Source organism: Oryctolagus cuniculus, chromosome 3 (genome assembly GCF_051225735.1).
Source record: "Oryctolagus cuniculus isolate XC-2025 breed Fujian yellow rabbit chromosome 3, ASM5122573v1, whole genome shotgun sequence".
NCBI classification, from domain to species: Eukaryota; Metazoa; Chordata; class Mammalia; order Lagomorpha; family Leporidae; genus Oryctolagus; species Oryctolagus cuniculus.
The window spans coordinates 95446671-96023386 of record NC_142869.1 but is presented as its reverse complement, the minus strand read 5'-3'; positions in this window follow the sequence as shown (position 1 = coordinate 96023386).

Below are 576716 nucleotides of genomic sequence, written 5' to 3'. Positions count from 1 at the left end.
CACACTTAGGACAGTTATGATTGTGAATAGTATTTGCCGAGGGATTTTTAGTGGGTACATTTAATGGATTTCTTTGCTAGGAGATTTCATGATAAATAGATTGAATATCATAAAATAGATTTTTCTGCTTCTTTTGAATTTATCTTATAGTGAGTATCACATATTTCTCCTTCTTTTATGTATTTGTGACAAATTAACTATGCATTTTTAATGTTAATTAATCTCTAAATCTTGGGATAAAGACAGTTTTTTCCATTACAGATAATTATTTCTATGCATTATAGGATTTTGTTTGTGGACAAACATAAAGACTTTTGATCTTGGCCGGCGCTGTGGTTCACTATGCTAATCCTCCGCCTGCGGCATCGGCACCCCGGGTTCTAGTCCCGGTTGGGGCACTGGTTCTGTTCCGGTTGCTCTTTTTCCACTCCAGCTCTCTGCTGTGGCCCGGGAAGGCAGTGGAGGATGGCCCAAGTGCTTGGGCCCTGCACCTGCATGGGAGACCAGGAGAAGCACCTGGCTGGTGGCTTCGTATTGGTGCAGCGCGCTGGCTGTAGCGGTCATTTGGGGGGTGAATCAACGGAAGGAAGACCTTTCTCTCTGTCTCTCTCTCTCACTTCTCTCACTGTCTAACTCTGCCTGTCCAAAAAAAAAAAAAAAAAAAAAAAAAAAAAGACTTTTGATCTTTATTCATTACAAATTTGACGAGAAAATTTGCTTTCTCACGCTATCATTGCCTGGATTCAGAATACAGATTACATTGGCTTAATGGTAAATATCGTTAAGAATTGCTCTTGTTTCCTGCATATATCTGAAATGATAAGTTTGATGAAGTTATGTAAAATTTGCTTGTAAAACCAATGTTTTTTGAATTACTTCTATTACTCATCCATTTGTAAGAACTTTGACATGGGCTTTTTGCTGATGTTGTTTTGTTTACAGCTTAGTTTGGGTAAGTTTCAGTGTTTTGTATGTTTGCCTGTATCTATGTGTCTACAACATGTGCTATCATTATTTTTCACTGTACTGCACAACATATATTCCTGTTTTGTGATTCTAAAATTATTGTTGCCTTCTCTTTTATTGTTTAATAATCTTGTAGATTTTTGGCCTGTTGCATCTACTTCTCAGCTAAAATAGAATATTACAAAACCCAATGACAATTACGCATGAATTTTATTGAAAATGAGAGGGAAAGCTACCAATAGAAACCGACACTCCTTATCAGAGTGTGGACCCCAACAGCAAGTTACACAGTTTTTTATAGTATTTTGTCCACTAGGGCTCACAATTTCGAACCAAACCCCTGGTATGTAGTGAACAATAAAAAAAAAAAATAAATAAAACCAGAAAAACCAGAATATTGTAAGATAACAGCTAACAATAACAAAGGCAGGAACAATAGCAGATAAGAGATATGGTTGTAGAATAACAGAGAAGGGCACACATCTCTCAACTTAGTCCTTTCTCAGTTCCTTGGAATTTGGGCCCACATAGTTTCACAAGATACACTCTTAGCTGTTAGCAAGCAAAGCTAAAATGTACAGAAGCAAGAGATCTGCAATTAGCTTTTAGCCACACTCACTCCATTTTGATTTTGACTCTAAAGGCCTAATTATTAGACTCTTCAAAGAACAAACTTTGGTCATTGGATTCCCTTATATTGCCTTCTTCTTCTTCTTTTTTTTTTTTTAAGGTTTATTTATTTATTGAAAGGTAGAGTTACACAGGGATAGAAAGGGAAGGAGAGACAGAGATCTTCCAACCGCTGGTTCACTCCCCAGATGGCTGCAATGTCCTGGGCTGGGTCAGGCTGAAGCCAAGAGTCAGGAATTTTTTAGGAGTTTAGAGTTCTTCCGCATGGGTAGCAGGGGCCCAAGCACATGGCCATCTTCCTTTGCTTTTTGCCAGGCTGTTAGCAGGGAACAGATTTGGAAGCATGGCAGCCGAAACACGAATTGGTGTCTATGTGGGATGCCAGCAACATAGGCAGTGGCTTTACCTGTTATGCCACAACACCAGCCCTTCATCCTCTTAAGTTGCTTTCTGTTTTTAAATTTTAGTGTTATCTTTATTTTACCTTGTTTTTTCTTTACTTTATCAATTGTGCTGTATTTTCAGTTTTCTCTCTCCCCAGGTAAGATGTTAGTTTTAAGGCTTACCTATCTTTTTTTTTTTTTTTTAATAAATAAAAGATTTTTATGTTTGAAAAGCTGAGTTATAGAGAAAGGAAGAGTAAGAAAGATACCTTCCAACTACTGGTTCATTTTCCAAATGATCAGAAGAGCTGGGGATGGGCTAGGCTGAAGCCAGGAGTCAGGAACTCCATCCAGGTCTCCCATGTGAGTGCCAGGGGCCCAAGTATTTGGACCAATTTACTTTGTTTCCTAGGCACATTATCAGGAAGTTGGATGAGAGGACAGCAATGGCTTAACCTACTGTGCCACTATCCTGGTCCCACAGCTTAGTTATCCTCTAATCTTTATATTTCTTGCTATAAATTTCCATTTAATATAACTTTTCCTCAATTTCTCAAGTTGTGATAATAGCAATATCATAATAATTTTCAATAAGGATTTTTTGTTAGCAATATTCAAAAGAGGGTCTTCTTTCAATACTAATGGTAGCTTTTGCAGGGAAGCAAGCATTTTGCACCCTCTTCAAGAGATTTCCCCTTTTCCTCATTCCCACTGGCCAACATAACTGCCTGTTAGCCCATCTGCCTCCTCGCAGTATCAGGCACTTCAACATTTTTTATGAGGGTAGATCTCAGGATAAAGGTTATTTCATCCCCTCCCCCCAAACCACATACACAAAGTATCACAAGGAAACTTTTGGAAGTGATATGATATCACCTGTGATACATGTGGTGATAGCATCATGGGTGTTTTCGTATGTCCAAACTCATCCAATTGTACATATTAAATGTGCAGCTTTCGTAAACCAATTATACCTCAATAAATTTATCAATCAATAGAATGCTTATTGAGGGTAGGTACAATTCCTAGGCTGTGCCTTGTGTGGGATGAACAGTTCATCACTACCATTCCAAGTGTGATTCTGCTTAAGTACAATTTACTGTTGTCTTGTAATTTATTAATCTGTTGAATCAATTAAGAAATGGTAACGGATTTACTTTTTTTTTTTTAAATATTGATTTATTTATTTAAAAGGCAGAATCACAGAGAGGCAGAGGCAAAGAGAGAGAGAAAAGGGTCTTTCATCTGCTGGTTCACTCCTCAAATGGCCACAATGGCCAAAACTGGGCTGATACAAAGCCAGTTGCTAGGAGCTTCTTCCTGGTCTCCCATGCAGGTGCAGGGGCCCAAGGACTTGGGCCGTCTTCTACTGGTTTCCCAGGCCATAGCAGTGAGCTGCATGGGAAATGCAGCAGCTGGGAATTGAACTGGAGCTGATATGGGATGTTGGCACTGCAGGCAGTGGCTTTACCAGATTATGTCACAGTATCAGCCTCATGAACTTACTTGTAAAAAGGCATTCTGTATTTATTGTCCCAAAAGGATAACCTCAAATTTGTAACCACTAGTTTCAAATATCTTAAAGTCTTAAAATATCTTTCAATATTTTAATTGAATTTATTAGAATAATTATAGTTAATTATAGTAATTTATAGTAAGCTACATTTCAGTTTGCAATCTTACAACTCAGTTTACAATCTACTAAACTCATTTGTTTCTAATAACAACTCTACAAGTTGGACTGGAATTATCAACATTCTCTAATTTTTGCTGATTTAACTGATAGTTAGAAAAGACCACTAATGTACATATAGACATCAAATCAATTGTGAGGACTTTAACTTCGGCCTAATGATTCTAAATCCATTATACCTTGAGTTATAATATGATTTTTATATTTCTCACATAAACTTCAAAACCTATGAAATTGTTGATAATGGCATTTTATTCAGAGCACCCCAGTCAAAATTGGTCTGATCCATCATTAGGATAGTCAATATTAAAATACTTTCAAAACTATTTTTCTTAAAAATTTCTAAAAAAATGCATTTAAACATTTTTTCCAATTGTCTCTTCTATATCTAACAACAGAAATTTCTGTTTTTTTATAGTTCCATTATCTTGACAAAATTAAACACTGAAATGCTTATTAGAAGAACTTTATAATTTAGTAATTTCTTAATTGTACAGGAAAAATCTATTTTCTTTACCAAAGTTACAAAGACATGAAAAAAGTTCTTCTTTTACATTCTGTCATTTTTTTTTCCCTGGTGTTCAGAGGTTTTTCTGGAGTTTTGTTTCTATAGAGGCACTTTGGATCATAATTTATGAGGTAGGTTGAATCAGATAATAATGTATGCCATTTATACTTCATCATACTCACATAGCTTTATGGGTGTGTACCTTAGAGGCACAGAGGCAAATTTTTATTAACACATGTTTATACATAATTGACCAATTGGGAAGTGGTAAGAAGTAATGGCTGTGATTTACATAGTCTAAGAAATGTCTTAGGGCACCTCACCCTGTCTGGAGCCCCCACTGTGACAGATGAGCCAATGCCTGCGGGGGATGACAGCATGCTATTTATGGCATTTCCTTGTGAGACAATTAAGTAACATATGCCAAGACCATAGGGATTATCTTTGAGCTACACAGTATGTAACTTTATCTGAAGAGAAATATAATATTTTACAAATTTGACAAACCATAAGAAAGCTTAAATTGATTCACCCATTTTAATAAATGCACCAACTTTTTTGTGACTTAATAAGATTTACTTCCTGATAAGAGTATGTTATAAAAGATTAATATGGTGTAGACATGTATTATTCAGAAAATATGACATATTTATTTTGTTAGGGTACAATGTTCATAATGAACTCTTACACACAGGCTACTTATCTTAACAGATGCTTTCTCTTCTTCTATTCAAGCTATAGCAAATAGAAGTCTTATTAGAAATAAAAATTAATTTTTTGTGCTGTTTAGAAAAACACACAGGTTAAGTGGGGCTGATGAGGGGTCAGGAAGGGAGGAATCAGACATCATCATGAAAGCACACTTGTAACCTGTCTTCAGAGACAGAGTCTACTCCATGCAGTGCTGTGTTCATTAGGAGCTTTTATGTGGTCCAGACGACGGCCTCCAGGCAGTTTAGGTTTATTATTCCTGTTTTATTGTAGAAGTCATTGAGGTCTAAGGAGATTTATTTAAAAATTCCAGTTCCAATCGGAAGCTGATTACAAAATAGAGATGACGTATTAAGGAATGTTGGGATTAAAGGCCCTTTAAGGATCAAGGAGGTAACCGCTATTTGGCCTGTCTGCTGAGAATTACACACCTCCACAGCACAGCTCACTTCATTGCCACAGTATGGTAATTCTGAAGTATCTGTTAGATGGGTGAATGAATAGAGAGAAGCAGAGTTTCTGCATTTCTTCTCAGATTACCTGCCCCACTCCACTTGATTTATAATCTGATTGCCCTAATTTCCCCTGGGTTTTTGAACTTCACAATGCATGGTCCTGGAACACTGTGAGTGTGAAGACCTTGGGCTGCATAATAAGGGGCACATGGGGTCATCATCAGTAATTAATTTCAATAAGAGCTTAGTTTTGGAAGTCTTCTATAAGTCTGGAAATTATAAAAAGGAAAGAAAGGGAGGGAGAGAGATTAAGGAAAGAATGAATGAATGGGCTGGCAGGCGCCGCGGTGCAATAGGCTAATCCTCTGCCTGCGGTGCTGGCACTCCGGGTTCTAGTCCCGGTTGTGGCGCTGGATTCTGTACTGGTTGCTCCTCTTCCAGTCCAGCTCTCTGCTGTGGCCCGGGAGTGCAGTGGAGGATGGCCCAGGTCCTGGGGCCCTGCACCTGCATGGGAGACCAGGAGGAAGCACCTGGCTCCTGGCTTCTGATCAGCGCGGTGCGCCCGCCGCAACGTGCCGGCCGCAGCGGCCATTGGGGGGTGAACCAACGGCAAAGGAAGACCTTTCTCTCTGTCTCTCTCTCTCACTGTCCACTCTGCATGTCAAAAAAAAAAAAAAAAAAAAAAAAAAAAAAGAATGAATGATATAGAAAGGAAAGAAGGGAGGAAGAAACAAAAGAAAGAAAAAAAAATAGGTGTGAAAAACAAATGTAACAGAAGCCAATTGACTTTCTTGGACCTAACTGTTATGGCTTGCCCCACCAGTAACAGTTTCCCAGATACTTTGTAACACCTTTGAGTCGGAACATTGTGTATACTACATGGTTCCTTGTGATAGTACTGTTAAGTGACAGTCCTTTTTTGCCAGTTGAACAGCAGAGGAGCTAAGAGATTGAGTGGTAATACAGTCCCCATATCAGATATTGATATCAGGCCCATAGTTCTTAAAGTAGATTCGGTTGGGTTTGACATGGAATAATCTCATATTTATATAGTAATTTGCTGTTTAGGAAATATCTCATTCATATATAATTTAATTTCTATTCCAACTTCTTTAGAGGCAATTTATACAAAATTATATGTAAACCTTAAAATTCACCAATGAATGAGGAAAAGTAAACCTCTTCTCTTTGGGATGTTCAAAAATCTGCTTTTCTTTCTTCCCTTCTTTTTTTCCATTATCCTGTTTTTATGTCATGTTTCTCTCCTTTCTTTTATACATGATTATTGATTTCTTCAGTTGGCCAGACACTGCAATAAACACTGCTTTGTTTAATGCTGAACAGTTCTGGAAAGTTTTTTCTGGTCCTGAAACCGACACCCTAAGAATCACAAAAATCTTTTGGTTCAACAATCTCAAATGCTTTTATAGAAAGGAATAAAGCAAAGTAGCAGGTAAAATATTTGTTAGCTAAATTTTGTTCTCACTAATTTTCATTTCTATATCTCATCCCACATTCTAGGGATAGGAATTAGAGGAAAAACAGAGACAGGCTGTTTATATTGTTCACTCTAAAAATTATCATCTACTATAGTATATAATAGCTATAGTGAAAGAAAAACAGATAGGAGTGGTTAGGTTACATGTCGAAATTTGGTGAAAATGGATAAGAAGCACAGGTAGAGCACATTGTGTTACCTGGTACAGTGGTGTGAACACAGACTCTTACAAATATCACTTCATGAATGTTAAGCATAAAATGTTAGTTACTTAAGTAGTGGATTTCCATCAATTATTTCTAATCATATGCACTTCCATCCAATTAACAAAAGCTGACAATGATACAGTCTTGTAACATAGGGTTTTATTATCCCAGCATTTTTCACGCTTCATTTTCACCCTTTTTCAATGGGATCTTCTGAATTTTCAGGCATTATTGCTATATTAACAAGAGTGAATTTCCTGAAAAATAATGGTTTAATTCACTGGAGAAGTTAAACATAACACATGCTGGTGATCCTTTTGAATGCAAACACCAGAAAACAAGCTTACTTATTGGAAAGGTGTTAGGGGTTTTCCAGATTGATGGGAGACAGAAGACACTGTGTGAGAGATGGTCAGGTGAAATGCAGCTCAGTGAGCTGTGAGTGGGAGCCTTGGCTGTTAATACTTACATGGAATGGACAGATCAGAGCTGTGGGCTTTACATGAACTCATCACTCCCTTTTCTTCAAGTCTTTCGAAATACAAAACACAAGTAGGGGCATTCCATTAGCTGATCCTAAACCAGGGGCTATGGTGCTCTCTAGCAATTGGAGAAGATTCCCACTTTCCTTCTGTGGCCATGGGGTGGGGACAGTAACAATCCTTAAGAGAAAAATGGAGTTGACTGCAAACAGAAAAACCTATTTATTACAGCCCATAAAAATGAAAATAATTAGAAGTTATAGCAAGGTTAATTTAACTTAGTTAATGCAACTAGAAGAGATAGGTAGGCGTCTGTGGAAGGTAGTGAAAACCAGAGATGGCTAAAAGGGCATAGCATTCCAACTCAAAATCTTGAGGCTTTGAAACAGCCAGAGAAAAGCCTGCCATTCACAATAGTAGTTTTGTTGATAATTGGTCCGATGTTTGGAACTAGGTTGTTTCAAATGACTCTATCTAATTTTGTGGTATTTTTTCAATGCTTATTCATATTTCCTCATGATAGCGGAGTCATCATTAACACTAGAACTTCATTTAGGGCCTTTTTTGGCTTTCTCAGTGCTGCGGAGGCATTTGTGGTCTTACTGAGTCTTCAAAAATTCCTTTATAGATTAAATTGATTTATTTATTTTATTTTATTTGAAAACCAGAAAGACAGAGGCAGAGAGTTTTCTCATCCACTAGTTCACTTCTTGAATGCCCATAACAGCCAGGGCTGGGTCAGACTGAAGCTAGGAGCCTGGAACTCAATCCAGTCCTCCTATGTGGGTGGAAGGGACCCAAGTATTTAAGCCATCACCTGCTGCTTTCCATGGAGCAGATTAGCAGGAAGCTGGATTAGAAGCAGAGGGGCTGGGACTTGAACCCAAGTACTCAAATATGGGATGACAGTGTCCCAACACTTTTTTAAAAAAGATTTATTTTATTCATTTGAAAGACAGAGTTACAGTGAGAGGTAGAGACAGAGAGAGAGGTCTCCCATCTGCTGGTTCACTCTCCAGATGGCCGCAACGGCTGGAGATGTGCAGATCAGAAGCCAGGAGCTAGGAGCTTCCTCTGGGTCTCCCAGATGGGGGCAGGGGCCCAAGAAGGAGCCATATTCTACTGCTTTCCCAGGCCATAGCAGAGAGCTAGATAGGAAGAGGAGCAGCCGGGACTAGAACCAGCACCCATATGGGATGCTGGCGCCTCAGGCCAGGGCTTTAAACTGCTGCGCCACAGCGCCAGACCCAAGTGTCCCAACTCTTAACTGATGTGCCAAACACCCAATCCTAGAAATTCTTTAAAGTGAAAAGCAAAGGAAATCAGCTAATCATAATCAACATAGTGCTAGATGGGGGTGCACACAATATTTGGGTTTAAGTGCAAACAAGTTCAATTATTTTGATTAAATGAGCATTTAGTATTTTCATACTAAATGATGCATTAAAAACTCTTCCGTGTCCAACTGCTATATTGTAATTATAATTTAGTTTATTTCATAAGAACATTCAAATTGTTACTGTTTTGTAACCTTTCTTCATTCCTGTGTATTGACTTATCTTCCTTTAAGCTTACCATTTTGTTTCTAATCTGTGTGGACTTGAATCAAGTTATCTTACTTAAGTCTTATATTTGCCTCTCTTTCTCTTTCTCTTTTTTCTCTCCCTCTCCTTTTCCTCTCCTCACAAATGCTATGGGATCAACTTTTCCAACATTCACCCTTCCTCCACTATAGATGAGAGAGAGAGAAATTGACAACCTTAAAAATTACATCAAAAGATCCAATAGTGTTCAAGCATTATAAAGCAAGAAATATTGGACACTTACTAGAAATTTGCAAAGATCAAACAGTCTAAAGAAAAGAAACAGTTTGTAATATGGAGGGAATAATTTATTTTTGGCTCATTAGATGGCTTACAGTGCCTGTAAAGCATTAAATGCATGCAATGTATAGAAAATAGGTCTTGTTCTCTATTTGAAGGCAGCAAAATTGCCACAACCGCATTAAGGGGAAATTTATCAAAATTATAAGGGTCTACATAGTGGTTAGTCATTGTCATTTTATAAAGATTAAACTGGGCATGCTATAGTTTAATGCCATCTGTAGAACCCTTATTTTTAATTATATATATTATTACAAAATCAATACTTGTTCATTACTCTAAACATAAAAAAGTGCATACAAACACAAAAAATATAAAATTTCCCCTACTTCTCTCCCTTTAACTGGCAGCATGAATTATTTAATCTAAATTATATATGCACAAATGATGTAGATGCAAACATGCAAGTGCTAGTTTTTTTTTCTGATTATAAGTAAATAAAGCTGTGAGGAGACTTGTTTCGATCATTGGGCTGAGAATGAGCATCTACTTTCTTTCCTCTCATGTCCTCCTGTCCCCAGATGTCTTAAAATAATAATAAAAAAATCATCAACTATATAGGAAAACAGTGTGCCAACACCTCTCCTAAATATTATGATGAATTGCTAAAGACAGAAAAAAACAGGAGCTCCTATTTTGGAGCAGTGAGTTAAGTTGCTGCCTGCAGCACAAACATCCCGTATCAGAGTGCTGGTGTGAGTACCCGCTGCTCTGATTCTACTGCAGGTCCCTGCTAATGTTCCCATAAAAAGCAGGGAAAGATGGACGAAGTGTTTGGGCCCTTGCCACCCATTGGAAGGCCTGGATGGAGCTCTAACCTCTGGACTTTAGCTGGCAGTTGAAGCTAGTTGAGGAGTGAACCAATGGGTGGAAGAGTCATTCTCACTCCTGCACCTCTCTCTCTCCCGATCTCTCTCTCTCTCTCTCTACAGATAGAGAGAGATCTGCCTTTCCAAAAACAAATGAAAAGTAAAAGATAGAAAAAAAAAAACAGAAAAATCATAGCCTTTGTCAAATTATACATAGGAAAACAGAGAAAATATATCCAGATAATCTAAACATGTAAAATACATGGAAGAAGACGGATCCTGAGATAGAGCATTGATTTCAAGGTCTGTGGTGAGAGAAGCAGCCCTGCCTCTTCAGTCCACACAAGAAAAAGCAGGCCAGAGGCTCACTTGATCCTGAGCCCTCTTAAAGAGAATATGAATTGAACCAGATGGTCACTCATGTGTGTGAGATGCGGGCTTCGGTAACTAAAGATTCCATAATAGGTCTAAGGAAAGGAAGTCCTGTGAAGGAGATAACTACTTGCCTTTCTTCCGTAGGGACAGAACCATTCTCGCTTTAGCGTCTGGCAGACGACATACATAAATTCCTGGTCATCTCCGTACTCATCCTCCTAAAGCAAGGCCTGTACTCATGATCCCTACTCTTATTCTTGCAATAAAAATATTGGCATCCATCTCACAGCTTAGTCTGTTTCAGAAATACTTCAATAAGCAGCTAAGTAAACCAAGGCCATCAGCCATTATAACTAATTAAGTTCATCATTTGTAACCATGATTATGATGGAAACAAATCTCCTTTTTTTTTTTTAAATTTATGTATTTTATTTCAAAGAGTTACACAGAGAGAGGAGAGGCAGAGAGAGAAACAGGTCTTCCATCTGATGGTTCACTCCCCAGATGGCTGCAATGGCCAGAGCTCCAAAGCCAGGAGCCAGGAATTTCCTCCGGGTCTCCCATGTGGGTGCAGGGGCCCAAGGACTTGAGCCATCTTTTACTGCTTTCCCAGGCCATAGCAGAGAGCTGGATCAGAAGAGGAGCAGCCGAGACTAGAACCGGCGTCCATATGGGATGCCAGCGCTTCAGGTCAGGACTTTAACTCACTGCGCCACAGCATTGGCCTCAACAAATCTCTTAAAAGAGAACCAGCAAAATGGGCATTTAGAATAGCAGACATTTGTGACAGAAAACATGCAGTATTTAGAAAACAAATAACAGTTGACATCTTTAGAATATTTGAGAGTCTGTTTCTTTTCAAAAAGGAACAGGCTGCTACACAAAAAGAATGTTCAAACACCAAAGCAATTACTAGAAAAGAAAAAGGATTTAAAAAATCTTAATAATAGAATGAATGTACTTGACAATATAAATCTCTGCATTGAAAACATTCCTTAAATACTGATCTGGAATAATTTATAAGTATGTACTTAGATATAACATTTCTAATAATACGAAAATTGTTTCCAAATGAGATAATAGGAATGAGTACTAAACTTGTTATTAAGAAAATATTGGAAAAGGATAGCTTAAAATAATATGTGAAACAAAGATCGATTTATTTAAAAGAGTCACAGAGAGGGAGAGAGAGCAAGAGAAAGAGAGTTCTTCTATCTGCTGGTTAACTCCCCAAAATGGGTGCAACAGCAAACAACTTGGCCAAGCCAAAGTCAAGAGCCAGAAAGTCCATCGTGTTCTCCCACATGGGTGTTAGGGGCTGAAATATTTGGACAATCTTCTCCTGCCTTCCCATGTGCATTAACAGAAAGCTGGATAAAAAGTGGAACTGCAAGAACTCAAACTGGCACTTCAATATGAGAAGTTTGTGCCAGGCAGCTTTATCCACTGTGCCTTAAAATAAGACATTTATTTATTGAACAATGTTCTAAAACTAAAAACCTCAGGCTTAATTAAAGCATAATTAGATGCAAGAGCAAAATATAGACATTTATATCATAGAAGCATTAAGATTACCCTTCAGAATGTCTTTGGCTAGACTCATTGAGCAGCAGGTTAGCAGTTCATGAGAGTATTTTGGGCATGGAAAGCCAAGACACTCTGGCAAAAGATCTCTGCGAGTGAGATCCCAGTGGAAAGAACAGGTCATCAAAGAAGGAGGTGCCTTTTTCTGAAGGGAGGAGAGAACCTCCACTTTGACTGTGGCCTTGTCTAAACAAGATAAGAGTCGGAGAACTCAGAGGGCTTCCATAGCCTTGGAAACTCATGACTGGAGCATAGGGAGATTACTGATGCCATAGACAGGAGTGTCAATTGGTAAAGTCAACAACGGGAGTCACTGTGCACTTACTCCTCATGTAGGATCTCTATCCTTAATGTGCTGTACATTGAGATTTAATGCTATAACGAGTACTCAAACAATATATTTCACTTTGTGTTTCTATGGGGGTGCAAACTGTTGAAATCCTTACTTAATGCATACTAAACTGATCCTCTGTAAAAAAAAAAAAAAAGAAAGAAATTATCAATTCCCAACTTGACTCTCACTGGGATTAAACATGACAATAGGTCTGCTCTGATTTCATCATCATTTAAAAAAATCATCTATTATTTTTCACTTTGTGTTTCTGTGTGGGAGCAAACTGTTGAAATCCATACTTAATGTATACTAAGCTGATCTTCTGTATATTAAGATAATCGAAAATGAATCTTGATGTGAATGGAAGGGGAGAGGGAGTGGGAAAGGGGAGGGTTGTGGGTGGGAGGGACGGTATGGGGGGGAAGCCATTGTAGTCCATAAGTCGTACTTTGGAAAATTATATGCATTAAATAAAAGTTTAAAAAAAAATAAGACATTTATTTATTGAACAATGTTCTAAAACTAAAAACCTCAGGCTTAATTAAAGCATAATTAGATGCAAGAGCAAAATATAGACATTTATATCATAGAAGCATTAAGATTACCCTTCAGAATGTCTTTGGCTAGACTCATTGAGCAGCAGGTTAGCAGTTCATTGCATGCAACACCAGTGGCCCTAGCAGAGCACTGATTCAAGTCCTCGCTGTTCCACTTCTGATCCTGCTTCCTGCTAATGTGCCAGGGAAGGCAGTAATGATGGTCCAAGTATGTGGTGTCCAGCCACCTATTTGAGACACCAAGATGGAGTTCTTTGCTCCTGGCTTCAGCCTGACCCAACTTTGGCTGTTGTGGCCATTTGAGGAGTGAAACAGTGGATCAAAGATTTCTCATCCAATACTTTACTTATACTAGAGTGTTTTGCTTCTTAAACATCACACATTCCACTTTTCTGTCCATCCTTTTTCACTTTTCTGTAGTCCAATAATTACTTAAAGGAGAAAATTTTTTAAAGATTTACATATTTATTTATTTGAAAGAGTAAAAGAGAAAGATTAGGAAAATACATTTGCCACTATTGAAAGATTAATAGCTATTCTGTATAGGGATTCTTTAAAATAGCAAGGGATGGGTAACCAAATAGGTGTATTTTTTTTTTTTTTTATTTTTTGGTCAGGCAGAGTTAGACAGTGAGAGAGACAGAGAGAGAGTTATAGACAGTGAGAGAAAGACAGAGAGAAAAGTCTTCCTTCCATTGGTTCACTCCCCTAATGGCTGCCATGGCCGGCGCTGTGCCGATCCAAAGCCAGGAGCCAGGTACTTCCTCCTGGTCTCCCATGCGGGTGCAGGGACCCAAACATTTGGGCCACACTCCACTGCCCTCCCGGGCCACAGCAGAGAGCTGGACTGGAAGAGGAGCAACCGGGACTAGAACCCGGCGCCCCAACTGGGACTAGAACCCAGGGTGCCGGCGCCGCAGACGGAGGATTAGCCAAGTGAGCCATGGCGCTGGCCCCAATAGGTGTATTTTTAGAGTTTATGTATCTAGTTACTTGATGCTACTTGATAAAATATAACAGGGGGGTGAAGTTTCAGCACAGCTGATGAAGCCACCACTTATTATACCCACATCTTATATCAGAGTGACAGGTTTATGTCCTGGTTAATTCGTGCTTCCGACCTAAATTCCTTCTAATGCACCTGATAGGGAGCCAACGGTGGCCCATGTAATTGGGCTCCTGACACTTACACAGGAGGCCCAGATGTAGTTCCTGGCTCATGGCTTCAGCCTGGCCTACCACCATAGTTATTTGATGAGTGAATCACCTGATAGAAGGAAAATAACTCTCTGTGTTTCTCCATCTCTGCCACTTTGTCTTTCAAATGAAAAAGAAAAAAAAAAAAGACAGATAAAAGAATACACACATTTAAAATTCAATGGAAATAAAGATAATGCATACAAAATTATATAATTTCTTATTATTTCATGCATTAGAAACCAATATCAATCAGTGATATTTTTCACTTTGCAGGAGAGGACAGTTTGGTAGGAGAAAATATTAAAGATTCTCTTAAGTATCTACTAAAATTCAAAATACACACATTCTGTAATTCAAGAATTATGCTTCTCTGTATCTACCTTCAGAGACACAACTGTGTGCAAGGATATTGATTTCTCCATAGATTTCAATACTCAAATATTAGATACCAGCCAAACAACTATTAACAAATTGATTTAATGATGTTTCATTAGTGCAACATAATAATCCAGTTAAGTTAAAGTTTATATGAAATGAAATTAAAATAATCTTGAAAGTGTTGCTAAATGAATAAAAACAATTTGAAATCTAACAATTACTTCAATTATGCCATGTAAAATAAGACACATAGTCATGACTTAAAATGTATTTAGATACTATCAATGATAATTTGAATCTACTTCTTAAAACAGGAAACATAAATAACATCTGCATTAGCAAATACAACCTCACTACTCTATCATATAGAAAGGATTATAGAGATAAACTATTCAATGTTAGGACGGTATCATCGGGCCAGTGCTGTGGCGTAGTAGGCCAAGTGTCCACCTGTGGTGCTGGCATCATATATGGGCACTGGTTTGTGTCGCAGCACCTCTTCCTACTACCCAGCTCTGTGCTTATAGCCTGGGCAATTAGGGGAGGATTGCTCAAGTTCTTGGACCCCTGCAACTGCATGGGAGACCTGGAAGAATCTTCTGGCTCCTGGCTTTGGATCATCTCAGCTCTGGCCACTGTGGCCATCTGGGGAGTGAACCAGAGAATGAAAGATCTTTCTCTCTGTCTCTCTCATTGTCTGTAACTCTATCTGTTAAATAAAAATCCTTAAAAACAAAACAAAACGAACAAACAAAAAACAGAATCAAAATGTTGCTGGCATGGTGGCAATACCAGCATGATCTGGGTGCCAGTTTGAGTCCCAACTGCTCCACTTCCAATTCAGCTTCCTGCTCATGCACCTGGGAAAACAGTGAAAGATGCCTCGAGTGTTTGTGCCCCTGGCAACCACTGGGGCACCTGGATGAAGCTTCTGGCCCCTGGCTACTGCTTGGCCCAGCCCCGGCTACTGTGGCCATTTGGGGAATGAACCAGTGGATAGAAGAGCTCTCTCGCTTTCACTCTGTTGGTCTCTCTGTAACTCTGCTTTTCAAATAAATAAAATAAAATCTTAAAAAAGAAGAGAACAATATGAAGAGAAACCCAGCTTTTTCAGTGTCTTTCTTCAGAGTGTGGTATTAGTCATCATGTCTGCAAGGTAAGTTGCTGCTTTCTCCCTGTCCCAAATATCTTGGCAGAGCTCTGCAAAAGACAAAGTGAAAGACAAGGGGAAAAGGGATTATGCTCTTTGAATGTCCTACTTTTAAGAACTTTCTCTAAAGCTCAACATAGTGCCTTCTGTTTCATTTCTTTGGCTGTAGGATAATGCACCCTTTCCTGCAAGGAAGATGAGGATAAGATTTTTTTTTCGATTCTGAGAGACTAAATAACTTATAGGTAACCTGCAACATTTCCCACAGTGTATAAGAAAATAAGTAGAAAATAAAGATCAGTGCATTTCTCACAAACAACATTAGTTGCCTCGGGAAAACATTGAGTTATTGGGGTTACAGAGCTGGAAGCAGACAGGATGTGTCAAAACAGCAAGAAAAAGACCTTAGCATTTTACACTATGCTTTTGTTGTTGAAATACTTTGCAACAAGAATTGATTTTTGTATTGCATGATTAAAAGACATGAAAAATTATTCATATTGTAGAAAATTATAAGGCTATAGAAAAACCTAAAGAGGTAATTAAAGTCAAACAATGCTGTACTGAGTCATGACAGATTGTTTTAGGTAGAATGCTGATATTATATATGTATTTATGCATATATATATGTATACATGTGCTTGCCACACACTTACATTCACAATATATGTATATATACATATATATGTCCATGTATGTATACATGCACCTGCCATACACATACATTTACAACAATCCTTTGAAAATTTCATAGAAAAAGTGTAACTTAAAAAAGAGATTGTTTTGGAGCGATTTAAAAATCTACATATGTTTTCTTTCTTTAAAAAATATTTATTTTATTACTTGAAAGAGTGACAGAGAGGGAGAAAGAGAGAGGAAGAAATCTTCCATTCACTGATTCTTCCTGAAAATGGTTGGAGTTGCTGGGGTTGGTCCAGGCCATAGTCAGGGGCCTGAAACTCCATCCAGGTCTCCCACTTGGGTGGCCAAGGCCCAAGTATTTGAGCCGTCTTCCACTGCTTTCCCAGGTTCATTAGCTGGCAGCTGGGTTGGAAGTGGAGCAGCCAGCACTCAACGGCACTCTGATATGGGATGCTGGCGATGCATGTGGTGGCTTAACCAATTGCACCATAACTCTGGTCCCATGCATTGCTTTTTTGTAATGTGTGTTTTTCATGAGCTTTTTGAACAATCCTCATATTTTGGATTTCAAAAATTTTTGCAATAAAATAAGCTCACCTTTAATTTCCTTCATTTATTTTTATTTCAGAGGCATACACAGAGACAGAGACAGAGCATTCATATCCTTCAGTTCACTCTGCAAATGCCCACAAAGGCCAGGCCGGGGTCAGGCTGAAGCCAGAAGCTGAAAATTCAATTCAGCATTCCCAGGCAGATGGCAGGTACCCACATATTGAAGCCATCACCTGTTGTTCCCACAGTGCATAATAGCAGAAAGCTGGAATCAAGAGCAGCATCAGAACTCAAACCCAGGCAGTCTAATGTGGGATGTGGGCACTCCAGTAGCATCTTAACCAAAATTCCTCCTCTTAATTCTATTGTCTATGCTCATTTTTAGTGCCTTTGTACACATATAAAGTACATATTGAAATTATCCATAATAAATACGGGAATGGAATAGTTTTTAGAAAGAATATTACCTATATAGATTTCTTGTAGTAAGAGAGTATCCAGTACTTGGTAATCTTTCCAATGATAGAAAAACACAACTCTGTTTTCAATAAGTTTTGATGTTATAGAAACATGTTGTTCAAGTCCCCAGTGTCATTATGTTGTACTAAGCAGTTTTGGAGGGAGGAGTAGATACTTTCTGATTTTGTAATTTCATTTAAATGCCTCAATTGTATAAACAGGTAAATAATTTTATCTAATGCTTCAGTAATTTATGATAGTAGTATATATTTTAAATATCCCATGCTATCAGAATGAAAGCTATCCATTAAAAAATAAGTATTTAAAATTTAATTTTACATTGTTAGTTTTAAGGGCTATGCAGGAGAAATTTCAACTGCGTTTGTCATTATGAGTTGTGTTCAGCTTAATATAAATTATTAATTCCAAAACTGTGATATTTTTCTCTAGTTTGGACCCAGTATAAATTATGTGATGAATGCATAGTGATGGGTTACAGAAGCATTATAGTTTGTTCTCATTCTTCCCTCCTACTCTTTTTCTCTTAAGACAATCTGTTAAAACTTTTTTCTAAATGTCTATATCTTAAGCTAGTCTTATAACCCTCTTAACCAGTTGAAACAAAGTAGAGAAGTAAGAAAAGAGATTTGGAAAGATGCATCAAAATTGTTTTACTTGCATCTAACTTCTTACCCATTCTCATCACTCACCATAAGGCTCAACACATAAAAAATGCATTTCTGGAGCTCAGCACAGACGTTGTCTTCTATTAACCTAAGAGATGAGGATGCATTGAAAGCCAAGGGAATTTTGAAATATCACATATGCAGGCAATTTTTGGTGTGGCAATCTGTGGACCACTCACCCTCTAGGTTATGATTAATAAGGAATATATATGAGTAATAATTATCTGAATACTTATTGGTAAAGTAGAACAGACTGATCAGTTGCTATACCTTTGATTGATCTATTGATTAATATTAAATTAATATGTACTAACTTTTGATTCTTTATGTAGGAGATATGTGTGCCTATGTATCTGTATCCAAGAACTTTGCTTACTCAGAGAAATACTGAAATTGAAATCATCATCATTTAAAAAAAATCATCTATTATTTTTCACTTTATGTTTCTGTGTGGGAGCAAACTGTTGAAATCCATACTTGATGTATACTAAGCTGATCTTCTGTATATTAAGATAATCAAAAATGAATCTTGATGTGAATGGAAGGGGAGAGGGAGTGGGAAAGGGGAGGGTTGTGGGTGGGAGGGACGGTATGGGGGGGAAGCCATTGTAATCCATAAGTCGTACTTTGGAAATTTATATGCATTAAATAAAAGTTTAAAAAAAAAAAGAGCAAAAAGGAAAAAAAAAAAAAAAGAAATCATTTCTTTCTCCACAATTAAATTTTTTTAAAAAGTGTCAGAAAATATTTACCTTATACTTATATATCATAGAAAACTTAACATTCGGGTAGTATTTTCCTAAATATAACCATAGATATTTTCTTTTCCATAAATATATTTAGTTGATACAAATAGAAACAGTAGAGAAAAGAGTCATGACTCTTTCTTATTCCAGATTGTCACTAGTAATCTGTTATGTTTGTTATGGATGTTCTTAATTTATCCATTTTAGTGACTTGAGGGGGGGAGGAGAGAGAGAGAGAAAGAAAAAGAGAAAGAGATATATCATCTATCTATCAGTTCAATTCCCAAAGGCCCACAACATCTGAGGGTGAGCCAGACTAGAGACCTGGTCTTCTACATGGTGACAACAAGCAACGTAAGTACTTAACGCTATCATCTGCTGCCTCCTAGAGTGTGCATTCGCAGGAAGCTGGGATCAGGAACAGAGCCAGAACTCTAATCTAGGATTCTGATATGAGTGTGAACATCCCAGCCCCTGTATTAAATGCTGAGCCAAATGCCTGCCAGTGCTCTGGATTTTAATAATGGGATTACTATTGTTCTGTGGCAAATTATGTTCCTGTAAAGATGTTTGTGTTTTTATTAGGGAGATGGTAAATGCTTTAAAAATAAAAGCATAAGATTTTGGATAAATATATATATATATATATATATATATATTTTAACAAAGTATTGACCCCTGTTCACATATTTTGAAGAGGAATCTAGTGATACAAATATTATCTTTACTTCTTTTTAACTAATGTCTTATTTCTGATTTTTAAAATACACTTAATTTCATGACTAAGAAAAGCATTACAAATTAATTCTTTTCAATAATTTAAGCTGAGTTTCTTCAAAACCTACTATTAAGTTAAAATATTCAGTTAATATGTTTTATCTCATAGGTGAGAAAATGACATATTTTGCCAATACTATATTTTTAACATGAGTGCAGTTATATCAATATTATTATAATTAATGATTACATCATGCTTTAGAAAGAAAGTACAGAGAAGGTTGGTATTAACATGCACAGCACACCATTGTGATATCAATACTCATTTTACTGTTCAGATTTTTTTAAGCTAATAGCTGTCAAAAATACCCATTATAGGCTAGTCTATAATTTGTAGAAGTCAAGTAATACATTTTTTCTGAAGGTATAATGGATGCTCCATGGAGCAATTATTTTAGAAAGACAACTTCATCTCAGCTGTCTCATGCCAGCAGAACTATTTAAGAGCCTGAGATGCATAATTCAATGTGGAAGGGCTGTCAGAGTGGAGAATACCTTTAAATTATAAAAACTTAGCACCACCAGTCAGTTATAATTATAATGGAAATGTATTTTCTGTCATTTTATCATGGCAAACATCTCTCAAGAAGCAATTTTATGTGCTAAAATATTTTGGCAAAGTGACTTTTGATTCCAATGAGATACAGATTATCTGGTTTTATACCTGAATATTTTTCTTACAAATTGAGTTTAACAACCTGTACTGCTTACAATAGCAAACATAAGTGTGTTATTAAAACCCATTGGAAAGTGGAAGGAAGAACACGGCCTACAGTAATTCATCAAGGTGGGTCAGGTTATACATAAAAATATATTAATTTCATAGCAAAATATGACAGGCAGTTCTTCATCTGACACTCAATTATTTTATATATCAGATATCTGAATATAAAAATGGTTTCCATCCTAAAGAGTCTCTTTTCCTGATTAAAAATGCAAGTGAGAGGAGTTGGCGCTGTGGTGTAGTCAGTTACGCTGATGCATGCAACACAGGCATCCCATATGGCACTTGTTCAAGTCCTGGCAGTTTCACTTCCTATCCAGCTCCCTGCCAGTGCACCTGAGAAGGCAGCAGAAGGTAGCCCAAATGCTCAGGCCCCTGTACCCACTTGGGAGACTCAGAAGAAGCTTGGGGCTCCTGGCTTCCGCATGACATGGCCCTGGCCTTTGCGGCCATTTGGGGAATGACCCATAGGATGGAAGATATCTCTCTCTCCCCTCCTCCCTCCCTCTGTAAGTCTGCCTTTCAAATAAATAAAAATAAATCTTAACAAAAATGTGAGTGAGAAAGAAGGTGTAGTTGTTCAAGATTTTCCTAAATTCACAGAAATTGCCTTTGATGATATAACAAGAAATTCCTATCGGCCACACCGTAACTCTTATGTTCCCCATATCCCACAATGCTTATGCTGTTGTGAGAGATAAAATGTAGTAATAAAGTTGTTTTTAATAAAATAAGCTATAGAATAAGAGCATAGTAACATACATCAAGCATTCCAAATCCCAAGTCCTCTTGTAAATTCTAATAAATGGAATATGTAAATGAGCTCAGATTTCACAGTAAAATTCTACTAATTTTGGATAACAACTATGATCTCAGTTTTGCAAATTGCCATCAAAAATATTCTTTAGGACAAAGAGTATATTTTTAACTTTATGTTAACTTTCTTTTCATATTGGATGTGATAATCAACTATCACTCTTTTTTTCCAAGTAATTGAATAAAATTTTGAATGTTTGGTTTATTTCCAAAAATGAATAACTTTACTCAAATATTTTCATTTCCTCATTTCATTAATTGAGTTCCTACTGTATGCATCATTTTTCAATGGTGTATTTTAACTTAAACATAATAGTCCATTCTTATTCAAAATATTTAGTAGACATTGCGAAGTTTGTAACAATATGGTTTGTATTTTCAATTCAACAAATGCTTCTTGAGCACAAAATATATCTGAGCTATTTTTTTTAGTCACTGGGATATATCAATAAAAATATACACATTCTTTCCATTGTGTGATTTATAGTATTTTCCTCAAAGAGAGACAATAGAATGAGAGAAACACAAACTTCAGAGGTAATATATTTTATTCAGATCTTATACCATAAAGTTTCTTTTTTTTTTTTAAAGCTGAGGATCATTTTTTCTTTTAAGTAGTTTATTTATTTGACAGGCAGAGGTAGACAGTGAGAGAAAGAGACAGAGAGAAAGGTCTTCCTTCTGTTGGTTCACTCCCCAAATGGCTGCTATAGCCCGCACTGCGCTGATCCAAAGCCAGGAGCCAGGTGTTTCTTCCTGGTCTTCCATGCCGGTGCAGGAGCCCAAATACTTGGGCCATCCTCCACTGCACTCCCAGGCCACAGCAGAGAGCTGGCCTGGAAGAGGAGCAACCGGCACTAGAACCCCGCGCCCATGTGGGATGCTGGCAGAGGATTAGCCAAGTGAGCCACGGCGCCGGCCCCCACCATAAAGTTTCAATACTTTTTTGAAGAAAGTTATAATTCATTAGAAGGAAACAGTCTTACTGATGTACTTAGGAGATAGAAGGAAAAATTATGATAAATCCAAGGAAATTACAGGGAATTTGGACATGTGCATAATCAAAAGGCAGGGGGCAAAAACAAAAATAAAAACAAAACAACCAGGAAGAGAGATGCATAGTATGTTTATTTTATGCTATTTACTTTAAATGTTGCTATATTATCTTCCCAAAAAATGTGTAGGAGTGCAACTTCCTTTCTGTAATTTAAACATCAAGAAGCAGAGCATTAACTTTCCCAACAATTTTAAGATATTTTTGACAAGTAAGCCAAGGTATTCTAATTCTCTAATTTCTACCAAATTGTTTTAAGGAAATTTTTATAGATTAAAACATATGAAATTACATTTAGAAGAGTATTAACTCATTTTATCTACCTCTGAGGAAGCAACTTCCCAATGTAAGAAAATGACTTTTCTGAAAGAACATTTTCTGTACTATTTTCAGTGTTATTTTTGTTTACAAATGGAAGACATTGTTTTCTATTCTAAGATGAGTTTTTACTTAAATACACAATCACATACATATACATGCATACCTCTTGATAAACATGCCATGAAGTATTTAAGCTAATTTTCATATGGGAAAATTTCCCCCGCATCTCCTACTTTGCCTATTTTAATTCAAAATGATATTATATTTGAAATCAGTAACTGAATATTTTCTTTGTTAAGAGAGAGAAAAAGCTATATAAAGAATGTGTTCCTTTTTTACAGAACAGTACAATCTCATAGACATTGTAATGCTCTGATTTCTTTATCATTACCAGAATTAAGTATTTTGCTGAAAAATTGAATGTAGTTATGGTCTTATTTTATTGTATTATAGAGATAATCATTATCTAGCAAATAAGCAATAATGCATTACAGTAATGCACTACACATATGATTACTTTTAGTGTAATGCAGTATAATGCTTAAATTAATTCCAACCAACTTCCTAATTTTATTTCAGTACAACCAGATCACAAGTTGTAGAGAAAGAGAATATAAAATATAACCAATATTTTATTTGATTCATTTCGACTGAATCATGAACTGCTATAACACGTGAAGATTCTGAAAACATTAATTGCTTTAGAAGGAAATTTAATAATTTGTCTTTGTTCATCACTGTGAATAAATTAACGGAATTCAGAACTGACATTGTACTATGATACTGGTTCAGAAGAAAATTATTTGAAATAAGACGGCAGAAGGGAGAAAAAATAAAATGGTGAGAAGACAACGGAAAGAGATTTTAAAAATGTGGTAAGGAGTCAGAAGAATTTGTGGGGATGATATTGAGCAAGAAGAAAAGAGCATATGTGTGAGCTCAGCAATTGGAGAACTAAATAGGCAAAGCTCCAGTTTAACTTTTAGATTTACCTTTTTTTGCATTCTTCTCTAATATAACAGTTCAAATGGGAAGTTAAAATTAATGCTATAAATACAATCTTTTAATACGCAGTTGCCTTGTGCAGAATATCACATTAGGTCTTTCTAATGAGTCAACAAAATTTCTACATTGCCCTCTAATACTCTAAAATTAAGAAATTTAATAATAATTAATAATAAATATGTGCATTTTAATTGAGGAAGAGTTAGTTGCACAACTTTTATGATGCCAAGTTCTGTATTCAGCTCAAACTGTGAGGCAGAGTATTTGTGCTTTGGGATCCTGTCCAGAATCTTCCTTTTGAAGACTTGGAGGCATTTTGAAGCTGACTTGTATTCTCATCAACCAAAGCGGCAGTGTGTTGAGATTTCAACTGGGCACAGCATCCTGCTGAATATTGCTTATATAACTTTGTCTCTTTCTCTCTTCCTCTTAATCCGTCCTTCACTCCATTTCCTTTCCTTTGTCCTTTAACATCTCTCTGTTTCTTTCTCTGCCTCTCAGATCATTAAAATAAAATCCTATCATTATTTCAGTAGAATTAGCTACTTATATTTAATATCCTGTATCTGAAACAATTAAATATTCAGGTAAATAATTTTTTATTCTGCTTAACCTGAAAAATGTATATTATAGCTAGATGATTACATAGATACTAAAACATCTTTCACTTCAATTTATTGAGGATTAGGATGCCATATAAGTTTAAAATGTCAAATGTCAAAAATACAAAAGACATTATTAATGACAGAGTGACGTGTAAATCAGAGAACAATCAAAGATACTAAAATGTTCAAAATTATCTGAGTAAAGCACCATATTTTGGTTAACCTATTAAGTAGCAAAAAACACTGTGTGCCTGTAACCTAATCTTTGTTCTCCACTGTAATGTGGGCACTTTTGAAGTTTATCTCTCCACAAGGACATTTTTGATGTTTCTGAAACTACAAAGGAATAAATAGTCAAGCAGCAAATTAAAAAAAAATTAAAGCAATCTGGCCAACACACCCAAATCACTTCTTATCACACTTCACTGTACCCAAATGAGGGACCAGTGCTGTGGTGTAGTGGGTAAAGCTGCCACCTGCAGTGCTGGCATCCCATCTGGGTACTGGTTCAAGTCCTGGATGCTCTACTTCCAATACAGCTCTCTGCTATGGCATGGGAAAGCAGTTAAAGATGGATCAAGTCCTTGGGCCCCTGCACCACGTGGGAGAACTGGAAGCAAGTTCCAGATTCCTGGCTTTGGACTGGTCCAGCTCTGGCCATTGCAGCCATTTGGGGAGTGAACCAGCAGATAGAAGACCTCTCTCTCTCTCCTTCTCTCTGCCTCCGTAACTCGACCTTTCAAATGAAGAAATAAATCTTAAAAAAAAAAGGAAAACAAATGAGCCATACGTTCAAATGAGTTTTTATGAATGTGTCATGTGTGGATATGGTTTTATATATACATATATATGTATATAAAACATATCTCAGATATTTAACTAGAATTTTGCTGGGTGTAGATAAAGTTAATGAAAATTTAAAAAAATAAAAGGTTGCTCAAAATTAACATTTGAATGAATGTCAGGAGACAGAAATAGCATTTTATTGTTGAGTGACAAGTCAGAAAATTATTTCTCGAACCAAGGTCAAAGTGTAGTCACAGGGGTACTATAAAAGTACACGTAGAAAGGGAATGATATTTGATAGAAGACTGCAACAGATATGAATCTTGGATTCTGATTTCAGCATTTTTGTTTGTTTGGATTGCTCTCTGATTTAAAGATGTCAGCTGAGGGGCAGATGTTTAGAAAGACATCCATATCCCAGACTGGAGGTTTGGAGGATTCATGTCCTGCCTGTATTTCCAACCCCAGCTTACTGCTAATGCATTTCCTGACAGGTAGCAAGAATTTAGATTCCAGTCACTCACTTGGAAGACTTGAATTCCAGCTCCAGTTTTCAGCCTACCCCAGCCCAGGCTGTTACTGGTTTTTGGGGAGTGAACCACAGAATGGAATATCTCTCTCTGTCTCTTTCTGTCTCTCTGCCTTTCAACTAAAATGAAAAAATGAATGAACATGAAAACGTAAAATGTCATTTGTATATGACAACCAAGTGATCTTGGTTATAATTAGCTTTTATTATATTCCAGAATTTTCCCAGGCTCAGAATTAGTATTTTCTCTCTCCCCAGATTCCATTTCCTTTGCTTTCTTCTATGTACATGCACTTCATAACTCCCATAACTTTTTAATGTAAACTTTAACAAAAATTACAAGTACTTTAACTCTCTTGCAGCTTGTAGCTCAAAAACTGGTAAAATAGTTATGTGGGTTGAGTTGACAAAGCAGACCTATCTAAAGAGAATTCTATACCAATCTAATGTTCTTAAATAGTAGTTTTAACTTGAGCTGCATTTTATGAGACTATGTAAAAGCCAGATACAATCATCCCATCATGGGCAGGACCAGCCTTTCCCTTTCTTTTCCTTTTCACACAGCCTTTATGATCTAAAAAATGTCTTGGTCCAATATTCGTGAATCCTATTAGCAGAGACATTCTCGCACTTACGTCAAGTTATACTGCATATAAATGGAGGATAAAAGGATTACTAGATTATAAATCAGACGAGAGTTTCTGGCAATATAAATCTCAGCTATGTCAGGCTCTTGTGTTAATGGAATTGAAGAATTCCATTGGCCAGTAAGAATTTAAATTCTATGTTAGAGACCTCACTAATTTTTCACAGCACTTCCCCAGCAAAATATTGAAAAATAAAGAGAGGGATTTGAAAGCAATTTGTGTCAGGTCTTAAAACTGTTTCTTCACATAGTGGCAAAAACATTATTGCCATTTGAAAATGCATTATAACACTAATATTATACAGTTCCAAGATTTTTCTTGAAATACATTTAGTAATTGAACTATTCAAATGAATACAACTAAATCATGTTGAATGCAAACTAGATAACATATTTAATATTGAGATACATAGTATGATTTGGTATACATATTGGAATTGTATATGGTAGTATCTGTCTCAACCAAATGACTGAACTACTATGTTCAAGTTAATCAATCAATCTGTCAAATACTGTAGTTAAATTGATATGTCTGAGATTATGTATTTACATACTTATAAATGCAGAATTAGCTGGTTGTTGGAATTAACATGATTCAAGCAGTTGTGTCTAGACAAATACTAAATGGTTTTATTTATAAATATCTAGCTAATATTGATATACCTGGTAATAGTGACTTGATTCATTAAAATCATATTTAAAATGCAGCCTGGCTATATTATTATATATTAAATGTTAATTCAGTGATCAGATTGATACTTGTTGAGCATCACAAATGTGCAAAGGGTTATACTAGGTATGGGATCATGAAGCTTAATATGTGTGTCCTTGTAAAAAGGGAGAACACATTGTTAAGGTTTCCCTTCAATAGGGATTGAAGCAATTGCTCTTTTTTTTAAGATTTACTGATTTATTTTAAAGTCAAAGTTATAGACAGAGGGAGGGACAGGAGAGACAGATGGTCCATCTGCTGGTTTACTCCCCAAATGGCCACAATGGCCAGAACTGGACCAAGCCGAAGCCAGGAGTCAGGATTTTTTTCCAGGTCTCCCACATGGATAGTAGGGGCACAAAAACTTGGGCCATCTTCCGCTGTTTTCCCAGACCGTTAGCAGGAAGCTGGATTGGAAGTGGAGCAGCTGGGAATTGAATCAAGTACCCGTGTGGGATTCTGACATTGCAGACAGTGGCTTTACCTTCTATACCACAATGCTGGCCCACCAATTGCTCTTTCCATGTTAGCGATGGTGATCAGAAATGATGTCTCTTCTATTCAATATTTTATCCCAAGTTCCTTCTAGAATTAAATGTGTGACATATCACTCTCAGTCTGGTCAAGACCTCTCTATGTCTATGATACCCTTTATTTTGATTCATCTTAACATTTTTCTTCTGATCCTTAATGCCAGTCAGAGAATAGGTCCCATCTTACATGTCTGAGCAAGATGTACAACATGTCTCAGATCTTTCAGTTTTAGGAACAGTATCAGACATGAAAGAGTTACAGGAGAAAATAGACCTCAGAATAAACTTTGCTGACTCCTTGCCTTACAATACTTCCACTAATATTTTAACTTAGTTGAAAAAAAAAGCTGAATTATTTATTTATTTGTTTGTTTTCATTTTATTTGAGAAATAGAGAGATAGAGAGAGACAGAGCGAGAAAGACAGAAAGATGCAGAGTACTTTCCATCTGCTGATTCACACAATAACCAGGAATGGAAGCCAGGAGCCTGGGATTTCACCCAGGTCTTCCATGTGATGGCAGGGATCCAAAACATGAGCCGTGACCTGGGGCCTCCCAGGGTTTGTATCCACAGGAAGCTGACTCAGAAGCAGAGCAGCTGAGACTCAACCATGCACTCCAGTGTTGGGATGCCGTCATCTCAAGCAGTGAATTCACCACAGCACCACATGCTCATCCCTAAAAATACATTTTAAATCTGGGTAGGAAATATTCATTATAGAAAATATTCTATAGTTCCCCTGATTAATCCTGTATATAAAATGTTTTAGGGGCTGGTGCTGTGGTGCAGTGGATTAAGCTGCCATCTGTAGCACCAGCATCCCATATGAGTGCCAGTTCAAGTCTTGGTTGTTCCATTTCCAATCCAGCTCCCTGCTATTGGTCTGGAAAGCAGTGGAAGATGGGAGACCTGGAAGAAGCTCCTGGCTCCCAGCATCTGTGGTTGTGGACATTTAGGGAATGAACCAGTGATGAAGATCTCTCTCTCTCTCTTTCTCTAGCTCTCCATCTCTTTCTATCTATCTCCCTCTCTCTCTGTATTCTGACTTATAAATAAGTAAATACATCTTTTATTCCAGTACATTATTTCTAGGCTAAAAAGCCCATTCTTCTAAAAATAAATATGGAACTGTGATCCTTCTCTAGCAAATTCAGACTATGATATGACTGTGAATGGAAATCATTTTATAACCGTTTATATAGTTCAATATTTACAGTGAATTTTGAAGCACAGAACATAATTGTGAGAAGCTTCAAATAAGACTATTTGACATGGTCTAAGAATAACAAGGAGTACATAAGTCAATAAAGATCAGGAAAGGTGTTTCATGTTGATGAGCAACAACTAACAACCAGCTCCGTCAGGGAGAGGTTCAATTATGGTGAGCTATAAGTCTGAAGTATCCATCCTGGGATGGAGTAGAAAGGCACACAGTGTAATTTTCATTGCAAAGAGTTGTCTCTGGAAGTCATATGAAACACAGAAATGAGGAACAGTGCCCAAAAGGAGTAACCGGGCTGTATAAGATGATACAGCCTGAGTGAGTGAGAATGAAAAGGAGTTTGAGCTAGGAATTAGTTCAATAGAAGAACTGAGAGTTACTATTTCTCCATTGTTTTCTCCTGTTATTCATCAGTTGATCTGGGGATGTGCATTACACAAGAGTTAACTGAGGTCAATTCTTGATTGTTCCATTAACTAAGTATGTAACCTGGGGACAGGTTATTCAATCTTTCTAAAGAATCAGTTTTCATGTCAAAAGTGTGAAGAAATTAATAAATCTAACTTGTAAAATGTTAGAACTTATCAAGCACAATATAGGTTTGTAACTTTTAAATAACATATTTTTGTTTTTTTGGTTCCTATCCACACCAGGACAGTGGCAATAAAAATACAGCAACTTTAATAATTAATGTACATATTTTAATACTTATTTTTATATATCTTACTTAGTGAAGGTATATTGTAATCAATAAAGAATTTGAGAGCAAAACACACCATTTATAATGATGGCATTTGGGCTACAAAGTGGTCTTTTTCAGCCCTGGCTATATATTTGTTATTAAAAACTTCTGAAAATAAAATTCCAAGGATAAAAGCCAAACAACTGAATCAGAATATCTGGGTATGAAGTATAAAGATCTGTTTTTTTAAAGATCACAGGTGATTCTAGAATGCAGCTTAAATTGGTCACTACCTCTAAATGTTGGGACTGGCTTATGGATCAGTTGGGTAAATCACTGCCTGCAACCGGAGCACCAGTTTGAGTCCCATCTACTCTGCTTTCCATCCAGCCCCCATAGCAGTCCCATCCAGCTCCCTGCTAATGTGCATGGGAAAGCATCAGCAGATTGGCCAAGTTTCTTGGCCCCTGCCACCCATGTGGGTGAGACTTAGATGGAGTCACTGGCTCTTGGCTTCAAGCTGGCCCAGCCTTGGCTTTTGAGCTCATTTGGAGAGTAAACTAGTGGAAAGGGAAGATTCCTTTCACTCCGTCTCTGTCTCTCCCTGTCTCTGTTGCTCTGCCTTTCAGAGAAATAAATTCTTTCAAAATAATGATAAAAAACACTTTAAAAATTCTGAACATGAATATTTTAATACAATAGTCTTGGGATGCTGTCTGAGATTTTACATTTTCAACAAGAATTATGTGACTGGTGTATCACTGATGAGTGGAGCAATCTTTGATCAGGTGAGATGTAGATGACTATGTTCAGAAATGCTACTGTAGACCAGCAAGCTGGTCCTGGAGCATGGGTCAAGCCTTGGCTAGATTTCAGAGGCTTTTGAAGGACAGAGATTTCATTTCAGTCGGTGGATTGGGATGAACAAGATGTCCATGGAGGATGCGTGTAGAATAAGATGACTGCTAAATAATTAGATTTTTGAGGAACAGTGGAAACAAAAAGTGGAGCACAGAGAATGTGCCAGGCAAGACTGAACCTTCAAAGGCTTTGGAGAGGTATTCAGGCTTTTATTTTTGATTGAGATGGAAACTTGGAGGCAGTAAAGAGACTTGAAACACACAGAAATATGAAAAGGAGTGCTGCGGCTTAGAGATCTGCCCCTGTAGGAAGACAATGTATACAGAGTCATTACAGCCGAGAGATGGACTAAGGAAGGGGCCATTGGCAGTCTTCCCCAATAATAAAGGTCCTTGGACAAGTGTAAATGGAGGAATAACTGTTTTTTAAGGTTATTATAATAATAATAAATGTCAGTTAATTCTGTATATATGCAACAATCTGGAAGAACTTCATGCTGATTATGTAACTGTATTCTCATAACAGTACTAAAAGATAGGTATTATTATCCTAGTTCATTATCTGTGAATCTAAGACACAAAATTAGTATCTTGTCAAAAGTCAAGGAACTGATAAACTCAGAACTGACTTCACTATTTCATTTTTTGATCAGTTTTCTGAAACATTTAAAAAATGAAGTTATTAAATTTGTAATTGTATATTCAAGTGAATATACAACTAAAATAGTAAAGCCAAATTCAACAAATGAGGTTATAATCATTGCGTGTTTTAGTCTGTGAAGCTTTATTAATCTCAGTGTTTGTATGGTTTAACCTTATAATTCCCAATATTTGAGTTTATTCATAATGGTTTGGAAAATATATTTTCTAAAATAATATATATTTATTGATACTGGAATTATAATACCTATATTTAGTGGGACAGCACATAATACTATAGAAAATTTGTCCTTAAACTTTAAACATGAGTGTGGTGCACCAGGAATGTGAAGGATACAGAATAGGATAAACTATTCCTAGAATTCTAATTCCACAGGTAATTTCCAAGTTTCAAGAATCTAGAACTGTCCTAAGAATCCTATGTAAATAATATGGTAATCCAGAAGTTCACTTTGAGAGCTGAGACTTGAACTCAGGCACTCTGATATCAAAAGCTAGTGTCCCAAGCCAGCATTCTGGGGATGGATATTAGGTGTAGTCATAGAGAGGCCTCTTGGGACTCCTGCATCTGATATAGGTGGGTATCTAAGTTCAACTCCTGCCTCCACTTCCTATCCAGCTTCCCGCTGAGGCACATGTTGGGAAGCAGCAGATGATGATGCAAGAACTTGGGTCTCTGAAACCTATAAAACCAGTGCAGCAAACACCTTCCCTGGAGTTGTCTTGATAACTGTCACTGAGAAAAAATCTGTGTGCTTTAGACTTCACACAAAGCAAACATAATTTCTATTGCTGGAAGGATGGGTATGAAAATGAAATGAGTCCCAGAATACCCCTCTCAGAACAAAATGGTAACATCACAAATGTAAAATTGGGAGAGCAGTTTTCCTTTATTACAAAATATGTGGCATTAGTAAAGACAGATACTGGTCTAAAGTACAAGGAGTTGTGACCCCTAACAATTTTAGGACAATATAATTGTCTAAAATCTTTTACTGTGAACAGTGGATGAGGAAAATGAGTAAGATTTTGTTTCTAAAATAGCAAAGTTTACAAAATAAATGAAGCCTAAAACTTTTTATTGGTTTAACAGCAGCTGTTTTAAAAATATATAATTATTTGAAACTTGAGGAAAGACAGAGTAAAGGAAATTGTCACCAAATTGTGAGCTATATCTTTCACTGCAATGCACAAGGCCAAAAATGTCAGATGTTAGAAACCCAAATATAAAAGTAAAAGGGAAATCGGTGCCTGTAGATTCTTCTCAGGATGATAAATTAAGGCAACATTTCTGAAAATCACATTGTAGGGTTTTGAGGAAAACAACTCAGATAATACTTGAAAGAGAAACTAAATGAAAAATGTCCCAAGAAACAGACAAAGATAAATATAAAATAGCAACTCAAGGGCAGCATGAACTTACTGCTTTCTGATTTTCTTCACAATAATACTTTTTTGCTGATTATTATAAGAAATAAATGTCAATGAGACAATACGGCAGAAGTTGTTCTGCTAGGTTGGTAAAAATGTGAAGGATATTTTATCTTTGACAGGTTGGCTGAGGTTTTGTAAATATGGTTTCAGGACAGATTGAAAACAAATGAACTTCAATGTAGGACATTTCAAGGCATGTTTTATGCTTTCTTGATCTATGAACAAGCAGGTATTTAATTTTTAACTAGCCATTGTGCTATTTATTGGGAAGGAAGGAAAAAAATCAAGTCTTTAACTCAGCTTTATGAGGAAAAAAACAACGATAAACCCCTTTGAATGCTGTATCATCTACAAAGATTTCCCAACAAAGAGGTTTGGGTAGGTGTATTCTATACATTTTGAAATAATGGTAATACATTGAGAAGACATGACCTCCAAGCAATTCAGGGGAGTTAAAGACGAAGGTGGTGTGGCAGATATTAAATCATACTTCCTTCTGTCATTAACAATTACATATTCAAGTTCCAAGTCAATGCTTAATATATCATCAGAGCAATGCATTATAATTCTAGTAAGGTTGGCACAGCCAAAGTAACATCACTCTGATGTCATATTAAACCCTGGCAGTGAGCCACAATGAGCATGAACATTCAACGATCCTGAGAAATGTCTCTGTTATTTTTTTTTCAACTAAATGATTAATATTAAGCCAAACTAAAGAAACACTCATTTGAAGAAGTGGAGGTCATTTTCCAACTGTTACTTCATAGTGTACACTGGCATCATGCCAGGGAGACAGAAGGGAAAGCCCTGTAATAAAATGTTTTAATAAATAATTAATTTTTTTCATAGCCAAGCTAAAGATGTAGAAGGAGATGGCATTTTCTAACTGGGCCACAAGCTTACTGTGATTGAAGTCCTTTTTCTTTTGCCCAACCTTGCAGTGTAGATGAGTCTTTCCGCTAGCTTATCGTAACTGCAGTGCATAATCGATATTTCCATCCTGAAAGACCAGCATAATGGATGCGAATAGAACAAATCAATATTTAGCCTTTTGTGGGCTGTTACATTTTATCTTAGCCCCAATTATTCCATAGCACAAAGGTTGATTTTTTAATGTCTTGTGTAGTTGGAATCTCACTAATTACATTTTTAGCTTTAAATATTAAATTAAATAGAGATAACTTGATAAAATTATGTTGACATGCTTAAATAAGTTCAAAGTCTTTTCAGAACTATTTTTAAAAAGATTTTGTTTATTTATTTCACAGGTAGAGCTACAGACAGTGACAGGGAGAGGCAGAGAGAACCATTGGTTCACTCCCCAACAAGCCGCAACGTCTGGAGCTACGCTGATCCAAAGCCAGGAGCCAGGAGTTTCTTCCCGGATTCCCAGGGTGGGTGCAGGGGTCCAAGCACATGGGCCATCTTCTACTGCTTTCCTAAGCCATATCAGAGAGCTGGATTGGATGAGGGACAGCTGGGACTAGAATAGGTACCCATATGGGATGTCGGCACCATAGGTAGAGGATTAACCTGCTGTGCCACTGAGCTGGCCCCTTCAGAACTCTTTAGCAATAGCAAATTTCACTTGTGACATGTATATTGTGTGTTTTTAAATAAAATTTTGGCTGCTTTGAATGTTCCATAATGTATACATGCATCACACCATCATATTGTACACTATAAATCTATAGTTATTATTTGTCAGTTAAAAATAAAATTTCAGATTAATTAATCAATAATAAAAATTCACTGAAGTGGCTCAATAGTAGATGAAGATAAAAGAGTGACACTAAAGATAGAAGAACCTAAATTATCCAATGTGAGCAACAGAATGAGAAAGATGGAAAACAAAATATATAGCATCCTAAGGACCCGACATTTTTATTAAATATTTTTAGATGGCTAATGTTTTTATCATTGAAATTACTGAAAAAGTGGAGTAAGAGTTTTTTTCTACAAAACATATTTTTAAATAACCGTGGTTGTAAGCATCTCAATTTTGGTGAGTCAGGCATTTCTAAATTAAAAATCTCAACAAACTCAGGAAACATAACTTAAAGGTTTCTCTATATAGAGTTCTGAAATATAAGACATATTACTAATTGGTTAAATTAAAAGGGGAAATAGAAAATCCACAACTCGGACTTGTCAACACTCCTGTCTCTTTAATTGATAGAACAAGAGTAGAGAATATTAGCAAGGATGTAGAAAATCTTAATGCCTAACTCAGTATGACTTCAAAAATCTTGACTTATCAATCAAATCCAGACTACCACCATTTTTAGGATGACTCCTGAGCAAAAGATGGCTTTTACACTTTCAAATGACTGCATTTTAAGTGCTTATAAAACAATTTATACAGCATCCTGAATTTTCTTTCATGATCTGCGCATCTCAGAACATATACTACTGGGCCAGCACTGTGGCATTGTAGGCTGAGCTTCTATCTCAGGCATTGGCATCCCGTATGGACACCAGTTCATGTTCTGACTGTTCTTCCAATCCAGGTCTCTTCTAATGGCCTGGAAAGATAGTGCAACCCAAGTGCCTGGGCCCTTGCACCCACGTGGGAGACCCCAAGAAATCTTCTGCCTCCTGGCTTCTGGTTTCAGATTGGCCCAGCTTCTGCCATTGTGGCCATTTGGGGAATGAACCAGTGGATGAAAGACCTTTCTCTCTCTCTCCCTCTCTCTGTGCTCTGACTCTCAAATAAATAAATAAAATATTTTAAAAACAAAACAGAATATTTACTGCATTTCTCCAAAGCAGAAAATTTTCTAATTTCTGAACTAGACCTTAATTGACATTTATAGTACATGCCATTTACAGCAGAACAAAAAACACAATAAAATATTCTTTCTACTGCTTGTGAAATCCTTCCTAACCAAGACAGACCATCTTGGGACAATAAAGTAAGCCTTTCAAAATTAAGGGGATTGGAAACTATAAAAATATGTACTGTAAAAAGAAAATTATAATTAATGTAGATATCAGATTAACAGAAATGAATTCATAAAATCCTCAAAATTTTTAAAATTAAATATCGCATTTATACATAATAAACAGTTGTGGGAATGGCACTAAGCTTCTAGAGAGTTGAATACATGGAGGTTCCTAGAGGGTTGTACTCCTGGGTGGGCCTTGAGGCTCCATGAATCTCTTCTGATACTTTGCCCAATGCATCCTACAGTTCTATCTTTCAAAACACCCTTTATGATAAACCAGTAACATAAAAAAGAAAACATGCTATCAATGGTACTGGTAAGGGCCCCCTTGGCTCTATCATATGGCAAATAGAACAATGGTGAGGATACATCTGAGACAATGATGAGACAGGAGGTGGAGGTAAGGACTGGGGAAAAGCTTCTGGCTTGCTCTTTTATAGCAACTTGCTTTCACAAGTCCTGATTTTCCCTGTGAGATCAGCAAAAGCTCCGTCTGAGGGCAGAGGGATCAATGACATAAACACCAAATACTAGGCCCCACCTCCTGAAGGTTCCACACCATCTCTCAGCATTATCACACTGGGGTAAACTTTCAAAGTATGAGCCTTGGGAGTCACACAGAAACCATGGCAGATGCTTTTAACCACATACAAACATTAACTTACAGTCACCCAGAATTTAAAGGTATAGAAGTCTTAGAAGTAAAATTCAGGCTATGCACTGAATACATACTGCACCACTGATTGCTTACAGCCCTTATCACCCTTGTCTCTTCTGTAGAAGAACAATGTTTTGGTTTTTTTTTTTTTACATACTGTTTGTTGAACTTTTTTACTTAGTGTAGAGCTTGCTATACAATCATTAAGTAAGCTGAAAATAGATCTTTGTAAAAATTAAGAGTGGGAATGTGAGAGGGAGGAGGAGGAAAGAGGAAGGGAAGGGGGGAAGTGTCACTATGTTCCTAAATCTATATATATGAATTATATGAAACTTCTATAACTTAAATGAAATTTAAAATATCATACAAATGATAAAAATCTCACATTCTAAATATGTAATTTACATCTGTGAATTTATTATAAAATTTTATCAAAAACAAATAAAAAGCTTTACATAAAATGTCTATAAAAGCTTCCAGTTGTAATCACTAAAAACTTAAATAAAGTTTAAAGTTAAACTTGGGGCTGGCACCGCAGTTCACTAGGCAAATCCTCTGCCTGCAGCACTGGCACCCTGGGGTTCTAGTCCCGGTTGGGACTGCTCCTCTTCCAGTCCAGCTCTCTGCTGTGCCCTTGAGTGCAGTGGAGGATGGCCCAGGTACATGGGCCCTGCACCCACATGGGAGACCAGGAGGAAGCACCTGGTTCCTGGCTTTGGATCAGCGCAGCGTGCCGGCTGTAACAGTCATTTGGGGGGTGAACCAAGGGAAGGAAGACCTTTCTCTCTCTTTCTCTCTCTCTCTCTTTCTCTCTAACTGTGCCCGTCAAAAAAAATAAAAAATAAAAACAAAGTTAAACTTGGGAATGAAATAAAAAAGCAAACATAAACCAAATTTAAATAAAGAAGAAACATTGATACATGCAATCTTTTCAATGATTCTCAAATGCATTACCTTACGTGACGGAAACCAGTTACAAAAGTCAGCATATTGTGTGATTCCATGATATGATATTGCAGAACAGAGCTAAAGGATAGATAACAGGTGAATGATTTCCACAGTTCTGTAGAAGAATTTTTGATTTCAATGGAGTATCATGAGAACTTTAAGGGAGATGATAGAAATACTCTGTCTTGGGGCCAGCGCTGTGGCACAATAGGCTAGTCCTCTATCTGCAGCACCAACATCCCATATGGGCACCGGTTCTAGTCCCAGCTGCTCCTCTTCCAATCCAGCTCTCTGCTGTGGCCTGGGAAAGCAGTAGAAGATGGCCCAAGTGCTTGGGCCCCTGCACCCACAAGGGAGACCAGAAGAAGCTCCTGGCTCCTGGCTTCAGATCAGCGTAGCTCTCGCCGTTGCGGACATTTGGGGAGTGAACCAATGGGAGGAAGACCTTTCTCTCTGTCTCTCCCTCTCACTGTCTGTAACTCTACCTCTCAAATAAATAAATAAAATTTCAAAAAAAAAATTATTCTTTTTCTTGATTTTGCTGATGATTACCTGACTTCATGCATCAGTCAAACACTATGGAACTGGACACCTAAAAGAGCTCTTCTTTTCTGTAAATAAATTTAGGATTTTATTTTATTTTATTTTTTTTTTTTTTAACTTTTATTTAATGCATATAAATTTCCAAAGTACGACTTATGGATTACAATGGCTTTCCCCCCGTACCGTCCCTCCCACCCACAACCCTCCCCTTTCCCACTCCCTCTCCCCTTCCATTCACATCAAGATTCATTTTAGGATTTTATTTTTAAATAAATAATACATACATGATAATACATACATGATAATACATGTCACACATTCTATTAATTCTACTTTAATGTTCCTAGCAATCACATAATGAGTTAGGCTGCTATTATCTTCCTACTCATTTCACAGATGAAAAACTAAAGGTTAAAAAGTTTGAAAAAAACTTAAACAAAATCAAGGATGTAATTCTTACTGGAGCAGGGAGTTTGACCAACAAAGTGACAGTAGAACCACATTTCAAGCTTCATAAAGGCCATGATTCCTCAGATATTAATAAAATGGCTTAGAAAAATTATTTCCTCATGGATTGAAATTGTAACATCAACAGCAAAATTTTTAGTTTTGCTAAGTCACCAGAAGAGCCCACAAAAGAATGGAGGTGACTTGATTGTGTACAAGTAGTTCTTTGCCCAAAAATGAACATCTGTTGATGTTGTGGTAAGGTCACTGATAATTTTTACTTATTGATCTTACCTCACCATGAGTTTTGTGAAAGCAAGCAAATTCTAAATCATATGCTAGAATGCATTCTGCATATGTTGTGAATATTCTTAAGGTTAACATCTGTATATCCCAGAAAAGATTCTTTTTTTTCTTAATGCAGAAATGTATCCTCTCATAACCTACACTCAAAAGTTCCCCAAATTTATTAAACTAGTTTGGTTTGCTTTTTTAATTTTTAGCTATTTTGACAAACTCAAAGCACTACCATTATATTCATAACACTAATCCCTACAGCAAACTGTATCCTGGAAATAACATTTTTGGTAACTCAACTTAGTGTTATCAATTATTCAGAATAAAATGTATCTGATTCCTTCTTTTGTTAGACTGAATGGAATAAGATTTACTTCAATCTTTCATTTGTCTGAGCTCCTAGATTTCCATGATGGCCTTTAATCAATTGTACATTTGCCATAGTTTAATCTGCCACAGGAGGGTTAAAAACATATCAAACCCTTAAGCAAAGGTAGGGAAAGAATAATCATAAGCTTCACAATTGATTTTTACTAACAGAATTTTCTGACCTGTGTTATTTGCCATCTTGCATTGTTAGCCTAATCTAATCCTGATAAAAAGCCATATCAATTTCACATTTTTGGAGAAGAGCTATACTGAAATCAAACAAATGTTCATGGGAAAGCCTGATGTTTGTTTTTTCCACCAAATAAAGTTATTTGGATTTTGTCAGTAGCCTCTTTTTGTCTTTGGGTTTACATTCCATGTTTAATTGAATTACCATGCTTTTTATGTGCCAATTAATAAGACATTGATATGTGAAAGTGTAGTTCGGTACCTGTTGGCCTCTTTTAAATATGAGATGGTGCCTTTTCAAGCAGCTTCGTTTGTAAAATCAATAAACCATTTGGAATATCTTGTCACTTTATGTCATATAATAGTAAAGGAATATGTTGGGAAGGTTTACCACCAAGAAAAATGTTATGAAACACATTCTTGAATAATTACTTTGCATTACATGTAATTGCATAAGCAGTCAGTACTTCTTCTACAATAATTTGGCATACTACACACTTTCTAAAATTATCTGTCACTTTCTAATATTCCAGCAATATAACCACCAAACCAATCCACATCTTACATTATTTGCCTAAACAACATATGTCTTTTCATCCAATGAGAGAAGGATGTGCTTCATTTATATATTTTATATTGGATTTCATTGATCATACTTCTTTGTTATTCCCAAATCCAAATTTATTTTGAACATTTTCCCATTTATGTTGTAGTGTTGTTATTTCTCTGACAATATAATAATCAAATATATCACTATCCTAAGAGTAATCAATCTTTAAATTTCTTAAGATAAAAATATTCATTAAAATGATAGTGATATGCATTATCAAACAAGTTTATCATTACAAGACTAAAGATTTAACTGTTCTATCTTTGTTATTACTAAAACCAGGTGGAATGCATCTACAAGATGGTATGCATCTACAGGTGCATCTTAAAGACTATGTTCTGTTCAAATATCTAAATTTTGTATAATCACATTTTTCTTGTGCTTATTCAACAAACTACAAGTACAATAAAGACAATAGGCATACACAATTAATAGGAAAGGAAAAGAAATCTCCAATCAATTGTATGTCTGAGGGAAAAGGAAGCCATAGATAAATAATTTCCTTTCTAATGATCTCCTCCTGTAGAGCATCCTAGTTGCCTCAGCTTACTGATGGACATCATTTATACTCTATTACTCATTATGATTTCCCATTGGGGTAATTCACATTAGGGTTACTCAAAGGACCTCTGATCCATATTCTCTTAGAGCTGTGTGTTGAGGATATATCATTGATTATTCCTTTTACAGTGTAAGCCAGAAAATTTTTAAACTTGAGAATTTTTCATTTCACAAACTGTGGTTGTCATTAAGTAGAATAAATAGAAACTGCACCCCCCAACCAAAAGAAAAATTTTTTTGATTTTCTAGAGTATATCTACGAGTCTGATACCTAATATGCACCTCCATTTCTTATTTTTCTGGTACTTAATTCCCAGTGAGAATAGCAGCAGCATGAAGAAATATTGAATATTTTAAGGTAATTTACTAGTTGACACCTCTTTTGTGTTAAAATATTGTATTATTTATGATTACTCTGATTATCAAAATAATTGGCTAATTAAGTTATCCAGCAATATATAAAAAGTCAACATTGTGTGTCTTTGTTTGTTGAAATGAAATTGACTGCCAGCTTGTTTCAATTTGTCCTCAAATTTGAAAGCTGCTGCTATGTATTATTTTTGATTTCAAGAGCAATTGAGAGTACGGTTTACTATCATCATATGTAAAATTCTTCAAGGGTATAAGGAATTTGGGAGGTTGCTGCATTGTCTCTCTCTTTCTCTGAAACAAATCCTTTATTACATTTTTCCAAATTAATTACAAAAGTTGAAAATGAAATCTTTTGTCCAACATTAATCCTAAGTAGATCAGCATTTTTTGTCCATATTAATGGGAGTATAGCAGTAGTGATATTTAATTTCAAACTTTGTAATTATAGCTAAAATTAAATCTTACCATGGATGAATCACCCACGTCCATAGATGAAAGCAGATGAGGAAGATTAGCAACCGGACCCCCATTTTGATTTATGTTATCTTTGATAATTAATTAAAATCAATGTGTTGAAGCCTATATTTGGAATATTAAGAAGTTTTCAAGCAGGGATTTTTAAAAATTCCCTTACCAGTTTGGTGTAAGGGGTGGGGGAAGGATAGTACTTTGAGGAAATTCTAGATGATCATAAAGTGGTGGGATAAACCTACAGTACCTTATTCTATTTACTGAAATAAACAGGATGAGGTGCTCTTCCTGGTGAATTGCAGAAATCCCATACAGTTGAAAAACATGATTTTTATTTCCCTAAAGGCTAAAGAGTTGAGAAGGCACTACAGGGAGGGAGGAGACTGGATAATTTATCCTTAAAATTGAGCCTGTTAAGAGAATTATAGGGAAATGGAAGAGGAAATCTATTGACCATGAAGAATCTCTCTAAGAGGAAGCAAATAAAATCCAAAATTTCTAGTTAAATTGTAAAATATGAATATTTTAACGCTAATGGCCAGAGTAGAGAATGGTGCAATGTAATTATGGAAGAGGGATATACTAGCAAAACAGGACATTACTTAAAAAGGATTGCCCAAGAGAAAGTTTTTGAAGCAATTGAGGTGAAAGGTCCTATAAACTCTCAAAGTAGTAATCAGAGTAAATAACATTATCAAGTCCAGTAACCTAAGCCACTAAAAGTCTCTCTGGATTCTTAGCTTTTTCATGAAAGCCATACCAGACAGAGCACAGTGCATTATATAAAAGTATCAAACCATTAATAAATCCTGTAGGGCATCTGTTTCCCTTACCCGTGTAGACCTATGTTTTCAAAGTAAAGTATTGTACTTCTACAGACATATATCCTGTTAAACATTCAAGACTGATATATTAGTACATGTTTCATCATGTTAGTGGCACTAATTGTGATTTGGAAGGATGTATGCTTATGCCTCTCATTTCAATACCTTTTTAGTCTGCTCTACCCTCATTCAGATTTCTTCTTCAGAAGGAACTTTTTTTTATATTACTTATGAGAAGTTTTGAATGTTTTTCATGAATTAAATACAATACGGGTGGCACAAATTGTGCAAGACTTAAGCTCTGCATATAATCTGGTAGGTGGGGAAGGGACAGAGTAGATCTTGCTTTTGTTTGCTCTATTCTATGTTTGCTCTAGGTTTGACGGATTTCTCTTCTTCAACCCCACCCCCCCTTGATATTTTCTTACCATTTTGAGCTCTGACCATTGGATTTTAGGAGCCCACTGAACTGCTCTCCATAACCAAAAAACATAGGCTTGAATTTGACTTTAAAAATGCTAATATGAGTACCTATCACTTGTAAGATTGATCATTTGGTATTATGAGATTGCATGATAGGAAACATGTCCTGTACTCTTTTGGGTGAGTTTTTACTCAGATTATCCATGTTCCTTTTTGCTTCTTTTTTTTTATCATTAATGTTAACTGCAGCATCAGTCTTCAGGGCTTCTCAGTCCATTCCAGGACAGTGTAGACTCCTATCTTCTGCTTGCACTGCATTTTATATTCTGGTTCTTCCTACTGAATTATCTTGAATTGCTCTATGACCTCACTTCTGCTGTTGAATTATTATCTAATGTTTGTTCTTTTTTTATTAAATTTTCTTTTATTTCATTTGTAAAGCTAGATTGTAAGATGCATAAATCCCACTTGTCTTTCCTTCTGCCCTATTCCCTATGAACTAAAACATTACCTGATATATAGTTGTCCAATAATTTCTGTTAATTTACATTCACATTTTAGTTGCCAATCCTAAGTAGAAATGAGAAAATCTAATTCATCATTTATAGCAGTTTAGAGAATTTTAATAATTTGATCAGAAGTAGCAGATATACGATCAAGATAATTTAGGAAAAAAATATTAGGAAGTGTTCTGTTGGGGAACAATAACTGAACTGATGTCTGCTACAAGTTTGTCTGACTGGATGATGTTACAGTCATAATCTCTCTTTTAGAGAAAATAGATTAATTCATTTTTGTCTTAGAAAGTAATAATAAAATCATAGTTCCAGTATGATTTTTTAGAACCAGAAGCAACATGTACAAAACTAAATATAGAATGGGAAAGCAGGCCGGCACCGCGGCTCAATAGGCTAATCCTCCACCTAGCGGCGCCGGCACACTGGGTTCTAGTCCCGGTCCGGGTGCCGGATTCTGCCCCGGTTGCCCCTCTTCCAGGCCAACTCTCTGCTGTGGCCCGGGAAGGCAGTGGAGGATGGCCCAAGTGCTTGGGTCCTGCACCCACATGGGAGACCAGGAGAAGCACCTGGCTCCTGCTTTTGGATCGGCGCGGTGCGCCGGCTGCAGCATGCCAGCCGTGGCGGCCATTGGAGGGTGAACCAACGGCAAAGGAAACCTTTCTCTCTGTCTCTCTCTCTCACTATCCACTCTGTCAAAAAAATAAATAAATAAAAAAAAGAGAAAGCAATGTTCTTCCATAATTATCAGCATCTACAATATGATCCAAGTCACCAATGTTACCACTATTAGGCCACCAATAAATGACATTCATACTCACAGATGCCCTCTTCAGAACAGCATGTCAGACACCTGTTACTACTGCACTCCATAGCTTCTGCATATTTATAATAACCTCCTTATTGTCCTAATATTTGTCTTCTGCATCCAGCCACAGCATAAGGAAGTACTCTGAACTCTTTCTTCATAGCTACAGGGCCCACCACTACATTAGACAATCTTCTATGTACTGAGAATGCAGGACTATATGATTGTTGAATCTTAAATTAGATTTTATGCTGTATAACTAGAAATTCACCCAAAAGCTGTTGAACATATCAAAAACTTTCCTCTTTCCTTTTCCTTTTATAACTCTAGCAAAAGCAATAAACTGGAATACGATGCAAAGGCTATGAATTGATGGTCTCTGAGCTTAACAGTTGGAATTAATAAAGAACCTGGTTGGCTGTCTTGACAGTGTTCCTTGCTGAGAGTCCATAGACTGTCTCCATCTCCATCTGCACAGTTTACAGATTTTTTTATTTTCAGCTACAAGGGAGTGTTGACTATATGACTCTTTGGGCCTTTGTTGTAATACATCAAATTTCGACAACCAGTAAACACTCCCCACCCCCCAGATCATCTTTCAGGTTTTTGTTGACCCTTCCCACAGGTTTCCCAATGCCCCTAGTTTAAGATTGATTCCACCATAGAGTTTTCATTTACCTTTTAAATCCTAACTAATTCATTTTATCAACACAAAGGTCGTGAAATGTCTCTAGTTTTTTGATTAACCTATGGAATGTCCTTTTTTTCTAGGTACTTGACAAATTTCTTGAGTTGGATTATCATTTAATCATTGTTTAATCATATCAATACTCTCTTGAGTTTGCCTAGAAATATATTTAACAAATAATATTTTCATGCACTAACACCTTTGTTCCTATTTGTAATCTATTGATGATGTCCTACTGAATTCAATACCTATTTTTCCTTCATTTCTCAGACTGCATCACAACTACTGGCTTAGATTATACCTTTATTTACATGATCTATTCCACACATTTCCCAGAATACTCTATCTTTCCCAAAATTCAGATGCACAAATCAGTTCTTAGAGTGTTGCAGAAAATGTAAAGTGACCTCACAATGTGTGCCGAAGAGATTTTTTTGTGTTTTTGGTTTTTCTATTCCATGTACCCAGGAGTAAAGGTGAGAGTAGAAGAGGAGGGACTGGTCAGGTACCAGGCCCCTCACCCCCAGGAAATTGCTGGGGCAGATGGTGTCACCTGGACTGACTCTCTGTGGCCCATGGCATCATATCCATGCTGCCATGCTGAGGACTGCAAGATGCCCACCTAGGCCTTTCTGAGATGGCTTGTCTCACACTATTCAGGAACCAGTCTTTCCTTTCTTTTTTCTTTTTTTTAATTTTATTAATTTGAAAGGCAGAGTTATAGAGACCAAGGGACAGAAAGAGAGATGGTTCTTTCAGCTGGTTCACGCTGGGCCTGATGAAGTTAGGGCCCAACACTTGGCAATCTCCCATAGCTTTTCCAGGAACATTAGCAAGAACCCAGATGCAAAGTGGAGCAACCAGGACTCCAACCAGCACTCAAATGGGATCCCTTCATCATAGGCAGCAGCTTAGTCTGCTGTGCTACAACGGCTGGTCCAGATTTTCATAGTGTAATGGTCTTGTTCAGACTGTGCACCTCTTGGACCTACCAGAGCTTTGACATGAAGTTAGCAATTGGAGAGACAGACAAAGATTATAAACCTACAAATAGGAGACTGAATCTATGCAGCAATCACTAACATAATCCTTCCTGCACCAAGAACCACTAGTGCTTGGATTTATGGCATCTGGGAAAAGAACACGCAGATGTAGGACATAGTTCTGAGTTATATCATACAAGGTGGGAGGGTTGGGTAGATTTTGTATAAAGGAGCTAACAGGCTTTCTTTTGTGAGCTAACGTGATAACATTTTTCCTAATCACAGGAATTTGAAAGAAGGAGGGAAGAAAAAAATTAAGATGCCCATTTGAAAAGAATTTACTAAATTTTATGGGATTTTTGGAGAAAGAAGACTAGGAGTTTAATAATAAAAGAGATGTTGATTTAAAAGCACTTTTCTTAGTACAGTTTATAAAATAAGATATCACCTGATATCACTTGACAGCTATGATGAATTGATTTGATTGGGCTAGGCATTAATAATAGCAACAGATTTTTTTTTATACACTTCCGGGGAACAGCCACTATGTAAAACACTTAGATATGGTGTCTAAAAGCCTCACCAAAATTTAGCAAGGATGGTGTTGCCCCATTTTAGAGTATGAAAAATTAAACACATTTATTCTGGCTAATCCAGTTAAGGCCATACAGTTTTTAGGGTCATAGAGCTGAAATTTAAAGAATAGTAAGTCTACTATGTCACCTAAAATTTTTATTGAGCTAATGCAATCACATTTAAAATTGAAATATCTAGAGACTGACTTCTGATTGCTTATTTTTGTTTTTACTAGGGGATAAAAATACTTTATGTGATTCTTTGGCTTAGAATCTCATAGACAAAATAATAGGCTTACTGTGGTGCTGGCATGGAACTGTGTCTTTTATTTCCTCTGCACAGTCCAGGAAATGTTAGGAGAAGGGACGATATTTTCCCATGCACTGTGTTATTAGGTGCACTGTCTTCGGAGACCAATATTATTTTTTTATGTTTTCTCCAGAAAAGACATAATGATACAGAATTTTCTGTTTGAGCCATCCACACAAAACAGAAACAATGGTTTCCATCTGTTTAAATGAGATGACAAACAACCAAAATTATTGGAAGCTAGGTACTTTCCAGGTTTAAATCACTGGAAATAGTAAGATTCTGTCATGTCTTGATAAAGCTATGTTTAAAAATAACAAATGCAATAACCTCAGAAAAGAATTATACTTGAAAAAGGAAGGGAAGTTCAAAATGTTAGAATATAATATATAGTCTGAAATCCTGAACTGTGTATATACCTTTTGTCAGATGACAAATTCATAAGTAGTTGAGGATACCTTATTTAATCACTGATGTAGTTGCACATATGTGTATTAATTGTGGATATTTAGCTGCGGTTTTGTCCTTTTAATTTTGTCCCAGTTTTCCTTCTGTTGAACAAGTGAACAGAGTACTAAAAGTATATAGGTTGTGCTCCAGGATTTAAAGGTACACACAGTTTTCAATGATAGATATAAATGTCCAAGAATTTGCATTCACCCTGATAGGCCCATTTCATCAGCACTTTTATGCCTTAATCAGTGACTTTCCCCTTCCTTTCTGTCATTTCTCTTTTCTTAACTTCCCTGTTGGTAAGTATTTCTTTTCAAAAGCAGACTGTCACTGCAGAGTTGGGGGATCACTTTCTGTTGGTCATAGTTACTTGAAGTTGCCTGCCCTGTGCGTTTAGCTTTTACAGTGCTGCAACTGATTCATCTTGGTTATGGATTCCCTCTGACTTGGCCACATTGTCTTATTTTAGATGCTTCTGTTTTGTATGGTGCTTAACTGGCACTGTATGGCTGCCAACCCTGAAGCAAAGTGTGAGCAAGGTAAAGACTGAGCACCAAAACGTCTATACACTGTTTAATAGAAGTCAGTGCACTCACTCTGGGCTATAAATCTACACGTGATTTCTAAGTTCCTAAATTTAATTTTCCCATACATCCCACATGTGCCTGCTTCACTTGTGTTTGGTCCTGAAAACCTCACGATCTTTATGTACTCTGTGTCATTTAAGAATCCAAGTGCATAGGCCTAATTTTTATCACAGAGTTAGCTCTCCTTTAAAACATTAAATCTCTCACTCAGAGTCTGGCCTGGCAGATTTCAGTACTTGGTTACAGCTGTTTTCCTCATACATAGGAGAAACCCCACATCCCTTAGGTAAAACCTGAGATTTCCAATATATATCATAATCTGACAAAATGAAAATGAACTGCAAGATCTTATTCCTAGTATTATCAAGGATAGCTTTTGAAGTAACTTGAGAATAACAATGATGATCCAAATATGCTTATGGAATCTCTCTCTCTCTCTATCTCTGTAATCTCTCCATCTCTCTTTCTTTCTCTCCCTTCCTCCTTTCCCTCTTCTCCACTCTGGAACATGCAATGAGAAAACAAATCTCAACTGAACAGTTTGTAATATTTTTCCCATGATGCAGTCCATCATTATTTGGATGACTAAAAGCTTTAATTATTTACTTTTGGGAGTCCCTGAAACCCATGTCATCACAAACACTGAAGAATTTTCTGGGAAAGATTTGAAACACTTCCAGTTACACTCTTGACTTAATATCTCAAGAAGGAAAAAAAAAGTAATGTTTCTACCACATATTTTATTAAACCCTTTAGGTCCTTTTACAAGAGAGGAAATACCAATTAACGTATAATTTAGCAGAACAAAATATTATCCCATTTCAACCAGTACTCACTTCCTTGAAGTTTATTCAAGCATTAATAACCATTTAATGCAATTTATCTACACTGAGGTATCCATTACATTAATATAATGTATCCATCAGGAAATTAGAGTTTTGTCTCCATGAATTTTGTATTACAAGAAAGTCCTTATAATTTTATTCTGTATTTTATGATGTCTAATTTCAAATCTTCAGTCTGTGTTACAGTGTGAGATGATCAAAATATCCTTAATGTTAAAGGAATGCAATTACTTGATTTATTGAACCACGTATTACAATTGGTTTTTATATTTACATATACATTCTGTTAGCATATTTGAGGATTTAAACCACTGGGTATGTTAAGATCATCAAATCTCATTAGCAATGTAACAGTGTGATTATATTTTGAGAACTGATCATAATAACCCTTTTATATAATATATGTATAGTAGAGTAGTGCCCATAAATAAAATATCTATGATCAGCAGACCAGTACAATGTTTTCAAGGATACATTACACAACTTGTGTGCACAATTGTATCAATAAACTTATTTACTTTTTGCTACCTTTATTATGTAAGGAAAAAAAATACAACTACATGGTAGCATATGTTAGATTATTAGAAATATAAGGGATTTGATTGCTCTCGGAATAATAATTTGGTACAAAACTTTAGAGAGTTAAAAAAAATTGCTACAAAGCCGTAGAGAGTATTAAAAGAGCTTGGCTACTTCATGTTGAGCTTATAGCACAGGGATCTCAGTGTTCAAGTGAAAGCATTTCCTACAACCTAGTGCTGTCAATTAGGTAGGGGATAGGCATGTACATGTTTTTCATTGTCTCAGCTCCCACTTCGTGAGTGTTGGGGAGATATTCCATCACTTCTCCTGAACCCTTTGCACACTCTCCCTGAACCACCACATAGAATATAACCACACTGAAAAAGGATCACCCTATTTTTTTGTAAAGAGTATTATGAACAGATCAGATTAGTTTTGGAATTTTTATTTTGTTGCCTAATTATTATAATCCACTTTTCACTTTTATAATTATTACTATAAATAGTGTCTGCCTAACTGCTATTTTCAGAGAGAAGATTCTGGAAATAATAGTCTGAAAAAGAAATAAAAAGATCAGAATTTCCTAAAATCTAGCTGAGTGAATTGCCCAGATCCTCACTTCTATTTTTTAAGAAAAGTCTCTGCTACTGAGAAGATTGTAGTGGTATTTATATGAGGAAAGAAAACATAAAGCAAAGCAAATTTCTATGAATTTCAAGAAGGTAGAACAATCACATGGGCAAATCTGACCAATTATCCATTCTAAAACTGAGACATTATCTGAGGAAACAGAACAATTCCCAAGTTTTCCTGTCTACATTTCCTAATTGATTCAGTTCAAGAGGTTAGTCATAAACACTGTTTGGAATGCTAGAAGGCAAACAAATGTTACGAAAGATAAATGCCTTTTCCCACTGATTTTTAGCTAAGTCCATATGAGTAAGAGTTATATGTCCCAAGCTATCTTTTCCTACTCCATCTTTGTTATCTGTATGCCTTGTAATGAAATAAAATGAGATCATAAACATATGTTGTTGGGCACTATTTATCTTACTGATCAAACAGTTAGGATGAGGTCCTCAAGGAGTAATGCCTCAGTGAGAATAGATCAATAGCTTTAAATTCAGCTAGTAGGGCTTTCTTACCAGAGGAAAAGAAGTGAGCACTAAAGAGAATGGAGGGAGGAAGCCAAGTATTTGCTTTGGCAGAGAAATGGATCCTGGAAAGGACTTCTGATAGAAGGTGAGCACATTTGGTTTTTGTCATGCTTTTTTTAGTGCTTCACATCTCATCTTGCTCATTTTTTCCTGTTCTCAATTTTCAGTTCAATGAACTTTGATTTTTTCTCTTACTTTTCTTTTTAAATTTGCACCTCAAAGCTGTAACCCAACTTTCTTATTTATTCATTCACTAAATATCTATTAGGCATCCTCTATGTACCAAACATGTCTGTCATGTGTTCTTTGCACCCTCCTCTTGGTCTTACCATTTGCTTCACTTTCATCCAACATTGAGATATGCTAGGATGCAGATGTTGGTTCTGTATGTACTATCCAAAGTTCTTGTCTAGTATTCCAGGCTTTCAGGGACAGTGCATGACCCAGAATATCCAAATCAAAAATTGTCTCCCACAATTCATCAATTATCCAGCTCTACAGAAGCTAACTTTAGCAAAGCTAAAAAAAAAAAAAAGAAGAAAATTTACTTTATTCTTTGAAAACAAGATGTGACTGGCATGTAAAAATCCTTATTAAGAATATTTGCACTTACTCATTGTGTCAAATAATTTTAGATGAGTCTTTCACTGGTGAATTACCACAAATTTTTTAAATGTTATTTATTTATTTGAAAGGTAGAGAGGCAGAGAGAGAGAGAGAGAGATGAGTCTTCCATCCTCTAGTTCATTTCCCAAATGGCTGCAGTGGCCAAAGCAGTGCCAATCCAAAGCCAGGGGCTTCTTCCAGGTCTTCTACATGGGTGCAGGACTTGGGACATAGGACTTGAGACATCCTATACTGCTATTCCAAGCCATAGCAGAGAGCTGGATCTGAAGTGGAGAGCCGGGACTTGAACTGGTGCCCATAGGGAATGCCAACACTGCAGGTGGCAGCTTTACCCGTTATGCCACAGTGCCGGGCCCCATCACAAAGTTTTAGATAAAATTTCCCACCTGGATACATATAGATCCTGAGATGCCATTCCTACACTTCTGAATCCTCTGCTGATTTTTAAAGTCAAAATTGAACCACTAAACTAACCATTTTACTGACTAAACTCAGAATTGACAAACCGATTTCTTTTGCATATAATTATCTCAAATTAGGATGATGTGGCCTTAAATTTGAGAGGAAGCATTGAAACTAGAGGCTAGAATTATTTTCTCATATAGAAAAAATGGTTAATGAAATTAACAAAACACAAACATGAAAATCTTGAATGTCTAGATTGAAAAAATTAATGAGTGGAATGTTCTAAGAATAGATTGAGTATGTGTCAGTAGTCTAGTAGCGCTCACTGCATGGATTTCAGCTTCGTCTTTACTGTTGGCTGCTTTTCTTCAGACAAGTTTATTGAAACCCATTGATGTATATTAAATTTCTTACTTCAGAGTCTCAAAAGGCTAGGAATTCTGAATCTAATCATTTTCATGGACCAGATATGTTTGTACTTTTGTGTCTATCAACAAAATGACCACATAGAAAGATAAAATCAGTCTAACACTTGAATCTTACATTTTCCCAAGTCACTGATGAATATTTGGTTTACAATAGTCTATCGATTACAAAAATATCTTTAACACGTTCAAAAAAGAAATGTGATAGTCAATTTGTAAATAAGAAAATATTCAATTTATGAAAAAGGAAAATTTCTCTTTCAGGAAGCAGAGACACATAAAGATTTCATTTTTAACTTGACTTAGTCTATTTAGATTTACCAGTTAATTTTCATTTAAATTAATGTTGAAATACTCTTCTTTTTTGACATAAGAACTTCAGTTTAAATTGTGTGAATCTTAGCTTGCCAAAAGCAAACAAGACAAATTATACCATGAAAAATGCAAATAAGGCTAGGACTATATCCTTTTATTGTTAACTTTTTACATTTTTCCCTACTAAACATTAGCTTCCAAAATTGTTAGCTAAACTCAAGTCCTTTAAATAAAATCACAACTTTCGTTTTCTGAATGCTTGCAATGAAACCAGTACTGTGGGAGATGCTTTCAACAAATTAATCCAGAACATGTGAAAGAATTGTTATCATTATCTACATTTTTCAGCTTTCAAAAATAGAATCTCAAAAAAGTAAAATAACTTAGCCCATGTATTCAATGTCATAGAATGTAGAATCTAATAATTCAAGTCTGGATATAACTAATTCTAAGGTTTGTATGCTTTTGATTGAGTCACAGAAACAGACAAGTTGATATAGAAGATCATGAAAAGTTAAGCCTTGTCTTCAATTTAATTCTAGGATCATTTTTATTTAGTGTGAATCATCATTGCATATATGAAGATACATCAAAAAATTCATGGAAAATATAATTCAAAGATAGGCTTATTTCAGTGCAAAAATTTAAAATCACACATTTTTTTACAATAAATATTTTCCATGAACTATTTGAAGATCCTTAATTTAGTAAAGCTACACATTGAGTAAAAAAAAGAGAACTATTAGATGGAATGTATTTATCATTTGAATTTCCTACTATAGAACCAAACATTTGAGGCAGAAATCACAGTCACTGAATTAATTTACACACACACACACACACACACACACACATGACTTATGTACTGTCTATGTTTTAAGCATCTAAACAAGAAGGTGCCCAGGCACTAGTTTTGAAATACAGATGTTTGGGTTTTACAGATTCTTGAGCATTTGAAAACAGATAAGTGAAGTGAGATTCAGCATGAGATTATAATACTGTTTAGTGAATGAATCACTGCTTATCTTCTAACCGTTAATTTGGATAGAAAAATCTGATGAAAAGATAGAATTATCAGGTATAGAATCGTTTCCATATAGTTCAGCTTAAGAAGGATTATTTATAGCAAAAGCAGTTACCTCAATGATTTGACTAGAACAAGCATATTAACAGATATCTCAGAAATGCAGAGAAACCATCAGTTCCTCTTCTCTCATTTCTTTCAACAGGGAGTTTATATTTACTCTCTAGACTTTAAAAACTTTCAGAAATGTCCTCTTTATGTAGGTATCGCACCACTTTTATGTGCCTTATCAAGTTGTTCTTTTCATTCATATAATTCCTTGTCCTCTGCTCCTAGTTCTATTTAAAACTCAATGATAGGTGTCTTAGGATAGGAGTTGTATCTCATCCATGTTAATCCTGTACACAGGACCCCACCCTCCACAGTGCTGAGCAAAAGACATTCAACTAGTAATTGGACAATTAATCTTGAACTTTTGAGCAGTAATAGGTCATGTGGCAATATGGACACAGCTGTGACTGCATACAGGCAGAGCATTTCTGGAGGGTAATTTATCATGTATCAGAATGCAAAATGATAAAGTCCTTCCTTCTAGTCATCCCAAACAGAAAACATTTCCTGGGATCTTTCTGTGGGCATCATTTTCTTAATACTCGAATCATCGCATTTTCTGTCTCACCTGGCTTCAATTTGTTTGAGTTAATTAATATTTTTTTCTTTTTTAATTATGTAAAACATTTTCCAGCTTTATTGAGATATTCCTGATAAAAAATTTTATATATATAATTTGCTTCATTTGTACAAAGTTCTATTGATAGGTATGCATTCTGAAATGATTTTTATAATAAAGCTAATTACTATATCCTTCCATTTAGATAATTTTGTGTGTTTGTGTTGAGACATTCAAGATCTCAGCTTTGAGGCAGCTTCCTATTGGAAGGATTTCCTAATCTTAAAATTATTAGATAACTTTATTTTGTATTATGCAATGTATATCTTAACTCAGCACTTATTATTTATTTGCAGAATTGTTATGTAATCTATATGGATTAGCATGTTCATCATGTTAGATATTTTTGATATATATATCATATTAATTAGTAAAGGGATAAATAATTTTATGCACTTAAATCCACAAGGTAGATTAGCTATAAATATTAAAGAAAATCACAACATTAAAATTCAACAACCACTATAACAATGGTTTTCATGGTGAAATGTCATCATTTCATTAAAATATTTTAAAACGAAAAGAAAAAAGAAGTCAAATTTGATGTTTTATTCCATAATCATGGAAACAAAGAATGGCCCATATACTTACCATGCACATTATCTCAGCAATTGTGATAAGGGGCTCTAAACACATAGATCATGGTCCTTCATTTGGGAGAATCATAGAACTGAGAAGGAACTGACTTGTCAGCTCTGACTTGTTAATATTCAGGTCCTTCTATTGTCCCTGATATTTGGGACTGATTCCTCAGTAATGCTGGATAATGACATGACAAAGGAGAGGTCCCTCTTTAATCATCATGACCAAAAAGAGTATTTTTTTCTTCTATTTTCTCACTATCTTTTAAGTATGCAGGAAAGGTAAAAAAGGAACGGAAACAGCTGTATGAGAGGAGTTCATTCACTTTGTCCATTCAACATTATTCTAATTTGCTGTATATATTTAAAAAAATCAGTTTAATGTTCTCCATTTCCCCTAAAAAGACTGAGATGCCTTTGTTGGTCTTTTACTCTTTTTAAGATTTATTTTATTTATCTGAAAGGCAGAGTTACTGAGAGAGGTAGACAGAGAGAGAGAGGTCTTCAATCCTCTGGTTCACTCCCCAATTGGCTGCAACAGCCAGAGCCGCACGGATCAAAAGCCAGCAGCCAGGAGCTTCTTTCAGGTCTCCCACACGGGTGCAGGGACCCAAGGACTCGTGCCATTTTCTGCTTTCCCAGGCCATAGCAGAGAGCTGGATCGGAAGAGGAGCAGCAGGGACTAGAACTGGCACCCATATGGGATGCCAACGCTTCAGGCCAGGGCTTTAACTCGCTGTGCCACAACGCAGGCCCCAGTCTTTTGCTCTTCATATACATATGAAAGTACTCTAAAGAGTTTGCATAAAAAATGGAATTAAAAAAATGTATATATCAAGTGAACTTTTTGAAGATCACTGGTATTTATGAAGTTTTCAAACAACAAATTATATCCCATCTTTTCTAATCATTAGACACTTGAAATGATTTTTATCTATACAAGTTCTTTGCATTCATTTCATGCAACCACTTCAATATACAAATGGGTAAACTGAATTATAGAGAAGACTTTCTGTGTCTTCCTTCCACAAAAGTATCTGATAAAGTATGTCATTTTGCAGTGTTAATGACAATTACAGACCCTAAACTTTGTAAATCTCACTTTACTACTGCTTCATCTCTAACCTCATTCTAATAAATACTCACAAGTTGAAAACAGTATTTTCCAGTTTTTGTTAATAACTATTCTTCAAAATGACACATCAGTAACCAACACACACACATACACTCTCACACACACACACACACACACACCTTACCTAGTAAGCCAAGGGTAGTAATAATTCCTGCCTAAAAGAAAGAAAATTTTAAAAACTTACATCATTTATTTAGCATTCAAATGTTTCCTATGACTCTCCAATGCCGTTCCCACCTCCCCCTTGGTGAGATTAATTGTGACAAATGACATGAGATGGCCTTATGAAATTTCAGTCTGGAGTAATTTTTACTGCTAATGGAAATTATAAATAATATGTGTCTTTCGTCAACTGCATTCTTCAGTAATCTAATTGTATCAAGCTAATGAGACCTGGGTTAGGAAATGTTCTGAGGTTCCCATGCCCCAGGTCAGGGAAAGCTGAAAACATCTCTGAGCAGATGTGCTCAGTCTCAGGAGGATGGCAGCTGGACCACTTGGTCATCTACAGAGCACTGGCTGTGCCGGAGCCTGCACACAAAAGTAAAGAGCCTTCCTTTTGGTTAGCAGCAAAACTGGGGATGCAAGGAGGACAGAGGGAGATAAAATTCCACCTTTCACCCCCTGTCCCTTACCTTTTGTCATATTAATTGTGTGGAAGATTCATCCTATTTTTTCCCAAGGAAAACGGTTGGAAAAGCTGCCTATTCAGAAACTGAAGATTGTTGGCAACTATGTTTGTTGAAGGAGGCCAGGGGCCAGAGAAGGGTTGCAAGAGAACTAAAACACCTCTTTTCTGCAAATCAATATTGTTTACTCTACGTTGACAAAGGTTGATGCAACACCACTCCAGGCTGTTATAGACTTCAACAGCTTCAAAGATGATTTTATATTACGGTTGGATGAGAGGCGTTTAAATAAAAAATTCCAACATGTTCCAAAAGTGGCATATGCTATAACTGCTCTCCAACCTTGAGGTTAGGAAGTGTGGGCGGCAGCTGAGATATAATTACCTACATCCTCCAAATGATGTCATATAAGGGCAAGACGACCTGAGGAGTTGGTTCTAATATTTTGGTCAATCTCCAAAGTCCAATTTGAGATTTTTCCCCTTAGTTACTCAGAAGTTTTATTTTATTTCTGTTTCAGTTCAGCTGGGAAATAGTTTCCTTTTTCTTCTTTTTATTTTTTAATCAAAGTACAGCTAAACCTACTTCTCCATCTTTCCTCAACCCTGTGCATTGTGAGACTCAGTACACACACACACACACACACACATACCTGTCACATCAGTGCTTCCTTCTTTTTTTTTTTGTCTCAGGGGACAATCGATTGCACTGTACACCAGCAAAGAATTCCTTTAGTATGGCCCCTGAGGTTTTATTAAAAATATTCCCAGTGTCCCAAGAATGAGTACTTTCATTGCCTTCTAAAGACACGATCATGTCTCATGGTGAGCTATTTTTCCTCTTTCCTCTAGCATTTAACTCAATTTTTTTCTCTTAGTGTTTTCTGCTGTCCACTTGCATCCTGCCAAAGATTCTTTATCTCCTGGGGCATTTACATCTTTCACATATTTGCAGAATGTTATCATGCTCCTCTTAGCAATCTCTTAGCCAAAATATACATTACTTTGTGCTCTTTTAATCTTTCCACATAAATCAGGCCTTTGGTCCTCTAATCATTTTGTTGTTTCTCTATGTAGTCACTCCAATTTGGCTTTGTGTTTTGAGGTGACAAAAATGGAAGACAGATTTCCTGTTTAGACTCGATGCTGTCACATTGAGATATCACCACTAACTCCTGAATATGAAGCTTATTTTGTAATGCCAACTGAATCCATACTCCTCTTGTATTGTTGGATAGCATTCTTTTCTCCCAGCAAATTCAGCATAACAGGAATCTTAGAAAGGGGCCCATCAAGTTATTTTTGGAATAACAATTAGAAGTCACATTTTTTCTGAAATACTAATATTTTTATAAGTTTCTTCAAACCAAAATGCATGTAACTTGTCATTTACTGATAAAATACGTTAAAAGATTAAAGAAGGTTATTGGCAAGGATATTGGACCTATATGTTAAAAGATAGAAGAAGCATACCTCTACATCTCCACTCCAAACTTCCCAAATATTTAGTGTTTATGGATTTGCATTTTTCCAGGAAGTTTCCATAAGGAATGAAACCAGACATGAACATTTCTAGGTCTCAGAAGTAAAGACTTCAGTACAAAAAAATAGCAATTTCATAATGAAAATACCTCTGCTAGTTTTACCAAATATGCTTCAATTGTAGGCACAGAATCAAAAGTAGTTTGCTAAATTTTAGGAAGAAAAGTAAATGAAATCTGAATACTTATGAAGTTCTTTGGAAGTAATTTCTTCCAAAAATGTATCAGATTGCTGCCTTTCAATTTGTGTCATTCAGTGATAATCCTTCAGCTTCCTGAGTGGCTGAGGTCTGTGGAACTAGCACCCCTTTGAGTCCCTCTTGATGCTGAAGGCAGCGTGGATGTTAATCCATGGGTCATTAACACCTCATATGTGTTAGTCCAGAGATCTGGGGTTTGCCCACGTTTGCATTGCCAACATTCATAGCATTTCTTGGAAATTCAGAGATTTTGTTTTCTGAGGGTTTGATCTGAAATGTTTTCCACATACCCATTTTCACTGTCACTGTGAGTAATCATTTTTTTCCTTTATTTTGGCTTTACTTTAATTCTTCTTTCTAGAACTCCTTGAACGTTAAAGCTTGCTTAATTGCTCAGAGCAGAAGATAGTTAGTTAAAATAAGTACATATCATCCTTTTCAACTCTGTCTTAATTCTGGTTCTTAGTGTTTATCTGTGACATTATTCTCATTCTTGAGAAACTTAGAAACTTCCAGCTTGCCTCTTTTCATTAATCTGGGAGTCTGCTTTTCAATTAACATTGAAAACTAAGCAAATTCTCCTTTCCATTCACTTTCAGCATTTGACATCATATGTCACCTCTTAGATCATGCCTTTTTTATTTTAAAGATTTTATTTAACGAATACAATTTTCAAAAGTACAACTTTAGGAATATAGTGGTTTTCCCCCCATTCCCACCCTTCTGCCCCCATTCCTGTCCCACCTCCTACTCCCTTTCCCACCCATTCTTCTTTATGATTCATTTTTAATTAACTTTATATACAGAAGACCAACTCTATACTAAAGATTTCAGCAGTTCATAGCCACACCCACACACAACATAAAGCACTGTTTGAGAACAGGTTTTACAGTTAATTCTCATAGTAGAACTCATCAAGGACAGAGATCCTACATGGGGAATAAGTGCACAATGACTTCTGATGTTAATGTAATAATTAACATTCTTACGTATGACATCAGTGATCATCCAGTCTCGTCCCATGAGCTGCCAAGGCTATGGAAGCCTTTTGTGACCACAAACTCTGTCAGTATTTAGACAAGGCCATAAGTAAAGTGAAAGTTCTCTCCTCCCTTCAGAGAAAAGTACATCCTTCTTTGATGGCCCCTTCTTTCCACTGGGGTCTCATTCAGAGAGATCCTTCATGTAGGATAATTTTTTGCCACAGTGTTAGATTATGTCTTAAATCTAAATATTATACAAGACAAAGATATATTACTGTATACGAAGCTGAGGGACTTATGTTCATATAAACATATGTGTGAATGGACTTGCTTTTATAATTCATATATCCACATACATAAATGTATAATTCTGTTTTTTATCATTATTATATACAGTTAAAACTATAACAGGCAATGGAAAAGTTCTTGCCTACCTAATGCATAATTTTTCAAGAAAACAAATACTGTGAAAATAATTTATTAAGAAAATGTCAAAATAGGGGTAATCAAATATTTTAGGGAAAATATTTGTTCTGCACTTCATGAGTACCTTTGCTTTTTATGATATAAACTATAGTTCCAAAGGACACAATACAGAGCAACAAAATCTTATGTTTCATACAACAAAGGTGTAATTCCAGACACTGACTCACTTGGGCAGAGTTTTTAGCCTCAATCCTTTGCAGTTGCTGTTCTTTCTCTCAGAAACGCTCTTCCCTCAGACACTTCAATGGTTTCTCACTTTCACTTCCGTTACATTCTCATCAAAATATTCACTTTTATATTAGGCCAGATTTGACCAATATAAAATTACAATAATCACACAAGATTTTTTATTTATTTTTTCTGCATTGTTTCTGTCACTTGTTAATACTCAGTTAAGAGACCATCAAGGTGGCTTGTACCAATGCCATCTCACTAGTCCAAGTGATCAATTTCTGTTCACAAATGATCATAATGATAGGATTAAGAATCAAAGGGAGCACATAAACAAGAATAGTGTCTGCAAATACTAGCTGATAGAATAAAAAAGGGAGAGAACCATCCAACATGGGAAGCAAGATACTCAGTAGACTCATAGAATGGCAGATGTCCTAAACAGCACTCTGGCCTCAGAATCAGCCCTTAAGGCATATGGATCTGGCTGAAAAGCCCATGAGAGTATATCAGGGATGGAAAGCCAAGACATTCTGGCAAAAAAAAAAAAAATGACCTAACTGAAAGATCTCTGCAAGTGAGATCCCAGTGGAAAGAACGGGTCATCAAAGAATGAGGTACTTTTCTCTGAAGGGAGGAGAGAAACTTCCACTCTGATAATGAACTTGTCTAAATATGATCAGTCAGTGAACTCAGAAGGCCTCCATAGCTTTGGCAACTCATGACAAGAGCCTATGGTGATTACTGATGCCATAAACAAGAGGGTCAATTTGTTAAGTCAACAACAGAAGTCACTGTGCACTTACTCCTCATGTAGGACTCGGTCCTTAATGTGCTGTACATTGTGATTTAATGCTATAACTAGTACTGAAATGGTATTTTGCACTTTGTGTTTCTGTGTGGGTGCAAACTGTTGAAATCTTTACTTAATATATGCTAAACTGATCTTCTGTATATAAAGATAATTAAAAATGAATCTTGATTGAATGGAAGGGGAGAGGGAGTGGGAGTGGGGTGGGTTGCAGGTTTGAGGGAAGTTGGGCGGGGGGAGCCATTGTAATCCATAAGCTGTACTTTGGAAATTTATATTCATTAAACAAAAGTTAAAAAATTTAAAAAAGAGACCATTTTACATATTTATATTAACTTTACCCCACTTCTTGTGTTAGAATGTAAGTCCATAAAGGAAGACATTCTTTTTTGAATGTTACATTTTAAAAATTCATAGTAGTCTTCAATCTATTGTAGTCACTCAACATGGTTTAATGAATAAACACATTAAAGTGCGGGGTGGCTTTTGCTCTAGGAATTAAGTCACCTGTTAAGATGCTTGTGAGCCAGATTGAACATCTGGGTCCAATAGTGGACTGAGGTATTGATTTCAGTCTCCTGTTCATGAAAACCCTGAGAGGAGGTGCTGATGACTAATTTAAAGAGGTTGTTGTCATTTGTGTGAGACACCTGCTTTGACTGCTTTGACCTGGGCCAGACCCAGCCATTACAGGCATTTGGAGCATGATCCTGCTGATAGGCAAATACACACACAGACACACACACACACACATATATATATATATATATGTGTGTGTGTGTATATATATATATCTTTATTTCTGTTTATCTCTCTGACCCCCAATAAGTAATAAATAAGTAAATAAAAATAAATTAAAACCTGAGAAAACAGAATTCCAATAATGTCAAACAAATTGGAATGTACCTTGGTTTTGCTGTAACAGATTAATGTCTGTAAGAAACCTTTCTATAAAACAAAATGGAAATTAAGTATATGTAATAAGTAATACATATTGTTGAATTTAGAGAAATTAACATATTATAGGAATTTGTCATCTCCTCTTTATTTTATATTTACCCTCCTCTCTCTCTCTCTCTCTCTTTCTCTCTCTCTCAAGCTGAAAGCACATTAACCTCTAGTGATGTTGTAATAGGATGAGACATGCAATTCATTGTTATGTTATTTCCACCAGCATTTGAAAAGCTATAAAATAAAGAGTGACAGGTGTTTGGTATAGCAGTTCAGTCACCACTGGTGTGTCTGCATCCTTTTTAGCGTTACTGGGTTCAAGTTCCAGCTCTGATCTCAATTCAAGTTCCCTGCAAATGTACTGCCTGGGAGGCAACAGAAATTTAGGTCCTTGCCACCCATTTTAGGACAACTGGATTGAATTCTAGGATCTTGTCTTGGGCTAGGCCAACTCTAGTTGTGTGCAGGCATGTGGAGAGTGAGCCAGTGTTTAAAAGTCTCTCTCTTTCGCTCTGTCTCTGTCTCTGTCTCCTGTCACTTTCCCTTTGAAATAAGTTGGAAGTAAGCAAATAAAAATGTAAAAAAAGTATTGCTTTAATTGATACCACTTATGCAGCAATAAAACTTTCCAGAGCCTCCCTGTGCATCAACGACTAAATGGAATTGAGTCAGTCATACTGAATCACTATCAGCTACTCCAGTCACATAGAGGGACTTCAAAAGCTCAAGGAAAATGCAGGTTCCAAAAATGCTGTGCATGGATTTCAAAATGTTTTGCACTGAAATAAACATTTCAATCCCATTTTCCGTGAACTTTCTGAAGTTCTCCACATACATACTCTTTTCTTCTCTGTAATCATATTTCTAGTTAACAGTGTTTGAGAATTTCTTCTTGTCAGACACCAAGTACTAGAGAGACACACAACTACAGTGACAAAATCTGGTGAAGTATAGTTCTGCTTATTCTAATTTTATCATAAGCATGCTTTTTTACAATATATTTATCTATTCATTACAATTTCCATAAAGCTTGCTTTTAATTTTCTTTTTAAGATTTATCTTTTATTTATTTAAAAGGCATAGTTACAGAGAAAGGACATGGGGCTTCACTCTCCAAATGGCTGTAATGGTTGGGGCTGGACCAGGCTGAAGCCAGGAACCAAGAGCTTCTTTCAGGTCTCCATGTGGGTGCAGAGGCCCAAGCACTTGAGCTACTACTGCTGCTTTTCCAGGTGCATTAGTAGGGAGCTGGATTCAAAGTGGAGCAGCCAGGTCTTGAACCTGCACCCATACAGGATTCTGGTGGCATCGAAGAAGGAGGCTTAACCTGCCACACTACAATGCCCCTGTTTTTAATTCTTCTTTATTTATTAGAGTGTGAGAGAGGGCACTCCCATCCATGGATTTACTCCCAAAAAGGACATAAGAGCTGATTATGAGAGCCAAGCAACAGGATGTAATCCAGTTTTCCCAGATGAGTGACCCATCATTGCTACTTCCCAGGGTCTGCATTAGCAGGAAGCTAGTCAGGAGCCAGGACTCGCACCCAGGTATTCCAAATGGGACTTAGGCATCTCAACAAGTGTTTCTACTACTACTAGGCTAAATGTCTGATCCTCTCATGTTAGTGCTTGTTGTTTGCTTTCTTGTTTGTTTTGTAATAATGTCACTTCAACCTTTGTTCTTTGTCTTTTGCATATATTACTATCCAGTATACCATACATTTTATTTATTTATCCTAATTACTGTCTTTTCATCTATAATGAAAAGCGTATCATCCTTAAGGTTTAACACATATTAGGATCTTGTTATCTTGCCTTTCTTTGACTTCATCTGTAAAGATAATGAGTGTACTCCTGTTTCTGCCATGAAGCAAGTATAAAAAGCACAGACTACTCTGAGAGCCTAAAAGGAAGAGTGTGGGGAGCAACTCGGACTAGACTAAGTTACTGGAATTAGGGCTTATTCTATGCATCTGCTCTCCCACAATGTGGCGCTGGGAGAGGAGTAAACAACTTCTACACAGCTGCCTCCAGTTTGACCGATAACCTGCAGGAGCTGATCCTGCTACTGATTGGAGGAGAGCAGCGTACTCAGAGTGTGGGCAGCAGAGTTGGGATTGGTGGAAGAGGACTATAAAGGAGGAGAGAGACAACATGCACCAGGAACATCTAAGGGGAACATCCGGATAACATCTGAGCAGCCCCCGAGAGAGCCGGCCTGCGGTGTGCCGCTCCCCCGCGGAAGTGGGGAAAGTGGCAGGGGGAGCCGCCCTTCCACGGAGGTGGAGGGGTTGGCAGCCAATCTGGGAAGGACCAGCAGCAAACCCGGGAAGGGCCGAGCAGACAAAAGAACAGCGCAGGGTCCTGTGTCGTTCCTCCGCGAAGAGGGGGAGGGACAGAAGAGGATTTAATACAAGTAGCAGCTGCAAAGGCAGCAAGGGTGCGGTGAGCCAGCCCAGAGAGTGGCAACAACTGGAAGTGTCTGCTGCTCCTCCTCTGAGGGACCATGGCCAGGTAGATCACAGGAGCCCATGGCCCGTTCATGAGAAGGCAGGCAGATCCAGGTGAGGCTTCTCCACAAGGTCGAAGCCACAGAAGAAACAAACGGAGCCACTAAAGGGTACTGCCAAGGGGCAGGGAAGAAAACTTAGCCTGCTTTCCATGCTCCCGGCTTCCAGCCCCTCGGGAGTGCCTCTGACTGGTGAAACAGGAGCAGTTACCAAACCTGGACACTTGGGGGTCTGGTGGCAAGGCGAGAAACACAAGGGCACCAGCACCAGTGTATCCAAGGAATATAGCCTCAGCAGCTGGACACGTCTAAGGCAAAACTTTTAACAGTGATCAGCTTTGAACATTTATTTATTTTTCTTCTGCTGAGGATGCTGGAGATTATACCAGCGAACTTTTTAACTGTGAAATGTTGATCCAATCATGCAAAAGGCTTCATAGGAAACGCTCTGGAACGTGGCCACGCTGTACGTTTATGCTGAATCATGTGGAGAAATTGGATCCAAAAGAATGAGCTTTGTGGTGGTAGATGAGATAGTTATCGGCAAATTTAGTATCAGGCGATAATATATAAATTTGTACTAAGAGAGAAAGGGCCTATTGTTTGATCTCCTTTTTTCCCCTATTTCAGTATTACACAAGGAACAAATCTGTTTAACTTGATGTTTATTGTTTCTGTATAATATAAATGTGTAATGGACAGAAAATGATTACACTAATTTAGCAGTTTTAGGTGAATTAGGATTATTAATCAAATACACTAGGGCCAAGTATTTGGTGTAATTGTTAAGATATTGCTTGAAATGCCCATATCCCGAATCACAGTACCTGAGTTCAAGTTCCAGGATGAATTCTAATCTAGTTTGCTGCTAAAATGCACCCTGAGGGGCAGCAGGTGATGGCCCAAGTAATTGAGTCCCTGACACCCACTTGGGAGACCTGGATTGAGTTCCAAGTTTCTGACTTAGCTTGGTCCAGCCCTGATTGTCGTGGGCATTTGGAGAGGGAACCAGCAGAGTGAAAATCTCTGTCTGTCTTTCACCCTCCATTCTTCTTCCTTTCTCTCCCTCTCCCTCTGTGTGCCTTTCAAATTAAGTGAAAATAGGTAAAAAATAAAACCAAATCTTCCTGGAGTTCTCCTAAGAAGAAAATGCACTAGAAAATGAGAAAGATGGAGGAGAGGGCAAGGAGAGAGAGAGTCAGAAAGAGAAGCGAAGAGAGAGGAGACAGGGACTAATCTGGACAGACCAATAAAATGAGGAAGGCTCTCTATAAATACAGAAATTTGGTGGTTATTTTTCAAGCTTAATACTGCTGAGTGGACATCTTTACATGACAAACACCAGATGGAAAAATTGTTGAGAGTCACAAACCGAGGATGATTTTATTATCAAATGATCATTTACTCATAATTATCCAGAAAAGCCCAAAACCCTACAGTGCTTTCATAATAACATTTGTGTTACCAAAATATAGCATGTGTGTACTTTTGCTAAAAGTTTACACTCTAATTTGCAGGAGAAACCTAATTATTCTAATATGATAAACACATAAAGTGTCTGTCTAGTTTTAAAACTGGAAGTTTGATTTCCAGGAATACATTTCACCATGACACCATTTGCAGTTTTTCTCCAAACTGCTGTCTACAAAAACACAGTAATAACACAGCTTTTCTGATTAACCAAACAACCCATAATCAAGAAGACGGGTGAGTTACTCTCATCTTTATGTAAACAAAAAGCTTCTTTTTTTCTCTAATAGAGGCACTGAACAATAAAAAAAAATGCTTAATAAGTTTTAAGAGACTTAAACCAAAAAGTCAATTTAGCCAATGCCCCTTTCAATGGCCACAAAGCAGCTAGAGTTGAATTGTGACATGTTTGCACTGACATTTGGTGGTACACAAAATGAAAAGATGTGTCATTGAAACTTAAATAAGAGAGACTGCTTACATAAACTGCAACATACTAAATTTCAGCCTCATACAGTCAACTGCTTGAAGCTGATTTCCCAGATAAACACTGGATTGTTTTTCCAGAGAAAAAGATTAATAGCTAAATATCATGACCCTTGACCTTTGACATAAATTCCAAGAAGTGAAATGTAATTGGAAAAACTGGTGAAATCTTAACTTATTGCTACAAAGCAGAATAATGACCATGTATATATTTGGAATCACATTTTTTTTTTCTCTAGCTTATACTGAATAAACCCAGTGAACGCACAGTTCTAGGATTTCATTCACATTTTGTATCTATAGAGTAAAGCCTCAGATTGTTGATTCCCATGATAATGCACATTGTTTACAACTATTATATCCAGGGACAATAAGCTTTTACAAACATAGAGAGTTTGTTTCCTCTTACATTTTAATAGCCCTTGTTTCAAAAGCACATTGTATAGGCATTATTTTGTGGTATTGAAATTTTCAGGCTTCTTGAAGAATGGAGGCTGATGACTTCTGCTATCTGCTTAACTAGCTAAAATTACAGAATTACCATATCTGGAGTATGGTCAAGTTATTTGAAAAGAATCTACGTATTATTTACTGTGGACTTTAGTAGCAATTTATTTATCCTATTATCACTACTAAAATGAGAATTATTTTATAGCATAATTTAAAATATATTATACAGAATGTCATTGATCATTTATAATTATAACAAAATATCAGAGGCTTGCAGCTACAGGAACATGTCAAATACATGATTCTGTATCTCTTTATTTTAGAAGAATAAACTTATTTTTAAAATGTATTTATTTAAGTAAGAGAGAGGGAAATTCTCCATCAACTGGCTCACTTCCCAAATGCCCACAACAGCATCTGGTTGGGGAAAAGGCTGCCAGGATGGGGCTCAGCACAGCTCTCCAGCAGGGATGCAGGAAACACAATCCAGGACCATTATAGGTGTGGCAAACTCAGAAATCAAAGTGAGATATCAAATTAAAAAGCAAAGTGGATTACAAAGTAAAGAAAAGTAACTTTGCAAGGAGAGAAAAAGGAACAAAGGATAAAAAGAAACCTGAAAGAAACCTGTCTTGTACAAATAGACATTTAAAAGGTGATAAGCCATCATAACAAAAACATGAGGTTATGTAAAAAGAAAAAAAAATCAGAGAATAAGTTTGATTGGGTGGCTTTGGTTAAAAATGTAATAGAAAAGGAATAGTAGGAAGAGGAGAATAGAAAAAGGAGGAAGATAAATAGGAGGATGACAAGGGAAGGAAAACTGTCTCAATATGTAGAAAAGAAAGATAAGCAAAAAGGTGTGAGTAAAGACTGTAGTCACAGAATATGATCATCTTACTAAAAGTATTCTTGATACATAAAATTGAAGGAAAAAAAGTCATTGGGAAATTACCTGATTTTAAGAAAAAATAATAGGCAAGAACTTACAGATTTAAGTCAGGTGTATTTAGGTTTAAATATTCAGCAAGTGCCCAATAACTAGTTAGATAATTTTTAAGCGCTCTCTCTGCAAAAGTTTTAGGACAGCAGTCATAAGAACACTGAAAACTTCCCAAAAAAGTAAACCAGCTTGTTATCAACAAATGCAACTGCAACTGACATCAGAATCCTCAGCAATACCAGGTAGTATAGGAATAAACCGTTATGGAAAATACATATTTTGATTTAGATTTCTATGTCATGCCAATGTATTCCCCCAATTTTTTTCTTTAGATTTTTATTTATTTATTTATTTGAGAGTTAGAGTTACAGACATTGAGAGGGAGAGACAGAGAGAAAGGTCTTCCTTCCATCGGTTCACTCCCCAAATGGCTGCAACCAAGACTAGAACCAGTGCCCATATGGGACGCCGGCGCTGCAGGCAGAGGATTAATCTATTGTACCACGTTGCCAGCCCCCCACAAATTTAATAACACAATAAAGACATTTTCAAACAGACAAGGTGTACAAAAATTCACCTTCCACATATCATTGTCTATAGTGTTACTTAAATATGTGTGGCAGAAAAAAATTAATACAAGCAAAATAAAATGAGAATAAAATAAGAGGATTTCAAAAGTTATTGGAAAATGAAAATTGTGAAAAATCCCAATTCTTTCTTGGGTTCAAAAATTGTCCCAACACATAGCTTGTCTTTTAATTCCATTTCCCATGAACTTTGTGATGTACCACTAATTAGATCTAAGGAAGGGTAGACATAGGCTAAGAAATTCTTTAAGACAAGTCAGGTCTGATGATTGCACATCTGGTCTAATAACTAGATAGACAAGGAGATGAAATCTTTAAATTTTGACAAATACACAGATGGTGTGACATTGAAGCTGTCAAGAAAATAAAATGTACACAAAATGCTATGTTCCAAATAGAATGTTAAGTAAAATGCATTATGATTCTTAGCAGTTGTATGGGTATAAGAAATGAGAATCCAGTTACTCTTGACACTGGAAGCTTTTTTAAATGTCCAAGGCATGATAACACTGGACTTTTGGAAATGGAAATTTAATCCTATTTACTCTGACAGTAAACAATACTTACATGGTTATTATAATGCAAACACTAAAAATTAGTTTCCAACTTTGAAAATAATCCTGTGGAAAGAACATGCAGGAATGCTCGCATGTGAAGAAGAGAATGAAGGTATTGCCAGTTTGAGACTTTGAAATAAATCAGAATGAGGAAGTATAAAGGTACTAAAACTGAGCATAGAGTTGATGGCTCAATAAACAGAAGTGTATGAGCACTATTGAAATTTACAAAGGTAATGGATGGAAGAACTCAAAGTGAATGTGAAAAAGTCAAACTTTCTGAGGATGAAGGGAAGGGAAGATGGAATGGAGTGAGATAAGGCCTATCTTTTAAAGAAGTGAGTAGGCATTGCCTCTGGTTGTAAAATTAAGAAATGGAGATATAAACATACCTAAAATTAGTAGACTTACAAAAGAATGACAAAAATAATCCAAAAAATTTATCCCTGGAGATTGTGGCTAGAAATCAGAGAAAAATGAGTTGGAAAACTGTTTCTCATTAGAAATCTTTCTGTACTGTTTGTTCCGTTGCAATGCATATGTGGCTCTGATAAAATTTCAAAATAAAAATAAACCTAACGTCCGTTAGAAGACTTCACAACAGCTTTAAATGACCCAAGGAAAAAGTAGTACTTCTTTTTTATAAATTCTGAAAATTATTTTGGAAATTAAAAGGAGTCCTTAGTGAAATAAGTTACTAACTCTAACTATAAAATATATAGCTTCAAGTAGAAACTTAATTCAAAATGTTAAAGGTAGTCTTCATTTAGGAATCCCCAAATTACCTGAGTTCAGCCTGTTTACTTGTCTGAATATTTGAGAATGTGATTAAAGTTCAACTTTTCCCCCCAACATCTACTACATACATTTTCAGCAAAACTAAGTATTTGAAATCATCTTAATGTAAAAACTTTCTAGAATGATGAAGGCTGAGCTGTTCAAAAATCATAAAATTTCTAGGATCTATAATCAATGAATTGCAGAGGATTTGTAAGAGAGCTTAATCAATTTGACTAATAAATCAAAAGAGCATGCCTTTGAAAACAATAAGCATGGGATTGAGTACATATTAGCATTTTCCAACTGAAGCATAACCCCCATTACTTGTTCTTTGAATTGATAACACAGTATCAAGTGGATGGAACACATTTTCAAAAAAGAACAATATATAAACAATGTATGGTATTTCTCCTTAAGCAATTAGCAATGACCAGCCATGGATCCATGTTCTTGACATCCTATTAAATATTCAGGGCTAAGTACTAATCTAAACTTGGTCTGTGTAAATGATTCTAAGAGATCCTAGATTTTGGATCAAATTTATTGTTTTAGTACTACAGTGGATGTTACTAACCCATGCCCTATCTTTCCTGATTTTGCAAATGATGATACAAAATCTGGTTCACATGTGTTGAACATTGGGATATATGAGATATATAAGTATATATACAAGGATATTTCAAAAAATTGGAGAAAGGTAGAATATGGAACTAAAATATTTATTTCAATTCAAGATATTTTTGAAATCTAAATCAAGTCTTTTTGTAAAACACATTTTTTTAAGATTTTATTTATTTATTTGAGAGGTAGAGCTACAGTGAGAGGGAGAGAAACTCCCCAAATGGCCACAACAGTTGGAACTGTGCTGATCCGAATCCAGGAGCCAGGAGCTTCTTCCAGGTCTTCCACACAAGTGCAGGGGCCCAAGGACTTGGGCCATCTTTTACTGCTTTACCAGGCCATAGCAGAGAGCTGGATCAGAAGAGGAACAGCTGGGACTAGAACCTGCACCCTTATGGGTTGCTGGTGCCACAGGGTGGAGGATTAATCTACTGTGCCACAGAGCTGGTCCTGTAAAACACATTTTCAATGAAGTTTTAAAGAACTCCTCATATACATGGATTTCAATTTTTCTGCACCAAATTTATCCTTTGATTCCATTTTTCCATGACATTTTAAAGTACTCTCACATCTATCTATTCTATGTTTAACAATATGCATATACAAGATGCGTTGATATGCTGCAATGAATGTGGGGCTTGTATTTAAAACAGACTTGAGAACTTAGTGTATTCCATCTATATAAAAATTAGTGCTTTCCACAGCTGAGCTATTGAGTTTAATTTAGTACTATTTAAAGACTGATTTGGAAGAATTATAAACCAAGGGTGTACTTGAAGACATGGAAATATTTATAAATATAGCTTATCCCCTATAAGTTCAATTGTTTTGGATGACTCCACACTTAAGCTGAGTAGAAATGTCAGGGAACCATTTTAAACAAGAGGGATTTTCAAATACAGTGTCTTCTTTTTGAAATCCAAACATAATGCTATGCAGATGAAGCCTGACAGACACATTTTTAAATCATATTTCCAGTTTAGAAATCCAGCATCCATTTTACTCAGTGAAATGGTGCACAAATTAAATAGACGGCATTTTCAGGACATAATTGTCATTCCCATTTTACAATACTCTATCACCAAGGCATCTGAATCAGGGTTACAGAACAGGAAAAGTGATGAAAATGATAAACAGTCTTCTCTTGGCCAAGGTGAGTGCTAACCTTTGTACAAAACTTTGTCTCATTTAAACCTTACTGCCAGACGTCAAGGAAATGGGTCACTGGCTGGTGAGTGACTGACCGGAAGGCTATTGTTGAGATACTAAATATTTGACACAGGTTTGAACTAAGACTCTTGATTCCAGAGCACAGGCTGTTTCCTTCTTAGGCTACCTATACTGACAACTACGCCAAAACCAGAAATTTCTTACTGAAAATATTTTTAGTTTTCACTCTAAGGAATAAAATTTTATGTAAGAAAATATTATTTCTAGTGCGCTTGACATGAACATCTGAATAAATGTTATTTGGAGAATAAAAAGCAGAAGAGAATCTGACTGTAGTGATCTTTGCTTGAAATATCTTCCTCGCTCTATCTATATTACAGTAACTTCATTCAATTCTCCTAAATGTTGTTGTAAGAGAGGACTTTCAGAAATCAGCTTACAAAATATTGTCTTTCTGCTTCTTGCCCTACCTCCTTAATGTTGTAGTTCTTTACAGAATTTGTTAGCACTGATCATCCCCTGATACTCTATATGTTAATGTATTGATTTTCTTTTTTACTAGAGCATAAACTCTGTGAGGACATAAGTGAAATATGTTTTGCTGACTGACATATTGTGAGTATGTTGGATAGTCAATGACTGACACTTAGCTGGTGTTCAGTAAATGAATCTTGAACGAATAAATAGGAAAGAGCTGTTTTTGAAGTTGAATAGCCATGCACAACAGCATTATACCAATTCTGATGTTGATGCCACATGGAAATGTTTGCATGAAAATCAAAGTGTCACCAAGATACATTGTAACTCTTAAGAAAAAAAAAAACTAAAAGAAAAAAAAAAAAAAAACAAAACTCAAGGACCACCATTATGGCACAGATGTGCCATATGTGATGCCGGCATCCTATAAGAGCTCTGATTCCGCACCTGACTGTTCCACTTCCAATGCACCCCCTTGCTAATGCACCTGGGGAAGCAGCAGAAGATGATCTGAATACTTGAGTTCTTGTCACTCATGTGAGAGACTCAGATGGACTTCCAGGCTCCTGTCTTCAGCATGGCCCAGCCATGGTTGTTGTGGCCATTCAGAGAGTAAGCCAGCAGATGGAAATTCCCTCTGTCTCTCTCTGTCTCTCTCTCTCTCTCTCTCTCTCATGGTTGTTGTGGCCATTCAGGGAGTAAACCAGCAAATGGAAATTCTCTCTCTCTCTCTCTCTCTCTCTCTCTGTAACTGCCTTTCAAATAAACAAATTATTTTTTAAAAAGCACTAAAAGACTATCCATGACAAGAATACACAGAGTATAAGAAGAATCTTTTTCACTATCAAAAAGGAGCGTTTATTCTCAATCCATATATATGTCTGATCTTGTGGCTACAGTAACCAACAACCTGGTTTTTCTTATATCAGGTCTATGTAACAATGGATTTCAATTCTTTATATTAGGGGAAAATTCTACATCAGCACTAGCCTAATATTAAATATGTGCCAGTTCCCTTCTGTTTTCCCACACTTTTCTTAGAGTTTTTTATATCTTAACTTACTATTGCCAGCTTCCGCAAGCATGGTCCTATGATGCAAAACTGTATTCCATGCACCTCTCTTTTTGCACTGAAGTGATTTAGATGTTGAAAATGTTGGAAAGACACTGAAATATGTGATAATGATATCAGCATTCTAGATATGGTCAACACTGATGCAGATTTTCATTTTTTTCTAAGATGTATTATCCTGGTACAGCAATGGTGCATGGAGGGCATAATTTCACACACAGTATAAACTAAAGAAGTTGAAAGGAACACTGCTTTATACTAAGACTTTAAGTAACATAAACGTAACTAAGATTTCTGTTTCACTCCATTTGCCCAATTTGATCAAGTGGTGAAATTTACTAGCTGATCAGAGAGCTAAGAAAGAGTAATTATTATTATTAATAGCAAGAGGAGAGTGTCAGAGAAACTCAACAAAATGAAACACACTTTAAATTAATTTGATGTTGCTCCAAGAGTCTGGAAAAGCAGGGGTGTATATTTATGCTGGCTAACAAATGAAAAAAAACCACCACAACCTTCCTCAGCAAATTGCATTATAAAACAGAATATATATGGCAACGTTAAGGCACTGATACACACTACCTAAATTAAAACCACAGTGCTACATGGAATCACAATCTGCAGCTGTTTTTGTAAAATAACTAAAGATAAATAACTGAAGTCTGCAAGAGTCAAAATGAAGTTAAACTCATGAGAAAAGGTGTTTTGTACCCTAGATAGATGTAAATGTTATTCTCACTGTTAGAGCTGGAACAAAGTGAGTGTGCAGTAAATCCGCATAGTGTGAATCAATGTCCATACCAGAGTCATATGTCTCATCTTCTAAGCATAGCTGCAATATGGTATTGTGTGCAAAGTAGACTTCCCAGGTTTGACTCCTGAAGACAGGATTTGCTATCATTAACTGAATGACTTTGAGAAAACAAAGTTTGCTTTTCTGGGACTTGGTTTCCTTGTATGGGGGGATGTAATAGTTTCTAGTACTTATGGTTGCTGAGTGTGTTACACAATCAAATTTATGGAATATTCTAAAACTGTATGTGGCACATAGTAAGCACTCAATAAATGTCATGCTGTTTTTATTCAGCCCACTGTGCCTCTGATGTATATTCTATCTTTTGTGCTGGATTTTTGCTGGGTTTTACTTGTTTACATATAGTGATAGTGGTAAAAGAATTTGCTTTGCTTTCCTTCTGACACCTTGTCTTTTTTAACTTTTAAGGTTTTTTGTTGTTGCTTTCCCAGGTGAATTAGTAGGGAGCTCTGGGAAGTAGAAGAGCGGGAACCTGTGCCTGTATGGGATATCAGGTTGTAGTCCAACCCACTACACCAAAATGCTGGCCCCACAAGTTTCATTTTTTATACAATTGGTGTAATGTTAGTAAATGTCCATCTATAAATTCCCTTGTTATTCTTGTTTCCACTGTTTTTATTTATTACATTAATTTCTCCAAAACTGAATACAAATATTGTCATATCAAAGCATTAACACTCCAATAACTACCAGTTTCCTGAAGATGAATATTCAATTCTTAATTTGCCTTGTAAGACTCAGAGGAGTTTGCATCTCACCAGTTGCTCTGGCTGCCTCTAGACGCAGGTGTCTCTTGCTTTGCGCTCTCGGCCACTGGCTTTCTTCATTTTCTTCAGTGTGCCATGCCCCTCAGGTCACAAGATTTTCCACTGTGCTCTCTTGCTCTCTCTCTCTCTCTCTCTCTAATTTATCCTCTCTTGCAGTTCCTTTCTTTATCCTCTACAAAGTCAAGACCCATAAAAGAAACAATGGCTGGGGCCAGCTCTGTGGTGCAGTAGGTTAATCCTCCACTTGCGGTGCCGGCATCCCATATGGGCATGGTTCTAGTCCCGGCTGCTCCTCTTCTAATCCAGCTATCTACCATGGCCTGGGAAAGCAGTGGAAGATGGCCCAAGTCCTTGGGTCCCTGCACCCACAAGGGAGACCAGAAGAAGATCCTGGCTCCTGGCTTCAGATTGGCGTAGCCCCAACCGTTGTGGCCATCTGGGGAGTGAACCAGCAGACAAAAGACCTTTCTCTCTGCCTGTCTCTCTCTCTCTGTCTGTAACTCTACTTCTCAAATAAATAAATAAAATCTTTTAAAAAAAGAAACAATGGCTACACTTTCCTTAACTCCTTACACACATATGTATGATATATATGTGTAAAATAGTATTTAGGAATGACTAAAATATATTATGAATAGTGAAAAAAGTGATGTTTCATGAAGCAGAGATAAGTAATACATCCTAAGCCCTGCTCAAAATTTCAGATCCCCAAGCAGAATAAATGATGACTGTGGTTTTAAACCATTAAGTATTGAAGTAGTTTGTTAAGTACCAATCAATAACCAAAACATCTTACTTTCATCATGCAGATTAATATCACCAGAAAACAGCACATAATCATGTGGAAGCATAGGGAGTTTATATATCTTGCTGAAAATCACAGAAAATAACAAATGAGTACACTGGAAAACAAAGTTGAATATGATGTTCCACAAACAGGTGTCTTACATATCATACTTTGCTGCTTCTCTGATGAAAAACATGCACAGCCCAATACACTTCACACAGAGTGTATGTTCCCAAACAGAAACACATCATTTCCAGCAGTAAGCAAAAAAGATACCGATGCATACTTCTCTACCTGGACAGTTACTGGCATGTTAAGAAGGGTGGAAATGATGCTGGGTGGTGCAGAAACACCTTGAGCATTAGAACACTTTCCACCAAGGTGCCTTTCCACTATGTGGAAAGTCGCCATCAAATCCCAGAGTCCCCTCATATTTACAAATGCCCCTGAGCCCCTGAGATGGAGCGTCACACACTGATAGTGTAAATATGGCCTGTTCCTCCATTCTTTATTAATAAGTTGCCCAAGTAAAATTCACAGTTCAATGTGAATGTATGTTAATGAAAAAATACATATAAAAAACTGATTTCCTGGCTTCCCACTAAATGCCTCAAAATTCTAAGTAATCTTCACAGCCAAGAGTCTCATATGTCTGTTAGGTTTATTCTTCTTCTGCAGCTAGTTACACTTATTTTTCTTCTGCTTTGATTGAGATATAAAAACACAAGGTGAGTGCTTCCCTTTCATGCATCCCGTCCTCATAACAGATCTAATCTCGGTGTCTATGGTAAACTCACATTTCATCTGAAAATTTTCCAGCATCTATCATCACTCTCTCAAAAAAGAGTTGATAAGAACAAAGAATGGAATTATATCCGCAATCAAGCATCAATTCAATTAGGTGAGTGAGGTCTGGAAAGAAATACAGTTTCTTTAACAAACACCTCAAATGGTGCTTAAAATAGATTGGGTTGACAGCTTTCACAATCTTAGTGTCTCCTCCAAGATTTACAATAGCATAGCTCCCCTTTTTAGCAAATTAAACCTTATGTCAAGACTTAAAATTAAATCCAAACCCCTTCTCCTTTCTCTGCAGAAGGAACAAATTGGCCCCACATGCCAGTAGTCGAGGCTCGCTGATAGGAAACAGTGAAGTGAGAGCTCCCCGACCTGGAAGGCGTCACATGGCCAAATCAAGCAGGATAAACAGTCAATTCCACTTAAGATTTTACATAAAAAGCCTGGTAAAATACAGAGGATTTAAATATAAGAAGTCTTTTTATACCACACAAAACTGACTGGGTGCCAAAATTTTACATTTCTGTGCTGTGCAAGCACTTTATGGGGAATGTGCTTTTTATTCCACTTTTACGTGTTTGTTATGAGTTTGTTTTGCAAAGATTGCTCCAAGCCTAGGTAATAAAAATAAAAAATGCACACAAATGGCCATGATTAACACAGAGTAATCTGTGCTTTCCTACATATGAAATGTATAATATACCTTTCTAGATATTTCAATATAACAAAATATGTATATGCTGCTCTAGTTCTCATGAATTCATTTTAACAGCAGATATTGCTGTGGAACTATTGAAAAGTCCTAGAACAGAAAGTTCTTATTTTTGCAGACTTATTTTGCCAGGAAAATATTTTGGATCTGTTTCTTATATGTTACTTGGCATTGGTGTCTATATTAAAAATTGACAGGATTTTCTTTTTCGTAGGAATCTGAGAATGTGGTATGCATTTGAATAATTTCTAAATATATTATTAGATTATTAGATTAAAATGAGATGCATTATAATGGCCACTACACAAATAACCCTGTCTGATTTTGAAGACACTTTGATTTCCAAATTAGTGTGATCTTTTCCATTGAATTTGGAACAAAATCTGGTTTAAAATATTGTGTAGCTAGTGGTTAATGTGATAAATTTCCTGATGTGCCATCAGTTTTTAAAGTTTCTTTTTCAGGATCCTTTCTAAATATAAGTGTGTATTTCTTCACTATTAGGATAGTACAGAGAGACATGTAACCCTCCATGGAAAATCTAAGCTGTAGAAATTGAAACAGTTCTATACATGTAAAATTTTTTAGGTTGAAAACTGCTCAGTTCTCAGAGAATGCCATTCACATATATTGTTATATGATTTTTAAATTTTTTAATTAACTATTTCATGGAAAATCTTCACTTTTGTGCTTTTTTGAGCAGGCATGTCAGCAGCAAGAAAGACAACTGTCCTTAGAATGACTGAGTGGTTGCGTAGTAGAAGAAATCAGAACACACAAATCAGTTTTTGTTCATTTGCTTTTATATGAGATTCTTTAAATGTATCTAAGTAGATAAGTTGTTTTGATCCTCTTAGTGACCCTTTGATTTGAACTGACTTTTTAGGAACTAGTAGGTAAAGGTGAGAAACTAGGAAACAAGACAGAGCAAAAGAAAGAGGCTTCCAGCATATTATTAAAATGAAATCTTATTCAGTTTGTGACTTCTCTCAGATTCTTTTGGCTATCACTTGTAATTAAATTCCAGGTTTAGTTTATCCCAGCTCCATAACTGGCAGCATATTAGGAAGAATGTACTAGTTGCCAATTTATTTTGCAGTTATTTGGTTTTGAGTTACACATGGATTGGTATAAAATTGATCTCTGTCATACAGGATGGTCTAAATTCAACTTAAGTTTCATAAACTCTTGGACAGAATGCAAGATCTGGTTTATTTTACTAAATGAGTTTCATTTTTAACAGATAAACTAGTGAGATATTTGAGGAAAATGAAGAGAAACTTGAATCTTCTCAAAACATGCAGTTTTGTATACACTTACACGTGCTTGTGCACACACGTACTTACATGCCTTTTTAAGACAAATAATTTAATGATGATATATTTGTTGTGGTCTAGCTCTGAAACCAACAACAAAGAAGACTTCCTGTGGGGTAACATTAATTTCTGAATTGTCCCTGAACAAATACCATGCAGTTCTTCCAGTCATTGTAGAGGATCATGTGACTAAAACTGTCAGGCATACTGTGAACTATTTTTTGTGTGTGACTCCACAGCCCTGCACCCAGTAAGCCAGTTAAAAAATTATATCAGTTATTTTATGTGTCAATCCAACTGCTTTAGTGGATCCATGTCAGTATGGCCCATAAATTGAAATGTGAGTAACATTAACTTTTTGCCCCAGTTTTTTCTTCATATTTATATTGGATACATTCTTAAACGAACTGTCTTCATTAGGAAGAAGATAAACAACTGAATCACATAGTACAGAATGAACTTTTACATTTCCATTAACAGGGTAGTAAAATGTAAGAGAATGTGTCTTAACAGTATTAAGAACAGGACATCAAGAGAAAAACCAGAGCATGTGAAGTTATGAATGAGAGACGCTGTCTGCAGTTTCAGCTGGTTTTTCTCTGGCTATTTTTTTTCCCTTTTCAAAACATAAAATTTCTATGTTGTACCAATACAATACACTGGCATAGACATCATTGGTTCAATAAATCTTAATTTTGGAACAGATTCTCATTTTACATCTGAATCATTTCAGTTCATGTTAGTTCCATCACTTTTTACTTTCTGTAAACCAGACGTGGGTCCTTAGACATTCTCCTATTGCCAAAAGCCTATTTGCCTCTAACTAGATATCATCTGCTTGTTTTCAGAGGGTAGTGAGTGACTGAGAAACTAGCCTGTGTGGATCTGGGAAGAATTTCTTTGAGAATGGAACATTTGCTTATGTTTGCGTCCATTGTTTGGACTTCATATGAAGAAGTGAATTTGAGAATAATCACAAAAAACATCTTCCAGTTTAAGATCTCAGGAAGAATTAAAATATATGTCCAATGAGAAAATAAGTGGCCCCATTTTTGAAGTGAGGTGTAACTATGGAATATAATTGTCAAAGAATTTTTTTCTAGGACTATTCGTTGTTTTTAGAATAAACTTCAAACTGTATTTTATTATCCATTGCTTTGTGAAGTTTTATTTATATTTAACAAGATTTGAAATCTTTACTTAATGCATACTAAACTGATCCTCTGTAAAAAAAAAAAAAAAAAAAAAGAAAAGAAAAGAAAAGAAACTATCAACTCCCAACTTGACTCTCACTGGGATTAAACATGACAATAGGTCTGATCTGATTTCATCATCATTAAAAAAAATCATCTATTATTTTTCACTTTATGTTTCTGTGTGGGAGCAAACTGTTGAAATCCTTACTTAATGTATACTAAGCTGATCTTCTGTATATTAAGATAATCGAAAATGAATCTTGATGTGAATGGAAGGGGAGAGGGAGTGGGAAAGGGGAGGGTTGTGGGTGGGAGGGACGGTATGGGGGGGAAGCCATAGTAATCCATTATTCGTACTTTGGAAACGTATATTCATTAAATAAAAGTTAAAAAAAAAATTTTTCACTAGATTTTTTTCTTATCTCTTTCTGCAAAGCTAACACTGTCTACAAGACTAAATTGAAATACAGTTTATGAGTTCCCAAAGAGATAGTTATCAGATATATGTGGGGTAAGAGTCTTTATTAGGTTATCTTACTATATTGTAACTTTATAAAATATATCTCAAATAGATATATCTCTGACTTAATTTGAATCATGGTTTTCAATATACAAAAATGTTTGATAATGTGCTATATCCAATAATATTACTTATTATCACAACATGACATCATGAAATATTCTAGTATATCAATGTTTTGAAACAACGGCCTATATTCCCCACGTTACTGATGGAAAAAATGTGAACTAATTCAATGCATTTACAAACAATTTTTTATATATATAAATTTTATATAATATATGATTTTATATACATATGTATGTGTGTGTGTATATATATATATATATATATGTTTGAAGGAGAGAGAGAGAGTGAATTCTCAAATGGCTGCAATGGCTTCTGCTGGGCTGGGCTGAAGCCATGAGCCAGGAATATAATCCAGGCCTCCTACATGGGTGGCAGGACCTCAACTACTTGAGCCATCATCTTTGTCTCTCAGGGTCAGCATTAAGTAGGAGCTGGAGTCAGGATCCAGAGCCAGGTATCAAACTCAGATACTTTGATATGGGACAATGTCATCTTAAACATCAGGATAAATGCCCACTCCCAGAACAAGGCTGGAGCCAGCAGTTATTCCTAGTCTACCACATGGTTGCAGGGTCCCAAGGACTTGTGCCTTCCTCTGTTGTTCTACTAGGTGCATCAGCAAGGAGCAAGATGGGGAATGGAGAAGCTGGGACTCAAACCAATGCCTATGGGATGCCAGCACTGCAGGTGGCAGCTTTAACCACTAAGGCACAGTACTGGCCCCAGAACAAAAGATTTATAAGTACAATCAGAGCTACCAAGTTTTCCATGAGTAACAAAACAAAAACAAATAATTCAGATGTCAAAATTTCCCTATTCTCAATCTCTCTATCTCTTGCACTCTTGCTCTCACTCTCCCGCTCTGAGTGTGCGTATGTGTGTGTTCCTGTTAACTAAGAATTTGAAAGTTACTGCTATGGAAATCCACCTGAAGAATACAAAGAAGATAAATTCTCTCCCCATCCCCTTGTGCTATTATTTTTATTTATTCACTCCCCATTCTACCAACCAGTTTTCGCAATGTTGAATTAAAACTGTTTCTACTTGGAAAGACAATTTCATTGTTTTGAGTGAATTGTCAAAACAGGCAAATGCATTTCTGTAAATAGAACAGATTCTATTTTAAATAAGCTCTGTCAGAATCCAAGTGACTGCTTTAGCAGTTTTGGTTCCAGGCGGGCTAATATATTAGCATTTAGTAAATCTCCATACCTTAGACCTAATCTAACAGCTAGAGAAGGATGTTTTGGTTTCTGATGTCACTAGAAACAAATGCCTTTCTCAATGCAGGAAATGAAAACAAACAAGCAATCATTGATTGTCACGAAGTGAAAACAATATTCTTGATAAAATATCATTCAAATAGTTATTTGTGATGACCATTTGAAAAAATAATAAACCTAGGTTGGCAATAGGTGGCATATCTTAAATGATAAGCAAATATATTGGATAAGTAAAATAAGTTGTAATAAGATTTGAAATCAAATTATGTCTCATAAGCACTATTTCTGCTAGGGTCCTTGCAGAGAATGATTGGGAACATTTGAAAGCAATTTAATAAGTGAACTATTTTCAAAGATTTAGGCAAAATGCAGTGCAAGTATCACAAAGAGAAGAAACCTGAGTCTCATAAGAGGGAGAGGCAGTGGCCCAGGCCTGAGAGATAAAGAGAAAGAATGAATATTAGATCCCAAAGCACCCAGTGTCACATGAAGTGGGCACCTGTTGAGAAAACTGCTGGCCATCAGGTCATAGAACTCCACCAGCTGTAGATGACCCCAGCACAGAAGTCACACATAAGACCCTGAACACAATCTCCTCTTCTAATTCTGCAGTCTGTTCTCACTTCTGACTGATCCACCTTAAGTCAGACTGAGGAGGCCTTGTTTTTGTGCCCATGAATCACGGTCCAGGGTCTTAAAGCAGAGGGAAAAAGATTTTAAATGGGAAAAAGCAAAGAACTGTGTGGATGCAGTCATTTATATTCATGTATATTTTAAGACCCTTATTGTTGATTGTTTCGTTTTGCATCTATATTTGAGACTGTTTTAATATAAAACTCACTTTTAAGTAAAACTTGCTACATACTCTTCTGAAAATTTTACAGCTATAGACCCATTAATTCTTCCCCAGTTGCTCGATCTTGTTGTGATCATTTTCCTTATCCTCATTAGGCAGGTGAAGAAAATGAGGTACAAAGCAAGTAAGCAAGTTCTCACAGCGAGGCTACCCAGTCAGAACGCTCACCTGTTATGTAACATATTCAGTCCATGTAGCAGTGGCAAAGACCTTCTGAGTCTTCATTTTATTCAAAGTAGGAATGCTTATATATATTAATGCAATAATGATATAGAAAATGCAATGTATTTTATTCAACAAAAATATGCAAGTTAATTTTATGTAAGAGTTTCTACTAGTTATTATAATAGGATTTAAAAATTGAAGACATGCAGAGTTTGAAGGCTTATTTATAAGGCAGATACCAAATTTTATTATGATTATTTGTTTTATTTCTAGCAGGGGTATATAAAATCATTGCATGGTACATGCTTATACTACAAATGCATTCATTTCCTACTTGAAATTAAAGTTTACCTGGATATCCTTTCTATTTATTTGCTGAACCTGTCACTACTAAAATGAACAGAAGTTAAGTCCTTGGAGAATATAGGAAAACACATCCCAAACACAGTGAGCAAGAAAAAACCATGTATTTAAGCATGTAGGTGCATACTGAAATGCATAGAGACGTCAGAAGCATTTCAGCTCTACGAGGCAGTTTTATGATGTCCAGAAGATGGCAGATCAGAAAATCGGACTGAAAATATAGATTGAGGTCAAATTATTAAAGATCATATACCCTGTCAAAAATAATCAACATGAATCATGGAGAGATTTCAAGTAGGTACATGCTGTGTGAAGGATTAGGCAGAGGAGGAAGAGGAAACATTTTAGAAAGCTCTTGGAGTCACCCAGAAAAGTCTGTAGGATAATGAAAAGAAATTCATTTTTATATGAAATACAACAAAGTCTTCTCTGGTTTTTCTTTTGAATAATTTTGATTCCCTCTCTCACCCACTCTCAAATGTTGGGCCAACTACAATCTCTTAAGGTTTGTATTTTCTTTTTCTATCTTCACAAGTCTTGCAAAGTTTGGAAAATAGCCTCTGGGCACTGTAGTGACTCCGGGCCCTTCTTGGATTTATGAGGGACATGATAAATGCACTTGGACATGGCACCTGGTGAGGGCTGTCTATTTGTGAGACTATCCAGAGGCTACCACAGCGAAATGAAGATCTAAAACAAATTATAAAGTCTAATGGCAAAATTTATCTCTGCAATACTTTATGCTAAATTTTTCAGATTAGTTACTATAAATACATTTTCTAAAGCCAGTTCTATTCTAGTTAAATATACCAAAACTAAATTTTCATTATTTCTACCACATGCTTTCTTTAATAGTCACAAAATTAGAGGTTATACTTAAATATAAAATTGATCCCAAAAATATTTTAGAATTAAATCTCATATGAAATAGAGGCTATTTCCTATATCTTCATGTTCAATGAAATGATCATTCATGTAAAACACATGCTCTTCTTATATTACCTACATGATTCCAGAGAAGTCAAAATTTGGTGCAAAATACAGTGGTCATAAAAACCTTGAAGCATTTTTTTCAGATAATATTAATTTCCACATATGCCCTGTTTTAAAAGTTGCTTTAAAATAAAGGCAGAAATCGCTTAGTCTTATTTTTCTTTCACACCATAACAGAACATGATTTGAACAAGAAATGACACAAATGAAATGGATCAAAAATGCCAAATATTACTAATGAAAACTCCCATTGTATTATATCTACAATGCAATTGAGTTTCTTGTATTGAGTACAAAATAAGGGCTTATATGCTATTAATATAAAAAATAACTGAACTTTATCTTCATAGAGTCAAAATCAGTCCATAGTGACAAGAAATGAACTTTACTTTTTTGAATACGTGAATGTTTATACAAAGAAAATAAAATCAAGAGCCCATCTATTTAAAAGTCAGTCCATCCATAAAAATAAAAACAACAGGAATGTATTTTGACCTGATTTCATAAAGAATGAGACCTTGCTATAGCTTGTCTTATATTCATTTCTGTATGCGTTGCATAAAAACTGTAAGAATGGATTCTGTACTAACTACGGGGTGCTTACTTTCCTTCAAAGATAATTGTCTTAATGCCTGTTTTAATCAGTATTAACTACTAGCAATAACATGCTTTTAATTATGTTTTAAGTGAGTCCTTTATTGGGCTGTTTGGGGAAGCAAATTAATCAAAAGGAGCTGTTAATCAAAAACGTGTTACTGGCACAAAATAAATGTTCATTTAAGGAGCCATTTGAAATAAACCTGGCTCATTGCCTCTGACAACCTGCAAGGACACCAGGGTCTCCAGAGGATAACTTCTTCAGTACTTGCCTGGATACGCCTTGCTGCTCAGAAGTTATAAGGAGAAACATTAAGCAGCTTAGGTCATTCATCAGCTAACTTTTACTACTGTACTCAAGAAAATGAGCCTCCTAGGAACTTCACAGCAGATCTATTCCTTCATTAGCTAAGTAATATTGAGAGAGATGTTCCTGTCACTTCCAATGGAGAAATCTATTGCACTGAATTTTAGTGGTATCCCTTTTGTCTACAAGCTGTCTTTGCAAATTCCAAGGTATTTAGGCTGAAGAACTAGCATAATTATGTCTGAACATTTTTCGTATATATTCATTTCCTTTTATTGAACGATCTCTGGCTAGATTGTACCACTAGGCAAGATTATATATTTTATTTTATTCTCCTGCCTTAGGACTGGGCTTTCTCACTATTATCCTCTATTAGCAAGATGCAAATTGAAATACAACTTTGGAAAACCTCTCACAGAAATGGAAATGATAGTTTAATTCCTTAATTTTAAAGTAAAACTCCATGAAATAAGTAGTAATATTGTGATGGTACCATCAAGTTTATATACAATCATTTATTGGCCAGTGAACATGTTATCAGGATTCTACTTTATAATTACCCATTCTTTAAGATTTTATTTATTTTACTTACCTGAATGGCAAAGTTACAAAGAGAGGAGGAGAGACAAGGCAAATAAGAGTTCTTCCATCTGCCGTTTCACTCTCAATGACACAATGGCCAGGGCTGTGCCAAGCTGAAGCCAGGAGCCTGGAGGATCTCCTGGCTCTCCCACCTTTATAGTGGAACTATTCCTTTTGGAAGTATTACATATGTGGCCACTAAATTGTCCTTTTTGGGGCCAACTAGTTCCTCCCAACACCTGCGTGCAACAGTTAAGTTGGATATGTTTGTGGGCACTCACTATGTGTTGTGAGACCTGAGATATATATAGGCAAGAAGATAGAGACGCTACCCTCAATGAGGTATAGGATCTGATGTAAGGGTTAAACAGTTTCCTGCTTTATCCATGTAATCATCAATTAAAAAATCAGCAAGACAGACTCAGGATGTTACAGTCTATAGCATCTTTTTACCACTTCCTGGTTTCCAGAAAGTGCTATCATAGTCATATTTTCCATCATGGTTTTTTGTTTGTTGGCTTGCTTGCTTGCTTCTTCTTAAGTTATATTGTTTAGCATTTGTAACAGTTTCCTAATTTTGACTTTATATCTTTGGATTTAGAAAAGTCAAACAAGATCTAGTTTCCTCTAGAATTCCCAGTTTTGGTCCATTTTGTTGACTTGGAATGAATGATTGGGAGTTGGAAGTGGGAGATAAAAGCTTCCTAGTCTCCCAACACAGCTTGCAATAGGGAACTGAAAAGCACAATTCTCATCTCTATTTTCCTGTTCAGAAAGGTAGCAGGTACCCAAGACAAAGATATCCCAATATGATCACAGGATATTTAGACATAGCCTGATCAGAAAATACAGCTTAATAAACTTAATCTCCCTCCCCTCCCACAAAACATAATCCAATACTCTCATATGGGTGACAGGAACCCCACTACTTCAGCCATCAACACTGCATCCCAGAATCTGCATTAGAAGGAAGTTGGAATCAGGACCAGAGCTGGGCTTCAAGCCTACACTCCAGAATAGGATGCCAGCAAACTAAATGGAGTCTTAACTACTGCACAAAATGCCTGTTGTCAGCGAAGTAAATTTTATTGTTGTTGATTTTGTTTGAGAATTACATATTTTGGTTGACATAATTGCTCTCTGCTATGGCCTGGGATATCAGTGGAAGATGGCCCAAGTGCTTGGGCCCCTGCACCCCGTGGGAGACCCGGAAGAAGCTCCAGGCTCCTGGCTTCAGATCGGTGTAGCTCTGGCCATTGCAGCCATTTGGGGAGTGAACCAACAGAAGGAAGACCTTTCTCTCTGTCTCTCTCTCTCACTGTCTATAACTCTACCTGTCAAATAAAAAAATTTGACATAATTATTAAATGCTAAAGTTTACTTTTAAATGCAAATGTTCTTTCAACATTTTGGGGGGAGTTTATTGTTTCCATTATTATGGCTCTTTGCAATTGTACCCCTCAATAATCTGAACTTTCCATCAACATAAATGAAGTAAAGGTTCTCCTTTTCAAGCATTGTTTCCATTTATTAACTTGCTAATGTTGCAATGTGAATGTGAGTGATTTAAAAATCATTTCTGTATATAATGGATAATTAATGTATTAAAGGATTTTATACTCAATCTGTACCATAATAGTTATTTTAATGAAAATATATGTTTCAATTTAAGCTATCTCAGTTTAAATCATTCTCTCTATTGACTAATACTTTTCATAAATTAAGTGCTCCTATCATAAAATATTTCAATGGTAGGATACTTTTCAAATGCTTCTCAAAGAACTCTATAGGCAGACATAAAAAGAGTTCAGAAAACAGATGATAAATGTACATTTAAATTCCTTCATATTTTCATTGATTCCAACTCTTCCCTGACTATGCCCAGCACTACCATTGCCTGTTTCTCACAGCTGCCAACAGTAGGGGATAGGAAAATGGTCCTGTGAATCCTGTAGAAAACAGTGTATAAGCAAAGCGGTAATGAGAAGTTGAGTCAGTGTTGGTACTGTGTATCCGTGCAGTTATTTTTTGTTAATTGACTCAATCTGAAAGGAAGTTAAGAATTGAAGGTCTACTCTGTCATGTGTGATTTGAGCAACACTGATCTTTATGGATTCCTATTAAATCTTTTCACTATGTATCCAATTAGAAAAGAAATGTTTTTAATGATTAAACATTAGAAGGTTAATTCACCATTAAAAATGATTCAATTTTACTGTATATTTAAACTCCAACTCTCAACCAAATATTTTAATGAAATTGGAAATTACTGATCCTTTGTGAAATATGATAGACACAAATGCGTGAACTTTAATTTTGATTTTTCTTTGATATTTAAAAGCTGATTACTTGGCTATATCTACAATGATGTTAAGATTGTGCTAGAATTGAGTCTCTACAAATGACAGAGAATGGCTATTTAACTTTTCAAATGATCATTTTCACCATTAAGTTTTGTGTTAGTGCTTCTCCAGTGATCGTTATGTTATATGAGATTATTTCTGACCTCATTCCATAACTAAAGGTGTTTCCAGTTAATGATGCAACCACACTCTGTTCATCTTAAAAATTCAGAACTGAAACAATCTGTTTCAACACAAAATAAGCACCAACCTTCCTGACTATATCATGCGACACATTTATTTCCATAAGCACCAATTTCCACTTTCTTTTGATTTGAAATTTTCATCAAACTCTCTTTTCTTTATTGTGGTATCGATTTTACTAGCAGAACAAGGTTAAAAGCCAATAAGTAAACCCACATGTATCACAAATCAAAATTACCCAGAATTCACTTTCATAGAGAAGCTAGAAAAATACTTATTTGAAAATTAGAGTTAATCTTATGAATATGAACCAAACTGAAAGTACATCACTGTAAAAATCAAGAGAGGGAATAAGAGAGGAAGGAGGAGGGAAGCTGGGAATGTGGGCAGGAGGGAAGGTAGGGTGGGAAGTATCCCTAAGTGCCTAAATCTGTACATTTGAAATACATGACATTTGTATACCTTAAGTAAAATTTTAAAAATTATAAAAAAGAAAAATTTTAAAGCAATTTTTCTTAAAGAAATTTCCAATGAAAGGTATTTTTAACTTTCAGCATGTGACTCAGAATGGAACCAGATGTTATAGAAATTTGGTTATGAAAATGCTATCTAGAATATTTTTAGAACAATTATTTAATGTTTTTAATTTTGTTACATGAGCCTGCCTGCCTGCCTTCCTCCCTCCCTTCCATTCTTTTATTCTTTCATTTTCTTTCTTCTTCCTTCCTTTCCGCCATTGCTTGTTGCTTCTTCTCTCTCTCTCTCAGATAGCATCCATAGTTTTGATGTTCTATAAAACTGCATTTAACTCTTATTTAGAATTAATTCATGGATTCTGAAAATGGGTGATAACTGCTCTAAGAGGTGATAATTAATTTTTGGGAGGGATAAAAAAATCTCACTTTTTTGGTAAATAAAGCTCATAAATAGATAGTACAGGAACAGGTAAACAGTATAAACAGTAAAATGCATGGGGAACATTTGATGAAAATGTATTACAAATGATTCTCAGGGGAGCAATAATCCAAACAAGGCTGGCAAATGCTATGCTATCCTATTACACTAAAAGGTCAGGAGAAAAGTCAGCATATGATATAAATTTCATAGCAATTTACAGAATTATTCAGTTTCCAGTTGCTGCATTTTGTAAATGAAGACGTTAGACTTTCACTTCCTTCATTTAAAGCCCTTTTTTATTGTCAAGTTATGTTTCAAGAACAAAAACCTTCCAGTTCTAAATTATCCATAAATATCTTACTTCCTTCTATGGAATATTGAGTTACAAGTGAGATATTCAGTTACTGTCAAGCATTTTTCTTGTACCTTACAATCTTTTAATAGTAACTTAGAATTTATAGGAAGTTTCTTATTCTTATCCTTCTTCCTACCTGGTCCACTTATTGACTATGAAATAATAGTACACTAAATCACATATGAGTGTCCAGTCTCTCTAACTAGAAAAGATCACAATTCAACATTGAGCACTGTTCCTCAAGAGTATAGATAGGGGCTGTAAAGAATAATCAAATCTCAAAACATCACTTTCACTCATATACATTGGATTTTTTGTGCTCTGCATATTATGATATTTATCTTTTGGGAACTGTCTTATTTCACTATGCATATATACACTATGGAATGCTACTCAGTCATAAAAGAGAATTAAATCCCATCCATTTTATTGTACAAGATGGGATTTAATTCTCTTTTATGACTGAGTAGCATTCCATAGTGTATATATGTACCACATTTTCTTTACCCAGTCATTGGTTGATGGACATATGGGTTAATTCCATACCTTAGCTATTGTGAATTGAGCTGCAATGACCATGGGGGCACAGATGCCACTTTAATAATGCTGATTTTATTTCTTTTGGATAAATTCTCAAGAGTGGGATGGCTGGTTCATCTGGGTTATATGGTAGATCTATTTTCAGATTTCTGAAGAATCTCCATACTGTCTTTCATAGTGATTATTAAGTGATATGTTTACATGATATTCCTAAAATTCTATATTCCTACAAAAGAAGAAGAAATTAGAAAAATTAAAAACAGTGTTGGAGATTTATGGGATACTATCAAATGACCCAACATATTAGGAGTTCCTGAAGGTACGGAAAAAAGAAAATGGATAAGAAAACCTCTTCAGTAAAACAATTACAGAAAGCATCCCTAATTTGGAGAAATAATGGGACAACCAAACACACAACTCACATAGAATTCCTTATAGACAGGACCAGGAAAGATCATCACCATGACATATTATAGTCAAACTTTGAACAGTAAAACATAAAAAAATCCTAAAATGTGCATGAGAAAAATGCCAGATTACTTTCAGAAGATCTCCAATTAGACTCACAGCTAACTTCTCATTAGAAACCCTACAGGGCCGGCACCACAATGGACTAGGCTAATCCTCTGCTGCAGTGCTGGCACCCCAGGTTCTAGTCCCGGTTGGGGTGCAGGATTCTGTCCCGGTTGCTCCTCTTGCATTCCAGCTCTCTGCTGTGGCCCGGGAGGGCAGTGGAGGATGGCCCAGGTCCTTGGGCCCTGCACCCACATGGGAGACCAAGAGAAAGTACCTGACTCCTTGCTTCGGATCGGCGCAGCACGCTGGCCGCAACACGCTGGCAGTATCATACCGGCCGTAGCAGCCACTTGCGGGGTGAACCAATGGAAAAAGGAAGACCTTTCTCTATGTCTCTCTCTCTCACTGTCTGACTCTGCCTGTCAAAAAATAAATAAATAAAAAAGAAACCCTACAGGCTAGGAGAGAATGGTGAGACATATCCCAAGTCTTAAGAGAAAAAAACTGCCAACCCAGAATACTATACCCTGCAAAGCTCTCAATTATGAATGAAGGTAAAATAAAAATCCTCAGTAACAAACAGAAATTGAAAGAATTTGTCACCACTCATTCAGCCTTAAAAAAGAAGTATAAGGATATACTACACACAGAACCATAGAAAGATAGGTATCACTATGAAAGAACGTGAAGGCAGAAAATCTCCCAGAAAAAGTACAAAGGAAATCCAAAGCAAACAATAGAAATATTTATGGAAAAATGACAGGACCAAGTTGTTACTCATCAATATTCACCTTGAATGTAAATGGTCTTTTCTCTCCAATTTAAAGGTACAGGCTGGCTGGCTGAATTAAAAAACAAGACCCACCTATTTTCTGCCCACAAGAAACATACCTCACCAACAAAGATACACACAGAATGAAAGTGAAAGTATAGAAAAAGATATTCCATGCTAACAGAAACCGAAAAAGAACTGGTGTAGCCATCCTAATATCAAATAATTTTAACACAAAAACTGTTAAAAGAGACAAAGAAGGGCACTATGTAATAATTAAGGGATCAATTCAACAGAAAGACATGACTATAATAAATGTATATGCACTCAGTTACAGGGTGCTGGCCATTAAAAAGAAATATTAATAGATATGAAGGGAAACAGAGACTAAAATACAATAGTAATGTGGTGTGGTGGAATGAGAAGGCCACGCCAAAATGGCACTGGTGAGTGTCAGTTACTCAGGAAATAGCTTCGGAACCTACCTGGCAACAGGCAGTGATGGGTTACAGCATAATCCGCCCCTTGTCGGGATTGGCTACTTTGGCTATAAGCTGCTGAATAAATGAGTCTGTGAGCTGCTCACCTCTAGCCCGCTTTCACCCAACTCCCAGTGTCTATGTCCTGACTCTGCACCTCTCGCCCCTACTGTGCTTCTCCTCTCAGAACAAATCCACAACAGTGGGGGACTTCAGCATCCCACATTCACCAATGGACAGATCAACTAGACAGAAAATCAACAAAAAAACAACAGAGGACCACATGAACCTAATGGATATCTACAGAACTTTTTATCCGACAGTTGCAGAATACACATTCTTCTCACCAGGATATGGAATTTTCTCTAGGATAGACCATACGCTAGGCCATAAAGCAAGTCTCAGCAAACTCAAGATAATTCAGATCATACTATGCATCTTTTCTTACCACAATGGAATGAAATTGGAAATAAAAAAACTCAAGACTCTTTAAAACATATGTAAAACATGGAGAATGAGCAACATACTCTTGAATTAACATTGATTAATTGAAGAAATCTAAAGAGAAATAAAAAAATTTCTGGAAAAAATGAAGATGGCAATACAACAATATCAAAACTTGTGGGATAAAACAAAAGCAGTGTTAAGAGGAAAGTTTATAGCAATTGGTTCCTACATCAAGAAATTGGAAAGGTATGAAATAAGTGATCTATCAATATATATCATGGACCTAACACAAACCAAACCAAACCTCAAATTAGTATGAGGAAAGAAATATTTAAAAATATAGAATAAACCAAATTGAAACTGAACTACAAAAATGAAAAATCAGTGAAATAAAGAGATGGCTTTTTGAAAAAAAGAAATCAAATTTGATACATCATTGTCTAATTCATAAAAAAAAGAGAGAGAAGACCCAAATCAATAGAATCAGAGATGAAAAAGGAAAAGTAACAACAGATAACACAGAAATAAAAAGAATCATCAGAAATTACTACTAAGAGCTATATGCCAACAAATTGGAAAACCCAGAAGGAATGGATAGATTCTTGAACACATACTATCTACCAAAATTGAATTATGAAGATATAAAAAAATCTAAATAGACCAATAACCAGGATGAAAATTGAATAAGTAATAAAGACCTTCCCAACAAAGAAAAGCCGATTACTGGATGGCTTCACAGCTAAATTCTATCAGACATTGAAAAAATTCTATCAGACATTGAAAAAAAACTAATTCCAATTCTTCTCAAGAATTGAAAACTAATTTCAATTCTTCAAAACAATTGCAAAGGAGGAAATCATTCTTAATTCCTTCTATGAATTCAGAGTCACCCTTATTCCTAAACAAACAAAAATAAATAAATAGGGATAGAGCACTAGACCAATAATCCTGATGAACATCTATGCAAAAATTTAATCCAACATCTATGCAAAAAATTTAATTGGAAAGATCATTCCTCTGGACAAAGTAGGATTTATCCCTGGTATGCAAGGATGGTTCAACATTCACTAATCAATAAATGTAATACATCACATTAACAAATTGTGGAAAAAACATGATTATTTCAATAGAAGCAGTGAAACCATTTGAAAAAATATAATATTCTTTCATGAAGAAAACTTTAAACAAAATGGGGTATAGAAGGAACATACCTCAACACAATCAAGACATTCTATAACAAACCCACAGCCAGTATCATATTGAATGGGAAAAGTTGGAAGTATTTCCTCTAAGATCTAACCAGACAAGGATGCCTACTCTCACCATTGCTATTCAAAATGGTCCTGAAAGTTTTAGTCAGAGTCATTAGGCAAGAAAAGAAATCAAAAGGGATGCAAATTGTGAAGGAGAAAGCCAAAAATTTGTATTTGCAGATGACATGATTCTACATATAGGGGATCCAAAGGACTCCGCCAAGAAACTACTGGTGCTCATAAAAGTCTTTGGTAAAGTAGTAGGATATAAAATTAACACACAGAAATCAATAGCCTTTATATACACAGACAATGCCATAGCTGAGAAAGAACTTTTAAGAAAAATTCGATTCACAGTAGCTACAAAAAATGAAATACCTTGAAATAAGCTTAATTAAAGAAGTAGAAGATCTCTATGATGAAAATTACACAGCATTAAAGAAAAAAATAGAAGAAAACAGAAAAAAATATGGAAAAATCTTCCATGTTTGTGAATTGGGAGAATTAATATAATCAAAATGTACATATTACCAAAACCAATTTACAGATTCAATGTGACCCAACCAAACTACCAATGACATTCTTCTCAGAGCTAAAAAAAAAGATTCTAAAATTTATATGGAAACACAAGAGACCCTGAATAACTAAAGCAATCTTATACAAAAAAAGCCAGATGCATCACAATATTCCATTTAAGACATACTACAGGGCAGTTATAATCAAAACAGCCTGGTACTGGCAAAAAAAAAAAAATAATAATAACAAACATGTAGACAAGTGGAAAAGAATAGAAACTCCAGAAATCAATCCATGTATCTACAACCAAATTATCTTTGACATGGAAACTAAAATCAATCCCTGGAGAAATAACAGTCTCTTCAACATATGGTGCTGATAAAACTGAATCTCCATGTATGGAAGTATGAAACAAGTATGAATCCTTACACCTTATACAAAAATCCACTCAAAATGGATCAAGGACCTAAATCTACAACCTTATATGATCAAATTACTAGAGAACATTGAGGATACTCTTCAAGACATTGGCATAGGTCGAGACTTCTTGGAGAAGACCCCTGAAATATGGGCAATCAAAGACAAAATTGATAAAGTGAATTACATCAAGTTAAGAAGCTTCTGCACTACAGAAGAAACACTAAGCAAAGTTAAGAGGCAACTGACAGAATGGAAGAAAATATTTTCAAGCTACACAACTGATAAAGGGTTAATATCTGGAATCTATAAAAAGCTCAAGAAATTCAACAAAACAACCAAACAATCCAGTTACGAAATGGACAGTTACGAAAAGGACTTTAACAGTCATTTTCAAGAGGAAATTCAAATGGCTAACAGACATATGAGAAAATGCTCAGATCACTAGCCATTAGGGGAATGAAATTCAAAACCAAAATGAGGTTTCACCTTACCCCAGGTAATATGGCTCTCATACAGGAATCAATGAAAAACACATACTGGCAAGGATGTGGAAAGAAAGTTAACTAACCCAATGTTGGTGGGAATATAAACTGCTGTAGCCATTGTGGAAGACAGCGCAAAAATACCTCGGATATCTGAAAATAGATCGACCATATGCCTCAGGAATCTTACTCCTGGCAATTTACCCAAACAAAGTGTAATCAGCATATGAATGAGTTATCTGTACCCCCATGATCATTGCAACTCAATTCACAATAGCTAAGATATGGGATCAACCCAAATGTCTATCAATTAATGACTCAATAAAAAAAAAACTATGGTTTATATACTCTATGGAGTACAGCTCTGCTTTTAAAAAAATGAAATCCTGCCTTTTACAACAGAGAGGATGCAACTGAAAACCATTATACTTATTGAAATAATCCAGTACCAAGAAGACAGATAGCATATGTAGTCCCTGATCTGTGTTAACTAAGAGTACCTAAAATGTAATGTGTATGAGTGAAACTGACATTTTGAGATTTGATGATTATTTATAGCCCTTGTCTCTACCGTTGAGGAACAGTGTTATTTTTTCTCATACTCTTTACTTAATGTAGGGTTAATCTTATGAGTACAAAGTAAACTGAAGATAATTCATTGTAAACATTAAGATCATTAATAGAAGAGGGAGGATGAAGAAGAGTGGGAGCATGGATGAGAGGGAGAGTAAGGCGGGAAGTATCACTGTGTTCCTAAATCTGTATATAAGAAATATATGAAATTTATAGAAGTTAAATAAATTTTTTAAATTAAATCTTATACACAAAAAGGTTATTTTTATTCAATTTTTTTTATTTGAAAAGCAGAGTTATAGAAAGAGCAAGAGACAGAGAGAGAAAGAGATCTTCTATTTGTTGTTTCATTCCCTAGATAACCACAATAGCAAGGCCTGGATCAGGTTGAAGCCAAGAGCCAGGAGTTTCTTCTAGGTCTCCCACATGGGTGTCAGGAGCTTCTTTTGCTATATTTCCTAGGCCATTAACACGGAGCTAGATGGAAAGCAGAGCAGCTGGGACATGGACAGTCACCCATATTGTGTGCCAACATTGCAAGCAATAGCTTTTCCCTCTGTTCCACAACTCCAGCCCCACACGAAAAGTTTTTTGAAAAATTAAATACATCATGTTGAGTGAAATAAGCTGAACACAGAGAGACAAACACCACATGTTATCCCTTATATGTAACATTAAAAAAGAAAAAAAAGAAAAAAACCCAAAACTGAAACAGAAAAATACATGTGTCTATCCATATCACAGCACATATAGTCAAAGATTGTTTTGTGTTTTTTGAAACCAATGAGTAAGAATGTTATAGTCTTATAGTTTTTGAACTGATTACTTTAAAATTTACTGTTTGTGTGTTAAATGGTCACTTTTCTATTTTTCTTATTTTATTTAAAATTTATTTATTTATTTATTTTTATTTGAGAGGTACAGTTATGAACAAAGAGAGGTAGAGACAGAGAGAAACGTCTCCCATCTACTGGTTCACTCTCCAAATGGCTGTAACAGCTTGAGCTGATCCAGTTCAAAGCCAGGAGCCAGTAGCTTCTTCCTGGTCGCCAACGCAGGTGTAGGGGTCCAAGTACTTCGGCCATCTTCTATTGCTTTCCCAAGCTGTAGCAAAGAGCTGGATTGTCAAAGGAGTAGCCGGGACTTGAACTGGCATCCCTATTTATGAGATGCCAGCTCCACAGGCAGAGGCTTAGCCCACTATGCCACAGCACAGGCCCCTAGCTACACTATTGAAGATTTCATCCTTTGATGTTGCACTATTGCAGGAATATTTTGAAAGAAAACCCTGATGCCACATTGTTTCACATGTAAATACAATGATATACATTAAAAAACAAAACAATATTTTCTTATGTAATTACAATTCAATTATTACACCTTGTATGTCTTACAATGTCTATTTTTATCCCTGCAGTCATTGCTAGTGATGAACAGTTAGTTTATTGTTTGGTTTCCAAATTTATCCTTCTTCACCCTTTTCCCCATTTTAGTCATCCCTTCAATTAGCAAAAGAAATTTTAAAGTGGCAGCTTTACTTGCTACACCACTGAGCCAACTCTTAATTTTCCATTTGATTGTTTGTAGCCCTTGACTATATCCTGCTAAACTAGGTTCCTTTTTCTTTTTATTTGTTGAACCTTTAATTTAGTGAAGCATTAAGTCTTTTAATGGAATGTAAATTAAAAATATGTTGTCTCAAAAATGAGAGAGAAAAAGGAAAGAAAGATAAGAAACAGATGAAGGGAGGGATATTCTTATGATTGTATATATGAACTACATTGAATCTGCTAAAAACTTAAAAAATTCATAATAAATAAAAAAAGCAAATTTTTTAAATTCAGTTAACTCTGGAATTAAAAGATAATTCCTAAAAAGTAGTATGTAAGATGTTTTACACTATTATATGTAGCAAAATATGAAGTATTTAAATAAAAGTGGAGGAAAGCCATTGATGAGATAATATCTGGAGAAAGCAAGAAAACACTTTTGTTGAAGTTCAATGTCATGCCATGATAAGTAGTGTAGTTTCATGGCTGTAATTGTCACCTACCATTGTTTATATTGTGGAATCTCTTAAAGGGGAAAAAGATATTTTAAAAAGTTGTGAGTGACTTCTGCTTGCTTTTGGACTGACCATTTTTTTTTTCCAAATGGTTATTAATCACTGTAGACCAGGTATTTAGGCTTAGGATGTGTTAGAGGCGTCAGAGTAGAAATAATCTAAGAAACTGAAACATCTGCCATGGTTGTTCCATACAATGAAGACACTTCTTTTTCACTGTAAATTTCATGAGTGAATTTTCACAAAATGATTTTGTGAATGCCAAGGGAAGCTGATTAAAGGGAATCTGAATGAACCATTAGCCATAGTATAGGATTCAGTAAGGTGTGGGCCACTTCCATAGTGTTAGTAACTCAAGTAAGAAACAGTCTACCATGTTCTCTAATGTTTCACTATCCACTATGGATAGCAGTCAGATTTCTCGGGTATTAAATTATTATGTCAATCCAGTAGAAATGAGTCCATGAGATACACTGATTGGATAAGTAATTTACAGCAAGCCAGCTAAATTACTAGATCTCTAGGAAATAATTCTGTTCAATAACACTAAGAAAATAAATCTTAGAAGATAAAATTACTTCAAAAAATGTTCTTATGCATAAAATTCAAAATAAGAGTATAAAGTTAAAAAGTGTTCAGGAGGTGATTTCTTAAATCACTACCATCATATAATTAATATAATAAATTATTCAAAGCTAAAAGTTTTAGAAAACAAAATAAAATATAGCAAATTACTTAAATAATAATTGATATTTACATATATTTTAATACATTTAGTTATTTTCATGATCTTGAAATCATATTTTTTATTTAAAAACTATATGGGAATATATGACAAGCTAATCACTACTTTATAATCTCTGGCTATGGTTCATGAGTTTCAAGTAATTTAATCTCCAAAATAAAATGGTGAATTGGCTCAGCAGGAGCAGAAGTACCATGTTTAAGCTAATAAAGTCTCAATAACTGAATTCTACCTGCAGTGGAAATTGTGAGCCACCCTGAGCTCAATTGGAGAATGAGAAAGGCCATGACACATGAAATGAAAGTTTTATTTAACCAAAGTGGTACCCATTGAATTATGTACTACTTAATAATGTTTCTGTCTGAGCACTGTTTTGCACTTTATGTATGCTTATATTCTTGATCAATTGGGAGAATGTATGTGAAATGTACTTATTTTTATTCAATTGTAAAATTTTTCAATCAAAATTATGATATAATTTCAAGTTTAAATACTTTTCAGTGCTCCTTATGAGCAAAAAGTTACAAGGACTTAGTAACTATTTGCTTACCTTGATTTGAATTAAAATTTTCTAATTGTTGGTAGGCATTGTGGTCTGGCAGCTTAGGCTGCAGCTTGGGACACCTGCTTCCCATATCAGAGTGTTTGGGATTGAGTCACTCTTCAGCTTCACAACCATCTTCCTGCTAACGTGCCTGTGAGGCAGCAGATGACGGTCCAAGATCCAGGTCTCTGACTTCAGCCTGGCCTAGCCTAAGCTATGCATGCATCTGGGGACTGAACCAGCAGATAGAAGATCTTTCTCTTTGTCTCTCACTCTCTCTATCACACTGCCCTTCAGATACATACTTATATAATAAAACTTAAAATCTTTCTTCTTGACAAGTTTAAGGTTTAAGCAAAAACTAGGATTTTAGTATAGAATAGAAGTTAGTGTTTATAAAATACTGAAGATTAAAGCCCTTCCAAGATTATCACATTTCATTTCTATTTTAAAAAATTTTTTAAAAACAAAAGTACATTTTCTTCATGGTAATCTCCATTTTCGTTTCTGTTTAATTGTTTAGCTCTAGTTGAGATGACCCTAAAGGAAATATTTGACTGCAAAATGCTTCTTCGCATGTTTGTTTTAAAAAGATGCTCCTCGTTTAAAGAAAAATACTTACGGGGCCGACGCCGAGGCTCACTTAGTTAATCCTCCACCTGCGGAGCCAGCATCCCATATGGGAGCTGGGTTCTAGTCCCGGTTGCTCCTCTTCCAGTCCAGCTCTCTGCTGTGGCCCGGGAGGGCAGTGGAGGATGGCCCAAGTGCTTGGGCCCTGCACCCGCATAGGAGACCAGGAGGAAGCTCCTGACTCCTGGCTTTGGATTGGTGCGGCACCAGCTATAGCGGCCATTTTGGGGGTGAACCAATGGAAAGAAGACCTTTTTCTCTGTCTCTCTCTCTCACTGTTTATAACTCTACCTGTCAAATAAATAAAACCTAAAAGAAAAAAGAAAAATACTTATGATCTACTATGTTTCCTTATATTCCTTTTGCAATAAATTCCATATTGACCCACGTTGTATAAACTTTTCAAATGTAAAAGAGGCACCTGAAAGCCTGCATCTATTTTTCATTCTTATATAAACCACATTAAGAGGAAAGTAAAAATCTACCCAACCCACAATATTCAGAATGGAGCTGATGAACTTAATTGGGACACGGATTTTGATAAATATCTGAAAGACTAAAAGCAAATAGCATATTCTTTTAAAGCAAAGTTGAGAATGCATAACATTATATTAGAGAAGATTGTAGCAAACATGAGAATTTCAGACCTGGAAGGAAAGAAATGCATGCTCAAGACAAACAGCGAATTCTTCTTTTGAGTTGGGAAACACAAGCATTTTTAGTTACTGATAGAGAAGATCCAGCAGTTAGATCATTCTCAAATGAGCAATATTGAAAATGAAAAATAATTTGAGGTTGATTTTGAGAAGTTTATGGTTATCTTAATATGGTTTATTGTATGAATTTATCCACTTTGTTTACTGTACTTGTACATGGGGCAAAATTAGAGACATTTGAATTTTCAATGAATGGTTCTGCTGAAAAAAACAGAAAGTGGAAGTGGGTTACTAGCAAGATTTCTTAAAATGGTGAATAATGAGATCTAAACTGGAAAAGAAAGGTTAGTGTTTTGGTGTAGCAGCATTGCCAGCACTGACTCTAGTCTGAGCTACTACACTTCTGATACAGCTCCCTGCTAATGTGCCTGGGAAAGTAGCAGAGAATGGCCTGGACCCTTGCACCCATGTGGGAGATTCAGAATTTCTTGGCTCCAGGCCTCAGATCAGCCTAACTCCAATCAATTGGGGAATGAACCAGTAGATGGAAGATAACTCTCTCTCTGTCTCTCTCTCTCCATTTCTCTGTAATTCTGCATTTCAAATAAGTAAATAAATAAGGATGAGGGAAAATCAACTTGGATAAAACAGCAGGATTAATAGACTGGAGATTTTAGTATGTTATTTAAGCAATATCATTGCAGTTTTTGAAAATGCAACTGAGAAATTATCCCATCTTTAATCAAGTATCAAATTATTTCAACATGCAATCATTTAAAATTGATATCCTAAAACATCTTTGCAAATAAAAGCTTATTTGATGCCCTCCAGTAAATTAAGTAAGAAATCTATGAAACTGCATATCACATGATCCATGAAGAAATGGAATTCACCCAGAAGTGTAAAAGAAAAAGAAATCCCAGACTGACTTTGGCTACAGGCCTGAACTGTAATTAATATGAATGAGAAAAGGAAGCAAGGGGGCTTGTAGTTTAATTTTTTCATGAAGGAAAAGACAACTTTTAATAAAGTACAATTTTTAAGAATCTAGACATTCTTCATTATAAGAGGAAGACAGAATTTCTAAAGAAATACAAAGACAAGGAAAAGAACTAAAAGTTAAGATAAAATATGGTTGTTCAAAGTGAATTAAATATTAATCAGATGAGAATATGTCACTTTTAGAACATTTAGTAAATTATGTTACATGATTCTTAGTTGAAATATTAGAAGTTATATAAATAATTGATTTTTAAATGGAAATGAAAGTTGTATAAACATTGGTTTTTCAAGTAAATGAACATTGTGGAGTAATAAAAATAATGTAAATGAAATAAAATTTGACCTTGAAATGTAGTGAGTTAATTTGAAAAGTCAGAATTTCATCAGAAATCTATGAAAATGATAATCAGTCAAAATATACATCTTACACTGATTGCATATCCTGGAAAACAACCTTTTCAGAGTGACCTTATAATTATTGTTTTCTCTCATGAGAAATGATGACCCATTGCTTTCTAAAACCATATATAAGACATAGTCTTATAAAAATGTAAGAGAGTGAAACATGTTTACAAAATACCATGGAGCTTTGTCTGTTACGTGAAAGACAGATCTATTATAATGTTATGTTTGCTATATCTTGATTTCAACCAATAGAGATAATCTGAACTCTTCAAAAATGCAAGCGAATCTTGCTCTCTTTACCTCTACAAGCAATACGGTAACCATCCATACTAACCCAGATGAAAGAAACCTTATAGGTTTCTTTCAATGTATGTACAAATTTGTTGAGTTACTTGAGATCTCATACATAAAATGATTAGCTCAAATCTCAGTTAGTGCATGGCAGAGTGACTTTTTTATCTCACACTTTCTTGCACTGTCCTTTTGTTGATTCTTCTTTATATGAAATATATTTGCTTTCATGATGCAAACATAATGTCAGTCTTTCTGGATTATTATCTCTTCCAAGCAAGGTTTCAAATTCACATTATTCTAAGTCCTCACCTGTGCATTCAGTCCTGGTGCAGAGGCAGAATGTGAGTGCAGCACATTCTTCCAAGAAGGATACAATTAACTCCATTCCTATTTGTACTGCCTGTCACATGGTCACATTAAAAGATTTTATTGTTTTGCAGATAAAGATTGTTTCAGGCATCCAATGTTAATCTTGAATTATTCATGAGGTATCATTATTTATTCATTAGTTCCTGAGCAATTTTGCTCATCCCAAGTACCTATACTCTTTTGTTTTTTATATGAAGATGTGTTAGGACATTAGACTTATATGAGATCTGCTTTATTAGAGGGCAGCTTCTAATCATTTAACCTGCATAGACACTTACAAACACAACTAATTGCTAAAGAATATATAAGGACATTAGATATGAAATGCTAATCAGAAACAAAGTCAAATCTCTTTGGGAAATTGCTCAAATCCTAGTGTCTCATGATTAATAGTGCTAACTGACAATCTAACATTTGAATCTCTGAAAGAAATCAAAGACTAAAGGAACTCAAAACTTAAGTTTTGGACAATGAAAATCCTCAAAAACTTTAGGTTCAAAATAAATGTTCCCAAATAATTATTTACCAACCTGTTGACTTGAGAATAGCCCCCCCCCCCGAAACTTCCTGGGGAGGCTATAAACCATGCTTTATGAAGGATCATGTGCCAAGAAATGGCCTGTGTGAGTGAGGAATTGAGCAGGGAAAAAAAAAAAAGATTAAAAAAAAAACAGGAAAAAACGAGATGGAAGGTATTCATTAAGGTGTTATGACTCAGAAAATAACTCTATTCGTGATAATAGGAATAAATTAAAAATGACTTACACAAAACTGTGTAAATTAACTTATAGATGTAACAATGAGATAATATATTTTCAAACTAGTCCTTTCAAGAGTGGAAAGGGTGGATCCGTTACACACAGACAGCAGTCATAAACCAAGATTGTCTTGGGTAAATAAAGTTATGCTATTATCCTAAATATAAACGACTTAAATGATTACTTAATATGAATACTTGTTTTGTATTTGTCAGGCCACAGTAAAAAATACTCAACACTTTTGAATATAGTATATTTTCATAGAAGTAATATTTAGTAAAACACAATTAAGATGAAAAACCGGGGCTAGCGCTGTGGCTCACTTGGCTAATCCTCCACCTGTGGTGCCGACATCCCATATGGGCACCAGGTTCTGGTCCTGGTTGCGCCTCTTCCAGGCCAGCTCTCTGCTGTGGCCCGGGAGGGCAGTGGAGGATGGCCCAAGTGCTTGGGCTCCTGCACCCGAATGGGATACCAGGAGAAGCTCCTGGCTCCTGGCTTCGGATCAGCACAGCTGCCGTCTGTGGCGGCCTTTTGGGGAGTGAACCAATGGAAGGAAGACCTTTCTCTCTGTCTCTCTCTTACTGTCTATAACTCTATCTATAAAATTTAAAAAAAATTTTAAAAAGATGAAAAACCTAATAAAAAACATATGTGAAATTGTTGAAGAAAATTTAGACATTTATCCTGTATAAAAAAACAAAATATTTAAGATAGTCATTTTTAATAGTAGAAGGCATATCAAATCATATATGGATGGGGCTTGTCAGCATAGGATATGACTGGAACTAGTGTGTGGGTGAGCATGCGATATTTCAGCACAACATGAAAGAAGCTTATAATTGGGGTCATGATCTGGCAAATTTGAGGTTTCCCAGGATGTAATCACAGCACAGCTGTGTAGTTGACCTTGGGGAAGTAACTGTCTCTTTGTGTTTGTTTTCCCATAACGTACTAAGGAGGTGACTCTCTCAGGATATGCATATATACTTCTCAAGAAATTTCCTCACCTCCAGTCATGTCCAGAAAAATCTCTTTGTAAAGAAAGTGTCAGGGTGGGCATTTGGCACAATTAAGATAGCACTTGGGATGCTGGCTTCCTGGCCTGGAGTCATGCCTCAGACTCACTCTAGATTCCAGCTTCCTGCTAGTGCACAGCTTGGGAGGCAGCAGGTGATGTCTACAGTGTTGACTGAGTGACCTGGATTGAGTCCCTGGCTCCTAGCTTTGACCTAATTTTCCTCTACATGTTGCAGATAGTAGATAGAAGATTCTCTCAACTAGCATGACATTTTATTCTGATTAGCTTTACTCATTTCTATGTAATGATAGTATCTGTTATAAACAAAAACAGGACTCTTTCACCAAATCCACCCAGATTTTTTTTTTTAAATTTATTTGACAGGTAGAGTTATAGACAATGAGAGAGAGACCGAGAGAAAGATCTTCCTTCCATTGGTTCACCCCCCAAATGGCCGCTAAGGCCGGAATTACGCTGATCCGAAGCCAGGAGCCTGGAGCTTCCTCCTGGTTTCCCATGTGGGTGCAGGGGCCCAAGCACTTGGGCCATCCTCCACTGCCTTCCTGGGCTACAGCAGAGAGCTGGACTGGAAGAGGGGCAACTGCGACTAGAACCTGGCGCCCAAGTGGGATGTCGGTGTCACAGGCGGAGGATTAACCAATAATAAAAAAAAGTTATGGATAGTTACCAACATTTTTTAGAATATAAGAATTTGCCTGATCCAAGTGGTTTTATACATTTGAAGAGAATGATATTGATTGTTAGCCTTATCCAGGTTAAAATCTCAGATTGCTCATTTGGGGATTAAACTAATGGATGAAATATCATTTTCTCTATTTTTCTTTTTCTCTCCCTCTCTTTCTTTCAAATAAAATGAAAGTAAATAATTAAGAAACTTAAAATACATAAAATGCACAGACATAGCAAAGTAAAGCAAAATAACATAGAAATTTTGGATTTTGTTGGTGATGCATTTACTTTATTTGATTTTAGTGGGATTGTACTTTTTGTGAAAAAGATCCATTTTTTAAATTGAGTTGTGCTATAATGCATAAACAGGTACATAACAAATACAAATCATGGGCTATATAGCTAAGTATATGGAAATCTAGAATATGAGAAGGACTGGTTAAAACTTTTCAAAATACAATTTTGAGTATCAGGAAATTTTTAATTACATGGACTCCATAATAGATGTGATTTAGAGACAATATAAAAGTTCCTTAGAACTTATTCAATAATACATTAATTTATATGAAGAATTTGTAATAATGCTCCTACTTGATATTTGTTTTAATTATATGTAATCCCAACAACATTCAAAGTTTATTATGCAAGATTTGCATGAGTGTGCTTCTTTTTCTCACTCAAGAAACTCAAATTATTCATATAAATCCAGATAAATGTATATAGACTTTACATATTTAATTTGTCTTGCTTTGATGTTTTGCAGTGTTTCACTTGTAGCTATTTCAACTTGTCTCAATTCCATTCGGTCCCAAATTTGTAATGGTGGTGCTGAGAAAAAGTTTCATGAGAAATATTGAGAACATTGTTTTCATTTTCTTAAAATAAAAAATTAAGACACACTTGAGATTTCACAAGATGATAGTATTGGTCAAGACATGAGCTCATAGTTTCTTTTAAATGCAAACCTTACACATAATGGCTCACTTGAATGCCATTTTTAAAATAAGAGATAACATTTAAATGATCCTTGGATCACATTTCAAACCAATCTGACATATCCCACTGCAGAAAACCACTGGTTCTTAAGGGGAAGAATTTGTTTAATTATCAACCACTTCTGTCAGAGGGGGAAATTGTTATGAAACATTTAAACGTATTTCTAAAGTTCACCAAGAGGCTACAGTCGTAGGAGGAAGAAAACATCAGTATCTAAAGCTCAGTTTACTTAGTTTTCACTATGGTGGGACTATGTGCCGAAAGTTGAGAAATTTGTTAGCCTTTCAACAAAATAACTGAGGTGCTGGCTTTTTGACCCTATTAGGCACCCACAGATGGAAAAAAGAAAAATAGATTTGAATCGGAGCCACAACATGTGAGTGGATTTCTTTTACTTTCCTTTTCTGGTTAGTGGCCCTCAGGCATCAAAAGCATAAGGTATCTTTGCGTCTTCTTTTCACAGCATGAAAATCAGTAAAGCTTTCAACAATCTCTTGCCCGTAATAGCTTTCTTTTCCTGTGTGTGCACATATGTGTGTGTATGTATGTGTGCGTATAAAATTCCCCTCCCCAAACCCCAAAGCAGCCATTAAAAGTCACCACCATCTATACAGTTACAGAAGCAGAACAGAAAAGAGCTGAAGAGAGTTGTGAGTTGTTGGTATGGAGCCAGGAATTCGAGACTGATTTTATGCATCTATTTCTCTACTAAACAGAAAAAGTCCCACAGTAACTGCAGCTCAAGAGGACCTCTCAAGCCACCATATGTATAAGAAGAGAGAAATGCATGTGAAATGACCTAAGAATGAACTTAATTCTCATGTTTAAATTTATTTTCATTTTATTTGAAAAAAAGAAAAGAGAAAGACAGAGGGACAGAGATGGAGAGAGATCTTTCATTCCCTTCTGGTTCATTCCCCAAATGCCTCCAACAGCCAGGGCTGGACCAGACCAAATCCAGAAAATCCATCCAGGTCTCCTACATGTATGCCACAGACCCAAATATTTGAGCTATCATCAGCTGCCTTCCAAGGTTTACACTCACAGGAAACTGTATCAGACACTGAGTAGCTAGGACTGAACCCAAGGGATTCCAGTATGGGATGTGGATGTCCCAGGCAGAGACTTAACCACTTCACCGCACCCCCAGCATCAATTCTTATAATATTTTAAAGACCCTTCAACACAGAATGAAAATCCAAAGCTTCATAAAGCTTCTTGTCCAAGAGCAGTAAACTGTCCAAATTAGGGTTGCACAGTGTTGTGTGATGTGTCTATACCTGCCTCAGAACTGAGTAAACACAATTATTTAAAGTAAATCCTCTAACTTCAAGTTGGCTAAATTACAGCTGTTTTAAATCGTATGAATACACAGTTATCTAAATTACAAGCCCTCAAGTTTATGGTGGGATTTGAGGACTAAGTTTGGCTAAAAGGGCCCTACATATTCCTCAGATGCTCCGATGATCAGTGTTTCTGCAAGAACCATGGCTATATTGCCTCTGTCACTTGCGCTTGGTGTTTAGTGCTGAATTTACAGTTACTCAAGCATACCTCATTTGGGCCTCTGCCAAATCCATTTGTTCTACAGTATCATTTGCCAAATGTGATCTTATTGTATCTTAGTTTGCTTCACATGTGTATATATGGAGGTGTATTTAAATGTCCATTTTCCTGATCCACCTGCTACTTATGATATGACACTGTCTTGAGCTCTGAGTTGGGAAGGCAAATAAAGGAATTAAAAACCGTATGCATTCATAGCGATTTTTCCATATTTTAGCAACAACATGTTCATATCAATTGCTACAGGAAAAATAAAATAATTCTAAACTTGATATTTCATTGTTAAGAATAAAATTCTTTCCAAACAGTTCAGTGTTGGTTTATATAAAAGAAGAATGAGATTGTCCAATGCATACCACTACTCATTTTCTGCCAGTACACACCACTTAGCGCCTTTTTTCACACTGGTTTTTCAATATTGTGGTTAATCTCTTAGAATTATTCCCGTCTCTCTCTTTCTCTCGCTCTCTCTTTTTTTTTTTTTTTTTTTTTTTTTTTTTTTTTTTTTGACAGGCAGAGTGGACAGTGAGAGAGAGAGACAGAGAGAAAGGTCTTCCTTCCATTGGTTCACCCTCCAATGGCCGCTGCTGGCGCACCGCGCTGATCCAAAGCCCGGAGCCAGGTGCTTCTCCTGGTCTCCCATGGGGTTCAGGGCCCAAGCACTTGGGCCATCCTCCACTGCATTCCCGGGCCACAGCAGAGAGCTGGCCTGGAAGAGGGGCAACCGGGACAGAATCCCTCGCCTCGACCCGGACTAGAACCTGGTGTGCTGGCGCCGCAGGTGGAGGATTAGCCTATTGAGCCATGCCGCCGGCCTCCCAAGTCTCTTGTAGTCCAAAATTCTTGAGAGCCTAGGAAACTATTACTATTCTAATTAGTTTTAGATATATCTGGCACCATTTGATCCTGGACCAACTTCGAATCAAATATAGTTGTTTTGTGGTGATTTATTGGAGCTTTATTCAATATTTCATCTATATGATTTCATTCAGGAATAATCAGTAAATATTCCGTAGAAGAGAATCCAGCAAAAAGATAAAAAATAATCAAGCAAACCAATTTTCGAAATTTATTCACCCAAAAATTTCAAAACTTCATATTTCAGAGACTATAATTACACATTATGGCATAGCAGGTAAAGATATCCCATAAGGGTGGGTGCCAGTTTGTGTCCCAGTTGCTCCACTTCCAATCCAACTCACTGCTAATGCCCTGAGAAAATGCAATAGAAGATGGCCCAAGAGTCTGTGCCCCTGTCACCCATGTGGAAGACCCAGCTGAGGCTCCTTGTTCCAGAGCTGCAGCCTGATTACCCCTGACCATTGTGGCCATCTGAGGAGTGAACCAACCAATGGAAGATCTCTTTCTCCCTCCCTCTCTCTCTCTCTTTCTCTCTCAACTCTGATTTTCAAATAAATAAATAAATCTTAAAAAAAAAAAAAGAGACAATAACTTCATCACATCTAATTATTCCAGCATAGCTACACATGTCTCCCCACAGACATGTGGACCATAGGAAAGAACACTGACTTACTGGCCATCTGGATTCTCCTTTCTGAGAACACAAATTCAGAAGTTCACACTTAAACGACTCCTTAGCTCTTGGCCACATGTTTACTCTTGTGTAGAGGAGTGTTCCTATTTAAAGAATGAGTTTTCAGTGAAGTATGTAAACTATGACATTTAAAAAATTTTTCTAGTGGATTAGTTTATTTTTCTCAACTATATTATCTTTATTAAAAGTATATTCTAACCCCTCAAAAATTTAAAGTTTTAGATATTTTATAATTTAAAATAATTAATTGAGCTGACCTTGAATTTACAGAATATTTTGCATATTGAATTTGCTAGTTGAGAAAATAAGAGTAGTAGGGAATCAGTTTGATGAACCTCAATCCATATTCATAGGATCGAGTTTTTAAAGCTCATTTTTTCCTTAGAAATTATACAAAAATAAGAAATTTCCTACTATCATATTTTAGCCATTCAAAATATCGTTACTATAAATTGCTTAAATCCAGGACTAACATTTAGCCTAGTGGTTGAGATGCCTGCATTCCATATCCAAGTGCCTGGTTTTGATTCTCGGCTCATGCTCCTGACTCCCCCTTCCCACTGCTACCATTCCTGAGAGGCAGTAGTGAGGGTTCAGGTAAGTGGATTCTTGTCCCCAGATAGGAAACTTGGATTGCAATCTGAGCTCCTGGTGCTGGCCCAGGCGGTCCTCTCACTGCAGATATTGAAAGAATGAACTTGTGGCTGAGCTCTCTCTTTCTGACTCTGTGTGCCTGATATAAATACTCTTTAAACTGTTTAAAATCAACTTTGCTTTATAAGGACCTCACTTAAAAATTTCTCAGAAACTGAAATAAACCCAGATCCTCATGGACAAACAAACCTGCGAAGACAAAGAAATGTCTGATCACAGTCTGATTTCTTGTTTCCCCTCAAATGTCATAGGGCATCTCTTGGAGCCAGTGTTGCTGCTAAGTGGGTTTACCCACCACCAGCTATAGCTGCATCACATTTCAAAGTGCAAGTTCCTGTCCCACCTGCACTACTTCCAATTCAGCTTCCTGCTAATGTGCTTGGGAAGGCAGTGGAGGATAGCTCAAGTACCTGGGCCCCTGCCAACAATATGAGACACAAGCGTGGAGTTCCTGACTCCTGGCTTCAACCTGTCCTTGACCTACCTGTTGTGGCCATTTGGAGAGTGAATCAGCAGACAGAATATTCTCTCTCTCTCTCTCTCTCTCTCTCTCTCTCTCTCTCTCTCTCCCTCTCCCTCCCCCACCACCTCCCTCATGTCACTCTTTCAAATAAATAAGTATTTGTTTAAAAAAATGACATTTCTCAGATGTGAGAATTTTCATTTTCGCCACAAAGTGAACTGAACTCTGGTTTTGGTGTTTTTTCCTGACATAATTATAGCACAATGTGTTAAAGCAAAAGAAGTTGAGTTATGGTTAAAAGAAATTAGAACAAAATCTTAGAACTAACATTTCTTGTACTCTAACCTCAGCCACAAGATTCCTGTTTCAGCACTGGGGTTTAAATAGTGGGGTAAAAGTTTAAGAAAGAAACAATGTTCAGAAGCAGTCATAAGCATGAGTAAGGGGAAGATGGAATAGAAAAATCTAAAGCAAAAATACTCTGAAACACACTATACTCATTTAGAACTGCATTAAAACCTTCAAGGAGAAAAAAAAAGAGAGGTCTTTCACTATTGTGCCCCATGGTGAGCACTACTAATGGAGTGGCCTAGATAGATACCAAATGCTATTATTATCTTTATTCAATTGCCCTCTCATGTTAATTGTGTAACTTACTTACTGTCATCTCCTCCTATTAACATTTTTAAATTATATCCATTCATTCAATTATTAGTTTAGGGAAGGACAGAATAAAAACATAAAATTTTGTGTGTATGTATATATATATATATATATAAATATATACACCCCACCTAGAACAATATACAAGATTTAGAAATTAAAATTAATATGCTACATTTTGAATTCTAAAATCAGGCAGCAGCACAACTCATTATTCCTTACCTAGTTCCCCTGGACCACTGTCAGCTCCTCCTCTTGGATATATGTTAATGGTAGATTTGGCTATCTTGAGGAATGGCAAAGAGTAGCATCGGGACTGCTGGAGACAGCCTTGTGTTAGAGTCCATTGATGACAATTTGTGTACAAGTTGAGTCAGGGTATTTCAGTACTTTTGGGATACCATAGCAAACTATCTCAGAATGGGTAATTTACAACCAGTAGAAATTTATTGCTCACAGTTCTGGAGGTAGGGGAAGTTCAAGATCAAGGTGCAAGCATACTCGGTGTCTGGTGAAGGCTTGTTCCACTTCATCAAAGGCTCCTTATCACTGGGTCCTCACATGAGGCAGACACACTCCCTCAAGCTTCTTTCATAAAGGCACTAATCCCATCATGAGGGCCTAATCACCCCGTGGAGAGCTCACCTCTGAACACTCCCACACTGGGTATCAGGTACCAAAGCAGACTACAGACGTCTTGGAGGGAATGCTGACATTCAGATTACAGAACAAAAGCAAGTAGGTTTATGTGAGATATGGCTCTCACTTGTCTTATCCTGATTGATTCTGATTAATTCAGATTTCATAAATCCAGTTGTATGTTGCCTTAGTAGAAAAATGAGGTCACACGTTTTTCAATCGTCTTCTTATTGGGCAAATATTCCAATATCCTCTTCAAGAACTGACTTATGCTTTAAAGAGAACTAGTGCAGGAACTATAGTCTGTTAGTTGTAATAATGGGAAATATTTTTGTTTCTTTCAGATAAGAACTGAGACTTCTAGAGCTTAAAACCTATTATTTTTCTACTCTGTAATGCTAACAGTGGGGACAAAATTGATTTGTATTATACAGCAAGAAAAAAGTTGCAAGGTAGGAATAATTTTCTAAGTGAAGTTATAACTAATTTTTGTAACTCATGTTTGAATTAAGTTTAGTGAAAGGAGCTATCTTAAAGGTCAGTCCTTTCTTAGCTTCGTAAAGTCTGTATATCTTTTTTAAAAAATCATTATTTGCTATTGTATAGTCTCACCTACTCAAGAAATAACCTGTCACTTTTACTGAACCTGAAAATTATATGCAGTTATAACAGGTGCTCATGAAGTAAAGCAAGCTGATTAATATTTCCCCAAATTGTTTAACATTTAGGTCAAATTTTTATTCAGGAAGACAATGAATCTAACAATTACCAGGGACAATGTCTGACATTGTCTCTGCACACTGTACACTGAGACATCAAGGAAGTCATCTTGCAAGTGTCCTCTGATTTCCTAACTTTGTTTTGTTCTTTAACTAGCAGTTTTTTCCTATTCTCCCTTTGTCTTACAAAGCAGTACTTACTGGGATCATATCTTGTTTTTTGGAAGAAAATCAGGTATGGGAATAACTGCTTATTTTGACAGATTGGCTTACCATCTTCAAGTGTTCTGAGTTGATCCTCAATAAATAATTACAGGCCTGAAGTGAATTGAACTTCAGCACATGGAATAATATGTCTCAACAAGTGAAAAAATTCTGCAAATTTCAAGAGGCCACCGAATACAATGAAGTACCTTGTGTGCCCATAAAGCAATCAGAGGAACGACTGCAGAGGCCTTCATCTAGGGCTGAGGATAGCCATTATATTTGATCCCAAACTTTCTAAGTTCAAATCTGGGGACAGAGGGTTCATTCAAGCACACCAAGTCATCCAAAGACACACTGGCTACCAATAGGCTCAAAATAATCTGCAACCTATTCAAAAATCTCAGAGTCACAGATTTCTAAGACTTTATTATTGGAAAGTTCATGAGAGTGTTTTATCCAATTATTTAGGATTTTCAGAATACCTCTTTTTCGCAGTCTCTTGGGTTATACTAGTTAGGACAAAAGACAGAATAAACTTGAAATTGAAAAATAATTTTAAGGGCCGGCACTGTGGCATAGGGAGTTAAGCTACCACCTGCAGTATCAGCATAATATACGGGCACAGTTTGTATCTTGGCTGCTTCACTTCCAATCCAGCAACCTGCTAATTCACCTGGGAAAGCAGTGGAGGATGGACCAAAATCCTTGGGTCCTTGCGCCCTTGTAAGAGACTCCTGGTTTCTGGCTTCAGCTTGGCCCAGCCCTGATAGTTGTGGCCATATGGGGAGTAAACCAGCACATGGAAGATCTCTCTCTCTGTTTCTTCCTCCCTCCATATTTTTGAATTCAAATAAAATACACAAATCTTAAAAAGAAACAAACAAAAAACAACAACAAAAAACACAACTTACTTGAAGAGCCTCGTGTTGTGCTGTAGTGGGTTAAGCTGCTTCTTGAAATGCCGGCATTCTGTATCAGAGTGCCAGTTTGAGTGAGGGCTGCTCTGTTTCTGTTACTACTCCCTGCTAATGTGCCTGGAAAAGCAGCAGAAAATGACCCAAGTACTTGGGTTCCTGCTACTCACCTGAGAAACCTAGATGAAAGTTCTATGTTTCTGGTTTCAGCTTGGCCCAGCCCTGGCTACTGTGACCATTTGGGGAGGGGAGTGAAGTATCAAATGGAAGAAATCTCCCTCTTTCTCCACCCCTCTGTCACTCTGGTTTTCATATAAATAAATACATGAAAAAAAAAAAAAAAACACTTCATTTGTGGGTTATGCATTTAGCCTAGCAGTGAAGATGTCGGTTAAGGTGTCCTTATCGCACCCCAAGAACCTGAGGTTGATGCCTAGCTCTGGCTCTTGATTCCAGTTGCCTGCTATTGCAGACTCTGGGAGGCAGCAGTGATTACTCAATAATTGCACCCCTGGCACCTATGTGGCAGACCTGGTCTATGTGGCATTCCAGGTCCTCACTTTAATTAAGCTCAATCCTGATCATTTTGGACATTTGGGGACTGAACTAGCAGACAGAAGCATTCTCTCTCTCTCTCTCTCTCTCTTTCTCTCTCCTCTTTACCCCCCATCTATCTCTCACTCCTTCCCAAGTAAATAAATATAAATTTTAAAAATTCATTGTTAGAAATTTTATAAATATTATTTAGCAATGCAGAATTATATTTACCTATGTACACGAATTTATGGGTCATTGAGATTATTGTGGTTATCTGTAAACTATATCTACTGTAAGAGATGAACTCCCTCTTATTCTACAAAAAACAGAAATGTAATATCTATAAGAGAGAAAATTGCAATGCATGCCTACATTCAGGAGGTGCTTCTGATTCGGTCACTTCCACACCATGTACGTAAAAGCATCCTTGTCAAGCAAGCACAAGGGTATGCTAGAGCTCATGTTCTTGTCATATCAATGGTGATAGTGTCTTGCATCCATCTAAAACCCAAAGAATGTTAGACCCTAAAATCAGCCATTATTTACCTTAGTCTCTGCCCAATAGAAGTGCCTATTACTTACAAAGAAATATACAGTGCCAATATTTACTTTTGATGTGCTGAAAGGTAGGGAATTATAAAACTTTCTCATATGGAAACAATTTGAGCTTTCCAGATGTTTAAGCTCAGTGTCAAACCATTATACATGCCTATCTTCAGCTACCTGAATGTTTTATCCAATTAAGGTAAGCACTGTGAATCTCTTTTTGGCAACTAAAAATTTAAATTTGCTTTTCAATGAAATGACATTGAGACCCATGAATTATAATAATTATTTCATATAACATCTTTCAAAATTAGAAACCAAATTTAATATTGAAATAAACTGAATTAGAAAAAATATTTATTGTCAGAATAACTGAAGGCTCTAAATAATTGATAAAATTTTCCTAAGGGTACTTAAAGGAAGAAAAACAATTAAAATGTGGTATTTTGGAAATAATAATAAACCAGATAATGTCCACAGAAATATATAATATGATATTATCAGAACTATTTCTTCAATTTACATAATTAGTTAAATATTTGCAAATGTTTTCAAAGATGTCAAATAAAGCAGATATTTATGGGCTAAAATAAAAACGAATATCACCTGAAAATAAAGAAAAATCTACATTGCGCAATCTTTATTCGGCAATTTCCTTTGAATGTACCTATAGACAATGATCATTACCATTCATTGGCATCCCAAGGTACAGACTGACTTCAGATTCTTAGTTTTGCTAGATACATTTATAAAATTTTAACAATCAGGGATATGGAGGTCATCTTCTTTCATGGAACATATTAGAAGCCTTTTTAGCTAAAATACACACAAAAATTCACATTTATTTGGAGAAAGATCTATGTAAGACATGTAGTCAAAGGCTTAAAAATTTGAAAGTGGAGTAAAGATTAGAAAATCCTCATATTTTACATCAAATGAAAGCTATGTTTTCTGGTTGCAGACCACTATTAAGCTCCTTGTTCTTAATATATTCAGAAGGAAACTGCTGAAAATTTAAAAGAATGTTTCAAAAATTATTATCTAATATAAAGGCAACAATACAAGCTGAGCACTCAGTGTAAGGAAGCTTACATCTACAAATATCACTGAAACTCCAGTTAATCATGGTGTCAAAGTAACGAAAGCATTTATACAGATTTTATTGAAAGTACATCACTATCATATTCTCAAATGCTGGGATGATTTTCTCAAAGAGATTTCTCCTTGGGCCTCTCTTCTTTTTTTATAGAGTATCTCCTGCCCTCTTTAGTCCAGATTTTATAACTACATTTAGGAAAGAGATCTAAGTTTAAAGCATAATTCTGACTTCAGCTTCTTCTGTTGCTTGGTGAAAATAGGTCATGATTAGCCATTTCTGGCAGGAGCAGTTGACAGGAAACAGAACAGGAAATGATATAATGATTCCAGAATTGTATATTTCCCCTATGCCCTGCTGTTTGGGAATGACCTTACAGTTAACCAGGAAATTGGGAAGTGGTACTGAACCTCAAACACTCATGCAATTGAACTCTAATTCTTTTGTGTCCGTAAGTCCTCTTCACTTAAAGAAAGAACTTAAAATTCTAGAACAAAAAGAAATAAATAAGTTTTAAAAAGAAGCATTTACTTTTTGATTATATATATTTATAGATTTTTTGAGCAGACTTTTTAAGAGGTATGCACAAATATCTAGTCAGGCAATCCCAGAGTAGCATTTTTACCACCTAAATGTTAAAAATAATAAGTTTATAGTGCTTCATTATTTTCTCATAAAAATGTAACATCGATCATTATAGTTTTTATGTAGTTAAATCATTATGTTTCAACTGCTTTTTAAGATGTGTGTTTATATGCCACATAATGATAAATTGCATTAATATGTAGTCCATTGTTCATTTTTTTCTGCTAAGATAGACAATATCTCCTGGATGAAAAATAAGCAATAAAAATGACATGCCTAAAACTTGCACAAACACACAGGCAAAGGGACATATAAGTATTAAAAGCAAACTCCTCCATTTAAAATTCTATGAAGAGTGTCAGTAAATTTCATTTATACATTCTATGTTATTTAAAGTTACTTAATTTCTTTCAAATTGTTCTCCAATTTGGGATTTTATCTTAGACAATTAATTGGTCCACAAACAGACTCCCTCACAAAATGGATTCACACAGTGTGATCTAAATATTTTTTTGTTACTCCAGCAAAGGATTAAGCCTTTTAATATTTTAAAACACTTAACTATTTTATTTACATTCCCTTAGTTATTAAGTTCAACCTGTTTTAAATTAATGTCACTGGAGGATGGTGAATAACAAAGCTGTACGAATTTGACAATTAGCTTTACTATGTAATTGCTTAGAATAAACATCCTGATTAGTTAAATCATTATTAAATTTTAATCAATGTGGATGGGTGTTTCTATTTTTGATTGGGGATTTCACATGGATTTTCTAAGTGACTTTCTTTTGTTGATATGTTTTCTGTCTTTCTATTATTATTATGAAAAATGAGCATCAGTTTTTAAAAAAAACTGTAATACTAATTATTTGAAAGAGAAGAATTAATTTTGTAAAAGAAAATATGCTGTCATTTCACCAACAAAAAATACAGTTTCCGAAGCCAACATGAAAATACCTAACAGTTCTTAAAATTCAAAAAGCAAGTGATTTTTATGAAGATTTATTTAATTAAATAATCACGTGAGCCTCTGTTTTGTTGTGTTTAAGGGTCCTCCTATCTGAAATAACCAATCAATATGAAATATTATTTTCTATGTTTAGGATTCTGCAGAGATCATTTCTGTGGATTTCTTTAATGAATGCTTTTGAAGTCTTCAGGTATTTTTAAATGAATAACCTATTTCCAGTATATTCTCTGATGCCATCTTCGTGACAGCATTATCTCTGCAGTCAAATATTCATAACTACTTGGTTTCCTTTAGCATTCTCTGCTAATTCAATATAGTCTACCAGGGGACAGGTAAAATGGCTTTTGGAGTAACAGGCTCTATTACAGATACAATCAATTCTGTGAAACAACAGGTTTCATTTTTTTCAGAAATGTATTTGGTTAAAAGACTGAAATAAAATAATATTTACACAAACATTCCATTTATGAAAATGAATAAAATATTTTTTCCCAATCATAAGAATCATATTTTCTAAGTGCAGTCTTTGTATTTTTCTTGCCTTTTATAACTCAGCCGGTTCTGAATATGGCATTACTTTGAAACTTATCAGAATAATGCACTACTGAAAACACATGGGGCTCCTTTGTTGCTCAATATATACTTGTGTTCAATAATTTCCATTTGGTCTCTTTTTCTAAATTAAATAATTATTCTTCTCTTTGAGAAATTACAACTTTAATATGTGACTATGTAAATCTTCAGATAACTAAATGTAATTTCATTGTTATTTACTATTTCTACAAAGATTTGCAAGGGAAGAGTAAGGGCCTCATTTGGAAAACAAAAAAACAACAAAGTCCTGAAATTGTGTTGCATGCTAAAGTTAAGGACAAGTTTAAATGTGCCTCTTGCATTGTGTTTGGATCATTAAATGGTTAATCCTAACAAGCATGGAGGTGGGGGGAGAAAAGAAATTAACTAAAGTAAGGCCCTTGTGATACAATGACACTTGCTCTATGCTCTTACAGGGAAAAAAAAAAACATGATGATAAAACAGCACAAAGTGAAGTGTTATGAATTTTATTAATGACTAGGAGACAGTGTGCAAAACATCAAAGGTCTGTGGAAAAGATTAATGACCCCGTGTGAGACTGTTTAATTACCTCCAGCTAATTAGATTCTTGACCAAATTTTTAATATCTGCATTCCTTCTACAGCCTAATTGAGATTCCACATTATTTATCAATCTTTCAAAAAGCCCTTAGTGGGCTGCTTTTTTAGTTTTTCCCTTTGCACTTTGACTCCATTTATGGTCAATTATTAAATAAATAGCAAAGTAACTATTCCCCACAAATTGTATATGCGGAACACTTTATGCCTGTTTATTTTGACTGGGAGACTATCACTGGCATCTTTTATACATAATGAAGCACTCCAACTAATAAACTGACTAACTCCACTGTAAACAACGTGGATAATATTTTTGTTATCTGGGCTGTGCTTAGGAACTCCTCATGTGGTTTCTGTAAATTAGCCTTTCCAATAGTCAGTTAATCCTTATTTCAGTTTACCTTGGTTGGGGCCCAGAGACCCACACAATGATATCATCCAAACTAGAGAGGACAACTCAATCAAATCCTTTCTTTCTTTCTTTCTTTCTTTTTTTTTTCCATAAAATTAGATTGCCTTTTAGTGTTCAGAAAGCCCTAATTGTATGACAACTTTCATTGGTAAATATCACACAGTCCTTCTGATATGCTGCAACCTCAAACCTAGTTTATTAGATATATATACAACTTACAATATACATACAATTCACAAACTTTTGATAGAACACCTTAAAGAAAGAAAAGAATGCTGTAAAAAACTCATCACCTAGAAAGTGCATTTGCACTTGAGATATTGAAAAAAACAGGAAGACCAACCCCATCAGTGGACACATGGGTTATCTTTGTCTATATATGTCTATTTTTTTTGATTAAGGCACAAAATTTTCTCTATTTTTTTAAAAAACATTTATTTATTTATTTATTTGAAAGAATTAGAGAGAGACAGACAGAGAAAAATAGAGAGAGATATCTTCCATAGCTGGTTTACTCTCCCAGATGGCCACAATGACCAATGCTTGTCCACACAGAAGCCAGGATCCAGGAACTTCATCTGGGTCTCCCATGTGGGTGCAAAGGCCCAACCACTTGGGTACTGTCTAATGTTTTCCCAGGCACATTAGTGGTGAGCCAGATACGAAGTGGAGCAGAAGGGACTTGAACTTGTGCCCATATGGAATGTGGTGCTGCAGATGGTTGCTTAACCTGCTGAGCCACAGTGACAGCCCAAATTTTCTCTTTTAAATTCAGATAATTTCATAAGTAAATGCACTAGCATGATGGGACAAAAATTATTCTATCATTTATGTACTTTCAGAATTTTATGAAAGAATTGGGAAATCTATACCAGTATAAATGCATTGATCATGTCAATCCACGACAATCTGTGAATCTAACAATGTCATTCTATTGAAGGATTAAAGGCATTTCATTTCCGACTATAAAATCTATAATACAGAGTTTGGGCATTACAATGCAAAGCAAATTACTACTATTAGAAATTGTCATCTTCTGTGAGGGTACTTCAAAAACTTCAGAGAAAAATAGAATTAAAGTGTGTTTATTTTGTTGGAAAAATTATTTGCAACCATGCATAATTTTTTCATAAGGCACATTTTTCATGAACAGTTTGAAGACTTGTCATTTGCAGATTTCAAAATTTTTTTGCACCAAAATAAACTTATTTGGTAATTCCATTGTCCATATTTGAAATACTCTCATATTTGTTTCTTTGTAGTCATCTCATGTTTGAGAGAAAAAGAAAACAATTTCAAATCATTAGTTCACCCACTTATAAATAAGACAGGATAATTTTCATTAATTGCTTAATAACAATTGTAAATCCTCTACAATAACATATTTTACCACGATGAAAAGAGCTTTTCAACCTTTCTTTTCTTATGCATAGTACCTGGTTCATTGGGCCCCATGTTTCTCTCATTAATATTATTACATCGCCTTAAAATGAAAATACGCATTTATATATAATGACAAGGCAATCCTAATGTACTCTACATTTTAAATTATATGATTCCAAGAGATTCTTGCATCTCTACATCCAAGATACTCCCTTCAAAATAGGAAGTTGTACAATGGTTAAAAATATATATGCCCCATAATTAGCTCACTTGCCTTGTACACCTGACAAAGATTCCCACTGAGGTTATCTTAACATCAATAAAATAAAGGGGAACACCAACCCACCGTGAAATCTCAAGAGAGTTAAAAGTAGGACACCTACCTCGCTTCCTATCTGAGGTAGATTTGGGGAAGTTTAAGAGGAGCAGAATGCATGAGGAAAATATCATGGGGCAGGGTTAAGCTCACTGCAGCTAGGAACAACTATAACATCTGAGACCAAATCCAGAGAATGAGTGGACAGTCTCAAAAAGTCACAGCAGTTGAGTGCCTGATCCACCAAACATCAAGCTCCCATGCCATTGATACCAGGATTTTCACACAGGACCTCATTCCTCTGGCTAAAGGAAAATTAAAAAAATGGTTAGAGGATATTTTCATCTATTAATATAAAAATGGCTATGAGAGAGGGAAAGCTTCAGGCATATCAAATATTTGATCCTTCATGAAATAGAAATTTCCAGATTCCTTCTTTAGAGCAAGTTTGGGCGGGAGGAGGCAGCATGAGGAATATGAACACCCAGATTTAAAACATGGGAAGTAGAGTAGGAGGATAAAGTACAAGAAACACCAAAATCAACCTTGAGCTCTCCTGTATAACTTTGGCTAAACCTGATCCAACGATCAACTTACAGCGACCTCTGGCAGAGCTGAGGGACATGATTGCTAAGCCTCAGGTACATCCCCCCCCCTTTTTTTTAAACATATTTATCAAATGATTTATCTATCCAGAAGTTTTCAGAAGGTTTTAGATGAATGGAAAACCTCAGAACAGTCCCACACTCTTGGTCTAGCTTTCAATCACAGAATCATTTACTCATTTTTTAAAAATTTATTAGACAGGTAGAGTTACAGACAGTGAGAGAGAGAGACAGAGAGAAAGGTCTTCCTTCTGTTGGTTCACTCCCCAAATGGCTGCTATGGCTGGTGCTGCACCAATCCGAAGCCAGGAGCCAGGAGCTTCTTCCTGGTCTCCCATGCGGATGCAGGGCCCAAGGACCTGGGCCATCCTCCACTGCCCTCCCGGGCCACAGCAGAGAGCTGGACTGGAAGAGAAGCAACTGAGACTAGAACCTGATGCCCACATGGGATGCCGGTGCCACAGGTGGAGGATTAGCCATGTGAGCCACCGTGCTGGCCTCCTACTCATTTTTTAAACTAAGATTTTTTAAGTGCCAACTACAGGTTATGACACATAATGATTAATCAACAATGGTTTCTGCCTTTGGAGTTTGCAGGGTAGTATGTCTTTATGTAATATTGATAAATTTGAATAGGTCTTCTGGGTTCAGTCTACTATGGGTTAACATTCAAAAGAAATGCAGAGATATTCAGTACAATGGAGAATTCACTTCCTTTACCCAGAGATTCATGTCTAAACAGGAATTATCATTCATGTTTTTGTCTCTGAATTCACATTCTATTACACTTGCCACTGCAACAAAAGGCATTCAGTCACCAGCAAAATTCTGATAATTTTGACTTGCAAATAAACTTAAAGATCTCTCTTATTCAATCCTACATCAACTTGAAAGTCTGTGGAGGACGTAACTAATTGAGAGAGATCATCTGAGCCAACTGCCAGATCACTATGGGGATACATTTTGATTTTAATTTATGTGTATTCATTTGTTTTAAAGGCAGAGAGTCACAGATAAAGAGAGACAGACACAGAGGGAGATCTACCATTCATTGGTTCACTTCTCAAATACCTGCAACAACTGGGGTTCGAACCTGCCAAAGTCAGAAGCCAGAAATTCAATCCAAGTCTTCTATGTGGGTAGTAGGGACCCAGCCACATCATCTGGACTTCTTAGTGTTCATGTTAGCTGGTAACTGGAATCAAGAATGGACTCAGATCTCAAACTCAGGCAATCCTCTATGGAGTGTTAAAATACCAAGTGATGTCTTAACTGCTACACCAAATGCCCACCACATTTACAATATCCTTTAACGGTTTTCCTCTATGAGCATCACCCCTCAACACCTATCCCACTTCAAGTTACATTATAATGTAATATTAATTGTGGTGCTGCTGTTCATGCTTATTTATTCTATGGTAATTATTTTACTCCAGATTTCTCCACAGCATTTTCATGATTAAGTTCTCAAAAACTGAAGGACTAATCTGGGAATAATTTCTCTCTATTTCTATTCTGCTTGTCATAATTTTGTTTCATTTTAATAACTTTAAATTTGTTGTAAATACAAATAGATTTTGCTGAGAATTAGGTTGTAGTTTATAGTAAATTTTTTTCAATCACTTACTACAAAGCATAGAAGTTGAACTTCTCAATGGGACCATGAATGTAAGAAATTTCTGGGAAACAAATACTCTCATACACTGTTGGTATAATAATTATAGTGAGTAATTAATTACTCAATAGAAAACAAAAACCCTGGAGGCCAACACTGTTGCATAGCAGATTAAGTCTCTGCCTGCGATCCCTGCATCCTATATGGGTGCTGGTTTGAGAGTCAGCTGCTCTACTTCTGATCCAGCTCCCTGTTAATACATCTAGGAAAGCAGTGGAGGATGGCCCAAATCCTTGGGTCCCTGCACCCATGTAAGAGACCTGGAAGAAGCTCATGGCTCCTGGCCTTGGCTTGGCCCAGCCCTAGCCATTGTGGCCATTTGGGGATTGTGCAACTGATGGGAGATCCCTCTCTCTCTCTCTCTTTCTCTCATCTCTCCTCCTCTGTCTGTAACTCTGCCTTTCAAATAACCAAAAGATAAATCTTAAAAAAAAGAAGCCTGAAAATGTTCAGGAGGAAGAAGAGGTGAAAGATGGGAATATGGAAAGGAGAAAGAGAGAAGCATAGGTATTTAATCGTTACTTACAGGAAAAGGCTTACATCAATTTCAAAATCGTGATAATCATTTCTAAATACTACAATCATTTTTGGAAATTTAAAAAATGGTGTTAGGAAAATATTATTTAATTATGAAAAAATTATTCTCATTATGATAATTTTAAAAAGTGCACACAGAACTGCAAATACTCACAATTCTATAACTTAAAACTGCACAGAACATATAGTCACCTAGAAATCTATGTATTTTGTCTTTGAGGGGAAAAGTTTTTAAAAATAAATCTGCTGGGGTTGGCGCTGTGGCGTAGTGGGTAAAGCCACCACCTGCAGTGCCAGCATCCCATATGGGTGCAGGTTCAAATCTCGGCTGCTCCACTTCTGATCCAGCTCTCTGCTATGGCCTGGGAAAGCAGTAGAGAATGGCCCAAGTCCTTGGGCCCCTGCACCCTAGTGGGAGAACTGTAAGAATTTCCTGGCTCCTGGCTTTGGATTAGCACAGCTCTGGCCATTGCGGCCAACGGGGGAGTGAACAAGATGGGAGACTCTCTCTCTCTCTCTCTCTGCCTCTTCTTCTCTCTGTGTAATTCTGACTTTCAAATAAATAAATCTTTAAAAAAGAAATAAAATAAAACTAGTTATTTAAATACATTTAACTAGAACCACTGTTGTGACACAAACAGGCAAAATCACATCCTACAACACTAGCATCCCATGTGAGTGCAAGCGTGAGTTCTGGCTTCTATACCTCCATTCCAGCTCCCTGCTAATGCTCCTGGAAAGGCAGTGAAAGTTGGACCAAGTACTTGGGCCCCTACTACCCATGAGGAGACTCGGAGACTTGAATAACTCTCCTGGTTCCTAGCTTCAGCCTGGCCCAACACTGACCATTGCAACTGTTTGGAGAATGAACTAGCTAATGGAAGATTTCTCTCTCTCTCTCTCTCTCTCTCTCTCCTTCTCTCTCTCTCTCTTTGTATCTCTGTCTTTCAAATAAATACATCTTCAAAAAGACAAATAATTACACTCAAACTATAACTTATTAATAAAATATGTTTTATCCATAGGAATAATCTGGAAAACAGTATCTATAATAAGATATTGGCATTTATTAACTACAGGAATGAAATAAAGAGAAATTGATTTTTCAGCATGTATTTCTGTAATGTTTGAACTATTTACAGTAAGGACTTTATATTCATGAAAATACATGTTTCTGGATAGAGAAATTAAAACACATAGTCATAAGCCTGGAAAGGCAAAATAATAAAATGTTATGAAGTGTGTTTTCTTATATATTTCAAATTATCTAACATAGCCATATATTTTAATCACAAAATAGCTTTAATTAAGGTAAAATCGAAATAAATATAAAATTGAATTTACCAATTAAAATCCAACTTTAGATTAAATACAATTTTTTTTTTTTTTTTTTTTTTGGACAGGCAGAGTGGACAGTGAGAGAGAGAGACAGAGAGAAAGGTCTTCCTTTACTGTTGGTTCATCCCGCAATGGCCGCTGCAGCCGGCACGCTGCACCCGGCGTACCGCGCTGATCCGAAGCCAGGAGCCAGGTGCTTCTCCTGGTCTCCCACGGGGTGCAGGGCCCAAGGACTTGGGCCATCCTCCACTGCACTCCCTGGCCACAGCAGAGAGCTGCACTGGAAGAGGAACAACCTTCAAGTAATAAGCAGCATCCATTAATATCTCACATATAAAGCTAGTATGAGCTAAAGATTTTTCTGTGATACTATTATCACAGATTTCATATCATTAAGTCAATCATATTTGGAAAGATGAACTTATGGGTATAAGCAGACAATTTTAGAGCTTTCTTTCTCAAGACTTGCTATAACTGACATTGTTTTCAGTGTAAATTACTCCTAAAATGCGAAGGTCAGTGTAAGTTTTAAATTGCTCTAGATCATGCCTCTTCAATGTATGAATTGTTTCTATATTTCCCCAAGTGTTTATATATAAAGCAACAAAATACACACTTGTAACAAAGCAGTTACTGAATCTAGATCACCAACATTGATGATATTTCAAGCTAAAAATTGAAAAGCAAAAATGTGGTGTCCTGAGAGCATGTAATATACCAGGCTTTTACTGCTTCTTATATACCATGAAACAAATCTTCAATTCTATAAATTAAAAAAAAGCAAACTCTTACTCATTAAAGTTGATAAAACTCACAAAGTACTTTATATTATTTGCTCTCCAATTTAGATAATTACTGCTACCTGTAGTCTAAGCCGCTAACCTCTGACTCAACTTTAAGAATTTCCTAGCAAAAAAAAAAAAAAAAAAGCATAAAGCACACACACACTTGTACGAGGCCAGAGAGAGTGGTCTGGTGGTCAGGACAGTCTGTACTGCACTGTATTTGAGAGCTCATGAAAACACTGCGGTGGTGTTTTGTATTTTCTTTCAAAAACAGCTTCTTATAAGCTCGTAAATGGGCTCTCCTTATCCCCAGCCATGAAAAACAGCAGCATTTCCAACTTTTCACCTTTCAACCAATGTGTCCCTATAGTATTCACAGTGCTAATGAAAGAGATTCTTGACAATGTCACTATGGACCACCCCAGAAGTGGAGTCTTGCCAGTGTAAACCATTATTCCAGTACTGACCACTCGTCTCCAGCTGTGAGGTCATTCACGAACTTCCCTTGCTTGCCTCCTGCCCACACTGTCTCTGAAAAGTGACATCCTCTCTTGAACCACAGACACTGAGGCAAGCTCCCTGCCGCTGAGCCCCATCCAGATCGCTAAGGACAACAGCCACACTTTGATGCTACTGAATGGACTCTGCTTCTTTTAGAGAGAGAATCAAAGAATATTCAAAGAAAAAACAACTTAGTGATGACACAGAAATGCCCTCAAACGGAGGCATCTTTGCTTTGGAATTCTCTGCACATCCCAGCTCATAATAAGTAATGGAACTCTTTGAGCATAATTATTTAATTATAAAAGCACCAAATAATACAGCAGCCATGTTTTTGCCAGAATCACATTTAACTTCTGAGGAAGAAAATGAGTTGGATACAAATTTACTTTTTAGTTATTGAAACAAATGGGAGAGTTTAAATGAAATGTATTTGTGAGACATGGTGACTACTAGGAAATACTAAATACGTGATGTGTCGCACACAATGCACATGTAGTGCACAGAAAGACCACGCTGCCACAATCTTGCATGAAGAAATTCTTACACAAGGATAAAGGAACATAGATAAGTATTCAGTGTTGCTACAAAAACAACTTTTCTAATCATTTTCCCCTAAAATATCTGTCAAGTAGCAGATATATTCATAATCATGCCTGGACTCTGCCAGGCTACCTTTATGGAAGTAGCTTCTGTCTTTAATAATAAAGTGCCTTGTCTTCCGGCAGTATTGGACAACTGTATCTTTGTTACACCAATTTTACCTTTGCTTTTTATTAACAAAAACATTTATTTACTTATTATAATTGGGAGGCAGAGCAACAGAGATGGGAAGGGAAAGAGAGAGAAAGGGAGAGAAATAGAGAAGAAGAGAGAGAGACATCTATCATCTACTAGTTCATTCCCTAAATGGCTGCAATAGCAGGGCTGGACCAGGCCAAAGCCAGAGGCCAGGAACTCCATCCTTTTGTCCTCCATTGGTGGCAGGGACCTAAGTACGTGGACCATCTTCCACAGGCTTCACAGGTACATTAGTAGCAAGCTGGATTGGAAGCAGATTATGTAGGAATCAAGCATAAAGTCTAATATGGCATATGCAGTAGCTTAGCTTGCTGCAGCACAGCATACACCCCTACCCTTTGCATTTTAATTCTGTCTTTGACAGTACAGAACCAAAGATGAAGGTCTGATCACTTCATTCATTGGTCAAGAAATCAACTCAGTGGCTGGCTCTGTGGTATGAGGTTAAGTCTCAACCTGCAGCACAGGCATTCCATATGGGCACCAGTTCAAGTCCAGGCTGCTCCACTTCCAATTCTACCAGTGGCCTGGAAAAGCAGTGGAAGATGGCCCTGCACCTGTGTGGAAGACCCAGAAGAAGCTCCTGGCTTCTGGCTTCAGATTGGGTCACCTCCAGCCATTGTCACCATTTGGGGAGTGAACCAGCGGATGGAAGACCTTTCTGTCTCTCTGTGTCCATAAATCTACCTGTCAAATAAATAAATAAAATCTTTAAAAATGAAAGAATCAACTCAATTTAGGTTGTCACCTCACATCTTACCCATAGTGGATTGCCACTATGGCTTTGGATAAGGAAGTTAATAAAATTATGTATGTTCAAGAGAAGAAAAATATGGTGATTTTGCTCTCCTGGAAATAATTTACTGTATAAAAGAAGAAAAGAACTGTAATGATATAAGTCAACGTGATTGGAAGAATTTTGTTATAAATTAATAATGATTTCTGTCTACAATTGGAGAATTTATAGAAGAGCTGACACATACAAAGTGTTCTGCAATGGAGAAAGTAGAAGGATTTCAGTGTGAAAGGTAGACCATCACCTGCTAAGTTACAAACTCATAGAGAAAAAGCTGAGTGAGTGATACAATGAGGTAGTGGTAAATGTTTAACAACTGACTTTCTAAAAATAATAGCAACAAAAAGCCCCACATGACATCAGTTTATACAGAGTAGGGGAAGAAAAAGCTATTGCCTGGCAGAAGTCACCATGAGCCAGCTCCACCACACTGCTGAAGCTGTGACACATAGCAGCTACTCCACTTTTTGTATAGAACATATAAGCATCACAGAACACTTATTAATATAAATTACACCAAATAATGATTGTGTAGTTTTAGCATTTGGGAGGGGGTAACAGTATACAAGGGTCTCAAGCGTCAAAGTATGTTTTGTCACTTTTCTTTTTACAACTGTGCATGCATTTTTTTAAAGAAATGGTGACTTGTTCAGCCCTCACCCTGACTGTTGATGAGCAGCTTAATATGTTATCCCGCTTAGTATTTTTTTTTGTTTGTTCCACTTAATACTTTTGGTTGAATACTGTAATCAATACACAATTTTTCTTAAGTGCTGAAACTTAACTGAAAAGTGATCGCTGTTAAATATAAGAGTGGGAATAAGAGAGGGAAGAGATGTGCAATTTGGGACATGCTCAAGTTGACTTACCTCAAACGGTAGAGTTAGAAACATAACAGGGGATTCTGATTCAATCCCATCAAGGTGGCTTGTATCAATGCCATCTCACTAGTCCCAGTGATCAATTTCTGTTCACAATTGATCATAATGATAGGACTAAGAGTCAAAGGGAACACATAAACAAGACTAGTGTCTGCAAATACTAACTGATAGAATAAAAAAGGGAGAGAATGATCCAACATGGGAAGTGAGATACACAGCAGACCCATAGAATGGCAGATGTCCTAAACAGCACTCTGGCCTCAGAATCAGCCCTTAAGGCATGCGGATCCGGCTGAAAAGCCCATGAGACTATTTCAGGCATGGAAAGCCAAGACACTCTGGGGGAAAAACAAACAAACAAACAAACAAACAAACAAAAAACTAAATGAAAGATCTCCGCGAGTGAGATCCCAGTGGAAAGAACAGGTCATCAAAGAAGGAGGTACCTTTCTCTGAAGGGAGGAGAGAACTTCCACTTTGACCATGGCCTTGTCTAAATATGATCAGAGTCGGTGAACTCAGGGGGCTTCCATAGCCTTGGCAGCTCATGACAAGAGCCTAGGGTGATTACTGGTGCCATAAACAAGAGTGTCAATTTGTTAAGTCAACAACAGGAGTCACTGTGCACTTACTCCTCATGTAGGATCTTTGTCGTTAGTGTGCTGTACATTGAGATTTAATGCTATAACTAGTACTCAAACAGTATTTTTCACTTTATGTTTCTGTGTGGGAGCAAACTGTTGAAATCTTTACTGAATGTATGCTAAACTGATCTTCTGTATACAAAGAGAATTGAAAATGAATCATGATGTGAATGGAAGGGGAGAGAGAGTAGGAAAGGGGAGGGTTGCGGGTGGGAGGGACGTTATGGGGGGGAAGCCATTGTAATCCATAAGCTGTACTTTGGAAATTTATATTCATTAAAAAAAACTAAAAAAAAATTTTTAATACAGGTTGGTTTATTTCACTTGGAACTAACACATCTTTGATTAATAAAATATCTACCATCTACATGTTCAAAAAAAAAAGAATGTTTATTTATCTGAAAGGTAGATAGACAGGGAGAGACATAGAGAGACAGAGAAAGAGAGAGAGACAGAGATCTTTCATCTGCTGGTTCACTCCCCAAATGGCTACAACAACCAGGGCTGAAGGTAGAAGTGGATGGAAGGTGTTCAGGTACTTGGACCACCTCCTGCTGCCTCCCAGCACATTAGCAGGAAGCTGGAAGGCAAGGGCAGCAGCCGGGACTCTGTTATGGGATACTCACATTGCAAGAATTAGCTTACCATGCTGGGCCACAACATTAGCCCCTGTGTTTACACTGAAAAATATTTGTACTCTGCTCTGGGCTGGTGAAAAGAGAATAAAGCTTTTTAGAATATTATGGTAGATAAGAGTTACTAGGCCCTCACCTTTGGCAAATGTTATAATCCATGACTCTAGAACAGAAGTTTCTGATAGCTTTTGCAAGGCCTTACTGCCACATTCAAGCCTCTGAACTGAAAGATGAAAGTAGTTTGAATATCAATCTCCGATGTATGGAGGCACAATACATTGAAAGAAAATTTATGAGCTTATTGTTTTTCTGATTTAAGCTACAAAATATCAGTCCCTTCATGTTGGAAAGAAGCAAAAGTAGTACCAAAATGTCTGATTATTTTATCAACACAAAAAAGGTAATCAATGATTAAGAGAATTGTTTGTCTTTTTCATACAGGAGTCTTGAGAAAAATCGTTCCAGTGTATTGAAGGTCATAGGAACGAATACAATGAAATCAGATAAAATTTAGCAGAAATGAAAATGAATGCAAGGACATAGGACAGACATGGGATAAAGAGACCACTACTCAGGCATGACTTCATGCAATGGAGGCCCCTTTAAGAAAAACTGGGATTTTGAGTAAAACTCTCTGATGCTTAAAGGTTGGTAAGTAATTCATGTTTTAAACACACTGTATGAGCCAAACAAAACATGTCAGTGGGCAGGATTTAGCCTGCTAGCCACCAACTCAAGACCTTTGCTTTCTTTCATTCTAAACAGTGCAATGTGGTTTGTATTATGGGGTACTGGCAGGCAGGTAGTATGTAGGACTAACATGCCTGGATTTATTTTACTTATTAATTACTTTATATCCTGCATAGTTACCAGATGTTTTTGAGATAGTTTATTAAAAATATCATACGAGAATATGATAGGGTCTTGAGATGGAGGAACAAAGTACTAAAATCTTAAAAAGAGTCCTAAGGAGAGGTAATCAAAAGCAAACAAAAGACATAAAGAACAATAAAATTCCTCAAGATAAGAGGACAACACTACTTCACTGAGCTTCATAGCAGCCCATGTGAAAGGTGAACAATTATGTATTTCATGTATGAGATAAAATATGCTAGGTACATGGGAGAAATGCAGCTTTACAAAGAACTAAGGTCACAGAAAAATGTCAGCCAGGGCTCTCTATATTTTTTAGCAATGTAATAACTTTTCCTATGAGTTTCTGGTGGCCTCATCTCTAGTAACAGAGGGGAGTAAAAACACAACCCACACTAGAAATTCAATATTCCCACACTACTTTCAATACTTTGTAAAGAGTACTATCTCTTCCTTCATGCCTGAATTGTTACCCAAAGGAAACTTCCCATGTTTGCATGGGTGAATTCACCCAATCTTGGAATCAGCAAACTGTGACCAAAGCTTTAGCTAAAACCAATAAAGCTGTCAAAATTAAATTTTTTAAAATATTTATTAAACATGTTGAGTATGTTAAACAAGGATCTAAGTACTTGGTAGTTTAGAAAAAGAAATAAAGAAGTGAAAAACTATTTTTTTTGTCCTGTCCAGTGAAAGAAACAAACAGGATCTCAAAAATATTTCTGGAAGATGGCTTGCTAGGTCGTTTTGGAAATATATACAAGCATAGCAGTAACAGAGAAAAACATGGTTATCTTGTAGGTATGAGGAAAAGCTGCATAGAGTACATACGGAAGTTTGTCTAGATTATATTGAATTGTGATTAGAAGAGTTCAGGTGTCTTTTGACAAAGGTAAAGAGCTTCTGTAAAGGTGTACATATCATCGGTAGTATTGTGTTGTTATTTACATACATCACTGCTTTAAACAATACATTTTTGTTTTATTATTTTTATTTATTTGAAAGGCAGAGTGAGATAGGGAGAGACAAAGAAAAGAACAGCTCTTCCATCCTCGGATTCACTCTTGAATTGGCCACATAGATTCTTGTCCCTCACTTCTATTACCATCATTTCCTACGTGATTCACTCCTACTACGCCTCGCGTCAGATTTCTGTTCATTGCAAAAGCCTTTCACCCCTGTAGAATAGGCACAGTAACACAAAATTGGTATTTCCTATTCTGGTTTCCACATTCTGTCCATTATAACCTCAAGTTCTACTGCAAATGTATCAGCCATACTTTACTCATCCTGGGCCTTGGACAACTTGGAAACTCAGATTATTTGTAAACTTCAGTTTACTGGTTAGTACCTTGTTGCTTAGATTTCCTGGGTATTTTGCTCAGAATTGCTGATTCTCTTGTTCTTTTCTTACATCTTTAGTCTTTGGACATTACACAATTCATTCTCTATAACTAAAATCTCTTTGCTCACATTAAAAGCGCATAACTTCATATCAAATACCATTACATCCTTGAATATCCTACCAGTTTGCCAGATTGACCTTATTCCTGTTCAGAAAACATTGTATCAGTTTCTCAGAGATGTTTTTAGCTGTTTAAGGAAACAACTACGGCTTTCCAAATTAATACTGATTCCAAGCGTTCTGTTTCTTTAACACACTTGCTTTTCTCATGATTACCTATGAATAAACTCTCCTAATAGAAGAAAACACAATTTCTATTTTGATTATTTTACTTAAAAATATTAACAAACACATAAAACACGTGGCCACAGTGGTAAGGGCTGGTCTAGGCTGAAGCCAGGTATTAGATGCCACCTTTGCATCGCCCGCATGAGTGCCAGGGATCCAAAGTCTTGGGCCATATTCCACTACTTTTCCCAGGCCATTAGCAGGCAGTTGGGTCAGAAGTGGAACAGCTGGGACAGCAACCAGAACCCATCTGGGATGCCAGAATTGACAGGCAGAGGCTTTATGTGCTATGCCACAGTGTCAATGCCTTAGAAATAATTTCTTTCTGTCAAGGTCAATGTCAGTATAGAGGAAGATCCCAAGAAGAGCAAATAGCTACACCCCCTGGTTAGTCACAGGTCAGAACCTAGACACACACCCTGTTGGTAAGGAAGTAGATATCCCAGTGCTGTTTTACCAACAACTTTAACAAGAGGGAGAGAAATACAAAGAAAAAAGAAAAAAGAAAAAAAATTGCTGAGATTGCTGAGTCAGATAGTTACAAGAGAAGTGGTAGAGGGTCTTACTGACCTGGGAGTTGTCATTTAAAAATTATTAAAATAAACCTATTAATTTAGGTCCCTAAGAACATCATGGGTCTTAATAACAGAGTTGGCAAAGCTACAATGAGAGAAACAAAAAGAAATAAGCTTAGTTTTCATTTTAACATACAATTATTGTCCTATTAAATGTAAATTTAATCCCTACTTGAGACATATAATGTAAATTGTGACCAAAAATATTATAGGCATGCTGAATACTTCTAATTAAGTAAGGTGGCCTTATTTTAATGATGGGAGAATTTGGAGGCAATACCCGTTGCAATAACAAGCTGATGACTTATTTTTCATAGTCAACATATCTTTAACATTTGGACTCCAGAAAGAGAGTAATTATTTTTTTTTAAATTAAGGACTAGGTATGCATAACACAATCTACAATCAAGTTTCTTTCTTTTTTTTTTAAACTGCTATTTGGAATAGAAATAGACTAAACAAGTTAAAATGTGCAAAAACACACCTGGTCCTTATCTGACCAGCAGTTAAACCTTGGTATAAGAACTACATAAACTCATCATCTGTTTCATTTGCTCAGTTAGCATTGTCTTCTGGGTTTATTTTTTAAGACTCTGTGTATGCATGGTAACCACTTAGATGTTTAAGGCTTTGTTCAGCTTTATGGAATAAAATATAAATTGTTTACTGAATCAGAGGCAAGCTAAATTCTCTTACTTTTAATATTTCTCTTTGAAATCTACCCTTCTGGACAGAAATTTCAAGCAACAGTTCCTAACAAACATATGGGGAAGCCCAATGGAAATATTGTAAGGTAAATTAATAATGGCAGATGCCGGCATGTCTGGATGTTGTTTATGCTGAAGAGTACTGCATTCTTTATGTTTCAAAATTATTCTGTTGTAACCATTTTCAAATTCATTTAGTTTGGCAATGTATTCTCCTCTCCAAAGGTGTCTGCATTTATTTGACTACAGAAAATATTTACTTTAGTAAAGGGCAGCTTAACCTTTGTTTAAATTTGAGGTGAGTTAAAGGTCACTGTAATTATTTGCTGTATTATTTGTGTCAGATTTGAATTACTATGAATACAACACATGCATTGCCCTTTATTATGAAATAAGCTAAAAGAAACTCAACTTCTGCATCCAGCCAGCATATTTTATGGAACCAATCAGTGTTGCAGAACATTTTCAAGGTTCTCTCTTTGACTGTGATTGACTGAAAGTGCTTGAGGTTAAGGTCCTTTCCCAGAGGGAGGGAAAGAGGCGATTTAACATGGCAGATCACTCTACCCCCTACCCCCCCCCCAACCCTGAGCTATGTTTTTGATGGCTAGCAGCCAGCATATGCACAAAGTGGGGTTCAAGGCTATTAGTGAAACACTACAAACAGTTGCATTGGAAAAAATATATACACAGGAGACTTGAGGGGTGGACTTGCCCAGTAGAGGATGACTCCAGAACATATATACAGGAATCCTCAGGTTTTCACTGAGGGAATATTTAAAATAAAAACAAGAATATTGATATACAAACTCAGTTCAAAACAAGGAGAAAGTTTGAACTTGAATAGATTAAGGCATAAAACTGAGTAAATCTTCATTCTTGGTCTTTACCTTTCAATAGAAGCGAGAAAATTATATATCATATAACATGTGGAGCTCAGTTTTAAACAACACACGTATGTCAACCAAAGATGTGAATGCATGATTCTGATGTCAAAGAAATATCAAGGTTTAGTTAGCAAATGCACCTACACTGATAATATAAGATAATGTGAAGTTTGATTACTAGGGAAGTGTCATGTTAGGATGGAAATGGCAACACCTACTGTGCAGTGAGAACGATGATATTTGGATTTCTAGATAATCAAATGTTCTAAGTGAACACATCTTTCTTTCCCTAATATAAAAGTAATATTAGCCCTTCTATTGTATGTATTAAGAAGGTTAATTCATTTATATGAAAGCAACTGACCCATAGTAAGTATGAGCCACTATTAACTGCCACCACTCTATTATTATTATTATTATTATTATTACTCTAAAGTAAGAACAAAATCACTTTCTAGGGCCCGGTGATGTGGCACAGCGGGTTAATGCCCTTGGCCTGAAGCACTGGCATCCCATATGGGCGCCGGTTCAAGTCCCAGCTGCTCCTCTTCTGATCCAGCTCTCTGCTATGGCCTGGGAAAGCAGTGGAAGATGGCTCAAGTCCTTGGACCCCCGCCCCCACGTGGGAGACCCAGAAGATGCTCCTGGCTCCTGGCTTCGGATCTGCACAGCTCTGGCCGTTGCAGCCAATTGAGAGTGAACCTTTGGATGGGAGACCTCTCACTCTCTCTGCCTCTCCTCTCTCTGTGTAAACTCTGACTTTCAAATAAAAAAATAAATCTTTTAAAAAATCACTATCTATAGGAAATGAAGTTGTTTGGCTCAAGGTAAAGCAAAAGTAAAAGTTAATCCAATTGTATTCCCCTACAGCAAAAGTACTCAATATGGAAAAAATTTAATGAAAAATCTCTTTTAGGATAAGAGAAGTATAATTAACAACAAGGCTACAAAAATTGGAGATGATACAGCCCAAGTAGGAGGAAAAAGAAAAGGTATCTGTAAATGTTGGTGATAATGATCACGCTTATTTTCTAATACCTAGCCTGAATTTTGTTATAATTCCATGACATTCTACATTTAGTTATGGCTGTTTAGTTAGTTTAGTTATGTTTAGTTAGTTAAGTTCTTCACCTTCCATTCTTTACCACAAAAGATAGTATCTATGGATTTTTGTAATAATATTTTCAGGTTTTTATATACCACAATACCCACTCATTAGATATTTTGTTTTGTAGGAATGTTGATTTTATTATTTTGATTTTTAGTAAATCTATAGAACTGTGCAAACTTTCCCTCAGTCTGAACATTTTATGTCTTTATTGAGATTGAATACATCTACCATATAACTCACCCACTCAAGTTTTACAATCTATTCAATTTAGAGTATTTGCAGAAAAAGTTCTGCACCAGCACCACCATCTAACTAGAAAATTTCATCATCGCACAAAGAAACTTTGTACTCCAGCACAAAGTTGCACTCCGGTAGCAGCCACATCTGTTCTTCCCAAATCCTCCTGTTTTAGTTCTTGATATTTCTCCAATACTACTAATTGACTTTCTCCCCCTCTTGATTTGCCCATTATAGATACTTCATATATAAAGAAGCATACACTATGCTTTTTTAAAGACTGACTTATTTCATTTATTATGTGTTTTAAGGGTATTTTTAGTTCTCAATCCTTTTTATTGCAATATTTCATTGCATAAATATACCACAATTGGCTTATCCATTAATTAATATTTGAATTGCTTTACTTACAGTTATTAAGAATAACTTCTTCCCTTTCTCTCTGTCTCTCTCTCACACAGTCTATCTGTCAAATAAATAAAAAAGAGAATAACTGCTTTGATCATTCAACTATAAATTTTTGTTTGAGTGTATGTTTTCACTTTTGTTAATATAGATACCTAGGAATGGAGATGTTAGTTTATATGGCAAATGCATGCTTAAAATTTTCACAAACTCAAATTATTTTCAAAGCCTATATACAATTTTACATTCTTTTAAGCAGTATATAAGCATTCCAAAAAATTTCTCCTTGTCAGCACTTTTCTTTTCTATTGTTACTTTTTTTGTAATGCCCATTCCAATGGGTATGAAGTGGTATTTCATTGTGGTTTTTATTTGCATTTCATGAATGACCAATGATGCTGAGCCTATTTGCATATGCTTTTTGGCTATTTATGTATTTTCCCTTGTGAATTGTGTATTCAGGTATTTTGCTTGTTTTTAATTAGAATTTTATTCTTTTGGTTGTTGGGTTTATATATTTTGGTACTATTCATTTATTAAATATATGATTTGCAAATATTTCTCCTGTTCCACAGTATTGATTTTCACTGATTGATAGTGTCCCATGATGCAAAAATTTTTAATTTTGAAGATGTCCATGTTATCTATTCTTTTTCCTTGCTTCTGCTTCATATTGAATAATCCATTCCCTAATCCAAGGTCACAGCAATCCAACCTTGTTACTTTTTAAGCATTTTATAGTTGTAGCTGTTAGTTTAAAATCTGATCCCTTCTGGCTAAAAAGCCCATGAGAGTATCTCAGGCATGGAAAGCCAAGGCACTGTGGCAAAAAAAAAAAAAAAAAAAAAAAAAAAAAAAAAAAACAACTAAATGAAAGATCTCTGTGAGTGAGATCCTGGTGGAAAGCAGAGGCCATCAAAGAAGGAGGTACCTTTCCCTGAAGGAAGGAAAGGGCTTACGCTTTGATTATGGCCTTGTCTACATAAGGTCGGACTTTGTGAACTCAAGAGGCTTCCATAGCCTTGACAGCTCATGACAAGAGCTTCGGGCGATCACTGACATCATAAATAGGGGTGTCAATTGTTAAATCAACAACAGAAGTCACTGTGCACTTGCTCTCCATGTAAGAGCTCTGTCCTTAATGTGTTGTACTATGAGAATTAACGATAAAACCAATCTTCAAATAGTATTTTATACTTTGTGTGTCAGTGTGGGTACAAACTGCTGAAATCTTTAATCAGTATAGAGCTGATCTTCTGTATATAAAGCTAATTAAAAATGAATCTCAGCTGGCGCCGCGGCTCAATAGGCTAATCCTCTGACTGTGGCTCTGGCACACCAGGTTCTAGTCCCGGTTGGGGCACTGGATTCTGTCCCGCTTGCTCCTCTTCCAGGCCAGCTCTCTGCTGTGGCCAGGGAGTGCAGTGGAGGATGGCCCAAGTCCTTGGGTCCTGCACCCACATGGGAGACCAGGAGAAACACCTGGCTCCTGGCTTCAGATCAGCACCGTGCGCTGGCCGCAGTGCACCGGCTGCAGCGGCCATTGAGGGGTGAACCAACGGAAAAGGAAGACCTTTCTCTCTGTCTCTCTGTCTCACTGTTCACTCTGCCTTTCAAAAAAAAAAAAAAAAGAATCTTAAAGAAGAATGGGATGGGAGGAGGGAGTAGGGGATGGGATGGTTTGCGGTGGGGAGGTGGTTGGGGGGTAAGAACAGCTATAATCCAAAAGTTGTACTTTTGAAATTTATATTTGTTAAATAAAAGTTTTCTATTAAAATATATTGAACCACTCAAAAAATAAAACAAATAGCACTGTAACAAGTTAGAAATCTTTGATCCTTTTGGGGCTAGTCTTTAATGATGTGATACAGAGTTCATCATCATTGTTTGCATTTTTATACAGTTGTTCCTGCATCATTTGATGAGATGATTACTCCTACCCTCACTTCCTACTACACATTGAACTGTCTTTGTATCATTATTAATGTCCATTTGAATGGGGTTTGCAAAGCAAGTATGAAGCCGCCGACTGTGATGTCAGCATCGCATAAAGGTGCTGGTTTCTGTCCTTGCTGCTCCATTGATGATCAAGTCCCCTGCTAATGCGCCTGGGACAGCAGTGGAAGATGGCCCAAGTGCTTGGGTCCCTGCACTCATGTGGGAGGTCCAGATGAAGCTTCTGGCTCCTGGCTTCAGTCTAGCCCAGCCCTTGCCATTGTAGCCATCTGGAGAGTGAACCAGTGGATGGACAATTCTTTCTCTCTACCTTTGTCTATCTCTGTAACTCTGACTGAAATAAATTAAAAAAATTTTTAAAAATTGACTATAAATATGTATCAGGACTTCTTTATGAACTATCATCTGCTCCATTGATCCACATGTCTATAAGTTTTATTCCTATAATTACAGTTAAGTTTTGAAATTGAGAATGTGAATATCCCAACATTGTGTTTTTTTTTGTTTGTTTGTTTGTTTGTTTTTTTTTTTTTTTTTGAAACTGCTTTAACTTTGCTGGATACATTGAATTTCCATTAGCTCATTTGTATGTGCAAACCAACCTGAGATTTTGATTGGAGTAGCAAGAATCTTTTACTTGATTTTAGATATATTGTTTTAGCAGTATTAACCCAATCCATAAACATGGGTTATGTTTCCATTATTACAAAGCCTTTCACTCAATGATATTTTATAGTTTTCAAAGTATAAGTCTTATACTTCTTTGATTAAAGTTATTTCTTCACTTTTTCTGTTTTGGTGTTATCATAAGTAAAATTATTTTTTAATTTCCTTTTTGGATCATATTTGTTAGTGTACTCAATAACATATTGATCTTGTGTTTAGAATGTGGCTGAACTTTTTAAAATTTTAATACATTTGTAGATTCTTAAAATTCTTTTTTTATTATTTTTGACAGGCAGAGTAGACAGTGAGAGAGAGACAGAAAAAGGTCTTCCTTTTTTTGCCGTTGGTTCACCCTCCAATGGCCGCCGCGGCCGGCGCGCTGCAGCCTGCACATCGCGCTGATCTGAAGCCAAGGAGCCAGGTGCTTCTCCTGGTCTCCCATGTGGGTGCAGGGTCCAAGGACTTGGGCCATCCTCCACTGCACTCCCGGGCCATAGCAGAGAGCTGGCCTGGAAGAGGGGCAACCGGGACAGAATCCGGCACCCCTACTGGGACTAGAACCCGGTGTGCCAGAGCCGCAGGTGGAGGATTAGCCTATTGAGCCGTGGTGCCGGCTTCTTAAAATTCATTTTTAGATCACATAACATGCAGAGATAATTACCTATTTAAATTAAGTGTTGATACCTTTATTTTATTTTCCTGCCAGTTTATCTCATTAGAATTACTAGCACAATGTTAACCAGAAGTAGTGAAAAAAGACATTATTATTTGTTCTTTATTTTGGAGATAACACATTCACGCTTTATTTATTAAGTATTGTGTTTCTTATAACTGTTGATACTTTCCATCATTTTAAGGAAGTTTTCTTCTTTTCCTAGTTTGTTCAGTATTTTTATCATCATGTTCCATTGAATTTTTTCAAATACATTATTAGTATTTACTAAGACAGTCACATGTTTTTGTCCTTCTTCTGTTGGCAAGTTGCACTATACTGTGTGATTTTTGTGTTGATCTAAACTTGCATTCTTGAGATAAGCTTCATTTGGATACGAGGTATAATCCTCTTTAAATAATGCTACAGTTTATTTGCTAGTATTTTGTTGAGGAATTATTAGGCAAGCATCCTCAATGATATTGGTCTGTAGATTTCTTGTTCTATATTTATCTGGTTTTGTTTCAGAATAATAATGGCTTCATAGAAGAAGGTTAGATATAGTATATATTTATGTTAAGAGTTTGTAAATAAGTGATATTAAATCTTATTTAAATATCTGCTGTGATTTATTTATAAAGGCATCTCCATTTGGGATTTTTTGTGTGATGTTTTCAAATTATTAAATCATCATTTCTACTTATTAAGATGAATTTATGATTTTTATTTCTTTGTCATCTATTTCAGTAGTTTATGTCTCTCTATAAATCTATCCTTTTATTTAAATTATCATTAATGATGTCTCCTCTGTCTTTTCTGAAGTTAACAATTTGAGTCTCAGTAATTAGGTTCTTTCTTGCTTTCTGCACCACCCTCTATCCAACTCACCAAAAATTTACCAATTTTATGGATCTTTTAGAAGAACCAATTTGGGGGTTCCTTGAATTTTTTCCTCATTTAAAAAAATTCTTTATTTTATTTTTATTTGTCTTATCTTTATTATTTGTCTTACTTTCTTCTCTTTGGAATTAGTGTCTCTTATTTTTTCATTGTATTAAAATTAGCATTAGATTAGTGATTTGATTTTTTTATCTTATTTTTAAGTAAGTATGTTTTCTTACTGTTTCCATCTGAGCAAGGCTTTATCTACATCACTCTAATTTTTGGAGGTTGTGTCTTTGTCTTCACTTTTGTTTCTGTCCTTTATTTTTCTTCTGATTTCTTTCTTGAACATTTAATTATTTAGGAGTATAATTTTTAATTTCCCATATATGTGAATTTCCCAAATTTGGTTCTGTTGTTGATTTACATTTTGTTTTACTACATTCAAAGAACATGCTTTGTAAAATTTCAATCTTTCTAAAAGCCTTCATTGTAAATGTCAATAATTTTGAAAAAGAAATTTCAAGGTTTTTGTTTTTGTTTTTTGACTTAACATCTTACGTAATCTAACCTGGAGGATACATATTCTTGAGAAACTATGTATTCTGCTGTTGTTGGATGAAATTTTCCATGATGCCCCTTAGCTTTTGTTGATTTCTAAGGCTTGCATTTCCTTGATTAATATTTCTTTATTTTCTTAGTACAATTTTTAGAGTCTTTAAATAGTTTAGTTTTTAAAACTAATTTTCACTATTTATGACTTTTTTGCTGTGGAGAAGGTTCACTGAGCTCCTCATGCTACAGTTCTGAAAGTCATCTCTGCATCTGTGTGTATTACATATACTTACATGATCTTCAGAGAAATACTTAGGCTGCTGAAGTTGAACTTTTGTAAAGAATGAGGTATGCATAAAATCAGGTAAGGAATTGTCACAGGAAATTATAGTTCAAGAGGTCATGGTCGCCGGCGCCGCTGCTCACTAGGCTAATCATCTGCCTGTGGTGCCGGCACACCGAGTTCTAGTCCCGGTCGGGGCGCCGGATCCTGTCCCAGTTGCCCCTCTTCCAGGCCAGCTTTCTGCTGTGGCCAGGGAGTGCAGTGGAGGATGGCCCAAGTGCTTGGGCCCTGCACCCCATGGGAGACCAGGAGAAACACCTGGCTCCTGGCTTTGGATCAGCGCAGTGTGCCAGCCACAGTGGCCATTGGGGGATGAACCAACGGTAAAGGAAGACCTTTCTCTCTGTCTCTCTCTCTCTCTCACTGTCCACTCTGCCTGTAAAAAAACCAAACAAACAAACAAAAAAAGAGGTCATGAGGTCATGGTGTTTTAACACAACTAGCGCCTCAAGATTTCCTAGGCATATGTGAAAATGTAAGCTTTTATTCTTCTCCTCCAAGCTACTAAGTCAATAAGTTTCAAGAAGCATCCATCAATTCATATGTTAAAATCAACATCCCAGATGGTATTGAATTACATTGTCAAAAGATTCTATCTTAAGTCGTATGGGATTATAAAAGTTAAAAATGAAGATTAAACATCCAAGAAATATACAAAGGAAGAGGAAAAATGGAATATAAGACAATTATAAAATATAGGGAATTGTTCTTTTTTTTAGTAAAAATTATTTTATTTATTTGAAAGGCAGAATGACAGAAGGAGAGTGAGAGACATAGAAAAAAGACTTCTTCATTCACTGATTAATTTCCATGAAGATCACAAAGACCAGGGCTGGGCCATGCTGTAGTCAGAAGCCAAGAACTCCATCCTAGGTGCACACATGGGCAGCAGGCATCCAAGTACTTGGACTATCTTTTGCTATATTAGCAAGGAGCTAGATCAGCAACAGAACAGACAGGACTCAAACTATTGCTTTGTATGGAATGCCAGCATCACAGGCAGAAGCTTAATCCATGGCACCACAACACCAGACACGGGGAATTGTTCTTTAGCAAAGATTGACTAGCTCTGAATTCAGATAGTTAAAACATTGGGCTGATTTAGAAACTCTCTCTTTTTTTGCAATATTTTTATTTATTTATTCGAGAATTACAATTACAGACAGTGAGACGAAGCGACAGAGGGAAAGGTCTTCCTTCCATTGGTTCATTCCCCAAATGGCCGCAATGGCCAGAGCTGCGCCAATCCGAAGCCAGGAGCCAGGAGCTTTTTCCAGGTCTCCCAGGCGGGTACAGGGGCCCAAGGAGTTGGGCCATCTTCTTCTGCTTTCCCAGGCCATATTAGAGAGCTGGATTGGAAGAGGAGCAGCTGGGACTAGAACCAGTGCCCATATGGGATGCTGGCGCCACAGGTGGGGGATTAACCAAGTGAGCCATGGCACCAGCCCCAGGAACTCTTGAATAAATGGTGGATCCAAGGGTAAATTAAACTAAGTGCTCATCATATTCACAAAATATAAAACAGTGCAAAACAAAACAAAAATGAAACACTGTTATCAATTCAGAAAGTGACTTGAGGAAAGTCATTCTGACATACACTAGAAACTAAAATTTGACAGCAGAGAAGAGTATACATATTTGGGTTATACAGCAAGCTAGAAATAAAGAAAACAATAGAAGTTCAAATGTGTGGGGAAATTAGGCACACGTGGCAACTCAAAGATGGCACCCAAAGGAAGTAAGGTGGGCGGTATCCGAAGTTGTCTACCACCAAAGCTGATTGCCCATGCAGCCTCAGGGGAGGTGACGACAACTGATGATGAGTGTACAGACATATGGCTGGTCCTGTAAAAAGTCACCCCGTAAAATGACCATTTAAGTAACTGGTTGGTCCTTATGCCCTGCCCCAGCAATCCTGTGGACTTGTGCTTTAAAAGGCTTTGCTACGCGCGCAATAAACCGAGTTCTTGCTTACTTGACTTGACTGCCCACTGCGTCTGACTGTCCCTGGGTTCAGGGGGCTGGAGAACGGGCAAGTAGCACACTTACCTTTCTTCAGACCCAGTCCATCCTCATTCGGGTGGACTAAGACCCTGCACAAATGGTATGGATTCTCCAGGTTTTTAGAATTGAGAGGTATAAAACTGAGTATAATATTGTCTAATAATTTCAATACTGGTTTAACTCCATTTCTTTATTTGTTCATTTCTTCCACAAATATTTTGATGTATTTATTTATTTGAAAGGCAGGTCAGGAGAGAGATTTTTCCATCTACTGGTCCACTCCCCAAATGGCCACAATAGCCAGGTCTGGGCCAGGCTGAAGCCAGGAGAGCCAAAAATTCCATTCTAGTCTCCCACATTGGTTGCAGGGGTCCAAGCACTTGGGCCATTATCTGCTGCTTTCCCCCTCATAATTAGCAAGGAACTGGATCAGAAGCAGAGCAGTGGGGACTTCAGTGATCTGATATGGGATTCCAGCAACAGAACTGGCTGAACCACTATTCAACAATGCTACAATACCAGACTCAACAAATATTTTTAAACGGCTGCTATGACCAGGCACTGAACTGTGGCTTGATATATGTTAGCAAACATAGGAAGTGAAGATCCCTGTCACAGTGGAGATTAAATCTAAGGCCTTCGGAAATATAATGAATGAGTTAACTATTGGCACAAGAAAGGTTAGAGCCCCAAAATTAGGACTTTTAACTCAATTTCCTAAAATCATGAGTATGCATAGAAAATTGAATAGAAAATGATAGACATAGAAGTAAAATAGTGTAAAAATAGTGATAATTAGAAGAATTAGAAACTCAAATATTAAGTTCAAAAAAGGACCACCAAAACAATATTTGAAGCTGAGCTCAACTACAATCTACTATTTCAAGTTTTTAATGATAGTTGCTACTGGGATGCTGTTGCTTCCTCAAGTACATAAGAATCTGGGGCCAATGCTATGGCATAGCGAGTAAAGCAGCTGCCTGCAGTGCCGGCATCCATATATGCGTTCGAGTCCTGGCTGATCCACTTCCAATCCAGCTCTCTGCTATGGCCTGGGAAAGAAGTAGAAGATGACCCAAGTGTTGAGCCCCTGCACCCATGTGGGAGAATCAGGCAAAGCTCCTGGCTCCTGGCTCCTGGCTTAGGATTGGTCCAGCTCCAGACATTGCAGCCATTTTGGGGGGTAAACCAGTAGATGGAAAACTTTCCCTCTCTCTGCCTCTGCTTCTCTGTAACTCTGCTTTTCAAATAAATAAATAAATCTTAAAAGAGAATTAAAAAGAATATTGGATCCAATTAGACAATTAGAAATCAATTAGAACTTTCTGGAAACAAAACAAAATATTATTTATGTTTTGGGGAATCAATAGCATTCCTATATATGATTCAATATGCATAAGAAACAAGTGTTTGAGAGGTCTCTGGCCACGGTGCCGGCCCCCATCCAGACTCTGTCTCTTACCTTGTTTGTAGCCTATACCAGTCAAGTGTGCTACACAATAGTATTTTGTTCACTTTACCTGTGAGGAAATTGTCTTTTTTATTTATTTATTTATTTATTTATTTTGACAGGCAGAGTGGAGGGTGAGAGAGAGAGACAGAGAGAAAGGTTTTCCTTTGCCGTTGGTTCACCGCGCTGATCTGATGGCAGGAGCCAGGTGCTTATCCTGGTCTCCCATGGGGTACAGGGCCCAAGTACTTGGGCCATCCTCCACTGCCTTCCCTGGCCACAGCTGAGAGCTGGCCTGGAAGAGAGGCAACCGGGACAGAATCCGGTGCCCCGACCGGGACTAGAACCTGGTGTGCTGGCACCGCAAGGCAGAGGATTAGCCTAGTGAGCCGTGACGTCGGCCCGGAAATTGTCTTTTAATTTCCCCACAATCACACATAAATCCAGTTGAGGAAGTGGGGTTGGTATTAGAGAACTGTCAACTAAACATCTTCACCATCCTAAGCATCACTGTGCTTAAATGAATGGCACAGATAGTTCTATGCTCAGTAGCTCAAACAAAAAACAATATTTGAATAGTAGAAATAAACAAAACATCTGGGATATGCAATAGCTAATTTTATATATATATATATATATATATATGTAACCATACTATGTGGACTTTATATAAACTTCCCTGTACTTTACAGGACTATAAGGCCCATCTGTATGCCATATGATGGCGAATATTTATAATTTATAATTTATTAATAAAGATTGAAGTTAGGTATTGGAACCATTCTAGTTAAGATGCCCACTTCACATATTAACTGCCTGGATATAGTTCCCAAATCTAGCTTCAGACTAGTTTACCACAAATGCAGCCCTTGGGTGACAGCAGATGATGGCTCAAATACTTGGAGTCCCTTCTACCTATCGGCAAATGAAATAGTGGATGAGAGTCTCTCTCTCTCTCTCTCAGTAATAAATAATAAAAATTGTAAAAAGGAAAAGATTGTGTGGCCACTGGACTAAGGTAAGTAGCAGATTTCAGAACCCTTATACTCTGTTCAATTTATTAAACCATATTTCCTCTTTTGTTTTTTTTTTTTCATAAACTGAAAACTTAAGTCTAAGTAAATATAATAGACAATTTCAGATTCTTGAGCAGTAAGAAAAAAAAAAAAATACTTCTACTCTGTCCTAGTCCGTGAGCTAATTGCAGTCTCCTGGGATAACTGGGTGAGTGCTATGTCTTCTTCAAGACACCTATAATTGAAATAGCATTTCATACTAAAGTACATACTTTGTCATATACAGGTGGGAACATTCCACTGCACTCGCTGGAGAAGGGTATTCATCTTGGAAATGGAAATCAGCCAATCTTGTCACAGGGTGTGTTGATTCTTATCATAATACCAAAACATAAAGACCACACTTAGAGGATAAAGAGGAAACTATATGAAAGAATGTATTAGAATGAGATAATGACATTCCAATATCAGTGTATCAAAATCATGTGATTTCTCCTCCATGTAACCCTCACTACAATGGCAATGTTTAACAGCAAATAAGTAAAATTTTCCCTTAAATTTGAGTGCATGTAATGCCAGAATATCTTCTGTCCCAGTACACTACTGTACTTGAAATGGGGACCCAGATGCCTTTCTAAGAGAGTCTATGGCATATGAGTGCACATCTTTAGCACTACAGCTGAGCAAATCTTTAACTAAAGAATGACTTCTCATACTGTATATCCAGCTTTGTTAATGTAACAGTGCATTATAGATTGCAGCTTGCGGTAAAGGAGAAAAAAATGTTGAAAACTTTTTAGCAGATGGAATCCCATTGTGAATTTATAAGGATATCCAAATGGTATAAAGGAAACCAAAATGATAAACTCAAGAGACCCAGATGTTGTTTTATAGCCAATCTAGTCAAGAGAAAATAACCCTGTTTTCGTTGTAACTGGAAAAAAAGAGTCAAGTAGACATGCTGCCAATATAAAAGCATGCTTTATCAAATTATTTCTCTAATCTATAAAGATGTTGTTTGGTAGCAGAAGATAGAAGAGAAGACCCAGGAACTTATTAGCTAAGTAAATTATTAGTCATTCAAATAAGTCACTTAGAGATGTATTGTAAACCAGGACAAAGTCAAAGGTCAGATCAAAAACAAATTGTCTTCAAACTTCTATTAAACATTTATAGTGCTACTTAACTGCATATTTTCTCCCAATAAAATCAACGAAAGAAGAATATAGGACACAAACGCTCACAAACTCTAAATCAGTTTGCCCTTTAAAAACTGAGACAAGTCAAATGGCAAAATGAGTTGAGAATTCAACTTATATATCAGTAATAATATCAAACATGTTTTGTTTGCAGTCAGATAGTCATAACCATACATTCCCTTAGAAAACTTATGTAGGCATCAAAGTCAGCATAAAACTGAGTTTGGCTGAAAAAGGAATCGAAATGAAAATGTTCTGGAAACAGGAAACTTATTTCCAATCTTGCAAAGAGTTGTAAATAACAGGGAATCAGCTCATTAACTGTCTAACTCTCTCATCTCACCTGTCTGCTCCTGTTTTTCTTTTCCCAACCACGGAAGAATGGTACAACAATTTTGCATTTCTACTCACCTTTGATTGCATTTTAATTACGTTTTGAGATCTCATCCTGTTTCCCTCTGCTGGTAACACCCTCTCATCTTCCTTAATTCAGACACTTCTTCAACTATTAGGTACAAAACCATTTAATTTAGTTCAGAGATTTTATTTTATAACTATGTTCTAGATAAAAATTACATATTTGCATCAACCGTTAGAACTAGCCTCTAAAACATTAAGACAAGGGACTGCAGTGCTTGGAGAACTGTAGGATTTTTGGCAAATATGGTATACTTTGGCAAGTATAGCAATTTTGATAGACTGCACCAAAGTTCAGGATAAACTTTTGGGAAGCAATTAACCCTTACTGAAGTATTAAAAAGACATTAGCACTTATGCATATTATTAAGTGTTTGAGGGAACATTCTTAGAGTCATATTTAGAACCAATGCTTAAGTTATTTTATTCAACTTCTCTGAGCTCCAGGTTTTTCTTCCACTCAGCATCAATATTTATAATACTTAGTTTACTATTTTATCATAATAAAATCACTAAGATGCCATTACACGTGCCATTGTAAATCCCTATTACATAATAACTGCTATTGTTAATGTTTTTGTTGTTGTAGTGAATGGTATTTAATGTTACAAAGCTATAAGGACAGCCATAACTAAGAATAGCAGTCTATAAACAATACCAAGTGAATGTATGTGATGACCAATATAATCACTTTAATATGCTTATTCAATATAAAAGTATTATATTCATTTAAAGTTTTTATTTTCAAAGGTGGTTTTTCTAGTTTATTCTTTCATGTGGAATTTAAATCCCTTTTTCTTTCCTTCATAAAGTGACCAGTTCCTTTCATGACTTTACTTGGAACTTTAAGAAATTTTGAAAATTTTTTTTGCAGTAAATCATTCTTTTTTTTTTAACTTTTATTTAATGAATATAAATTTCCAAAGTACAGCTTATGGATTACAATGGCTTCCCCCCATAACGTCCCTCCCACCCGCAACCCTCCCCATTTTTAAGTCTCTATATGGCATTCTTAATATTTAAACTAGTATGTTATTCACCCAAATTGAAATAAATAAAACAAAAGGAATGTTAATTACATGCATTTGTCTGAGTTGATATTTTTTAAGGCAAGCAAGAAAGATTTAGTTGGCTAAATGATGATTGTTTTATATACCATTTAATTCAATAACAAAACCTTTTCAATTAACAATGCACTTAATGAATAAGGAGTCCATCAATTTGTATGTGAGTATGCTTTAATTTATAAATTATGGAGAATATTTTAAGATGTATGTTAAATATGTAGATTTAAAAGATATTTTAAGATTTGAAAGCACAATCTACTCTCCCATTCCTTTATAATAAATCTATAGCTTAGTAAATTTTTATTAAAATATTAACATAGAGAATTCTTAAATGGCTATTAAAGGTTGTAGGCAAATTACCTCCCTAAGTAGTACCATCTGCTTTATTGATATAGTATTTAATTTGATACAATTGCTAGAAATTCAAGAGACTCAATGGACACTACCAACTGACTTTGTAAACATGATATGGAAGTGAAGTATCTGTAAGGAAGATAGCAACTTTGTGCTTAACTGTAAATTTATTTTCTTTGTATTAATCACAATGCTGTATTCTTGTCTATCCAGTCTTAGAAGATAAAACTCAATGAATTTATACTGTTTTGCTCACAAATGAATTGTGCTCTTAATTTTATCATGCTATTCTTAAAACTATTAGCTGTGTATCTGCTTTATGGGATGTTCCTACATAAGCTGATTGCTCATCAATTTGGTGTCCATACATTTCTCTGAAAGCTATATTATAATTAGAGTTTAGGTTAATACTATTCAGTAACCATAAAACAGACATAAAATAATTATAACTCATTTAGTGAAATTAGAAAAGGAGCAATTATTAGACTCCCATTGTGAAGCTTTGCTGTGAGGGATAGATAATCTATCTGCAAGATGTACTTTAGGAACACCATTTTCAAAGAAATAAAGGAGATCGATTACTGCTTTGTTTTTGTTCACTTGAGGCAGAAGGGGTAGAACTGAAAACTTGCATATGTGAGTTTCTTGAACTTTTCTGAATGTTTAGGCAAACTGAAAAATGACTCTGGGGATACCGAAGATTTTAAAGAGATTTCTACTCATTTGGTTATTTGTGAATCAGAAATTATATGTCTGAGACTTTAAATAAGTTATACAAATTAATTCATATTTGTAAATACATTTCTCAAAGATTTTTTAAAAGATTACATTATAATGCATGCAAGCCCTATTTGAAAATCTTAATGATCATTCAGGTTTGCTTGAGGTTTTTTCTTTTTTTTTCCAGTTTACTCCAGAATGATTGGTTTGTTTTAGTGTCAAGGAAAGTGCATTGAGTTTTACAATTTGCCTTATTATTAAATCACTCATCCCTAAAACAAGTATATTCATCTATCAGAGATGAGAACTGATAATATACAACTCAAAAATTTTGAGAGTAACAGATTTCTCTGCAATCTCTTTCAAGATACATTGTTTCATCAAAATATTTTCCTACGATATGAAATTTCTAATGTCCATGGAAGAAAAAATAGTCTATCAAGCCTATCATCTATGTATGAATATGTATATATATATATATGTATGTATGTATGTATGTATCAATCTCCCTATCTTAGTGTATGTTTTATAGAAAATGAAACAGATGAATCTGGTACATCTGTACATTTGATTTCCTTCTAGTCTTGCTGGAAGGCATGTCGGGTGGCAAGAATTTAAATTTCTAGGTTGAGTGACATGGAAGCATGTTTGAAATAAGAGAACCCCGCAACATACCTGTATCAACCCCATGTGCATTGAGAGGAAAAATCTCTTCATATTGACCTTAAGAGAGGCAAGTAGAAGGTTTATGATTTTTCTCCTCATTATCATCAACTGTTTGCTAATATATGCCTTATAGTTTTGTTGAATCTATAGTAAAATCCCAATAAAGCAGAAAATAAATTTGGGCACATACTGTAGTTAGTGTGATATTAGGGAGAAAAACAACAAAATGAAACAAAAAACCATAGGGCTGCACTGTTCCAAAGAGTTGAATTCATCACTAATTTTATTTATATATTTTACATATGACTTTTGCTGTGATTTTTGCTCAGTGAAAGCAAAGATACATCCGGAGAATTGTCTCTGACAGCTATGAACAGAAGGAAAGAAAAGCATTTCCTTCTGAGGACTTTTCTGTCACATAAGCCTTTTACATGTTTCTCTCTTTTTACCTTTCTTCCTTGCTTTCTGACCACTAGGGATCTAATGTTAGCACAGGGTCACTGGGGTTCTGTCCAGCTCTAGACAGATGTTGCTACAGCCAGGGTTTTATAATGACAGAATGAGATTTCCAGAATGCACTGGTGAGTTCCACGGCAATTGTTAAGCTTGTCCTTTAGAGCAAATAGAAGGAAAGTCATTGATTACTCTCAACACTCACTACCTTTTCTTGGAGTATATGAAGTGCTTTTGTTTTTCTTGTCCAAAAATAACAGAAAGAAGTCCTGCAAATAGACCATATTATTCACGGTCCTGGGAAAGACTCTCAGGCATCATAATTTACATTGAACTGAAAGGAATTAAGATGCTTAAGATGAGTTCAGTCTTGCTAGACAAGTTATGGGAATTAATTGAACAAAAATGCAAAATTAAAGCAAATGATGAATTTGGCTAATTTCTTCCCCTTCCAATGTTCCAGTATATTTCTCTGACCATTCTCCAGGAACATTGCTTGAACTAACAGCTGTGAATTATAGGTTTCAAGTAAAGTATACAGTGTTTTTTTTTTTTCTTTTTAGAAAAAGCAACTGATGAACAGTTGTCTCAAAGATTTAGAGGATTCATTCCAGTTTTTAATAATCCCATGTGGCTTTAAACTATTTTAATACTTTCTCTCAACATGTTTCCTACTATACAGCTGTGAAATTAGTAGAGCAATTGACTTAAGAAGCAAATGCTTTTATTTTTCTGTACCATGAGTATGTTTAGGGACCAGGTAAAAGTTTAATAGCAAAAACAATTACATTATTAGCCAATAGTTACAGTTTGTAAATTTAATCAAATTGATTCTTTCGTAAAAAGAGCCAACTTGCCTTATTTATTTGATTTTAACAAGCAATACCTCTATCTGTCTTTAAAATGTGAAATTAACTCATTTAAATCATCTGATGAGTAAGTGTAAACATAAAATAAGAAAGTAACTTATTGTGGCACCTTGTTTTAAGTTTGCTGTGGATACTTTCTCTGCAACATTTCTCTTAGATGAATAAGATAAATGATGCTTTAATACTGATAAAATGTCATTGTCATATGGAGAGAAGTTAAAAAAAAAGAGGAGCTACAATAATCCAAATCGATTTATTAACATCTTGATATAAATCAGTGCTAAAACTTTTAACAAAATATCTAAATAAGATTATCCACAATATTTCGTGTAAATGTTGCCTACATTAACTTAAAAAAATCCAGATTTTTTAAAAATCAGTCTTTAATAAGGAAAAGAGATAAATGAAATATCTAAAGAATCACTATTGGTGCTTGCATTTCTTATGTGTGTATGTTCCATATTACCATATGTATTCTTTTAATGATATTAGTATTAAATAAAATATATTAATATTAATGAGAAATATTAAGAAACAGTTGAAAAGTGATATATTTTCAGTAAATGATTGAAAATTAATACAAGTGTATATTTCCAAATTTCCAGATAAATATATCTTCCCAAAATTTATAGATAAGAATATCAATATTATATGAAAAATTAGGATCCAATGATTTTTAGATCTAAGCCCCTTTAATTCCTTACACGTCTTTGATTTAACTTTAAAATAGAATCCCTTTCCCTTTCAACAATATGGTAACAGATAATTTAAAAATATTTTACAAATTTTAAGTGTAATATTTACTTGTGTAGTTTATAACATGTACAATTTATTTGTAATGCAACTAGGTTTTAGTACTTAGAAATTCCTTTTAAATATTCATGAAATGTATGTAGAAATGTTTACATGTAACATATGTCTCTAATGTTCGTGGAATAAAAAATAGCACTTTAATATATTCCCAACATATTCTGAAATGTCAACGTTTGTCTTCACAAAATCTAAAAGATTACTTGCATAAAACAATGTTAGTTTTCCTGTGACTATGTGAGAATTGTTCTCTCTGCATTTCAACTGCACTCCTCACATGCTAAAATATGCATAACCCTCCATTTCTCCCTTTTATTTCCAGACCACTTCAGAGCTCCTAACAATCTAATTTTGAGAAAACTTTGTTAGTTTTCTTTCATAATTTAGTTATTTTTACTTTCCTGTACACTCAGTAAAATTATTTTGAGATTTTTAAAACAAAAAATGAAGTAAAATCATGAGAATATCTATAACAGTAAGCAGTACTTAAGTCCAAGACAGGGGTGGCCTTAGAGATCCTTAGCAACAGCATAGATTAAAACATCTAAGACTAACTATGCTGTTCTTAAAATCAAGCATCATATCCATTCTTCTGGTGTTGTTATGTATTTTCTTCTCCACAAAAATGTATGATTTTCTAGGTTACTTAATCAAAGTGGAATTTGAGGTTGAAACCCAAACTAACCAAAATAAAACTTCAATCTTAAGATCCAAATAAATCTCAAATGCTTTTGTATAATTAATTACCAGCTTAGGAAGTCACATTTTTTTTTCTGTCAAAATAACCTTCAGCTAAAAAATGTATAACTGACACAGAAGTTTAAAATTTGCTACATTTTTTTAAAAGATTTTATTTACTTTTTTGACAGATAGAGTTACAGACAGTGAGAGGGAGAGACAGAGACAAAGGTCTTCCTTTTGTTGGTTCACTCCCCAGATGGCCGCAAAGAGCCAGGTGCTTCTTCCTGGTCTCCCATGCGGGTGCAGGGCCCAAGCACCTGGGCCATCCTCCACTGCCCTCCCAGGCCACAGCAGAGAGCTGGACAGGAAGAGCAGCAACGGGGAATAGAACCAGCGCCCATATGGGATGCCAGCGCCTTAGGTGGAGGATTAACCAAGTGAGCCACGGCACCGGCACCAATCTATCTACATTTAAACTACAAGTTTCTTCTACTTAGAAGTAAAATAAAAGTAGAGTTATATGCTGGGAAAAATTTCCTGTACTATTATGAGAAAATATAAATGGATGACACAATGTATTTAAATGTATACATTTAATGTGATGCAGTAAATTATTTCTCCAGAGTCCCTTTCAGCATTAATTTTTTGACTTTATGACAGGTTCATGGAAAATTAAAAGAAAGAAGAGAATGAAGTAAGGATGTGAGTGAGAAACAAATACAGAAACACAAAAAAGGAAAGAGTAAACTACCAGCATGAAAGGAGTAGAAAGCTAAATAAAATTGGGTACTGCTCTAATTTTGATATGAATATGTGATCAGTTCACCAGGGAGACACTTGTTACATTAAGCCAAGAGTATTAAAACTTACCTTTCCAGGATGATAATTCTGATGATATCTAACTAACTTCCTTTCTGCAAATCAAATTTCTACACTTTATTTTACTATTTTTCTTTCTATAACCTTTCTCCACTTTTATATCTGTAAATTAGAGCAGATGTCAGCAACAGTAGGAAAATCTCCCACAAAATGAGAACACCTGTCTTTTTGAAGAGGGACAGAGATCCTACAAGAGGAAAAAAAGAAAAAGAAAGGTTGGCTTATAGATAGAGTGAACAAGTGAACAAGAGGCTGGAGTGATGCTGATTCTGGTCTATTCAACAGGAAGCCTATGTGATATTGTTAAATCGTACTATATAGGAAAGGCAGAAAAATAAGGTGGGATGTCACACACACACACACACACACACACACACACACACAAGGTAACCAAGGTAGAAGTACTGAGAAGTTATTTCAGTATAGAAATAGAAAGGTTTGTGTATTTGGAAATTACTATCAGTTACATGAATTGCATTCAGGATGAACAGAGAAGGTAGATGTACACTGTGTTGAATTAATTCTGTTTATATACTATACCAAAAACGAGGTGATAGGTAGTAGTTCAAACAGCTCAATGAAGTGAATGTTGGTTGGCTATGACCAAAACTACCCTATAAAGAATATCAGAGTTTAATAGCTTTAAAGGAGAAAGGCACTTTGAAAATCACTGCATCTCTACTTCAGATGTGAGAAAAATCAAGATCCAGAGATAAAAAATTTGTATATAGAAATCATGCAACTATTGATATAGATTGATAGATAAGATATATAGATATATAAGATAAAATATAGATTATATACATTTCTATATATAGTCTGATTATGGTAACATTTTCTCTCTAGTGTGTAACATAGCATGATTCTATGATTACTATGGTTTCTCTCTCTATTTCTCTCTCTGTGTCTGTATCTCTCTCTTCCACCCCCTCCAGTCCTCTCTATCTCCCTCCCCCAGCACCCCAGGCATTCCTGTTTTGTGGTGAATTGGATCTAAAATTCACTTGCAAATACCAAAATCTGAGGATGTTTAGGTCTCTTATAAAGTGGCATAATACTTGCTACCACTTTAAGTTATTTCTAGATAACTTGTAATAACTGCTATGTAAAACTTGCTATACTATATAATTTGGAGAATAATAACAAGGTCAAATTCCATACCTGTTTAACACGGATTTATTTTTTTCCTGAACATTTGCATGTCACAGTTGAAATCACAGATGCAGAGAAGCTATTGTATACAGCACCTTTTTTTTCTTTTTAAGAAAAGAGCCACTTATGTTTCTTTTTTGAATGGTATTAGTACTTTAAAGGAGAGTTTCCAATTAGTCACAATCCATTTCTATTTTAAAGTAAATATTTAACTTGATATTTCCTAAATCCTTTTCTGCCTCATGAATCCTATCTGTTAAAATGGGCCCACTCTGGGACAATTTACCTGAATCTCTTTACATTTAAGTTTTACAGATGTTGTAAGAAGGTAGATGTATTACAAGACATAGTATCAACTGTTTTCCTTCTTTCCAGGAATTCATATAATAGTATCTATTACTTTTCACAACCTCAAATTTCTAAACACCACCCAGATAAAAATGACAATTAATGGTGTTTCTGTTAAATATTAGATGATATATTAAAAGCAATGAATAGCACCTTTGCATCAAGAATATAGTCTACAGTTTATTAGAGACAGGATTGGATTCCTGCTTCTAATGTTATTCACATTCCTCTTGATTCTATCTTCAATGCTTGACTCAATCTATATTATCTCTTACCTTTGCATATTAACATCAATAGCATGTCATTTTATTAGTCTCTCGATACTCACTGATGTTTTATGCATAATGATGCTTAAATTTAATTGAGCTGTAAGTTTCAGTTTAATTATGAGGCTATGTGATACCTTCAGCACATTTTCTTCTATGATTACTATAACATTTTCTTTTTAACCTCTTTAAAATTCTTCATCTATTAAACCCCAACCAGACAAGCCATTTCTAAGAAAAAAAGATTTAGATTAAATTCAGATTGCAATAATTCTATTATATGTCCTGTATTTTAGCAAAACCCTTCTTTAAATATTCCTTGTAGAATATTCTAACACTGACTTTTATAAGTCTAGTTCTTACTAGAAAAGTTTTTGGTTTAAAAATCAAAGAATATATATGCAACTACAAAGAAAGTGTCAAATTCAATTATGCCTATTTTTTTACCCTGGCTTACTTATGCTCTTTAAATGATGCTTGAAACTTTTCACAGTTGGTATCATGGTGTGAGCACTAATCTGATGATGTAGAAGTATAGGATTTTCTGTTGTGGCAGGTATTTAATAAGCCACCTTAGTTCTTGTGGCAGCGCAGATGAAAATTGTACCCACTGGAGGTAGCATCCAGGCATCAATTTCCTTTGAGGAGAGAAGGAGATCATGAGATTATGCAAACAGAGCTGATCAAATCTCCCTTCTAATAAAAAGAGAGAGACAGAGAGAGTGTGTGTGTGTGTGTGAGAGAGAGAGAGAGAGATTTACCACACTCAATTGGGTATCACCTAGACACTCTTCTCACCCTAGAGTGCTGAACAGAGCTCCCTGACCACACCCAACACATGTGTCTGGATATTCCCTGAAAAAGCAGACATTCCACTAAACCACAGAGGTATAGTCCAAAGATAAAACCCATCACAGAAGAAAAAAAATGCCAACAATATCACCTCAAATATGAATAATAAATGCAGCAATTCAAGAAGCAAAAGAACACAGCACTTTAATACTAGAATGTGAAGGTGAAGAGATTAACAAAATGCCAGAAATGGAATTAAAAAAATTGATTGTGAGATTACTTGGAGGTAACCAGAAGCAAATCCATGAAGTAACGAAATCCATACATGATGTTAATGAAAAATTTTCCCATGAAGTTGAGATTATAACGTGAAATCAAAATGAAATATTGGAAATGAAAAATTCAATAGACCAAATAAAGAAATATGGTGGGAAGCCTTAAAAACAGACTCAGCGAGGCAGAAGAAAGAATATCTGAGTTAGAAGATGAATCTCTGGAAATTTTACATTCAGACCAGAAAATGCAGAAGAAATTAGAAAATGAAAAAACAGTGCTGGAGATTTATAGGATATTATAAAGTGACCCAACATATGAGTCTTAGGATTTACTGAAGGTGTGGAAAGAGAGATGGATTAGAAGGCCTTTTTAGTTAAATAATTACATAAAACGTCCTTAATTTGAAGAAAGAAAAAGACATCCAAGTACAGGTAGCACATGGAATTCCTAATAGACATGATCAGAAAAGATCTTCACCACGAAACATTTTAATCACTCTCCACAGTAAAACATAAAGAAAATTCTAAAATGTGCATGAGAGAAATGACAGATTACTTTCAGAGGACCTCCAGTTAGACTCACAGCTGACTTCTCTTCAGAAACCCTAGAGGCTAGAAGAGAATGGCAAGATATATTCCAAGTCTTAAGAAAAAAAGCTGTCAACCCAGAATACTGTACCCAGCAAAGCTCTCATTTATGAATTAAGGTGAAAAAAAAAGACCTTCCATAACAAACAGAAACTGAAAGACATTGTCACCATTGTCATCCAGCCTTACAAAAGATGATTAAGGATTTGCTACACACAGAAATGTAATCACCACTACAAAAAAAGAAAGAAAAAAAAAAAGGAAAAAAAGCTGAAGGCAGAAAATCTCCCAATAAAAGTACAAGGGAAATCCAAAGAAAACAACAGAAATATTTATGGAAAAATGGCAGGGCCAAGTAGTTACTTATAAATTGTCATCATGAATGTAAATGATCTCAACTCTTCAGTTAAAAGATACAGACTGTCAGAATGGATGAAAAATAAAACCCATCTATGTACTGCCTACAAGAAACACATCTCACCAACAAAGATAAATGCAGTCTGAAATCGAAAGGATGGAAAAAGTTATTTCATGCTAACAGAAATTTTAAAAAAAAGCTGGTGGAGACAACATCATATCAGACAGAATAGACTTTAACACAAAAACTGTTAAAAGAGACAAAGAATGGCACTAAGTAATGATTAAGGGATCAATTCAACAAAAAGATGAGACTATTATAAATGTATTCATACCTTTTATGGACTTAATTACAGGGCACCTGGTTATTTAAAAGAAATGTTAATGGATTTAAAGGGCGACAAAAACTGCAATACAAAGACTTCAATACCCCACATTCAGCAATGGACCAATAAACCAGACAGAAAATCAGCATGTAACAACAGAGTTAGAAATGACAGAGTGAATTGACACTGCAGACTGAATGGACCTAATGATTATCTACAGGACTTTTCAACCTACAGATGCAAAATACACATTATTTTCACTAGTACACAGAGCTTTCTCCAGGATAGATCACATGGTAGTCCATAAAGCAAGTCTCAGCAAATTCAATAAAATCAAAATTATACCATGCATCATCTCTCATCACAATGGAATGAAGCTGGAAATCAACAATTCAGGAATCTCTAGAACATATGTAAACACATGGAGTCTGAGCAACATGCTCCTGAGTGAACAATGGGTCATTGAAGAAATCAAGAGAGAAATAAAAAAAAAATTTCTGGAAACAAATGAAGACAACAATACAGTATATCAAAACTTATGGAATAGAGCAAAAGCAATGTTAAGAGGAAACTTTATAGCAATTGGTGCCTAAATGAAGAATTTGGAAAGGAACCAAGTAAATGAGCTATCAATGTATCTCAAAGTCTTAGAAAAATAATAGAAAACCAAAACCAAAACTAGTAGGAGAAAAGAAATAATTAAAATTAGAAAAGAAATAAACAAAATTGAAATTAAAAAATACAAGGGATCATGAAATGAAAACCTAGTGTTTTGAAAAAATTAAAGAAATTGACACACAATTTACCCAACTAAACAAAAATAAAGGAGACAGAAGACCCAAATCAATAAAATTAGAGATAAAAAAAGAAATGTAACAACAGACATCACAGGAATAAAAAGGAAATAAAAAATTACTATAAAGACCTGTGTGCCAACAACTCAGGAAACCTAGAAGAAATATACAGATTCCTGGACATGTGCAACCCACCCAAATTGAGCCATGAGACAAAAAAAATCTAAATTAACCAATAATCAAGATGGAAATTGAATCAGTAATAAAGACAATCCCAGAAAAAAAAAGCCCTGGACCAGATGGCCTCTCTGCTAAATTCTTCTAAATATTTAAAGAAGAAATAACTCCAACTCTTCTCAAGCTATTCAAAACAGTTGAAAGGGAGGGAATCCTTCCAAACTCCTATGAAGCCAGCATCACCTTAATTCTCAAAGCTGAAAAAGATATAACAGAGAAATAGAACTACAGATCAATGTCCCTAAAGAACTGAGATGTGAATATCCTCAACCAAATACTAGTTAATCAAATCCAACAACACATCAGAAACATCATTCACCTGGACCAAGTGGTATTTATATATGGTATGAAGATAGTTCAACATTTACAAAATGTCAGTGTGACACATCACATTAACAAATTAAAAATAAAGAACCTGTGATTAACTCAATAGATGCAGAGGAAGCATTTGATAAAACACAACACCCGTTCATGATGAAAACTTTAAGCAAATTGGGGATAAATGGAACATTTCTCAACACAATCAAGGCAGTTTATGACAAACCCACAGCCAGCATTCTATTGAACAGGGAAATTATGGGATATATACACCATAGAATATTACACAGCAGTAAAAAAGAAAATAAAATCCTGTCATTTGCAACAAAATGGATGAAACTAGAAAACATCGCACTTAGTGAAATAAGCCATTCTCAAAAAGAACCAAAGGGATCACATAAACAAGAATAGTGTCTGCAAATACTAGCTGATAGAATAAAAAAGGGAGAGAACGATCCAACATGGGAAGTGAGATACACAGCAGACCCATAGAATGGCAGATGTCCTAAACAGCACTCTGGCCTCAGAATCAGCCCTTAAGGCATGCGGATCCGGCTGAAAAGCCCATGAGAGTATTTCAGGGATGGAAAGCCAAGACACTCTGGCGAAAAAAAAAAAAAATGACCTAGATGAAAGATCTCTGCAGGTGAGATCCCAGTGGAAAAAACAGGTCATCAAAGAAGGAGGTACCTTTCTCTGAAGGGAGGAAAGAACTTCCACTTTGACCATGGCCTTGTCTAAATATGATCAGAGTCGGTGAACTCAAAAGGCTTCCATAGCCTTGGCAGCTCATGACAAGAGCCTAGGGTGCTTACTGATGCCATAAACAAGAGTGTCAATTTGTTAAGTCAACAACAGGAGTCACTGTGCACTTACTCCTCATGTAGGATCTTTGTCCTTAGTGTGCTGTACATTGAGATTTAATGCTATAACTAGTACTCAAACAGTATTTTTCACTTTATGTTTCTGTGTGGGAGCAAACTGTTGAAATCTTTACTTAATGTATGCTAAACTGATCTTCTGAAAATAAAGAGAATCAAAAATGAATCTTGATGTGAATGGAAGGGGAGAGGGAATAGGAAAGGGGAGGGTTGCGGGTGGGAGGGACGTTATGGGGGGAAGCCATTGTAATCCATAAGCTGTACTTTGTAAATTTATATTCATTAAATAAAAGTTAAAAAAAAGAAAGAAAAGGAAAAAAAACCTGTTTTCTCCCTGATATGTGACAACTAATAGAGCACCTAAAAGGTAATTTATAAAGTGAAATTAATATTGGATATAGGCCGGTGCTGTGGCTCAATAGGCTAATCCTCCACCTAGCGGTGCCGGCACACCGGGTTCTAGTCCCAATCGGGGCGCCAGATTCTGTCCTGGTTGCCCCTCTTCCAGGCCAGCTCTCTGCTGTGGCTCAGGAAGGCAGTGGAGGATGGCCCAAGTGCTTTGGCCCTGCACCCCATGGGAGACCAGGAGAAGCACCTGGCTCCTGCCATCGGATCAGCGTGGTGTGCCTGGCCGTGCCAGCCGTGGGAGCCATTGGAGGGTGAACCAATGGCAAAAGGAAGACCTTTCTCTCTGTCTCTCTCTCTCTCACTATCCACTCTGCCTGTCCAAAATATATATATATATATATATATATAGGATATAAAATGACAGCTCTTGAGATAGATTATTGAGGAGTGGTTTTTTTAATACAATTTGTTGAACTCTTTACTTAGTATAGAGTTATTCTTATGTATATAAAGTAAATTGAAACTAAATGTTAGTGAAAAATAGGAATGGTAATAGGAGAGGGAGCAGGAAGAGGAGTGGGAGTGTGGATTGTCGGGTGGGTATGTTGGGAAGAATCACAATATTCCTAAATTTGTATTAATGAAAAGTGTGAAGTTTGTGTTCCTTAAATAAAAGGTTTCTGGGAAAAAATTAAAAATATAGATAAATAACAAAATACAAATAAAAATTAAACCACCTCGTTGTTAACTATGTGAAACTTTCATGTTGATGATGTCTATAGGTTAAATATCCAAAACTTTTGATAAATTATCTGGATAATTGTCTTCATATCAAAACATTCCCATAAGCCTTGATATTTTGTTTTATTTTATTTTTAAAAAGTATTTATTGCTTTTTTTGAGAGGCAGAGAGACAGATACACACACACAAAGAATGAGCATCCATCTGCTTGTTTATTTCCCAAATGTCCACAAATGATTGAGGCTGTACCAGATAAAGCCAGAAACTAGGAATGCAATCCATGTGTACAACATGAGTAGCAGGAACCCAATCAGTTTAGCTGTCACCATTGCCTCCCATGGACTGCAGTAGTATAAAGTTGGAGTCAGGAGCTGGAGTGGAGAATTGAAGCCAGGCACTTCAATGTGGAACAGAGGCACCTTAACCTAAATACCTGCCTATACTTTCCCCTTTAATGTATGTTCTACACTTGTTGATTTCAAATGAATATGCAAGTATCCAACAAAGGTTAGAAACATGAGTTTTGAGTTTTAAAACCAACCTTTGAAAATTAAAAAGGCTTTGGAAGGATTGATGCTTTCTATGTTCTCTCATGCGAGGGCATTATACAAAATCTGTAATACTTCCTTTAGCCTATCTAATTAACCAGTATTAAGAGAATCAATGTGTGTTAAATAAATCATATTTTATATCTTTCATGAGAATCAACAATTGCTTGAGCCATTTCCAAAAATTTACCTGAGTCCAAATATATAGCTCTATGTTAAGGAGGCATGGATTTAGGGGATTGAGAAAGGAACTGTGAAACAGTTGAAGGTAAAGTCAATTGCTTATAACGTCAAAAATGTCAGAAAGAGAAAGCAAGCAAGTTTTCAATCAAAATTTTAAGAAAATAGGATACAATAATTTCACTGATAATGGCAATATATTGGAAGGTATCAACTCAGAGATGTGTGAAAATCAGAAAAATTCTAGTGAGGATAAATACAAAGAAATTACATCAAGAAAACTGTAACAACCTATTAAAAAAAGAAAGTTCTAAGGGTAGCTCGAAAATGAATTGATCACTTTAAAAGTACAACAAGAAAATGATTTATCAACAGCTATTATAAAAGACATGTAATAAGGAAAAAGAATCTCACTGCTGATAAAAATAACTGCTTAGATACTTGGGCAAAATACTATTCAAAGGGAAAACAAGCAACAATTTGTGAAAAAAAGAACTGAAGGAGTCCATGAAGCCATCATGAAAAGAAAAACTAACTCAATTTCTTCAGGAAAGTTACAGACAGAAAGATAAAAAATAGAAAAGAAAGATAGAAGAAAGATAAATCAGAGCACATTGGAAAATGTAAGCAAATAGTGATTACACCAAAAAAAGTGCACCTTGAATTAGAAATGACTGAAATATATAATCACAATATTGTTAAATGTTGAAGATTTGAAAGAACAGAATGTAATGGTCTGATGTTTGGCAATATTGCAGAAGTAATAAATAATAATTTTGATAATATACAAAACAATAAAAATTCTGTCATATATAGTAATTACATGAGAATGAATACATAAATGATATTATTAAGGAAAAATATAATAAGAAAAAAATATCAATCAGAGTTATGGCAAGATAGTAATCACAAAAATAAAATATAGATGAATCAAATAAATTAATACTATTATTGTAGGTAGATAGATATATGATGATGGTATTAAGTATTGAAGTAAAAGTTTGAAATTTTAAAAAATACATAAAATGGCCGGCGCCACGGCTCACTTGGTTAATCCTCCACCTGTGGCGCTGGCACACCAGGTTCTAGTCCCAGTTGGGGCGCCAGATTCTGTCCTGCTTGCTCCTCTTCCAGTCCAGCTCTCTGCTGTGGCCCAGGAGGGCAGGGGAGGATGGCCCAAGTCCTTGGGCCCTGCACCCGCATGGGAGACTGGGAGGAAGCACCTGGCTCCTGGCTTTGGATCTGTGCAGCGCACCAGCCGTAGTGGCCATTGGGGGATGAACCAATCGAAAAGGAAGACCTTTCTCTCTGTCTCACTCTCTCACTGTCTAATTCTGCCTGTCAAAAAAAAAAATACATAAAATAAACACTCAATGTGCTCACAAAATATAGAGAGAAAGCTTGAAAAGCATACAAACACCAAAGGAATGTGAGAACAGCTATACAGATATCAGACATATAGATCTGAAGACAAAGATGCTGTTAAAAAAATATCTATTTCTTCATACTTGAATTCATTCAATATTTAAAAACCTTAAATTCTTGTGCACTCAATAACATGGAGTCAAAACAAAAGCAACAACCAACAAATGTACAGTGAGAGAGTTTACCACTCTTCTTTCATGTTAAAAACAAATTTGAGAAAGATGAGAACAATATTAGAGATTTGAGCTCATAATTCCTTTGATTTAAACTTGTAAGTCTTAAACTCACTGGCAATATACATGAAATTAACTCAAAGTTTGGGAAGAAAACAACTAGTAGTAAAGAGTTTTGCGATATTTTTTTATATTGATCTGTTAAGAGATGATCTTCCATCACATATTTGGGCAAACTGATAAAGTCCAAGGTTCTGTCTCTCTCCCTCTCTCAGTGATTTTAAACCACCCAGTGAGGGGATCTTCACCTATATCCCATGCTCAAACTGCCATACAGCCTCAAACCAATCACAACTGCCAGCTCTCGAGTATTTTCAAATCTGTTTGGGGTCTTTCTTACTCCAGAAAGGACTTATCATTAAGAAACTAACACAGATCACCCCATGCCTTTGTGGAAAATAGGTCTCCAGTCTCACACCTGGAGCAAGAAATAGAGAGGAAGAAAGGATAACAGTTTCTAAGTGAGTCTAGAACCTTGCAAGGTAAATTCCATTGGCTTTTAGGTTTGAGAATAAGCCTTTTGGTTAGAAGTCCTGACCCACTGAGGTGGCAGCCATGCCTTCAGGGCCTTGTGAAGGTGTCTCAAAAAATTCTGTGACTATATGGAATATCACTTTTGAGATTGGACTACATATGTCAAAGTCAAGCTAATAAAAGTGAAGTTATATTCTCTATGATTGACCTAACTAGATGATCCCTTTAAAACAAGATGAAGTGGCCCTAGGATCCTAATATCTCTGCCCTCCTTAAACTCCTATATTGAAATTCAGGCCCCCAAGCTGATAGTATTAGAAGATGGAGCTTTTAGGTCACGAGGGCACAGCCCTTAAAAGTGGAACTTGTGTCTTATAAAGGAAACTCTTGATGTCTCTCCTGCCTGCTCTGCCCGGTGGGGTCAGACTGAGAAGACAGGCATCCACGTGCCATGAAGAGAACTCTGATCAGACAATGACTCTACAAGGGCCTTGATCTTGACCTACCCAGACCTCCAAGTCATGAGAAAGGAATTTATGTTGTCTGTATAACTCACTCAGTTTGAGATGTTTTGATACAGTAGGCTAAATGGCCAGAGTCCTGAACAGGTCAGAGAGTCTAAGCAGGAGAAATGCTCTTCTGCTGACCTTGGAGAAACAAAAAGCCATGTTTCAGGTGGTCACCTGGCAGATAATTGTGGACAGCTTCTCAGACTGAGCTTCAGTCCTACAACTGCGGTGAACTGAATCCAGGCAACAAACTTAGATGTTGACCCCAATTCTCAATGAGATCATAGCCCTTTAGACACCTGGATTTGATACTATTAGGAAAGTAGGCAAAGGACCCAACTCACCAGTGGCAGGAATCCTGACCACAGAGACTGTATTCTAAAGTATGAAGCTACAAGGCAATTAACTTGTGTTGCCTTAAGCCCTTAAAGTTATGATCATTTGTTACACAGCAATAGAAAATTGAGATGTATAGATTCTTATATCTCTTATGAACATAAAGATGAAATTACATTTTGAGACATACGAAGATTTTTTTTTTAAATCTCAACAGTGTGTGTGCAAAAACATGATTGAAATTCATGAGAACAAATGAGCCACACATAGAATATTTCATTAATTTCATTTTTTCTCAACTGGCTCTAAAGAGCAAGGAGGTAGTCTGAGCATATTGATACAGCTTTCCAGGATGCCTAATCCAGTCACGTCACTAACATTATGATGAATGTCCATAAACATATCAGATCTCAGAAGGCCATTTCTTACCCTGGTATACTAAGAAAGTGTGTCGTGAGCACAGTAATAGTTTAAATTTTTCAGCAACACCGAACACCTCTTAGAGATTTGCTAGCAACACTTTAGCAATCATAAAAAAAATCAAATTTTAGTTTTTGACATCTTGCTCTCTAATTTTTATTATTGAATGTTTCTAAAATGTATTGACCATATTACATTTCTATGATGATTAATTCTTCCTTAATGTGATTCTAAAATTAAAAAATAAATGTTAGATGGATAGAGTGATTCTTTTGAAATAGATCTAGTTACTGCCATGCTAAAAGCACTTAGAAATCACCATTTCAACATGAAATGTAGTAAAATCTTGTCATATAATGTTCAAGTATGCTTTAAAGAGATAGAAAACAGAGTATATTTTTATGTTACAAACAGAATACTAAGCAAAAGGCAAAAATTGGCATATCGTATCCAAGAAAACATATATAATTTTATAAAGAAATTATCAATTTGCATCAATTGGTATTTTTGTATGTATTGTTAATTCACACAAACTTAAGAGAACAAAGCTTGACAACACACTCCTGTATGTTGAGACAATGCCAGAATGATTAAAATGCCACACAGGATCAGGAATTTTCAAGAGAATGAAAAAATGTGAAACTAGACCTTACAACTTTCCCTAGGACAGATTCTACTACAGCCTAGGATAAGTTGCTTCCCTTTCCTTTTTGTTATCCTGGTTGTTAAATCTGACCTAGTTCTGATAGGGGGCCTTTGTTGTTTGAATTAGTGTATGGACCTGGTGCACTAGGGTAGGTGGAGCCTTATAACCAAGGTGTGGAGGGTGACTGCACTACCTGGAAGCTTAGTAGAAATGCAGTCTCAAGTCCTGCCTCCAGCCTACTCAATCAGGTGCTCTGCAAGCACTGGAGAGCAGTCACTCTCAATTCTGGTTACACATCCAAAGTAAAAAGACCTTAAACCACAAAATTAAATGTATCCAAACCAAAATAAAAACAAACAGGAAAAGAACAGAAAGAACAAAAAAGCAAATGTTCAAGTCCTGTAATTATAGCGTATTTGGGAATTTTTAAGTGTTGTCATGTGATTTTAATGGGCAGAGTATTTGAGAATCACTGACATGACCTCCTAGGTAAATGACCGGTCCATGTCAGCAAAGGAAACTCTTAGAGACTATATTCCTGTACATGGATTGTAACACTGCCACAAAGCACACCAAACATTGGAGTAAGGGAAAAGACTTATTGGAAAAAACCCAACAGACCGGAGGGAAGGGGCGAAGAAGGAGAGAGAGAGGGAGAGTGTAAGAGAGAGATAAAGACAGGTCAGGAGATGGAGAGGAAGAGAGAGAGAGAGACACATGTTCAGGAAGAGGTCCTTTTAAAACTTCGCCAAGGGGTGGGCAGGGAAGTAGGAGCAGCGAATCCCATTAGGGTGCGTGTGGAGCTGACACCTGTGGTTGGGCCGTGTGGCCACCTGGCTTCCAGCAATTGCGATGGGGCTAGAGCCTGGGATGGTGTCAGAGTGTAGATCGCACTGTAGATAAGACTGTGGCATTTTACTAACATGGATTATAATGCAAGATCAGGAAGTTCTTACATTACAGATAGCCTATAACCAAGATGCCACTTAATCTCTGGCATTAATGCTATTTTTTAAAGGAATATATATATTTAATGTTAATTTTTGTTTTTCTGGTTATAGATTACTTTACATACACACAGTATTTTTTCTTGATGACAGATATTAATGTCATAAAGTAAGGAGTTCATGACAATGATCATAATGTGGAGATAGAAGGACATATTGTAATGCATGTTTCATGAAGCAATATTTATGACTGTGTACTGAATGATATGACATCCAAACAATTTTTATACTCTATTTATAAACTTTCACAAATAAGAGAAAATAGGTGCATTTATATTTCCAGGTTTGGCTGACTTCATTTAGCATGAAGATCTTCAGTTTCATGCATTTTGTTGTAGTGTCAGGATTTAATTCTTTTTTATGGCTGAATAATATTCCATCATATATTTTATACACATACATATCTAAAACATTACTTAAATACATTGATAATGAAACATTGAACAGTGTCTTCTTGTTCTGCTTGCTAAACAATTTTATTTAACTCAGACAATTCTACAATTAATCTAATCCTACTCACTTCAAATAACTTTAGTTAACAACATTTATTCATTAAATTATCTTAATTTGACAAATCATCTTTATAATCACTTTGGAGTACCTTTTGTGTGTGTGCACTAGGTGAATTTCCATGTAAAAGCATTCTGGGAATGCAGCAACTTCCCTCAGTGATGAGACAAAGGAAATCTGGGATAGAAGTCCATGGTAAAACGGACAATGAATAGTTGGTAAAGAAAATTGCTGAAGGGATAATGTAGGAAAAGAGTGGTTTATGCCCTGCACAAAGTTGAGATATTTTTAAAATTTAAGAGAGAAACAGGAAAATTCAGATTGGATCTGAGTAGGTAGTGACACCTATATATGTTTTATTTCAGTATTAAACAATATCAACATTTCAGAAAGGGTTTTTTTAAGATACATGATTCTTCCATTTAGTAAAAAAAAAAAAAAACCCACAGCCCCTCCCTCCATTATGCCAGATATTAAGGCTGATTCAAAACAAGAAAGAAATGAACAACATAAGTAACATTTCAGTGTCATTAGCTTACAAGAGACTCTGAAGACAATCACTGATGATGTAGATGCAACAAGATTAAAAAAATCACTCTCCTAACTTTTGGGGTCTCCTTACTTAGGCATTAAAACGCATAAATAAAAATCCATTATCTTACAATAAAAATACTACTCCGTAGTTTGGAAAGTATGCACAAATTTTGATGGAAATCTCTATCAAAAGTAATGGGGTTTAGGTTAGGAAGTGATATAAAAACAATTAGTGATGTTTTTCCTACAAAAACTCCAAATATTTTTGGTATGGTAAATGTGTAAAAACTGAGACTATTTGCATAGTAACCAAACTTATGATTTTTACACTTGTATTCTGTTGTATTTTAAAGAGACTCTAGATTAGATTTTCTGGGTTTGACAAATCCACAGTTTATTAGCTGTGTGTATCTGGTCAAATTTTTTAATATATCTTTATCTAAATTTCCTCTTTTGTAAAACACATATAACACTATAGGCACATCCTGGGTATATTTCAAAGTTAAATGAATTAATAGATAGGAAAGGCTTAGAATTATGCCTGGCATATAAGAAGGTTCAAAACTTTTAATATTAATATTATCAAGTAGAAATAATAAGACATGCTATCATCCTAATTCATTATTCCTCCCTACAAACCCCCTCATTTTTGGTAATAGGTCTATGAAACTCGTTTCCTATGAATTTCGAGTGCTTTAAATACTATTAGGTAGGATGGGCATTTACCTAGTGGCTAAGCTGCATGTGGAAGGAAGCTTTGTTTTCCATAACAGAGTGCCTGGGTTGAATTCCTAGCTCTGCTCCTGATTCCTGCTTTCTGCTAATGCACATCTGAGGAAAGTAGGTGATGGTACAATACTGGGTCCCTGCCACCCATGAGGAAAACCTGGTTTGAATTCCTGGCTCTTCGCTTCAGCCTGGAATAGTCCTGGCCATTGTGGTCATTTGGAGAATGAACCAAGGGATGGGAGCTCCCTTTGTTGGTCTCTCTGTGTCTTGTGTTTCCTTCTCTCAAACAAATAAATGAAAATTAAAAAGCAGAAAACAAAAGAATGGCTAATGTTCATGAATAATTATAACAGTATTTCTCTAAGCAAATCTCAGCACAGATATTGTTTATCTTAAATCTGGATGTCAACACAAATGGTATAAATGCACATACTGAATAATTAGACAAGCACAAGTTTGGTATCATAATGTACAGATACCTCAAATGGAAACTTGAATTAGTTAAAACATACAAATGAAGGAAGTATAAAAGTAAAACCATCATTAATGGAAAATACTAGAAAATTGTAGGACTTCTTATTTCAGATGACTAGTCTCAACAGTACAGACTGCAGACTGGTAGCTGAAATTTTTGGCATAACAGAAAAAAAAGAAAAAGGAAACCCTCATAATTTATCTATGCAGATCTTGCCCTTTCTGACACCTTAAAAGCCTCTGACAATTTTTTCTAATGTTCATTCTTGGGTAATGTTGCAAGAGTACAATTTGAATCTTCAGTTTTGAAGTCCAATATTTTATCCTAGTTCTCTTTAGGTCAAATGTAGTACAGAGGATGAGCTAACCTCATTAGAAACTGCATTATCAAGTGGTGGAAACAGTTAGAAAATCAGCCTTGCAAGATGCATCAGTTATTGAAATGCCAAAGATAAGCTGGGGAAACAACTCATCAAAAAAGGACATTTTCATACTGGTGGAGAGTGTTCTAAAAAAAGTAGATGAAAATTTTAGGAACAGATTGCCTAATTTAGAAAATTTGCTTTCCAAATACGGTAATAGGTACATTCATCAGTATTAATGTAAGTGATTGAGATGGTACTACAGAAATTGGAGAGGATGAAGCCTCCAAGTTATGGTTTCACTTAATCTCTTTCATGTGTCCAAAACTTGAAAATAAGAAGCCATTGTACATATCTTGATTTTGATCTTTTTTTCCCATAAGTTGGCCTGTCATCCATCTAACATACTGTAGATAATGTTGAGCTTTTTGGATTAGCATCTTACTGCAAAATATCTTTAATATCCTTTTATGTCTTTACCAAAGACAAGTGAAAAAGGAAAAACAAATTTAGATAAAATATTCATGTACCAACCGATTTTGCCTAGATGATACCTCCAAATCTCAATATGTTTTAGAAACCAAGGCTTACTCTCACTCTTATTTCATATTGACTTTTTCTCATGTCTTCATTATAGATCCACAATGAAAGAACAGTTTCCTTCTTGACATGTTGTCCTTATGGTAGAGAAAAAGGAGGGTGGCTGAACGACTTAATGGCACACGAATTTCTGCTCTGATGTGGTTTCAGCACGTCAGCCTCTGTTCCTCTTGCCAGTTTAAATCACATGGCTATGCCTCACAGTAATGTGTCACAGAATAAATGCCAGTGGGATTCACCTTCACTAACCTTGTAATAGGAAGATGTGATGAACAATATTATATGTCAGTTTGACTGGGCTCAAGGATACCCAGATGGCTGGCAAAATATTGTCTCAGGGTGCATCTGTAATGGTGTTTTAGAAGATATTAGCAGATGGATCAGTAGACAGAGTAAAGAAGATTTGCCCTTACCAATGTGTGAAGACATCATCCAGTTCAATGAGGGCCTGAATAGAACACACATTTGGAAGAAGTAGGTTTTCTTTTTCTTCCTCTTCTTGAACTGGACCTTCTGTCCTTTGGACATTACAGCTCTGTGATTTGGGGCCTTTGATTTCTGGGATTTATGACAGTTTCCCCTCAGTTCTCAGAACTTATGTGCCATCATCTTTCCTCATTCTCTGGCTTGCAGACAGCATAGTGGGGCTTTCTTAGGTGCTCATAATCCCATCAACTAGTTCCATATACAATATTTTACTTCTTTGGAGAATCCGAGGACAAAAGACACACACAATCCTCTTATTGAAGGGAAGTGAATTATTAAGAATAATAGTAATAACATGCTCAACCATATCCTAACATCTTGGTCATAGATGAAAGAAATCAAGCTTTTATACAAAGGAAGACATTTCAAAAATAATAATCAATCATAAAATTAGACTCAAATCTCACGTCTTATGCATTCATGACGATATTACTTATAACAGGTAAAGTTTTATTCTTGTGTTAGGATAGTCAACTTGCTGACAGATATGTAGTTGAAACTGTGACTCTCAACAAAGGGTGGAAAATTAAGCATTCTGAATAAACAGTAAGTTCAATACTTGAAATTCTCAGCTTGGTTGACAAATCCAAATCTTGTATATGGGGAAATTTTGAAGTTAAATGATACACTTTGAAAGCTTAAAATTGGTCACACACCTTTTTTACAGATAATCTTATAAAACTGAAAATGTTGAAGATGTTAAAAAATGCATACATTGTGCCTCTCAAACAGATGTGCCTTAGAAATAGCACAGTATTCATATCTGGATAAAACGAGTCTTGTCCCAAGTGAAGAAACGACAGAATCCTCTCATTCCAGCACCAGCTGCCTGAGCCATTAACAATGTTAGCAGCTAATGGAAAAGGTGACTTAGAAACATGATTCTGGTGGGAGCACCTGTGAGGCTTATTCTACTCCTGATAACCACAACTAAATGTAGTCTTCACAGTTCTAAACATAAATTCAATGTAGAATCCAACAAAAGAGCACATTCAATTATATCAAATTAGCATCTGAGTGTATGTAATCATGGAGTTTAGACCAGAGTTATTAAGCCGTCCTTTGTAGCACAGTGACAACGATTGAAAATGATCCCATGGTATAATGTAAGGGGCTTCATGAACGCACAGTGGCATCTATTATAATGTTTGGATGCTGACATTGGAGTTTTACAGACTATTTCCACATATACAAGGCTGAGAGGAAAAATCAGACTTGATATTTTCCAAAGGACTTTCTGATAGTTTAAAATTTTGCCATTTGGCAAAGTTTAAATTTTTATAACAATTCCAGATTTAGAAGAGTAAGAGCATGAGTATGACCAATAAAGGTGTGGTTCACATCTCCTAGATCTTCAAAGGTGATGACAATAATAACAACACTCTAACATACCCAAAGTTAAATTATTTATAGTCTCCACCAATTCTGCTCATATGCAAAAAATAAAAATAGATATACTTTTAATGCCCTTTTATAATTGTTTACCTGGTTACAGGGACAAATCCAAATTAATTCAAACATAAACAGAACTGTTGACTCTTCCTTCTGCTCTTAGGAGACAAAGGAAACCCTAGGCTATAGGTTGGGATACTTACCTGATATCTTGATATCAGTAATTTTGTACTGTTCTTGTTGCTCTTTTCTCTGTAATTTAGTTCCCTCTTTATAAAGTTCCTTAAGAGAAAAAGCCATTTATCAGATATTGCCACAAGGTAGAAAAGTCTTTAGAATCAGAATAACCTGGTTTTGAATCCTAGCTGTCCCACTTACTAGCTATGAGTTTTCTAGTTTCTTCACACAAAAGAGATAAAATAATTTTGTAGAGTTTTTTGCTGGATATTTTTGCCACCTCCACACCATCTTTCCTTTTGAGAATGGACTACAAGGGCCATATTAATGAGCTCATCTGCCCTCTGTCTCCTGCTTAAATTTAAGGAGTCAGATTTTGGAGACTGACTGAAAGAGGGAAATGAAGCAAGGGTGTCTCGCAGGTCATTGACGAATGGTATATTTTAGCCCTTGTAAAGTGGTCATCTATATCTCCCCAATAGCCCTTCCTTTCCATCCTTGGTAACCACACTTAGCTCTCTCTCTCTCTCTCTCTTTTTTTAATTATGTAGGTGGACTTTATTTTCAAATCCAGTATTTTCAAGCAATGATTTCTGATAAACATTTTTTTGTTATCAGTTCTTTTTATTAAGATTTATTTTATTTATTTGAAAGAGTTACAGAGAGAGGAAGAGACACAGAGAGAGGTCTTCCATCTACTGGTTCACTCCCCAGATGGCCGCAAGGGCCTTAGTTGCACCGATCCAAAGCCAGGAGCCAGGAGTTTCTTCTGGTTCTCCCATGTGGGTGCAGGGGCGGCCCAAGGACTTGGGCCATGTTCTCCTTTCCCAGGCCATAGCAAAGAGCTGGATCAGAAGAGGAGCAGCCAGGACTAGAACCGGCGCCCACATGGGATGCCAGTGCTTCAGGCCAGTGCTTTAACCCACGGCACCACAGTGCTGGCCCCATCAATTCTTTTCTATTTATTTTTTCTTATTGTACATATTTATGCAATAAATAGGATAGTGTGAATTCCATACACATGTTCAATGGATAAGGATTAAATGTAGTTAGTCAGCATTTCCACTAAAACACTGTTTAAACATTTGAATATCACTAAATAACTGTATATTTTTATTGGTCCAGTGCAATATTTCAACTAATATAGACAATGTGCTATAATTACTTACTGTCTCATGGAATTCATAGAAGACAACATAGATAAATTTCACAAATGAATTTTCTATATTTCAAAATACTGTAGCTACTCAACAGTTTCACTTCTGAAAATGTTCGACTGGCTTTTCATTAGAGCCTAGTGAATTATAAGATTAGATAGTCTCTTAGTACTTTACATTGTTTCTAAATGCATATTATTATGTTATAATTTCACTTCCAACCATGTGAAATGAAAAGGGAAAGCAATAAATTGTTTGAATACTTTTAGTATTCAAAACTCTCAATTAATATAAAGTCTAAATTCTATAGAGAGAATTGTTTATTTTTTTAAAAAATTGACTGGCACTGGCATTGCGTTGCAGAGGGCTTAGCCACTCCCTGTGATGCTGTCTCATATCACCCCCGTGTGATGCTGGCATCCCACATGAACACCAGTTTAAATCCAAACCTGCTCCACCTCTGATTAAATTCCCATCAATGTGCCTGGAAAAGAAACAAAAAAATCAAAAATTTATTTTCATATTTGAGAAGCAGAGAGAGAGACAGAAATAGAGATAGAGATAGATAGAGACAGACCTTACCTCCTGGTTCATTGTCCAAATACACCCAAGGGCTGGACTAGGCTGGATTAAAGCCTGGAGCCAGGGACTGGAGCCAGGTTTCCATATGTGTGGCAGAAAACCAATTACTTAAACTATCATAACTGTCTCTCAGGGTCTGCGTTCACAGAAAGCTGGAGTCAGGAACCTGTGAGGGAATTCAATCCCAGGCATCCTAATGTAAAACAGAGGCATCACGACCAGTGTGTTAACCACTAGTCCAAATGCCCATCCCGCCCCCACTCTCTCCTTTTGCTCCTTATGAATGAGTGACATAGACTCCACACCCCATACACACACATTCCTTATTAACTTCAAGTTGCCCACTATCCCTTGTGAATTACTTAAACTCTGTTTGAACTTTTGAATTAATCTATTAATTAATTTAATAATCTTAATTTGAATGCACCATCTGTTTTCTTTGAAGATGCTAATTGATAGAGTAGTACATTCCTCCCTAGATATTTAAAAGATACTAAGTGTTTATGTATGTTTTGTCCTTAATACATAGGATAATTATTGGTACATATTATACAATTAATATATCTATAATGAATTAATTAATAAACAAAACTTAGTTGTCTGTTTTCAGAAATGTCAGTATATGATACGTGCTACTAATGAATATATTGATGAGGGAGAATCTAGCCTTCTCTCCTGAAAATAATCATCTACATATAGCACTGGATGTGCTGCACACAACCATGTCACTTATGAATTTGGAGATCATCCTTAAATTCATGACATTCTCATTTCTGTTTGACAAATAAGTCTAGAATTATTAGTGCACATTTGACTTTAGACTATTTTTTCTTTATTCACAGGTTATAACACAAGTAATAGAACTGCCTGAAATACAGAGCCAACGTCAGATTGACAATGAAAATATTTAATGAAAATTTGTGTCTGGTTCTCATAAAATTTAAGATCTATAATATTCTTTAAAGTTATCTATTCATTTTATTTATTCAAGAAGCAAAGAGATAGATTCCATCCGCTGGTTCATTTCCCCAAGTTCCTGCAACAGCTGGGCCAGGGTGGGGCCACAGCCAGAAGCTGGGAACTCAATGCAGGTCTTTGGTAGCAGGGACCCAATTCCTTAGCCATCACCTGCTGCCTTTTAGAGTGCATACCAACAAGAAACTAGAATCAGCAGCATTGTCAGGACTCAAAACCAAGTACTGTAATATGGATTGTAAGTGTCTGAAGCAGTGTCTTAACTGCTGGGCCAAATGCCTGCCCCAAGACCTGTGACATTATATCACAGCTTTAATTCAAGAGTCAGAGAAGAATATTATTGCTATAAGAGACCACCACTTTGGAAAATCTTCTCTCAATTTTGAAAGAGCCCCCAGTAGTGATTAGAAATATGTCATTACTGTGTTATTTTCTTGAATCAGAGTCACTGCACTATTTCTTGTTCTTCTTGATATACTGTAGATATTATGATAGCTTAATACCAAAGCAACTGAGTGTTAGCAAATGTAACTTCAGTTTTTGTTAGCAATATGCATTTAATGAAAGGCTTTTGTCAAAAATAGTCCACTTTTTGGTTATAGATGTCTATAGTCATGAAACACAAAATATACAACAAAAAAAAATCAATGATGGCATCACTTCTAAAGTGTCTCATTTTGTTATTCAATAATAGTTACATGGAAAACATCTGAATACTCTAAAATTATTTGTAAGTAAAAGTGAGATACTGAAAATCCAAAGAGATTATAAAATAAATGCTTAAATTATTTTAAAAAGAAAATTAAGAACTTCAATTTATCCATGACTTGGATCACCTTCATAATATATATTTTTTTAAGATTTATTTCTTTGAAAGGCAGAGTTACAGAGAGGCAAGGCAAAGAGAGCAAGAAAGGTCTTCCATCCACTTATTCACTCCCCAAGTGGCCCCAATAGCTGGAGCTGGGCCTATCCAAAACCAGGAGCCAGGAGCTTCCTCTGGGTCTCCTACATGGGCGCAGGGGCCCAAGGACTTGGGCCATTGTCTACTGCTTTCTCAGGCCATAGCAGAGAGCTGGATCTGAAGTGGAGCAGCTGGGACTTGAACCAGAGCCTGAATGGGACTCCAGCACTTCAGGTGGCTGTTTCACCTGCTATGCCACTGCACCGGCTCCATAATATCTTAGATAAATTCTGTGGTCAAAAAGTTTCAAGAACACAAATGAATTGACAAAGTCACTGAACTATGTGACTTGATCTGAGAAACTGAAATGTATGCTTCATAGATTAGTACTGAATTCATAAATTCTGTCTTGCATTTATAGAATATCCTAACCCTAGTACTGATGTACTCCATTTCACCTCAAAAAGCATTGTTCATAGTTTGATAGTTGGAAGAAATTCATAACAATAGACGATATCAAATTGTACAAATACAGTCTCATTCCAGAAAAACCTTGTCTTTCAAAATTCAAGATGGTGCTGAAGTTCTTCCTAGTAGATCCAATGATTATTTAGCCCATCAATGTTTATGTACAATATAAATTAATTCTACTTTATTATTTTAACTGAATCTTTACGGCAAATTATCAATGATAGATGGTACAAAATCCACCAATCAATTTCTATCAATTGCTGCCCAATTTTAAAGATTATCTTCACAAAAAATTAAACGATAAAACTACTTGTTAAAAGCAAGATACTGTGTTGTGACTATCCAGTTGAAGAGGAAACAGCATATGTTCTTTAGGAATAGACAACCAAGTGCAGAAAAGTTATACTTACACTAAGTGCTATGAGGCAGCATATGTGTTAATATATGTATTTTTAAAATTGTTTTTTATCATTGCAGGATATAATCCTAACGTTTGTATTATAAGAACACTATGTTCAGGATATTTCAGAGTTAAGGATTTCCTAACAGTGAGGTATTTTACTGGAAATGAGAATAGAATAATCGAAGTCAGAAAAGCTGAAAAATTCAGAGTATTATAGCAACCAAACGAGGCTTTGTTACTTATAGAACGTGTTGGACGGAACTGGCAGATTTGCATGGCCTTTGAAAGGTATAGTAAAGTGTTTTGATTTATTTCTGTAGGCAACAGGAAGGCACAGAAGTTTTTTAGCAGATAAGAAACAGAGAAAGGCATGTTTGGTAGAAAATATCTCTGATGACTAATAAGAAAATTATTAGGAAAAGCAAACTTGTGTAATAAATAGACCCCATAATGTAGAGGCGACAAGTTCAGAAGAATGTTCTTTCTCTTTCGTGTTGTAGCACAAGCAGATGTTCCTGGGAATGAGGAAGTCTCTGCCATATACAGATGCAGGCTGACAGTAGCTCTTCCATTACCAACATGTGGCTTTCAGTGATGGAGTAATTATCACTTTCCATCTTAAAGAAAGGGCAAATGGGAGCAAGGAGAACACTTGGGAATTGCTATGGAGGCAGACATGGAAATGGCAGGCATCATACTCATACAAATTCTATTAAAGGGAGCTTAGTCACCCGGTCAGACTTAACTGAACAGGAGGCTGGAAATTGAGTTGCCTGGTTGGGCAGTTATATCCCAGGTATAATTTCATCATCAGTGAAGCAAACGAGCACAGATTATCCTGGACTATAGCAGGCTGCATCACAGATAGTAACATCTTCTCTCTTTACATTACAGATTCCCTCTACAGGATAAAATTCACCAGAAAAGCAGCAATCCCCACTTTGGTGACTTCTTTTAATTTCCCCCCTTTGCGATTGTTGATGAAATTGACAGCACTGCTCTGATCTTCCTGTCTCTAATGGCAAATAGCTATAAAAAACAAACAATCTCATTTAAAAGTTTAGTAATATGCAAATTGTATTATTGTGTTAACAGATATAAAATGTTTACTCGATTATCGACTGTCCCCAATAAAATGATCATACATTGCAACTCATTTTCCTGTGATTTTCAGAGCCTTCCTGTGGGAAGAAGATACTTTCTTGCCACATTTTATCAGGCTTCCCATGTAACTCTTTGGTTAGGGAAATGTCAGAAGATTTGGCAGAATAATCTAAGGATCATAATATTGTCTCTTAATGACCTTTTTGCTTTGAGCCAAGAATAAATACAAACTAGAGCAGTTACAAACATATGATATGGTGGGAAATGCATGTGGAAGTTACAGGATTATTTGTTTCTGCAGCATAACCAGCCGACAACTGACTGGCATGTTTGAACAAACCTCACTCTATTGGGTGGCTTTCTTTATAGGTAGCTAGATTCTGCAATGTGAATTTCCCTATGGACACGAACAGCCAATACTTAAGATATTGCTCTTTGCTGACTATCTTGAATCCTTCACTAAAGCCCATAAATCTGATGTGTGTGAAATAGAAAGGCTGCGGTAAATGAGAGCATAACATAAAGGAAGGTATTTCAAGAGAAATCAGACTCATCCATTTAAATTTGCAGAAAGCATTTTTTATTGTTTCTGTTTATTTTCAAATTCTATATGCCTTAAAGATGGGCAAAGTCTGAACTTTGTCCTTGCTATTTTGGCTTCCCAGTGTTCTCCATACATGAAGATTTAATTATGACATTTTCCCAGTGATCTGTCTTTGAAACATTATAGCTTACGAATTCAGTGACATTCTCTCCCCACCCTGATATTTCTTTTTCTCATTATAAATACACACACACACACACACACACATATGTGCCATACAAAGCCTTTTTCTTTTGCAAACACTTGACAGCTTCCCGTCACTGTCATGCCCCTACAGTCAAGTTCCTATATTTGTATCATTTCTAGATAAAAGGGTTTAAATACATTAAGAAAGGTTATTTTCTCAATACTTACAATTCCGTCTTGCCTGTCATAAACTTCCTATTATGGGGTCTTTTTGCTTTCTTGACAGCAAATTAACAAATGCAAAAAAAGCTCTTTAGTTCATGAATCTGTGTTGGAATATGGAATGTTAGTCAATTTATTGCCATGAATGGCAACAGCTTTCCAAGTTTTTTGTCCATTTTCATTTTCTTTGAAAGAGAGAAAGAGAGAGAGAGATCTGGGGCCAGCGTTGTGGTGTAGCAGGTAAAGCTGCAGAGCCCATATGGATGTCAGTTCATGTCCCCAGCAGCTCCACTTCCAATCTAGCTCTCTGCTAATGGTTGGGGAGGCAGTGTAGGATGACTCAAGTTCTCGGGCCTGGGTCACACAGGTGGAAGACACAGAGTAAGCTCCTGGCTCCTGAGTTCTGCTTAGCTCATCCCTGGCCACTGTGGGCACTTAGAAAGTGAATCAGTAAGTGGAAGAGCTCTCTGACCCTCGCTCTCTCTGTAATTCTGACTTTCAAAGAGAATGAGAGAGAGAGAGAAAGAGATAGAGAGAGAGGGAGATCTTCCATCTGCACTTGGGACATCCACTGCTGCTTTCCCAGGCACATTAACAGGGAGCTGGATTGGAAGTAGAGCAGCTGGGACTCAAATTGGCGACTCAAACCTATATGGGATGCCGGCACTGTAGGCAAAGGCTTAACTTTCTACACCACAGCACCAGACCTGCTAATACCAATTGGACTTGTCTCAGTTTATAATGTATTTATGGAATATGTGCTATCTTAAACTTATTTCCTATAAATTTATCACCCTATTCCACAAACATTAAAAAATTAGAAAAAATGAACAATTAATCGAGAAGTGGGTTTTGTTTACCTACCTTGCCAACATTGTTTAACATAAATAATAACAGGGGCCTGCACTGTGGCGCAGTGGGTTAATGCCCTGGCCTGAAGTGCCGGCATCGCAGCTCCAAATGTTGCAGCCAGTTGGGGAGAGAACCATCGGATGGAAGACCCCTCTCTCTCTCTCTCTCTGCCTCTCCTCTCTCTCTGTGTAACTCCAACTTTCAAATAAATAAATAAATCTTTAAAAATAAATAAATAAGTAATTACAGAAAAATGTAAAATGAATTCAAAACTGGCTTTAGACCAGCCTTTTTAGAGATACTACAATTGGTAAAAGTAGTATTTTCCCATAATCTAAATCTTCAATTCCAAAACAACAAATTCACAACCACAACAAATTAATTCATTTAACTAAATAGTTCTTTATCATTAATGTCTACTGGTAATTATTGGCTCTTTCCTTTCTCTAACTTCTAGTTTTTCACTAATTTTGTCAGAGAGTTGCTAACAAAACCTCTTGCTTTTGTCTTATATTTTGCAATATTGAAAGAGGGCCCAAACCTGTTGCATATTTGATATTAGTCACACTGGTTTGCCGTGAAGAGCAACTGAGCTGATATTTAAAGGACGCTTTGGTTCCATCTACTGTACTCTTCAGGATAAGTCTACCATTCTGGAAGTCTCAACCTCCAGTCTCTCCAACACATTTCCTGTCCAAATTGCTCAGTTAAAAGAATAAGAACTATCTGTAGGCATTATTTACATCCGCTGGCAAATAGTGAGTAAAGTTTTATTTACCCTTTGAAATGATGGACCTTCTTGACAACACATGCACATGCAGACTTACATAAACCCATCCGCGTAATCAAAAGAATGCTGCTTCTGTCCCTGAGAATCTTATCTGATAATAAACTTTCCTAATATTTTCCTGTTAAAGATTAATAAACTTCTCTTGAAACTTATATCTAATTTATGTGACTTTAAGGGTCATGCTTTAATAACAATGATGAAACACGATTATTACTTCCTAATGCTGAAATTACAGTTTTTACATTGTAAATTTTTCCTGCTATGCGCCCTGTGGCACTAACATCTTTATCACTCCATGTGTTTCTAGTTTTAAAACCTTTACCCCTGCTGTTTGAAAAATATTTCTCATTTTCGTCCCCTATGGAGTACAGAAATCCCTAAAGGCAAAGCCATTAGTGATCTCTCTGCCTTTCCCCAAACACGTATTATGATCACCAGTGCTGTTCCCACTGCCTCATTGGCTTTTGGTAAAGTATGCAAATGAGATGTTCAAAATACACACTTTTTGCAACTGTGCAAGTTCATACTGATTTATAAAATGGGCAAGCTATTAAAGTGACTGAAAATGTCAGCAAGATTTATGCATGGGTGACAAATTGTATTGAAAATGTTCATTTTTAACATGCTGCCCTAGGTTTTTTTTTTTTTTTTCTGGATAAAAAACAACAACGACGTGGATATTCTCTGAGATACATTTGTTTTAAGGCTATTTTTCCCTCCCCAAACGTACTTTTGACAGTGACTTTTTGACTGGAAAAATAAACAATGCTACTTCACAATCATACAAATTGTACTTCATCACAGAGAGCAGTACTTGGGAAGATACAATAAATTTCCTTTTGACAACCATATCTCCTATATACCATTAGTCCACTATTGCTAAATAGTTTCTTTTTATAACAAATAATTTGAATTATATTCATGAATATATCACCACTAAGATATAAAATTACGTAACTATCAAAACAATTTCCCAGTCACCTCTGAGGAAAATATTTCATTCATATTAAAAATGCACAACTTTGGGAGCAAAAGCTAGGAGTAAAAACTGACATACATCTTCCGGAGTTTATGATTTCTGCCTTAGAAAATTCCATGGTAAAAATTGGTCTAAATGATAGGTAGATCACTTTCCTCTATTATTTGTGAATTTGTTCCGGTATATCTCAGTTCTGCCTGTAATGCAACAAGGCAGTTGTAGTATTCTTGCCAGTCCAAGTGTGGTCTTTGAGTAGAGTTCTTGATATTTTATATCTCTGGATGACAGCCATTTATTCACTGAATGAAGCAAAGCAATAGGAAAAAATGATACTGGAGCAGTTTATGCAAACTTATTTGAGAAATTAACTAGACCATCCTGGCAGACCTCAATACATATATACATAGCAGAAATATTACAAGTGAAACAATGTGATGCATCACAATTACAGAAAAATGGATTGTAGAAATTAACTGCACCAAACAAGGAAAAACCGCTGATTAATTTTACACAGAACAGATCTTATAATAGCATTATTATGTAGTCTTTCTAGTTGGAAAAGTTTGGTATTAGAATTCTAATTCTACTTTTATATTCAGATCAGTTTGTACCAATACTATTATTGCAACTGATTTTCCTAATTAGTTCATTAAGTTGCATAACAATTGGTTTACAACTAACAACTCTTCTTGATGTTAAAATGGTGAAGATAAAATTGATTTAAAGGCCTCTTCTGATCATTCATTTTTACACATTCATATGTCCTGGTGTTTGATGAAGCTCTCCTTCTATGACTGTGCCACCCTTGCTGTCCTGTTTTCACTTAAGTGCCATGGCTACATTCTTGCTTATTGAGGAAAGTTAACATTATGCATCCTGCTGAAAAAATCCAAACACTGTTAAAAGGAAAAAGAAACAACAAAAACATCTGCTTTGCATCAAGAGGCGCCATCTTAGAGCTTATACTAGAATGAAGATTTTCAGAGAAAGCAATTGGAGTTATGAATAGGCAAAGAATTTGTATGGGTAAAGACGCAGGTAGCAATGGTTGGAAGGAATTGTTTTCTCTCTTTATTGTTGTTTCTATGCAAAAATTATTTTGCTTTTGAAGCAACAATGCCATGTTGAGATAGTGTTTGCTGAAATGTGATCTGTTTAAGGTAAATAAATGATATTTTATTTTGATGCAGAAATAATCTCTTAATAACGTTACCATGTAGCATGTAGATTTTCAACTCTGTTTCTTTAACTTTTAGGACTCATTAGTCCATTCACAACACTAAGAGTTAGCCTTCAAATTATTTTCCAGAAACCCACTTTTTTGATCCACAGAGAATACAAATGGAAACATTCAAAAAAAAAAAAAAAAAAAAAGGAAAAGTGAATACATTCAAGAACGCCTGGTACAATATTAAAAAAAAAATTCTGTGAGACAAAGTCCATGTCCTTTTCTCATCTCTGCATTGAGATTCATTCAAGGAATAGTTTACTAGTAGTGTTACTAGTGGCACAATTAGATATCTACCATAAAGCTTAGGATTAACATACAAAAAAAGCACATACATTTGCATGTATAGGTATATGTGTATATGTAAACATACTTACATGGATGTAATGGTTACTAAAGTATCATTTTTAAATCTCACATGATTTTGTTGTTGTTAATATTAAAAATGAAATAAATAAAATTTTAAAAATTCCATGTATGCTGTATACAAGTGGAATTTTTACTTTGCATACAAGTTGCTAATTGCTCCTCTGTACAGTTAGAAATGTCATTATTTTCTTCACTGTCTCTCCAAATGTTCCATATATGTTTATTTCCCTAACAATGATTACCTTTTAGGACTTACTATCACCAGTTCAAACATGGTTTAGTTTAGTTAAAAGCATTAACTAAGCATATATTGAGTTCTAAATACTGAGATAGGCTATGATGATACAAAGATTAAGGAGGCATGTGTACCATGTATATGAAGTGAAGTATTATGGCCGTGCATAGAGTGTATTTTTTTTCTTGAGAAAAAGTTTCTTCATCATTGCAGCCATTGTTTATAGTGAGTGGATGGAGTAGTGGGTGTTCACCAAGAATTACAATCTTGGCATCATCCTTTTCACAATGGATTGTTTATTTCTACTATTTGTATGTCATAAAACATATAAACTTTCTCCAGTCCATTCACCAACAATAAAAATAAATGTATAATTTCTTCAAAAACAATTCATATAAAAGCAGGCCTTTTAACTAAGTCTCACCCTACTGATATCATTCTCATTTATCTTTTGAAATCTCAGCTTTGATTCTACTGGACAGTAAAAAAGCTGCAATGGGACCCCTGTCAAAGGACAATTTTCTTACTTGAATGATAAGCAATGGAACATGTAGGAACAAAAAGCCAACTGATTAATGGCATGCAATTCATCTACAATTATCTTGCCCATGTTACACAGTCATTGTATAGATTGGACTAGATCATTAAATTATGTGACAGCAATCAGCTATCTAACTTTAAAAGAGGTGGGAAGAGCCAATTTAAAAACTTAATATCTCAGGATGATACAGTAGTCTGAGAAAACCAGCCAATTTAGAGAAAATTACCATATATACACCAACTAGAATGATAGATGTGAGCCTTAGCTAGGCATTTGTCCCTGTGCTAATGCTGTTTGGAAGTCAGTAAAAAACTCTGCATGCTTCCTTAATGTGTGCTTTAAAGTGGTGGTGGTCCAGAGCGTTAAACATTTAGAAAAGTAAAATATAGACTCCAGCAGGGTGTATGTTCTCTTGGTGACTTTCCACTTTCCAAAGCTTTCCTGGGAACATCGGAATCATATCCTGAGATGCAAAGATCAAAGTTTTATTCTGATCTTCCATATTTACTTCTTAGTTGTGTTTCATATGTATTGTGCTTGTATTTTATATACCCATGTATTTGATATTTATTCTGCAAAACCCATAGCTGGAATTTCTCATTTAAAATAGAATTGAGAGTTTTAGATAACAGTTGAAAACATGTTATTTGACCTACTTCTGTAATTATTTTTGGTCATCAGCAAATATAAAAGTAGTTTATTGAAGTGTTAGGGAAGTAAAATCTATGTATCCTCATTTCATTTTTTGAGTTAAGCAACATTACTGTAAGGCATGGTAGCAGCCACTAGGGGTTCAGAGAATGGGAGCCCTAAGATAGCTCTGAATCCAGTGGAGACATAGAGTTCATAATGACAGCTGACATGCATACATTTTGCAATGGGAAAGAGTACATTGGGAGAAACATGATGGAAGAGGGCACACAGAAGGGAAACCCAGTAGAGTCACAACCACGGTGAATGACATCATGTCAATTAAACAGTACAGCAGAGAAAACTGCAAGTTGTTCTAAAACAGGGAGGATAAATTCAGATGCATGATTTCTTATTATCTCAGGCTGACTGGGTTGATTTATCAACAGACACTTAGTTCTTAGAGTTCTGAAAGCTAAGAAGTGTAAGATCAAGGTACCAGTTGATCAGGTTCCCTGGTGTGAACCTACTTCCTAGTTTGCAGGTGGTTTCCTTTTCACAGGTCCTCACACAGTGGAGAGACAGAGAGAGAACTCTGGTCACTATTTCCCTTTTTATAATAGCATCGATCCCTTCATAGCACTTCATCTGAATTTAAATATCTCCCAATGCCCCAACTCCAAATATCATGATACTGGGGATTAGGCTTTCAATATTTCAATTTTGGAAGACACATTCAGTCCATAACTTATCTCAGACAAAATTATCTCATTTTCATTCAGTAATAATTTCATTACATATAGCAAGACTTCTTTTTCTTTATTTCAAATATGCACTTGTCCCATGTTTAATGCTTATCCCCAAATCTTTACAATGAATTATTGGATGTCAGAGAGATTTATCAGTGGTGTTCAGGATTAGCTAATATTTGATAATCCACCAAGTCAGGCATAACTGCCCCCAAGATCTCCTCTACTGATTGCCAATTTCTGTTTTTTTCTAGGGAAGAACAATTTGATTATCTGCTGCAATTGTGAATGTAGTGTCAGGGGGACTTGAGCAAATATCTTTAAATTCTATATCTTAATTTTGAATCATTTTGTGAATCAACAGAAGATAATCATATGCTATGATTTTTTTTTCTTTCACATTGAAAGAAAATCCATTTTACAGAACTGCTTGCTTATCCCTAGTACTTGGTAACTGAGTCAAAAGCACAGTTGCTGTTTTTCCTAAAATATGGAACCCAAGATGCAGAAACAGATCAAATACCAGGTGATTCTTCTTTACCTTCTGCTGCACAGTGAGATGCACTTGAAGTCATATACTTCTCTTTGAGCTACATTATTAAAGCTTATCTATCTTTATGAAGACATCCTCACAAAATAACTATTGATTCCTAAGAGTCTAAGTTTAAAAGACTCTGTTTATATCTATTTATTTTTTATTGAATCCTATCAAATGGATTTTAGCCTAACAATAGCTAGATAAAAGTATTATTATTCACTATGTATTGAACTTTTATGTGTCAGCTCTTCTGCTAAGTCTATTACACATATAGTCTCACTTGGTCCTAATGACAATCTTATTTCCTCAATGGAGACACACAGAGCATAAACAATTTTCCTTTAGTCATGATGGTAGAAAGAAAATGAAGTTTGGATGGAACATATGCAATGCAACACCATAGATAATCCTAACCATCATGCCTTGGTAGTTGGTAACTAACTCAAAATCATAACTGTTCTTTTTCTTATAACTGAAAAGATAAAAGACCTTGAAGACAGATGACATGCAGTATGAATGTATCTCTCTGAGTCTCTGGGTGATTTTCAGGCCATCACATCAAACTTTCGCCTTTACATTTTGGTAACCCTCCTGAAGAAAAAGGACATACAATTATGAATATGCACATATTTATTTAGGATGCGAAAGCACACCTAAATACTGTTGTTCAGCCATATGTCAGATAATAAACAGCATCAATCTTGAAAAATGCTTTCTTTTCCCCCATTTTGTTTTGTACTGTCTTTGATAATTTCTTCATAAGACTCTTATTCCTTATTGATTCTGATTTTATATACAATGAAGATATAATTAAATTTTTTCCTCTGCTAAAATCACACTTCAGTTCGAATTGGTAGTTTATAACATTTAGCAACTGTCCAGTCTCTCTCCTGCCTTCTTTCTCTTCTATCACAACTATCTGTTTTCTTCCCTTTATTCATCATCCACCAACTACTTAAGCAAAGCAGAAATAAAACAAGCTAGGCTAGCTCATACCACTTCAAGCAACATCTACCACCCACTGCATTTTATCCCAACCCTGTTGAATATCTCTTCTTTCCTCACTGTCCTTTATTTATAGGACTTTGAGCTACATGCCCAGCACAGGTAAAATGTCAGCAATGAAAACCATATTTCCCTGCAGCCCTTTGGCAATAAGATCTAAAAGAAAGCACCTTTAATTTATCATGTCCTCCTTGAGTGCTCACAGCTGTTTCAGTTAGCAGAGCCCAGCATCCTTCTGTGGAGAGCTTGGAGCAATATGACAAGACTATAAAATGAAGGGTTGTATGGGGTGATCCTGAAGACCCCTTCCAGCCTTAGCGTTGTGTGCTGTTATGACTCCATCCACCACAGATAAATGTTTAGCTGAGTGCAAGAAGGAAATATCTGTGCTTTCTATATCCTATACTAAGGGCAAGACCACTTGGCTGTTTGCATATTTCTTGGCTAAATATTTGTCAGCCAGAGCTGTAATATATGTTACATTATAATATTGTAAAACTGAACTTAAATTTCTAGAAAAGCCTATTGTGACATGCGTATCCATCCATAAGCTTTCTCTAGGATTTTCAATAAAGAGGTAAAGACTAGGGTAAACGGGGTGTATGCAGGGGTTTCTTAAAAGCATTATTTGACACCTTGTGAAAAAGAACTCAAAAAATAAATATATTCTTAAGGGTAATTTTATATTTATTGCACTTAATTTAACAAATTATTGCAGGAAACACATAGACAGCATTTTCCCAGTAAAATTATTATACTTAAATGAACTTTTGACAATGTATTAATTACAAGGACATGACCACATTTATTCTGCTGATCTAGTAATTACATGCATTAAAGAAATATTTATCCACAAACCATGCAGGGTACTTCAAAACAGCATTTATTGCCAAATTACATTTCCTGGATATCTGTGCCCTGTTTCCAGTTACTAATAATTTTTTTTATTTTGAAAGGAAGAGGAGAGTGATGAGAAACTTGAAAATTACTGTATAAGTAAATGCTTACTGATGTGAAAAAATTGAAAAATAGAGCTTTTTAATCCTATATAGTTTTTACTTGGAAAAAGTAATTCTGAGGTGCCTAAATTCATGTGCCTCACACAGAAAGAAAATAACAATAAGCACAACATTTCTATTTTCTGTTTTTAATAATGAATTAAATGGCTTAATTTTTAAACCAAAACAACATAACACTAGATTTTAATAGAAAAATTAATATAATTTGTAGGTATCTGAAAGATAGAAACATGTAGTTTATTTCAGAAAACATGAAAAAAATTTACAAAATGTTAGCAATTATTAACAGTACAATCAGAATAGTACTGTTTCTATAACAATTCATAGATAAAAACATGCTGATCATTTTTGGGGCATCATAAAATGAAGAAAGGAGAGGAAAGATGCCTTTTTTTAATAGCCCACAGTTGGAGAGAGGCCTATAAATTGTTTTGAAGATAATAACCCACTTACTTTTTTAAAAAAGCAATTGTTTCTTTCCCATTGCTATATTTTATTAAGCTTACCAAATGACAGACATTTCTCTATACATGGCATTCAAATCAGTGACATTAATAATTGCTAAATTTTTATTTGAGAAAGACAGCCCCCACTCTCTGGTTCATTCCTCAATTGCCTGGTTCACTCCTCAAAGTCTCCAGTATTTGGAACTGCTCCAGGCAGAAGCTGGGATCCAGAAACTCAATCCAGTTTTCTTACATGGGTGGCAGGAACTCAGTTACTTGGGATGTCATGGCTACCTCCCAGGGATTACCTTTAGAAGATGAAGTCAGGAACCGCAGGTGTACCACAGCACTTAAGAGGTAGTTTAGATCCTTGGATAATTGGAAAAAATTGCAATATCTTACTTGGTTTTAATCTTGCCATGAAAGGAAAACCCACTATCTTTTGTAATATTTTACTACAGACTAAAGAGGAGAAAGTATTACTAAAATTTAGCACTAAGTGCAAAAATAATAATAAAACTAGATTGTGTGAGGGGTATGTGAGAATTTTTAGTATTTCTATCTCACAATTTTTATTTATAAATTTAAAACTATTGAAAAATAAAATGTTAAAAATAGTAAAACTAGAAAGAAATAGAAATATGTGGCTTTTTGAATATTTTCTTTAAGAAAGGATTTTCATACATCAGGGTATAAAATCTCCATAAGGTTTAAAAAGTAGCAAATTACAAAATTCATATCTAAATAAGAAACTTGAGACTCCTGCAGTGTAATTTATGTCATGATCTAAATAAGTCTGAGAGTATTCTTAAAATATGGAAAAGCTCCAAGATATTTTCCACATCTAAATTTTCAAGAGTTAAAATATATCATCAAAGTACTCTGTATAGTTAATATGGCAATGTGCCAATTTTGCTTACATTCTTCTATCAATTTCCAAAGGCAATTGGTACTTTTTTTTTTTTTTTTTTTTTTTTTTTTTTTTTTGACAGGCAGAGTGGACAGTGAGAGAGAGAGACAGAGAGAAAGGTCTTCCTTTGCCGTTGGTTCACCCTCCAATGGCCGCCGCGGCCGGCGCGCTGCGGCCGGCGCACCGCGCTGATCCGATGGCAGGAGCCAGGAGCCAGGTACTTTTCCTGGTCTCCCATGGGGCGCAGGGCCGAAGCACCTGGGCCATCCTCCACTGCACTCCCTGGCCACAGCAGAGGGCTGGCCTGGAAGAGGGGCAACCGGGACAGAATCCGGCGCCCCGACCGGGACTAGAACCCGGTGTGCCGGCGCCGCTAGGCGGAGGATTAGCCTAGTGAGCCGCGGCGCCGGCCCGCAATTGGTACATTTTATGAACTAGAGGAGAAGTCTTCTTCAAAGACCTAGAAGAGACATGCATGTAGAATTTGATGAACAGTTGTCATTAGCGATTACTAGTCAGGTACATTCAAATATATCAGCTGATTTGTGGCAGGACTAAGTCACAAGTGGCAGAACACAGATCCATGAAATGGGTACAAGACCCACACACGGAGCAGGAAACTCATTTTGGTTGTTTCTGATGTGGGAACATAGATAACTTTGGGCTTTTATTCAATAAATATATTTCATAACATATTCTAACTCTATATATTTCAAAAATTATAAAACACCACTTAAATATAAGTATGTGGTAGATACAAATATAAGAATACCATGAGGTTTAAGTTGCATAGACAACTGCTGCTATAAAATTTAGAATACTGCTGGCCCTCTTTATCTATTAGTTCATCATTTTCAATAAACTGCAGATCAAAAATATTCTGAAGAGGAAAAAATATACCTATACTGGACATATACACAATTTTTCCTTATCATTCTCTAATGCTATAGTGTAACAACTCTTTGTATGGCATTTATATTACATTAGACACTTTATATAATCTAGAGACAACAAAGTGTTTGGAGGCTGTGTGTAAGTTACAATCAAACACTAAGCCATTTTGTTTAAGAGACTTGAACATCCATGGATTTTAGTATCTGCAAGGACCTGAAACCAATCCCCTCATGGAAACAGAGGGTGAACACTATTACTCTGATTATAAAATAAGAGTAGATTATTATAAAGGTAGGTTGTGAAAACATTTTTGGGCATTAGGTAAAGAAGATTGTTCTTGCCTTGAAGATAACAAAGATAAACAAAAGACAAAAGTAATACTGGTACGACTCTTATGTCTAGAACAATATTTGTTAAGACTAGAACACCCCAACACCAAGTCTAATGAGAATGGTGTCATCATATTTCTGCCTGAGCTAATATATAATCTGTTTTTACTACTAGCTGTTTTTGGGAAGTAATATGAAATATAGTGCCTTAGATCAAACAGATAAATGTAGATATGACTAAAAAAATCAAATGTAAGATTGATATAAACTATCTTTAATTCTTAATTCCTTCATTTTGATAGCCTAATTTTTTGCAAAATTCTGTAGAGATGAAAAAGTAGGGAAAAAGCCAGAGTTTAAGAGGTATTTTAGACTATTTCTTTTTCATAGAACCAATGACGTATTTATTGTCCCTGAGTCATAACTACTGATATTTTTGGCTTCCAAAGCACTCTATGAAAAATTCAGTGATAAATGTTTTACTTTGACTTCACACACCAAAGCCTTCACTATCTGTCCAAAAATCTATTTTTGTGGGTTTTGTGGTTATAGCAATTAGGCTTCTGCATCTGGCCATGTCCCAAGAGTCAGAAATTCTGGCCATTAGAAAAGAAAACTTCTAGCATTGACTCTTACTTCAGTGCAATTAAATTGGAAAGGTGTGCTTCTTTTTCAAAAAACTGCTAACTGATGAAGCTCTCAACCAAGGATTCTGCTTCTTTTTAAAAAATTTCTTTCTTTCTTTCTTTCTTTCTTTCTTTCTTTCTTTCTTTCTTTCTTTCTTTCTTTCGTCTGATATACAGACAAATATCTCCCATCTTAAGGTTTCACTCTTCAAAATCCTGCATCAGCTGGGACTGGGTAAGGGCATATTCAGGAGCTAGGAACTCAATCCCTGTCTCCCCAGTAGGTGGCAAGAACCTTACTACTTCAGCCATCACCAGCTCCCTACCATGGTTCACATTAGCAGGAAACTGAAGTTGGGTACTGAAGTGTATTGAACCCAGGTTCTATGACATGTTGTGCAAGCCACTTAATGGGAAGGACAAGTGCCTGCCCCAATATAGCTTTTCAACATCATTTTTGAAATCAGAGTCATAGGAACAAATCATTAAATATAAGTAAGAAGTAGACACACTGGAAAGAATGAGAAAAATTATTGTTTTTTTTTTTTTGCAATAAGTTTTCTCCACATTAATAACAACTAGTGAGGTGGTAATAGCAGGAAAAACATGCAGCTAAAATGGCAAACCCTTTAACAAATTAACAAAATTATTTTACTAACAATTCTAACAATGTACCAGGCCAATATACCTTTTTAAAAGATGTTCTGAGGGCTGGTGCTGTGGTGCAGTGGGTTAAGCAGACCATCTGCACTACTGTCGTCCCATATGGATGCTGGTTCAAGTACCAGCTCTTACACTTCTGATCTAGGTCCCAGCTTATGTGGCTGGAAAAGCAGCAGATGGCCCAAGTGCTTGGGGCCCTGCACTCACTTGTGAGACCCAGATGAAGCTCCTGGCTCTTGACTTTGGCCTTGCCCAGTCCTGGATGTTGCAGCCATTTGGGGAGTGAACCAGTGGGTGGAAGATATTGTTCTCTCTCTGTCTCTTTCTCTCTCTGTAACCCTGCCTTTCAAATAAATAAATAAATCTTTAAAAATGAATTATTTTTGTTAACTTTATTATGTGTTTGTGTGCCATACACCAGGAGTCTGAAAACCTGATACAGCCATAAAGTCAACATCATTGAGTAGGACTAGAGCCAGAGTTTGAGATCTAGAGAAAGACTGTTTGGGATTATATCTTTGTTTTACCATTCAGTGTATAGAAAATGATGGCTATGTTTACCAGTTGATTACAGAGTTGTGATTATCAAATGATTTAAAGTCTGTAAAATTGCTTGTAACAGTATGTGATTTTTAATAAAACTGGTGAATGGCTAACTTGGTTGGATAAGGTAGGTTTGGAAAGGGAATTTTTCAAGGTAGTCTCCTTTATGTTTTAATGAAAACAATACATAATTATTGGAAACCATCTTCAAAATACGAGTATATTTAGATATATTAATAAGCTTATCCATAATTTACTGTTAGTATATCTTTCTTCCTATCTATACCATTTTTTTAATAAAACAATTGTGACATGATTCAAAACTATTTAATGAAGAGAAGAGTTGGGAGAAAGTACTTAACTATCTGGGTAATTCTTAATAGTTTCATTAGAATCTCCTACTGCTTTTACAGGCACATTAGCAGGGAGCTGGATCTGAAGTGAAGCATCCAGGATTAGATCCTGCACCCATATGAGATGCCAGCACTGTAGGTGGTGGCTTTATCTACTATACCACAGTTCTGGCCCCAACAGAAATAATTTCATTCATTGATCCTTCTTAATGGATTGCTTCTGTTCATACACATCTACTTAAGTGGATTTACTGGATATAATATTTTAGCTAATTGTTTATTCCCAAATAATCACAAGTGAGATATAATATAGATATGTTGATAACCAAGCATAAATGAAGTATACACTTTTTATTTGTAGACATTCTTAATTTTTAACTTTTATCTGAATGACAGGGAGACAGAGAGTGAGAGACAGACAGAAACAAATCTCAGGGCTGATGCTATGGCATGGTATGTAAGAGTTTGAGTCCCAGCTGGTCCACTTCTGATCCAGCTCCCTGCTAATGCCCTGGGAAAGCAGCAGATGGCTCAAGTGCTTGGGCCCCTGCCCCCAAGTGGAGATCCAGAAGAAGCTCTTGATTCCTAACTTCAGATCAGCCCAGCTCTGTCCATTGTGGCCATTTGGGGAGTAAAACAGCAGACGGGAGACTTCTCTGTCTTTCCCTCTTTTGTCTGTAGCTCTGCCTCTCAAAAAACAAATAAAGCTTTTAAAAAACAGAATTACTCTCTTTAAAAAATGGACAGTTAGAAAGAGAGCTCCCATATGCTGGTTCATTCTACAAATGCCCACAGCAGCCTGGAACTGGGCCAAGCTGAAGCTGAGAGCTGTGTTCTCAATCCAGGTCTTCCAAGTGAATGCAGGGACCCAACTACTTGAGCCATCCACCCCCTGCTACCTTCCAGGGTGTGCTGGTGTTGAAGGTAGAGCCCAGATCTGAACACAGGCACTCCGGTATGGCCTGTGAGGTTCCCAAACACTACACCAAAAGCCTATCCTTCGTTTTTATTTCATATACTAATAATGGACATTGTTTAAACGTGAGAGCTGGATGTGTATAGCTGCCGAAGGCCTAATGCACGTACCCATGAGTTCCACTGATCTGCTAACTACTCCATGAAACAGAAATGTCTTGTTTGGGCTAAAAGTAATAATTATATATAAGTTGTTGAAGCTATCTTAACAGCAGTAGTGCCCAAGAAACTGTATGTGTTCTTTTGTTTTTTCAAAGAAAAAGTCATTTTATCCTAGAAGCAGTTGTCATTTCTTTTTCTTCTTGGTCTACTAACCAAATTTTTTCATGCTTTAAGGACCTCAAAAAGCTTTCATTTATGTAAAGGAGTATAATTTTCAATATTTAGCTTTTTAGAAACTAAAACTAAAAATGTATTAAAACAAATATTTACTGAGTCATTTATGTATAACAATGATGAATGTGTTGCCTATTAACATAGGTTACATGTGGGTGTTGTTTGGAAAATACTTTTGACCTCTCAGACTGTGAGTTGAACCACTCTCCTCAAGTTAAAATAAGATGTCAGTTTGTTTTAGTGAAGAGCTTAATGAAATAGAATGCTTGGAAAATCTACTTTATTTATTCTGGTATATAACTCCCAAGTCTGGAAGGAAGTGTTGAAAAGAGCTGAATTTCCAGTAAAGTTTGCTTCATCCTATAGGGCTTCCATCCTTAGTTTAGTGCTAATGTCATTTAATCATAAAAAATGTTATTTCTTACCTGCTTTACCTAATAAGCTTGAAAAACAAAAGTTGTGTTTTACCAGAATACTTTTTTGGTGTTTTGCATTGACTTCATTATGTCCTTTGCTATTAAAGGAAAAAGGTGAAAGTTCTGCCACATAAAGTATTGGGATCTTAGGGCCACCATTGTAGTTCCAAGTGCCCTGAGTTCCAAGTGCCTGGCTTCAGCCTGTTCCAGCGCTGGTCATTGTAGCCATTTGAGGAGTAAACTAATGGTTGGAAGATTTCTCTCTCTTTCTCTTTCTCTCCATAATTCTGCCTTTGAAATAAATTATACATAACACACACATGCACACACACACTTTCTCTCTCATGTGGGCTTTATAACCATGTTAATTTCCATTTTTGCTTTCAAATATTTTCTTCTCACTGTGATTAAATAGACAGTAAAGTATTATCACAAAGGACCAAAGATTCTACAAATGTCCAAATATCTTCTTTTTTTAACTTTTATTTAATAAATATAAATTTTGAAAATGCAATTTTTGGATTATAGCCACTTTTCCCCCTATAGCCTCCCTCCCACTTGCAACCATCCCATCTCTACTCCCTCTCCCATCCCATTCTTCATTAAAAATCATTTTTAATTATCTTTATATACAGAAGATCAACTTATACTAAGTCAAGATTTCAACATCTTCTTACAACTATCTCAACTTTTTCCCTCTGTTCAGATTTATAATATGAAAAAACATAAAAGTTTCAGCATAACTTTTGCACTTAAAACTATGTCTGAAATTTCCCAAGAGCCCACTGGAAAATTATGAAGTTTGTTCTTTTACCTAAGCTGCTTTTGTAAGAACTAAATGCAAAGAATTGTCTTATCAAAAGAGTCAAACTGTCTGCCTTATTTTAAATTTGTAGGGTCCAGCATTGTGGCATAGTGGGCTATGTCATTGCCTGCAACGCTGGAATCCCATATTGGCACTGGCTCAAGTCTCAGCTATTCCATTTCTGATCTAGTCCCTGCCAATGTACCTGGGAAAGCTGGAGAAGATGGCACAAGTCGCTGGGCCCTCCATCCACGTGGGAGAGCCTGATGAAATTGTTGGCTTCTGGTTTCAGCTTGGTCCTTCCACAGCTGTGTATATGTGTGCATGTGTTTGTGTGTTTGTGTGTGTCTGTGCACGTGTAACTCTGATGTTCAAATAAAGTAAATACATAATTTTAAACAATTTATATAGTTAAATTGTTTTAAATGTGCATGTGTGTAAATTATATGCATTATAGGGTTTACCTGGAAATTTGTCAATGCCCTTGTTGACCACACAGTGTTTTACTCTCTGCACAATCACTCAAAATTCGTCTAAAATATTATCCATATTGACAGAGAACTGTGTTTTCTTTCATTCTGATACTTTAGATAAACAAACCATAGGCATCAAGCCTCTGTCATCAAGGATGAAGATTTTTATTTAAATTTGTATGAAGGCTTCGATCAAACTTTAGGTTAGAGCTTGTGTCTTCAAACAAGGACAGTCCCGGAGATTTGTGGAAAAGTATCAGGTGCTTCAAATTTTTGATATTTCATGAATAAACACTCAAATATAGTCTTTGAACTAACATCAGTCATAAAATTTTCAGACTGCAGCAGTGGACTGAGGATTTTTCAGAACTTGTTTCAGTGCAGAAGCCAACAATTTTGAAAATACAAAAAGCTGACCAAGACTTTCCTATGAGGAAAGAAATTCCATAAGTCTGGATGAACTGATGAGAGACTTTGTAATGCAAATCTTTGTCTGGAAAATGACTGGTGCTATTTTAATGATATATTTTACCTATTTTTCTGGACAAAAAGGGAATAACTTTTTCTTTTAACTTAGGTCATCTTGAAGCCACAAATATATTTTATATGAACAATGAAAAAATTGGATAATATATGTAATTCTCACTGAATCTAAAAATTCAGAACATCCTACTAAATATTCCTACTTTAAAAAATCTTATTCATTTGTTTTCAAATTGATCCTAGCACATTGGAAACTTCAGGTCATATTGAAGAGTTTCATTTCTATTTTTATCTTAAAAATAGAAGGTCATTAAAGAGATTTAAAGTGAAAATGGGGAGGTGGATTTTAAGCATTTAAATTTGCTTTCAAAAAGATAGCCTGGGGCTGGCTCTGCAGTGTCAGTGTCCCATATGGGTGCTGGTTCATGTCCCAGCTGTTCCACTTCTGATCCAGTTCTCTGCTATGGCCTGGGAAAGCAATAAAAGATGGCCCAAGCCCTTGGCCACCTACATCCACATGGGAGACCCAAAAGAAGCTCCAGGCTCCTGGCTTCAGATCAGCATAGCTCCGGCCATTGTGGTCAGTTTGGGAGTGAACCATCAGATGAAAGACCTCTCTCTCTCTGCCTCTCCTTCTCTCTCTGTGTAACTCTGACTTTCAAATAAATAAATAAATCTTTAAAACAAAAAAGATAGCCTTGTTCATTGTGGATGAAGTTTTTGAGGAGTTTGTAAATACTGGCTGATCTAGTGAGATACTATGGAGTCTTGGAAAAAAGTGGTAGCAGTGGAGACGGAAAGACAAGGATTAATTTGAGAAATATTTTCTAAAGCAATAAACTGACCACCTATTAATTCTTCCAATTTTGATATCTATACATTAAAATGTACTTTACAATAAAACCCACCATAAATAAGGATATTCTATAATTTGCAACCAAAAGCAATTGTAAAATCTACTTTTGTATTTGAATTTGAGTAATTATTAGTTTGCTTAATAGAGGAGAATAAGAAGAAAGAGACATTGACAAATTTGGTCTAATTCTAATTTCAGATAACTTATGTTGGGGAAACATTTTTGAAGAACAAGGATTGAGACAGAATTATAGGTCATTGACACTGACAAGTAGAAAACATAGTTTATCATAATGTAGGAATTATTTAGATTGCTTTATTATATTCTAACATATGTGTGTGTGTGAGAGAATGAGAAACAGAGTGAGAGAGAAACAGATTGATGAGAGAGAGAGAGAGAGAGGAGTTGGAGGGGTTATGGCATTGCATTAGTGGACTTTTCAATAAGTCACATTAATATAACATAGGTTCCAGTTTCATGTAATTGAGGGAGCTGGAGCATGGTTCTTCAGCCATGTGCATAGCATTATCCATCCCAAAGGAACTTGAATTAGAACTGCAGCTGCCATCTGCACTCACCTTCACCACCAACACTCTGCATCGATGTTGAAAATAAATAAATAAATAATTAGAAAACTCACAAAGGCATTTTTAAAGATTTTATTTATTTATTTGAGAAGTAGAGTTATGGAGAGAGAGAGAGGGAGAGACAGACAGAAAGGTCTTCCGTCTGCTGGTTCACTCTCCAAATGGCCACAATGGCTGGAGCAGAGCCGACCTGAAGCCAGGAACCAGGAATCAGGAGCCGATGGCCTCTTTTGAATCTCCCATGCGGGTGCAGGGGCCCAAGCATTTGGGCCATCTTCCACTGTCTTCACAGGCCATAGCAGAGAGCTGGATGGGAAGAGGAACATCTGGGACACAAATAGGTGCCCATATGGACTCTAGGGTGACAGGCAGAGGCTTAGCCCACTATGCCACAGTGCCAGCTCAAAGGCATGTGTTTTAAAGAAGAAAAATCTTGAAGAGGATTTTACCCCAAATACAGAAAATATTTTTATTCTAGTTTCTCATACCATTGGGCAAGAGAGTACCTTGGTCTATGTTGAATATTCCCTGGGTTGTTCAAGAGAAACAAAACAAAATGAAACCAAATCACAGAGTCTGGAGTTTTGTAGGATTTTATTACTGGAGTAGGGGATGATATTGAGAGTAAGAGATACTATATTTGAACAGGCATGAATCCCGTGTATACAAAGTCAGACAAGAAATGATGCATACAAATAAGAGATTCTAAACTTTTGAAAATGATCTTTTAAGGAATTCTATGATAATCTTTAATATGAAGTGCTTTATCACTGACACACATTGCTTACGACTTACAGAGGTAAAAGATACCCTTATGGTTGAGAAATCAGGCAGACACCACCCAAGTGATCATTCAGATTCCTCAGTAGGGGGACAAACTTTACTCTCCTTCAGCAATGCACCGACAAGAGCACATCTAAAAAACAGGCCTGCAAAATGTTTAACTATATTCTAGTCATGAGAAACAATCTGAGCAATCCAAATGGAGCATATTAGGTTTAACAATATTAGTGTTGGGGCCGGCGCTGTGGCACAGTGGGTAAAGCTGCCACCTGTCGCTCCTCCTCTTCGTGGAGGAACGACACAGGACCCTGCGCTGTTCTTTCGTCTGCTCGGCCCTCCCCGGGTTTGCTGCTGGTTCTTCCCGGGTTGGCTACTATCCCTTCCACCTCCGTGGAAGGGCAGTTCCCCCTGGCCGCATTCCCCACTTCCGCAGGGGAACGGCACACCGCCGGCCGGCTCGTCTCGGGGGGCTGCACAGGTGTTCCTTCAACTAGATGTTCCCCTTAGATGTTCCTGGTGCATGCCGTCTCTCTCCTCCTTTATAGTCCTCCTCCACCAATCCCAACTCTGCTACCCACACGCCGAGCACGCTGCTCTCCTCCAACCAGGAGCAGGTCCTACAGTTCCTTGGTTGAACTGGAGGCAGCTGTGTAGAAGCCTCTTTCTTCTCTCCCAGCGCCATATTGTGGGAGAGCAGATGCATAGAATAAGTCTTAATTCCAGTAACAATATAGTCCGAGTTGCTCCCCACAGTGGGAGAGCAGATGCATAGAATAAGTCTTAATTCCAGTAACAGTATAGTCCGAGTTGCTCCCCACAGATCCCCCTTTCTTTTTATTTATTTATTTTTTTATTTTATTTTATTTTTTTTTGGCATTGATACGTGCCTGTCTTCGGTGTCCCGCGGCACACACTCTGCTCTGCTTGCTAGAGTTGCCACAGGTTCTTACAAGTCCTATCAATCAGGCAAACCGAATCCGGGTCCTCTCTTCGCCATGTTGTGAGGAGGTTTTTAGGCGCTGATGCGTGCCTGTGTTCGGTGCCCTGCAGCGCATGCTCTACTCTGCTAGAACTGCCCGCAGGTGCTTACAAAACCTATCAGGCAAACCGAATCCAAGCCTTCTCATTGCCGTATTGTGGGGGAGACTTATTAGTGTTGGTTTGTGCCTATCTTCGGTGACCTGCAGCTCATACTCTGGTCGAGCTGCTTGCTGGCGCTTATCGCCTTAATTAGGCAGACCGAATCCAAGCTTTCTCATTGTTGTATTGTGGGGAAGCCTTACTGATGTTAATTCGTGCCTGTCTTCGGTGACCTGCGGCGCATAAGCTGCTAGCTGCCCGCAGGTGCTCATCGCCTCACTTAATTGGGCAGACCGAATCCAAGCTTTCTCACTGCCATGATGAGGGGAGGCCTTTCTATTTCTCTATTTCTCTATCTCCGGGCATTCCTATTTCTCCCATTTTACTTCTATCTTCCAGCATTCCTATTTCTCTTTTACTTCTAAACTTCTGTTTCTCTTATCCCCGCAGCTTCTCGCTGCCCGCCCCGAGGCTACTTCTCGACGGCTTCCCGGCTGAGCCCGCCCTGAGGCTGCTTCTCGGCACCTCGCCCCGCGGCAGCTTCACGGCTTTGCGCGGCTTCCCGGCGCCTCGCCCCGCCGGCGCCCGCCCCGCGGTGGCTTCACAGCTCTGCGCGGCTTCCTGGCGCCTCGCCCCGCTGGCAGGTTCCCGGCTCTGCGCGCACGCTCCGCGGTCTCCACACACTTCGCGCCCGCACCACGGCCTCGCGCCAACGCCCCGTGCTCTCTCTGCACGCGGCGGCTTCCGCGAATGTTTCCGCCACCACCAGCATTCAGTCCAAGTTCCCCGGACTAACCTGGCGAATCCTGGCGGCCCACGTCTCTGCCTCTGGTTCCAGATCTTCGCCTCTTGCTCCCCGGGGTGACTTGAAGAATTCCAAGATGGCTTGGCCTGCACTCGCGGCTTCATCCTCCCTAACATTTTTCTCTACCCGGTGTGTTTCCCTAAGTTTTCTTCCAACAATATTCCTCCCTCATTTCTCCTGGCCTCTCCCCACAGTCCGTATCCAAGTCTAAGTTTCTTATAGGTTTCACTTTCACTTTCAACCTGCAGTCCGTATCTGAGTTTCTTCTTGCTTTCACTTTAAATCCTAACTTCTTTCCCACAGTCCATATCCGAGTCCAAGCCTCCTCCAGGTTTCACTTTCGCTTTCAATCTCCTAGCTTCCCCGCCATAGTCCGCATCCGAGTCTATGAAAGCTTTCACTTTCGCTTTCAATCCTAACTTCTTTCCCACAGTCCATATCCGAGTCTATGCCTAGGCTTTCAATAGCTTCTTCCGGCACCTAGGCTCTTTGCTAGTCTCTCTCTCCGGTATTTTCCCACTTCTTCCCGTTTCTTCCCTCCTAAGTTTCCTATCCGAGTCAGGTTTCCTATCCGAGCTAGGTTTCCTATCCGAGTCAGGTTTCCTATCCGAGCTAGGTTTCCTATCCGAGTCACGGCACCATTATGTCGCTCCTCCTCTTCGTGGAGGAACGACACAGGACCCTGCGCTGTTCTTTCGTCTGCTCGGCCCTCCCCGGGTTTGCTGCTGGTTCTTCCCGGGTTGGCTACTATCCCTTCCACCTCCGTGGAAGGGCGGTTCCCCCTGGCCGCATTCCCCACTTCCGCAGGGGAACGGCACACCGCCGGCCGGCTCGTCTCGGGGGGCTGCACAGGTGTTCCTTCAACTAGATGTTCCCCTTAGATGTTCCTGGTGCATGCCGTCTCTCTCCTCCTTTATAGTCCTCCTCCACCAATCCCAACTCTGCTACCCACACGCCGAGCACGCTGCTCTCCTCCAACCAGGAGCAGGTCCTACAGTTCCTTGGTTGAACTGGAGGCAGCTGTGTAGAAGCCTCTTTCTTCTCTCCCAGCGCCATATTGTGGGAGAGCAGATGCATAGAATAAGTCTTAATTCCAGTAACAATATAGTCCGAGTTGCTCCCCACAGTGGGAGAGCAGATGCATAGAATAAGTCTTAATTCCAGTAACAGTATAGTCCGAGTTGCTCCCCACAGCCACCTGCAGTGCCTGCATCACATATGGGCCCCGGTTCGAATCCCGGCTGCTCTAGTTCCTATCCAGCTCTCTCCAATGGCCTGGGAAAGCAGTAGGAGATGGCCCAGGTCTTTGGGCCCCCGCACCCGTGTGGGAGACCTGGAAGAAGCTCCTGGATCCTGGCTTCGGATCTGCGTAGCTCTGGCTGTTGCAGCCAACTGGAAAGTGAACCAGCGGATGCAAGACCCCCGCCCCCCCTCCCCCCCGCCTCGCTTTCTCTCTCTGTGTAACTCTTTCAGCTCCTCTCCTTTATTACTAAACAAAAACAGAAAATAAGGTGTGTGTATAAGTGTGTATCTCCTATGCATATATGAGTATAGCATGTTATCTGTGTGCCTATATATATGTATATGTTATGAATATACTGTACATATATATGTGTATTTAATGCTTATGTATTTATTATATCCATCTACTCAGAGAAAGAGACAGACAGACAGACAGAATCTTCCACTTGCTACTTTCCTCTATAAACGCCCACAATATCCAGGGCTTGGCCAGACTAAAGCCAGGAGCTTGGAATTCCACACAGGCCAATCACTTGAGCCATCATCTGTTGTCTTCCAGGGTGCACATTATCAGGAAGCTGGACTGGAAACTGAGTAGCTAGGACTGGAAATGGCACTCAAATATGGGATGAGAACTTTGTAAGTGACAGCTTAACTAGCTGTGCTTTTGCCCACCCCAACAAATGTGTCTTTTGACTAGCAAATATAACTTATAAATTTCAAAAAATGTGCAAGTCTCTCTCTAGCTCTCTTCAATTAAAAAAAAACAAACAAAACAAGGTGCTGTACACCTTTTTTGAATTAAAAAATTTCTCTGGAAGACCACCTTTAGAATTCCTCTCTGGCATAATCACAGGGTAAGGAAGTTCTAAATAATTACATTTCTGAAAAACGTTGTGTTCGTGAAACCAGTGCTATCTTATCTGAGGCTCCATCTTAAGCCCCAGGTGCCAGCTTAGGCTCTGGCCCAGCTGCCATCTTATACGACAAGTTTTGGTCTCTAAAATAGTTGCAGTTTCCTAAGTCCAACCTGGTTTACCAGAAATCAGGTGACCAACTGGGCCTACCATATATGTTTCCTTCACCCCATCCGATGGAATTTACTGTTCTTACTTCCTCATTTCTGCTAAGCTACGTAAGCCCTGTTCTCCTAGGACTGGCTGCTATTTATCTTGTGCGCAGAGAAGCAGCCTTGTCAGCCAATAATAAACTTTACCCTTATTCAGTGTTTGGTGGCCTTTTCGTTGGTGCAGAGACTCGGATCCAGGCTCTCCCAGCAACCCGGCTCTCCCCTCGGGGATCTGAGCTGCTTCGGGATCCTGGATTCCTGCCAACCACAAAACTCATCCTTGGACCTCCTTCTTCGACACCAAACACTCTGTGATTTCCATCCACCCACTGGCCCTCCAAAACCCTGAGATAAGATGGGGAACAAGGAATTCTCCTATGGCGACTTCTACCTCGGGTTGTGGTTCCTCTAAGTTTCATCTTGAAGTCCCGGTATCAAGCACTACAACTCCCACAGGCTTCATGCCTCTCTCACACATCACCCAGCTTAAGCATTCTCCCCTTACCCCCATTATACAGTTACTCTTACAGGGCCACTGATAGCCAAATGTACCCAGACTCCAGCTCCACTACCAACAGTACTCAAAAACACATCCCTTCTACGCAAGATGAACCCACCTCCAGAAAACGGTGACCACCCAGCCATCCATCACTTCCAACACCAGATAAATGCTGATCCTCTCATACCACTACCAATTGTTCCTACAACTTCTGCAGAAGGAATATCAAACTAACTCCTCGCCCATCTACCCCTCCTGGCCCCTTTTGGATATTGATGATTACACCTCCAGGCAACCTCCTCAGAGTTTATTCCCCCTTGAGATTTACACTTTTCCTTACCTCCTCTTACTATCTCATTCCCTCTTCCACACCCCAAGATGAAACTCCCTCTTCTGTACATTATGATAAATTTCCCAGTAATCTCATCATCCCTTCTACGCTTTTTTTTTTTTTAAACAGGCAGAGTGGATAGTGTGAGAGAGAGACAGAGAGAAATGTATTCCTTTTTGCCATTGGTTCACCCTCCAATGGCCGCCATGGTTGGCGTGCTGTGGCAGCGCACCAAGCTGATCTGAAGGCAGGAGCCAGGTGCTTCTCCTAGTCTCCCATGGGGTGCAGGGCCCAAGCACTTGGGCCATCCTCCACTGCCTTCCCGGGCCACAGCAGAGAGCTGGCCTGGAAGAGGGGCAACCGGGACAGAATCCGGTGCCCCGACAGGGACTAGAACCCCGGTGTGCCGGTGCCGCTAGGTGGAGGATTAGCCTATTGAGCCGCAGTGATGGCCTCTACACTTGTTTTTGCCTGGCATCCGTGCTAGCCCCAGAACACGTTACACATGACAATTTCAGATTTACACCATTCCACTCCCACTAAACTATTTAACTCTACCTTCTGCCCCATCATGGGTTGTGTGGACCCTGTAATTCTGTACTCTGATTTTGTTCACCTAATTGGTTTGATTGGACTAGGTGTATCTTATCTGAATTTGTAAGAGCTCCATATTATTTCTGCCTAATTAAGGACAACACAGGATCATGTAATGATGCTTGCTGGAAAGTTGCTCATCTGGTCTTATTAATACTACTACACCAAACATGGGTATGGCCTCCCAGGAAAACAGTTCTCTACGGTCTTGCCCCAAGATGAAAACATTCTAACTTGGATGCCACAGACAGACCAATACCATTGGGTCCAACTCATTTTAACTTTCTCTATAACTGACCCCTACTTCAGGTGTGGCAAGATGTTGTTGAGGGATCCATCACTTATATACAGGCTCAAACATGCAAGATCCTACACTATCAGGGCCTACACTCAGCTCCTGACAGCTCCCATAGATGTGGTGGTTGATATAGTAAAGGAGTCCTCTAAACACCTGTCGTGACTAATTAGCCCAGTCAAACCTCCTTTGACATGGTTATCACTCATTAATCTGTCCCTCATCCTACTTTATCAACTACCCAATTCTACTTTACCCTCAGCCCTTTACCAGCAGCGGCTACTCCACTCACTAATGTTTCTGTTTTTACAAACTCCAGTACACCAGATAATTGTCGTTATCTTCCTCTACATTCTGGAGAGAAGATGCAACATGTTGAATTATTGACATAACAGAGCAGCCCAATGAACTTATGCCGCATAACATTTCCTGTGTTATCAATATAACTGTCCCTTCCACCACTTCCTTCTCTAGCCCACCTGGAGCCTCATTTCTTTGTAGTTATATTTTATACACCTAACATTATATGACTACCCAGAGTTCCCTTTGCAGACTAATCCCTCTACCCACAAGAGGTGAATGATCTTTCTTCCAGTCTTGGTTGGAATCAACTTTTCAACTTCCCTCTCCTTGCAAGTGATCTTGGGAACTGCTTTAAGCTACAGTATTATCTCTGTTAACCAGTTCCAAAAACAACTTCAACAACTACAAGAGGAGGTTACCAGATCTACTGAGACTTTAGCAGATACTATCCAGGGCTTTCAGAATCAAATCACCTCACTAGTAGGTGTAGTGCTGCAAAATAGACAAGCTCTGGACATTATAACAGCTGAAAAGGGGGAACTTGTATTTTTCTCAGAAAACAATGATGCTATTATGTTAATCAATTAGGCCAGGTAGAAAAAAATGTTAAAAAGAACTCCAATAAATTGCCACTTCTTTTAAACAATTTGCCATAGAGTCCAGAGAACTTCTCCTCTCTCCCTCCCTATGGAGTCCTCTCATCACTTGACTGCTGCCACTCCTAGGACCATTGGCTGCTATTCTCACTCTGGCTTTAAACTACCTTGTCTGTTTAAGTGCTTATGGGAGGTGAAAATGGAACAAAGGAGTGCCTTCACCAACCATGCTGTCAACCAAATGCTGCTATAGGGATCCACTCAGCTGCCCACCCAGATCATGGCTTGAGATGTAGCTCTATGACAGCAGTAGGTAGCCCCAGAAGATAGAACATCATCCCTCCAACTCTCCTTGGGCTTTTGAACCCATATAATCCTATACAACGCTTGCTTTATAAAAAACAAAAGGGGGAAATGCTAGTGAAACATGACATCTTATCTGAGGTGCCATCTTGGGCCCTGGGCACCATCTTAGACTCTGGCCCGGTCACCATCTTATACAATAAGTTTTGGTTTCTTTGGTTTCAATTTCCTAAGTCCAGCCTGGTTTACCAGAAATCAGGTGACCAAATGGGCCAATCATACATGTTGCCTTCACCCCACCCAGTGGAATTTACTGTTCTTTCTTCCTTATCTCTGCTAAGCTATGTAAGAGCTGTTCTAGTATGGGCTACTGTTTCTCTTATGCATGGAGAAGCAGCCTTGTTGGCCGACAATAAGCTTTCCCTTACTGCGGTGTTTAGTGTGTTTTGTGGTGGCCTTTTCAGTCTGTTTCCCTTATCGGTTAATGTTAACTTGACTGTATATGAGACACTAAATTTAAAATAATTTTCTCTCAGTACTTCAAAGACACTACCATTGAAAAGGCTGTTGATGGTGCCAGCCCGGGGGTGTTGTAGGTTAAGCATCTCCCTGTTGTGCTGGCATACCATATAGGTGCCAGTTCAAGTCCCAGCTGCTCTACTTCTGACCCAGCTCCCTGCTGATGGCCTGGGAAAGCACTAGAAGATGGCCCTGCACCTACCTGGGAGACCCGGAAGAAGCTCCTGGATCCTGGCTTCAGATCAGCCCAGCTCCAGCTGTTGCAGTGGGTGGAAGACCTCTCTTTCTGTGTCTCCCTTTCTCTAACTATGCATCTCAAGTAAATAAATAAATATTTTTTTTTAAAAAGTAAATGGCTGTAGGCTGTTGCTATTTGGTCATTGTATCTATTTCATCATTAAGGTTATCCCAATTTAATCTGACACATTTCTCCCATTTATAACCTGCAGATGTAGTAGGCATATTTGCATATTTCCTTTAGCATTTTATTTTTCTATATGCTCCTTTTCTTTTCTTTTCAAAAGTGGGCATAGTAGAAGAACCACTTCAAAGTTCTTGGAAATGTAAGGAAATTTAGCAGTCTTAAAGCAGAAGTTAGAGTACTGGAAATTACCTGGAAAAGAGGAATTCTTAAGGCAAAAGTAAGTGCTGACTTACTTGAATGAAAGAATGAAGAGAGTCAAATATTGGATCTCAGCACAATGGCACAGCTGTGGAGAGAAGCTCATTCTTTGTGTCTGTGTTAAAAGCTGATGGTATTTCTTTGGTCTGTCTCGTGGGTATAACAATAGTCATATTTGCCTGAAAGGTAAAGAATCAGATATAATTAGCGCACACCATGTTTATTTCTCCAAAAGCTCCTTTTGCTCAAAATACTCCTTTTTTGCCTTGTTTTGTGAGTATCTCTAAGGAAGCAGTACAGAAGTTTTCCATTTCAACTTTATGATGCAAAGGTTTATTTTACCATTAACACTCCGAAGCTTTTTGCAAATATGTGTGATACAATGATTTATGTTGTTTAAAATTTCCTTGAAATATAATTGATATATGCTGATTTACCAAACTATGCACAGAAAGCTACTTTTGAATTTAAACTTTACCCAATATTTTGTATTTATCCATTTTTGCAATTTTATGATATTCTTGATAATTATATTACACATTGATTATAAAAATAATGAAAAATGTATGTAAACAGAAGGAAAATGAATCATGTATTTTATTATTGAAAGTAGGAACAACAGTACTTTGGTATATGCACATTCAATTTTTTCTCTAACTCTAATTGTATTAAGATTTGAGGAGAGGAGCCTTGTTTACTGGCAATGTGTCTAAGACTCCATTTGAAACCACATTTTTCTTTATGTTTTATTTGTTTCCATAACTATAATTTTAGCTTTTATTTAATGAGTCTTTGAATACAGTATTGCGTACAGGAAAGGGATTATGAATCTCATCTACTCTGAATCCAATTTATATCAGGAAAATAAGGATTCCTTCTTTCTTTTTTTAAAAAAATTTATTTATTTTATTGAAAGAATTAAAGAAAGAGGGAGGAAGTAAGAGAAAGAGAGAGAGAGAGAGATAGCTACCATCCATGTGTTCACTCCCCAAATGGCCGCAGCTCACAAAGACTGGGTCTGGATCAGGCTGAGGCCAAAAGCCAGGAGCTTCATCCAGGTCTTCCACGTGGATGGCAGGGCTAAAGCACTTGGGCCATCTTCCACTGCTTTCCCAAGCACGTTAGTAGAGAGCTGAATCAGAAGTAGAGCACCCGGTTTCTCGGGCAGCAGTTTAACTCACTATGCCACAATACCATCTCCAAGTGTTATTTCTCTCCTGGTTGTATTCTGCTTGGATAGCCTGGCTCTACACTAAGTTTTTCCATGGTTTTTCTTCTTGCAGGGTAGTCCATGCATGGGTAGCACTGAAATCATCTGAGGTCTTGTTAAAACCATGGGCCATACCATAGTGTGTCAGAATCAGTCTGCCCTTTAACTCCACCCAAGTTGTAGTTGATAGGGACTTCAGGGGTCCCTGGAAAGGAAAGGGAAAGAAATAAACCATACATGATATAACCCTCCAATGTTGCATCAGCCAATGATAGATATGTTTGATCACTCTACCAATTTCCCTTAGGCACAATAACTTACTGCAGCTCTGATCTCTGAGCGGTTCATGACCAGTGCTTCTGTTTTCACCTCATTAGCATATAAATGAACCAATTAAATTACTTACCCATTTACAAATGCATAAAAACCCTTAGACAGATCTATCCAAAGGCCACCCTTTTTGGACCCCTCCTGGTTATCAGTAGCCTTTTCTTTCACTCAATAAACTTTTTCTGATTTGCTTACTGTTCCTTGTCTGTTTGCTTTATTCTTCATGGTCTCAGGACAAAAAACAAGTGGAGAAGAAAAAAACCTGCCTGCAATGTTTGTGCACAGCTACAAGTGTGGCAAGTTTTCCTGATCTAATCTCTGGCTCTCCAAACACTCTGCAAGCACTAGTCCCTCTTTTGCCCCTTGCAACCTAAGGATAGTAATGTCTTCCCATTCAAATTCTACTCTGGAGTTAATCTCCCTCATTCTTACTGGATTCCTGTAGCCCTACCACCATAAATACCACATTCAGGAAAATCTCTTTAAATCCCCCACACGTGTGTACTTTTGTTTTCTTTCTAGGAACCCAGATGATACCTATTCCAGACTAGACTTGAGGGTGAGCAGAAGACTGACAGAATCCTTGCTCTACTTTATTGCTTTCTGAGGTCTTTAAGTTCTGAATTTATAACTTTCCATTTTACATTTGCTACCAAAGCTAATCTCACACACTCCATTGAATCATTCTGAATGCTAGAGTGGCATGGTTGATATTTTGCATTATAGTTTTCAATTTTTTTTAAAGATTTTATTTTATTTATTTGAAAGACAGAGTTACAGAGAGAGGTAGAGATAGAGAAGTCTTCCATGCGCTGGTTCACTCCCAGATTGCCACAATGCCTGGAGCCACGCCAGTCAGGAGCCAGGAGCTTCTTCCAGGTTCCCCATGTGGGTGCAGGGGTCCAAGGACTTAGGCCATCTTCTACTGCTTTCCCAGGCCATAGCAAAGAGCTGGATGGGAAGAGGAGCAGCTGAGACTAGAACCGGCACCCACATGGGATGCCGGCACTTTAGGCCAGGGCTTTAACCTGCTGTGCCACAGCACCGGCCTTGTTACAACTTCTTGTACATTATGGATTTCCCCCATCAGAAAGAATTCTGTTAGATATGTCAAATAATATCATGCATACATTTTATTTTCATAAATTATCTCAATAAACCCTGACAACAAATTCATGTTATACTTTTTGGAATAAGAACACTGAAAAAGAAATTCACTGGGGCGGGTATTGTGGCCTAGTGGGTAAAGCCGCCACCTGCAGTGCCAGCATCCCTTATGGGTGCCAGTTCTAGCCTGGCTGCTTCATTTCAGATCCAGCTCTCTGGTATGGCCTGGGAAAGCAGTGAAGATGGCCCAAGCCCTTGGGCCCCTGCACCTACGTAGGAGACCCAGAAGAAGTTCCTGACTCCTGGCTTCAGATTGGCGCAACTCCAGCAGTTGCGGCCAATTGGGGAGTGAATCATCGAATGGAAGACCTTTCTCTCTGCTTCTCTTTCTCTATGTAACTCTGACTTTCAAATAAAATAAGTAAATCTAAAAAAAAAAAAAAAAAGAAAAGAAAAGAAAAATGAATTTACCTAACTTTTCCGGATCACAAAACTGGTCCTTGCTAAGGCTCTCTGATTCTGTAGGCCATTCTCATGACAGCAATGGTGAAAGGCCTGCCTACACATTTTTTTTTTCCCACAACTTCCATGTAAATATATCCTGAGGAACACAGTTAATTTCTGAGTATACACGTTATTATTTAATCTTGAAATATACAGCAGACTCCTAATTATTCTGATCTTTGAATCGTGGTCAAATAGCCAGGCATTTACGCTCTTTGAAGCTCATACTTTTCTTGTTAGTGCACCACCTCTATTCTCAGCACTTACAAAGCCTTTGCATTTCAATAACTGACAATCTCAAGTCTCCGAAGATAGGACTAAATCACAGAACTAAGTCACAGTTTTAACTGCAGCTAGAGGAGTACATTTTTCTTAAGATTAAGAAACAGTGCCATATTTTGTGAGCCTGCTGTCATGCTCAACCGTGTATGCCAAGTGAAAAGCCTGTAATAAAATACCAATGACATCACCTAAGACATTTTTTAAAAACTTATGAGAGAGAGAGAGAGATCTATTTTGCTGGTTAATTCTCCCAGTGCTTACCACAACTGAGGCTGGGTCAAGATGAAGACAGGAGCTGGAAATTCAGTCCAGGTCTCCCAAATGGGTGACAGGGACCCAAGTATTTGAGTTGTAACCTGCTGCTGCCCAGGATGATCTTTAGTCAGAAGCTAGAATTAGAAAGTGGAACTTGGATTAGAACTTAAGCACTCTTCTCTGGAATGTGGGTGCTCCAAACTTCTGTTTAAATGTTAGCCCCCAAGAACACATTTGGATCAACCTCATTTCAAATCAGAATACTACACTTTTCACATTTTGATATAAAATGCTTGAATTTTCTATTGGGTACCAGACACTGTGAGATCTGCTTTCAAATGGATTGTCACATTAAATCTAATTACAAGTTGAATGTTAAGTACTACATTCTTCTCATTTTACAAAACTGCAAATTGAAGTTTTCTAACATGTAAGTTCAGCCCCCATATAAGTCAAACAACGCAATATGTGAACAAAGAGGAACTCTATTGCATTTCTATGGAGTATAAGTGCTCAGCCATTTTATAGAACTATTTGCTAATAGTCGGAGAATTTGAAGATGCAACTTCCCATTATATGACAGTTACACGCAGCCATGCATTGCAAGGAAACTCTCTCACACTGGGTATGTCCACTGTGGACACAGTTGTAACAGTGGTAAAATGGAAATTATTTCAATGCTTAACACAAAGCAAATGCAATAAGCTATATTTGTATATATAGAGCAGCTGCAATGAATATTTTAAATTAACTGTAGATATTGAAATGAAAAAATCTCAATATGAAATAGTGAAAAAAGGAATATATGAAATGGTTGTACTTTATGAACATTCATTTAGAGTTCTTTTTTCTTTATTTATTTAAATAAGGTGAAAGGATTTCATGTATTTTATATACAGTTTTAGGAACATAATAATTCCCACTATCCCTTCCCCTGTTGTTACTTCTCTCTTAATTTTTGCAATGATAGATTTCATTTTACTTTATAATCACATGCTTAATACTCTACTAAGTATTCAACAAGTAGTAAACAGAATGATCACTGTTCCTCAAGAGCTCAGACAAGGGCTATAAACAGTAATCAAATCTCAAGGTGCCAATTTCATTCATATACATTACATTTTTTGTACTACTTATAGTAGTTACCAGAAAGAAGAGAAAACGTATTTTTCTTTTTGGGGACTGGTTTGTTTCACTAAGCATAATGGTCACCAGCTGCCATTTTGCTGTGAAACACAGAATTGTTTTTTTTGACAGGCAGAGTGGACAGTGAGAGAGAGAGATAGGGAGAAAGGTCTTCCTTTACTGTTGGTTCACCCTCCAATGGCCGCCGTGGCCTGCGCGCTGTGGCCAGCGCACAGTGCTGATCCGAAGCCTGGAGCCAGGTGCTTCTTCTGGTCTCCCATGTGGGTGCAGGGCCCAAGCACTTGGGCCATCCTCCACTGCACTCCCGGGCCACAGCAGAGAGCTGGCCTGGAAGAGGGGCAACCAGGACAGAATCCGGCGCCCCAACTGGGACTAGAACCCAGTGTGCCAGCGCCGCAGGCAGAGGATTAGCCTAGTGAGCCGCGGCACTGGAGGAAACACAGAATTTTATTCTTTTTTATGGCTCAGTAGTATCACATCATATATTTATAACACATTTTTATCTGGTCATCAGTTAGGGGGGATATGGATTGATTGCTTATCTTAGTTATTGTGAATTTGAGTTACTATAAATATAGGAGTACAGATACCTTTTTAATAAGCTGATTTCATTTCCTGTGGGTAAATTCCCATAAGAGCAATGGCTGGGTCATATGGTAGATCAACTTTCAGATTTCTGAGGAATCTCCCTGCTGCCTTCCATAATGGTTGAACTAATTTACATTTACACCACCAGTGTATAAGGGTGCTTTTTTCTTCACATCCTTGTCAGCCTTTGTTAATTTTTTTTTTTATGATAGGCTTTCTAGCTGTGGTAAGTTGAAACCACATTGTGGTTTTTATTTGCATTTCCATGATGCTTAGTGATCCTGAGCATCTTTTCATTTATTGGCCATTTGTATTTCATGCTTTGAAAAATGCCTATTCATAGTGTTAGTTCATTTCTTAACTGGATTGTTTGTTTTGCTGTCGCTGAGTTTCATGAGCTCCTTATGTATTCTCGATATTAACCTTATATCAAATGTATAGTTTGCAAATATTTTCTCGCATTCTGTCAGTTGCCTCTTTACTTTGTTGAGTATTTTCTTTGCTGAGCAGAAACTTCTTAGCTTGATATAATCTCATTTGTCTATTTTCACTTTTATTTTCTATGCTTCTGGGCCTTATTCAAATCTTTCCCTAGGTCAATATCTTGTAATGTTTCTCCTATGTTTTCCTCTTATAATGTAATAGTTTCAGGTATTAGGTTGAATTTCTTGTCAGCCAATTTTGTATAGAGTATTAGGTCGGGGTCTTGTTTTCATACTTCTGCATGCAAAGATAGAATTTTCCAACACAATTTGTTGCAGAGACTGTTCTTTAACTGGGGATTGATTTTAACTAGTTTGTCAAAGATTAACTGGTTGTAGATGCAAGAATTAATTTCTGGAGTTTCTAATCATTGCCATTGGTCTATGTGACACTAACAAAACTTCTTAAATGAATGAAAATAAAACTGGGGGATCTAAAAAAGACCAGAGAGTTATACCAGTATTAGTATCCAAGTACTTATATGTTTGTTTGATCTAGTAAGATGTTACCATTGGGAGAAACTGGGTAAATTATATTCAGAATTGCTCTGTTTAATTTCTTACAAATGCATGTGAACCAATAATTGTCTCAATAACAATTTCAACTAAAATTTTTTAAAAATAAAAATTAATTTTAAAATGCAATGTTCCCTCAAGTATACATAAGATGCAATGGATCTAAAAAATAAAAAATAAATAATAAATTCACAAGGATTAAGAAAATGTGCAATAATTGTCAAAAAAAAACACTGCTTTGCTTTGCAAGTTAATTTCTTATAAATAGCACTTTGATTCTATGGATATAGCATGTATAAATATGTATATATATATATATATGTATATTCAATAAGTTCATGGAAAATACTGATTATGAAAAACCACGCATTGATTGAAGCATCTTTGCACCAAAATAATTTATCTCTTAATTCCATTTTCTGTGATTTTTTTAAAGTATTTTCTATATGCCCTAGGTTTGCCTGTTAGAAAACAAAATGACAAAGTATATAAGAAAATCACCACAAAAGGTATGTGTCTTCTGGGAATTATAGATGTAAACATGGTCCTCATTGGACTCATTAAATGAAGTTAAAAAATTTAAGCTCAAAATCTATATAAATGGACTTTAAAAACCATTCTTATAATATTTAATAAAATTTTAGTCAGTAATATGCATTTTGACACAAAAGTTTGCAACCAGAGTAACTAAAGCCTGGTCTTATGCTAACTCATAATAATCTTTAATACCTGAAATAAATGTAGATTCCCAGTTAGGACTCAAAACTCCCAATCTGGCATCTCTCACAACAGGGCCCAAAATCTGATACATGCTCAGAGAGAGTTTTAGTGGTACAACAAAGATTGAGGATTGCTTATTTGAATGATCTTCGTTTGCTATCACAGTTAATGAAATCAATCCAACTACAGTGAGCACCTTATATATTATTTGCATTTTAAAGTATTAAAATCCATTCTCCTTTAGTCTGGTGGGCTGTATTGTGTCTAACTGGGCATGAGTAAGTGCCTATGTGTAGCCAAGTGAGACCATTAATGCGCCTCTGATGTTTACACCCTAGGTGAGCTTAAGAGCAATTCAAGGGACAACAGGGTTGGTGAACATGTATATTAGTACAAAATAATGTATGCATGTGAAAAAATGTGTTGTCTTAAGTGAAGGCAGAGATGCTCATCATATCGCCCTAGTAATGTCTAGCTCATAATAATGTACAAAAAACATATTTTTGTTAAATGAATGCGATCCCTGAAGCACAATATAGGGACAGAGCTTGGGAGATATTTTCTAATGTACCTTTTAACCAGGCCTTGGAATAATTAACATTTCTTACTGGCAACCACAATAATAATGTAAGGTAGATGTATAATTTCAAAGTCTTTCCACATCCCAGCACTATTTTTTGAGATCACCTGATTTTAACCCATATTCAGAGCTGTCTTGCTGGGCTAATGGAGAGTCATGTGGTACACATCAGGGGGCAGTTAAATAGGGTTGCTCCTGCTGCTTCTCTGGTTGCCCAATTACCTGACTGACTCTTGGAAGTTATAGCTCATGGAATCCTAGAACTGGGCACACCAGGGCACTTGATCAGAGAAACGTGATTTCCCAGGCTCAGAAACCACATTTTAGCTCTATCTCAGACTGAAGCAAGCTCCCAGAATGATTTAGCATACAATATTTTAAATAGCTTCAGAAAAATGCAAAACTTCCTATCACTTTGAATGGTGCCTGTTACTTTGTAGAACACCTGGCACTTAAATATTTAAATTACAATTCTAGTTTTAATTTGAAGGAATGAACAGTAAACCCTTTCTAGTCCCATAGTACTTCACATCTGACTTTTCTTTAATTTTCCTAAAATGCAGATTTGGGAACCGAAATTAGCAACGCAAGGTGAATCTAGTGTGAATTTTACTGAAGACTATGCAAATGCAGAAAATTATAATTCTATCAGGATGTCATTACATGTGTCTACTTAGACACACATTTTCTGCTATGTTTAAGTTAAACAAAACACTAAATGACTATGTAGTATGACATCTCATTAATATGTTTCCATTCACATCTGTGCCTTTCGTATAAAAAAAGACTGCTTCAGTGATAAGAGATTAGGTCCTTTAATTAGAAACAAATGACAAATCACTGTTAACCCCATGTGATGCTTTCTAAAACTTCCATCAAATATTCCTCTTAAAACATTATTAAACACAAGTTCCACAGATCTACTTCCTAGAAAGTGCCATTTAACAAAACCCAGGCAGGATGTTAATACTGGGGCCGAATTACAGGTTGCCAAAGCATTTCCTGTGAGGGGATTGACAGGGGATCATTTTGTTATGGGGCCACCTCCAGTGTGTTGTGACAACCACTCATTACACCTCTAAGCAGAGCACTCAGCTGTAGGTTTCTACAAGATGCAAATAGCTCCAAATGGCTTCAATTTAGAGAGAGGGGATAATGTATCACTCACTTTTCTAAGGTAGAAGCTTTTAATTTCCCAAGAACAGGGAAGAGAAGAACATTTCAGTTTCTGGAAATAAAGATTTAGTTAACCAACTATGCCTGAGAAATGGAATCGCAATAGCAATATCTGTTACATTATAAATAAAAACACTTCACCTGCCTTGTTTCCCCTTTGCCCGAAACAAAACACCAAGTGGTCAAGTGAGCATCACCTCTCAATAAATATAATTATCCACTTAAGAGCTCAGTGTCAAAAACTAGTAACCTCTAAGTGATGGTAGGTTTTTCTCTTACAAAAGGAACTGCTTACAAAGCCATTCTAGTTAATTATAATAATATTCAAAAAGTGTTTAAAACACATTTTGATATAGAAAAAATATCATGGAAAGCTTTTCACAGTAGGGTTTTAATATTTTAGTGTGCTAGCTTTTATACCCCTCTGTGATTTTACTCCCACTGTTCTATTACTGATTTTAGTGAGTGTTGCTAACAATGGAATACAGCAGCCCCTAGGATCAGCTATTTAGAAGAGAGGTATGCTGATGTGGGTTGGGAAAAGTCAATAAACCCATTTAAGATTTCCGTGTTTAACAGAGCCACAGGAGAAGCCAGTGAGCTACAAAGTATGCCCATGTTAAGAGATGGTTGTTTTTGCTGTGAGTACATTAATGAGTGGAATGTTCTTTGCTATAAATCACCAGCTTCACTCCAGCCATGATTACTAAAATCTTCTGGGTGTTAATGTCACTTTGTTTTAAGCATTTTACTAAGAAATTAATTATCTATTATAAATCCACTTAGATGGGCCTACACCTGACCTATGGAAAAATAATAATAAATCCATCTGAAAAGACTTGAAAGCACAGAGATTTTCTTTAAGTCTATTATGAGTACAGGATACTTGCTGAAGTAATAATTCTTAAAGTTGCTACTCATTTTCCAAAAGTTGAGCTGTAAAGATGATTTTTCCAGGAGAAATTATGTATATAGCATATGTTAAATATTTTAGAAGTGTAATTTCTATAAAATATATAGATTATCTGTTCTCTTATATACATAAGAGGGAAGTTTAAAAAGTTCAAGCAGAATGAAATTGAAAGACCAAGCTTTTTTGGTACTAAAATATTGAAATTCTATAAAATATTTTTCATAATTTGCATTTTTCATGAGTTTTTAGGCTTCTAACTTGCATGAATTTCAAAATTTTTGTACCTAAAGAACATATTTTAATTCTATTTTCCATGAATTTTTTGAAGTGCCCTTTTTATTTTCAGGGAGAGGGAAGATCTAGGAGGTGATTACTTGCAGAGACACCAGGGGAAGACACAGGGAAGAGAAGGCCGTCACTAGAACATGTGTTATCCAACAAGTTGTTCAATTCCAGTGAGAAACTCTAGCAGTCTGAGTAATAAGCATCAGACTTACCCACCATCTAGCAAGGGAGGCTGGCATTTATAAACTTATTTCTGTCAGCCATTAGCTGATTACAGTTTTTAGGGTATAGTAATTTGCCAATATTTAGATAATTCAATTAAATGAAAGAACAAGGGACAGAGGCTGTTGGCTTTATAATATTGTCATTTGTTTAGTAATAGCATGTATAATTTTTAGTTGAGCATGTGGCTTTCCAGACAAAGATTATATTTCCCTGTCGCCTTTTTCTAAGTTTTATACAATCAACATAATCAGCTGCTTTTGAAACTTCTAACTAGTGTCTTGGAGAGTTTATCCTTCTAGAACTTGGCCTCCTTTCTACAGGCTGGAATGTGGATCTAAAGCTTGGAGCTCTGGTGGTTGTCTTTGATCATGAGGATTAAATGCACTGAGATATAAGTTCTGGTACATACATCTCCAGTCATATTTTACATATGGAATACATGCTTTTATATCTTGTTTAAAGTGCCATTTTGGATTTTCTATCACACGTTGCTGAATGTAACGTCAATGCACACAGTCACTGTTTATAATACCTGGTGTGGGGAGCAACTGGGAGCAACTCGGACTAGACTAAATTACTGGAATTAAGACTTATTCTATGCATCTGCTCTCCCACAATATGGCGCTGGGAGAGGAGGAAACAGCTTCTACACAGCTGCCTCCAGTTCAACCAATAAACTGTAGGACCTGCTCCGGATTGGAGGAGAGCAGCGTACTCGGCGTGTGGGTAGCAGAGCTGGGATTGGTGGAAGAGGACTATAAAGGAGGAGAGAGACAACATGCACCAGGAACATCTGAAGGAACACCTGTGCAGCCCCCGAGAGAGCCGGCCGGCGGTGTGCTGCTCCCCTGCGGAAGTGGGGAAAGTGGCCAGGGGGAACCGCCCTTCCACAGAGGTGGAAGGGAAGGTAGCCAACCCGGGAAGAACCAGCAGCAAACCCGGGGAGGGCCGAGCAGACGAAAGAACAGCGCAGGGTCCTGTGTCGTTCCTCCACGAAGAGGGGGAGCAACAACCTGGAAAGTCTTTATAAGTCCCAATTGGGATCCTGGCTGCTCCACTTCCAATCTGGCTTCCTGTAATGGCCTGGGAAAAGCAACGGAAGATGATCCAGTGCTTGGGCCTCTGCACTCATGTGGGAGACCCAGAAGAAGCTCCTGTCTCCTGGCTTCAGATCACCCCAACCCAGAACAATATGGGTCATCTAGGGAGTGAACCAGCAGGTGAAAGATCTCTTCTGTCTCTCCCTCTCTCTGTAACTCTGATTTCCAAATAAGTAATAATTAAGTCTTAAAAAAAAGACTATGATACCAGGCACAAACTTCACAAAATAAATCATATACCTAATTGCATATATTTTTATGCAGGTTGTTTTGCTCAATTTTCAGTACACACAGACACACACACATATATATATATATATATATACACACACACACATTGTAACACATGTGTAATAGAGTTACAATAGCAAATCCAGTAGAAATGATGGAAAATGTACAATGGAAAATGCAAGTGAACTTTTGCCTCATAAATAAGATGTAATGATTAATAGTTGATTAATTAATTAAATTTCATATAATACAAATGATTTATAAGTAATATTTCAAAATATATACAAAATAGTGTATTATGAACTTCAGCTAAAAATAATCTCTTTAGTAAAACACAAATCCTTAAAATTATGGGACTGTTCTGTCTCTTTCACTGTCCACTCTGCCTGTCAAAAACAAAAACAAAAACAAATTATGGGACTGTTTATAAAAATTGTACTACAATAAAATTGAGCACTTCTGTTTATCAAATTTATTATCAAAAGATTTTTTAAAATTACCACAGAAAATGAGATTATTTCAATAACAACAGAAAATGGATAGTACCCTGAATATGCCTCCATATTAATAAGAAAATGAGCTTATTTGTTAGAAAAATGACAAAAATAAGAAAAGACATTTCACAGAAGAAACAAAAATAATCAATGAATACATGAAATGGTGCTTAATGTCATTAATAACCAAAGATACTCAAACACAGCTGTCAGAACAAATGGTCTTCAATTTCTGCACTTTCATATCGAAAGTCTAAAGGTCTAGAGCCAGTTTTGTGGTGCAGTGAGTTAAATTGCCACTTGCAATACTGGCATGACAAATCTGAGTGCTGGTTCCAGTCCCAGCTACTCTGCTTCCAATCCAACTCTCTGCCAATGTGCCTAAGAAGGCATCAGAGGATAACCCAAGTGTTTGTACCTTTGCCACCCCTGTGTGAGACCTGGGTGGAGTGCCCGACTTCTGGAATTGGCCTGAACCAGCCAAAGTCATTGTAGCCCTTTGGCAAGTAAACCGGTGAATGAAAGATCCTTTTCTGTCTCTTTTTCTCTCCCTCTCTGTTACTTTGCCTGTTAAAACAAAAAACTTTTTTAAAGATTTTTTATTTATTTATTTGACAGGTAGAGTTACAGACAGTGAGAGGGAGAGACAGAGAGAAAGGTCTTCCTTCCGTTGATTCACCCCCCAAATGGCCGCCACGGCTGGAGCTACACCGACCCGAAGCCGGGAGCCAGGTGCTTCTTCCTGGTCTCCCACGCGGGTGCAGGTGCCCAAGCACGTGGGCCATCCTCCACTGCCCTCCTGGGCCACAGCAGAGAGCTGGACTGGAAGAGAAGCAACCGGGACTAGAACCTGAGGCCCATATGGGATGCCGGCACTGCAGGCGGAGGATTAGCCAAGTGAGTCATGGCACCGGCCCCCAAAAAGCTTTTTTTAAAAAAATGTATAAGTCAGCCGGCGCCACTGCTCAATAGGCTAATCCTCCACCTGTGGCGCCAGCACATCAGGTTCTAGTCCCAGTCGGGGCGCCGGATTCTGTCCCGGTTGCCCCTCTTCCAGGCCAGCTCTCTGCTGTGGCCCGGGAGTGTAGTGGAGGATGGCCCAAGTCCTTGGACCCTGTACCCACATGGGAGACCAGGAGAAGCACCTGGCTCCTGGCTTCGGATCAGCGCGGTGCGCTGGCCACAGTGTGCCGGCCGCGGCGGCCATTGGAGGGTGAACCAACGGCAAAGAAAGACCTTTCTCTCTGTCTCTCTCTCACTGTCCACTCTGCCTGTCAAAAAAAAAAAAAAAAAAGTAAAAGTCTGACAAATCAAAATGTGGACACTGCAAGAGAGTTGGTAGTCGTGTTGGAAACCAATTTAGCAATACCCACTAAAATGCTAGAACTGCATTCTTGGTATTTTTCATGTAATTGCTTGCTACCTATTACCTATAATATTATCTATGTTTATCTATCTAAATGAAATTCTTAGTTGCTGGCAGACATTTTATTAATGTCCAAAGAAGCAGTTTATAGATGGGGGAGCCATCTATAATTATGTATTAATAATAATACAATGGTAATTGCTAATCTATTCATACAGTAGAACACTGTGGAAGGAAGAAACACATAAAGTGTAGCTTAGTGGAACAACATGTGTGAATCTCTAAACATAATATTGAATAAAAAGAAAGAGAGGAAAAATGTATACAGTGATTCCTTTCTTTTACCGTTCAAAGTAAAGGACAAAAGAGAAACAGCTTTTCACTTTTGTCCAAGACTTCCCTGCAATGAGATTTACCATTCTATCATTAAAAAGAGAAAAAAAAAAAACTAAAAAAGTATAAGATATATGAAACTGTTTTCAGGTATTTGACAAGTGGGTGCACAGAACTATGGTTCCTGAGTGAAAATAAAAAATAAGGTGAGACACACAATTGGCCAGAATTGCATTTCCAGACCACATCATAAGGAGGAGAAAATGAAACAAGGCCTGGTGGTAAGGAAACGGATGTAAGAGTTCAGGAGGCTGAAGTAGCAAAAGTTGTGGAGAAAAATAATGGACCTGATAGAACTAAAAAGAAGCAAATCTCCTGAGATCTAACTGATCTGGTCATGCATGGCACAAAATCCCATGAGACAGTGGCAGACCTAATGATTCCTGGCATCAACCGAGTGCTGGGAACAGAGGAAGTTATCACCAGCCAGAGAAACCTCATAAAAAATTAAACAATGCTCAGAACCCTCAGAAGGGATTTCCCTCAGTGGCTATATCAGCCTTGGCTATATGCTGCCCTGCTCTTTCTCTAACAAAGATTTTTAAGAAAACTTCAGAATGATCAAATGAGTTCACCTTGTAACTTAACTGTGTGCCAGAGGACAACCTAACAGCCTTCAAAGGAATATTAAAACATTCAGCACCCAGCAACATAAATTTCAGAATGCCTGGCATCCAAAAATATTACTAAGCACAAAAGTGGGAAATATCAGTTAAACAAAGTTTAGAGAAAGGATAGAATTAAGAGACAAGAAATTTAAAACAACTGTCACACATTTCACAATAGGCTATCAAGGACAGCATGGACATAATTAATGAGATTAGTGAGAAAAGAGAATGAAAACATGAAACACTCAACTAACTGTATCATTTAAAGGTGAACAAAAGTATATATGTGAGGGCTGGCGCTGCAGCGTAACAAGTAAAGCTGCCACCTTAGGTGCTGGCATCCCATGTGGGCACTGGTTCATGTCCCGGCTGCCCCATTTCCCATCCAGCTCTCTGCTGTGGCCTGGGGAAGCAGTGGAAGATGGCCCAAGTCCTTGGGCCCCTGCAACCACGTAAGAGACCTGTAATAAGCTCCTGGCTCCTGGTGTTGGATGGGCCCACCTCTAGCCATTGCAGCCCTTGGGGAATGAATCAGTGGATGGGAGACCTCTTTACCTCCCTCTTTCCCTCTCTCCCTCTCTCACTGCCTCTGCCACTCTGTAATTATGCCTTTCAAATAAATAAATAAATAAATCTTTTTTAAAAAGTATATATGGAGGGTGAACCAATGGCAAAGGAAGACCTTTCTCTCTGTCTCTCTCTCTCACTGTCCAAAAAAAAAAAAAGTATATATGTGCAGAATATATTTAATGAGATTAATTGCTCAGAGACCACAAGAAAGAATGAAGAACCAATTTGAACTTGAACACACAGTAATAGGAATTATTCAAAACAAATCAAAAAGAAAAATGAACACTGAAAAATTATAACCATAATATAGGGCTCTATTAGATTTCTATTGTCACTAGACAAATTACCACAAATCTAATGGATTAAATAATACAAGCTTATTATTTTACAGTTTATTTTTGTGTGTTAGACATCCTACTTAGACCTCACTGAGCTACAGAGTAATGTTTCGGCAGGCCTGCGTGTCTTCCAAATGCTCACAGGTAGACTCTGTCTCCTTGATGCCTCCTGCTGTTTCTGGAGACCACACACATTGTTTGACTCATAGCTTCATCTTCCATTTTCATTCCATCAACAGTGAGTGGATGTCAGGCCTCACAATCACATGGGTAAAGTCCTTTATCATACACAATATTCAAACTGAAGGGATTAGGATGTCGGCTTACTGGCATAGAGGTGGAGAGAGATTATGAGGAACATCAAAACCAAAATAAAGTCATAAAGTCCAGGAAGACTGGAAGATAGCAGAGATGTGAAGAAATAATGATCAAAATCACTCCAAATCTGATAAAAAATAATGTCACAATTTCCAAGAATTTCACAAAACTGAAGCAAGATAAATGAAAATAAAATTATTTAAAGCATATCAAAATTAAATTTTTAAAGGTCAGTGATAAAGAGAAAATCCTTAAGAGAATCCAGAAAACAAGAAATTTAGACAGGAAAATGATTTTTAAAAATCAGACTTATTGCCTGAAACTATTTCTTAAAGATAGTGGAGAACCATCTTTAAATATGGGGATGGATATGGAGGAATATAATACTTAGCAAAATGTCTTTCAAAAGTTAGTACAGGAGGGCAGACATTGGCCTAGCTGTTAAGATACAACTTTGGATACCCATATCCCATATCAGAACGTTTGCTTTGAATCTAGGCTCTGCTCTTGATTCCAGCTTTCCAATAATGTAGACTCTGGAGGCAGCAGGCAATTGCTCAAGTAGCTGGATCCCTGCCACCAGCAAGGGAGACTTGGTTGAATTCCCAACCCTTGTCTTTTGTCCTGGTTGTTGAGGGCATTTGGAGGATGAACCAGCAGATGAGATTCATTCTCTCTCCCTCTTTTCCTCTCATTCTCATTCTCAATCTCTCTTTTCCTCTGTGTTTCTGCCTCTCAAATTTAAAAATAAATTATTTTTATTTAAAAAAAAGCACAAAAGAAAGTTTTGTATTACAGAAAAGGATTTTTATCACCAGCTAACTAAACTACAAGAAATTAAAGGAAATTCTTCAGGAAAAGAAAATAATACCAAATGAAAGTTTGCATCTACAGAAATAAATACAGAGGACCATTAATAATAACTAAGTAAGCAACAAAAATATTATGTTATTCTCATTTAATCCCTGTGAAAGATAGTCACTGTTTAAAAAAGTTAATAATGATATACTTTGGGCTTTATAACAATTATAAGAAAATTATATGAAAAAGAAATACAGAGGATAGGAACAAGAGAAGTGCAGGGTTAGAAGTAGACTTTATATGTGTTGGTGTGATGGTAGTTATGGTAAATTACAGTAGGCTACAAATATATCTTGCTAAATCTGTAGCAACCACAAATGCCAAAAAAGGAAGTATAGACAATAATCCAATAGTGGAGATAAAATGTAACCATGAAACATTTAGTGTTTTATGAATTTTAGATAATCCAAAAGAAGAGAGAAAAAGAAAGTTATAAACAAGAGATAGTATAAATACAAAGCAAATAGCAAAATCCAGAGTTAAATACAACCATTTCAACAATTGTATTAAATGCAAGATATTCTAAGTAAAGGACAGATATTTTCAAAATGGATTAAAAATTGCGAGACTAAAGTACATGCAAAGCTTATGCAAAGACATGCTTTAGATATAAAAACAATATTTGTTAAAAGTCAGAAAACATAACACCACACAACCACTAAATGAAAGAAACTGAAAAAGCTAATATCAGAAAATTATAATTGAGGCCAGCTTTGTAGCAAGTGGATTAAGCTGCTGCTGGCATCCCATATGGGTGCCGGTTCATTTCCCAGGTACACCACTTCTAAGCCAACTCTCTGTCATGGTCTTGGAAAAGCAGCAGAGGATGGCCCATGTGTCTGGGGCCCTGCCATTTACATGGGAGAATTAAATGAAGGTCCTGATTCCTGGCCTTGGCCCAGCACTGTTACTGCCATGTGGGCAGTGAACCAGTGGATGGAAGATTCTCTCTCTCTCTCTTTCTGTAACTCTTTCAAAATAAATAAATAAATCTCTTAGAAAAAATAAAGTTATCTTAAAGCAAAAGTGAAAATCAAACAAAAGTGAAGAAGGATCTATTATACTGAAAATGGTTCATCAAAAAGACGCAACAATCCTTCAAATTTATGTACCTAGTATTAGAATAATAATAATCACAAACAAAGCATAAATTTGTAGAACAAATAAAAGAAATACATTAACAAATATACACCAAGATTTCAATGTTCCTTTCTCAGTGATTGGTAATAAATATATTCAAAAATCAAGTAATAATAGAGAAAACTTATATAGTATATCGATCAATTAACCTAATTTCAAAACACTTGACCCATCAGCAAGAAAATATACATCATGGCCAAGTAAACACAAATTAGTGACAAAGATAAACTAACTTCTGTACCATAAAGCAAGGCATACAATATATGAATATATGTTCTTCTTCTTTTTTTTTTTTTTTTTTTTTGACAGGCAGAGTTAGACAGTGAGAGAGAGACAGAGAGAAAGGTCTTCCTTCCGTTAGTTCACCCCCAAATGGCAGCTGCGGCTGGTGCACTGCGCCAATCCAAAGCCAAGCCAGGTGCTTCTTCTTGGTCTCCCATGAGGGTGCAGGGCCCAAGCACCTGGGCCATCCTCCACTGCCTTCCCAGGCCACAGCAGAGAGCTGAACTGGAAGAGGAACAACCAGGAAAGAATCCGGAGCCCCAGTTGGGACTAGAACCCGGTGTGCCGGCGCCGCAGGCGGAGGATTAGCCTAGTGAGCCACGGCGCTGGTCCAATACATGTTCTTTGACCATATCTAAAACAAACAAAAAAAACCCAAAACCTTTACATCAACAAAAGAAAAGTTATTACAAGGGTCTGTGTATCTAAACGTCTAACAAACTATGTATCAAAGAATTAAATACAATGTAAAGAAAGTACTTTGAGATATAATAAAAACAGCATATCAAAATGTGGCAGACAGAGTTAAAATAATGTGTATTAACTGGGTAGGGCAGCTGTAAAAAGTACCACAAACCAAGTAGATTACTTGACGGAAGTTTACTTTCTCAGTTTCAGAGGCTAGGAGTCTGAGCTGTCCACAGGACTGTTTTGTTCTGGGGCCTCTCTCCTTGGCTTGCAAATGACCACATTCATGGGTACCTGGCCTTCGTCCTGTGCCTGTGTGCCTCTTATGAGGACACCACTCATACTGGGCAAGAGCCCATCTCTATGACATGATTTCATTTAGTTTCTACCTTAAGGAACCTGTCTCCAAACACAGTCTTATTACGAGGTACTGGGTGAGAGGTGGCGTCATGACTTCAACATATGAATTTAGGGAAGAGGGAAACACCATTTAGACACAATGTCTACATTAAAAAAAGGAAAGATTCTAAAAGCAATGACTTCAGCTTCCATGTTAATAAACCAGGAAAATATAAAACTGGCAGCAAATTAAAACACAAGTATGCAGAATAAAGAGAATAATAAAGATATTTACAGCAATCAACATAATTGAAAACAGAAACCCAAAAAATGAATGAAGCAAAAGACAGGAGGCAATGAAACTGATAAATCTCTAGCCAGACTAATTTTTTTTTTTTTAAAGGAGGGAGGAGACAACAAAATACCAAGAAAATAAGATATAGTTACAATGCAGCTAAAGTTCACAATGTTTTCAAGGGAGAATATGAAAGTTTGTACAATGAATGTGATAGCTTTTATGAAAAGAAAAATTCCTGAAAGCTCACTAGGGATGGGTGTTGTGGTGTAGCTGGTTAGGCTGCCTTTTGGGACTCCCCCATCCCCTAGCAGAGTGCCTGCATTTGCGACCCACCTCCAGTTCCAAACAAGCTTCCTGCTGATGCACACTCTGTAAGGCAACAGATGATGGCACAAGTACTTGAGTAATACTAATGAATAGACAAACTGAAAAATGAATTGTAGTATATAAAAATTTAGAATTGAACTGAACAATTTAAAATATTATTACTGATAGGCAATATGAATGATTTTCAGATGTATAATGTTAAGGAAAAGAAACCACAGAAGAATTAGTCCATGCATGCTGTAGTCTATGTATGGCAAAACCATAATGATAGAAAGTTAATCAAAAGTTGTCAGCATCCTTGATTGTATTAAAGGGTTGTTGGCAAAGAGACTCAGGGGATCTTTCCATGGTGAGGATATATCCTATATCTTGATTTTGCTGATGATTATATAGTGATGATTTCAATATTTTAATCAAAACTCATCAAAGTATAAAGTTAAACTGGAAGTCTTTTATTATATGTAAGTTATACCTTTATAAGGCTGATTAAAAAGTAAACATGTTTTACTAAAGCATGTTTTAGGATACATAATATAGTAAAATTATACAGGATATGGGGTATTAATGAACACAAATGCAAAACAGAAGTGCCTGAGATTAAGGAAAGGACACGGAGAAGGTTTTAAATGTGTTGGTAATTTTCTGTCTAGCAATCTGAATAATGAAGATAGAAACCCATTTACTTATTTGTGGTTAATCATTCATAAATTTATTATTAAGATTTAGGCACATACTATATACATTCCTTTTTACATATGCTATATTTAATAGTAAGTAGTAAGAAAATTTAAAGAAATAGAAAACTGAAAAATCAACCTACTAAGAATGGGTCATAAAGTAGAATAGCAGTATTTAAAGAAAAATACATTGTCAGGAAATGAAAAAAAAAAAAGAACCTTCAGAAGAAAGTGTTTTCCTGGGGAAAATGGTATGGTAAATGCTGTAATGCAGCCAGAGGACTGTATTCTAGAAAATTCTTCACTCAATTCTATAGGAATTTGTAAGAAAGAAGAGGAACACAAATCTTACTGTGATTGCTGGCTGATGACAAAAAGAACTAAAGGAAAACATTACCTGCTCCACATTTTTCCAATTCGAGAAAATCAGAAGTCTGAGCTGGCATTGTGGTGTAACTAGTAAAGCTACTGCCTGTAACACAGACATTCCATATGGATGCCAGTTCATATCTTGACTATTCCACTTCTACTTCCAGTTCAGCTCCCTGATAATGACCTGGGAAAAGCAGCAGAAGATGGTCCAGGTACTTCCCAAGTACTCCCACATGGGAGACCCAGAAGACGCTCCTGGCTCCTGTTTTCGGTCGAGCCCAGCCCAGGCCATTGAGGACCCCTGGGAACTGAAGCAGCAGAGGGAAGATTCTATCTCTCACTCCCTCTATGTCTCTGACTTTCAAATGAATAAATCTTAAAAAAAAGAGAAAAGAATAGAAGGGGTAAATATTATAGATTTATAATTAAACCTGATTGTTGGGGCCAGCGTTGTGGCATAGTAGGTAAAGCTACCACGTGCTATGCCTACATCTCATATAGGACTGGTTCATGTCCCGGCTGCTTCACTTCTGACCCAGCTCCTTGCTAATGGATTGGGAAAAGCCCCAAGCACTTGAGTCAAGATCTGCAACCTTCCCAGGAGCATTTGCATGAAGCTGCATTGGAAGATGATAAGGCTAGACTCAACTGGCACACTGACAACAGGCTGATATTGTGACAAGTGGTGGGTTAACCAGTTGCACTACCATGCTGCCCTTCTCCCCTAGGCTTGTCATTTTCAGTAACTCTCTAGGATTCTAGGTAGCAGCTATGGGACACAGCTCCCAATCAACCCCACAACTACGAAGATAAACAAGTGATCCTGAGGTTTACTCTATTGCCAGTGTTTTTGAATATAGGTACTCAACATCCAATGCTTCATTATAAAACAGGCTTTACATTTCCCAACTGAAGGCTAATGGAAATGTTCTGTATGGTAGGCTAGACTGAGCTGTGGTGTTCAGTATTTTGGGTGTATTAAATGTATTTTTATAATGTGATATCTTCAACATACAAAGCATTTATTAGGGTGTAACCTAATTGTTAATTTTAAGTGTTAACTTGACAGGATGAAGGGATATCTAGAAACACAATATGTCTATGAAGGTGTTTCCGAGTGAGATTAGCATGTAACTCTGGGAAGATGAGAGGACCCTGCATCAGTCTGGGCCGTTACCATCAATTGGGGTACTGGATAGAGCAAATACAGAAGGCAAAGTTGTCTCTTGCTCTGAGAGTTGAGACAGGCTTAACTCCTACCTTCACATCCATTGCTGGACTTTGGAATCCTGAATTTAGACCAGTGGCTCCCTTGCAGGTATTCAAGCTTTCAGCCTCAAATTGAGAGTTCTATCCTCAGATTCTCTGGTTCTGAGACTTTCTGACTTGGACTGGGCCATGCTATCGTCATTCCAGGGTATTTGCTCTGTGCAGATGACCTGTGGTGGGACTGACTTCTCAGTTTCCATGATCCATTGAGTAAATTACCTTAATCAACCTCCTGCATGTATCTGTATACATATCTCATTGATTCTGTCTCTCTAGACAACTTTGACTCACTCTTTTTTAAGTCATGGAACATTTGTATATTGATCATGTACAAAAAGTTGTTTTGAAATATGCATGTAATGTGGAAAGTACATAATTGAGCAAATTAATATATGCATGATCTCATATATTTATCATTTTTTTGTAGTCAGAACACTTAATTCTACTTCCTTAGGAATTTTCAAGCATACAATTCATTATCAACTATAACCATGATTTTGTCAAAAAATAATTATTTATTATACAGCATCTAGTGTTGGATATATGAATGTGAACGAATAGAGACTGACCTGACACGAAACAGTGGTTATGAGACAATAAACCACTAAACAAGGGAATGCAAAAGATAAGTAATTACAAAGAGTGATGAGTATAGTGAAGGAAAAACATCAGACACAGGAATGTGGACTAATTTTCTAAATTCAGTTCGAGCATGGAAAGCACCAAGGGAAAGGAGTACTCCAGGCAGAGGCAACAGTCTTGAAAGTCCTGTGAAAGGAAGGCTTTCGGAGGCTTGAAGAACGTGGTGATTGGGATTCAGTAAAAGAACGAGTTTGTATTTTTTTTCTCATAGACTTAATTTAAAGGCACCCTGCATACTTTTTAGGAAACTAGAACATACAAAAAGGAAAGAGAGTTTGGAGTGAAACTAAGAATATAATCGAAAAAAAAAAAAAAGATTCTTACTTGCCATGAAACCAAACCAACATTAAAAATATCGGGAACAATTAGCAAGCAATTACAATTAAAGAGAAAGTAGGAATACACTCTTTCTTACTCAGAGCAAAAAGAAACGTTTCATAAATATTTGGAAAAGATTGTAAAGATGAAAGTTTCTAAACTCTTTCATGTGAGTGTCACTGCCACAGTTTACCAGTCAAACAAATGGGTATATGCAAATGTATATTTCCTTTGTTTTACAAAATCATTTTGTAACTATTATTTTTTCATTATGATTTACAAAGAGATTGAAATCTCCACTGGAGTTCAGGCTAGAAGGGGTGGGTCATTAGGTTTCTGCCTTAAGGAAATAGGTCTCAGCATGCCACCAGTAGAGCTCAAATAGTAGTAATAAGGTCATCAATTACCTCAGCCTGGATATAGTTTGAAACCCTGGGAGGTCAAACTTACACTCAGGAAAGACAAATTATGTTTATGTGGAATTAGACAACATCTTCACAGAAGACAGGTGGTTTGAGTGCCCAATTTGATCTAGGAAAATATCACAGAGGAATTAAAGAATGAAAATCAACATCCCATTTTCTGATAAATGGAAGGGTTTAAATGCCCTTAGCCTTCATGTATTTCTAGAACATCCAAACAAGATTCATCCATGTTTATAAGTATTATTTTCCAGAATAAAATTGAAATAAGTTCTTTAGGTTGCATTTATTGATACATAAATAGGTGTAATATTCATGATTAATATACATGCAAGCACAAGTTTAAGGCAAAGTAAAGATACAAACAAATGAAACAACTTCGGGTGATACAAACTCAAGAAAAATTAAATTCATTAAAGCAACAAATTAAAATATCATCTGAAAGAGTCACTACCCTAAAATACACTCCCTTGGGATAGACCAGTTTAAATAAACAGGCTGTGTACTCTGCCCTTAACTCTTCCAGGGCAGGGTGGTCAGAATATTCCATAAGGGTCTTGGCAAGAAGGCCAGTTCCCTGGGGACACACTCTGGCCAGTGGGATCTTTCCTCAACTAATTAGTTGAGAAGTGCTGATTTCCCTTGGGTCTCATTGTATTTACACACAAACCCTCAGTACTTAGCACCATGCCATTTACATTTACTTGACTGTTTGCACATATTACAAATGATTTACTTATCCTTTGTGTCAGTGCTCTGTGTCCTTAGAGGACTGCTTGGCTTTAATTCTATTTCACATTGCTGACTTCAAAGGACCAGGCTAAATAGGCAGAGGTATGAAGGAGCCTGATGATAGTGGCTAGTGTAAGCAGAAAGTTACATTTTCAGGAATTTTGTAAGCCAGTTGTTAAGTATCACTACTATTAATAATTAAATTACATGAATTATCAGTTAAATAAGTTATGTAAAATAGGAAGGTAATAATACAATTCATCACTTCCTGATTATTTTATTACATTTCACTATTATCTATGCTCTTGAAGTTATTTATATCTATTTTCTTTACATAGTGGAAATACCATATAATGATATGCTACTGTGCATCTCTTGCCAGCTACCTTCAGTAATGTTGTATCAGTAGCTTGAAATCAGCACAGTGGGTGTATCTACATCACAGAAATCAGCAAACATTTCAGGGCAGAATCCTTCCATTTCCTTTCTCCACAGCCACTTCTTAAAGACTTACCAGCACAGAGCAACAAATATGCTTTACACAGCTTACCTGGGACAGCAACATCAAAAGATCTGAAGCACTGCCTTTGATACTGACACTAACATTAGCCATAGGTCACCTGAATCACCTACTGTCAGTAAAATGGTGCTGTCTTATCTGTGGCGTCATCTATGCCCCAGATGCCATTCTGGGCCCTGGCACCCATGGCCACCTTGCATAATAGGCTTCTGTCCTAAGCCCCATGGCCCAATCACAGGTGTCAGGTCCACCCCCACCCTAATAGGATTCGCTGCAAAGGTATAACAGGACCTGCTCCGGTACACATGCCCTCCTTTTCTTCTTCGCCCCTTCCCTCTGACCTGTCGGATCTCCCCTGTCAATAAATCCTTTCCCTTACTCGGGTGTTTGGTGTGTTTTGTGGTAAGGCTTACACCTACCCCACCAGAGTGGATGCAAGTTTTTGAATAGCATGTGAAAGGTGCTCCACTCACATCATCTCCATCAAACTTCAAAACAAGCAGAAGGGTATTCCCATTTTGCAAACACACAATTTGAAGCTTATAAAGGTTTGTAATACACTCCTCTAAAATCATCAAGATGAAAGGTAGCAGATCCTGAATCCTCAAAAGGACAGAGTTCTTGAATAGTAACTCACCATACCACACAGAACCTCAGAATTCCCAAACTAGAAAATCGGTAAACTAAAATCCTCATTCTATCTCAAAGAATATGAATGAACATGCATGAGTACCTCCGAAAAATGAAGAGACTATTGACATTATGTGGTCTTTTCAAGAAAAAAAAATGCATTGAAGTAATGAACAAATTTTAGAGATTCTGGAAAAAGTGGAAGATAAAAAAATTTACCGAAAATTTCAGCAGCAAAAGTACAAACGTATTTTCATGCCAAAAGGGCTTGATGAAAATTTTGCATGCATTTCTAATTTCTCATATTTCTCTTGTGGTTATATTACACCTGCTATAAATAAAAAAAGAGATTCTTCATATTGAAATAGTGCTGAAAATACCATACCCCAGGGAGTTGGTACTAATGCCTATCTTTTAGTCTTTACAGAATAAGTATATAGCAAGAATTCATGCTAAATGCTAATGTATCTGGAAACTAACATGTGATGATCATGTTTGGATATTGTTCATTTATTTTTGAAAATATGAGCACACAGGCCTATTGTGTAGATATTGTCTCCATTGGAAAGCTATTACTAATAAAAAAATCTACATTTTTTGGTGACTATATCCTTTGAAACTCATTGTAAACATAGAGTATAGTAACATATTTTTCAGTAAACAGAAAGATATTGGAAAGAAAAGAGAGGCGGGCCTGAGAAGGGGATGGATAGGTTAACCAGTGAAGAGATGCAATTAGAGCTATGTTGGCTTGGCAAAACCCCACTGAACAGCAAGCTTGGGATTTATTTTTGCCAAACCACTCCAGGCTCCTTGGGGGTCTCATGTCTGCTAAAAGGGCTTCATTCCAATAGTCATCTTCTACACTAAGAGGAAAATAAAGATGTGAAAAGAATTACCAAACTACAACCAACATGTAAGTGCACACATACTTTAGGTGGGAAACACACTCAGTGGGAAGCATTTGGCTCTGTGTATCCCATTGATGATAAGTGAAAATTTAAAAATCATTAGTGAGTGGTAATCTGTAAAATAACATATGATAGATTGAAAGAAGAAATATTAAATTAATATTTTAATATTTTGTTATTCCAGCTAGGATTATGTTTGAAAAAGCAAAATTTTTAAGCACAATTTAAACATGCTTGTGGAAACTCACTAAATTGGATCTTGAAGATTTATGTTTCCCAAAAGGCAGAAAGGTCAATTTTTCTATAAGCATGACAATGCCATTGTTATAATAATTTCTGGGCGCTGACTGTGTTGCAGTGGGTTAAGCTACTACTTGTAGTAATGGCATCCCATATTGGAGCACTGATTCAAGTCTTGCTGCTCAGTTTCTAATCTATCTCCTTCCTAACATGCATGGGAAAGCAGCAGAAGATGACCCGACTACTTTGGTACTTGGGGCCCCGATACCTACGTGAGAGATGGGGATGGAGTTCCTGGCTCCTGGCTTCAACCCGGCCCTGCCCCAACCTTTGTGGTTGTTTGGACAGTGAACCAATGAATTGAAGATCTCTTTCTGTCAATTACTCTCTGTCACTCTGCCTTTCAAATAAATAAGATAAATCTTTAAAAAATATATAGTTGCCATCATCATCATCATCACCATCAACAAGAATATCATATCACCACAATCAGCAGCAGCAGCATTACTAGTAATTACCTAATGTAAGCCAGACAAAATTGTTTTAGGATGAGAATGTGCCTTATTTTTGTTGGTATGTTAGTTTTTTAGGGAAGTTGAATGTTCTGTTAAAGTTTAGTGATGGAGCACAAGGAATTGTATAGAGTCTCCAACCTTATCAGTATATTAAAATAACCTGGGGAAAACTTAAAAAGGACACTCTTAAATTACAAACATAGCTTTAAAAAAAATAAAAGTAGCCATCCAAAAGAAAGAATGAGAAAGGTGAGGAAAAAGGAACAGTGTTGGATTTTGAATTTATCAGAGTATATGTGATAATGTAACTAAATGCAAACTTGAGTTACTTCTCCTGAGTAGTACTCAGAACTACTTTGAAGTTTAGTTCATATGAGTTTTTTTTTCCCACCTCTTTCTCACTTCTGCTCTACACTGAATTTAGGCCACAAAAAGTAGAAAGTAATTGCTCTTCAATGGACATGAGGAGGTTAGAGAGATTTGGAAGTAAGAATTATAATAAAACAATAGAGAAATTTTTCCAAGCTTTTGCTTTATGAGGCATATAGTATAGATACTATAATTCACATGGCATGTCTTACACACTATAAATATTTCTGAATATTTATTATATTCAAGGGCTGCATGTGCTTTGGCACTTAAATCAATGTCTAGGATACTCACATCCCATATCAGTGTTCCTGATTCAGTTCTGGCTGCTCTGCTACGTGACTGTGCCCACCATGGGAGGCAGCAGATGATGGCTCCAGTGCGTGTGTCCCTGCCATCTACAAGGGAGACCTGAATGGATCTCTGGGTTCCTAGATTTGTAATGATCCAGCCCTGGTTGTTGTGTGAGCATCTGGGGAGTGAACCAGCAGTTGGAAGATATCTCTCCATCTATCTCTGTTGCTGTCTCTGTCTCTCAGTCTTTTAAACGAAATAAAAATATGCAACAAATAATTTTAAATTTAGATTTTCTTCCCAATTACAGTGATAATTAACTACTAGTTTTAAGAGATGAAAAGTCCTTGCTTTCCTTTATTTTGAAGAAAAAGCCCATTGGATACAGCTAGTGTTTCAGTGAACAAAACCTGGATTCAGCAATAGCCTTAACAGATCTTTTCAAGCTCTTAGTGGACATTCTGGACACCCTGCCAAAGTGATATTTTTAAGAGTTAAAATTAAAGAAACTAAACCATTGATAAGAATTTTCCCCTTTCTGTATGATCATTACAATCTCTCTGCTTACTCTTGCCTTTCAAGTAAAAGCATCACATCATCTGACCTTGCTGTGAACGTATTTGAACTCCATGAACTGAAATGCACGCATGTGAGTGCTCTACATGTTAATGGGGAGCACGGAGATTACTGTTCTCCATGCCTCTAAACCCCTTTTACGCTTCCTTGGTTAGTGAGTCTTGTTTCTTTCATCTCTATGGTTAATTCCAAGAAACTGTCCTCTCTGGGATTTAGTTAAGGAAAAGTTTAATTATGCATTTGTTCTTCAGGGTTACTAGATATTTTAAAAATGTTAATATCTGCTTTCAGTTCAGACATACCTACCAGAGGTAAAATTCTATGAAGGTAAGAGTTTTGTATTATTCATGTATGGGTAGCACCTAGTCAGATCTTAATGCATATTTATTGACAGACTAGCTAAAATGATATAAAATATACACAGATAACCTAGTTTACAGCAGTTAACTATCCAGGAATAGAAAACATACATTGTAAATAAATAAATAAATAAATATATACATTTTTCTATATATACATGAGAAGTTATGATTACCTCCTGTAACATTATTCTATCGTTACTAAATTGCAAAATTCATATTAACATCCTCTTGAGGGTAATGTTTAGAAGTCTATAACATTTTTTTTTGACAGGCAGAGTTAGACAGTGAGAGAGAGAGAGACAGAGGAAAGGTCTTCCTTCCGTTGGTTCACTCCACAAATGGCCGCTACGGCCAGCGCGCTGTGCTGATCTGAAGCCAGGAGCCAGGTGCTTCCTCCTGGTCTCCCATGCGGGTGCAGGGCCCAAGCACTTGGGCCATCCTCCTCTGCCTTCCCGGGCCACAGCAGAGAGCTGGCCTGGAAGAGGAGCAACCAGGACAGAACCAGCACCCCAACCGGACTAGAACCCGGAGTACTGGCGCCACAGGCAGAGGATTAGCCTAGTGAGCCTCGGCGCCGGCCCTAGAAGTCTATTACAATTTAAAATGTAGCTGGGAAGGCAACATGTATTTGTCAATATTTACATTAAGAGACCATGTTGGATAAAATATTGCTTAAGTCAAAATTAAGAATATGTACATCCATTTAAAAGATATTTGAAAGGTACAGCACTGGGGGAGGGAGAGGAAGGGTGAGAGGGAGAGAGAGACACACACACAAGATCTTCCAACTGCATTCACTCATTAAATGCTGCAGCAGCCAAGGTTGGGCCAGGTGAAACCAGGAACTTCATCCTTGTCTCCCATTTGGTTGGTAGGAGTCTAAGCACTTGGGCTATCATCTGCTGCCTATCCTAGTGTGTTAGCAAGGAGCTGGATTAGAAGCAGAGCAGCTGAGATGCAAACTGACACTAAAGCAGCAGAATGGGTGATTTGCCTGATGCATCATAATGCCTGCCACTGTCTCTTTTTCCTGTGCTTATTTTCTCTTCCATTTTTTACATTAATTATTATCAGTTAACTATGCCCAATGTCAATTGCATCAATGCCAACTGCATAAACATCAGCAAAGCAAAAATACCCCTGATGAAGCTAACACTTACCAGTTTCCTAAGTACTGGCAGTACCATTGCTATGATTTATTTTAGCATATAGCAAAGTGATGATGATGGATGACAACTCTCATTTAGAAAATAGATGTCTAATAAGGAATAGGTCAACAAGCAAATTATTTGGTTCATTTCTTTTGCACATAAAATTGCTTGAACTAATTATTTTCCCCTTTTGTAGGATTGATATAAATCATGGAATCATATGTGTAATGATAAGCTCATCTAGTGTAACTTTATACTTTACATTTGAAGAAACTGAGGACCAACAAGAACACATACTGTGGTGGACAAAGTTTGTACCCAAGTACTCAATTTTCAAGTGAATATTCATTTAAGGTTCTTAGAACTTTCTTAGAAATAAATACAATCCAATATATACATTACTGAAATTAAGTTATCATAAGTTCCTTAATGTGCCATCTATTTTGTTTCCACCATCATAAAATATTTATTTGAGTACTCTTCTCCATTTCAATACCTCAAGTCAAACATAATCCTTTGGAGTGAGGGGGGGGTGGATTATCTGTAAACCAGAAATTTGATGAAAGAGGGTGGAGCTTGAGAGGAAATTCTCTTTTGAAAATATATGAGGGCATTTCAGCAATATCATGAAAAAAAAAGTGGAATCAAAATGTTTATTTTTGGTGTAAAAATTTATGCATAGATTTTTCATAATGCATATTTCCATGAACTTTTTGAAGGTCCCTTGTAGGTTTCAGAATATGCCTCTGTTCACAATGTTTTCTGGGTGGGTATCTTAAAATGGGCCTGGGACGGGAAATCCAGCTATGTTGGCCTCAACAGATTTAACCACATATGAACACGTAAGAAAAAAATATCTATTTTCTGGGCAGAATAAATCATATTGCTCGTGTTGATATTTAAACTGAGATGCCAGTTTGTGGTGTCCTGTTTTCCTAATGTCCTGGGGAGCTGGACAGAGTGATGGCATTGTTCATTGTTCATTTGTTAGTTCACCAAAAATTTGTTGAGAGCCTGCTAAGTGCTAGGTAGAAATTGAGGCACATTAGCAATAAGGGACAGATATCTATACTCTTGAGCCTCACAATCTACAGAGAGTGGCAGATAAAAAATCTATAGGCTTAATATGTAAGGCATGATACATCCTATGAAACAAAGAAAATACCAGCTGTGTCAAGATTGTTGGGATGGGCAGGGGATGAGTCACAGTTTTAATTTGGGAAGGTAACATTTGAACAAAGACTTAAAAAAGTGTGAGAGATGTTTATTCAAGTAGCTATACAGAAATATTTCAAAAGTTCATGAAAAATGGAATGAAGAGATAAGTTTATTTCAGTCAAAATTTTACTTAGCAATCTATGTGTAGTTATTCATAATGGGCACCTTCTGTTAACTTCTTCAAGTATCTTCCTATAATGCAGAAGAGCTCCAGGCAAAGGGAACTCCTACTAATGACAATCAGCCTGGCACATTCCCGGAGTACCAGCAAGGAGGCCAGATGAACAGATGGAAGGGGCCAATAGGAAAACAAGAATAAGTCAGGGAGAGAATTGAGGCTAGATCACACACAACATTGTGTGCAAAGTAAGGCAAAGTATTTCTCATATAGTTCAAAACAGTGGATCTGCAGATAAAAAATATTAGGAGGATGAAATTAATGTAGGGAAGAAGAAAAAGTGAATGCCTTGTGATTCCAAAAAGCGGAAGAAGCTACATCGAATCTTGACCACCTTTTCCGTGAGTCACAACTTTCAGATTGTCCCTATTCTCCTAAGAAACCCCTTATTCAATAAGGTTGCTAGAGAAGATTTGCAACAAAAGGACCTGGATTACGCCATTAGTTCTAAGCAAACATGATAAAAGCAAATGCCGAAACAATATCTACATCAAGACAAAACGCCAATGTTAATATCACTGGAATGTTCAAAATAGAAATATCTGATAACTTAAATACATAAGTACTTTTAAAAGTGCTTTTTTTCTTTTACAGATTTATTTATGTACTTATTTATTTATTAGAAAGGCAGAGCGACAGTGAGAATGAGAGAGATCTTCCATCTGCTTCTTCACTCCTGAGATGGTTGCAAGTGCTTATGCAGGCAGAAGCCAGGAGCTGGGAACCCCATTCAGATCTCCCTCATAGGTGGCAGGAGACCAAGTACATGGGTTGTCTTCCACTGTTATCCCAGGCACATTATCAGGGAGCTGGATCAGAAGCAGAGCAGCCTGGACTCAAACCAGCACTCCTAACATCACAAAAGGCTGAGAAACCCACTGTGCCACAATACTGACCCTACAAATACTTTTCAAACTTTGGTTCTAATGGGTGATGGACTTGAGAAATACAAATTTTAAAAAGTTTATTTATTCATTTATTTGAAAGATAGAGTGACAGAGAAAGAGGTCAAACAGAGATCTTCTACTCACTGGCTTGCTCCACAAATACTCACAACATCTAGGTTTGTGAAGACGAAGCGAGGATCCAGGAACTCCATGTGGATGTCCCACGTGGATGGCAGGGGCCAAAGTACTTAGGCCAAATCCACTGCCTTCCCAGGCACGTTGGTAGGATGCTAAATTACAAGAAGAGCAGCCAAGTGTTGAATCACTACTCAGATACTGGATGCAGTCCTCTCAAATGGATAGGTTAACCCTTTGCAATGCAAAACCAGCACCAGTACGAATGTTTGATGTACCGAAGTTTTATATATTAAAACAATACAATTTATGCTTTCATATTACTTACAAATTTCTAATTTAGGTTGTACCCTTGACAAATGGAATTTATTTGATCCAGTAAGAACTAACTCTTTAAAGATAATTATGATGAAGGAAATACAATAGGAAAAAATGGCTCAGTCTATATTAGATCAAAGCAATAAAAATAAACACTTCAAATACTGGAAATCCCTCAAAAGAAACACGATCCCTATATGATTGACAGGGGCAGAGCCAGGAGCCAGGATCTCACTGAAGGTCTCCCACATAGATGGTAGGAACACAGTTACTTGAACCATCATCCGGGGTCTGCATTGGCCAGAAGCTGCAATCAGCAGCCGGAGCTGGAAATCAACACAAGCCCTCTGATGTGGGACATGGATGTCTTAACCTCTAGACTAAACTCCCACTTCTATAGTGTACTTTCTTTTTAATTATAAGAGAACTAAATGGTAAGATTAAAGAAAATGAACAACAGAAGACAATTACAAAATTCCCCTATTTCAATAAGAAAACAGCAGTGACAGTTTGGATGTGAACTCTGGTCTCTGGATACTCATGCAGTGTTATTTTCCTTACATTCACATAGCAATCTTTAGCAAACTTAACACTACAGACCTCAACCAAGTCCTGAGCACCACATACAATTGCCCCTTAACAATGTTCCAGATTCATAAGACTTTTACTAAGGTATTTCAACATATAGGGTGGAGAAAAGTACACATTTTAAAATTAATGAAAGAGTATTTTGATTCTGAATACGATAATGTAATAAGTAAAAAATTCACTGAAACAGCCAAAGATAAACAGGAGTTGGAACCCTGTCCTGAATCCTGGCTTCAAATGAAGGGAGTTTCCAGAGAAATATAAAGAGAGAGATCACTCTGGGATCAAGTTTTGAAACCTCCCATCTTTTTTGGTCTGAGAAATTTGCATGTGCAATTACTACATTTGCAAGCCTAATTGCCCCACAGGAAGACACATATGCCAATTGGCATTTGAAAACGTGTAAACTGCACGCACAGAAGGGTGGCTCTTTAAAATGTTGGTTGTAAGAATCTAATCATTAGGAATGGGTCATGTGAGTCAGAGTGGAAGAGAAAGATGGTCTCTTCTGAAGCAATTTGAGTGTATCCACTTTGAATGCACACAAGGAGAATTGATTGATGCAAAAGTAGGTGAAATACTGGGTTTTGAGAAAATATCTTGGAAAACAGCAAAATCTTCATGGAGAGCAGGTCAGGTATTAGCTAATTGGATTAGCTGTGGTGTTTTCTGTGGATCCTAAGGAATTCATAATCTGTAGATTAAGATCATCAATAGACTCTGGTTGCAGAGATGTGGAGGCTGTTTTCATATGCTCATGAACATTAAGTCCTGCGGACTATAAGCATATTTAGTCTTCTTCCATCAGAGCAGATGGAATATATTCCAGGGAGTTTGGAGTGCATGCCTTTTTTCCTCCTGCATTTTGTAAACAAAAATCCTAGGAGAAAACAAATCATAACTTTGAGTCCTTCACTGCAGTAGAACAAAGATTGTCTGTTCTCTCAGGATTGTGCAATTTTCTCCCAGCAAGAAATAAGGGGCTATTTCCTCAGCTAGGGATACTCTATTGAAAAATCTTCTCTTTCTGCCATACATACAAAATAGGGATTTGAATATTCCTGCAGAGCCAGATACAATTCTTGGAAATACACCCATGATTGTGAATTAGTAGATCCTTAGAAGGTAAGAAAAAACAGAGTTTGGGAGTATGAATTACAAAAATGATGTGGGCTGGTGTCCAAAAATACTTGATTCCAAACACTGAAATTTCACTGTTGGAGTTTATTTTGGATCCTTCAGATATCACTCTGAAGCTTACCTAGATGATTTTTTATTTCTATAAGCAGGCTATAGTAACTTGCAATCAATGAAATCATCAAAAATGGAAAGGGGGAAATTGGATTGTGTATTAACTTTCCTTTCTTATGAAAGTCTCAATGTATCCTGATTATGTCTGCATATAGAGGTTTTATGTAATTTTTTTTAGTATGTTTCTCCAGCAGCCAAAAATATATTTTTTCAGATGAGAACTCAGAAGTACTTAACTGCCCGCATCATTAAATATTATTCAGCTGGTTATAGTCATTAAACGCAGTGCCCTGAGATATCATCACAATGTTGTTTTCCCAATTGCAAGTAGTATCTAATTCAACTCCAAAGAAAAGTATAAAACAAACATTGCAATGCATAACTATTAGTTTTAGTACTCTTTTAACAGAGTGTAAAGGAGTATTTGAAGGGACATGTTGTGAATATCAATTCTGGGAATTTATGCATCTAAAGATTACGAATCCCTACCATGACTCTTCCAACAAATGCTCAACTCAAGTATGACCAGTAGTCTTTCCCATTAACGTCTCAGTTATGGATCTCTACTTGAGAGACATCTTCCCTAATACAAGAAAGTAGCCCAGTTGTGCCTGTTTCCTTATTATTTGGCTCCACGGCTCCCCAATTCTTTTCAGAATCTAAAACTATCTTTCTATTTTTATTTTCTTGACTCTGTTACCCAAGGCCCAGGAAGGTAAATTCTATGAGAGTAAAAAGAAGTCATTACATTATTTTCTGTGTAACATCTTCATAACCTACAGCAAAACCGACACATCCCACTTTTTTATGAATATCTGTTTAGTGACTCCACTGAACATCTATTACATGTTTTCTCATCTAATTCCAAGTCAAATTTCTGGAAAAATACTGTAAAAGGTGGCTGAAATTCTGAGAAGTTGAATGTTTTGTATGAATCAACACATATAATAAATAGAGGAACTGGGTATTTTTACCTCTGTCATTATTATAAGTGTGATTCTAGATAAATAATCTAATATGACATTTAGTATTAGTCATTTTCCAAAAAAGGGGAAGTCTTTGGAAGACATTTTTTTCCAAATTTTCCATTCACTGTGGAAGGTGGAGGTCCATGAATTTATTCCCCTTATTTCCTCTATAGCAACTATCATAAATATTTTACTTTTTGAGTGACAGATACATCTAAGGGCAAATATAAACTTTGATCTTTCTCCCCAAATCAATGAAACTTAAAGAGCTCAAATAAATGTTACATTCATCAATTCAGAGCTCTTCTTATGAATGTGATAGAAATAAAATACATTTTGTCTTTAGATGAGTTTTACTGAAAATCAAATGCAATCCTAGAAGGGATGTAATATCTTCTTCATTTTTAAAGCATGTTATGGCTAATGCTATTTGATCTTTAAATGATTCCCGTTTTTAAGGAATACTTAGACACAAGATGTAAAATCTTGATCCTTTTGAGAATTCTACTTGCTAAAAAGAACTACCAAAATGAAAATCAACTTGTTCTTCTGGCTTTAGTTAGGCTCTTGTGCAAAGATATACACAAATTTCAGTACAATTCACAATACTTTGTAAAGTCTGGGGCAAAGTTTTAAAAAGTAATTTAGAAACAATTATTGATTTTTTAAAAAGCTCACTTTATCCAACAGTTTTCTCTCTCTTGCTCATTTCCTTATGTAAAAGAATTTAACCAAAGAAAGCCAGCATTCTAATTCAATTTCTCCTCCAAAGTATATAATTTTATTTCGTCATAATGGCTGCTTTTATTTCCAGGGTCAGATTTTATTTAAATTTCAGTCCATTAGGAACAAAAACTTGCCATTTTCTGATAAACAAAATCAGCAGGGGAGCCTCTTCAAACGAGAAATGTATTTCCATCGACCTTTGTTTTATTTGATCTAAATGACAGGTATACACCACTTTTCCTGTGTTTACTTTTAAAGATTCTGAAAAAAAAAGGGGGGTGACATTTTTAACAACAAAACTAGCAATCACCCTAGTGGTCCTGTGACAGGCAGATGGAAGAAATGATAAAAAGATGTAATCCATTGCTTTAGACCACCAAAGAGGTCTAATATGAGTCATTAGCAGAAAACCGTTAATTTTCTTTTTTCCCTATTCTGACTGTTGTTTGTAGAAGTGCTCAACCTCTTAGGAATTGGAACATTTAACTGTTTCTTTCTTGCTATTTTGCAAGAGAGAGGCCAAAGCACTAACAGAGGGGAATTAAGCAATATGTCATTATATGTTTAAGAAATCTGAGTGATATAGGTAACATTTTTGAGCCTATTAGGTTGAGCTTAATAATACCTAATAAGAGAAATTACCACTAGTAAGGTACTCAAAAAATGAAAAGAGATTTCACAAACAGTATCTCACTTCCTGAATATGCTTATGAAAATCTGTCTTAGAAACCCAATGATCTTAAATACAAAGAAATAAACCTCAAATCTTCTGATTCAAATTCCAGATTATGTTAATCCAGGAAGATTAGGGAAAGGCAGTGCTATTCCAAACTAATGGTGAGAGAAGCAATCATCTCCCTCAAGTTTGTTCAGCATAACACCAGTTCCCTGTGATGCTAAAAGATGACAAGTAAGGGGGAAAGGCTGCATAGATACCTATAGTATATAAGTTATTAAACAAAATAAAACATCCTTTCAGCAGGATATCTTAGAATATTTAACATGCCCATATGCATTGGCTAGTGCTAAAGTTTCATTTAGCCAGCAGACAAAGTTCATCTTACAATGACCAAGGAAATTGTACTATAAGGATTGCCAATAAATTAAGTTAAAGACAACTGTTGGCCGGTGCCGTGGCTCACTTGGTTAATCTTCTGCCTGCGGCGTGCCTGTGGCACCGGCACCCCCGGTTCTAGTCCTGGTTGGGGCACCGGTTCTGTCCTGTTTGCTCCTCTTCCAGTCCGGCTCTCTACTGTGGCCCGGGAAGGCAGTGGAGAATGGCCCAAGTGCTTGGGCCCTGCACCCGCATGGGAGACCAGGAAGAAGCACCTGGCTCCAGGCTTCGGATCAGCACAGCGCGCTGGCCATAGCGGCCATTGGGGGGATGGTGAACCAATGGAAAAGGAAGACCTTTCTCTCTGTCTCTCTCTCTCACTAACTCTGCCTGTCAAAAAAAAAAAAAAAAAAAAAAAAGACAACTGAGACAACTGTTGGTGAATCTTATACTGTAGTCTTCTACTCTTTTGGAATAGTATTTCTCTTGTGTTATCTTGATGTAGATGCTGGATATACAATAAATATGGAGTAACAGATGCACACGTATTACATATATACCTATCTACATATATATATATATATACACACACTGTATATGTGTATATATATATATATATATATGCATTATACTAGGGGGGTCTTCAAAAAGTTAACAGAAATACAAATTATGAAAAAACTTTATATACATTTAAAACTTTTTACATCGAACAACTTACCTTTTAATTTAAGTTTTGATGAACTTTGTGAAGCATCTTTATATGTACAAATGCAATATATGTTTATACAGGGGTATGAATGTGTGTGCGTGTATTTTCCTCATTTTGAAAATTCATAGATTCATTATTAGCTGCATTTTTTGCAACGAATCTTGGATAGAAGATGTTCCCCAATCATTCTGACATGACAGATAATTAGTGATGTACTTCAAAGCACTATAAATCTTAGTGCTTTTTCAGTCAATAACATTGGGTCACTTCCTGTCAATGTGTGATTTAGGCATGTTTATTTTAACAACCCATGGGATGGATAACCAATTTGTCTTCATAATTATGTGAATCTGTTTTGAAACCATGGTTTTAAATCAGATTACATGAAGGTAACTCCTGTAAGATTTCATATTATTGATTTACTTATGAGATTCAAGATACTGAATACAGAGGCCACCAGCATCCACTCACTATCAAATTGCTCGTTCAAATTCAGGCTTCTCTATTTCCTATCAAGCGTCCTGCTTGAATGCCTGGGAAAGCAGCAATAATGGCTCAAGTGCTTGGGCCTCTGCCACCTCTGTGGGAGGCCAGGATGGAGTTCCTGGCTCCTGGCTTCCTCCTGGTCCAGATATGGGTATGTGGCCATTTGTTTTTACCTCTCATTTCTCTTTGTCACTGTGCCGTTCAAATAAATAAATCTTTAAAAAGAAGATACTGAATATCCATACAAATAAATCTTTTCAAAGAATATATTGCAAAGTCAAAAGGGCAAATCTATCATCACTATATCTTAAAAAGTTTAAAAAGCCTAGCATTTACATCATTCTCTTAGCTGAGACCACTTCCTATACAGAGAATATATTCATTATATATAATATATATTATAAAATATGGTTTTTCTTGTTTTAGTTATATCCATAAGTGATGCAGCAATTATATAAATACTTGGTATTTTGACAGAATAGGAACAAAAATGAAACCTTTGTAAAGAACTTACTCAAGTTTGTTGTGCTCTTCAGAATTGTTTTAACATCCAATGGGTATGAAAATATTTATTAAGCAACTATCATATGCTTTCTATTACCTTTTCTAGAACATATAAAAGTAATACTTTAATTTTTTTTTTGACAGGTAGAGTGGACAGTGAGAGAGAGAGACAGAGAGAAAGGTCTTCCTTTGCCGTTAGTTCACCCTCCAATGGCCGCCGTGGCCAGCGCACTGCGGCAGGCGCACCGCGCTGATCCGAAGCCAGGAGCCAGGTGCTTATCCTGGTCTCCCATGGGGTGCAGGGCCCAAGTACTTGGGCCATCCTCCACTGCACTCCCTGGCCACAGCAGAGAGCTGGCCTGGAAGAGGGGCAACCGGGACAAAATTCGGTGCCCCAACCGGGACTAGAACCCGGTGTGCCGGCACCACAAGGTGGAGGATTAGCCTAGTGAGCCGTGGCGCCAGCCACAATAATACTTTAAATATGAAAATATAATGTTGTTTTTACTGAAAGTCTGAATGAAATTATGATCTTTTCTTTCAATTGCATAATGCTCATATTATTTTAAGATTTAGTTTAGCTTTTGAGTGGTAAAATTCATGGCTTGAAAAAAGATAGCAAAAAGTAACTAACTAGAAAAATAAACTTTTTCTTAAAATTTTATAATATGTTATATATAGGTAAAAGTGTAATCATTAAAATATAGGTTGAAAATAATATAGAAGATATCATGAACTATCTAGACAATCTCATGCACAATAGTCTAATGGAATCTAGATATCTTTGGGAATTCATGCAATTTTGCCTTTAATGACATGAAGTGTCTCTTGCTACAAACAGTGTCCCTTGTAAAATAAACAATAAATAACAATTGTGTTGCATTCCATCATCTCTGAACACCATATTTTACAAACTGGGCTATAGAAACTACATACTAAATCAATAATTAAAATTGTATTAAGATCATTTCTATTTCTAATAATTTGAAAAGATATGTGGTTGTATTTGAAGCTTTTATGTAGCAGTTTTCCAGTGACAACTCTCTTTTAATTTAAAAATTATTTATTATTTATTTGTTTGGGAGGGAGGGAGAAAGACTGCAAGAGGGAGAGAGTGCCGAGAAGCTCATCTGCCAGCTTACTCCTCTAATGTGCACAGTGGATGGGACTGTGCCAGGGTCAAAGCCAAGAGCCAAGAACTCAATCTAGGTCTCCCGTTTGGGTGGCAGGAATTCAATCACTTGAGCTATCTCTGTTGCCTCCAAGGATCTGCATTAGAAGGAAGCTGGAGTCAGGAACCAATTCAGGTATCTAGGTACTAGGAAACCTAAATATTTTGACACAGAAATAGGTTTCTTAACCTACATTTGTAATTGCTAGGCTAAATGCCTTCCCTTGCTGTAATATTTGAATTTTAGAGAAAACTAAATTAAACTGATTCTTTCATGAATTTTTCAATAATATCAAGACATTGCAAGTGATGTAACTAAGTGATTCCAATCAGATACAATTTTGCCTTTTGCCCTCCACCTGAAGACATACGGGCAACATATGGAGATATTTTCTGTTGTCATAAACCAGAAGTGCTATTAGAATGTAATGGGTAGAGGGCAGAGATGCTGACAGTGCATAGGAAACCTCCTACAACAGAGAATTATGTGGCCCAAAATGTCACTATTGTCAAAGTTAAGAAACTGTTGTTCCGGGGCCAGTGCCATGACTCACTTGGTTAATCCTCCGCATGCGGTACCGGCATCCCATATGGGTGCCGGGTTCTAGTTCCAGTTGCTCCTCTTCCAGTCCAGCTCTCTGCTGTGGCCCAGGAAGGCAGAGGAGGATGGCCCAAGTGTTTGGGTGCCTGCACCCTCATGGGAGACCAGGAAGAAGCACCTGGCTCCTGGTTTCAGATTGGCGCAGTGGAAGGAAGACCTTTCTCTCTGTCTCTCTCTCTCACTGTTTAACTCTATCTGTCAAAAAAAAAAAACAAAAAAAAAACAAAAAAAAAAACAAAAAAACAAAAACAAAAAAAAAAACTGTTTTTCCAAGAGCATTGGGACTTTAAATATTTGCCTTTAGTCAATCTTTTTGTAGAAAGATTAAACTGTCTTGAAAAAAAGCACCCATGAAGTAGAATATAATGCATACGTCACCTTGCACACCAAGTATCAATGAGAATTTCCAATAAGAATAAGGCAGGAAGGGAGAATGAAGTTGGATAGGGTAGGGTCTGAGACTGGGAAGATGCAGTAAGTCCATGTTCACTAAACCAACTATCAGAGTGCTTTACCTTGTGAGCGAAAGTTAAGGATCAAACTTTGCCAACAAAAAAATTGCCCCTGCTTAATCTTAGAGAATCCACATATTGCATACCTATGTTTTCACTCACTGAAATGGAAAATGCTTTCCATTCTTGCCGTACTTAATTTACTGCCATTTACACTTTAGGATTTTTAATGCAATATGATAGATTTATTTTTAAATGCTTTCAGTTTGCTTTTCAATTTAATGATTTGTTACATTATTTACAGGCTAATTTAGTGAACCTACATAAGATTAATTGCCTGGTCTTTTAGGACATGTGACAAATCATTAAAAAGTGATAAAACCAGGCAACTGAAAAACAAGCAGCTTGTGACATATGAATGGAATCCCCAGTACCACTTATTAGTGTACATTTTAGTGAGGTTTTTTTTTTTATAAGCTCTAAAGCAATACTAGCTCAGAGTTGAACATAGGATTATACAACATTTGAAAGTGAAATATTTTGATAATTCAATAGACCGGAACAGAGTAATGAGTTTATTTTTGTAAGGAGAACAAAATTCTGACATACAATTCAATATAACTGTGGTATTTTATCTTTTTTTAAAAGAATTTATTTTTTTATTTGGAAAACAGTGTTAGAGAGAGAGAGAAGGAGAGACAGAGATTTTCCATCTGCTGGTTCACTCCCCAAATGGCTACTATGACTGGAGCGGGGCCAGTCTGATGCCAGAAGGAAGGAGTTCCTTCCATGTCCCCCATATGGGTGCAGGGATCCAAGTACTTGGGGCATCTTCCACTGCTTTCCCAGGCACATGAGTAGGGAGTTGGATTGGAAGTGGATGAACTGGGACTCGAACCAGTGCAAATATATGATGCTGGCACTGTAGGCTTTACCTGCTAAGCCACAGTGCCAACCTCAGTCTTCAGTCTTTAATGTCTTATTACTGCTAAGAAATAATTGACAAAACTTTCTTGGGGGACTGGGCTAATTCATTTTTCAATTGTAACATAGTTTCAATTTGAAAATTTCAAATTTTAAAAAAGTTTTTAATTTTGCAACATAGCTTTAATACAGCTTATATTTCAGTATCTGAGTAAGGTTCATGTAATACAAATGAAAGTTGTTAGTCACAAAGTTAGATTCTACAATAAATTATGAGAGCATGGTATTTCTGGCATATGGTTGACTAATCTTGCCTTCTATTGAGATACATATAATGCATATTTAGGTAATAACAGATTACTATGACCAGGTAAGAAAGAGGAGAGTATGTATCTGCCTGTTTAAAAGCTACTGCTGCATTATTGGTTTTATATTCAAACATATTAGAGGTTAAATGGTTTTTTAATTTTTAAAACCCTTGTTTATTATTATTTATTTGAAAGACAGAGACAGAGACACACAGAGAAACAGAGATCTTCTAACTGCTGGTTCACTCCCCAAATACTCCCAACAGTTAAATCTAGGCCAGGCTGAAGCCAGGAGCCAAGAACTCCATATGGATCTCCCATATGGATGGCAGAGACCTAATTACTTGAGCTATCAATTGCTGCCCTTCAAGGATGCACATTAAAAGGAACCTGGAATCAAAAACAGATCTGAGACTTGATCTCAGGCATTCTAATATGTAAGTGCGGGCATTCCAAGTGGTACTTTAAGTGCTATGTCAAATATTCATCCCTAGAGACCATACATTTAAAACCTATCTCTTTAGAACTCAGGAGGCTGTGACAAGAATGAAGCAGGGTGACAAACTATCCAAATATACTCGATACTAAGGGAGGTATCAGTACTAAAACCAGGAGAGTACTGGGTAGACAAGCATGACTCGTCACCCTAGTTCGACAGTTCTTAGTACTAAGTGTGATGAAAGATTCCTGGAGGCAAGGTAACTGAAACTAACCTTGAGATAAAACTTGTAGAAATTAGATATAACATAAATGTAGGATGGAATTGAGGGAGTGCTCCAGGGGAGAGGGCAATAAGGTGCTAGGAATGCGTGGAACATGGAGATCTCTAGGTAAGAGGAAGCTGGAAAGATCTCTAGTTATTTATGCTAAAGCTAGAAGGTCTGGTGATGTAGACTGGCCATTGTAATTGTAAAGAACCTAAGCCTTAGTGGGAAGTCTTCAAGTTTCTCATCAAATTTGATGTTAGCTATATGTTTTTTGTGGATATTCTTTATAAAGTTTAGTATGTTCCCCTTTTATTCCTAGTTTATGAAAGTTTTTCATCATGAGTGGGTGTTTAGTTTTGTCCCAAGTTTTTTCTGCATCTATTTTTATGATCATGCAGTTTTTTTCTGTGTTAGGCTAAGTGTGTGATGGATCATATTAGCTGGTTTTTGAATGTTGAAAACAGCCTTGCCTACTTGGGATAAGTTCAATTTCATTTGTGAAATAGAATAGTTTCTACATATTGTTGAACTTAATTACTGATATTTTCTTGGGACATTTGCATCTATATTTATAAAATATATTGGTCTGTAATTTTAAATTTTGGTATAAAATATGCTACTGACTTTTATGTGTTCTTTTTTGAATGCTTCAATTTCCCTTTTAAAACAACACACATCATATTCCAACTCCCTTTGTTCTTTATTTTACATTTCTGTTATTTCAAGAATATTATGAAAATAAAATCATACAGCATGCAAATTTTTGTATTGGCATTTTTTATAGAACCTAATTGTGAGATCACATAAGTTGTTCAGTGCATCAGTACCTTTTTCCTTTTTCATTAAAGAGTATTATTCCCTGTTACTGTTGTTTCACAGTTTTTTTAAACATTTATTTATTAAAGAACATACGAGATGCTTCCAGTTTTTGACTGTTACTCTTCATTCAAATGTAGCAATCTCACTCACAGTAGCTATACAAAATTAAATATTTGGGGATAAATTTACCCAAGGATGTGAAAGATATCTACAATGAAAATTAGAAGGCATTAATGAAAGAATTTAGAGAAGACACAATAAATGAAAAGAACATGCATGTTCATGGATTTGAAGAAATAATATTATCAATACATCCATACTACACAAAGCAATTTACAAATTCAATGCATTCCTCATCAAAAATATCAACGACATTTTTCACAGAATTAGAAACAATAATCCTAAAATTCATGTGGAAACACAAAATAACTCTAACTGCCAAACCAATTTTAAACAATATAATAAGCTGTATGCATCAAAATACCAAATTTCAAGACATACTACAGGACTATTGTGAACAAAATAACATGATACTGACATAAACATTGACACATAAACTGACAAAACATAATTGAAAACCCAGAATAGACTCATACATGTAAGAGCCAATGTTGTGGCATATCTGGTAAAGCCACTGCCTACAATGCCAGCATTCCATATGGCATCAATTTGTGTCCCAGCTGCTCCACTTTTGATCCAGATCCCTTCTAATGCCCTGGGGAGAGCAATAGAAGATGGCTGAAGTGTTTGGTCACCTACTGCTCACATAAGAGATCCAGATGATCCTGGATCAGCTCCGGCTGTTGTGATACAGGGAGTGAACCAGTAGATAGAAGATCCCACCCCCCCACACACACCCTATCTCTTTCCCCAGCTCTCTGTAACTCTGACTTTCAATAAATAAATTAAATTAAAAAAATCATACATCTACACAAAACATATTGAATTTCCACATGCAAAAATGTTTTTTAAAAGAGATTTATTTGAAAGGCAGAGTAACAGAGACAGAGGCAGAGACAGAGAAGTCTTCCATCTGCTGGTTCACTCCCCAAATGGCTGCAATGGCTGGAGCTGAGCCGATCCGAAGCCAGGAGCCAGGAGCTTCTTCTGGGTCTTCCATGTGGTGCAAGGGTCCAAGCACTTGGGCCATCTTCTACTGCTTTCCCAGGTCACAGCAGAGCGCTAGATCAGAAGTAGAACAGTTGGGACTTGAATCTGCCCCCATATGGGATGCTGGAGCCACAAGCGGAGGCTTAGCCCACTATGCCACAGTGCTGGCCCCTATACACGCAAAAGTTTGAAACAAGAATTTCTACCTTACACCTTATTTAAAAATCAACTCAAAATGGATCAAAAATCTAAATGTAAGATCTGAAACGATGAAAGTTTTAGAGGAAAACATAGGAAAAACACTCCAAGACACTGACATAGGCAGTGATTGGTTTTTATAGGACCTCAAAAGCAAAGGCATGAAAAGCAAAAACAATTGGGATTATATCAAACTAAGACCGTTCTGCACAACAAAGGAAACAACCAGCAGAATGAAGAAACAACTGACAGGATGTGAAGAAAAACTTGCAGGGGCCGGCGCCGTGGCTCACTTGGTTAATCCTCCGCCTGCAGTGCCGGCATCCCATATGGGTGCCGGGTTCTAGTCCCAGATGCTCCTCTTCCAGGCCAGCTCTCTGCTGTGGCCCCAGAAGGCAGTGGAGGATGCCTCAAGTGCTTGGACCCCTGCACCTGCATGGGAGACCAGGCTCCTGGCTTCAGATTAACGTAGCGCCGGCCGTAGCGGCCATTTAGGGAGTGAAACAACGGAAGGAAGACCTTTCTCTCTGTCTCTCTCACTGTCTGTAATTCTTCCTGTCAAATAAATAAATAAAATCTTTAAAAAAAAGAAAAACTTGCAAATTACACATTTGATGAAGAATTAATAACCAGAATACAAGGAGTTCAAAAAATTCAACAAACAAATGATACAGTTAAGAATCAGAACAGAAATTTTTTATTAGAACAAATAAAAATGCCATACCAATAAGCACAGGGAAAAAATGCTCAGTATAACTAGTCATCAAGGAAGTGCAAATAAAAGACACAGTACGGTATCATTTTTACTCCAGTTAGAATGGCTATTATCAAAAAGCTCAAAAATAACAAATGTGATTGAGGATGTGGAGAAAAGGGAAGGTCTATATACTGTATGAAGGCAAATAGTGAGGCCATTATGGAAAATAGCTTGGAGATTCCTCAAAAACTTAAAAATAGTTCTACATATGACCCAGCTATCCCACTTCTGGAATTATATCCAAACGAATGAAATCAGCATATGAAAGAGATACCCACACTATTATGTTTATTGCATTATTCACAAAAGCAAAGGTATGGGATCAAACTAGATGTCTATCAATGGAAGAATGGATTAAAACATGTATACAAATGCAATGGGATATTATTTAACTGTAGAATCAAATGAAATTATGACATTTGTAGCAAAATGGATGGAACAGGAGATCACTATGCTAAGTGAATTAAGTCAGACACAGAAAGACAATTATTATGTGTTTTTTTTTCCTCAAGGATAGAAGTTACACACAGTAAAAAAAAGTATGGGTGCCATATTATTTGGTACATAGATAATTATAAAAGATATCTTCATATACTCCCTCTTTTCTCATTTTATGATCTTTGTCCTGATCTCATGTTATGTGGTACTGATATATCCACCCCTTTTTCAAAAATATTAGTATGTGTATGTACATATATAATATTTATATATGAAATAAAAATAGCAAGTTATTAAATAATTGTTAAATCTTTATGTGCTCATTGAACTCTTCTTTAAACATTTCTGTTACTTGAATATTTTAAACATTATAAAATAAAAAGAAAATAAACTTTAAATGGTAGCTTGTGATGAAACTATTTTGTAACTTGGTGTTGGTGATGTATATACATGAAACTATGCATCTTACTTATTTATTTATTTGAAAGTCAGAGTTACACAGAGAGAGAAGGAGGGGCGGAGAGAGAGAAAGGTCTTCTATCCACTGGTTCACTCCCAAATTGGCCGCGACGGCTGGAACTGTGCCGATCTGAGCCAGGAGCCAGGAGCTTCATCTGGGTCTCCCACGTGGGTGCAAAGGCCCCAAGACTTGGGCCATCTTCTACTGTTCTCCCAGGCCATAGCAGGGAACTGGATTGGAAGTGGAGCCGCCGGGACTTGAAATGGCACCCATATGGGATGCCAGCACTGCAGGTGGCGGCTTCACCTGCTATGCCACAGTGCCAGCCCCAAAACTATGCATCTTTTAAAGTTACACATATATAAATTCAAATAGTCAAATGAGTATATATAAAATTGGGGATATCTAATTAACATGGATGAATTGCATCATGTCAACAGCTTGTGTTATTATACTATAATTTCATTAGAAGTTCCCATGGGGAAAACTGAAGGGTGTATGGGCTATCCCTCTATTATTTATTATTCTCCACCTAAATGTCTAATTATATCAAAATAATGTGTTTAGTTTAAAAAGTGGCCCAATAATAAAATATGCTTTGCCTTAAAACAAAATTTTATCATAAAACAAACAAAATTTCCCTAAGTGATCCCAAAGTGCAGTGAGTGTCAAGAACCACTAGACTGAAGTATGATATGAGGGAAGAGTCATATTTAATTCTGGAAATATAATTTGGATGGTTGGAGATATTAAACAACATGCTTGAGCTTTCCTTCCTTTTTCCAAGATGGAATGGAAAATCACCAAAAATTTTTAAAAAGTGGAAAAAATTACATCAATGATTTATTTTAGTCCTAGCTCAAATGTAATTTCTCAGTTCTTCCATGAGTAGCCAATAATTTTACCTATTTTAATTTTTCTATATTCCCTATCATTGTCTCAAATTATATTCATATGTATACATAAATTTATTATCTCTCCACATCCAATTGTATCAGCATATTTTGAGGATTAAATACATATTTCTTAATTCTTAGCAGTGTGAATAGAGCCTAGGAATAGAAATCATTCAATTAATATATATGTTGAACGAATAAATTAATAATGAATGAACAAGTACCTATAGAAGATAAGTGGGATGGATGCTATAGACAGGGAAACAGTTTCTTTCATCCATTTGTTCATCAATTATTAATTGACTACTTACTGCTACCTAGCATAGTAAGAAGTGCAGCAGTCCACTTGGGAGATAAAGACCAATATTACTATATCTTCTAAAAAATAATTTCTGTCCTGTGCATCTAAATAATAAATATTGCATGCCTGCTATGTGCCAGCACTGCTCTAAGGCCTGAAGATACAGCTGTGAAGATAGATAAATCCTGTTCCCTCTTAAATTGTACATTTAATTGAGTCTAGCGTGAGAATTACTGCTTAAGTGGACCTGAGGACTCATTAGGAGATTGGAAGCCAGATAAGATAGAAAGAAAAGAAATGATAGTAAGTGCAAGGTGAGAGAATCATGGAGTCAAGAATGTTGTATTGCACAGAACTGGTGCTTTGGAGAAGTCTCCATCTTCAGACTGTTGACTCAGAGAGGTGATAGTGTTGTTCTTACTCTATTAGTTCCTATTCTCAAGGAATCTTAGGATTCGATTTATTTCTCATTCTGGCACACGTGCAGTGTGGGTCCACTCATCATATTTACACAGCTGAAGGAGGTTGTGTCTTGCTCAGTAGCTCCCATGCTTCTCACTGAAGGCAAGAGAACTTGAATCATATAATTTAGATCTAAAAGTTTCTGCCAGGTATTTTTACTTTAAAGAAAGCAAGTGACATGGCCTCACTAAAATTCAAAGAAATCCAGAAGAATAATTCTCTGATGCACTGAAAAAGAGCATAATCAGAATAAAACTAATACTTGGGAAATATATCTAAAATAGGGAAAATAATCTGTAACTAAAAACTTAATTAACTAAATGGGTATTCACTATTACTTTCGTAGTCCTTCAGTTACTTGAACCTGAATATGTATTTATATGATAATTATATCTAATGCATCTCTAATTATATTAATTTAAATATTAACAATAATAATAAATTCAGCTTTATGTGATTATTAGATGCAATGCATATATTTATACTGGACCATGGCTATAGAAAATTATATAGTAGAAAACTGAATAGGAACACATATACACATGAGTGGATAGAGCATACTCTTGTATGTTGTTAATATCAGAGTAATATCTAAGCCTCTTCCCATAATTGGGCCAGCAAATATTAGAAACAAGAAAGAACTAAATGAAAGTATTGCCTTCCTAGTTGAAATTGCATGAATAAGTGACTACTTTAAACATTCTAAAAATGCTTCTTTTTCATTTTTTGAAACTTACTTATTTGAAAGGAAGATTCATAAGGGATGGGGACAGAGACATTCTATCTGCTTGTTCACTCCCCAGATGCCTGCAATAGGAAGGTCTGGATCAGACTGAAGCCAGGAGACTGATCCATACTGATCTCCCAGATCTTGTGGCATCTTCTGCTGTCTTCTCAGGTGCATTTGCAGGAATGTGGATCAGAAGTGGAGTAGCTGGGACTTGAACCAGTGCGTTGATATGGGCTACTGGCATATCAAGTGATGGCTAAACATGCTGCACCACAATGCATGCCCAAGCTTCATTTATGTATTTGAAAGGCAGAGTGGCCCAGAGAGAGGGATAAAGGAAGAGAGGAGAGAGAGAGAAAGAGAGAGAGAGAGAGAGAGATCTTTCATCTGCTAGTTCACTCCCCAAATGACCACTGAAGTCAAGTCTAAGCCAGGCTAAAGCCAGAACTAGAAACTCCATCCTGGTCTCCCACACAGGTTTCAGGATCCCAAGCAATAAAGCCATCATCCACTGGCTTCCCAGTTGCACTAGCAGGAAGTTGGATCAGAAACACAGCAGCCAGCAGCCAGCCTTGAACCAGTACTCCTCTATGGGATGCCAATGTCACAAGTTGCAGCTTAACCCACTGCACCAAAACACCAGCCCCCCCTCTATATTTTCATATTCAAGTTATTTAAAAATACATGCATCAGAATAAAGGAAGTGGTAAAAAAACTGTAAAGAATGTCACAGTCAGAAAAATATGTCTATTCCTTTCAGAGCAAATTGAAAACAGAATTGCAAAACTGTCAACATATTAACTTAAGAAACAAGAATTCTAGTGCATCATAGAACTGTTGTGTTTTATTTCATATCAGAATATATGCGAAACCATTTTCTAGATATAAACTGATTGTTTAAAAAAAATCACTTCATGCCTGATTACACCTGAATCTTACCTATAGGATCATTTCTCAAGCTTCAGCCTGATGAAGGCAAGAAATATTTAAATATTTTTTAAAAGTTTGTATTGGAGTAGATTATTTTCGTATTCCAACTCCTGCTCATTTTCATCTACCGTAACTTTGGTTGACTGTTCCCTGCCTTGGTCAACATGAATGCCTCCCTTCAATAGCCTTGTATAGCTGGAAATAGGCTTTCTATCTCTTTTTTCCCCCAGTTAATAAGAGCCCCATAATTGAAAGACACTCAAATTGTATAATTTAAGAAGTATTTAGCAAATAGTCTACTGGCAAATGTATAGTAATAATATAGTGGAACCACAAGACACTGTACCAACAGGAATGCTTCTATCCTTATCCCAGAAGAGGCACAGAAAGATGTAGCTATTCCAAAGAAGCTCACTGGAAGAGAGCGGGGGACATATTCTCCATCTCATTCTCCTCTCTCCCTTTGATTTCTCGCTTGTTCCTCCCATTCCTCGATCCTAACCCAAAGGCACAAAGAAGCCTTTTGCTGTAGTCTATGAGGAACTTCCTGCCCTCCCTACCTCATGAGCAATGAATGAAATGGAAACTTGAATCATTCCATACATTATCACACTTACCACTTGTTAGCTTTCCCAACCCATAAGATGGAATTCTGTTGGTTTAGAGACATTAGTGCATAGCATAAAAATGTTCTGGTCGGGGCTGAAGCGTTATAGTAACCTACTTGTTAGTGTGTGCCAGTGTACTACACATAATTATCAGTAAGCCAGTCTCAGTTTTTCTAAGTTAATTCATTCTATAAAGCCAGGGATGCACGTTGAGGCAGAAGAAACAATGTAATGGGAACATGTATTCTAGGAAAAGATTTGCTTATCTAGCCCATGTGTAACATTAGACTAGATGACCATACTGATATATGATCTAAACCATGAATGGATTCTAAAATCATAAACTGGATGAAATGCTTGGACAATAACCAGAAACTGAGACTCTCCTGCAAAAATTGAGGTGCATATCATTCTATTCTTGATGCATTTTCACTTGATTATGGATTTCTGATAGAAATTCTTGAATACATGGATTGGTAAATTACAATTACCACTCATGATGAATAGCTCAGGTCACCGGGTTATTTGGTGTCTTAATCACACTGAGCAAAAAAGAGGAAAAAGTGTTTCTTAAAATTAGGACAGTCATTTTACAGAAAAGCATGGTTTATTTTTACATTTAAGGGATTCAAACTATGTTCTTTTCCACAGGCTTGCTACGGTCTCAGTGGAGCTTTTCAATGTGCTACCAACACTTCATGAAGCATTGGGTCTGACAGATCATAAGGGCTAAGTGGCAGGGCAACTTGAACTAAAGACTAGCTCAAAAAGAATATTTTCTCTGTCTCTACTATGAGAGTCAGCTTTTAAGATGATAAAATGTCTCCTCAGACCAGGAAGCACTGTATTTACTTCTTTGTGGTAAGGTTCAGCACCGTATGTTTCTCTTTGTAGCAGATATTCCAATAGGACATAGGCCAATAGATACCAAAGCCCTCACAAAAGTGCCATGCCCCTTAATTTTCCCAGTTTATTTCCCACTCTCTGACACAAAAGAGTCTCACTAAGACAGGAAGGGCATATGCGATTTACTGCCTACAGTTCTTATTAACATAGTGTCATATACTGGATTGGCATGATACCTTGGAAAGTCAGATGATCAACTTTTCTCATCATTCAATCATGTCCCAAATTGACAGTAGGTAAAACCATAAGGCAAGATAATGAAAATATACCACCATCTTTACCAGGAAGAAGAAAACTCTTTCTTGTTACACTTACTGGATTAGGAAAAAGAAAATCTATTTTTCTGATCAATAGATAGATACTTAGGGCTAGAAGCTGTATTCATTTGTTCTAACAATGAAATCACATCTGAAACAACTGATGCATTTATGGTTATACCTTATTAAATGTATAGAATCCACTTTAATTCCCCAAGATCCATCCATCTTCTCTGTGTGACAAGCAATCCAATTAAGAGGAAGTGTAATAGTGATTATATCACCCTGTCATTCAGTGACCAGTTTGTGGCATTGATTGGGGGATTCCCCTGGAAACATGATACTTTGATAAAAAAGTTGAACTCCAGGACTTCAAACCAATTATTTCTCTCTCTTTTTTTAAAGGAGACTTTTTTTAAAATTTTTATTTATTTATTTTTTTATTGGACAGATAGAGTTAGACAATGAGAGAGAGACAGAGAGAAAGGTCTTCCTTCCGTTGATTCACCCCCAAATGGCCATTATGGTGAGAGCTACGCCGATCTGAAGCCAGGAGCCAGGTGCTTCTTCCTGGTCTCCCATGTGGGTGCAGGCGCCCAAGCACTTGGGCCATCTTCCACTGCCCTCCCGGGCCACAGCAGAGAGCTGGACTGGAAGAGGAGCAACCGGGACTAGAACCCGGCACCCATATGGGATGCCGGCACTGCAGGCGGAGGATTAACCTAGTGAGCCACGGTGCTGGCCCCCAAACCAATTATTTCTATCATGATAGTTCTTGCTTCATGAATGGGAACAAATTTAAGGATTCTTCTAGTTGTTAAGATTATTTTAATCACTTAACACAACAATTGGGGTAATTGTGGCACAGTGGTTTGTGCCACAGTGGGTTTGCTTATGGCACAGTGGGCTAAGATGCCATCTGGGAGTTCAGCATTCCATATTAGAGCACTAGTTCTAGTCCTGGTTGTTCTGATTCTGATACAGCTCTCTGATAATGCACCTGGGAAAGCATGAGAAGATGGCCCAAGGGGTTGTACCCCTGCCACCCATGTGGGAGACTGATTGGAGTTCAGGGACCCTGCCTTCATCTTGGTCCAGACCTGAGCCAGGCTGTTGCAGGAGTAGAACATCAGGTGGAAGACCCTCTTTCTCTCTCTCAGTCTCTTCCTCTCTCTATCTCCCTGTCCCTCTCCCTCTCCCTCTTGTTCTTTATTTTTCTCTCTCTCCCTCTCTCTGTATCTGTCTTTAAAAAAATAAAATAAATATTAAGAAAAAAGAATTGGAGTAATGACTATGAATGGGCTTAGGAATTCAATGGACTCCATATGAGACAACTTAGGCCCCAGATACATTTATTATACTCACTTGTTCCCATAGTCCCCCATATTGACTGCTAGAGAGTAGTAGCATTATGATTCCTAAGAATTAGCATCAGTTCAGAGGACGTGCCATTGAAAGGTAGAGGTGCTTTACTATACTTTGTGCTTTGTCATACTAGTAAGTAGCTCCAAACTTAACAGAATCTTTCTCAAGTGAAAAATTGCTCTTAACGTAAGTGACTCTGGCTCCATGAAAATATCTGATCTGAAAACTGGGGATTCTGTGTGGTTCACGCTTGTGATTTAAGCCAGGTGTATGTTCACTAGATTTAGAGGTTTTCTATTGTATTATTATACATGCCTTAAGTGGCTGCACCTTTAATCCTTTATTAGGGTCTTTATGGTAATCTAATCATTACTAAAAATGTATATGGATCCAGCAAGTCTGATATCACTTTGCCCCTATCAGCTAATGGGTAATCTTGCCCATCTGGTTTCTGACCCCTTCAGATTCCACCATTTTCATTGAAATTATGGATCATCTACAATTATCCACATTTCCAACTTTCATCTTTAGCCTACAAGATAAACACTTTTCAAGAATATTGGTGATCTGCTCTCTCAAGGTTTTGGCAAAAGGACTGGCATGTAAAGGCAAATAATTAGTATGTTGTAAGATGAACCTGCACGATAAATCTGCTCAAAATTATTCACATAAATCTGTCTACAATATACCAGGAAATTTCAGGCATCTCAGCTTCATTCATCATAGGCAAGCTTTGAGAATCAGTTTTCACATGAACTAGCATCCTGAATCCTTAGCTGTAAATTCAGCCCATTCTAAAAGTATATCCTGCTGCCATAGCAATTTTTTCCACACATATTCACTTATTTTATTCTAGTATAAACAAGCACAGTTTTGTAATTATTTTCATGCATAAGGCTTCTCTTCTGAAGCTTGACTTAGTAATTGGGCTCTATATAGGATTCAGAGAGCTGACTGTAGTAATACAACTAGATGGGTGGTAAGAGTAGCATGGGGAGAAGTGGTATCTTATTATAAGGTGCCACTCAAGCGAACTCAGAATCAAGTATCCATGTACGGTGGGTTGACTTCATTAGAGGAGGATAGCATATGCTTGCTGGCATAGAAAGTTCAGGCAAGTTTTACATTCAGCATATATTTAGATATTTGGATTCTCATATTTGCAACCATTCTAAATATGGAATACTTCTCTTTCCAAGTGTTGTCCTTAGTTTACTTTAATGAGAGAATTCAAACCACATTAATTCAGTGACCTGTAGAACCAGATTTTGTACCTGACTTTTAGCGACATCAGTTCTGACAATCCAAGATACAGTAGGTTACTTTAGAGAAGTCTTGGAAAATCTGGGTTTTCTGATATTCCCTAAAACTATAATTTAAAGATACAAACACAACACTTTCTTTCCTTATCTTGGCAGTAAAATTAGATGTGGACTACTGTGGGGAGCAACTCGGACTAGACTAAGTTACTGGAATTAAGACTTATTCTATGCATCTGCTCTCCCACAATATGGTGCTGAGAAGGGAGAAACAGCTTCTACACAGCTGCCTCCAGTTCAACCAATAAACTGTAGGACTTACTCCTGATTGGAGGAGAGCAGCGTACTCGGCGTGTGGGTAGCAGAGTTGGGATTGGTGGAAGAGGACTATAAAGGAGGAGAGAGACAACATGCACCAGGAACATCTAAGGGGAACATCTATCTGAAGGAACACCTGTGCAGCCCCCGAGAAGAGCCGGCCGGCGGTGTGCCGCTCCCCCGTGGAAGTGGGGAATGTGGCAGCGGGAACCGCCCTTCCAAGGAGGTGGAAGGGTCGGTAGCCAACCCGGGAAGAACCAGCAGCAAACCCGGGGAGGGCCGAGCAGACGAAAGAACAGCGCAGGGTCCTGTGTCGTTCCTCCACGAAGACGGGGAGCGACATAATGGTGCCGTGACTCGGATATGAAGCCTAGGCAGGGTTTAGTGTCGTTCCTCCACGAAGAGGGGGAGCGACAGACTACCTACCACAAAGTGCTTACAATCCTTTTTGCACATGAAATCATTGTTTTTGCCTGTTTCATTTGCCCATCTGAAGCCATAATTTTACTAGGTGACCACACATGCTAATATTTCTTTACCACTGGTATATAAACTGTTAATGTCCTGTAATGCCTTCAAATCCAGACGGTGTAGCGCATTTCAGTTTCTCATGCTTAAAGTCCCTTTATTTGCACCTACTCTACCAAATATTGTATAAAATGAGGACCGGCTTTAAATCCTATAGATACTATCATTATTGTAATGAGGAAACCATAAGATCTAGGTTGTTATATTTCTAAAAATCAGCACAAGAGATAAAAGAGAACTGGATACAAGATACAAGAGAACCTGATTCCAAGGAAGGTTGATACTGCTGCTGCAATGAGGAAGTTGGGAATCAATGGTATTCAGATTTTACTTTGGCTGCAGAAACACATGAAAGTGTGACCTTCAGATTACAAAGTTGTAATGACATTATTGTCTACAAACACATCCAAAATTGAACAAATGGATCTTCCCATTCCCATGTAACTCTAGAAAAAACCAGTTAACTTAATCATCTTTTAAGTTGTAGATTCTGTGTTTAAATTATTCCTACAAGCAGAGTCAACGATTCCCCATACTTTTCAGAATATAAAAGCAATAGTTGAATGAGAAAAATATTCAAATATAAGAAAAAAGTTTATGTTTTTGTGAATTGTAGAACATCCATCTTTATAAGGCTGAATTCATTATCTATATGAACACAATCTGGTGATGGACACTTAGGTTACTTCCATATCTTGCTTACTATGAATAGTGCTGCAATGAATAAGATATCACAGATAGCACTTTAACATGCAGTTTTCAACTCCTTTGGGTATAGAACCTAAGCAATACTTCCATCTCTCTACATGGTAACCATAGTTAAAAATGAAGTTTTGGGCCAGCGCCACGGCTCACTTGGCTAATCCTCCATCTGCGGCGCTGGCACCCTGGGTTCTAGTCCTGGTTGGGGCGCCAGGTTCTGTCCCGGTTGCTCCTCTTCCAGTCTAGCTCTCTGCTGTGGCCCAGGAGGATGGGCCCTGCACGCGCATGGGAGATCAGGAGGAAGCACCTGGCTCCTGGCTTTGGATCAGTGCAGCACGCCTGCTGTAGCGGCCATTGTGGGAGGTGAACCAACGGAAAGGAAGACCTTTCTCTCTGTCTCTCTCTCACTGTCTAACTCTGCCAAAAAAATAATAAAGTTTTGTAAATTTCAAAATTCCATATTTTTAATTTTTTAAAAAAATTAATTTAAAATTTTAATATTTTTATAATTTTAATGTTTAATTTTGGAATTGAAGATACAATACTAAGAATATAATGATAGTCCCTTCTTCCTTCTCTCCCTCTTTTCTTCCTCTCTTCCTCCAATCCTCTTCTCCATTTCTTTCTGTCTTATTTTTAGTTTTTGAGATAGCATATTTTAAATTTACATTACTGTAAAAAGTCTTAATATTTTACTGTTTCAGAAGTAAAAAGCAAAAAGACCCCTGTTTTGTGGGAATATAGACAATGGCTATAAATGATAATATAATGGAAAAATGACCATTTTATCCATATACAGTAAATTTTAAAATAATTACAGATCACTAAAAATACAGTATTATAACATTCTTAGCCATTGGTTTGATAAAGATATAAACTAAAGTTTTACAAAAGTATATTTGAAGCAATACTGATACACAGATATTTCTTCCTTTTTTCTGTTTTGTTTGTTTGGTTTTTTTTGTTTTTGTTTTTTTTTTTTAAGTTTAGCTACAAAACAAGGGAGAACATGTGATATTTGTCTTTTTGGGACCAGCTTATTTCATTCAACATGATGTCCCGCAGATGTGTCCATTTTGCTACAAGTTGTAGAATTTCATTCTTTTTTATAGTCGAATAATATTCCATTGTGAATATATAGCACATTTTATTATCCATTCATCTGATGACGGACATCTTGATTCTACATTTTGGCTATTGTGAACAGTGCTGCTATAAACACGGTATCTCTTTGATTCACTGTATTCAAGTTTTTTGGGTATATACCTAGTAGTGGGGTTGCTGGATGATACAGCAAGTCTATTTCTAGGTTTTTAAGAAATCTTTACACTGTTTTCCAGAGTGGCTGCACCAACTTACATTCTCATCAATAGTGTATAGATGTTCTCATTTGCCCACATGTTTGCCGTATCTGTTACCCTGTGTTTTGGATTTTAGCTTTTCTTTTCTTTTCTTTTCTTTTCTTTTCTTTTCCTTTCCTTTCCTTTCCTTTCTTTTCCTTTCTTTTCCTTTCTTTTCCTTTCTTTTCCTTTTCCTTTTTCTTTTTCTTTTTCTTGACAGGCAGAGTGGACAGTGAGAGAGACAGACAGAGAAAGGTCTTCCTTTTCCGTTGGTTCACCCTGCAATGGCCACTGTGGCTGGTGCGCTGCGGCCAGGCCAGTGCACCGTGCTGATCCGAAGCCAGGAGCCTGGTGCTTCTCCTGGTCTCCCATGCGGGTGCAGGGCCCAAAGACCTGGGCCATCCTCCACTGCACTCCCGGGCCACAGCAGAGAGCTGGACTGGAAGAGGAGCAACCGGGACAGAATCTGGCGCCCCGACCAGGACTAGAACCTGGGGTGCTGGTGCCGCAGGCGGGGGATTAGCCTAGTGAGCCACAGCACCGGCCGGATTTTAGCCATTTAACATGAGTGAGGTAATATTTCATTGTATTATTTTTAAAAGTTTATTTATTTATTTGAAAGCCAGAGTTACAGAGAGGGGGGAGAGACAGAGAGAGAGAGAAAGAGAGAGAGAGAGAAAGAGAGAGAGAGAGAGAGAGAGAGAGAAATCTTCCATTTGCAGGTTCATGCCCCAAATGAGAGAGAGAGAGAGAGAGAGAGAGAGAGAAATCTTCCATTTGCAAGTTCATTCCCCAAATGGCCGCAACGGCCAAGGCTGGGCCAGGCCAAAACCAGGAATCAGGAGCTTCTTCTGGGTCTCCCACATGGTTGCAGGGGCCCAAGTATTTTGATTATCTTACACTGCTTTCCCATGAACATTATCAGGGAGCTAGATCAGAAGTGGAGCATCAGGGACTCGAACCAGCATATCTATAGAATGATGGAGGAGCAGACAGCAGTTTAACTGTGCCACAGTGCCAGCCCCCTTATTGTGGTTTTGATTTGCTGGAAGATCATAATACCTGACTTCAAAGCATACTACAAACTCTAGTAATTAAAACAGCTTTGTATTGGCATAAAAAGGGATACTTAGATCAATGGAACAGAATAAAAGAACCTAGAAATTAATTCACAGACATACAGCCAACTGTTTTTGACAAAAGTGCTCAACCCAACTATACAGTGCAGTAAGGATAGTCTCTTCAACAACTGGTGCTGGCAAAACTGGATGTATATATTTAGAAGAATGAAGTTAGATCTATACCTATCACCATATATAAAAATCAATTCAAGATGCATCAAAGACCTACACTTAAGACCTGAGACTATGAAATTGCTGGAAGAAAACATAGGGGACACACTCCCAGACATTGGTGTAGGGGACAACTTCTTAGGCAAGACTCCCAAAACACAGACAATAAAAACAAAATTAAACAAATTGGGTTAGATAAAACTCAGGAAGTTTTCACAGCGAAAGAAGTGATCAATAGAGTGAGAAGACATCCAACAGAGTGGAAAAAATATTTGCAATCTCTTATTTGACAAAGGATTAATATCTCAATTACATCAGTAACATAAAAAACTCAACAACAAAAAAAATCAATCCAGTTGAGAAGTGGACAAATGATTACAAATTAAGAACAAATATAGGAGAAAACATTCAAGTCACTGGCCATCAGGGAAAATTACAGATTTTTTTTTTTTGCAGATTTTTATAACATTCTCACCACAAAGAAAATGTAGGTTGGTGAGGTTGTACATATGTGAATTAGTTTCACTGAATCTTTCAAAACATCAAATTGTAACCCAAAATACACACAATTGTCATCTGTCAATTAAAAAAATAAATAAATATGGGGTCAACGTTTGGCTCAGCAGTTTAGATGCCAATTGGAACCCATGTATCCCATATATGAGTGCTGGGATTCAAGTGTACTTTCTTCCAATTTTAGCTTTTACTAATATGCAACTGGGCTGTAGCAGGTGGATGGCTCAAGTGCTTGGAGTCCTGTCACTCATGTGGAAGACCCAGATGGAGTCCCATGTTCCTGGATTTGGCCTTGCTCAGCTGTGGCTGTTGGGGAAAAATATCAGATACTAGCTCACACCCAGATGGTAACATGTTTTATGAAAAACTAAGAGACAAATTTTGGTTATATAGCTGGAAAAATATGTAAATTTCAGAAATATCTGATATTGGGCCTCTTTTAAAATTTATCTTATTAGAAAACACATTATAACTACTTACAAATAGCAATTTTTTCTCTGATGTATTGAAGAATAAAAATTGATATGGAGAGGTCAGTGAACTGTATGTTGTCACAGACAGTGTAAGATCAACCTGGCTTCAGACCCTGCCACCACATTATGGCTATACTACTGCATCTACTGGACGCACGTGTGGTACACATAGTATTCACAGGAAATTCATGAGTAATTGAGAGAAATACTTAGACATTTCAGAAACTTTTTCAAGAAAATTTCCCTAAACAACCCCTCTTCATCAGATAAATTGCTATTTCATGTTTTACATTCCCACTTTATTCCCATTTTCCACAAAGTATCAAGATGATCTTAATCCCTCTGCTTAAAACTACTCAAAATCTCTTTGTCCTCAAAATAAAATTCAAATGCCTTAATTTATAAGACTCTACAGAAGTCATCAAACTATATTCCCATGAGTCCATCTAGCTTGCTTTCTCATTTTATAAATAAAGTTTTATTGGAGCACAGCTGTACTTACTTATGTATGTTCTAAGACTGCTTTTCTATTATATAGACAGAATTGAAGGGCTGCCGACAAAAGTCTCACAAAGGTTAGAACATTTACTACTGGGCCTTTTACAGAAAAAGTTCATATAGTAAATGTTTTGTGGACTCTTGTCCTGTATTCTAAAACACCTGCCTATCTTCCCAGTCTATTCCTTATTTGGTTAAGTTCCAACTATGTTAGCATTTTGATATTGTTGGAAATCATTCATTTTTCCTACCTTGAGGATTATGAACATGTTTGGTCGAGGAAATTTGCATGACTTAATTTCATTTGTATATTGAAATCACTTCTTTATTAGGATCTTCTTTGAATACCCTGCCATAATTCTTAGCCTTTCCTTCCTTCAGAGCACTTACTATAACTTGCAACACTTTATACTTGGTAACATTTTGATATATTTCTTTTGCCACCTTATTTTTTCAACTTTCATCATGAAATAATAATAGATTTATAAGGAGTTGCAAAAATAGCAGACTTATGTGTCTTTACCCATTACCTCCCAATGTTTACACTTTACATATCTCTACTGTAATATCAGAACCATGAGACTGGTACAATGTGTATATAGTTGCATGACACTTTATCGCATGTGCAGATGCTTGTAAATACCACTGCTGCCAAGAAAAAGAGCTGTGCTATTACCACAAAGAGCTCCCTCATGATACCTCTTTTATGTTCAAACCACCCCTTCATCAAATCCTACACCATCTCTTAACTCTCGGCCATGGCTCATTTGTTCTCTAGATGTACAAAATTTTGTCTATTTTATTTTTTTGATACATGTGTTTCTTTACTTTTCTTAGGTCTTCTCTATCAAAAAGTAAGCTTCAAAAATGCAGAACTATACCAGACTTATTCATGATGTTACCTTCTCTTCTGAATCCTCTAGTATCCCAAATTGGGCTCTTGTTAGGTTATTTGGTTTATTTCCCTAGTCCAATTTCAATGCTTAATTTAAAAGTGAGTATTTCATTAAAGAGGAGCACTCAATCAATTCTGCACGTAGCCAAAAATTTTAATAGCAATTTTTGTTAAACAGTCTATTATTCGCTAACAATAGGCAGCAAACTACAATAATGCTGATCGATGCATTGAAAAGTGCATCATAAATGGAACCTAAAAGTTAAAAGAGCTGGTATATCATATGCAGAGAATCAGAATGCTTTATAAAAAACCTATCACTTTACAGTGTTTTTGAAGTATTATTTATTGTAAAACTTGCATACTTTGTGAATAGCTATGTAAAATTAACAGCTGGATGGAATTTTAGAATCATTTACCAACCAGTCGTCTGTCTCATGAACAATTGCTCCAAATGCACTGACTTGATTTTTAAAAGAGCTGCTGACAACTTTGTGAAGACCTTGAAAAGCATTTTATTCAAAAACAATTCTCCCAGGACTGCATATGATTTCTGTGTTTATTTTATCTGTCTTTTATTGACAGTGTATTTTCATTTCAATTGTTAACTTCAGAAATATTTACCATCCCTTGGAAAATGATTTGCATCACAGCAGCCTCTTTTGCTGTTAAGACTTCATCTGCCCTGCTACTTACTTGTCTCCTGACATCATCTTTTGTGTCTGAAATCAGGGCCATTTGAAATAAGAGTGATGGTACCATCATACACAGTAAAGAATGGAGAAAGATGCCAATTGTGACTTGCCAGTCATTAATTCTATTCCTAATCTGTACTGCATTTATAAAGCACCTGCTAATTTATCCTAAGGATCATTTACAAGTTCAAATTCTACAAACATATGTATTTGGCTCAACAATCTTGTAAAGATGTAGCAATTGGAGCAACTAAAGGCATTCAGATTGTGAGCAAGTTTCTTCCATTTTTTTTAAAGGTCTTTATTCATCAACAAAGTATTTGTTACTTAAATAACATTAAAAGAATCAACTGGCAAAATACTTTGAATATAAATATTTATTTTCCAAAAAATAGCATTCTCCTTTGTATATAGTTCCTTCTGTGCAATTTCAATATATTTTGGTACATAAAGAAAAAATTTGACTTAACATACTGTGATAAGATTGTAAAATCATCATAATTTTATGAAAAAAATGAAATATAAAGTAGCATTGTGTGTAAGTCAAACCTCTAGAAGACATTGCAGGGCAGATTTCATTGTCACCTATTAATCATTTATAATAAAAGCTAAAACATTATAAAATATGTATTAAATGCCATTAGGTAATGTTGCTATTATCATTTCTTTTGAATACATGATTAAGTCTTAGGAAGATTTATGAGTCTTATTGCTTTTTTCCCAATGTATTTCTTATAAGACCTTACATTTGTTCTAATGATGTATCTGGACAAATGTCTGCAAGTATCCAATGGTAAAGACAGATGAGTGAGAAAAGCAATAATTGCGAGATGAGTGATATATCTTAAAATGATTCAGAACTGAAACCTGACTCAAACAGACATCTGCTGTTTAATTGTTCAAAAGTTTCAAAGGGTTTTCATTAGTGCTCATGTCTGATTTAATGATATAGACATAAAAGAAAGTTTCCAACAGCAGAAATGAATGAAAGTTAACTAGTGCAGTTTATATTTTCAAATTTTAGTTTATTGACTAAACTTCATGTTGCCATAAATTGAAATATTGTAAATATGAATTTTGAGTATCCAAGACATAGATTCAATTATCAATCATATTTAAATGATATTGATTAAATTATTTGCTGGTTGTCCTAAGCCAGGCTATCCTTATGAATAAAATGAAACTATTAGACTATGTTCTATTGGAATGATTGGTGTTTCGATTAAATGAGCATTTCCATAATTAAATATATTAGGTGATCAATAAAGCATCCTTTATTCCTGCTTACTCACATGTTCATTTTGGTCTCTACCTGTTCTTTATTGTTAGTATTCCTTAGAATTTCAACTTTATTTTGTTCCTTTCTCAATTTGTATTTTCTTTCAGAATTTCACCTATGTCTATAATTCCTATTATTAATGAAGACCAAAGATTCATCTCAGACCTCCCAACACTACCTCCCTTCTTATTTATTTTGATTTTAGCTTCTTTTTCTTTTTACAAAAAAAAAAAAAGAAACATTTTATTTAATATATACAAAGTTCAGGCATTTCATAAATACAAATTTAGGAAGATAGTGATTCTTCCCATCCTACCCTCCTAACTATGGTTCCTGAATGCAACAAGCCACCTCAAAATTATGAGTGTAAATTATGAGTGTCATAGAGTAATCAAGTGTTCATTCCCAAATTTTCTTCTCTTTCACTCATCCATATATTAGTTTTGATATCACCATTTTGTAAGTGAATATCCTTTCCTCATCCTTTCCTCGTTGTTGAAATCCAACTTCTGATTGACATTTTCCTGTCCCTCATCCATATCACTATTTCAACCTTTGTCACTGAAGTCTTCTTGTATACTCCCTCTGAATCATTCATCATAAACACCAGCCCTCTATTCTTTTATACTTTTCTACATAATCTACAGAACAAAGTTGGAATGCAGAAGATCCCTGTATAGCTCTTTTGTTCATCTTTACCTTGAGAATACCCTTCACATGGATGCCGTCATTCGCTCTTCTGTTGCACTGAAGTTTTCATTCCCCTTCTTTGAAGCTGATGTGCCTTTCTCATCCTTTCATGATTAAATGCGATATAAAAGATCTGTGGAATATTTTCATGACACCTTACAAGGAAAATCAGCTTCGTTCTCTTTTGTGTTCCAATAGCAATTTTGACAAATTTAGATTGCCTTTTTCTCATTGTACAGGCTTGTTTATTTCTAGGTATACATATATATATCTATATATATAGATATATATAAACAATATATGCTTGTATTTTCCCACTAGAGGGGCAGCTCCTTAGGAGACAGAGGCTTAAATTTTATTCATTTTTGAATCATCTTTGTAAACTATATTCTAGAAACATAAACAGCACTTTAATCTTGATGAGGAATGAATGATTTGGCATATTTTCAGTCTGATACACAGAGGTATAGAATGAATATTTCTTGACTTTATATAAAGTAGGACAGTACAGAGGAAGCTAACTGCATCTTGCTATATATAGAATTCTATGTCCTGGGCAGCAATTATCACTCACTTTTCTATGTGTAATTAAAAACTAATACTAACTTATACATTTGTATATTGTCAATAAATAATCTATCATCTCAAGACAGTCTGGCATATTTCTCAGAACTATATTTTATAAAATATTTGCAAAATAAGCATTTTTCTTTTAAGTGATTTCTCACATTTGACAAATATTTTTCATGTACATTTTTATAGTCTTTGTTCTTCAAATCAAGCATTGTCTTTAGGCAAATGCTAACTTTGGAATCTTATCTTTATTAAATAAAACAGAAAAAAATTTCAGGCTGCTACAGAGCTTCAAATAGTATCTTCCCCTGGGCATCCTGTGTTCCTCCCCACATTCTGACTTTACAAAAGGAGCTCCAAAAAGCACTGCTCTCAACACAGGATGAATAGTTCAGCAGCTCTTTGTTGTAAGAGACCACCAACCGTAGCAATATGCAATAATTTCAGAGGCAGAAAATTTATGTGAGGGAGGTGGTCATTTTGAATGATTAACTGATTGTCATCAGTTACATTTGTATCTCGACTATTTTTTTATGCAAAGCCATACTCTGTGATATTACATCCTCAAAATTCTATCTCTTCTTGTGCCAAATGATGTTCACAACCTTCAATTAGAATCTATATTAATCTTGTTTGTTTATGAGAGGACAAGTGGCCTGCAGACATCCATAAAGCCATTAGAACATGTCCTGGAAAATTTTGTTTTTGTTACTTCAAAACTGCTGACATTTAGTTTTTATGACCCTGATTTTAACTCAAATTTGTGCAGAGTCTATGAAGACATGGTAGACAGGCAGCCTAAGTTGCATATTTTCAGAGAACATTGGAACATTTAAAATATTCAGAGAACATTTATTAAGTGATTTATTTAAAAAAATCCCTGAAGTTCTGCGAGAGAGAGCATTTAAAATATCTTTTCAGATATGGATTTGTATTTTATGAATTAATACTCCTTTACTTCATAATGATTTTTCTTTTTTTTTCTTTGTATAGATTTCAGGATTCTCTTTATTCATTTTTTAATAAGTAGTGTTTACTTTGATATAGGTAACTGTTCTGACATTTGGCGATATAGAATAGACAACCAAAAACCTATACCTGTCAGAGCTGATATTTTAGGGGTGAAAAAATATAGTAATAAGATAAATAGTAAAATACAGAAGGTTAGATTTTTGGTTAGTAATATTATCTAGAAAAATGGTATCAATGTAGTCATAACAATATTTGCCTATGTTTGTCATCTTTTACCTAAAATAGTTATACTTTCACTGTTTTTCTTGCTCCTTAATGCTCCGAACACTTTAGGCGTTTTCTTCAAGTTCCTTACTTGTAACTGTGATTCTTCAGTGCCTGCACCCTATCCTTCTCCAGCAACTTCTTTTTAAATGATTTGTGTTCTACTGGCAGCTCTGTGCTAAAGAAAGTGATATATCTTGATGAAGCTATTAAGCACTGTACTACAGACACTAAGAGGATGATATAGGCATGATTTCAATCACACCAACGGAAACTACCCTTGTTCCAAGAAGCAAAAGTACCATAGAACTTAACTTACTTTGAGCTGCATTCACTCAATTAGATTCAAATTTGGGAATGTCAGAAAAAAGCAACACCTCCATCCAACCCCCAGGCGATCACTGCAAGTATCCTCATTTCAAACTCTTTCACTCTAGCAGGAAGCAACCAAACTCCAAATTAAGGGAAAATGGGTTGGTGAGATTAAAAATAAAAATAAATTAAGACAAATGTAGACAAATCATGATACTGTTTCTCAATTCTGTTGTAGCCACAATTTATGTATAAATATCTGTTTAAAGTAGTAAACATTCATCTTTCCTTGCAATATAGATGTAACATCCTTTTCATAAAGTTCATACTAGATCATTAAATGGTGTTTACTTATGTAAATAAGTTACATATTTTTGGTAAACAAGAGACAAATGTCTCTGAGAAAATTTGTTTCCCAAATGCAAAATTAGAGTATTTGTGTTTAATTTGATTTCATTGGGGTGGGGGGTGGGGCTAACGTGAAATGAAAGCCATTTCATTTATATTATCTGTTTTGTTAAGGTAGATTTTTTTAAAAAAGATTTATTTATTCATTTATTTGAAAGAGTTACACAGAGAGAGGAGAGGCAGATGAGAGAGAGAGAGAGAAAGTCTTCCATCCACTGGTTCACTCCCCAGATGGCTGCAATGGCTGGAGCTAGGAGCTTCCTCTGGGTCTCTCACATGAGTGCAGGGGCCCAAGGACTTGGGCCATGTTCCACTGCTTTCCCAGGCCACAGCAGAGAGTTGGATTGGAAGTAGAGCAGCCAGGACTTGAACTGGAGCACACATGGAATTCCAGCACTGCAGGTGGTGCCCTTACCCTCTATGCCATAGCGCTGGCCCCAAGATTTTTAAAAACTCGAAACACTTTTAGTTTATATGGTGCATTGTATATGTATCAATTAATATAAAAGGTACCAAATTAAGTTCTACATTTGATCTTAGCCAAAAGGCCGAGAAACAATCCAAATTAAGTTCTATAGGTAATTATAGTTTGATAAAATTATTTATAAATCCTACCTAATAAATCAGAAGTGTTTGTCTAAAGTGAAAAAATTAGAAATTGCTTTAATTCCTTTAGAAAATACTTACTCTTTTACCAAGATCTATGTGACCTTTCAGAATGCCAAGTTTTGGATAATGAAATATGTATCTTTTAAGCCTGAAAGCCAAAAACTAAGTTTCAAAATTAAAATTACTCTAAAATATACAGCCCACTTATCTTCTTAGTGGTAATTTAAAATAGTTGAACACTGAGATGGTTTTCAACATAAATCTCCTATTTTATCTAAAAAATATCGAATATATTTCAATGTTGTATTGGTAAGGTAGGTTTATAATTTTATAATATTAATTATTTAACTGACATATATTAGCATATAGACCCTAGAGCCTATGAACCCAAAAACATTTCTGCAGTTATAAGTATATAACTTCTATTTGTAGTTATTATAAATTAAGATAAAATTATAAAGCAGAAATAAATCTTATTAAAATTGAGTATAAACTAAGAGTATGTGAACCAGAGTGAGAATGTTAGTATCTGATATTAAAAATATTCAGGGGCTGCCGCTGCCTGCAGTTCTGGCATCCCACATGGCCCTCGGTTCAAGATCCGGCTGCTCCACTTCTGATCCAGCTGTCTGCTATGGCCTGGGAAAGCAGTAGAAGATGGCCCTAATCCTTGGGCCCCTGTACCCATGTGGGAGACCCAGAAGAAGCTCCATCAAGCTCTCTGAGTAGTCCTGCAAACCATCACCTACTGGTACATTCTTGATAGCCTACTAAGCTTAACCTCTTTTCTTTATGAATACAATCCTTATCTTTAAAAGAGTGACAGAGAGAGAAAATGAGAGAGAGCTCCTATGTACTGGCTCACTTCCCAAGTGCCCAGAACTGAGACTGAAGTGGAGAACTGACATGGTAAGCTAGGTCTCCAATGTGGGTGGCAGGGATTCAAGTATTTGAGCCATCATCTTTGCCTCACAGAGAACACGTTAGCAGGAAGTTGGAATCAGGAGGAGAACTGTTTGCAGAATTCAGGCGCTCTTATAAGGGATACAGATTTCTTAACAGACATCTCAGTTGCTAGACCACACTCTTTCCCTATAATCTTTATTAAAATTGAAACAAACCCAAATTGAGTCATTCTACTTCTCTGAATCCTAGCACCCTCAAAATCTCCTATCTATGGCCTCCCTGTTCTTTAAGACTTTCCACCAGCATCTCAGCTGTCAAGGAGTTCTTGCTTTCTTAGAAGCCCAAAGAAAAATTTTGTCTGGACTATTCCTTTGACACTGATTTTTCTTTATCACAGTGCAAAATAAGACCATGCACCTGAGTAAGCTTACATTTATTTAATCTTGTAGCATAAATGCAGCTTATAACATCGTTCAAGGGGGCAGTCATTTTTTTAAAGATTTTATTTATTTATTTGCGAGGTAGAGTTACATACAATGAGAGGGAGAGACATAGAGAGGGGTCTTCCATCTGCTGGTTCACACCCCAAATGACTGCAATGACTGGAGCTGGGCCTATCTGAAGCCAGGAGCCAGGAGCTTCCTCCAGAGAGAGGAAGAGCTTTCCATCCACTGATTCACTCCCCAAATGGCCACATGACTGAGCTGGGCCAGGCTGAAGCCAGGAGCCCAGAACTCCATCCAGGCCTCACACATGGTTGGCAGGGATCCAAACACTTGAGTCATTAGCCACTGCCTTGCAAAATGCATTAGCAGGAAACTGGATGAGAAAATGGAGGAGTCAGGATTTGACTCTGCACTCAGATAAAGGATGCCTGTGTCACAGGCAGTGTCTTACCCCTCCCTGTGTGAACATTTAAATGTGTATAAACATAATCTGGGGAGGGTATAAAACTATAGACTTCTGGATCCTATGTTTCAGCCATTCTGATCTACAAGGTCTAAAGTAGGCCTGTAATATGAGTTTTTAAAGGAATCTTTTGCCATTCTGGTGTGGAAAGATACTGCCTACTCCACATCTTCCTTAGAAAAGAACAGAGTCTCTAACAGAAGACAAGCCATGCAGCTCCAGGTGTTTCTGAGACAGGGTTTCCAGCCTACCTCATCAGACAAGATGACCTGTCCTCTAGGCCAAGCAGGACAAACACGATAGGACAGATAGCAAGGGGAAAATACTCATATCCACCTCTACATACATTTGTCATCTCTGAAGCAACTACAGAAGATGGATCTTCATTCATTTAGCCCCATATGATTATGGGTACTTTCTATTGGGGGGATGTTGGTAGGAAGTTAGAAATCAGCCTGTGTGTACGAGAGGGGCCTGATAGAAATGCAATGGCACAGCTGCAGAAGCTCCCTTTAGGAGCAGCCCAGCATCTACACTTCCAAGTCCTGCCCAGATCCTGGTAACTTTCCAGATGGTCCCAGCTTGTCCCCTAAGGAAAGCTCCCAGGAGAATTCTCTCTCCCCAGGACCAATGCTAAGCAATGAAACCTTTACATCTTTCCTCCAAGGTGCTAGGCCCAGCACCAGATGGGCTTCCCAGTCTAACAACAAACCAGGGAAGGAATTTGCTAATTTACACTCAGCAAGTCCTTTGTGTTGGAGGAGAAGGGGAAGGGTGTAAAGAGAAAGGGCAGGAACAAACTGGATCCTTCCCTTATAAGCCTTGGTCTGAACAAAGACCACCTGTGCTGGGCTCTCTCCGCTCTCCATTGAGCCTTCTGCTAGGCCTGCCACGGACTTTCTCTCCATTTAACCATGTAACCTTGATTCCCCCAGTCTGAGTGACTGAGTACTCTCTCTCTGTCCCTTCCATTCTGATGGATGCACTGTCTCCAATTAAAAAAGAAGAGAAGAGAAGAGAAGAGAAGAGAAGAGAAGAGAAGAGAAGAGAAGTCAAATGCCTCATTTTAGCTGCCTTTCAGTTGTTTAGAAATCAAGTTGATTGCATTTTAAATACTTTAAGTTTCTCTATTTTTTCCCTGTGTCCCAGCAGCAAAGAAGGTAAAAATACTCATGTATTCACAGTCTGCTGGTATATATTCAAAATGATCTCCAGAAGAGGGTGGTCATAGGTTCTGTTTGCCCTATTTTTTTTGCCGTTTGTTCCAGCAATGCATCCTGTCACTCTCATAAGTATTCAAGTGTAAACAACAAGTTTCATGGTCACCTTAACCCTAAATTAACAGCCACCTGTCAGAGAGGTGGTGAAGTACATTTATATCTAAATAATTTAATATTCTGCTTTTCAAAGTGTTTTTTCAGCAGAGAGCATAAATGTCATTCAAAAAGTATTCTTAAAATAGGTTATTGTATCTATTAGGAAGGGTTTATGGTGTTCAAAATATATCCTTAATAGCAACTTTCTTACTCTTAGCCTTTTTGTAGGGATTGTGAAAACTTTCAAGTGTCTACACTGGGACGAAAATTTAATGTCAATAAAATATCAAAACATAAATCTAAAAATAATTTAATTTAAAATAAATGAAGCCATCATTTTTATAATTCCATTAGGTTTTTCTGCCAGACCCTAATTCGAAATGTGTAAATTATTAACTACCTTACATTGTATTCAGTTCTTCATTTTTCACTAATAGGTGGCTGCCTAAAATTTCTACAGTTGCTATAATTTTTCTTGAGAATTTATGGAATTTTAATATTAGATTACATGGAAAAATACTTACTAGGATTTTTTTAACCTTACGTTTTTACTCACCCTCTTCAACTACTAAAAACCAATTTATTAAAAGTGTAGAAGTAGCTAGTGGAAGCAGACAATCCTGCTGCAGCTGTTACAAATCCAGATTTCTCAAAGTCGGAAGTGTCTTGCAGGATCTGCAGCCCCCACAGTTCAACATTAATAAGAGAGCCGATTGACACAAGAAATGTGTACCCTTCCCTCTTAGAAATTCAGGTAAATGTTCTCATGAGCTTGCTGTGATTATAATTTAATGTTAAATTTCCTAGTAAACCCTGTCCCACCATTTGGAACATTATCTGTCTGTCTGCCTGTCTGCCAACCTACCCATTTGTTTTGCAGCCATAACCCCAAGGTCACTTACCAGGATCTTGACTCCTCTGAAGTGAGATCTTAGATCTTGGTTCCCCATCTGAGCTGACCTTACTCCCCTAACACGTAGCATGGTTATCAACTTAATCAAACATCTTCATCTCATCATTACTCCTCCATTCTCAAGAAAAATGCAAGAGAGTACCTCATTCACTCACATTCTGGGAGCACTGTTTACCAAGACCTGTTTGCTAGACATCACCCTGCAGTGAAAAGAGGCACCAAAATCAACTTCCCAAGTCCACTGTGTGGGTGTGGCTTCAGGATCCAAGTAAAGTGATTCCAACAACACCGAAGCATTAATGGAATGGAGAGCACAACAAGGTGAGAAGTGCTGAGTAGAGAATTTCTCTGGAGCAGAGAGTGCACAGAGAGAAAGGAGGGACTAGTTCACTCCCTCTGTAGTACCTCAGTTCCAGACGTTTTGAGCATCTCAGAACCTGAGTTCCTCTGGATTTCTCTTCCATCCGGCTTGCAGATACTTCATCCACCTATTCTGCCTAAATACAGAGTCTGCTTGGTGACCTACACTCAGTGTCAGATTACACTGAATAATCCTTGGGCTCACACCCTAATCAGGGGACTATGAACCTGACTCAGTGTGGATATAGTCCTAGCTTTCTGAACCAGGGGTCCTGTGCAGTTATGTGAGAGCCAATGCCGTCACCTGCTCTAAGCTTGAATTTTAACTCATTCCATTGACTGTTTAGATTCAAATTATCAATCTGCCTCCTGGACGTTGTACTTCAATATTGACTCCTTGAATAATAAAAATTAGAGAACTCGTGAAAAAATTAAGACATTGCAACCACCTATTTAATCTGATTTTCCAGGTTATACTTAAACATACTGTACTAGAAATTTCTGGTTCACCAGGTATTTTTTAAAAGAATTAAATGAGATGATATGCAGACTCATCTTCTGATGAAGTCTCCAGGAAGGCATAGAAAGATGAGGGACTCTAAAAGACATCACTCAACAGCCAATAGAAACTTGCAAACCTATCTATTTAAAATCATCGTCAGTTTCAGACAGCTGATTTCTGTGACTTGTAACATGTCCAGTGTAAGATCCAATGCTCAAACACCACAAAACCGAATCAAAACAAAAATCAAATGGAAGAAAAAGGTCATTACTTTCCAAAGAAGAATCCCTCCAATATTTCAGACAAAGGATATTTGAATCTTAAGACTGAAAAGTGTACCTAATCCATTCATGGTTGATGACAAACTTTTAGCTGGTTCTGAAAATAAGTTTAGGACATGGTACATTGTGCAAATGATTGTCTCACATGGCTACTTTACTTTAAAATAAATGTTCACAGGTAATTATTTAAGACACCATTAGAGCATACCATACAAATGGTAGGTTTGTGCTACTATTTAATTTGTTCTAGACCTCAAAACTGTAATTTTCTATATTGTACACATAACATCCACTTCTGCACGAATTGTTCTGTGGTTTTAAGTTGCATATAATTACAAGACAGATATAGAAGAGCTAAATACTTAACAAAAATATTACTTTTAAGAAAAGTTAAACTACTGAAATCTTTACAAAAACTGGAGAAGTAGAAAGTGAGAGTTTGATCTTGATAAATCTAGCAAAACAAATGGCATTTGTCAATGGCTGTCATTCTCCTTAATTTATAAATGGAGATCATTGTTTATACTTGCAGGTAGTAAACAGAATAAGTGTACATATGTAACAAGAACTTCTCTGATTTGATAAATATTAACAATCATATTAAAATTATTCTAGTATCAAAAAGAGTTTGTAAGTGAGAATGAAAATCTCAGATTTCATGACCAGGACTATAAATTAATTTTGAGCATATTATTAAATTTAATATTATTTCATGTGTCTATCTGGTATGAAATATTTTAATGATAATTATATCCCCAATTACTTTTAGATTTTAATCTAATGCTGATATTAAAACATTTTCACATCACCATAAAAATATTTATTATTAATAATTTATTTGCTCACTGCTTATTTGATATTAAGAAAGCATTTATATTCATTCTTTAATTTGATCTTTGTGAGTCAGATATCCTTCATAGATAAAGAGATTGAACTTTAGAGTAACCTGGAGATTTAGTCAAAATCACAGAGCCAGAATGGGTCTCACCAGGGATCTAAACCTTGCATTATTTTTAATATCCAGATAACTCATTAATTAAGCATCTCATTGTGTGAATCTTCATTGATCACCTTTTTTATATCTATTTTGGGCCTGGTGAATGCTTGGGAATGTAAGAAGAGTAATTCGAGTAGACAGACATACTTACATTTGACTGAAATAGCAATGACCAGGATGATATTGATGATAGATAAGTATGTAAAAATGCAAAACAATGGAAAAGCACAAAAGAGAAATCAGGATGGGGTATCGGAGTTTTCAGTGAACTACAAACACAAATAAAATTATAGAATTTAGTTCCACAATGATCTCTTTCAAATTATCTATTTCAATTCAGGCAAACTTCAATATAAAGTGCCAGATATAAAAACTGTGATCTCCTGGGTTGTATTCAGCCTTAAACTTTACTTTTATAGAAGCTCCTGTGTGATATTAAATAGAATATTATTGTAAGGAAAATCCAAATAATTTTACAAAATTTTCCCTGAATAGAGAAAGCTGTGAACAGCATTGTCCAATAGGAGATCTGCATGGAAATCTTCTCCATTCACACTGCTTATATTTGGCTGCTGAGTATTGCAATTGGCAAATGGAGCAGAAAAAATGATTTTTAAGTTTTATTTAGTGCAACTCACACACAAGTGGAAATAGCCACAGATGGCAAGTGGGTATTGTATTGGACAGTACAGGTCTAGAGCCTTGCGACTTGAAGTGTGGGCTGAAGACTGGCAATACTAACATCACCAGGAAACTTGTTGAAATGGAAACTCGGGGTGCCCTGAATCAGAACACATATTGGCAAGTTCTCTGGTTGGGTCAACTGTACTTTTAAACTTTGAGGATTTCTCTAATGGTATTTTCTAGGTTGCATAATTTCAAGTATCTATATAAATGGTAGGTCTGTGCTAAAAAAAAAAAAAAAAAAACTATAAACAAACAAAAAATACCTTCTCTTGACATGATGCAACACTCTGGTTATGTTTTGTTTTTTTAAAGATTTATTTTATTTATTTGAAAGACAGAGTTACAGAGAGGTAGAGACACAGAGGTCTTCTATCCATTGGTTCACTCCCCAGATGGCCACAACGGCCGGAGCTGTGCCGATCTGAAGCCAGGAGCCAGGAGCTTCTTCCAGGTCTCCTACACGGGTGCAGGGGCCCAAGGACGTGAGCCATCTTCTACTGCTTACCCAGGCCATTCAGAGAGCTGGATCAGAAGAGGAGCAGCCAGGACTTGAACCAGCGCCCGTATTGGATGCCAGTGCTTCAGGCCAGGGTTTTAACCCACTGCGCCACAGCACAGGCCCCTGGTTATGTTTTATGTTTTGTGTTTCTCAGGTAAACAAATGAAGATGTTTTGTCTGCAGAACCCTTTTAAACACACTGACATGTTATTTTCTCCAAACATTAAAAAAAAAGCACTTTCTCAACAGATTTTCTAGTTACCTATGGCTACATACTGTGTGTTTGTGTATGTGTATGTGTGTGTGTGTGTGTGTTGCTTATTATTTTAGCTAATTTGTTTGTAGTATTTTTTTCTTTTTTATAATTTTATTTATTTTTTATTTTAAAGAATTTTTTAACACATTAGATTCTCAATGTCACATTGAATGCATGATAATTACTACAACAAAATTCTCATCCATCTTCATGTTAATGTGATATTAATACAAATAAAACAAATTCCATGTAGTTCATAGATAAAATTTTTAAGAATGTAATGATATTTTCCTCCCCCCCAAGCTCCCTCCTTCTTTCTTTCTTTTTCTCTCCTCCATTCCTCCCTCTCTCCCTCCCTTTCTTCCCTCTTTCCTCCCTTCCTTTTTCAATTTTTGAGATAACGTTTTATTTACATTATAGTCAAAGGCTTAATGCTACACTAAATAAAGAGTTCAACAAATAAAAAAATAAAAGAACTACAGTTCATTGCAAATATAGACAAGGGCTATAAACAATAATCAAATGTAAATTTTAATATAAACACAGATCATTAGATCATTAAGAATGACATACTACTATATTATTCTTAACCATTGGTTGCAGTATTTATTTCTGAAGGCTATGCTTTCCTTCTAAATACTTTTCCTCTTACAGTCTTCACAAATACATTGCCATTTGTTTCTTTGACTTCTACTTAGCCTTTTCCTCACTTCCTTATTCTTATCTCTTTACCATTTGTTACTTGTCTCTCAGCTCTCTTCTCTGTCTCTCACTACATAGTTTCCCCCCTGTAGCATACCTTATCTTTGCTTATAACTGCACTTTCACGACTTACACTGAGGACTTAACATCTCCCTCCCAGGCTGGCACTGTGATATAGTGGGTAAGGCTGCCACCTGTAGTGCTGGCATCCCGTATGTGCGCCAGTTTGAGTCCCTGCTGCTCCACTTCTGATCCAGCTCCCTGCTAATGGCTCGGGAAAACTGCGGGAGATGGCCCAAGTGCTTGGGCCCCTGCAGCCACATTTGAGATCCAGAAGAAGCTCCTGGCTCCTGGCTTCAGATTGGACCAGCTCTGGTCATTGCAGCCATTTAGGGAGTGAATCAGCAGATGGAAGACTTCTCTCTCTCTCTCTCTCTCTCTCTCTCTTTCTCTCTCTGTAACTCTGCCTTTCAAATAAATAAACAACTCTTTATTTAAAAAAAAGAAAAATTATCTCACCCCAACATCTTTTCTGATATCAGCCCTGACTGTTCACAAATATAAAGCATCTCCACTTCATCTTCACAAACATTTCCTTTTAAAATCAACATATTCAGGGCCAGATGTTTGTTCTAGCAGTTAAAGTCCATGGATATCACATATGAGTACCTGAGTGTGAGTTCTGACTCCACTCCATTAGCTTCCTGCTAATTCAGAGCCTGGGGAGCAGAAACAGAAGTAGCTGAATTCCTGCCACCTATGGGAGAACCCAACCAACAGATGGGAGAGCTCTCTCTCCCTTCCCCCTCAAACAAACAAGAAAATAAATACAATCAACATGTCTAAAACATTCTGTCTTCTTTTCCCCTCAATTTTGGAAGTTTATTTGGAAAATTCTGCATCTTATTAAGTACAGGATAGTCAGGTAAATTAAGAGATCTCTTCAAAGCCACTATCTCCTTTACCTCTCAAATCTAAGATCTGCTTTTTATTCCATCAGATTTAACTCCAGTTTCTTTGGGTGCTGAGTGTATAATTAATTCTCAAAGATATGATTAATTGTGTATATGAGTAGTTTAATTCATAAATTCTGAAATCATCCACTGTGAATTCTTACTGATTTTTTTGTATAATTCTGTTTGAGGTATGCAGAGTACAAGATTCTATAGGACATAAGAGACACTGTATTTGTCCTAATGTTCCTGGATTTTTAAAGCTAGATATATGCATATGTCTATATATTACACACCTTTGAAGAAAATGGTCGTACCTTGTTTTTTTTTTTTTTTTTTTTTTTTAAAGATTTGTTTATTTCTTTGAAAGTCAGAGTTACACAGAGAGAAAAGGAGAGGCAGAGAGAGAGGTCTTCCATTTACTGGTTCACTCCCCAATTGGCCGCAACGGCCGGAGCTGCGCCAATCCGAAGCCAGGTGCTAGAAGCTTCTTCTATGCCTCCCATGCGGGTGCAGGAGCCCAAGGACTTGGGCCATCCTCCACTTCTTTCCCAGGCCATAGCAGAGAGCTGAATCAGAAGTGGAGCAGCTGGGACTCAAACTGGTGCCCACATGGGATGCCAGCAGCTTTACTCACTATGCCACAGCAGAGGCCCCAGCTATTTGTTTTTATGTGCCTGAATTCTGACACAGTTTATAGCCAATACACATTTTTATATGTATTTTTATAAAAATTGTTAGATGATTAAGGATTTTTAGACTGTCAGACTTGCTCTGTGCTCGTAAAATCCTGGATTTCATATAGATAAAAGAGACAGTCTGACTTTTGTAGGGTGACAGCCAAGGTTAGTTTGCTTGGTAATTCTTCTCTTGTCAAATGGCATTTCCCTTTTTTAAAAGATATATTTGTCTATTTACTTGAAAGTTGGAGAGACAAAGGGAGATTGATCTACCTGCTGGTTCACTCCCTAGAAGGCCACAGCAGCCATATCAGGGCCAGGTTGAAGCCAGGACTCAGGAGCAATATCTGGGTCTACCATGTGGCTTACTTCCATGTGAGTGCATGGGCCCAAGTACGCGAGAGAGCTCTCCCATTCCTTGGTTCACTTCCCAAAGTGAGGCTGAGCCAGGCAGAAGCAAGGAGCCTGAAACTCCATCTGGGTATTCCGGATGGATGCAGGGCCTCAAAGCACTCGGACTATCCTCTGCTGCTTTCCTAGGCACGTTAGCAGGAAGCTGGATTAGAAGTTGAGCAACCGGGTCTCAAACTGGTGCTGATGTGGGATGTTGGCATAGCAGGCAGCAGCTTAACCTGCTATACCACAGCACTTGGCCCCGAGACTTACAGTTTTAAGGAAAAGAAACACTAGTTGAACTCAAAATTGTAAAGAAAACCTTTGCATAAATTATAAAACTCCCTGATGCTCAATTATCTCCCCAAAATTGCTATCCCTTATTCTCTGGCAAACACAGTAAATATAAAGTAACTACATCTTATGCTCAGATAAGCCTGATTTTTTTCTATAATGGAAACATTAAAATACTGAAGGTTTTTCAATTACTTTCCATGCCAGATTTTTCAGGAGGCCAATCTGAAAATAATTTTATATTATTTTCCCCTTAAAATTGATTTTAATAGTAAAAATCTACATATCAGTTGTGAGATATTGTTTTCTTTATTATAATTTCAGGGAAGAAGATAATTAATTATTGCTCCAAAGAATGGACCAAAATCCTAAGTTTTCTCTTAGATTCTTTTAATAAAGCAGGAAAAAAAAAGCTAAGTCAATTTTAAAATTTAGAGTCAAATAACAGCATATGTCATCTTGTAGGTTTCCAAGAAATCACCTTAGTGAGTAATTGTAAGAAGTAAATAACTAAACAGCCAACAGAAAATCGAAGGGTAACGAAGTATTCACCACATAAACAATTTTTGGTAGCTTTCTAACTAATACACAATTTATATTCATATGTATTTCAATAACCTATTTCTGCCTTTTGTGCCTTACACAGAAGATGTATTGAATATGTTTCTACTGAATAAGACATTTTTCATTTCAGTGAAGCCTGGTCTTTTCTTGTCTTCGGCCTGCCTCTTTCTTTGCTTTTGAACACTCCGGGCACCTAAGATTCTTACACCAGTACACAGACCTCCTACATCTTTCCCCTAGGACTCTAGTTATCATGAAAAGGTCATTGCTTATTTCTGTTTCAAGATCAGATTCATGTTATAGAATGATTGATTCTGAATATTAAACATAATTGTACATGTGTCCTTCCAAATTTCATTTATATGAGAAAAAAGATAGGTTGAACAAAAAGCATTTTTGAATTTCATTATTTTTCACTTAAAATCTCTGGAAACACGTACCTATCTAATAAACAAGAAACTTTTAGAATTGACACAGAAATCCTGTTAGCCATAATACATATCAAGCTAAAGTTATGAATAATGAGCAAAATAATAGATGGTACAAGGGTTGATGTTTGCATCTCAGTGTAATAATTTGTTTCTTTTACTGCTGCTAACCTAAGTTAAAATACACATTAAGATTTCTGATTTTATCGGGATAGTGTATCAGAAATAGTCCTAAATTGATATTTAGTATTAATTTTCAACAGTTCCGTTTTCCTACTTACTTTAAAACCATCAATTCTAGAAAATAATGTTCATTCATTGGTAGTTGAATTTTTTATGATTATGAAGTCTAATATAATGTAAATCAGTATCAAATAAAGTGATTCATTTAGCCTGGAATTGTAAAATATTCTACCTGTCATCACAGCATCTGGTTTGTGCTACATACTCCATTGATATTAATTAAACAGCAATACCTTGTAGAGGGAATTGGTAGAAAATAGTGTCATTTGAAAAATATGTCAGGATTATTTGAGTTACAAGCAAACATTTCTGGGTTATAGATTGAAATATGTTTAGGAAAAGCAACACATCTAAGGCAGGTAGAACTAGGCTCAATGAAATTGTCAGGTCATAGTCTCCGTTCATCTTTTGGCCCCATTTTCTACAGTGTTGTGTCATTCTCGCACTTGATGTGCTAGTAAGATTGATAACCACACACCTCCAGTCCTATATTCTCCCAGATTCAAATTGACTGAAAGAAAGGAAGAAATAGAAAAAGGAGGGAGGGAGGGAGAGAGAGAGATATGAAGGGAGGGAGGGAGGGAGGGAGGGAGGGAGGAAGGAAGGAAGGAAAGAAAGAAAGAAATCTGGAAGAAAGAAGAAAGAGGAAGGAAGGATTTTTTTCTCAAATAAAGTAAATAAGTATCATCAAAACATATTTTATTTTCTACCATTAGCCTAGAAGGAATAGACCACCTGCTGTAAACTATATAACAGGGCAAAACACAGAAAACCATAATTAGGGGCATTGTAGGATTAGAAAATAATAGTAAAGAGAATAAGGTCAATGATCACCATGGCTTTTTGCTTGCAACACTCTCTGGACCATGATATAGAGAGTGAGATAACCAAAAGAGCATGGTGGTATCAATGAGTTGAGAAGAGAGAGACCAGAGTTTTGGCTACAAAAGTAATTAGATTTCTTGGGTCAATGTGATGCACAGAACAGACATTGCAGAGAAGAGATTCCAGAAATCTGCACAAGGCTGGCCTTACAACTTTGATGAAACATTAAAACATGTGTACTCAGTGTAAAATTCTGCAAGGCCCGAAAAGAATATCAGCTTGTAAAAAGAATACCTCTAGGGGCTGGCACTGTGGCATAGAAGGCTAAGCCTCTGCCAGCAGTGCCAGCATCACATACAGGTGCCTGTTTGAGTCCCAGCTGTTCCACTTTGATCCAACTCACTGCTAATGCACCTGGGAAAGCAGTGAAAGATAGCCCAAGTCCTTGGGCCCTGGCACCCAATGGGAGACCCGGGAGAAACTCTGGCTTCTGGGTTTAGCCTGGCTCAACCCAGAACATTGCAGTTATTTGGTCATTTGGGGGAGTGAACCAGTAGATGAAAAGTCAGTCTCTCTCTCTCTCTCTCTCTTTCTCTCTCTCTCTCCTTCTTTATCTGTATCTTTGCCATAAAAGCAAAACTAAAAACTTTTGAAAAAATACCTCTAGAGAATGAACAACTGTTAGGGCACCATACGCTGACTATATAGTAGGATTCTCACAGGGTTGGAAACTTTTAGTTCCAATGTTCAGAGAGGGAGAGTAATTCAGAAAGAAGAAGAAAATACCAGATCAAATCTTGGGACATGATGAGGAAATAGCAATAGAAAGCATATGTATATGCCTAAGTTTAGAAACAAATATATTTTACCTCTAGTTTCTTATATTTCATTTTAAAGCTTATTTTATTTATTTGAAAGTCAGAGTTACAGAAAGAGGGGGAAAGATTAGAGAAAGAGAATCTTCCATCTGCTGGTTTACTTTCCAAATGGCCAACAACAACCAGAGCTGGGTCAGGCTAAAGCCAAGAGCCAAGAGCTTAATCCAGGTCTCCCACATGGGTTCAGTGTCCCAAGTGCTTGGTCCATCTTCAGCTGCTTTCGCAGGAGCAGTAACAGGGAGCTGGATAAGAAGCAGAGCAGCTGGGACTTGAACTGGCACCCATATGGGATGCTGGTTCACAGGCAGGAGCTTAACTCACTATGCCACAACACTGGCCCTCATATTTCTCTTAAAGCTAACTCACTGTCAAAAATAAAAATAATGGGATTAAATTGGAGTCCCCTGGTATGTTTCTAACTCTACCATTTGAGGCAAGTCAGCTTGAGCATGTCCCAAATTATATATCTCTTCCCTCTCTTATTCCTACTCTTATGTTTAACAGAGAGGGAAGAGATATATAATTTGGGACATGCTCAAGCTGACTTGCCCCAAATGGTAGAGTTAGAAACATACCAGGGGACTCCAATTTAATCCCATCAAGGTGGCATGTACCAATGCCATCTCACTAGTCCAAGTGATCAATTTCAGTTCGCAATTGATCATAATGAAAGGACTAAGAGTCAAAGGGAGCACATAAGCAAGTCTAGTACCTGCTAACACTAACCGATAGAATAAATAAAGGGGAGAGTGATCCAACATGGGAAGTGAGATACTCAGCAGACTCATAGAATGGCAGATGCCCTAAATAGCACTCTGGCCTCAGAATCAGCCCTAAAGGCATTCAGATCTGGCTGAAAAGCCCATGAGAGTATTTCAGGCATGGAAAGCCAAGACACTCTGGCAAAAGATCTCTGTGAGTGAGATCTCAGTGGAAAGAACAGGTCTTTAAAGAAGGAGGTACCTTTCTCTGAAGGGAGGAGAGAACCTCCACTTTGACTATGACCTTGTCTAAACAAGATAAGAGTCGGAGAACTCAAGGGGCTTCCATAGCCTTGGAAACTCATGACTGGAGCATAGGGAGATTACTGATGCCATAGACAGGAGTGTCAATTGGTAAAGTCAACAGCAGGAGTCACTGTGCACTTACTCCTCATGTAGGATCTCTGTCCTTAATGTGCTGTGCATTGAGATTTAATGCTATAACGAGTACTCAAACAGTATATTTCACTTTGTGTTTCTATGGGGGTGCAAACTGTTGAAATCTTTACTTAATGCATACTAAACTGATCCTCTGTAAAAAAAAAAAATCATTTTCATCAAATTCATTCTCTGAATTTGAGTAAAGAGAAATCTTAAAACCGTTAAAATGTTTTTTTCTTCAGGGGAAATTTCCAAAGGAAATAGACAAACATGATAAAGGCTAGGCAAGTATTTATAAGAAATTCATTCTAGCATTATTATACAGAAAAATTATACTCCAGTACTTAACAACAGATGATTTGTTGTACAACTCATAAAATTACCTACTAACTATTGAGAGAATTATGCTGTACCAAAGAAATGTTATGAAATGTTAAGTGAAATACAAGAATTTAAATCTAAAAAAAAATAAATAAAATAAAATAAAAATAATGTTACCTTATGAGGTTTATAACATACCTAGATGTAAAATGCTTAGTGACAGAACAAAAGATCAAGAGGAGGAACAAAAGAATATTATCATGAGGGCAAAACCTTGGACAAGTACTTCACACAAGAATGTAAGCAGGGGGCCTTTAAAATATACCTAGAAAATGTAGATTATCCTTTAATTCAATTTTCCAAGAGTTTTTTGAAGTGTTCTCATATAATTGACCAAGAGGTACATGATCAAATGCTGAATATCATTAGTTGTCAGGGACGTGCAAATTAAAACCATAGTGATATTTTTGTAAAAAAAATTTATATTTATTTGAAAGGCAGAGTGACAGAGAGAAGGGGTGAGGAAAGAGAGTGAGAGAGAGAGAGAGAGAGAAGAGAGAGATCTTACATTTTTAGGATCACTCCCCAATTAGCTGCAACAGTTGGGACCAAGGCAAGCCACAGTCAGGAGTTAAGAACTGCATCTGGGTCTTCCACATAGGTGACAGAGGTACAAGTCTTGGGCCATCTTCTGTTGCTTTCCAGGTACATTAGCAAGGAATTGGCCTGGAAACGTTAATGGCCGCACTCAAGCCAACACCCAAATACGGAATGCCGGTGTCCACAGGCAGCAGCTTAACTCACTGCTCCACAAAGCTATCCTCCACAATAAGATGTTTTTACAGACACACTAAATAGCTACAATTTCAGAACAACAGCAAATGTTGGTGAGGATAAGGATTTCTCACAACATTCATATATTTCTTGTGGAAGCATAAAATGATGCAAATTCCTTTGAAATTTTTTTCTGACATTTTATGTAGCATATACCTATCCTTAGATCTGGCAGTTCCACGGTTATCCTTTAAGATTGAAAACAATGTAGCGAAGGCTACTGTTGGAACTAACGATTAGGACACTGGTTGGGATGTCCACATTCCATATCAGAGTACCTGCATTCTAGTTCTGACTCTGTTCCTGATTCCAGCTTCTTGTTAACGTAAATCCTGGGAGACAGAAAACAGTTGGATCCTTGCCACCTCGCAGCACACCTGTATTGACTTCTGGGCTCTGAGCTCCAGCCTGGCCCAGCCCCAGCTGTTGGGAGCATGTAGGAAGCGCAGCTACAGATGGGAGCTTGTCCTTCACTTGCTCGCACTCCTGCTCTCTCTTTAATAAATAAATCCATAAAATAAGTAAAATGTTAAAAATATAGTTCAGTGGCATAGGGGATTAAAGCCCCTGCCTGTAGCACCGGCATCCATAGAGGCTACAGACTGAGTCCCTGCTGCTCCACTCTGACCCAGCTCCTTGCTAATGCACCTGGGAAAGCAGTGGAGGATGGCTCAAGTGCTTGGGCTCCTGCACCCACCTGGGAGACCCAGAAAAAGCTTCTGGCTCCTGGCTTCGGCCTGGCCTAGCCCAAGTCATTGCAGCCATTTGGGAAGCGAACTATCAGATGAAAGACCTCTATATATAACTCTGCCTTTCAAATAAATAAAATAAATCTTAAAAATATAATGTTCCGATAAACAGCTTAATTTATTATAAAAATGGAACACAAAGGTCTATCAATAGAAGAAATAAATTGTAATGCAATTGGCCGGCGCAGCGGCTCACTAGGCTAATCCTCCACCTTGCGGCGCCAGCACACCGGGTTCTAGTCCCGGTCGGGGTGCCGGATTCTGTCCCGGTTGCCCCTCTTCCAGGCCAGCTCTCTGCTGTGGCCAGGGAGTGCAATGGAGGATGGCCCAAGTGCATGGGCCCTGCACCCCATAAGAGGAAAAGCACCTGGCTCCTGGCTTCGGATCAGCGTGGTGCCGGCCGCAGCGCACAGGCTGCAGCGGCCATTGGGGGGTGAACCAACGGCAAAGGAAGACCTTTCTCTCTGTCTCTCTCTCTCACTGTCCACTCTGCCTGTCAAAAAATAAAAATAAAAAAAAAGTACATACAATAAGGTTTCATTAATGTGAATATCTAGAAATAAGCCTTTACATGATGATTTAGATGATCTGTGAAAATATCTAAAAAAGGCAAACGTTTTTAACACTGTATGAAATGAGAAAACTGGTAGTCATTTGGGATTACTTATATTGAACTGAGTAGATAAAAGACATTTCTCTGCATGATAAAAAGTTCTGATAATATTGTGAATTAAATGATGATGCAATGGTTAAAAGTCACCAAATTATACTTAAAATCTGCTCATTCCATCATATCTACATTATATCTTAATTGAAGGAATGCTAGATGCCTCAAACCAACTTGCTCTTCTCTACATCCCAACCATTTTGACTGGGAGAATTGGATGTTCTGTTTGATGTGGCCTGGATCACATTCAGCACAGAAAGAGAGTGGAAGAAGAGATTGTGCATTAAATGAAGCTACAGCATTGTTAGAAGTGGTAAAAGCACTGCATGCAGAGAAAGAATACAGTAATATATCCAAACTACAGAAGGTTATTCTCCACCAAGTCAGCTTCAAATTACAGCAAAGGATGTGGAACATGTTTAATTTAATCTAGTGATTGTTTCTGCACTTTTACTTGAGTCAATGAGGTTCATAAATTACTAGCAACCACAGAATAAATAATTTAGAAATTGCTACTCTATATAACTCTTTTACTACATAAGAACCTAAGTAATATCCTCTATCCTAATTATTTATAACTATGACAATACTCAGGTGTGCTGTACTGCTCACTCTCTCTCTCATTCTTGCTGTCATTCTGTCTGCCTGTCCTTTAGTAAACTATACTAGAATGTTAGTTGATATAATTGCCATTTCTGTTAATAATTTACTTATTATTAATAATGTACCAATTTTACCTATTTTATCCTCAAGTCATTTTATAGGATGCTTCATTTTTTGGGGGGATGGAACCTTTAATTCATAAAACCAAATTATTCATGTGTTTAACTCATACATAGCTTTTAATAGCTCTTCAACTGTCATTTTTGTCTCCCTCAGAAGAGTGTTTCTAGAAAGTTGGAAAATCTTATTTTAACTTTCTTCTTTTAGTGAACTGAAGTGTCAGGAGCATGAAAGCTTCAGTTATAAATATTTGTGTGTTATAAAAACAGTGGTTGCTTGTTTCTGCTACTTGTCAGTCATCACTCTGGAAAAAACAAAGTTATAACTCTGTTTATTGTACAATTCTCTCCCTCTCTCAAGACTTATCCATTCACCTGAAAGGCAGAGATACAGGAACACAAGGAGAGAGAGAGAGAGAGAGAGAGAGAGAGATCTTCCATCGCTAGCCCATGCCCCAGATGATCACAATGGCCAGGGCTGGGCCAGACCAAAGCCAGGAGCCAGGAGCTTCCTCCAGGTCTCCCACATGAGTGCAGGGGCCCAAGTACTTGGCCCATCCTCCACTGCTCTCCTAGGCACATCAACAGAGAGCTGGATCAGAAGTGGAGCAGCCAGGACCCGAACTCGCTCCCATATGGGATGCCGATGCTGCAGGCAGGGCACAACTCTCTGCACCACAGCACAGGCCCATTGTCTATATTTGTAAATAAACAGGTTGGACTAAAATATTCTATGGCTTCAAAATCACTATAGGGTCTGCTTATTATAGCCTTAATTATATCCAAAGAATTGAGCATTTCTGAATTGAAAGTAACAGTATTTTATGAGCAGGTAAAGCAGCGTGTTTTATGCTGTTACTTTTCAAATTATGTGTCTCCCCTGCTAAGCCAAAGCTCTGAAAAGTTAGGTATTGCCTCTGTCTGTCTTACTAAGCCTACACCCAGAATGGTGCCTGACACACAGGATACAGGCAGGAATGATATATATTGTAATAACATTTCCACCGCGTCCCAGTTTCTCAAAACTGCGTTTTAGGCATTGGCCTAAGTTCTTTTAAGATTGTCCTATTTCAGAGTTCCAGAAAACAATATTCAAATCTTATTCTGTACATTCCTTATCCTATTTAGAATAAACTAATAATGGTGACCTTTGGAGTCTTTTAACACATTGGCCCTCATGGTTTTTTTGTAGAGTTCTCATTTTATCCTCAGGACAGACTTACGAACTAGGTAGCAAAGCTGCCTTTCAACAAAGAAGAAACAAGGCGAAGAGATTAAATGCTTTTCCCTTGATGATCCAGTGACTGGTAGAATCAGAATGTGAGCACTGCTAATCTGATTCCAATCCAGCCCTGTACTTATTGCATGAATATATGCCTTTCAGTTGTTTGTTCCTTTGCTATGTATTATCCTCACCCATAATTACTCAGTCTCCTCTTTATTTTATTCACCCCTAAACCCTCCCTGATGCCTGCTTACCACCGTTCAACAGAAGAGATCACCCCTGGAAAAAAAAAAGCTGTCTAAGTCTCTGGAATGGGATCCTTGATCAGCAGTTGATGTTTAACTTTATGGGTTTTTCAGAGTTAATGTGAATTATTTTGGAAGAACTTATCTTGTCTGAAAGTGGGCATGTCTGGCAAGACTACCTCTTCAAGATGTTGGTGTCTTGTCATTTTTTCCTTTCAGCACAAAGAAGAGGAGGGTCAGGAGTTGTAAGAGTACATTCTTCGAAATACACCATCCCCAGATTGTATACTGGAGCAAGTTGCATAACTATGCATTCGGAGATGTTTCTTCATGTCAATTTCTTATAGAAAAATATTCCTAGTTTGTTGACATGAAAGTATAGAGGACAGCACACACACACACACACACACACACACACACACACACTATAATATCTCACATGAAAGGATAAATGAAAACACAGCGATTCCTTCCTTTACCTTCCTTTACTTCCTTTTACCTCTGCCTGTGATGCCGGCACACTGGGTTTTAGTCCCGGTTGGGGTACTGGATTCTGTCCCGGTTGCCCCTCATCCAGTCCAGCTCTCTACTGTGGCCAGGGAGTGCAGTGGAGGATGGCCCAAGTGCCTGGGCCCTGCACCCACATGGGAGACCAGGAGAAGCACCTGGCTCCTGCCATCGGATCAGCGCGGTGCACTGGCCACAGCGCGCCGGCCGCAGCAGCCATTGGAGGGTGAACCAACGGCAAAGGAAGACCTTTCTCTCTGTCTCTCTCTCTCACTGTCCACTCTGCCTGTCAAAAAAAAAAAAAAAAACAAAAAGAAGAAGTGAATTATAGCAATGATAGGTGTGTTCTAAAGAAGGTGTAAAGTGCTACAATAAAATAGCTGGATTCCTTCTTTACACTCCATGTCTCCTGGTACGTAACCCAGAGAACCAGAGTGGGGAGCATCTAACGATCCAGGGGAGTAGATATATGACTAACTTTCTTCATAAAATAGATAATCTTGTGTTAAATGTTTTCTTATAAGTAATAGAAAGACCAGATTGCATTGCAGTTGGCCTAAGAGGTTTTTATTTTTTGCCTCAGGCTTAATTTACAGCCAGGAAATAAACAATTTCAACCTATTGCACTCCACTGCTCTTCATAAACCAAAGAGGGAAGAAGAATGAATTATTTTTGGAAGGATTACTTTAAATGCACCAGGAAGTTGTTAGGAATGGAACACAAAGTTCCAAAAGAGAAAATATATTTTATTATAGCAGCATCAGGTAGACTCTAGTTAAACAGAAAGTTATAGCCGAGAATAATCTTTCAAAGAATAAAGTGTTCATTCATGTACTCATTAATTCACTTGTTCATTCACATTTGTTTAGCATCTGACCCAGGTTAAACAGGTAATATAGAAATGGGGCACCATGCTGTCTTCCCTTAAGATAATTCACTTTCCAGAGCAAATGTTTCCAAATCATGATTTTGAACTTCATGAAGCTATAACTGTCCTGCTTTCACAAAATCATTTATTTTAATTTTAGTCTGAAATCTTCAAAGGGTTACTGCACAGGAATACAAAATGTCATTCTTCTTGCTTAAATACCATACTTATATATTATAATATCAAAAATTTGGGAAAATTATAAAATATTGATGTATCCTATATTACAGGTATAAGTAACATCTAGCAGCATAAAAACCTGTAGGATGTAGACAATTCATCAGTTCAGCTTATATAATCAGAAGACTTCCTAAAATACTGTGAAGGGTGGATGATTGGCCTAAGACATCACTTGGGATGCCTGCATCCCATATTGGAGTGCCTGAGTTTGAGTCATGACTCATCTCTCAGCTCCAGCTTCCTGTAAATATGCACTCTGGCAGGGCAACAGGTGATTCTCCAGGTGGTTGAGTCCTTGCCATCCACATAAAAGAGCTGGGTTGGATACCTGGCTCCTTGTTTTGGTATGGCTCAGCTCTAGACACCATGGGCACTTGGAGAGTGCAGTGGAAGGGAGTTCTGTCTTTCTGACTCTCTCTCTCTCTCTCTCTACTTCCAAAATAAATGAAACTTTTCAAAACAAAATTATAAGAAGAAACTTAAAGAGACATAATTTAAAAACATTACAGGAAGTGCATTTTAGGCATAGAGTGGCACAGTGGAGTCAAGAGAACTAGAAGAATAATAAATTATTGAAATCATCTGAAGAACATGATATTTGGGTATATTTCATTAGAAAATGTATTCCCTGAGCCTGACATGAAATGGATGCTCAATTACATTAAAAGTGATAATGAATTGGGACAAACATAATTTAATAATTTCTGAATAATAAGGCAGGAGAAACTTACAGTAAGCTATAAAAGCAAGATATAGAATTTTTGGTTTGATGTATTAATGGGGATACACCCCCCATTAAACAATAGATTGACATAAGCAAAGTGGTCCTATTAGAAAATTAATCTGAGGGGATGTGTAAGTTATAACAGGCAAGAATTTCTAGAGGCAGATAAAATTGCAAATTGCATCACTTTATGTGTTATTCTTATGTAGTATTCTAGATCTTACAGTCTAGAGTTAATGAAAAATTGGAACAATACATTGAAGATCTCCATTGAATTTTATAATGTTATATTAATCCAAGAAGTCATTGAATATTTGAAATAATGTGATAAGGGCATTTATCCATTTTCTATATGGTAGATTCATACTTCTCAGATTCTTAAAGAGATTTTTACCCAAAATGTAAAAAAAAAAAATATCTGTGTGGGTGGACATTGGTGCATTGGTTAAAATGGAGCATAGGATGTCCACATGCCATAATGGAATGCCTGAGTTTGACTTCACTTCCAATGCAGCTACTTCTAACGTGCACCCTGGCAGGCAGCAGATGATGCCTCGAGTACTTCAGTCTCTCCCACACACGCGGGAGACCCCAAATGAGTTCCAGGCACTTAGCTTCTGCCTGCCCCAGTCCCAGCTACTGCAGGCATTTGAGGAGTAAAGCAGAGAATGAAAAATATTTTCTCTCTCTTTTTAAATAACTAATAAATGAATTAATGAATTAATATCTGTGAGGGTAAATGTGTAGTTAGGATGCTGATCGGGACACTCACATTCCATGTTGGAATGTCTAGGATGGAAAACGTGGGTTTGAGTCCTAATTCAATGCTTATACTTTTCTGTGTGTCTTTTTTCATATATTCAATTGCTATCAAGTCTTACAAACTTCAATTTTATAATTTATTTTTTAATCTGTTTAGATTCCTGCTAATGCGCACACAAGGAGTCAGCAAGTGATAGCTTAAGTAGCTGGTCTCTGCCATCTACGTGGAGACATGACTTGAGTTCCTGGCCCTTCTATTCCTGACTCCTAAATTTGGCCTGGCCCAGTCCTTCTTTCCCTCAAAAAGAGAATTTTTCTCTCTCAAATAAGAGAATTTAAAAAAGAAATAGCTGTGAATGTTAATCAACACATTGAAACAAAAGAAGATGCATGCTGGCACATATAACACCAGCTACAACATTACTTCCACTATCAAACTTGCTTTTCCCTGACTTAGGTAGAATTCAGCATTTTTTCTATGTTTGGATAGCGATTTGTTCACAATTCTATTCTAAAAGTTATTATATCATGCTGTTTGTGAGTTTTCCTTTACATTGAAGTCTTGAAAATAAAATATTTGAGTACTTCATTACCTAAGCCCAGTATCTGGCAGAAAGCTGGCCCCCAAACACGTCTTTTTACTTAAGACACTGCATTTAAGCCATCAGTTTCTTTTAAGAACAGTTTTATGAGTTACTCAGTTGCATAAACCTTGCTTTCATAAGAAAATCTTTTAGAATTTGCAGGGTATTTCCATGCAATGCAAACAAAGATTACTGATACTGAGTCTCATAACTAGCAATGTTTTCTGTCATTTATTATAGGAAATAAATTCCTTTCATCAAATATCTTATATTGTGAATTCACAAAAACCTATCTAGAGTGGAATTGTTTCAAGGGAAACCCTCATTTTTTCTTTTGTTTTCCCTTTATACCACATCCTCAGGGCACTATCCTGGTATTTCTTGGGTCATAATTTTAAGTCGTGTTTGCTAGATTCTTTCCTACAACACCCTTCGGTTTTATATAAGCTCTTTTGCATTTAGATAATATTGTCTGTTTCCCTGGCTTCTGTTATTATTTGTGAACTGACAACTCTTTTTTTGACTCCAGGTTTCAACAGCTAGTTGATTTATCATCTACTGCAAGGCCTGCTCCTCCTCTAGGGTCCTTTAGCTCAGCATTTTCTCCACAAAACAGTCTCTCACTGAAAGGAGACATGGGAGTTATTCTTGAATTCCTCATCATCCACACCTCCCACATTTAGTATGCCAAAATTGAATGTTGCTTTTTCTCACAATAAATGTGCAAATTCTTTATCTCCCTCCTTGTCCACTAACATAAGCCAAAGTTTTCCCTTCAGGCTCTCTGGTTCCATGGACTATTACCATCTACTGCAGCCCAAAAATTGAAGAACCATTCCTTATAATTATCTGTGTATCTTTTTTCAAATATCCAGTTGTTATCAAGTCCCATGAACTCCAGCTTTATAATTTACTCTTAATCTGTTTAATTCTACTGATATCACCCTTAACCAGAACACCATTGCTTTTCCTTCTGTAGTCTGTCCTCCCTGTAATCAGTTTTATGAAATTTGATCAAAACCACCTTAAAGAGCAAACATGCTATATTTAGAAAGAGTAAACTGGAAAACATTTTAAGCAAAAGAAATAGCATTTGCCAAGGCCCTAAATTGGTAAAGATCTCAAAGTATTTGCAGAATGTGTGAAGACAGTGTTGGAATGCAGTAAGGGGCAAAGGGCATGAGTCAACATGAAGTCAAAATTAAATAAGGACCAGTTTATGCATGGAGTTGTCATCACATAATTTCACATATTAGCTTAAACATCATTCTTTTTTATATAATGAAAATGAATTATGAATGAGAAGAGGGTAAGAAATTAAGTGGAGTTAGGTAACAGGTAAGTGTTGATGATATCCAAGAAATGGTTATGAATGAGAAAATAAAGTGCTTACAATTTAGATATAATTTTGATATAAAAATAAATAAGATCACTAGATATATTGAATATAAGATGTGAACGACTAAATAATGGCTCCTACGGGAGACCAGGAGAAGTACCTGGCTCCTGGCTTTGGATCAGCGTGGTGCGCTGGCTGCAGCGCACCAGCCGCAGCAGCCATTGTGGGATGAACCAACAGAAAAGGAAGACCTTTCTCTCTGTTTCTCTCTCTCTCTCTCATGTCCACTCTGCCTGTAAAAAAAAAAAAAAAAAAAAAAAAAAAAAAAAAAGAATGGCTCCTACAGCTCTGGCTTGAGGGACTTGGGAAGTATTACCATTTGTATAGATAAAGATGAAGGAAAAGATTTCAGGGAAGGGAGGCTATAAATTCAAATTTCAGTTTTGGACATATTAAAACTGTGAGACTTGACTTGAAATGTCACAAGAGTGAATGAGTAAGTCTCCTTTGATCTCTGTAATTTTCTGATGTAATCATATTGCCAGGTAAACAGGGAAATTTCTGGTCAGGTTCTTCTCAGACTCATGTTTGACAGACAAAGTTGTTGGGGAACATAATTATCAAGGTAATATAATCACCAACAGTTATGGACTGAAGAGGAAGTGGCTCCCCAAACTCATGCAGATGTAGAAACTCCAAGGTCTGCTGGGAGGTCTTTAGGTCATTCAGGTATTTAGGTCACTCTGAAGGTAGTTCTCATGAGAGGGTTGATTATTTGAGACAAGTTCAATCCAGCTTCTATCTCTGCTTCCCAGTTCACACATCACAGTTCCAGTACACCTGCTCCACTATGGCCAGTTTTACCAGAGGCCAGACTAAAGGGGTCACCCAGTCCTGAACTATGAACCTCCAAATAGTAAGGCAAAATGGAACTTTTCCTTTCCAAAAAGCTCATCTCATCCATTTTAAAGTAATTGAAAGTTGACTAATACATTCACCTAAACAAGATTTTCAGCTCAATCGGAAAATAAACATTATAACTAAATGACAAGACGTAATGTATGGTAAACATGATTTTTTTTCCAAGAGACAGATAAAAATCAATTATCGGGCAGGACAAAAATGATCATTGTCAAATACAATGCCTCAACTGCATAACTTGTAAGACCACTCATGTATCTATTTTCAATATTTCTTAATATGGTCAAAGTTCCTATTGAGAACATGATAATGCTGATAATAACAAGAGATTTACACCAAGGTTTAGGATTCTGAGACCTAGATAAGAACATATGAGTTAGGTGCCGGCACTGTGGCATAGTGGGTAAAGCTGTTGCCTGCAGTGCTGGCATCTCATATGAGCACTGGTTCAGGTCTAGCTGCTCTACTTCCAATCCAGTTCTCTGCTATGGCCTGAGAAAGCAGTAAAAGATGGCCTAGGTCCTTGGGCCCCTGCATCTGTGTGGGAAGACCCAGAGGAATCTCCCAGCCCTGGCTTTGGAGTCAGCATAGCCGTCGGGGCCAACTTGGGAGTGAACCAGTAGATGGAAGACTTCTCTCTCTCTGCCTCTCCTTCTCTCTCTGTGTAACTCAGACTTTCAAAAAAATAAATAAGTATTTTTTTTTAAAAAATATGAGTTATTTCTTTTAACTAGATGAACATATAGCAAGCAATTTTCAGGAAGGGTGGAGCACCTCTCGTGAGGTGGGAACTTGAGAAATACGAAAAGAGTGAAATAATAGTACATGTCACATCTTGGAGAAGAGATGAGATCACAAGAAACAAAATCGCATAGCAATCCAAGAAAAAATTGAAATTAGAAAGAATGCTGTGGAGGCCCATGTTGTGGTGTGACGGGTTAAGCTGCTGCCTGCAACACTGGCTTCCCATATGGGTGCCTGTTTGAGTCCCGGCTCCTCTACTTCCAATCCATTTCTCTGCTAATGTGCCTTGGGACAGCCATAAATGATGGTCCAAGTATTTGGGCCACTTACGTGGAAAACCCGGAAGAAGCTCCTGGCTCCTGGCTTTGGCCTGTCTCAGTTGTGGCCATTTTGGGAATGAATCTGTGGATGGAAGATTCTCTCTCTCTGTAACTCTGCCTTTCAAATAAATAAAATAAATCTTTGAAAAAGAAAAAGAAAGGGAGGGAGGGAGGAGGGAGGGAGGAAAGGAGGGAGGGAGGAAGTATAGAATGAAGATAGCAAGCGAGCACGTGAGCTTTGTACAAACCCAGTGAGCCACAATAGAATACTGGCTATTTTATCTTTAAGATATTTCTGCTCTCCTCCAGAGTAATCATGACCATCCTAGAGGAAAGAAAAGTTGAAAATGAAACAAAACTTGTCCATAGCAATTTGAGAACATATGTGACCATTATCTCTTCAAGCTTTTTCTCAAAGGGATATATTTTCATCAGAGTTCATAAAGCATACAGAATTGGCATTTGTAGAGTTAAAGATGATCATTTCTTGTCAAATGGTTCCTTTGATATTTTATAATACTTAGGACTTTATGAGTCATGTTTTATCAAAATTCTTTGTTATTTAACTCTTACTACAAGAGAGGAAAATAGGTTCTAATCTGATAAATTTGTAAAATAATGTACTGAAATAATGTATAGAATAATAATCTTCAGGACTAATAACTTACTAATATAGAGTGAGAAACTATAAACATCATGAAGTACTAATGCTTCATTCATGGAGAATCAGTATCAGTCTGAGGAGTGCCATTATGGCTGAAAATTTCTGAAATGGGTGAGTGAAACAAAAGAAGAGGCTATGTAGAATTCAGATCAGTTAGTACATTTTAGTCTTCTTTTTTGGCATTTCACTCTTAATATGTAGGCTCTTCCAATTTGTGGGGAATACCTGCTATGAAAAGTGATATATGTACTTCAAAATTTATTGTATAAAAGTAAAGATATCTTTTAAAATTAGTTTCTATGTGAGGCAGGGAGACAGAAATAAACATATTGAGAAAAAGGGCTTCCATCTACTGTTTCTTTCCTCAAACGCCCAACGTAGGTGGGGCTGGGCCTGCCTGAAGCCAGGAAGTGGGAACACAGCCCAGGTCTCCTACATTGCTGGCAGCAGCCCAATGCCTTGAGTCATTATTGCTGCTTCCCAGGATCTGTATTAGCAGGAAACTGGAGACAGGAGTCAAAGTTTATGGGGAAAAACCACCAAACACAAGGGCTATTCCATACTAAAGTACAGAACATCTCATGTACACACAGGGATGTTTTGTTGACATGATGTGATGCAAAAGCACAATATCCAAAAAAATGCCACCAGCAAAGCACTCTGCAGAGTATCAGCCATTTCCACCTCAACCATGTGGCTGGCCATGAGCTTTGCTCACTGCCTCTGTTCAGCATGAACAGAAAGTATTGTTCCACATGTTACTCACCCAAGAAAGGACGAAGTTATAAATCTGAAGTACGATTTCTACTGAATGTGTATCATTTTTGCATCATCATCAACTAAAAAAAAAGTAAGCCAAATCATCATAATCTGGGGTCTATCTGTATTCAAAAGTGGGGATTGGAAAAGATATGGAACCTGAATCTGGCTAAAATAACAAAGAGGCCACTGGATCAACAAATAAAACACTTGAGTTTTTGTTTCTAATTATGTCACTAGTTATATATGTCCTTAAACAAGTATTTTTAAAAGATTTATTTATCTAGTTTGAAAGGCAGAGTTATGAAGAGAGAGGAAGAGACAAAAAAGGAGAGAAAGAAGTATTCCATTTTGCTGGCTTGCTCTCCAAATGGTCACAATTGCCAGGAATGGGCCAGCCTGAAACCAGGAGCCATAGGCTTCATCCACATCTCTCATGTGGGTGGCAGGGGGTCAAACACTTGGATCATCTTCCACTGCTTTTCCAGGTGTGTTAGCAGGGAGCTGGATCAGAAATGTAGCAGCCTAGACACAAAATGGCTCCCATATGGGATGCCAGCATCTCAGGTGGCGGCTTAACCCACTATGCCACAAAGCCAACACCAAGCAAAATGTTTAAACTCTGGACCTATGACACAATTCCATCAGTTAAAAAATGAACACTTTGCACAGGACAGTTAATAAAATAGCATTCAACTATAACAATCAATGGCAACTTGAAACATAAAGACATCATGGCCTTGTTGGTGAGGAGACCAACTTCTTAATCTTGTATCTGTCACTAATAAGGATGTGGTTTTAATAAAGCATTCATTCATTCAGCCATTTATGCATTCAGTCATTCAATAAGCAAAATGCTCAGGTGTCTATTATGCCTGGGGGGGTGAGGTGCCAAGCATGAAGGATATGACAGTGAAAAACAGGGACAAAGAACCTACTTTATAGAACTTGCACTACTGTAAGGGACTGAGCCACATAATTAGGTATTTTAAAGATAATAAGTGGAAGGCAGAATCTTGATGGAATACTCTCTGAGGAGGTGATATCTGAGCCGGAAGCAGGAGCATTCCAGGCAGAGAGAACAGTAAAAGCCAAGTATAGGGGCTGGTGTTGTAGTGGCAACACATTTAGCCGCCACTTGCAATGCTCATACCCCATGTCAGAGTGCCAGTTATAGTCCTGGCTACTTTGCTTCCCATTCAGCTCCCTGCTAATGCACCTAAGAAAGCAATGGATGGTGATGGCCCACGTACTTGTGCCCCCACCACCCACGTGGGAGAGCTGAATGGAGTTCTGGGCTCCTGGCTTTGGGCTAGACCAGCCCTGGCTGTTGTAGGCATTTGGGGAGTGAACCAGAATATGGAAGAACACACACACTCTCTCTCTCTCTTCTTTCAAATCAATAATTTTGTTTTTAGTGAATCCAAGTATAAGTGGAGAAAGTCTTGGAGTGTAGTATACAAACAAATAGGAACTAATCTAGGCCTTGGTGTTTCTAGGTGGCAAAACAGAAGTGTTGATTTCAGTGATTTTTTTAACTGGGGAGAGTAGAAAAATGGAGATTCTAGCTTCCCCTTACAACCCCCAAAGGTACTTAATCAGCATTTGGAAGTATGGCCAAAAGAACTGTATGTGTTGAAATCTCAGATAATCCTGATACAGTGAACATGTGAACTAAATGGTTTAAATGATCTTTTCTGTTTCTACCATTCTATGGTACTGCAAAATCGCTATTTATCCAATTCTCTGTTTAAACAAGCATGTATGTGTATAGATTGTAAGCAGGTTATAATTTTTTAGTAAGTAATGCGCTAAAAAGCAGAACTGTAATGCTACAGAAAGACAAAACAATGACATAAATTGTTTGATCAATGCTGTACTGTAATAGAAAAATAAATTAAAAATTTTGTTTATTCCAACTAAAAAGTGAACTTTGCAAGGCTTATTGATAATTCACTCCTATTTTATAGAGAATGTTTGGTTCATGAAAGTTTTTCAACATCACCCTGATAAATCAAATTTCACAAATATTACAACTATACTAAAACAATTAACTTATCTGCCAAAATTCAAATTGTATTGGAGAGAGAAATGTGGGTACCAGGAGACCAAAATCATCCCACTGCATGTTCCCTTCCCTGTTTTGCAAATTAAATTCCCAAATTCATAGAAAGTCAATCTTGTTTTTTTTTTTAAAAGACTTATTTACTTATTTATTTATTTGAAAGGCAGAGTTACAGAGAAGCAGAGGCAGAGAGAGAGAAGCCTTCCAACCCATGGTTCACTCCCCAAATAGCCACAACAGCCAGAGATACACAGATCTGAAGCTGGGAGTCAGGGACTTTCTCTGGGTTTTCTATCTGGGTGCAGGGACCCAAGGACTTGGGCCATCTTTTACTGCTTTCCCAGGCCAAGCAGAGAGCTGGATTGGAAGTGGAGCAGCCGGGTCTTGAACTGGTGCCTATATGGGATGCCAGCATGGCAGGCGGCTTTTATCCACTATGCCACAGTGTTGGCCCCTCAATCTTGTTTTTCCTGTGTTTTCACTCACATCATAGCTAATCCAACATTCAAAATGTAGAAATTCAGTTATGGAGGTTAATTCTGGAAACAATCCACAATTATTGGAAAATTTTTTATCATGCTTGGAATTTTGCAGAATTCTGACTAGAGGGAGACAAACAACTTTGGTGCAGGATCCTTGATTTTAATGAACAGAAGACAGTAAGCAAAATCCAGACTTTATCTAAGTAAATACAGTTTTCATTGAAACTATATATTTTTAAAGATACATGTATTTATTTGAAAGTCAGAGTAACACAGGGAGAAAGAGAGGCAGAGAGAGAGAGAGAGAGAGAGAGAGAGGGAGGGAGGGAGGTGTCTTCCTTCTGCTGGTTCACTACCCAAATGGCCACAATGGCCGGAACTGTGCTGCTCCAAAGCCAGGAGCCAGGAGCTTCTCCCGGGTCTCCCATGTGGGTGCAGAGGCCCAAGCACTTGGGCCATCTTCTACTGCTCTCCCAGGCCATAGCAGAGAGCTGGATTGGAAGTGGAGGAGCCGGGACTTGAACGAGCACCCATATGGGATGTTGGCAATGCATGCGGCAGCTTTACACACTACGCCATAGCACCAGCCCCGAAACTACGTTGAGCAGCACAAAATTGACTGGTAATGTGTATGGTGCTGAGAATGACACAATTTCCATGACTTAACATCTATCAGGATATACAATTTGAGACTGATATTCATACATTTTAGGCAAATGAGAAAGTTTTAAGTTAGTTTGAGCCTGAGAGGTAACAGTGAGTGGGGCTTTGTTCATATTGCTCCATATGTGAGTATTTGGAGGATAAATGGGAAATATTCTTCAAAAGCTGCATCTATCAGTTTTTAGTATTTTTTTTAATTCTGGAAGGAAAATGTTTACAAAATTAACGTGACTTATGTGCCTTTTATTTAATAGTGTCTACAAGGACTATCATTTTATTATACACCAGCACAGCTAATTTGATTTTTCTTCTACCTGTCTTTGCAAATTTTACAATCTAAGGAGCTTAAATCATCTCAAAGTGGAAGAATTTGATTCTGATTACATTCTACCTCATAAGATTTTAATATGATTTAATGGAATTCTAGAAATGTGTTCCATTAAGTATCATTCACCATAATTTTCCTCTTTTTCAAGATAAAAGTGTAACCTTTATTAAAAAAAGTTTCTAATATATCATGTGATAGATAGATATAAATACCTTCATTTTTAAAATTAGTCCAAGGCTATTTTCCTTTTACTGTTGTATAAACAGGGAATTGAAGGGTAAAATAGTTAAAACTTAATGCTATAGTGCTAATGTGGCTTTTAAATCACGTCAGCTGCAATCACTGCATTATAATTAACAATTTATTGAACCAGCAATAAAATGAACATCACATTACTTCTTAAAGCAGCAGAATAAAATGGCTAATAAATAGCATAAGCCAGACAAATTGCAGAGTAATAGAAATTTTCTTAAGATTTATGGTGTGCAGAAAGATGGATGTGCTATTAGTAGGAGCTCCCATACTTGACAAAATTCTTTTACAAAGACATTGTCACCGTGCATGTCAGAGTTCACAAGTCTAAGTGGTTTATCCAAATTTCAGCTCTCTGCTATTACAGTGGAAAATACTCATTACAAGGTTTTGAAACTGCAAGCAATGTGTACATTTGCCAACATTCAAACTGCTACTGCCAAAAAGATACTAAAATATTTTATAAACTGTCAAATAACAAGTCTGCTAGCTTAATCTGAGTCGATTTTATACTATACAGACTGTAAAAACTATTACATTAATTCACTTCCTGAAAAACTTTTTAAGAGCAGAGAACAGCCTGTGCAGTGGCTGAACGAAGCTAACTGCCTTTTACCTTGGGGAACCCTGTGAGTGTCTGAGTGTCCTGCTTCTGTTGGGGAAGCATCATTGTTTTCTGGAAAGGCAATCACATTCCCTTTCGTAATCAGCATACTAACAGAATCTCGTAAATGAAGGGAGATCACAGAAATAGATTAGAGTCAAACTACATGTCTCAAGATATCAATGGAAAAATGACATCTTTTTCATGTTTCTGCTGATAATTTGAATTGTGATGCTTTGTTCCTAAGACAGAGCTACTATATTTAAACTTCAGAGTACCAAAGGAAATATTTTACTGTTTGTCAATATGCACAACAATCAGAGATATTTTGTAGAATGTTTCTTAAGTTTTAGTTTTTAAATCATTAGTTCTACTAGTAGTGGTAGCAACAGTCATGGTAGTAATAAGTAGGTTCAGTTCTCTTCTAAAATGTGGAAAAAGAATTGGATCTCTAAGTTTTTTCAATAATTAAGTCATTTAATAATGAAGATAATTTTTCATATATAAATTGAAATGTACCCGTCAAATATTTCAGGTCTAAATCTACACATTTAAAGTGAAATTTATAATAATATCTGTATTAATAACTTGCTGCATGCTACTTTTTAGTGATGGAATCTTGTTAATAAGGGTAGGGTGGGAAGTATTACTGTGTTCCTAAATCTGTATATATGAAGTACATGAAACTTGTTCACCTTACATAAATTTTAAAAGTTATTAAGATAAAAAAACAAGAGGGTAAAATATGGTTTCCTCATCTTTTTCTGTTACAGTATATATGGAACTGTTTGAGTTAATGTAAGAGGTATACCAATTCAGAGGCAAATGTAATACAAAGGATACAATTAGACAGAAAATAAATCATTTTCATATTAGGAAGGATGCAGTGGACTGTCAATGCGAAATACAAAAGCTGCCATACATCTCATTTTCTTTTCTTGGAACAAAGGCCTACAGCTTGCCTGTAACCATTTCTTGGTGCCTAGAACTAGGACATACACAAGACCCTTAAAAGATGTCTGTTTAATGACTGAATATTTCCTTTATTTGACAATTTTCCTTGGGCTTCTCATATTTGGGCATGTCTTGTGTGCAAAGACATTGAATATCCTTGGTCCAAACTATTTGTAGAGTAACTAGCCTCGGGAAAGAGTGAGACAACGGCTCCCCTGAGAATTGAAAGGCAGCGATGCTTACTGTTTTATGTAAAATATAAGCTCAGAGTGCCTTTCTTGTATTGCAACCACTGTAGTATCTGTGACCGGTCCCTTTCCACGTTGCCCTTTGAGAAGTAGACTTGAGAAGCGGTTAGAAACAAATTCTGGTTGTCTAGCTACTGCTGCTGCCTTAGATATTAAACTATTTCATATCTCTGAACTCAGTATATCCTTTCGATTGACAGTATTCACTGCATTGACAAAGCCTAAGTTGTTAATTTGTAAGGCAAACCCTCAAACCATTCCTGGCAATTTCAAACAGACATCTAAAACCTCCTGCACAAATTATTCCTATTTGAAGCCCTTATCTAAAGTCTTTAAGTAGCTTAAAAACTATTTTATAGGTGAAATAAGTTACATTATACACATATGAATAATACAAAGAAAACATACCATAAGACATCTACAAAGAGTTGCAGAAAAGTCAGAAGGGGAAAATTTCACATGTGAGATGACCAGGGAAGCTTCAGAGAAGGGATATTTCATTTCAGTCTTAAAGGGTCTGAAGGATTTGAAAGATGTATGTGAAAGAGGGAAGACAGAATGCTTACAGGCAAGGTATGTCCTTGAATAAAATCCACAGGTATGAAGTTTGAAACATGCTGGTGATGAAAAATTGTCTAGTTTGGCTGACTAGTAAGAGAGGATTGGATTAGATATTTAAAAATAGATGACTGAGCCCCATTCTGAATGGTTTTGATGTGGGCTTTATCAGGATCCAGTTAGCTCCTCATCTTGCTCTTCCTATCTTCACTGTTGTGATTTCCAGTCAACTTTTTCCAAAAGATTAAGTCACTGAATTAATGGAGTGGTTATTATAAAGGTTGGGTGGGTCCTGCAGGACTCTGGATTTGCAGGCCTCAAGAGTTCAATTATCTGGGGTGGTCTCTGTGGCATAGTGGGCAAAGCTGATGCCTGAGATGCCAGCATCCCATATGGGCTCCGAGTAATGTCCCAGCTATACCACTTCCTTCCAATTCCCTGCTAATGTGCAGGGAAAAGTAATGAAAGATGGCCTGTCGCTCCCCGTCTTCGTGGAGGAATGACACAGAACCCTGCGCTGTTCTTTCGTCTGCTCGGCCCTCCCCGGGTTTGCTGCTGGTTCTTCCCGGGTTGGCTACTATCCCTTCCACCTCCGTGGAAGGGCAGTTCCCCCTGGCCACATTCCCCACTTCCGCAGGGGAGCGGCACACCGCCGGCCGGCTTTCTCGGGGGCTGCACAGATGTTCCCCTTAGATGTTCCCGGTGCATGCCGTCTCTCTCCTCCTTTATAGTCCTCCTCCGCCAATCCCAACTCGGCTGCCCACACGCCGAGTACGCTGCTCTCCTCCAATCAGGAGCAAGTCCTACAGTTTATTAGCTGAACTGGAGGCAGCTGTGCGGAAGCTGTTTACTTCTCTCCCAGCGCCATATTGTGGGAGAGCAGATGCATAGAATAAGTCTTAATTCCAGTAACTCAGTCCAGTCCGGGCTGCTCCCCACAATGGCCCAAGTATTTAGGCCCCTGCCATCCACATGGGAGACCTGGATGAATGTCTTCATTTGAGCCTGGGCCAGCTCTGGCCTTTGTGATCATTTGGAAAATGAACCTGAAGAAGGAAGAGTTCACTCTCTCTCTCTCTCTCTCTCTCTCTCTGTGTGTGTATCTCCGACTCTCTGTAACTCCATGTTTCAACTAAATAAACAAAATCTTAAAGTAAAGAGTTCAATGATCACTCCCATAGCCAAGTCCTGATCAAACAAAGTAATAAACAATCTACCCATAAAACCAAGATAAACTTCAACCCATCTTGTCATCAAGACATCTGTAGAAGGACCTGCAGCCTCCTGTCACTGACCAATCAAAGGAAGTCCATGAGAGTTACAGACCAACCAAAGGCCGAAACACAAGGAAATCGCATTTAATCCCCACTTTACCCTAAATGACTCACTGTTTTTAAGCTCTCAGAGAGTCTGTGAATTGAGCATTAGCTGCCTGATTCCTTGCTCTTCACACTGCAAATAAACTCCTATTTTCTTCCACCACTCAAGTGTCAGTAATTGGCTTGCAGCATGTTGGGTGGGCACACACATTTCAGGGAGTTCTCTAGCAATTCTTCAATGAGTTTTGGTAGTGTTCTATAACAGTAAGATGACATAGGTAAAATTCAGATGTTTTAGCCGTTTTCAGTAAACTTCGAAATAATAGTTTGCTAATATCATAAGATACATATATTTTCATTTACATTTTAGGAAAATTAAAAAAATAAGTCATAATGCTTGGAAATTGAGATTAGAACTCATCGTTTATGTCTCCCAATGCTCATTATTCTACACTGGAAATCTTCAACTTTATTTTATTATCTCCTTTTGAACCACATAATCTAGTGTCAGATGGAGTGTTAATAATTAAAACAATAAAACTGTTTTTTCTCTTATATAAATAGGGATATATAACAAATACACATGCCATCTTCTCTCTCAAGCTGTCACCCTATACCCAAACACAATCACTTGTTCTCTGCCTCTTTTGCGTGGCCACACATACCTAATATCATTAAGCAAACTAAAGATACAGTCTCAACAATACACACATCTGCATTAATATATAATTCTTTTTCTGCTCACTTAAGCATTCTTTTTAAAAATTATTTATATAAAGTGAACAAATTTGATGTATTTCATATATACAGATTTAAAAGCATAATGATAGTTGCCAACTTACCCTTCCTCCTGCCAATGCTAACACTCTCCTCCTTCCTTTCTTATTTTTTTAAAATTTTTACAATGACATACTTTCAGTTTATTGTATAATCACAAACTTAACCTTCTACTAGAGAACTCAACAAGTAGTAAGTAGAAAAACCATTGTTCCTCAAGAGTATATGATTATTGTTCACTTAAATATTCTAGCTAGCAATGAGTAAAATACTTTCCAAAAAACTAAGAATTAGTAATTGAAGGTACTTGGGGGTATTTCCAAATCAGTTGGTAATATATCTATGTGTAATTCTCCACTTTCTTTATATATTTTTATTTACTATACAATGAGACTGTTAATGTTTTAGAGTTTCTCAAGTAGTAGACCTGTTTGCACCAATTCAATTCAAACTACCAAATAACAAAGAACCTCAATTGCTAAATTATTTAACATCCATCATTTTGAATACAAAATGGTTACTACAACTTTCCCAAATACTTACAGTGATGTTGGGCACTGTCTCCCCTACCTTGCATACTCTAATTCCATGTACTATACTTAGTTTCCTCTGTCATGTAGCATTTTGGTAGATATTTTTTCCCCTAAGTATTTTGGATTGATTATTGACATGAAAGTTCAAAGCAAAGATGGGGAAGAGAAGCTTAACAAATACAAAAACATGTTCACTCCCATGTTTATTGAAGCACTCTCCATAATAGCTGTGATGGAATCAGCATAAGTGCCCATTAACAGATGAAGGGATTCAGAAAAAATATTGCAGGTAAACACAATGGAATACTATACAATCTTGTAAAAGAAGGACAGCTTGTCATTTGCAACAACATGTGTGAATCTGGAGCATATTATGTTAAGTGGAATAAGTCAAATACAGAAATGCAAATACTACATGGCCTCACTTACATGTGGAATGTAAAAAAAGTAGAACTCAAAGGGGCAGAGTATAATGGTAGCTACCAGAGGCTGGAGATGGGAGAAGTAGAGAGATGTCTGTTAAAGCACACAAACTTGCAATTAGACAGGAGAAATAAATTCAAAGGATCATGGTGATTACGGCTATTACAGTATATTGTATTCCTGAAAATTGGTAAATGAGAAGATTTTAAGTATTCTCATCACATACATGTTTTGTTAAGCCATCCACAATGTGCATATATATATATATATATATCAAAACATCATTTTGTATGCCATAAATATATACAAGCTTTACTTGTTAATTAAAAATAAGTTATAAGGAAAAATAGTCAAATGTGAGGTGGCCAATGTGATTTTTCCATCACATTGAAAAATAATTTAAGTGTACAAAATGGCAGAATGTTATTATAATCAATCCCACAAATCCAGTTTAAGATTTACAAACCAATGAGCATAATGAAGAGTAACGATTTCTACCCTTCAAGTAAAAAACAATACCCTAAACACATGTATTACAATATTAATATTCATCAAATGTACATTTTAAATTACTGAACTCCTAATCAAATCCAATCATGAAATTCCTTCAGGGAGAGAGGAACAAGGATTTTGTAAACATTAACTTTGGTTGATGCTAACCATGAAGAGGTCCTGTTAACCTGCTTATAAAAAGGACCCTGAAAAGAGAGAACAACTTCCTCTCCCTACACCACATCCACACCCACACCCACACCCACACCCACACAAACACACACACACACACACATATACACACAGAGAACCTCTCTGACATATAGGATAGAGTGAACAGAGGATCTTTCCTAGTCAGGTTTTTTCACGGATTTGCCAAGGTGTGCCCATGTAAATTGTTAAAATGCTTTTCAAACAAAGATCAGCTTCAGTTAATGAACAGTTCCTGGAAGCTCTTGCCCCTTCACCAGGCAAAGGCTACATCTCACCATATTTCAGCACTCTACGTGTGTGACCAATAGTCCCAGACAAGGAGGGCATTTGTGAAACGGAGTTTCATTACCACTATTAGGAAAGTCCTGGTTAACTAGGACCATCTGATAACTGTATACACGGCCAAATGGCAGCCTCCAGGATGCCCAATAAGGCCCATTAAGAATCATTCCAGGGGCTGGCGCCGTGGCTCACTAGGCTAATCCTCCGCCTTGCGGTGCCGGCACACCGGGTTCTAGTCCCGGTCGGGGCGCAGGATTCCGTCCTGGTTGCTCCTCTTCCAGTCCAGCTCTCTGGTGTGGCCCGGGAGTGCAGTGGAAGATGGCCCAAGTGCTTGGGCCCTGCACCCCATGGGAGACCAGGAGAAGCACCTGGCTCCTGCCTTCGGATCAGCGCGGTGCGCCGGCCGCAGTGCGCCGGCCACGGCAGCCATTGGAGGGAGAACCAACGGCAAAGGAACACCTTTCTCTCTGTCTCTCTCTCTCACTGTCCACTCTGCCTGTCAAAAAAAAAAAAAAAAATCATTCCAGGAGCAGTTTTCATCAAACATCAATTCTATTAAATAGTTTCAGGAGCTTTTCTTTTTCTTTGTGTCCAGCCGTAAGTTATTTTTTCGGGAAATCACTAATCTGAGACGTATCTCCCTGTATTCATGAAGACTCTTTCTTCCATCTTTCATTTTGATCATCTGACCTCTCTTGTATCTTTCTTCCCATCTTGTCTTACAAAAAGTGTATGATTGGGACAGCATCTATTTGACTCGTCCTTAGTGTTATGGTTTGAATATTTCTTGGTCCCCAAACTCATTCAGGAATTATTATCCCAAAGTCACAAATTAATGGTATTAGGAGAATTGAAATTTAATCCAATTATGGTGTCTCCATGGGGAGCCTTTGGGAAGAAATTGGATTGGATTAAGGTGTGGCCCTTTTTAAATTTTTTGAGATATTAATATTGTTTATTCATATTTTTCCAAGTAAGTGCATTATTAAATATAAGCTAAAAACAATGCATAGTTCTTAGAAAACACAACCTAACATTCTCATTGCCTGAACTTTGTGATTGGATGGGGCCCACCCTTTATTCTTCCAGAATTTTAAAGTGAATGTAGTGCTCAAAACAAACAAAATAACGTAAGGAAACTTCGCCTAAATAGTTTTGTTATTATAAAAGAAATCCAAAAGAAGGCCTTTAATGTCTTTGTTCAACTGTCCAGAATTTCAAATTGGAAATAAGTACTACTAGAGTAAGCAATTTTTTTCCATCTCACACTAGCAAGCTTGAAAGAGTTATGTGGGACTAAAATCTAGAGATAGCTCCTTGCGTAGGGTTTGGTACACTAAGTGTGTAGTTACACTGAATAACTCCATAATCAACACTTCAAATTTGAACATTTGTAAATGACCAGATCATAGTTTTAGGATCACTTTTTAAAAAAATATTACATAACTGATCATATATGGGTCATATATGATCAGTTATCATATATGGGTCAGGCACTAGCAATTTGATACAAAACCAACTATAGAATCAGGCTATATAAATATAAGCACCATGTATGTAGTCCAGTTAAATGTGTAACTATCCATTATATTTTATTTTACTAAAGCAGTCAATAAGAAAGCTTGTTTTTGCTTTACATATGATATTTGCTCGCTTGCTCTCTCTCTCTCTCTCTCTCTCTCTCTCTCTCTTTCTCCCTCTCCCTCCAGGTAATACTTTTGAACATTTTTTTAAAGATTTATTTATTTTATTTGAAAAGCAGAGTTACAGAAAGGCAGAGGCAGAGACAGAGAGAGAGATGTCTTCCATCTGCTGATTTAGTCCTCAGATGTCTGCAATGGCCAGAGCTGTACTGATCCGAAGCCAGGAGCCAGGAGTTTCTTCTGGGTCTCCCACATTGGTACAGGGCTCAAGGACTTGGGCCACCTTCTACTGCTTTCCCAGGCCACAGCAGAGAGCCGGATTGGAAGGGAAGCACCAGGACTCGAACTGATGCCCATATGGGATGCCGGCACTGAAGGCAGCTTTACGCTCTAAACCACAGTGTTGGCCCCTTGAACATTTTAAATATAATTTTAAATATCATTTGAATATCATTTTAAATACATAAAAACTGACGCCTTTGAAGGATAGAGGCAGACAGACAGATGAGTGCACTGACCCTTTCTTGCTATGTGACGCTCTTGTCCACCTTGGGACCTGCCAGCAGCAGCATCACCAGGGTTTGAACCAATGAGGTCTACCTAATCTTGAACTGTGCACCTCCAGAACTGAACACAAATAATCATTTATTCCTTTATAAAGTAACTAGCCTCAGGTATTTTGTTTCTATAACAAAAAAGCCAACTAATACCTGCAGTAAGATATAAATGAATGGCTGTTAACTCTTACTCTAATACTTTTCCCAGAAAACTGAATTTTTATTTGAAATCCCTTTTCATTATTTTTACTTGAGAGACAGGGAGAAAGACAATGGGCAAGAAAACTCCCAACTGTTGCTTTATTCCCCAAACACCTACAGTAGGCGGGGATGAATACTCAATCTAACTTCCATGTGAGAGGCAGGAACTCAAATTCTGGGGCCATCACCACTGCCTCCAACCACTGCATTGGTGGGACGCTGGACTCAGGAGGCATAGCTGGGAATCAAAGCCAGGCACTCTCATGAGGGATACAGGCATATTAACTACGAGGCTAGTTGCCTGCTATCACAAAAATTGAATTTTAAATGGAAATACCTGAATCATGGGTAAACACTGAAACTTCAATTATATGATTTTTACATATAAGAAAACGAATGGGGCCAAGCCCTCTCCTTATTTCCCTGTCCTGGTTTCTTCAGCTAGATGTCCTGGTTTCTCTATTTCATGGTTCCCCTATAAGCCAGTCCAGATTCTGGGCACTGCTATGTAAGGCAGCCTCACAGTCCATGCTTAGTCTCTAATTTAGGTGCACATGCTACTGTTCTCACTTTAGTCTGACCCTAACTGTGATGCCATATTACAGGCAATTGCACTTCTTGCAGTGCCTTAAACTGAGAAATCACACTTACATGTACTTTAGGGATTCTGATAAACATATCTATGTGCTCAATTTAAGCCAGACCAAAGCCAGGCGGCAGAAACTCAATCTGGGTCACCCATAGGTGGCAGGGATGCATGCACTTAGGCCACCATGCACTGCCTTCCCGGCCTCATTAGCAGGAAGTTGGATCAGAAGCAGAGAGTAAAGACTTGAACCAGCACCTCAATATGGAATGCTGGCATCACAAGCAGCAGTTTAATTCGCTATGTGACAGGGTTATATGCCTGCTGTGAATTTAGACTCTGAATTCCAGTGTCGTGTTTTAAAAATTGGTTTCTGTAGGCAAATTAGAGAAAAGCGTTATGTGCTTTTGGGTTTCATAAACCTGTACTGATAAATCTTGTCAAAGAACATAATTTAAGAAGTCCTACTAAATGAACTTGAACTTTTCAAACCAACTAACTGCTCGATTTGTAAAGATTTGGGAGTTTAGTTATACACTGATCAAGTGTGACGTTAGTCAGACGTAGATCCTTTCAACTAACCGATCACACAGAGATATTTAATATAAGGATGAAAGAAACACTGCATTATCTGTGTCAATAGCTCACATTTCTGTGCCTATGTAGACATCACTAATCCATCACTGTTGTGTTTAGATAAGGCCTTAGAGTCCTTTCTCCACATGCCTCCAGGCAACCACTAGACCTGGTAGTCAAGATGAAACCTGTTTGCCAGCCTTGATCTAGAGGCCTGCCTTACCTTTTTATTGACTTGCCCTGTTCTGAGTAAATTGCCATACCGGGCAAGTGATTTTACAGATTGAATCTTTGTCTAGCAGCTTTGGCCTGGCCCAGCCTTGGCTGTGGCATGTATCTGGGTAGTGAACCAGTGGATGAAAGATCTCTGTCCACCTACCCCATCTTACTTCTTGTCTCTTTGCCTTTCAAAAAAAAAAAAAAAATGAAAATAAAAGATTGAAGTCTTAGTTTACAAAGCAGGCTAGATCAATTGGGGTGTGTGTATGTGTGTGTCTGCCTATATGATTTATATTACAAAAAGAAGAACTCTCAAATTCCTTGTTACAAAAACATAATTTTAGGCCGGCACCGCGGCTCAATAGGCTAATCCTCCACCTAGCAGTGCCAGCACACCAGGTTCTAGTCCCGGTTGGGGCGCCGGATTCTTTCCCCGTTGCCCTTCTTCCAAGCCAGCTCTCTGCTGTGGCCTGGGAAGGCAGTGGAGGATGGCCCAAGTGTTTGGGCCCTGCACCCCATGGGAGACCAGGAGAAGCACCTGGCTTCTGGCTTCGGATCAGCGCGGTGCGCCGGCCGCAGTGCGCCAGCCGTGGCAGCCATTGGAGGGTGAACCAACGACAAAAAAGAAGACCTTTCTCTCTCTCTTTCTCTCTCTCACACTATCCACTCTGCCTGTCAAAAAAAAAAACATAATTTTATTTATGCATAACTTTAAAATATGCGGATAGATAAAATATCAATGGCATGTCAAAATGATTACATACATGTGAACCAAACTAAGTATCCTTCACCTCTCTGTGTCTGAGAAGCTAAAAAGAATAATGTGAGGCTGTAATTTTAAAAATGGATTCAAAAATATGCAGTAGTTCAGACAAGAGCTTTAATCTTATATTTAAGCCAACAACTTCCCAGTATTTTTTATTTTTAAAAATCCCCTTTGACATGTGAATATTGTGATCCAAGTTGAAGTGTCTCCTGAGACCTTCATAATACACATCATATGTATGTTTCTACTGACCAATTCATTCTCCATTAATAGCTCTTCTCACAAGTCAGGTCCAACTAGCATCATTTTCGACTGGATATATTCCAAGGCCTAGTAGATAATGCCTTTTCTCTATTTATTATTTAAATAATAAATGTGATTCATAAGTGATTCTGATGAACCTTCTAGACAAATCTTCTAGGGAAATATCAAGTCTAATATCCATTCAGAAGGTAACTGGCACAACTGGTCTACAGACTTTCATTTTTGACTTACATTTAATAAATCATTAGTGATGCACTCTGCCTGACAATTTTCCAACCCACATCCACATACAAACAAAAAGATCTTTCAAATTTGCAAATTTTGTGTTGAGCTATGTATCATCAAATGGTATAAGGTCTCAAGAAGTGCCATGGTTCTGTAATAATGCTGAGAATGCTTGTGCTAGTAGATTGTAACTGGTATGAGTTAACAAGGAAGGTTGGTATCCTTCAGACTTATCTTCAGTACACTGGGAAAAGCCACACATGTTGAGAGGATCAGGGAGATCAGGAAGCCAGGAATGCCTCAGACGGCCCTCAGAAAGTGGAACCCTGTAATCTACTGAACCCAGAAGACAATAAATCACAGACAGCAATCCAATCCAATGAAGAGGGAATTTCTGCCTTTTTATCTTTATATTTTATATTTATAACATCTTGAGAGACAGTATAAGGACCGGGAGTCAAATAGATTTCAATTTGGCATACCTTCTGTAACGTACTAGCATTTTAATAAAAAAATGTGGTGAGACAAACATATTGTAAGTTTACTCTTTAAAAGAGTAAGAAAAATATTTACTCAAAATTGCTTGCCAACTGATTGGCAGAATGGTACAGCTGAATGTTCCCTAACACAAGAATCAGAAGGTTGGTTCTCTTTGGAGTAATGTGCTGTGCTTCCAACTGGCCAGTGTTTGACTCCTAGGTTTGATTTTTTTTCCCCATAACCTTGTGACAAAACATAAGCATCATTCTCTAACCTATAAATCTCAGAATTAAATATAACAATGTGACTCAAGTGCCCAGCTCATTACTCAGTGTATTTCAATTCACTACAAATGTTAGCTTCCTTTTTTTCTTTTTCTCGTGCCTCATGCTGTATAAATCACTTCACTTTTCTGAATCCATCTCTTTATGTAAAACACCAAAGACTTAGCCTGGCTAAAAGTCTGTGATTCTATAATTGAAAACATCAGATTGAAGTGGAAATCTAAGCAGGGATTGCAAATCCAGGTTTTAGTCTGAGGCAAATAAAAGTTAGTGTGTATGATGTTGTGTTATGAAGACAATGGGGAATGATAAATTGAAGGATACATATATTTGCCTAAGAACACTCAAAATGTTAAAACTCTAAAAAAAAGTATGGCTACCAGATAAAACATACCCTTGGGTCAAGTTTGAATTCTGGGTTCAAAATTTTACATATTGATCTTCATTACCCGCACTGAAGCCTAGCTTGTTGACTGGGCTGTCCGAGAATGGATCAATGGTAATTTTAAATCACGTTTATTATTTTCAGTCTGTGCAAGAATTTTTCATGAATTTGACATCTCTGGAAGAAAATACTTCTGGAGTGACCCAAATCACTGCCAAGAAAGAGGAAAGTGAAGAAGACAAACTCAGAACGAAACTAAACAGAGTTTTGTTCTGGAAATGACCTCACAGCTTCCTATTGAGAATTATGCCTTTGTGGCAGGCATTTTTTCCCTCTCTGCCATGAATATGTCTGAGAAACTGCAGAATAAAAATGCAAAATAACAACTATATTTAGATACACTCCCACACAGACTCTACAGCTTAATATTTCACTGAACACCACATGGAAAGACTGAATTAATATCCATAACTCTTCCACATCACTCATGCTTCAAAGTTCTGTTGTTATAGATTTCCTTGGCCTATATAGTTGCAAAATTAGCTAACAACAGTAATCTTTCTTTAACATAACATTCAATTGTACTTCATGAAAAAATTCATTAGATTTATTCCTCTTTGACTCTGTATATTCACAGAATTTTCATTGACATTGTAGTAAGTGACAAATTTCTATCCAATAAAAATTAAACATGAGTGATTTTAGAACAATTATTTATAATCCAGTGCAATGTATGAAGATAATCAGAAGATCAAAATCATTTATATAATTGCTTATTCCTGGCTCTGCTCTGTAACCAGTTGGTAATATCACATTGTACAAGTCATTTAACTTCTCTGACTCTGTTAGCTTCTTTGTAAAACAAGGTGTTGGTGGAGGTGACTACTACAAAATGTGACAAACACATTTTGGGATTCTCACTGTAACATATTGCCAAAGTTTGTTATTGAACAACGAAGTTCAAAAATTATTAGAGAATTTAACTATACAAATTGACCTCTGTTGCACTGCATCTTCACATAATGTAAATGTTAGAATATTTCTTCCTATGTGAAATAAGAAATATTTACAAATAGCTTAATTTGGAAAGAAGAAAATTCCTAAAAGGCTATATGCCAAATGTTATCAGAATATCAATGGGTGAAGTAATAAAAGCTTTTTTTCATCTTGAGCTACAATAAAAAATAATTAAGCCTTGACTATTAAAATTAATCTCAACTTTGGAGGTTGTTAAGAGCAGTGTCATTAGGACTGGCACTGTGATGTAGCAGGTGAGGCTGCTGCCTGCAGTGCCAGCATTCCAAATGGGCACCGGTTCAAGTCCCAGCTGCTCCACTTCCAATCCAACTCTCTGCTGTGGCCTGGGAAAGCAGTGGAAGATGGCCCAACTGCTCGGGCTCTTGCACCCACGTAGGAGACCCGAAAGAAGCCCCTAGCTCCTGGCTTCAGATCTGCTCAGCTCTGGCTGTTGTGGCCATCAGGGGAGTAAACCAGCAGATGGAAGACCTCTCTCTCTCTCTCTCTCTTTTTCTGCCTTTGCTCTCTCTAACTCTGCCTTTGAAATAAATAAATAAATTTTGAAAAAAAGAGCAATGTCATTAATAATAGAGTTTACACTATAATACAAACAGAATAAAATTTAAATTGTAAATTAATCCATAATTCTTAAAATCATTTTATTATTTCACATATGCATTTTAAATTAGTACACAATGGTAGCAAACATAACAATGTAGATTTTTTTTTCTATGGGTTTAACTTCTAATAAGGATAAAATAGACACTACAATTCTAGCAATACCAAAGAATATTCTAGAATAGCTCAACAAGTCTATGTGTAGAATTTTATTTTTTCAATTAAGGCATTTTTAAAATATAACCATTTTCAGCATCAGTGCTTTCCTATTGAATCACTTCTTATTTTAGATATGCAAACAAAATTCAGAGTGTTGTTTAAGGAAGCACACTCATGTATTCACTGATTCATTTAATAAGCATTTACTGAGAACTGTTACCCTTCACAACATTGGTTGTGATAATATCCATGAGCTCTCTTAAGTGATTGTCCATGAGAAGATTTATAATGTTTTACAGAGAAAGTGACTTGACAGTGCCCAAATAGCAGTTCATTCTTTGCAAAGAATGGTTTTTAAATGACCCTCCCTATGCCACAGCTAAGAGGAGACTTCTGACAAATGGTAAAAAGGATACAGTAGCAAATAGAACAGTGATGTGTCCTGGGAGGAAAAGAGACAGCCCAAGTAGCTCTCCTCAATTTCTTTCATTAGTAATGAAGGAAGCCACAATTTTGCAGAGAATATTAAAAGAAAGCAAACGTAACATAGAAATCAATCTATTCAAAACCTAGTAATGAAAGATCATTCTTTGAGCAAGTGAATATGCAGTCTCAGATACATTCTGCAATTAGTAATACGATCCTCAAAGCAAAGAGCTGGCATTGCAGCCCAGGTGCCACCAAATGTCATAAACCAAAATAAACCAAATGATCATTTGGATGGTACCTTGACATACTCTTTCCCTTTGATTAATTATCTCCATTTCACTTAGTAATGTGGAAATGGAAATTAATAACAGAACAAAAAGTGAGTGCAGTCATCCCTCAGTATCTGTAGGGATTTGTTCTAGGACTCATATTCCCAATGCCTAAATCTACCAATGCACAAATCTCTTACATAAAATGGCATACTATTTGCATATAACATACCTATTTCATATATACTTTAAATTGTCTCTATAATGCATAAAATAACTGATACAGTAGAAAAGTTATCTAAATAGTTGTACTGTGTTGGTAAGGGAATAAATACAACAAAAAAATTTGTATGTGTTCATTGCAGGCAGTTTTCTTTTTCCAAATAACTTTGAATCAGATTTGATTGAATTTATAGAGGCAGAATCCACAGATATGAAGGGCCAAATGAAGATGCATCTCACTGAAGAGTTTAACATCTGTTTTTCTCAATACATCATGTGTCAGCTTCATAAGGTTTCATCTTATAGATACTGTCATGACCTTGTAAACTCATCAGGTGGAGCCTTTTATTATAGTCAAGATTCTGATGCCATGAATGGGTGAATCAGATAGGTAGTACCTCTTCCTGAATTCTGTCAGTTGGGAAGAGGCATGAGGTTAGGATAGCAGTTTAATAGTATTTGGATGAGTGATACAAGAAAGCTTAACTATTATCCTGCCAATCAATTCTCCTGAATGGACATTGCTGCCAGGGCTACGGAACTTAAAAAATAGTAGAGGTGTTTTCCTTTTATTATTAGCATAGCCAGGTCTGATGACTTACCTTATGTTTCCCACCCCAAATAAGGGTTCCTCACTCAACTGACTTAACTAACTGCAGAAAGGGAGTAAAAGGAAGGAAGAAGGCAGCGTGAAAATGTGTAATCCCTTGGACTATATGAATCCCCTCCACATGGTCTAATGAATAATTTGCAATGTCACTGATCATTTTGTCTCTCTCTTCTTGGGGATGGCTAGAGCAAAGGGATAGAATATTTTTTCTCTTACGACTTTAAAGAGACATTTTTTTACAGATATGCATCCACTTGCATTTTGCTAGATAACAAAATGAGGTGGGAGAAATAGAAGGAAATTGGATTAAAAATATTGGAAGCTGAGTATAGTTCATTAATTGTCACAACTATACTGATTTGAGGTATTACAAGGAGAAATGATCTGAGGATATATAGGAGTTTCATTACTATGTCACAATTTTTGTTTTATAAATTTAGAAATATTTTTAAAATGCTTTCTAAATTGTGATTTCCTCCTCATATTTTATTTAACTTTGATAATTAAATGAGGTCATTAGTAAGCCGTTTTATTCTTATAGATTCTTTGTGTACCCTGTCATTACTACAGCAGCAGGGTACATGTCCAAATGACCAGGAAAGCAACACGAATATAACAACACAGAGAATGATAGGTCGGGGCAAACTGCCTTTTCTGCCATATTCAAAGAGGGCACATATTACTCAGTTTCAGCAAATTGCTGTCATATAAGAATATGTGCCACGGATTTCTAAGTCTTCCCAATTTTAGAAGAATCTATATATGTATAAAATGTATATAATTGTTCCATAATTTATAAATATTATAAATTCATTAAAATTAAAAAATAAAAACTGTACATGCCAAACAAAATAGAACTCTAATTCACATATTCAATTTAAAACTTTTATTCATTTATTTGAAAGGTAGACTAACACAAAAGGAGGGACAGATAGAAAGAGAAAAAATATCTTCCATCCTCTGGGTCACGCCCCAGATGTCCACAACAACCAGAGCTGGGTCAGACTGAAGAGCCTGGAACTCTATCTCGGTTTCCCCCATAGTGGCAGGGATCCAGTGACGGCTCATCCTTTCCCATGTATATTAGCAGGAAGCTGGTTCAGACCTGAAGTAGCCAGGATTTGAACCAAGCACTACAATATGGGATGAAGGCATACCCAAGTGATAGCTTAACTTCCTGCATCACAATTCCCACTCCACATGCTTGATTATATATCTAGATCATAGCTTATGTTCAAAAACTACATTGTGAATATGATGGTATGGTCTGTAGATTTCTAGTAAATAATACATACCAATTAGATGACAGGTGTAAACAACTATCAGGATTGATGTATTTGGGAACATCAACAAAGAATAATTTTTAATATGAGGTAATCATTGTCTATGAATATGTTTGAGTCCTTTGTCCTAGTTAAAAATCAGTTTTATTTTATAGTTTTATATGCACATCCAGATAATATCATAAAGATGCCTATTGTTTGACCTCAAAATCTGTGAACTCAGTAAATTACATTGTATGAGTTAGGTGCATTTAATTAGTTTAATTCTAATCATGTATCCCTTAGTAGAAAATAGCCAAATATTGTTCCATGAATTAACATTGGAATTAGTATAAGTGAATAACCTGGAAAACTCTTATCTCTACACATTCTCAAGCTCCAGCTTGAACAAGTCTAATATAGTATATATGAAATTTTTACTTTTGTTTTATATAGAAATGCCATGTGAGTCGGAAATATAACCAGAATTGATACTCCACAGTTGTAGGGCCTTTCAGAGAAATGTAAGACACTCAACAGTACTTTAAAAACTTGGTGGAAAACATGAAATTAAAAGATATTTATATCGCTTCTTGGCCTTTTAGCTAAGATCAAGATTGTAAAAGATATTTATTTGTTGCAAAAAATTTTGAAATTCATGCATAGTTTTTTGAAAATTTGCATTTTCAATGACTTTTTGGAGACTCCTCATTTCCCCTGGCCTTAATGACTGATTGCTACTACAGAAAATGTAAAAGGACCACATATAAAAACACTGGGGCAAATATAATAATATAATCACACTTTCAAATGCCATCAAAAGCCAGGACTAGGGCAGGCCACAACCAGGAGTCAGGAATTTAATCTGGATCTTCCCTATGGTGACAGGGACCCGATTACTTGACAGTCACCAGGTAACTCTGCAGGAAGCTGGAATCAGGAGTGGACGTGGTGCTCAAACCTAGGCACTCTGATACAGAACGCAGGCTTCTCAAATGTTGTCTTAACTGTTACAACAAATTCCTGCTTAGCTAACCTTTGTTCATTTGAGCAGTTGTACTTTGTCCAAAGAGAAATGCAGTGTTTAAAATGAGGAACCCTTTCTGCCCCATAAGTACAAGTATATTGGTTTAGTTTTAATACAGAAGTGAATTTCAGAGAAATTAAAGGTACAAAGTAGAAGAAATTATAGTCAAGCAATACAATATTTGATTACCACAGAACTACTTTTTTATTTCACTTATTTTCTTTATAAAAATGAAACATTCCTTTAATTCTACCTTTTTTATTTTAGCAATAGAATAATTGTATATTTTTCATCTCAAAGAATTGTTACAATCAAGGCTAGCCTTACAATGTAAGTTAGTAGTGGTATTTCAAAGCTAGGACTTGGGGGAAAGTAGAGTATTTGTTTAATATAACTAGGACATCTTTCAGATCTCTAAATCAGTATTTAACAAGCTCTAATCTATAGACTAAGTACCTGAGGATTTATTAAAACACAGATTCTAATTCAGAAAATGCAGGATCCTGCATTTCTAACAAGCTCACTGTTCTGCTGTGGACAATGCTTTGAACACCACAGTCTACTTTCTTTAATCCTGAATATAAGAACTGAAATCAAAAGAGAAGTAGATTTCAAGAGCGACAGGATGTTTGTGACTCTGGACACTTGTAATGCCCATAATAACTGTTCTTGTCTATCCTGAGACATGCTAGATTTTCGTCACCGACCTTGTACAGGAAGAGTAATTTCATAGGCATAGGTCTATGTGTTGGCATTCATACTGTGGACAAATGTTCTCTGATCTCAGAGCATGTAAGAGATACTATAAGGTTACCATTAAAGAATTTTAATGGCTTTACAATGTTTCATCTTGTAGGTGAATCCACTTTTTAAGGAGATAAGTGAGATTTCGGGAAACTGTATGCTGCAGCAAGTAAAATGGTTTGATTTGGAGTCTAATGCCCCTATATTCATCTTCCATGTCTGCCACTCATTAAGTTTATAATTTTAAGAAATTTTTTAATCTCCTGAGCTTCAATTCCATTTTTAGTCAAATGAATATAATTCCTACCTCCCAGGTTTGCTGTTTTGCTCCCAGGAAGGCAATGGAGGATGGCCCAAGTGCTTGGGCTCCTGCACCCACATGGGAGACCAGGAGGAAGCACCTGGCTCCTGCCTTTGGATCTGTGCAGCGCTGGCTGTAGCAGCCATTTTGGGGTGAACCAGTGGAAGGAAGACATTTCTCTCTGTCTCTCTCTCTCTCACTGTCTAACTCTGCCTGTCAAAAAAAAAATCTCTTCATCTCTCTGTGTAACTCTGAATTGCAAATAAATAAATAAATCTTAAAAAAATGCTACAGAAATCGGGCTAACAAAATCTGTGTCTTCATAAAAGTATGTTATTAATCAGAACAACTTTATCTGATGTGGTTTTACAACCAAAAGTATCATTCAGTCTTACACTGTATCTACTTAGTGTTTGTTTACTTGGTTGCTAGGATTACTACAGATTTTAATTTATGAGTTTCATGAGGAGTTACCCCCATAGCTTTTTTTTTTAAGAATTATTTATTTATTTGAAAGTCAGAGTTACACAGAGAGAGGAGAGGCAGAGAGAATTCGCTGGTTCACTTACCAATTGGCTGTAACGGCCAGAGCTGTGCCTATCCGAAGTCAGGAGCCAGGAGCTTCTTCCAGGTCTTCCGCACGGGCATGGGGCCCAAGAACTTGGGCCATCTTCTAGTGCTTTCCCAGGCCATAGCAGAGAGCTGGATCAGAAGTGGAGCAGCCAGGACTTGAACTGGCACCCCTATGGGATGCCGGCGCTTCAGGCCAGGGTGTTAACCCAGTGTGCCCCCCACCCCCACATAACTTTTTACATTGCATTGGAAATGGACAAGGAAGCACAGATATTGAATTTGGTGACTCTCTTTTTTTTAAGATTTATTTATTTATTTATTTGAAATGCAATGTGACAGAGACAGAGGGAGAGACATGGGGAGATACATCATTCCCATATGGCTGCAGCATCCTGCAAAGTCCTGTAGCATCCATGCTGATCAGACTGAAACCATGAGCCAGGAGATTCATCTGGATCTCTCACGTGGATACAAGGGCCTAAAAAACTTGGGTCATCTTCTGCTGTTTTCCCAGTCACATTAGCAGAGAGCTGAATGAGGAATGGAGCACTGGGACTTGAACTCGTACCTAAATGGGTTGCCAGCACTGAAAACAAGTGGCTTAACCCACTGTATCACAGCAGTGACCCTAGAATTTGGTGACTTAATAATAAGGATATATCAGTGTTTAAAGAATGATTTTCAAAAGGTCAGAAGTATGATCATTGTGTAAGTGTACAAGGAGCATATGGCAAAGATTCGATTCAGCTTGATAGTTAATGAGGGAGCAATAAGATGAGGAAAACTGTTAATAATGTATTTGAAAAGCTGGTTGAAAGGTAATGCTTATACAGGCATTGTGATGCAGTAGATACAGCTGCCACCTGGGATACGTGCACCCTATATGCTAAATCCTGCCTGGGCTTCCAGTACAGTTTCCTGCTAGTGCACACCCTGGGAGACTGAATATCATGGCCCAAACAGTTGGGTTCCTGCCACTCACGAAGATCTACAAGGAGTTCCTAGCTCCTGGCTTCAGCCTAGCTCCTGGCCTTCGGCCTAGCTCCTGCCTTCTGACTGTTTTGGGCATTTAAAAAATGAATTAGAGGATGGAAAATCAATCTCTCCTTCTCCCTTCCTCCTTCCTCTCTCTCTTTCTAACTCTGCCTTTCAAATAAATAAATACATCTTTCTAACAGAAGTAATGTTATAAAAAATGAGCAGATTATATAAAAAAAGGCTAATGTCTTCTAGATTATACCTTTGGGATTTTATGTTCCACCAGACAGAGATTATTTGTATCTCTACTGACCAATAATCAGCAAATTAACTGTTGCCCCTAAAATTTGTAAAAACAAGTACTCAGTAAAAACTCAAGCTCCATGACACTAAAAGAATATATTTGGGATATCTGTGTACGTATGTTTGTTGCCTACATTAAAGTGTTTGGATACTTTTTCTGACAAGGTAAGGAGAAAAGTGGATTCCACTAAAGAAAATAATTATGTGTGTATGAGTGTGTGTGTGTGTCTGAAAGAGAGAGAAAGAGATTGATGAGTAAATGTTGTTTGCTGCCCACAACCATCACTATTGTACATTCATTTAGATCTTTGAAAGTTAATACATAGAGGCTGGTGCTGTAGTATAGCAGATAAAGCCTCTTCCTATATCCCATATGGACACCGGTTTGAATCCCGGCTACTCCACTTCTGATCCAGCTCTCTGCTATGGCCTGGGAAAGCAGTGGAAGATGCCCCAAGTCCTTGAGCCTCTGCACCCACATGAGAGACTCAGAAGAACCCCCTTGGCTGCTGGCTTCGTATTGGCTCAGCTCTGACCATTGCAGCCATGTGGGGAGTGAACCAGCGGATGGAAGACTCTCTCTCTCTCCCTCTGTGCCTCTGCCTCTGCTCTCTGTAACTCTGCCTTTCGTATAAAATAAACAAATATTTCAAAAAATTAATGCATGGTTATAATTTTGGGAAAATAAGCAAACCAGATATAATCAGCCAGAGCTGTTTTTGGAAAAGTTCTGATAGCAAATCTCTCTCTCTCTCTCTCTCTCTCTCTCTCTCTCACACACACACACACACATATATATATATATATAAGATTTATTTATTTATTTGAAAAGCAAAATGACCAAGACAGAGGGAGAGACATAGGGAGATACTTGACTCCCATATGGCCACAACAGCCCATGCTGGTCAGGCTGAAACCTGGAGCCGGGAGCTCCACCCTGATCTCTAACATGAGTAACAGAAACACAAATACTTGGGCCATCATCCAGTGTCTTACCAGCTGATTGACAGGGAGCTGGATCAGAGCAGAATAGCTGGGATTTGAACTAGCACTCTGATTTAGGATGCTGGTGATGCAAGTAGTATCTTAGCTAACTGCCACAATGCTTACCACTTTTTGTTTAATTTTTGAAATATTTGTTTTTCCATTAATACTTTTTCTTCAGGGATGCCTAGGCATTAGTAGGTTATTTTTTCTCTAGATATGTTATTTTTGTATAGGAATTTAGTAAAGTAGTAATATTGAAAAGGCTAATAGTTATTAAACATCTACTTTTATCTATTTTATGCTGTATAATTTTTTTATGACAATGACCTGTGCTGAGTACTTTATGCTTTGGCAAATTGTATATCAGATTTCCAGGATTCTCCATTAAGTGACCCTATCTAGCTGACTCTCATTCTGATACATACCTCCATCATGATTCTGGTTCTTGATCAACATTTAAATGTTATAATGAAAATCCTGGGAAACATGTTTTCCTCCTATAAACTTGCAGCTAATTCACTGTATGTTGTCTCCCCTTCTATGACATAATGGAAGATTCAGCAGTAGAAGTTGGAGTCCTCTCTGTTTACAGATATGTCCCAAATGCCTAAAGACAATGCCTGGCATATGACATGCTCTTAATATTTTTTTGGGGGGGAGGGAAGGATTACTAAGGAAAGGGACAGTGAAGTTTAATCATTCTTTGTGGTAAGACAATCCACACTGAAATTAACATTTTAAAGGTAGGGAAGGAATATGTAAAGATGATTGAATCCTCTTTTTTTTTTTAACCTTGGATGGCATCATCAAATAACAAAATTAAAGAAAATCTCATTGTTTTAAAGTTTTGTCGTAGAACACTGTATGTGCTAAGTGTTATAGGTAAAGTAAGAGCGGAGTAAAGGGAAATTTGGAATGACAAGAACCTTCAAACTGATCTCCTCTTTGTGGGTGGATGAGACAGGAATCTGAAACTCAGTGCTATAATTCCACTATTTTCTTTTGTTAAAAACAAAAAAGGAATTATTGGGCCAACATTATGGCACAACAGGTTAAGCCACCGGCTGCAATTCTGGCATCCCATTTGAGTGCCAGTTTGAGTCCTGGCTGCTCCACTTCCCATACAGTTACCTGCTAATGCATCTGGGAAAATCAGCAGAAGATAGCCCAAGTACTTGGACACTTACCACCCATGCGGGAGATCCAGTTGAAGCTTCTGGGTCCTGGATTTAGCTCCCATCCCCCCCGCCCCAAACCCCAGCCACAGTAGCCAACTGGGAAGTGAACCAGTGGATGAAAGATATGTCTCTCTCTATCTCTGTCCCTGTAGGTCTACCATTCAGATAAATAAATAAATAAATAAATAAATCTTCAGAAAGGCAGAACAACAGAGTTTAGTTTAGGTTCCCTCTGGTGCCTTAATTACTGTTGTTGGTGTTGGCTCTTGACTAGACAGTAAACCATAATCAATACTAAATATGTTATTGTGGAAAATCCTAAACAGACACAGAAACAGAAGGATTGGTGTAACAAAGACCTCAGGGAGGAAAATCATTATCCATATATACAAAGCACTAAGTTAAACCTGTAACATTTATTTTACTAAACATTAAACAAAAGAAGTAACCTACCCTCATCATCTTTATCCTATTTTTAAAATTGAATCAGTCTCTCGGTGTTTTTGCACTGGTTAAATTCCATTGCTATAATCCACATTTTCATGACCTATGCTTAGTTAAATCTTTGACATTCCTCTCTGTCCTCAGATACCACCTCTAACCATAAGTGTCTAAACAGCTAACCAAGGGGTCAGCATTGCTATGCAGAAGTTTCAGCCTGTGTAGCTTGCTATGCTAACATTCCGTATTGGAGTGCTGGTTTGAATCCTCTTCCATTTCTAATCCAGCTTCTTACTAATGCACCTGGGAAAGCAGCAAAGATGGCCCAAGTACTTGGGCCCTTGTGAACCATATGGGAAACCTCACTGGAATTCCTCGCTCCTGGCTTCCACCTGGCCCAGCCCCAGCTATTGTGGCCATTCAGGGAGTGAACCAGCAAAAGGAAGATATTCTCTCTCTCTCTCTCTCTCTCTCTCTCTCTTCCTCTCTCTCTCTCCTTTCCCTCATTCACTGCCTTTTTAATAAATGAACTATTGTTTTCTAAAAATCCACTAACTCAGTTCCAAGGTCTATAACCTATCAAAAATGCAGTTCTTCATCTAGAGTGATTTCCTTACTAAGTAATGTACCAATATCTGCTTCTGCTCAGAGATTTTCAGCCATGCTGTTTCTCTGATACAAAAGCTTCTCTCATTCCCAACTCATGCATCCACATTTGAACACACTTACAAAAATCCATGCCACTTCCATCTAGTCCAAGTAGACATCTGTGATCAGACCACTCAAGCACTTTTGCTATGCTAAATTTGAACCAGTGGATGGGGGATCTTCCTACCTCTCTCTCCTTTTCAAATAAATAAAACTTAAAGATTAGCTGAGAGGATCATACCTCAAAACATCATGAGTTTTATTCTAATATTTTGACATCATTTTATTTTCAAAGCAGAAGGGAATGTGAATGAAACCTCATTTTAACATCTAAATCATGTTTCCCCTCCTGAGTACTATGGAAAAAGAACAAGCCTCTGTAAGCATTATTTGCAAAGAGGGATGTGCTCACTTATAAGGTCATACAAAAATGTGTTCCTTTTTGCCCATGACTGCCTAAGTGATGAGGAGGTGGGAGGATTATAATTTTCCATTCCTCTCCATGCCACAAACACCCTCAAAATATTGACTTTATACAAACTCTTTTCAAATGCAAATGTGTCCCTGGACTAACCATATGAAATGTATGGAATTATATATTTGCTCTTTAGTATATGTAAATAATAACATCCTGCAGCTTTCAGCTTTTGTTCATTTTAGAGATAAGTGTAAATGTAGGAAATGGTACAATTTTACTCAGCTCACGGCTGGAAAAGAATTCTGTTATTCCATTGAATCAGTTCTTCAAAGTAATCAAACCACTGAATTCCTAGAGTATTCCATGAGAGTAAAATTGTTTTCTGATCTGCACTGCGATCCTATTCAATAAGGCCATTTACTTATCAAACTATAAATTTGGGAACAAAATCTTGTATTGTAACAGGTACTATGAGCAGTTTAATTCTGTTAGGGACAAAATAATGATAAGCATGGATAATAATAATAATCCCTTTCCCCAAAGAGTCCTAGAAATCCTAATTTACTGACTGGTAGCTACTTTCAGTAAGTAGAAATACAGTAATTTAATAATCTTACCATAGCAGTTTTCACTAAGGAAAATTAACTAATTCATTATTGCTTATAATTTGCTGAGGCATAGCTGCCATATTTGTAAAATCAGCAGGTTCTGAAAAAATATAAGTTTTTAAATGAATGTTCAGTTTCCCCCTAAACACATAAATGATACAATTACTTAGCTCCCTCTAGTGCCAATTTCTAATATAATCTTAATTGTAGTAACCATGTTCACCATGCAATTTTGAACAAATTAAAATTTTACTTGGTAATAATTAACAAGTAAACTTTAAAGGCTTTAGAACAGAGCAAAATTCAGCTGATGACACTGTCACTAGTAGGCTCATTGCTGCAGTTAAAATAATTTGCTTTGCAAATTTCACTTCATACGTCTGAATTTAAAACAAATAAGCTAATACAATAGCAAGGGGATGTTAATAATAGAAATTAAGATATGCCACTAAATATCTTTGTCCTCCTCAACTCAGCTATAGCAATCTCACTTAATTTATAATGTATTTTGAACCTTATTTAAGCAAACAAATTCAAAACAGGAATAAAGACAATTTAGGGGCCTTATTTGTTGCATAGCAGGTTAAGCCTCCGCCCAAGATGCCGCATGGCTTATGTGCACTAGTTTGAGTCCCATCTGCTCCACTCAAAATCCAGCTCCCTGATAATGGCCTGGGAAAGGCGGATGAATATTGCTCAAGTGCTTGGGCCCCTGCCACCCACATGGGAGACCTGGATGAAGCTCCTAGATCCTGGCTTCAGCCTGGCTCAGTGTAGGCCGTTGCTGCCATCTGGGGTGTGAACCAGCAGATGGAAGCTCTTTCTCTCTGTGTGTCTCTTCTCTCTGTAACTCTGACTTTGCAAATAAAAAAACCTTTTTTTTTAAAAAAAGGACACTTTAATGTTCTCATAAACATATAGACAATAAAGTTTAGTTTTCATTTGTAAATAAAAGCAAAATAAGCAGACCACATGGGTTTTTTTTAATTGTAGGAACCGAAGCATCTCACTTAACAAAATGACTTATTAATGCATGTGTTTACTGATAATTGTACTTTGAAACATGCAATTGGAGATATATTTATTTATAAGTAAAACTAACATATATAAGTTTTATCAGGTAAGTTGTACTGTGGTCAGTACACTTAAAGGCAAAGTAACACAGGTTGGAGGAATAAGGGAAAATAGGCACAAATAGAATTTCACTTACTAAAAATTATACAATAAAATTAATGGGGTTTCTAGGAAAACTATAGTTTTCAAAATGGTTTGTGCATTCATTTGTCTGTTTTGCAGTATAGCATAAAGGCTGAGAGCATAAGAACATGAACAATGGAATCAAATGCTATGTAGAAGGTTTCCAATTAATAGGGTTTTTATGAAAATTAAAGATACCCTACAGGTAAAACATACAGCTGAATAATGACAACAAATAACTTTTTTTTCTGGTGCATTGGCATTGTAATAATATTCAAAAATAACAATTTATAATTGAATTCTATTTGTGGTCATTAAGAGAATAAACTTTGTTCCAACTGCTTAGTTCTTTTTTAAGATATTTTTTATTAATTTATATTTGAAAGGCAAAGGTAGAGGTGGGGGAGAGATCTTCCATCTGTTGGTTCATTCTCCAAACGGCTGCAATGGCTGGGCAGTCTGAAACCAGGAGCCAGGAGTTTCATCCAGGTCTCCTATGTGGGTGATAGTGTCCTCAAGCGCTTGGGCCATCTTCTACTTCTTTCCCAAGCATATCAGCAGGGAGCTGGATCAGGAAGTGGAGCAGCCAGGACTTGAATTAGTGTTCATAAGGGATGCCAGTATTGAAGGCAGCTGCTAACTCATTATGCCACAATACCAGCTGAGGCAAGCATTTGACACAGTGGTGAAAACATCCTAGGATATCTGCAGTCTGCTTCAGAGTGCCTGGGTTCAAGTCCTGACCCTGCTTCCAATCTCAGCTTCCAGCTAATGGTCACCCTGGAAGGCCAAATGTGATGGTCCAAGTACCTGAGCGTCTGTCACCCATATGGAAAACTTAGGTTGAGTTCCTAGCTCCTGGCTTTAGCAGGTCTGAGCCTCCGGTTGCAAGCATTTGGAGAATAAACCAGTGGGTGAAGCGCTCTCTCTGTTTCTCTGCCTTTCAAGTAAGTAAACATTTCCTTCAGACATATTGGAAGCTAGAGTTAGCTTCTATAATTTTCAATGAGGTTGTTAATTTCTTTTTTTATTTACCTAGGGCTATAACTATTTAGTAATCAATCTTGCCCACTATTCTAACTGCTCCCTTAGTTTATATCTATGAATTTGGGAACTGTAAAGAGTGAACCAAAATACACATTTTTTTGTTTTGTTTTGTTTTTTACCTAGAAACTTTTTATTGAAGGTATATAAACATGCATTTCATACATACAAATTTAGGAACATAGTGATCCTTCCCACTTCACCTTCCCTCCCCACCTGCACTTCCACCCTTTTTCCTTTTCCCTCTCCTATTCCCATTCTTACAAAATGCACTTTTGTAAAACATCTTTCCTTATTTAGAACTAGAAACACAAGTGAAACATTTCTTAGTGGAAAGATGAAATGTCATTATCTGTATTCTGAAGAAATTTAAATAATTCCTAAAGAAATGTCAACCCTCTCCAGGCTCATGTACAAGGTTAGAATTGTCCTAATTACAAAGGTATTGCCAAAGAAACAAGCCCACTCTCTGAATGTAAAGAGGGAAATTTGTGTATTTTCTGGAACATTAAGGATGGATTTTACCTCATATTTCCATTTTTTTCTGTTTAGGCCTTGAAAAAAAGAGTTATTATTGAAAACAGTTAAGAACTATTCTGGCAAATGAAAATTATTTGTTTTAAAGATATGTTTGGGGAGCCCCTTTTCACAGATTGCCTCTTTTGGCTGGCTCAAGCTTATATCACAGGATTTGAGTAAAACAGTATAGCCAGTTACTTACTGTGAATGTTGAGTCTAAGGTTGATAGTAACAACAGAAAAATGAAAGAAATAAAAGTAGTTTGATGCTGAGCTTCCCTGCCCCCTGGTATTACCTCAATTATTTTTCCAAATAACCTTAAACTTGGGTATTATTACCTAATGAAGTTCAGGTAAACTAAGTCACTCGAGAAATCTACATAGCTGATAAGCAGAGCAAATATGTGAAGGAGCATTGGATATGTGACTCCCCAAAATGACATAAACATGACATAAAGGATCTGATTAGTAACACAATAATAATAAAAAATTACAGTTCTTTGGAAAGTAACAAATTTTCAAATTGATATCTGCTTTATTTCACTTAATCATCACAAAACCATTAGACATTAAGCTATCATTTTCTCTTCTCTATAAAAAATGAGGATAAAAATGTTTCTGTGACCTCTCTACATCATACTTCAAAAGTTTGAGAAACAGAATACAGAGTCTAGGTGTTTTTGCTCATATTACTAACAGCTCATACTTGCAAAAATAAATTTGTGCAATTTTGAATCCTGTCAGAACTTTTTTGCTTTGAAGGCCACTGATTTTAAATGAACCTTCAAATAAGAAAGTTTAATGTTTAAATCTGAGCCAAACCCATAAACTGAAGTATCTCCAACACATAATGCTTCCATCTGTTTATAATAGTGAGCTTTCTGAAAATTTTCCCCAAAGCAAGATGTAGTAAAGTTCCTCTGAGTCTATGATGCATTGTAGTTCACTTACGCTACAAGAGCAACAGCGAAAATAAATCTCTCTTTAGAGTAGTATAAAAGTTTACCCAGGTAATGAAGAAATGATTCTATTAGCCACCGGTTGTATTTGCTTTGTTTCCAATGAGCTGAACTAATAAATTGATGGTTATTGAAACTAAGGTGCTTTATGGCTAAATTATATCCATAGCTTCTAAAATGTCTGATTTTTTTTTTCACTAGAGCAATAACACCTGCTGCTAAGTACAAAAATGATTAGCCACAAACCAGCCTACTATAGAATATCAAAATGCATTTGCCCAATGAAGAACTAATGGGAATTATGCAGATTATATTTCCTTCCCTGCTGAAGGCAACCAACCTTCACATCAATAGCAAAATGAAAATATAATTCAAATATGAAACAATATATACAGAGACACATAACCAAATCTATTTCTGATTATTTTTAGACATGTTTCTTTTTCTTGTAATTATTTGGCAACAAAGGACTGAAACAAAGGTTTAGAGCAGTTGGTGGGTACCTGAATAGATCTAGGTATTAATCATGTAAGAATCTTCATTCCAAAACACACACTCAGAATTAAACTGTAGATTGGGCATGCTAACAGAAACCAGTTTTATATAATAACATCATAATTAGATTTATTCTGTAACTTTCCATAACTCACTTTTCTGCTGACAGCAAAAAAGTGGGAAGAGTAAGAAAGTAATGCACTTGGTTGATCAACTTTGGAAAGTAAAATGAATCATCTAATTTTTTTCTTCCTATAATGCTAAATGCTAAGTAAAGCATTTTAATTATTTTTATAGAATGCATGTGATTCAACAATTTACAGGTAATAAGTTTTCCAGTAGCCATAAATGTGAGGATGTCTTTCCTCTGTGGAAAGCTTCCTCCAAATGAGGAATACATATGTGTTCTATCATTATCCTTTTCAAGATGAGCACCACCAACCCATATATGATAAAATAACGTTTTTTCACTTCGAGCAACTGGGAAAGGAAAAGGAAGCATCCATGAAACTAACAATTTTAAGCATATATTTATATTCAACTATATAGATATGCATTTCCATTACTGAAACTTCAGAACATATTTGCAAATTTTTAAACTACCATCTAATCATTTTGCTGAACCATAGCAAATAGACATAGCAATAGACATTGCAAAATTCTTAAAGTCCTTTTCACAAACTCTGGAAACTGTCTTGTCTAGAAGAATCTTTCCCTAAGCACCAGCAGGGATAAACAGATGGTTCATATCATGTTTTAAAATTTCTATAGATTAGATTATTTTAGAAAAGCTCAAAAAACTATATTCAATCATTTTGCAATAGTAGAAAGAAAATCTTAACTGATCTTTATCAATAAATGTAGAAAGATTGTAAGATCAAAACAAGTTGAAGAGCATATCACTCTTTTCACATTGTAAAACAGTCACAGAAAATGGATACATTGAAAAGAGTTGCTTTTAGAATTAGAAAGATAGAGGACACAAACAATAATAGAGCAATGCCTTCTGAAAACAACAAATGATTGTGTTCATTACCCAACAGTTGTTTATTACAGTGTTCTTCTCTGCACTATGTGGAGTAATTTTCTGTTTCTTTTTGATACTGACATTCTCCACATTTACTGCCTGAATTTGCCCGACCAATCTCACATACAAAGGAGTTTGGAAATCAAAGAACTAACCAATTATAGGTCACTGATCTCAGAATTTACAGTTGATTAGTAAGCTTGAAAGTGTACCATGAAGTCCAATTGAATCTCGCTAAACACTGAAATAATTCATTTGATTTTGAACCTTCCATACCAGTAATAGGAAGTTTTACACTTATTGTACAGGGCAACTTAGATCATTTAAATACATTCTTAATAATGAAGGCTGACTTTTAACTAGTTTCTACAAACCAGCATATTGAATAGCAGTTGCTGCATCAGTTTATCAGCCATTCAATTTAAACTCTTAAGTAAAAAATATTCTTTAGTTTAAGCCAAATCACTGAGGACAAATCAGCCAGATGGCCGTCGTGCCGATTCGGCAAATACTAAACTGCTTACTGGAATGAGTCAACTGCAGGAGTGATTAATTGATTTAGTCACATATTCAAAACTTTTGCTTCTTATCCCATTAAAAGTAGCACTAATGAGTGGTGGCTATGACCTTCCAGTGAGAAGCCACAAGTTCCACAACCCCTCAATATTTACCACCCAAATTTAATCTTTTTAATGGATACCTTAAAAGGGATCTGATAGAAAATACTAAGAGCTGCTCAAATACTAAAACACTTAGCAAGGCTTTTGATTAATGTTGCATGATTAATCAATTGATTAATATAGTTTTCAATACAGATGTTAGGACACTGTCTACTTTAATCAACCATTCTGAAAATAGTGAAGATAAATGCCATACTTTTGTGTCTGCTTTAAAAACCTTTCTTTAAAGGTTGTTAATTATGACATAAGCCTTATTTACCACACGCAAATTTTATCTAATGTTGACATTTTTTATACATTGAAACCATTAATGAGATAAGTGGAGTCCTTTTGGAAAAACCATATTTTAATTGCTTTAAAAATAATTTATTTAGCCAATTTGTGGACCGCTTCCCTAATGAGAAATTATTTAGAATAATGCTAGAAAATGCATTAAAATCTTAAAGTTTTTATTATTATTTTCCAAGACTGTTTGTAATTTGTGATGATGCTCTCTACCATACTAAAACTGAAATCTTTATTCCAGTCAAAAATAATCACCCTGTAATTACCATGACAAACTGCCCAAGCTGTATCATCGTGGCCATTTCAACTAATGATATTGTATTAGAATGCCTAGCAATAGACTTCAAATGGAAAATATAATTATGTGCATTAGTTTGTCTAAGCATTTATAAGATCACATATCCATCAGTTTTCAGGTCTCATAAAGAAAACCATACATCACTGTCACAGTGAGTTTTGTTGTTGAAAGCACAGGCCTTTACAAACTGAGCTTAAGATGTGTATCTTAAATTTCACTTGTTTTGTGGATCCCTAAAATTCCTGTAAATTAAACCAGCATAATTGAGAAGAGCTTTTCCTCTGGTGATGGAGGAATTCTGCAGCACAGACCACTTTATACACTCTGACCAAATACAAGATTAGCCAGCCTGAGACAGCTTAATCTAGCTTTTCCACACCTCCTAAACCTGTGGGAGTCTGATTGGGCATAAAAACCAGTGGAAAGGCTTTTGGGCAAAGTATCAAATTAAAGGTTTCATACTCTTGGGTTCACTGACCTGAAAGAAATTAGGAAGGAAAAAAAAAAAACCTGCAAAAAGTAATGCCAGTTTGAGTTGTGTCTGGAGGAAAGAGTTCTTTGAAAACAAAAAAATATGCAATGAACTCAAAAGTACTGGTGATGAATAATAACCTTAGAATGAAAATAATGAAATTAATTTGCTGGAGAGGAAATATGGCTCTAACTCTACAAAAAAAAACTACATAGTTTCGGAAATGTTGCTCAGCTTTTTGTCTCCCAATTTTCTCAATTTTTTTAAAAAAATGCACACATGAATTTTTTGCTCCTCTCGAGTTTTAGCTTACTATAATGATGTGAGTTAAGTCTCACTTTGGGAAATATTTATTCTATTAATTCAATGTAAAACATCTTTTAAAAAGTGAAACATTTCTGAATAACCTGAACAGATTTCTTCAAATTGGCTCAAAAAATCTATCAATAGGCACATGAGGTTCCTCAGCTACTAGAATAATTAAGTTACAAAATATTATACTTCCATGGGCTCAAATTAAAATACTTGAATTCCTCATGTTGTGTGTTCATTATTGGTAGGAAGACATAATTTGTGTGTGATCTCATCCTGTCATATAACAATTGTGTATGGTGCTAAAATGTGTTCAAATACATTCTTACACCGTCTTCTACTGGATCTTAAATTGGAAAATGCACTTGTACATGATACAAACTTAACTGTGGTAGGTTTCTCAAGAGCAGTTCCATGACAATTTAGATCAGATGGCTCTTTATCGTGGGGGCTGTTCTGTGCATTGTAGAACATTTGGCAGCACCTATTGTTTGGACTCCCTGGATACTGAAAGCATCCCATCTCTATCTCCAGGGATTAAAAAAAAATTTTTTTTTAAATCTGCACACTGCCAAATATCTTCTGGAGGGCAAGATCACCACTGGTTAAGAACTACTGTTCTGGGCAGGTGCTGTGGCATAGCAAGTAGAACCACCACCTGCAGCGTTGGTGTCCCATATGGACTCTGGTTCGAGTCCTGGCTGCTCCAGTTCTGATCCAGCTCCCTGCTAGTGTGCTTGGGAAGGCAGCAGAAGATGACCCAAGTCCTTGGGCCCTTACATCCATGTGGGACACCTGGAGGAAGCTCCTGGTTCCTGGCTTAGGACTGGCTCACTTGGCTAATCCTCTGCCTGCGGCTCCGGCACCCCAAGTTCTAGTCCCAGTTGGGGTGCCGGGTACTAGTCCTGGTTGCTCCTCTTCCAGTCCAGCTCTCTACTGTGGCCCAGGTCCTTGGGCCCTGCACCCGCATGGAAGAGTAGGAGGAAGCACCTGGCTCCTGGCTTTGGATCCGCGCAGCACGACGGCCACAACGTGCCAGCCGTAGCAGCCACTTGGGGGGTGAACCAACAGAAAAAGGAAGACCTTTCTCTCTCTCTCTCTCTTGATCTCTCTCTCTCTCTCTCTCTCTCTCTGTCTAACTCTGCCTGTCAAACAAACAAAAAAAAAAAAAAAAGAAAAGAAAAGAAAAAAAATAAGATACTTGGGGAGTAAATGAGCGGGTAGAAGATTCTCTCTCTCTCTCTCTCTCTCTCTCTCTCATCTCTTCCTCTTTCTCTACCTCTGCCTTTCAAATAAATAAATAATTTTTTAAAAAACAAGAACCACTGTATTGACTTGACCAAGAAAAAATAGACTGTTCTAAAGTCATACACATATGGGTTTTGAAATAATTCCATGCTGATTTATTTATTTGCTTAACCACTTTATACCAAAACATCTGAAAAGATTTGAGTAACACAAGTATTTTTTTGGCATGAATGTGTGTTGTTTCTATTGTTGGATCTCAGGATGCTCTCTAAGTCCTGCTCTGAGAAAAAAATTTAATTAGGAATGATTACTTATCTCAATTTAAATCTAAGTGAAAAGAAGTGGTCCAAGTCAAAAAGGCCAGGAAAAAATTAAATAAGGAAAAACTGTCCTTCCCATGAAGACACGATTTGTTGGGTTTTATTTTTGGTTTTGTTTTTATAGCCAACTGATTATTATTACTCAGCTCAATCAGTTAAGGTCCTTTAACTGGAACAAAGCTCTAGTTGTTATAAACATACACACAAATATACTTAAATCAATATGTTATCTTTAAAAATCAGGAAGCATTGCTCCTATTTTATGGATTAGAAAACTGAGGATTAGAAAAATCAGTACTGCAATTAAGTGGTGAAATTATACTATTCAGTTCTTCATTTTCCTATCTAAATCACCTGTAATCTTAACCTATTGTTCTCAGCTATCAGATTTTACTGAATTCTGCCATTATTTAATACAAATAAATACACTGTCCATTCATAATGTATGAAAATATGGGTCTGTTCTGTTTACTTCAGTATCTTCATGCCAAAAGCCAAGAAACAAATAACCTTTATGATCAAAAGTTTCATACCCTGATCTGTTTTGATTTATAAGCAAGAAGAAAAAATTAGTCAAATCTTTTTTTATTTATTATTATTTTTTTTTTTTTGCCAGGCAGAGTTAGACAGTGAGAGAGAGAGACAGAGAGAGAGCTATAGACAGTGAAAGAGAGATAGAGAGAAAGATCTTCCTTCTGTTAGTTCACTCCCCAAATGGCCGCCAAGGCCGGGACTGCGCCTATCCGAAGCCAGGAGACAGGTGCTTCCTCCCGGTCTCCCATGCAGGTGCAGGGACCCAAGCACTTGGGACATACTCCACTGCCCTCCCAGGCCACAACAGAGAGCTGGACTGGAAGAGGAGCAGCCAGGACTAGCACCTGTCACCCCAACCGGGACTAGAACCTGGGGTGCAGGCACTGCAGGTTGAGGATTAGCCAAGAGAGCCATGGCGTGGGCCCAAATCTTTTTTTACTCTTGAGTCCATTAACCTGTTCATGGTATACAGCCACAATATTAAACTCTGTGACAAATTGCAGCATTATAGTTGTTATTCTTAAATTCCTAAATTTCAGAATCGCATTTGGCATTTCTCTGAGGTATGTACCAGGAGCTTCATGTTTTACTTTATGAGATCTAATAGGCTCATGTCCCATATAGAACATGCCAGAGCCTTAAAATTCCACATAAAAGACCAGATCTACCACTGGGGAAGAACATTTGTTTTTCTCAGCAGAAAATGTCGGTATTCCTCTGACAGTCTCATGCTACATTGACATTAAGTAACGCTTAGCAAAACTCAGCCTACATTGTGTTACTTCCATGTTTTGGCTCTGTATACATTTGTCTATGCTTTTAACTCAAAAGTTGAGCAATATTGCTTGATGTATTTTGGTGCCAGCATAGATTTAAGCCATCCAAACAAGACTGTGTATTTGAACTGACAGAGAGTAAATGATTTGCATCTGGCATAACTGATGGTGGTGTCAAAACCTTGGAAGATAATTCATTGGTAAACATATTCCTCTGGATGCCTAGCCACACATGCCCAATTTCCTATCAAGGGATAGAGCCAGATCATTGCCAGAACAATGCAAAATATTTTATACAGATAATTCAAGAGATTATTTTGCCCTGACAGAAAACAGGGGAGAAAATGTGGTAGAGTTTTCCTCATTGATGAGACAAGATAATATTTCAATCTTTATTGCAGAAATTAAATTTCATGCAAAAATGCTTTTCTGACAACTATGGAGTTGATGAACTAGTAAGAATAATAACAAACAGCAAGCTAAAAAATGGTCTAATCTACAATTCCAAGATGTAATTGTTAAAAAAAAATTGTTTGAGTCATGCCAAGGCTAAAATCATGACAGAGAAAGAATAGAGCTCTAGGGCATTAAAACATGTATGAACTACCCAGAATATTTTAAAGAAATAGTTTTAACTAGTTGTTTTGCTCAATTAATGGTAGGTTCAATCTTATCGGTAGTTTTATACAAGTAGATTTTTGATGTTACAAACTCAATGGAATATATTTAATTTTTCCATTTCACTTCTCAAGAAATTTATGCTTGTATTCAAGTTGACATGTGCAACGTGTATTTTGTCCTAGAACTTGGTAGAATTAAATATTCTGTTGAAGAATGAACACATACTATATATGGGAATACATTTTAATAAACTGGGAATTTATTTTAACTGGGTAAATGTGGTAGAGAGTGATGAGCCCTTCATCATATCAGGATACTTGGATAAATTGCCTTTCTGAAGGGGAGCAAAGCTTCATAATTGACTCCCAAATAACAAAAGGCAAATTAACAAGAGAAAGGCACAACAGATTTATTTAACCCAAGTTTTATGTAACACAATAGTTCAGAATTAAACCCAAAGTTTCAAGGAAAACTGTGCCTCTTATAAGTTTTATGAAAGAAGTGAATAGTTGTGGAAAACATGATTGGGCAAAAAGGGTATTTAGTGGTAATAAACTGGGAGGTGGGTAGAGGAGCAGGGAGGCCTGTAAGGTCAGGTATTTCCTGTGACTTCCTTTTCCAGGTGTTGGGAGGACACATGTCACAGAGGAAAAGGAAATAGGTCAGAAATGGACTTTTGTTGGTTCATGGCGTGTTTGGGGGAAAAGGGATTCTAGTTTCTCTGACTTGCTTCAGGGGAAAGAACAAAGAAAAGAGAACAGGAGAGATGCGTACATTTCCTTGTTTCTGCAAACCTTCCTCGTATCTCCTTCAGGTCAAACTGCCACCAGTGGCCACTCGCTTGCCTCAGTTCCTTTTGGTGGATGGAGTAGCAAATCAGAGTTCAGAGAAACAAAAGTGAGGATAGTGAAACAAAAATGTATTGAACAATGTTCCAGTGGAGGAATGGGCCAGTTGAGAGCACATATGGTACACTTTCTTCTTGGTTGGGCTTTTACTCCTATCGTGTAAGGTGCATTGACTAGTGATACAGCCCTGATGCCCTTGATTGATATTTGTGGTTCACATCTGGGAGTTGCTTACATTTGTGTTCTTTGTGCCTGGGGCTACAAACAAGACTTTTGTAATTTGACTGAGCTCTCATTCTCTCAGGATACTTTAGCTACAAGTTAAACTGTAAGTGGGCCACATGGGTCTTGACAAAAAGAAGGGTCCCTCCCCTGGAAGAGGGCTTTGTGGTCACGCCATAGTAGCTCAAGTCTGATTGCTTGCATGACCAAAAGTTGAGTGTCTTGTTTTGGAGTTTCTTTTTCTGAGTCCAAACAATCCCCATTTGTCCAATGTAGCATGGGAAAAATTGATAAAAGTCACATTCAAGAATGGCCTGTTGGGGCCAACAGGAATCCCATATGGGTGCCAATTGGAGTCCTGGCTGCTCCACTTCTGATTCAGCTCCTTGCTAATATGCCCAAGTGCTTTGGCCCTAACACCCACAGAGGCCTGGTAGAACCTCTGGGCCCCTGGTTTAGCTCTGGCTCAGCCCTGGCCATTGCAGTCATTTGGGGAGTAAACCAGCAGATGGAAGATCTCTCTCACCTGTGCATTTGCCCTTTTTCTCTGTAACTCTGCTTTCCAAATAAGAATAAATATTTTTTTAAAAAAGCTTGTTAAAATCTAGCCAATGTGATTCTCATTTCTGTGCCTTTACGTGATAACCGTGTAAGCTAGGTGCTGAAGACACATACTTTACAAAGGAGGGAGGTTCAGAGCCACGTTTTGACCAATGTCCCTTTCATAATACCAGAAGAAATACAGCATGTTTGTTTGATACTTTGGGTGGATTATTACCCGTAAATATTATTCGAATGCTTTTTAATTTCTACATTACCGATACTGTATAATATAAGTTCACAGGTATCTTTATAATGGCACAGCTGTGTGCAGCCAATCTGGGTATTGCCGATAGATTCATGTGAGACTTTTAAGGATTCAAAAGAAGATGACTGTGGTGATGAATATGAGCCGTTTAATCTTCTAATGATAGATTCATAGACAACATTTACAGATTTTTGATTCAGGATGCCTGAACACATCTTTTGAATGCAGTTCTTGCCTTCCAGGCATCCTTCCAAACCTGGGTGGGAGCTGAGTTTTGAGCATAGAAGAGACGGCTCTAAGAGACTTATTTACCTCACTTCTACTCCTTACTGCTTCTGAGAAGTTTCTCTCTTCTTGTTTTCACCACGCCTTTGAGTGCCATAAACAAAGCCACTGTGTTTGAAAAAACTGCAATAGTCTCATGACCATTTTTCCTTTTAGCCTCTTAAGTGGGTTTCTAAGGGTATTTTACAGCTTGTTCCTCCAGATAAAAAGAGGAAACATAAAAAAGCAACCTCTAAGGCTCCATCCTTTCTCTTTTTTCACTTAGAAGACAAAGAATGCATGTAAATGCTAATAGAGCCCTTGCATAAACAGAGGAAGAAGACTTGAAAGGCCTTGCTCTTGCTCCATAATCCCAGAAGTAGCAAAAATAACAACAACAATAATAATAATGCTTTACCCTTGATTCTTAACTTGAGAAACTCCATAGCTCCTTCCTAATCTCCCACATACTTCTGATGAACCATCCCTGAGAAAAGTGAAGGATGGCGTAGTTTCACGAATCTGGTATGGGAAGGCCATGTGAAAGCCTCAAGTACAGGAGAGAAATCTTGATGCATGGACACCATTAGAGAAAGAAGAGCTGAAAACAATAGGATGTTTTGAATATAACTCCTGCTTCTAAGCAGCGCTGATGTAAGTTAGACACCTCATTCTGTTATTTGGTAACTGTTTGCCATTTCCCTTCTCTATATCTCTAGGTTTCCTATCTGAACTGTGGGAAAAATAGCATAGGTTGCACAGATTTGTAAGAATTAAAGACAGTAAATACAAATAATGCTCACAACCTAGTAAGGGAACATTAAATTAGAGCAACTTTATCAGTCAGCCAAAAGACGTTTGAGCACCCTACCTTAAGTGAGGTCAGCAAGTTAGCAACACAGTGGTAGGGGAATTTGTGTGAGTTTTCTGTATATCTAAATGTGTCTCAAAATTGAGTTTGATAAAAATAAAAAGCAAGAAAGACACAGCTACATATATCTGATATGTATGCAAATAATATAATTATGTTGATTTTGGACCAGATCCAGTTTTGAAACCAAGCTCCTACACAGTGATTTGATATAGATGCCGGATATTATCAGTCTCTTGTCTCTCAGTATTTCTGTCTCCCTTCTTTAGCTAAAATTTCTTTGCAAACCAACCTCATGCTAAAATTAACTCATTAAACTGAGAGAGTGGTGTAGTTGGCCCCACAGGGTGCCTCATCATAGGAGGTCATTCATCTCCTATAGAGACACCATCTGGGTGTTCCCTCTTGTCTTGATGGGCTTTTCAGGAACCTCAGTCCCTGAGCAAGAAGTAACTACCACTGACGTACTGAAACCCACCTTGCTAGCATCAAAATTCCCCAAACAATACGGCATCGCTGACCAACTAAAGGAGTGCCACCAGCACTGGACAGCAAGCATGAGTTGAACATGGATCGCTAAACACCAACTTCAATACATAAGAACCTTTACCCATAACCCCTCACGGAGCCTGAGAATTAAGCAGTAGCTGCCCAACTCCTTGCTCTGCATTTCACAGTGATACCTACTTTCTTCCATCACCCCAACATCAATTATTGACTTCTTGCACGCTGCATGTCAGGTAAACAGACACATTTTGTGATAGCTAAGAAGACAGGGCTCAGAGAATGAGTTGGAAGAAATATTTCTTCACACACACTTCCTTGCTAGGGTTGAGTCTAAAAGTCTTCCCATGGCCTAAAACCCGAAACAATTCTGCACAAAGCTGTTGCTCAGAACTGATGCTGGCCAAAAAATCCAGCATGACTGTTGAATGCATTCCTGTGATGACCTATAGGCTATTATTATATCATTACAGTAAAATCACCATGCGCTTTTCCTAGAAAACTCTATCCAAAGCACCAGTCTCCATGTGTCCAGATCACATAAAGAAATGCTGGCAAATTTTGTGAACTGTGGCTTACTTGAGTGTGCTTTGCTTTGCTAATAAATCTTATTCTTCTGTTAACTTTTGTGTCTGTCAATTCCTTGAATTCTTTCATGTGTGTCAGAGACAAGAACCTGTACCCTTCACAGCCGCTCCAACACTTTGGGGGGGAGATTCTACAGTTTTGCCATCAAATAGGCATTTATTTCAATCTTAACAGTTAACAGGTCTTAAGAATCTCAGATAATCACTTCTCGGCCTTTTGGCTAAGATCAAGTGTGTAAGAATCTCAGATAACAGATTGTGGATATCCGCACTGAGGATATTCTTAAATTATCATCAGCCAGCATTTGCTTTCTTTCCTCACTCATGGCCCTATCTATACACAACACATCATCAGAGGAATTGCTTTCACCTCAGAATGAGAAAATAAATGTACACTATTTATAAATTTTATAGAGGCAAAAATGAAACAAAAGCAAAAATCAGATTTTTCTGTCCCATTCTGACAATCCTGAATCTTGTATCTCCTTAAGATTAATCATTTATCTACCTCCCTTGTTTCTACTTCCTACCTGTCTCTCCAGCTTAATCAAGCTTTTCTTTCTATATTGAAGAAAAACCAACAAAAAGCCACGTCACTATAGTTCCCTGAAATTAAACTTTCATTTGAGATAATTTTATTTTTCTGACTATTAAAAATATTTTGTGTACTAATTTTGTTTTTCATCTTTTGATTTTTGACCTCCTATGTTAAAATTGGTGGGTCAAATAAATATTTCAATTTGAATAATTTGAAAATCTTTGAGTTCTGCCTTCTTCATAGATAAAATTAATTTAGAAATAGTGTATTATTGAAACCAGGCATTCTTTCTAAACTAAGAATTCCAGATGTTTTTAGTAGCTGCCTATGACATTTCCACAATCAGAATAAATTGTGTTCCCCAAGTAATGTAATAGATAGAAGTGCTGAATAAATCTCATGCAGTTGAGATGACAAAATTAACATGCTGATGACATTTTAATGTTTCAATATAATCACGGGGGCATGGATCATGCCACCACCAGTTCTAATATAATTCTGTTTCTTAATCTTTTTCCAGATAAAATAAAATATAGATAGATTTCAGAAAGTGTATAAGCAGAATATGCTTCAGTCTTCAGGCAAGCTGTTTAGGATGCATCTGAAATGCATTCTGGGTTCAACTTTGCCAGTAGATATTTTAACAACAATGAACAAATGAATTATATGTTTAAATCTTGGGTTAAGGGCAGATATTTGTTGTTCTTTTTCTGAAGGTTGCCCTTGATGCTTTTGTTATAGATATTATTTTATGTTTAGGCAGAAAGTTTGCTGAGTGAAACAGAGAAATTTGCACACTTTTTGGATGCAGTGAACAGCTGCACTCACCTACTCTTACAAAAATATGCCAAAAAGTACATAAATTTTTGGATCCAAAATTGCAAACAATAAAAAATAAAATACCTACTAATCATAAAAATACAAACAGAACTTCTCTTTCAAATAGTAAATGCAAATTTAATTTTTTTTTTTTTTTGGACAGGCAGAGTGGATAGTGAGAGAGAGAGACAGAAAAAAAGGTCTTCCTTTTGCCGTTGGTTCACCCTCCAATGGCCGCCATGGCTGGCGCACTGTGGCCGGCGCACCGTGCTGATCCGAAGGCAGGAGCCAGGTGCTTCTCCTGGTCTCCCATGGGGTGCAAGGCCCAAGCACTTGGGCCATCCTCCACTGCACTCCCGGGCCACAGCAGAGAGCTGGCCTGGAAGAGGGGCAACCGGGAAAGAATCCGGGACTAGAACCCGGTGTGCCAGCACTGCTAGGCAGAGGATTAGCTTATTGAGCCGCGGCACCGGCCAACAAATTTAAATCTTAAAGCCAAATTTATTCCTGAAAGGAAAAAAAAAAAAAAAAACACCTTGATTTATAAATGTAGATTGGAGATCTATATTGAAGGTTGAGAAAATTGTATTCTCCCCAATCAGTGGCATAGGAGAGAGAAATGAAAAACAAGGAGTTGGAAGAATGGCAATATCTCTTTCCTCACCCCCAAATGAATGGAAAAGGTGGTAATTATAGGCTAAAAGGGAGTGAGCAGCAATGATGGCCTTGACAAGAGTGAAGTACAGATGGAAATGGATGACATAATGTAGTTGTCCGTTTACCATCACAATAATGATGTGCCTGAGGTAGGCTACTTTATCAAGAAAAGATGTCTATGTAGCTCTTATTTTGAGAGGGGAAAGTCCAAATAACATGGCACAGGCTCTTGCAAGAGACTGCACTGACTACATCATTTCATGGTGGGTGGTCTTGCTAGCAGAGTTCAATGGTGGTACAGAATGTCATGAGGCAAGACACAAGGAGCATTCATGCCTGTGTTTGTGTTGTGTTTCTGTCTCTGTACTTAAAAAACTATCAGATTTCAGTAAGGAAATCCACTCTAAGGTGGGGTAAGTTTTCTTTCAACATTATTATGTTATTCTGGGGACTGAACTCCTGCATGAGTTCAGGCAACAAACCATTTTCACATCATAGTCCTAGCTTTTGAGATAAAAAGTTTCTTGGGCTTACCACAGGACAGAGATAGAATGAGTATTTATTGCTAAACAGTACTTTTCAAGCTGAATAAATATTTAAAATATTTAGGTGTCATCTTTCTTTTTGGATTGATTAGCTTCTTTATTTTATGTTTTTGAAAAACAGGGGCAGAGGCATTTGGATACACACACACACAGACACATTCACACGCACACATCTATCTGCTGGTTTACTCCCCATAAGCTGGTAAGAGTGAGGGCTGAGCAAGGCTGAAACTAGGGGCTGGAAATTCAGTGAAGGTCTCCCATGAGGGTGGCAGGGACCCAAGTACTTGAGTTATCATCTGTTGCCTACCAAATTGTGCATTAGCAAGAAGTTGTAATTGGGAGCAGAGTCACACCTCAAACTCAGGTACTGCAAAATGGCATGAGGCTTTCCCAAGCAGAATCCTAACTGTAGCACTCAATATCTGCTCTTCTACTATTTTAAGTCCTTTTTTAAAGGCACAATCTCATTTAAGAACATAGTACATTAAACTGCTAAGAGAAGAACCCCTTAAGTAGAGCAGGGACCATTTGTTGTCTTCCTAGGGTGCAGTAGTAAATCTACTATTGAAGATTCACAAAACATGGAACAGACACAATTTTTTCCCAATCACTTCCAGAGAACCAATCGTTTTGAATACAATTTTGATTGCAAAATATTGTTCAAGGCTTACTATGTTTCCAAACTTCACTGCAATCACAGAGGATGACCAAAAAGGTCAGTTTTGGAAGGCCCTGCTTTCCATGTGCTTTCTTTGTCTGAGTGCATGCCTCTAAGTGCAACTAAAAGGAACCCTATTCAGGATGGCTTAAGTATGGAGAAAATTAACTATTCTTGCACTAGTGTTAGGCACTTCCAAGAAGGACAGGTAGAATAGCTTGAGGGTATCATCAGGGGACTTAGTTCTTCCATCGCTCTGAACCATCTTGTGGTGGTTTCTCCTAGTGGTCTTCAGATAGCTGTAAAATTTATGTGGGTTCTCTTGTGCAGCTCAAGCAAGGGTGAGGGGAAAGAATGAGAGAGTAAGGGGGAGGAGAGGGAGAGAAAGAGATAGACACATAAAGAGGAGAGAAGAGGTGAGGGAGTGGTGGGGAGAAGAGAAGAGAAGAGAGAGAACAAATGAGAGGAGACGGGAGGGGATGGGAGGGGAGGGGAGTGGAGGGGAGGAGACAAGAGGAGAGGAGAAGAGAGGAGGAGGTGGGAGGGGAGAGAGGAGAGAAGAAAAGTGAAGTAAAAGGAAGAGGAAGGGAAGAGAGAAAAGAGAAGGGTGCTAGTATTTAACCATGGAAAATAAGTCCTTCTTTTTGGTCCAATCTCAGAACATTAAAGACATGCACGATTGTCCTTTGGCTGAAGAAGAGCAAGGAGGCATTTTGTGAGGGTGTCAAAGATTCTATATCCACCAAAAATTGTACTACAATCCCACATCCAGTGATCTGATGGAATAATCCATAGTCAGCTGCCAAAATAAATATTCAGAGAGTATGCACACTGAATCTGAACAGCAGCCCTGGCAACAGAGTCTGGATTAACATTGTTGTTTTATTTCTTTCTCAGCTAGGGGCTTTTATGAGAGTGTGTGAACTTCATTCAAAAGAATGTTTGGATGTTTTAATGTCACACCCAAAGGATACATGTCTGCAATGTACAATTGTGCTCATTTCTCTCTTTGATATCTTGAAAGAAAGAGTATACTCATATTTTGACCCCCCAAGTAAAGGGCATAAAAGGCTGGGGAATCTCCAGAATGTAGAGTTGTTTTACACTAAAATCCCTAGGACCCATCCAGACATCATACACACTATAAATGCACGCCAAGTTGTCGGCTACTTTAGCAGATTGCTGGCTCTAAAGACTTCCTCCACGCTAAAAATCTGAGGTCCCTTGGTGGAATTTTATTTGAGGGATGTCTCCTTCCAAGCTTGTTTATTGAATCTGAAAAACTCCATCACTTTTTCAGTCAGAGAAGCTACAGAAAAGAGACTTAATATAGGAACAAGTTAAAAGGAAAGAATGAAAAAAAGTTTAAAGTGAAGATAAATGTAAGCTAACTTCCCAGCTTAACACACTGAGAAGTACCAAATATACTTATATTGGGAATGGGGGCTTGTTTTTAACAAGATTTTAACTTTAGAGTACCCATATCACTATATTACACTGTGGAAGTCACCTACTATTTTGCTTTTACTAATAGAAAATAAATAACTCAAAGATTTCCAAGCTTGGTAGTATAGTAATAATAATATGGTTTATCTTTCTTTCACTTAAAGGTAAATGACCAACTTGGTATCAACTCAAGTTAAATTACTGAAGGGAATAGAATATTTATGGTTAATGTAATTGTTTCAGGTGCCCCCACATAAATATATCCAATAGTCTAAGAACCCTACTCAGAGAGTCTTAGCAGTATCTTGACTTTCTCTAGCTTCTATCTCCTGTGAAGTGGAACATATGTGTCCATAAAATGTTCTTAAAAATTTTGCTTAAATATAAATAAAGTAATAAATAAGAATTTTTAAATATTTATTTTATTAATTTGAAAGGCAGAGTTACAGAGAGGGAGAGAGGGAAGGAGGAAGGGAGGGAGGGTAAGAAAGGAGGGAAGGAGAGAGAGAAAGAAACAGAGAGAAAGATCTTCCATCCACTGGTTCTTTCCCCAAATGGCTGCAATGGCCAGGACTGGGCCAGACTGAAGCCAGGAGCCAGGAGCAGCCTCTGGGTCTCCTACATGGGTGCAGGGGCCCAAACACTTGGCTCACCCTCCACTGCTTTCCCAGGCACATTAACAGGGAGCTGGATTGGAAATGGAGCAGCCAGCACATGAACTGGTACTCATATGGGATATGGGTGCTGTAGCTGGCAGTTTTGCCCACTATGACACAAACACTAATCCCATAATAAGAATTTTAAAAACTATTGTAAGATCTAGTGATTTCATTGCTCTTCAGATAAAAGGTAAATCTTAAGACAAAATGTACAATTTCCTGGATGGCTTTCCAACAATGACCTTTACAATAGACATTTTAGAGGCCTTCTTATGGACTGTTAGTAAAAATATTCGGTAGACGCATTTCTTAAATTGTCGACATTGTTTACAAGTTAACCTAGTTACAAGAGAAGATATCAAGACTGTCAATCTAGGGACCTGCGCCATGGTGTAGTGGGTAAGGCCGCCACCTACATTGCAGGCATCCCATATTGGTGCTAGGTGGGACCCAGCTGCTCCACTTCTGATCCAGCTCTCTGCTGTGGCCTGGGAATGGTAGATGGCCTGAGTCCTTAGAGCCTTGCACCCACGTGGGAGACCCGGAGGAAGCTCCTAGCTCCTGGTTTTGGATTGGGCAGCTCTGGCCATTGCGGCCAATTGGGGAGTGAACCAGTGGATGGAAAACCTCTCTCTCTCTCTCTCTCTCTCTCTCTCTCTTTATCTATCTCTATCTCTATCAAAATAAATAAATAAATTTAATTTAAAAAGACTGTCCATCTAAATTTAATTTTTAAATTTTTCCAATACATAGCTTAAATATGAAATTTGGAATCTCTTTAGTCTCATACTGGTTAAATTAAAAATTTAGGTTTCCTCTATAAATAGAAATGATGATCTTAGAAGCATTGTACTTTATGGATTAAGTGAGAGAGTAAAGGGAGCAAATTCAAATACAAACATGCCTACAAGAGCCAAATAGTAGCAGTTCATGTAAAGCAGTCTGAGTAAGGAAAGAAATGCTAGATACTTGTAAATTGGGATATTGTAAGAGTTCATGTAGTAACAAGCCTCCAAACTGACCCCCAATGTTGTCTGCCTGGAGACTGTCATGATCTTCATTAGTCATCTCCCACTCTGAGCAGAGACGCCCAGGGAACTCAGTAGGATGTTAAGGAAATGACAGTGTGATTTCTGAGGCTGTCTTAAATGTTTGTTTCTTCTACCTTTTATTCCCTTAGATAATTTATTCTAGGGAAAACCGATTCCCCATTCTGAGAATACTCAGTCTAGGCTATGGAGAGTTTCAAGTAGCAAAGAATTAAGATCTCTTGAAAACAGCCAGCAGCACCTTGCCAGCTTTGGGAGTGAGCCATCTTGACAGTAGCTCCAGTCAAGTCTTCTGGTGACTCCAGTACTTGCTTATGTCATGACTGCAATCTGTGAGGCACCCTGTCAACTACTGTGGATGGTCTAACATTTCACTTTGCTTACCAAAAAGCCAAATTGGCATGTCTCATTCTCATGGATTCTAGCAAAAAGACATGATTCTTAAGTCACAAAGAATTTTGTTATTCACAGGAATAAAAATGACCAAGTATTGATACTATCTTGCACTCATTCATGTTCTACAAGGCAACTCATAGAAGATCACAAAGAGTGGATTGCATCACATGAGATAAATTCTGAATTTAGGTAACTCAAATATTTTATACTCGGGGCCGGCACTGTGCCGTAGCGGGTCAAGCCGCCGCCTGCAGTACCAGCATCACATATGGGCCTTTGAGTCCAGGCTGCTCCACTTCCTATCCAGCTCTCTGCTATGGCCTGGGAAAGCAGTAGAATATGGCCCAAGTCCTTGGGCCCCTGCACCCACATGGGAGACCCGGAAGAAGCTCCTGGCTCCTGGCTTCAGATCAGCTCAGCTCCGGCTGTTGCGGTCAGCTGGGGAGTGAACCATCGGATGGAGGACCTTTCTCTGTCTCTCTTTCTCTCCTCTTTCTGTGTAATTCTGACTTTCAAATAAATAAATAAATATTTAAAAAAAAACTAACAGTTACGGACTAAATTGTATGTAATAAACACAAAAATAGATCAATGCATTGATAGTCAAATAAATATAAAAAAATTTCCAATTAATTTAATTCTTGTTTAGCCTGAATATTGGTGTAGACTTTGAAGAATGCTCTTGGGCATATAGAGTTTTTTAAGACTTTGTTAATTTGAAGAGAAATTCCATTTTAAAGAAACAATCATGTTTGTGAAATGATTTATGTGGAAAAATGTACATCAAATATTTTTTCATTAGCTACAAAACAGTAAATTCAATTATCATACATCACTAAATATGAATGCTGTTTAGATAATGTGATTTTGAAAAATTTTTATAACTTTCGTGTGGTCTCATCTCAACATACATACAACACAATCAAAACAATTGCAAGTTTATCAAATATTCATGCATATGTGACTAAAGTAAATATAAAATATGAATATTAATTTTTATTTGTTCAGTAGATGCTTTTATTTTTTATTTTATTTTTTGCCAATAAAACTTTTCTTCCACTGTGCCCACCCTCCCACCCACACTCCCACCTCACTTCCTCCTCCCTCTCTTATTCCTATTCTTATTTTTTACTAAGATCTATTTTCAATTAACTTTATTTTTTAATTTTTTAATTTTTAAATGTTTATTTTTTATGTTAAAATATTCATTTTTTATTTGAAAAGCAGAATAGAGAGAGAGAGAGGCAGAGATCTTTCATCTGCTGGTTCACTGCCCAAATGGCTTCAATGGCCAGAGCTGAGAAGATCTGAAGCCAGAAGCCAGGAGATTCTTCCTGGTCTCCTACATCAGTGCAGGAGCCCAAGGACTTTAGGCATCTTCAACTGCTTTCTCGGGCCATAGCAGAGAGCTGGATCTGAAGTGGAGCAGCAAGGACTTGAACTAGTGCCCATTTGGGATGCTGGCACTGCTCTTTACTTGCTATGCCACAGTACCCACCCTCAGTTAACTTTATGCACATATGATTATCTCTATGTTGAGTAAAGAATTCAACAAATAGTATTTTTAAAAAAAGAAAAACTGTTCCTCAACAGTCAAGACAAGGGCTGTTCAAGGTCATTGCTTCTCAAAGTGCCAATTTCAATTCTACAGATTGCCTTTTAAAAGGATATCTTTATGTAGAAAGATTTTAAAAGATTTTTATGTAGAAAGATTTTAATTTTTAATTCTTGTATTTCCCAAACTTTCTAACAATTATGAATCCTGCTAAAATATTTTTTAAATTTTTTCCTTTATTTCTAAAGTCCAAATGAGTAAATATTGGCCAAGTTAGTAATTTAAATACACACTAAAATACCTTCTAGGTACTGGCAAAACAACATTCTCCCAACTGCCACTAATGGGGTTTATAATATAATGACTATGTACTTCCTATATGGCTGTATTACTAAGAGCTGTCAATTATATCTGAGGTTTTTCACTGCACACAATAGAATGTATATGTATTGAATTCAAGCCAGCTGACTACTAATTGGAATTTGAGCGTGAGAATTCATTCCAAGTGATTGCTAACTGATATTTTAGAATCAAAATTCTTTCCATCACAACCTTTCATCAGTGAAGTAAAGGCATGTAGAGCAGTTTTCAAATATATATAGAGCTTTTCAAAAATGTTCATTTCAATTACCTGGGTAATATTTCCTACTCTGTTTATTGGATACACTAAATAATAATACAAGGTATAAATTTGTCAACACTTGCTTTAATTTTTAATTGTCTTAATCAGCTCTTAACTGTTACCTTTTTTTTTTTAAAGATTTGTATTTATTTATTTGAGAGGTAGAGTTACAGACAGTGAGAGAGAGAGACAGAGATAAAGGTCTTCCTTCCATTGGTTCATTCCCCAAATGGCCTCAACGGCCTGAGCTGCACTGATCTGAAGCCAGGAGCCAGGTGTTTCTTCCCAGTCTCCCACGGGAAGAAATCTAGAAAGAGTTCGAGAAACTCATCAACAACAAAATAAACAATACAGTTAAGAAATGGGTAAGGGTCTTGAATAGACACTTTTCAAAGGATGCAACTCAACTGGCCAACAGACACTTAAACATAGTTAGGATCAGTAGCCCCTGGGGGAGTGCAAATAAAAATCACAATGAGGTTTCACCTCACCCAGGTTAGAATGGCTCTCATACAGAAATCGAAAAAACAGTAAATGCTGTCGAGAATATGGGGAAAAAGGCACCCTAATCCAATGTTGCTTGGAATGTAAGCTAGTACAGCCATTGAGAAAGACAGTACAGAGATTCCTCCGATCTAAACAGATCAATCACACGATCCAGCAATCCCACTTCTGGGAATTTACCCAAGGGAAATGAAATAAGCACACAAAAGAGTTTTCTGTACACCCCTGTTTAATGCAGCGCAATTCTCAAAAGCTAAGATGTGGAAACAACCCAGATGTCCATCAACCAATGATATGGAATACTACTCAGAATTAAAAAATGAATAAAATCCTGTCTTTTGCAACAAAATGGATGCAACTGGAAACGATTAGACTTGGTGATGTAGTCTCAAAAAGACAGATATCATATGTTTTCCCAGATCCGTTGTAACTAATACAGGTCAAAATGTAATATATAAGAGCAAAATTGACATTCTGTGATTTGATTATTTTCTACAGTCCTTGCTTTTACAGTTAAGGAACAGTGTTTTTTGTGTTTTTTTTTTCCTTCTTACTATTTGTTGTTTACTTACTGGAGGGTTAAGCATATGATTATAAAATAAACTGAAAGTGTGCCATTGTAAAGATTGCAAGAAAGAATAAGAAAAGAATGAAGGAAAAGTGGGAAGTATCACTATGCTCCTAAATCTGTTTATATGAAATACATAAAATTCATTAACCTTATATAAATAAAACTTATCAAAAATAAACAAAATTTAGTAAGGAAGAAAAAGCTTTCAAAAACTTAATAGAAAAAAGTCCGTTATCAAGAGTGTCACCAATATAGAATGCCTTGCTAATATGAATTATTTAAGAACTCATAAAAGGCATTTTGTTTATGAATGGAAAGAATGTTTCCAAAAGATATGGTTGCTTTTCCATTAAAGTGACCCCTAATTAATAGTAGCCTTCAATTTTACTCTGTTGCATTACTTTGAAAAACCAATCCTTGATTTATTATTTTTATCTCTTTATTCCTTTTTATTTTAGGAGAAAGGAAATCTATTCAAGAGAAAGATATTCAGACTCTCCATTTAAAAACATTTTTTGCTAACATTGCAAATAAAGTTATTCCAGAAACATCATACTTATAACAATGCAGTATTAAACATTTGTGCTTTGGAGACTCATAACAATTGCAGATCAGTGAAAATCTACATGAAATTTGAAAATTATTATCCTTTTCCAGGGTGAAGCACTCAGAAAGTGTGAAGACATTTTGCCCTGAAACAAACCTTTTGTGGTATCCTTAGTCTATACACAACTCCAAATTCATGTGTCTAAATGGGATCCAGCCATCCACATGAGCATCCATACTACAGTTATTCAGTGAAGCATGCATGGAGAAGCAAAGCAGTAATCAGATTTTTATACATTTCTTTTCTTCTTTCTGAGTCCTTGCTTACATTCCTGTGAGTAGGAAACAGATGAGATACAAATGATAGGTCATGGAAATTTAGACTTGAAGAGAGAAGAAGAAAGGGAAGGTAAAAAAGAGAAAAAGAAAGAATAGAAAGGAGGAGTAGTGGAATGAATAAATTATGTCTAGAAAGACATTGATAAAATATAGCCAAGAGGAAGATAGGAAAATGAAGAGAGGGATGTGTGGGAGAATGAAATATAGCTATTGAATCAGAAGTTCAATTAAATGTGTTTCAATGAATAGTCTTCCATTGTCTTCTAGCTCCAAATTAGTCAAATCCACAGTAATTTAACTAATGGAATGAGGTAGAAAGGGTTTGGTAAAGAGTTATGCATTTTCAGTGCAACATTATTTCTGAAGGCAGCGTTTAAGCAAGCAATATGTTCATAATGTCCAAAAATAATGCAATTCAAATTTGCATATAACATATTAAATGCAGCATTTTTTTCTAAGGGTGGTTGCAATAGGAATATACAAGATGTTATCACAACTCCATACCATCCCTTTTTCAGATTCTTTCTTTATATGCTAAATTATCTTATATCAAGCCTATCATTTTAATAACATTCATATCTTGGCACCTGGCTGTCTTGAAGTATTTTTAAAAACGTTTTATTTAAGGAAAAAGTTCTATCTCACATTTTAATTATGGATATATATTTGCAGAAAAATAATTATTCCTGAGCTCCATGACATGAATGAAATTATTTTCCTCTTAAGTGGAAATGAATCAGTAGTTAGAGAGAGACAATCCAGGTTCAAACTAAACATTGGTTTCTATTTTTCAAATGTGTTGGCTACACTTTGGGGCATATGTCTCTGCTTTTTACATTTAAAAAGCAAGATGGGGTATATCTCATTTATTGTTAAAAATCTTAAGAAAACCTGAAAGAATTTACAACTTGTCACATTGCAATAAGTATGTGAGTCAAGTTCAATATCCTCTAACTTTCATCCACTCTCATCAACTTCCAGATGCACAATCTGCTGCCAAAGCTGCTCCACGTCCTCTATTATGTGTTCCCTATAATTTAATATCTATTGTACACTGGTTAGACTCTATTTGACACAAACATCTATACATAGTCTAGAGAAGAGACCACAGAATACAGGGTCATGCTGCTAATACTACAAAGTACTGCTAATTACTTTGCATACAGAGGTCTCAATTCTGGATTCCAATCCATCACCAAAATGAATTTGTTCTGGGAACAATGTCTCAGAGATATTTGAATAGCCTGGCAGTTATGTGAACTGTCCTAAAATCTATAGTAGTCACACAATTGTAACTTTTCAAAAACATAAAGGCAAAATTCAATATCATATTTCATATATAAATACGTGTGTAAGCATATACATACAATGTATATGAATACATGTATATTTCAATGCACATTTGAAATCACTTTGGAAAGAAAGGTAACTAATAAATGAGGGATAAACTTTTCTTATACAGCTTATACATATTAAATTGTTACAAATGGTTTTTATTCTAGGATAGAGTACACATTGTTTTGCCACATTTATTATTAATTTTATCCCTCACATCCCATTCATTAAATATAATTTGTGTCATAAGGTACTAGGTGTTTTGGGGAATATAAAATAAGCTGTTTTTATCTTTGAGTGCTGCATAAAGTAACTGGGCAAACAAGATGTCTGGGAACTATTTTGACTATAACATATATTCATTCTTCCAATAATATTTCTTCAGCTATGACTATGTTTTATATTCTATTAGGCATTAAAGACAAATACAGAAATAGTTAATATTTACTAAATCCTACTGTGAATGCATGTTACACAAATCATTTCATCTAGTACTAACAAATACCTTATGAGGTATTTGCTATTTTATTTTCCATTCCTTTGCATATAGAAAAATGCAGCACCAAATGGTGACACGGCCAGGCTTGAGCCACATAGTAAGTGGTAACCAAAATCTATATCTTTAGCTGTTATGCGTTGATGATCTTTAAATGCAAGATTTAAAACTAAGTTGGAATACTGTCTCTGCAGCTTTTATTAAACCTACATCTAATGGAGACAGGAAGAGAACAATTTCAGAACTGTAAAAGTACAAATAAATAAGAGTGTGATTTGTAATATATATGGCCCATGGTTCATACACAACTTGAAAACTTTTTCTCAGACTAAACATTTGAATATGGAAAAAAGTATCTAAATGTCTAATGCAAGAGGACAGCACTGTGCTCAACAAATCAGATGGAGGAAGGCGGTGGCCTGGAAGCCGTCTCTGCAGAGCCAGAGCCAGATGGAACTGTACCTGCTGGAGCAAAACTCTAGGGCTTAAAATGAACGTTGGAATTCACTAAACTAACCAGATCTATTGTTCCTTACATCGCTAAGCCTCTGAATTATTGTTTTTTAATCACAAAACTTGTCACAGTCCAAGGACACATATACCAGAGAGATCTAAATGTATAAATCAGGAGAGGTGTGGAGAGCATCATGTTAAATTTAATGTCTTCAGTAAGTATTTAACTTTGATTTACTAATACAGTCATCACATATCAATTGAATGGTACTATGAGGTATATACAACTTATGAGTTAATTGTATGTTACTTAAAATAATTATATTGAGGACACACATTAATGGTTTACTATTGGCTTATTGCAGGAATTATCAATAAATCCTGAGGTTAAGGCCTTTTGCAATAACTGTTTTTGGAAGTTTCCAATGCAAAAAAGCAGTTGTGATCTGATTTAATATTTCTTTTACCCAAAAAAGTCAAAGGTTCCACTGATGTTTGTCAACCTCCTCCTTTCTGCAGCTTGTTATTATTTCTATATAATGTTGAATCATTTTCACTTTCATTTATAGTCAAGTGTTTCATGTAATTCCAAGAATTTCCATCTGTGGTTTTAACCTAGAAAGCCAAATACTGGATCTTAAGTATTAACTCATTTATGATCTGGAAGACAAAGGTATAAATTCCTGATGTGGCCAGGAAACAGTCTCTGAAATGGCAAATAAATAATTAAGTTTATTATGTTGATCACACCCTTTTATCTCACACTTTTAATTTTTCTCATATGTAATTAAAATAAAAATCAATATTCATTTGAATTTTCTCCATTGATGGTTTGTATGATTTAAAGTTACTAAAATAGTATTATAAAATGATATATGTGATAATGCTATCCCTTAAGGTAGCATATATATATATATATATATATAACATAATAGTTTAAGTAATTGTATACACATATGCATGAAAAATTATAAAAATCTCATATGTCAAATGTTAAAATTACCTTTTTATTGCATAATGACTAATGATTTTCCCATCCTGAAATTTGATTATTTTGAGTTATTTTTTATTTGACACACAGAGAGGAAGAGAGACAGCAATAGATGTAGTCCATCTATAGATAGAGCGATAGAGCTCTTCTATCTACTGGTTCACTTCCCAGTTGCCCTGAATGTCTGGGACTGCAGGCCAAGTCAAAGCCTAGAATGCAAACAGGTCTCCCACATGGGTGACAAGAGCCCAACCACTTGAGCACATTAGCAATAAACTGTAATCAAGAGCCAGGAGGACTCATACAGATACTCTGATATTGGATGCAGGCATTGTAATTGGCAGGTTAATCACTACATCAAATGCTTTTCCAAAAAGGATTATTTATTGAGAGTAAAATACATTTATATCATACCTAAATATTATTCTCAGAAACCTACTCTTCATGTTTTTATATTAGTATGCCATGCTGATGTATGTAGGCATATTTACTTGTAAACTCTATCACCTCTCTTTTTTCAGACCCCCCACCCACACCCCCACCATTACCATGTTGGACTAAAGTCAAAGACCTCTAAGATTTTGATTTTCTATCTGTAGACTATGATCCATCAGTTAAATGTTATATCCAACATCGAATAGTGATAGGAAAATGAGGCAAAAATATATAATTATGCATTGTGCGTAGTGAGAAAAATATTTTGTGAGACATGTTGTTTTCTGTATATACTAAATTATATTGACATGTAGGGTAAAATATATTTGTTTTCTTTAAGATTTGTTTTACTTATTTGAAAGGCAGAGTTACAGAGAGAGAGGGGCAGGGATGAAGAAAGAAATCCATATGGGATTCTGACATTGCAGGTGGGGCCTTAACCTGTTATGGCACAATGCCAGTCCCAGATGTATTTTTCACTATGGGACTAAGAAGAGGTTGAAACCTATTGCTTTAAAACAACATAGCTGATTAAATAAAGAAACCCCAGAGAGTTTAAAGCAGCTAACTCTAAAGTTCACCTAAGTATGAAGTGACAAAGCAGAATTGTCCAATGATTATTTTAATAATGCTTCATAGTGTACATAAATAAAAGAATGGCAACTAGCTCCAATAAATATTCTCAGTAATCCATAATTTTTTTTATCCTTTTAACTCAACAGTTTTCCTTATTATGGCAAGTATGGAACATTCTAGAAGAAACACAAAGAAAACATAATCATTTACATAATTAATTTATTTTAATAAACAGTGTTTCTAGTCTCTACAAAAAACAATGATACCAAAAAAATCTATACTTTGCCTCCATTAGTATCAATTAGTAACATAGTCATTTCTCAATTATATCATTGCCTACCAAGCATGTATCCAATAATCTAAAATTAAAATCCAGTATTCTGCGCCATTCTCATTAAATGCCTAACATCTAATCTGTTGCACTTGAGCTAGTGACAGATATTGTTTTGGAAAGGTAATTAGCAATATTGTTCTTACAACAGTCTATCTGCTACAGTAGACATTTTTAGAAGAAACTTACAAATATTCTAATTGAACTATCCATTTGACATAAGCATTTGCACAGATACTGTTAATTATTCTCAGCTTTAACTGGTCAATTAAAATGGCAAAAAGATGGCCAATGTAAAAGTAGTTTTTTTTAAAGTGTCTCCCCATCATTTAACTCCAATAACTTAATAGTATCACTATCACCAAGTGAATCAAATGCTTCCAGTTGCACATATCTTTCTTAAAATGAAAAAAAAAAAAAAACTAGTCTGTGTCATTTGGTTACAAGGACAGTTCAAAGTGCCATTATAACTGTTCTCATGGAGATAATTAATCCTTTAGTCATTATCATAATGAGAAGCCATGCTCACAAAATGCTGATTGAAAAATTCAGATATCAAACACACGTCACTCATTGCCTATCAGCCAAATTGATTCTTACATTTACAGCACATTAACACAGAGCTTTCCAAATAATTTATCTGGCCTACTCCAAACTTTTCTAGCCTTCTTATGCTTCACTTTGTGATTTTTTAAAATTGCTTGCTCTAATATGAAAAACTGGCATCATACTTTCATTCCTTAATTTGTGATGAATTTTTCATATTAATCAGAACCATTTCCTGGTTTTGTTTTTAATATGATCTATATTGCTTCCCTTAACTGAAATAATTGGAATAAGTTGGCAACTCTATGGTCAATTAAGTCTGAAAACTTTAAAACTTTCAAGTTTAACTTGATCAACTTTGAAAGAACTGAAAGTCATTTTCACATTTCCTAAATAAACCCATAAGGAAAAGTCATATCTCAAAGGAGCCTCAGGTTGATTTCATCTAGAAGCGTTCAGGTGCAGAATAAGATGATACTTTCTCCTAGATGTAAAAATTTGAAGCGTTATACATCATTATGTGTGAAATACCTCAAAATGGTTATCTTCCAATTTCATCTTGGTTTAGTCCTATATATCATGCTCAGTATTTCCTCAAGAGTGTCTTGCCATCACCTGAAAATACACTGAACCCCCCCAAATTTTATTTTACATTCATTTGCTTTTGTCTCCTTTTCCCTTATACTTAATCTCAAAACGTGAATGTTATTGAAATAAGTATTTTGGCTATGACACCCAACAAGCATGCACAGGTGTATACACATATTTAATAATGAAGCTACACTCATCCTTTGACACACTTTCCTATGATCTGTTGAGTCATGAGTGGTGGTAAGGAAAAAGGGACAAATGAAGATTCAGAGCCAGGACTAACTGAGATAAAGTACTGAGTAACAATGCAAGGGTGATATATTCGCAAGACAAAGTTTACAAACTCCTCAAAGGAAAGCACATGGTGGGATGTAAAAGCATGGTGCTTAAGACTCTGGTTGGGGGGCCGGCGCTGTGGCTCAGTGGGTTAATCCTCTGCCTGCAGTGCTGGCATCCCATATGTGTGCCGATTCTAGTCCAGCTGCTCTTCTTCTGATCCAGTGCTCTGTTGTGGCCTGCAAAAGCAGTAGAAGATGGCTCAACCACTTGGGTCCCTGCACCCACGTCAGCTCCAGGCTCCTGACTTTGGATCGGCTCAGCTCCAGCCATTCGGCCATCTGGGGAGTGAACTAGCAGATGGTAGACCTCTCTCTCTGTCTCTCCTTCTCACTGTCTGTAACTCTACCTTTCAAATAAATTAATAAAATCTTTGAAAAATGACTCTGGTTGGCATTCCTGACTCCCATATTTGGTTTGGGTCCCACCCCCACTTTCTGATTCAAAGTCCTGCTAATGCACACCCTGGGGTGCTACAGTTGATAGGTTCTTACTTAGATGCTGGCCACCTACACACGAGACCCAGTGTGAGTTCCAGGATCCTGACTTTGACCTGGTCCAGCAATGACTGTGGAAGTCATTTGAAAGGTGTACCACCAGATGGAAGATTTTTCTTAATAATAATAATAAAACTATTAAAAAGGAAATAACACATTTATACTAACATGTCCATTCCAAAAGAACAAAATGGTAACAGAAAACAAAAGGGAAGACAAAAAATGAAGTGGTTGGTTCAGTTGTACTGTCAGTCAACTAGAAATGAAAATCCTGTGACATGGTTTATTGCTGATTCCAGTATCTAGAAACAGAACAGCACAGATTACTGTTGAGAGATTTAATATTCTTCAATGTGCAATCCTACAATGAACATTTTATATTAACCAAACTTATCATGATATTACACCAGAATGCTAGTGATGCCACTGTTGCAGACAGAACTTCACTCACAGGAAATCTGAATTGAGGTCCTTGTTTCCCTGTGAGCCACTTCTTCAGAGATACCTTTCCAAATTACATTCAATATGTCTATTTATAATCACAGTCTAATGATGTTTCATGTTACCTTGTGAAATAAAACTGATATAAATAAGTTGCACTTACATCTCTAATCTAGCTATCTACATAACTGTTTAAGGGTAAAATCTGTTTTCTTCCTCACATCACATATTTAAATCAAAGTGATTGATGGCTATTGCTGTCACACATATGCTTATTCAAGAGGACTGACCTAAATTGTGATCATCCACACAGCTGGAATAATGAACTATAGAAACAGGGACTCAGAAGGGGTTTCTCCAAGTCAATAGTAAATTTTGTCTCCTAAAGCTCTGCTATACTAGTCTTTTATGCATAATATATATATATATTATATGTACATATATTTTTAAAGATTTATTTATTTATTTGAGAGGCAGAGTTACAGAGAGGGAGAGACAGAGAGAGATCTGCCTTGGTTCACTCCCTGAATTGCTGCAATGGCTGGAGCTGAGCTGATTCAAAGTTAGGAACCAGGAGCTTCTTCTGGGTCTCCCACATGAGTGCACAGGCCAAGTACTTGGTTCATATTCCACTGCTGTCCAGGCCATTAGCAGAGGGCAGGATTGGAAGTGGAGCAACTGGGGCTCAAACCAGCGCCCATATGGGATACCAGCAACACAGGCGGAGGCTTACCTACACTGCCACTGCACCAGCCCCAACATAGGTACATATTAACACAAGACATTTGGCTGGGTAACAAGAACTAACTCTTCTGTCTCTTAGGTCAAGAAATTCTGACCTAATGCCCTAATTTAGCTAATCGACCCTTTCAGAATTTGTAGGATTGAAGAGACTGTCACAGTGGACAGCTGGGAGTTCATTATGCACAGCTATCATAACTAATCAAAAGGCTGGAAAGAGACAGGAATTACAGGCCACTGTCACTTAGATGACTATCTTTCTCTATTGCTGTAAAAGTTCAGATCATGTTTCTGTTCTTCATTCAAGTACTGCTCTTTTTCAGCTCTGGACATTTGCACAGGCTGTTCCCCAAGCTGACAATCTCTAATGTACTTTTGACTTGCTTGGAGTAGGAGTGATCTAGAACAGGAATGAGTGACCAAGCAGGGGAAAATAAGCCATCACACAGAGAGACTGTCCAGTGGCAGGTGTCAGAAATCAAACAGGAAAAGAGTACGGGCTTACATGTTGAATGCAGATCATTGAATAGTAGAGCCAAAGCTGCATCAGCAGGGTATCCATGCCAGGGAAAGAGTGGCAGCAGAGACAGTAGTTTGCAGACACACAGGTTTAATTAAGTAACTATACTGAGGCAGTTAGGAGGTAAGTTTTTCTCTGGAGAAGAAGTGATTTATAAATATGGAAAACAAACAATTAGAATAAAACTCTCTAGTGATGCACTGGAACTGGAGTTATTGGTGGCAGTATATATGTGCACTTCACACTCATATACATCATATATATGTAATTATGAATAAAATAAAGATGGACATTTAATAGATATTTATAAGATACAGATTGATAATAAATTAAATGTAATCTATATAACAAATAATTAGCAAATTATGAATATACTAAATAAATAACAAATATACTCATATATATGTTCTCTAGATTTGAGCAATTAAGAGCAACTATACCCCCATAAAAGTGAGGAGATATAGAGAAACCAGATCTGGCTTCTTAATAGTATCCAAAACTTAAAAATTCCAGATACTGTGGAGAAAGCACAACCAGTACAGGGAAAGTACAAGATGAGCTAAGAAATCTTGATTTGCTAAGAAAAAAATAAGAAAGTGCTCAAAGATTGATGGTGATAAGTCAAGAAGAGAATGTAAGCATCAAAGTAAGTGATAGGAATATATTAGGAGCCATTGAATGAAATAGGAAACTGTAAATTAATCAATATAAAGGGAATAAATTTTAAATAAGATAAGGGACATATTAGATGGTTTGAAAGTATACCTTTTAACCCCAAAGGTGACAAATGATGCAGAGGATTTGTGAGATCAGCAAAGAAGTCTCTGAATAATTGTGCAGCATAATTGGTGGACTGCATGTGTGCGTGCCTGTTAGGAATTTGAGCAAACATGTTGATCTAACAATTAAAATGAAGAACAAAATCAATTGGACAAACAAAAAAAAATAAGGTAGTACATAAGATGTGATGAGAAAAATGCAGCCTCAGTTTTTTGGACTTATTTGAAAGATACAAATTGAATCTGATCAGGAACACCTATCCAATTGGGGGAAAATTCTTTAAAATAAGAGGCCAATAATCTTAGAAAATGTCAGGGCCATAAAGTCAAAAGTTGAGGAATTTTACGACACTGAATTACAGTATGCAGATAAAATAACCAAATGCACTACTGGATTCTAGCCTGAATCCTTTGAGAATGAAGTGTAAATGGTATTTCAATATTAATTTCCTGATTTTGGTGCTTCTGTTGTCTTAATGTGTGGAAAAAAATACTAAAACACTGAGGCAGAAAAGGATTTGAGGGAAATGATATATACTCAGCTGGTACAATAAACAACTTTTATTTGTATCTTATTTACACTTTTTTTTCAGTTTATGTTGGTTTCCAAAAGATAGATAGATAGATATACAGATAGCACAATTGTGTAGAGAAATGAACAGAGGATAATCCAGAAAAGATATTATATATCTGCTTTCTAGTGCTTCTCAGTCTTGATTGTGCTTCTAACTGTGCACATCTATTTATCATACTTCATTCAAAAAATTTCAATGATTTCTCTTTTTTGATCTCCTATAGGAATGGTATTTGCTGTCTCAATGTCTAAAAGAGCTTATACCTGTGGTTGAAAAGATCATGGTTTATTCCACCTAGATTCTAAGTAACCTACCTTGTTTGCTTTTTATTCATAAAATAAAATTTTGGATAGAATTTAAAGCAACTGAAGAAACTTGAAGTAAGCTTCTCTCAGTGCAAAATACAGCATGGATTGCACTCTACCAATGCGTAGAGTAATCACATTGGTTTCTTGCAATTATTCAGAGAGTTCTCTCCAAGTCTCACAAGTTTTATGTGCCATTCTGGAAAAGATCTTCATAAATCATTAAAAATTATTTCTTAAAAAATCAAACATAATGAAAAGATCTTCTCAGCTTGTAAATTATGGTGTATATTCTCTAAAGAAAATCATGTTTCTGTTGTACAACACTGATCAGGTAACATTTTTGCTCTGTCTCTCCTTTGCTGATTGGTAAAACAAGGATAATTGGACTAGATGATTTTTAAGATTTTTCTCTTCTTTAATGTTGCTGGTTCTAATCCTTCTTTATCTTATTCAAAATTCTGAAATATCCTGCACTTTCATTGACTAGAATTCATATACACAGTAGAAAATATTCATTTGCCTTTTGAGAATCAAATAATCTTATGGCATGACTTTAATATAAAATTTTAATAATAACCAATTGCATTTTGGATTCTCATTTCGATAAAACTATATTGCCTAATCGTTTATACTATGTGTGATACTGAGACTGAGAAAGCCTTCTTTGCTTCCTATTACATTTCTTACTTTGTAAGCCGTAAAATAGTTCAACGGCTTCAAAAATGGAACAAAACTTTCTTATATTCCTGTGGCTGATTTTAAGTTAATACTCTGCTTTTCTTGCTGAAACTACAGTGATTTTGGAGGTGGATGTACAGGCTTAAAACCATTTTCAGGACTAATTTTGAGTTCTGTTTCAGTTGTCGCTACCCTCACCCCCACCCCCGGAATTATTTTATCTAATTTCCATGACTGCTTTATCCTAGGATACTGTGTAACATTAAATTACAGTAATAGCAATCAAAGTCATGGGGAGCGAAAGGATTTTCGATTGCAGCCCATGCCTGGCTCTCAACAGCGTGGCAGAAGGAGAATCTGAAAAGCACAACAATTCGGAGGACTTGCCAGCAGACCTCATTGTCCTTTCCGTGGCTAATGACACTGAAGTACTTCCATGATTAAAATTTAAAGGCTTCCCAGTAACCAAGTAATTTCCCCAAAACTCCTTGTCTAGCACTTACCAAGAAGACTCTGATTTTAACATACTATTAATCAAGCTCCAGCCAAGTTTACCACTGATACTTTCAATTACAGAGAGGTAGCTTCATCTCTCTCAGTGTGTATGCATAAAGGGATTTTTACTTTCTGATTAGTCAGTTACCCAGTAATAAACGAAAATCCAAACTTGGTTTAGATACACATTGCTAAGACCCTGGTTGTGGCTTTAATAACAACAAACCAAAACACTTTAAACTATTTTAAGCTATTAATCATTTGTAACTATGATTATAAATCAGAATTCTGATATTCATTGCTGACTATTATTATTAAAAACATGCATTCATTAAGACATAGGCTAAAAGTGGCTTTACTATATGAAAATCAACTAAATAATTTATTTTAAGAAAATAATAATGAATATGTAAAAATTAGTGTACAGTTGTTTCAGTGCTGTTCATAATATCAAATATTAAGAGCAATATAAACATCAAAATAGAAAATTGATTATATAAGTAATTCATCATTTCCCAAATTATTATATAATACTATATAATATTTTACAAATATGAAAGTAGTTTATTATGTTTCAAGTAGCTATTTTATTTTGGTAAAATATATGTAAATGATAAGTAAAACTATAAGTACAGTTGTCTGCAATGGCAGTGCATATCTTTGGATCATTTTGGGTCATATGATTTTCTTTCTTCTGATTTTGTTTATATTTACCCTTCAATAACAAAAACTCCAATATCAAAAACATACTATTATGTAGTCAAATAAATGACATTAATGCATCTCACTTCAAATTTAAGATTACAACCATTTGGCCAGGTAAGAAACTTTTTTTTCCCACCAGTATTTACTTACAACCATAGTTATTACTACACCAAGTCTCATAATTCTTAATAATATTTGAGAATTATTGCCTGGTATTTGCAGAAAAAATAAATAGTATTATTAATGCATCTTAATAAATGCTGAAGATGATTACTAAATTAATGTGGGCAATTTTGTAAAAAATAGCTGTTGATTTATTTTTATATTCAATTTTTGTAGTTTTATGTTGGAAAGTTATTTTACTTAAATATACTTAAAATAAGAAATTTTACTATGTATATTACAAGATGACTCTAAGTAATAAGTGACTATACGGTATTCACTGGTAAAAATAACATAAGATGAAATGAGACATGGACTGAACCTGTGTAGCTTTAACTTTAAAAACTTACAATTATATATCAGCATATCTATTTTATAATTAATAATTCTAGCTGATTGAGTTTGACTAAAGTTCCATACAACACAGTATAAAAATTAATATTCTAAAAATAATTTCAAGGACAAAAACATCCTTAATTCCGAAAGTTCATGGACTTATTACTGTTTTCATACTAATTTGAAATAATAGTACTGTAATTACAAAACCAGGTTTTTATATGTAGATATTATTCGTTAGTATATTACTAATAATATCTTATCTTTACATAGTGCTTTATAAAGCACTTTAAAACCAATTATTCCACAAAATCTCAATAACCAATCACTGAATTTTATATTTCAATCACTGTTTCTTTGAGGTGAGAAAATTGTGTATCAGACAGCATACGTGAAAATGTTCAACTTCACTAATGATTACAGTAAACAAATGAGAACATGCCACTTTGAATTTTGACTTATATTAATGATTAATTTAATTATTATTTTGATTATATTGTTTGATGTTAGAATTCTAGTGACCTAAATTTTCTCTCATTCCTAGAAAAAGTCTAGCTGTTTTGGAAAGAAAGCAATATGTGTCAAATTTCAAAACAATCATACCATTTCAGCAGACTCTTGCTTGTGAGAATCAGGTTTAAAAAATTTTATTGAAATGTAGAAATGGTTTATAAGTACAGATATTCATTTATTTATTATCTATGTCTAACAAAATGCTATAACTTAGTAGGTAGCAATATCAAAGTATGGAACAAGTTTAGAATTATTAAGAGGACATCAGCCACTGTTTGTAAAAGCAAGACGATTTTTATGCTATGTAATATTTTGCTACTTATATCACAGTAGTGATTTTGAAAATATAGAACTGGAATAAATCAAAATGCTAGTTGTAGTTACTTTGCCAAAGCCACATTAGAGGTGATTCATTTTTATACATTTCATCTTCGCTGCAGTTTTTATATTTTCAACAGTGGGTAAATACTACTTGGAAAAAAAAAATAAAGGTAATTGTGTTTTAACATTTTTCATCTACTTAAATATTTGCACTTATTTTATGTTGACCTTGACTTATCACTGTTTATTCACCTGAAGTTTCTAAAAGAATCTACTCTCAAGATGATTCAGATGAGCAGACCATTTTCTTCAAATGACAATTTAAAATATTTCAAACATTTGACTAATTTTCTCTATAACTAGATTTGCTGAAACTATGTTATGGAAAATGTGTATTTCCTGTGGAGCCAAGAACTGATTTTAAAAAATCATTGCAAGTTTAGACAGTCTTGAGTATGATTTTTTACCCATGTACTGAACAGTAGCTTGAATTTAAGAGAGATTCTGCAATAGATAATTCATTAGCCCTCTGTCAAGTAGACTCACATTAAGATCTATTTATGCTGGTACAGACACCCAAATGAAAATAAGATTGCTTTTTAAATTCCCTTTTTTGAAAGTTATGATTTGTGACAATTTGCTATATAATCAGATACTGAGAACACATTTTAACCAATTATGAATATATATGTGAAGAGTTATATATGTATGTTAAACTTACCACTTCAACAAGTCTTAGTGTACACTTTGAGAGATGTATTAAGACCTTTCTAAACTAGTTCTTTACAAAGTAAAGAAAGACATTTCTGTGAGCTTAGATTTGACATTATAATAGTGTCCAACTATGTGTATATAAAACCAGGTAAAGAAATTATTAGCTTTGATGATTAAAAATGTCAAGAAAGAATAGATTGAAATTAAAGTAAAAATGCAAAATTACAGCTAGTTCGGTATTCAAAAAAATTCAGATAGTTTTAAGCAGAAGAACTGCAAAGAGTATAACCTGTTCCATTTTGGTTTTGTCCTTTATAATGTTGTTAACTTCGTATGAATACCAAAAAGTGACCTCTACCATTTTTGAGATAATTTAGTTATATATTGTCCATTTAAAATATTTTTCTCTGAGGCCTTTAAAAATACACCTGTGTATTTAACTCATTTCAAGCATTCATCACTTCTAACTTAGAAAGTTAAAAAGTTGTTAGAAGCTATCTAATGAGGCTATAAAATTTTATTATATCTACTTTGTATAAGAAATACCTAATTACACATATATACACAAATATCAATAAATAAAAGTCAAAATTGTGACCTACAAGCAGTAAATATTAGTTCACTAATTTTTATTCATGAAATCTCTGTTTCTTATTTCACAGATATATATATATGTATATATATATATATATTTGATTAGGACGTTTTCAAGTTAGATATTTCATGGAATATTTGAGTCCTTCTGTGAACTAAATTTCACTAGTGTGCAGGTTTATGCTTCATTAAGAGGAATTCTCAAGTTTGCTTATGTGTGCTAAATAAAGTATACAATAGAATACTTAGGCAATTGTCTATGGTCTAAAATAATATTGAGCTTCCCTCTGCATTACCTTCCCACAAAATGCACAGCATTAACCAATTCTTTTCTGTCAACTAGCAATTTTTGGCAGATCCCTTTTGCATGATTCATGAAGGACCAGTAAAAGGCTAATTGTTCAAATTAATTTGCGTAAATGACTAAGCAAGAGATAACAAAATTACATCTGCACTTGTTTGGCAAAGATTCAATAGCAGCGGCCCTGTACTGCCAGCTGCTTCCAGACAACACTCTTGCAGAAATTAAAAGCTACAAATATTAATTAATACACTTTTTTGGTACGTTAATTTGCACTGAAAGGTTCCGGAGTGCAAAACTGCTGAGAAGATGAACCATGATAATTAGAATTAATGGGATGGATGCATGTTTTTTGCAGCTGAAGTTTTAAAAACCCATGAATGGAACTGGGAACTTGAAACTGACATTCTCATAAATCTCTATGATAATGCAGCTATTAGTATTAGAAGGATTAAGTACTATGGCTCCAGAGTTATCCATCACATGACACGTTATATCCCATCTGTCATTGCAGTAGCTAAGACATGATAGCCGTCCTTGAGGAAGCCATCTGAAAAGCTTTGGGAATTCAGGGAATTGTAGTGATGGCTGTCAGACTATAAAATGAATAGATCAAATCTGTGACTTCCAAACAGACATATTAGCCAATTCTCAGTGTTTGTCAGCTTTGTACTTTGAAAATGCCCTAACTACAGAATCTATATTTAAGATTAGTTAGGCAATTTAAATAATACATAGGTCATACTGGAAAACATCTCAGATTTTATCTTTAATTCATGTGTAACTTTAGGACTATGAGTTCCTTGCAGAATACTTTTTACTGATTGCATTATTAATTATGCATAGAAACATCTTAGGAAAAATCTCACTGTTGACATACCAGTAAATATGGTGAAATCTCACTTAATACAAAGTGACAAAGAGAAGTCCAATGCTTAGTCAAGGTCTGGCTTTTAGTTTTATCTGTTGATTTGAAATGTTCAATCAAGACAGAATATCAGTTTTCACATAGAATTTAGCTAATACTGCTAACTAATATATGTCAATAATTAGATAGTCAAGGGGTCTACAAAAAGTTCATAGAAAATGCATATGATGAGCAAGCTATGCATGATTTTAAAGATATTTTGCACCAAATTAAACATATTTTTAAATTTAATTTTCCAGAACTTTTTGAAGTACCTTCTTATATACACATAAATTTACCTATATTGCTATTAAAACATAAAACAATTAAACTTGAATGAAAGTTTTCACAATACATGGGACACATAATTTAGTTTATATTTATAAAATACATGACATCTAATAACTGGATAGTAATTATTTACAGATTTTTAATTTGGATCAATTAACTCTTTGTAATCATCTTGGAATATGGAATGTAATAAGAGAATATGAGGATGTTAAAGGAATTCTGGCATTTTTAAAAATTATACTGAATATGTACAAATACTATGCCAGATTATCCTTAAACACATGATGAAGGGAGAATGCTAGACTAAGAAAATTTCTCCTCACCGATACACAAAATTATGCCCTACCATACCTGTTCATTTTACTGGGTGATTTTTAACACATATTTTTTGGATGGTTTTCTCTGATATTGTCTTTTTCTAACATTTTGTGAAAACTGTATGTCTTTTCTTTTCTCTCTGTAAAGAAATTATTGATTAAGTTATTATATTGCTCCTAAAGGTATTAGGTAGGAATCACATTTAAGCACAAGTCTTTGATTCCTACTGTAGTGGAAAGAGAAGCATTGTCAGGAAGGTAAAACTTAAAACGAGTCCTGGTCGTATACTGCCCTTGGGAAGAGATTTCCTGCTTGGAAATTTCTTGGAGAGAGCTGCCTGGAAGACACTGAGGTGGAATCACCAGGCACAAAGGTGATCTGGAGATGGAGACAAGGAAGCAATGTTAGAAGGCAGAGATGGAAGGCAGATGACCCACATGCAGCTGTGCTCTGGACCTGTAGTGCTTCTGAAGACTGATAAGGAGCATAAGTAACGCCGCAGGAAAAGGATCATGTGGTCATTAGGTAACTCGTCGGTTTAAGTATCTCATGACTCATCGCCGTGAAGGTGTTATAGATTTGACTTCATAGGGAGTATATTATTGAAGGGACTTATGAATCCTGCTAATGTATCTTCATGCATGGGATTAGAGAGTGTCTCTCAGGAGGAAGTAGAACTCGGCTGCAGTTGGCTGCTCAGTTTGTTGTTCTGTCACAATTAACTATTTCAAATAGTTTTTTTCCCAAAGACAGGAGATTAGAGCTATGAAAAATTCAGATATTAGATACTATTCTTAAAAATGTTTTAAATGGGAGCAGATATGAATAACAAACTGTAAAATTCCACCTGCAGGTATGCTACACTAGTTTCGATTCAGAAATATGTCGACTCCACAGCCCATTGTAAGTCTTCTGGATTCCTGTCTCAACTAAAAACAGCTCAAAATATAACTGTCATCAAGTGTTGCTTTAGAAATTCAATAGACTTTTTCTGTTAAAAATAGATTCTTTAAGTCTTCTAGCAGTACGCTTCTTAAAACTGTTAAAATATATGCTACTTTTAATTTTTAGAATCAAAGGCATAATCCAAAAAACACTTCACAGGGGCCAGCGTTGTGGTGTAGTGGGTTAGGCCGGCACCTGCCATGCTGGCATCCCATATGGGTGCCAGTTTGAGACCCGGCTTCTCCAGTTCTGATCCAGCTCTCTGCTATAGCCTGGGAAAGCAGTAGAGGATGGTCCAAGTCTTTGGGCCCCTGAATCCGTGTGGGAGACACGGAGGAAGCTCCTGGCTCCTGGCTTTGGATTGGTGCAGCTCCGGCCGTTGTGGCCAATTAGAGAGTGAACCAGCAGATGGAAGATCTCTCTCTCTCTCTGTCTCTCTCTCTCTCCACCTCTCTTTCTCTGTGTGTGTGTAACTTTGACTTTCAAATAAATAAATAAATATTTTTTAAAAAACTCACATATTTGTTACTATCATTCTTTTAGGAAGTTAGGATGCATCTAGACCTTTAATATTCATAATTGATTTGAGTCTAATAAAGTACTTGTCAGAGTAACTGAAACATTTTATTAGAGGGCACACAATATTTTCTTTCATTGGGGATGAGTTTCTATGCAGACATAATTTCAGAATTATGTAGGCTCTATTGCTTTGTGGGTAACATCTCAGCATAGTGCCTGACACATAGTCAAATTATTGGCTCCTATCTGAATATGGTGACACAGCCTATAAAATGTTACTTGTTTTTATTATCACCTTCCTTGTAAGTAAATATTTCAGGATAAGTACACATGAAAATGCAATAATATTCAACTTGAAGAAATTCCCTAAAACAGAAAAATAGAAACAAGTATCAAAAAAGCAAGTGCCATGCAAATATCTTATTTCCTTGGGCAAAATGTCAAAAGTTGAGAAAAAACACAGCTATACAACAAAATAAACATAGTTTTAAAAATTCCAAACCAGCATTTTTAATATGACCAAATTTTTATCATCAACATCCAATCTCTATTTTGCCCTTGAAGAAATAGCTCATACATAAAACAAAGGAGGCATTTCTCACAAAAATCTTAAGGCAGTAAAATAATTTTCCTGAATCCATTTTTATGTTGCAGTTTCATAAACCAAATACACATACACAGCTTTACCTGACTTTGAAGATTATGTGCAATACAATATATGAAGCTATTAATAAATGCATATATCTGTGTGGGAGCAAACTGTTGAAATCCTTACTTAATGTTGACTAAGCTGATCTTCTGTATATTAAGATAATCGAAAATGAATCTTGATGTGAATGGAAGGGGAGAGGGAGTGGGAAAGGGGAGGGTTGTGGGTGGGAGGGACGGTATGGGGGGGAAGCCATTGTAATCCATAAGTCGTAATTTGGAAATTTATATGCATTAAATAAAAGTTTAAAAAAAATAAAAAAAATAAATGCATATAATATAAAGTCTTCAGTTCTCAATTTTTTGAAAGCAAAGGAATTATTACCAATGTAGTACCTCTACTTGAAATGCCTTCTGAATACATATCTACCTTTTGAAGAACACAGCCATAAATAAATAGATATGCATAGATATATAGATATATCAAGTTACTACAATTAGTATATTAAAGTAAAATAAATTCCAAATCTGTCTACCTATCATCTAGCTACATAAGCCATGCAAGCATAGCTATGCTTATGTAGCTATCTATCTATCCATGTGTTTACCGTATGTCTGTCTCTGTCATCTCCTATGATAACTACCAAACCTCCATTAGTTATTTTCTTTGAAATGATCTTTCTTGCCTGTTACCTATTGCTCCCTGTATAATTTATAGAGCAGTGAAGCATATTGTAGTTTGGGAGATCTATCATTTTATTTGAATAATTTTCTCTTATTTATCCTTCTATCAGTTGCCTTAATATGCAAATCAGGTAGATTGTAAATTTTACTACAATGTTGAAAATACATATGATCTCATAGTTCTTGGTATCATAATCCTCAAAAAGATTTAGCTGAATTTGATATATCCAGCTTTGGAAAGGTCTTCAAGCTCACAGTTGCCCTCATTTTCTGGCAATATCTCTTGTTAAAAGTTGCCACCTACTTTTTTTTTAAACTTTTATTTAGTAGATATAAATTTGCAAAGTACAGTTTATGGATTACAATGGATTTCCCCCCCCATTAACTTCCCTCCCATCCGCAACCCTCACATCTCCCACTCCCTCTCCCTTTCCATTCATATCAAGATTCATTTTCGATTCTCTTTATATACAGAAGATCAATTTAGTATATATTAAGTAAGGATTTCAACAGTTTGCACCCACACAGAACACAAAGTGTAAAATACTGTTTGAGCACTAGTCATAGCTTTAATTCACATTAAACTACACATTAAGGACAGAGATCCTACATGAGGAGTAAGTACACAGTGACTCCTGTTGTTGACTTAACAATTTGACACTCTTGTTTATGACGTCAGTAATCTCCCTAGGCTCTAGTCATGAGTCTCCAAGGCTATGGATGCCTTTTGAGTTCGTCGACTCGACTTCGATCTTATTCCGACAGAGTCATAGTCAAAGTGGAAGTTCTCTCCTCCCTTCAGAGAAAGGTACCTCCTTCTTTGAAGACCTGTTCTTTCCACTGGGATCTCACTCGCAGAGATCTTTCAGTTAGGTTTTTTTTTGTTGTTTTTTTGTTTTGTTTTGTTTTGTTTTTCTCCCCAGAGTTTCTTGGCTTTCCATGCCTAAAATACTCTCATGGGCTCTTCAGCCAGATCCTTAAGGGCTGATTTTGAGGCCAGAGTGCTGTTTAGGACATCTGTCATTCTATGAGTCTGCTGTGTATCCCACTTCCCATTTTGGATCATTCTCTCCCTTTTTAATTCTATCAGTCAGTATTAGCAGACACTAGTCTTGCTTATGTGATCCCTTTGACTCTTAGACCTATCATTATGTTCTATTGTGAACTGAAATTGATCATTTGGACTAGTGAGATGGCATTGGTACATGCCACCTTGATGGGATTGTATTGGAATCCCCTGGCACATTTCTAACTCCACCACTTGGATTGCCCCCTACTTTCAAAAGAAAACAAAACTATAATGCAGAAATTTGCCTGTAACTCTTGAGAGAGCACCTTACTCAAACTTGAAAATCAGACTTTCTTTTCCTTTATAAATTACACATTTTTTAAAAAAAGTTTCATTTATTTATTTGAAAGAGTAACAGAGAGAAAAGGAGAGAAAGAGAGAAAGAGATCATCTACCTGTTGGTTAACTCTCCAAATAACCACAATGTCAAGGGTTGGGCCAGGCTGAAGCCAGGAGCCTGAAGCTTCATCCAGGTCTTCCCTGTGGGTGCCAGGTGCCCAAACGCTTGAGCCAGCTACCCTCACAAAGCACATTAGCAGAGAGCTGGATCAGAAGTGGAGCAGCATATGCGATGCTAGCATTGTGATATAGCAGGTAAAGCCACTGCCTACAATCAGAAATCAGACATCCTTAGCTGAAGGGTTGGGTTCTGAAATCTGGAGAACTAAACCAATTTACTGTATTATTTTATATTTCATAATGGAGTTTTTAAATTTTAATTTGGACTAGCTTTTAACAGATTCAAAGTGAGTTATAGATACATTTTTTTTTATTTTTTAAAGATTTATTTATTTAGAAGGCAGAATTACAGAGAGGCAGAGGCAGAGAGAAAGAGATCTTCCATCTGCTGGTTCACTCTCCAAATGGCCGCAATGGCAAGAGCTGAGCCCATCCGGAGCCAGGAGACTCGGAGCAGGGGCCAAAGGACTTGGGCCATCCTCCACTGCTTTCCCAAGCCTTAGCAGAGAGCTGGATCAGAAGTGGAGCAGCCGGGATGCGAACTGGCACCCATACAGGATTCCAGCACTGCACACGGAGGCTTTACCCTCTGTTCCACAGCGCTGGCCCCTATGGATAAAATTCTAAGAGCATAGTAATATTCCCTTCCTTCTTCCATCTTCCTTCAGCCCTATTTCCTGTTTAAGGCACCTAGATAGTTAGAGGATGAAGAAAATAAGGAGTTTTAAAGAATAAATTTGTAGGCAATGGACTGAGAAAATAAGTCCTGAGGTTGCTCCCAGCCTCTTGTCTGTCTCCCCCAGATCACAGTGTCCTTGCCTGTCCATTATGAAAGGAATTCTCAGCACTGAAGGAGTGAGCCAGCTGGCCTACTGGACTGAAGGAATCTTCTTCTATAGATAAGAACCCTGATGACCAGTGTCCTGCGGAGGGGTTTGTTTAAGGGAATTTCACAGCCAAAAATCCTGCACCCAGACTTTCTCAGAAGAGGGAGAAGGGGAGATGAAATGAGGGACCCATTCTCAAGTCCATAAAAACCCCAGTCTGAATGCAGACTGAGTTCTTGGCCCCTCACTGAAACACCCACCGGGATATCAGGAGTAGGAGTTGCTGTCTTCACTTTTTCTAACAAATTATGCTAAAATTGACTTCTCTTCTGCTTGTTCATCAGGCACAGTGCTCATCCTTGATAAAGCAAATTCCTGGGATTCAAATCAGAGGTAACACTTCCTTCTCCCTTTCTGTCTGTCTTCTTTTAGTTTTATGAGAGCATATTTTAGGTTTATTTATGGTAAAAAGATTTAATACTCCACAGAATAAGAAGTTTAACAAGTAGAAAGCAAAAAAGCCCTAGTTTAGTGGGAATGTAGACATGGCTATAAACAATAATTGAATGGAAAAATGACCACTTCATCCATAGATAGTTAATTTTGAAGTAACCACAGATCATTAAAACTATAGTGGTATAACACTGTTAACCATCGTTTTGACACAAGTATAAAACGAAGTTTTATAAAACTATACTATTTTAAATACAAAAAATAATGAAACCTTCGAGTTGAGATTCCTGAATTCTTGTTCTAATTACTTAACTAATTTGTGAATTCCACAACATGGTTCAAAATAATTACATAATGATCCTTTTTGAGAGTGAATTGGAGTTGCTCTTTCTTTGATTTTAATTATGTTTTCAGTTACTTATAGCTCTAAGAAATTTAAATAATATCCTACACCTTATTCATTAAAATAAACATCATAAAGAGGTTAGGATTTATCTTCTAAGTTATAATTTTCCTAAAAAATAAACAATGTGATTTTTACAGCACATTTTAAGTAGAAAAAAAGTTTCCTATCTGGGATGGGTCTAGTGTCACAGTGGATTAAGCTGCAGCCTGTGATGCCTGCATCCCAAATCAGAGTGTTTTGGATCAAGTCCCATCTTCCTTTCCAATCCAGCATCCTGCTAATATGCATCTTGGGAGGCAGCAGGTAATGGCTCAAGTATGTGGGTTCCTAAACCCATGTGGGAGACCCGGCTGGCTTTCTGGGCTCCTGGCTTCAGCCTGATCCAGCCCTGGCTCTCGCAATCATATGAGGAGTGAACCAGAAAATGGACAATCTATCTATGCATCTATTTATCAGCTTCCTCTCTCTCCACCAGTCTGATTTTCAAATAAATAAAAGTATAATAAATAAAATTTTAAATTTAAAAATTCTAATCAAGCCTCTATCTACAAATGAATATAAGTATCCAACTACTAAATATAAATATCCCAGGTACAAATCTATGTGGAAAAAATAAAGATGGAAGGAAAAAAAATCTCTGAATATGAGTTGCACCAAATTGTATTACTTGAATTGAATGAACATAGTGAGTCTGATTAAAATATATTAATCAGACATTCACACTTGTGTCCAACTTTTTATTTATGGAATTTTTCTTTTCCTGGCTAAAATTTTCACACCAACATGAAAATAAAACTGCTTTTAGGAGACACTTTTTGTCATCTGTAAATTCATTGGACTTTACATGACATATGAAATGTAACTCTGATTATGCAGAGGCAATGTCACGTAAAACGTTATATACACTTCCATGAATGATACCTTACAATGTAATGACTCCACAGAGTAGGACACAGTCAAGTATAAAGAAGCAGTACTTTATGGGGCTGGCGCAGTAGCTCACTTGGTTAATCCTCCGCTTGCAGCGCCGGCATCCCATATGGGCACCAGGTTCTAGTCCCAGTTGCTCCTCTTCCAGTCCAAGCTCTCTGCTGTGGCCCGGGAAGGCAGTGGAGGATGGCCCAAGTGCTTGGGCCCCTGCAACCACATGGGAGACCAGGAGGAAGCACCTGGCTCCTGGCTTCGGATCCACATAGCTCCAGCTGTAGTAGCCATGTGGGGGGTGAACCAATGGAAGGAAGACCTTTCTCTCTGTCTCTCTCACTTTTTAACTCTGCCTGTCAAAAAATAAAAATAAAAAAATAAGAAGCAGTACTTTTTGGATTTTTGGGACAGAGGTACTTTTGGAAGAGAGTATACACCATGACAAAAACTATTATCTATGAGAAAGAATCCCTTCGGTAGAAAAATAATTTATTCATCAAGAAGCCAGAAAAAGTAGAAACAATTTATTTGTGAGTCAATTTCTTGAACTCTCACTGTTTTGCTTTTTAAATCAAGATACTGGAAATTGGAATTTTGAAATAAAAAGACAAATTCTATACACAATGAGTAACTCATCTCTCCATGAGGGTTGGGGAAAATGTTGACATGGCTATGTACAAATTGCATAACATATTTAGAATCATGATGATGTGGTAGCAATGGGAATGTTAAAGCAATCACCATCAAATTTAATGATAAAAAATAAAAGCCCTTAAATTTCTCCGTCCGCATGTCGCTATGTTAGAATGTTAACAAACAAAACAGCTACTGTTCAGTCTGGGTACTGGGTGTGAAGACTGAAAAGGGACTATATTTCTTCCCTGCAACGCATTGTGACTGAGCAGTTTGCTGCAATGCCTTTGGCAACTGCACCTCCCAAGTTCAACTTACGGAAGGAAAATGAATGAGTCCTGTGTACCACTTACCAGGAATAACTCACTCTAATCTGGCCAAGGAATGATCTGCCACCAGCTTTCCAATAACCTTGGGTTTTTGTCATCCTAAGTCCTTGCAGAGAAAAGCTTTTATTCTTTGAAGGAATATTATAATAAAATTCCTTCTGAGATTACTTTACATTTCCTATTCATAAGCCCCAAATAATAGCACACCAGGGGAACAACAGCCAACTAATATATTCTCTATGTATCTGACCACTCACTACCCTTTATTTAGAGAAATATCCTTGAGATCAGGTATGAGTTTCTTAGAAGCATGAGGTAAAACAGAAACATCATTGTTCTGGAAGCAAGACTCCACCAGTGAGTCTTTGATGATCTTGAAGAAGTCATTTAAAATCCCCCAGATTTAGTTCATGCGTCCTAGATATGGGGCCATGCTGACTGCATAAATTAATTACTTCATTAATTTAATACAGAAAAGGATTTTCTTTAAGATTGAAGGCTGATTTTACATCAAAGAAATAAACAAAGCTGTCAAATAAATCACCATTCCCATTTCTCAGAACAGATCACTTCTTTTAGATGTCATCCTGCTTAATAATCTAGGAGTGAAGGTGGGGCTAAGGGAACACACTCAGAGAATACAAATGTGCCTGTTTTATTTCACCTACAAGTGCCTGCTTGCGAAAGTCGGGGATGCAGGCTCTGTTTCTATGGTGTGGTGAATCTACCAGAAGCTTGAAATCTCAAACTGTCACCGTGTAGGATAAAAGAAATTATCTTACTTTTTTTTTTTTTTTTTTTTTTTTTTTTTTTTTTTTTTTTTAAAGGCAGAGTGGACAGTGAGAGAGAGAGAGAAAGAGAGAAAGGTCTTCCTTTGCCGTTGGTTCACCCTCCAATGGCCACCACGGCTGGCGCGCTGTGGCCAGCACACCGCGCTGATCCGAAGGCAGGAGCCAGGTGCTTCTCCTGGTCTCCCATGGGGTGCAGAGCCCAAGCACTTGGGCCATCCTCCACTGCACTCCCTGGCCACAGCAGAGAGCTGGCCTGGAAGAGGGGCAACCGGGACAGAATCCGGCGCCCCGACTGGGACTAGAACCCGGTGTGCCGGCGCCACAAGGCAAGGCGGAGGATTAGCCTAGTGAGCTGTGGTGCCAGCCTATCTTACTTTTTTTAAAAAAAGTTACTACATAGAAAGCTGGAGAGGGAAGTCCAGAAGAACAGATCCAGAAAACAAAGCAAAGTGGAAGTCGCTGAATCTCTGGTTACCATGCAGTATTCAGAAATATTAGAATTGAGTAAGACTTTGTCAATTAACTTTTTTTAAATTCATAGTAGGATAAAATGAATAACTTTTTGCTCAGACTTACCTTTTTTTCTCTTCAATATTGGCCATGGTCCTTTTAGGAAAAACAAAATATTTCTAACCAAAATCAAAGATCTTGCTTTCTTGGCAGGGTTTGAGATTGGGAGTGGTTGCATGCTTGTCACATTTAGTCTATTTCTAGGCTTGATGTAGAACTACAAGCAGATATTGCTGCGCAACCATTAGTATGGCAAGATTGTGATTCAAATCGTCCCTTTTATTCCATACCTTCTGGTGAGTACCACTAGCCAGGAGCAATGCAAACTGGGATTAAGAACCATCACCAGCTGTCTAGTGGTGTGAGGCTCTTTGGTACTTTCCTTGAGAATTCATGAAAATAAACAAGAAATTTACCCTTGTTTCTGTTCACAGAATGGAGAAAATGCATTCTGAGAAGAGAGAAAAGAAGAATTGGCTTAAAAAATAGAAATACACTGAGGTAAGAGCCAAGGAATGAACTGAGAGTTTAAGACATTTTGCAGAAAAAAATGGTATTATTTCATTAAATATAGTTTGCTTTGTTTTTTCCATTTCTTCTAACTTGTCATTGAATTATTATTGCCAACTGTATCTACCTTTACAGAAATTATAAAATGAAGCTTTTAATTCTCATATAAAATATTGTGTTGAATACAGCACTGTGTCTACCAGGGTTTTCATAACAAAATCCAACAGAATTTGGAGCTGAAACATCTTTCCCTCAAAGTTTTGGAGGCAGGAGTTAGCAAGATCAAGATGCCAGCAGAGTTGGCTTCTTCAGAGACCTGTCTTTGGTTTGCTAATGGCTGTCTTCTTGCAATGTCCTTACATGATCTTCGCTCTGTGTCAGGACTTCTTGGTGTCTTTCCCTCTTATAAGAACATCAGGCATGTTGGATTAGAGCTCCTCCCATATGACTTCACTCATTCTGAATTGCCGCTTGAAGGACCCTGCCATCAACTACAGTCAAATTGTGAATTAGGACTTCAACACATGAACATTCGGACAACAGTCAGTTCAGAACAAGCATGTGAAAACTATAAGGAACTTTTAATGCAGTCCCTTATTAAAAAGGTCTCCCTGGGGCCAGCGCTGTGGCATAGCTGGTAAAGCACTGCCTACTCTGACACACTATAAAAATGACACATCAATTCAAACAAACCACACCTACATGCTAGTGTAGTAACTTTAGTTTAGAGTAATTCAATTTGGGAGAAGACAACAATGCCCATATACAACTAACAGAAAACTTACTTCTAGAGCCTGTTGTTGGGTGGCAAAGGATTAAGCTGCCACTTGTGACACCAGCCAGTCATATCTCAGTGTAAATTTGGGTTCCAGCTCCAATACTTCTAATCCCACTTCCTAATAATACACCTGGGAAGGCAATGGGTGATGGCCCAAGTGTTGAGCCTCTGCCTCCCACATAGGGATAACCTGGAGCTCCTGGCTCCTCTTGGTTTCAGACTGGTCTAGACCTGGTTATTGGGCTATATAGGGAGTAAACCAGTTAATGGAAGATCTCTCTCTCTCTCTCTCTCTCGCTATATCTTTAGAATAAATAAATCTTATTAAAAAAGCAGGAGTGGAAGGATGGCAGTTGAGGCTCAGCGGTTAACCCATTGCTTACAATTCCAGCATCCCATAACAGAGTTCCAGTTCAAGTCCTTGTTGCTTCTGACCCAGTCTCCTGCGTATATGTCTGAGAAGGCAGCAGATCATGGCCTAAACACCTGAGCTATTGCCAACCATGTGGGAGATCAGCTTGAAGCTCCTGGCTGCTGGCTTCTAGATGGCCCAACCCTGGACATGTAGCCACTTGGAAAGTGAACCAGGGAGTGGAAGATCTCTTTCTCTTTGTCTCTCCCTCTCTCTCTCACTCCCTCTGCTACTCTGCCTTTCAAATAAATATTTCTTTTAAAATAGAATGATTATTATGGAATACAAATAGGCAACAGATTATTAAATACTCTTATTGCTTAATTTTTTTTAATTTACTTAGGAACACAGGTGAACATACATATTTTTTCAGGTAAATATATAAATAAATTTTGTCCAGTGAAAGAAATAACCTGGAAAGTTACAATTTATAGACCTATAATCATTAACCAGTATTATGTCTAACTCAAGGGTCTTGTCCAATATTTCTCCTTAAATTACCTTTATATCCACCTGATCAAATTATTTTTGAACAAATTTTAACTTTTGTGGTTTATTAATTAAATAATGGGTTAAATAGGATCTTTCATATGTGTCTTTTTAATATTTGCCTCAGAAGCTTAAACCCCTCTTCCTGAAAATAGCACTGGAACATAACTGATAAACATTTATTCCTTGGTTAATATTTTAATATTTTAGTATCACATAATACTAAATAATAATCTAATTATAATAATATTATATTATAAGATATATTCTATATAGTATATCACATATAGCATATAATATATCTTATAATATAATGTTATAATAATTTATAATAATCTAATCTGGAAGTTGTATATTCAATAGAGACTATAATAACAAATGATTTGTAGTTTGATTTTAAAATTAGATGTCATGTTTTTAGATTTACTAGAAAATTTCAGATTCAAGAAAAATATTTGTAACATGTTTAAAAATTATTTTCATTCCTAAGTTGACTGTTAACTTATATAGAAAAATATTACATATTTTGTTTTTTTTTATTTCCATTATTATTGTTCAACAAAGCATATTGATTAGGACTTTATATGGATATTGTAAATATATATTTATGGGGAAAAAGAAGGGAAATTAGTATAATTTTAATGCATGCCTACTTACAGCAAACAAACTCTGACTAGATCACAATGTCTAAGCCAAGGGGCTTTGAATTCCCTAATTTTAATTTGCCTGGACTCACATTAATTCTAGGACTTTTCAGGTGAGATTTTCTGTTTTTTTTTTTTTTTTTTTTTTTTTTTAGAAAATAATGACATTTATGGAAATATTTACAAAGCCATATACAAATTAAAAACTTATTTGATGATATAAATTTTTTCTGATACCTTATTTCTTCATATTAATATAAAGATATCAGATTCAATATAAGCCATGGATAAAATTCTAACATAATATCTTCCCTTTTTCTTTTTCTCTCTCTTTCTTGTTTTTGAGTTAACGTATCAATCAAGGACTTAATGTTCCATGAAATAAAAAGACCAACAAGTAAAAAGTAAGAAGATCCTAGTTCAGTGTAGGTAGTATAGACAATGGCTGAAACTATAGTCAAATGGAAAGATAATCAATTCTCTCATAAACAGTATATTTTAAAACAATCACAGATCATTAAAACTAGAGTAAAATAACATTTTTAACCATTGGTTTGACAAAGATATAAAACAAAGTTCCACAAAACTATATTTGCAGCAATACTGAGACACACAGGCATTTCCTTTTTTTTTTTCTCTTTTAATTTTAGCTCCCACATTTAAAAGAGAACATGGCATATTTGTTTTTGTATCTGGCTTATTTCACTCAACATCATGTCCTCCAATTGTATCCATTTTTTACTGCAAATGGTAGAACTTAATTCTTTATTATAGCTGAATAACATTCCAGTGTGTAGCTATAGCATATTTTCTTTATCCATTCATCTGATGATGGATACCTTGTTTTTATTCAAAGAAATTGAGCCTAGTATCATGACAGGCAAGCGATTCAATAGCAAGGCGCTTGGAGGTTATGCAACCCTAAATGTAGGATATTGCTTTCTTAGACTTACCTGGGGAATTTTTTCTTAAGTATCCAAGTTCAAGAATTTCTTCCACAGGAAAGCTTCCCTTTTGTCTGGACCTATGCTGGAATGGATGCCTCTTCGTAGTGGTGCCATCCTCTGATTGCTTTTAATTTCTTATGTTTTAATTCTGTCTCCTCTATTCTATGAGTTCAATTAAAAACTGTTATTTTTGTAATTCAATTAATTTCATGTTTATAATTCATTTAATTTCATATATACTACATAAATCAGTTGGAATAGAATATATTTGACAAGGAAAGTGAACTAACTGGATGTTAAAATTTGAATATGCAAAAAAAATGGAGACTTTATGGTCTGTACCTCATGCAAAAGGTGCATCCTATATACAAAAATATTAATACATACGTGATCAAAATCATTACATGCATTTTATAAAACACTTATACAATAGAATTCAATTGTTATTTGTTTACTTTATAAAACTTTTTGGGAGTATAAACCTAATCCGAACCAAATTAGTCCACTCTTAAGTCTCTATAGCATTCACAGGCAATTGCTATGATGTAGTTTTCTCATATTGCATCATGGCTATGATTTTGAAAATTATTTGCTTTTAAATTAATGGCAAAAGTTACAGAAATATTTTAAAGATAACAAAAAACACCATAAAATATAATTTCAAAAGATTTTATTGCATATTTAAATGCTTGAAAATAAGGCATATAATAAAGAACATAGTAAATCATTTATCCCGACAATATTACCAAAAACAGCCATAAAATTGATGGAAACACTAAAATATCACCTCTGAGGGGGGTTTAGAATACATTTGGCTTTTAAACTTACCCTGAAGATGTATCAAAACATTTATGATATCCACAGAAAAAAGTCTAAGGCATGGCTGGGAAATTTCTTATGCATGATATAAAGCATTCAGTATAGTGATTCTATTTATTTCACTTGGTAGAGTAGAAAACTCATGGAAAGAATGGGTCTGTCCATTTCCCTTTAGATGTATCTATTAATCTCCACTTCTAAATTTTCAAAACAAAGTCCAGCTAAATTATGCTAAATATATTTGTAATTGTCACAGCAGCACAAGGAAACATCAAAGACTTCCCTTGCAGTCATGAAATAAGGAAACACAAAAGAGTTAATTTTTTCAATGTTTAAAAACATCCCACTCTGCCTTTGCAAGAGTCCATTTGACTTGATTTTCTTTAACATAAGCTAAAATGTAGGTTGTTCCTACGCTCCAGAAAGGCCGTGAAGGATTTTTAAGAACAGCTGTATGAGATAAAAATGTCAATAATATATGCATTCCTTAGAATAGGATGCTTCCTTCTGCAAATAATTCAATTAGAAAAACAGATCATACAACTCAGGTTGTCTCACCTTCTTGCCTTCTACATTTTATAGGAGGTTATTATTCTAGCCTAGCAGAAAATCATCATTCTAACATAACTAAACATACTCTGTTTCTATGATGTTCTGTTTATTTTCACTAATTTTTATTAAGTGCATATTATTTAAAGTGATGCATTTTTTAACTTTCCTTGGAAATCAATCTGAGGAAAGGAAGTCAGGAAGTTACTCAAATATGCAAGCAATTAGTTCTTTGTAGGAATAAGATGTCTTCCAACATATCAAATGCTATATTGGGTTGCTGATCTTATTTCATCATGTCAATCAAAAAGTTTGTTTCTAGTCAAGAAAACACTTCATTTGTTGGTGATTATATATTGTAGTGTGTTTCAAAGACTTTGGTAGTTGTCTCCTTGTAATATTTCAGCTTTTAAGCTGCTTCCCTGCCTCACTGAGCTCACATAAGATACATCTGAAAGCTTTAGTACAAATTTACTTTGAATAAAGTCTTCAATTCATTTTCATGGCACCAAAAAGACAGCTTTAATAACTGCAATGACAAATAAACTGGAAATCATTCCAGGCCTTTTCACTTAACTGACAACTAGAACACTCTCATAATGAGCCGCAGGTTTTACGTTTTCTCTTTGACCATAATAGCTTCATTTAAGAGCGTCAGACCCTGACACTTCATCATTTATCTACATTATTTCTCATCTTCTTTCAAATAAATTATGGAATACTAGACTGAGCACATAAAAACAAAGTGACTTGTTATCAGTAAACAGCAAGATAAATTGTCCAGAAGTTCCTCATTTAGTTCCTTTTAAATTTAAGGGCAAGTTATTGGGTGCACCTTTTTCAACTTCCCACGTTTGCATTTTTACAGCCATCTTATTTCTCTTGCCACTGGCCTTTGTGCACTCATCCAGAGCCTGATGTGGAAGGCATAAAGTAATCCCATTATCCCAAGGTTGGCTGCTAAAGTACAAAGAAGCTGAAAGGGAGAAAATCAAATAAACATCTTGGAGAGAGAGTTCTCCACATCTGTAAAAACCCCCATCCATAATACATCTTGTCATACTAGAAAATGTGACACTTCCAAAGTAATGAACAGTGCAACTGTAACTATTTTATCTTTGGAAAATACAGCACTGATTTTAAATGGATGGGTGAATGCCATCTCTTCTCATTGAATCCTTTTTTAACCATATGGAACTACAGGAAATCAAATAAAATCAGTACCACATTGTATTTCTTCTTGAAACTTTTGAGGACGTTTAAGGAAATCCACATCTCCCTTTCTTCTTACATATTGGTTTACCAGTAACTTCTGAAGTCTCAAAGAATTGTGTAAGATTGATAATACAAAACTCAATATTTAAACCTTAAAACAGAAGTGTTTCTGTGTGTGCTGGTACGTATTCAAGTTTGAGCATATATACCATTTACCAATCAAAGACACAGATTATGTATTTCCATAGGATGACTGTATATTAATAAATTTTCAAGGACTGTAGTTATTTTGAATTAATCTTCCAAAACGTGTATTGTTGCTTTGTTTTTTCTAGATACATAAATCTGGTTTGTTATGTGATCTCTCAAATGTAATAAAAATATGAAAATTTTACTCTGGTGAACTAGCAATGTTTATAGTCCCCTATTAGATGCATAATTCTGATGGCAGGGGTTGGGATGATCTGAAGCCAAGGCTTATTCTAGGTCTACCACGTGGATGCAGAGCCGAAGCACTTGGGCCATCTTCCATTGCTTTCCCAGAGCATTATCAGGGAACAGAGTCAGAAGTGGAGCAGCTGGGACTTGAACCGGTGCCCATATGGTGCCAGTGTCATAGGTGGAGGTTTAACCTACTACACAGCACCTGTCCCAAAGTAGGAATTATTTATATACTTCTGTATTTATCCATTGAGGAATTACTCCAAAGTATAGTTCCAGAGAAGATGGCAAAATAATAGGATCTTCCTCCAGCTTTTTTTTTTTTTTTTATTTGACAGGCAGAGTTAGACAGTGAGAGAGAGAGACAGAGAGAAAGGTCTTCCTTCCATTGGTTCACTCCCCAAATGGGCGCTACAGCTGGAGCTGTGCCGATACGAAGCCAGGCGCCAGATGCTTCCTCCTGGTCTCCCATGTGGGTGCAGGAGCCCAAGCACCCGGGCCATCCCCCCTGCCCTCTCGGGCTACAGCAGAGAGCTTGGACTGGAAGAGGAGCAACCGGGACTAGAACCCGGCACCCACATGGGATGCCGGTGCAGCTGGCGGAGGATTAACCAAGTGAGCCACGGCACCAGCCCTCCTCCAGCTTCTTCTACCAACTCATTCCTGAAGAAGTTCATGAGAGATTGATGGATCTGTCACTCATCAAATGTCACAGAGATCTCTATAGGTGTGTAAAGTCAAAAAAAAAAAAAAAATGGTTAGGATTGGGTGAGTGGGAGAGTAATGGGGAGGTTGGGAAGTAAAAATCAGAATAACCTGGAATGGAAAAGAAGAAGTAATACTGATTTGTTAAAAAAGCCATATGTTGTGGTGGAAATGTGCCCTGTTCTTTGCCCTATTTTCCTTTCAGGGGAGAAATACTGGTTAAGGGAGGGACTGAGAGGACGTGTCTCTTCACAAAGAGCTGTTTCTGGGTAAATGTACAACTTACTGCATGAAGGTTGTTTGCATCATATCTTGCACCTACCTACAAAGTTATCAAAAAGGACAAAGGCCAGAACATGAATTACTGTTCCACCCCCAAGTACAAAACTCAATAAAAGTGACTCATCACCAAAGGTAATACAAACACATAGGGAGCTCAACAAATATAAGATAAAGACAACAGACTTTTATAAAAAAATTTTTTAATTTATTTTTTTATTTTTGACAGGCAGAGTGGACAGTGAGAGAGACAGAGAGAAAGGTCTTCCTTTTGCCGTTGGTTCACCCTCCAATGGCCACTGTGGCTGGCGCGCTGCGGCCGGTGGGTCGCTCTGATCTGAAGCCAGGAGCCAGGTGCTTTTCCTGGTCTCCCCATGGGGTGCAGGGCCCAAGCACTTGGGCCATCCTCCACTGCACTCCTGGGCCATAGCAGAGAGCTGGCCTGGAAGAGGGGCAACAGGGACAGAATCCGGCGCCCCGACTGGGACTAGAACCCGGTGTGCCAGCACCGCAAGGCAGAGGATTAGCCTATTGAGCCGCGGCGCCAGCCAGACAACAGACTTTTTTAACATGAAAGATCTACTCAAATAGACAAAGGGAGCATTGTCCACATAGAGCAAGAACACACAATAATATAGGAATCATGATAACTAGGATTATAATGTGAATACTCACCATTAAAAGAGAGAACTCAATATATGGTTCAAATAGATACAGCTGAAGATTAGCCCATGAAATGGAAAATAAGATGAAGGAGATCATCCAGAAGGATTCTAAAGAGAGTGTGTCAATAAATGAATACAGATAGAAATGGCAGGGTTAAGTCACATATCTTAAAAATTCAAAAAGAGTAAAATAGAAAGATGACAGAAAAAAATTTAACAAAGTGATATAGTGTTCCAGAAATAAAGAAGGTTATTAGTACTCAAATAAAAAGGATTATGATCAGGACAGATAATGAAAAAGACTGACAACTGAAAGTGTAGTGACATTTAAGAGCCACATGAAAAAATCCTAAAGACTATAAGGGCGAGAAAAAAAAAAGGCAGATCCTCCAAATGAGCATAAGAAACAATCATTAAATATAAGGGCATATATCCAGCTATACTGTCATTTAAATTTGCAAATCCCAATAAAGATATTCTCCATCATACAAATCTTCGTAAGTTTCATTAAACAAAGACTCTCTTTGATAGCACTATTGAGTTATAAATACATAGATATACCAAGATGGGTTTTATCTGTTAGATGAATAAAGAATATTCAAAATGAAGATAAATTATAATGTCTAACTTACAAGCCCTCTGAAACTGATCTTATCATTATCTCCATTTTACAGGTTATAAAATTGGGAAAAATAAAATTCACAAAAATAGGAAATAGAAATGCCAGGATTTGAACCTAGATATTCAGTTTCTAAAGATCATAATAATAATTTCTACAAGTAAACATACATACACACGTATGTACACATGCTCACCCCCATATATAAAAAACACACAATAAACATTCATAACTTTCCCAAAAATTATAATCCTAAATTCCAAAGTTGCTGTATTGGCCACTCCAATGAAGCAGTTATACGGAATATTTAATTCAATTAATTAATTTATTTATTTGACAGGTAGCATTGTAGACAGAGAAACAGAGAGAAAGGTTTTCCTTCCGTTGGCTCACTCCCCAAATGGCCACTACAGCTGGTGCTGCGCCGATACAAAGCTAGGAGCCAGGTGCTTCTTCCAGGTTTCCCATGAGGGTGCAGGGGCGCAAGCACTTGGGCCGTCCTCCACTGTCCTCCTGGGCCACAGCAGAGAGCTGGACTGGAAGAGGGGCAACTGGGTCTAGAACCCAGCGCCCATATGTGATGCCAGTGCCGCAGGTGAAGGATTAACCGAGTGAGCCACAGCCCTGGCCCCTGGAATATTTTATTGAAATACAAAGGACAATCTTTCACTTCTTACTTCATGTGAAGGGAACCTTTTGCAATAGTGTAGTGCAATAGTCTTGTTTTTATCAGAGACTAAACCTATTTAAAAAATGTCTTAGTCAAGATTCATACATCTACTTAGAAACACATGATCCAAAAATATACAATTACATATTGCTCAGGAAGAAATATTTAAAAAGCAGAATAGAATAATGATGTAAGCAACAGACATATGCATACATGGCCCTTACCATAGGATAAAAGTGGAAAAATACACCAATGAGGAAAGAATGAATAACTGAAATAAAAGATATTAAGAAAATAGTTAATTTATTGAGAAAATTAAAGACATAACTCAGTTACATTGTATACAGTTTGAATTCTATATACACAAGTGTCAAAGTTAAGTAAAGAAGGATTTCCTAGTGAGACTTCAAAATTACAAGCAATAGATACAGTTGAATGGCATTGTTACATCTTTTGTATTCCACAGTGTTTAACACAGATGAAGTTAATATAGTGGTGAAGTAACTGACAAAGAATTAATACTTATGATTCAAGGGCTTTTTGCAAATCAAATAGAAAAGTAGTAGAAACTGGGGAAAATGAGCAGAATATGTTTATGAACAATTCATAGAAGTGGTGACTAAAAAGCATAAAAATTTTTCAGAATCAGATAAAATATTTTTTTCTTCAAGAAAATCTCCTGTGTTAGAAAAATGTCAAAATGAAAAATCAAAATCATCACTCATATTTAGTCACTTTCTATACATTACATAATTTATATTTTGAGTAAAAATAAGTTGGACTCAATTTTACTACAACTTTTTTAAAGAAAATTGATAGATAATCATATCAAACCCTGAAAATATAATAGCTGTAGTCATTTAGCCAGGAAGCAAAAAACTGAAAAAAAAACTGGGAATGCAAGTACACATATACATACATGCAAACACAAATATCTATAATTAGAGTTACAACCGATTTGTAAGTTTCAAGGAAACCACTGTAAAATAGAAGCTCAAGGAAGGCATTTTGGCATGTCAGGTTAAGCCACAGCTTGGATGCCTGCCTTCTGTATTGTACTTCTTGGGAATGTTCTACTTCCAATTCCAATATAAATTACTACTAATTCACATCCTGGGAGGCTACAGATGATGAGAAGTACTTGAGTTCCTCTTACCTGAACAGAATTACCGGCTTTTGACTTCGGCCACGACTAGTCCCAGCTGTGGTGGTTATTTGGTGAGTGAACTAACAGATGAAAAACTCATATTTCTCTCTCTCTCTCTCTCTCTCCCCCCTCCTTCCCCTTTCACTTTCTGCATCTCTTTGTCCCTAAAGTAAATTAAGAAGCTAAATAAATAAATTTAAAAAAGAAATGGAAGCAAATTTATATAAAATGCACTTGCAACTCAATATGCTTAGAGGTGCAAAAAAAATCATTTCTTCAAAGTTAGTAATGTTCCCAACCATATAAACATAGAAGGGTATGTACAATGTGGTTATAACAGTTATAACATTTGTATATGAAGTTCAAGGATTAGAAGAATTGGGACTGGTGGTGTTGCACAGTGGGTTAAGCCCCCACCTGCAATTCTAGCATCCACATGAGCACCTGTTAGAGTCGCACTGTCTCCATTTCTGCTAATGCACCTGAGAAATCAGCATAAGATGGCCTAGGTACTTGGGCCCCTGATACCCACATGGGAGACCCAGGTGAATTTCCTGGTCTTGCCTTGGCCCAGTTCTGGCCACTGTGGCCATTTTGGGGGAGAAACAGTGGATCAAAGATATCTGTCTCTCCCTCTCTCTATAACTCTGCTTTCAACTAAATAAATAAATCTTTAAAAACAGAATAGGAAGAATTAATCTGTAGTAATCAAGATGAAAAGAAACATTATGAAGTATGTGAATGGAAGGAAAGTACTGCATGAAGGCAATTCCTGAGCTGATGAGAAGCAGTGATATACATCTTGACTGTGTTAATACCCAAGTCTCCACATTGGTCAATATTCATTGACAAAATAATGTGTGTAGATTAGTACCTTAATAATAATAGATACTAAAAATCTTTTTAGATTGGTGATGGCTCATTGGATGGGTTAACAACAAAAGGAATATGTTAGAAAATAGAATCCTGGGGCCAGCACTGTGGTGCAGTGGTAAAGCCATCGTCTGCAGTGCCAGTGTCCCATATGGGCGCCAGTTCAATTCCTGGCTGCACCACTTTGTATCCAGCTCTCTGTCATGCCCTGGAAAAGCAGTGGAAGATGGCCCAACTCCTTGGGCCCCCGCACCCGCATGGGAGACTGGGCAGAGGATCCTGACTCCTGGTTTCGGATCAGCTTAGCTCTGGCAGTTGTGACCAAATGGGGAGTGAACCAGTGGATGGAAGACCTCTCTCTCTCTCTCTCTCTTTCTCTCTGCCTCTCCTTCTCTTTCTGTGTAACTCTTTCAAATAAATGAATAAATCTTTTAAAAAATAGAATTTCTGAATTCAAAAGGATATCAGTAGACAATATGCAAACTAATGTACAGAGAGAAAAATAAATGAAGAAAAAAGAAGAGATGAGAAGAATAGGGAACACTCAACTGAAACATGAAACAAATTTCATTTCATTTTATTTATTTGTAAAGAAATTTATTAATACATTAGATTCTCATGGTCACAGCAAATGCATGATAATCACTAGAACACAATTGTCATTAATTCTCCTGTTAATATGATATTAATTCAAAGAAAACAGATTCCATATTACTTCTTTCTTTCTTTCTTTCTTTCTTTCTTTCTTTCTTTCTTTCTTAGTTTTTGAAATAACATATTTTTGGCCAAGATCAAGTGTAGTATTGCTTCATTTTATTTTTGCAAGATTTATTCATTCATTTATTTATTTAAAAAGCAGAATGACAGAGGAAGAGGAAAAGACACATAAGAGAGAGAGAGAGAGAGAGAGAAGATAGATCTTTCATTGGCTGTTTTGCTTCATGACTTACTGCAGCAACGAAGGGTGGACCAGGAAAAAGCCAAGAGCCAGGAATTCCACCTTTGTCTCCCACATTATGAACTGTTCCAAGTATTTGGGTCATCATATGCTGCCTCCCAGGCACATTTGCAGGAAACTGTGTTGTAAGTAGAGGCAGGAGTTGATTCCGATAACTCTGATATAAGATGTGGACCTCCAACTGGGAGGTTAGCCTTTTGAGTCACAACCATTAGCACCAAGAAATGCTTATTAGGATCTTAAAATAGAACAAGACAGGAAAATGACCGAGAAAAGTCAATACTTGAAGTAATAATGCAATGAACAATATAAACTCAGACACAGGGTTTAGTGAATACCATAGGATAAGTACATAGAAAATTACTCATGGACAATTCATAGCCAATTTGCTAAAAAAAATCAGAAAAAAATTCTACAAATAATAAAAAGCAAAAGGTCATATTAACTTCATAGGACCATATACAGATGACATATCAACCATATTCCAGAAGTTAAACACAACAGACTGAAATATTAAAAGTACTGAAAAGAAAAACAAAGTTCAAAATCTTAAAGGGTATATTTCCTAAAAAGTAAGCTTTTAACATGAAGGTGAAATAAAGAAAAAATTCAGACCAAAACAAATTTAAAAATGTGCTCATCTGTTCCACTAACAGTTAAGAAATACTGCACAGATTTCATTAATTTGAATAAAGAAACAAAACTTCAGATGGAAGCTCCAGGTGGAACTGAAAAGGTAAGAAATGTTTACATGGTCCAGTTCTGTTATCACCCAACAGGATAATGCTGGATAGATTTGGAGCTGAGAAACAATAAAGTTACAACTGGTGTATAATATAATGTCTCATAAATATATTAAAATATATAGTAGTTGGGCTGGCACGGTGGTGTAGTGGGCAAAGCCAACACCTGCAGTGCCAGCATCCCATATGGGCACCAGTTCCAGTCCCAGCTGCTCCACTTCTAATCCAGCTCCTTGCTGGATCAGCTTGGGAAAGCAGTGAAAGATAACCCAAGTACTTGGGGCCCCTGTGCCCAGAGGAGAGTCCCAGAAGAAGCTCCTGGCTCCTGGCTCCTGGCTCCTGGCTCCTGGCTTCAGATCAGTGCAGCTCTGGCCATTGTGGCCATTTGGGGAGTGAACCTGCAGATGGAAGACATCTCTCTCTCTCTGCCTCTGCCTCTCTGTACCTCTTGTAATAGTGCAAGTGCATTTCTTTTTTTTAAGGATTTATTTATTTATTTGAAAGTCAGAATTACACAGAGAGAGGAGGGACAGAGAGAGGTCTTCCTTCTCCTGGTTCACTCCCTATTTGGCCACAATGGCCGGAGCTGCACTGATCCAAAGGCAGGAGCCAGGAGCTTATTACAGGTCTCTTACGTGGTTGCAGGGGCCCAAGGACTTGGGTCATCTTCTACTGCTTTCTCAGGCCACAGCAGAGAGCTGGATCAGAAGTGGAGCAGCCGGGACTTGAACTGGTGCCCATGTGTGATGGCTGGCACTGCAGGTGGTGGCTTTGCCCACTACACCACAGCACTGGCCCCAGTACAAATGTATTTCAAAAATTTCATGGAAATGAAATTAAAAGATAAGTATGTTTTGGTGCTCATATTTTAAAATATGTGCATAATTTTTTCGTAACACACATTTTCCATAAACATTTTAAAGTACTCTTATAAAGTGTATATTTATAATAGCACAAAGTATGGGAAGAGATGGAACAATTCAATTTATGTGATATTCTCATTTGTTTACATAATGGCAACATGCTAAGTTATTGTAGGCTCAGCATTTTGTAGATGCATATTGTCAGAGTGAAAATCAACTAAAGAAGGTAACATTAAAAAATTTAAAAGGATTAACAGTAAAGATATTTGCCTCATTGTTCCCTGTTATAATAAAATATCAAAATAATTTACATCTGCCCGGTGCCGCGGCTCACTTGGCTAATCCTCCGCCTGTGGCGCCAGCACCCCAGGTTCTAGTCCCAGTTGGGGCACCAGATTCTGTCCCGGTTGCTCCTCTTCCAGTCCAGCTCTCTGCTGTGGCCGGGGAAGGCAGTGGAGGATGGCCCAAGTGCTCGGGCCCTGCACCCCATGGGAGACCAGGAGGAAGCACCTGGCTCCTGACTTTGGATCAGTGCAGTGCACAGGCCAACAGCGCACCGGCCGTAGCAGCCATTTGGGGGGTGAACCAATGGAAAAAGGAAGACCTTTCTCTCTGTCTCTCTCTCTCTCACTTTCTAACTATGCCTGTCAAAAAAAATAAAATAAAATAATTTACATCCAACAATAGGGAAAAATAAATTAGATTTAGCCACATAATTGTCAATAGTTCCTTGGTCTTTAAAAAGTTGTTGTAAATGACGATCTATCTATTCAATGTACTGGCAGCCCTGTGAGGTGGTATCTCCATTGAAATATACAATCATTTTAATAAATATATCCATACATATATTTGTAAAAATTATTAAATTTATCTCAGACTGGTGAGATAATCAGTTTTTTTAAATTAACCTCTATTTGCCTTTAAATAGTTTCTATTTTTCCCCAGGTGAAAACAATTAGTATTCTGAAAAACAATTAAATGCTAATTAAGCATTTAAAAATAAACCAATATATAATTGAATCATAATCATTTATCTCAGATAGTGGATAAATTAACATACAAATATAAGAAAAGTACATGAAGATTATAAAAGAAAGCACATTGTGTAACAGAGTAATTAATAATGTTTTCAAATGCTCTTTACTCGTGAAAAGAATCCATATAGAATATTGGGGTCTTTGTTGTGCTTCTTCCATTAACAAGAGTAATATTCCCAATTACTTTGATTCTGAAAAACTGCAAACATTACTTTTAAGAGATTAATTAGGGTTTCATACCTTAGTATTTTAATTTAGGCACATTGACATAAGGTATCCACAGATGGTTCACATACATGATCATGGTTGTAACTACAGGACATGTATTATATCTGAAAATCAGAAAAAATACTACTCCAAAAAAAGATAGCAGTCTTTATTCAAATAGCTCAATGTAATATTATTCAAAGAGGAACAGAAAATCTAAGCAAGATGCCACAAATTTCTATGAAATATCTGTTTTCTTGATCCCAAACACTTAATAATATCCTTGATTTTCAAATATTTTAGGATGATTTAAGTAATAGATACAATGATCCATGAAGAGTAAGTTCCTGTAACATATGGATAGAATATAAAATCCTAAAAAGGGTACATCATTTAAGTTCTCATACGAGGATTCAAGGGAACCTTCCAGAAGGAAGTGGTACTTCATCAAATGTTGTCTCAAAATGGCTCCGAGATTCTATGAATGATAAATGTGTCTGAAGTTCCAGGAACAGCATGGGTTTACACATTAATGTTCTGCATGCTGCCTAACTGTGAAATATTTTTAAATGAAATGTAGCACTATAAAAAGGCCATGTTCAGCAATGAGGTTCCAAGTGGAAAGTTTGAGACATCCACTCCTGGTCCATGTTCAGCACAACTTTGTTCACATCTATGTTAACTCCACTCCACTCCCACTAGATAGAAAGCTCTTCTGTGGGTAAAACAGGCCACATTTGTCTTTGATTCCTTTCCACTGTCATGGTTAATGTCTAGCGGGTTACATTATTGATAGTGGGCATTGAAGAAGCAGTAACAGATGCTATAGAGTTCAGGCTGCCTTGTCCAAAGTATATGAGAATGTGCAAGGACAGAACTCGTGGCTTCACATTACTGATTCTATGACCCAGCATGCCAATATCTAAAGTCCATTTCATTACATTTTATCCCTAACTGTAAATTATATTTCTCAATCATACTCTAACATTTAGCCACAATAACTGAATCCACATAAGATAAAGACATACATGTTGGAAATCCACTATATTTGTATGCTTGACTCAACAATTTCTTCTACATTATTGACACATTCTGAAATACTGGCTTATAAGGAGAACCAAGTGTGAGCTTATTATTTCTCCTCATTATTCTTCAGTTTTATCCATCTAAAATATCTTTGTTATTACAGAGGTAAAATTCCATTGGCCATATAATTTTGGATTGGTTATTATGTTGTTTTGTTTTTTCTTAAGATTTATTTATTTATTTGAAAGACAAAATTACAGAGAGAGTGGGGAGACAGAGAGATCCTCTAGCCTCTGGCTCACTCCCCAAGTGGCCTTAATGGCCAGACCTGTGCCAAGAGAAAGATAGGAGCCAGGAATTTCTTCCAGGTTTCCCAGGGACTCAGGCCATCTTCCTCTGCTTTCCCAGGTGCATTAGCAGGGAGCTGGATCAGAAGTGGAGTACAGGGGACTCAAACAAGTGCCCATATGGCATGCTGGTGCTGCAGGCTACGGATTAACCCACTGCACTACAGCAGCTGTTTTCTCACACTAAAGATATTTTACTCTATCTCCACTGATCTTATTAAGAAGTCAATTATAGTTGTTTTTTATTGCTTAATTTAGATGATCTCTCTCTTTTTTTTTCCTCTGAATACCTTTAATATGTTCTTATTTTTGGTTTACAGAAGTTTTACCATGAATTATATAATTTTGACTTACTGTTTAAGATCTTGTTATGAATGGTTCTCTAAGTTTGTGGATTTTTAAAAGGTATTTCAGAAAACTCAATTTTCATCACTTGAAATGCAAACTCCAAACAAATAAAATTATTCCAGATCAAATCACTGTTCCCCATCTCTGTTTTATTTTCTAATATATATTTTACCCTTTTTCTCTCCATGATTCATTTTTTTTTAAGATTTATTTATTTATTTGAAAGTCAGAGTTACACAGAGAGAGGAGAGGCAGAGAGAGAGAGAGAGAGAGAGAGAGGTCTTCCATCTGATGGTTCACTCCCCAGTTGGCTGCAATAGCCGGAGCTGTGCCGATCCAAAGCCAGGAGGCAGGAGCTTCTTCCAGATCTCCCAAGTGGATGTAGGGACCCAAGGACTTGGGGCTTCTTTTACTGTTTTCCCAGGCCATAGCAGAGAGCTGGATCATGTGGAGCAGCTGGGACTCGAATCGGCACCCATATGGGATGCTGACGCTTCAGGCCAGGGCGTTAACCTGCTGCGCCACAGCACCGGCCCCAATCCATGATTCGTTCTTGACAATTTCTATTAGTTTCTCCTAAACATCTCTAATAAACTTTGATTCCTTTCTAATCTGCTGTTAAAACTCTCCATATAGTTGGGGCAGATAGTATGGTGCAGTGGGTTAAGCCACCATTTGAGACAACAATATCCCATATTGGAATGCTTGGGTTTGAGTGCCATCTCTGCATCTGATCCAACTTTCTGTTAAGGCAGCAAATGACAGCTTAAGTACTGTGTCACCACTACCCACCAAGGAGATCCACGTGGAGTTCCTGGCTCTTGGCTTTAGCCATCCCAATCTCAGCTGTAGCAGACAATTAGGGAGTGAACCAGCAGAAGAAAGATCTCTCTTTCTATCTTTCAAATAAATGAAAATAAACTTACAGGTATTCATAAACTTCATCCATTTGCTTAAAATGTACAGTCCAAGATTAGCATTTGTTTAGTTTACTATCTAATATTGTATCATTTATAATTATTTGTAAAGGTTGTTAATATTGTTCATTTTCAAAATAATCTGGGGTATAGCAAGACTTTTCAATTTTTTTTGCTTTCTAAAATTTTTATTTATTCATTTTCACTTTATTTGAAAGCAGAAAGGTAGGCAGACTGGTGGGGGGTAGTCGTCAATCCATCGGTTCACTCACCTAAAGATCTGGGCCCATTTGAAGCCAGAAGCCTGGAATCAATCCAGGTCTCTCATACAGGTTATGGAGACCCAAGTACTTCAGCCATCAGCTGCTGCCTCCCAGGGTATGTTGTAGTGGGAAGCTGTATGAGAAGCAAAGGAGCCAGAATTAGAACCCAGCACTCTGATACAGGATGTGGCATACTAAGCAGTATCTTAACCACTGCCAGAAGATGGCCCAAGTCCTTGGGCCCCTGCACCTAGGGTGCATGGGAGACCCAGGGGAGGCTCCTGGCTCCTGGCCTCAGATCGGCACAGCTCTGGCCGTTGCGGCCATCTGGGGAGTGAACCAGTGTATGGAAGACCTCCCTCTCTCTCTCTACCTCTCCTTCTCTCTCTGTGTAACTCTTTCAAGTATATTTTTTTAACTTCAAAACACTTTTATTCTAATGAGAGTGGCAAAACTCAAACAATGTATTAACTACTGCATTCTAAGAGGTTGTATATATATCTAAGTATTGAAGCATCTGATTTCCTTAAAGTAATAAAATTAACCACATTATTATCAGATTTCACTTTTCTTTTCACTATATCTGGATGGGTTTCTAATGATTGGAGACCAGAATCGTCTGGTTTTGCATAGTATGACATAAAAACAAAGTCATCATATATGACTGTCTTTGATAATAATGAGTTAAAGCTTTTCAAAGTTTTGTTTTACAAGTTCAAAACAATATGTATATTAAAGATTATGTAATTTTAAAGAGATAAAAATTTTTAATAAGATATGTCAGCTTTGAAATCATCCATCAGGCCCAATAGAGTGCCTTAGGGCCAGCCTGGGGTGCTCAGGGGCCAAGCAGGATGAGTGTCCATGGCAAAGGAACCACACCAGAGCCAGGAGATCAGTCAACGCCCAGGGCACAGCCAGGTTCTCAACTTTATTGGGAGGGGGAAAAGCTTTTATAGACATACAAAGGGGGCTGTCCAGGGCACAAGGGAACCAAGCCAACCTGCTGAAAGGTAAGGCAGGACACGAGCCGGGCATGCCCTCAAGGGCCAATCACAGCCGAGTACACATACTGTTCACGAATACGGAAGTCTCCTGTCAGGCTAGGTACCTCCCCTGGGGGCCATCTTGGATTGTTGGAAACGCTGAGTCACTGGGATGCAGAAGTGCAGCAAACTCGAGCAAAGGCTTAGCGGTCTTGTGAAGTGAAGGCTTAGCAACTTTGTTTCCTTTTTGATTGGAGCTCCCCGCATATCAGCTTTGAAATCATCCATTCTACAATGTATTAGAGGTAGTGTCCTATTAGTAACTCAATTGTAGATAGGATATTTCAGAATAAATGATATTTTGAGATTGCCAAAAAAAAACCATGAAAGATTGGATTTATAATTGCATGCTATTTCTAACTTAAAAAAGAAACATAATCTAAGTATAACATAAAACACAAGTTTATAATATGAAATAAATCATAGCTATTAGTGTCAATTGGTTGTGAATATTTGCTGTGTCTGCATTATAGTAATATTTGTTAAAATGTTTCTGTAAATTATCTGCAGAAGGAAAAAGTCTATTTGTCATTTATCTTTATGTTCAAATACCTCTGTAAAAAAGGATATTAAATTTTTAATTTGACTATTTCTGATCTACATTTTACAGCATAAGTCCTTAAAAGAGTACCTTAATATGTATCTTTTGAGAAAATGTATCTGGGCTTGTGAGATTTTAACAAAAATGAACAAAATAATTTTGAGAAACAAACTGTGAGTTACATTAAAGAAAAGTACTTAGTTATGAATGTATTACATCATTTCACAATTTGTGCTCTTTATGACCGAAATTATGTAATGTTCAGTTTTCTGTGTATTTTACTTGAGATATCCAAATGAATGTTTCATTGATTATATATTATCCTTCCTAATCATCTTGTCTAAATGTGAAGGAACACAGATACACATACAATTTCTGTGTACCAAGTGTACCTTGGGTTGTTTAATATTTTCAATTAAACTTGGTAAACAATGAAATGTTTAAAAATTTCTCTTTATTTTCTGACTTACTGTTAGCTATGCAAGAGATTCAAATGAGCAAGAAGAGGTAATGTGATCTAATAATCACGCTCAGAGAATCTGTGGATGTGTTAACTTTCTATAGCTTATCTGTTTCTCTGGCCCTTCTGTTTTTTTTTAAATTGTGTAGCAGCCTGTATCCTCCCTAACAATGGATAGACTGCACAAGACTATCTCCTGAAATGATGAGTTAGAGAATATTGAAAAAATACTTGCCAAATCATGGTACTATTATTAATTCAAGCACGATGAAATTGTTCATTTTAACTATAATCATGCAATTCATCAAAATACTACTAGAGCATAGCATTCATAAGCATTACACTGAAATAGCAACTTATTGTAATGTCAACAAATGCAGAAAATTATTTTTGATGTTTGTCAACCAAAAATAGTCCTTGTTTAGAACTTGGGTGAGCCTTTCCTCACATTTTGATACAAGAAAATTTCTAATATATTTTTATGTACTGACTTGAATGTAGTTGCTTTGCATTTGAATAACCTCATCTACTAAGCTTTAAAATATGTCATGGTGTTCGGAACTGAAATGGTATATTTCCAAATGTCAGTTTCTTCATTCTTCTTAGTGGATACATCGCAAACTGGAGTGGGAAGCAAATTAGTGTCCCTTTAAGTCATAAACCAATAGAAGCATGCAAAAGTACAATCCCATCACACATCAGCCCTCACTTGAAAGTTCCTCTTGCCATGAAGACTGCATACTTTCAAATGTTGCAAATTGAAATGTGCAACACAGAAATCCAACTTATTGTCATTTATTTAAAAAATGAAATGGTAACATAATTTGTGAGAAATAAAAGATCAATAAGTGACATTTTTGTTCTTGAAAGTTCACTAAGATACCTAACTTTTATTAATTGTTCATGATCTTAATCATAAAATAAGAACTAATATTTACTACTGAAACAATATGGCAAAGAAGAACAATACTCACTCCCACTTATTTGAACATTTAGGAATATGTTTGAAAATGTTCCAGCTTTCTTTTTGAATATTGGATTGTTTGCAATGCAGTGTATAGCATAGAGGGCATCCTTATCATCAGAGAGACATATTAACACTGAGAGAAAAACTGTTGTCTGTGCCACTGAATCAATTATTTTATTGTATTGTACTGTCCTGTTTTTTAAGCTTTATGTTTACAAATTTGTGCTCATCCAGTGGGTCTTAAAGCTTTACCAATCTTCATCTTTGTGTATCCCTCAGGTAGTTGGAACCTGCTACTTTCACTAATTTGGATTCACTTAGAGAGAAGAGATTGGCTTGAATCATATCCCTTGCCCTTGCTGCTTCTCCCTCACCTGCTCCTCTTCTAGGTAACCATCATCTTTGGGTTCTGGAACTTCACAGTAACCATTTTCCATTGTAAAATAAATAATCAAGGTTTCTTGGCAGTGCAACTTACCAACTGGGTCACTTAAACGAAAAGTAGTCAAACTAAATGCACGACCCCAGCAACAAAGCACTTGTTTTTATTTTATGACCTACCCGGAATTGTTATAGGCACCTAACACAATTTCGGTAGTAGTGTGAATAAACATTATTGGTTGGATTCTAAATATTCCACTTCTGTTAGAGGTATAAAATGGTATTGGTGTTTGCAATAATTTGAATAATTGATAAAAGGATAATCACAAATATATGGGATAATCACAAATTTGTGGACAAAGACAACAAAGATCTCATGAATTTTCTGGATTCCAAAAGAGGCATTTGCTTAGCATGCTTTCAGTGATGATCAAAAGGAAGAAAGCATAAGACTCCAGGCCTACTGTTGACCAGATGATATCAGATTTGACAGGAGAATCCATAAATGGCAAGTACAGGGGCCAACTAAGCCACCACTTGCAAGGCTGGTATGCCATGTTGGGAGGCCAGTTGAAATCCTGGCTGCTCTGTTCCATATATAACTCACATCAATCTGCCTGGGAAAGCAGCAGGAGATGGTTCAAGTACTTGGCTCCTGGCCACTCAAGTGGGAGACCCACATGGAGTTCCAGGCTCTTGGCTTGACCAGGGATGCCAGGCCGTTAGCAGGAAGCTAGATCAGGAGTGGAGTAGCTGGGACTCAAACTGTCACTCTGACAAGGGATGCTGGCATTATAAGTGCAGCTTAGCCCACTATGCCATAATGTTGGCCTCTGTTTCTTAGGTTTCTGAGAAGAAAGTGTCATTGAAATTTAGATGGGTTATTGTGTTGTAGATCACTTTGGGCTATATATTCATTTTAACAATATTAGTTTTTTCAATCCATTAACATCAGATATGATTGCATTTACTTGGGTCTTAACTTTTTTTCATCATCATCATCATCAGTGTTTTACAGTTTTCAGTGTGGAGGTCATTTACCTCCTTGTTTGTTTGTTTGTTTGTTTGTTTTCAGAGTGATAAGGCTTTATTGGGGTTAGGGCATCCATCAGAATGGAAGGGACAGAGAGAGAGCGCCCAGTCACTTGGACTAGGGGAGAGCAAGATTATGTGGTTGCACCTCCTTGGTTAAATATATTCCTAAGCTTTTTTTTTTTTTTTTGGTAGCATTTTCCTAATTTCTCTTTCAGATAATTTATTAATATATAAAAACCTACAGATTTTTAATGTTGATTTGTGTATCCTGCAATGTTACTGAATTTATTTCAGTTCTAATAGATTTTTTGGTGGGATAATTCTGAATTCTGACTTTAGCAAAAGTTTGGACACACACAGAGAGAGAGAGAGAGAGAGAGAGAAAGAGAGAGAAAGAAAGCAAGAGAAAGAATTGTTGAAAGAGCAATTCTTTGGTCAAATGTCACTTGATAGCTACTTTATTTGATTTTCTTCAGTAAAGAATTCTTAAATGAGATAGTTGATATTGGTAAAGTACCTTAACATTGAAAAGGCATATTATATTCTAAGACTAACCTCTTTATGGAATCCTTTTTACAGATAAACTCCATTACCCAATAAGATTGCAAGTCCCTTGAAGTTGTTCAAAATCTTGGAAAACATTTGGTATGAACCTTGCACAGAGCAGGTCCTAAATAAATAAATAATAGAATGACAATCCGATTAGATTATGTGTAAGCAAAGCTTTTGTCAATATTTCCTTCATCCCTGGACTCCAGTTGGGTTCACTGGGCTATATTTTCCAGTCTAATACTGAAGAATATCTGTCTTCCAACCTTTTAGAATGAGATTTATATTTCTTGCCTACACATGGAGTTTTGTCTTTGACTACCCAGTCTCCATAACACATAGTCTGTTCTCTGGTAAATGTTTAGGTAACAACAGTTTTACTGGCAATTTATTCAATTAGTGAGTACCTCAATGTGCATGTGTATGTCCCTTTATTCTTGGCAGGTGCGAAACAACTTCCTAGTAAAAAATCCAAATACATGACAGTTTTATAAATGTGGCATATCATTTAATAAAAACTTGCTAGACAGAAAATAAAAATGCATCATCATCCTTTTGAATTTTTTACCATTTAATGCGGGCTCAAGTTGTAGATATAAGGAGATTGTAATTTGTCATCATAAATGCATTATTATTTAATCATGTGAAACCTTTGGCTTATCTTGAGCAAATTTTATACTGGTTTTAATACACGAGAGCTGCTCCTGACAAATATGATGAAATAGATTTATCACTCTTGACAAATTATATTGCAAAATGTCCTCTCATGGTTGCCCACAATGGAACCACATTGTCATATTCAACAGGAATGTCACCTGTGATTCTTATTTTATAATCTTAGTGGGAATCTAAACTGCTCTTTGGAGGGACTATAGAGTTCTTAGAATGTGAGAGGGTTAGAAGAATAATTGTATGAATGAAGGAAACCTGTAGCCCTTTAAATCAAACTAAGTAGTGTTTTATTAAAGTGCTCAGCAAATCAATCTAAATCCAAGGATAATAAAGCCCTAATCAGGTGGTAGAAAAAATAATAGGTTGTCATGCATGAGAAAAAATAGGCAATCATGGAATGTTTTCTTTAATTAGGTCGTGTAAAGTGGAGGAACTGAGTAGGAACTGGCAAGACATTCATCATGAGCAACGTGGGAAATACTTCAGATCACTAAGGAAGGAAACTTGAGTGTGATACACTGAGATTTGACTGGACAGAAAATTAAAGCTTTTTTTTTTCACTGTATGTACTACTTTGCTGGTGATAACTATTGACAGATAAGAGATATTTTAGAGTTGGATCCAGCCAGTTTATCATCTGGTTTGCGAAGTCCTCATATGTTAATTGTTTCCTAATGATTTTAATTTCAGTGGTGCTCCAGGCCGCTGGACGTAGTCCTCTGGCATTTTTCCTCAAAACTGCCCCTCTCCTCCAATAGAATTTAGCTACTAATAAACTTGAGAATGATTATTAAATGTATCTCACTTTCTTCTTTAACTGAAAGGAGTAATTAATCCTACCTGGGATTGTTAGTACAATGCTCTGTACAGGGATACTGTTAGAAACTACAAACATCAGTACACAGATGTCTAGTTAGTGTTATCTTCTCAGCTATGACTATTAAATATTTTTTTCAAAGCTTTAATTCAGGGAATATAATGACATGGTTTTGAGCATACGCAGTATTGAGACAACCACCTCAGACAAAATTGTTTACCTAATTGAATCCAAGAATTCAGCTTTCAATATTCCAAGTGGCATCATTGGACAATTTGATGTTTGTTGGTCTTTATTGCTCCACTTTGCAAGGCATTTCCATATGTCTCCAGTGATACTGATCATTTAAAGGCCTATAGGTGTCCATCTGTCTCTCCTGTGCTTCTTTTTATGTCATCTGAACCTACAGAGGGAACATAAACATTTGGTGTGTTTTAGTTTCCATGCATTGTGTTCACAGGATTTATAATGAGCTAAGGGAGAGAAAAGGCCATCAGATACATCTAGGACCTCTGTTGTCATCCTCTCCCCTGCTAGTCTAGATTTGACCTAAGAGTCTCTTCGGAGCAGTCATGATTGGTACCCTGCCCAGATCTCCCAGATCCATCTCAGAGGTCAGCTGACACTTTTGTGGACCATTTTTCAGTATTTGCCAGTGGTTTCCGTGCCAAGCACTTCTTTTTCTCTAAGGAGCCTGTTTGATCACTGGTGGGGAATTTCAAAGTGGTAAGGTCTTAACATCTCAGGAGCAAGGCGGCATTGTGGGGTAAGCAGGTGAGACTGCCACCTTCCATGCCAGCATCACATATGGGTATTGGTTCAAGTCCCAGCTGCTCCACTTCTGATTCAGCTCCTTTCTAATGTGCCTGCAAAAGCAGTGGAGGATGACCCAAGTGCTTGGGCCTCTGCACTCATGTGGGAGACCCATAAGAAGCTCTTGGCCCAGCAAATGCAGCTATTTGGGGAGTGAAAAAGAGAATAGAAGATTGATTCTCTCTCTCTCTCTCCCTCCTTCCCTCTCTGTCTCTCCCTTTCTCTGTAAGTTTGCCTTTCAAATACAATAAATAAATCTGGGGGGATGGGAGGGGAATGCTCTGACAGTTCAAAACTAGGAATTGACAATATTATAATCTGACTTCTATTTCAGTAACAATTGTGGGGAGCAGGGTCCGTCTCCCGCAACATGGTGGGGCGCCCGGGAGACAAATAAGTACTGAGACTGTGGACTGAAACTAACTCTATGTATCTGATCTCCCACCATATGGCGCTGAGAGGGAGTAAACAAATCTTACACAGCTGCTTCATCAATTAGCTGATTCCTGATCCAACCTCTGATTGGAGGAGAACAGCGTGCTCAGCACGTGGAGAGAGAACACCGGCAGAGCACGGATTGGTGGGAGAGGACTATAAAAGGGGGAGAGAGACAACATGCGAGGCCCCCGGAGAGAGCCGGTCGGAGAGCTCGTTGGTGCTGCTCCCCGGCAGAGGCGGGGGAGCGGCAACAAATCCGGGAAGGACCAGGGAAAGAAAACAGCGTCCGGTCTGGTGTGGTTCCTCCGCGAGTGGGGGAGCGACAAGAATAAACAAAATGTTGACATTATTTTACCTTCTACTACTCTGTCACAGTCATTTCTCTATAATTAATTATAAACCACATGATTTTGAGAGTCTTTCTTTGGCTTGACTCAGTCCCGACTATTGCATTTATGAATACATCAAAGATACCTTAAAAACAAAGACTTTTACTTTTTATGGGCAAGTCCCACCTTAATATATTCTTCAGAAACTGAATTTTTCAAATGAAAACTCTTCCATTAATTATAGTAAGAGACACTATCTATTCTGGAACTCTCAAATTGACATGTTACTTTTGCAGTAATTCCTATTTAAAGGGTGACAGTAACTTCAACATTTCTCCTTGCTTTTGTTAATCACTCTTGTAATTACTATAAATTGTATGCTGAACATAAACAAATATGAAGGGCAGGCATTGTGGTAAAGCAAGTTAAACAATTGCTTGGGATGACCATATCCCATGTGGGAGTGCCAGCTCTTCTTCCAATCAAGCTTCCTGCTAATGTACCTGGGAAGGCAGCAAATTATGACCCAAGTACTTGGGTTCCTGCCATTCAGATGGGAAACTGGATGGTTCCAGTTTCCTGGCTTTTGTGTTGCCTACCTCTGGCTGCTGGGGGAACTTGGGGTGTGAACCAATGGCTGGAATATGTATCTCTCTCTTCCCCTCTGTGTCACTCTACCTTTCAAATAAATAGACAATATTTTTTAAAAACTAATATACTTAGAAATCTACATAGATAAATAAATACAAAATAAATAAATATGACAATCCATTTTCAGTGATATATTGCATAGGATAAGAAAAGATTATAACAATATATCTGCCATATAAATGTTTTGGCGATTATGTAGTGATGTTTCATGTGGGAAATATGAGTTATTTAAAATATAAAGAAATACCTAACAAGCCAAAGATAAGATGTGATGAAGATCATTGCAGAGTTGAATTCTCATAAATTCTATGCATTTGCTTGTATTGGGAAACATGAAAACACCAGGATAGATAGCCTGATCCACTTGATATAGTAAAGTTATTTCTGATTTCTCAGTATCTGGTCTTTTACATTCATACTTACAGTCTAGATTCCATCAGAGTTAATAATGAAGCTTTGTAGAAACACACATTTTAAGGCCAATATCAAGAATGATCAGAGTACGTCTGGAAGGGCCTCAGTAGCATGTTTCTATAGGAATACCAGGTGATTTTGATAGACAGCCCACAGATCACACCTTGAGAATACCTGGCCAATTTTGTACTTAAGAAAGTCTTGCTGAGTGGAGTTGAAGTGTTCAAACACATTGGAAACAAATAATTCGCACTTTGTTTAAGAAAGAAGATATAACCACATGTATCAAGATGAATATTTACATATTTTCCCTTGGGGTATACCAACTGATTGATAGTGAACTTGGGATCAGTTAAACTGTTTGCTGAAAAGTAGATTCCTATTAGCCTACTGGAGATTTGCAGATGATTGAAACTGCATGGTTTGGTCCCAGGAAATGTGGCTGTGCTCCACTACCTTGGGGTAATATTATACTAACTTCATCCTTGCATAGCTTTCATATTTCCATGCACTGCCTGCCTGGATGTCAGCCTGAGCTCCAGCAGGGTCTGCTTGATTTAGTGGTTCAACAAGCCCGCCAAAAAGGTCCTACTGCCTCTCTTCCACCACTCATGAAGAACCAACCTACAAATCACTTGTCAACAACTTTGATCTACCTTGTTTCAGGTGGTTTACTCTCTGTCTATTATTTCTGCTAAGAGACCCATGAAAATTAAATACAGACCCTGCCGCTGCTTGACTGACCCGGTGCTCCATCATAACAGCAGTGTAATAGCAATAAATCATTTCAACTTTAATCTATTGTTATTGATGAATGTACAATTATTTGTCATCTAATATGCTGAAAATGATGACCAAAGAAATATATCAACTTTTTTTCTTCTTCCAAGTGCGGCATTGATGGATTGTATCCCTAAGCTGTTATTACACTTATAATGTACTCCTCAGCACTGACAGCCAGCTAGTTTTTTAATCATTCCATAGTAATCAACTTAAGACAACATAGCAAGACTCATAACTCATGTTCTTTTCTTTTTTGGCAGTGATGGGAAATGAAAATGTTTTTATTCTTTTGAAATAATTCTTACCTGACTAGGCTGAAGATTGCTTTAAAATTGTAAATAAATGGTTGTTTATTGAGCTGGAACTGAAACGTGACATATTAAAATGTCTCTTTCCAAAGGGGGAAAAATTATTCAGGCCTGAGTGTAGTGAGACATCAAAAATAAAAAAAAAAAAGATTTTTCCCCTTTTAACTGGTTCATTGCTAACTTGAGATACTATTTAAGATAATATTTTAGTAAACAATGTTATAGGCAAAAATGTTAAAAGGAATTATGAAAATGTTAAAACAAAAAATATAATCCCACTAAAAGCATTGCTTTCTACTACTCTACTCCTAAAAATATTTCATCTGTCTTCATTCATACTCCCATTACTAGCTCAGGTGGCTGGGAATTTTGTGTGATGAATCACACGGATAAGAGAAAATAGAGCAATGATATAACCAACAACTGTCTCGAAGTTTTCTCATTGTTAAAAGACTTATTTGAAAAGCAAAGTGACGGAGTAAGAGTAAAAGAGCAGCAGAGAGAGAGGGAGAGAGAGAAAAGAGAGCTCATCAATCTGCTGATCTGCTGGTTCACTCTCCAAATGGCCACAATAGCTGGGACCAGGTCAGTCCAAAGCCAAGAGCCAGGAATTCCATTCAATTTTCCTGTGTGAGTGGCAGTAGCCAAGTGCTTGGACCATCAGCTACTGGTTTTCCAGGTGCATTAGAGAACTGTATCGAAAGTGGAGTAGCCAGGACTCAAACTGGCCCACAAGTATGGGATGCCAGCATTGCAAGCATAGGGCCCACCCTGAAGTTTCCTCTCACTCCAGCAAAATATACATACCCTAGTAGGAAGTTCAATATTTTGGAGCCACAATGAATGAATTTTAATCCCTCTTATACTTTGTTCTCACATAATGAAAAACTATTATTAAAAAATTCTATTAAACTGTAAATCTCTCTTATCGCCCTGTAATCATAGGAATGGTTTTCCTACAACTTAGAAAAACCTAAAAAGTTTCATGGCAGGGTGTAAGTGAACACACTTTTGAGTCCCACAGAAGGCCTTGCCTTTTGTCCTTACTAACTCAGGAACAGGTTAGAGAAGCAGCCACATTCTGATATTCTTAAACTTATGTGTAAAAAATAGCTGATGACTTAATTAAATATACTACAATGCAATGCTCACTGAAGAGAAGTCATTAGGCCAGCAGCACCTGTGAACCTGTTAGGATAAATGAATCTGAATCTCTGAATTTGTTGGTAGTAAACTTATAAGACATATCTAGGCGTTGTGAGATAGGTGAAATTTGGGAAGCATTGTTTTGATGGGACTTTCTCTCGTTGTGTTGTTAGCTGCCTGTGCAACAGTATGTCATACTTACACAGGAAGTTGCTTCTAGAGTCTCCAGGACAAAGCTGTCATGGAGAGCACGGCTCTGGAGCCATACTACAGGACTCAGCCTCTTGGCTTACAGGGTACTGTAAGTTACCCTTTTCTCTGCCTCAGCACTCATATCTGTGAAACAGAAATAAGAATACTACACTCCCATGTGGTTACTTAGAAGATCAATTATTTACAAATGTAAAGGCTTTAGACAAGTGTAAGTAGTACATTCTAGTAATTAATATTACTATTTCACTTGTATTTGAAGAGGAGTTTAGAGGAATCAAAAATGCATGGGGGATGACAGTGACTTTAAATAAAATGGGATGTGTTCCAATACTGTATATTTAAAATGATGTTTTAAATTTTTTAAAAAGCGCATATAAAAATAATATTTAGGATAGGCATTTGTTTTTATTTATGTTTATTTATTTATTTACCTAGAAACATTTTATTTAAGGTATATAAACTTCTTGCATATCATATATACAAATTTAGGATCACAGGGTTTCTTCACACCCTACCCTCTCTCCCTCGAACACTCCCACCGTTCTCCTTTTCTCCTCCTCCCTCTCTTATTCCCACTCTTATTTTTTACAAAGATCTATTTTCAATTAACTTTATACTCATAAGATTAATCCTACACTAAGAGTTCAACAAATGGTATTAAAAATGCCTCAACAGTTGAAATACTGGCTATTCAAAATCAGTGCATCTGAAAGTGTCAATTTTAATTCTATAGATTATCTTTTAGGTACTGTATTAGCTGCCACAGATCAGGCAGAATATATGGTGTTTGTCTTGTTGGGACTGGGTTATTTCACTAAGTGTAATGGTTTCCAGTTACATCCATTATATTGCAAATGACAGGATCTAATTTTTGTCACTGCTGTATAGTATTCCATGGTGTACATATACCATAATTTGTTTATCTAGTCTTCAGTTGATGGGCATCTGAGTTGATTCCATATCTAAGCTACTATGAATTGAGCTGCAATAAACATGGGGTTATAGATAACTCTTCCACATGTTCATTTCATTTCCTTTGGGTAAATTAGGATAGGCATTGGTAATAGTGATTAAGATGCTGCTTGGAATGCCAACATCCTATACCAGAGTGCTTGGGTTCCAGTCCTGGCTCTGCTTATGAGGCAGCAGGTGGTGGCTCAAGTTTTGGGTCCCTGCTGTCCACGTGGGAGATTCAGTTGAGTCCTGGGTTTCTGTCCTGGTCCTAGAGCAGCACTGACTGTCATGCTATCTGTCTCTCTCTCAGTCTCTCTCTCTCCCTCTCTTTCTCTCAGTCTCTATCTTGAAAATAAATAAACAAATAATTTTTCAAAAATTTACTGAAAACATGATATTAAAAGATTTTTATTTAAAAATAAAACAAAATAATATTTTATTCTTTCCTTGTGGTTGAGAATACATGAAAAATGAAAGCAAGAGGATTGTTATTCTTTAATTAAGGTCGTCCAATTCCTTGTTTTCAATACCAAGCAAAATAAAAATATTGGCATGACTTTTCAGGACTCAGATCACTACTGTACATTGGTCAATTATACCATGTAAAGGCATGTGAGGCCAGTTTTAACCTAGTCATTAATTATCTGTTTTAATCTTGACTGAAGCGTCTGGTGAGCCCAAAATGTTGTCTTCTGTTAGTGTAACATGAACAGATTTTTTAAATGTTTTAAAATGTTATTGTGATTGTTACTTTCAATCTCCATCCGGAGCAAATTCATAGGCATTAAGAAACAGGCAAATCACAATTTCATAAATTATGAGTTCAAAGTCGGTATTTATTGTGGAGGAGAGTAGGAATGAATAATAAAAATGAATATTCTGGGCTGGTGTTGTGGTTTAGCAAGTAAAGCCACTGCCTCCATGTCCCGGCTACTCAACGTCTGACACAACTCCCTGTTAATGGCCTGGAAAAGTAGCATAAGATGATTCTCTCTCTCTCTCTCTCTCTCTCTCTCTCTTACACACACACACACACACACACACACTCTCTCACTCTCTCTCTCTCACCATGTGTGTGTGTCTAATTCTGACTTTCAAATAAATAAATAAATATCTTTTAAAAACGAATTTTCTCAAAGATAATTATGAGCTTTAAGCTGAGCTCCTGGAAATGGGGAAGGTGAGAAAGTTATACATTGTTTTCTGCAATGGCAAGAGACACCTAGAGACCTCCATAAACAAGAGAGAATTGCTGTTGCCAACGCGTAGTAAATAACAGCCTACAAGTGATGTAAACCACAATTTCTCTTCTATGCCCTGCCCTTTTACCAACCTGTTTCAAATATAAAGTATGGTGTAGAATCAACGACTTTATGAAGTTATATTAATTAATCACTCTGCAATATAAAATATCCATTTGTTTTATTCTTTAATGGTCCTTTCACTTTAATCATTTACCATTATTATTCCCTGAGATGTCACAATTTTTAGGGAATCTAAGACTTGATCCCTGTCCACTTTTAGTGATAGGATAAGGGGTGCAATTGCCCCTTGACTTAACCAAAAAAAAAAAAAAAGCAATTCTTCAGTAATCTTAACAAAATCACAATTATTATGACTGTATTTTTAACTTTAAATAGTTCTGTACATGTTTAACTACATTTTATGCTCTCTCCTGGAATTTTGTACTCCAATTTTCTCCCAGTCTCACAAGCCTTCACAGATTGTATTACTTTCCAAACGGAATCACTTTCTTCCTGTTCTTCCCATATTAATTATCTCTTTATTTATTTGGCTTCTTCAGTATAAAGCACACTACTCAACTTATACATATAAATTTTATTGAGAGGAATTACTGAGAATGAGCAAAAAAAGACCAAATGCTGTACAGCATAGAAGCTTTAGAACACAATTTTTAAGGGACAAATTCTTCAAATACACAAATATACAAAATGTTTATAAGGTAAATAGACAAAGCCTGTAGACGATTTTATTCAATTTGACCTATAATTGCCCAGTAGTTTGTCTCAAATAAAATGTTGTCTGGAGAAATTAATTACTAAAATTGCATTTTATAATAAGTAGATCAATACAGTCTCAAAGTTTGCTTCCTCCTTATCCTGAAAATGTGTCTGGTCAATATATGGAGCTTTGAATACGAGTGACTTTTGTCTAGATCATTATTTGTATGTTCTCTATACATACATGAATTTCTTTCTAATTTTTTTCTTTAATGATCATACTGAAAAGTGAAGCCATTTAATTACTAGTAAGCAATCATATTCAATATGCACCAAGTCATATATGTATGGTGAGAAGAGTCAGTGAAAAGAAAGAAGTATACTGAGGTAGATATTCCTGCAACTAGTCAGTTTTCATGAAATGTTATCAATGTTTTAGTGATCTGCAAGATTATAATATTTCAAGAAATCTTCAAAATGTGAAAACAAGTTATTATCAAATTTCTTAGCCTCTCAGTGGGTGTTTGCTGCAGCAGATAAGATGCCACTTGGGATGCCCACATTCTCTATTGGGGTGTCTAGTTCAAGTTCTGTCTTCATTTCTGAATCCACAAACGTGGTAATGTGCATCTTGGGAGGCCTCAGGTAATGGCTCCAATATTTGTATCCCTGCCACCCTCTTGGGAGATCAGGATTGAATTCCTGGTTTCTGATCTTGTGCTGATCTCGCACCTGCTGTTATGAACATTTAGAAAGTGAACCAGCAGATGGGAGTGCTCTCTCTCTCTCTCTCTCAATTAACTAATTAATTTAAAATTTTCTTTTTCAAAATTTTATTTGTTATACAAGTTTCATGTATTTCATATGTGCAGATTTAGCAACATAGTTTTACTTCCTACCCCCTACCCAACCCTACCTCTTGCCCACACTCCAACCCTTCTTCCTCCTCTCTCTCCTATCCTTATTCTTATTTTTTACAAAGGTCTATTTTCAGTTTACTTACTGATCATAAGGTCAAATTTCTTAGTTTCCATATCCTTTTGCACAATGCATTCTACAAACTACTGATTATCAAAATAACAGTGATTTATTGAGAACTTCTGCTTTCCTTGTCTTGTAAATCACCATCTTCTCCCTGTGTCTCTTCACATCATCTTCCATCTATTCATACTGTCTCTGTGTCCAAGTTTTCCCCTTTCTAAAATGACAGCAGTCATACTGGATTAGGGCCCATGCTAGTGATCTCATCTTGACTGTATCTGTAAAGACTCTGTTTCTGGGGCCAACATGGTGGTGTAGCAGGTAAAGCTGTTTGCTGAGATGCCAGCATCCCATATGGGTGCCTGTTCAAATCCCAGCTGCTCCACTTTCAATCCAGCTCCCTGCTAATGACCTGGGAAAAGCAGCAGAAGATGACCCAAGTACTTGGGCCCTTGAACACATGTGGGAGAGCTGGAAGAAGCTCCTGGCTTCTGGCTTCAGTCTGGCCCAGCCTGGCTGTTGCAGCCATCTGGGGAGTGAATCATTGGATGGAAGGCTTCTCTGTCTCTTCCTTTGTGGGACTATGACTTTCAAATAAATAAATTAATAAAAAAAAAGATTCTTTCTAATTTTGGTCACATTCTGAAGTATAAAGTATTAGGGCTTCAACACTTCATTTTTTAGGAGACACAATTCACTTCCCAATCTGCATCAGACATGTGAGGAAAAAAATCATCCTTTACTGTTTTAACACCATTGACTTTGAAAGTTTTTTTTTTTTTTTTAGCAGAGAATACTTTCTATTTTATACTATGCTATCTATCAAGTTTTTCATTGCAGCAATTTTCATTTCAGTGCTGTGGCTTAACTCAGCAAAATATGTAGCATAGCACAATCTTGATGCGCAATCCTTATGGAATACTTTAAAACACTTGTCTTGACCATTGGTTATTGCTAACAGTTATTGTTTCTTTCAAGACTCAAAATTAACTCAAACTGAGTGTCCTTCTTTTTGTTTTGAAAATGTCAGTCATCATAACTAAGAAAACTATGTACTTCTGTGAAATGTATGTTAGAAACAATAAATCCCAAAGACTATTCATAGAAATGTATTTCCATAATGTGCCTCTATACTTATTTCCCCAGCCCTTTCCACACTTATCTCCTCCCCATACTTGATATGACAGATATAGTGAATGATAGAAAACTGTTGGGGAATAGTCCACAGCGGCATTGCTAAGCGGAGGTTTTTAGTTTCAGTTTTTTTTTTTTTAAACTTTTATTTAATGCATATAATTTTCCAAAGTACGACTTATGGATTACAATGGCTTCCCCCCCATACCGTCCCTCCCACCCACAACCCTCCCCTTTCCCACTCCCTCTCCCCTTCCATTCACATCATGATTCATTTTCGATTATCTTAATATACAGAAGATCAGCTTAGTATACATTAAGTATGGATTTCAACAGTTTGCTCCCACACAGAAACATAAAGTGAAAAATAATAGATGATTTTTTTAAATGATGATGAAATCAGAGCAGACCTATTGTCATGTTTAATCCCAGTGAGAGTCAAGTTGGGAATTGATAATTTCTTTTTTTTTTTTTTTTTTTTTTTTTTTTTTTTTTACAGAGGATCAGTTTAGTATGCATTAAGTAAGGATTTCAACAGTTTGCACCCCCATAGAAACACAAAGTGAAATATATTGTTTGAGTACTCGTTATAGCATTAAATCTCAATGTACAGCACATTAAGGATAGAGATCCTACATGAGGAGTAAGTGCACAGTGACTCCTGTTGTTGACTTTACCAATTGACACTCCTGTCTATGGCATCAGTAATCTCCCTATGCTCCAGTCATGAGTTTCCAAGGCTATGGAAGCCCTCTGAGTTCTCCGACTCTTATCTTGTTTAGACAAGGTCATAGTCAAAGTGGAGGTTCTCTCCTCCCTTCAGAGAAAGGTACCTCCTTCTTTGATGACCTGTTCTTTCCACTGAGATCTCACTCACAGAGATCTTTTGCCAGAGTGTCTTGGCTTTCCATGCCTGAAATACTCTCATGAGCTTTTCAGCCAGCTCCGAATGCCTTTAGGGCTGATTCTGAGGCCAGAGTGCTATTTAGGACATCTGCCATTCTATGAGTCTGCTGAGTATCTCACTTCCCATGTTGGATCACTCTCCCCTTTATTTATTCTATCGGTTAGCGTTAGCAGGTACTAGACTTGTCTATGTGTTCCCTTTGACTCCCAGTCCCTTCACCATGACCAACTGTGAACTGAAACTGATCACCTGGAACAGTGAGATGGCATTGCTACATGCCACCTCAATGGGATTGAATTGGAATCCCCTGGTATGCTTCCAACTCCACCACTTGGGGCAAGTCAGCTTGAGCATGTCCCAAATTATACATCTCTTCCCTCTCCCATTCCCACCACCATGTTCAACAGGGATCACATTTCAGTTAATTTTCAACACTTAAGAATAACTGTGCATCAATTACAGATCTAAACCAGTCATATTAAGTAGAACAGATAAAAAAAACTACTAAGAGGGATAATGTATTAAGTTGTTCATTAACAGTCAGGGCTATGCTGATCAAGCCACCATTTCCCATAGTGTCCACCTCACTCCAACAGGTTTCCCTCTTGGTGACCAGGAGCTTTCCAACAGGCAGGGCTCTCCGGAGGCGGAGGGATCGAGGTCGCGGTAAACAACAAGATGGCGCCAGGATCCCCCGCAGTGAGTCTGCCTGCCTGCCTGCCGCATGACACCTCACCTGATTGGCCGAAGGACGCGTGCCCTTCACATGAACAGAGACTGGATTGGTGTGCCTGATGCATGGACTCTAGCTTGCTTCTGATTGGTCACATTTTGTATATAAGCCGCGGGTGTGAGGAGGAAGCTCTCTCTCTCCTCTCCTTTCCTCCTTCCTTTCAACCTCTGTCACTTCTACTTTCTCTAATAAAAAGTCTACTGAAGACCGATAAACGTCGTTCATTCTTTTCTGGCCCGAGAAACCGTCGTTGCGGGCCCTGGGTTGAGTCTGCTGGCCAGACTCCCCAAGATGCTCACGGCAGAAAGCATTGTTTATTAATATTATTTATCCCCCTGTTCTATGTGAAGTTGATCCACATACTCCCAATTCCATCTTTTCTATATGTGACACCTGAATAAAACTAGTACATGATTCAGGAGTCCATTTTAAATACTTCATAGTCCCGTCTCATAGAAGTAGTTTGGAATGGTTTGTTATGTAATAAATTACGCAAAACTATCAGTGAACCCATATTTTGACATATTGGTTCAATTACAATGTTTCTGATCAGTGATGACTCAGGGACTCAAGCTCCTTCTACGTTGTACATTCCTTATTGGGGTAGAGGGAGAAGAAAGAAAGAGTGGAGAAGGCATTAGGATTTAATAAGGCATGGAAAGTATGGTCCTTTTCTGGGATGATATGTTTACTGACAATCTGTATTAGTGATCAGGAGCCAGGTACTTATCCTGGTCTCCCATGGGGTGCAGGGCCCAAGTACTCGGGCCATCCTCCACTGCACTCCCTGGCCACAGCAGAGAGCTGGCCTGGAAGAGGGGCAACCGGGAAAGAATCCAGTGCCCCGACCAGGACTAGAACCTGGTGTGCTGGCGCCGCAAGGCGGAGGATTAGCCTAGTGAGCTGCGGCGCCGGCCCCCTCTGGCAAAGTTTTAAAAGGACCTGCTCCTGAACATGTGGCTCTCTCTCCTCTCATGCTCGCTCGCTCTCTTGGCTCTCCTTTCTCACTCTCTCTTCTCTGCGCTCTCTGCTCTGCTCTCCTCTCCCCCTCTCATCTCTCTTCTCTCTGCTCTCTCTCTTCTCTCCTCGCTAGCTCCTCTCCTTTCTGTCTCTCTCTCTTATATTCTCCTTCTCTTTCTTTTTCCTTCGCCCCTTCCCTCCAGCCTGCTGTGTTTTCCCCCAATAAACCCTTTCCCTTAAAATATAAAATAAAATAAAATAGAATCCACCTCCTTTATAATACTCTGACTTTTTTTCTATATCTAAAAGATGTTTACCTAAGATTCACAGCCAAGCTTGTTAAGCAGTAGACCTAAAATCCCTAATCAAATCTAACATTGCCAGGAGCATGTAACTGCTCAAGTATTCAAGTAATAGAATGCTGAAATGTACATTTTTATATTAGTAAAGTCAGATAACAACTAATTTGGTTATTACTATTTTCAATGATTTGAAATTCAATATTCTAAGAAGTTTATATGATAATGAAATTTTCCCATTTTATTTATTGCTTAGAGTTGTTTAGATGATGGCATTCACATTGATCATGAAATAACAAAAACTACTGAAATATTTGGAGCACTAAATAGGAAGAGGGAAATTTTCAATATGTAGCTGCATGGAACTGCTCATGTTAAAATTTATTTTAAAATTTTACGATCAGTTTAGATTTTATTATGTATGATTCTACATTTTTATTCGTTTCCACATGTGTTAGCCAAAATTAATTGCTGTAATTAGTATAAATTAAAGTGTAAGAGAAAATAGAAATTAAAGCTATCTTGAGGCCACTGTAACTCAAAATTTGGTAAGGAATGTCCCAGTGGCTCTTCTCCACATGGTATCATTAAAACATCACACACTTAATGTACAGAATTTTTAAAGGAACCTACCAGCAAAGTCAGTACCATTAATTTTGGATTCTAAATCTCATCACACAGTTATCTCAAGATAGCATATTTGTTGTCATTAAATCAATAATATTGAAATATTTATGACTAGTTGTTTTATAAATTTGAATTATAGATAGCCAGGTTTTTTATTCCTCAAAAAAACAAGAATCCACCTTTTTATAATGTTCTAAATATCTTATTCCCAGTAAAATCTCCACAATTGCACAAATATACAAACAAACAAACAGCAGATGTCAATTTTCAACTCAAGTTCTTACTACTAAAATATGACTAGATTTTTAAAATAAAAATTTCATCTTTACTTAAGACTCTTTTCTTATGGCAGAAAAAGCCATGTAGTTAACATCAGACAAACTAAATCACTTTGCTTTTTCAGCCATTTCAGGTTTAAATTCTGCCAATTAAGACTTCCTTTTCCATGAGCTAGATTGCTTAGGGACCCAGGAAAAAATTGAGCCTGTTCTCAAGAGGAGTCTGCTCAGAGACTGGATTCTTCCACGATGACTTTGCTGAGTTGTAGACCCATCCCTGCTTCTTAGGTCCCATGTTTCCTCTGCACTGACCACTGCCATCACAGATACAGTCTCAACCAGTCTTTCAGTCTATACTGACTGATGTAACAAAATACCAGGAATTGCAAAACTGACAAAAACTAGAAATTTTTTTTTTACAATATTGGAGGCTGGGAGTCCTAAAATCAGGCATTCAAAGATTCAGTATCTGGTGAGGCAAGCTCCTTCTTAAATATGCATTTTTGTTCCAGTGTCCTTTATTCCAAATTCTACAATATGACTGTTTAAGGTCTCTAATCCAGGCTCTGGAAATGTTTTAAGTGACAGCTCTAAATGGAGTTGCTCAACAATTTTTCTTAGTAAAATATCTTTGAATAAAACCCTAGTAAAGAATTTACTGCAGAGGTTGCTATTGGCTGTTTACCAATATTGACCTAAGATTTATGGCTATTCAGCACATAATTGTCTAAAATGTTTAATTTATATCCATAAGTAAAATTGTGCTTGTTAGGGGCAAATAGCCAAGCATACACCAGGGCAACTGAGGTGCAAATCAGAGAGGAGAGTCATTTGCTGACAAGAGAAAGAAAAAGGAAACATTGTGAAAGTGGCAGGGAAAGCCTAGGTAATCCCTGTACCTGAGTGAGTGCTGTATTTGCACCTCATATTCAACCAAACAGTGCCAAACAGGAGTCAGTTATTATTGATTCCACAGAGCTGAGTCACATGGAATTCATTCTCCCTGGGACTTGGCCAGAAACAAGGTTTATTAAGCCTTACATCACTTTATCATCAAGGTTAACTCCTCACTCTAAGGGCCATTAAGAGAGCTTTATTATTAGTTTGTAATTTTGTATGTTTTAAGTGGAATGACATTATTTTGCCCAAGTGAATAAAATGAAGTACAGTAATTGTAATTGCTATTGCCAGACTCCATAGTGAGCCTCACAGGATTTTCCAAAAGTAAAATGACAATGCATCATCATCAACCTAGCCACCATCCTGCCACAATGATTCCTGGCATATTTCCAACATTCTCCAACAATTCGTGGGTGTCCCTCTGTAAGATATATGACATGTCAAAATCCAGATTCATTACATGCCTATTTTTTCCTTCAGTGCAAGATAATTCCTCATCATTGACTCATTTTTAACGGAGTCCTCCAGTTAAATATATATCAAGATCTTACCACAAGATGTCTTGACACTGACTCATTATGATAAAAAAGAATGTTCGATGAAACTAATGTGTAGTATAATGGCCAAGTGACAAAGCACAGCACTATACACACAAGATGGATAACATTGACATAAGATGATAAACTGGCATACCTGAATGTTCATGATCATTTAAATTGTATCCATTTAACAAAAGTGCAGTTGAGAATTAAGGAGAACCAACATGTCACAAGAGTTTGAATACCAGAAAGTTAATGCCTTAAGCCTACATTACCTGGAAAGAGGAATTCTCATCCTTTGCTGCAAGTTCCACTTTCCATTCACTTTCACGTACCCTTGGTTAATATTTGTCTGAATGTGTGCAATGCACACACACACACAGACGAACATACCTGTAACCATACAGCTCAGCTCGACTTCTGACATTTTCTTGACTTCCTTGCCCATCACTGTAATTTTGTTTTCCCAATGCCCTGTACCTAAAGCTTTCTTATTTCCCTTACTCTTTGCTTACTAACTTAGCCTGTGTACAGATCTTGGATCTCCCAGAAATATTTGACTTGCATTGATACAAACTGAATTGGAACTAACATAATCCAAAATACTAAGGCCATATACAAAGGCTCTTCAGAAAATTTATTAAAATGTATATTATGAAAAAAATTAAGCATGATTTTCAAGAATATTCACACTAAATAAACTTTACTTTTAATTCTATTTTTTTCTTTGAACCATTTTTTCTAGAACCTTCTCTCATATGATACAATCAATTATTATATAATTTTAGCATAGTGATGTGGCTAATGCAAGGCTTAGAATTTGTATATCAGTGTTGGTGAGGCCATCACTCATGAAGAACCAGGTCCTTTACTTATGGAGGAGATATTTCAACCTTGTCATACCCAACCTCTGCATTCATTGGGATGACTTGTTTAAATATGTCTGTGGAGTTGGTATCAGTGAATAAAGTAAGCTTCAAACAGGTTGTGCTGACCAAGACTTTCGAGAATGGAAACTTCCTACAAGTTTTTCTCAATACTCTGATAGAACTCAGAAATCTGAATATCTATGACTTGCTCAAGTCCAAAGATTAATAAAATAATAACATCTACTTAAATAAATGAAGCAACAGATAATCTTAGATTATTAAATTATGTTCATTTAACTTGATTCACACCACAATTTGTAATATTATTGAGGCTGTCAGTGGAAAATCCATTTTGCTCTACAAAGGACAAGATACCAGTTTGAAAAGAGCTCCTATCACAACAATATAATCAAGAGCAAACATCAAATTTATGGTGAATTTTAGGTAGAATAACTGGATTATTGCTCGTTTACAAAAAATTTATGGATGCAATGACCCAAGAAAATCAGTAGTTTATGAATGAATAACTCTCTTCTAGAAAGGATATCAGTGTTTAGTGATCCCTGAACTAATCAGGAATCCTGGGACCAAAAAGAAGAAGAAAGCTTCAAATATTAATACAAGAACATACATTAATGAAAAAAAAATTCCTTTCTAATTCCTTTAAAAATACAAAAATTTGTCAGGGAAAACGTCCTTGTGGTATTCCAGACCAGGGAGTTGATCAGTCTGAACGTAGCTGCAGCAAATCTTACCCTGTTTATTCTACACAGAGCAGTGGAAGAGGCAAGATTTTAAACATTTAAATTGTAAGAAATGGAAGCTAGAATCTGAGTCATAACACTCCTTTATTTTCCTCCTGGAATAGGCCTTTGGTCATTTCACTGAGTTTTCCCACCTTATCAGAAAAGCTTGTGAGAACTTTTAAGCTTTATGGCTGGAAAGGGGCCAGGGAGTCTCCCGATGGTCAGATCCCTTCTTTGTTGTTGTTTTTTTTTTTTTTTTTTTTTTTAAGGTTTATTTATTTATTTGAAAGTCAGAGAGAAGAGGCACAGAGAGAGAAAGGTCATCCACCCACTGGTTCACTCCCCAATTGGCCTCAACGGCTGATTCAAAGCCAGGAGCCAGGAACTTCTTCCAGGTCTCCCATGTGGGTACAGGGGCCCAACGACTTGGGCTATTTTCTACTCCTTTTCGGGGGGCCACAGTAGAGAGCTGCATCAGAAGTGGAGCAGCCGGGTCTCGAACTGGCGCCTATATGGGATGCCGAGGCTTCAGGCCGAGGCGTTAACCTGCTACACCATAGTGCAAGCCCCTCAGCTCTCTTCTGAGAGAACCAGACTCAATACGGAGTTACTATGGCTTGCTGTCACACAAGGGACAAGATGATGTTTAAGGTGAAGCCTGAATTGGCATACTTTTCACATCAGTTTGTGGGAAAAAATGTTAATCTTATTTGTGCCTTAATTAAAAACAACCAAAAATTCCAGCAGAAACAATAGATAATAGACATCTCAGTTCAAGTCACAGAATTCTGATGGATGTGTTAACAACTGAGCAAACTTTCTAAAGGACAAGTGCCAAAGCTGCTGCATACAAACAAAATCAGAGCTTTCACTGCACATTTTAAACAGTGGTATCAAGACTCTGATGTGTTTCTTCAAGGAACTGTAATAGGAGATGAACCAGATCTTACCAGTATGATCCTGAAAGAGAAGCACAGTCAGAGCAGTGGCTACTGAGAGGTGGAAGCAGTACTGTCAAGGGCAGAGCAGACCAATCAAGGGCAAACTCCACAACACAGCAATGGTTGGCCTGGATGTTCAAGGCTTTTTGGTTGTTGTTTTCCTGGAGGTCCAAAACAAGATATAAATTGGGTTATTATAAGGGTGCTTTCAGAAAGTTACCCAAAACTTTAACAGAGAAACACCTAAAAAGACTCCCAGGACAGTCCTTCCCCACCACAATGATGTGCCTGCTCGTTCCTCTTATCAAACCAGGACAGCTGTGTGAGAGTTTTAATGGGAAAGGATCCACTGTACAGTTTTGATTTGGCTCCTTGTGACTTCCTTATGTTTCAGAACCTTGAAAAAGATATTTGGGGGCCGGTGCTGTGGCGTAGCAGGTAAGGCGCTGTGGTGTAGTGGGTAAGGCTGCCACCTGCGACACTGGCATCCCAAACGGGCACCGGTTCAAGTCCTGGCTGCTCCATTTCTTGTCCAGCTCTCTGCTATGGCCTGGGAAAGCAGTAGAAAATGGCCCAAGGCCTTTGCCCATGTGCCCGGAAGAATTTCCTGGCTCCTTGGCTTTGGATCACCGCAGCTCCAGCCATTGTGGCCAGTTGGGGAGTGAACTGGCTGATGGAAGACCTCTCTCTCTCTCTGCCTCTCCTTCTCTCTCAACTACCAGAACCCTTATTTCTTTAAGGATGAATTAAAAGGCTGGCATCATTGCTTATAAATGTCTTGAATTTGATGGAACTTACATTGAGAAATAATGTTTGTATATTTTTATTTTTACATTTTTATAAATATTTATTTATTTTTGAAAAAATGCAGAGAAAAAGGGAGAGACAGAGAGAGAGAGAAAGAGAGATTTTTTTTTAATTTTTTTTTTTTGACAGGCAGAGTGGACAGTGAGAGAGAGAGACAGAGAGAGACAGAGAGAGAAAGGTCTTCCTTTTGCCATTGGTTCACCCTCCAATGGCCACCGCGGCTGGCGTGCTGCGGCCGGCGCACCGCGCTGATCAGATGGCAGGAGCCAGGTACTTATCCTGGTCTCCCATGGGGTGCAGGGCCCAAGCACTTGGGCCATCCTCCACTGCACTCCCTGGCCACAGCAGAGAGCTGGCCTGGAAGAGGGGCAACCGGGACAGAATCTGGCGCCCCGACCGGAACTAGAACCCAGTGTGCCGGCGCCGCAAGGCGGAGGATTAGCCTAGTGAGCCGCGGCGCCAGCTGAGAAAGAATTTTCCATCCACTGGTTCACATCCCAGATGGCTGCAATGGCAAGTGCTGGGCCAGGCTGAAGCCAGAAGCCAGGAAATTCATCCAGGTTTCCCACGTGGGTGGTGGAGGTCCAAATGCTTTGGGCATCTTCCCCCAATTATACCAGATGATTATCATGGAATGGGATTGGAAGTGGAACATCTGGGATATGAACTATCACCCATAAGGGATGCTGGCATTGCAGGTGGCAGCTTTGCCTGCTAGGCCACAATGCCAGCCCCTATTTTTACCTTTAACTTTTAATTCCATTTCCCATGGACTTTTTGAGGTCCCTTTAAATATTCTCCAATCAGGATATAAGGAAATAGCAATCAATAAGAGAGAGAAAACTGTAATATTGACAAATTAAATGCACAGATAATGCCATTAGTCTGGTGGCTTTTGAAGGCAGAAGGCAGGGAAAGCGTCACATGGTGAGCCAGATATTTAGGAACCATGATCTCCCTGCATGTCCATGTGTCTCTTCATAATGTCATCATGCTTTGAACATGCGAATCCACCTAATTCACCTAATTAGCAACCTAATCCAATCCAGTGATTTCCCAAAACTCCCACTTTATACACTATATTAGATCAAGCATCTATACTATATCCTTGAATTAGGAACATTAATCCATTAACTGTTAATATAAAACTTTGGGGTTTAAATACCTGCAGGTGTCTGGGAGACAAATCCTGTTACACAATATTTAACTTTTGGGTCCCCAAGATTCATTTTCTTTTCATGGACAATATGCAATGATTCCATCCCCCAAAATTCCAAGGTCTTCACTCAATCCAAAATTAATTCAAAATCTCAAAGCCCAAACTTTTCTCTTAGACTCAAGACACACATATGCCATTCATTGTGAACCAGTACAATCAAAAAACAAGCTATATAGTTTCAAGATACCATGGCAGGACAGGAATAGATTTCATGTTTCCATTCCAAATGGAGTAGAAATGAAAACACAAGGAAATACAAACAATTAATTAGGCCAAAAGAAGGCTGAAACCCAGCAGCTCAAATATTAAATGCTATCACACGCACAGCCTCGTGGGCACAATGTGGCAAGAGCAGTCCCAAGCCTTTTGGTTTTGCCTGCACAGCTCGCGCCTTAGTTCTCAGAGACTGAAATTTCAGCTCTGTAATTTCACTAGGCATTGTGCTAGTGGATACTCTGTACAGTGGCTCCGTCCCTGTGACCAATCTCTTCCTAGGCCTCAAGATTGTCCGAGAAATTCTTCGAAATGTAGGTAGAAACATCAGCCCCTTCAATGCTATGAAAATCTTGGCTCCTCGGGCTAATCTCTGAGCCCAAATGCTGATGTCTTCAGCTTTCCTGGCACAGTACTTGCAGCTGTCATCAACGTGTGCCTCATATCACTGGTCCCTCTACTTTTCTGGGTACTTTGCCCTCACATCTTCAGTATGCATTGCTCCATGAAGGGGCTGTAAGCCTACAGCACAACCCTGCCTGGTTTCCCAGGCTTTGCATTGGAGTTTCAATGAAAACCACCAAGACCTTGTAAATCTTACATTTTTCACCACTTTCAAGATCAGTTTTATGTGGATAACACCAAGGTCTGCTTTCGGTAGGAACTGTACCCTGTCCTGCTTCAGACAGGGATGCAATGGCCTGTCAGACTGGCAAGTCAGACTCCAAAATAGGCGCTAGGTGAACAGAATGTTGGACCTAAAGAATCCACAAAATTGCTATTAAAGTTAACAAATGATTCCAGCAAAATCACTGGGTATGAGATCAATAATACACTAGCAAGGAATAAACTAAGAATAAAAATCAAGAAAACAATTCCATTGTAATACCTTCCAAAAATGAGTAAATTAAATAAGGATGTGAAACATACTGAAAGCGGTAAAACAGTGCTAAAAGAAATGAAAAAGGGCCTAAATAATTAGGATCTCATCTCACACTGATGAATTAGAAGACTAATATTGTTAAGATAGCAATACTACCCAAAGTGTTCTAAAAGTCCAAAAGAATCCTGATAAAATGGCCTTATTTATAGAAAGGGAAAACTGATTCTAAAATTCATATGGGATTACAAGGGTATCTGGATTATCAAAAACATTATTACTACTCAGTAGAAAACACATTTGACAAAAACTAGGATTGATTCCTGAAGAACCTCTGAGTAAAGTAGGAAAAAAGAAAACTTACAAATCCTGATGAGGGGCATCTACAAAAATCTACTACCATACTTAGTAGCAACAGATCAAATGCTTTCCCCTTACAATCAAAGAGAGGATACCCACTCTCAGCACATCTTTTTAACATCTAAGTGGAATTTCTAGCTTTTATTCATATTCTGAGCTTAATTTTATTTCTCTTCTAGGGAAATATGAAATACTAACCTCACATCCCTATGTACTCTGGAGAAACAGAATCAATTGTTTACATAGCACAAAAAGGGAAGCATCCATGAGAAGAATGAGAGCTGAGGAGTATTTATCCTCATGGTTAAGAGGCCTGCATCCCACATCAATATTCAACGTCCAGCTCTGAGAGAGAACTAGCAGATGACTGCTCGCTTTAGAAAAAACTGGAGAAAAGCTGTCTGCACCCTAATGTTTATTGCAGCACAATTCACAATAGCTAAGACCTGGAACCAACCTCAATGCCCATCAACGGTAGACTGGATAAAGAAATTATGGGATATTTACTCTTTAGAATACTATACCGCAGTAAGAAACAACGAAATCCAGTCATTTGCAACAAAATGGAGGAATCTGGAACACATCATGCTGAGTGAAGTAAGCCAGTCCCAAAGGGACAAATACCATATGTTCTCCCTGATCGGTGACAACTGACTGAACACCAAAAAGGAAACCTGTTGAAGTGAAATGGACACGATGGGAAACGGTGACTTGATCAGCATAGCCCTGACTGTTAATGAACAACTTAATACATTATCCCTCTTAGTAGTTTTTTTGTCTGTTCTACTTAATATGACTGGTTTAATTCTGTAATTAATACACAGTTATTCTTAAGTGTTGAAAATTAACTGAAATGTGATCCCTGTTAAACATAAGAGTGGGAATAAGAGAGGGAAGAGATGTATAATTTGGGACATGCTCAAGCTGACTTGCCCCAAATGGTAGAGTTAGAAACATACCAGGGGATTCCAATTCAATCCCATCAAGGTGGAATTACCAATGCCATCTCACTAGTCCAAGTGATCAATTTCAGTTCACAATTGATCATAATGAAAGGACTAAGAGTCAAAGGGAGCACATAAACAAGTCTAGTACCTGCTAACACTAACCGATAGAATAAATAAAGGGGAGAGTGATCCAACATGGGAAGTGAGATACTCAGCAGACTCATAGAATGGCCTCAGAATCAGCCCTAAAGGCATTCGGATCTGGCTGAAAAGCCCATGAGAGTATTTCAGGCATGGAAAGCCAAGACACTCTGGCAAAAGATCTCTGTGAGTGAGATCCCAGTGGAAAGAACAGGTCTTCAGAGAAGGAGGTACCTTTCTCTGAAGGGAGGAGAGAACCTCCACTTTGACTATGACCTTGTCTAAACAAGATAAGAGTCGGAGAACTCAGAGGGCTTCCATAGCCTTGGAAACTCATGACTGGAGCATAGGGAGATTACTGATGCCATAGACAGGAGTGTCAATTTGTAAAGTCAACAACAGGAGTCACTGTGCACTTACTCCTCATGTAGGATCTCTGTCCTTAATGTGCTGTGCATTGAGATTTAATGCTATAACGAGTAACCAAACAATATATTTCACTTTGTGTTTCTATGGGGGTGCAAACTGTTGAAATCCTTACTTAATGCATACTAAACTGATCTTCTGTAAAAAAAAAAAAAAAAAAGAAATTATCAACTCCCAACTTGACTCTCACTGGGATTAAACATGACAATAGGTCTGCTCTGATTTCATCATCATTTAAAAAAAAAAGAAAAAAGAAAAAACTGAAGAGAGAAGATTTTATGGGTTTTCTGTGGTTTTCTCCTTCTCATTAGTCTACTTTTTTATTAAAGTTTTTATTTCATAGGTATAACTTTAGGAATATAGTGGTTCTTTCCCCAATATCCACCCTCCCACCCCTACTCCTGTCCCAACTCTTACTAACTCTGCCATCCCATTCTTCATTATGGTTCATTTTTAGTTTGACTTTATATACAGAGGACCACCTCTATGCTAAGTAAAGATTTCAACAGTTAGCACCCACACACACACACACACACACAACATATAAAGTACAGTTTGAGAACAATTTTTGCAGTTAATTCTCATAGTACAACTTATTAAAGACAAAGGTCCTACATGGGGAGTAGTTGCACACTGACTTCTGTTGTTCATTTAACAATTAATTCTCTTATTTATGATGTCAATGATCACCTGAGGATCTTGCCAAAGTTGCCAAGGCTATGGAAGCCTTTTGTGACCACAGACTCCATCGGTATTTGGACAAGGCCATAAGTAAAGTGGAAGTTCTCTCTTCTCTTCAGAGAAAAGTGCATACTTCTTTGATGGCCCCTTCTTTCCACTGAGGTCTCACTCAAAGAGATCCTTCATGTAGGATATTTTTTCGCCACAGTATCTTGGCTTGCCATGCCTGAAATGCTCTCACAGCCTTTCAGCCAGACCAGGAAGCCTTAAGGGTTGATTCTGAGGTCAGAGTGTTAGTTACAGCGATTGCCTTTCTAGGAATCTGCTGTGTGGACTGCTTCCCATGTATGGCATTCCTTCCTTTTTAATTCCATTTGAGGAACAGTTCTTTATTTCTATTTTTTTTCTTTTCTTTCTTTTCTCTTTTTCATACTATATTTTGAAGTCTTTACTTAACAGAGTTAATAATATAAATATATATATATATATCCAATTGAAAATTTATCCCAGTTAAAAATAAGAGGGGGAATAAGAGAGGGAGGAGGAAGTTTCTAACTGTAAAGCTGTATAGTTCGCATACAGTCCTATGCACTTACTTCTAAGGATACAGTTTAAAGACTTATCATAGGACTCCAATCCCATTAAAATTGGTGGTAAAAATGCCATCTTAATTGTTAAAGTGCTCATATTAAGTGCTAAAGTGAACATATAGAAAGGATTAAGTGCTAAAATGATCATATAAATAACATCAAGTGCCTGGTAATAATAATAGTCCACTTCTGAGACCTGTCTGCAAGTATCTCTACAAATTTCAAGACACATTCTAGGCCCTACAACAAATCATCATTTTTAATTCATATATTCATATTTAATGTGTTTATTGGCTTGGCTTAAGCTAGCATAAGTAGACTTCTGTAACTCATAAACCAAAGTATCCAATTAACACAACTATCCTATAACCTGCTATACTTGAAGCTGAATAGTCTATCATTTCTCTCCTTGTAGGCAGATTGCCTGGGGAAGCTAACTCATAATCAGCTTGTTTTATGATTGTGAAAGCAGCAAAAAATGAGGTATTTAAGTTGAAGTGTAAATAATATCAAATTTATGTACATTTTAGTGTCATAACAGCAAGGACTTATCTTGTCCATAGGATTATAAGAGTCCAAGCTCTCAGGTTTTATGCCTCTGTTTTTCTGGACAATGTTTAATCCTTTGTAATTATATTATCTCTATATTCATGGCTGATAAATCCCTATTTTCACACAATTTTATGTATATGATGCTGTATACCAATAAGCTCCAGTTGAATCTTTTAGGTGACTCTGCTCATCAATTTCTTCATGTAAATATTGATTTTCATAATTAATGTTTGTAGAAAAATAGCATTTCCCTTATTTTAAAGTACCTTAGAGACATCTTACGATTCTTGCAACTTGCTGATAACAATAATTTCAAGGCTAACAGGGATCATTGCCAGAAGCAAGTTTGAAAACTTCAAACTTGAAACTGGTAACTGAAAACTACTCAAATGTGAAATCTTACTGATACAAACATTCCAAACTATTTCAACATCTGTTTTTATACAGCTGCATTATAATGTGACCTCCTTAATAAGAATTGTAATACAAAGTGAAATATATAACCTGGCATACACATAGATAACCTACACAGACCCATAAAAAGAGTCATATCACCTTGGTTTACTCCTCTTGGTCTATAAGTGACCATGCCACACAGTGTCCAGAAAAGGGTGAAGAGGCATTCATTTTTCAACAAGTAGATGGATGAAGAGATACTAGATATATAGATGGATGAGCGGTAGGTAGAAAGACAGAATATTACCATGTATAATTTGGGACATGCTCAGGCTGACTTGCCCCAAGTGGTGGAGTTGGAAGCATACCAGGGGATTCCAATTCAATCCCATCGAGGTGGCATGTACCAATGCCATCTCACTGTTCCAGGTGATCAATTTCAGTTCACAGTTGGTCATGGTGGAGGGACTGGGAGTCAAAGGGAGCACATAGACAAGTCTAGTACCTGCTAATGCTAACCGATGGAGTAAATAAAGGGGAGAGTGATCCAACATGGGAAGTGAGATACTCAGCAGACTCATAGAATGGCAGATGTCCTAAATAGCACCCTGGCCTCAGAATCAGCCCTAAAGGCATTCGGATCTGGCTGAAAAGCTCATGAGAGTATTTCAGGCATGGAAAGCCAAGACACTCTGGCAAAAGATCTCTGTGAGTGAGATCTCAGTGGAAAGAACAGGTCTTCAAAGAAGGAGGTGCCTTTCTCTGAAGGGAGGAGAGAACCTCCACTTTGACTATGACCTTGTCTAAACAAGATAAGAGTCGGAGAACTCAGAGGGCTTCCATAGCCTTGGAAACTCATGACTGGAGCATAGGGAGATTACTGATGCCATAGACAGGAGTGTCAATTGGTAAAGTCAACAGCAGGAGTCACTGTGCACTTACTCCTCATGTAGGATCTCTGTCCTTAATGTGCTGTACATTGAGATTTAATGCTATAACGAGTACTCAAACAATATATTTCACTTTGTGTTTCTATGGGCGTGCAAACTGTTGAAATCCTTACTTAATGCATACTAAACTGATCCTTTGTAAAAAAAAAAAAAAAAAAAAAAAGAAATTATCAATTCCCAACTTGACTCTCACTGGGATTAAACATGACAATAGGTCTGCTCTGATTTCATCATCATTTTAAAAAAAATCATCTATTATTTTTCACTTTATGTTTCTGTGTGGGAGCAAACTGTTGAAATCCATACTTAATGTATACTAAGCTGATCTTCTGTATATTAAGATAATCGAAAATGAATCTTGATGTGAATGGAAGGGGAGAGGGAGTGGGAAAGGGGAGGGTTGTGGGTGGGAAGGACGGTATGGGGGGGAAGCCATTGTAATCCATAAGTCGTACTTTGGAAATTTATATTCATTAAATAAAAGTTAAAAAAAATAAATAAAAATATATATTTTTAGGACACTTGTGAAAAAAAAAAGAAAGACAGAATATTGATAGTCACTGAGTATTTATTTAGATAGTAAGTAAAAATGCTTAAGGATAGTTTGAGAATAAAAAGCCATAACAAAGTCATCAAAGGTAGAAATATGTAAGAGGAATGAGAAACACACAAATTTCAGAGGTCAAAGTGAAGCATCATGTCAGTAATCCAGAAAAGCAAGTCAATGCAGATGAAGCATTAGGAGTCATCAGAGAGCCTGAAACTAAAAAGATTAGCCAAGTAAAACATTTAGACGTTTCCAAATAGCATAAAGACTGTACTTTCTTCGGAAGATAAAAGTAACGTACTTTAAGAGATCAAAATCATAGATATTAAAATTATTCTGAAAAAAGTGGCATCACATGTGTGTATATGAAACACATGAAATGTATTCACTTAAAAAAATATATATGTATATAAAATCCAAAGTCTGGTACGCTACACATAATGCTATTGAGGATGTAAAGCAACAGGAAATTTCATTCATTGCTGGTGGAAATACAAAATGATACAGCCACCTTGGAAGACAGCTTGGCAAGTTTTTACAAAGTTAAACATACCTTTCCCATATGATCTGGCAATCACACTCCCTGGCATTTACCCAAAGGAGTTGAAAACATATGTCTACACAAAATCCTGCACATGGACATTTATGGTAGTTTCATTTGTAATTACCAAACTTGGAAGCAACCAAGATCTCCTTTATTAGGTACTTTGAAAAATAAAAAAAATACATACTGAAAATGGAAAATTATTTGTACTAAAAGGTAATTAATATCAATTTATGGAAGGCACAGAAAAAGCTTAAATGCATATTACTAAGTAAAAATATCATACACACTGTATGATTCTAACTGAAGCCATACATCTCTTAATGACAGGAATAATTTTGAACAATGTATCATTAACAAATTTTGTCATTGTGCAAACATTATCAGGTATACATACATATGGTAAAACAGCTATGACATCACTAGATGATAGAATCTTAAGAGACTACTATTGTATATATGATGTCATTGATTAAAATATCCTTATGTGGGGCCGGTGCTGCAGCATAGTGGGTAAAGCTGCCGCCTGCTGTGCCGGCATCCCATATGGGCTCCAGTTCAAGTTCCTCTTCTGATCCAGCTCTCTGCTATGACCTGGGAAAGCAGTAGGAAGACGGCCCAAGACCTTGGGCCCTGCACCCGCATGGGAGACCTGGAAGAAGCTCTTGGCTCCTGGCTTCACATAGGTGCAGCTCTAGCCATTGTGGCCATCTGAGGAATGAACCAGCGGATGGAAGACCTCTCTCTCTCTCTCTCTCTCTCTGTTGTTTCTGCCTCTCTGTAACTCTGCCTTTCAAATAAATAAATAAATATTTAAAAAAATTAAAAAGTCATTATGTGGTGCATGACTGTATATGACATTTTAGAAAAGGCAAAACTATGGAAATAGTAAAAAGATCAGTGGTATTGATGGGTTGGGATGGAGAGAAGGATGAATAGGCAGAACACAGAGGAACTTTAGGGCAGTGAAAATTCTCTGTATGACACTATAATGATAACATACATCATTATACATTTTATAAAACTCATAAAATTCACAAAACCAACAGTGAACCCTGATACAAACTATGGACTTCTTATGTGAAAGTGTTGGGTCACTGTAGGTGACAAATGTCCCACTCTGGTGGATGTTGATAGTGGGGGAGGCTGTGCACACTGGAAACAGAAGTATGTATGGGAAATCTTGTATCTTCCATTTCTCTGTGAATCTAAAAATGCTGTAAGAAATTAAAAACTTAAAGTATTTATTCTGTAGGATATGTTTATTAGGGAAACACACTCAGTAGCCATACACCCTACATTCTCCTTCTTACCACTATGTGACATGGGGCAAAAAATTCTATCTTTATATCACTTTCATAACTTGTAAGATAAAATACTAACCATGCCTTTCTTAATAAGGTGGTTCTGATGATTAAATGAGTTTAAAAGGTGAGATTTTAGACACAAGTTCTTAGTAAGCCTTCCATATGGCAAGTGGAAGCTCAACAAGTGTTATTAATACACAAATGAACACAATTCATTACTCTGCTTGTTGTAGCAGAAGATCAGGCCCAGAACTAAGGGATCACATGTGCTTTAATTGCACATTGCATCACCAGGATATCTTGGAAAAACAAGAGTGCCTATCTTGTAATGGGTTTTTGGTGCAGCAGTTAATCCACTGCTTGGGAAACCAACATTCCAGGCCAGAGTGCCTTGGTTTGAGTCCCTGCTCTGTTTCAGATTCCATCTTCCTCCTATGTGTACCCTGGGAGCCAGCAAGTGATGGCTTAAGTGCCTGGGTCCGTCTTAACCATCTGGGACACCTGGATTGAGTCCTGGACTCCCAACTTCAGTCTGGCTGCTGTGGACATTAGGAGAGTGAATCTGCAGATGGAATATCTCTCTTGGTTTGTTTGTCTGTGTCTGTTTCTCCATCTTTCAAAGAAAATAAAGAAAGAAAGAAAGAATATTTCTAAAAAAGAGTGTACATCTTCATATAAATTTCCCTTGTGTGGTAAAACACTCTTTAGTCTTAGTTGATCTATTTCTCTATGACTTAGATTTCTTTTTCTACTTCTTGAGCAATTCTACATTTCAATTGTGCTTTCTTTCCCTCTGATAATGCACAAGTACCTACGGTTTAAAAAGATTAATTTACATATTATCTACTTAGGGGAAATTCTAACCTCTCTGGATATTAATAACACCTTATTTTATGAAGCTAATAAAAATAAAATTATGAGTCAAACACTAAACTAAATAGCTTTTTAAGCTAATAATATCTTCATAAGAACATTATGAAATAGGTATTGACATTATCTCTAGTATAAAGAAATTAAGGCATAGAAAATTCAAGATATGTTTCCATAATCAGCCTTCTAGTAGGTTGCAAACCAGATCTCAATTCAAGCAGTCCATTCAGAGAGAGCATCCTGGTTAACAGGGTCAAGCACTTTATATAGATATTGCTGAACTTTACCAAATGACATCAAAATCTATTTCAAAACCCAGAAGCAACCAATCTGTAATTGAATGCTAAAACATTCTTTCTTCCAATTCTCATTTATTCTGAATATGCTAAGTTTCAGGTGCTAGAACAGGTACTATAGATGCAATCATAAATAAGACAATTACTTATCGAGGGTAGAGGTTGAAGCCAGACCCAGGAATAACGGCATGCAGGTTATTCTACCCACTTTCTGCCCTCAGCAGATGGTCAATCAATAGCTTTTGGCCAACACTGTGAATGTTTTGTTATTATATGCATAATGCTGTTTGTTGGACGTGAGTAAAGCCATGGAGAAGTCAAAATGTCACCTTCAACTTCAAGGTTCATAAAATTTAATTCAAAAACATAATTAGAAATCTTAAACCATATTCAGTGGGGATATATAAAATCATTGATTTTAAGATGTCTGAGAGTGAAGAAATCATGAAAATGGGATTTTTAGTACACCTCCCAACTAAATGATAATAGGAAAAGGGGAGTGCAGTTCTGTTATATTTGTTATTTCATTGAATATCTAGGTAATGTTTGGCTTGAATCAAGAATTTCTTGTCTGAACAAACAGTCCAAAAACCATCAGACTGTAAACTGCTTTCATCTTTCACAGCTTACAGATCAATATAAGTAACTGAGACAACTTTCTTCTCCTTTCTGTGCCTCTGAATGAATACCTTTCATATCAACTTCCCCCTGAACTGCTGGTAATGGAGTTTCCTGAAACCATTTTTTAAGGTTAAAAGACATAAACCAAAGTATCTTTTATCCCTTTCCCCACTGCAGCCATCACTCAGATTCCAAATTTTCTCTATATGGACTAGAAAAGAAATCTCTGCAGCTGTCCTCATTTTCCAGCTTTTCTTACCACACTCCAGAGCCTATAATCCTGATTTTTGACAACACAATGTGAGGAAAGCTGTGTTCACATGACCATGGAGATTTGATATCACAAAAATAAGAAATGTATCTGTTCAAAAAAAGTTTTAAACATATGAAAATAACATTTCATAAAATTGCTGATTAATAAACCAAAATTAAAGAAGGTATGAGCTTTGCAATCAGGTAAATCTGGGTTCAAATATAGATCATCTAATTCCAATGAAACATTAACAAAATAGGTATCAATCATATTGCAGTGGTGGCTGGGACTAAGTAAGCTATGTTTGATCATTGTCAGGGTCTTTGATGATCTGCTTGAGACCATGTTGAGTTTGATCATAATTTAGAAATAATAGGGATATATACACTGAGTATTTGTATTGTATCTTGAAAACATAATGACCTAACCAAGAATTTATAAACTGAACATCACCAATGAGCTGGTAGGGTATTTAAGAGGTATTATTTAAGAGATTATAAGGGTGAAGCCTCATGAATGGGATTAATGCCATTATAAAGAGATGCTGGAGGGACCCATGCTGTGGCGCAGTGGGTTAATCCTCAGCCTGAGGTACCGGCATCCCATATGTGATCCGCTTCGCGTCCTGGCTGCCCCTCTTCCAATCCTGTTCTCTGCTATGGCCTGGGAAAGCAGTGGAAGTTGGCCTGAGTGCTTGGGCCCCTGCACCCACATAGGAGACCAGGAGTAGGCACCTGGCTCCTGGCTTTGGATTGGTGAGGCTCTGGCCGTTGAGGCCAGCTGTGGAGTGAACCAACAGAAAGAAGACCTTCCTCTCTGTCTCATCATCTCACTGTCTGTAGTTCTCTCATACCTGCTACCATGTATACATATCTGCTATGATAATAAGTTGACTACCTATGAACTAGTAAGAAGGCCTTCATCAGCTATCACATAGCATTCAGAACTGTGAGAAATAAATTGCATTATTTATCAGCCACCAAGTCCAAATAATTTTGTTGTGAACAAAGGTAAGGGTACATCCTAATTTTCAGAATCTTGGAAATAAATATTACTCTAATTACTGCATTTCAAACTTTATTCAAAGCAATAACTTAGACAAAATTCAGGTCTCACTGCATTTCAAAATTCTTTTGCATTTCAGTCTTCCACCAATTGAAATAACAAGCAATATTCCATTACAAGTAAGAGCTTCAGATGAGATGTGGGAAGACCAAACACTCAAGTACAACCTTTTCTATAATTTGGAGTTGTTTGTCACCTAGAGCACTTCCTCTCTGGTCCTGAAAATTTCTCTAGCTGAATCAAGCAATGCTCATAATATTTTTTTCTTCCTAAAAGAGAGAAACAAAAAAATCATATTATCTTCCATATTCTGTATCCCTAATGTATATTACAGAAAATTTCTGTTGGTTGCTCCAATCCATGGATTTTTAAAAAAATACATAGTGTTAAACAAAAAAGTCATTGCAAAAGAAAAGATGAAAGAATACAGAAAATAACTGGTTTAAAGTCCCTATTATTTCTGATCAATTCATCAGAACATCCTTTAAGGAAAGATAATCCTTTATCTTCTAAAGGAAGAGAGTCAGAATAAAATTCAGGGTAGTCACAAAAAATAATTCAAGTGAATCACAAACCTTTATTTAAGAACTCAAAGTTTATAACTGTTAGGAGAAAACAGGACTAAATCTTCACAACCTATGGCTATACAATATTTTCTTACATAAAACATCAAAAATAAAAGAAAATAGAGATTAGTTAAACTCCATCAGAAGTAAAAACTTTTATATGTAAAAAGACACCATCAAAAACTGCAAAGACAGGACCACTGTTGTGGTGCAGCAGCTTAAGATACCTCTTGTGAATAGATACTTTTCAAAAGAGGAAATCCAAATGGCCAACAGGCACATGAAAAAATGTTCAAGATCACTAGCAATCAGGGAAATGCAAATCAAAACCACAATGAGGTTTCACCTCACCCCAGTTAGAATGGCTCACATTCAGAAATCTACCAACAACAGATACTGGCGAGGATGTGTGAAAAAGGGACACTAACCCACTGTTGGTGGGAATGCACACTGGTGAAGTCACTATTGAAGTCAGTTTGGAGATTCCTCAGAAACCTGAATATAGCCCTACCATACAACCCGGCCATCACACTCCTTGGAATTTACCCAAAGGAAATGAAATTGGCAAATAAAAGAACTGTCTGCACCTCAATGTTTATCGCAGCTCAATTCACAATAGCTAAGACAAGGAATCAACCTAAATTCCTATCAACAGAAGACTGGATAAAGAAATTATGGGATATGTACTCTATAGAATACTATACAGCAGTAAAAAAAAAATGAAATCCAGTCATTTAAAACAAAATGGAGGAATCTGGAAAACATCATGCTGAATGAATTAAGCCAGTCCCAAAGGGACAAATATCATATGTTCTCCCTGATTGGTGACAACCGAGAACCTAGAAGGAAACCTGTTGAAGTGAAATGGACACTATGAGAAACAATGACTTGATCAGCCCTTGTCCTGACTGTTGAGGAACAACTTACTATTTTATTCCTCTTAGTATTTTTTTGTTCTACTTAATACCATTGGTTGAAGTTTTTAATTAACACACAATTACTCTTAGCTGTTTAAATTTAACTGAAAAGTGATCCTTGTTAAATAAAAGAGTGTGAACAAGAGAGGGAGGAGATGTACAATTTTGGCACATGATCAAATCGAACTTACCCCTAATTGCTGAGCTAGAAACATGCCAGGGGATTCCAATTCAATCCCATCAAGGTGGCATGTACCAATGCCATCTCACTAGTCCAAGTGATCGATTTCAATTCATAATTGATCATAATGATAGGATTAGGTGTCAAAGGGATCACATAAACAAGATACTAACTGATAGAATTAAAAAGGAGAGAATAATCCAATATGGGGAGCAGGATACACAGCAAACTCATAGAATGGCAGATGTCCTAAACAGCACTCTGGCCTTAGAATCAGCCCCTAAGTCATTTGGATCTGGATAAAAAGCCCATGAGAGTATTTCAGGCATGGGAAGCCAAGACACTGTGGAAAAAAAAAAAAAAAGGACCTGAATGAAAGATCTCTGTGAGGGAGATCCCAGTGGAAAGAACAGGCCATCAAAGAAGGAGGTACCTTTCTCTGAAGAGAGGAGAGAACTTCCACTTTGAATATGGCCTTGTCTAAATAAGATCAGAGTTGGCGAACCTTGGCAGCTCATGACAACAGCCTCGGGTGATTACTGACCTCATAAATAAGAGTGTCAATTTTTAAGTCAACAACAGGAGTCACTGTGCACTTACTCCCCATACAGGATCTCTATCCTTAATGTGTTGTACTATGTGAATTAACGGTATAACTAGTACTCAAATAGTACTTTATACTTTGTGTTTCTGTGTGGGTGCAAACTGTTGAAATCTTTACTTAGTATATACTAAACTGATCTTCTGTTTATAAAGATAATTTAAAATGAATCTTGATGAAGAATGGGATGGGAGAGGGAGAGGGAGTGAGAGGTGGGACAGTTGTGGGTAGGAAGGAGGTTATGGGGGGAAAAAGCCACTATAATCCAAAAGTTGTACTTTGGAAATTTATATTTATTAAATAAAAGTTAAAAAAAGATACCACTTGTGATGCTGGCATACCATATCAGAGAGTAGTTTTGAGTGTTAACTTTTCCACAGCTGATACAGTTCCTTGCAGATGCTACTGAGAAATCAGTGGAAGATGACACAAGTGCTTGGGAACCTGCAGATCATGTAGGGGACCCAGAGAGAGTTCCTGGTTCCTGGCTTCAGCCTGTCTCAGCCCCAGCTATTGTGACCATATAAGGGAGTGAACCAGCATGTATCTTTTTAGGCTCTCTCTCTCTCTCACGCTCTCTCTCTCTCTCTTTCCCCCTCCCTTTCTCCCTCATTTCCTCCCTGTCACTCCTCTTTTCCAAAAATAAATAAATTGTTAAAAAAGATTTGAAAGTCAGAATTAAAGACAGAGAGAGACCAAGACAGAGAGATAGGGCTTCCGTCCACTGGTTCACTCCATAAATGGTTGCAATGGAGCCAGGAGCTACATCCGGTACTTCCATGAGGGAATGGGGGCTCCAAGGACTTGGGCCATATTCTGCTGCTTTTCTAAGTGCATTAGCAGAGAGGCGGATTCAAACCAGCATCCACATGGGATGCTGACATTGCAGGCAGCAGCTTCACCTGCTATGCCACAACTCCAGCCCCAGCAAATCTTTTGGTAAAAGTGAAAACACAGGGGCTGGTCTCTGACAGTTAAGGCACATGACTCATATTGGAAACACTCTGGGTTCAATATTGGCTTCTAACTCCCAGATTCCTGCTAATGCAGACTGTAGAGGCAGTGTTGAAAGTTTAAGAAATTGATTTCCTGGCAACCATGTGTGGAAACTGGTTCCCAGCTCCTGACTTTAGCTTGACCCAGCCATTGTATGTATTTGGAGAGTGAATCTATGAATGAGAGCTCTCTCTTTCTCTATCTGTGTCTCCTTCTGAAAGTCTGCCTCTGAAATTTAAAAAAAAATAAATAAATAAAAACAAAATGTAAGTGAAAAGACAATCGAAGGAATGAGAGAAAATATTTGCAAGTAATACATTTGTAATAAATGTGTACCAGAAGTACATAAAATACTTTTTTAAAAGTTCATTTATTTTTAAAGTCAGAGTTACAGAGAGAGAAAGAGAGAGAGATCTTCCACTCGTTCATTCACTTCCTGAATGGTCACAATGGACAGCGTTGGGCCAGGCTGAAGCCAGGAGCCAGGAGTTTCATCTGGGTCTCCCATGGAGGAGTCAGGGGCCCAAACCCATGGACCATCTTTTACTGCTTTTCTCAGAACATTAGTAAGGAACTAAGTCTGAAACAAAAAATGGTTCCATGAAATACTATTAAAATTCAACATTAAAAGGAAAACTCAGAAGAAAATGGGCAAATGTTTTGAGTAAATAATTAACCAATGAGGATAAACAAGTAAATAATAAGTATGAAAGAACTTCAAAGTTCATGAATAACAAAATAATGCTATTCCTTGAACTTTTTGAAAAATCCTCATATAAAGTTGCTGAATATCACTAGCCATTGGGAATCCGGCTATCTGCAAATCAAAAATCAAAACTACAATGAAGTACTATTTCACACCGAATTAGGATGGTATAACTAAAAAGACATATAGTAATAGCCATTAATGAAGATGTGGAGAAATTGGAACACGCATACATTACTGGTAGGAATGTACAATATTGTGGCTGCTTAGACAAACAATTTGGCAGTTTCTGAAAATATAAAATGTGCTATTATTACATGATTCAGCAGTTCCACTCCTTAGTATATATCCAAGAAAATGGAAACTATCTGCACAATCCATTGTATAGAAATGTTTTTAACATCATTATTATTAATAGCCAAAGGCATAAACAATGCAAGGGTTATCCACTTATGATCGGCAAATAGAATGTAGGCTATTATTCCCAACAAGGACATGTTATTCAGCAATAGTAAGGAATGAATTACTGATACCTGCTACAGTGTGCCTTAGAGCATGACATTAAGAGAAAGAAGCCAGTCACAAAGAACCACATTTGGTATGGCTGCATGTGTATGGAATATTCAGAGTTTTAGAGATAGAAGGTAAACAAGAGGTTGTCCAATTCTGGAGGACTGGGGAGGTATGAGGAATGAGTACTTTTAGGTATGGGTTTTCTTTTTCAGGATAGAAATTCGTAAAAATGATATTGGTAATCTTTGCACAATTTTTGTGAGCATGAAAACTGCTTCTTTTTTAGAATATGTCCCAAATGTTACACACCTATTCAGAACTAACACAGCTTGGGCAAGGTGAGAAGCAATGTCCAAGACAGGTAGATCTGTGCATCAGCAGGGCTTTTGCTGAGAACTTAAGCCAGCCTCTAAATCAGAGACTTCACAACTTTCCTCCTGCTAAGTGAAAGAGTGACAATGTAGACAGCCAAAGAGTTTTTAAATTGCATAAGTATATCAACTCATGTAAGAGCACTCAGGCCACCAAAGGTGAGTTTGTCACTGAACATGGCAATATATACATAATACTCAAATCCATACCATGTATTTGACATTTTTTTAAAGCAGAGTTTTAAAAATAATCTCTCAGCTAGCATCTATGACACTATTGGTAGCATAAAAAGTTCAATGACTGTCACCCAATGGCTCTTAGACAATGCCTGTCATCATTATTAAACACATTTTAAAGGTGGTGACTCAGGGCTGTGAACACTTGGTTTACATATATGTAGGAAGATGATGGGTAGATAATTGTGGAGGAGTTCAATATCAAAATAAAAAACATTACTACTACTATATATTGATTTATATTATAGTTTATAGTATACTTTGTATTGCTTTAGACCTGTTTCAAAATCTAATAATTGTATATTTTCATTGTATCATTTACTTTGGAGAGAAACAGAATGATTTAAAATATATACTTACAGACCTGTGCTATCAATGAAGCATAATGCAATGAGCTAATTAAATGAATAGTAAAGGGAACAACTTATTATAAACATGGAAAAAATTATCAAATTGAGCTTCATCAGGAGAATATACTCACACTGAAAAGAATATCTTTCTTTTGTTATTAAGCTATTGGCAAGATTTAACCATAGTTATTCCACAGGGAATTCTTGATAATTGATTATTATTCTCTGTTACACTTCAAAAGACAACCTGCTTAAACTAAAAGCAGATATTCCACCTCATTCAGAGTTGTATTTACTTAATTATTGGTACTGTTTTCTTGGGGAAATTGAAGTGGATTTTTTTTTAATCATCATGAGATTCATAGGGCCCAGAGATGACATTATCAGTTTTCTGTAGCAATTCTCATTTTTCTTAAAATCATGACCCATTTGATATCTTAAAAAGAGCAGCATTAATTTTAATTTGTCATATTGTAGGGTTTAAATTGACTAAATGTTAATAGCATTCTTCTTGAGTAATCAGTTCTACATGATTAACCTAAAAATTGCCAAAACATTGTTTACTCTTCATTTGTATCTGAAGAAAAGGCATGATGAGTCACAAGGGTTGGATTAATTTACTTTCTGATCTGTATTAAAACTTGCCACAATGATTCATAATCATTTTACTTGATATTTATCCTGACAAAACAGCTTAATTTTAACAGCAGCTGATTGGAAAATAATTCCGGGCCAAAAGATATCCCACTTCACAACTACAATTAAGTTGTATTGGAAAATACCATTCTGCTCTGTTTTTCTTGCTTCTTTTCCATTTAATAAAAAAAAGATAAGCAAAAGACAACCTCTGAAACCTTGCATGCATTCTCCTTCGAAGACTTAAAAAAATAAAATCAAATCAAAGTAGTAGCTTGTGGTTTTAACACCATCTAGTGGGCTTCTTTTGTGATAGCAAGTGAAAACTAGCAGAGACAAAAGAAACAGGATGGAGGAGTGATGGCCATTAAACTTTTGAAACTTTTCAAAATTTTCCTGTGAGAGCAAGGTGAAATGTTAGCAGCCTAACATTTAAAATATTGGCTGGGAAGCCCACATCCTGTATTAGAGTGCCCGAGTTGAGTCTTGGCCTCACTCTTGACTCCAGCTTCCTGCCAACGCACACCCTGAGAGGTATCAGGTGATGGCTCAAGTAGCTCAGTTCCTGATAGCCGTGTTGGAGCATGGATTGAGCTCGCAGCTCCTGGCTTATCCTAGTCATTGAGGACATTCAGGGAGGAGACCAGGGGATGAGGTATCGCTCCATTTCTAACTCTTTTTCTCTCCCCTCCATCTTGTTGCCTTTCAAATAAACAAAGAAATAAAAACTTTAGCATAATAATTAAAATACATTTGTTCCTTTATCTTGTTTCAAGAGTAATATTTTATTTTATTTTACTTTATTAAGTTTTTTTGTTTGTTTGTTTCAAAAGCATAATGACAGAGAAAGATCTTCCATCCATTAGTTCATCCCCAAAATGGCTGCAACAGCCAGGGTTGGATAAGGCCAAAATCGGGAGCTAGGAGCTGTACTTCCCCATTGGTGGCAGGGGCCAAAGTATTTGAGCCATCATCCACTGCTTTCCCAAGTGAATTATCGGAGAGCTGGATCTGAAGCAGAGCAATTGGGTTTCAAATGGGTGTTGTGATATGGATGCTGGTGTCACAGCGGTGAATTAGCACACTGTACCACAATGTTGATCCAAAGAATAACATTTTAACACAGCTGTTAAAACCTTAGTTGATAAATTAAAGGGTATATTATAAATACCAATTGAATGATTTCAAATTCAATACAGGAATAGATAGATTACCGTCATTTTACAGCCTCTCTTTCAAAGCTACCTGGCATTAAGCTTAGATGGCAACTGAGGGAACCACAGACTAGACATATTCAACAGTGCTCTTACATTACATATAATCTTTGGAACACACTATTGTAACCTGTATATTCAAACTTGGCTTACCATAAATTATTTTCTCTCTTTCAACGCAAAGAATTGAAACCCTTAGACTTTAAAGACTTAGTTCAATTTTACGTTAATTTGCTTAAATATCTATACTCTATTCTAATCATTTTCTCTCATGCTATCAACCAACTCCTGCATAATAAATCCAATAGAAAAAAAACTTAATTCTTCCCAACATTTAAAAAGTATTTGGTACACTGAAAATTGCTAAATTTTAAGGACTCATTTCTTTTCTGGTTTTTATGTGTGAAAAAAATGCATTTCCAAATGCCCTCCTTCTTCAGTTGTATCTCTTGCCTTTTAAATTTGAATAATGCAGTTTCGGTGGCCATTGAATTTTCTAGTATCTATGACTTCAATTCTTACCTCTATACAAACAATGCACAAATACATAGTTACTGATTTTGGACACTTACCAACATTCATCTCTGTTTTTCTCTCTGCTTCAAGTGCACAAATATTAGTCCATCCAGGTCATCATTTCAAATTCAACTTATGTAAAACTGTATTCCAAACTAAAAATCTACTTTGCAATGTTATTTATATTTTCTATAATTTCCAACAATATTGTCTTAATTATTTACCATCAGAAACATTGTATTTGTCTTTTGGGGATTGGCTTATTTCACTAAGTGTAAAGGTTTCCTGTTGTACCCATTTTGTTGCAAAAGACAAGATTTCATTCTTCTTTATAACTGAGTAGTATTCCATTATTTATATGTTATATGTTATATTATATAATATATGTATATGTTATATGTATATTTGTTATATATTATACTATATATATATATATCAGTTTCATTATCCAGTCATCAGCTGATGTACATCTAGGTTAATTCCATGTCTTAGATATTGTGAATTGAGCTGTAATAAACATGGGGATACAGATATCTTTTTCATATGCTGATTTCATTTACATTGGATAAATTCTCAGGAGTAGGATTGCTTAGTCATATAGTATATATATTTTTTCAGCTTTCTGAGGAATCCCCATGCTGTCTTCCACATGGCTGTACTATTTACATCCCCACCAACAGTGGATTAGGATACCTTTTTCCCCACATCTTCACCAGCATGGATTGTTGATTTCTGTATGACAGCCATTCTAGCTGGAGTGAGATGAAATCTTATCGTGATTTTGACTTGTATTTCTCTGCTGGCTAATGATCCTGAGCATTTTCTCCAGCGTCAGTGAGCCATTTGAATTTCCTCTCTTAACAAATGCCTGTTCAGGGGTCGCACCATGGCTCACTTGGTTAATCCTCTGCCTGCAGCACTGGCATCCCATATGGGCACCGGTTCCAGTCCTCTTCCAGTCCAGCTCTCTGCTGTGGTCTGAGAGGGAAGTGGAGGATAGCCCAAGTGCTTGGGCACCTGCACCCGCATGGGAGACCAGGAAGAAGCACCTGGTTCCTGGCTTCGGATCAGCATGGTTCTGGCAGTAGCAGCCATTTGGGGGGTGAACCAATGGAAGGAAGACCTTTCTCTCTGTCTCTCTCTCACTGTCTATAACTCTACCTGTCAAATAAATAAATAAATAAAAATTTTAAAAAATGCCTGTTTGAATCTTTTGCCCATTTCTTAGATGGATTTTTTCTTTTGTTGTGGAGTTTCTTGAGCTCTTTATAGATTCTAGATATTAATCTTATCAGTTTCATAGTTGCAGATATTTTTCACATTCTGTCTGTTGTTTCTTCACTTTGCTCAGTGTTTCCTTTGCAGTGCAGAAGCTTCTCAGCTTGATGTAATCCCATTTTTTTTTTTTTTTTTTGCTTTGGTTTCCTATGCTTTTGGAGTCTTTTACAAGAATTCTTTGCCTATGACAATGTCTTGCAGAGTTTCCTCAATATTCTCTAGTGATTTGATGGTATCAGGTTGTAGATTTAGATCTTTGATCCATTTTGAGTATATTTTTGTATAAGGTGTAATTTAGGGGTATCATCTTCATTCTTACAGTAATATTTACTAGATAACTCCCACATGTGATCTTGTCTCAAATGCTTTTATGTGTAAAATCAGATGTCTGCTCTCCACCAGTTTATAACAAATTTTTGGTGAAAAAAATCATGCACATAAAAGATTATACTACAAGGTAGTATATGAGCATTACCTGCCTGATAATGAATGAATGGAGTAATTTTTTAGCACTAATGTGCTAGAAAATGCTTGTACCATTATCCTAGTTTAGTTTACCAAAGGATTCTCATGGCCATTTTCTATGCATTAACATTTCCTTCACTTGGGAACACTTTGACTTACTACAGTGAATAGGAGAACATGACACAGCAAACTACTTGAATCCTACAGAAATTGATTTAATACAAATGAAAGGTAGAGGAAATATGCAATATGTTCTATACTTTTTGTACCTGGTACTATTTTATTATAATTTTCCTATTTTGTAATCTCCCCGAAACTATCTAGAAGAAACATACTCTAAGTCCAAATGTGGAGAGAAAACCTGTGATTGGGTGTTGTCATTGCCAATCATCTTGAAAACAAAATGAGATCCAAGGCACTTCAAATAAAAGTCATGGTAAGCACTGGGATCACCCAATTCTGCTTAGACTTCTGAAACTGTTATGAGAGAAGTAATTAACTATAGAAGGGATAAAATAATAATGTGGGCAACATTGGTTCACAACCTAAGATTATCTAAAGCTAACACTTGGAGGCCGGCGCCGCGGCTCACTAGGCTAATCCTCTGCCTAGCGGCGCCGGCACACCGGGTTCTAGTCCCGGTCGGGGCGCCGGATTCTGTCCCGGTTGCCCCTCTTCCAGGCCAGCTCTCTGCTGTGGCCAGGGAGTGCAGTGGAGGATGGCCCAGGTGCTTGGGCCCTGCACCCCATGGGAGACCAGGAGAAGCACCTGGCTCCTGGCTCCTGCCATCGGATCAGCGCGGTGCGCCGGCTGCAGCACACTGGCCGTGGCGGCCATTGGAGGGTGAACCAACGGCAAAGGAAGACCTTTCTCTCTGTCTCTCTCTCTCACTGTCCACTCTGCCTGTCAAAATAAATAAATAAATAAATAAAAAAAAATAAATTAAAGCTAACACTTGGAATTTTAGAACTTTTCTATGTCTGTTTCTTGACACTCTGAACTATTCTCTTACAGTCTTATAAAATAATCAATTAAATAACATGGAACCTGAAAATGAGGGGAGTTTTGCTCCTCATCTCACTCCCCTCCTCAAAATATCCAATCAAGGACATACTGAGAAAAAGTTACAGTTTCAATGAATCCTAAAAAGAAGAGCAACAATTTTGATTGATCAGGGGTAACAAGGAATAATGAAAAACAACACACAGGTTTAAAAGATCATTATTTTGTAGAATTTCCATTAAATCAAACTGAGGCTTTGACTTCTTTGCTTCTTTATAGAAAATGTGTAAGTCATAAGGTAGGAAATGCAGAGCACAGCCAGAATGTGGAACATAAGGATTAGAAGGACTTTGAAAATAATCTCTATGGGTGATGATCAGCAGCTCCACAGGAATGTGACACAATGTTAGGTATATTTTAGTAAAATTTGGAGAAAAAACTTAATTTAGTATAAAGTTAGTGCAGACAGTAAGATAACAGAGGCAGAGAAACCCATTATAGTCAATTCTGTAGTCCTGATCCAAGCTATTTAAAGCTGAGAATACAGAAAATTTTTGGAGATAAAAATGATGCATACAAGATCCACAAGGCCAAAAAAATGAATATTCACAGAGTCAATCAGCTCTTTTTAAAAGTGGGGAACAAGAGGGATGAGAAAAAGTGCTTAAGCTAAGGGTGAACTATAGAAAGGAAATTGAACTTAATAAATATTGGAATACCAGAAATAAAATCAGGGTGTGGAAGACAGGAGTCGGAATAGGACAATTTTTCTTCATCTTGAGATAGTATTTGTACAAGCATTAGGGTACTTCAAAAACTTTGTGGAAAATGGAATTAATACATAAGTTTTCTTTAGCTCCAAAGAATTTTGAAATTCATGCATAGTTTTTTTGTAATAAACTTGCCCAAAAATATTTTGAAGATACATTACATTTGGAAATGTCCTTTAGGCATTTGCAATTTCATAATTGGAATGCAAGAGAGACATTATGGATTATAATGTGTGACTCCTTTAAGGGGAACAGATTATAAGGATCTAGGCATAGAATGAGAGAATGGGAAAAGAACCAGGAGAATAACAGAGGAAGAAGTCTAGAGAGGTGAGACGAGAATCAAAATTATGCCATGAGAAGAACTCCAATTGATTCAAGACATGCAAAAATGGCATTGCCTTCACCAGTATTTTCACTAAATCTTCATGCACTAAACTTAAAATTCTCTCTAAAACCAAAACTATAATTCATTAAAAATTACAAGTAAATAGAGGCTGGAACTGTGGTGTAGTGCCACGGCCTGTGAAACTGGCATCCTATATGGGTGCTGGTTCATGTCCCAGCTGCTCCACTTCCAATCCAGCTCCCTGTCTAACGGCCTGGGAAAAGCAGTGGAAGATGGTCCAACTGTCTGGACCTGGATGAAGCTCCCGGCCCCTTTCGGCCCTGGTTGTTGCTGCAACTTGGGGAGTGAACCAGCAGATGGAAGCTCGCTCTCTCTCTCTCTCTCTCTCTCTCTCTCATCTCTATTTGTGTGTGTGTGTGTGTGTGTGTGTGTGTGTGTGAATTCTGACTTTCAAATAAGTAAACAAGACCTTAAAAGATTACAAGTAAATGGGTCAGCTTAATTTGTATTTTTAAAAAATATTTATTTATTTGGAAGTCAGAGTTACACAGAAAATGGGAAAGGCAGAAAAACACAGAGATCTTCCATTCACTGATGTTCTTCCCAAATGGCCACTACAGACTGGGTTGGATTAGGCCAAAACCATCAGCCCAAAATTGCATCTCAGTCTCCCCCATGGATGGCAGGGGCCCGAGTACTTGGACAATCCATTGCTTTCCCAGCTGCATAAGCAGGGAGCTAGATTGGAAGTGGAGATGGCAGGACTGAAACTGGTACCTCTTTAGGATGTTGGCACTGCAGGTAGCAGCCTACCCCCCTGCACCACCATGCCGGCCCCATGGATCAGCTTCCCTTAAAAACCAATCCATAATCATTGAAAGAAGGTAGCTTCATTCTAGCAACAATTCTTACTAAAAATTAGTATCCTTAAGATTCTACCTATTCTAGAGCTGAAAGCCATTTATACATTACAATAAAGGAAACCTATGAACTCAAACTCTCAAGGGAAAAAAATGGAATAAATGGAATATTTTAAGACAATTTTTTTAGGCTACCATTCTAATTCTGAACAGTATTTCAACTAATTAGTTCAGTATTTGAACTAATTTTAAATTATATTTTTATCTAAAACAAAAGTCTTAGAAATTCTGAGCAACATTTTTCAAATCACTTTAAAGGTCATGACCTGCCTTAGAGGTACTGAAACACTCTATCAAAGACGGAAGTATTTGAGCACTGTGGACAGTGCATCAGATAAATCACAAATATTATTTTATAAATGAAAATATCATATAATATTTTTCAGTTAACTTTGGCCATTAAATTCATTGTCCAATTTTTAATTCATTGGTTAAAAAATATTATTGGGCTCTTAAGATGCATCAGTGAACAAAACAAACTAAAATTCCCACCCTGTCGTTAAACATGGTAGCTGTACATGACACTGAGGTTGGATTCAAACTAAAACTCAACCTTTTGAAGTGTGGAGGATTTTCTGTTAATTTTTCAATGTATTTCTGCACTACATGTATAAAAAAACTTTTATTGTCCCTCAGAAGCCAAATGACCTTTACTCTTGTCTACTTTAATAAAACTTGGACTGTTAATTCCTATTAAAACATGCATGTGGCCCCACTCCTCAAAAGCACCCATGCTTATTTTAAAACTCATTTTATGAAAAAAAAAGTTTAAAGACAGATCAAATTCCAACCAGCTGATCATTAAGATCCCATGTGTGAACTTTGTCCTTCCTGGAGGGACCATAGATTTTGTACCTAATTAAGTGGTGACTGTGCAATGGATTAGTGCTCTCAATGATTTTCTGATTTAGTTGACTAACTGAAAATTTCCACAGGGCAGAGTGCAATTTACTTGTGTGCCCCAATTAGCACTGCTAACTGGGGCACAAAATCGGCATAAAATTGGGTCCTGAGTTTGTATCAGCCACCATTCAGAGAATGGCAAATCGCCAGGCAAACTCAGAGGGAAGTCTTTAGCTTTCTTTCCTCTCTTACTTGCTAAATGACACAGTAGCTCATTGTTATTTTTATAGGAAAGTTTGCAATTTTGGATTACAGTGGATTATGAAAAGGGACTTGGTCTATAAAGAAGAGTGAGATGATTGAGGGCCTCCTATCAGTTGGGAGACATGAAGGCAATAGAGGCACTAGGGATTCTATTCTTGAAGATCTTGGTTGCAAAGCTGAATCCAAACAGCAGCTTCTCTTGCAGATAGAAATACACTAAAATGTTGGAAGTAATCTTGTGCCTGGCAGAGAAAACTCACGCCATATTTCCATATCTTATTTGTTTGTGAGGCCCATGTAGGCACATAATGAAATTTCGTCTCCATGCTTCACAGGTTTTCTTTGCCATCTTTTACAGTCTTTCAGAGGCCCACCGAGCCACACTTAAATAACAAGACTTTTTAACACATTTATTTGCCATTTGAAAGCCCAACATTTTCTTTAATCTAATAATGCATTTTCATGCTATTTATTCATTTAATAATGGGCTTCAATGCAAACATATTGTAATGTTACCAAAAGGGCAAGTGCCATAAATAGCCTTATGAAGGAAAGTCTGCCAGCTTTTCATAATGCAAATTGGGAATCTTGTTAAAACATGATTGTGCATAGGACCTTTACAGAATGAGAACAACTCTTCTTCAGAAACCCATCTTGCCATCTTGACTTTGCCCAAATTATATTAGAGCAACAGAACAACTGTGGCTCTTTTATTAGCCTCTATCCTGTACAGCCTCTCCTCTGTGGACGTTGCAAGCATGGAGCTGAGGCAATTCAAGTGAGTGGTGCTTGTGAAAGCACGCACATGTAGGGCAGAAAGAAGCCACAAGCTTAAGAGGAACTCAGTTTAGGAAAGGACATGTTGACCCAGCCATGGCCTCCAAAACTTAACAACCAGTTTATACATCTAGGACATTACACCCTACCTCCACACCACTACAAAGAGCTCTTCGTCATTCTTGATCCTCCTAAGTAGTGCACTGATTGTCTGTTATGCACACCCTTTCATGTGATGGATAGTTTGCAATCCTGCATCCTTTTGTGTTATAATTAACCCAACAATTTGTCAATGCTAAGTTAAAATCCCATCACCAACATTATTTATACAAATGTTTAGAACACTACAGAAAATTGTTGCCTCAGCTATTTGTAAACCAAAAATATAATCCCATGCAAGGTCTTAGATGAATGCAAAATGTGAGACTAAAATGATATGCTACCTTCTGTGTACTACTCACAAGTTTGGACATAGTAACTGCTCTTTTTCTCTTGCCAAGAAATAGCTAATAGAATTAATAAAGAGACAGTTTATGTAAAAATGATATACATGTGTGTCATATGGCTGCATACATAATAATTGTATTTATATGGTCCAGACTGCACTGTATTTTAACTTTGTGATTAATATTCAGTCCCAGGTGTGGGCATTTGGCACAGTGGTTAAGATACTGCTTGGGGCACTTGAATCCATGTAAGAGTGTTTAGGTTCAAGTCCCAGCCCTACTTTCAATCCAGCTTTTTTACCAATGCATACCCTAGGAGCCAACATGTGATGGCTCAAGTACCTGGGCCCCTGCCATCCATGTGGGAGATTCAGAATGAGTTCCAAGTTCCTAGGTCTGGTCTGCCTTCCCTCTTCCCCCGCCTAGCCCACCAGTTATTACTGACATTTGAAGAATGAAACAGCAGATGGAAGCACTTTTTCTCTCTCTTTATCTACCTTTTCCCTCTTTCTTTTAAATAAGTAAATTTCTCTTTCTCAATCCCAGACTTAAGTGTTTGTAAATGAGAGAAGGAGAGAGAAAGGAGAGAGATAATGAAATGTCATTGGATGAGGACAGGAAGAAAAAGAATAAAAGGAGGAATAGAAAGGAGGAGGAAGAGGAGAAAAGGGGGAGGGGAGAACAAAGAGAAAGGAGAAAAGGAATTTTGGCATTATTCTTACCATGAAGCATTTTATACATACTTAGGCCTAAAAAATCACCTATTCTAAGAACCAAGGATTGTCTTCAGATGAGCATCAGTCTCAACAATTTTGTATATATTTGAATTTTTTAATAAACCTTGGTTTACCATTTACAGGAAAATTCCTCTTTCGACTGCTTATCAGCAACCAGAATTTTCAATTTGGATCGTGCATATTAAAAGCAACACATGCACTAGGACTCACATCAAATACATGAATACTATATGTAAAAAGGATAGCAAAAATATTTCGGGGTCGACGTGTGCCGAAGCTGGTAAAACTGCCGCCTGCAGTGCCAGCATCCCACATGGGTGCTGGTTTGGGTCCTGGCTGCTCCACTTCTGATCCAGCTCTCTGCTATGGCCTGAGAAAGCAGGAGAAGATGCCCTAAGTCCTTGGGCCTCTGCACTTGCGTGGGAGACCAGGAAGAAGCTCCTGGCTCCTGGCTTTGGATCGACACAGCTCCGGACATTGTGGTCATTTAGGGAGTGAACCAACAGATGGAAGACCTCTCTCTCTCTCTCCCTCTCTCTCTCTCTCTGTCTCTCTGTAACTCTTTCAAATAAATAAAATAATTATTTAAAAAATTTCATAATTCAGAAAGCAAGTTGAAAATTTGTATTCTTACAGACTGAGCAGATATCTATTATATGAAAGTCATATACTTGGTTTTAGTTTACCTATTACATCCATTTATATTCCATTTGATGTATCTGTTTAATCTTGCCATTCAGTAGCAATCAGATACAACCATAGCCTGCCACAATTGATTCTTACTTACTAATTCATGTTTATATTTAATAATAGCATAAATTTGAAGTCTTTACTTCTTTCCTAGTTGAGGCTAGGGTTTTCATTAGTTTATTACTTCTCATGTTGATTAGCTTGCTGTCAGCTACATACTGTTAGTATAATTTTGGTATTTCTACATTTTGCTGATCTAAGAAAGTTTAGAAATCCCACTAATGAGCTCTTTTGAACTTGTTGTGTGCTCCTTAGTATTTATAAGAAGCTTCCATTTATAGAATATAATGCTGACAACACAGTATTATCGTTATTTTACATACAACAAAACTGAGGCTAACAGTCCACTGCCTCGTGGTTGTCCAGTTCAGACTAGCAACTCGTTCTAGTCTCTCTCAACTGACTTGTACAAAGTCAACTTTCTTGTAAAAACTTTGTATGCTATTTAGTGACTTAGTGATTAAAAAACAGCACTAATGAAATTTTGAGTGTCAAAATACAATGTTATCCCTCTTAGTATTTTTTGTTTGTTTGTTCTACTTAATACTTTTGGTTGAATACTGTAATCAATACACAATTCTTCTTAAGTGCTGAAACTTAACTGAAAAGTGATCACTGTTAAATGTAAGAGTGGGAACAAGAGAGGGAAGAGATGTGCAATTCGGGACATGCTCAAGCTGACTTACCTCAAACGGTAGAGTTAGAAATATACCAGGGGATTCCAATTCAGTCACATCAAAGTGACATGTACCAATGCCATCTCACTAGTCCCAGTGATCAATTTCTGTTCACAATTGATCATAATGATAGGACTAAGAACCAAAGGGATCACATAAACAAGAATAGTGTCTGCAAATACTAGCTGATAGAATCAAAAAGGGCGAGAATGATCCAACATGGGAAGTGAGATACACAGCAGACCCATAGAATGGCAGATGTCCTAAACAGCACTCTGGCCTCAGAATCAGCCCTTAAGGCATGCGGATCTGGCTGAAATGCCCATGAGAGTGTTTCAGGCATGGAAAGCCAAGACACTCTGGGGAAAAAAAAAAAAAACTAAATGAAAGATCTCCGCCAGTGAGATCCCAGTGGAAAGAATGGGTCATCAAAGAAGGAGGTACCTTTCTCTGAAGGGAGGAGAGAACTTCCACTTTGACCATGGCCTTGTCTAAATATGATCAGAGGCGGTGAACTCAGGGGGCTTCCATAGCCTTGGCAGCTCATGACAAGAGCCTAGGGTGATTACTGAGGCCATAAACAAGAGTGTCAATTTGTTAAGTCAACAACAGGAGTCACTGTGCACTTACTCCTCATGTAGGATCTTTGTCCTTAGTGTGCTGTACATTGAGATTTAATGCTATAACTAGTACTCAAACAGTACTTTATACTGTGTGTTTCTGTGTGGGAGCAAACTGTTGAAATCTTTACTTAATGTATGCTAAACTGATCTTCTGTATATAAAGAGAATCGAAAATGAATCCTCATGTGAATGGAAGGGGAGAGGGAGTGGGAAAGGGGAGGGTTGCGGGTGGGAGGGACGTTATGGGGGGGAAGCCATTGTAATCAATATTCTGTACTTTGGAAATTTATATTCATTAAATAAAAGTTTAAAAATAAATAAATAAATAAATACAACCATGTACAAAGATGAACAATAAATAATCATAAACTCAATGTAAAATTCAAAAGAATAAAATTCTGTACAATAACATAGAAGATCTAGGTAAACTTGAGTTTGCTTAGGGCATTTATTTTTTAAGATCTACTTATTTATTTGAAAAGCAGGGTTAGAATGATAGAGAGGCAGAGACAAAACAGATCTTCCATTCACAATTCAGTCCCCAGTGCCCACAATAGTGGGGACTAGGCCTAGTTGAAGCCAGAAGCAAGGAACTCCTGATAGGTTTAATGCAACACCAATAGCAAAAAAAATTGATAAAAGAAAAAAAATTGATAAACTGGACATCATTAAAGTGAAACCCTTCTGCTCTCTGAATGATAGTGCTAAGAAAAGATAGGGGGCTGGCCTGTGGTGTAGCCAGTAAATCCATGGCCTGCAAAAATGCCAGCATTGTATATGGGCATGGTTCAAGTCCTGGCTGGTCCACTTTCGATCCAGCTCCCCGCTAATGACCTGGGAAAAGCAACAGAATAAGGCCCAAATGCGTGGCTTCCTGCCACCCAAGTGGGAGATCCTGAAGAAGCTTCTGGCTCCTAGCTCCTGGTTTTGGCCTAGTCCAGCCCCAGCTATGACAGGTGTCTGGGGAGTGAACCAACAGATGGAAGATCTCTCTCTCTCTCTCTCTCTTTCTGCTTCTCCCTATCTATTTTTTTTTTTTTTTTTTTTGACAGGCAGATTGGACAGTGAGAGAGAGAGAGAGAGAGAAAGGTCTTCCTTTTCTCTTGGTTCACCCCCAAGTGGCCGCTGCAGCCGGTGCACTGCGGCCGGCGCTGCGCTGATCCAAAGCCAGGAGCCAGGTGCTTCTCCTGGTCTCCCATGTGGGTGCAGGGCCCAAGCACTTGGGCCATCCTCCACTGCACTCCCGGGCCACAGCAGAGAGCTGGACTGGAAGAGGAGCAACCGGGACAAAATCCAGTGCCGCAACCGGGACTAGAACCCAGGGTGCAGGCACTGCAGGTGGAGGATTAGCCCATTGAGCCGCAACACCAGCCCTCACTCTCTTTCTCAAACTCTGGCTTTCAGACAAAAAAAATAAATCTTTAACATAAAAAAGATAGAAAAATCATAAGACAAAAAACACCAAGAGGAAATTGTCACAAAACACATATCTAATAAAAGTTTAGTATCCAGAAACTCATTCTACAAAATCAACATTACCTTAGTTCTAAAACAGGACAGATGTATGGCAAAAAAAGAAAACTGCAGACACTATCCCTGATAAACATAGACACAAAAGTTCTGAACAAAATACTGCAGATTGAATTGAACAATACATCAGAAAGATCATTCATCATGATCAAGTGAGATATAGTCTAAGAATGCAGGAATAATTCAACATATGTAGATCATCAAACATAACACATCACATTAAGAAAATGAAGACTAGAAATCATCCCATCATCTCAATAGATGCAGAAATAACATTTAATATAATGCGACATCCATTTGTGACAAAAATCTTGGACAATTTAGGTATAAAGCAGCTTATTTACATACCTCAACACAATTATATGACTAACCCACAACCAATATCATCATGGTGAAGATGTGGGGAAAAGGAAAACTTTTCATATTATTGATGGGAATACTAGTTAGTATAGCTATTATGGAGAACAATATTGTGGTTCCTTGAAAAGCCAAAAATAGACCTACCATTTTCCAAAGAAAATGAAAAAGCAGATAAATATACGTATGCATTCTGATGCTCATTGAAGTATTATTTACAACGGCCATGATATGGGACCCACTAGGTGTCCACCAATGAATGAATGGATAAAGAATATGTGGTATATATACACAATAGAATATTATTCAGTCACAAAAAATGCAATCCTGACAATTGCAGAAAAGTTGATCAATGGAACTGGTGATCATTATATTAAGTGAAATAAATCCAACACAAAGCACCACATGTGCTTTTATATATATATATATATATATGTTAAAATATTATGTCTAAACTTAGAAAAGTGACTACTAGAGCTTGGGTATTGGGAAAGGGTGTTGAGGGATATTGAATATCATTTACTAAAACACAGTCAGATAAAAATAACAGGTTATAATGATCTATACTAAAGTGGAACAAGTATAATTCACACTTATTTTCTATATTCTCTATGAAGAACTAGAAGAGAGGAGCTGGTAGACTCCAAACACAAATGAAAGGCAAATAAATGGAAAGATTAGTTGCATGGTTTGATTGGTTTACACTGTTGATACGCGTTGAAACATTGTACTATACCCCATACAAATATATAGTATTTTAATAAAAATTTTAAAGTAATTGGTTAAATTGGAAAAATATGTGAAAGACGCTGAATCAAAAAAACATGTAGTGATGGCATATAAACTTAGGAAGGTATTGAAGATGTCATTAGGATATTGCACATTAAAACAAGTGTGAGATACCATGCACCTATTACATGGCCAAAATCTGGGACAGTAACACCAAAAAGTGCTGGAGAGGATGTGGAGCAATAGAACTTTCATGAATTTACTGGAGGGAGTGTTAAAGTGGTGTGCCCACTTTGAAAGATGCTTTGGCAGTTTTGGCAATTACCCAAAGAAGTTGAAAACTTAGGTCCACACCAAAACCTGCGCATGAATATTTATAGCAATTTTCTTCAAAACGGTCAAAACCTAAAAATCATAAAGATATCTTTCAAAAGATGAGTGGGTTAAAAAATGTGATACAGTGATAAAATATAAAACAAAAAAGAAATGAGCTATCAACCCACAAAAAGACATGTAAAATACTTAGATGAAGCTTGCTAAATAAGTCAGTTTGAAAAGACATGCTGTATGTTTCCAACTATATGAATTCTGGGAAAGATAAAACTTTGAGGAAAGTAAAAAATAAAAAAATAGTGATTGCTCAGGTTGCAGATGGAGGGAGAGAGAGCCGAATAAGGAGAGCACAAGAATTTTTAGAGTGGTGAAATATTTCTGAGATACCATAATGGATATATGTCATAATACATTTACCATAACCTGTGGAATGCACAACACATATACTAAGGCTAATATAGACTATATTTGAGTGATATATAATATATCAATATTATTTCATCAATTATGACAAATGCATTACTCTAAGGTAAGATATTTATAATGGACAAACTGCTGTGGGTAGTGTGGGGGATAAGGGGATACATGGGAACTTGGCATTGTGTGTTCAAATTTTTTTAATAAAAAACTTCTTTAAAAAGAATGTTAATTAGTGGTATCTGTCCTTTTGGGATTGGCTTATTACACGGGTGGGAGGGACGTTATGGGGGGGAAGCCATTGTAATCCATAAGCTGTACTTTGGAAATTTATATTCATTAAATAAAAGTTTGAAAGGAAAAAAAAAGAATGTTAATTAGCAAAAATTGTAAACATGTCAGAAAATTATATAGCAAAAGGAATTTCAGTTTTCTGAGAAAGTTCTTTTTATAAAATTACTGAAAATGAAGATCACTAGCCTCTGATTTAGTAAGTTCATACACTGTTCATGTAATTGCTTTGAGTGAAAGATGTAAAGACTAACCAGTGTTTTTTTTTTACCCAGTTGAAATCTAAGCTTTTACTCTTAAGCTGTTGCATCTATAATTGTTAAAAACCAAGACTAAAATTTTATGCACAGTTAGCACTCAAGCAGCCAGTCATCACCTTTCTGAGAAGAAAATATAAGTGATGCCTATCTGTATTTAGTGTTGTATGTTGTAGAAGATTTTGATTTATATCTCTTACTAGTAAAAGTGTAATGACAGAAGTACATCTAAATGCAAAAAAGTATATATAATTCAATCACATATGCAAGATTATGGATACATAAACACATACTATCAATGCCATAAAGCCTATTTTTTCACAGGTATATATAAAAATTATAATGTCCTACATTGAAGTCTCAGAACTGAAGCTTTCTCCTTCCTTTCTGAGGTGACATAATGTGTGCGTCTATTTAGGTTTAATAATGAAGCCTTAAGGAAAGCACACTTTCATCTTCCCCACGGAGAATCAGGGCAGGAATCTTATCCATTCCCACAAACAACAATTAGCAATAATAATAATGGTAATGGGAGAGCCGGTTTAAGCTGTAATGATAACCTAGATGAAATAAAGATCCTCTGCCATTGCACTCAGCCAGCTTGATAATCAAACACTGGCAGAATGAACTGGAGTTTAAGGGCATCATTATTATGATTTAAATATAAGTTCTTGTGAGAGACTGACATCCTTGGACAGTAAAGTCATACATTTATACACAAAATAAGCAGACCACTTGCGGTGGCAAAGCTCTCTTCCCCTTCACTGACCTGCCAAGTAGTTTGAATTCTTTTCCAAAAGACCACATCTGGTGTGAAGAGAATCTTACCATTAGGGAGCAAACGCCCATATTGTCATAACTGACAGTGCTGGAACACCAAGGGCATTAGAAAAGAATTTATGTGCTTTTTCCAGAATGTTCAGACTACTGTGAGTCTCAAGAAACTGGTATATCATTCTTTTTAACTCAGGAATTTTGCATGTGAATGAATTTAACTAAATTAAAAATGCGATGTATATTTCAGATTGCACTCATTTGGAGATGGAAATGGTACCGCCTGAGAATTTTTGAAGAGCTAAGTCTATATATATATTTGATGGATAAGACTCCTACAATTGTTTAGCCTGTTTTGCTCTCTACTTCCCAGTCTACCCAGCTTTTTCTTTCTTTTACATCTCAAAAGTCATAGAGGACACCAAAGGCAAACTAATGTATTGATAACCAAATCTTTATGAAACTATTAAATACTCTCTAACAGACCATCAGAGAGGGTGAATAGAAAAGTATCATATTCTTGAAATCTATAAAGTTCATGAAATATGTTCTGTATATATTAATAAATTAAAAATTTAATAAATAAAATAAAGACCATGTAATTGGTGGAACATATACTCATCTATATCATTAAGTAGCCATGTTCTTCCTCCTCACTCCTGAATAGTTTAAGCAGTGATAACAGAAATTCAGAAGGTGCCCAATACTACATGAATTATTACCAAATCCCACTTGATTCAAATTAGATCCAAGGAAAACAACTTTATCCAAATGCCTTTTGGATCATGTTATTATAGTCATCTGCAGGAAGATTCTTCATCATATCTACTTCATCCTGACTCTGTCTTATCGATAGCCAATAGAACATGATATTTATTTAATTTTAATATATCCTGTTCCTCAATATTTTCATAGTCAGAATCTCCCTATGGGCACTATTTGCCCCCTCTCATGGCTAGAATATGAAGGAACTCATAATCATCATTTCAAGAAGGTAATTCATATTTAGAGATAACAATTCATGTAGAACAACAGAAATCCATCAGTGCTACTACCAACACCAACACACACACATACTCAAACACAGACATGTACACATACAACTATAATCAGACATTACAGATGAGTTAAACAAATTAAACAAGCTATAAGCGATTATAATTAATAGTTTCATAGAGAACTGTGGAATGAATGCCATCATTTATTCAAAAATGTCCATGGCAAACATTGATCATTGATTCTATTGATCTTTCCATCAAGCTGTTAACTGGGTGTTAGACTCATTCTTAAACTCTTCACCAGAAACATCTGGAGTTGGACTATAAGGTAAAATATATTTGTATTTTAGGTAATTTAAATTATATCGTATAAGATCCCCTGAGAAAGTAAGAATAATGTACCATTTAGTCATTACTTATTTAGCTATCTATTACACAAAACTCAAAGACAGAGAGAAAAAAATAACACATATTTTTTAGGCTGCTATGGCTTTTTTCCCCAAAAATTATCTGTTAGCATTCCCATAAGTCATTTATTTCAAATTTGTTATCATGTTGAGCTGTCGACTAACATTCTTGTTTTTTTATGTCTTCTATACTGTACTTTTTCCATTATAGGATGAAAAAAATCTATAAATTTGCAGTAAATAAACATGCCAGCTTTATTTCTCATGGAACAAACTCTCTTCAGGAAATGTAGTATAAAAGGAAGCCTGTAGCTGCAGTAAAGTAAGGATTTGCTTGTACACCGAAGATTCGATGTGGGATACAAAATCTGCGTGTCCTCAAAGCCATTTTCTTAAAAGAGAGAGAGAGAGAGAGAGAGATGTGAGAACATGTAAAAACACAACTATTCCCTTTAAGAAATCAAAGTTCAACTCATATTTGCTGAAAATTTTACACTCTTGAAAGAAAAAGTTAAGAATGGCCCTTACTTTAAATTTTCATTTAAGCAATTGCTCATTTCTTTATTTACTTATAATTAATGTAAGGCAGAGGGACAGATAGAGAGGCAGAGATAAGAGATCTTTGGTCTGCTGTTTCACTCTTCAAATTCCCACAACAACTGGATGTGGTGCAGGTTGAAGTCAGGAGCCTGGAACTCAATCTACATCTGCCAGGAGGGTAGAAGGGATCCAAGTACTCAAGCCACCAACTGCTACCTCCAAAGATCTGCACTAACAGGAAGCTGGAAATGAGAGCAGAACTAGAGCTCAAACTCAGGCAATCTGATATGTGATGCCGGATTCCAAAGTAGCAGCTTAAGAACTGTGAGAATGGCCTTTACCTTTAAATGTGCTCCATTGTCTAAGAATTAGCTACTTTCATATGGTACTTGATAAGTTTTATGCAAAGTGACTATGCAAAACTGAGCATTATTCAGAGAAATCATTTGGTTAATGTTGATCATTCTTGTAAGGATGAAATACAAATTCTCTATTTTAAATCTTTGAATTTCAACCCTTTCCCATGGGGAAGTGGATACATTTGGCATCTCTAACAGGAAAACAATGCTGATGAATATTGGGAAATGAGGGGCAGAGTTTATAGGAGAGCTAGCTGGCTGAGGGCATGGTGGTGGTCTTAATCATGAACCTTGATGCTTATTCTATGTTTATGTTATGAACAATCTCCTTTCATCCAACTTTTCTCATCAAACTTTGATCAGATTACATTGGGGGAAGATGAAGGTACACAGTATGTATTGGTTTTTATTCTTGAATAACCCAGTAATTTTTAATAACTGGGAAAGAAGCTTAATTCCATAGCTTTTTTCTTATTCAAAGAATTTTAGAGGTGGAAAGAGATTTACAGGGTATTTTATCAAGACTCTCATTTTCCAACTTAACTGAGAAATGAGGAAGCTCAAGGTTTTTAACAATATCATACAATTAAGGAGATGCTGGACCCCAGATTCCAACTCTAGTATAATTTTTACTATGTGATGTCAGAGAGAGAGAGAGAGAGAGAGAGAGAGAGATGGATTATAATTAGTTCACTCTCCAAATGACCAAATTAGTCAGATCTGAATCAGGCTGAAGCAACAAACCAGGAACTCAATCCAGATCTCCAACATGAGTGACAAGAACCTATTTACTGGAGTCATCACTTGCTGCCTTTCAGATCTGCATTTGGAGGAAGCCAATCCAAAGCTGGAGCCAGGTCTTAAACCCAAGCACTCTGATAGGAGATGTTGATATTCCATCCATTAGTTTGAATGCTAGGTCAAACACCCACACATTAAATGTTTTGGATCTTTCATTTCTAGTGGGTTTACTGAGTAATTATTCATTTTTTAAACTTTTATCAAAGTACAGGTATACATGCACTCACACACTCCTCAAATAGAGCCCTTGTAGAATATAGTATTCTATATTCCAAGGACAGAGAGATAAAACATAGCCATGAAAGGAACAGGCTCTTCTAAAGATATCATAGAATTTTAAACTCTACAATGTTAACAAGAGTAGGGATTATCAAGACAAAAATGGGAGGTGGGCGTTGTGGCTCAACAGGTTAAGCCATTGCTGGTATCACTAGCATCTCATATTAGAGCATAAGTTCAAGTCCTGTCTGTTCTGTTTCTAATCCAGTTTCCTGCTAATGCATCTGGGAGGCAGCAGATGATGGTTCAACTGCTTGGGCCCCTGAAATCCACATGGGATCCCTGAATGGAATTTCTGGCTCTTGGCTTTATTCCAGTCCTACTCTGGCTGTTATGAACCTTTGGGCAGTAAGTCTATGGATGATAGAACACCCCTACCACTCCCCTACCCCAGTTGCTCTGCCTTTCAAGTAGATAAAATTATAAATAAGCGATCCCTGTTAAATATTAGAGTGGGAATAAGAGAGGGAGGAGATGTACAATTTGGGACGTGCTCAATCGGACTTGCCCAAAATGGTGGAGTTAGAAATGTTCCAGGGGATTCCAATACAATCCCATCAAGGTGGCATGTACCAATGCCATCTCACTAGTCCCAGTGATCAATTTCAGTTCACAATTGATCACACTGATAGGTCTAAGAGTCAAAGGGATCACATAAACAAGACTAGTGTCTGCGAATACTAACTGATTGAATTAAAAAGGGAGAGAACGATCCAACATGGGAAGCGGGATACACAGCAGACTCATAGAATAGCAGATGTCCTAAACAGCACTCTGGCCTCAAAATCAGCCCTTAAGGCATTCGGATCTGGCTGAAGAGCCCATGAGAGTATTTTAGGCATGGAAAGCCAAGACACCCTGGCAGAAAAAAAAAAAAAAAAAAAAAAAGAAGGACCTAAATGAAAGATCTCTGCAAGTGAGATCACAGCAGAAAGAACAGGGCCATCAAAGAAGGAGGTATCTTTCTCTGAAGGGAGGAGAGAAATTCCACTTTGGCTATGACCTTGTCTGAATAAGATCGAAGTCAGTGAACTCAAAAGGCTTCCATAGCCTTGGCAACTCATGACTAGAGCCTAGGAAGATTACTGACACCATAAACAAGAGTGTCAAATTGTTAACTCAACAACAGGAGTCACTGTGTACTTACTCCTCGTGTGGGATCTCTATCCTTAATGTGTTGTCCAATGTGAATTAATGCTATAACTAGTACTCAAACAGTATTTTACTTTATGTTCTGTGTGGTGTAAACTGATGAAATCTTTACTTAATATATACTAAATCGATCTTCTGTATATAAAGATAATTGAAAATGAATCTTGATGTGAATGGAAGGGGAGAGGGAGTGGGATATGGGAGGGGTGTGGATGGGAGGGAAGTTGGGGGGGGGGGAGCCATAGTAATCCATAAACTGTACTTTGGAAATTTATATTTACTAAATAAAAGTTAAAAAATTATAAATAAGTATACACTTTAAAAATAAAATTTAAAAATCAAAATTGGCCTTCTAATCTAAGTGTAAAAATATCAATCACTTTTCCTATTAAGACACTGATATCAATATAGACAACCTAGGGAGTTTGCCATATGAAAAATCTATGAGAACTGTCTCTCTCCTCTTCTTCCTCTTTCTTCTTCTCATCCTCCTCCTACTCCTCCTCCTCTTTCTCCTCTTCCCTTGCCTCCTCCTCCTCTTCTTCATCCTCCTTCTTCTCTAATATTTTTCTTATTTGCTTTATTTGAAAGGCAGAGTGACAGAAATACAGTGAAAAAGATATCTTCCATCCACTGGTTCATTATCCAAATGGCCAAAAAACCAGATCTAAGCCAGGCAATGCCAAGAGCTAAGGGGTCCATCCTGGTCTCCCACATGGGTAGCAGGGGTCCTTGTGATTGAACCATTCTCTGCTGCCCTTCCAGGGGGCATTAGCAGGAATCTATTTCAGAAGCAGAGCAGCTTGGTCTCAAACTGGCACTTTGATATGGAATGCATGTAACCAAAATGATGGCTTAACCCCCTGTGCCACAATAACAGTCCCTACTTAGTTCTTAATGAAAGCCCCACAAGCATAAGCTGGCTTCTCATCTTCCTTATCCATATACATTGAGTTTAGCTTTACATTGGTAGCTCTGCTACAAAGCTCAGCAAAGCCCAGCAAGAATGCTCTGTTTTCCCTCATACTGCTTTCCAATTTTCCAGAAGTTCAGATTGAAGGCCCAGTGTGTTAACTTCATTTCTTAAAAAGCTGGCTTAATGATTCCTATCAATTCCAGCTCATTTTTTTAGCACATTTAAAAAAAATCAAATCTTGGGGCTAGCATTGTGGCATAATGGGGAAGGCAGCCACCTGCACTGCCAGCATCCCATTCACATGCTTGTGTGAGCCCTGGTTGCTCTCCTTCCAATCCAGCTCTCTGCTTTTGCCCTAAGAAAAGCAGCCAAAGATAACCCAAGTGCTTGAACCCCTGCCACCCACATTAGAGACCCAGATGAAGCTCCTGACACCCGGTGTCTGCCTAGTTCAGTCCTGGCTGCTGCTGCCACTGAGGATTGAAACATGGAACACCTCTCTCTACCTCTCCCTTGCTCTCAGCAACTAGTTCAAATAAATAAATCTTTTTTTAAAAATTCATATCTGATATCTAAATATTTTGTAACAGTCACTCTCTATGTGTAAGTATTTATTTATAAATATATAATTACTTATTTATATGTTATGGTTCTAATAATTATTTGTGGATTTTAAAGTGTATACAAACCCTGGTATTTTTAAAGCACAAGGTGATGACATATAAGAATGCCTTAAATTATTTCTAAGTTTCTATGAGTAAAAACACAGCAACTTTATTTCCTCACTAAAAATATTGTTAGCCCTATTATAGTGACCGTACTGTGACCAGATTTATTATTTTTAAAAAATATTTTAACACTTTAATGACAGAAATTTTTGATTAAGTATACTTCAGTAGTAGTATCTGCCATAGTTTAAATATACCCTGAGGGAATACGTAGATTGGACTGGACATTTAACCTAGTTGGAATTCCCACATCCCATATTGGAATACCTGAGTCTGACTCCCAACTGGAGCTTCCAATTCCAGGTTCCTGTTTATGCAGACCCTGGGAGGTGAACGTTGATGCTTTGAGTAGTTAAGTCCCTACCATCCACATGGGAGATCGGAACTGAGTTCAGGCCTGCCCAAACATGACCATTCAGCATTTGGAGAGGAAACCAGTGGATGAGAGCTTTCATTGTCTGTCTACCTTTCCCTTTGCCTCTTGAACAAATGTTTTTCTAAAAAGAAAATGTACACAAACACAAGAGAAGTGCAAGAAGTGCAGACACATTTTCAGTTTCTAATTAATTGTACTAATTTTTCACTCTTACCCACTATTTGCACAAAGGTGATTTGTTTAAATTTTTCTACTTAATTTCCACTCTCACTTAATTTCCACTCTCACTTATATTTTTAATTTTTTCTGTACAAACTAACTGAAAATTGTAGTATGTTCTACTATAATAAAAGAGTTCAATATTCATTAAAATTCTATAGTTTGTAGGTTTTATAATGTAATACAATTCCAAATTCTTAACAATAATTTTCATGAAATAAATAAAATCCTGTATGTCAAGCAGTTGCTGTTTTTCCATTGTAACCTCATTTAAACTACCAGCAATTCTACACAATAGGTATTATTTCTTAATTCTATTTAAGCATGAACAGGTATGTAAGAGCTTTTATGGTGGCACAGCACTTTTTTTCCCAGGATCTTCTTTTTTTTTTTTTAACTTTTATTTAATGAATATAAATTTCCAAAGTACGATTTATGGGTTACAATGGCTTCACCCCATACCGTCCCTCCCACCACAGCCCTCCCCTTTCCCACTCCCTCTCCCCTTCCATAATAACTCTATGTTCTCAGGTTTTTTGAAATTGTCATTCTCTGTCATGTATCTTAATTTTAAACAATAGTAAAGGCTGAGGCAATGTGGGTATGTGGATATACATGTGTTATGTGTACATTTAATAGATATCTGTTATATATTGTAGTATTAAAATCCACTCATCAAAACAGAAAATTTGAGCAAGTTGGGGACACTATTTTGTGTTAAAGTCAATAATTAGCTTTGAGAACACATTTGCTCACATGGTCACAAAATAATAAAAAGCATATGTCTGAAAGAAATAAAGATTTCCATAGTCACTCTAGTTCTCTTCACATAGCAATTTAAAAATTTTAAAGATTTATTTATTTATTTATTCCTTAATTCATTCATTTGACAGATAAAGAGACAGAAAGAGGGAGGAGGGACAGAGAGGGAAAGGGAGAGATTGGTCCACTGGAACATTCCCCTAGTGGCTACAAAAGCAAGGGATGGGCTAGGCTGAATCCAGGAGCCAAGAACTACATCTTGGTCTTCCACATGGGTGGCAGGGGTTCCAGCACCTTGGTCATCACGTGCTGCCTCCCAAGTGCATTATCAGGGAGCTGCATAAGAAGTGGAGCAGCCCAGATACTCTGATTTGGGACTTAACCTGCTGCATCATAACTCTGGCCCCAGTAAAGATTTTATCAAGACCATGGTCCCAATATGGGATGTGGGCATCCCAAAATTATCTAATTGTTGAGTGGCAAGAGATAATGGCTCAGGTGTATGCGAACCTGACATTCAAAGGTGAGACCTGGGTGAGTTTTAGGCTTCTAGTTTTAGCCGATCTCTCTCTCTCTGTTTCTCTCTGTCTCTCTGTCTCTCTGTCTCTCTCTCTCTCTCTCCCCACACACACACATGCACACAAACACACTCCCACAAACACATACCCAGTGGACATGTGGGAGTGTGTGTGTCTGCCTTTCAAATAAAATGAAAAGAAAAATCAGAAGCTTCAGCTACGCAACACTGGACATATGAAAACTGCAACTGGTTGTCATAGGTGATAGAGATGACTAGAAAGCAAAGGAGGCACCATCAGGATTTCTCACTTCTCTTCCTCCTTTCCTCCAGACAGACGTCTGACACCCTGCCCCAGGATGGGACCACACAGAAAGGTTTAATTTCTTTCATCTTTTGGACAAAAGCTTTTACATTTCATCCTTCTCTTTCCCAGCATGTTGAGCACTCCACATATCCTGCCATCAGAAGGAAAATTCTAATCAATGCCTGTGGTAAATGATGTGAAGACACGGAGAACCAGATGGTATTTTCTGGAGACACTGCAGACTTCTCAGTGTCTAGAATGCATTTACATTCACTCAACTGACATAAATGGAAATGGAACATCTTACAGAGACTTACACCACAAACTAAGGTGTCCGTTCGCACAGAAAAAGTGAGCAGGGAAATGGCTGGGGAGGAGTCTTCCCCACATTTCCAATCGCATCTCAAAATACATTCAGGCTGTTTTATTTTATTTTTTTTAAAATGTTTATTTATTTGTTTATTTACTTATAAGGCAGAGTTGTAGAGAGAGAGGACGAGAGAGAAACATGCACACACACACCCCTACAGAGAGACTGAGAGAGAGAGAGAGAGAAACAGAGATAGAGACAGTGAAAAAGATCTTTCATCTACTGATTCTCCTCCTAAATACCTGCAACAGCCATGGCTGGGCCAGGCCGAAGCCAGGAGCCAAGAACTTGGTTCAGTCTCCCACGTGGGTATCAGGTACCCTGATCCGCTGCCTTCCCACACTCGCTGGCAGGAGGCTGGATCACAAGCAGAGTAACCAGCATTCAGACATGGGATGCCAGTGATGCAAGCTGCAGCTTAACCACAATGCTGGCCTTCAAGCCACTTTTGAAAAAGATAATTCAAAATGCTATTTTTGCTATGACATCCTTTTCTCTGAAAGAAAAAAAAAGTAATACTGAAAAGAACCATAGTTTGGCAAAAAGAACTCTAGATTAAAGTGCGAGAGATACAAAATTTCCTACACTTCCATTTCAGAGTTCTGGCAACTCCCAGATCTCAGGTAGCTCAACTGTAAAATGAGAATGTTAGTTGTAGATCCAAGGCCTTCAAGCTTGTTTTTCCAGCAAAGCTTTCTTTCCCATGACATCCTGGGTAGCCTGAGAAGAGTGCCTGGAGAAGAGGGCTCAAGCTGCATTTTTCCTCCACTTGCAAGGTTGCATGGTCATGGCAGGAAATCCGTAAGTGTCACAGAACACAATTTGAAAAACATTAAACCAGATCTCAGTGGCCTTCTCTAGCACTAAGACACTGTTCCATGAGTCAAGAAATCCAATTCAGTTTCATATCTTTTTCCCTTGCCCCAACAGAGAGTGACTCAATTATAAAATGAGAAATTTATGTCACTCTACTTAAAGGCAGAAAAATTGTAGTTCATCTAATTTTATTGAAATGTTTTCATCTAAACTAAACAAGTTCACCAGGGTTATTAACTAGACCCTTTGTGCTCAACCATTTCCAAGTAAGTTAAGTTGCTATTCATTAACCTTTTTCTTTCTTGTTAAATAGCGGTATTAAAAACCATCCGTAGATAAGTGCCCCAACTATGCTTCTCTTGGTGTGTATTCTTATTTTTGCCTTGCTTTTTGAGGTCAGCAAACAAGCCAAAAGCCCAGGAAGGCACAGAGGCAACAGAGACATGGCTATATAAAGAAGGCTTTCATTAACCTTGCTGACCCACCATAATTTCAAATGTCAGTAGCTAATCAGAGACTCACTGACATCATCAATGGATGGAGAGGAGCAATATCCTGTGGGATCCATTTTTTCTCAAAGTCTGGAATATATATTTACAACACCACGGGGTTACTTTTGTTCTGAAGGGATGGTGAGAAAATTTGCCTCTATTATTGAAATACATGCTTCTAATGCTAAAGTTAATGATTAATTTTGACAGAACAGTGAAAACATGTATTTAAATGTCAGACACTGACTACATTATTGGCTTCTCTTCTACTAAATTCTCTCATGGCATTTTGACAACATGGGCAGCTGTAATGTTTGGCTCACTAATCCAGAAAAGAAAAGGTAAGTTATATTTTATTTCTTTGAAAGGCTTCATCTCCATGTCTCTATATTTATCTCAGTGGGAGAAATAGCATAAAGTGTTCATAATTGCTTCAATTGCTACAGTTACTATATAAATTATATATAAATATAAAATGACAATAAAATGTCCAATAACATGTCCATTCCTCAGAAGTCACTGTGTTAGTCATATAATCTTGAATGTTTAAATGAATTAATTCAAATCCAAGAGCAATGAGAGGCAAAAGCTCACCTAAAAAAGACAAAAGGATATAATATCAATTTTGTTAGTTTCATAATTTATATAAATTTTGAAGGTGGGCTTCTTGGATTACATTACTTGGCATTTCTTGGAAACATTACTTAGATCATTATTAATTCCATATTCCTCTGCAAATAAACAAATAAATGTGCAATGACATTCTGAATCCTAAACAAATGTAATATGTACTTCTTGGTCTCAATAAATTATTTCAGCTATCCAATAAACCCAGCAAATAAATACTCTTCCTGATTTGAAATTCTGTGCCTTCCATTAAATTCAGTAATGTGGTCACTATTCATCACGAAGGGAAAGAAAATAGAGTGACACTATGGGAACCTGTCACCTAATATGAAATAAAAATCTTTCATTTAATTCATTAAAATTCATCTGTTTTACAAACACTTTCCATAATTTCAGTTATGCATGAACAACCACCTTAAAATATTAAATGGAAAATTCCAGAATAAACAATGCATAAGGTTTAAATTGCACACCATTCTGAAGAGCATGATGTAGTCTCTCACTGTCCCACTCCATGTTGCTGGGGATGGGAACCATTCTTCTATCAAGCACCTCCACACTGTTTGTACCACATTGTACGTATTAGCTATCTGTTAGTCACCTCGTAGTCATCTTGGTTATCAGATGGAATGCTTCAGCATCAAAGCCTTTGTGTTTAAGTAACACTTATTTTATGTAATCATGGCTTCAAAGGGCAAGAGTAGTGGTGCTGGCAATTTTGATATGTCAAAGAGAAGACAGAAAGTGCTTCTTTTAGGGAAAAGATGGAAATACTCAATACTAAAGAAAGAAAAAAAAATCACATGCTGAAGTTGCTAAGATCTATAGTAGGAATGAATCTTCTAACTATGAAATTGTGAGGAAGGAAAAAGGAATTCAAGCTGGTTTTATTGATTGCCTCCTGCTGCCACAGTTACAGCCACAATGTGTAAGTGCATAATTCAGACAAAAAGGTGCTATATATTTTTTTAAGATTTATTTTATTTATTTGAAAGACAGAGTTACAGAGAGAGGTAGAGACAGAGAGAGAGGTCTTCCATCCGCTGGTTCACTCCCCAATTGGCTGCAACGGCAGGAGCTGTGCAGATCTGAAGCTAGGAGCCAGGAGACAGGAGCCAGGAGCTTCTTCCGGGTCTCCCACACAGGTGCAGGGGCCCAAGGACCTGGGCCATCTTCTACTGCTTTCCCAGGCCATAGCAGAGAGCTGGATGGGAAGAGGAGTAGCCGGAACTAGAACCAGCACCCATATGGAATTCCAGCGCTTCAGGCCAGGGTGTTAACCCACTGCGCCACAGCACCAGCTCCAAAAAAGGTGCTATATTGTGTGTAGGAAGGAAGGTGGGGAGACATAGCAGAAAACATATTCCTATTTAAACCAACATGTTTCACCAGAAAGCATGGAGTCTATACAAAGAGAGACCGCATTCACATATTTTAGTACTCTGTGTTATTATGATTTTCTTGTTTTATCATTATTATTTATCTCTAATGTCAAGCTAAATTAATTTAATTTATAAGTTAAATTTTATCACAATGCATAGAAAAAATATAGAATATAGAGAGCTTGGTTCTATCCAGTTTTTGCTATCCATTGTCTTGAGATATACATATCATGAATAAAGGTGGGAGAGGGGACTATTTTATTTCCTAAGGCTTGGCCTTTTACATTAAGACAGTTAAGTGTTACAAACCAGGAAGTAGAAACTGAAAGGGGTCATGTGCTGTTTGAAATAAAATATACCAATATATGATGGTAAGAAGAAAAAATAAAAATTACAAAGAAAAAAATTGAGGCAATAAGGTAGAATAATTCTACAAACAAAAGTTTATATATAGTGACATTTACACTTAATTTTGTTTATAAAATAAGCTGAAGCAGGAAAATATTTACACCTAATGCTATATCTTCTGTCATGAGATAATTCTGTTATAATCACAATCTACTTATACATTAATACTGCTGGATCAATCAATATCTTTAGCTTCTATAATTTATAATTTTTGAATTATTTAATTATTATAATTATATAATTTATAATATTTGAATTAAGAATCTTGGGAAGGACGGACTGCCAAAGTATCACAGAATCATTAAGAGACTGCTCTTTTTGAAATTAGGTCCCACATTTTGTAACACCTAGAACTAGGCAAAGACCCTTTTATGCACTGGTGAACTGTGAGAAAATTTTACACACATATTCACATCAACATACCAGAAAACAGAAGTTATCAATTTTTTGTGGGATTATATTATCATAAAATATATGTAGCAATGTTCTTGGAGTCTGAGTTCAGACTTAGACTATTTTGGTAGACTTGAGGAATCACTCAATATCCTTGGTATTTTTCTGAAGAATAAGCAGTTTCAAAATCCTATATATCAGGAATCTAAAACCAATTCCTGGAGCAAGGACAGTCTATTCAACAAATGGTGCTGGGAAAACTGGATTTCCACATGCAGAAGCATTAAGCAAGACCCCTATCTTACACTTTACCCAAAAGTCCACTCAACATGGATTAAAGATCTAAATCTATGACCCAACACCATCAAATTCTTAGAGAACATCAGAGAAACCCTGCAAGATACAGGCACAGGCAAAGACTTCTTAGAAAAGACCCAGAAGGCACAGGCAGCCAAAGCCAAAATTAATAATTGGGGTTACATCAAATTGATGTACATCAAGTTTCTGTACTGCAACAGTCAGGAAAGTGAAGAGGCAACCGACAGAATGGGAAAGATATTTGCAAATTGTGCAACCGATAAAGGCTTAATAACCAGAATCTACAAAGAGATCAAGAAACTCCATAGCAACAGGGCAGACAATCCACTTAAGAGATGGGCCAAGGACCTGAATAGACATTTTTTCAAAAGAGGAAATCCAAATGGCTAACAGACACCTGAAAAAATGTTCAGGATCACTAACCATCAGGGAAATGCAAATCAAAACCTATATGAATCACTTAATCTCTCTGGGGTTGATTTTGAAGATTAAATTAAATAAAATACTTGAAGTTATGACAATTTACATTGGACTGATACATCACTGACAAGCTAGACAGCACTTGTCTCTGCTGACATGATTTTATCACCTTCAGTTGTGTGCACTCACAAAATAGCTTCTACTAGATGTGCAAGTTTAACAAGAGTAACTTAATTAGATATGAAATAAACAGATAAAGCATCTAAAATTTCTGTAAAACTATCTGTGTAGGAAAGACAAAGATAAACATTGGGGGAAATATCAAGAGAGCTTTTCACTAATATTAATATTATAGGACAAAGATTTTTACATTTGCATCCTCTTAAAGCAAATTTGAAACCTTGAAAAATTTAATGTAGTCCTTGCTTATGTAAGAAAACTCATTTCACATCCAATCAACCAGCTTTTACTTCAAGAGAAAATTTGTGTACTCTATGGAAAGATTGCCAGAGCCGGTGGGTGTTGTGGCATAGCTGGTAAACTTCCACTTGCAATACCAGCATCACATATGGGCACCAGTTCTTGTTCCATCTGCTCCAGTTCTGATCCAGCTTCCTGCTAATAGCCTGGGGAAAGCAGCAGAAGGTGGTTCAAGTGTTTCAGCCCCTGCTATCTATGTGGGAGACCTGCGTGAAGTTCCCCTTCTAGAGAGTGAACCAGTAGATGGATGATCTTGATTCTCATTCTCTCTCCTTCCCTCTCTCTATCTCTCTCTCCCCTCCTCCTGTCTCTGTAACTCTTTGAAAATAAGTAAATAAATGTTTACAAAGAAAAGATTCTTTTCTACCTTTTGCAAGAAAATGGATAAAATTGGAGATTCTTATGCTGAGTGAAATAAGCTACTCCTAAAAAGATAAGTATCATGTTTCTCTGATTTGTGGTAACTAATATTCAGAGTACAAACAAATGTAATCTATATGAGCAATTGACATTTTGAGATTTGATTATTGTTTATAGCCGTTGTTTATACTCTTTAGGAATAGTGGTTTTTGTATCTTACCAAAAAATTGCTAAATAGAAGTTCATGATTTGAACTAAACTAAAATGTTTAATGTATTAGATTTTACATTACCCAAGTCAAACCATTCATTTTACAAAGGAGAAACTGAGCAACCCAGAGCCTCCAGATGAATTACTTTATGTAAAATATAAAAATAAACAGAAGTACATGTAATGAATTTTCTGTTACAGAGTGTTATTCAGATGGTCTGGCCTCATTTGTACTCTGACAAGTTTTTTTCTTTTTTTTTTAGTTTTTCTTATTTTTTCATATATTTGAGGCTATAAAGTATTTAGTGTTCAATTCACAAATGTAATTAATTAATTTAAATAAAAATCATTGACATTTATTGTATAACTAAGAGTAAATTGTTGATACAATTGGAAGTGATAGCTTTTGTTTCTTTTTAAAAATGCTGTAGCTACACTAATCTTGGAAAACATTTTGGGCAAGAAACTGGATGCCCTCAACATTAAAATCATATCCTAAGAACCAACTCATGAGAAATGTCATTTTTCAAAGTCCAATTAGGTTTTGTCTTCAGCACAATGTTGATGTTAATTTTATTTACATTATTTTCCAATCATCTGAACTTATCTTAAAAAAAAATAGAGATTTGAAACCTAGTCCTGAATACCAGAAGTCCTTTGCCTTGTCTTGACTATATTGAAGTATCTCCTATTTCTACATTTTAATGTACGACTGCAAAGGAAGAGCAGCAGCTGACATAAACTTCAAAGTCAAAGCTAATTTATCTAAAGCATTATTTTATGCTAGCGTATGGACCATTATGCCTGAGATACAGTAGGCACTCACCTTTCAAAATGAATGAATGAGTGCATTTGCTTGTACACACAAGTTGCCATCTCCACTATTTTCTCATGTGCTGTTTCCCAAAGATGATTTCCTACAGCATTGGAAGATTAATCATTCTCTTTTTGTTTGTTCATTTGTGATTTTATGTTTAATTAGCTTTTTTTTGTTTTATCTATTCTCGGCCAGCAATTTTTTTGTCCTATTCTCACTCTTGCTGGCATCAATTTCTGTGTATAATGCACTCTTTCTTTAAAAGCTCCACTGAGAAGCATTCTTACATCATTTCATTATCCACAACTTATTTTGGCATTAAAATTACTTAAATTATCCTTTAGTGCTATTGTGCTGGTGACCCTTGTAAGTTTGTAAACAAATACATTTATTTTCTCTATGCTTATGCTTTGCCTTCTAAACAGAGTGAAAATGAATCTAGAATCTTTATCGTATTCTCAACAGGCTTTGATGATACAATTAAAACACAAAGTAACCAGAAGTTAAATTATCAATAAGAGTCATTTATTTTGCATTTTTATTTTAAAGAATACTTAAGAGAATTGTGATGAATTAGCAGTGACAAACTAGTTCTTGCAGGCTGATTTTGTGTGGAGAGTTTAATTAAACATTGCAGCTGTTTATCTCTATGGTGATTAAATTTTCATATGTAAATTACATGTATTAAGATCAAGATACTTATGTAAATGTCACTTGCCTTAATGTTTTGTGTTACCGTTATTAACATCTAACCATTAGTTTATAATCTTCTTGTATTGCAATCTATTGGCATGCAATCCATTTCTAACACAAGTGGAGGTAGATCTTAATAAACAAATTGGTTTTGTACTATTATCTGACACCTAAAGCCTATCATGCAATCTAAATATAGCAGAAAAAAGTGAAATATAAAGCAACTAGAAAAAAAGATATTTTTCTCCAAGTTTCATTATATAAATAATGTATTTATAAAATATCACCTCAGTGTACGTAAACAGATTATCAAGATGAGAATACCAGTGAATAAAACAATAATGGTGTTTTCCAGAATTGTAGACTGTGTAGGCAAAATTAACAAATTCACTATGAATATACTTTTGTTTAAGATTTATTTTATTTATTTGACAGAGTTAGAGAAAAGGGGGGGGGGGTGTAGGAGATCCTCCATTTGCTGGTTCACTCCCCAAATGCCCACAATGGCTGGAGATAAACCAATCTGAAGCCAGGAGCCAGGAGCTTCCTCCAGGTCTCCCACATGGATGCAGAGGCCCAAGGACTTGGGCCATCTTCTACTGCTTTCTCAGGCTACAGCAGAGATCTGGATTGGAAGTGGAGCAGCCAGGACTTGAACCAGCACCATATAGGATGCCAGCACTGTAGGCTGGGGCTTTAACCTGCTGTGCCACATCACCAGTGTCAGCCATGGCATATACTTTTAAAATTGCTTATGTGGATGTTGTCAATACAATACTTTAGCAAACAGAAACAACTTCACATCACTTCTGAGTAAACAAACTGCTTAGCTATTGCATTTTAGATTACCCTTTCTTTCCCTGCTCAGAAGGAAGGGAGTTTCCAAAGCAAAAATATTACAGGAAGCTTCAAATAACAATGATATTCCTTATATTGCTCAACATCTGAATAGCTCTCACATCTGAATCAATGCACCCTTTAAGCCAGAAGAACTTTGATCTCTAAGTGAAGTAAAAGAAGTAGCTTACTGAGTGGAAGTCTCTCAAAATGCCATTGAAAATTAAATTTCTCTCTGGAGTGGGTATTTGGACTAGTGTTTAAGGTGCTAGATAGGATGACCATATTGATTCAAAATACCTGGGTAGAGTTCTCAGCTCCAGCTCTTAATTCCAGTTTACTGCTAATTGGGATTCTGGAGTTCTTTAGTGATTCTCAGGTAGTTGGGTTCCTTCTATCCATGTGGGAGTATTGAATTCCTAGCTCCAGGCTTTCAATCTTTGTTGTAGGCAATTGGGGTGTGAACTAGCAGACAAGGGAACACTCTCTCTTTTTCTCTCTCTTTCTCCCTGCTTTTCAAATGAGTAAGAAGGTAATTTTAAAAATCTTTCCTTGAAGATGTTAGAAATCAGCATAGATTATAACATATGCCAATATTTGTGGTAAGTTTCAGTTTATAATCCACATTTTGATTCCCCTTATTATAGCATATCAGGTTCTATTATCATAATCATAATCGGAATTTTAAACAATATTTTACTGTGTGTGACTCTGGTAAGATCCTTCTGTTTTTAAAGGTTTATTTATTTATCTGAAAGTCATAAAAAAGAAAGTCATAGATACAGAGAGAGATGAAGGGAGACCCTCCATTTTCTGGTTCACTCCTCATATGGCTGCCACAGGCCATGGAGAAACTAGGAGCCAGGAGATCTTCTGTGAAGCCAGCGTCACCTTAATTCCTAAAAATGAAAAAGATACAGCAGAGTAAGAGAACTACAGATCAATTTTCTTGATGAACATAGACACAAAAATCCTCAATAAGATAGTAGCCAATTGAATCAACAAATTCAGAAAGATCATTCACCCAGACCAAGTGGGATTTATTCCTGGTATGCAGGGATATTCAACATTTGCAAATCAATCCATATGATACATCACATTAACAAACTGAAGAACAAAACCATATGATTATCTCAATAGATGCAGAAAAAGCATTTGATAAAATACAACATCTTTTCATGATGAAAACTTTAAAAATTTGTGTATAGAAGGAACATTCCTCAACACAATCAAGGCAATTTATGACAAATCCACTGCCAGCATCATATTGAATGGAGGAGACAAGTTGGAAGATTCTCACTGATATCCCGTACCTGATAGGAATGCCCACTGTCACCATTGCTATTCAGTACAGTCCTGGAAATTTTAGCCAGAGCCATTAGGCAAGAAAAAGAAATCCAAAGGATACAAATTGGGAAGGAGGAATAGTCCAACAATCTGTATTTGGAGATGATATGATTCTATGTATACAGGAGATCCAAAAGACTCCACTAAGAGGCCATTGGAACTCATACAAGAATTTGGTAAAGTGGCAAGATAAAAACTCAACACACAAAAATCAGTAGCCTTTGTATATGCAGACAATGCCATGGCTGAGAAAGAACTTCTAAGATCAATCTCATTCACAATAGCTGCAAAAAAATTAAATATTTTGGGATAATTTAACCAAGGATGTCAAAGATCTCTATGATGAAAATTATAAAACATAAAGGAAAAATAGAAGACACAAAAAAATGGAAAAATCTTCCACGTTCATGGATTGGAGGAATCAATATCATCAAAATGTCCATACTACTGAAAGCAATTTACAGATACAATGTGATCCCAATCAAAATACCAAGAACATTCTTCTCAGATATAGAAAAAAATGATGCTGAAATTAATATGTAAACACAGGGGACCCTGCAGAATTAAAGCAGTCTTACACAACAAAAACAAAGCTGGAGGCATCACAAAACAGATTTCAAGACATAGTACAGAAGAGTTATAATCAAAACAGCTTGGTACTGGCACAAAAATAGATGTATAGAGCAATGAACAGAATAGAAACTCCAGAAATCAATCCATGCACCTACAACCAACTTATGGGGTATAATGTCCCAGGAATCTCAGCCAGTTCCCTGAGTGGCTCCAACAGCAGCAAAAGCAGGCAAGAAGGTTGTCCTCTGAAGTTCACACTAAGTCATCCACTTCAGCTTGTAGGGCATCAGGAAAAGCATAGCTTTTGTTGTTAGTGGTTACAAGTCAAAAGAGTGGTAGAAAATGGTGAATGCCAGCTTTCAAAGTCCTAGCCAGATACTGCCAGAATCTCGAAGAATTCAGGACCCAGTCTAATAGGGAAACAACAAAACCCTGAAGACAGTGAACAGAGTTAGAATCTAATGAATGTGCTATAAGCAGATGTTAGGACTCATGAATTACTCACTGAGACAAATAATTTGTCCCCACAAATTCATGTGGAAGTTTAGTCCCCAAAGTCTTATGTTTAATGGCACTGAGAGCATGAAAACTTAGTCCAGTTATGGTGTTCAGAGGGAAGGTCTTGGAGAAGCAATTACATTACATTAAGCCCTTAAAGACTCCATGATCAAATCCTGGTGGCTCTATAAGAAGGGGAAATGGGCCACTCAAATATAGACAGGCCTGCGCACTCACTGCCTCTTGCCATTTACCACCTAGGATTCTGCCAGCAAGAACACCAGTGGGGCCTGGCTCATGTTGTATTGGGAGCCAAAAAATGTCTTTTTTTATAAAGTAGGCTGCTCCTAGTATTTCTTTATAGTAATGCACAGCTGACAAATACAGGGTACAGTATAGTTTTCCCTGAAAAGAACATAGTTTTTTTCGCCTCTACAGTTACTTCCATTTCTATCAAAGATAATTAGAGTAACATAAATTTGTTTGAAAAATACATCTAGTCTAATTAAACTCAGCCTCAGCATTAACATAAATGCACAACAATAATGTGATCATAAAGGTTCTTTTTAAGTCTGTTTCACTGTAACTTTTAGCAAGGACTCTCAGATTACATTTTCAAAAGCACCTTGATGCTAGGAAGCCTAACCAAGGACTTGTTATTAGATATTACCTGTAACACCTACAGATGTGGGTGAATTTTTCTCTTAGCAAAGGCCTCAAAGTGTTCTTAAGTTGTGGCTGGGGCTGGCTAATCCTCTGCCTGCAGCATCGGCACACTGGGTTCTAGTCCCAGTCAGGGTGCCAGATTCTGTCCTAGTTGCTCCTCTTCCAGTCAAGCTCTCTGCTGTGGCCTGGGAGTGCAGTGGAGGATGGTCCAAGTGCTTGGGCCCTGCACCCGCATGGAAGACCAGGAGGAAGCACCTGGCTCTTGGCTTCAGATCAGTGTGGTGCGCCGACCGCAGCACACTGGCCGAAGTGGCCATTAGAGGGTGAACCAAAGGAAAAAGGAAGACCTTTCTCTCTGTCTCTCTCTCTCACTGTCCACTCTGCCTGTCAAAAAAAATGTGGCTGGTATTGTGGTGTAGTGTGTTAAGTTGCTGTCTTTAACAACAGTAACACTTATCAGAGTGCCAGTTCAAAACTGCTCCACTTCTGATCCAGCTCCTTGCTAATGTGCCTGGGAAAACAGTGGAAGAGGGCCCAAATGCTGTGCCTTTGCTAACCACACGGGAGATGCACATGGAGTATCAAGCTTCTGCCTTGGCTTGGCTCTGCCCAGGCCACTGCAACCACACGGGAGGTTCTTCCTCTCTGTCTCTCCCTCTCTCTCAGTTACTCTGCCTTTCAAAAAATAATATCTTTGAACATATATATTCTCAGAGTGACTGGGCCTCCTGGAAGGTGACCTTCCTCTCAATCTCCAAGTATAGGAACCCTGTGAGCAAGGCATTACACTGATTTTTTTTTTCCATAAAACTTTATCAGCTCGGTAAATTTAGCCTTCACAGCTGAAAATTGTTTGGTCAGATCTGATTCTATGCACATTCTGAAAAATGGTATTCCAGTTATTCCAGTTAAACCTTTGGTAAAATAACCACAGGCCACAACTGCGCCCTGTCTAAAGAGAAACAAATTTGAATCTAACTTATTAAAAAAAAAAACTAACTCTGCCTGGGATGCCGGCACACCGGGTTCTAGTCCCGGTTGGGGGGCCAGATTCTGTCCCGCTTGCTCCTCTTCCAGTCCAGCTCTCTGCTGTGGCCCGGGAGTGCAGTGGAGGATGGCTCAAGTGCTTGGGCCCTGCACCCGCATGGGAGACCAGGAGGAGGCACCTGGCTCCTGGCTTCAGATCAGCTCAGCACGCCGGCCACAAAGCGCTGGCCGTAGCGGCCACTTTGGGGGTGAACCAATCGAAAAAGGAAGACCTTTCTGTCTGTCTCTCTCTCTCTCTCTCACTGTCTAACCTTGCCTGTCAAAAAAATAAATAAATAAATTAAAAATTGTATTGGCATGAAAATAAGAATATATGCAGACGTATATGTTCTGAATTCTGGAGTGATCAGATAGGGAAAAAGTAATAATTACAATTTTTGTTTATACAGATATACTTTATCAAATTATTACAATTTGTAGATAGCTGAAGAAAAAATATTTTTTCTTAAATATGAAAACTAAAATAGTAGAGATTTAGCAATGTTTTTAAAATGTCACATTATCACCATTTTTATCAGTTCATTAAGCTCCATACCAAAAAAAAATCTTGTTCTGCTTGATCTTTGGTTATCTGTTTTATAAATCTTGTTTTTTTTTTCATTAGAATCACACAAACTCTTACCCAGTTCAATGGTATAATCATGAAATTATCAGAAGCCTTTATTTGTCAGTAATCTACTAGAAGACTAAGCACTTTAGAGTTATAGTTGCTTACTGGGGCCAGTGTGGTTGTGTAGCAGGTTAGTCTGCTGCCTGTGACATTGGTATCCCATATAAGCACCAGTTCAAGTTCTAGATACTCTGTTTCTGATCCAGCTCCCTGCTACTGCACCTGGAAAAGCAGCACTTGGGCCCCTGAACCCATGTGGGAGACCTAGAAGCTCCTGGCTTCTTGCTTTGGCCTAGCCCAGCCCTAGCCATTTCAGACGTTTGATGAGTAAACCAGCAGGTGGAACATTTCTCTCTCTCTGTCTCTTTCTCTCTCTCTCTCTCTCTCTCTCTCTCTCTGTGTCTGTCTCACTCTCACTCTCTGTGCATGTGTGTGTGTGTGTTGTGTGTGTCTCCCTGTCTCTCTGTAACTCTTTCAAATAAATTAAAACTTTTAAAAAATTATAGCTGTTTACAAACATTGCTTGTGTAAGACAAGAAGTCTTAAAATGACCTTGGTTAAAAGTCTGATGAGAGTTTATTATAATACAACACAATGAACAAAGACATTCCTTTATTTCTATGACATACATTTTAAGATAGTAACTAGACTCATGAACAATAACATTATATCAAGTCATACCAGAGTTCTAGGAATTTCATATAATTTCTGGAACACACATTAACAAAACATATTCATAGAGATCTAATTCAAAGGTTAAACATCATTTCTTATTAGACAGTGTTCCCTATGTAAATTTAACATATCCAATAAAGCTAACTCTCTATTTACAGGAAAAAATATTGTGTATATTTGCAGGAAGCATATGTTTGTTTTGGATATTTGCCCATCTGCAAAAACCAAAATGAGTTTAAAGTCCAAAATGATTTAATTTAGAGTTTGATTTTGGCATTTTGTCAAAAATATTAGATATTTAAATATTTGATAAATACAATCATAGGTCATTGTGAAACAGCACAAATGTGACAGCTAAGAGATTAAGATTTCAAAGGCAAATAAAGTTACATTATTGTTTAAGAAAAAAAAGCCTTACCCCTTTCAATAGTAAGACGCAGTTTTCCTAAGTAGTCAAAGACCAGGACAACATGATTTTATTAAGACAGAGAATCTTGGTTTACTAAGTAGATTGCTTAAAACATAGGGAAAAAACTTCATGATTTCTTACTGAGAGCAAGAGCAAACCAATATACTAGGAAAACTTTTCATTTTAACAGAAAGGCTGAATTCTAATCTTATATCAGTTTATTTTTGATATTAATGCTCAAATTAAAAACTTAAAAAATGAATCCATTCATATCTTAGCCATGTGGATTGCACATAAAATTCTTTTTCCAAGATTCCCTTTCCCCAAAACTAAAATTTTCTTATATCCACTCAACTTTTTAAAAGAAAAAAAAATTATTGGGGCCAACATCGTGGCCTAGTTGGTAAGCTGCCACCTGCAGTGCTGGCGTCCCATATGGGTGCCATTTCGAGTTCCAGCTGCTCCACATCCGATCCAGCTCTCTGCGATGGCCTGGGAAAGTAGTAAAAGATGGCCCAAGTCCTTGGGACTCTGCACCCACCTGGGAGACCCAGAAGAACCTCCTGGCTCCTGGCTTCAGCCATTGTGGTCATCTGGGGAGTGAACCAGCAGATGGAATATCTCTTTCGCTCTCTCTGCCTCTGCCTCTCTATGACTTTGCCTTTCAAATAAATAAATAAATAAATATTTTAAAAAACAACATTTATTTATTCTATTTGAAAAGCAGTGTTACAGAGAGCTGCGGGTGATTGAGGATAGAGAGAGAGAGAGAGGGCTCTTGCTTCTGCTGGTTCACTTTCCAAATGGCTTCAATGGCTAGGGCCGCGCCAGGCCGGAGCCAGTATTGAAAAGCTTCATCCTGCACATAGTTGCAGGGGCCCAAGTACATGGGTAATTTCCTACTGCTTTCCTAGGCTCATTAGTAGGAAGATGGATTGGAAATGGAGCAGCCAGGACTGGAATCTGTGCCCATATAGGATAATAGAATGCCTGTGACACTAGCAGTGGCCTAACTCACTGCGCCACAGTGCCACAATACCACCCCCACCTTAGTTTTTATCTTCTGCACTCCTTCTCATCGTAGCACGATCATGCATTCTTTGTAGAATGCACTCTCCTTTTCCCTGAACAAAATAAACATGGAAACAGTCAGATCTTACAGATTTCTTAACTGAAAACATGTCTGGCTTCTCTTACATCCAGAGTTACTTCCTTATTATTTTTATTAGTTTTGATGATCTTATATTAGTTCAAATTTGTATCTCTTCATGACTTTAATTTGTCATGAAAACTAGGAAATAAGCATTTGGGAAATGTAACATCAGTTTTCTGGGAATTGGCAAGGTTATGAATCTACCAATTCCTAATTTCCAGGTGCATATGCTTCCTCATGGTACAAATTTTCAGCATGAATAAAAAAGATCTGAATATCCTAAACTCTTCTGTAATAAGAAATCAAAAGGCAATACATTTATATTAATTAGTTAATAGTTCAGTATTATATTTTATTCAGAAATGAACTAAATATTCAATTAATATCAATTATTTAACTTAAATTAGCAAAACTCCAAGGGTATAAGTTATCAAAGAGATTTGGAAAGTTATTTTTAAGTAGACACACAAACCACAATTATGTTTGTAAATTTATTTATAAATTTTTACCCTTCATTAATCTATTTAATTTACTTGTTCTTAATTATGTTTGTATACCCATGAAATTTTCATGATGTATTAGACAAAGATAACCATCATCTCAAATTTGGAATAAATTAAATAAATAGTATTTTTGTTGTTTAAATGACATGCTGAATTCTGCATTTTCATATTTCTCCACAAGTTGACCTCATAGTTTACAGTCTCTCTCCCTCTGCTCCTCCCTCTCTCTTTGCCTCCCTCCCTCCTGTTTTTTCTTAGAAAAAGAAAGACACAAGCAGATAGAGCTCTCATCTGCCAGTTCACTCCCAAGATGCACACATTGATGGGCCCTGGGCCAGGCAAGAGCCAGGATCCAGGATATCAATCTAAGTCTTCCACAAGGATGATGAGAACCCAATAACTTGGGCCATCATCTGTTACCTCCCAGGGTATGGATCATCAGGAAGCCAGACTCAAGAGTGGAGCTAGCACTCAAACCCAAGTATTCCAATATGGGATATAGGCGTCCCAATCAAAAACAACTGCTAGGCCAATCCCTCCCACCCTGATTTTATAATGTTAAACATTTGGTTGAGATAACATAAAGTCATTTGATTAGAAAACCCAGGTGGAATAAAACTTATGCTTATACATTTTACTTAATTTTGGGATCTTGAAGATATTCCCATTTTAGTTAAACAGACAAATTTATCTGGCTTTGATTTACCAAAGTTAATTTTATATCATATGAATTTGAAAAATATTTGCATTTGTTTTCATATTTTTGAGGGTTTGAGAAAAAGTCAATTTATATAAACACTTATTTTCCTTTAAGTCAAGAATATAGAGCTCTTTTACACATTTTGGCCATTATCCCTAAAGAAAAAAGAATAGCACATATATATAACACAGAAACAGACAGATATAAACATACAGACAGAAGCAGATCTTATAGTTTTCGTCCTAAAAGTTTAGCTGTATGCCAGCTATATAACATAAAACTCATTTATACAAGAATTTTGAATTTGAATTGTGGTTTTGGCTGATGGAACAACTTAAGATTAACCACCCATATAGCTAAAGTATTTTCTTAATACTTTCAGAAAATACACTTAAGATTGTCAATTTCCAAACAGCTCATATTTTCCTGATGATTCACCTTCCTTAAATTTTCATAACAAAAAGACAACACTCAGGTCCTAAGTAGACTCTTGCTCTGAGCTTAGATTTTGATAAAAGCATATTGGTGTTTGAAGAAAGCTAGCTTGGTTGAATTTGATGACCTAAATTTATAAAGCATATGTCTTGCTGTCTTTTTGTCATAAAAATGTAGCTAGCATAATAACATTTACACTTAGAATAATTTAGGTAACAAATGGAGCAATCGAGGGTAAGTCAATCAGCATACCATATTTTTTCTTTCATCATCAATTACAGAGTGCAGCACATGAGGATGTGTTAGTCACCCTTGAACCACGTATAAGACAGTGGCCAGCAGCGGCCTCATACAACTTATATTTATTACATTTCTTGATGACGTCGTTTTATCTTGGGCCTGATTTAATCTCTTGTTATTTTGTTCATCGTGGCCCTGAAGTGTACAAAATCTGCTGTTAATGCTGCTGGTAAGACGCTGCATCCACTGATTTATCTAGAAAAGAAATTAAAAGTGATTAAGGACGATGACAATGGTTATTGCTCTCCAGTCATGTCCCATTCCCTCATAGCTATGATCATGAGGAACAGAGTAATGGAAGCTCTTATAGGATCTGATTTATTGAGGGCAAGAAGACTATCAAAATTTGAAAAGAGCCTATATCAGATATAGAGAAACTTGTTATGACCTGAATTGGACAACAAACGCAGAAATGTATTTCATTTCTCTCAAGACCATGACAATCATGACTAGTGTAGAAAGTTAGTGTATGATGCTGGAAGGAAAGAGTAGGCTTGATTACTTGTTGATTTTACTGCTAGTTTATTCATAATGTTATGTGAAAGTGAGTGGTGAGTCTGAGAGTGCTGATGTCAAGGCAGCTGAAGAATTTTTGTAAACCCTAGATAGGCTAATTGGGTAGTAAAGCTACTTCCCAGAAGAAAGCTTCAATGTGATGAACCTTCCTGTTCTGGAAATGGGTGCCTGAAAGGACTTTCATCTGTAAGATCACAAGTCAATGACTTGTTTCCAGGCTGTTAAGGACAGGGTAGCAATCTCGTGTAAGGATTATGTTGCAGGCTACAAAATTAACCCTTTTGTGATATAGCATAGTGAGACTCTCACAGCCTCTAAGCACATAGGTATGCATACGTGCCAGTGGGAATGGATGACCCAGCTCCTCCTCCAGGATACCCTCCTTAATTTCTGTGGCAGCAAAGTAAAGAAGTACCAGCTTTTTGGAGAATAAAACACTTTTCAGTATTTTAATTGTTAATAATGCTCCTGCACCTTCTACTTTTATTGCTGATCTTCATCTTAATATCAAAATTATGTAAACACCACCTCTTTGATCCAACGAATGGTTCAAGGAGTTATAATCACTTTCAAGGCCTTGCTACCCCTGAGGAAGACATTGAGGAGCCTAGAGGGAGTACAACATTTGTGTCTGCAGCAAGGATCCTGCTTGGGATTGGGATGCTGTCACCCAGCAGTGTATTAATGGAATCTGGAAGAAGAAATGGAACAAGGTTATCACTGACCTCCATGTATATGCCAAAGATGAACATGAGAAAATCAACAAGGCTGTGGTGGAGATGGTGACAACTGTAACCTAGGTGTGAACAAGGGTGAGATTGAGGAGCTCAAGAGGTGGTTCCTGAGGAATTAAGCAAAGAGGTGTTACTCATGGGAACTGAAACGGAAGAAAAAATGAAACTGCAACAGAAGAACCTCCAAGAATTCACAGTAAAGATTTAACAGATGCTTTTATAGACCTCCACAAGCTCCTTACAATGTGAAAATATGGTCCCACAATGCTGAAAAGTGCCTTGTGGTACATCATCTTTTTACAAGTAAACCTGTTGTGGTGGGTAGGGAACCAAGAAAACTACAATACTAGTCTTGTTTATGTGACTTGTTTGAGACTTAATCCTATCATTATGGTCAATTATGAACTTCAACTGATCACTTTGACTAGTGAGATGGCATTGGTATATGCCACCTTGATGGGATTGAATTGGAAGTCACTGTGCACTTACTCCCATGTAGGATCTCTGTCTTTAATGTGTTGTACTATGTGAATTAACAGTAAAACTACTACTAAAACAGTACTCTATACTTTGTGTGTCTGTGTGGGTGCAAACTGTTGAAATCTTTACTTAGTAAATACTAAGTAGATCTTCTGTATATAAAGATAATTGAAAATGAATCAATGAAGAATGGGATGGTAGAGGAAGTGGGAGATGGGATGGTTGCTAGTTGGAGGGAGGTTATGGTGGGGAAAGCCGCTATAATCCAAAAGTTGTAATTTTGAAATTTATATTTATTAAATAAAAGTTAAAAAAAAAAAAAAGAAAACTGCCACAGACATCTTTGTGAAAAGTGACGGGAAGTGCCTCAGGCAGCTCCTTCCAGAAGTGTCCACAGAGAGCATAGTTATCATGGGCGATGACAGTTCTGTGTGTTTGGTTGCCTCTGAACACCTTCCAGCAGGGATAAGATGTGGAAGTGGAAGACAAAGATGGCTGATTCTGAACGTGTGTAGGCCTAGGCTAGTGGATGTGTTTGTGTCTTAGCTTGTTCAAAATCAATTACAAATACATCATAAAATATCTTAAAAATGGAGAAAATGAGAACATGCGGAAAATATTTTGTGAAGATTTGTTTATTTCATTTGAAAGTCAGAGGGACAGAGATGAGCCAGTATGAGTGTTGGCTGCTCCACTTCTGATACGGCTCCCTGTTAGTGGCCTGGGAAAGCAGTGGAATACTTTTTTATTTGAAAGGCAGAGTGACAGAGAGTGGGTGAGAGAAAGGGGGTGGGAGGGGATCAATCTTGCATCCACTGGGCCAGTCCCCAAAAGCTCACAACAGTCAGTAATGTGCCAGGCAGAAACCAGGAACCAGGCACTCCATCCAGGTCTCCCACATGGGTGAGAAAAATCCAAGTACTTGGGCCGTTATCTGCTGCCCGCCCAGATGCTTTAGTGGGCAGCTGGATAAAGCCTGGACTCAAACCAGCACTTTTATACTGAATGGAGATGTCCCCAGGCAGCAGCTTAACTCCCTGTGCCGTAACACCAGCCACCATTATAACCTGGTACTGTAGGTTTTCCTGAATGGTGATGCAGTGACCTCATAAAGCATTTTACAATACAACTTTGTGAAACATTGAATTTCTCTCCTACACTTCACACTTCTGAAATGCAGAAGCTTTCTTCCTTTCTTCTTTACCACAGCATGACTTCTCCTCACATTGTTTTTTTCATTCTCTTCTTTCCCAAACAGCCCAGTCACTTCCCTACAGCCCCCTCCAGATGCTCGAAATGTTTATTTCCCCTCAATAGGAAACTCCCTGAGAAATCTGAACCAACTTGCTTTCTTTTTTTTTTTTAATCTTCTCAATGTGTTGACCTGAGTGATCCTTTTAACCTATGTCTATTTGTGCAACTCTTCTGCTTAAATCTTTTTTTTTAACTTTTATTTAATGAATATAAATTTCCAAAGTACAGAATATGGATTACAATGGCTTCCCCCCCATAACGTCCCTCCAACCCACAACCCTCCCCTTTCCCACTCCCTCTCCCCTTCCATTCACATCAAGATTCATTTTCTATTCTCTTTATATACAGAAGATCAGTTTAGCATACATTAAGTAAAGATTTCAACAGTTTGCTCCCACACAGAAACATAAAGTGAAAAATACTGTTTGAGTACTAGTTATAGCATTAAATCTCAATGTACAGCACACTAAGGACAAAGATCCTACATGAGGACTAACTGCACAGTGACTCCTGTTGTTGACATAACAAATTGACACTCCTGTTTATGGCATCAGTAATCACCCTAGGCTCTTGAAATGAGCTGCCAAGGCTATGGAAGCCCCCTGAGTTCACCGCCTCTGATCATTTTTAGACAAGGCCATGGTCAAAGTGGAAGTTCTCTCCTCCCTTCAGAGAAAGGTACCTCCTTCTTTGATGACCCGTTTTTTCCACTGGGATCTCACTCATGGAGATCTTTCATTTAGGTTTTTTTCCCCCCAGAGTGTCTTGGCTTTCCATGCCTGAAATACTCTCATGGGCTTTTCAGCTGGATCCGCATGCCTTAAGGGCTGATTATGAGGCCAGAGTGCTGTTAGGACATTTGCCATTCTATGGGTCTGCTGTGTATCTCACTTCCCATGTTGGATCATTCTCTCCCTTTTTGATTCTATCAGCTAGTATTTGCAGACACTATTCTTGTTTATGTGATCCCTTTGGTTCTTAGTCCTATCATTATGATCAATTGTGAACAGAAATTGATCACTGGGACTAGTGAGATGGCATTGGTACATGCCACCTTGATGGGATTGAATTGGAATCCCCTGGTATGTTTCTAACTCTACTGTTTGAGGTAAGTCAGCTTGAGCATGTCCCGAATTGCACATCTCTTCCCTCTCTTATTACCACTCTTATATTTAACAGCAATCACTTTTCAGTTAAGTTTCAGCACTTAAGAAGAATTGTGTATTGATTACAGTATTCAACCAAAAGTATTAAGTAGAACAAACAAAAAAAAATACTGAGAGGGATAACATGTTAAGCTGCTCATCAACAGTCAGGGTGAGGGCTGATCAAGTCACCGTTTCTCATAGTGTTCATTTCACTTTAACAGGTTTCCTTTTTGGTGCTCAGTTAGTTGTCACCTATCAAGGAGAACAAGTGGTATTTGTCCCTTTGGGATTGGCTTATTTCACTCAACGTAATGTTTTCCAAATTCCTAACAGGGATCACTTTTCAGTTAAAATTTAAACACCTAAGAATAATTGTGTGTTAATTACAGAGTCCAACCAATGGTACTAGAACAAAAAAAAATACTAAAATGGATAAAGTATTACATTGTACATCAACCGTCAGGACAAGAGCTGGTCAAGTCACTGTTTCTCGTAGTGTCCATTTCACTTCAACAAGTTTCTCCTTTGGTGCTCAGTTAGTTGTCGCCAATCAGGGAGAACATATGATATTTGTCCCTTTGGGACTGGTTTAATTCACTCAGCAGGATGTTTTCCAAATTCCTCCATCTTGTTGCTAATGACTGGGTTTCGCTGTTTTTGACTGCTGTATAGTATTCTATGGAGTACATGTCCCATAATTTCTTTATCCAGTCTACTGTTGATGGGCATTTGGGTTGGTTCCAGGTCTTAGCTATTGTGAATTGAGCTGCAATAAACATGAATGTGCAGACAGCTTTTTTGTTTGCCAATTTAATTTCCTTTGGGTAAATTCCAAGGAGTGGGATGGCTGGGTTGAATGGTAGGGTTATATTTAGGTTTCTGAGGAATCTCCAGACTGACTTCCATAGTGGCTTAACCAGTTTGCATTCCCACCAACAGTGGGTTAGTGTCCCTTTTTCCCCACATCCTCTCCAGCATCTATTGTTGGTAGATTTCTGAATGTGAGCCATTCTAACTGGGTTGAGGTGGAACCTCATTGTGGTTTTGATTTGCATTTCCCTGATTGCTAGTGATCCTGAACATTTTTTCATGTGTCTGTTGGCCATTTGGATTTCCTCTTTTGAAAAATGTCTATTGAGTTCCTTGGCCCATCTCTTAAGTGGGTTGTTTGTTTTGATCTTGTGGAGTTTCTTGATTTCTTTGTAGATTCTGGTTATCAACCCTTTATCAGTTGCATAGTTTGCAAATATATTTTCCCATTCTGTCGGTTGTCTTTTCACTTTCCTGTTTATTTTGCAGTACAGAAACTTCTCAATTTGATGCAATCCCAAATGTTAATTTTGGCTTTGACTGCCTGTGCTTCTGGGGTGTTTTCCAAGAAGTCATTGCCGGTACCTATATCTTGCAGGGTTTTTCCAATGCTCTCTAATAATTTGATGGTGTCAGGTCGTAGATTTAAGTCTTTAATCCATGTTGAGTGGATTTTTGTGTAAGGTGAAAGGTAGGGGTCTTGCTTCATGATTCTGCACGTGGAAATCCAATTTTCCCAGCACCATTTATTGAATAGACTGTCCTTACTCCAGGGATTGGTTTTAGATCCTTGATCAAATATAAGTTGACTGTAGATGTTTGGGTTGATTTCTGGTGTTTCAATTCTGTTCCATTGGTCTATCCATCTGTTTCTGTACCAGTACCATGCTGTTTTGATTACAACTGCCCTGTAGTATGTCCTGAAATCTGGTATTTTGATGCCTCCAGCTTCGTTTTTGTTGTACAAGATTGCTTTAGCTATTTGAGGTCTCCTGTGTCTCCATATAAATTTCAGCATCATTTTTTCTAGATCTGAGAAAAGGTCTTCAGTATCTTGATTGGTATTGCATTGAATCTATAAATTGCTTTTGGGAGAATGGACATTTTGATGATATTTATTCTTCCAATCCATGAGCATGGAAGATTTTTCCATTTCTTGGTATCCTCTTCTATTTCTTTCTTTAAGGTTTTGTAATTTTCATCATAGAGATCTTTAACGTCCTTGGTTAAGTTTATTCCAAGGTATTTGTTTGTTTTTGTAGCTATTGTGAATGGGATTGATCTTAGAAGTTCTTCCTCAGCCATGGCATTGTCTGTGTATACAAAGGCTGTTGATTTTTGTGCATTGATTTTATACCCTGCTACTTTGCCAAAATCTTCTATGAGTTCCAATAGTCTCTTAGTAGAGTTCTTTGGGTCCCCTAAATAAAGAATCATATCATCTGCAAAGAGGGATAGTTTGAGTTCTTCCTTCCCAATTTGTATCCCTTTAATTTCTTTTTCTTGCCTAATAGCTCTGGCTAGAACCTCCAGAACTATATTGAATAGCAGTGGTGAGAGTGGGCATTCCTGTCTGGTACCAGATCTCAGTGGAAATGCTTCCAACTTTTCCCCATTCAATAGGATGTTGGCTGTGGGTTTTTCATAGATTGCTTTGATTGTATTGAGGAATGTTCCTTCCAAACCCAGTTTGCTTAGAGTTTTCATCATGAAGGGGTGTTGTATTTTATCAAATGCTTTCTCGGCGTCTATTGAGATAATAATATGTTTTTTCTTCTGCAGTCTGTTAATGTGGTGTATCACATTGATTGTCTTGTGCACATTAAACCATCCCTGCATACCAGGGATAAATCCCACTTGGTCTGGGTGGATGATCTTTCTGATGTGTTGTTGCATTCTATTGGCGAGAATTTTATTGAGGATTTTTGCATCTATGTTCATCAGGGATATTGGTCTGTAATTCTCTTTCAATGCTGCATCTTTTTCAGGCTTAGGAATTAAGGTGATGCTGGCTTCATAGAAAGAATTTGGGAGGATTCCCTCTTCTTCAATTGTTCTGAATAGTTTGAGAAGAATTGGAGTTAGTTCTTCTTTAAATGTCTGGTAGAATTCAGCAGTGGATCCATCTGGGCCTGGGCTTTTCTTTGTTGGGAGGGCCTTTATTACTGTTTCAATTTCTGTCTCAGTTATGGGTCTGTTTAGGTTTTCGATGTCTTCCTGGTTCAATTTAGGTAGGTTGCATGTGTCCAGGAATCTATCCATTTCTGATATGTTTCCCTGTTTGCTGGCATACAAGTCCTTGTAGTAATTTCTGATGATTCTTTTTATTTCTGTGGTGTCTGTTGTTATGTTTCCTTTTTCATCTCTGATTTTATTGATTTGGGTCTTCTCTCTTTTTTTAGTTAGTTGGGCCAATGGGGTGTCAATTTTGTTTATTTTTTCAAAAAACCAGCTCCAACTTGCTTTCTAAATCTTGCTCTCAACAGGAGCCCTGACACTGGAATTCTGGAGAATAAAATCTCTTGTTTCAGAAAGTTGAATGTGAGATTTCATATGGTTTAGTGTCAAGCCATTCCAAGCCTCCCTATTTGGGACATGACAGCACTTTCTCTTACATCTCAAAATGAAGAGTCATAATTTTCTAAGAAACAAATTAATGGAATATCCCATAGGAAAATAGTGATTGAGTACATTTAAATATCACCAAGCAGTCTCCTTAAAAACATAAAAATTAATAAGCAGTGTTAATAAAAAATCACTCATCTACAGCCTAACTAGGAGATGGACCTGGAGTGGAAACGAGCATTGGGTATCATTGGAGTTGACATTGTCACTTGCACACACATGCTTTGACACTTGGATTTTTCTAATCTTGCCCCTTCCACCCCCCATGAATATCTCTCCTGCTCCCAGTATCTTCAGCCACATGACTCCATTTTACTTTCTCCAAAGTATTAACCTCCTTCAAAGCATATAAATTGTCCTGAATTTTCAGAGAAATTTTTCAGACTATATGATGACTGTAAGTTTGTGATATCTCCTTTGCTTTATCAATCAAAAATGAGACCTGATCTTTTTAATTCCCATCACACCATATCTTGTTTCTATAAATACACACTCACCATATTTGATATTTTCTTGTTTGTTTACACGTTTATTTTTATTTTAATTTAAAAATTATTTTTATTCATTTGACAGAGAAACAAAGATAAATAGAGAGAGAGAAAGATCTTCCATTTTCCAGTTCTCCATTCACATGCTGGAAACAGTCAAGGACAGGTCACACCAAATCTTATTTGTGTGACAGGGACCTAAGTACTTGAGCCACACCTGTTACTTCCCAAGGTACACATCGAAAAGAAGCTGGAATTGAAAGTGGAACCAGGACTCTAACTCACACATTCCAATATGGGATGCAGGCATCTCAAGTGGTATCTTAACTGCTGCTTTTCTTACTATGCTTGGCTTTTAGCAGGCTGACTATTGCTATTTTCTTTCATTTACCTTTTTATTTTCCTACATGAGGTTTGCTTTGTGCCAGGACATGAAAGCACATGTTTTTAATCAAGCTTAGGAAGATTTTTTGCTACTTTTTTCCTAATTTTTTTCTACCCCTATCTCACCTCTTTTCTGTGACCTCCCATCTCTATCTCCTTCTCTCAGAAGAACCGTTCTCTGTCGGGACAATAGTTTCAAGGGGTTTGGGAACTTTTCCCCAGATGTAGAGTAGGGTGGTCACCAGGTCCACGTCCCTGTGGTTTTCCTGTCTCTCAGAGGTGGCAGGAGAGGATGCCTGGAAAATAATTAAATAGTTTCTTTATATGTGTCTATTTTGTACAAATGGTAGAATTTCATTTTTATATTCAAATAATATTCTACTCTGCATATTCACCGTAATTTCTTTATCCATTCATCAGATGATGAACACCTTGATTGGTTCTGAATTTTGGCTATTGTGAATAGTACTTCTATAAACATGGTGATGCAGACATCCCTGATACATTGTGCTTAAATCTTTTGGGGATATATACCCGGTAGTTGGATTGCTGGATCATATGGCAAGTCTATTTCTAGTTGTTAAGAAATCTCCACGTTGTTTTCCACAATAGCTGCACTAAGTTACATTCCCACCAACAGTGTATACATGTTCCTCTTTGTCCACATCCTCACCAGCATTTGTTACTCTCCCTGTTTTGGACTTCACCATTCTGACAGGGGTGAGGTGATATTTTAATTTAAATTTCCTAGATGCTTAGTGATGTTGATCATGTTTTTTCAATTGTTTGTTGGCCATTGAGAACTATATATTGAAGTCCTTTATCCATTTTTCAAATGGGTTGTTTTTTTTTTGTTGTTGTTGTTGTTGAACTTTTCAAGTTGCTGATATATTGGAGGTATTTATCCTTTTGCAAATGTTTTTCCATTTTCTTGGATGTTCCTTCACTCTATTTATTGTTTCCTTTGCTGTGCAAAAGCTTCTGAGTTTGATATCTCGTTTGTTTATTTGTCCAAGAAGTCATCTCCCACAGCAAATGTCTGTGAGTATTTCTTCTACTTTTTATTCCAGCAACTTCAAGTCTCAAGTCTTAAATTTAGGTTTTTGATCCATCTTGGGTCAATTTTTGAACACAGTGATAGGTATGGTTCTAATTTCATTCTTTCAGATATTCTGTGTGTATATATATATGTACATATATATATATATATATATATATATATATATCCAGTTTGGCCAGTATCATTTGTTGAAGAGATATCCACTGTATGGTCTGAGCACTTTTGTCAAAAATCAGTTGGCTGTATGTTGTTGATTAATTCCTGGGCTCCCTATTCTGCTCCATTCAATAGAGACAATTGTTTAATCACTAAACCAAACTGTTTTAATTACTGTATGTTTGCAGTATGCTTTGAAATCAGGTATTGTGATGTCTCTAGGGTAGTTTTCCTTGCTCAGGATTGTTTTGGCTATTCACGTTCCTTTGTGATTCCATGAATTTTAGGATTGATTTTCTAAAACTTTAAAGAATGCCATTGATATTTAGATAGGAATCCTATGTTATTTGTAAATTGATTTAGGTAGTATAGACATTATCATGACATTTATTATTCTGAACCATGAGCAAGAAATGTCTCCATTTTTTGTGTCCTTGATGATTTCTGTCATTAATGTTTGATAATTTTCATTGTAAAGATCTTTGGCTTCTCTGCTTTAAGTTATTCCTAAATATTTGATTTTTTTTTGCTGTTGTGAATGTGATTGTTTTCTTGATTCCTCTTTCTGTGAGTTCACGTACGAAAAAGCTACTTTTTGTATGTTTATTTTGTAACTTGCAACTTTAGTGAATTGATTTTTCATTCTAACAACCTTTTGGTGGAGTGTTTGGGTTTTCTCATGTACAACATGATGGCATCTGCAAACATGGATAATTTGACTTCCTCTTTTCCAATTTTGATGCACTTTATTTCTTTCTCCTCCTGAAATGCTCTTGCTAAAACTTCAGTACTATATTGAATAAGAGGTGAAAGTGGGCAACCTTATCTTGTTCCAGATCTGAGGGGAAATACTTTCAGTTTTGCCCCATTCAGTATGATATTGACTGTTGGTTGTCACATATGGCCTTTATAATTTTGAACAATGTTCTTTCTATGCCTAATTTGTGGAAGGTTTTTTACCATGAAGCAATATTGAATCTTATTAAATGCTTTCTCTGTATCTATTGAGATGGCCATGTGGTTTTTGTTATTCAATTGAGATGATTTATGAAAATTGTCATTTGAGAATATTGAACCACCCTTGCTTTTCTGGGATAAATCCCAGTTGATCATAATTTATGATCTTTTTGATGTGGTTTTAAATTCAGTTTGCTATTATTTTATTTACAATCTTTGGGTCTATGTTCATTAAGGATATAGATCTATAGTTTTCTTTTCACATTGTGTCTTCGGTTTTTGTATCAAAGCAATGCTGGCCTCATGAAAAATGTTTGACAGAATTCCATTCTGATCAACATTTTGGAATAATTTAAACAGTACTAGAGGGGCCGGCTCCATGGTGTACCAGGTAAAGCCACCACCTGCAGTGCTGGCTCAAGTCTCAGCTGCTCCACTTTTGATCCAGCTCTCTGCTATGGCCTGGGAAAGCAGTAGAAGGTGCCCCCAAATCCTTGGGCAGACTGCACCCACGTGAGAGGACCCAGAGGAAGCTCCTGGCTCCTAGCTCTGGCCATAGCAGCCATCTGGGGAGTAAACCAGCAGATGCAAGACCTCTCTCTCTCTCTGCCTCTGCTTCTTTGTAGCTCTGCCTTACAAATAAATAAATAAATCTTATTTTAAAAAAAAAAAGATTATTAGACTTTCTTCTTTGAATGTTTTATAGAATTCAGTGGTAAAGCTATCAGGTCCCATAAATTTCCTTGATGGAAGAATTTTGATTACTGCTTCAATTTCATTGCATGTTATGTTTCTGATTATGTTGTCTAAATCTTCTTGGTTTAATCATGGTAGGTTATATGAATCCAGGAATTTATCCATTTCTTAAAGGTTTTCCAGTTTATTGACATACAGTTCTTCACAATAGTTTTTTTTTTTTTTTTTTTTTTTTACAGGCAGAGTGGACAGTGAGAGAGAGAAAGGTCTTCCTTTGGCCGTTGATTCACCCTCCAATGGCCACCGCGGCCGGCGCGCTGATCCGATGGCAGGAGCCAGGTACTTATCCTGGTCTCCCATGGGGTGCAGGGCCCAAGGACTTGGGCCATCCTCCACTGCACTCCTGGGCCACAGCAGAGAGCTGGCCTGGAAGAGGGGCAACCGGAACAGAATCCAGCGCCCTGACCGGGACTAGAACCCGGTGTGCCGGCGCCGTGAAGCAGAGGATTAGCCTAGTGAGCCACGGCGCTGGCCCACAATAGTTTCTTATGATCCTTTTTATTTCAGCAGTTTTGGTCATAATATTTCTTTTTTTCAATTTCTAATTTTGTTTGAGTTTTTCTTTTTTTTTTTTTTTGTTCTTTGTTAATCTGCTTAGAGGTTTATCTATTTTTTAATCTTCTCAAAAACATGTCACTTTTTTAATGTAAACACTTAATGCTATAAACTTCCCTCTTAATGCTATTTTTACTGTACCCCAGAGGTTTTGATATGTTGTGTTTTCATTTTGATTTACTTCAAAAAGTTTTTAATTTCTGTGTTAATTTCTTCAATCATCCATTGAAGATTCAGTAGCATGCTGCTTAAATTCCAAGTATTAATGAGCATTCTATTGTTCTTCTTGATTTCTAGCTTTATTCCTTTATGCTCTAAGAAGATACAGAGTATCATATCAATCATTTTAAAATTGCTGAAACTTGATCTGTGGCCTAATATGTGGTCTATCCTTTATAATGTTTCATGTGCTGATGAAAAGAATGTGTTTTCTGTAGCTAGTGGGTAAATTTCTTGTAAATGTCTATTAGGTACATTCTCTCAGGAGTGTGCTCCAATTTTTTGTCTGGATGGTCTGTCCATTGATGAGAGTGGAGTGTTGAAGTCACCCAACATTATTATATTGGAATGTATCCTTTTAGAAATAATAAGATTTTCTGTATATATCTTGGTGGTCTTGTCTTGGGTACATATATATTGATGACTGTTATGTCTTCTTGTTGAATTCAACATTTTATCAAAAATATCATGTACTTCTTTATCTCTTTTTATGGTTTTTGATTTAAAGTATGTTTTAGCTACTATAAGGATAGCTACTTCTGCTTGCTTTTGATTTCCATTTGCCTGGTATATTTTTTCCCATCCTTCATTTTCAGTCTGTGTGTACTTTTGCTTGCGAAATGAGTTTCTTGTGGGTGGCATATAGTGAGGTCATTTTTTATTTGTTTTGTTTGTTTGCTTTAATCCATTCAGCCAATCTAAGTCTTTAGATTGGTTAATTTAACCCATTTACATTCAAAGTTAGTACTGATATATAAGAAATGGAAACTTGTCCTTTTGTTGAGTGGATAATGATTATACCTGCTATGTCATTGAATTTGGTGGTGTCATGTGTTTTCATGATGTTTACTTTTTTTGGGGGGGGGGCAGGTTGTTAGACAGTGAGAGAGAGAGACAGAGAGAAAGGTCTTCCTTCCATTGGTTCACTCCCCTAATGGCCGCCATGGCTGGCACTGCCAGGAGCCAGGTACTTCCTCCCAGTCCCCCATGTGGGTGCAGGGACACAAGAACTTGGGCCATCCTCCACTGCCCTCCCAGGCCACAGCAGAAAGCTGGACTGGAAAAGGAGCAACCAGGACTAGTACCTGGGTACAGGTGCTGCAGGTGGAGGATTGGCCAAGTGAGCCAAGGTGCCAGCCCATTATGTTTACTTCTAATGCAGGATACCCTTCAGAATGTGTTGTAAGGCTGGTCTGGCAGTGGTGAATTCTCTCAATTTTTGCTTACCTGGAAAATACTTTTTTATTTTTTTTAAAGATTTATTTTATTTATTTGAAGACAGTGTTACAGAGAGGGGTAGAGACAGAGATAGAGGTCTTATATCCGCTGGCTCACTCCCCAGGTGGCTGCAACAGCAGGAGCTGTGCCAATCCAAAGCCAGGAGCCAGGAACTTCTTCAGGGTCTCTCATGTTGGTGCAGGGGCCCAAGGACTTGGGCCATCTTCTACTGCTTTCCCAGGCCATAGCAGAGAGCTGGATCAGAAGAGAAGCAGCCAGGACTAGAACCGCACCCATATGGGATGCCAGCACTTCAGGCCAGGGCTTTAACCCACTGCACCACAATACCAGCCCCTGGAATATACTTTATTTCTCCTTCACTTTTAAAGGATAGCTTTGCTGCATATAATATTCTTTGTTGGGAGGTTTTTTTTTTTCTCTTTTAAGACCTTGAATATATCATTCTACTCTCTTCTGGCCCTACAGGTTTCTGTTGAGAAGTTTGATGTTAATCTAATTGATTTTCCTTTATATGTAACTTAATGATTTTCCCTTATTGTCTTTAGGATTCTCTCCTTTAACTTTTGAAAGTTTTGTGACAATATGTCTTATAGAATACAATTTTTGGTTGAGTCTGCTTGCAATTCTTTGACCTTCTTGTATCTGAATGTCGATGTCTCTTTTAAGACCTGGTAAATTTTCAACTTTTATTTCATTTAGCAGGTTCTCAATGTTTTTTCCATTTCTTCTCCATTAAGGATATCTATAATACAAATACTTGTTTAATTAACCCCATATTTAATGTAGACTTCTCATTCTTTTAAATTCTTTCCTCTATTTTTGTCTATTTCATTTTTCTCATTGAGTTCTATCTCCTTAGTAATATTTTCATTTATATCACTCATTGATTTCCTCATTTCTTTAATCTATCTGTATTCTCTTGCATATCATTCAGTTTCCTTACAATCATTACTTTGAATTCTTTATCTGTGATTTCATAGATTTCCTTCCATTTAGGATCTAATTCTGGAGGAATATCAAGTTCTTTTGGAGGCATCATGCTACCTTGCTTCTTCATGTCTCCTGTGTGCCTACATTGCCCATCTAGTATATTCTTTCCTTCCTCTTTGTGGAGTAGCTTTTATTGTAAAAGATTTTATGGTTTAGCTGGTATGCAGGATATCAGTTGGCTTTTGCTTTGGCTTTGGTTCTAGGTGAGCTCAGGAATGTAGTCTCTGAGTGATTTCTTTTGTTTTAATCATTGCCAGCAGTGTCTACAAGTGACACAGTGCTCCAATTTACTTCAGTTCATAGGAAGAAAAATGTGGCTTTCAGATCAATAAGGGTTTCCTTGGTTTTGTGCCTTTGGTTCACAGAGAGTTCAGTGTCAGTCTCCCTGGCAGATGTGAAGGTCAAGGCCTTGTTCTTGGTGCTGAGGGAGATGGGGATGGTTGCTCACTTGTCCTACTGAAAAGAGTGATGCCAGGACTTGTGGCACCAAATGCTGTGGCTCGTGGACAGTGTGAAAAGAGTGGATCTTTTCTCGGGTACAGCTAGAAGAGTCCAACAGGTATGCAGCTTATAATGCCAATGGCCCTTGTCCTAGGATTAGGGAACATGACATGGACCCTGCTCCATTTCTACAGCATGACTACAAGTACACAGGATACACAGGAGGTTTTACTCTGTAGGGGATGAGTCCAGAGAGGTGGAATGCAGGTAGGTTCTACCCTATGTGCACCAGGTAGATACCAATGACACCAAGAAATTTAAAATGAATTATTACAGTCCTGGTGTTGCAGAGTATGGTGAGGTCATTACCCTGATCTCCCAGTGTGGGAAAGGATTTCTTTTATGGGTTACTTCTGGCGTTAGCCCCCAGAAGCCAAGGCGGATTCCTCTTGCTCACATAGAATGGGTGAGTGTAGCTCTGGGGATAATGCCCCAACACACCCAAGTTGCAAGCTGTTTCTTTTATTCACATCACTGAAAATTTCAGTTAGACCCCTGGAAATGTAGTCCTTCCTTTATTCTTTTCAAATCACAGAGCAGCTTAAGTTCGTGCGGGTATACCCAATACAGCCATCTTGGACCTCTGCTCTAGGTCCTTTGTGATTAACACTCCTAAATAAAGCTGTACAAATCCTACAACTTTCAGTTTTTTTTAAATAGCTTTAATAGTTCTAGTCTCTGAAACGTTAGAATTTCAAAGAAATTGGGCATAGCCAGGACAAAATGGGATAAGTTGGGGGAATGGAGTATGTTTAAAAGAATAAAAGAGGTTGGGGCCGACGCCATGGCGCAGCAGGTTAATTCTCCACCTGTGGCACCTGCATCCCATATGGGTGCTGGTTCTAATCCTGTGTGTTCCTCTTCCAATCCAGCTCTCTGCTGTGGCTTGGGAAACCAGTGGAGGATGGCCCAAGTGCTTGGGCCCTCGCTGCTGGCTTCAGATTCATGCAGCTCCAGCTGTTGCAGCCATTTGGGGAGTGAACCAATGGAAGGAAGACCTTTCTCTCTGCCTCTTCCTCTCACTGTCCATAACTCTACCTCTCAAATAAATAAATAAAATCTTTAAAAATAATTAAAGAAGTAGCACAATACAGTAGGACAACAGATTGTGGAGCCTGAATGCCAGGGGTTCAAATCTAGCCCTGACCACTTAACAACAGATGGCCTTGGGAAATTAATCTAATCTCCTTCTGTCATTTTTTTCCTCCCTCAACTATCAAGCAAGTTATAGAAGTAATAAATCTCTTTGATTATTATGAAAATTAAATTAGTTTTTATTTGGAAGGCACCATTAAAGTGCCAGAGAAATAATAATATATTGTATTGTGATTCTTTAATGATAAATACTTGTATTTATTAATTTTCTATTTTGTGGCTTTTCAAGGAATTTTTTTATTTGGTTGAAATTCTCAAATTCAGAAACATATATATTTGGCAAAATTGTAAAATATTTCCAAAATCAAAGTAGGTATGACATTCTATTATTTTTATAAAAATCTGTCATACTCATGTCTTTTTTTCAATTCCTACTATATTTATTTATGCTTTCTGTTCTTTGTTTTTCAAAATCCACTTTGGCACAAGTATTTCTGTTTTATTAGCTATTTCAAACAAAATTCTATATGCCATCTGTTTAATTTTAATGTGACACTATATAAGCATGTTTTTAATTTTTAGCATTTCTTGTAGGACTACTTTGGATGTGCAACATATTTTTGTTTGTTTACTGAGCTTTTAAAAAGGCTTTATTACTTAGTTATAAAATTCTTGAAAAGTTGAAAGTGTAATACAAAGAATGTAATACCCAGTTTCCCTTATTTTTATATCTTACAATAGGAGGGGTCTTCAAAAAGTCCATTGAAAATAAGTATTATGAAAAAAACTATGCATGGAATTCAAACAGTTAAAAGTACTTGTACAATGGTACACAAGTCACAACTAATGAACCAATTTTAATGCATTATTACTGACATCCATACTTTATCCAGATGTCCTTAGTTTTTACCTAGTGTCCTTTATCTGTTCTAGACTCCCATTCAAGACACCACGCTGCATTCATTTATGTCTTACACTTCCTTTAGCTAGTCTTTCATTATGTCTGTCTGCTTGGGCTCCTATCACAAAATACAATGAAGTGGGAATTGTAAACAATAGGTGTTTATTTCTCACAGTTCTGGAGACCAGGAAGCTCAAGATTCAGGTGCTGGCCAGGAATGGTGGTGGTGAGCAGGGCCCTCTTCCTAGCTTACAGAAGACCATCTTCTCTGCTGCATCTTCACATAACAAAGGAAAAAAGTAAGCTAAGCTCTTCATTCTCTATTTCATAGCGCTAATTCCGTCATGAAGACCTCACCTTCATGGTCTCATCTAAACCTGGCTACTGACCAAAGCTCCATTTCCAAATTTCATCAAGAAAGACTTAGGGCTTCTGTATGTGAATTTTGGGTGGCAGAATTCTCTCTGTTGCACTTGGATTTATGATATTGGCTGTTTTGAGGAATTCTCATCAGGCATTTTTGATAGGAATTGTCCCCAATTTTGGGTTGTCTTATATGCTTCTTGTGGCTAGGCTAGAGTATCAATCTTGTCATGTCATAATAAAAGTACATGTCACCCAAGTGAGGAAATTTTTGTAAAGTTTCTCCACTATAAAATTTCTCTTCCTTCTTTCTTTCTTTCTTTATGGTGCTCTTTGTTTTTTGTTTGCTTGTTTGTTTGTTTGACAGGTAGAGTTATAGACAGTGAGAGACAGAGACAGAGAGAAAAGTCTTCCTTCCGTTGGTTCACCCCCCAAATGGCAGCCACGGCCAGCGCTGCACCGATCCAAAGCCAGGAGCCAGGTGCTTCTTCCTGGTCTCCCATGCGGGTATAGGGGCCCAAGCACTCGGGCCATCCTCCACTGCCTTCCTGGGCCACAGCAGAGAGCTGGACTGGAAGAGGAGCAAGCAGGACTAGAACCCGGAGCCCATATGGGAGGCTGGCACCGCAGGCGGAGGATTAACCAAGTGAGCCACAGTGTCGGCCCCCATGGTGCTCTTTGGATGGAAGTCTCTGCATGCATTGCATTTCAAGAGTTACACAATTTAGGCTTCATCTTTTTTTTTTTTTTTTTTTTTAAGATTTATTACCAATTTGAAAGACGGAGTTACAGAGAGAGGTAGAGACAGAGAGAGAGGTCTTCCATCTGCCAGCTCACTCCCCAGATGGCCGCAAAGGCCGGAGCTGTGCCAATCCGAAGCCAGGAGCCAGGAGCCTCCTCCAGTTCTCCCACATGGGTGCAGGGGCCCAAGGACCTAGGCCATCCTCCATTGTTTTCCCAGGCAGCAGCGGAGAGCTGGATTGGAAGAGGAGCAGCTGGGACTAGAACCGGTTCCCATATGGGATGCCGGTGCTTCAGGCCAGGGCTTTAACCCACTGTGCCACAGCACTGGCTCCTAGGCTTCAGTTTCTTAAATGAAATGTATCAACATAGCTATTTGGAATGCTTCAGTATGAAATGTTAATCTATTATCCCTCCATTTTTTATTCAATATTTATTTATACCTGTTTATCTTATTATTCAAACTTTTCCAGCTTTGACCATTAAAAACCCATTCAGTTGACATACACTTATCATTTTGGTTCTTATTAATGTCTTGCTTTCTGGCACAATAAGGCATTACAAGCTCATATTATATGTTCCCTGCCCTACCCTTATATTCAGGCATTTCTCCTGATCGTGCTGGTCCCATTTACTGGAGACTGGCATAAGAAACTAAAACGCAATACTTTCTTCTTTCATTTCTTGGATAGGATTTTAAGCTTACAGATTGTTCACTTTATCCCACCTAAGTATATGTAACCCATACGCTAATCACAGAAATACTGCTTTATCAAATGTAAAATGTTGGTTTTGTTTTGTTGTCATTCAATTCTAAATATAATTAACATCAATATAAATGTTCATGTATTCCTTTATTAATAAATTACTGACTGGTATATTTTAAAATTTCCAAAATAAAAGGTCTTAATTTTCTTGTGTTTTATTTCAATATTTAGAGAATCATTGTTGGAGAATGTCATCTTGATAATAATTAAAATAGTCAGCAGTTGATGTACATCAGTTGCTTTCATATCTTAGCTATTGTGGATTGTGTTGCAATGAACATGAGGGTACAGGTAACTCTTTCATATGCTGGTTTCTTTTAGTTTGGGTAAATTCTTAGGAGTGGGATGGCTGGATCCTATAGTAGGTCTATATATAGATTTGTGAAGCATCTCCATACTGTCTTCCACAGTGACTAGACGGGTTTATATTCCCACCAACAGTGGATCAGGTACCTTTTCCCCCATATCCTTCCCAGAATTTGTTGTTTGCTGATTTTTTTATGAGAGCCATTTTAATGGCATGAAGTGAAACCTCATTGTGGTTTTGATTTGCATTTCCCTGATGGCTAGCAATCCTGAGCATTTTTCAAGTGTCTGTTTACCATTTGAATTTCCTCTCATGAAAAATGCCTGTTCAAGTCCTTTGCCCATTTCTTGACTAGATTGTTTGTTTTGTTGTTGTTGAATTTCTTGAGCTCTTTATACATTCTGGATAACCTTTTATCAGTTGAATTATTTGCAAATATTTTCTTCCATTCTGTTGGTTGCCTCTTCAGTTTGCTGAGTGTTTCTTTTTCAGTGCAGAAGCATCTCAGCTTGATGCAATTCCATTTGTCAATTTTGGCTTTGATTGCCTATGCTTCTGGGGTCTCTTCCAAGAAATCTTTCCCTATGCCAATGTCTTGCAGAGCATACTGTGATTTTAAAACTAATTCATAATATTAAAATATAACATAAATAAGAATTGAATGTATCTAAAATGTTTAGAAATTAAATGGTTGGATTATGAGACTAGTTTGAGAGTATGATAACAAAGAGGAAGAAAAGATAATTAAACCAAAGAGGTTAAGTTGTTGATAAATGCTGAATCTGGATGGTATATATATATGGGTTCATTGTACTATTTTCTCTGCTTTAATTTATGTGTGAAAACATCCAAATAAAATATGAAAGGATGTTTTCAAATAATATTTAATTACATGGGAAATGACCCTGTTATAAGCAGGCACCATACATTTGCTCAATTTCATCATTTTTATAAACTTCTAATACTAAATATTTTTCCTTAACCATGTCTTTATTTTATAAATTTTCTAACATAAATATTTTTATTCACAAAATGCATAAAAATTTAAAACAAATATCCATAATCCACATGTAAGCCCTCTACTAGCTTGACACAGCTTTTACATTTTTGTCTGATGTGCCACACCTTTGATTATTTTAGTTAAGATTAACTTGTCACCTTCCCATTAACAGAGCTGTCAGAAATTTCACCTTTGGTATTATCTAGTCTAGTATTTTAACATGTCTGATTATCATCATTATTAATAATTATAATTTTGTAGAACTTGATAATTTTATGTCACAACACCATTCAGCAAACATCTATTCTGAGTCTACTGTTTGTCAGGCACAGCTCTAGGCACTGGGGCATAAAACACAAGGGCAATACAGCCTCTGCTCTAACACAGCTCAGAATTTCAGACTGCTAAAGAAATAAAGGAATGATGTAATCTCAAAGATGTCTTACAGCAATGCCACTTCCAGAGACAAAAACAAATATGGCATCTTCAGTCCTGCAAGACATCCAGGTCAAATGATAAGTGCTTATAATTAACAGATTAACCTAGAAAGAGGCATGCTTATACAGTTCAACTTAATTTTCTCTGATTTATATTTTAGATAGAAAGTAGACTTTTGTGGGCATTTCTTTAATTCCTCATTTTCATAGATAATGAAGCTGTAGACAAAAAAAGTGATGACTTAGTAAAATGATAAAGTTATTGAATCAGAAGTAGAAAAGAGATACCTTGTATAAATCCACTTCTATGTTCTTTAGTTTCTGGTAGTATAACAGAAGAATTAGATCTAGACAAGAGAACACATATAATAGAATTGCTTTAACTAATAAAAATCATAAGTTTACTCAAATCTTCTATGAACTCTGTAAGCAAATTAACTCTTAGATCTCATGCTCAAAGCTTAGGAAAAATAAATTGAGCAAAAACATAATGTGTGGGAGATGTTTATACAAACTCTGTGAGTGTAACACTCCTTTGCTTCCTTGTAGCTTATATCAGTTACAAATGGAGAGTGAAAAGCAAGAATTATAGATATACTGTGATTAAGCTTGTAGTTTAAATGCTATTCTTTGAGCAGTTGCCATGTATAGTGACTCAGAACTCTGAGATTTGTACATACATTCAATCCAAAGTTATAAACAGTATAACATGAATAATTTTGCTGTGTGGTTCAGAATATCAACCTGTACACCTGGGAGGAAAGTAAAGTTGGGGAATAGCTAGCCAAACTATGTCACTGCTGTGAAGAATGATGGGTAGCTAACTAGACACCCACTGTAGCTAAATCAGATGATTATTCTTAATCTATTTTAATGTTTGTTTCCAGCTTAAATGTTTCATAGTATAAGCATAATTAATATTAAGTGGTAGACTTTCCTCTTCCTTTTATAATATCCTAAGTAAGGATCCTTCCACCATTAGAAAGTATTTTACCCTTTTTCTTATTGATTAACTAACCAGCTAGCCAACTAATTAATTCACTCACAGTTTATTTAAAAACAACTTTAGAGCTGGCATTGGATAAAAGTGTTGAGTGTACAAAAATAGAGTTGTGGATCTCTGCTTCCTGGAGATCCACAGAGAGTTTTGGGCTACATCAATCACATCATTCTTTGGAATGTATTGGGACCCATCATTATCAAAAGGGTTTTAAGTTAGGTAGATGACAATGCCTAGATTAAAAAGTAGCACTTTGTTCTTTGAGTATCCCACAGCCAAATGTCTGATAGATAACAGCTCATTTTACAAATAAGACATCAAGAAACTATTCTAAGGAGGAATAAGTTCTTGGCAAAGTCAAGAGCATAGAGGTTATCTTAGAACAATTCATTTTCCACTGAATTCAAAGGTTTCACATGTAGGCTTGTTCTATTCATTCTGTTCCATTAAGTCTTTTTTTCCCCAATAGTTCATAATCAGAATTCAGATAATTATAAAATGATAAACAGACACTCATTTCCAAATATCAGAACATATATTAGAAACTTAGCAAATGAAAGTTTTGTCATGTAATGTACCAGAAATAACATCATATTTTAATAATAAGATGAATATGCTGGCATTAGTTTTTTAAAAGCCCTGGATTTATTCAAGTCTGCATACATTTCTAAATTCAGACTCCCAACATACAAAATAAAGACAGTAGTACCTACTTCACAGTGTAGTTTTGAGGATCAGAGCAGTTTAATATTTAAAAAGATTCATAAGCTTTCAATTTTCATACACAATTATATATTGAGTGCAACTTGAGTATGCATCTTATGGATAGTATTAAGTTATCACATTTTAGTACATGTTAAGTATTTTTCTCTTAATGTGTAAGCTCATACTTTTTATACTTTTGTTATAATAGTATCATTACATTTGCTTACATTATTTTAGCTCATGTTTTGTTTTGTAATGCTTTTTAATTTTTATATGACATTATCCATATAATTACATTTGTTCAATTAATTTTAAAATAACTGTATATTAAAAATAATGTAAAAGTCTGACTTATGTCTTCAAAGCATAGTTTTCTAGAAGAATGTGTTGATGGTGTAAATTTTGAGCCTTATATATTTGAAAATATCACTCCCTTGGATTGTGTCATTTTAATGCTATGTATGTAAAGTCTGTTTCTATTGAATCTATAGGCTTTCTTGTTCTTGGTCATTATCAGTTTTTTATACTCATAATTGATAACATCAAGAATTTTATTTTGAATTCAAAATTTAATGACCTTTTCAAATCCTTATTCATTTTTCTATGATTAGTTTCATTGTTATAATTCTCTTAGAACTTCTTATGATTTTCTTGATTTGTCAATTTAGTACTGATTGTGATTATTGAAATATTCCCACTCTTCGCGATTCTTATAAGATCTAAAATCCTGTCAAGTCATTATTTTTCTCTTAAATTTATTTCCTTTCCTCTTAAAGGTCTGCTTCTAGATTGTATATACAAGTATTCTTTAATGCTAATGTGACTCTAGGCTTTCTAATTTAAACTTGATTTAAATGTCAAGAAGTAAATCAATCATCAGTTATTCTCTTCTGTTTTTAACATGCTATGTCTCTACTATTTTTATATTTTCCTGATAACTTATTGTCATAGGTCTGATGTTACCTTTTAAACTATTACTGCTAATACTATTATTACCATAACCAGTACTATTACTACTAACTGCATCTCCTTTTCTCCTCTTATTTGCAGAAGTAAAAACTAATGCAATTTTTCTGAAGTGCAACTGTCAATATGTATCTATAGTCTTAAAATTGTTCAGAAAATAACCTAAAAACTAAATTTGCACATTAAATTTACAAAATTTTCTGAACAAGGATATCCAGGAAGTGCCATAAATAATATTAAAACATTGGAAACATCCCCAAGTAAAGGTATGGCAAGTACATTAATGTACCAAACATTTGGTTACACAGAAAATGATCATAGTCTAAGGTTAAAAGATATAAAGTGGGTCGGCAGGATGGTGCAGTAGCCTAAGCCTTTACCTGCGGCACCAGCATCCTTTATGGGCATCAGTTCAAGTCTGGGCTGCTACTGTTCCAATCCAGCTCTCTGCCTATGGCCTGGGAAAGCAGTGGAAGATGACCCTGCATCCACGAGGGAGACCCAGAAGAAGCTTCTGGCTACTGACTTTGGATTGGCCCAGCTCTGGCTGTTGCTGCCATTTTGGGAGTGAACCAGTGGATAGAAGATCCCTCATCCTCTGTCTCTCCCTTTGTCTTTCTGTAACTCTGCCTCTCAAATAAATTAATAAATATTTTTAAAAAGATATAAATATATATATACAAAATTATCACAAGAATAAATATATAAGTATTCATATATTTTCTTTATACACAATATAATTATATATACATACATTAAAATATTTATTAACAATACTGGATTCAAACACTTCAAAATGAGGAAAGAATATCTCAGTAAACTATGGGAAGCAGAGATGGTGATAGGTGATATACTTTTCTATGTCATTCTTTGCCTTTTTTCTATATTACTTAGAATAAATATGTGCAGCCGGCGCCGTGACTACTTGGCTAATCCTCCGCCTGCGGCGCCGGCACCCCAGGTTCTAGTCCCAGTTGGGATGCCAGATTCTGTCCCAGTTGTTCCTCTTCCAGTCCAGCTCTCTGCTGTGGCCCTGGAAGGCAGTGGAGGATGGTCCAAGTGCTTGGGCCCTGCACCTGCATGGGAGACCTGGCTCCTGGCTTTGGATCGGCGCAGCGCCGGCTGTAGCGGCCATTTGGGGAGTGAACCAACGGAAGCAAGACCTTTCTCTCTGTCTCTCTCTCTCTCACTGTCTAACTCTGCCTATCAAAAAAAAAAAAAAAAAAAAAAGAAGAATAACTATGTGTTTCTTTACAGTATTAAAATGTTATCAATAAAAAGATGGGACTGGTACTGTGGAGTAGCAAGTGAATGCAAAACCTGTGGCCCCCATCTCCCATATGGGTGCCTGACCGAGTCCTGGCTACTGCACTTCTGATCCAGCTGCCTGTTAATGTGACTGGGAAAGTAGTGGAATATGGCCCAAGTGCTTGGGCCCCGTACCCATGTGGGAGACCCAGCTGAAGCTCCTGGCTTTTGCCAGGCACTGCCCTGGCTGCTGCGGCCATGTGGGGAGAGAACTAGCAGGTGGAAGGTCTCTCTCTTTCTCTAACTCTGCCTTTCTGGTAAGTAAATTAATCTTAGAAAAAAAAAATGAAGAGCAAATGTTGAGATGATGGACTTTTGGCACAGTGATTAAGACATCTGTGGGAGAGTCTGGTTTGAGTCCGGACTCCAACACTTCTGATTCAGTTTCCTGCTGATGTATAGAAGATAAAAATCAAATGCTTTGGCTTCTGCTTTTCACATGGATATAACTGGATTGAATTCTGGCCTCTTGGATTTGGGCTGCTCCAGCCCTGGCTATTGGGAACATTTGGGAAGTGAACCAGCAATTGGAATATCTCATTCCATTTGCCTTTCTCTCTGTGTTTGAATCTCTGCCTTTCAAATAAATTAAAAAAAAAATTATTTAAAAAAACAAATCTATATCTTAAAATATTTAAATGAGTTGAGTCACATATGTCAAATAGGGAAAACACTCAACAGAAAAAGCACACTTGAATGTCTATAAAAATTTTCAGAAAATAACACTTTCACAACAAGGTATAATTTTTGGGAAGTCTGTGCTAAATCAGATTAACCCCAGGATACACTGGGAGAAGGGAGGGACTTTCTAAGTGTATCGCCTTGCTTGTATCTCAGTCATGACCAATTATGACACTAGAAGCACAAGCAGTTTTAGTCTAAATGATTGTAAATTTTATGTATTAAGCATTCTTCCCTTACATCATAATGCATTTTAATCTAGAGAGCATACTTGGCTCCACTACCCATTTGCTTAGTGAGGCCACTGTTATCCTTTTGGCTGGTGTCATTGCTCTTGTTTATTAGAAGATCTGACATTCTCCAAGCACAATAGGAGTAAAAAAGTGAGTTGATTGTCTATCATGAAAAGAAATGTTTCTCAACCCAAGAGTCAAGTTCAAGGGCAATTTCATTTATATAAAAAGCTATTTTTCCATTTTAAGCAATTTAGTATTTACTGAAAAATTTCCAGAACCTTAGAATAATTTTGGTATTTTATTTATGACTCTGGAGCTGGGTTAACTTATTCTCACGGTCCAGGGAAACCACCTGGTGAGTAATAGAACATTATATTGTGTGGTGATGCTCTCTGTGCCACGCACATGTATTATGATTAGAAGCATGGAGATAGGTTTCCTGAATATAAAAGTAAAATCAAAAAATTCTCTTGACAATCTTTGGAAACAAAATGATCTGATGGGTTGTTGGTACAAGCTGCCAGTAATTGTTTTTTTGTAGTAGCTGAAAACCTAAAATTAAATCTCAGAATGTTTTTAGCAGCATTTGACCACATGAGGGTGCTCTCTCCCCAAAAATCTGTCTGCGAAGTAGGCACATCAGGAAAGTGAGCTAGTTGTGGTATTCTTGGTGTTCATCTTGGAAGATATAAAAGAACTTGTTAGAATGCAGATAGGGGAGTTGGAAACAAAATAAAGTCTAGACCTAAACATAAATAGACTTGTGCTCTTTGAACAACTAGGCAGCATGAGTCAGGTATACAAAATGATATCTTTGATTTAAAAATAGATCTAAATAGGTTTATAGAGTTAGGCAAAGTGTGGTAGCAGGAAGTAAGGATGTATGCCCATCAGGCAAGCAACCTTGCTCCTTACCTTGGCCTACAGAGTCAGAATATCAGGAGGTCAGGCCCAGGAATCTGCCTTTGCATGTTGTTCCTCTGGTAAATGCCATATACCTTAAGGTCTAAAAAGCTCTGGTATGGTTTCCTAAAAAATTCTTATTCCTGTCAATACCTGCATATGTGTGACTGTTTAAATAAAATAAACCAGGTGACTCTGACAACCATGCCATCCAGTTTGGAGAGTAATTCAATCATAAGGGAATCTTTCTTTGGAATACAGCAGGGAAGTGTCACTCAATGTTCTCACAGCTTTTGCAGCAATGATGAATATGTCACCTGCTCTCCAAGACAACAGAAAATATAGACTTTACTCATCTTGCCAGGTCATTGATTTCTCTCTCTTTATATTTGACCTAGTTGAGCAAATAAAAGATAACCCTGTTTCAACATGTAAACTACCTTCCATAAGATGTTTTTCAGTTCCAGAAAATGGTCTGAATATGGAAAAGTTTGGGGACTAACTTACAAGGTGAAAATGTGTTGGATAAGATGTGATATTAATTATAATTATGTTTCATAGGAAAGTGAATTTATACTGAAAAATAAAATTAAGTAGCAAGTAACAGCTGGCAGAACCCTTATCAGCATGTCCAGATCTTCTTAAAGGCCCAAATCTATCATTGTCATTCTGAAAGATTCATGTATGCAATTTGATATCCTTGTGGAGGAAAAAATAATGGAAGAGAATAGGTTGTAGCATCTGAACTCTGGGTCCAGGCAGATTGATGCTATGAGATGAGTTTTGTAGGCAATGAAACGATCTCCAGAATTAATTATTGCCTACAAAAAATAAAAACTGTCATATCCATGTGTGTGTATATCTACACATGTGGCCTAAGTACATAAATGTAAATGAATCATATATATATATGTTATATATATATACCCACACAGAGCTGCCCATTTAGCCCCATTTGTGCATAGATGAATGTTTTGTAATAGAAAAAATTACAGACAATTAGAATTCACATAGAATCTACAAGCCTCACCTCCCATCCAGTGCAAACTTCATGTCATCATTTTCTAGACAGTTAACCATCTGGCCTCTATTTGAGCTTTCCTTGGAATAGGAAGCTTGTTACTGACATTTATAAACCATGTGATTTTAAATTGTAATTGTATAGAATACTGAAGATGATGTTTCAGATACTAAACCTGTATCAATAATTTTATTCCATTACTATTCTCTCTTCTTTCTGAATCTACTTATAATTGATTCAATTTATTTATTTATTTATTTATTTTTTGACACGCAGAGTGGACAGTGAGAGAAAGAGACAGAGAGAAAGGTCTTCCTTTGCCGTTGGTTCACCCTCCAGTGGCCGCTGTGGCTGGCAGACTGCAGCCGGCGCACCGCGCTGATCCAATGGCAGGAGCCAGGTACTTATCCTGGTCTCCCATGGGGTGCAGGGCCCAAGTACTTGGGCCATTCTCCACTGCACTCCCTGGCCACAGCAGAGAGTTGGCCTGGAAGAGGGGCAACCGGGACAGAATCCGGCGCCCCAACCGGAACTAGAACCCCGTGTGCCGGCACCGCAAGGCGGAGGATTAGCCTAGTGAGCCGCAGCGCCGGCCTGATTCAATTTATTATTTTAATTTAACACTTTGAAATGTAAAGTACACTAATCTAGCTTAACTTTATCAATTTCCTAATCTATTATATCTTTGATTTGTAAATTATTTCTAAACAATCTTTAGCATTCTCTTTACAATCATCTTAGGCACTGATGTCTTCCAAGTACCTCTTCAAAGATATGAATGCAAAATAAAAGTTTGTGCTGATACAGTCATGAGAGATTTCTTAATGCTTTTCTTAGTTTATGTAGTTGCTTAAGATTTGGATTACTATATAATATGTATACTTTTCATGGTGTACAGTGCAATATTTCAGTGTAAACCAAAAATTAAAGAAAGGACAGTCTTGTCAATAAATGGCACAAGGAAAACTGGGTACCTACATGTGGAAGATTGATTCAAGTTCTAAATATAAGACCTGAAACTATGAAAGTATTTGAAGATTTTTATATTTACAAATTGGGACCTCATTTCCCAAAACTGGGATGTTTTTCTTCTTATTAGATACCAAAGCAATTATGAACATTTACTCTGTAACAGCAACTTCATTTGTTCTTTAATTTATTCCTTTTGGATGCATTTATTCTGAAATAATTATTGCATATCTACTTTATTATTCTAAGAGTGTGGGGTAGAGTAATGAATAAAATGGGCAAAAGTCCTTACTATTATAAAGTTTACGTTTTAGGGGTGAAAGATAGATAATAAAGATAAATCAATTGCATTTGTAGTTTAGAAGGTAATATGTGCCATGGAGTAAAAGTAGCTATGAAATTAAGTTTGTGATTAGGGAGTACTGGAGTTTCAAACAGAGTAATTGTGACATTATCACTCAGAGTAATATCTAAAAAACAAAAAAAGAAGGCATGAACTATAAAGATATCTTGGAGAAAAGCATTATAGGAACATGGCAGATACCCTTGGGTGAAGTCAATCCTGGAACAGTGAGGGGCCACTTTGGTGGTTGAGATTGCATTAGGATAGAAATGTAATGGTTAGAAGTAACTTGTAGACCATTATAAAGAGACTATAGAGCATATGCTGATTGAGATCCAGACTATAGAAGATTTTGAAATGAGAAATGCCATCCATTTAAATATATAGTAAATTGTTTAGAACAGAATTCAAAATAAATAGAAAGATTGTCACAGGTGACTTCAATAACCAGATAAGAGATGATAATAGAGTGGATCAGAGTGGCAGTATGGGCATGGTAACAACCCAGGGATTATGGAATATTTGGACATGATTTTTCAACTAAGTGAAGAGGCAAGGATATCTGAACTTCAGAAAGAATGGAAGTGCCATTAAAGGAGATGGAGAAACTAAAGGTAACACAAATTTGGAAAAGTAAATTAAGACTTCAGTCAGCTTAAGTATGGAAATTTAAATGGAGAACGCTTATCTTAGCACATTGCTGGATGTATTAATAAGGAGTTTAGAGACTGCTGTTGGCTGGAGAGTTGAAATCAGAAAAGTTCCATACATAAATGGATTTTGGTATCAATCACTACTTTTGTATTGAAATAAGGAATGAAGACAGAAAATGAAGAACAGGAACTGAGGATATCCGGTGATAAGATGTAGAGAAGGTGAGGATGAACCAGTAGATTGAGGGCTCTGTAGAGTAGGAAGAAAAGCATGACGTTGTAGTTCCTGAAGCCAAGTGAAGAAAGCACTTCAAGATGGAGCTGCACCAGTCTGGCCGGCTTTGTTTCAGGATAAATGCATGTACAGGGTTATTGCTGTTAATCATCTTGTTCCATTGAATGAGGAGTTCAAAGTTGTCAGGTTAATTTGAAGTTTCAGTCTGCAATTCACAACTTCACAAGGAATACACTTAATGATTTTAAAGAATTATCCATATAATATCATCTTCTTTAAATCTTTTTAGCTCATAGCATTTAAATTTTGAATTATCAAATATGTTCAAATTTTTTTTTGACAGGCAGAGTGGACAGTGAGAGAGAGAGAGACAGACAGAAAGGTCTTCCTTTTCCGTTGGTTCACTCCTCAATGTGCCGCGCCAATCCGAAGCCAGGAGCCAGGTGCCTCTCCTGGTCTCCCATGGGGTGCAGGGCCCAAGCACTTGGGCCATCCTCCACTGTATTCCCGGGCCATAGCAGAGAGCTGGACTGGAAGAGGGGCAACCGGGACAGAATCCAGTGCCTGGACCGGGACTAGAACCCGGTGTGCCAGCGCCGCAGGCAGAGGATTAGCCTATTGAGCCACGGCGCCAGCCTAAATATGCTCAAATTTTAATCACAGCACTGCATATATTAACTTTTCCTTCCAACTTTGTTACTTGATAATTTCATAAGCTTGGCTTCTATACATTTAGTCATTAAAGTCATTGATAAAAATACAAAGCATGTCACAGCTCAACATATAATCAGATTTTTATGGAAAGTCACAAGTTACCATATATTTAGAGTTATGTTTTAAATAACATTATATTCTCAGTTATAAATCCACAGATCACTCTAAATATTACATTCAAGGATTTCTTCTTTCTAATATTTTTGGTCTTTCAGAGATTTTTTTGTTCCTTTTCTTTTAAAAATTTATTTATGTTATACAAATTCCATGTATTTCTTATATAAAGAGTTAGGAACATAGTGATACTTCTCTATAAAAAGTAATCATTCCAAAAAGTAACAGTGCATCATCCCTCACCAAAAGAAGCTTCCAAACTCAGCCAATTGTAATCAGGCTAACATGCAAAACCAGATTTCCAGGCTTGTTATTTTTTTAAGAGAAGCACAATTTTAAAAATTTTATCTAAAATTTCCCAAGTTTTAGATGTTAACAACAAATTCAAATATTTATAAAATATTACAGTATCCCATGAGACATGTCTGTAAGTTGCTTGTTTTTGACAAATTCTTAATATAACTTCATACTGCCATGACAGGTAGCATTTACCTGCATATGCCAATCCTTCTCATGTGCCTGTTTCCAGATTCTGTTGATACGCCTAGTAATAGGATATGCTATTGTAAGATTCTCTATAGCATCACACCTGCATTTCAGAAACCTCCAATGTTATCACTTAGCAACAGTTTCTGGTTTGGATCTATTCAAATACTCCATAACATATAAAATCCATAAAAAAGCCTCACTTCTGACAACTTTACTGACACTTCCTGCTGTCCTGAGTGTCAGTGTATCAGTAACCAGGACTGTTTGAAGCAGGCAATTTTTTCCTCTTCAAGTCCCAAGTTCACCTCAGAATTCAATTTCAGTTTCCTCCCAGAGAAAGTATATTGTAGTTATTTTTTCACAATAATAAAGCGGTGACACCGGAGGACTTGTTTCAAGTATCCAGCAAACAAAAGTACATAGAAGCCAAAGTGTTAAAACTAAACCAAAGGCATGTGTGACCTCACTTGCCTAATTAATATTTGCTTAATAACCCAGCTCATGCATGAACTCTCTCAAGCATGATTCCATAATTATTTAGCAAACAATACTTTATTAAACAAATATGCTGCATGAGTCACTAAAGAGGGGTGTTGAGAAATATAAAATGTGGTACCTAACCTTTTGGAGCTTAAAATGTTGAAAGATATTCCCACATGAAAGCATTATGAAACATGTTGACAAGAACAAAACGATGCTGCTCACAGACCACACATGAGCTAAGGCATCTTGTATTTCATTTGTTTCTTATTTAATAAAAGTGATGGGATTCCCTTGCAATAAAAGGCAGAATGCCTTAGCCAAATTTAGTACTGCCATCCTGAAATTCTACTCAAAACTTAATTGTACCTTTGCTTTTCTTTAGAAAATGCTGGATCCATATTGACATTATCAAGAAAGCAGGCAGGGCATCACATGAAATATCTATAGCGTTAGCTTATCAATGGTTAACAATTTAACAGCAGGAGCCAAGAACAAAATGCAGAAAATTCTGCAAAATGCTACTAACACCTACACTTAATTCAAATTGCTCACTTATTATTTCAAACAGTGTGGAAGTGTATGTCACTTAACAAGAGGGTGTAAGAATGGTGCAGCCACATGTCACTCTACTTAATACTTAACCTTCAAAAGGAAAATATTTCACCAATGCATAAGAACACACAATAAAACTCAAAGTAAAGCTGGTATTTCTCCCTCTCTGAAACCATCTTATCTCTTATTTACTAAGAAAGGCAGAATTTCACATTCTAGACATAAAACAATGATCTGGCTTTATTGACTGAATCTTTAATTCCAAGGTAAATTCCATTATGTTTAATTAGAAAAAAATACTATCAAATCTACTGAAAATCACCAATTCCTTCATTTCCTAAATCAAAATAACTCAACAATAAGGTATCTCCCAGAAAAAGCAGGGCCTGCTACTAGTGGTTTGTTTTGCATGCGTTTATCAAAATTTGTTCACCATAGTACCTGATTCTTCCTTTCTCCTATACTCCAAATTAAGAAACTGAATGAGTCATTTCAATTCGTAAACAAAGTATCTTCTTCCTAATATCTCTGCTTGATTTGTTATTTAAATGTAGTTTAAATGTGATTTACTAACGTATTTGAGGGTAGACTCAATGTTTATTTTAGCACTTCATGTGAATCAGATAGTCTGACCACATAGAGAGTATTAAAATACCAACATTATTAGTAGAATCTGGTATTAATTCAGTTATTATTCATTATAAGCACACATTCTTCATCAAATAAATGGCAGTAAATAGCACTATAAATATTAAATGCTTTTATTTTAAAATAGCTATTTTGAAGTTTCAGCTTCTTTATTTTTACTGAGTCTTTATGTCCTATTTTGGAGGACACACCACGAGAGTTACTGATTAGTTTCATAAACTCTGGAAAATTTCAGTGTATCCCTTTAGTTAGAACTTTTTTTCTAAGCCTGTCCTTACACACACATGATGTCACAACTCTCCCTAGATGGTTGGACTAGCAATGGGATTTTAACCCCAAGATAGCATTTTTCTTTTTGCCTGGAATTTAACTCAAGACAAATTTTGGAACGCTTAATCATGAGTACTAGTATTGCTTTTCTTGAAATGATTCTTAAGCTTTCCTTACACAAGATTTCTACTGATAATCATGGTGTTTAGTGACTCTCATCTAATTGTGTGGTATCTCCTTAAATTTGAAATATGTAACTCACAAAGTAGGAATTAGGTAATATGAGGAACAAATTTAGATTATGTATATATAAAATGGGAAGCCAATAAGCAGCACTTATGAAGCACCAAAAGCCTGTATACACCATATGTAAGAAGTCCTAAATAAAGTTGCATTACAGAGAATAAAGAAAATGAGAAATAAATTTGCAAGGATTTAAGCCGCAAAAGTTGAAACTGGAAAGAATTTGAGTCTTCATAATGGTGACCAATTAGGATACTTAAGAATGCTCTGTACTGAGATATTTCCCTGAGCTAGTTTAGCTGCAAATATTTCAATTCTCAAAAAGGATGACTACAAGTTTTAAGATTATATGTTGTGTCTTTACCCAATACACCACAATGCAGGACCCAATAAAATGTGTTTTAAAGTTTAGTTGTGAGAGGGGGGTGGGGCAGGTTAAGTTGCTGCTTGCAACACTGGAATCCCACACGCCTTCTGTTCTGCTTCCAGTCCAGCATCCTGCTTACAAACTTGGGGAGGCAGTGAATGATAGCCCAAGACCTTGAGTCCTTGTCTCCCCTGTGGAAGTCCAGGATGGAGTTTCTCCTACTTTAAGGCTGGCTCACCCTTGCAGATGCAGCCATTTGGGGAGTGAACAAGTAGGTGGAAGAACTCTCTCTCATCGTCCCTCATTCTTTCTCCCCCTCCCTCTGATGCTCTGCCTTCCAAATGCATAAGTAAGTAATTAAATAAATCTTTCTTAAGTAATATTAGTTGTGTTATTTTTTTCACCAAGAGAAACAGGCTTTTCCACAGTTCATATTAATTCATAATCTAAATTTAGGGAGGAGAGAAGGAAAAAGAAATTTAAGAGTCATGCCCTCTCATCATGTCTCTTAGACCTCTCACTTCATGTCTCTTGTTCGAGTTCTATCTAGATATTTGAAATTTGGAAAAATAGGATTATAATTAAGTAGGAGAAAGGTTAAAGTAGAGACAATTAGATTAAGAGGGGAACTTTATCCAACATGGTTATTGCACAATTTAGTAACAGAAATCAAAAATGTGAGCATTAGAAAACACACACAAGCAGACACTTAATTATCTCTTTCCTCCCCCTCTGTTCTCATTTCAATCTCTCTCACTGTTAAACATCATTAGCAATCAAAGCAATGCAAATAAAAACAACACAGAGATCCCATTTTCAGCCAATAAAATTGGCAATGATCAATAGCATGTGGCATTAGCAAGAGGAGATTGGCATTCCAATACGCTGGTGATGGGGTGTAAATTGCCACTGTTCCTTTATCAGAAGTCTTAAAATATATCTGCTATTTCATCCAATAATTCAATTTCTAGGAGTGATTGCTAATGATTCGCCTTTTCAATAAAACACTTAGACTCCAGTAGCTAAAATGATGGAAATAAATGGCTGCAAATTTTCTATTCTTTAAAATGTGAATAAAGAAACAGCTTTAACTGGTGAACATGCTTTACTATAATAAAATTTGTTTTCTTCAGTAGTTATTTATGTAATGGCTTCATGTTTTTCTAGTCCTGGTGACTCTACTTACAATTCTTAATGAGCATTCTTTCTCATAGCGATAGTTACAGGAATTCCTCCAGCCCTACCATGAGGAGGGAAAATAAGTGGAACCAAAGTTCTCTACACTGACTGGTCATGATTACTGACATCAGTGGCAAAGGAAATTGAAAGTTTATCACTACCTCATTCATGACAGTCTCAAAAGTAAAGCATCCTGGGGCCAGGGCTGTAGCACAGTAGGTTAATCCTCCACCTGCGGTGCCTGCATCTCATATGGGCACCCTTTATAATCCCACCTGCTCCTCTTCCAGTCCAGCTCTCTGTTGTGGACCGGGAAACGGTAGAAGATGGCCCAAGTGCTTGGGCCCCTGCACCCGCATGGGAGTCCAAGAAGAAGCACTTGGCTCCTGGCTTCAGATCTGTGCAGCTCCAGCCCTCGCAGCCATTTGGGGAATGAACAACGGAAAGGAAGACCTTTCTCTATGTCTCTCACTCTCACTGTCTGCAACTCCACCTCTCAAATAAATAAATAAAATCTTTTAAAAAAAAGATGAAAAGGTACAATGTACTGTGGTACATTCATAGAATGAGATATAATACAAAATTTAAAAAAAAAAAAACCTAGCAGTGTACAGCATGAATTTCTCAAGAATTAATTTGATGGAAATAATTCATACTTTCATACACAAAAAGACATCCTGTATGCCATATATTTAGTTAAAATTCTAGACAAAGCTAATTTGTGATACTAAATTCAAGATAGTGGTTAAGAGAGCAGTCATCCAGTAAACAAAATGTCTTCAGTTAAACACCCATGAGAGAAATTTAGCTTCAACACCTAGAGCTTTCCAAAGTCAAAATGATGTATTAAGTATATGATCTACCTATAGTGTGGAGTATGTATTGAGGGGTTTGTACTGACCTACCTGTACTGTGATACATTTTGCAAATGGTTCACAGTCCCATATTTCTAAATTTTCAATGAAAATGCATATTAGTCAATCAACAACTGATACAGTTGAAAAAGTGACTGCAATAGAAACAACATGAGTTATTTATTTTTCTTTCACCTTTCCATTCATACTTACCCTGCTCATACATTACCAAAGAAAATCATACTTCTCAGCATTGAAAATCTCATTAATACACAATACCTTGATGTAAAAACTCTGTAAGGTGCCCAAAAAAGCAAGGAGAGGAGGATGAATTCAAAGATCTAGATTCTTTAAATTAAGACACCATAAAATCTTCTTTAGAGTACTATACCGCAGTAAGAAACAACGAAATCCAGTCATTTGCAACAAAATGGAGGAATCTGGAACACATCATGCTGAGTGAAGTAAGCCAGTCCCAAAGGGACAAATACCATATGTTCTCCCTGATCGGTGACAACTGACTCAGCACCAAAAAGGAAACCTCCTGAAGTGAAATGGACACTATGAGAAATGGTGACTTGATCAGCATAGCTCTGACTGCTAATGGACAACTTAATACATTATCCCTCATAGTATTTTTTTTTGTCTGTTCTACTTAATATGACTGGTTTAATTCTGTAATTATCACACAGTTATTCTTAAGTGTTGAAAATTAACTGAAATGTGATCCCTGTTAAACATAAGAGTGGGAATAAGAGAGGGAAGAGATGTATAATTTGGGACATGCTCGGGCTGACTTGCCCCAATTGGTAGAGTTGGAAACATACCAGGGGATTCCAATTCAATCCCATCAAGGTGGCATGTGCCAATGCCATCTCACTACTCCAAGTGATCAATTTCAGTTCACAATTGATCATAATGAAAGGACTAAGAGTCAAAGGGAGCACATAAACAAGTCTAGTATCTGCTAACACCAACCGATAGAATAAATAAAGGGGAGAGTGATCCAACATGGGAAGTGAGATACTCAGCAGACTCATAGAATGGCGGATGTCCTAAATAGCACTCTGGCCTCAGAATCAGCCCTAAAGGCACTCGGATCTGGCTGAAAAGCCCATGAGAGTATTTCAGGCATGGAAAGCCAAGACACTCTGGCAAAAAGATCTCTGTGAGTGAGATCCCAGTGGAAAGAACAGGTCTTCAAAGAGGGAGGTGCCTTTCTCTGAAGGGAGGAGAGAACCTCCACTTTGACTATGACCGTGTCTAAACAAGATAAGAGTCGGAGAACTCAAGGGGCTTCCATAGCCTTGGAAACTCATAACTGGTGCATAGGGAGATTACTGATGCCATAAACAGGAGTGTCAATTGGTAAAGTCAACAACAGGAGTCACTGTGCACTTACTCCTCATGTAGGATTTCGGTCCTTAACGTGCTGTACACTGAGGCTTAATGCTATAACGAGTACTCAAACAGTATATTTCACTTTGTGTTTCTATGGGGGTGCAAACGACTGAAATCTTTACTTAATGTACACTAAACTGATCTTCTGTAAAAAAAAAAAAAAAAGAAAGAAAGAAATTTTCAATTCCCAACTTGACTCTCACTGGGATTAAACATGACAATAGGTCTGATCTGATTTCATCATCATTTAAAAAAAATCATCTATTATTTTTCACTTTATGTTTCTGTGTGGGAGCAAACTGTTGAAATCCATACTTAATGTATACTAAGCTGATCTTCTGTATATTAAGATAATCGAAAATGAATCTTGATGTGAATGGAAGGGGAGAGGGAGTGGGAAAGGGGAGGGTTGTTGGTGGGAGGGACGGTATGGGGGGGGAAGCCATTGTAACCCATGAGTCGTACTTTGGAAATTTATATTCATTAAATAAAAGATAAAAAAAAAAACACCATAAAATCATTCATTCAGATATTTTTAAAGATTAAAAATGACATTAGAATGGAGTACAACATGTATAATGAATGAACAATAGCTATGCACAACAATGTAGATGAGTCTCACAAACATAATTTGGGTGTTCTGAATTAGGCTGTATTTATGACTGAGATCATAGGAATGATGAAAAATTTTATTACTAATCTCATGTATTCTTCCACTGTCATTAAGGAGCCTATTACACTGAGGGAATATCGCATGATAACAAAATGATATCAGTAAGAAACATTAAAGTTAGTGAAATATTTTTCATTTAAGTTATATATTGATGTAAGGATTTATTTATTTACTCAATATATCAATATATTACAAGGGTTAAATTAGAAAGATGTTCTGAAAATAACAATTGGCTGCATTAAAATTCTCAATAATGAGAAAGAGTTTGGTGAGGGAATTCTCATTCACCAGTGTCTGTGTTTCTTCTATAACATATGTTTTTTGTGGTTTCAAGGAGGATGCAGTGATTCAAATTTTGTATTCATTTGCAACCGGCCAACATTACATCTCTGAGTATAAGAATCCTATACTTGATCTAAAATGCTTTTGGATAGTTCTCAAACATTTATTCATACTCACAACAAAATGTTTTTATGAATTTTTATAGAATTCTTATTAAATTCTAAAAACCCATATTCATGCTTAAGTTAAAGGGATTCTGAAATTTCTTTCATGGCTATCACGTACTTTTAAGATTTAAATTATTCATTTAGGTATATTTTATAGGACCTACTCTAAAATAAACTAACCTCAAACTTGAACATATTTTTGTAACTCTTGTATTTAATGACCCCAAAGTTTTCATCTTTTGCTATTGATTTCTACTGAATCTGCTCCCAGGCTAGCAATAGGTAAAATTAATCCAAAACTACATTAATTTAATAGTAAAAAGAGTCATTGAGAGATTCAGTGCCAATATATATTTTAATTTTTATTTGTTATATAAATATTGTTCATCTACTTTCTAAAAGAGTATTCACAAGGTCCCAAGATGGCATAATAGCGACAGGGAAATCTGTTCTAGACTAGACAAAAAAGTGGAGAAAGTGCACCCTGAGGGGAAAGTTGCAGGGAAAACAGCAATGGGAGGTCCTGTGAAAACAGGGGTGCTGCCATAGGGCCTGTGTGGAAGGTGCAGATATGCATCAATGAGCATGGACACAACAAAGAATCCAGCAGCCCTGATCCAGAGAAAGCACCTGCTCAGGCAAGGAAGGTGAGATCAGAATGCACAGGTCCCTCCCACTGTTGATACAGCTGGAAGGAGAGCCTATGACTACACTGTCCTTGAATCCAGCCCAAAATCTTGTGGAAAACAGGGCAACTGCTCACCCAAAGGGGAAAAAAAAGCACCGTGTCTCTCTCCATCTCCCTACTGCACAGCAGTGCTCTGTGGCCAGCTGTGGGAGATATGGTGTCATTTTGAATATAAGCAAGTAGCAGTTGCTTCAGCTCTTGTGCACGCATCCAGCAACTAGTGGGGACAGTTTCCATCCTGCCAGCTGGGGCAACCATGGTAGTTCAAGTTCAATTGCTGAGGAAGGTCTCTGCCTTGTCAGCAGGGCAAGAGCAGCAGCTCCACTGTGCTCACCAGCAAAAGGTGGGGAGGGGGAGCCATCCCTGACAGAAGAGAAGTGCCACCTGTGGGGAATCTTGTAAGCACCCAGCACAATTATGAACCAAGTGGGGCTGCAGCTGGCAGGTATTGTACATGCAAGCAATCCAGGAATTTTACCAGAAAATTCCCCACTGACTTTGAGTCTGGCTGGGGGCATTGTGCTTGGGTGGGAGTATGCATAGGTAGTGGCTGTGGGAACCCCTCAGTCTCTATGGACTGGGCAGGATAGTAGGGCATGTAGATCCTTTTGCAATCTTGACTATGTGAGCCCTGGGTATTGAGTCTGTGAAAATACTGCGACTGCATAAAGAGGTAGAGGATGTGGCTGGGTCTCTGGGCAATTACTTTGAGTTGCTCCACATGCTCAGAGCTATCTGATTACCTAGGAAGTGTCACAGCAACAGGATCCTGGTTCACACTGAGGATTGCAGAGATCCTTGGTGAAGTCCATATGGAAGCACAGATGAGTACTACATCCACTTAGGGCTAACACCTGCACACTAATTACAGAGGACATGAGGATATGATCAAGCCAAAAGAGGTGACCATAGCCCCCTTCTATTTTTTGTTTATTTATTTATTTTTTTGGACAGGAAGAGTTAGTGAGAGAGAGAGACAGAGAGAAAGGTCTTCCTTTTTCTGTTGGTTCACCTCTCAAGTGGCCGCTACAGCTGGTGTGAAGCCAGGAGCAGGTGTTTCTTCCTGGTCTCCCATGCGGGTACAGGGCCCAAGGACCTGGGCCATCTTCCACTGCACTCCTGGGCCACAGCAGGGAGTGGGACTGGAAGAGGAGCAACTGGGACAGAATCCGGCACCCAAATGGGACTAGAACCCAGGGTGCCAGTGCCACAGGTAGAGGATTATCCTAGTGAGCCTTGGCGCCGGCTATACCCCGCCTCTATTAACAAGAGGAGATCTACCGCACTCAACTTAGGTGTTACCCTAGACACACACCCAACCATGGAGCACTGGTCAGACCTCCCTGGCCATACCCAACACACCTCTGGGTATTCACTGAAAGAGCAGAGATTCCACTAAGCCACAGAAACATGGCTCAAAGATAAAACTATCAAAGGAAAAAAAAATCAACAAGTACCTCCAGAAATGCCCAAAAATAAATCTAGAAGCTCAAGAAACAACATTAAGGAAGACAACAAGAAATCCCCAAAGGAATAAAATAAGACTTCAATGTTAGAATGTGAAGATGAAGAGATTGATGAAATGCCTGAAGTGGAATTCAAAAAATTAATGATAGGATTACTCAGAAGAAAATCCAAGAATTAAAGAAAAACATGCATGACTTGAATGAAATTGAGATCTTAGAGAGAAATCAAACTGAAATATTAGAAATGAAGAACTCATAGGTCAAATAAAAATATAGTGGAAACCCTTAACAACAGCTTTGATGAGGCAGAAGAAAGAATATCCAAGTTAGAAGACAAATCTCTAGAAAAAAAAAGAAGAAGAATTAGAAAAATAAAAACAGTATTAGATTTATGGGATACTAACAAACAACCCAACATATGGGTCTTAGGAGTTCCTGAAGGCATTAAAAGAGAGAATGGATTAAAAGGCTTAATCAGGGAAATAATTACAGAAATCTTCATCAGTTTGGAGAAAGGAAGATAGGCCCAAGTACAGGAAGCACATAGAACTCCTAAGATATGACCAGAAAAGATTCTCACAATAACACATTGAAGTCAAACTTTCCACAATACTGCATTTTGAAAAGATTCTAAAATGTGCATTACAGAAATTCCAGATTACTTTCAGAGGATCTCCAAATAGACTAACAGCTGACTTCTCATCTGGGATCCTAAAGGCCAGGAGAGAATGGAGAGGTATAGTTCAAGTCTTAAGAGAAAAAAAAAAAAAAAAAAAAAAAAAAAAAAAAAAAAAACTGCCACCCCAGAATACTGTACCTTGCAAAGTTCTCATTCATGAATGAAAGTGAAATAAAGACCTTCCATAACAAACAGAAATTGAAAAAATTTGTCACAACTTGTCCAGCATTACAAAAGATGCTTAAGGATGTGCTACACACAAAAACAAAAAAAGATAGTCAACATTATGAAAAATGCAAAGGCAGAAAATCTCCCAGTAAAAGTACAAAGGAAATCCAAAGTAAACAATAGGAATATTTATTGAAAAATAGCAGGGCTGAGTCATTACTTATCAACAGTCACTTTGATTGTAAATGGCCTCAACTCTACAGTTAAAAGATACAGATAGGTTGAATGGATTAAAAAATAAGACCCACAAGTTTTCTGCCTACAAGAAACACACCTTACCAACAAAAACACATGCAAACTGAAAAAGAAAGGATGGAAAAGGACACTCCATGCTAACAGAAAGCAAAGGAACTGGTGTAGCCATCCTAGTTTCAAACAAACTAGATTTTAACACAATTACCTTTAAAAGAGACAGAAAAGGCACTATGTAATGATTAGGGGATCAATTCAACAGAAAGATGTGGCTATAATAAATGTATATGCGCCCAATTTCAGGGCCCCTGATTATTTCAAAGAAATGTTAATAGATCTAAAGGGAGACATAGACTCCAATATAGTAGCAACGGGGGACTTCAACACCCTACTTTCATAAATGGGTAGATCAAACAGACAGAAAATAAACAAAGAAACAACAGAGCTAATCGAAACTACAGATCAAATGGACCTCACAGATCTCTACAGAACTTTTCACTTCATAGTTGCAGAAAACACATTCTTCTCATCAGTGCAAGGAACCTTCTCTAAGATAGACCGGATACTAGATCGTAAGTCTCAGCAAATTCAAAAAAAATTAAATCATACCATGACCCTCTCTGATCACACTGAATTTAGGCTGGAAATCAACAATTCAAGAATCTCTAAAACATATGTAAACACATGGGGACTGAACAACATGCTCCTGAATGAATAGTGGGTCATAGAAGAAATTGAAAGGGAAATAAAAAGAATTTCTGGAAACCAATAAAGATGATGAAACATCACATCAAAATATATGGGAAATAGTCAAAAAAGTGTTAACAGGGAAGTTTATAGCAATTGTTGCCTACATCAGGAAATTGGAAAGGCAACCTATAAATGAGCTACCAATTCATCTGCAGCACCTAGACAGACAACAACAAACCAAACCCAAAATTTGTGGGAAGGAAGAAATATTTAAAATTAGAGAAGAAATAAACAACATTGAAACAAAATTAATACAAAAGTTCAGTGTAACAAAGATGTGGTTTTTTGAAAAAAAGTAAATAAAATTTACACACCACTGGCCCAACTAACCAACAAAAAGGTGGGGGTGGAGGGAGAATACCCAAATCAATAAAATCAGAGAAAAAAAAGGAAATGTAACAACAGATACCATAGAAATGAAATCATCAGGAATTACAGCAAAGAGCTATATGCCAACAAGACAGTAAACCTGAAAGATATGTATAGATTCTCAAACATATACAATTTACCAAAATAGAGTCATGAAGACATAGGACACCTAAACAGACCAATAACCAAGAAGAAGATTGAATCAATACTAAAGACCCTCCCAACAAAAAAAAGCCCATGTCCTTATGGCATCATTACTGAATTCTACCAGACATTTGAAGAACTTATTCCAATTCATTGCAAACTATTTAAAGCTATTGAAATAGAGGGTAGCCTCACAAATTCTATGAAGCCAGCATCATCTTAATTCCTAAACAAGAAAAAGAAATAGCAGAGAAAGATAACTACAGACCAACTTCCCTAATGAACACAGATGCAAAAATCCTCAACGAAATACTAGGCAATAGAATTCAACAACACATAAGAAAGATCATCTACCCAGAATAAGTGGGATTTTTCCCTGGTATGCAGAGATGGTTCAAAATCTGAAAATTAATCAATGTGGTACATCACATTAACAAACTGAAACAAAAACCAAATAATCATCTCAATAGACGCATAGAAAGCACTTGATAAAATACAACACCCTTTCATGATGAAAACCTTATGCAAATTCAGTATAGAAGAAACATTCCTCAACGCAATCAAGGCAATCTATGACAAACCCACAACCAGCATCTTATTGGATGGGGAAAAATTGGAGGCACTTAGATCCAGAACCTGACAAGGATGTCCACCCTCACTATTGCTATTCAATATAGTACTAGAAGTTTAAGTGAGAGCCATTAGGCAAGAAAAAAAAATCAAAGGAATGCAAATTGGGAAGGAGGAAGTCAAACTATCACTATTTGCAGATGACATGATTCTATATATAAGGGATCCAAAAGACTCCACTAAGAGACTATTTTATCTTACAAAAGAGTTGATAAAGTAGTAGGATATAAAATCAACACACAAAAACCAATAACCTTTGTATACACAGACAATGTCATAGCTAAGAAAGAACTTCTAAGATCAATCCTATACACAATAGCTACAAAAAAGATTAAATACCTTGGAATAAATTTAACCAAAGAGATCATCAAAGATCTCTATGATAAAAATTATAAAACATTAAATAAAGCAATAGAAGAAGACATAAGAAAATGGAAAATATTTAATGTTCATGGATTGGAAAAATCAATATCACTGAAATGTCTACACTACCAAAAGCAATTTATAGAGTCAATGTGATTCCAGTCAAAATAAAAGCATCCTTCTCAGATACAGAAAAGATAATGCTGAAATTCATATGGAAACACAAGAGACCTCAAATAGCTAAAGCAATCTTATACAATAAAAATAAGCTGGAGGCATCAAAATACCAGATTTCAAGACATACTACATGTCAGTTATAATCAAAACAGCCTGGTATTGGTACAAAAACGGATGAATAGGCCAAAGGAACAGAATAGAAATTTGAGAAATTAATCAAGCATCTAAAACCAACTTTGAACAAAGGAGCTAAAATCAATCCCTGGAGCAAGAGTAGTCTCTTCAAAAATGGTGCTGAGAAAACTGGATCTCCACATGCAGATGTATGAAGCAAGACACCTACCTTATGCTTTATGCAAAAATCCACTCAAAATGGATTAAAAACCTAAATCTACAACCTGATATCATGAAATTATTAGAGAACACTGGGGAAACTGCAAGACATTAACATTGGCAAAGAGTTCTTGGAAAATACCCCAGAGGTACAGGTAATCAAAACCAAAATTGACACATGGGATTACATCAAATTGAGGATCTTCTATACTGCAAAAGAAACACTCAGCAAAGTGAAGCTGCAACTGACAGAATGGGAGAAATTATTTGCAAACTATACAATGGATAAAGTATTAATTACCAGAATATATAATGATATCAAGAAACTCAGCAACAATGAAACAAACTATTCAGTTATTAAATGGCCAAAGGACTTAAACAGACATTTTTCAAAAAAGAAAATCCAAACTATCAACAGACACATGGAAAAAATGGTCAGGCTCACTAGCCATCAGGGAATTGCAAATCAAAACCACAATGAGGTTTCACTTCACCCCCATTAGCATGGCTTTCATGCAGAAATAAACAAACAACAAATGCTGGTAAGGGTATGGGGGAAAACATACCCTAATCCACTGTTGCTGGGAATGTAAAGTTGTAAAGCCACTATGGAAGAAATCTGAGTATATACCTACCATATGACCCAACCATCTCATTCCTGGGAATTTACCCAAACCAAAAGAAATCAGCATATGAAAGAGTTAATTTGTACCCTAATGTTTATTACAGCTCAATTCACACACAATAACTAAGAAAGAGAATCAACCCAAATTCCTGTCAACTGAAGACTGGATGAAGAAATTATGGGACACATACACAATGGAATACTACACAGCATTTAAAAAAAAAAAATCAGTCATTTGCAACAAAATGGATCAACTGGAAAAAAAATCATACTTAGTGAAATAAGCCAGACACAAAGGGACAAATATCATGCTCTTCCTGACCTGTGATTGCTAACAGGGTGCCTAAAAGTCAATCTGTAGAAGTGAAATTAACACTTTGGAAAGCAATGACTTTGAACAGCCCTTGTCTTGACTGTTGAGGAACAGTTTATTTTTTTCATACTAATGTTGGGCTCTTTACTTAACATAGAGATAATCATATGTGCATAAAATTAATTGAAAGCATATCATAGTAAAAAATAAGAGTGGGGATATCAGAGGGAGGAAGTGGAGTGGTAGTATAGGTAGGAGGGTAGGCATGGTGGGAAGAGTCACCATGTTCCTAAAGTTGTAATTGTGAATTGTATAAAGTATGTAACTGTAAAACTGTATAGTTATGTATACATTCCTATAGATTTACTTCTAAGAGTTGCCGTGGGACCGCAAATCCCCTTAAAGCTGGGAAGTAAAAGTAGAATTTTAAGAGCTAAAGTGAGCATATGGATAAGATTAAGTGTTGAAGTGATAATATAGGTAGGATTAAATGTTTGGTAATAAAAATAAAATTAAAAAGGAGTGAATGCTCCAACATGGGAAACAGTCCACATTGCAGACTCATAAAATTATGACAGTACCTTCAGGTAGCAATCTGACCTCAGAATTAGCACTTAAGGCATTCTGGTCTGGCTGAAAAGCCCATGAGAGAGTATTTCAGGCATGGAAAGCTAAGACACTACGGCAAAAGTTGTCTTACATGAAGGACCTTTGTGGAGGAGACCCTAGTGGTCATCAGAGAAGGATGTACTTTTCTCTGAAGGGAGGAGAGAAATTCCACTTTTCTTATGGCCTTGTCGAAATACTGAAGGAGTTTGTGAATACAAAACTTCCATAGTCTAGGCAGCTCTTGTCAATAGCCTTGGGTTATCACTGATATTATACATAGAAGTGCAAATTGTTAAATTAGCAACAGGAGTCACTGTGCACTAACTTCTCATGCAGGACCTCTATCCTCAAAGAGTTGATTTATGAGAGTTAATAGTAAAACCTGCTCTCAAAGATTCACTTCATTTCAGTATATAAGTGGAGATATTCTTATGTCTCATAAACTATAGCTATGTATAAATGCTTGCAAAAGACATATCATTCTTGGGTTCTTCTTCAAAGTTAATTAGGTTTCTCAACATTTATATATATATATATATATATATATATATATATAAAAATTAAACCTCAGAAAGGTGTACCTTTATTGAATTAAAAAGTATTTTTTCCTTATTGTAAAAATAACCCTCTGTGTTCTATTGCACAGTAGGGTAACAATAATTAACAATAACATATTTTTCTAAATAGTTATAAGGAAGACTTTTGAATGTTCATACTGCAAGGAAATCTTGAATATATGAAGTGATGTATGTGATGGATGCTATTTATCCTAATTTGACCATTGAAATTTATGCATGTATCAAAATATTACATTGTACCCCATAAGCTCATACAATCATTATTTGTTAATAAAAACAAATAATCTAAAAAATATAAAAATATAAAACCAATTTTGATAGGTAGTTATTACACACAGAGACACACAAGAATATAATGACAATAAAGCTGTTAAGATGCTGCTTGGGATTCCTGCATCCCATATATGAGTGCCTGGGTACAAATCTAAGTTTTGGTTCTAATTTCCTGATTCCTGATAATGTGAACTCTGAGAGACAGCAGATGGTGGCTCAAGTAGTTACTTTTTTTTTTTATCTTTGTCTCTATCTCTCTGTATTTCAAATAAAAAATGAAAATTAATTGAAAGTAATTTCTCTGGGGCCAGCACAGGGATGCAGTGGGTTAATGCCCTGGCCTGAAGCGCTGGCATCCCATATGGGCGCCAGTTTGAGACCCGGCTGCTCCACTTCCGATCCAGCTCTCTGCTATGACCTGGGAAAGCAGTGGGAGATGGCCCAAGTCCTTGGGCCCCTGCACCCACATGGGAGACCTGGAAGAAGCTCCTGGATCCTGGCTTCAGATCGGCACAGCTCCGGCTGTTGCAGCCATCTGGGGAGTGAGCCATCGGATGGAAAACCTCTCTCTCTGTCTCTCTGTCTCTCTCTCTCTCTCTCTCTCTCTGTCTTTCCTCTCTCTGTGTAACTCTTTCAAATAAATAAATAAATCTTTTAAAAAAGGAAAGTAATTTCTCTATTCTTTCTATGGTCTATCATTAAATTAATGAAAAATAGTTTTACCATGTATGCAAATAAACATTACTTTCCTATAACATTTCCATCAAAAACTTTGTATTTTCATTATTATTTTCAGCTTATGTCTTACTATAAGGCATAATAAAAGAATTTACATATAATATGTAAAAACTTTATGTGAAATATCTTTTTTTCAAGATTTATTTATTTTTTTGAAAGAGTTACAGAGAAAGGGAGAGAGAAAGCGAAAGAGAGGAGGATCTTCCATCTACTGGTTAACCCCCAAAATGGCCACAACAGCCAGTGCTGGGGCAGGCCAAAGCCAGGAGCCTGGAGCTTCTTCTAGGTCTCACACCTGGGTGCAGGGGCCCAAACACTTGGAGTATTTCCTGCTGTTTTTCCCAGGCCATCAGCAGAGAGCTCAATCAAAAGTAGAGTAATCAGGACACAAATCAACATCCATATGAGAGACCAACTTCCCCAGCTATCACTTTACCTGCTATAGCACAACACTGGCCCTGGGACATATCTTGTATGGGAATATTTTCCTAATGTAAACCTCTTCTTATTTAATGCTATAAATAGTTTCTGTGTCCAAATAAAATCTAAATTTGCTTTGAGAATGAGACGATAAGAGCCATGTAATTCATGTCATTTTCCTTCATGATTTGTCAGTTTGAAAGCTTGGAGTGAAACTTAGCACTTAACTCTGCAGTATAGTAACTTCTCCCTTCTTTCACTTTATGACTTTGGATTTTCCAATTTTTGTTCTAATGGTCTTTTGTACATCTATTATTTTCATCTGATTTACGTCCCTTCAGAAATACATGACTGCATTGCATAGTGGTAAGGACAGGCATCTGGAGTCATTCTGCCTCTGCTCAACACCTAACTACCATTTGTGTGTTGTGACCTTGGGCAAATTTAAGACCCCCGTGTTTCAGTGTGCTCTGGTAAAACAGGGATGATAACAGTGACCACTTCAGAGAGTTTTCATGATGACTACATGAATTATAAGGCATTTAGAAGAGTGTGACACATAGTAAAAGCTGTTTAAGTGTTTATTAAATAAATATTGTATAAGCAATAAACAAAGAGGGGCTCAAATCCTTTTTGTGATGTTCTGAACATGACACATCATATTAATTATGAATTGAGTGCCAAGTATGTAAGCATTCCTTTACTCTGAAAAATGTGAAAGGCATAAACCCTGCAATCAAGAAGTTTTTAATAAATATTAAATGTATCACACACAAAGTACCAACACAAATTAAAGGATGTAGTCAAATACTACATGTTCTCCATTATATATAGGAGCTAATTTTAAAAAGAAAAAATAAAAATAAAAAATAAAAAATTCCTGTGTGTATCAGTATTGCTGCAGTTTCCATAAACTTTGTTTTAAATTTTTGTCACACAAATGTTTAAGAATGATATACTACTATAGTATTAATGATCTGTAATTATTTAAAATTTACTGTTTGTAAGGAAATGAACATATTTTATTCTTCTTTACAGCTTTTGCCTATATTTCTGATGAACTAGGGTCTTTTTGCTTTTCACTTGTTGAACTCTTTATTTAGTGGAGTACTAAACCCTTGAATATAGTGTAAATTTAAAATATGTCATCTAGAAAAAAGGAAGGAAGGAAGGAAGGAAAGAAGGAAGGAAGGAAGGAAGGAACGAAAGAAGGAAGGAAAAGGAAAAGAAAGCGTGAAGAGAGAAAGCATCATTATATTCATAGAATTGTATCTATCAACTATAATGAATCTGTTGTCTTTGTAATAATACCACATTAAGATGAGATTTAAGGAGAATTGTGTTGTAGTCATTATGAATTTTCTGTGATCTTGATAATAATGTGTTAATAAATTCCTTTAATTAAATAGAAGATATGGTCAAAAACCAATAGAAATATATATCTCCAGCAATAAAACCTTAACAATGTTTTCTTTTAGGAAATATCCTCATAACACTGATCGTCTTGGGGGAAAATGGTGCCAAAATTTAAGTATCTTGCATTTTAAAACAATTTTAAGATTATTTATTTGAAAGGCAGAATTACAGAGAGAGAAAGAGAGAGAGAGAGAAAGGTCATCCATCTGCTGGTTCACTCCCCAAATGTCTGTAATGGCCAGGGCTGGGCCAAGCAGAAGCCAGGAGCCAGGAGCTTCTTCTGTCTCCCACATTGGTAGCAAGAGCTCAAGTATTTGGATATCCTTTGCTGCTTTTCCCAGACAATTAGTAGGGAGCTGGATCAGAAGTGGAGCTGCCATGACATTAACTGGTGCCCAAAAGGGATGCCAGGGTCCTAGGCAATGCCTTAATTCATTATGCCACAGCACTGGCCCAAAAAATGCTTGCTTTTAAAATGTATTTGAGAGGGAGGGAAGCAGAGATCCAGAGAGAGTCACACAGACAAAAAGAGTTCCTATCAGCTGCTTCACTCCTCAGACGCCTGCAATGGCCCCAGGGCTGGGCCAAGACTGAAACCAGGAGTCAGAAATTCAATCCAGGTCTCTCATGTGGGTGCCAGGAACCCAGCTACTTGGACCATCACCTGCTGTCTCCCAGAGTATGCTTTAGCAAGAAGCTGGAATTGGGAGTTTAGCTGGGATGCAAAGCCAGACACTCTGATATGGAATGCAGTGTCCTAGACCAGCATAGTGACTGGTAGGCCAAGTCAGTCCATCCTTGATTCCTTTCTTCTTATTATGCTATTTCCTTAACTTTTTTTTAAAAGAGTTGTTTATTTATTTGAAAGGCAGAGTTATAGAGGGAGAGAGGAGAGACAGAAAGATCTTTTTAAAAAAGATTGATTATTTGAGAGGTAGAGTTACAGAGAGAGGGAGAGACAGGGAGGGGTCTTCCATCCACTGGTTCACTCCCCAAATGACTTCAATGGCTGGAGCTGGGCTGATCTGAAGCCAGAAGCTTCTTCCAGGCCTCCCACACATATGCAAGGGCCCAAGCACTTGAGCCATCCTCTCCTGCTTTCCCATGTCATTAGCAGGGAACTGGATGAGAAATGGAGCACCTAGGACTGGAACCAGCAGTACCCACATGGGATGCTAGTGCCTCAGGAGGAGGCTTAATCTACTATGCCACAGTGCCAGCCCCAACTAGAGAGAGATAGAAAGAGAAAGAGATGTGTCTTCCATCTGCTGGTTCATTCCCTAAATGGCCACAAAGACCAGAATTGGACCAGGCAGAAGTTAGGAGCCAGGAGCTTCTTCCAAGTTTCCCAGGTGGGTGGCAGGGGCCATCATTCGCTATCTTCCCAGGCACATTAGCAGGGAGCAGGATCAGAAATGGAGCAATCAGGACTCTATCCATTGCCCATTTGGAATGCGGGCACTACAGACCACGGATTAAACCACTACCTCACAACACCGATCCCTTATTATGTTATTTTCTAAGTAGGTTACAGTTCTCTGTGTAAGCTCATTTCCAGAGTTAACATAAATAGTGTTCAAAATCAGTCTGCAGAGGACGTTTATGATGTCTCTAAGGTCTCAGATTTTTGACTAAATCTCTGAAGCTGAGATTTCCTAAAGTTTAAAAAATGGTAATATAATCACCTATGCAACACTTGCCACAATAAAGTAAAATCTGTCATGGTATCATAGCCTCTAAGTGTCTATGTAAGGGAAGTCTGGGGATTCCAAATAAAATATTTGAAGGAATTTCCTAGAAACACAGAGCATTTAAATGTCTCCTCCCCAGAGAAGGAGATGCAAAATTTTCTTTCCTCATTTTAGCCAAAAGGTGGATATCCTAAGAGAACTACTTATTAGGATTAGAATGGTTCTAAGAATGAGAAACACATTTCTTTCCAAAATAAATGGGCTTGGTAGAGCCTATTTTGCTCCAGTCATTTGGGTGGCATAAGATAAGAAAGCCCAAGAAAACCTGGCTTTAGGAACAAAAGGAAATTTAGACAAGAGCAGTTAATATTCACACTGAATGGCCTGATCTTAGGAGGCTGGCTGAGATTGCCACATGGCAGGAAAGCAGTAGGGGACTTAGAAGTTAGGAAAACTGTCTGCTGCAGTTTCGTGAGACAAGGATGCAGGTCTTACAGTGGACAGTGTATAAACATGCAGAAAAGAGTTCACCTGAAGCATTTTACAAGGTGCTGTAAGAGAGTGAAGATTTGGCAGGGGAAGAGAACATGGCAGTCAACAATCAGTGTAACAAGACCTCGGGGGAGGCTCCCAAGTCCTACAAATTTATTCAAGGTTCCAAATGTCTGCCATGATCATCACAATTAAAGAGAGAAAATGTCAACCCAATGAAAACCGCAGACAGCACCAGGGAAATACCAACCCTTTGTGCCTCTTTCCTGGATTTTTCCTCTCCACTTCCTCCAGCCCCTAGTGAAGAGAGGATGTTTCAGGAAGGAAAGAGTAGGTAGAGAAAACTGACACAGGAACAGACCACTCCCTCCCAACCATCTGGCAACGGGTGGCTTTTTTAAAATTAGACACACATCATGCCTGAGCTAATGAGAGGGGAAAAGTTTTTAATTAGATGTGAGATCTAAACTTTAATTTAGACTGATGATTCTGACAACTGGAATTGAAACTATTTCTACAGTTAAGATATAGGAAATTTATGGGATATGTTTGAGATGCTGTCTAAAGACAGGCAGAGGAGCTATGATGGATCTTAGCTAAAATATTATGAGGAGAATGATGTAGTTGCCTGTACTTGCTTTGAGTTCATATGTGAGACAATGTGAAGCAATTCACATCTCCAAAGCCAAGACAATTCACAGTTTATGATATGAAAAGTGAGAAAAAAGATGACATCAACTTACATACTTCATAATACCAAAATCTGAAAGGTTTTTTCATTAAGATTAGCCTAGCAATAAAACCAGCTGCCCACACAATTTCTAATTAACAATTAAACATTCTGAAATAATTCCTCCACCCACTGTCCACCCAGTTTTGCAAAGCAAAAAAAAAAGATTTATATTAATTTGCATGTACATTCTCTTCGTTTAAAATCTTCTGTGATTTGAGTCACATAAAAATAATTTTGTCCTGGGTCTGTGCTGTGGTGCAGTGGGTTGAGCCTCAGCCTGCAAGTTGGCATCCCAGCTACTCCACTTTCAGCTCAGCTCCCTGCTGGTGCTCCTGGGAGGTAAGGAAGGATGGCCTGGGTCGCTGGCCCCTTGCACCCATGTGGGAGACCCAGTAGAGACTCCTGGCTCCACGCTCGGGCCTGGCATAACCCCAGATGCTGTGCCATATGGAGAGTGGACCAGAGGATGTAGGATCTCTCTCTGTCTCTCCCTCTCTCTCTGTAACTCTATCTTTCAAAAAAGCAGACCCATAGAATGGCAGATGTCCTAAACAGCACTCTGGCCTCAGAATCAGCCCTTAAGGCATTCGGATCTGGCTGAAAAGCCCATGAGAGTATTTCAGGCATGGAAAGCCAAGACACTCTGGGGAAAAAAAAAAAAAAAAAAAAAAAAAAAAAAAAAAAAAAAAAAACTAAATGAAAGATCTCTGCGAGTGAGATCCCAGTGAAAAGAACAGGTCATCAAAGAAGGAGGTACCTTTCTCTGAAGGGAGGAGAGAACTTCCACTTTGACCATGGCCTTGTCTAAATATGATCAGAGGCGGTGAACTCAGGGGGCTTCCATAGCCTTGGCAGCTGATGACAAGAGCCTAGGGTGATTACTGATGCATTAACAAGAGTGTCAATTTGTTAAGTCAACAATAGGAGTCACTGTGCACTTACTCCTCATGTAGGATCTTTGTCCTTAGTGTGCTGTACATTGAGATTTAATGCTATAACTAGTACTCAAACAGTATTTTTCACTTTATGTTTCTGTGTGGGAGCAAACTGCTGAAATCTTTACTTAATGTATGCTAAACTGATCTTCTGTATATAAAGAGAATAGAAAATGAATCTTGATGTGAATGGAAGGGGAGAGGGAGTGGATAAGGGGAGGGTAGCGGGTGGGAGGGATGTTATGGGGGGGAAGCCATTGTAATCCATAAGCTGTACAATGGAAATTTATATTCATTAAATAAAAGTTAAAAATAAATAAATAAATCTTGTAAAAAATAAAAACTTATTCCTGATAAAAATCATTTAATCACTTTGTTCACATTCCCACATGCACAGAACTATAAAAATATTTTGACTTCCAGGTCTTTGCTATTTTATCCATTTATCCATTTTTATTTATGTTCTGAAGCTTTGTGTTTATTTAGATCAAGGTTATTTTATTGTTTTGTTTTCTAAAAATCTCAACCACAACAACCCATCAGCTTATCATTTCTCCTCCTCAGTTTTCAACATTTCTCTACCCCTAAGGCCCAAAAGTAATTATGACTTCTTCCTTTATTTTATCACTGCTGCTAAACTCGGACTTGGTTTTATAACTCACTCAAGATGTTTCTTGTATGTTTCTTGTCTTCATGTGCATCCTACATTTTATCATTTCCCTTGACTTCCCAACATGCTGTGACATCAATGAAAGAAATATTTTGAATTCACTTTTAGAGAAATATTTCTACCACCTCAAATAATCCACACCACTTCCAGATCTCTAATCCCCTATAATCTATATTCTCTGTCCTTTTAGCGGATAATTCACATAACCATGTCAACGTGTTTCACTATAAATCTATGCTGCCTAATATCAATTTTGTGCCATTTCTTGGACAGCATAGACACAGAGACAGAAAGAGAGAACAGATACAGATATTCATATGTTGTTCATATCAAAGAAAATTTACAAAATTGTTTTTTTTTCACACTTTTGTCAGCAACCTTAGGTCCCCACGCAATCTATACTGTTTATTGTAAGTACATAATGATATATCTTCCTAGCTTAAGAAAATGAAATAAATGTGAAATATCTTGACAACTTTATGAATTTCTCCTTCATTTTTCCTCTATCTGAGGAAAGCTATACCTTACCTTTTTTAAATCAATTTTCACTTCCCATCTGTAATATTGATCACTTTCCTTATCTGTTTAATTCTAATATTTGATTTATCAGATATTTTGTTGTCTTGAGCCTCTTCAGTTTCTTCATTTCTGTTAGGATGTTACACTCCTAAGTGAATGTTATTTCATATGATTGTATCAGACTACTCAGTTCTATATCTTTCTTTCCAACAATTTGATTTTTTTCTTTTTTTTTTATTTTATAGGTAGAGTTACAGACAGTGAGAGAGAGAGACAGAGAGAAAAGTCTTCCTTCCATTGGTTCACTCCCCAAGTGGCCACTGCAGCCAGCACGGAAGCCAGGAGCCAGGTGCTTCCTCCTGGTGTCCCATGCGGGTGCAGGTGCCTAAGCACTTGGACCATCTTTCACTGCCCTCCCGGGCCACAGCAGAGAGCTGGACTGGAAGAACCCAACTCCCATATGGGATGCTGGCGCCACAGGTGGAGGATTAACCTAGTGAGCCACGGCACTGGCCCCCAACAATTTGAATTTCTTTACAAATTGCCCCACCGTAATAACTTCTAACTACTTGTTTTCCAAACTCACTATTCCAACTCAACTCAGTTGTTCCAATTTCACCGATGACAATCTAGTCTGTACATTCCTTAGCTCCTCCAAGCTTTCTGATCTATATCTGGCTTGTGTTGGACTGTGTTGAAGTTCTAATCTCCAGTAGTTTAAATGTGAACCTATTTGAAATAAATTCTTTACAAAGCTAATCACATTAAAATGAGTTTAATCAGATGAGCCCTACACTAATATGACTGGTGTCCTTATAAACAGGAGAAACTTGGGAAGATGATGTAAAGATATGTATATTACTGTGTCTATACTGATGCATCTAAAAGTCGAAGAACATCGAGAATACAAGAAGCAAGAAAGAATTCTTCCCTGAAATTAGCAAAGGGAGTATATGACCTTGTAGAAAACTTGGTTTTGAACTTCTTTTTTTTTAACTTTTATTTAATGAATATAAATTTCCATTGTACAGAATATGGATTACAATGGCTTCCCCCCAATAACATCCCTCCAACGCGCAACCCTCCCCTTATCCACTCCCTCTCCCCTTCCATTCACATCAAGATTCATTTTCTATTCTCTTTATATACAGAAGATCAGTTTAGCATACATTAAGTAAAGATTTCAACAGTTTGCTCCCACACAGAAACATAAAGTGAAAAATACTGTTTGGGTACTAGTTATAGCATTAAATCTCAATGTACAGCACACTAAGGACAAAGATCCTACATGAGGAGTAAGTGCACAGTGACTCCTGTTGTTGACTTAACAAATTGACACTCTTGTTAATGCATCAGTAATCACCCTAGGCTCTTGTCATCAGCTGCCAAGGCTATGGAAGCCCCCTGAGTTCACCGCCTCTGATCATATTTAGACAAGGCCATGGTCAAAGTGGAAGTTCTCTCCTCCCTTCAGAGAAAGGTACCTCCTTCTTTGATGACCCATTCTTTCCACTGGGATCTCACTCATGGAGATCTTTCATTTAGGTTTTTTTCCCCCCAGAGTGTCTTGGCTTTCCATGCCTGAAATACTCTCATGGGCATTTCTGCCAGATCCGCATGCCTTAAGGGCTGATTATGAGGCCAGAGTGCTGTTAGGACATTTGCCATTCTATGGGTCTGCTGTGTATCTCACTTCCCATGTTGGATCATTCTCTCCCTTTTTGATTCTATCAGCTAGTATTTGCAGACACTATTCTTGTTTATGTGATCCCTTTGGTTCTTAGTCCTATCATTATGATCAATTGTGAACAGAAATTGATCACTGGGACTAGTGAGATGGCATTGGTACATGCCACCTTGATGGGATTGAATTGGAATCCCCTGGTATGTTTCTAACTCTACTGTTTGAGGTAAGTCAGTTTGAGCATGTCCCGAATTGCACATCTCTTCCCTCTCTTATTCCCACTCTTATATTTAACAGCGATCACTTTTCAGTTAAGTTTCAGTACTTAAGAAGAATTGTGTATTGATTACAGTATTCAACCAAAAGTATTAAGTAGAACAAACAAAAAAAAATACTAAGAGGGATAACATATTAAGCTGCTCATCAACAGTCAGGGTGAGGGCTGATCAAGTCACCGTTTCTCATAGTGTTCATTTCACTTTAACAGGTTTCCTTTTTGGTGCTTAGTTAGTTGTCACCTATCAAGGAGAACAATTGGTAACTTCTAACCTCCATATCAATGAAGCAATGGGTTTCTATCTTTTTAATCCATTCAGTGTTTGGTATGTTGTTTATAGCAACCACAGGAAGTCAAAATCGTACCCTCTGAGGCATCTGTATTGTGGACTGCCCTGTTAATAACTTTCTTCTGCTTTGGCTTTCAATATCATTATAATATCCCAATTTTCTTCATAATTCTCAAGTGTACTCTGCAATCTCTTCCTCTTCACTCCTGAGATGTCTTTTTTTTCCTTGATCTTACATTTCTAGTTCAAACTGAACTGCTTTATTCTTACTCTCAATATTATCCTAATTCACTATCATATCAAACTAATTCTTACTCATATAGTCTGTCATTAACATTTCAGTAAAAAAATGATGGTAATCTTTTCTGTATCTATAAAATGTTTCACTTTTGTCTCTGCCAATATTCATATTTCACACATCTTTTCTGACTACAGTTATGTTTATTACTTATTCTAAGCCATGGGTCAGCATATTGATTCTTATAGAGACAGACAGTACATATGTTAGCTTTTCCAAATTATAAAGTAGTTTAGTCAACTACTCAACCCTGCTACTATAGTGCAATAGCAGTTACAGGCAATACATAAATAAAAGGGCCTGAATACGAGTTGGTAAAACTATAAAACCAGGCATCCAGCCAGCCACCTGGCCAAAGTTTAAAAACTTGTCTAAATTATAAACTTCTTGAATGTATACATTGGTTTTTAGTCCTTTATGTCTAACTTTCAGAACTTTTAGCATTTTTCTTTCAAACTGCATAATGATCAAAAAATGTATCCTGAACAAGACCTATATTTAATATTCTCATAAATGGAATAACATCACTTCCCATTGCATTTATTTTAGCACCTAAAATATTAAGAACAAGATATATGAGGAAATATAGAAACAACCATATTTATTTAATCTGGGAAATGACTTAATGACTTAAGGTCTTCAATGACATTAAATATCATCTCTCTCTCCAAAATGTGCCATTTCATAAAAAAAGAATCTATAGTTGGAACACAGAGAAATGTATTAAACTATGAAAAACACAGGAAGTGTCAGTTGATATTCAAGTGCCATAACCATTCTAAGAAAGAAATCGTTACAAAGTGGAACATGTGTTAATCATTTATTGTTTTACATTAGTGCTGTTTACCATTATACAAGAGATCATCCCGAAACTTAGAACAATGACTCATTTTTTTGTCATGATTCTCTAGGTGTACTGGGTAGTTCTTCTGTTAGTTCACTTGAGTTTGCAGATGAAGCTACTTTATGAAGAAAGATGGTTTGACTGAGAAAGACCAATAAATAGGTGTTGGTTGTGTTTTTTGTAAGCCTTGATTCTCCTCCCCATGACTCTCATGGTCTAGTAAGACAATTTGAATTCTTGACAGTATGACATTGTCAGGATTCAAGCAGGACAAGGGCACTTACTACAAGATCTCTTAGCCAAAGCCTCAGAACTTTTGAAGGATTGTTTCTGCCACATCAGACTGCTCAAGGCCATTCACAGGATATCCCTGGTTCCAGGGGTGAAGAATTAGTTTCTGCCTTTTGGAGTAAAGACAGGGAAAGTCATATTGCAAAGCAAAATGGATAAAAGGAGGGTGTGATCCATTGTTCTCAACACAATCCTTAAAAGGAAGAGAATTTGACTGGTATTTGGATTTTGCATAGAGGAGTAGTAGGAGAAAAGACAGACAGGAAAATCAAAGAAACATGAAATGATGGAAATTGATCAATTCCAAAGTGAAGGCTGTGAATGTATTCCATGAAGTGAGAAGTCAGTGGATATTTTTGAACACAGAAGCCTCCTTCCCTCACAAATAATTCATATTCTGAAAACGAAGTCAATGTGGTTACGGTGTATTTATTATTTGAGAGATGAGGCTGAGTGGGACAAAATAATATCTGAATATCCGATCCACTTAGAAGGGAAGGACTTTCTGGTTGGGAAAAAAATCTTGCTGATGAATATGCAAACATGAAAGTTATAGAAAGATTTTGAAAATCAATCACAACAAAACATTTTCAATCTGTGATGTTTTCATTCATCACAAAACACAGGAGCCAGGTTCTTGGTTCAGCATTTGGGAAAAAGAAGGAATGGACAACAACAGCATTCAAAATATTCAGTTTGTGAATTTTTTGTTATTTTACCTTTTATTTACTTGACAAGGAGAGCATATGGGAGAGAGAGAGAGAGAAATCTTCCATCTGGTGATTCACTCTCCTATTGCCACAACATCTGGGCTTGGGCCAAGTTGAAGCCAGAAATTGGGAATTCAATCCAGGTCTCCCATATGGGTAGAAGAGTCCCAACAATATGAGGCATTACATAGCTTCTACAGGCTATGCATTAGCAGGAAACTGGAATTGGGAGTAGAGCTACAAGTTGAAAGCAAATTCATATGGGATCTGGCCATCCCAAGCAGCAACTTCACTACTAGACCAAGTATCCACCCTAGTGGTACTTGCCATGCCCGTATTTTCTGTTTATTTAACAATCCTTTTGGAAACGGATAGAAAGAAACACAATCTTCTCAACCTCTTTACTTTCCATTGTGGGTCACAATTCCCTGAACATGTTTAAGTTACTCTACAATTGGCTCTTCTTATCCATGACTGATCCACATTCTTGGATTCAAACAATCTAAAAAAATGTATCTGTTTAACAGGGAACACATTTCAGTTAATTTTCAACACTTAAGAATAACTGTGTATTAATTACAGAATTAAACCAGTCATATGTGATCCCTGTTAAACATAAGAGTGGGAATAAGAGAGGGAAGAGATGTATAATTTGGGACATGCTCAAGCTGACTTGCCCCAAATGGTAGAGTTAGAAACATACCAGGGGATTCCAATTCAATCCCATCAAGGTGGCATGTACCAATGCCATCTCACTATTCCAAGTGATCAATTTCAGTTCACAATCGATCATAATGAAAGGACTAAGAGTCAAAGGGAGCACATAAACAAGTCTAGTACCTGCTAACACTAACCGATAGAATAAATAAAGGGGAGAGTGATCCAACATGGGAAGTGAGATACTCAGCAGACTCATAGAATGGCAGATGGCCTAAATAGCACTCTGGCCTCAGAATCAGCCCTAAAGACATTCAGATCTGGCTGAAAAGCCCATGAGAGTATTTCAGGCATGGAAAGCCAAGACACTCTGGCAAAAAACAAAACAAAACCAAAAAAAAAAAAAAAAAAAAAAAAAAAACCCTAAATGAAAGATCTCTGTGAGTGAGATCCCATTGAAAAGAACAGGTCTTCAAAGAAGGAGGTGCCTTTCTCTGAAGGGAGGAGAGAACCTCCACTTTGACTATGACCTTGTCTAAACAAGATAAGAATCGGAGAACTCAAGGGGCTTCCATAGCCTTGGAAACTCATGACTGGAGCATAGGGAGATTACTGATGCCATAGACAGGAGTGTCAATTGGTAAAGTCAACAACAGGAGTCACTGTGCACTTACTCCTCATGTAGGATCTCTGTCCTTAATGTGCTGTGCATTGAGATTTAATGCTATAACGAGTACTCAAACAATATATTTCACTTTGTGTTTCTATGGGGGTGCAAATTGTTGAAATCTTTACTTAATGCATACTAAACTGATCCTCTGTAAAAAAAAAAAAAGAAAGAAATTATCAACTCCCAACTTGACTCTCACTGGGATTAAACATGACAATAGGTCTGATCTGATTTCATCATCATTTGTTTTTTAAGATTGCTTTAGCTATTCAAAGTCTCTTGTGTTTCCATATGAATTTCTTTTTTTTTAACTGTTATTTAATGAATATAAATTTTCAAAGTACGATCCATTGATTACAATGGCTTCCCCCACATGCCGTCCCCCCCACCCATCACCCTCCCCCCTCCCACTCCCTCTCCCCCTCCACTCACATCAAGATTCATCCTCGATTATCTTAATATACAGAAGATCAGCTTAGCATACATTAAGTAAGGATTTCAACAGTTTGCTCCCACACAGAAACATAAAGTGAAAAATAATAGATGATTTTTTTTTTAAATGATGATGAAATCAGATCAGACCTATTGTCATGTTTAATCCCAGTGAGAGTCAAGTTGGGAGTTGATAATTTCTTTTTTTTTTTTTTTTTTTTTTTTTACAGAGGATTAGTTTAGTATTCATTAAGTAAAGATTTCAACAGTTTGCACCCCCATAGAAACACAAAGTGAAATATATTGTTTGAGTACTCGTTATAGCATTAAATCTCAATACACAGCACATTAAGGACAGAGATCCTACATGAGGAATAAGTGCACAGTGACTCCTGTTGTTGACTTTACCAATTGACACTCCTGTCTATGGCATCAGTAGTCTCCCTATGCTCCAGTCATGAGTTTGCAAGGCTATGGAAGCCCTCTGAGTTCTCCGATTCTTATCTTGTTTAGACAAGGTCATAGTCAAAGTGGAGGTTCTCTCCTCCCTTCAGAGAAAGGTACCTCCTTCTTTGAAGACCTGTTCTTTCCACTGGGATCTCACTCACAGAGATCTTTTGCCAGAGTGTCTTGGCTTTCCATGCCTGAAATACTCTCATGGGCTTTTCAGCCAGATCCGAATGCCTTTAGGGCTGATTCTGAGGCCAGAGTGCTATTTAGGACATCTGCCATTCTATGAGTTCATCATCATTTTAAAAAAATCATCTATTATTTTTCACTTTATGTTTCTGTGTGGGAGCAAACTGTTGAAATCCTTACTTAATGTATACTAAGCTGATCTTCTGTATATTAAGATAATCGAAAATGAATCTTGATGTGAATGGAAGGGGAGAGGGAGTGGGAAATGGGAGGGTTGTGGTGGGAGGGACGGTATGGGGGGGAAGCCATTGTAATCCATAAATCGTACTTTGGAAATTTATATTCATTAAATAAAAGTTAAAAAAAAATGTATCTGTGCTGAGGATGTACAGACTTTTTCCCTGTCATTAGTCCCTAAACAATACAATATAACAACTATTTCCATGGCGTTTGTGTTGTACTAGTATTATAAGGAATTTGGAGATGATTTAAAGTACATGTGATTGGGGGCTGGTGCTGTGGCGCAGAGGGTGAAAGCCCTGGCCTGAAGCGCCAGCATCCCATATGGATGCTGGTTCCAGTCCCTGCTGCTCCTTTCTGATCCAGCTCTCTGCTGTAGGCTGGGAAAGCAGTAGAAGATGGCCCAAGGCCTTGGGCCCCTGCACCCACGTGGGAGATCTGGAGGAGGCTCCTGGCTCCTGGCTTTGGATCGGTGCAGCTCCAGCTGTTCCAGCCATCGGGGGAGTGAACAGTAGATGGAAGACCTCTCTCTCTGTCTGTACCTCTCTCTGTAACTCTGTCTTTCAAATAAATGAAATGAATCTTAAAAAAAAAAAAAAAAGAGTACATGTGGTTTACATGCAAGTGCACTATGCCATTTTATAGAAAAGACTTCAACATTTGCAAATTGAGGTATTTGCAGAAGGCCCTGAAACCAATACCCTGCAGATATCAAGGACTGACTGCATCTGATTTACTTATTAGAAAACTCATAGTTGTGTAGCTCACAAATAATAAGCTATATTGGAGAATGTAGCATAATGATGAAGAATTCTTGCTTAAGATAATATTCATAGCACATTGTTAATCAGTGATTTGATCTCCTCTTTTTCATCCCAAATTTTACACAAGTGCAATTTACTCAACTAAATTGACTACCACAGGGAAATTCAAGATATGTATAGTTCAGTGGCTGATAAAAAAAAAGCCTGTCCACTTGCCCTACATAGAAGTGTAGTACTTTGAGATTGGAAAGGATATGCTATTTTTCTAAAAATATAACTGAAAGTTCAAGTCTATAATTTAGATACTTTGTTTGAATGGCCATGCTGGATTATATGTATAAACTGCTAGGGATAGCCCCAGGCTTGCTGAACACAGTATTTTGAGAAATGAACAGCACCAGTAGTGAAAGGATTTGTTGACATTCCTTTCGGGTTGCCACAGGGATAAAATCAAATTGCAATCTCAGTATAAAGGACCATGGTTATTAACACTCAAACTGCTCAGTCTGAATGTAAGACAGATGTAAATCTGTAACCCTCCAGGTGTTCTCAATATGTCTGAATCCTAATGTGTGTAGCAACACAAAGCTATTTATGTACACAGGAATTGGAAAGTTATCACTGCAGTCATAAAATGAGGCTATAATTACTTATTGATTCATATTATGCCTAAATTTTTAGGTATAGTCTTCATGTAGATTTGGAATGAAGCTTGTTTAAAAAGAGTATAAATGCTTTTACTTGGGAAATATATCCCTTCCATTTCTCTACTTATTTATCTAGCATACCAACAAGGTAGAAAGAAACAACATTTACCTTGTTCTTTGCAGAGTATGATGCCTTAGAGGCCATACAATTTAAGGCTTATTTTATCCTTGTCTTTTTTTATCAGCAAACTAATGAATTGGATATTGTTTGGCTTCTCAAAAAACTGATAGCACTGAAAGAAGGAATTATGATATTTAAAAAATGCTGAAATTCAGGAGGGAATAATGAGATAAAATGAAGACAAAAAATCATAGGATCTAATATTCAGTAGGTATTAAAGTAAAAAGAAGGAAAATTTAACAAATTTACCCTTACCCTTTTTTAAGCAAAATACAGTGTAATGTGTAATTTATATAAGACATTAATTAATTTTACTTTAGCTATCATGCCTAAAAAACAGATGTCATTAATCACACATTTTTAATTCCATTAAACTTGTGTCTAAATCAATCTTCTCTTATAAACTTCAATATCTTGAATGTCAGAGAAAAGTCAAGTGACAGATTGCTCTATTTCATTCAAAAGAGTCAATCTATGAAGCTACTTGTGAGGATTTTAGAATTTTGTTGGTTGATGATATACAAACTCTTATTTATATGCCTTATCTAGAGCCACATAACTTTAATGTTGCATACAAACGGAAGAGAAAAGCTAATTTAAGGGCCTTTATTAGTACATGTTCTGAAATTTTAATGTAACCATGGCAACCAGATAACAACTCTTACCAACCTCAATGATGTTTACCCAATCTGCTAGACACCCACTATGCCTTCATTGTCACTAAGCAATAGTTCTGCCACCCTTGGTTATTTTCTCAGTTTTTCACACCTCTGTGTTCTTTCCTCATCTTCCTCAGAATCCCCTTTTTCTTGCAAAATACTTAAGTAACTCCAGTTATTTTCCTTATTTTGATTTCTGTTCTGTGTTATTCCATGGATTTACTGCTCTTCTATCCATGATTGAGAATAAATTCTCAGTTTATTAAAATCATGAAAATTCCAGTGCTTAAGTATGTTATACTACTATACTTTTAATGGTCTGTGATTACTTTAAAAAATTTACTGCATATGGGTGAAATGGTTGTTTTTCCCTCAGTTATTGTTTATAGCTGTTATCTATTGTCCCTCTAAACTAGAGATTTTTTGCTTTCACTTGTTAAACTTTTTACTTGGTGAAAAATTAAGCCTTTTACTTTAATGCAAATTTAAGATACATTATCTCAAAAACAGAAAAAAAAGAGAGGAGGAAGGAAGGTAGGAGAGAGAAAGAGAGGGAGAGGGAAGGAGGGACAAAAGTAGGAAACATCATAATGTTCTTAGAATTGTATCTAATAATCACATTGAATCTGTCAAGAAATAATTAAAATTAAAATTCAAAAAAGTTTTTACAATGAACATAAAATTCAAAATATTCAAAAATATTGATAATAGGTTGCATTGGATGCTTATACTGTGTTATATGCTGTACTTATTTTTTTCCATGTATTGTCTTGTTTCATTTTCACAATAAACCTGTGACACAAGAGTGAAGTGACTTTAGGCCCAACTCTGGCTCTGGCACTTAGCTATATAACCTTGACTTACTTAATTTCTCTGTGCTCTGTTTTGCTATCTGAAAATGAGAATCATATACAGTCATCTTTGGTATTCATGGGGAATTGGTTCTAGTATCCTCCAAGGATACTAACATCTGAGGATGTTTGAGTCTTTTATATAAAAGGCATAGTATATTCATATAACCTGTGCACATCTTCCCATATGTTTTAACCAAAAAAATTAACAGACACAACAACTATACATATCTATGGGGTATCATGGGTTATTTTGAAACTTGCAAAAGTTATGTTAAGTCAAATAAAAATAAATATATCTGTCTCCTTAAACATTTAACATTTGTTTATGGTGAGAACATTCAAAATTTTCTTTTTTGTTTTTTATAGAGGAATATATACTACATTAACATTATAGCCACCTCCCTGCTCAATTGTACCTCAGAATGTCTTTCTCTTAACTAATTCTCAGTTAGCACCTGTTAATCTTCCATGTATTCTAAATCATCACTAGACTACTTATAATACCCGTTATAATATGAATGCTATGGAAATAATTCTTGTACTAATAATATTCAGGGAGTAATAATAAGAGAAACATTCTTAACTTGTTTAATATAGATGCAATATTTTTACAAAATATTTTTCATCTCTGGTTGATTGACCCCAAGACTTTGGAAATGTTATGGAAAGCTCATTGAACCTACTCCATGAGATTATTGTGAGAAGTACATAGGGTAAAACATATAAAACACTTGAAGTTGTATCTGGAACAAAGTGATAGCTGTCATATATTGACAGCATGATATTATCTCCAAAATACATGAGTAAACGGTTGAGAGGCACAGGGTAATTTGCCAAGATCATACACATCACTAAATATGAGATTTAAATGTTGATTTTTTGATCCCTCAATCTGGATGACTCCTAAACTCTATTCTTTTTGGGGAGTCTTTTATTGTTAGCACACTTGAAAAGATAATTTGTGGTAAATAAAGCTCTATTTTTGTAGCTTGTCCTTTTTGATATTCCCAACTCCAGGACATAATACTAATCTTAAATATCACGCACTTGGGGCCGGTGCCACGGCTCACTAGGTTAATCCTCCGCCTGCATCATCGGCATCCCATACGGGTGCCAGTTCTAATCCTCAGTCGCTGCTCTTCCAGTCCAACTCTCTGCTGTGGCCTGGGAAGGCAGTGGAGGATGACCCAGTGCTTGGGCCCTGCACCCGCATGGGAGACCAGGAGGAAGCTCCTGGCTCCTGGCTTCGGATTGGCTTAGCTCCAGCTGTGGCAGCCATTTGGGGGTGAACTAACAGAAGGAAGACCTTTCTCTCTGTCTCTCTCTCACTGTCTAACTCTGTCAAATAAATAAATAAAACTAAGATTTACAGAGATCAATGACTTAAACTTAGCCTTATGGATAAAAAGAAGCCAGTCCAAGATTGGGCATGGGGATTTCTGATTCTTTGGCTAAAAATCTGTTTTAAAGCAAATGAATATCAATAAATGGCTCAATTAATTCATTAAACTATATTGGCCTTAATTTCTTTAACTGTATAACAGGAATTTTATTTTTGTTTCATAGGTCTGTGATGACAAGAAAATCTGTATAAACCTCTTAGAAGAGTACCTACCATATAGTAAGGAATAATTAATTAATTATGGGCATAGGAAGAATAAAAGAAGAGAGTCAAGATGGCAGAATAAGGAGGGAGCTTACTTCTCTAGTCTAGGGGAAGATTAAAAAATGTGGAGCGAGCATAGTCTCAGGAAGTGTTAGGGAGAAAATGGCTGAGGAAACTCTATGCAAGTGAGAGGGACACTGCGGACCTACGTGGAGGGCGCAGATGTGCACAACTCAAGACCTCAGCAGCCAAGAGTCTCAGCACCAGATTTGGAGAATGAGGTGAGACCAGACTGCAGCAGCCCAAGCCACTGGCAACGAAGCTTTAAGAGGATCCTGGCAGGAGTCTGGCTTGGAACCCTGTGGGGAACAGTGTATCTGCTAACCCAGAGGTGAAAAAAAGGGGACACATTTCTTTCTCAACCACCCTTCCCTGGTGCCCTGTGACTAGCTGGGAAAAGGCATGTGCCATTTTGGACATACCCAGCAGTTGCACCAGCTCATGTCCACCTGCTCAGCAACCAGCCTAGAGGAGAAGCTTGAATCTGGCTGGGAGAATTCACAGGGGATTGGGAGCTCAGGACTGTGGGAGCCTTGTGTTCCAGTACTGTGAACACACTGGCTGCATGGGAAGGTGCAGGGTGTGGCTAGGACTTTGGGCAGTCATTGTGGGAGGCTCCACATACTTGGGGCTCCCTGATTCCCTGGTGAGGGTCATTGCTGCATAATCCACGTTCACACTGAGGACAGCACAGATCTTTTGTGTGGTTGTTGTGGCAGCGTGGGTGAAAATTGTGCCCACTAGGGCTAGCGACCAGGCATTGGTCTCCTTTGAGGAGAGGAGGTGAGCGTGAGACTATGCCGACTAAGTTGAACAAACCTCCCCCTAATACTAAATAAATAAATAAAAGAGACATACTATGACAAAGTTGGGTATCACCTTAGAAACTTCTCTCATCCTGAAGCTCTGAAAAGCACTCCCTGACCACATCCTGCACACGCCTCTAGGTATTCACTGTAAGGACAGACACTCCACTAACCCATGAGGGTATAGTTCAGATAAAAGCTATCAAGGGGAAAAAAAAAAAAAAAAAAACACAAACAAGTATCACCACAAATGCCTAATAATAAACACAGCAATTCAAGAAACAAGAATAAGGAAGACACTATGACACCCACAAAAGAACACAACACTTCAATACCAGAATGTGAAGATGAAGAGATTGATGAAATGTCAGAAATGGAACTCAAAAACTTGATTGTAAGATTACTTAGAAGTAATCAAAAGCAAATTTGTGAACTAAAGAAATCCGTACATGACATAAATGCAAATTTTTCTCACAAAATAGAGATTTTAAAGAGAAATAAAAATGAAATATTAGAAATGAAGATTTCAATAGAACAAATAAAATACAGTGGAAAGCCATAAGAACAGATTCAGTGAGGCAGAAGAAAAATATCCAAGTTAGAAGACAAATCTCTGGAAATTTTTCAGTAAGACAAAAAAGAAGAAATTAGAAAACTAATAAACAGTGTTAGGGATTCACGGGATACTTTTAAATGACCCAACGTATAGCTCTTAGGAGTTCCTGAAGATGTGAAAAGAGAGAATAGATTATAAGGCCTTTTCAGTTAAATAATTACAGAAAACTTCCCTAATTTGGAGAAAAAGGACATCCAAGTGCAGGAAACACATAATAGACACGACCAGATAAGGTCTTCACCATGACACGTTGTAGCCAAACTCTCCACGTAAAACATAAAGATGCTAAAATGTGCACAAAAGAAATGTCAGATTAATTTCAGAGGCTCTCCAATTAGACTCACAGCTGACTTCTCATCAGAATGAAAGAATGGAAAAAAAATATTCCATGGTACAGAAACCAAAAAAGAGCTGCTGTAGCCATCCTAATATCAGATGAAATAGACTTTAAAACAAAACTCTTAAGAGAGAAAGGCACTATTTAATGGTTAAGGGATCAATTTAAAAAGAAGATGTGACTATTATAAATGTACATGCAGCTAATTGCAGGACACCTGGATATTTAAAAGAAATGTTATTGGATCAAAAGGTAGACATAGACATCAATACAATAGTTAATGGGGGACTTCAATACCCCACTTTCAGTAATGAGCAGATCACCTAGACAGAAAATCAGCAAGGAAACAAGAGTTATAGACCAAATGCATCTAACAGATATCTACAGAACTTTTCACCCTACAGATGCAGAAAACACATTCTTGTTATCCGTGCATGGAACTTTCTCTAGGATAGAGCACATACCATAAGGCAAGTCTCAGCAAATCCAAATAAACCAAAATCATACCTGATATGATTTATCAATCTTTTTATTGTAAAAAAAACCCTCAAATGCTTATTTTCCACTTTATTGAATTGTGCTCAGACATTTGTATTATTTATTTTCTTCTGCTTTCTTTAGGTTTGCTGTGCTATATGTAGGTATTCTTTTTCTTTATTTGTTTCTTTCTGGTTCCCTAAGAAAAAATTATGTCCTTGATTTTTTTCAGTCTTTCTTATTTTTCTCACATATGAATTTGGGGCTATACATTTTAATTTAAGTACTGCCTCTGATGCTTCTGTATTTAAAGTTTGAGTTGTACATATTTCTATGTTCTGTGATGATTGATTTTTTGATACATGAATTACTTTGAAGTGTAGTGTTTGATTTCTGGTTAGTTGGCTTTTTCTTTACTTATTGATTTGATCTTGATTTCTGGCTTAATTACATTAGATTAGAGACTACCCATTAACATATATATATATATATATATATATATATAGGACTGTGTCAAATACTTCTTTACAATACAGCATATGGTCCAATTTTCTAAATATCCAAAGGATATTTGAGGAGAAGGTAAGTCCTTATATTATTTAATGCAGTGTTCTATCATTGCCAACTGCATGTATGTTTTCTTTACATGTTATTCAGGAATTTCCTGTTATATCAGTGTAATTTTTGAAAAAGTTAATGTTTCACAGGGTGATTTCTCCTTTTAATACTATAAGATTTTTAAAGCTATATTATTAGATGCATGTACATTTATGATTTTATGACTATAATATTATTTTTGGAATGAAGTATTAATAATCATGAAATGTCTATTATTCTCTGTGTCTACTTAGCTAAATTTGTCTTCTTTGTGTTAGTTATGAATGGCTAATTATTCATTTTAGTGTCTTTGTATTAATTTTTTAAAATAATTTTTGAAACTCATAAATAACATTTAGCTGTGTTTTCCATTAAATGCTAAAATATGTGTGTTGAGTCATCTTTAATGTGGTTTCTGATATAAATTTTTATATCTGCTCAACATTTATTTTTGATCCAAGTGTTTTGATTTTCCTTTCCACAGACCATAGAAACCTCCTTTAATCATATATTTGTCTCTTTAAAAAATTATTTATTACTATGAAAGAGTTACAGAGGGAAATAAGGAGAGACCCAGAGAGACAGAGATCTTCCATCCACTGATTCACATCCTAAGTGCCCACAACAGCAGCCAGGTGAAGCCATAGAGCCTCAAGTTTCTTGCAGGTCTACCACATGGTGCAGGGCCCCAAGTACATGGGCCATCTTCCATTGCTTTCTTAGGCAAATGAGCAGTTAACTGATTCAGAAGTGGGGCAGCTGGGATTCAAACTGGTTTTCATATGGGAGGGTGGCATCACATGCGGTGGCTTAACCTGCTACATCCTGATGCCAGCCCCATAATAAAACATTTTTCAACAGTTTTATTTAGGTATGATCAACATATAAGAAATTACAGATATTTAAGTAGAATACCTTGTTATTATAATATATGCATACAACTATGAAATCTGAATCATAATAAAGATAATGAACTTAGCCATCAGCTCAAGATTTTTCTTTGTGCTTTTTCATAACCCCTCACTACTGCCCCTTGGCTTTTTCTCCTCTGCTTCCCCATATAGCTACTATGTTTTCTGTCATAATATGTTAGTTTGCAATTTCTTTTAGTTTAATATAAATGGAATAATACAGTATATATTTTTTCTTCTTTCTTGGTCTTGTATATCTCCTCAGAATATTTGCTTTTATTTAAGATGGAGAGAGAGAGAGAGAAAGTTTTTTTCATTTGCTGACTCATTCCAAATGCTTGCAAAAGCCCCTGCTGGATGAGACCAAAACCAGGAACCAGGAATTTAATATAGCTCACAGCTGCCTCCCAGGGCGAACATTACAAGCTGGAATCCGAGTGAAGCTGGAGTGCCAAACTAGACATTGCAGTATGGGATATAGGTGTCCCAGGCAGTATCTTCACTGCTAGGTGAAATGCCCACACCTCCTTAGCATAGTGACTTAGATTCATCAACATTGCATGCATCCGTGGCTTATTCCTTGCCATCCTTAGTAGTATTTTTTTTTAGTAGTATTTCTTATATCCCATACTTTGTCTATTCTTGATAGATATAGTGATTTCTTCCGACCTGGGATATTAGAAATTAAATCGTATGGACATTTACAAGTGTATCTTTGCAAAGAATAGACTTTTCTTTTGAGAAATACCAAAGTATTTAAAGAATCAATTGCATGGTAGATATATGTTGAACACATGAAAAATTTAAGAAATTGCTAAATAATTTCCCAAAGTGATGGCTAAATTTAAAATTCTTACCAGAAATGTATCAGAGGTTTAATTCATGCACATCTTTACCAATATTTTCTATACTCGGTCTTTTTAATGTTTCTATTGTGATAGTTCATGGTATTTCATTCAGTTTTATTTGTATTTCCAAAATAATTACATTTAACACACTTTAATGTGTTTTCATGCTAATTCTATAGTGTCTGTTAAAATTTTTGTTTGATTTTCCTCCATTTTTATTGTGTTTAGCTTACTTATTATTGAGTTTGATATTCACATACGTGCACACTCTCTCACATATATACTTAACATAAAGGAACTTCAAAAAGTTCATGAGGAAGCAGAATTAAAAAGTAAAGTTATTTTGATAAAAATAATTATGAAATCCACACAGTGTTTTCATAATACACAATTCCATAACATTTTTGAAGACCCTATGTGCGTTATGTGTATACATACACATATATAATTGAAGTTATTTTAAAATGTGTTTTAAAAATATTTTCCCAGTCTACAGCTTGCTTTTTTCTCATTATTTAAGTAAAGTATTGTTAATTTTAATTAATTTTTACTTCTTACTTGAAAGATAGAAACTCAGAGATCCTACATTAACTGGTTTACTTCCAAAACACCTGCAATAGCTGAGGCTAGGCCAGGTGGAACAGGGGGTTCAGAATCCACTTTGAACCTTCCTCTCACGATGGCAACAGGGGCAAATCAACTCAAACTGTCATCAGCCACTTCCATGAATGCACATATTAGCAAAGCTGTCTTCTGAGAGCGTTCACGTATCAACTTGATATTTTAACAATCCTGCTTTTGTCATCTAATGCATAGTTTTCTAATTCAATTGTCCTGGCACATTGGTTCAAAAACCTTATTCTTTCAATTTTGCACATATTTTGAAATCAGTCGTTTGTGACCATTTTGGATTCCTCCTAAGTTTATGTGCTCTGTGTCTATTTTTGTGCAGTACTATTTCAGCTTAGTTACAATATAGGTTAACAGTAAGTCTTAGAGGCATGCAAGTAAGTCTTTCAGCTTTGTTTTCATCTTGAAAATGTTTTAGGGTACGTGTGTTCCTCTATATCTCCATGTGTGTTTTAGAATAAAATTGCCAGTTACAATAATACCAGTTAGGATTTTGCCTTATATTGCAGGTTTATAGATCAATCGGTAGAAATTTTCCATCATAACAATATGATAACATTGAGCATTCTAATCTCTGAGTGTGGTATCTCTTCCCATTTATTTAGACCTTCTGTAATTTTTCTAAACAAACATTGTAGGGATCAATGTATAGGTCTTGCAAATATTTTTTAAAAATTTCTACATTTTTGAAATTTTTATATTAATGTAAAGAATGTTGCTTTTTCTATTTTAATTTTCACTTGGTTATTGCTAGTTATAGAAGTATAACTGATTCATATATATCCATCCATCTTGAACTCATTAACTTCCCAATATTTTTGTATGAATTTATTAGAATTTTTAAATAATCATGTAATCAGCAAACAAAACAGTTTTTTACTTTCTTGTATATAGGTTTGCAATTTCTGCAATATGTTGGTTTTAAACTCTGAAATAAACATTATAGAATTCTCTGGGAAGCTCTGTTCTCCAAGAACCATCACTTTCTCCTCTAGTTTTTAGACCACTACTTTGTTTCAATCTCATCCCTTCAGTATGACATAGAAACTGCCTCACATTCTTCTCTTGGGAGCCACAGTCCTGTATTACGTAATTTTTAATATCTGATTGCCATGATAATTACAAATCTTGTTAGCCTATCTTGAAACAAAGCAAAGTTATCAAATACACCCATCCTGCAGCATCTTCTATTAAAAAGAATATTTCCCTATTCTGTCTGTCTTCTAAGGATACCACTTTGCACTGGTTTAAAACCAGCCCCTTAAAAATGATTTGTTTCCAAAATAAATTGTATATAGCCTCATTTTCACATCCAGCATTCTCTAAGTCTTTCACTGTTTACTGTAAGAATGACTCTATAATAATACCAAGTAATAGCTCTATGCAATAAGACACTATGTAATTTCCTGTGATATATAAATATGCTGTATGCATTCAGCTTCCAAAATCTATTATCTTCTCTGCCTTTCAGACACAGTATAGATAACATCTGTCTCTATAAATGAAAGCTTTTCCTTTCTTTGAGAGTAACTGACTAAAATCAGGGCAACGTTATTCTCTCATTCATGCCATTGATATGTTACTGAACAGCGTAGGCAGAGACAAAGTACTCATCAAAAGATTTCTAAAATCAATAACTAGCAGAAGGAGCAAACCTCCTTATTCTCAGTGGATGTTACCAGTTCTCAAAAGCAAAGGTCAGCATACGTAAGAATAATTATGTTCTTCTTGGACTCTTAGGAGAAGTGTAAATATTGACTTGGCTAACTGTTCTATATCCACAGCTCTATGAGTGCACTCCAAAATTTTTGTAGAAAATGGAATTAACAGATAAATATTTTGGAGTAAAACTTCAAATCTATATGCATGAGGGGTCTTCAAAAAAGTTCATGTAAAAATCATATTATGGGGGCTGGTGCTGTGGCGCAGAGGGTTAACACCCTGGCCTGAAGTGCCGGCATACCATATGGGCGCCGGTTCGAGAACCGGCTGCTCCGCTTCCAATCCAACTCTCTGCTAAGGCCTGGAAAAGCAGTAAAAGATGGCCCAAGCCCTTGGGCCCCTGCACCCACGTGGGAGACCTGGAAGAAGCTCCTTGTTCGTGGCTTCGGATCAGCACAGCTCCAGCTGTTGGCGGCCAATGAGGAGTGAACCATCGGATGGAAGACCTCTCTCTCTCTCTCTCTCTCTCTCTCTCTCTGCCTCTCCTTTCTCTGTGTAACTCTTTCAAATAAATAAATAAATCTTTTAAAAATAAACAGCATATTAAAAATTACATAAATTTCAAAAAATTTTGCACCAAAATAAACATTTTTAATTCTGTTTACCATTATCTTTTTAAAGGGGCAATTGAATTTGGGGAAGTAGAAACTATCTTCAAAGTTACATCTCTGTTGCTAACCTAACATTATTTGGAACAGGTTGTTTGGCATCAAGTACATTGAAAGTTCTGTATCCTTGGTGACTCTATAAAAGAAAAAAGTTTGAGAAAGCCAAATAAGAAAATGAATTTTAAAGCACTATAAAATTATAAAGGAAAACATAAAGTTAACATAACCTGTTATTATTGTTGAATGCAACTTGGCAACCCAAATTATGGTCCTAAATTTTATTAACTCTACACTATGGATATGAGGATAACAAAAAATACACAGCTATCAGAGAAGTTATTAGAGAAGTTAAAATATGTTGCATTTCAGGAAAAAAAAATGAACTTGAATGCTGTCCATGCACTTTAAAGAATAGAATCTGAAGGCAGACTTTTAATGGCTTTGAGTGATACAGAATGAGAAAATTCCAGGTGTGCATTTGACTCCTGTCTGAACATATCTTTAGATTCCTAAGCAAGTTAAAGTTAGAAGCATTTGAAGCAAATGTTATATACATCACTTTCACTTTAGTAACGTCAAATCAGAATGCCTAGGATACAGCATAATGAAATCAATCAATAAATAGTTTCCAGATACAGTTGAAACATCCTTTTCATATTGCACTTTGCAGCTTTTGAAATCATATTATTTACATTTTACAAATAATTCCTTGAATATAAATAATTTCATTCTTTAAGGAACATAGTATCTACAGGGGACGGTGTACTAAATAGAGATCGCAAAGCAATGTGAACCACGTACATGTCCTCTCACTTAAAATCCATGTGCTTCTTCCCTAGAAAAGACATTAAGTCAAATCATATCACAGAGTCTCTCTCCTAAAAAAAGTAACAAAATAAAAAAACCAAGTTAGATCCAGACAAAACTCACTGACAGCACAGCTGAAAGAAGGAGTCACAACTTCATTACATATTCTTTGTCAGCATAGAAAAAAGAAAAAATGGAGATGCTAGTGTGAGGCAGAGTCAACTATGTTTACCCAATTCACAGTAACAGCACTGGAAAAACAAATTGAAAAATCTCGAGTATTCTTTTTTTTGAACAGGCAGAGTTAGACAGTGAGAGAGAGAGACAAAGGTCTTCCTTCCATTGGTTCACCCCCACAATGGCCGCTATGGCCAGCACGCTGTGCTGATCTGAAACCAGGAGCCAGGTGCTTCCTCCTGGTCTCCCATGTGGGTACAGGGCCCAAACATTTGGGCCATTCTCCACTGTCTTCCGGGCCTCAGCAGAGAGCTGGACTGGAAGAGGAGCAACCGGGACAGAACCGGCGCCCCAACCGGGACTAGAACCCGGTGTGCCGGCGCCGCAGACAGAGGATTAGCCTAGTGAGCCAGGGCGCCGGCCGTCAAGTATTCTTACTGACCTTAACTTAGAAAGAAAATAGCAGTAAGAAGGGAGCCTCAGGAAATAACCTCTGTAGCCTGGGAAGCAATCTCAAGGGTGTAAGCCCCTGCTTAGGAACACAACATTTAATTAGAAGCAGGAAGACTCAAAGGGCTTATCATTTTTTTCTTTATAACTGGAAGAAAAATAAGAGTGTACAAAAGATGATCATAACACCAAAATCTAGTTATTTCCAGGTGTTTGTTGATTTTAAAATACCGCCATAAGTTCTTGGATGTTCCCTAATTCCCTTCTCCTTGAACAGTTACCTTATGTCCTTCCCATCATTCAGTGTTGTGTCTTTTAAATACAGATCATTGTCTTTTTTTTACATTCAGTGATCTTCAAATAAAAAGGGGTTGTATCAATTTCCTTCCTCAAACAAAAGGAAACTTCGAGTATTACTTATCTTGTCCTTAATCTTCCCTATTAGCATTCTCCTTCTTAATTCCATCTACAATCATAATTCTCTCTCCAATGTAATATAATATAAACAAGTTCTGGGAAGCAAAATGTGCACATTTTTGTGTTGAGGGTACATGATTTTGAGGTATAGACAACTTATTACATTTAAAGAGGTTTACACATTGTTCTGTTAAAAACTAATTAAAAGATATTTAAATAAAAAATGAGAGCCAGTGCTATGGCCTGCCACGTTGGCATCCCATAATGGCATTGGTTTGACACTCAGCTGCTCTGCTTCCAATCCAGCTCCCTGTTAATGTGCCTGGGAAAGCAGCAGAAGATGGCCCAAAAGTGAAAGATGACCCAAGTACTCTAAGATCCTGGCTTTGGCCTGGCCCAGCCCCAGCTGTTGCTTCCATTTGGGGAGTGAACCAGCTGATGGAAGATTCTCTCTCTCTCTTTCTCTCTCTCTCTCTCTCTCTCTCTCTCTCTCCCTCTCTCTCTCTCCTCTCTCTCTCTGCAATTCTCCTTTTCAAATAAATATTAAAAAATATTTTAGAATAATGAAAATATATTTTATCAATATGTAATTTCTATTTTCAATTCTTATTCTTTTGTTCTGATTCAGATTTGATCTGGTATCATTTTTTTACTATCTGATCAATTTCCCTTACTTTGTATCAGAGTGCAGTCCAATACTGGTGAATTTTTTCAGCTTTTGTATTTCTTTCTTTTTAATATTTACTTTATCTGAAAGAAAGAATGATGACAGAGAGGGAGAGATGGGGAGAGAAAGAGACCTTCCTCTCAATGGTTCAGTACCCAAATGTCCACAACAACCAGGGGTAGACCAAGCTAAATCCAAGAGCCTGAAACTCCACCTGGGTCTTCCACATGAGAGGTAGTGGCATAAGTACTAGTTCCATCACCCAATGCATTCCCAGCTGCATGAGCAAGTAAGTAGTTAAGACTTGAACTGGTACTCCAATATAGGATGCCTGAATTGCAAGTAGTGACTTATCTCACTGCATCACAATGCCAGCCCCAGCTTTTCTATTTCTAATAATGCCCTTATTTCATTTTTGATCTTGGATAACATTTTTTGGTTGAATAAATAGTTGTCAGTTGACAGTTCTTTATTTGTACTTCAAAGATGATTCTCAGTTTCTTCTGAATTACATTGTTTTTGATGAGAAGTCACTTGTCATCCTTATCTCTGTGTGTCTTTTTTTCCATTTTATAACTAGTTGCTGTATTTTTTCTTAAATTGTAGATTTAAAAGAATTTGATTATGACAGGCCTTGGAATTTTCTTAATTTTATTTAGTTTAAGGTTCATTGGGCCTACTGGATATGAATTTATTATTATTATTTTTTAAAAGTTTGGAATCTATTTGATTGTTTATTGTTAAATATTTTTTTACATTTTAATTCCCCATGATCTCCTTAAAGATCTTATATCATATGAATATTGGGCAAGCTGATGTTGTCAATACAGCCAATGTTCTTACTCTTTTTAATCCTTTTATCTATGTTTTCTTTTATTTATATTTCATTAATATGTTATCAAGTTCAACTTTCTGTCTATAGGATCTACTTAGCTGTCAATTCTATTTGCTGCAATTTTATCTCAGAAATCATAGTTTCTCCTCTAAAGTATCTCTCTAAAATAGTTTCTCCTCTAACAGTTTTATTGTTCATGTTTATGTTTAATGTAATTAGTCCTTATTCAACATTTCAAATATAGTTGTTCAGACTGCTTTAATGGCTTTGTGTACTCATTCTGTCACTTGTATCATTTCATTGTTTTGATTTAATAATTTTCATTATTATGAATTATAAGTAACTGGAATTTTTGCTATCTAGTTATTTTTATTAGATACTAGACAGCACAAATTTTACATTACTGAACTCTAGTTTTGCACTCCTACAAATATTCTTGAACTTCATTCTGGGATGTAAGTAAATGGAATTAAAAGATAAGTTTCTTTTGGTACAAAAGCTTTTAAGACTCTTGCATAGTTTTATATAATCACTCTCAGAAACTTTTTGTAGATTTTCGTGTGCATGTATATCTACTGTTTACAACTAATAATATCCAATCATCATTATTACAATTCTTTATATGGAAAGACTTTAATTTCCAAATTTATTTTTGTTATTTCAATAATACTCAAATAAAATACTATGTTCTTGCCTATAACTGTGTTTGTTTTAAATTAGTGGTGCTAAATATGCATCATAGAGAATGTTTCCAAATAGATAAGTATATGATGAAGATCCCATTATAAAAGTAGTAGGACTTGAATAAGAACTTCACTAGATGGATTATCCAAACAGCCAAAAAACTTATGAAATTGGATTCAATGAACTTTTTGAGGACTCTGGTGTGTATATGTGTGTGTGTGTGTGTGTGTATGTAATCTCAATAAAGACTAAACTTTTATTAAGAGCCAAAGCATTCTATATCGAGGCTAAAATGCATAATTTCTTTTAAAATAGAAAGTATATATTATTATCTATTTTTAACAGAAGATACCATAGATCCTTAAAAAATCTTTAAATATAACATTATTATTATTATCTTTAAAGATAATAATCATATTTAAAAATGGATAATTTCCCCAGGGTAGTTAGGAAAGTGACACCACTTTTACTGCAAAGGGACTCTCCCTGATCATTTTTGAGGAGGAATACAAGATCATCTCAAGCACCAATAAAAAATTGTGTGACTTCTTATCTAGAAAGAAGGTACTGAGGGAAAGGTTGAAATCAAGATAAAATAAAACTGAGGAGAAACCTGAATATAGCCCTACCACATGAACCAGCCATCCCATTCCTTGGAATTTACCCAAAGGAAACTAAATTAAAAGAGCTGTCTGCACTTCAGTGTTTATTGCAGCCCAATTCACAATAGCTACGACATGGAATCAACCTAAATGCCCATTGACAGAAGACTGAATAAAGAAATTTTAGGAAATGTATTCTAAGAATACTATACAGCAGTAAAATAAAAAAGAAATAAAGAAATCTGGTCATTTGCAACAAAATAGAGGAATCTGGAAAACATCATGCTGAGTGCAGGAAGCCAGTCCCGAAGGGACAAATATCATATGTTCTCCCTGATCGGTGACAACTAACTGAGCACCTAAAAGGAAACCTGTTGAAGTGAAATGGACACTATGAGAAGCAATGACTTGATCAGCTCTTGTCCTGACTGTCAAGGAACAACTTACTATTTTATTCCTTTTCGTATTTTTTTGTTCTACTTAATACCATTGGTTGAACTTTTTAATTAACATATATGTATTCTTAAACATTTAAAATTAACTGAAAATTGATCCTTGTTAAATGTAAGAGTGGGAATAAGAAAAGGAGGAGATGTACAGTTCAGCACATGCTCAATTGGAATTACCCCTAGTAGTAGAGTTAGAAGCATGCCAGGGGATTCTAATTCAATCCCATCAAGGTGGTATGTACCAATGCCATCTTACTAATCAAAGTGATCAGTTTCAGTTCATAATTGATCATAATGATAGGATTAAGTGTCAAAGAGATCACATAAACAAGACTAGTGTCTACTAATACTAACTGATAGAATTAAAAGGAGAGAACAATCCAACATGGGGAGCGGGATACACAGCAGATTCATTGAATGGCAGATGTCGTAAACAGTTCTCTGGCCTGAGAATCAGCCCTTAAGGCATTCAGATCTGGCTAAAAAGCCCATGAAAGTATTTCAGGCATGGAAAGCCAAGACACTGTGGCAATAAAAAAGAAAAATGACCTAAATGAAAGATCTCCATGAGTGAGATCCCAGTGGAAAGGACGGGCCATCAAAGAAGGAAGCACCTTTCTCTGAAGGGAGAAGAGAACTTACACTTTGAATATGGCCTTGTCTAAATAAGATCAGAGTTTGTGACCTCAAGAGGCTTCCATAGCCTTGGCAGCCCATGACAAGAGCCTTGGATGATTACCGACGTCATAAATAAGTGTCAATTGTTAAATTAACAATGGGAGTCACTGTTGCACCTGCTCCTCATGTAGGATCTCTGCCCTTAATGTGGTGTACTATGAGAATTAACAGTAAAACTACTACTCAAACAGTACTCTATACTTTGTGTGTGTCTATGTGAGTATAAACTGTTGAAATCTTTACTTAGAATATACTAAGTTGATCTTCTGTATATAAAGATAATTGAAAATGAATCTTGATGAAAAATGGAATTGGAGAGGGAGTGGGAGATGGGATAGTTGCTAGTGGGAGGGAGGTTATGGGGGAGAAAAGCCGCTATAATCCAAAAGTTGTACTTTCGAAATTTATATTTATTAAATAAAAGTTGAAAAAAAAAAACTGAGGACTTGCCACAAGGTAAGGTCACTTCTTAAACTCATATTAGAAACTATATAGTTGTTTCTTAATATACCGTATATGTGGCATTCAACAGACAGGCATGAAGAAACCATCTCTTGAACTATGAAACATAATTTTAATATTACTTTCTCCATAATTGCAGATAATCTCTGGATTATTAATGGAAATTATCTCTATTCCAGCCTAAAAGAGAATAAAAAAAGAAATTAAAGTACTGTCTACGTATTCAGTATCAAATAAGTAGGCAGACATTGGACAGTGCAATTCATGACTCTGTAAAATAAATTGCTTTCTCTGTAAAAGAATTGTACTTGATTTAGATTCAGCTGGAAAAAGAATTTGCTGCACAATACTAAATAAAGAAAAATTGATTTATTTTTTTTCTAATAGTAATGTTAACGGATACCTCAAAACAACTAAGTAATTGAGTAAATAAATACAAGTCCAGCTAAAAGAGAAAACTGCATTACTAAACTGAAATTAACATACAGTATATCCATAGACTCAAATGTGTATACATGCACATATACACATACAACACACTCTCTTCTCTCTGTTTCTCTATTTCTCTCTCTCCCCCTCTTTCTCCCTCTCTCTGATACACACACACACACACACACAAACACACATTCTGAGAGAAATATATTTGTTATTAAAAAATGTGTGAGTATCTAAAGTTAAAGATCTGTGCTTCATTTTCTTTGCATCATCTCCTCATGAAGAGACATTTTGGGCAGTTTTTAAACTTAAGTTTTTCATTTATTTCCATTTATTTGAAAGTCAGAAAGACAATGTGTCGCTCCCCCTCTTCGTGGAGGAACGACACAAGACCCTGCGCTGTTCTTTTGTCTGCTCGGCCCTTCCCGGGTTTGCTGCTGGTTCTTCCCGGGTTGGCTACCGACCCTTCCACCTCCGTGGAAGGGCGGTTCCCCCTGCCACTTTCCCCACTTCCGCAGGGGAGCGGCACACCGCCGGCCGGCTCTCTCGGGGGCTGCTCAGATGTTCCTCATAGATGTTCCTGGTGCATGTTGTCTCTCTCCTCCTTTATAGTCCTCTTCCACCAATCCCAATTCTGCTACCCACATGCCAAGTACGCTGCTCTCCTGCAATCAGGAGCAGGATCAGCTCCTGCAGGTCATCACTCAAGTTGGCGAGAGGCAGCTGCGTAGAAGTTGTTACTCCCTTCTCAGCGCCATATTGTGGGAGAGCAGATGCATAGAATAAGTCTTAATTCCAGTAACAGTCTAGTCCGAGTTGCTCCCCACAACAATGAAAGGGAGATAGGACTTTATAGTGCTTCACTCCCAAAATGTCTGCAACAGTTGGCAGTGGGCTAGTCCAAGACCAGGAGCCCAGAACTCAGTCCAGGTCTCCCACATGGATGGTAGGGATCCAAGTACTGGGCCATAATCTGCTGCCTCCCAGTATATGCATTGGTGGGAATCTGGAATCAAAATGTCCATACTACCCCAAGCAATTTACCAACTCAATATTATCCCAATAAAATATCAAGGATATTCTCAGATCTAGAAAAAAGATCCAAAATTTCATATGGAAATGCAAATGACTCCAAATATCTAAAGCAATTTTAAACAATAAAAATAAAGCCAGAGGCATCTCAATACCAGACTTCAAGACACAATACAAAGCATTTATAATTAAAACAGCCTGATACTACTACAAAAATAGAAATGTGGACCAATAGAGCAGAATAGAAACCCCACAAATTAATCCATAACTAATCTTCAAAAGATGAACTCAAATGACTTGTTAGAAAAAAAACAGTCACTTCAAAAACTGGTATTGGGAAAATTAATTTCCACATGCTGAAATATGGAACAAGACTCCTAACTTGCATCCATACAAAGATCAAACACAACGAATCAAGGACTTAAACCTAAAACTAAAACCCTTTAAATAACTAGAGAAGAACATTCGAGAAACACTGTGAGACATTGGCATAGGCAAAGATTTCTTGGATAAAACCCCAGAAGCACAGGCACTTGAAGCAAAAATAGACACATGGGGCCACATCAAGCTATGAAGCTTCTGGACAGAAAAGGAAGCACTCAATAAAGTTAAGAGGGAAATGACAGAATGGGAGAAAATATTTGCAAACTGTACATCTGATAAAGCTTAATATACAGGATATAATTATATATAGTAATAGTTTTAAAAAAAAAAAAAAGAAGTGCTTCTTCCTTACAGCCTCCCTACCAGGAACAACGTTAAGACGAAAGCAAGTTTCAGATGCAATACTTGCACACATGTAAATGTTTTACTTTACAGAAGTAAGAAAATATATAATCTACAAACAAGCACAATGTGATGCCAAATCCTCTTTCTTTGGTATTTGGATAAACTACTTGTATAAAATAATAATTCAAAGGCAGTTGTAAAAATATGCCAGAGACAAGATAAGGTAACATTCAAATTGGATTAATAGATAATGTCCCTTCCAGTGTTCAGAACAGGATTAGAGTTTTGATCTTGGGCTCTTCTCTGAAGGTTCCCGCTTGACCAGATTCCTAATCATATAAGCTGTCTGCAAAGGCTATAGAACTGGCACATGATTGCTTACCTAACGCATGTCTTTGAATAGCAATCACCTCACAACTGAAAAAGATGCTATTTCTGACATGTTTTTTATTAACCATGAATATCTCCTATGCAAACACAGACTGTGATATCTGAAGCTTTTACTCAGCTTCCTCTAGAATGTGGATTCTTGATTAAGATACTTCGAAGGCTAACTAACCACATCACACACTCTTGACCCAAGTTCATGAAAGAAAATTGAATGAGTAAACATAGAAACTAAAGAAGATTTCAGAGGTATAATTCCTGCAAAATCTATGAGGATTAATGGATCCTGTCACAGAATTGTGTCTGGATTATAAAGTAAAGAATAAGGCTCCTGAGATGACTAGTTGTTTGGTGGGTGATGCATTGGGAGTAAAATTGAATTCCTGTGCCATGGTCTGATCAGAGCCAGATACTTCCAGGAGTTCTTTTGTCTGGCCATTGCTGGTTCTTCATAAGCTCCCAGAGCACAAACACATCATAAATGGACACGTTCAAATGTCAGCATTCCTAAAACCAAGAGCCAAGATTCATTCCTTTAGTTTGTTCCACCAACAGCCACTATTATTACTTTATGAGCTTTAACACAAAATACATCTTCCATATAAATTTCTCAGACAGTGAAGTATTATCACAGGTATTGTGTTCATACATTTAAGAAACAACCCTTGAGCAAGTTCTAAATTTTCATGATATGCCTAACCAAATTTAGTTAGAAATAGGCCTAAACACCACCAGCTGTCCATTTAACACTTACCATATGAGGAGAGATTGACTATTGACAATAGTGCCCAGCAGTTCAGAAAATTACTTACTTTCTCCAGAGAAGAAAGGATTAAGCACATTTCAATAGAAAGGGCTTTTCTGAAATAAGGAAAACAGTAATTTCTCTGAGACCCCTGTCTTTAGAGTAGAAAAAAAGCATAAGTGTATTTTCTGAAGATATTTTTCTGTATTTGCATTCAGGATGATAGTTTCTAGCTTATACATTGGATCATCCTACTTAAGTATCTAGTACAGAAATTGTAGGTAACAAAACTCATTTTTCCCAAATATGATAGAGGGTACAGAATTTTAGGAACATATAGAATAGTTTTGCATTTTGTTCTTGTTTTTCACAAAGATGTACTCTAATATATAACTATCTAGAGAACATTTTATGTGTTAGACACTTTTCAAGAAACTAAATATTCAATGATGCATAGGGAGAGTACCTCTACATTTGAAGTTTTTAATTAGATCAAGTATATATATATCTGCAATTTTTTAAAAAATATGTAATATTACACACAAATCTCAGTAATAACAAGTTCTCTTCCCAGAGGGAGAGCTTAAGTTGCCCCAACCCCATCATGAATGTGGATGGCACTTAGTGACTTAAATTTAAAAAGTAGAGTATAGAAAGGGATAGAAGACATGGAGAAATCCAAAGAGTGCTAATTCAGTCAGGTAGTTGGGTTGCATACTGTCACTAATTTGTCATATTAATTACATTGATACCAATATATTCACATTATATTCCTAAATATAATGTGATGAGAGAAGCAATTTACTTCTTTGGTCTTCCTCCCCAAAACCCATAGCCACACAAGAAATGTATATGGCACATTCAATATTAAGGGAGTTCTACAAAGTATCTAACCAGTACTCCTCAAAAATGCCAAGCTTCTCAAAAACACAACATTCGGAGAAACCATTACAGTTTAGGGAGCATAAGAAGACATGACAATTGGGGCTGGTGCTGTGGCTCACTTGGTTAATCCTCTGCCTGGGGTGCCAGCACCTCATATGGGCACCAGGTTCTTCTAGTCCCAGTTGCTCCTCTTCCAGTCCAGCTCTCTGCTGTGGCCCGGGAGTGCAGTAGAGGATGGCCCAAGTGCTTGGGCCCCAATACCCGCATGGGAGACCATGAAGAAGCACCTGGCCCCCGGTTTCAGATCAGTGCAGAGTCAGCTGTAGCGGCCATTTGGGGAGTGAACCAACAGAGGGAAGACCTTTCTCTCTGCCTCTCTCTCTCTCACTGTCTATAACTCTACCTGTCAAATAAAAAAAAAAATTACAACTGAGTATCCAATTTCTGAATGGCTCTGGAGCAGAAGAACAAATTTCAGGAAAACCTAGATAAATATAAATCAAATTCTGAGTTTTAATTAATAGTAATGTAACAAATGGTAAAAAAATAAAAGATGTTAGCAATAGGGTAAAAATGAGGGATATAGAAACTCTTATCTCTGTAACATTTCTATAAATCTGAAATATAAAAAGCTTATGATATGTATTTTTACATTTATATTAAATACATTTTATATTTACCCATGTCATTGCCATTTTCAAATGTCTTATCTCTTTATGTAACTTCATTGGATATTGTTTTCCTTTTCTTAAGAGATTGCCTTCTTCATTTCTTGTAGTTCATGCCTGCTGCAGTTTAATGCTCTTATTTTTTTATGCCCAAGAAAGTTGTTTCATTTTCATTTTTGAAAAATACTTTCACCAGATACGTCATTGCCAGTACACAGATTTTTCTCCCACTGCATTCTTTCAAGATGTTGCTCTACTACTTCCTGACTTTGTGCTGTTTGGACAAGAATCCTTCTGTCTTTATGTTTGCTTCCATGTATGCCAGAACCTGTGAATACCTGTAACCTTATTTGAATAAAAGATTTGTAGATGCAATTAAGATGAGATTTTTCTTTTTTTTATTTTTTTTTTTGATAGGCAGAATGGACAATGAGAGAGAGAGACAGAGAGAAAGGTCTTCCTTTACCATTGGTTCACCCTCCAATGGCCGCTGTGGCCAGTGTGCTGTGGCCGGCGCACTGCGCTGATCCGAAGCCAGGAGCCAGGTGCTTCCTCTTGGTTTCCCATGCGGTTGCAGGGCCCAAGCACTTGGGCCATCCTCTACTGCACTCCTGGGCCACAGCAGAAAGCTGCACTGTAAGAGGGGCAACCAGGACAAAATCCGGCACCCCGACCGGGACTAGAACCCGGTGTGCCGGCGCCGCAGGTGGAGGATTAGCCTAGTGAGCTGTGGCACCTGCCTAAAATGAGGTTTTCAAGATGAGATTAGCATGGATTATTTAGGGAGGCCCTAAATCCAATAACAGATATCCTTATAAGAGAAAGGCAGAGTGATATTTAAGCCACACAAAAGAGGGACTTGTGAAGACAGTAGTAAAGATTGGAGCTATGCAGCCATAAGCCAAGGATACCTGAATTCAGGGAAGAGCAAAATGTATCCTCCCTTACAGCTCTCTGAGGAAGCATGGCCTTGGTAACACCTTGATTTAGGGTATCTGTCTCCAGTAATGTGAGAGTAAATTTCTGTTATATTACTGTCATCAACTTTGTAGTAATTTACTACGGTATCCTTGGAAAACTAATTGTATAAATTTTTGGCTTTTATAAAATTTGGAAATATTTTAGCCATTATTTCTTCAAAATTGTATTTATTTTCCCATTCTTCTTTGTGGGCTTTGTTTACATGTTTATAGCCACCAAAAGTTGTCACAAAAGTCATTAATGCTCTATTGATTTACTGTAGGTATTTATCTTTGTATTCCATTTTGTATACTTTCCAATCCTATGTCTCTAAATCCACTAATCTTTCCTTCTATACTGTAAAATCTTCTCTCATCCCGTGCACTGTATCTATCTCAGACATTGCAGTTTTCCTCCTAGAAAATTTATTTTGATTCTTCACTGAAATGTTCTGCATTTCTTTATATTTTTCCTCTAACTCCTTGAACATGAGGAACTCAATGGTAATGCAGTAACTCTTTTAACTCCCCTGTCTGCTAATTCGATCATCTGCATCATTTTTGGGTTGGTTTCACTTGAGTTACATTTATCAATTGACTGTAATGCTTATAATTTTCATTTGATGCCAAAGAATTGATGCATTAGATATAGATGATGTTTTTGCTAATTTATATATTCTTGGAGTTTGTTCTGAGAGTAACGAGGTTACACAGAACAATTTGATATGTTTGCATCTTGTTTTTAAGCTTACTTAGGCAGTACCAAGGTGGCATTTCTCTAAGAATGAAACAATACTATTTCTTGTCACTGAAACCAAATCCCCATGAATTATGAGTTATTCGACTGTGTCTGCTGAAAATAACGAACTCTCCTTGCCTTGGGAGATCTTTAAATACTGTTCCTTCTAATCCATGTTTCTCTTCATTACTTCAAGTAGTATTCCCAGACACCTACACTGATCAGTTCTCTGCTGCGTATTCTGGGAGACCATCAGAAAATCTGTGGAGTTGTCCCTTTGCATCTCTTGCCTAACTGATGTTTTTCTCTGTGAGCTTTGGCTACTGTTGTTTCCCTCAATCACAGTGAATTCTCCCCAAACCAAGTAGGTCAATTCATGTTGCTTAAGTCTATCTTTCCTATTTCTTGTCTCCAAAACTTTTTGTAGGAAGTGTGCTGGTTCATTTCCTCCATCTCTCAGGAAATGTTGTCTTTCTTTAACTGATATGCAATGCCTTGGGTACCTTAGCTTCTTGGATATTGCACTGATAGTTTGTTGTTTCAGAGGATAGCATATATTCCATTCTATTTTACTCCAACTTGACCAGAATCAAAAATGTTACCTTCATTTTGATTGCATTCTAGATCTTGTGGGTAAAAATATATAGAGCATATACTCAAAAGTTTTATTTCTTCCAAATACAAATTTTCCTTTTCAGGAATAAATAGTGGCAGCATATCACTTAGACCTGTGGACTTTAAGCTTCGGTCCACTTGATTTTTTTTTTTTCATTTTCCTAAAGCATCATGCTTCTGAGATTTGAAAAAAAAAAAAAAAAAGCTGAACATTTTTACAAAGCCTCTCTAATTTGTTTGAACATGAATTCCAAATTCTCTCTTCCTACAATGGCAGCTACTGGGCTTTGCCCAACTTTTCATTTCTTAAGCTATTGCTTTCTCCTGTTTTCTATGGTGTATAACCCTGAGCATGTGCAGTTTGTAAATCAGCTAACTATCCAAAAGGAATTTCATGTGATGTCAGCCACATTCTCTGTGGCTTCCTTTGGCATTTTTATGCCCAATTTTTAGCTTCCCTTGCAAACTCCCACTCTGATCTCTGTTTCCTCAGTCCACAAAGACCCATGCTTGTGGCAGGATCCACCTGCATCCTGAGGATCTGAAGGCTGTCCACAGGGAATAAGTTTGGTATCCATGGAACTTACTAAATATGTTTCCCCTCCTTCATGGATAATATCCTTTCTAGTTTATGCCTTACTACTTCAGTTGCCTTCAACCACTTGGCTTTTATATTTTGTCCAGCTTTAATAATTGTTATTGGCAGGAGGCTTAGTCTGTTACTCTGCCATCACAACAACCAGTCCTCTGTGACTTGGAAAGCTTTTAAAAAATACCAACACTTGGGCTTCACTCCAATCCAATTAAATCAGAATATTTGCAAGTAAGGTCCAGGCATTCATATTTTTAAAATCTTTCCAAGTGATTCAATTATGCATAGAGAGCTGAGAACCACTAGTCTAGGTTAACTAGGACTGACAGCTGGTTTGGGTTTCTTTAATCCAAATTGAAATCTCTGTTGTCCAAACCTTGGAAACAAATGGCTGTAAGAGCTTCAGGGGGTGGATTAAGTACTCTTAGTCCTGAGGGGCAGCAAAAATTTCTCACAGCAGTATCTCTTCCTTTTCTCCACCTCCAACACATCACTGACAATTTCCACACCATTTTGTTACTTTTGTTAAATGAACTGGACCCATGGTAATCACCACAGTGATTACTGAGATTGGAACGAACATAGCTTTTCTACATCCCTTCTGTTTGCCCTCCATCTTCCCTACTAATAACTCCCACTTCTGCACAGGCTCCCTCTCATTTCAGGGCTGTTCCATAATCATGAATGGAAACCTCCTTTTTGCAATGTTTCCCTCCTAACTATGTGCTTTCAGAATTCTTAGAAATGGGAGGTTGGGACTGTAACCAATCCCTTTGCTTGATTACCACTAAATTTTTTTCAATATTCAGTTCTTGTGATAGGATCCTTGGTAACGTTTTATCACATCCAAGAATTGGTTGGTAATTATAAATAATATATATTTATATTTTTGTGAAAAGTCTTAGATTAAAAATGGAATGTGCTCAACTTATGACCTGTACTTTTGAGCTACAAAACACAATTCACAGAACAAATTTATTTCCATTGAATTAATGGCATTTCATTTCCCTTTCCTCAACTCCTAGGGAGAAAAAAAAAAGTCCTGTACATCAAAGAGGTTAATATTCTTCTGAAGCAAAGAGTCATGTTAAATAAGTCAATAAATTTTTGCCATTTTTCCCCAGATTAATTTCCTGGGGATAGCCAACTTTTTGTTTTCTGGAAACTCCCATTATATTCTTTAATTTATGTGTAAATGAAAAAGGCATAGTTAAAAACCTGCAAGTTTCTCTTGGAAGAAAGGCAAAAAAGCTAATTACTTTCATTACTTTCTATTAAGTCACTGGCTACCTATTGCCTATTAGATCCTAAATTATAGCTTAATATTGATATTAAAGCATTATTAGCATTATGATCTTTTGAAAACATTTTACCTTCTATGAGAGAACACTAGGCCAAAACACTAAAATTCACACTGACATCTCTGTTTTTTTTTTTGTTTTTTTTTTTTTTTTTTTTTTATGATTGATCTAATTTATTTGAACAGCAGAGTTATATAGAGAGAGGGAGAGACATAGAGAGAGATCTTTCATCTACTGATTCACTCCACAAATGGCTGCAATGGTCAGGGCTGGGCCTGCCTCAAGCCAGGAAACAGTTTTATCTACATTCCCCAAGGGTGACAGGGGCCCAGCCCTTCTGCCTTCCCAGGTGCATTAGCAGGGATCTGGATTAGAAGTGGAGCTATTGAGACTCCAAGAGGTGTTCTTTTTTTTTTTATTTTTATTATTTTTTTTTTTTGACAGGCAGAGTGGACAGAGAGAGAGAGACAGAGAGAAAGGTCTTCCTTTGCCATTGGTTCACCCTCCAATGGCCACTGCGGCCGGCGCGCTGCGGCCAGCGCACCGCGCTGATCTGATGGCATGAGCTAGGTACTTCTCCTGGTCTCCCATGGGGTACAGGGCCCAAGTACTTGGGGCATCCTCCACTGCACTCCCTGGCCACAGCAGAGAGCTGGCCTGGAAGAGGGGCAACCAGGACAGAATCCGGCGCCCCGACTGGACTAGAACCCGGTGTGCTGGCGCCACAAGGCGGAGGATTAGCCTAGTGAGCCACGTCGCCGGCCCCAAGAGGTGTTCTTAAGGGATGCTGGCATACAGGCAGTGGCTTAACCTGCTGCACCACAGTGTCAGCCCCACATTGACACATTTTGGTAAATAACAACTCAATGCTGAGAAGGTAGTTCTAACAAATCCTTTGCCTTTGTAAATTGTACATGCAATTGCATAAAATATTTCCCTTGTCTCCTTAAAATGTAACTTTTTTTTGTCAGTGAGGATAGTGTTGATCTATCCAGTCCATCCTAACTTTATTGTAAAAGTGTTGATACTTACCAAACCATGAGAATCTTGGAGGGGAGGCAGAAAAAAAATAATAGACAAAAATAAATGAAATGAAATGATAACTTGATGAGGAGGCATTCAAATAAAGTCAACATTATTTAGAAGAGTGTAATTTTGTGAAAGTTTGGTGCCACATAATTATTTAAGTATGATCAAGAGGTCCTTGGTCACCTGTCTTCCATTGCCTCCTAAAACCAAATGGGAAAAACTACATTTAAATTAGACTTCTCTTGGAGCAAAGGCTTAATATCTGCTCTGTAACTAATTAGCAAGTGAATGATGCCCAGAGTTATCCTAAGTCTGTAGAGGATACTACATGAGTTTTGCAGAAAATCCTCTCCAGAGCTCCTAAGACAAATGGCATCCCAGGTGCCTATAATGATTTCAGAAATGCTCGCTGACTGCCTCTTAAAAACATTTTCTGCAGTGTAAAATAAGCTCATCATGACATATAAAATATAGGATGTTTAAAAGAAACTTCGCTGACACCTGCTTAGGCTCTACCATGTAGCAAAGAGGTGCTAGGGAGCAAGAAAGAATAAAAGGATAAATAAGGAAAGAATTTAACTGATGAGGAAGGGAGAGAATGACACTCAAGGTTTCAGAATCTAAAAATCTACTGTTTCTGACAAAGAGCTTGAAATGGAGAGTGCTGACATGATCCAATGGATATAGTATAAAACCCATAGGGATTTTTCCTTCTTAATCAAAAGACTCTTTGATGTTTTTATAGGCAAAACATTGAGATAACTCCTATGAAAAAGTATGGTAAGTCTCTGGAACCTCTTTAACTGAGAAATGTGATAAATTAAATTTCCACCAACACCAATAACAAACTGGATGAGATCAATTTGTTGTAATAAATGGCAGCAATAGACAGAATCTCTTTGCAATGATTCTCTGAGGCTCTTCATTAGAACACACGGCCATTCCAGTAAAAAACAGCAGAACATTTAGGACTGTGTGCTTTCAGTCTAATGAAGATAAGGAATATCATTAAAAAGATGAAACATTCCTTGCCCAGGGTAATACATCTAAACTAAAAAGCATGGGCATGATATCAAACCAAAGAAGTGTTATGCCTGCCTGAGAAGTGAGAAATGATGGATGAAAACACAAGAAATCAGAAGAAAAATACAGTTTATCACAATCTGGAAAGTACCAGAGGGAAAAGCAGCTAAATCGTGTTCTCTGATCAATACAATAAAATGCCATCAGTAAACCAAGTGAACACCAGTTCCTAGAGGGCACACAGTTTGTATGCTGCATCTCCACATGTTCTAGGCTCCACAGACGGTGCTTCCTGCAAAAAGCTGAGTGTGAATGTGCATTTATCGTAGGCATGATCTTATTAGAAATTTGACAAAATTTTCCCCTCTTTTGGCCAAATATAATTTTAATAAATTAACCCATTGAAACCAATGAAGTGGTTTTATCTTAAGATTTATTTTATTTAAAATGTAGAGTCACAGAGAGAGAGAGAGAGAGAGAGAGAGAGAGAGAGTGGGAGATAAAGAGAGAGAGAGAGAGGGAGATCTTCCAGCTGTTGGTTCACTCCTCAAATGGTGCAACAGCCCTGGCTGTGGCAAGCCAAAGCCAGGAGCCAGGAACTTCATCTGGGTCTCCCACATGGGTGTAGGGGCCCAATGACCTGGACCATCCTTCGCTGCTAATAAAATACTTTTTACAGAGATTAGAGGCATCCTATGGGATAAATTAAGTATAGAATGATAGTTTTAAAAAACATGAAATAGTGTCCAAGTTAGGTGGCTTGTGCATGAAATTTCTGTTGGCACAGCAGAAAAGGGGAATTTTTAAAACTATTTTTAAAAATTTTATTTAAGGTATACAAATTTCATATATACAGATTTAGGAACATAGTAATGCTTTCCACCCTACCTTTTCTGCTATCCACACTCCCATCTAATTCCTCCCTCTCCTATTACCATTCTTAGTTTTTTTATGAAGATCTATTTTCAGTTTACTTTATACTCATAAGATTAACCCAACACTAAGAAAGAGTTCAATGATAGTATGAAGAAAAAACACTATTCATCAACAGAAGAGACAATGGCTGTATGCAATCATCAAATCTCAAAATGTCATTTTCACTCCAATACATTGCATTTTAGGTATTCTGTTAGTTACCACACATCAGAGAAAACATATGGTATCTGTCTTTTTTCACTAAGTATAATGGTTTCCAGTTGCAGCCATCTTGTTGAAAAAGACAGGAATTCATTTTTTTTTTACAGATGAGTAGTACTCCGTAGTGTGTGTGTGTGTGTATATATATATATATATATATCATAAATTCTGTATCCAGAATATCTGGATATCTGGGTTGATTCAATACCTTAGCTATTGTGAATTGTGTTGCAATGAACATGAGTATACATATAACTCTTTCATATGCTGATTTCTTTTGGTTTGGGTAAATTCCCAAGAGTGGGATGGGTGGATCATATGTTGTCTATATTCAGATTTGTGAGGTACTGTCTTTCACAGTGGCTGCTCCAGTTTACATTCCCACCAACAGTGGATTAGGGTAGCTTTCTCCCCACATCCTCCCCATCATTTGTTGTTTGTTAATTTGTGTAGGAGAGCCATTCTAACTGGGATGAATGAAACTTCCTTGTGGTTTTGATTTGCAGTTTCCTGATGGCTAGTTATCCTGAGCAATTTTCGTGTCTCTTGTCCAGTTGAATTTCCTCTCTTGAAAAATGCCTGTTCAAGTCCTTTGCCCATTTCTTAACTAGACTGTTTTTTTGTTGTTGTTGTTGTTGTTGAGTTTCGTGAGCTCCTAATAGATTCTGGATATAAATGGTTTATCAGTTTCATAGTTTGCAAATATTTTCTTCCATTCTGTTGGTTGTCTCTCCACTTTGCTGAATGTTTCTTTTATGGTGCAGAAGCTTCTCAATTTGATGTAACTCCAAATTTGATTGCCTGTGTTTCTGGGGTCTTTTCCAAGAAGTCTTTAAATATTCCAATGTCTTTCACAGATTACTCAATTTGCTCTAGTAATTTGAAGGTATCAGGTCATAGGTTTAGGTCTTTGATCCATTTTAAGTGGATTTTTTTTAAGGTCTGGATATTCTTTCAGATTTCTGCACATGGAGATCAAGTTTTCCCAGCACCATTTGCTGAAGAGACTGTCTTTGCTCCATGGAGTGATTTTAACTCCTTTTTCAAAGATAAATTTGCTGTTGATGTGTGGATTGATTTCTGGAGTTTCTATTCTGTTCCACTGGTGTACACATCTACTTCCTGCCATTAACAGACTGGATTATAAATGCACTGTAGTATGTCTCGAAATATGGTATTGTGATGCCTCCAGCTTTTTTGTTTGTTTGTTTTAAAAGGTTTATTTATTTGAAAGGCAGAGTTACATAGAGGCAGAGGCAGAAAGAGAGAGGTCTACTACCTACTGTTTCACTCCCTAGATGATCGCAAAGGCTAGAGCTTTGCCAAACCAAAGCC